Source organism: Amblyraja radiata, chromosome 3 (genome assembly GCF_010909765.2).
Source record: "Amblyraja radiata isolate CabotCenter1 chromosome 3, sAmbRad1.1.pri, whole genome shotgun sequence".
Classification (NCBI taxonomy): domain Eukaryota; kingdom Metazoa; phylum Chordata; class Chondrichthyes; order Rajiformes; family Rajidae; genus Amblyraja; species Amblyraja radiata.
The window spans coordinates 66,218,231-66,622,377 of record NC_045958.1 but is presented as its reverse complement, the minus strand read 5'-3'; the positions used below and the strand labels follow the sequence as shown (position 1 = coordinate 66,622,377).

General features: G+C 43.9%; 2 protein-coding genes across 3 annotated transcripts; one reads left to right on the top strand and one right to left on the bottom strand.

The window, feature by feature from the left end:
• Window positions 1-20,983: 20,983 nt before the first annotated feature.
• Window positions 20,984-168,496, top strand: gldc (glycine decarboxylase). Its single transcript, XM_033017964.1, has 25 exons — window positions 20,984-21,516; window positions 21,884-21,962; window positions 78,599-78,734; window positions 95,587-95,751; window positions 98,462-98,539; window positions 100,492-100,639; window positions 104,621-104,817; window positions 106,146-106,242; window positions 109,320-109,425; window positions 109,506-109,645; window positions 113,060-113,140; window positions 117,017-117,114; window positions 120,772-120,856; window positions 120,952-120,993; window positions 122,165-122,307; window positions 127,234-127,309; window positions 131,261-131,386; window positions 135,014-135,163; window positions 140,163-140,275; window positions 150,209-150,350; window positions 151,975-152,086; window positions 153,205-153,300; window positions 154,180-154,352; window positions 166,174-166,254; window positions 167,825-168,496. The coding sequence occupies exons 1-25, from the start codon at window positions 21,241-21,243 to the stop codon at window positions 167,966-167,968; spliced, it is 3,084 nt and encodes a 1,027-aa protein (XP_032873855.1). The 5' UTR covers window positions 20,984-21,240; the 3' UTR covers window positions 167,969-168,496.
• A 4,521-nt stretch (window positions 168,497-173,017) lies between these two features.
• Window positions 173,018-285,269, bottom strand: uhrf2 (ubiquitin like with PHD and ring finger domains 2). 2 transcript variants are annotated; one of them, XM_033017962.1, is made up of 16 exons: window positions 284,666-285,269; window positions 262,557-262,811; window positions 234,184-234,464; window positions 215,852-216,070; window positions 191,973-192,082; window positions 191,654-191,840; window positions 189,089-189,212; window positions 188,863-188,970; window positions 185,212-185,316; window positions 181,866-181,972; window positions 179,994-180,156; window positions 179,091-179,228; window positions 178,881-179,007; window positions 177,880-178,049; window positions 177,249-177,347; window positions 173,018-174,116 (listed from the first exon to the last, which is right to left on the bottom strand). In XM_033017962.1, the coding sequence occupies exons 1-16, from the start codon at window positions 284,816-284,818 to the stop codon at window positions 173,970-173,972; spliced, it is 2,493 nt and encodes an 830-aa protein (XP_032873853.1). In that variant the 5' UTR covers window positions 284,819-285,269; the 3' UTR covers window positions 173,018-173,969. The 2 variants fall into 2 exon arrangements, with proteins under 2 accessions (XP_032873853.1, XP_032873854.1); XM_033017963.1 differs by lacking the exon at window positions 262,557-262,811.
• Window positions 285,270-404,147: the final 118,878 nt, after the last annotated feature.

Sequence of the window (404,147 nt, the reverse complement as noted above, 5' to 3'; positions counted from 1 at the left end):
TCGTCCTTGGCTGCCGACATCTTCGACTGGCGCGGGAAACACTATCTCGTGTTGGTGGACTCGTACTCGAGTTGGTTCGAAATTGATTTTCTACCAACCATCTCCTCAGAAATAGTCATCCTGAAACTCCATCAGCACTTCTCCGTACACGGCATTCCAGCCCGCCTCCAGACTGACAAAGTGACACAATTCACCAGCCAAAAGTTCAAAGACTTTTCCAAGCGCTGGAACTTTAAACATGTCACCAGCAGCCCAGAGTACCCACAGTCCAACGGACTTGCCGAACGCGCTGTTCGCAGCGCTAAGCAACTTATGGAACGCTTCTTCCTGGCAAAGTCTGACGTCTACCTAGACCTGTTGAACCTGAGAAATATTGCCAGAGACAGTGCTTTAGGCTCTCCAGCCCAACGACTGATGTCCTGGTGAACGAGACCTCCACTGCCTGTGACACAGGATCACTTAAAGCCCAAAGTTTTCTGCCCTGTTGTAGTTCAAATGCGCGTACAATCCAACCGAGACGCGCAGAAACGTGCCTACGACAAAACCAGCAATCCACTTAAGCCAGCAATCCAAGGCCAAGTGGTTCGTTTGCAGATGGACAAAGGACACACCAAACTAGGGTTCATCCATGGCCCCGCAAAGGAACCATGCTCCTACCTTGTCGATGTCGGCGGCACCATCTACAGACGCAACCGTCAACACCTCCTTCCAGTGAAATGATCGCTGTTCCAGCCGTTCTAGTGTCCGCAGCTGCTACCCCCCACCACTCCCCGCGTCGGTCTGCACTCCCTTCCCCCTTTGTAAACGGTTCCCCGGAACCCCCGCGACGGACTTCTCCCACGGTATCTCCCCAGCGCCCTGTTGGCTCGCCCAAACATGCCCTTAACATTTCGGAAGAAAAGGTTGATGAGGCAGCTCCTTACCGTACGAGGACCAAGTGGGTTAGTAAGCCGCCTGTTAGGTACAGCGACTATGTGTAATCCCATTATTATTAGTTGTGGCATTTTGCATTTAACAATTTATTTACCCATTGTAGTAATAACGCTTTATCTACTTTTCATTTATAGAAGAAGAGATGTAGACTGGCTATAGCATGTTAGCCAATTAGAATGCTTAGTAATTATGACCCCACCTAATTATAACATTCATAGTGTAAGATCTTACCCACTGTCTACCAGTTAGAGTAGCAGTGTGAATGTGTGATGACCTGCAGTGTAGTTGATGACCTGAACAATAAAGATGCTTGTGTTTCAACCCATGTGTGTTTGAGCTCTTTACATCATCCATTGGAAAAAACTGGATTGTGGTACATTATAGCAATGGTGTCCTGGAATCTCAGCATGTAATCATCCATACGTACATCCTAACTTGAAAGACCTCATGCACAGGCGTCATTCACCTTTGTGAACAGGAGAGGAAGCAAAATTATCAATTCCATGAACATGCTATCCTGATGCCTCTGATTTTGTTTCATGTATTGGTTGCATGGTTTCATGTATTTTGTGTTTTTATGACCGTTGGCAGATGAATTTCCCTACTGGGGTAAATAATGTTCTATTGTATCGTATCTGATAAGCAGGAGATTCTGATTGAAAGTTCAGACCAATAAATATTTAAAAGGATTAATGCATTAAATCCTGTGAGTGAGATTGTCCAGAACTCTGACCTTGTGGTGACTTGGCATAATTAATATGAGAGGATTGTGATACAGCATGGAAGGAAGGCAACACACTGAACAAGCTCATTAAAAAGATAAACATAGCGAATGGCTGTTAGTATTTGCACCATCCAGAAAAAAAAAAATAGGACTCTATTAATAGTAAATGAGCTCTGATTGTCAGGTTTGCCCTTAAGGATGGCAGTGATCAAATAAAGCCTATGTTCAATAAAGAACTGCCGATGCTGGAAAAATCAAAGGTAGACAACAACGCTGGAGAAACTCAGCGGGTGAGGCACTATCTATGGAGAGAAGGAATAGGCGACGTTTCGGGTCGATACCCTTCTTCAGACTGATGTCGGGGGGGGGGGGAAGGAAAAATAAAGGAAGAGGCGGAGACAGTAGGCGTGTGGGAGAGCTGGGAAGGGGGAGGGGAAGGAGGCAGAGAAGGACTATCTGAAATTAGAGACGTCAATGTTCATACTGCTGGGGTGTAAACTACCCAAGCGAAATATGAGGTGCTGCTCCTCCAATTTGCGCTGGGCCTCACTCTGGCAATGGAGGAGGCCCAGATTTGGAATGGGAGGGGGAGTTGGTGCTGAGCCACCGGGAGATCAGGTTGGTTAGTGCAAACTGAGCAGAGGTGTTGGGCGAAGCGATCGCCAAGCCTGCGCTTGGTCTCACCGATGTAGAGCAGTTGACACCTGGCACAGCGGATGCAATAGATGAGGTTGGAGGAGGTGCTGGTGAAACTCTGCCTCAACTGGAAAGACTGCTTGGGTCCTTGGATGGAGTCGAGGTGGGAGGTAAAGCGACAAGTGTAGCATTTCCTGCGGTTGCAAGGGAAAGTACCCGGGGAGCGGGTGGTTTGGGTGGGAAGGGACGAATTGACCAGGGAGTTACGGAGGGAATGGTCTCTGCAGAAAGCAGAAAGGGGAGGAGATGGGAAGATGTGACCAGTGGTGGGATCCCGTTGGAGGTGGCAAAAATGTTGCAGGATTATATCTTGTATGCAACTGCTGATGGGGTGGAAGGTGAGGACAAGGGGGACTCTGTCCTTGTTACGAGTAGGGGGATGGGGAGTGAGAGCGGAGCTACGGGATATAGAGGAGACCCTGGTGAGAGCCTCATCTATAATAGAAGAGGGGAACCCCCGTTCCCTAAAGAATGAGGACATCTCCGATGCCCTTGTCTGTAACACCTCATCCTAGGTGTGGATGCGGCATAGACGGAAGAATTGGGAGTAGGGGATGGAGTCCTTACAGGAAGCAGGGTGGGAAGAAGTGTAGTCCAGATAGCTATGGGAGTCAGTGGCTTTGTAGTAGATGTCGGTCAGTAGTCTGGCTGCGATGGAGATGGTGAGATCTAGAAACGGGAGGGAGATGTCGGAAATGGTCCAGGTGAATTTGAGTGCCGGATGGAAGTTAGTGATGAAGTGGATGAAGACAGTGAGTTCTGCATGGGTGCAGGAAGTAGCAGCAATGCAGTCGTCAATGTAACCTATGTGTCAGTTGAAAACCATGTGCTACAATGGTAATGCATGACATAATTCACTTGTTCAAAATTTCCTACAAGATGTTTATGCCCACTTCGGGATTGTTGCATTTCAAATAATACCGATAACAGAGAGTTTTCAGTAATTCCAATTGAAAGTATCCTTAGTTGATCTTTCTTAAAGCCATTGTTGAGATGGGTATCATTGTCAATGCCATCTGTTTTCCAATCTTAATTGCACGAGATCATTGTGAGCTGCCTTCTTGAATGGCTGCAATTCCATATAGCCATATATAACCATATAACAATTACAGCACGGAAACAGGCCATCTCGGCCCTACAAGTCCGTGCCGAACAACTTTTGTCCCTTAGTCCCACCTGCCTGCACTCATACCATAACCCTCCATTCCCTTCTCATCCATATGCCTATCCAATTTATTTTTAAATGATACCAACGAACCTGCCTCCACCACTTCCACTGGAAGCTCATTCCACACCGCTACCATTCTCTGAGTAAAGAAGTTCCCCCTCATGTTACCCCTAAACTTCTGTCCCTTAATTCTGAAGTCATGTCCTCTTGTTTGAATCTTCCCTATTCTCAAAGGGAAAAGCTTGTCCACATCAACTCTGTCTATCCCTCTCATCATTTTAAAGACCTCTATCAAGTCCCCCCTTAACCTTCTGCGCTCCAGAGAATAAAGACCTAACTTATTCAACCTTTCTCTGTAACTTAGTTGTTGAAACCCAGGCAACATTCTAGTAAATCTCCTCTGTACTCTCTCTATTTTGTTGACATCCTTCCTATAATTGGGCGACCAAAATTCATACTCCAGATTTGGTCTCACCGATGCCTTGTACAATTTTAACATTACATCCCAGCTTCTATACTCAATGCTCTGATTTATAAAGGCTAGCATACCAAAAGCTTTCTTTACCACCCTATCTATATGAGATTCCACCTTTAAGGAACTATGCACGGTTATTCCCAGATCCCTCTGTTCAACTGTATTCTTCAATTCCCTACCATTTACCATGTACGTCCTATTTTGATTTGTCCTGCCAAGGTGTAGCACCTCACATTTATCAGCATTAAACTCCATCTGCCATCTTTCAGCCCATTCTTCCAAATGGCCTAAATCACTCTGTAGACTTTGGAAATCCTCTTCATTATCCACAACACCCCCTATCTTGGTATCATCTGCATACTTACTAATCCAATTTACCACACCTTCATCCAGATCATTGATGTACATGACAAACAACAAAGGACCCAACACAGATCCCTGAGGCACCGCACTAGTCACCTGCCTCCAACCTGACAAACAGCCATCCACCATTACCCTCTGGCTTCTCCCATTCAGCCACTGTTGAATCCATCTTGCTACTCATGCATTTATACCCAACAGTTGAACCTTCTTAACCAACCTTTTATAATGATATATAATATTATTTTAAAATGATATATAAAAAAATAATTTTCAAGGGGTACAGGGATGGAGGGGATGGTTGACAAGTGGGGGTTAATGTTTATCTATTGCTTTACTATTGTTTACTTATGTTTGGGTACTTCAGATATGAAGTTTGTATGTGCATAATAGTTGTATGTATATATATGTCTGTAGGTATTATGAGAAATTGCCTAGGGTAGTATTATTATTAGTAATTAATTGATTTTTAAATATGGTAGAAGTGTTGGGGAAAAGGGGTGAGATTTAATAAGTTATTCTTCTTCTCACTCCTTTTCGAGCTTGTACACACAGAGTTGGACTTTGGAACTTTGCTTTTGTTCTTCTCATTGCTTTGTAAATATTGATTGTAATGTCCAATTGTTTGATAATTTCGATTTTGTTACGATTAATGTCTTTAATGTCTTTACTTGTTCGGAATAAATAAATAAATAAATAAATAGATAAACCTTCCATGAGGAACCTTGTCAAAGGCCTTACTAAAGTCCATATAGACAACATCCACTGCTTTACCCTCGTCAATTTCCCTAGTAACCTCTTCAAAAAATTCAAGAAGATTAGTCAAACATGACCTTCCAGGCACAAATCCATGTTGACTGTTCCTAATCAGACCCTGTTTATCCAGATGCTTATATATATATTATCTCTAAGTATCTTTTCCATTAATTTGCCCACCACTGAAGTCAAACTAACAGGTCTATAATTGCTAGGTTTACTCTTAGAACCCTTTTTAAACAATGGAACAACATGCGCAGTACGCCAATCCTCATGGACTATTTCCGTTTCTAATGACATTTGAAATATTTCTGTCATAGCCTCGGCTATTTCTACACTAACTTCCCTCAATGTCCTAGGGAATATCCTGTCAGGACCTGGAGACTTATCCATTTTTATATTTTTCAAAAGTGTCAGTACTTCTTTTACTTTGAAACTCATAGTATCCATAGCTACTCTACTAGTTTCCCTTACCTCACATAATTCAATATCCTTCTCCTTGGTAATTACCGAAGAAAAGAAATTGTTCAATATCTCCCCCATCTCTTTTGGCTCTGCAGATAGCTGTCCACTCTGTCTCTCCAATCGACCAATTTTATCCCTCGTTATCCTTTTGCTATTAATATAGCTGTAGAAACCCTTTGGATTTACTTTCACCTTACTTGCCAAAGCAACCTCATATCTTCTTTTAGCTTTTCTAATTTATTTCTTAAGATTCTTTTTAAATTCCTTATACTCCTCAAGCACCTCATTTACTTCATGCTGCCTATAATTATTGTAGATCTCCCTCTTTTTCCGAACCAGGGCTCTTTCCAATTTTTACTGTTTCCTTTCAACCGAACAGGAACATAAAGATTCTGTACTCTTAAAATTTCCCCTTTAAATGTCCTCCATTTCTCTTCTACATCCTTCCCATAAAACAAAATGTCCCAGTTCACTCCTTTTAAATCATTTCGCATCTCATCAAAGTTAGCCTTTCTCCAATCAAAAATCTCAACCCTAGGTCCAGTTCTGACCCTCTCCATAATTATATTGAAACTAATGGTATTGTGATCACTGGACCCGAAGTGCTCCCCAACGCATACCTCCACCACCTGTCCCGTCTCATTTCCTAACAGGAGGTCCAGCACTGCCCCTCCTCTAGTAGGTACCTCTATGTATTGCTGCAAAAAACTATCCTGCACACATTTTACAAACTCCAAACCATCCAGCCCATTTACAGAATGTGTTTCCCAGTCTATGTGTGGAAAGTTGAAATCTCCCACAATCACTACCTTGTGCTTACTACTAATATCTGCTATCTCCTTACATGTTTGCTCTTCCAATTCTCGTTCCCCATTTGGCGGTCTATAATACACCCCTATAAGTGTTGCTACACCTTTCCCACTTCTCAGTTCCACCCAAATAGCCTCCCTAGATGAGCCCTCCAATCTATCCTGCCAAAGCACTGCTGTAATATCTTCCCTGACTAGCAATGCAACACCTCCACCTCTTGCCCCTCCAATTCTATCACACCTGAAGCAACGAAATCCTGGAATATTTAGTTTCCAATCACAGCCCTCCTGCAACCATGTTTCACTGATCGCCACAACATCATACTTCCAGGTGGCTATCCAGACTCTAAGCTCATCCACCTTTCTTACAATGCTCCTAGCATTAAAATATGCACATTTAAGAAACCCCCCGCCTCTTATTCTCTGTTTATTTCCTTTTTTTTCTTTCTCCTCTTGTGTCCGAGTGCTTCCCTTTTCTGCTTCCTGCCTCCCATTCTGTCTACTAGCTTTCTCTATTTGAGTCCCTCGCCCCAACCATTCTAGTTTAAAGTCTCCCCAGTAGCCTTTGCAAATTTCCCCGCCAGGATATTGGTCCCCCTCGGGTTCAAGTGCAACCCATCCTTTCTGTACAGGTCCCACCTTCCCCAAAAGAAGTCCCAATGATCCAGAAACTTGAATCACTGCCCTCTGCACCAGTCTTTCAGCCACGCATTTATCCTCCACCTCGCTCCATTCCTACTCTCACTGTCGCGTGGCACAGGTAGTAATCCTGAGATTGTTACCTTTTTGGTCCTTTTCCTTAACTCTCCTCCCAACTCCCTAAATCCTCCCTTCAGGACCTCTTCCCTTTTTTTACCTATGTCATTGGTACCTATATGTACCACGACCTCAGGCTCCTCTCCCTCTGATTTCAGGATATCTTGGACGCGTTGAGACACGTCCGAGACCTTGGCACCAGGGAGGCAGACCACCATCCTGGTCTCCTGACTGCGTCCACAGAATCGCCTATCCGACCCCCTAACAATAGAGTCCCCAATTACTATTGCCCTCTTCTTTTTGTCCCTACCTTTCGGAGCAACAGGGCCGGTCTCTGCGCTGGAGGCCCGTCCGCTGTCGCTACCCCCGGGCAGGCTGTCACCCCCATCCGTACTCAAACAGGGGTACTTATTTGCAAGGTGTACCGACATTGGAGTGCTCACTCGTCCCTGCCTCTGCCCCTTGCCCTTCCTTAGCGTGACCCACATGTCTCTCTCCCGTGGTTTTGGAGTGACCACCTCCCTATAACTCCCCTCTATGACCTCCTCACTCTCCCTGACCAGACAGAGGTCATCGAGCTGCTGCAGCCTCCAGGATCCTAATACGGTCCCTTAGGAGCCCCATCTCGATGCACCGGTGCAGATGTGGACGTCTGGAGGGCCATCCGACACCATGACCTCCCACATCTGACATCCAGAACAGTACACTGCTCTGGCTGTCATTCTCCCGCCTTACCCTGGATCTGATACAAGTACAATACAATAGAAACTGCTGGGAAAAATCAGCAGGTATCTGACTCACAACAGCTGCTCCCTCTTGACCTTTAGAAACATAGAAACATAGAAATTAGGTGCAGGAGCAGGCCATTCGGCCCTTCGAGCCTGCACCGCCATTCAATATGACCATGGCTGATCATCCAACTCAGTATCCCGTACCTGCCTTCTCTCCATACCCTCTGATCCCCTTAGCCACAAGGGCCACATCTAACTCCCTCTTAAATATAGCCAATGAACTGGCCTCGACTACCCTCTGTGGCAGAGAGTTCCAGAGATTCACCACTCTCTGTGTGAAAAAAGTTCTTCTCATCTCGGTTTTAAAGGATTTCCCCCTTATCCTTAAGCTGTGACCCCTTGTCCTGGACTTCCCCAACCTCGGGAGCAATCTTCCTGCATCTAGCCTGTCCAACCCATTTAAACTGTACCTTTATTATATAAACAAAAAGCACTGTACCTTTACTAAAGCACTGTACCCTTAGCCCACTGTACCCTTGGCTCACTGTACCTTTACTAAAGCACTGTACCTTTAACCAGAAAGCAGAAATGCTAACCTGAGGTTGCACCCAATCTGCTGCTTCCTCTAGTCTGCTTCCACCAATCAGCGGCTTCCACCAGAACCCTCCCTATGAAGTGTGGAACATTACAGATTTCGGTAAAAGCCCTGACCCTCCTCCACTCGCTCCAACGGTTCACAGAGGCCCGGTTCACAGAGGCTCGATTTAAATACTCACAGCCCTGACCCTCCTCCACTCGCTCCAACGGTTCCCGGGCCTCTGAGAATTCCTCTGATGAAGGGAAGATAGTTAATAATTTAAAACCAGTGATGATGAAGGACCAGCAATATGTTTCCAGGTCATAATGGTGTACGATTGCAGGGGGACCTGCAGGTGATGGTGTGTTCCCTTGCATCTGTTGACCTTGTTTTTCTAGGTGGTCGTGTTTACAGGTTCAGAAGGTGCCATAGAATCAACTGGGCAAATAATTGCAGAGCGATTTGTAGATAGTACACTGTTTAAGTACTGTGTAGCTGTGAGTAAATGCTACTTGATTCATTGTCAACAATAGCTCCAATCACATGGTTATCCCATTACTTTCTCTCAGCAAATGCTGTTGAAAATCTTGGAACAGTTTGAAGAGCACTCAGCACAAGCATGCTGAGCCAGACTAATGAGTGGACATCCTAATTCTCAGCTCTTCTTCTTGAAAGACTGGGAAAGGATGTTGAGACCACGATGAAGGTCATTTGGGGCCCAGGAAGACACACAGGATGGAGGTAAAGCATTTAAAGTAAGGAGGCAGCCAGCGCTATCAATGCCACAAGTGATGTCTCTAGGACCTGACAATACAAAAAAGGTTTAGGAAGGAATTGCATATGCCGGTTTACAATGAGGATAGACACAAAATGCTGGAGTAACTCAGTGGGTCAGGCATCATCTCTGGAGAAAAGGAATAAGTCAGGACCCTGCTTTAGACTGACTCAGGGGAGAGGGAAACTAAAGGTATGAGGAGGTACAAAGAATGAAAGGTATGAAAGGAACAAATCAAAGCCAGCAAGGATGATCAAGTTTAGGTGGCGCCCACAATGGTCCATTGTTGGCTGTGGAAGAGATGATAACGAGGTGGCACGAACAATGGAATTAAGCAGGATGACAGTGAAGCTGGTAGAATGACGGGTGGGGGAGGGTAGGAGAGAGAGTGAATGCAAGGGTTACTTAAAATTAAAGAAATCAATTCTCATACCGCTGGTTTGTAATAGCGTTTGGCCTCGCTCTGACAGTGGAGGAGGCCCAGGAGAGAAAGGTCAGTATGGGAATGAAAAGGGAAGTTAAAGTGCTTGGCAACTGGGAGATCATGTAGGCCAAGGCGGACTGAGCGGAGGTGTTCAGCGAAACGATCGTTCAGTCTCCGCTTGGTCTCACCGATCTATAGGAGTCCACACCTGGAACAGTGGATACAGTAGATGAGGTTGGAGGAGATGCAAGTGAACCTCTGTATGTGACTTCACATATACCGTCCACAAATTTATTCTACTAGAAACTGCGAAAGCTTTCTTGCACTGCTCCAAAGCACAGGTGACTAGAATCTCTATCAATCACTGCTCCTAATGTTCATCAATCCCAACACACATGATCCCCCTCTTTTTCTCTCTCAGCTAGTTAATCCTGGAGGCCTCTCATTGTACACTGGTATTCGGTGACCAACCATAAGGCTGCCCATCGAGGCTGGTGAACTCAGTGCATAGTGGGAAGAGGGTGGTGCTAATGATGGGGTCAAAAACCACACATCCCATGGTCACACCAGTACAAGATTAATGTTGATGACAGCGTGTTGTTAAGTTCACATCCCATTTTCTCCTCGTTCCTCATCTTTTCTACCTGATCAGACTTAAATGGTTTATATGTAACCCTTCCAAATATTCACTTCCCGCATAAAACCAATCCCTTGTAGCATCCTCGTTGCACACTGCCAAGACATCCTATCTACACAGGTCTCAGCTGACAAGTCTCCAGAGTTGGGGGAGGAAGTCTTTGGCTCTGCCTGGCACTCAGTATGCCTGCAACAGGAATGTACGAATGCAACAGAATGTTCTATCTATGCTGTAGAGCACAGATGGAACCTGCGGGTAGGAAATCAGTGGCCTCAAGCGGACTGCTTCCAGGCTTTGAAGAGGGGTAGGTTGTAGCTAACTCACAAAGTATAAGGTGGCACACTAGTTCTACTCAACATAACTCAAATGAGGGCTCTGATAGACCAGCCCATAATAAAAGGTGCATGTTAAATGGCTGCATCGTTGGGGTGGTCATGCAATAAGTGAGCATGATTGTGTCTTCAAGTGTGTTGTTACTTATTGGAATGGAACACTCAACTGAAGTACAAAGTGATTATGCACCGAGTGGAAGCATGGCCAGAGTGCACCTTGCGTTCTCGCAGTGGCCGAAGGCTGATTGTGGCACTCTTTTCCGAGCTGAAAGAATCCTTTGCACGGTGAACACATCGGTGAACTGCAAACTCCAAGATATTCATGCACCAAGATGGGTCAACCAGATCGGAATCAGCGTGACCCCTCATCTCCACAGTCAGAGCAGTCCAGATAAACATTAGTCAGTGGAGGCACAAGAGAATGTACAAGCTGGAGTCTAGAGCATCCAGACCTAGTCTTGATGCAGTTGTCAATCCAAAAGGTATCTATCCCTTTATATTTACAAGAATCCCCTGACCCATAAGACCATAAAATATACAGCAGGTGCAGAAATAAGCCATTCAGCCTATTGAGTCTGCGCCGCGATTCGATCATGGCTGATCTATTTCTCCCTCTCAACCTCATCCTCCTGCCTTCTCACCGTAACCTTTATTAATGAAGAACCAATCAATCTCCACTTCATAAATACCCAATGGCTTGGCCTCCACTGTGGTCTGTGGCAATGAATTCCAGATTCACCACCCTCTAGCTAAAGAAACTCCTCCTCACTTTCATCCTAAAGGTATCATCTGGTTCTGGACTCTCCCATTACTGGAAACATCTTCTCCACATTCACTCTATCTAGACCCAATGAGTTCTTCCAGCAGGTTGTTGGTCAATGGAGCCTGCCTACAGCCAAGGTCAGAGTTCACGTTGCCAAATGCTTCGAAAAACATAGACATTGGATATATCCACGGAATCCCGGCATTGCTCCTGGAAAGCTTGTGGGGATTGCAGGAAGTGGTGGTGGGGATGGACTTGGAGCATGGAGGAATCCTCCAGCCCACATGCTTCCTCACCCTAGTCCTTGACAACCCCTCTGGAAGGAAAACCATGCCCACACTTCTCTGGTTTCTGAGTGTCCCAGAAGCCTGGAGGGTCCACATACTTTAGAAAACGCCTAGCACCATTCACCTCGCTAAAGTGGAAAACAATATCTGTGATTTGTGCAGCTTGACTGACCACAGCCCTTTAGTGTTTCCAGCAAGGTCATTGCAAGCAAACCTGCTTGTAATTAAGGATACCTTTAAGTACTTCAGGTGCAGGGCTTCTGGCTATGGTTCAAATGATTTATTGTGTGTGATTCATATTGGGTTTACATACCTGGCTCAATATAACAAAGGATATATAAAGTTGTCGTTGTACATTGATCTCATCCCTGTACATTTGCTGTGTTTTTTGGGGTGTTTCCACATAGAGCTATGCAGTTCCATTTTACAAAATGAGGAAAGCCATTCTGCGTTCAGCCTTTCAGCAAGATATGATCACAATTGCCCACTAACAAAGTCTTGTGGTCCATTAAAATAGCCTGCGATTTATAAGAATAAATAGGAGTGAATGCTTAATCTAGACATTTTAAGACCCTACTTCAGACTGACGTCAGGGACGATGAGGAAGATAAGGAAGCGTGCAGGTGTGAAAACAAGGCAAAGGGGCTGGAGATCAAGGAAAATGTAAAATAGATCATTGTTAGCTGGGAGGAGGTAACAACAAAGCAAACAGAGATACGTTTGCTTTGTTGTTAGAGATGCTGGCTGTCCTGTGAAACGGATGCCGAGGAACCTGAAGTAGTCAACCATTTCTATAAAAGCTCCGTTGATGAGGACAGGATTATGTTAACCCCTCCCCTCCGCTTCCTTGGGTCAACCAACAACTCTTTCTTCCTGCCGATGTTAGTATTTAGGTTATGGCACAAGGTTCCTGATCTATTTCCTGTTATCTCATTGGTTAATGTGGATCTGCCCAATAACGGTAATATTATTAGCAACCCTTTTTTTTAGTTTAGTTTACTTCATTTCATTTATTGCCAGGTGTACCAAGGTACAGTGAAAAGTTTTTATTGTGTGTTAACCAGTCAGCGGAAAGACAATACATAATTACAATTGAGCCATCCACAGAGAAGCATCAGTGTTAAGGGTCAGGGTGGAGAAATGTTATGACCATTTCTAGTCTAGTTTATTATTGTCACATGTACTAAGTTACAGTGAAAAGCGTTTGTTTACATGCTATCTAGTCAAAGAAAAGACTGTACATTAACACAATCAACCTTTCCACATTGGACAGATAAAGGATAAAGGGAACATTTAGTGTTAATAATAACATTGAAATCCGATTCAAGGGAGTTCAAAGGTCTATTTTGAGGTAGATGGGAGGTCAGGACTGCACTCTAGCCGATGAGAGGACTGTTCAGTTGCCTGATAACAGCTGGAAAGAAACTGTCCTTGAATCTGGAGGTATGCGTTTTCAAACTTTTGTACCTCCTGCCCAATTGTGAGGGAAGAAGAGGAAGTGACCAGAGTGAGACTTGTCTTGATTATGTTGGTGGCCTTTCCGAGGCTGCATGAAGTGTAGATGGAATCAATGGACGGGAGGTTGGTTTGCGTATTAGTCTGGGCTACGTCCACAACTTTTTGTAATTTCTTGTGGTTTTGGATGGAGCTGTTCCCAAACCAGACTGTGATACATCCCGCTAAGATGCTTTCTACAGCGCATCTGTAGAGGTTGGTGAGGGATGTTGGTGACATGCCGAACCTCCTAAGTGTTGTAAGGAAGTAGAGGCGTTGGAGTGATTTCTTGACCATAGCTTTGATGTGTCTAGTCCAAGTCAAATTGCTGGTGATATTTATTCCATGGAATTGGAAGCTTTCGACCATCTCCACTTCAGCGCCTGAAGTGTGTGTACTGCTTCACTTCTTAACCAACAGAGGTCTGATGGTCAAAGCGTCCAAGAGCACGGTACAGCTTGAAGTTCCAAGAGCAAGGCCCAGAATGCATTTACAGTTTTGTCATTAGTGTGAAAGAAAAGTTATTGTGTTTAAATGGTTTATTTTCTGAAGTGTCTCATTAGTTTATTACATAAGGCCACGTAATACAGATGAGGAAGATTATAAACAGTTTTTCAGTGTTGATTAGTTAGGATCAGGTGAGACCAGCAAACATAAACTGGGGATAGACCAAAAATGCTGAAGTAATTCAGCGAGTCAGGCAGCATCTCAGTAGAAAAATAATGGGTGACATTTTGAGTCGAGACCCTTCTTCAGATTGGGCCCTTGTATTTAAAACATTAAATCGAACCTTGCTATTCTGTCTGCATAAATTATCTGCCATTTCTATCTCCTGAAGCCAGAGACATCAAGATGATGTATTTCAGAAATAAAGCTGACAACCACATCTAAATTATGAAGCAGTTTGCTCATTGTAACAGACTTGTATTCTTTGGTCTCAGCTCACAGATTATTAGCTTCACCATTATCACAGTTAATGATTTCTAACACCAAGCATATTATAGCTTCTCCAGCAGTTTGATGGAGATACAAGGAACTGCTGGAATCATGAGCAAAATGCAAAGTGCTGGAGTAACTAAGCAGGTCGGGCGGCATTTCTGGCGGGAATGTATCATAAGATCATAAGTGATGGGAGAAGAATTAGGCCATTTGGCCCATCAAGTCTACTCTGCCATTCAATCATGTCTGATCTATCTCTCCCTCCTAACCCCATTCTCCTGCCTTCTCCCCATAACCTCTGACGCCCGTACTAAGCAAGAATCTATCTATCTCTGCCTTAAATATATCCACTGACAGCCTCCATAGCCTTATGTGGCAAAGAATTCCACAGATTCACCACCCTCTGACTAAAGAAGCAACATTTTGGATCGGCACCTTCAGACTGCTGGTGCAACATCAACCATCTTGACTTCAACATCAACTGCTGGCACAACATCAACCATCAACCCACTCCAATCTCACCCCCTCTCAAACGTGGAGCTCTCCACTCACAGTAGCAAACCCCGTTCTAAAACTTCCACGTTTGTTCATCTGTACTGCTTGAAATCATAATTGATTACCGCTAGACAGAGAAACAGGCCCTTCTGCCTGCCAAGTCTATGCCGACCAGCGATCCACGCACAATAACACTATCCTACACACACTAGGGACAATTTACAATTTTACTAAGCCAATTTGCTTACAAACCTGTATGCCTTTGGAGTGTGGGAGGATACCGGAGCACACTAAGAAAACCCACGCAGGTCACGGGGGGAAAGTAAAGACTCCATACAGACAGCACCCGTAAACTAAACCTAGCACCCTCATTGTGAAAGTGTTGCCCCTCAGGTCCCCTTTACCGACATATTAAATTCACCTTCACCATAACTTCACCTTAAATCTATGCCTTCAAGTTTTAGGTTCTCCTAGCCGGGGAAGAAAAGACTATAACCATCCAGCTTGTCTATGCCTCTCATGATTTCATATACCTCTAAAGTCACCCCTCAATTTCCTAAGCTCCAGTGAAATATACCCACCCTATCCAGCTTCTCCTTATAACTCAAGCTCTTTAGCCCCAGAAACATTCTGGTGAATCATCTCTGCACCAACATCTTGTAGTTGTAACATGATGCCCCAACTCCTGTACTCAATGTCCTGACCGATGAGGGCGAGCATGTCAAACAAGTTATTTTCCACCCTGTATACCTGTATCGCCACTTTCAGGGAAATACGTACCTGCACTTCTTGTTCTCTTTGTGCTAACTCCCCAGGGCCCAACCGATTTATTATGCATATCCTGCCCTGGTTTAGCTTTCCAAAATGCAACACCTCGCACATGTCAGAGTTGAATACCATCTGCCATTTCTTCTACCTTTTCCACAGTTCATCTGGATACAGTTGTAATCTTAGATAACCTTATACACTGTCCTCTACACTTCTAATTTCTGTACAGATCAAACCTATTCACCATGTTAACAACATCATTTAAATCAGGGGTCGGCAACCTATGGCCCCCGGGCCGATTGCGGGCTGTAATCCGAAATCATCCGGCCCGCAGGCAGATTTTTTATCCGGTAATCATCCGGCTCGCCGAGCCCAGCCGAGTGCCGAACTCTGGCTGTACCGCATCCTGCGCAAAGTCGCTGGCGCGGCCGCGCACCTTCTGTGAACAAGTTTAAGAAAGAAATGCAGATGTTGGAAAAATTGAAGGTAGACAAAAATGCTGGTGAGACATTTTGCTGAGTTTCTCATGCATTTTCGTCTACCTTCTGTGAACATATGATTTGATGCCTGCCATCCAGGGCGGGATGGGGGCGGGATCCACGTGTACACGTGATAGATGTGGCCCGCCATCTGCTCACAGACATACGTCCTGGCCCCTATGTAGAACAAGGTTGCCGACCCCTGATTTAAACCATTAATATAGATGACAAACAAGAGTGGACTTCCCTCCAGAGATGCTGCCTCACCCGCGGAGTTACTCCAGAATTTTGTGGCACCTTCGATTTAAACCAGCATCTGCAGTTCTTTCTTGCACATTGCAGGACATTTGCTCAAACGTGTTCAATTTGAATAACAAAAATCCATTCCTACCTTCTGATTCTTTTTTGAGCCAATTTTGAATTCAATTTGCGTGCTAATTTGTTTGAAGAAAAGTCTCGACCCGAAACGTCACCTATTCCTTTTCTCCAGAGATGCTGTCCCACCAGCTGAATTTGCTTGCTCAACCTGGGTCCAATGTAGTTTAACCTTCCAGACCAGCTTACATACAAGACCTTCTCAAAGGCCTGCTAATGGTAATTATATGAATAATACATAGATAGCATCTACCACCCTGCCCTCATCAATCGTCTTGGTTACCCAGTCATATATGTAAGATTGATGAGGGCAGAACTGTGTCCCTGCAAAAGGAGAAAAAAAAGGTGCATTTATTCATCGAAATACTATCAAAAAGCAAAAGTATGTCAGTAAACTGTGATATTGATATTGATATCACAGTTTACTGACATACTTTTGCTTTATGATAGTATTTGATAGATAATTAAAGCTGGACACAAAATGCTGGAGTAACTCAGCGGGACAGGCAGCATCTCTGGAAGGAAGGAATGGGCAATGTTTCGGGTCAAGACCCTTATTCAGACTGATGCCAGGGGAGTGGGTGGGACAAAGATAGAATGTAGTCGGAGACACTATTAAGACTGGTGGGAGAACTGGGAAGAGGGAGGGGATGGAGAGAGAGGGAAAGCAAGGGCTATTTGAAGTTAGAGAAATCAATGTTCATACCGCTGGGGTGTAAACTGCCCAAGCGAAACATGATTTGCTGTTCCTCCAATTTGCGCTGGGCCTCACTCTGGCAATGGAGGAGGCCCAGGAAAGAAAGGTCAGATTGGGAATGGGAGGGGGAGTTAAAGTGCTGAGCAACCGGGAGATCAGGTAGGTTAAGGTGGACTGAGTGGAGGTGTTCAGCAAAACGATCGCCGAGCCTGCGCTTGGTCTAGCCGATGTACAGGAGTTGACGCCTGGAACAGCGGATACAGTAGATGAGGTTGGAGGAGGTGCAAGTGAACCTCTGCCTTACCCGGAAAGACTGTTGGGGTCCTTGGATGGAGTCGAGGGGGGAGGTAAAGGGACAGGTGTTGCATCTCCTGCGGTTGCAGGGGAAAGTACCTGGGGAGGGGGTGGTTTGGGTGGGAAAGGATGTGTTAACCAGCAGAGGGAACGGTGTGGAAGAGGGGAACCCCCGTTTCCGAAAGAATGAGGACATCTCCGATGGTCTGGTATGCAAAACCTCATCTTAGGTACAGATGTGGCATAGACAGAGGAATTGGGAGTAGGGGATAGAGTCTTTACAGGAAGCAGGGTGGGAAGAAATGTAGTCTAGATAGCTATGGGAGTCAGTAGGTTTGTAGTAGAGACGGTGAGATCCAGTATCAATTAAAGCTGAATGTACTGAGACATAAATATTAAATGTGATGTTCAAAACAGGATGAATATAAAGTCATAGTCATTGAGTGATACAGTGTGGAAACAGGCCCTTCGGCACAACTTGCCCACACCAGTCAACATGTCCCAGCTATAATCCCATCTGCCAGCATTTGGTCCATATCCCTCCAAAACTGTCCTATTAATGTACCTGTCTAATTGTTTCTTAAATGTTGAGATGGGTGTATGGAACCAGCTGCCTCAACTACCTCCTCTGGCAGCTGGTTCCATACACCCACCACCCTTTGTGTGAAAAAACCTCTTCAAAAATCTCAATAAAACTTGTGAGGCTGTGCTGGCTATCTCTAATTAGTTGGTAGACAAAAATGCTGGAGAAACTCAGCGGGTGAGGCAGTATCTATGGAGCGAAGGAAATAGGCGACATTTCGGGTCGAGACCCTTCTTCAGACTGATGTGGGGGTGGGTGGGAAGAAGAAAGGAAGAGGCGGAGACAGTGGGCTGTGGCAGAGCTGGGAAGTGGAGGGAAAAGAGGGAGAAAGCAGGGACTACCTGAAATTGGAGGTCAATGTTCATATCGCTGGGGTGTAAACTACTCAAGCGAAATATGAGGTGCTGCTCCTCCAATTTACAGTAGGCCTCACTCTGGTCATGGAGGAGGCCCAGGACAGAAAGGTTGGATTCGGAATGGGAGGGGGAGTTGAAGTGCTGAGCCATCGGGAGATCAGGTTGGTTATTGCTAACCGAGCGGAGGTGTTGGACGAAGCGATCGCCAAGCCTACACTTGGTCTCACCGATGTAGAGCAGCTGACACCTAGAGCAGCGGATGCAATAGATGAGGTTGGAGGAGGTGCTGGTGAACCTCTGCCGAACCTGGAAAGACTGCTTAGGTCCTTGGATGGAGTCAAGGGGGGAGGTAAAGCAACAAGTGTAGCATTTCCTGTGGTTGCAAGGTAAAGTAGGAGGAGGAGGAGGAGCCATCTTGGGGAACGGCTGCTAACCAGCAGTCGTCCGTTTAATTCACTTTTTTTTTGTAGTTTTAGTGAGTCCTGTGCTTTGTTTGTGGGAGAGATAGACTTTTTAATGTGGGGGGTAGGGGGTAACAATATTTCTAGGTCCCTACCTGGTCGGTGAGGCAGCTTTTTCTCCGGGCTGCCCCGTTGACCCGTCCTCGTGGCCTACCAGTGGGCGTGGAGCGCAGTTTCCTGGCGGGGACCGCCCAACACCTCGGCTTCGGTGGCGGCACAGCACTGGAGCGCTATCGCGGAGCGGAGCGGGCGATGCCTTGCCTGGGTCGCCGCGCTGGATCGACGCGCTGGAGCTCTGGTGAGCAGTGACCGCCGAGTTCATCACCTCCGGGCTGCGGGTCTGCGGAGCGGAGCGGGCGGCACCGACTTCAACATCGGGAGCCTGGGAGCTCCAAACCGGCGCGGCCTTGTCGGCTTCAGAAGCCGCGGTCTCCGGTAAGGAAGCAGCCATTCCAGGTGGCCCAGCTGCTGAGAGGACTCTCCCGACGCCGGGGCAACAGCACCCGGCCAGAACGGCCAGGAACATCGGGCCTCCGTAGAGGCAATAGCGGAGGCCTCAATAGGCCTGACTTTGGGAGAACTGGGGATGGGGACTGGACATTGTGCCTTCTGTGGTTACCACTGTGGGGGGATGATTTTTTTGTGTGTAAGTGAATATTGTAGTTTGTGTCCAAGATGGCTGTCGGAAGGGAGAGTGTACGCTGGCGCGGTTTAGCTGCCGCTGCTCTCTCTTCACATTGTGTTTTTGATTTTTTTGTTTTTGGATCGAATTCTGTCTTTAATTTGTGTATTGGTGATGTCTTTATTATTTATTTTACTCCGACTATATGTTTTTTTACTCTTGTTAATTTCTGTAAGATGTCCTTGAGACTTTGAAAGGCGCCCGCAAACAAAATTTATTATTATTATTATTAAGTACCAGGAGAGGGGGTGGTTTGGGTGGGAAGGGACGAATTGACCAGGGAGTTACAGAGGGAGCGGTCTCTGCAGAAAGCCGAAAGGGGAGGAGATGGGAAGATGTGGCCAGTCACCTATTCATGTTCTCCAGAGATGCTGCCTTCCCTGCCGAATTACTCCAGCACTTTATATTTTTCCATCTTGATATACCTTAAAACATGCAGCGCCTGCTCTTTTATATTGTACTGTAGATATGTTCCAATACATCACTATTAATTCCCCTTTTTGTTGGCCCCCATGGCCTTCTTCACACTAAATACATTTGATATTCATGTAAGACCTTGCCCATCCCCTGCAGCTCCACACATTGTGGGCCACTTTGATCCTTAAGGGAACCTATTCTCTCCCTAGTTTCCCCATCTCCTTTTTATATACAGTACTTGTAGAATCGTTTATGATTTCCCTTTACTTTATCTGCCCTCTTGACTTCCCTCTTAATTGGATTCCTTCTCCTTATACTCAAGTGATTCACTTGATCTTCTCGAGAGATTCACATGATTCTCTCAAGGGATACATTATTTAAGGAGGCAACATGAGTGGTGTTGACATATTTTAGACAATGTATTGAATTGATGGTACAACGGATGTGGAGAAAATTATATATCAATTGCATTAACTAAGTTTAGATTTAGATTTATTAATGTTGCGTGTACCGAGGTACTGTGAAATGCTTTGTTTTGCATGCGATACAGATCAGGTGACATCAGATAACATTATACATAATTACAATCAAGCCAAACTCAAGTGCAGTAGGTAGAGCAAAGGGGAAGACGCACTGAAGTTTGGTGCAGCCAACGCCAAGGTTCGGTGGGGGAGGACCAGTCCACAGTCTTTCCGCTGCTGGACATGTGGGGGGGGGGGGGGGGGGGGAGGGTGGGTGCTGGGGGGTGGGAGATTGCAACCTTCACATGGTCTGCCCTGTTTCGACGAATGCAATCAACCTGGCGTGCACAATCAAATAAGATCAAATAGATAAGTTGGCCTACAACTTTAGGCTGTGCATACACAAGAAGAAGAAGACATGGGGGACAGGGTGTGGTGGAGGTGCCCCTCCAAAATAAAGGAAGGGATCCACGCCAGTGGGCCACCCGAGTGGCAAGGGTGGGGGAGAAATTTGTGAAATTTGAGCAATGTGTGTAAACAGCCTCTGAATTAATTTTTTGTAGGGTTCATGTATTGTATATATTTGTTACTTGAATAAAGTCTATTTTGAAATTTAAAACATATATATTGTTCTCAGCATGGTGGTGTATCATAATACTATATATAATGAAGAATGGTTATTTTTGTTCAGTCACACTTTGTTGACACTGAAATTCATCTCCACATCGGCGCATTCGGATGCTCCCACCAGATGGCACCAGAAGGTGCAAACTCCTTGACATACTCGGCGTGATCGAATCGCATTTTTACCTTCCTTTCTGCACATCTTGCAAGGCCAGATACTGTTTCACACATCTCAATTTGCCCGCAAGAGAATGGGTTTGAAAGAAAACAAATGCTGGTGTTAAAAACATGATGCCTGGGGGCTTGTCCACACGTCATGCAGACACAGTGAGTTGATTGGATGCCGGTATATAAAACAGGGTGGCTACCAAACGCTTGCAGTTCCCTTCATAATCCCAAGTGAAGCTTTGCTCCGAAAAGTCAGCGCAGCGCAGCGAGCAGCCGAACATGCAGCGCTGTGTGAGATCCTGGAGCGGTCTGCGCTACACCTGCCCAAAACTTGGCGGAAACCGCCACCCAGCCGCCAGGCGACTGGCTCTCGGCGGATACTCTGGGGGGAAACAAGATGCGCTGAGCGGGAGCTTGCGAGCTCTAGCCACCGGCGCCGCCAGCCATGCGAGGATCATAGACAATATCTTGCCGAGGCACGATGACTTCTCGGAGAGACACATCGGACCCGGAGACAAAGAGAAGAGAGAAATGCTGGACACACTGGGAGTGGCGGTAATAGCAGATTTGTGTGTGTTTGTGTGCATATGTTTCTGGTTCTTTATTCTTCCCTCCGCGTTATTCTTCCCTCCGCTGCACGTTAACTTTGAAGTGCTCAGATGGGTCTTAAGTGAATACAGTTTTGCAACTTCCATCACGTCGTTTGAGCATATTTATAATCCCTATTTTATAAGAAAGGCTTGTTTTTATTTAAATTGGGCAGCATCTAGGGATACTGGCGATATATATGTTATAATAAATATAAATTTATATATAACATCTCAAGTTGTTGATTTTAGACTAGTGGGCACAAGGTGGAGAGGTTCACTTTGTTCCGAGTCTACTAGTTAATCTATTTCATGGTTTGTTTTCGCACCGCTAGAGCATCGACGAACTTATTGACAATACTATTCCTACGAGCATCCGCCTCGCCAGACCCTTGAGAATGGACGATCCCGTCTGTGAGTAAACACTACTATTATTTTGGGGGGCTGTTTTTATTAATAATGCCGATCGAAAGGTAAAGGCAGAGGGTCGGAGTGTCACCGACTGATGCTCCTGTTATTTGCTACATTGCAACATAAATTTCAGACGCGACCCGGACCCTTAGCCTTATTAGGTATAGGTGAGGTCTGGTGCTTTTTTTCCTACAAATCACAAGAGCAGGGGAGGAGATTGTGATGATAAAGCCGCTCAGCACCGTGTAAAGTTCATTTGCTTCGGCGCCCCAGACTGTGTGTAGTAAAGAACTGCAGATGCTGGTTTACACCGAAAATAGGAACAACATACTGGAGTAACAGCGCGACAGGCAGCATCGCTGGAGAGAATGAATGGATGACGTTTCTGTTGTTTATTCTTCCCTCTTCAATGTTGCACGTTAACTTTAAAGTGCTGAAGAAGGGTCTCGACCCGAAACGTCACTCATTCCTTCTCCCCAGAGATGCTGCCTGTCCCGCTGAGTTACTCCAGCATTTTTGTGTCTATCTTCTGCGGAGTCTGGCCCGCTCCAGATTTCAACTGTGAGTTACTGGCGGGTTTCGCCCGCCCTGTTCCCTCCGACTGTGCCAGGTGATTCTTTCACCCCTCTCGTATCCACATCCAAGAGCTTTTTTATTGTTCTTGTTCATGCTGAAGTGAGGAAGCTGCGAGCCTGTGTTGTGGAGTGTGTGATCCCCTGAAGGAGACTCACTGCCAGATGTGATTCATGTCTCAAATGTGCGTGACACATTTTAAAGTTGTGAAAATCTTTGAATCTAACAGTAGAAAAAAAGAAAGGACTGATTTCAATTGTGTGGGAGATGTCTCCCTTTGGGGTCTGCGGGAACTTGGATTAATGTTGTTAAAGGCCTTCAAATGAACCACTTATCATGATCCCATCCTTGGCACCAAATGTGTATTTAGAAATCTTCTGCACCACCCTCCCTTACACCCTGCCTTAACCATTGAAGCATAAAGCGCAGAAACAGGCTCTTCGGTCCACCACGCCCATACTGACCATCTAGCACCCATCACCACACTACGCCTTAGAAAAATGGCAACATAGAAAAATAAGTGCAGGAGTAGGTCATTCGGCCCTTTGAGCCAGCACCGCCATTCACTATGATCATGGCTGATCATCTAAAATCAGTACCCCGTTCCTGCTTTTTCCCAATATCCCTCGATTCCTTTCGCCCTAAGAGCTAAATTGAACTCTCTTGTGAAAACATCCAGTGAATTGGCCTCCATTGCCTTCTGTGGCAGAGAATTCCACAGATTCACAACTCTCTGAGTGAAAAAAGTTTTTCCTCATCTCAGTCCTAAATGGCCTACCCCTTATTCTTAAACTGTGACCCCTGGTTCTGGACTCCCCCAACATCAGGAACATTTTTCCTGCATCTAGCCTGTCCAATCCTTTAAGAATTTTCCATGTTTCTGTAAGATGCCCTCTCATCCTAAATTCCAGTGAAAACTAGCCCAGTCGACCCATTCTTATGCCTTGCCTTTCTTACTAGATTTGGCCCTTTTATCTTCTCCACTTATCACTTCCTGTCTTGCAGGATATCACTTCCATCCTATCTCCACCCACCTGTCCTTCAACTGACTCATTTGCCAATCAACCCTTCCACACTTATTACTTGCTGGCTCTTGCCCCATCTCTTCCCCTCACCTCTTTCTACCAGCTTTCTCCTCTCTACTCCATCAGTCCTGACCCAAAACATAATCTTTCCATTTCACTCCACAGATGGTGTCTGATCTGTTCAGTTCCACCAGCAGCTTGTTTGTTCATTTTTGCTCAAGATTCCAACAACCACAGTATCCTGCATTCCCATTTTATTTAATGGAGCATATAACAGTAGAGCTCATGAGCAGGTCCCTCACCCCACCATGTCTGCTGAACATGGTACCAAAGTAAACTAATCCACTTTGCCTGCATGTGGTCCATATCCCTGCATGGTCCATATCCCTGCATTCCTTGCATATTCATATGGCTTTCTAAAACTCTCTTAAATGCCTCTTATCATATCTATCTTCACCACCACATTAAACAACACATTCCAGTCATCCACGATTCTCAGTGGGGGAAAAGAATTGCCACACGCATCTCCTTTAAACTTCCCAATTTGATCGTAAAGCTATGCTCTAATCCTTGACATTTCCCACTTGGAACAAAGTTTCTGACTGTCCTGTCTATGCTTCTCAACAGTTCAATCAGGTCTTCCCTCAACCTCCCCAATGGAAAATTTCTCTTCATATATTGACTCCCCTCAGGATTCACGCCCACTACCTAAAATTAACCTTACAAATGTCATATCTTTGGGGTGTGGAAGGAAACCAGAGCAACTGGGGGAATCCCACATACCCACAGCGAGAACATGTAAACACCACTCAGGCAGGACTTAAGATCAAGACTGAGCCCGGTTTGTTGGAGCCATAAGGCAGCAGCTCCATTAACTGTTTCGACTCTTAACAATCTTTTCTCAACCTAGTAGGATTTCCTTTCAGTCATTTTAGACATTAACACATATCCCTAAAAATGACACTAGAGAGGTGGATTGGCCCTCAGGACCAGGCCGATATCTGAAAAAGAATCTGCAGTTAACAGAATAATCTTGCCAAATGAACTTCCAATGTTTCTATTAAGGATGTCACTGTGGCACAGCTGATACAGCCACTGCCTCCCAGCTCCAGAGACCTGAGTTTGACACCTGTCTGTGCAGAGTTTGTATGTTCTCCCTGTGACCTCCTGGGTATCCTCCTGGTTCTAAGGTTTCCTCCCACATCCTGAAGATTTGTGGGTTTGTAGGTTAATTGGTCTCTGTAAATTGCCTGTAGTGCATTGGGAGTGGACGAGAAAGTGAGATCACATAGAACTAGTGTGGACTCGGTTGGCCGTAGTTAATCACATGCTGTATCTCTAAACTAAACTAAACTTAATTAAACTGAAACAAACCGAACTGAATGCTGAAACTACATTATATGCTTTGATTACATAACCACATTTGTCAAGTCAAGTTTATTGTCCTATTGCCCAAGTATGATGAGGTATAGGTACAATGAGAAATGTTGCTTGCACCAGCATCACAGCCACATAGATTCAGACAGGCACACAAACAATAAATTATACATAAATCTATATAATATATTTATAAGCAGAAGACTGTGCAACAAAAGCTCATTAGAAAAATAAACAAGTCCATAGTAGTGCAAAGGTAGACTGTAGTGTTCTGTTGTAGAAGTAGTATTAGGGTTGTAGAATTTGATTCAGGAACCTGATAGATGCAGAAAAATACAGTAGCTGTTCATGAACTTGATGGCATGGGACTCACGGCTTCTGTACCTCCTGCCTGATGGTAGCAGGCCCGCTTCTCAGTGAGAAGAGGATCTGAGTGGATGGTGGGGATCCTTGATGATAAATGCTGCCTTTTTGAGGCTGTGTGCCATGTAGATGCTAGCTGGTGGTGGTGGTGGGTGGGTGGGGGGGGGGGGGGTGTATTGAGTTTACAAACATGTTAAGCTGCTGCAAGAAAGAATTTCATTGATCCATTGTCAGTACATTTGACAACTAAACATTCTTGACTTATGAAATTAGTTTTGTTGAATGTGGAAAACTAAGACTGTTGTAAAATAAGAATGAAAAGTATTGATAAGTGAAGTGGAACAGAACCTTGGAGTATCTGTCCAAAAGTAGCAGGATGCATAGATAAAGTGCGTTTAAAAGATTCTGCAGGATTGAGTTTGGCCACAGCTATAGTACTCTTATATACTATATATACTCCTTGGCATCAGCTCCACCTACATCAACCGACTCCAACTGGTCCAGAGCGCAGCCGCCCGACTCATCACCCACACCAAATCCTGGCATCACATCACTCCAGTCCTCAAACAACTTCACTGGCTTCCCATCTCCCACCGGATCACCTACTAAATCCTGATCCTCACCTACAAAGCCTTCCACCATCTGCCCCCCCCCCCCTATCTCACTGACCTCCTCTCCCCCTACCAACCCTCACGGTCCCTCAAATCCACATCAGCCGGTCTCCTCTCCATCCACAAGTCCAACCTCCGCAGTTTTGGGGACAGAGCCTTCTCCAGGGCACCTCCCAGGCTCTGGAACTCCCTCCCCCAACTGATCCGAAATTCCGTGTCCCTCACCATCTTCCAGTCCCGCCTCAAGACCCATCTCTTCACCTCTGCCTATCCTTAGCCCCACATCCCCCTCCCTTTTCATCTGTGCATTAATTGCCTCGTATTGTGTTTTGTATTGAATTCTGTCTTTACTTTGTGTACTAGTCATGTCTCTACTATTTATTTAATTCCCCTTACATGTTTTTCCTCTACCTGCTAAATTTTTGTAAGGTGTCCTTGAGACTCTTGAAAGGCGCCCATAAATAAAATTTATTATTATTATTATTATTACTGCAGAATTTTAAAATTCAATAAATTATTACCCATGATACGAGTGCAGAAAAATCCAAAGTCTAGTGCATCAAAGAGAATCCAAATAAGTTTATAGTAGCTGTTGTGTTGTATAGTTGCCAAGAGCCTAATATGTCAAGATAATCAGGAACTTTGATCTTGGCTGAAGATAGACACAAAAAGCTGGAGTAACTCAGTGGGACAGGCAGCATCTCTGGAGAGAAGGAATGGGTGACGTTTTGGGTCGAGACCCTTCTTCAGACTGGCCTTGGATTCACTTGGCCAACGTGAATACTCTCTTACATGTTGTTTTTAACCCCTTTGTTTCCTGTCACGGAGTTAATTGTAGATTAATTGTATGTTTTCCTTTCGGACTACTCTGCCATGCAGGACCTTGTTAATAAATGCCTTGGTAGATCATTGTCGACCAATGTTAGTTATGCACAAGTGATCCTGTAGCGAATGACTGAATAGGAGTTTCCCCACGGGACTTGCTCTGAGCTTCATGATAATGGGGCCTCTTGTGACCATTTAATGTAATGTTGCTAAATTTCCGCAGTAGATTCAAATCGCACTATTCATCACAAGTTCCCTTTTCTCGCTAATCTGGTGACATAACAGGAAGACCATTGATTTTCAGAGCAATTCCATTTTCCCTACTTATTCTGCTGGAACCTATTCTTGCCCTCATACCCTTCAACTCCACCATACGTTCCATACCACCCACTTACAGCAGCCTATTAAATACCAAGTAGTAAATGGTAAATGTTGTAAGTCAACCCTGGATCTGCACTTTTATTTACTAATCCATGGGCTCAACATGCACTTCTGGATGATAAAATAAAAAGGTATAGTGTTTAGTTGTTATTTTTCAGTACTTATTCCAATTTTTTCCCTAATTGTCTCTCATCTCTCCTGTTTACCTTTTGAATGAATTCATTCTTTATTGAATGAATACTTTATTATTGCATGTGACAAGTCACAGTGAAATTCTTTGCTTGCGTGCCCAAGGCATGCAAATAGTTGCCACATACGGCGCTTACAAAGTTACCAGTATCCGCAGTATCCGCGCCAGGTCCCCCTTTGTTCTCCCCCACCCCTCCCCTCCGATCCAGGGGGGCTCCGGTCCCGCTGACTCCATGGCTCGCCAGGACGTGTCTTTTGCAAACCTGATTTAGCATCAAATTCGCCCGCTTATAATTTGTATCTCCTTTTCATCCGGGCACAGTTTATTTTACAATCATTTGTTAGTCCGATTTAGTGAGGTAATCAGTTGCATTTCCCACTCTTTTGGGTGCTGAGTATGGAGAAGAAAGGTATGGAGAAGAAAGAAGAAAGCATGGAGAATAACTGATGGGACGGAGACAAAGCAAGACTGGATGTGTAGCGAGTGAGGATGAAGAAGACTTACTAATGGCAACTGATCTGTCTGAGGGAGAGGTGTAAGTAGGAGGGAGAACAGAAGAAAAGGAAAACTGCTGATCAACAAAGGCAAAGATTGCAGGAATAATAAATGCAAAGGCAATGTTGCTGGAATTCAGAAATAAGGAGAATGACGGGGAAATACAGCAAGTTAGGACGTTCAATAGGGAGAGTTTATTTTAGAGATACGGTGTGGAAACAGGCCTTTCAGCTCACCGAGTCCACGCTGGTCAGCGATCACCCACACACTGGTCCCATCCTACACACAAGGGACAAATGACAGAAGCGAATTAACCTACAAACCTGTACGTCTTTGAAATGTGGGAGGAAATCGGAGGACCCAGAGAAAACCCAGTCACAATGAGAAGGTACAAACAACACCTGTAGTCAGGATCAAACCAGGGTCCCTGGCACTGTAAGGCAGCAACTCTACCGCTGCACCACCATGCTGCCTTAAAGAGAGAGAAATACTGAGTGACATCAGGACTGTCGGGCCTTAAAAGTAAAATATATTCCGGATGCTGATAATCGGAAGCAAAAACAGAAAATGCTGGAAATACTCAGCACATCAGGCTGCATCTGTGGAGAGAGAATCTAGACTCTGGGCCGATGACAGCCCAGGATTGACCTGAAACTCCAACTGTGCCTCCTCCCCACGGGTATTGCCTGATGCACAGAACACCCCAACCCACAGTGTTCTCTGCTCCTGCAGCAGAACCAGCCTGTTTGGGGGGACATTTCAGGAAGGTCAGAAATTAGTAAGATTAAACGAGAACTTACCAGTTTGAAGTTTGATCTGTATTTTATGAGGAGTTACGATGAGGGATTACGTGAAGAACCCCGCCACGACGCATGCGTGTCATTCTTCAAAGCAGCGGTGTGAAATCACAGATAACTGTAATGACTAAACATAGTAAGATTAGAGAAGAGATACCAGTTAAGTATATGATCAAGGGTGGGAGCGGAGGGCACGAAATCCCTCATCGTAACTCCTCATAAAATACAGATCAAACTTCAAACTGGTAAGTTCTCGTTTAATCTTACTATTTTACTTCGGAGTCACGTGAGTGACTACGTGAAGATTTTAAAGCTCTGTGATTTCATGCCGTGGAAACGAGTCCATGCATCACGTCTGCCTTGATGACTGTAGGAGGAATTGTGTTAACATAATTTGGACATGAATTTGACATTGAAATCATAAAATTTATTAACACAAATTTATAACCCATTTTTATGGGTTTAAATTAATTTACAGAACTTAAAATAGTTTCTGCAAATGTTCCAGGTTTCATTACTGGTTTATTGTAAAATAATTGGAATGTTTTTCCCCCCCCAGACCATCCTGCTGCCTTGAGGATTTGGTCCATTGGGACATCCAACTGTATCATAGAAACATAGAAATTAGGTGCAGGAGTAGGCCATTCGGCCCTTCGAGCCTGCACCGCCATTCAATATGATCATGGCTGATCATCCAACTCAGTATCCCGTACCTGCCTTCTCTCCATACCCTCTGATCCCCTTAGCCACAAGGGCCACATCTAACTCCCTCTTAAATATAGCCAATGAACTGGCCTCGACTACCCTCTGTGGCAGAGAGTTCCAGAGATTCACCACTCTCTGTATGAAAAAAGTTCTTCTCATCTCGGTTTTAAAGGATTTCCCCCTTATCCTTAAGCTGTGACCCCTTGTCCTGGACTTCCCCAACATCGGGAGCAATCTTCCTGCATCTAGCCTGTCCAACCCCTTAAGAATTTTGTAAGTTTCTATAAGATCCCCTCTCAATCTCCTAAATTCTAGAGAGTATAAACCAAGTCTATCCAGTCTTTCTTCATAAGACAGTCCTGACATCCCAGGAATCAGTCTGGCGATCCTTCTCTGCACTCCCTCTATGGCAATAATGTCCTTCCTCAGATTTGGAGACCAAAACTGTACGCAATACTCCAGGTGTGGTCTCACCAAGACCCTGTACAACTGCAGTAGAACCTCCCTGCTCCTATACTCAAATCCTTTTGCTATGAAAGCTAACATACCATTCGCTTTCTTCACTGCCTGCTGCACCTGCATGCCTACTTTCAATGACTGGTGTACCATGACACCCAGGTCTCGCTGCATCTCCCCTTTTCCTAGTCGGCCACCATTTAGATAATAGTCTGCTTTCCTGTTTTTGCCACCAAAATGGATAACTTCACATTTATCCACATTATACTGCATCTGCCAAACATTTGCCCACTCACCCAGCCTATCCAAGTCACCTTGCAGTCTCCTAGCATCCTCCTCACAGATGCCCCCCAGCTTAGTGTCATCCGCAAACTTGGAGATATTGCCTTCAATTCCCTCATCCAGATCATTAATATATATTGTAAATAGCTGGGGTCCCAGCACTGAGCCTTGCAGTACCCCACTAGTCACTGCCTGCCATTGTGAAAAGGACCCGTTTACTCCTACTCTTTGCTTCCTGTTTGCCAGCCAGTTCTCTATCCACATCAATACTGAACCCCCAATGCCGTGTGCTTTAAGTTTGTATACTAATCTCTTATGTGGGACCTTGTCGAAAGCCTTCTGGAAGTCCAGATACACCACATCCACTGGTTCTCCCCTATCCACGCTACTAGTTACATCCTCGAAAAATTCTATAAGATTCGTCAGACATGATTTACCTTTTGTAAATCCATGCTGACTTTGTCCAATGATTTCACCACTTTCCAAATGTGCTGCTATCCCATCTTTAATAACTGACTCTAGCAGTTTCCCCACTACCGATGTTAGACTAACTGGTCTGTAATTCCCCGTTTTCTCTCTCCCTCCCTTCTTAAAAAGTGGGGTTACGTTTGCTACCCGCCAATCCTCAGGAACTACTCCAGAATCTAAAGAGTTTTGAAAGATTATTACTAATGCATCCACTATTTCTGGAGCTACTTCCTTAAGTACTCTGGGATGCAGCCTATCTGGCCCTGGGGATTTATCGGCCTTTAATCCATTCAATTTACCCAACACCACTTCCCGGCTAACCTGGATTTCACTCAATTCCTCCAACTCCTTTGACCCGCGGTCCCCTGCTATTTCCGGCAGATTATTTATGTCTTAGTGAAGACGGAACCAAAGTAGTTATTCAATTGGTCCGCCATATCCTTGTTCCCCATGATCAACTCACCTGTTTCTGACTGCAAGGGACCTACATTTGTTTTAACTAATCTCTTTCTTTTCACATATCTATAAAAACATTTGCAGTCAGTTTTTATGTTCCCTGCCAGTTTTCTTTCATAATCTATTTTTCTTTTCCTAATTAAGCCCTTTGTTCTCCTCTGCTGGACTCTGAATTTCTCCCAGTCCGGTATGCTGCCTTTTCTGGCTAATTTGTACGCATCATCCTTCGCTTTGATACTATCCCTGATTTCCCTTGTTATCCACGGATGTACTACCTTCCCTGATTTATTCTTTTGGCAAACTGGGATGAACAATTTTTGTAGTTCATCCATGCAGTCTTTAAATGTCTTCCATTGCATATCCACCGTCAACCCTTTTAGAATTAATTGCCAGTCAATCTTGGCCAATTCACGGCTCATGCCCTCAAAGTTACCTTTCTTTAAGTTCAGAACCATTGTTTCTGAATTAACAATGTCACTCTCCATCCTAATGAAGAACGCAACCATATTATGGTCACTCTTGCCCAAGGGGGCACGTACAACAAGACTGCTAACTAACCCTTCCTCATTACTCAACACCCAGTCTAAAATAGCCTGCTCTCTCGTTGGTTCCTCTACATGTTGATTTAGATAACTATCCCGCATACATTCCAAGAAATCCTCTTCCTCAGCACCCCTGCCAGTTTGATTCACCCAATCTATATGTAGATTGAATGTCACCCATTATAACGGTTTTGACTTTGTCGCACGCATTTCTAATTTCCTGTTTGATACCATCTCCAACCTCACTACTACTGTTAGGTGGCCTGTACACAACACCCACCAGCGTTTTCTGCCCCTTAGTGTTTCGCAGCTCTACCCATACCGATTCCACATCCTCCAAACTAATGTCCTTCCTTTCCATTGCGTTAATCTCCTCTCTAATCAGCTCCTCTCTACCCCACCTCCTTTTCCTTTCTCTCTATCCCTCCTGAATATTGAATATCCCTGGATGTTCAGCTCCCAGCCTTGTTCACCCTGGAGCCATGTCTCCGTGATCCCAACTATATCATAGTCATTAATAGCTATCTGCACATTCAACTCATCCACCTTATTGCGAATGCTCCTTGCATTGAGACACAAAGCCTTCAGGCTTGTTTTTACAACACTCTTACCCCTTATACAATTATGTTGAAAAGTGGCCCTTTTTGATTTTTGCCCTGGTTTTGTCTGCCTGACACTTTTACTTTTCACCTTGCTACCTATTGCTTCTACCCTCATTTTACACCCCTCTGTCTCTACGCTCACACATTTAAGAAACCCTTTCCCTTTAACTCCATCCTCCACTATCCCATTCGACACCCCACCCCCCTTATTCAGTTTAAAACCACCCGTGTAGCAGTGGCAAACCTGCCTGCCAGAATGCTGGTCCCACACCTGTTAAGATGCAATCCGTCCCTTTTGTACAGTTCCCCCTTACCCCAAAACAGATCCCAGTGATCTAAGAATCTAAATCCCTGCCCCGTGCACCAATTCCTCAGCCACACGTTCAGGTCCCGTATCTCCCTGTTCCTGCTCTCGCCAGCACGAGGAACTGGAAGCAAACCGGAGATAACAACCCTGGAGGTCCTGCTTTTCAGCATTTTTCCGAGCTCTCTAAAGTCACGCTGCAGAATATTCATCCCCTTCTTTCCGACATCGTTTGTGCCGACATGCACTAACACTTCCGGATGTTCACCTTCGCCCTTGAGGATTTTCTGCACTCTGTCCGTGACATCCTGGCACCAGGGAGGCAGCACACCATCCTCGCATCCCGTCTGTTGCCGCAGAAACCCCTGTCCGTACCTCTCACAATGGAGTCTCCCACTACAATGGCGTTGCCTGCCTTAGGCCTTTTTGGTTTTGGCTCAACAGCCCTATTCGCATCACAAGCCAGTCCGCCGCCCAGTGTAAACACCTCTTCTGTCCTGACAGCTTCTAAGTGGGTGAACCTGTTCACAAGAGGTACAACACCCGGGGACGTTGGCATTCCATGCTTCCCTCCCGTTCTCACTGTCTCCCACCTTCTCTCTTCCAGTACCTTAGGTGTAACAATCGTACTGTAGGACTTGTCGAGGAACGACTCCGTTTCTCGGACGAACCGGAGGTCATCCACTTGCTTCTCAAGTTCCCCAACACAGCCCTTCAGGAGCTCTACCTGGATGCACTTCTCGCATTTGTAGCAGCCAGAGGCACCAGCGGTGTCCTTGACCTCCCACATACTGCAAGCATCGCACTGAATCAGCTTGCCTGACATCTCCTTCTTTCGTCTCTCCCTCTCAAGCGTATTGCGTGGTCTCCTCTCCTCAGCCTCCTCGCCGAAGACTCTCGAGCCAAAGACTCACACTTTTCTCACAGGGCACTTCCCTCACAAGGCCGCTCGCTAAGAGCCGTCTTGCTTAAATTGACTGATAAATTGCCTGATTTACCAATTTACAAACCAAATTCCTCAGTTTTCAACTGTTTTCCCGGCACTGACTCACTTCTCTCCTCCCACTTGGGCTAGAGCCAATCAGTCGTATCTCTTGCTAAACTCCTGCTGCTGTTGCTCCCAAAGCTACAGCAGTTCTGAGTAAAGTCTGCCTGTCCTTGGCCACTACTTTAACTGTTTTCACTTCTCTCCTCCCACTTGGGCTAGAGCCAATCAGTCGTATCTCTTGCTAAACTCCTGCTGCTGTTGCTCCCAAAACTACAGCAGTTCTGAGTAAAGTCTGCCTGTCCTTGGCCTCTACTTTAACTGTTTTCACTTCTCTCCTCCCACTTGGGCTAGAGCCAATCAGTCGTATCTCCTAAACTCCTGCTGCTGTTGCTCCCAAAACTACGGCAGTTCTGAGTAAAGTCTGCCTGTCCTTGGCCACTACTTTAACTGTTTTCACTTCTCTCCTCCCACTTGGGCTAGAGCCAATCAGTCGTATCTCTTGCTAATCTCCTGCTGCTGTTGCTCCCAATAGCTGCAGCCCTGGTGGAATGAGATTTAAAATATTAGTATCCACCCCAGCCTGTGTTAGCACTTGTTTCAGCCATCTTGAGATGGTCTGGACCGTCACTCTTTTGTGTGGTTGCTAGTGGCTGACCAAAAAGTGCCTTCTCATTGCCTCTTAGGATTTTCGTTTTCTCCATGTATAACGACAGATGTCTTACTATACACAGACGGTCATCTGTTGGGTATGACCTAAATTGTATATTGAGGCCTGCTGATCCCTGTCTGTTCTGCTTACTGACTCATAGATATGAAACGTAATATTTTCTGTTGAGGAAGTCATGTTGTCCAGTCTTAGTTTATGCAGTGACTGTACCCTTTGTGCCGTGACCAATGCATTAGCATGACTGTTTTTAATGTCAGTCTGTGTAGCGACAGAGCTGTTGCTGGAGACCAATTCCTGAGCATCTTCAGGATAATAATTACATCCCATATTTGGGAGTACCTGGTTTTTGGGGGATTAGTATTAAAAATTCCCCTCATAAGTTTTGTTACCAGTGGGTGAGTCCCAACAGAGTAACGCTCTGTCCCCTGCCATAGGTAATTCGATAGGGCACTTCTGGCGCAGTTGATGGCACTGTAACTGAGCCCCTCATCATAGTGGAGGCCTGCCAGATATTCCAGAACAGACGGGATGTTCATGTCTCTGTAGGTGATGTTGTTTTTATGGCAGTGCATCGCCCACTTCCTGATATAGACCAGATACTGTTTTTTGGTTGACTGTCTTTGGGCCGCCGAGATCATGTTCACTGTTCGGTCCGTCAGTCCCAGTTGTAGTAGAGGTGTTTTTATAACTCTACAAATTAATAAGTTCAAATGTTTATGGCATGGGTGGCTATCCCTTGTTACGGGATGTAGCAATAAATCTGGTCTATGTGGGATGGTGATACATGGTTCTAATACCATGTTGAATACCACTGGGAACCATGGTTGAGTAGGCCAATCGGGTACTACCAATACCAGACGCAGAGTCTTGTTGTATTTTCCTTAATACCCGACTGATGAGGCAGAAAGGAGGGAATGCGTAAATAAACAATTTCCACCCCCCCAATGCAGCGAAAATGCATCTGTCGCTGCTGCCCCGGGGTCTAGTTCCCATGAAACATAATTTGATGGTTAAGTCTGGATGCAAATAGATCGATATCTGGTGTTCCATATTTTGCTGTAATATCAGCAAATACTTTTTTATTCAACATCCATTCGGTGTTTTCATTAAATTTGCGTGACCTGGTGTCTGCCACTAAATTTAGTCTTCCTGGTAGGTAAGTGGCTGATATCCAAATATCTCTCTGGATACACCATTGGCAAATTGTGTTAGCCAGATTGTCACATGATGTCGATTTGTTTCCACCCATGTGGTTAATGTATGCTACCACGGTGGTATTGTCTATCTGTAGTCTAACATGCTGGTGATATGACCCAGTACAATATGACTTTAGGCCATGTAATGCACCCAACATTTCCAGGTAGTTTATGCCCAGTGTGAGTAATAATGATGCCTCCTGAGCAGTCCTTCTACCTCCACAGCTGGTGATGGTATTGGTGGCTCCCCACCCAAGTACACTGGCATCAGTTTGTAGTACCATGGAAGGGTTACTGACAATGATTGGATTGGAACAAAGCCAGATGTTATCTATCCACCATTTTAGTTCCATTTTAGATTGATTGGTAGTTTCATAGGTCTGTCAAAGTGACCTGCATTAATTTAGAGTGCTTGTATTTTTGCTCTCTGTAAGTTTAGGTAATGTAGAGGTCCAAATTGTGTGGCTGGAAAGGCAGTCACCATTTTGCCAATTACTTTTGCTACCAATCTGATGGATGGTTTGCTGATGTCAATGAGGTTATTGCAAGCCTCTATTAAATCTCTAGTCTTTCCCTTAGGCAGAGTCACCGACATGTGAACTGAGTCAATGGTGAAACCCCAAATAGTCCATAGTAGTGGAAGGCGTTAGTTTAGATTTAACTGGATGGATAATAAATCCCAGTTTTTCAAATAACTGTTTTGTGGCTGTTACAGTTTGTTTGGCCAATTCCAAAGTTTTGCCCACAATGAGTATGTCATCTAAATATGCCATGACCATGTGTTTACATTTCCGTAGAAACGCTAGGGCTGGTCTCAAAATTTTTGTGAACAGCCTGGGGCTGATGATAAACCATTTGGCAGTGCTTTATACTGCCAAAGTTGTCCCATCCAGTTGAATTTTAAGTAACATCTGTGGTCACCTCGTATAGGCACTGAATAGTAAGCATCTTTTAAATCGATGCTGGCCATGAAGTAACCTTTGGAAATTAATTGTTTAGCAGTAACAAAGATATCCATTTTGTCAGATCTATGATGATGCGACAACCACCATCTTTTTTGTTTTTGATAAATATATTGGACACGAATTCTAATGGTTCGTGTTCAGTTTTCTCAATTACACCTTTTATGTAAAGCCGCTCCAGTTCAGCTTGCGCTTTTGATTTTTCTTTATCAGAAGGCACGAACATTCGGTTCAGTATATGTTGAACTGGAGGGCTGTACTTGTGTATAAACTCTATTGTATATCCCTGGATACTGCTTAAGATGTAAGTATCGGTTGTTAACATGCTCCATGCCTTCAGAAAAGAGTGTAATCTCCACCCAACCTCCATGCTCCCTGTATTTTGTAGGGAACCAGACCCACCTACCTCCATAGTTACCAGTGGCAGGTTTATTTCTTTTTGTAGATTCTTCGCTGCTGTTGTTGCGCTGGTGTCTGGATTTTCAGTTTGGTTGGCGTTGGAGGTCCCCGCATCTTCCAAGAAGGCCGGCCTGGGCCATGGCCTAAAAAAGACTCATGTTTTGAGTACCGGGCCTTCGAGCTTTCACCAGTTCTGCTGGTGGGTGCGTAGGGTGCTGTCTTTGGCTGTAGTGGGTTCCAGTAGGTTCTCTTGTTCCTGCACCCCTTGCACACTTGTCTTTCCTTCTGCGGACCCCTCTTCCAGGTCAGCCCAGAACTGACCCGCAGTGCTCCCCTCTGATGAGGTAGAAGCACTGTGCAGCCCTTCAAGAGGTACTGCTGTGGGTTAATCATAGGGCCCACAGTGACCCGACTCCATCTCCCGGAGTCTGTCACATTGGAGCAAATGCTCCACACACCGCTCCATCCGGCTCCAGCGCTCTCGGGTGCTGGCCGCCCGCGGTTGTTCAAAGTCGGACTCCTCCGAGTCCACGACCTTGTTTGTTTTTGTGTCTAGCCTTACCGCCCGGCCGCGTGGATCTGGCCGGTGCGGAGGCGACATCGGGCACAGCTGAACCCACAATCGGTGATCCAAGTGCCGCTGGCTGCTGCTGGCTGCCCGCTGCTCCGCGGTCCTCCCTCTCCAGCTTTGTCCTTACTGCCCTTCCGTGGAGTGGATCTGGCCGGTGCGGAGGCGACATCGGGCACAGCTGATCCCATCTAGCCCACCAGCTTTGTCGTAGCCCGTTGGTTTCTCCACCTGTAATCAGCATGGTAAAAACACAAAAAGACCGCAGCTCTTACTTGCAGGTCCAGGTTAAAATTGTCGCTACGGGGGAACGTCGTTCCGCCCCGTCTGCTGCCGTTTTTTGACTTGTCCAAAAAGTTGACGGCCCTATTTGAATAGTCTCCCGCCCGGCCGTGGTGTTCTGGCTGGTGTGGGACCAAAAGTCGGCACAGCTGATCCCTTACCGGGCTAGTGCCTTCAGCTGCTGCTGGCTCCCGCAACTTCGCGGTCCTCCCCAGCCAGCTTCCTAGCAGCACTTGTGGACACTATTTTGTCCAGCTTCCCCCCCCTGTGAAAAAACAGCGCGGGGAACAAAACTACCGCAGAGTAAATTTCTTACCTGCAGGTCGCGGTTTCAAACTTACCGCTGCGGGGGACGCTCCCCCCGCCTGTCGTTTCGCAAGCGTGAAAGCGATATGACACGCATGCGTCGTGGCGGGGTTCTTCACGTAGTCACTCACGTGACTCCGAAGTAAAATGTTGAATTCTGTGTTAAACCCAGCATTGTGCTGAGGAGTTCTGACTGCTCTCGGTATAGGAAACTATATCCATGAGCACAAATGCAACGTTAAATGGAAAGAAGTGCAAATGAATTGCTGCTTCACCTGGATGAGGTTTTGCGGTTCCTGAATGGTGGGATAGGAAGAGGTAGAACAACAGGGACAGCACAGTGGTGCGACTGGTAGAGTTGCTGCCTCACAGCACCAGAGACCTAGGTTTGATCCTGACCTCGGGTGCTAACTGTGTGGAGTTTCCCCCTGTGGCCACATCGGTTTCATCCTGGTGCTTTGATTTCCTCCCACATTCCAAAGATTAGTGGGTTTGTAGGTTAATTGGCCTCTGTAAAATTACCCCAAGTGTGCAGGGAGTGGATGAGAAAGTAGGATAACACAGAACTTGGGCGAATGATTGTCGGCATGGACTCGGTCGGTCAAAGGTCCTTTTCCCATGCTAAACCTTTCAGTCAATCAATCAACAGGGAGGGGGCAGGTTACATGGGAAGGTACTGAGAATGGCTGGAGGTGGATGAGTGAACTGTTGAGTTATGATATATAGTGAATGGTTCCTTCAGAATGCTGAAAGGAAGCGGGTGAGATAATGCATCTAGTGGAGGTGTTTCATTGAAGGTAGCAGAAATTATAGAGGATTAAGGTGGCGACTGATGGGGTGGAGGATGCAGGAAAAGTTAACCCTATGTTTGTTTTGGATGAAAGCAGAAGTGCAGTAAATAAATCAGATATAGTTGAGAGCCTGTCAACTTTGATGGAGAGTAAACCTTGGTTCAGGATGGCGGATGGTATCTCAAAAGTACTGGTGTGGTGAGTGTTGTGATCAGAACAAAGTAATGAAACGAGATAAACTGAGAATGAGTGGAATCCTAGGCTCTCTCCACTCGCCCCCCCCCCCTTCTCTGCAACTTAAATCATTCTAATTTTTCAATGTGTCCCATTCCGATGGGGGAAAAAAATCATGACCTGAAATATTGACTTCATCTTCTTCTACACGTTGTTTTTTAGCTTTTAGACTATTGTAGTGTTCAATGTGTCTAGTTATGATTGTGTAGAAATAAGGGTGTTTGTTACTCAAGCCCCAGGAGAAAACTCGGCAAAGGAAGAAATTATCTTTTTGGCACGTTACAGTTAGTGCTGTGAAGAAAACTGCAATGTCACTTAAACTTCAGTAATGGTGCACATTCACTGTAAGAAATGCTAACGAGAACTCTGCAAAAGTTCTTTCAATAATTAGACATCATGCTGCCACAGAGTAGTGGCGGTCAAATCCCTGTCATTGATTTTGAAGAATTATGAAGGTGACATGAGATTTTTTGCCTAAGTATTTTGTGCCCTTGGGTTCCATCTGTGTGATTCTTATAAACCTCAATTCCTATTCCCGTTATTGACAGCAACTGCTGTGCAGAAAGGAGGTTCAAAGACGGTACTTTCTGCCTTTCATTTACTTTGATGTAAAGCATGTATTCGGGGTATGATTAAGACAATGAGTGCTGCAGTTTTCCCCATATTGTTTTAGTTGTAGAGGCAGTTCGAATTGAAAATTTCTGCAGGTCATATGGAGTAGGTAACTTTGGAATTCTCTTTAAACTTTACTAAATAATACCTTATGTTTCAAGCCCAAACTTAATGTCTAAATGCACTTTTGTTTTAACTCGAGGCACTAATGGGATTCGGATTCAGATTAGTTTTGTATCATGGACAGCAGGATGCACTGAAATCCCTTGCTCGCTTGAGGCTCGTATAGTACATGATATACATGATAATGATAGATGCAGCAATAAATACCATGAGAAATGCAGAACAGCAGCATGGTGCAATCCTGTAGTTGTACTGCATAAAAAAATACTGTGATGCGATAATGAAATAACCAAATGAGGTTGGGTTGAGTACAACTATTCGAGTTGTACAATAAAGTTGTACAACAACTTGTTTTCCAGCAAGTCCTGATCCATGGTCTCAACACGAAACATCGACTTTCCCTTTGCCTTCACAGAGTTCCTCCAGCAATTTGTTTTATGTTCCAAATTACAGAATCTACAATCTCTACTGTCTCCAGTCAAATCAGGTTTAGTTTCAATGAAAAGAAGACTCAAAGAGCTGGAGTAACTCAGCAGATCAGGCAGCATTTCTGGAGAAAATGGATAGATGATGTGTCGGGTCTGGACCCTTCTTCAGACTCCATGGATTTCATGGATGTTGTACTCCTGTACTCTCCTGTTATCTCTTTCCCAGAAGAATTCCCATTCCAAGAAGATTCCTTACATATACCTCGTGCAAAAACGTCCAGGTCTTTTCCTTTGATGTCAAGATATAGAGTTGGCACAGTGGTAGAATTGCTGCCTTACAGCGCCAAGACCCGAGTTTGATCCTGCTTATGGGTGCTGTCTGTATGGGGTGTGTACGTTCTCCCTGTGACTACATGGGTTTTCCCCAGGTGCTCCGATTTCCTCCCACATTCCAAAGACGTACAGGTTTGTAGTTCAATTGGCTTCGGTGAAGAATGTAAATTGTCCATAGCTTGTAGGATAGCACGAGTGTACAGAGATCGCTGGTCGATGTAGACTTGGGCCGAAGGACCTGTTTCCACACTGTATCCCTAAACTAAACTAAAACTAAACATTAGACATGAGACTCAAAAAGTGCAACAAGGTTCGATTTCTTTCCAGGCATCGATGTGATGGTCATTTTGAAGATTACAGAATAATAGGAGACATTATGACCCATCTCAGACTGTATTCACTGACCACCCATTGCTTCAGTTAAACGCCAATATTCACACTTGTTCTTATCTGACCATAGTTCAATAAGTGAATAGCTCTAAGGGGAAGTTTGATACAAAGCTGAGAATGCTCTGAGAAAATGTAACAGCACAGACGCTAATCAGGAACCAGTGTTTACTTGCCCGTGGTGTCATCACATGAAAAATCTGCATTTTGTGCACATGTAAGTTTCACAATAGCATGTGTGGATAACTGACCTTTGGCATAGTAAATGTCCACAGTACTTTGTACATTGACCAGCATTAATCGCCTGAACCAATGTCACCAGCCAGTATCAACATACTGTAGCACGGACTGGCTTGATGTCTCTTTTAATTCTGTTCTATATCTGTTAACATTGATGACTGGATTTCTTTTAATGAGTACAGACAAGTTTTATTTTAAAAAAAAATTTTTTAATTTCAGTATTCTGATTTGTTTTGCAAGTCTGACAGAAGCCATTTACCCTGCATGATTTATGATCTTCTCCATGTATACCTAGAGTCAACCAAGTCTGTGAAATCTGTGAGACTGTAATATTCATTCAGGGTGCATACCTGGAAACTTGCTTTTTTGTAGAACTTGCGTTCTGAGACCCCGGGTGATCTTGTGTGCAATGGTTCGGGAGGGAAGGGAATAATAAAAAGTGAGTGAATAAGATCTTTGTGTATTTTAGATGGCATGCCATGTGGCCCAGGGTGGAGGATTCTAAATCTAGAGGGCATAGGCTCAAAGTGAGAGGAGAGATTTGAGAGGGACCTCGGGAGCAACTTTCTCACTTAAGGTGGTCCATATCTGGATTGAGTTGATTGATTGATTGATTGATTATACCTTAATTAATCCTTTACAGGAAATTACAGTGCCACGACAGCTTCAAGACAGACATAACACCACACATTTCCTCAAATAGCTTCCATACTTAACAAGTTAAAATACAAGTTAAAATACAAGTTAAAATACAATTAATGAAAAAAAGTGCAGTTATTTATGCGCATTATATAACCTTATAGCAGCTGGTAAACAGGACTTCCTATGTCTCTCAGTTTTGCACATTGGTGCAATCAGTCTCTGACTGAAGATGCTGCTCTTGATCACCTTCAGGGCATGGAGTGGGTGAGTGGGGTTGGTCATTATTGAATCCAGTTTGTTCAGAGTTCTGGCCTCTGCCACCTGCTGGACCGTTCGTTGCTCAGCCCCGACCACTGAGCCGGCCTTCCTGATCAGCTTGTCCAGTCTGTTTTTGTCAGCTATGCGGGCGCCATCTCCCCAACAGGCCACAGCAAAAAACAGAGCACTGGCCACCACTGAATGGTAGACACTGCACAGTAGGGGTTGGCAGATGTTAAATGACCTCAGCCTCCTTAAAAAATACAGTCGGCTTTGTCCCTTCCTGTACACCGCCTCCATATGACACTTCCAGTCCAGCTCACTGTCAAGCTGCACCCCAAGGTACCTGTGGTTAGCGACCACTTCCACCTCAGTGCCCTTAATGGTGATTGGTGTTGCTTGAGTCCTCCTCCTCCCCCTCCTGAAGTCCACAACTATCTCCTTGGTTGCCAGAGGAAGCTATAGAAACGGATAAAATTACAAATTGTAAAATACATTTGGACAGATATATGGATAGGAAGAATTTGGAGGGCTGTGGGATAAATGCAGGCAAATGGGACCAGCCCTGTACGCCAACTTGGTCGGCATGGACGAGGACCTTTTATCGTGCTGCACAGCTCTAAGCAATCATTCTGCATATAAAAACATACCATTTTACAAGCAGCTGCAAAAGTTTAATTTTGTGTTGCAAAAGAAATGACAATTTGATTAAAATTGATTAATTACAATAATTAATGTAATTATAAATGCTTATCTTGTAATTTTCTCTCTCCTTTTTTCTTTCCGTTCCTTTTTCTTCTCACTCTCTCTTTCATGATTGTTGACCTGAAGAGACCATCACGTGCCTCATGAATGCTTCCTATCACTATGCCTCCCCATCTGCAGTTGATTCCTTTTTAATGAATGTCTTTGTCTTTGGATTTGACCGATGGGACGGATCACAGTTTGGTATCAATTCCTTGATGTTCATGTGCTCTATGTTCCTATAAACTGCTGCTGTGCCCTACATTTCTACATTCCTTCAGCTTTTCCGATCTAGTATTTTTCTGTAAGATTGGCATGAAAGGGAACCCGCCCTGATGTTTTAAGTGGATTTCTGGTAAGGGGTACTTAAAAGTTTCAAATACACCAGTGACTCTTATAAAACTCTTGTTTTTCTTGCCCTTTGGATAATTCTGGGATGGTGAAGTACTTGGCTGTAACAGATAGGTTGGAGACGTTGATTGCTTGCTTTGATTTGCCTGAGCTAGATATATATAATAACCATATATAACAATTACAGCACGGAAACAGGCCATCTCGACCCTTCTAGTCCGTGCCGAACACATAATCTCCCCTAGTCCCATATACCTGCGCTCAGACCATAACCCTCCATTCCTTTCCCATCCATATAACTATCCAATTTATTTTTAAATGATAAAAACGAACCTGCCTCCACCACCTTCACTGGAAGCTCATTCCACACAGCTACCACTCTCTGAGTAAAGAAGTTCCCCCTCATGTTACCCCTAAACTTCTGTCCCTTAATTCTCAAGTCATGTCCCCTTGTTTGAATCTTCCCTACTCTCAGTGGGAAAAGCTTTTCCACGTCAACTCTGTCTATCCCTCTCATCATTTTAAAAACCTCTATCAAGTCCCCCCTTAACCTTCTGCGCTCCAAAGAATAAAGCCCTAACTTGTTCAACCTTTCTCTGTAACTTAGTTGCTGAAACCCAGGCAACATTCTAGTAAATCTCCTCTGTACTCTCTCTATTTTGTTGACATACTTCCTATAATTAGGCGACCAAAATTGTACACCATACTCCAGAATTGGCCTCACCAATGCCTTGTGCAATTTTAACATTACATCCCAACTTCTATACTCAATGCTCTGATTTATAAAGGCCAGCACACCAAAAGCTTTCTTTACCACCCTATCTACATGAGATTCCACTTTCAGGGAACTGTGCACAGTTATTCCCAGATCCCTCTGTTCACCTACATTCTTCAATTCCCTACCATTTACCATGTACGTCCTATTTTGATTTGTCCTGCCAAGATGTAGCACCTCACACTTATCAGCATTAAACTCCATCTGCCATCTTTCAGCCCACTCTTCCAACTGGCATAAATCTCTCTGTAGACTTTGAAACTCTACTTCATTACCTGCAACCCCACCTATCTTAGTATCATCTGCATACTTACTAATCCAATTTACCACACCATCGTCCAGATCATTGATGTACATGACAAACAACAGTGGACCCAACACAGATCCCTGTGGCACCCCACTCGTCACTGGCCTCCAACCTGACAAACAACCATCCACCATTACTCTCTGGCATCTCCCATTCAGCCACTGTTGAATCCATCTTGCTACTCCACCATTAATACCCAACCATTGAACCTTCTTAACCAACCTTCCATGAGGAACCTTGTCAAAGGCCTTACTGAAGTCCATATACACAACATCCACTGTATATTGTATACACCCTCATCAATTTCCTGAGTAACATCTTCAAAAAATTCAAGAAGATTAGTTAAACATGACCTTCCGGGCACAAATCCATGTTGACTGTTCCTAATCAGACCCTGTTTATCCAGATGCTTATATATATTATCTCTTAAGTATTCTTTCCATTAATTTGCCCACCACTGACGTCAAACTAACAGGTCTATAATTGCTAGGTTTACTCTTACACCCCTTTTTAAACAATGGAACAACATGCGCAGTACGCCAATCCTCCGGCACTATTCCCGTTTCTAATGACATTTGAAATATTTCTGCCATAGCCCCTGCTATTTCTACTCTAACTTCCCTCAATGTCCTAGGGAATATCCTGTCCGGACCTGGAGACTTATCCACTTTTATATTTCTCAAAAGTGTCAGTACTTCCTCTTATTTGATCCTCATAGTTTCCATAGCTACTCTACTTGTTTCCCTTACCTCACATAATTCAATACCCTTCTCCTTGGTGAATACCGAAGAAAAGAAACTGTTCAATATCTCCCCCATCTCTTTTGGCTCTGCAGATAGTTGGCCACTCTGACTCTCTAATGGACCAATTTTATCCCTCGTTATCCTTTTGCTATTAATATAGCGGTAGAAACCCTTCGGATTTACTTTTACCTTACTTGCCAAAGCAACCTCATATCTTCTTTTAGCTTTTCTAATTTCTTTCTTAAGATTCTTTTTACATTCTTTATACTCCTCAAGCACCTCATTTACTCCATGCTGCCTATAACTATTGTAGATCTCCCTCTTTTTCCGAACCAAGTGTCCAATTTCCCTTGAAAACCATGGCTCTTTACAATTTTTACGATTTCCTTTCAACCGAACAGGGACATAAAGATTCTGTACTCTTAAAATTTCACCTTTAAATGTACTCCATTTCTCTTCCACATCTTTCCCATAATACAAACTGTCCCAATTTACTCCTTTTAAATCCTTTCGCATCTCCTCAAAGTTAGCCTTTCTCCAATCAAAAATCTCAACCCTAGGTCCAGTTTTGTCCCTCTCCATAATTATATTGAAACTAATGGTATTGTGATCACTGGACCCGAACTGTTCCCCAACGCATACCTCTGCCACCTGACCCATCTCATTTCCTAACAGGAGGTCCAGTACCGCCCCTTCTCTAGTAGGTACTTCTATGTATTGTTGCAAAAAACTATCCTGCACACATTTTACAAACTCCAACCCATCCAGCCCATTTACAGAATGTGTTTCCCAGTCTATGTGTGGAAAATTGAAATCTCCCACAATCACTACCTTGTGCTTACTACTAATATCTGCAATCTCCTTACATATTTGCTCTTCCAATTCTCGCTCCCCATTTGGCGGTCTATAATACACCCCTATAAGTGTTGCTACCCCTTTCCCATTTCTCAGTTCCACCCAAATAGCCTCCCTAGACGAGCCCTCTAATCTATCCTGCCAAAGCACTGCTGTAATATCTTCCCTGATAAGCAATGCAACACCTCCACCTCTTGCCCCTCCAATTCTATCACACCTGAAGCAACGAAATCCTGGAATATTTAGTTTCCAATCACAGCCCTCCTGCAACCATGTTTTACTGATCGCCACAACATCATACTTCCAGGTGTCAATCCAGGCTCTAAGTTCATCCACTTTTCTTACAATGCTCCTAGCATTAAAATATACACATTTAAGAAACCCACCCTCTCTTATTCTCTGATTATTTTCTTTTTCTTCTCTCTCCCCTACATTTTGGGTCAGAGTGCTACCATTCTCTGCCCCCTGCTTCACACACTGACTGCTAGCTTTCCCAATTTGAGTCCCTCCCCCCAACCATACTAGTTTAAAGTCTCCCCAGTAGCCTTTGCAAATCTCCCCGCCAGGATATTGGTCCCCCTTGAGTTCAAGTGCAACCCGTCCTTTCTGTACAGGTCGCACCTTCCCCAAAAGAGGTCCCAATGATCCAGAAACTTGAATCCATACCCACTGCACCAGTCCCTCATCCACGCAATTATCCTCCACCTCGCTCCATTCCTACTCTCACTGTCGCGTGGCACAGGCAGTAATCCTGAGATTGTTACCTTTCCAGTCCTTCTCCTTAACTCTCTACCTAACTCCCTAAATTCTTATTTCAGGACCTCTTCTCTTTTTTTACCTATGTTTTTAGTTATAATCTGTGGTGTGTCAACCAGGTGAGGTCTTCGCAAACTGCTTGAAGATGGTATTAAGAAAGGAATGTTGATCAACAAAACGTTTGTGTTTTGTGGCATGTTCCTGAGGGTATGTGCACGAAGTATGTGTGGCCAGCCTGCCCAATGAACTCAATGACAGAAAGAGATTTCATCATCTTGGAAGGGCTAGGTTTCCAAATCATAATCATAATCCTGGGGTGGGGGGGGGCACACATCCCTCCCACCCCCCCCCCCCCCCCCCCCCCCATCCCATGTTTTGTAATCCGGATTTTGAAATTCGATGAAAAAAAAAACATTTCCCGCTTTCTGCGAGACAGTGGGGGTGTCACTGTTAAGCGCTTGTTAAATATCTCCATTAACATCGTATTAACATGATGTGTCACCAATTGTGTTTTGACCTTCAAGTATTACTGAAGGTATTCACGGAGAATTTCTTAAAGCTGTCAGGTACGGGTACCATTACCATTTGAACTAATTGGATGTATTGAATGGATTGGGAAAGATTTAAACGAGTATTGGATTTAAATGGGTCAGGTCATTAAAGGCTCCGGTGGAATGCGTTTCCCGGCTGGCTTGCAAGTAAGTCCCTCATTCACAGTCATTCACGTTATTTAGTATGTTTTTCCCATCACCCTCTCTCTCTCTCCCCCCCCCTCCAAGGTTGGTTCTTCTGTTTGCCTTTATTTGCTTCAGTTTTATTTGTTTATGTGTTATTTATCACATTGTAGTTTTTGAAAGATTCAAGCAGGTATCAGATGCTTTCTAAGAGCTGAATCTGCCCGTTCGCGGGGCCTTTCATTGTCCGGCGCGGCTTAAAATTAATCTGCTGCATCGAGGTGATCGAGACTCCCGATGTTGAAGCCCACGCCGGACGATTTATAGCTGCACCGGACAATTAAAGGCCCCGCAAATGAGCCGATTCAAGTCCCACGATTCGGGGCGGAAGAAACTGCTGTTGTTAGAGTTCGGAGGCGGTCACCAACCAGGTCAGCTCCCGATGTTACTCCAGGTCAGCTCCTGATGTTACTGCCCACAGGGCCCACGGCCGAAGCCTCGCATGTGTGTGTGTTAGTGCGGCCACCAAGAAATTGTGTCCCCCCATGCTTTAATATCAATTTCCGCCCCTGATAATCATAATAATACTTTATTAGCCAAGTTTGTTTTGCAACATACGAGGAATTTGATTTGCCATACAGTCATACCAATAAAAAGCAACAGAACACAAAATACATTTTAACTCCTCCACATTCCTCACTGTAATGGAAGGCGAAAAAAAGTTCAATCTCTTCCCTTTTTTGTTCTCCCGTGGTCGGGGGCCTCGGGCCTTCTGTTGACTGGACGATCTTGGCTCCCGTAGCCAGCGGAGCTTGGGCCCTCACATCGGGGCGATCAAGCTCCTGCATAACACTATTCCCCATCTGCAGTATTTTCTCCATTGCATAGCCTGGTGGGAATGCTCCCACAGTCCCACCTGTCTACCAATACATTACCAGGAGCTTCCTTTCTAGTTTTTAGTTTTGAGATACAGCGCAGGAACAGGCACTTCGGCCTGAGCCAACCAGCAATCCCTGCAAACTTACCACTATCCTACACCCTCGGGACAATTTACAATTTTTACCGAAGCTAATTAACCTACAGACCTGTACGTCTTTGGAGCGTGGGAGTAAACCAGAGCACCCGGAGTAAACCCATGCTGTCACGAGGAGAATGTACAAATTCCATACCGACAGCACCCATAGCCAGGATCGAACCCGGGTCTCTACCGCTGCACCATTATGTGCTGCGTGGTGCCACTGCCCCAATTCACATAGTTTGAGCTAAAAAAACATATAGGGTAGTAAGGTTTGTTTTAAGAAGAAAAGTTCTTGATTCCATATTGTAAGCTTTGCCTTAAGTGCAAATTGTCTTGAACAGTCTCTTTGCAAAGGCAATTTTCAACTGAAGTCTCCAATTTTCGAATTTAGTTCAAATGGTAATCGTGTTGCCAAGTTGCCTTCTTGCGCTAATCCCATTTGCCTGTGTTTGGTCCCTATCCCTCCAAAACCTTCCTATATCTGTGGCTATCTAAATCTCTTTTAAAAATTCTGGCAGCTCATTGCACATACCCACCACTCTGTATATGAAATGAGTAACCCCACAGATGAGTGAAATCCAGGATAAAGGCCATAAATCCCCAGGGCCAGATAGGCTGCATCCCAGAGTACTTAAGGAAGTAGCTCCAGAAATAGTGGATGCATTAGTGATAGTTTTTCAAAACTTTTTAGATTCTGGAGTAGTTCCAGAGGATTGGAGGGTAGCTAATGTAACTCCACTTTTTAAAAAGGGAGGGAGAGAGAAAACGGGGAATTACAGACCAGTTAGTCTAACATTGGTAGTGGGGAAACTGCTAGTTATTAAAGATGGGATAGCAGCACATTTGGAAAGTGGTGAAATCATTGGACAAAGTCAGGATGGATTTACGAAAGGTAAATCATGTCTGACGAATCTTATCGAATTTTTCGAGGATGTAACTAGTAGAGTGGATAGGGGAGAACCAGTGGATGTGTTGTATCTGGACTTTCAGAAGGCTTTCGACAAGGTCCCACATAAGAGATTAGTATACAAACTTAAAGCACACGGTATTGGGGGTTCAGTATTGATATGGATAGAGAACTGGCTGGCAAACAGGAAGCAAAGAGTAGGAGTAAATGGGTCCTTTTCAGAATGGCAGGCAGTGACTAGTGGGGTACCGCAAGGCTCAGTGCTGGGACCCCAGCTATTTACAATATATATTAATGATTTGGACGAGGGAATTGAATGCAACATCTCCAAGTTTGCGGATGACACGAAGCTTGGAGGCAGTGTTAGCTGTGAGGAGGATGCTAGGAGGCTGCAAGGTGACTTGGATAGGCTGGGTGAGTGGGCAAATGCATGGCAGATGCAGTATAATGTGGATAAATGTGAGGTTATCCACTTTGGTCGAAAAAATAGGAAAGCTGACTATTATCTAAATGGTGGCCGATTAGGAAAAGGGGAGATGCAACGAGACCTGGGTGTCATGGTACACCAGTCATTGAAAGTAGGCATGCAGGTGCAGCAGGCAGTAAAGAAAGCGAATGGTATGTTGGCATTCATAGCAAAAGGATTTGAGTATAGGAGCAGGGAGCTTCTGCTGCAGTTGTACAGGGTCTTGGTGAGACCACACCTGGAGTATTGCGTACAGTTTTGGTCTCCAAATCTGAGGAAGGACATTATTGCCATAGAGGGAGTGCAGAGAAGGTTCACCAGACTGATTCCTGGGATGTCAGGACTTTCTTATGAAGAAAGACTGGATAGACTCGGATTGTACTCTCTAGAATTTAGGAGATTGAGGGGGGATCTTATAGAAACTTACAAAATTCCTAAGGGATTGGACAGGCTAGATGCAGGAAGATTGTTCCCGATGTTGGGGAAGTCCAGGACAAGGGGTCACAGCTTAAGGATAGAGGGGAAATCCTTTTAAACCGAGATGAGAAAAACATTTTTCACGCAGAGAGTGGTGAAACTCTGGAACTCTCTGCCACAGAAGGTAGTCGAGGCCAGTTCATTGGCTATATTTAAGAGGGAGTTAGATGTGGCCCTTGTGGCTAAGGGTATCAGAGGGTATGGAGAGAAGGCAGGTACGGGATACTGAGTTGGATGATCAGCCATGATCATATTGAATGGCGGTGCAGGCTCGAAGGGCCGAATGGCCTACTCCTGCACCTAACTTCTATGTTTCTATGTTTCTATGTAGTTGAGGCCAGTTCATTGGCTATATTTAAGAGGGAGCTAGACGTGGCCCTTGCGGCTAGAGGGATCAGGGGCTATGGAGAGAAGGCTGGTACGGGATACTGAGTTGGATGATCAGCCATGATCATATTGAATGGCGGTGCAGGCTCGAAGGGCCGAATGGCCTACTCCTGCACCTATTTTCTATGTTTCTATCCCCTTTCATTCTTTACCCTCTTACCTTAAATCTATGACCTCTAGTTTACACTCCCCTACTCTAGGAAAAAGACTATGACCGTTAACCTTATTTTGTGCCCCTCATTATTTTATAAGCCACCATAAACTCACCTCTTGTTCTCCTAAACTCCAAGGGGGAAAAGCTGTAACCCATCCAGTCTCTCCTTGTGTCTTTTAGGCGCTGTTTAATGTTTTTTGTGTTCACTTGTTAGTTTCTGAGTAATTTATTAGTCTCCAGATTTGCACTAGCATTTTTATATTAGAGGTATCTGTATACTGCAAGCTATGGTCATGTTGGAAAGTGTTTATCAACTTATTGCATCACCATTCTATAATTTTTCAACTCTATTTTGTTTCATGATAGATTTATTTTTTTATAAAAATTGCTGGCTAATGTAGACGACTTGTAGATCAGAATACTTATCTGCCTGTGGCTGTTCAATCAATTAAAAACAAATAATTTTCTTTCACCAAACAAAACCCAAAAGATTTACAACCTGTAATTATTGTTGTATTCAAGGGAAAGAAATGTAATGTGTAGTAAGGTGTGTTTAGAGAGGGAAAGTTCTTGATTCCACATTTAAGTTTTGCCTTGAGTGTAAATTGTCTCTTGCAAAGGCAATTTTCAATAGAGTCAAGAGTGTTTTATTGTTATATGTCCCGGATGGAACAATGAAATTCTTACTTGCTGCAGCACAACAGAATATGTGATTATGTAAACATAGTACATAATGGGGGAAGAGAAAAAAATGAAAAAGTTCGATAAATAATAAATATAGTGCAATAATAATATAGTCTTTTGCAGTTCAGAGCCCAGAACTTATTCGTTGTTGTGTTTAATAGCCTAATGGCTGTAGGGAAGAAGCTGTTCCTGAACCTGGACTTTACAGTTTTCAGGCTCCTGTACCTTCTTCTTGATGGCAATGGTGAGCTGAATGTGTGGCCAGGATGGTGTGGGTCCTTGATGATTTTGGCCGCCTTTTTGAGGCAGCGACTATGATTCTTTCGATGGTGGGGAGGTCAAAGCCGGTGATGGACTGGTCACAACTTATTGTAGTCATTTTTGCTCCTGGACGTTCAAGTTGCCGAACCAGGCCACGATGCAACCAGTCAAAATGCTCTCTACTGTGCAAGTTTAGGAGAATCCTCTTCGACATGCCGAATCTCCGTAATCTCCCCAGGAAGTTAAATCGCTGATGTGCCTTCTTTATAATTGCAACAGTGTGCTGGGTCCAGGAAAGATCTTCGGAAATCTGCACGCCCAGGAATTTGAAGATATTGACCCTCTCCACCATCGTCCCATTGATATAAACAGGATTGTAGGTCATGTTCATATCATACAAGTCTCCAATTTTAGATCACTTTATTTTAAAAGAAATATTGAAAGCATGAGACCATATTAACAAACTACAATGTTCCTGTGATGATTTTTAGACGTATGGGTCATGTGAATGTGTTCAGTAATTAAGAATCCTGTTGGCAAGAGTTGTGAATCTGTGGAATTCTCTGCCACAGAAGGCAGTGGAGACCAATTCACTGGATGTTTTCAAGCGAGAGTAATGCCCCTGTCCGACTTAGAAAACCTGAACGGAAACCTCTGGTGACCTTGCGCCCCACCCAAGGTTTCCATGAGTCGACAGAGGTTTTGGTCACTCGCCTGGAAAGCCTCGACCGAAGCGTGAGTTGCATCTACTGACCAAAGATCCTACAGGATCTTTGCTGCCGACCGCGCACACACACACACACACACACACACACACACACACACACACACACACACACATCGCGAAGGTGGGGGCCAGGGCCAGGGACAGCGGAGGAGCGCTGTCTGCGCAATGAAGAGGAAGGTAAACGGCTGCCACAGAGCACGGTAAGTCCTTTAGAGAGCGCAGGAGGGGGGGGGGGGAGAAGGGGGGAGAAGGGGAGAGAAAGGGGGAGAGAAGGAGTGGAGACAGTTTTAAGAAGTTTAATAAAGTTAGCGGGCATTTTACCTTCCGGTGGATCTTCTAGGTCCTGAAAACCAAAGATCCTATAGGATCTTTGCTGAACACTCCAATGAGCCAATCAAAATGGCCGGTCAGCGAAGGAGATGGCCTTCGACTGCCTGTAAGTAAATAGCGACCCCACTCCACTGGCTTCGACCAAACGGCAACCTATTTTTAGTCGAGGCTGATTTTCTTGAAAAAATCGCAGGAACATAGAAGAAGCCTCGACTACGCGGAAACCACTTACGACCATTAGGGAGAGTGACCAAAACCTTCGGGAACCTCCGGGCACCTCACGGAAACCTTGGGTGGGGCGCAAGGTCACCAGAGGTTTCCGTTCAGGTTTCCTAAGTGGGACAGGGGCATTAGTTTTAGCTCTTAGGGCTAAAGGAAACAAGGGATAAGGGGAAAAACCAGGAATGGGGTACTGATTTTAGATGATCAGCCATGGTCATATTGAAGGGCCGAATGGCTACTCATGCACCTATTTTTCTATGTTTCTAAGTAGGGGAAAGGACATATCAATTGATAGCTTCCTGTGGCAGTCATTAATGAAGTATTTAGCATATCCTGGCTGTATTTTGCACACTTAGTTTCTTTGCAGACTCCGAGACATGCTCTGTGTGTTTGTACAGTAAACCCTCACAATTAACGGACCTCTATATAACGGATTTTGGTTATAGCTGACCAAAGTACCTGTATGTGGTGGTGGTTGGTGGGCGGGCGGTGAACAGCGTTGTTCCTAAGGGATTGGACAGGCTAGATGCAGGAAGATTGTTCCCGATGTTGGGGAAGTCCAGGACAAGGGGTCACAGCTTAAGGATAGAGGGGAAATCCTTTTAAACCGAGATGAGAAAAACATTTTTCACGCAGAGAGTGGTGAAACTCTGGAACTCTCTGCCACAGAAGGTAGTCGAGGCCAGTTCATTGGCTATATTTAAGAGGGAGTTAGATGTGGCCCTTGTGGCTAAGGGGATCAGAGGGTATGGAGAGAAGGCAGGTACGGGATACTGAGTTGGATGATCAGCCATGATCATATTGAATGGCGGTGCAGGCTCGAAGGGCCGAATGGCCTACTCCTGCACCTAATTTCTATGTTTCTATGTTTCTATGTAGTTGAGGCCAGTTCATTGGCTATATTTAAGAGGGAGCTAGACGTGGCCCTTGCGGCTAGAGGGATCAGGGGCTATGGAGAGAAGGCTGGTACGGGATACTGAGTTGGATGATCAGCCATGATCATATTGAATGGCGGTGCAGGCTCGAAGGGCCGAATGGCCTACTCCTGCACCTATTTTCTATGTTTCTATCCCCTTTCATTCTTTACCCTCTTACCTTAAATCTATGACCTCTAGTTTACACTCCCCTACTCTAGGAAAAAGACTATGACCGTTAACCTTATTTTGTGCCCCTCATTATTTTATAAGCCACCATAAACTCACCTCTCGTTCTCCTAAACTCCAAGGGGGAAAAGCTGTAACCCATCCAGTCTCTCCTTGTGTCTTTTAGGCGCTGTTTAATGTTTTTTGTGTTCACTTGTTAGTTTCTGAGTAATTTATTAGTCTCCAGATTTGCACTAGCATTTTTATATTAGAGGTATCTGTATACTGCAAGCTATGGTCATGTTGGAAAGTGTTTATCAACTTATTGCATCACCATTCTATAATTTTTCAACTCTATTTTGTTTCATGATAGATTTATTTTTTTATAAAAATTGCTGGCTAATGTAGACGACTTGTAGATCAGAATACTTATCTGCCTGTGGCTGTTCAATCAATTAAAAACAAATAATTTTCTTTCACCAAACAAAACCCAAAAGATTTACAACCTGTAATTATTGTTGTAGTCAAGGGAAAGAAATGTAATGTGTAGTAAGGTGTGTTTAGAGAGGGAAAGTTCTTGATTCCACATTTAAGTTTTGCCTTGAGTGTAAATTGTCTCTTGCAAAGGCAATTTTCAATAGAGTCAAGAGTGTTTTATTGTTATATGTCCCGGATGGAACAATGAAATTCTTACTTGCTGCAGCACAACAGAATATGTGATTATGTAAACATAGTACATAATGGGGGAAGAGAAAAAAATGAAAAAGTTCGATAAATAATAAATATAGTGCAATAATAATATAGTCTTTTGCAGTTCAGAGCCCAGAACTTATTCGTTGTTGTGTTTAATAGCCTAATGGCTGTAGGGAAGAAGCTGTTCCTGAACCTGGACTTTACAGTTTTCAGGCTCCTGTACCTTCTTCTTGATGGCAATGGTGAGCTGAATGTGTGGCCAGGATGGTGTGGGTCCTTGATGATTTTGGCCGCCTTTTTGAGGCCTATGATTCTTTCGATGGTGGGGAGGTCAAAGCCGGTGATGGACTGGTCACAACTTATTGTAGTCATTTTTGCTCCTGGACGTTCAAGTTGCCGAACCAGGCCACGATGCAACCAGTCAAAATGCTCTCTACTGTGCAAGTTTAGGAGAATCCTCTTCGACATGCCGAATCTCCGTAATCTCCCCAGGAAGTTAAATCGCTGATGTGCCTTCTTTATAATTGCAACAGTGTGCTGGGTCCAGGAAAGATCTTCGGAAATCTGCACGCCCAGGAATTTGAAGATATTGACCCTCTCCACCATCGTCCCATTGATATAAACAGGATTGTAGGTCATGTTCATATCATACAAGTCTCCAATTTTAGATCACTTTATTTTAAAAGAAATATTGAAAGCATGAGACCATATTAACAAACTACAATGTTCCTGTGATGATTTTTAGACGTATGGGTCATGTGAATGTGTTCAGTAATTAAGAATCCTGTTGGCAAGAGTTGTGAATCTGTGGAATTCTCTGCCACAGAAGGCAGTGGAGACCAATTCACTGGATGTTTTCAAGCGAGAGTAATGCCCCTGTCCGACTTAGAAAACCTGAACGGAAACCTCTGGTGACCTTGCGCCCCACCCAAGGTTTCCATGAGTCGACAGAGGTTTTGGTCACTCGCCTGGAAAGCCTCGACCGAAGCGTGAGCTGCATCTACTGACCAAAGATCCTACAGGATCTTTGCTGCCGACCGCGCACACACACACACACACACACACACACACACACACACACACACACACACACACACACACACACACACACACACACACACACACACACACACACACACACACACACACACATCGCGAAGGTGGGGGCCGGGGCCAGGGACAGCGGAGGAGCGCTGTCTGCGCAATGAAGAGGAAGGTAAACGGCTGCCACAGAGCACGGTAAGTCCTTTAGAGAGCGCAGGAGGGGGGGGGGAGGGGAGAAGGGGGGAGAAGGGGAGAGAAAGGGGGAGAGAAGGAGTGGAGACAGTTTTAAGAAGTTTAATAAAGTTAGCGGGCATTTTACCTTCCGGTGGATCTTCTAGGTCCTGAAAACCAAAGATCCTATAGGATCTTTGCTGAACACTCCAATGAGCCAATCAAAATGGCCGGTCAGCGAAGGAGATGGCCTTCGACTGCCTGTAAGTAAATAGCGACCCCACTCCACTGGCTTCGACCAAACGGCAACCTATTTTTAGTCGAGGCTGATTTTCTTGAAAAAATCGCAGGAACATAGAAGAAGCCTCGACTACGCGGAAACCACTTACGACCATTAGGGAGAGTGACCAAAACCTTCGGGAACCTCCGGGCACCTCACGGAAACCTTGGGTGGGGCGCAAGGTCACCAGAGGTTTCCGTTCAGGTTTCCTAAGTGGGACAGGGGCATTAGTTTTAGCTCTTAGGGCTAAAGGAAACAAGGGATAAGGGGAAAAACCAGGAATGGGGTACTGATTATAGATGATCAGCCATGGTCATATTGAAGGGCCGAATGGCTACTCATGCACCTATTTTTCTATGTTTCTAAGTAGGGGAAAGGACATATCAATTGATAGCTTCCTGTGGCAGTCATTAATGAAGTATTTAGCATATCCTGGCTGTATTTTGCACACTTAGTTTCTTTGCAGACTCCGAGACATGCTCTGTGTGTTTGTACAGTAAACCCTCACAATTAACGGACCTCTATATAACGGATTTTGGTTATAGCTGACCAAAGTACCTGTATGTGGTGGTGGTTGGTGGGCGGGCGGTGAGCAGCGTTGTTCCTAAGGGATTGGACAGGCTAGATGCAGGAAGATTGTTCCCGATGTTGGGGAAGTCCAGGACAAGGGGTCACAGCTTAAGGATAGAGGGGAAATCCTTTTAAACCGAGATGAGAAAAACATTTTTCACGCAGAGAGTGGTGAAACTCTGGAACTCTCTGCCACAGAAGGTAGTCGAGGCCAGTTCATTGGCTATATTTAAGAGGGAGTTAGATGTGGCCCTTGTGGCTAAGGGTATCAGAGGGTATGGAGAGAAGGCAGGTACGGGATACTGAGTTGGATGATCAGCCATGATCATATTGAATGGCGGTGCAGGCTCGAAGGGCCGAATGGCCTACTCCTGCACCTAATTTCTATGTTTCTATGTTTCTATGTAGTTGAGGCCAGTTCATTGGCTATATTTAAGAGGGAGCTAGACGTGGCCCTTGCGGCTAGAGGGATCAGGGCCTATGGAGAGAAGGCTGGTACGGGATACTGAGTTGGATGATCAGCCATGATCATATTGAATGGCGGTGCAGGCTCGAAGGGCCGAATGGCCTACTCCTGCACCTATTTTCTATGTTTCTATCCCCTTTCATTCTTTACCCTCTTACCTTAAATCTATGACCTCTAGTTTACACTCCCCTACTCTAGGAGAAAGACTATGACCGTTAACCTTATTTTGTGCCCCTCATTATTTTATAAGCCACCATAAACTCACCTCTCGTTCTCCTAAACTCCAAGGGGGAAAAGCTGTAACCCATCCAGTCTCTCCTTGTGTCTTTTAGGCGCTGTTTAATGTTTTTTGTGTTCACTTGTTAGTTTCTGAGTAATTTATTAGTCTCCAGATTTGCACTAGCATTTTTATATTAGAGGTATCTGTATACTGCAAGCTATGGTCATGTTGGAAAGTGTTTATCAACTTATTGCATCACCATTCTATAATTTTTCAACTCTATTTTGTTTCATGATAGATTTATTTTTTTATAAAAATTGCTGGCTAATGTAGACGACTTGTAGATCAGAATACTTATCTGCCTGTGGCTGTTCAATCAATTAAAAACAAATAATTTTCTTTCACCAAACAAAACCCAAAAGATTTACAACCTGTAATTATTGTTGTAGTCAAGGGAAAGAAATGTAATGTGTAGTAAGGTGTGTTTAGAGAGGGAAAGTTCTTGATTCCACATTTAAGTTTTGCCTTGAGTGTAAATTGTCTCTTGCAAAGGCAATTTTCAATAGAGTCAAGAGTGTTTTATTGTTATATGTCCCGGATGGAACAATGAAATTCTTACTTGCTGCAGCACAACAGAATATGTGATTATGTAAACATAGTACATAATGGGGGAAGAGAAAAAAATGAAAAAGTTCGATAAATAATAAATATAGTGCAATAATAATATAGTCTTTTGCAGTTCAGAGCCCAGAACTTATTCGTTGTTGTGTTTAATAGCCTAATGGCTGTAGGGAAGAAGCTGTTCCTGAACCTGGACTTTACAGTTTTCAGGCTCCTGTACCTTCTTCTTGATGGCAATGGTGAGCTGAATGTGTGGCCAGGATGGTGTGGGTCCTTGATGATTTTGGCCGCCTTTTTGAGGCAGCGACTACGATAGATTCTTTCGATGGTGGGGAGGTCAAAGCCGGTGATGGACTGGTCACAACTTATTGTAGTCATTTTTGCTCCTGGACGTTCAAGTTGCCGAACCAGGCCACGATGCAACCAGTCAAAATGCTCTCTACTGTGCAAGTTTAGGAGAATCCTCTTCGACATGCCGAATCTCCGTAATCTCCCCAGGAAGTTAAATCGCTGATGTGCCTTCTTTATAATTGCAACAGTGTGCTGGGTCCAGGAAAGATCTTCGGAAATCTGCACGCCCAGGAATTTGAAGATATTGACCCTCTCCACCATCGTCCCATTGATATAAACAGGATTGTAGGTCATGTTCATATCATACAAGTCTCCAATTTTAGATCACTTTATTTTAAAAGAAATATTGAAAGCATGAGACCGTATTAACAAACTACAATGTTCCTGTGATGATTTTTAGACGTATGGGTCATGTGAATGTGTTCAGTAATTAAGAATCCTGTTGGCAAGAGTTGTGAATCTGTGGAATTCTCTGCCACAGAAGGCAGTGGAGACCAATTCACTGGATGTTTTCAAGCGAGAGTAATGCCCCTGTCCGACTTAGAAAACCTGAACGGAAACCTCTGGTGACCTTGCGCCCCACCCAAGGTTTCCATGAGTCGACAGAGGTTTTGGTCACTCGCCTGGAAAGCCTCGACCGAAGCGTGAGCTGCATCTACTGACCAAAGATCCTACAGGATCTTTGCTGCCGACCGCGCACACACACACACACACACACACACACACACACACACACACACACACACACACACACACACACACACACACACACACACACACACACACACACACACACACACACACACACACACACACACACACACACACACACACATCGCGAAGGTGGGGGCCAGGGCCAGGGACAGCGGAGGAGCGCTGTCTGCGCAATGAAGAGGAAGGTAAACGGCTGCCACAGAGCACGGTAAGTCCTTTAGAGAGCGCAGGAGGGGGGGGGGGGGGGGGAGAAGGGGGGAGAAGGGGAGAGAAAGGGGGAGAGAAGGAGTGGAGACAGTTTTAAGAAGTTTAATAAAGTTAGCGGGCATTTTACCTTCCGGTGGATCTTCTAGGTCCTGAAAACCAAAGATCCTATAGGATCTTTGCTGAACACTCCAATGAGCCAATCAAAATGGCCGGTCAGCGAAGGAGATGGCCTTCGACTGCCTGTAAGTAAATAGCGACCCCACTCCACTGGCTTCGACCAAACGGCAACCTATTTTTAGTCGAGGCTGATTTTCTTGAAAAAATCGCAGGAACATAGAAGAAGCCTCGACTACGCGGAAACCACTTACGACCATTAGGGAGAGTGACCAAAACCTTCGGGAACCTCCGGGCACCTCACGGAAACCTTGGGTGGGGCGCAAGGTCACCAGAGGTTTCCGTTCAGGTTTCCTAAGTGGGACAGGGGCATTAGTTTTAGCTCTTAGGGCTAAAGGAAACAAGGGATAAGGGGAAAAACCAGGAATGGGGTACTGATTTTAGATGATCAGCCATGGTCATATTGAAGGGCCGAATGGCTACTCATGCACCTATTTTTCTATGTTTCTAAGTAGGGGAAAGGACATATCAATTGATAGCTTCCTGTGGCAGTCATTAATGAAGTATTTAGCATATCCTGGCTGTATTTTGCACACTTAGTTTCTTTGCAGACTCCGAGACATGCTCTGTGTGTTTGTACAGTAAACCCTCACAATTAACGGACCTCTATATAACGGATTTTGGTTATAGCTGACCAAAGTACCTGTATGTGGTGGTGGTTGGTGGGCGGGCGGTGAGCAGCGTTGTGGAAAGACAATGACGGGGAGAGAGCAAGTACAGGTGCACAACCTTTTATCCGAAAGCCTTGGGACCAGACACTTTTCGTAATTCAGAATTTGTCGGTCTTCGGAATGGATTTTTTTTAGCGTAGATTTTAATGGCTGGCTCAGTGGTAGAGTGCTCGGCTCATATCCGCAAGGTCGCGAGTTTGCGCCTTGATCCCGGCAGTTACTCGGTCGCGAGTTTGAGTCTTCAATGTCGTTTTTTCTTGCAGAATAAATGTCTGTATGAAATGCAGTGTGTTGAATGAATTCCTGAATTTGTAAATGTGCCCGCAGCATTGAATCACCTCTCGCACTCATGTCACCCTAGCGGGGCTACATGCCCTTAGGCGGCCTAGCTCGGGGATTCTTGAATCCCCAAGCTAGGTCGCGAGTTTGCGCCTTGATCCCGGCAGTTACTCGATCGCGAGTTTGAGTCTTCAATGTAGTTTTTTCTTGCAGAATAAATGTTTGTATGAAATGCAGTGTAGGAGAGGTGTACTGACTGTGGGCAGAACTTTGGAAGTGATTGCCCACCAGTCTAAAAAGCCGCTGTGTCTCCCTGTCCCTGGGATAGCAGGGGGCGATCAAACAGCACAATACCCCCCTCCCTCTCCAACTCCAGAGGAATCCGCTCCCCGATGGGCCGCTACGGCGACAAGTGGCAGTTTGCCCACAGCCCGAGCTGCGCCCCCTCATCCGCCACCCCAAGAACAAGACGTACCTTGCACACCATCAGCTTCTGCCCCTACGTGTTCCTCTGGAGTTGGAGCGGAGCTGGGCTGGAGTTGCTGCTGGCTGTGGGTCTCTGGGATCTCCGTGCTTGCAGTGGGCCTGGGGGTCGGTGTCCCGTTGGTCCTGACGTCTCCGGCCACCCCCCTGGACTGGAGCTGAGACTGGGAACTGTACCGCCCTTGCCCCCTCCCTCTGCAACTGCAAACAACCCCACTGTCCTGCAAGGGCGGTACAGTTCCCGGAGGATGGCAGGTGGCCGGAGACGTCAGGACCAACAGGAACCCGCTCCCCGATGGGCCCCTACGACGCCCCGAGCTGCGCCCCATCATCCGCAACCCAGGTTCCTCTGTAGTTGGAGCGGGGCTGGGCTGGGCTGCTGTTGGCTGTGGGTCTCTGGGATCTCCGTGCTTGCAGTGGGCCTGGGGGTCGGTGTCCCGATGAGGGGGCGCAGCTCGGGGAACGGCTTCTGGTGGTCCTGACGTCTCCGGCCAGTTTGCAGTTTTCATCTGTAGTTGGAGCGGGGCTGGGCTGGGCTGGGCTGCTGGCTGTGGGTCTCTGGGATCTCCGTGCTTGCGGTGGACCTGGTGGTCGATGTCCAATTGGTCCTGACGTCTCCGGTGACTGGCACGGTCCTGCTGGAATCGCAGACGCGAAGACGGTGCAAAGCCCCCGCGCCGGTGCAATGGGCGGGTAGCTGGAGAGGGGAGGGAAGGGGTCACACACATGGCCGGGAAGCAGAGGGGTGTAGGTGGGGTGAAACTGAAGGGAGCGACAACCTGCTGCTGCCTGCCCGCTGAGTTAAAAAGTTCCCACGCAAGACTCACGATACACTGTGTATTGTGAGTCTACCGTGGGAACTTTTTAACTCAGCGGGCAGGCAGCAGCATATTGTCAATTATTAACCTTCCCGCGCAATATACCCTCACCTTCTCTTTTATGAATGGGGATTTAGTTCCCCTTTCTTCGAGGACCGACCGGAGGTTCCGCTGTCACCTCTGCGGGCCGCCCTCGGTGAACGTTTTCAAGGACCTTTCTTCAAGGACCGAAAAAATGGCCGCTATTCGGAGGTTTTCGTTATTTGGATCTTCGGATAAAAGGTTGTGCACCTGTAGTAAGATGCTCCTGAAGAGCACTGCATTGGGCCGGGGTTTGCAGCGACTCCCACCAAGTCAAGGTCCCAGGGTGTTGGATGGAGACACAGTGCGCGACACTGCTCCTGCATCGCCCTGACACTGCGTGCCTCAGTTGCCACAGCTCCCCGGCCTGTGAATCCCCACTGGTTTAAACCTCCTCAATGGCACGTTTGTACCCGGCCTTGGGTTAAACATTAATATTTACCCCCCCCCCCACACACACACACGACTATAGCAGACAATCTGCAATAACGGATACCTCTCTCTAACCCCTCCCCCTTCCCACTAGTCCCACCATCTCCGCGTACGTTCTTCCTTTGTCCTACCCCCTCCCCAGACATCAGCCTGAAGAAGGGTCTTGACCCGAAACGTCGCCTATTCCTTTTCTCCATAGATGCTGCCTCACCGGCTGAGTTTCTCCAGCATTTTGAGATATAATATTAACTGGGATCTTCACTAATCTGTAGCTACCAGTGTATATTTAGCGATATCAGCTGACAGTATTTCCAACGTGAAGAAACTTTGGGTTACAGACAGTTCTCGGAACACCTGCAACTCGGGAAGTATCCGTTCTTAAATAGAACAGTTGTGCTCAGAGCAAGATGTTTAGGGGACACTTTCTGTGGACTGGCATTTTCTGGTTGGGTCCCAAGAGTGCAGGACTGGATACTTTCATCCTGTACCACATAAACACTAATACTTGCAAACTGCAGGTTGATAATATTGCATTTTTACTCATTTCCAGTCGTTGACTTGAGTCAAGTTTATTGTCCTATGCACAATCTTAGCAAACTCTTCACAATTGATATACCTTTCATTTTGAGCGGGTACATTTGGATATCTGGAAGTGTGAAGATACAAGCAAACTAATTTCCTTTCGCTCTTGCACTCTTCAAATTTTGCATTTTATTTTGTGCATGGTTTGATGAGTGCAGCTGTAAGTTAAAATGAATACTTTCAGGACGTTCTACGCAGCTGAATAAATTGCTTAGCAATAATTAGTACGTGTGCAACAAAAAACATTTTAGATTATTGATTGTGTATTTTCTTTGCATATTCAAAGAGTTGGATTTTAAGGAGCCCGGCTTTATATAAAGTGGTAATCTGCTGCTGTTTAATGTGCAAAGAGAGAAGTCTGCATATGTTGCAGGAATGCCATCGCTTGTTGCAAGTGCTTTTTGATAGGTTGAACATTGGCCTTTGTGCTAACAGCCACTAGCCCTGTCTAATTGCATTGTGTCAGACTGATCTAGGAACAAAAACCATACTGTTAGCCTTTGCTGAATAAGGAGCTGGTTAATAATAGCTGTCTGTTTCTGTTTCCTTTTGATGCATTCTGCAGTGCCTGTTGATTCTTTAAATATATACTCGGTGCCCATTTCCCTATTAACTATTCCCTGTTTAAAATTCCTTATCCTGTGTGCATTTTGCACATTAAAATGACTAGCCAGTCTAGTAAGAACAGTAAAATTATTTGCTAAAATAATTGTTGTGAAATTTAGTTTTTAATAACATGCTTTATTTTAAAAGCAGGGGGTGGGCTCCAAGAACAGTGATAATAGTATAGTAATTTAGTTTCGTTTAGAGATACTGCACGGAAACAGGCCCTTTGATCCACCGGGTCCGCACCAATCAGCGATCCCCGCATATTAACACTATCTACACACAATTTTTGTAACCAATTAACCTGCAGACCTGTACGTCTTTGGAGTGTGGAAGGAAGCAGAAGATCCCGGAGAAGGGAGAGGCAGGTGCTGAAGTGCCCGCACAAGCAGTTGCTCCCAGTTGGAGGTGGATGACATTTCCCATGGAATAGAGCAAGACAGGGAGAGTGAGCCAAGAGCAGACAGTGCAGAGTTACCCAAGGGAGGGAGATGCTGTAAAAGACCAAGAAACTCTTCTTGTGAAATAAGGAGTTAGACCAGGCTGATCAACAATGAAATCCTATCCTACGTCAGCTAATAAATTAAACCAGAGCCTGAGGGAAGAACAGAAAGCCGCAAAGGTTTCAACACCTGATGTCGCCTGACCTGTTGAATGTTTCACAATTTTTCGTTTATATTTTGCATTTCGAAAATGTTTTGGTTCTGTGCATATACCCTCAGGCCTAAAGTACAAAAGCTGTTTCTCAAGAACAGGCAGTACATTTGAACTTAACTAAAGAGCTGAGAGTAGACACAAAATGTTGGAGTAACTCAGCGGGACATGCAGCATCTCTGGAGAGAAGGAATGGGTGACGTTTCAGGTCGTAACCCTTCTTCCATCCTCGAATCCACAATCACCCATTCCATCTCTCCAGAGATGCTGCCTGTCCTGGTGAGTTACTCCAGCATTTTGTGTCTATCTTCGGTATAAACCAGCATCTGCTGTTCCATCCTACACAAAGTGTTGAGAGTGACTGTTCTTAAATGGTTCAGTTAGTATATCCTCATCACCGACTGGAACCACAGTTGGGAACTCTGAGCAGCTGCGAGACTGACATTGCTTTTGACAGTCAAGTTAATTAGAGTCACAGAGTGATACATTGTGGAATCAGACCCTTCGGCCCAAACAGATCAACATATCCCAGCTACACTAGTCCCACCTGCCCGCGTTAGGTCCATATATTTCCAAACCTGTCCTATCCATGTACCTGTCTAACTGTTTCTTAAATGCTGGGATAGTCCCTGCCTATAAAATCTGTTACCCTTCACCTTAAACCTATGTCCTCTCATCCTCAATTCACCTGCTCTGGGCAAGAAACTCTGTGCACTTACCCGATCTATTCCTCTCATGTTTTTATACACCTTTATAAGATCACCTCTCATCCACCTGCACACCAAGGAATAGAGTCCCAGCCTATTCCTCTCCCTATAGCTCAGACCCTCTAGTCCTGGCAACATCCTTGTAAATCTTCTCTGTATCTTTTTCAGCTTGACAACATCTTTCCTATAACATGGTGCTCAGAATTGAATACAATACTCTAAATGTGGCCTCGCCAAGGTCTTATACAACTACAGCATGACCTCCCAACTTCTATACTCAATATTCTGACTGATGAAGGCCAATGTGCCAAAAGCCTTTTTAACCCAGCCTATCTAACTGCGACTCCACCTTCAAGGAACCACGCACCTGCACTACTAAATCCCTCTGCTCTACAACATTCCTCAGAGCCCCACTATTCAATGTGTAGGTCCGGCTCATGTTAGACTTCCTAAAATGCAACACCTCATATTTCTTTGTATTAAATTCCATCTACCATTCCTCAGCCCATCCGGCCAATCGATCAAGATCCTGCTGCACTTTTTCACAATTTTTCACAACCATCTTCACTATCTGTAAAACCAACCGCTTTTGTATCATCTGCAAACTTACTAATCTTGCCATGTTTTTTCTCAACCAAATCCTTGATTTGAAATCACTGAATTCTGGACGGACCTCTTCCAAGTAACGATTTAGACTTTTAGACTTTAGAGGTAGAGCGTGTAAACAAGCCCTTTGGCCCACCGAGTCCGCGCCGACCAGCGCCGCCCGCGTTGGGAGCTCCGCACCCACAGCTCCGCAGCGGCCCAACACTCCGGAGCTCCAAGTGGCGATCCCATGTAAGGCCTCGCCCGCTCCGCGATGTCTCCAGCGCCTCGCCGCCGTTGCTGAAGCTCTGGTCCGGTCCAGCAGGAAAGGCCGCGCCCATCCAGTTAGTAGGCCGCGATGAGGGGGGCGAGGGCGCGACTCAGATAATAGTCGCATCCACGTTAGGAAGTAACTGAAGGACGGTTTTCCCCTTACCATACCCTCTTCACCCACATAAAATACTGAAAAAAACATACTTTAAACATAACAAAAACCAAAAAGACATGCAGACTGTGGGCGGAGGCAGCCAGTAACAGCGCCACCAGATGTCCACATAGGAGATTAGTGGGCAAAATGAGGGCACATGGTATTGGGGATAGAGTGCTGACATGGATAGAGAAGTGGTTGGCAGACAGGAAACAAAGAGGAGGAATTAATGGGTCCCTTTCAGAATGGCAGGCAGTGACTAGTGGTGTACCGCAAGGCTCGGTGCTGGGACCGTAGCTATTCACAATATACATCAATGATTTGGATGAAGGGATTCAAAGTAACATTAGCAAATTTGCAGATGACACAAAGCTGGGTGGCAGTGTGAACTGTGAGGAGGATGCTATGAGAATGCAGGGTGACTTGGACAGGTTGGGGGAGTGGGCAGATGCATAGCAGATGAAGTTTAATGCGGATAAATGTGAGGTTATTCACTTTGGCAGCAAAAACAGGAAGGCAGATTACTATCTAAATGGCGTCAACTTGGGAAAAGGGGAAGTACAACGGGATCTGGGGGTCCTTGTTCATCAGTATGAAAGTAAGCATGCAGGTACAGCAGGCAGTGAAGAAAGTGAATGGCATGTTGGGCTTTATAACAAGAGGAATCGACTATAGGAGCAAAGAGGTCCTTCTGCAGTTGTACAGAGCCCTAGTGAGACCACTTCTGGAGTATTGTGTGCAGTTTTGGTCCCCTAATTTGAGGAAGGACATTCTTGCTATTGAGGGAGTGCAGCATGCAGACAGTCTCTCTCTCCCCACTGTCTCCCTGTCTCCTTCCCCTCTCTCTCTCCACCTCCACTTGAGAGTCTGTCCCTTCGGCACAGAGATTCTCACGGCAGCGGCGCAACGCCTCCGATGCCCCCAACGGCCCGGGACTTGCACTGTCCGGAGTGCTTCATGGCCGGAGCTGCAGCGAGCAACACGCCAGCCCCGCAAACACTCGACTGCTCGGCAAATACATCGCCAGTCCCAGCTCCCCGCATCTGTTCCCGCCGCTGGTTCTGCTCCCATCCCTCCCTCAGCCCCGGCTCTCCAACACCCGTGGACCATGCAGTTTATCCGAGTTTTGACATTTTCGTTGATCACAGAATTTCTCACCACAGAGCATGAGAAATTTCTGATCAGCATGAGGGCGTGAGAGTTTGCTTGAGGGCGTGATTCTCACACTCAAAGCGTGAGAGTTGGCAGCCCTGATGTACACTCTGGAGTTTAGAAGGATGGGAGGGGATCTCATTGAGACATATAAGATTGTTAAGGATTTGCACATGCTAGAGGTAGGCACCATGTTCCCGATGTTGGGGGAGTCCAGAACCAGGGGCCACAGTTTAAGAATAAGGAGTAAGCCATTTAGAACGGAGACGAGGAAACACTTTTTCTCACAGAGAGTGGCGAGTCTGTGGAATTCTCTGCCTCAGAGGGCGGTGGAGGCAGGTTCTCTGGATGCTTTCAAGAGAGAGCTAGATAGGGCTCTTAAAAATAGCGGAGTCAGGGGATATGGGGAGAAGGCAGGAACGGGGTACTGATTGGGGATGATCAGCCATGATCACATTGAATGGTGGTGCTAGCTCGAAAGGCCGAATGGCCTACTCCTGCACCTATTGTCTATTGTTCCAATCAATCTCCCCAAATTCACAACCTCAAATTCCTAGCATAAATGCATACCAATCACAATTTTCCCAAATCGTCATTTTATTTTTCTCTGTGATATTGGCATTTCCAATCTCATCTAACACTTTAATCAGGATGCCAAAAGCATCCAGGTCTCTTTTTGAACTCAGCTCATAAGATTAGAATTAGGGGGAAAAAAAACTTAAAACATCGGTAAGATCAAAAAAACTGAATATTTGCATCTCTCCTCTGTTTATGTCAAAAGAAAACAACGAATAAACAGTTAATTTCCACATAAATAGATAAGCATATCCAAAGAGCAAAGGAAAAGGAAATAACTGTGTGGCTCCACCCCACACAACTGCAATTTCTTAAAGAGACACTACCTCTTAAAACATTTTTTATGTAACATTCACTCACAAGTTGCCACACCTCATTCAATATACTAAATCTCACAGATATTAACACACTTTAAAACAATTAAATTCTCACTCAAAGGTAACACAATTATACACACTTCAAGGAAATTATGCAAACTCTTAAAACTTTTTTTCCACCCAAATACGCTCATAAGCTTGCCCACCATTCCACATGTGATGTACTGAATTAACATGGAATTTTCACAAAGTAAAATGGTCATCACCACAATTAGGTTTTGAAATTGTGAGGTGATTCTCCATTGTTTTCCCTCCTTACCAACAAGCGTAAGGTAGTGTATATAATATAAAAGAACGGATAGAAAAACTTTTCCAAAAGGGGTTAGCCAGAGGCCCATCAAAGAGTCAATGGCGCCACCCTCTCGTTTCCAAAAATCATGCTGTCCCTCTGTATTAACTTTACATCACCCATGTCTTGGCAAGGCCGAAGAAGGGTTTCGGCCCGAAACTTTGCCTATTTCCTTCACTCCACAGATGCTGCCGCACCTGCTGAGTTTCTCCAGCACTTTTGTCTATCCTGGCAAGGCCGCTCTGTTTACTAGAATCTTTGGTTCTGTGGGGACCAATGTGCAGAATTCGGTGCTATGGCAGAGACAATGGGCGACAGTAGTATCCTGTCTCAATGATACTGTGGCTCTGCATTGTTTAACTCTCTCACGGTTGGATTCATTAGTGTTCTTCCTTCCTCTTCTGCATCAGCCCTTTCTCCTCTTTTTTCTCATCTTCCTTTTTAGTCTCCAAGTCGCTATTTGTTCCCCATTGTTCCCCATTTGATTGTAAGCATGTATAGTTCTCTTGCTGACTAGATAGCACGCAACAAAAAAACATTTCACTGCACCTTGGTGCACGTCACAATAAAGGAAACTAACAAACTTGGATGCTACATCAGGGTTCCTCTCCTAAGGTCTTCCTGGAGTTGGCTACCACTTTATTGCTGGGTACGATGGGGTGCCAACGTGTATGGCAGGTTGATGCTGGACTTCCTAATTCACTGGAGATCGCGTGAGGACCTTTTGCCAGTGGATCAAGCATTTTTATTCTGATGATTGTACTGATCAGTCTCTCTACCCTGCCCACCAAAGTCCCTGTGCAATTCTCCAAAGCTGGTTGTATGTGACTGCGCGCTACCCTTTGCTCCAGCTCTGCTTCCAGTCCAATCAATCTCAGTGTCCTGTCACACAGCAAATTCCACTTCCTAAGCAGCCCTCTAAATTTACAACTAGTGCCAATATCTGGTGGCTGGGACTGTTGATTTATCCCCATCTTCACCCTCCCTCTTTCGCCACTTCCTGGCCAGTTTGCGAACCGGGGGGGGGGGGGGGGGGGGTGCACTATCCACAGTTTGTTAATCCAGAAGAGACTGTGTGATGCGAGGAGAGTTAAACATGAGGAGAGGATAGTTGCTTGTTTTAGACTGGCTGCTGGGCAGATCTCCAATGATGACGGCATTCTGAATGTCAATTAAGGTCAAGTTTAAACCCTGGCAGCTGCTGCCTCTAGGTCTGTGACACCTTGGAATACAACAGAAAACAGTTGTCAGCGTCACTGTGTTTATTTAATGTTCCGTCCGTGTTTTTAAAAAGTTGGCGTTCGGTATGCGAGGATGAGGTGGAGAGTATGGATATTTCAGAGGCATGATTGAGAGAGATTGTTGGCAAGTGGAGTGGCACAGTGGCGTAATGGTCAAATTGCTGCCTTGCTGCACAAGACTCAGGTTTGATCCTGACTACGGATGCTGTCAGGTACTTTGGATCCGTCAATCTTCCTGATGGACAAGCCAGAGGGTCTGGGGTGACGGAGGAACTGAAGGAAATCCACATTAGGCAGGAAATGGTGTTGGGTAGACTAATGGGACCTAAGGCTGATAAATCCCCAGGGCCTGATGGTCTACATCCCAAGGTACTTAAGGAAGTGGCTCTAGAAATCGTGGATGCATTGGTGATCATTTTCCAATGTTCTATAGATTCAGGATCAGTTCCTGTGGATTGGAGGGTAGCTAATGTTATCCCACTTTTTAAGAAAGGCAGGAGAGAGAAATCAGGGAATTATAGACCAGTTAGCCTGACATCGGTGGTGGGGAAGATTCTGGAGTCAATCATAAAAGATGAAATAGCGGCACATTTGGATAGCAGTAACAGGATCGGTCCGAGTCAGCATGGATTTACGAAGGGGAAATTATGCTTGACTAATCTTCTGGAATTTTTTGAGGATGTAACAAGGAAAATGGAAAATGGACAAGGGAGAGCCAGTGGATGTAGTGTACCTGGACTTTCAGAAAGCATTTGATAAGGTCCCACATAGGAGATTAGTGGGCAAAATTAGGGCACATGGTATTGGGGGTAGAGTGCTGACATGGATAGAGAATTGGTTGGCAGACAGGAAACAAAGAGTAGGGGTTAACGGGTCCCTTTCAGAATGGCAGGCAGTGACTAGTGGGGTACCGCAAGGCTAGGTGCTGGGACCGCAGCTATTTACAATATACATCAATAATTTAGATGAAGAGTTTCAAAGTAACATCAGCAAATTTGCAGATGACACAAAGCTGGGTGGCTGTGAACTGTGAGGAGGATGCTATGAGAATGCAGCGTGAGTTGGACAGGTTGGGTGAGTGGGTAGATGCAGTTTAATGTGGATAAATGTGAGGTAATCCACTTTGGTAGCAAAAACAGGAAGGCAGATTATTATCTAAATGGTGTCAAGTTGGGAAAAGGGGAAGTACAACTGGATCTGGGGGGTCCTTGTTCATCAGTCAATGAAAGTAAGCATTCAGATACAGCAGGCAGTGAAGAAAGCCAATGGCATGTTGACCTTCATAACAAGAGGAGTTGAGTATAGGAGCAAAGAGGTCTGTCTGCAGTTGTAGAGGGCCCTAGTGAGACCACACCTGGAGTATTGTGTGCAGTTTTGGTCTCCAAATTTGAAGATGGACATTCTTGCTATTGAGGGAGTGCAGCGTAAGTTCACAAGGTTAATTCCCGGGAAGGCAGGACTGTCATATGCTGAGAAAATGGAGCGGCTGGGCTTGTATACTCTGGAATTTAGGATGAGGGATCTCATTGAAACATATAAGATTATTAAGGGTTTGGACATGCTAGAGGCAGGAAACATGTTCCCGATGTTGGGGGAGTCCAGAACCAGGGGCCACAGTTTAAGAATAAGGGGTAAGCCATTTAGAACGGAGATGAGAAAACACTTTTTCACACAGAGAGTTGTGAGTCTGTGGAATTTTCTGCCTCAGAGGGCGGTGGAGGCAGGTTCTCTGGATACTTTCAAGAGAGAGCTAGATAGGGCTCTTTAAGATAGTGGAATGAGGGGATATGGGGAGAAGGCAGGATCGGGGTACTTATTGTGGATGATCAGCCATGATCACATTGAATGGCGGTGTTGGCTTCAAGGGCCGAATGGCCTACTCCTGCACTTATTGTCTATTGTCTGTACAGAGTTTGTATGTTCTCCCTGTGACAACATGAGGTTTCTCCGGGTGCTCCGGTTTCCCTGTATATTCCAAAGACATGTGGGTTTGTTGGTTAATTTGCTTCTCTAAATTGTCTCTAGTATTTAAGATAGAACTGGTGTGAATGTGTGATTGTTGGCCGGCATAGACTCAGTGGGCCGAAGGGCCTGTTTCCATGCTGCATCACTAAACTAAACTAAGGTGAGTGGATTGTGATATAATGAGGTGCATCTGAAGCTATTTAATGGATATATTATTTGGATTTGCATTCACTGACTTGGACAACTCTTGCAAGTTTATTTAAATGCATTCAGATCTGCCTGGCGCGATGATCACCAAAGATACTATGTGTAGGAAGGAACTGCAGATGCTTGTTTACACAATGGACACAAATGCTGGAGTAACGCAGTGGGATAGGCCGCATCTCTGGAGAGAAGGAGTGAGTGACATTTCGGGTCAAGACCCTGTTTCAGACTGAGGGTCAAGCGAGAGGGAAACGAGATATGGAAGGGTACAAGAACATGCATGGTGTGAAACGAACAAATCAAAGCAGATGATGATCAAGGATATGTAGAATGATTCATTGTTGGATGAGGGGAAGGTGACAACGAGGCATACAAACAGTAAAATTAATCAGGACAGTGAAACCAGTCAGAGAACTAGGGTGGGGGAGGAACAGAGAGAGAGGGAAAGCTGGGATTCCTTGAAGCTGGAGAAATCAAAATTCATACTGCAGGGTTGTGAGCTGCCCATGCAAAATATGAGGTGGTGTTCCTCCAATTTGCTTTGGGCCTCACCCTGACAGTGGAGGAGGCCCAGGGTAGACAGGTCAGTATGGGAACGGGAGGGGAGTTATTGTGTTTAGCAACCAGCAACCAGTAGGCCGAGGCGGATTGAGCGAAGGTGATCAACAAAACAATCACCAAGCTGTGCTTGGTCTCACTGACATACAGGAGTCCACACCAGGATCAGCAAATACAATAGATGAGGTTGGAGGAGGTGCAAGTGAACCACTGGCTAACCTGAAAGGACTATCGGGGTCCTTGGACAGAGTTGAGGGAGGAAGTATAGGAACAGGTGTTGCATCTCCTGCGGTTACAGGGGAAAGTATCTGGGGCAGGGGTGGGTTGGGTGGGAAGGGATGAGTAAACTAGGGAGTTGCGGAAGGAACGGTCTCTGCGGAAGGCAGGAAGGGCTGGAGATGGGAAGATGTGGCTAATGGTGGGATCCCATTGGAGGTGGTGAAAATATCGGAAGATTATTGTCTATATGCAACAGCTGATGGGGTGAAAGGTGAGGACGAGGGAGACTGCGCGAAGGGGAACCAGGAGCGGAGCTGCGGTATATCGAGGAGACCCTCGTGCGGGCCTCTTCTATGATGGAAGAGGGGAACCCACGTTCTCTAAAGAATGAGGACATCTTGGATGTCCTGGTGTGGAACACCTCATTCTGGTCGCAGATGCGGCATAGACAGAGGAATTGGGCAGTGGGGATAGTTAGGGAGGCAGAGTGGGAAGAAGTGTAGTCTAGATAGTTGTGGGAGTCAATGGGTTTATAATAGACGTTTATAATAGACGTCAGTCTATCTCTTGTGATGGAGGCAGTGAGATCATAGGTCCCCTGGCGGTCTAGGTACTGTTGGATGAAGTGCATGCCCAGGTTGACTGAATCATCCACAGATCTATTGGCCCGATATGCAAACTGCAGAGGGTCCAGCAGGGAGTTTGTGATATTTTTCAGCTTGGCCAGCACAAGCCTTTCAAGTGTTTTCATGACTACAGAGGTCAGTGCGACAGGCCTGTAGTCATTAAGACAAGTAATCCTTGCCTTTTTGTGGACAGGGACAATAGTGGAGACTTTGAAGCAGGCTGGGACAGTACATGTTTGCAGGGACTGGTTAATCGAGGGGAGGGGAATCGAGTAGGGGAATCGAGGACCAAAGGACATAGGTTCAAGGTGAAGGGGAAAAGATTTAATAGGAATCTGAGATGTAACCTTTTCACACAAGGGGTGGTGGATGTCAAGTCAAGTCAAGAGAATCAAGATAGTTTATTGTCATGTGTCCCAGATAGGACAATTAAATTCTTGCTTGCTGCAGCACAACAGAATATTGTAAGCATAAATACAGAACAGTTCAGTGTGTCTATATAGCATAGACCATATATATACACATAAATAAACAGATAAAGTGCAATAGGCTGTTATAGTTCAGAGTTTGTTTGATGGCGAGTTTAATAGCCTGATGGAGGCTGTTCCTGAACCTGGATGTACCAGATTTCAGGCTCCTGCCAGAGGAGGTACTTGAGGTTGGGACTATCCCAATGTTTAGGAAACAGATACATGGATAGGACAATTTTGGAGGAATATGGACCAAACGCAGGCAGGTGGGACTAGTGTAGCTGGGACATGTTGGCTGGTGTGGGCAAGTTGGGCCGAAGGGCCTGTTCCTACACTGTATCACTCTATGACTCTAGACAAAAACATTTGTGTGGAGCAAGTACTGATCTGTGTGAGGATGAACAACTGTTGATTGCAGCCACACCACAGCATCTGTTGAGCTGACTCAAAATAATTTTAATCTACACTTTGCTTCAATCATTGAGTTGTCTAGTGTAAACACAAGTAAATGCACCAAACGTATGTGCTTGGATTCATATATGTCCGATATTTCTGGATCATAGCCAACCACGAGAAAATATTGCCAGGGAAACAACTGTGTCGCAGTTGGTGTGTAAAGGTTATCCCTTGTTGACAGAAAACACACACAGGCACCTTCCAGCCCTAAATGGCAGCAAGCCATCTCAATTCCAAGTGACTGCCTAAGAAGAATGACAAAAGAAGTTTAATTCTTGGCCTGTCTTTTCGCTCTCCTGTTTGAGAATTGGCTATCAAGCAACCATTTAGAGCTACTCGGTCTTGGATGTCCCGGATGAGACATTGTATTCTAAGTAGCATTTACCTGCTCTTCCAAATTTCTGTATTTTATTCGCCTTTCTCTTTTTAATCCCACGACACATTCTTTTGAATTGCTTGTCCTTTTCCCCTTTGAGTTTTAAACTGAAGGTGTATCAAAAGCTTCACTACGTGTACAAGATTTGTTGTGCTACTTATTCTGGAAGCTTATTGATTCATGTAGAAGTGGGCTACACCTGGACAAATTGTTACTTAAGGCATGAGGCGAAATGGAGACAAGGGAACCATTTTATCTATTTTTTGTTATCTCCAATAATTTGCTAATCATTCTTCCTCACCTGTAGGCTTGCTTTTGCCCCATCTCTATCAGCTAAATCCCCCCAACTCCATCACTCTCAAGACGGGTCCCCACCCTAAATATTGTCTGTCCATTCCTCCACAGATGCCGCCTGACCCACTGTTCTTTTCGCACCTTGTTTTGTTCAAGATTCCAGCATCTATAGTCTGCATTTAATATAGCTGATCTGATTGTAACCTCAACTCTCCCCTAGATTGGAAAATATAGTAACAACATCAAACAGTGCAGAAACAGGCTCGTTAGCCCACCATGACCTTACTGCCCATCAAGAAGCTATCTACATTATTTTCTCCCTATTGTAACCGTCTATAATTTAGCTTCTTCAGACTGAGGGGAGAGGGTAGCTCTCTCCCCTGACTCTCAGTCTGAAGAAGGGACTCGACCAGAAATGTCACCCACTCATTCTCTCCAGGGATGCTGCTTATCTGGCTGTTACTCCATCGTTTTGTGTCTATCTTCGGTGTAAACCAGCATCTGCAGTTCTTTCCTATATATTTTACCGTTCTCTGTCTTCCCTGCCCACATTTTCTGTATCTTGTACTTTCTTGCCACCATTCTGTTCTGCACCAGTCCCAAACCCACCCAGCCCCATAATAGGCCAAAGATAGACACAAGGTGCTGGAGTAATTCAGCGGGTCAGGCAGCATCTCTGGAGAAAAAGGATGGGTGCGTGTCTGGTCTTCAGACTAAAAGTAGGGGGTGGGGAATGAGCTGGAGGCGAGAAAAGACCAGGACAAATCGGGGCCAGTAACAAATGATCTAGGGCAGAGTGGTGCCCTGGTAGGCTAATTGTTGGCTAGGGAAGATATGAGCTCAAGAGGGATACTCAAGAGTAGAGCCATCCTGAACAAGCCTCTGAAAAGTGTTGTACACCTTTGAGCATTGCTCATTTGAAGGCATGCATTGATGGTGTTCAGAGGTTGGAGGACAACTGCCATCAAATGCCATCAAACATGAGGAGGATTGGCTGGATTTAATTGAAGTGAATCATGGACAAGAAAAAGTTTGGAAGGGAAGTCCACTTGCAATGCTCTGCCAGAAAACCTGTCAGAGTGGAGAAAGTTTATTGCAGAAATGCACATAAATACTTAGAACAGAATGTAGGCCATGGATCCTGCTTGCAGATGGCATTGTTGACATATATGGAATTTATCCTATTACTAGACTTAAGTGGAACCCATTGGGTCCCTGTCACACGGGAGTCCTAGCCCCCCCCAATACAACCCGTTCCCCAATGCAATATTCCACCACTCACCCGTTCCCCCAATGCAACCCGTCCCCCCAACGCAATATTGCACCACTCACGCATAGCCCCCAACTGCGCAGGCATGGCTCGTTTCCCCTCATACCCCAGCACTCCCTCCCCCTCTTCCACCCTCCCACTTCTTTCCCCTCTCCTCCTCCCCTCCCCCAATCCATCCATCACCTCTCCCTCCCTCTCCTTTCCCCTACCCTCAGTCACCCCCTCCTTCCTCTCCCTTCCCTATCCCGCTCCTATCCCTCTATCCCCCACTCCTCACCTCCCCTTAACCTCCCCCCCCACTATCCCTCCTGACCCCCCCCCCAACTGCCGTCCTCTCCCTCTATTCCCCACTCCCTACCTCCCCCACTCACAACCTCCTCTCCCTCTATTCCCCCTCCTCCCCCACTTCCCCCTCTCCCTTCCTACCCCTTCCTTTCCCTCAATCCCCCCACTCTCCCTCCTCACCATCCCAGGATCTTTCCCCTCTCCTCCTCCCCTCCCCTAATCCTTCCCTTGCGTCTTCCTCCCTCCTATGTGTATTACATATATAAAGTGTAATACTACAATCATGTATTGCGCTGGGAACTATGCTAATTTTGTGATGGCATCAAGCTACCAACGGATTTGGGTAGCGAAAAGGTTATTTTTCCATTTTAAATGCCTTGTTTAGTTTGTCAGAACGGGTAAGGGAACCCTTCTTGGTTAATTTATTCTTATTGCATTGCCGTTTAAATTTGTTGAAGTTGTTACATTCATGAAGGGCTTGACTATATATTTGGAGAGCTGCACGTCATATATGTGCATTTCGGGAGTTTATTACAGTTCGTGTTATAACTTAAATGCAGTAGCCAATTTACACACAATAGCAATCGGACATGAACTGAGCTGATCAGCTTATTGTTGTTCTTTCAGAAGGTTGACTGAGAGGGCAACGTCGACCCAGACAATATTAGTTAGTCCACAGCCTTGGAAATATCTCCATAGAATCACTGGATGTCTATTTGAGAGCAAGCACAATCTATGTGTAATCGTCGCTGAAGAGACAACATCCAGCACAGTTGCTTATAGCTGATGTTAAAGGAGAGGGAGGTTGCTCAGGAACTGTAATAGTGCAGGAATTGGTTCTGATCCAGGCTCTGAAGACCTGTGACTTCCCATCTGGATGGTGGTGGAATAGCTGGACAGCCAGCTAGAGTAGCAGTTTCCAGGAGCATTCTTATCACTGAGATGGGAGGCCTAGCAAGGGACAGGACTGGGGTATTTCCAGCCTTGTTAGTGCAAGGGACAGGACTGGGGTATTTCCAGCCTTGTTAGTGCAAGGGACAGGACTGGGGCATTTCTAGCCTTGTTCCGCTGGAAGTATCTTGCGATGTTCCATCGCTTTTCACGATTGGTCAGTATTTGCATGACTAGTTTAGATTAGAGATACAGCGCGGTAACAAGCCCTTCAGCCCATCGACCAGTGATCCCCATGCACTGGCACTATCCTACACACAAGGAACAATTTACAATGTTTACCATAGTCAATTAACCTACAAACCTGTACGTCTTTGGAGTGGGGGAGGAAACCAGAGCAACCGAGGAAAACCCACGCGATCACAGGGAGAACGTACAAACTCCGTACAGACATCACCCATAGTCAGGTTCAACCCTGGGTCTCTGACTCTGTAAGGGCCATCACACCAGGAAGTGATTGGGGAGGCTATATGATTGGTGTAGTACAGTAGAGTGTCTGAGAATTGAGGTAAGTAATGCAACTCGGTACAGTTTGCTTAGTTCAGCACTGGAGGACTAAGAGTTTATTGGCCAGATGTGTCCTGTTGCTACAGGATATTTTAATCCAAGTTCCCTTTCATTGCCCCATACAACATATTTATGTGTCACATGTGGGAATTACATAACAATTTTTTTTCAGGGGTGACACATAACAGTGACTAATTTGGAGTTGTTTTCTTTTTGCTCCAGACATTTTTAATGTAAAAAATATGCTTCATCAAAAAATTATATAGACAGACACTTCACTATACACACTTAATATATATATTTTTATACATCTAGTGTATTTTTGAAAATGTAAACAAAAATTCTGGAGCAACAAGAAACAACACCAAATTAGTAGAAACAAGGAACTGTAGATGCTGATTTACAAAAAAGGACATTAAGTTCTGGAGTAACTCAGTGGGTCAGGCAGCATCTCTGGAGAACACCAAATTAGTCATTGTTATGTGTTACTCCTGAAAAAAAAAATTTCTATAGTTGCAAAAAAAACTGGAATTAAGTTAACTCATAGGTAGTAGAGTACAAATAAAGCTCAAGGCATATACATTTGGCACTTAGATGTAAGCACTCTCTGCTGTATGTTTTAAAAGGCAAAATTATTGGCAGGACATATGAGAAGCCGGAAAGGAGATGAAAACGTAACAAGGGACTAAACAGCAGTAACTTTCTTCTTTTAAGTAATTTGAGGGAGAAATTTGCAATTTATTCGACACCTTGATAACTATTGTATTAATCAGCTTTGTTTAGAAAGCTAACGCTAATTGAAATAGTGTCTATATCCTCGCCTCACCATTAAAGGCAAAACTTCAGTCTGCTTTGTTGCTACTGTATTTTAAAAACTTAAAAACTAAATTAAACTATTTTGGTTAAACTTTGGAAATGTTGCGAGTTTTATTGTGTTGTCTCTTTTGTGATAAACATGGCTTGATTTGAAGTTGTCCATCAATCTACTTTAGTTTAGCAAAGTATAATAGGCTTTATGTGCTGTATATAAGTATAAACTAGGCTGAGATTTATTAACTGCAAAGTGTGAAACACTCAACCAATTTTCCGAACTTTTTTTTAGATTTATTCTCATTACCACATTGTGGTATTTTAATTATTTGTTTGTAATATTTCAAGTGAGATCAGTCTAATCGATCTTGTTTTTTTCCCCCCCATAGGTGAAAATGAAATCCTTGCCAGTCTACACAAGATTGCAAGCAAGAATAAAATCTGGAGGTCTTACATTGGAATGGGCTATTACAACTGCTCAGTACCACAAGCAATTATCCGCAACTTGCTAGAAAATGCAGGATGGTAATAAAGCTTTCTCATTTTAAATGTACTCCTTAACTGTCAGAATTCAAGAGTGGTTGTTTCCCTCATTGTTGAATGAATAAATCAAGTGCGCAGTGTACACATCTACAATGATTAGAAGGTGCCAGCTTTCATCTTGCAAGATAGGTGATCTAAGTTGAGGAATAATTGGAATTTGCAACCCTGCGCCAGGGATATGTTTCAATGGTCTGTGCCCCCCAATCTTGAATGCAGTATGGTTGTAAATCTTTGTAATTGCTGAACTCAAGAGGTTTAAAGAAGGTCGAAGGAAGGATTGTAACGCAGGTAGTGGATGGAATCATTTACTGCCCAATGGTGGAAGCAAGTACTCTCAACATTTAAGAAGTATCTCGACGAGCATTTGAATTGCCAAGTCTTAGAAGGCTATGGATCAATTGTTGGTGAATGGGTTTAGTGCAGATAGGTAATTGATAGTTGGTGCGGACATGATTAGCCAAAGAGCCTGTTTCTATGCTGTATATCTCCATTTCTCTTAGATATTGAGGAATGGTCAATAGACAAATTGAAGAACACAAACATCTGTTTCTAGTCACAAATTCAAAAGGAAATCAGGATTGGCTGAATCTATCAAGTAGACACCACATAATCTGCAGTGGATCAGTTGATGTTGCCTGAATTGCAAATAGCCTTGCTGTTAGCTCTGCTATGGCATGTTTCAAAAGCACATCTCTGAATGATGCAAAATCAGTTATCTAGGAAAATATGTTGACACCCTTCACGAAAGAGGTTTTGTGAAACTTGTCAAATATTGCACTTGGCTCATCAACATTAACCCTTACTCTGACTCAATAAAATGCATCCTTTTTTTGCACCGGCAGCCTGCTTAATACTTACCCATACTTGCCTTTAAAGATGTGGAAATCAGTGGCTAGACTGACATATATTTGCACTTGAGAAGATGGGTGCTGGCTATTAGTGAAGGCGTTGGCATTGCGCTACAGGACAGGGAGGTCCATGATTTGTATCCAAGTCTGGAATGCAAAGGAAACAAAAGGTGGAGACAAGGAAATAAAAATTGGCTAAGCTTTACTTAGACTTTGGTGCCAAGACTTATGATTTAAATTGTATAACATTGTTATGTTGTTTTTAGCATTGTGCATTTGAAAGTCAAATTTTCCAGTGGAACGGAATTAACATTTTCAGGATGTATAATATCACTTAGAAATTCAGACTGCTTTCTCTGGCTTCGGTGACCTTTGCGATTGCAAAGGCTACAGAATTGTGCACAGAATTATGTGATTTTTTTCCCCACCCAACAATATTTTCTGAATATTTTCTGACACACATCTGTGTTTGGGACAATTAAAAAACAATAGCAGATACGGGAAACCTGAAAAAAAAAAGAAATTGCTGGCAAAACTCAGCAGGACACATAGCAGTTGTGGAGAGAGAAGCAGTCAGTGTTTTGGTTTTACAGGTACATCCCTTCCTCAGAATGGCCAATACCTTTACTTTTGACTTGGATACAGCAACAGGCCCTTTGACCCAACGAGTCCACACCAACTAGCGATCACCCCACTATTCTACACAGTAGGAACAATTTACAAATTTTTACCAAAGCCAATTAACATGCAAACCTGCGCGTCTTTGAAATGTGCGAGGAAAACAAAGCACCTGGAGAAAACCCAGCGGTGGCAGGGAGAACATACAAACTCCATGCAGACAATACCCGTAGTTAGGATCCAACCCAGATCACTGGCACTGTAAGACAGCAACTCTACCACTGTGCCACCCTGTATACTTGAATTTCTAGGCAAGAGTTCTTGAAGTGCATTTCAGATAATGTCACCAGTGCATCACAAGGCTGACAAGCATGGGGATGATGTGAAAATCAACCTGGGTGTGTACAAAGGATGGCTCTGGGGGATCAGTTACAAACCAATGACAGTAATTGAGATACATGGTCTGGAAAAGGACCAAGGTACATTGGGAGTAAAGTATTTGATTGGGTTAAAGTGATATTTACTTGTTGCACATGTTGAGGATGGGCAGGGTAGAATAAGGGAATTCAGAGCAGATGCTAAACGGAGAGCCGAGGGACGTATTATAATAACAAAAGTGCAGGGGTGAGGTAGAAAATACATTTGGGAGGCATGAAAGGAAAATCCCGTTATTTTAAATCCATGCTGGATAAGAAGCGAGACCATGGAGAGATACAGCACAGAAACAATATCCTTCGGCCCACTGAGTCAGTACTGTTCATCACCAGGCATTTACACTCATCCTACTTTTTTCGGTCTGAAGAAGAGTCCCAACCCGAAACATAACCTACTGTGTTCACCAGAGGTACTGTACTGTCTGACCCGCTGAGTTACCCCATCATTTGTGTCTCTCTTTGTAAACCAATATCTACAATTCCTTGTTTCTACATCTGACTTTAGTACTTTTTTTATATTCTCCCCACTTTCTCATCAAGCTCCCTACATTCTACACACTAAGGTTAATTAACTAGGACAGTTAAACAGTTTTGTGTACATTTTTGTAACTCAACCATCACATCAACCAGCTGTCACCCTGGGGATAGACACAAAGTGCCGGAGTAACTCAGCGGGTCAGACAGCATCTCTGAAGAAAAAGGGTGAGCGACGTTTCCGGTCAGGACCCTCCTTCATACTATGACCATGACGTCCCCGAGGCACATGATACAGCACTATTACACCATCGCAGTTTCATATAACCCCAGAAGTGCTCAAAAAGATGAGTTCAGAGCTGTGGTGGGAGCTATAATTTGGAATATTTGTATTTTTCCTTCATCATGTAAATTTCCTTCATATGATGGAATGTCATTTGAAAAGTCATAACAGTGGAGGGTTAGCTTAATTTGTAAATTATAAAATTATAAGTGAGGCAATTAGAAATAATTTGTTTAAGAAAGCTATTGCTTCCCATTCTTTAGTTGAATCTGTTTGATTCAGCCATGTACTTCCAGTCACAAGACTATATCATGTGATGCTGAATATCAACAGAGTGGACAGTAAGCAAGTATTGTTTTAGCCTCAGAGTAATATTTGAAATGTTCCATCAAATATAATTCATTTTCACTCTTTCTTTCTCCCAATCCCACCATCACGCTCTTTGCAAATGAACTCAATTACATGACTCTTAAGACCCGTGGTTCTAGTTATTAAATGAATTTTGCATTATTTGAGGGGAAAATGATCCCAATTTAGGCACTAATTTAACTCTGTTCCCAAGCCACTCTGCAAAGCTATAATTGTAGCTTGGTAACAAATTGATGACACTGTGGAAATCAGGATCTTTTAACAACCCTCAGTTTCAGTAAGCAAAAACTCGTGGGAGTAGTTTGGCTGGCAGGCAGTCTGCTTAGGTTACCTAGATACACGGAACCGCAGATGCTGGATTACATAAAATAGATAAAGTACTGGAGTACAATGGTTCAGGCAGCATCTCTGGCAGACATGGATAGGTTCGCCAAGGCCTGCTGCAAATGCCTGTTGCTAACCATTTTAACTCCCATTCCCAAACTAGTTTCACTGTTCATATCCCTTCATTATCACCTCTTCCATAGCCAACAATGAACCATTGTGGGCTCTGCCTTTCCTTGGTCATCAGTGCTGGCTCTGGTTTGCTCTGTAGCTTTTCATACCTCTAGTTTCCCTCTCCCCTGACTCTCAGTCTGAAGAAAGGTCTCGACCCGAAACGGCACCTATTCCTTTTCTCCGGAGATGCTTCCAGACCCACTGAGTTACGCCAGCATTTTGTGTCTACCTTCGGTGGAACCCGTGTCTGCAGTTCCTTCCTACCCATACTAACCTTTCTGTCCTGGCTGCCTCCATTGCCAGGGTGAGACCACACGCAAACTGAAGGAACAGTACCTCCATATTCTGCTTGGTAGCTGACAACCCAACGTTATGGACATTTGGATTCTCCAATTTTAGTCATCAACCTCTCCCCACCCCCCACCCCCTCCAGATCCTCCACTCATTTTATCTCCCATTTCTTCCTTATGCCCCAAGTAGATGAACACCCATTTTTCTCACTATCCCACTAAACTGGAGCCAAAACCTGCAGATGCTGGAAATTGAAAACATTAATAGCTTTATTATGAATACCTCTGAGATACCAGCCGGTTATCACATAAATTCTCAGTCCCAGTCCCACTGACTTCTCTATAGGTGCTCTCTAAGTTATAGCGAGCTTCAATACAAACTGATTTAAACACTGAAATAATTTGACCAGTCAAGCAGCACTGGGAGAGAGAAACCAGTCAACATTTCAGGTGGAAGACCATTCCCGAGAGCTGTCCCATTTAACTATAGTTTATCTTTCATTGTGAAATACATTTTCATATCCATCTGATTTCACTTTTGTGCTAAACCAGGGGTCGGCAACCTAAAGCCCCCAGGCTGAATAGCGGCCTGTAACCCGAAATCATCCGGCTCGCAGGCGGATTTTTTCCCCCATAATCATCCGGCCCGCCGAGCGTGCAGTCGAGCTCTACCCCACCTTCTGTGAACACGTTGAAGAAAGAACTGCAGATGCTGGACAAATCGAAGGTAGACAAACTCAGCGGGTGAGACATGCAAGGATTGCATGAGGCTGCCTCACCCGCTGAGTTTCTCCAGCATTTTTGTCTACCTTCTATGAACGCGTGATTTGATGCCTGCCATCATGGACGGGATGGGGGTGGGACCCATATGTACACGTGTTGATGTGGCCCGCCAATCCGCTCACAGACATGCATCCCGGCCCCCATGCAGAACAAGGTTGCCGGCCCCTGTCCTAAAGACACCACACACGGCTGAAGCTGAATGTTTATCTTACAGTGATATTTAATGGTAGGATCTTCGTTTTTTACAATGACAAGGAACTGCAAATGCTCGTTTATACCAAAGATAGACCCAAAATGCTGGGGTAACTCAGCCGGTCAAGCAGCATGCCTGGAGAAGATGGATAGGTGATGTTTCGGGTGAGAACCCTTCTTCAGACCATTAAAAAATAATAATGTATATTAACTAACATTAATTAAATTTCCCCTAGGAATTAGGAAGCCAAAGCGGGATAACATAGAATCATGTGTACGGGTGATCGATGGTCGGAGGGACTCAGTGGGCCGAAGGGCCGGTTTCCATGCTGTATTTCTAAACTAAACTAAGCTAGAATGTTCAAACTGTAGGTCAATAGTAGGCCTGTTCAAAAACATATAATTAATTAAGAAATTACTTCCGCATAAAAAAAGGTGCTAGAGAAACTGTGGTTCAGACAGCATCTGAAGGGGAATGGGCAAATGATATTTCAGGTCGGAACCCTTCTTCAGACTGATGGGAATGAAGGCGAGGAGAAAGCTGAAAAAGCTGTTCAAGAAGGAACTGCAGATGCTGGAAAATCGAAGGTACACAAAAAAGCTGGAGAAACTCAGCGGGTGCAGCAGCGTCTATGGAGCGAAGGAAATAGGCAACGTTTCGGGCCGAAACCCTTCTTCAGACGTGTGAAGAAGGGTTTCGGCCAGAAACGTTGCCTATTTCCTTCGCTCCATAGATGCTGCTGCACCCGCTGAGTTTCTCCAGCTTTTTTGTGTACCAGCTGAAAAAGCTGATTGGGTATGGGACAAAGCTTGGCAAGTGTTAGATGAATACTGGTGAGGGAGGGGTGATTGTCTGATGGGTGGATATAGTTTTTTGGACTATGACTTTTGTTTTGCTTTATGATCAATATTCCAGCATTTGCAGTCTCTCCTGTCTCCAGGAAATTACTTTCTTAGCTAATGCTAATATCTGTAAAAAAAGCAGAAGCTAATCATTAACTTAAGAGGTCAGCAATTCAAAGTAATGATAGTTGTTGGCAAGTGTGTTCACAGACGGAGGTGAACTCTCAACCATTGTATTAGATTGACACTCTGCAGTTCTACGACAGAGTAACAAATGAAGGTGAACAATTAAATAGTAGACAGGAAGAGGCAACTTCAAGAACATCTCCAACCCCAACAATGGCAGGCCGAGCATTTGAGTTTTAACAATACAGTGTGGAAAGAGGCCTTTTGGCCCACCGGGTCCGTGCCGACCTGCATTCACCCATACACTAGTTCTAACCTACACACTCGGGGCAATTTGCAGAAGCCAATAAACCTATGAACCTACATATCTTTGGAATGCGGGAGGAAACCGGAGCACACAGAGAAAATCCACACTGCCACACGTAGAACATACACACTCCATAAAGACAGCACCTGTAGTCAAGATCAAACCAGAGTCTCTGGCGCTGTAAGGCAGCAACTCTGCCGCAGTGCCGCCCTTGAGTGTTTTTTTGTCATATACAGCTGAGTGAATGATCCACATAGACACAAGGAACTGCAGATGCTAGAATCTTGCATAGAACACAAAGTGCGGAGGTAACTCAGCGGGTCAACCACCATCACTGGAGGACATGGATAGGCAACATTACAGGTGGGATCCCTATTCATACTCATAGGTAGGCAACATTTCAGTTTGGGACCTGAAACCAGAGCACCCGGAGAAAACCCATGCAGTCACAGGAAGAATGTACAAACTGCGCACAGACAACACCTGTAGTCAGACATGGGTATGCAGTGAATGGAGGGATATGGATTATAAACAGGCAGATAAGAATTTGTCATGGCATTACCACAGACAATGTGGGCAGAAAGGCCTGTTCTTATGCTGTATTGTTCTATGCTCTATTGTGGCAACAAAACGTAACCATATTAGTGGATTTGTAAAATCTGCATTCAAGTTTATATGGTCTGTTTTCTCAGGAGCAGATAACCAAACAGCTGATTCAGGTTAGTGTTAATTTTAAAGTGTCTGCTAGTGTATGTCTTTGCAACAGTTTTTTAAAAGCAGGATGTTGCAAAAAGGTAGCTTGTACACGCCTTTCAGATTTGTTGTATTTCTATGCGTTCTGAGCGCATAAAATAGTATCGATGAAGTTGGAGAAGAAGAGGTTGTGACAAACCTGTAAAATGACTTAGCAACTGGCATTCGTGTCTTTAGTTTAGTTCGGAGATACAGTACAGAAACAGGCCCTTCAGCCCACCAAGTCCATGCCGACCCGCGATCCCGATACACTAGCACTATCCTCGGAGCAATTTATAAATTTTACCGAACCCAATTGACTTTCAAACCTGTACATCTTTGGAGTGTTGGAGGAAACCAGAGCACCCGGGAACAACTCACACGGTCACAGGGTGAAGGTACAAACTCCGTACTCACAGCACCTCTAGTCAGGGTCGAATCCGGGTCTCTGGCTCTGTAAGGCAGCAACTCTATCGCTACACCACCTTGTCACCCTTTCATGCATAAAGTGGGAACGTTTTGAAAAAGATTACATCGAACTTTAACTTTTGGAACATATTTGGGTAGGTAGTAGAAAATGGAGATGTATTTTCCACAGAGTTATCTCTGTTTAGTTTATTGCTTGCAGACCAATGTAAAACAAATTATCAGCAAATTCTTACCTTGCAGTACAGAGGTCATATATTATCCGACTGTCTCAGCAAAAATAGTTTCATTAGATTATCAATCTGCTTTATCTGCAATGTGCAGAGAAATAAAGAATATGTAACCGGGTTTAAAAAAAAATTAGCTAGAAAAAACAATATGCCCTTGCTGGCAAGCATTTTATCTACAGTGCCCTGTTAGTTTTGAAACTGTTTAGTGGTATTTGTCAGTCTCTTCTGAATAAGAATAATTTGAAAAGGATTGTGAAACAGAATGTTGGCTCCTGCGGTTTGATCATTTTGCTTCCCTAAGCAAAGTTGTCTGGAAGTGAAGCAATGTTGCTTGAAGTTAGACACATTTAAAAACTGCCATTTTTTAGAAATAAAGTGATGAAAATACTCAGCAGGACAGGCAACCTTCTGTGGGGGGAGAGAGGGAGAGGGAGGGGAGCGAGGGAGAGGGGGAGGGAGTGAGAGAGGAGAAGGAGAGAGAGAGAGAGAGAGAGAAAACAAAATGAATGTTTCAAATCAGTGATTCTTCATTAGAATTACAAATATTGATCAGCAATATCAGTACCAATGTTCATGTTTATTTGCATTTGTTCCTGTAGTGCACAGGAATCTGTCCATGCAGCTGCTTGTTGAAGTAGTTTATTGATAAGAATTATAGTGAGAAGATGGTTTAGATCACTTAATGGTTATAAATTGGCCATTTATAGTTATAGAGTCATACAGTGTAGAAACAGGCCCTTCGGCTCAACCTGCCCACACCAACCAACATGTCCCATCTACACTAGTCCCACCTGCTTGTGTTTGGCCCATATCCGTCCAAATCTATCCTATCCATGTAACTCTAATTTTCTTCTAAACGTTGCAATAGACCCTGACTTAACTACCTCCTCTGGCAGCTCGTTCCATACATCCATCACCCTTTGTGTGGAAAAAGTTACCCCTCAGATTCATATTAAATCTTTCAGCCTTCACCTTAAACCTATGTCCTCTGGTCCTCGATTCACCTACTCTGGGCAAGAGACCCAATCTGCATTTACCCGATCTATTCCTGTCATGATTTTGTGCAGCTCTATAAGATCACCCCTCTTCCTCCTGCACTCCAAGGAATAGAGTCCCAGCCAGCTCAACCTCTCCCTATAGCTCAGACCTTCGAGTCCTTGCATAATTTGAGGAAGATGCGTAATGTATATTAATATGAACAAATTTAACACATAAATATATATTGACTTATACCAAAGGGGAATTGTCAGTTCATTTGTGGGAGTGACTTTGATTGTTGAAGCAACAGTAGCTAGGCCACTCTATTCTTATGGTGCCAATAAGGACATTTCACTATTTCAGGTCCACTGCCAATTTTCCGGCAACTGATTGTCCGGCACCTCCTTTAATCCGGACAAAATGACATGAACATTACATGTGGCGCAAGCTCTTACTGGGCGGTGTGCCTCTGTCCTGAAAGAGTTAGTTGTTTACTTCATTGTTACTTGTTAATTCTTTCTTTAAGGTTCTACCAGTCCATGGTGCATTAGAGACACGGGAGGGGTATAATTAGTGGGTCAGAGGTGTATTGTTGAATTATGATTACGTGACCTCTGGTGGTCCGGCAAAATGGATAATCCTGCAAGACTCCAGAAACAAGGGTGCCGGAAAATCGATGGTGTACCTGTATAGATTGGCTTAATATCTCACCTGGAATGATGGCACATTACAATGAGTAGCTGTGGAATGCCTGTCAAGAATATGTGATGAAATCTTTGTTAAACTCTAACCTACAAGATCTTGTCTCAGCCGAGTATGCGAGCATATGTGCTGCAGTGCCAGCTAAAGGGCGGGAATATCCCTGTGTAAGTCAGTCGACCCATTCGCAGTCGGGCCGATCGAAGCTCCCACAGCCAGCAGTTGAAGCTCCCGCGTCGGGCCGATCGAAACTCCCGCGTCGGCAGGGGCGGAAAACCCGGGGGGGGGGGGGGCAGAGGGGACATGTCCTCCCCCCCATGTTTTGAGAGGTGGGGGACATCCCCCCCAAGTTTTTGTGATCCGGATTTTAAAACCCGGTGAAAGACAGTGGGGGTGGGACTGAAGATCGAGGACGCCGATTGGACGAGAGAGACGTCGGTCAGCAGGGAATGGGGGCGGGACATGATCATTCAGTGCGATGATTGGAGGAGGGAGGAGTGGGGGGGGGGGGGGTGGGACTGAGGATAGAGCGCGGTGATTGGAGGAGGGAGACGTTGCACAGACCTGCGCCTCATCCGCAGCCAGGATCGATCCCGGCTGGCTCTCTGGTGCTGTCCTGTCCCCCCCCGAGTACCCCCCCCCCCCCCCCCGAGAGGTCGGCAGCAAAGATCCTCCGCTCTAGGATCTTTGGTCGGTAGTCAGACGGGCGCGGTGCCCACAGACAGCGCAGAGAAGCAGCGCTAAACCATGTCAACTCTGCCTGTCCCGCCAGGTGAGCCTAGAGCCCTGGACTTGCGGGAAATATGGCCAGCGCGGAGAAGCAGCACTGGTATCCCATCAGTCCAGCCAGGGATATAGTTAACCCGGTGAGACAGGCAGAGTTGAGCTGCATTTAGCGCTGGATTGAGCCTCCGAAGCCTCGCGCGCATGCGTGTGCGCATGCGCGCGTGGCCGCCAAAAAATTGTGTCCCCCGTCCCCTCCATGTTTTGATAGCGAGTTCCGCTCTTGCGCGTCGGGGCGATCGAAAATCCCGCTTCTGGGCGATCGAAACTCCCGCATCGGGGTGGTCGAAACTCCTGCGGCTTGGAGCTACCGAAAGTCGGACTCTAACCAGAGACTGCGAGCTCCGCGATGTTAAATTCCGCAGGCTTCTGTGGTTGGAGAGCCAAGATCGATTCCTGGCAAAGGGATCGAGGGCTCCGTGACGGTAAGTCCCGCAGGCTCCCCGCGATGGAGCTCCTGGTCGATCACCAGCAAAGGCCGCCAATTCCTCGATGTTAGGCTGCAGTGTGAACGGAGATACGATATGAAAAAAAATCGCATCTCCGTCGAGGTAAGAGATTAAAAAAAGTTTCCCTCAACTCACCCTCCCCTCCACCACACAAAAACAACACTAAAAACATACATTTAACATACTATTTAAACACATAGAAGGAAGGGATAGACAGACTGTTGGCGAGGCAGCCATTGTTGATTCTCGTAATCTTAATACTTAATACAAGGCCACCACAGTAGACTTTCTGCCTTATAGCGCCAGATATCAGGATTTGATTCTGACTACGGGTGCTGCCTGTACGGAGTTTGTACGTTCTCCCTGTGACCGTGTGGGTTTTCTCCGGGTGCTCCAAATTCCTCCCAGATTACAAAGAAATGCAGGTTTATAGTTTAATTGGCTTCTGTAAATTGTCCCTATGTGTAGGATGGAAACTGGGATGCCATAAAACTAGTGTATGGGTGATCGTTGGTTGGTACGGACTCAGTGCGTCGAAGGGCATGTTTCCATGCTGTATCTCTAAACTCTAAAACTGTAAACTTGTTTCAGGTCACCCGCTCGCCTTCCTTCACTCCAGATAAACCAAGCCCTACCAATCCAATCCCTCCCCATAAAGTCCTTGAATCAAGAAAACATGCTCAAGCATCTCCTTTCCATTCTCTCCAACACAGCCATGACATTTCCATGGGGTGATGACCACAATATTCCAGATGCAGTTGAACCAGTGTTTTGTAAATTTGCAGGCACAATCTCCATTTCCTTTATTTCTTGTATTTGGTGCCTTGATCGAGGAAGGCAAACCTGCTATTTGCCATCATTACCATCGAATCATGCAGCTATCTTAGGGCTGTAGGGACCTGGATTCAATCCTGATCTCCAGTGCCACCTGTGTTGAGTTTGCAGAGCCCATAGAACAGTACAGCATAGAACAGGCCTTTTGGCCTGCAATGTCCATGCCAAACATGATGCCAAGTTATACTGTGTAGGAAAGATCTGCAGATGCTGGTTTAAATCGAAGGTAGACACAAAATGCTGGAATAACCAATGGGTAACGTTTCGGGTCGAGACTTCAAATAGCCCTTGCTTTCCCTCTCTCTCCATCCCCTCCTCCATCCCAGTTCTCCCACCAGTCTTACTGTCTCCGACTACATTCTATCTCTGTCCCGCCCACTCCCCTGACATCAGTCTGAAGAAGGGTCTCGAAACGTCACCCATTCCTTCTCTCCCTATGCAGATGGGGCATGTTGGTCGGCATGGGCAAGTTTGGCCGAAGGTCCTGCTTCCTCTCTGTATGACTCTATGAATCCAAATAGGCATCTGTAACCCTGAATATTTGCACAGGTGGATCTTAAAGAACCTGTGCTGTGTTTGAACAGTGTTTAGCCATAAGCCAAAACTGTTGCTTAGCTGTGAGCCAAGACTGTGATCGGGGCTATTTGTAAAACCTTTTTATTTTCAACTTGGCTGCTACGTCTGACTGTGTAGCAATGATGTGACTTCAAGAAGCTGCAAGTTTTTGTGTATTTTGTAATCATCTAAAGATGAACAATAGCTCCTTACAAAATACAAAGTACTGGAGTAACTCAACAGGCCAGGCGGTGAGGATGGGACAAAGCCTGCTGCATATAACCATATAACAATTACAGCACGGAAACAGGCCATCTCGACCCTTCTAGTCCGTGCCGAACACGTATTCTCCCCTAGTCCCATATACCTGCGCTCAGACCATAACCCTCCATTCCTTTCCCGTCCATATAACTATCCAATTTATTTTTAAATGATAAAAACGAACCTGCCTCCACCACCTCCCTGGAAGCTCATTCCACACAGCCACCACTCTTTGAGTAAAGAAGTTCCCCCTCATGTTACCCCTAAACTTCTGTCCCTTAATTCTCAAGTCATGTCCCCTTGTTTGAATCTTCCCTACTCTCAGTGGGACAAGCTTATCCACGTCAACTCTGTCTATCCCTCTCATCATTTTAAAGACCTCTATCAAGTCCCCCCTTAACCTTCTGCGCTCCAAAGAATAAAGCCCTAACTTGTTCAACCTTTCTCTGTAACTTAGTTGCTGAAACCCAGGCAACATTCTAGTAAATAAATGATAGTTGAATACAGATGAGGAAGGTTTGAATTGGCAGATGGGTGAAGTAAGTGACAAAGACTAGAGACCAGAGACAACGGGGTCAGATAATGAGAGGAGGAATGAAATATATAGCCAAAAGGAGGGAGATAGATGAAAGGGATGAGGCGGGGAGCGGAGAAGGAAAGGATAGTTGAAAAAATAGGTGCACACCACAGTGGAGGGGGGCACGGGAAAGACAGGGTGGGACGGGAGAGTGTTACTTAAAATTGGAGAATTCACTGTAGCTCATTACACTCTTGTGTTTTTGCAAATTAAAATAGAATAGATTGTACTCACACTAACACAAGCCACTGATGATTAATTAAAGAGATGTCCAACATGACCTCTCTTTCACTGTGGCCTTTTCATTTCTTTCTTTTTCTTTTCAAAATTTAATAGTTTGTTTTTAATTTATACTATTGCAATTTCCGTTTTCCACTAGGTTATTGATCCCAAATTGCAACTACTTGTACTGCAATCAAATCTAGTAGTACATCACCCAAATGGACCAAGATTTAACGCCATTGATGATTGAAATCTCTGTCAATAGATTCCTTTGGCATTTACTCTTGTCAAAAAAACTTTTTGATTCTTAGAACTTATGCATAATTTTCAAAGAACGACACTTAAACCTGCCAAGCCCTCTAGGCAATCAAATTGTTTTCCTTTTAAACTCGTGGAATTCTACTGCTGCTTGCCAGATGTTTTGGGTCTCGTGCTCAATTGCGGGAAATATAAAAAATGTATGACATTTACCGTGAAAAAAAAATGTTCTTACAAACAGGCACATTGCCAAATCTCCAATTACACGTGCCTGCAGGGATCACAGTCTTGGCTGTTTTGGAATTTGTTTGTAGACAGCATGTTGCCATGACAATCTTGTCTTAATTTATCAGAGTTATTCCCTTACCCATCCCACCCAAACACACCCTACAACTTGAAAAGTCAGTAAACAAGTTAGAATAGAATACTTTATTGTCACATGTGACAAGTCACAGTGAAATTCTTTGCTTCCATACCTTGCCAAGGTATGTAAATAGTCGTCTATAAAGGGCGCTTATAAAGTTACAGATCCCCCTCCCCCGTGACAGTTCCCCCTTTGTTTTTCCCCCCTCTACTCCCCTCACGGCGGTCTCCCCACGGCGAGTCCCCGTTGCTTTCCCCCCTCCTTCACGGTGGTCCCCCCCATACCGGGTCTTCCTTTGCTCCGTCCCTCGGCAGCGACGTCGTCACTTCCACGTGTCCTTCGGTCGGCGCCATCATCGACTGCCGCACCGACCTCTCCACTAATGCTGCTGGGTCCTCTCCGGAAGCTTCTGTGGCGCCGACTCAAACCCCAGCTGCGGACACCGTCGACCCAGGCACCGATGGCCGAGGGCTGCGTTGACCTGCGAGGTCAGGGTCTGGCCTGCGATGTTCCACCTCCGGCCCACGAGGTTCCTGCCTCGGCTTCGCTGCGTCAGCCGCAGAGCCTCCCGTAAGGCTTTGTTTTCAGTTCTGAAGACGAGTCTTTGACCTCTTCGCACTGACAAGTCTTTCAGCGTGTTCTGTTTACATTCAGGGTTGTATTTTCTTCCCCTCCACTCTTGACTTGACTCTCTTGACTCTTAATATTGATGTTACATTTCTTATTTTCAATTCAGTCGCACCAAACCGGTACCCAGGCAGTTTTGGCAAAATCCACCATTTCTGCAGATGTACGATTTTATAAATCCTATGATGCAGACACAGTGGCACAGAGAGTGGCAGCACAGTGGTGCCGCGGTAGAGTTGCTGCCTTACAGCGCCGGATATCCCGGTTTGATCTTGACTATGGATGCTGTCCGTACGGAGTTTGTACGTTCTCCCTGTGACCCCGTGGGTTTTCTCCGGGTGCTCCGGTTTCCTCCCACATACCTAAGACGTGCAGGTTTGTAGGTTAATTGGCTTCTGTAAATTGTGTCCAGTGTATAGGATAGAACTAATGTGCAGGTGATTGTTGGTCCGCACAGATTCGTTGGGCCGACGGGCTGCTTCCATGCTGCATCTCTAAACTAAACTAAACATACCATTGGCTTCAGAAGAATTGTCAAAACAGAGATCGATATATTTCTGGATCGTAAGGGTTTCAGGGAATGTCTGGATAATATATGGTAAATGGTGTTGAGAGAGAAGATCAGCCATGGTCTTGACATATGGTGGAGCATTAACTGTTCTTGTGTGCCAAGAAATTATCCTGACTCTTTATTGCATTCTCTGGTATGGCTATTCCAATCCATAGGAATGCAAAACACTCCAGAGAGTGCTGGACTCAGCCAGGTCCACCACGGTCACAGCCTTTCCCTCCATCACAAGCACAATGAGGTGTTACCTCAAGCATCTATCATCAAGGATCTCAACCAGCTGGACCATGCCCTCTTTTTGCTGCTGCCATTGGGCCTAAAGTTTCACACTACCAGGTTCCACAGCTAATTTCCTAAAACTATCAGGTTCTTGAACCGATCTACAAGCCCTAAGCCCACCTTGATAATGGAACACAACAGACCACCTCTGGTACTCCCATGGACATGTTTTCTAATTGTGTTTTTGCAACAACTTTTTCTTTTCATTCCCTTATTATGTATAATTTAATATAATAATTATGGATAATTTATCTTTTTATGTATTGCCTGTTCTATGCAGCTGCAGGCAAGACTTTAATTGTTCTTGTATCTCAATTTACTTGTGCATATTTCAATGAAATTGACTTGAAAGTACAACCCAAGTTCAGCCGAACCTGTTGGCCTTGTCACCCCACCTCCAAACGCAGGAGCAAGAAGCTCACAAAATACCAAGTATACAATTAATTGGAGATATCTTGGGTTGTTGCTTTCTTTATGCAATAACATTTGTCAAGTCAATTGTTTGTGCTGTATCATTGTCTTACATGAAAAGTATCATTTTCAGAACCTTTAGCAACCAATGTTCAGTTCACATGGAGCTATGTTCCCACTTAACACCCGACAGCTCAACTTGCCCACACCGACCAACATATTCCATTTATACTTGTCTTTCTTAAATGTTGCAATAGTCCTTGCCTCATCTGCGCCCTCTGGCAGCTTGTACCATACACCTACCACCCTTTGTGTGAAAAAATTACCGCTCAAATTCATATTAAATCTTCCCCCCCCCCCACCTTAAACCTATGACCTCTAGTTCTCGATTCCCCTCTCTGGCAAGAGACACTGCATCTATTCCTCTCATATTTTTGAACACCTCTTTAAGATCATCCCTCTTCCTCCTGCGATCCAAGGAATAGAGTCCCAGTATACTCAACCTCTCCCTATAGCTCAGAGTATCCTGGCATGACAACATCCTCGTAAATCTTCTCTGTACTCTTTCCAGCTTGACAACATCTATCCTGTAACATGATGCCTAGAACTGAACTCGATACTCTAAATGCGGCTTCACCCATGTCTTATATAACTGCAACATGAGCAGCTGTCACCACCTTCAGCGTCCCATCCGCCCGCCTCTCTCCATCTGCCCTTTTATTTTCTCCTTGTCTGCTTCCACCCATCATCCACCAGATTCAGTCTCCAAATCCCACTCCTCAATCTCCCAGGAGGCTCCTACTCACTGTCATCCTTTACTCTTCACTGTTCCACCTATCACTAGCTCTAGTCACAACCCTCTTCATATTGACTATTTTTCCCTCGTCACTCTCAGTCCTGATGCAGTGTCGCGATCAAAACTGTCTGCAATACATCCCCCTATTCCCCCCCCCCCCCCATCCCCCCCCCTTCACCCCCCCATCCCCAAACCAAACAGACGCTGCTTGAGCCTTTACGTTTCTCCAGAAGATTGTATAACTTAGAACAGTACAGCACCAGGACAGGACCTTCGGGCCACACAATGTCCATGCCAAACATGATGCCAAGACCATCTCTTAGCTACCTGCGCATATTCCATAACCCTGGATATACATATGCCTATCCAACAGCTGTTTAAACACCACCATCGTATCTACCTCAACCACCACCCCTGGCAACACGTTCCAGGCACTCACCACCTTCTGGTAAAAAAAAAGTTGCCCCACACATCTTTAAACTTTTAAACTTAAACAATGTTTATGTCTCATTTTACTTTAGTTTCCTTTATTGTCACATTTACCGAGGTACAGTGAAAAGGTTTTGTTCACGTACCAACCAATTTTGTTGCATTCTACTCAGTAGACTAGCAACGCGAAACTTTATCAATTAAAAACAGGGCATGTTTACATTAAAAACTTTGTAAAGGTGTGTTTTAAATCTCAAAATCAAATGAGTGTCTTTTGCATCTGTACTGCAGGGTGACCCAGTACACTCCCTACCAGCCTGAAGTTTCGCAAGGCAGATTGGAAAGCTTGCTCAACTATCAGACTATGGTGTGCGACCTCACGAGCATGGATGTGGCCAATGCCTCTCTGTTGGATGAAGGAACAGCTGCTGCCGAGGCAATGCAGTTATGCCACAGGTAGTAGTTCACTTTCTCTTGTACAGATGCTCCCCGATTTACGATTTACTTACGATATCTTGACTTTACGATGGTGCAAACGCTCGGCAACTGCAGCGGGCCGCAGCTCACTTCCGGTCACGTGATCACTTCGTATTAAGCGCGTTTTCGACTTACAATATTTTCGATTTACGATGAGTTTATCGTAACGTAACCCCATCGTAGGTGAAGGAACAGCTGTACACTAAAGCTCTGATAATCACTAGATTATTCAAAAAATCCCAATCGTTCAGAATAGGGCTCAATTCTTCATATTCCATTTGGCTATCCATCCTTCATCATCTCCAATGGAGTGCAAAGCTCACAGTTTTTTGGTGTCCAAGGCTTATTGGATATGCAGGATGCCATGGGATTTACATGCAATAGAATAATTTTATAAATTCATAAGTTGTAAGAGCAGAATTAGGCCATTCGGTCCACTTAGCCTACTCTGCCATTCGATCATGACTGGTCTATTTTTCCCTCTTAACCCCATTCTCCTGCCTTCTCCCCATAACCCTGGACACCCTTACTATCAATCTCCGTCTTAAAAATATCCATTGACTTGGCCTCCACAGCCTTCTGAGGCAATGAATTCCACAGATTCACCACCCTCTGAGTAAAGAAATTCCTCCTCATCTCCTTTCTAAAGGTGTATCCTTTTACTCTGAGACTATGGCCTCTGGTCCTAGACTCTCCCACGAGAAGAAACATCCACTCTTTCCAGGCCTTTCACTATTTGGTAAGTTTCAATGATCCTCATCCTTCTAATCTCTAGCGAGTACAGGCTGTGCCATCAAACGCTCATCATAGGTAAACCCAACCATACCTGGGTTCCGGGTGGCGCCAGCAATGGCTGCCTCGCCAGCAGCTGTTAGTCCTTTCAGCCTGTTTGTTATTTTTAGTGTGCCTAATTGAATGTTTTAAATGTTTCTTAGTATGTGTTATGTGGGGGGTGATGGGGGGGGGGGGGGGGGGAAAAGGGGGAAACTGTTTTTCAGTCACTTACCTGGACGGAGATGCGTCTTTTCTCGGTGTCGAATCTTTGCCCCCCCCCCCCCCCCCCCTCGCGGCCTACCAACTGGATTGGTGCGGCATTTCCTACCGGAGATCGGCCAGGGCTTCAGCAGCGGCGCAGCGCTGAATTACCATCAGAGAGCGGTGTTGGATCTCTGGAATGTTGGGCCTGCTGTCTTTAACACCGTTGAATGACGCTGACTTTAACATCGCGGAGGCCTGGGATCTTTTGCCGGGGATCGCCAGTGTTGCAGCTCCGCCCAGATCGGCCTGTCGACTTCGGAAGCTGCGGTCTTCAGTGAGAAGCGGCCGATTCGGAAACTCCAAGCCACGAGTGTGTTCCTCCGTTCCGACACCAGAGTTTCGATCATCCCGGCGAGAGGGCCTGAACATCGGGCCGTCCGTAGTGGCGACTGCGGAGCGTTCAAAGGCCCCGACCACGGGTGAACAAAGAGGAAGATGACTGAACTTTATTGCCTTCCCTCACAGTGGGAAACGTTGATTCCGCTGCGGTGGATGTTTATGTTAAACTCTATTGTGTATTGTGTTCTTTTTATTTGTATGTCTGTGTGGTAACTCTAATCTCACTGTACCAATTGGTGCATGTGACAATAAATGTGAACTTGAACGATCATTCTTGTAAACCTCCTTTGGACCCTCTCCAGAGCCAGCACATCCTTCTTCAGATATGGGGCCCAAAACTGCTCACAATACTCCAAATGCTTCTGACCAGTGTCTTATAAAACCTCAGCATTACATCCCTGTTTTTGTATTTTAGTCCTCTCGAAATAAATGCCAGCATTGCATTTCCCTTCCTTACTACCGATTTGACTTGCGAATTAACCTGCCCTTTCAGCTATTTTCGTATCATCTGCAAACTTGGCCACAAAGCCTTCAATTTCTTGGCATGTCGCTTTTGGAGTGGGGATTCCACCCCACCCCCTGTCTCAAACTCCAAACCCCATCTACTGCAAACCCCTGCTGTCCCATCCTCGCTAATTCCTGGCTCACTGTTCTTAATTGGAAAGATTGCCCAAGGCTTTCCCCAGAATATTAGCATGGAGATTTGACTACAGGGCAAAATAAGTATTTGTTGGAGCTGCTGCTGTTCGTGGCTGGCATTATATATGCTGGGAGTGGTGGCATGTAACAATGCTTGGTGTGTAAGGACAAATTAAAGCACATCCATATTAAGTATAAGTCCCCTAATTTATATGGAATGGAGTGCAGTGAATTGGACAATATCTGAGACCAGGGATGAAGAGATAAAACTTACCACTATGGCAATAAAAGGTTCAGGCTCTCTAACTCTCAACTAGTTTTAACTTTTGTTTTTACTTTAACTTTACCTGGTATTAATCATTCTCAATGGTGGTACCCTGCTGAAGCATCCAGCCAGTGGTAGGACATTCATTATAATTATCAAACAGATCAACATTGGTGCAATGTCTGCATTGCATTTGTCCAGAATGCACATCATTGCATTTGTACATTGCCGTGTGTTTACCTCTGGTCTTTGTAAGCTCAACACATAAATAGTAAATCATTCTCTGGAATACAAAGCTGTAAATTTATAGATCCCAATCATTGTCTCCACTTTCTTGCTGAACAAGTGAAATGTTATGGATTAAGAACTTTGTTTTGTATTCACTATTTTTTTAAATGTTTTCTTTAGATACAACAAGCGAAGCAAATTCTACGTGGACCCTCGATGTCATCCTCAAACAATAGCTGTAGTGCAGACAAGAGCGAAGTATGTAAACAAAAAATCATTCTTATGTATAAAATAAATAGTTTCAAGGCCTCAAGGTCAGTTTATTGTCACATGTACCAGTTAAGGTACAGTGAAATTTGAGTTACCATGCAGCCATACTAAGTGAAAAGCAACAAGACACACAGCCACATAAAAGTTAACATAAGCATCCACCACAGTGGATTCCACATTCCTCACTGTGATGGAAGGCAATAAAGCTCAATCTTCTTCCCCTTGTTCTCCCACGGTCGGGGCAGTCAAACCATCCGCAGTCGGGGCGATCAAAGCCCCCGCAGCCGACGATCGAAACACCATCGGGGTGATCGTCGGGGCGGTTGAAACTCCGCGGCATGGAGCTCCCGAGTCGGCCTCTTCTTACCAGAGACCGTTGGCATCACGATGTTAAAGTCCACAGACCCCGCGGTTGGAACTTCGATCCCTGGCAAAGGGATCGCAAGCTCCGGGATGTTAAAGTCCCACAGGCTCCTGCGGCTTGAAACGCCGTGTCGGTCTCCAGGATAGGCTGCCAACTGCACGATGTTAGGCCACAGTGGGGACGGAGATGCAATACAGAAAAAATCGCATCTCCGTCGAGGTAAGAGATTGAAAACAAGTTTCCCCCAACCCCCCCCACCCTCCCACATGAAACAAACCAAGGAACACTAAAACATACTTTTTAAACACGTACTTAAAATAACAAAAAGAAGAAAGGACAGACAGACTGTTGGCGAGGCAACCACTGCTGGTGGTGCCACCCGGTATAAACATGAGTGAGAGTATATTGGTGTCTGCCAGTAGACAGAGAAACCATGAGAGCATCATTGACAGCTCAGGAGCATTGCAGTAGGTAATGACTTTGCTTCACAGACAGCTCTTGAAGATAAGTGTAGAAAGGAATTGCAGGCTCTGGTTTACATCGAAGATAGATACAAAATGCTGGAGTAACTCAGCTGGACAGGCAGCCTCTGGAGAGAAGGAACGGGTGATGTTTTGGGTTGACACCCTGCTTTAGACTGAGAGTCAGGGGAAAGGGAAACTGGAGGTATGAGGAGGTACAAAGAATGGAAGGTATGAAAGGAAATGTCTGAAGAAGGGTCTCGACCCGAAAGGTCACCCGTTCTTTCGCCCGAAGATAAGTTGTGGCTGTCCTTCACGATCTGGCTGGACAATAAATTGTACTCCAGGGCTTGTTTGCAGCTAAGTCCTTTCTTGAAGCTAAAAGTTGGAAGACAGGTTGCTGGTTTGGGTTGAAGACCACCCATGGTCATAGTACTTGGATTTGTGAGATGTTAGTTTATATTAATGGAAACTTACTCTTGTTGCCAATAGTGATGATGAATTCCCTTGATTTAATAAATTCCAATGTTGTCCAAAGTGCCCAATAATGTGTCTTCAGATCCATCTTTGCATAATTGTCAATATTTGATTTATTTTACCATGTAAAATTGTACAGGTCCACCACTGATTTTCCGGCAAATGGTGGCCCAGCACCTCCTTTAATTCAGACAAAATTACGATAGCCCCGCCCCCCTGGAAGTCACTCTGAAAATATGGCGCCTAGGCCGGGTGAGGTGGCCGATATCGACCTCATCGGGAATTCGGCAGCGATAGAAGGGTCGGATTTACCCCCTGCAACCGGAGCTCAGGAACTCTGGCCCGGCTGACTTTGTGGGCCAGTATCTCGGCTCCTTGGCTGCCTAGGCAGAAAGTTCCAGTACAATTGGACTCTTCTCGGAGACCGTGACCTCTGTTGGTCCGGCATAACGGATAATTCAGAAAGGCTCTGGAACCAAGGATGCTTAAAAATCACTGGTGGACCTGTATTCTCTGAACCTTTAAACTCTCCAGCTCCTGGAGAGTTTGTTCCTCATTTTGGTAATCCTGAGCTCCCAGAAATGAAACTTGCCACAGCTCTTCTGATCCCTCCGTCTTAACAAGGAATCTGTTCCCAGTTACATAGGGGTGACGACGGAACTGAAATTGCCCCATGAAATGGATTTCAGCCGGAAGGATATCAGTGGAGTACTATTCCAGTACCCAGACACTGAGGGAAGAGTAGAGGACTTCTCCGCACTTGTTGACCTCGCTCATCAAAATGGAGTGAGTAATGAAAGTTGGGACTGTTGCGATGACGGTTGGATGCAATACTATGTAGTTGTATTGTACAGGTGCACAGTCGAGAGCATGCTGACCGCTTGCATCGTGGCTTGGTTCGGCAATTTGAGCACCCTGGAGAGGAAAAGACTACAAAAAGTAGTAAACACTGCCCAGTCCATCATCGGCTCTGACCTTCCTTCCATCGAGGGGATTTATCGCAGTCGCTGCCTCAAAAAAGCTGGCAGTATCATCAAAGACCCACACCATCCTGGCCACACACTCATCTCCCTGCTACCTTCAGGTAGAAGGTACAGGAGCCTGAAGACTGCAACAACCAGGTTCAGGAATAGCTACTTCCCCTCAGCCATCAGGCTATTAAACCTGGCTCGGACAAAACTCTGATTATTAGCAACCACTTTCTGTTATTTGCACTACCAGTTTATTTATTCATGTGTGTATATATTTATGTCATGGTATATGGACACATTTATCTGTTTTGTAGTAAATGCCTACTATTTTCTGTGTGCTTAAGCAAAGCAAGAATTTCATTGTCCTATACAGGGACACATGACAATAAATTCACTTGAACTTGAACTTGAACTTGTTGAGCTCAGAAGGTTCACGTGTCAGGAAGTTGGTTGACACATTCTTCCTCCTTCTCTCTCTCCCTCTCTCTCTCCCTTCCCCTTTCTCCCTCCCCCCTCTCCCTCATCCTCTCTCCCTCTCTCTCTCCCACCCCCTCTCTCTCTCTCTCCCTCTCTCTCTCTCCCTTCCCCTTTCTCCCTCCCCCTCTCCCTCATCCTTTCTCCCTCTCTCTTTCTCTCTCCCTCTCTCTCTCTCTCCCTCTCTCTCTCTCCCTCTCTCCCTCTCTCTTTCCCTCCCCCTCTCTCTCTCTCCCCCTCTCTCCCTCCCCATCTCTCCCTCATCCTCTCTCCCTCTCTCCCTTCCCCTCTCACTCTCTCCCTCTCTCTCCCTCTCCCTCTCTCTCCCTCCCACTCTCTCTCCCTCCCACTCTCTCTCCCTCCCACTCTCTCCCCCTCCCACTCTCTCTCCCTCCCCCTCCTCCTCCCCTCACTCCCGCCCCTCTCTCCATCCCTCTCCCTCACCCTCCCTCTCACCCTCTCTTCCTCACCCTCCCACTCTCTCCCCTTCCCCCTCCCCTCTTTCCCTCCTCCCCTCTCTCCCCTCCCTCTCCCTCTCTCTCTCTCTCCCCCTCCCTCTCCTTCTCTTTCCCCCTTCCTCTCCTCTTTCCCCCTCTCTCTCTCCCCACCCCCCTCTCTCCACCCCCCTCTCTCTCTCTCTCTCCCTCCCTCTCCCTCTCTCTTTTTTTTCTCTGATGATTCCTGCAAGATGTACAGGGCATAATCTCCTGGAGTATAATCAGAGCCCATTCCCAATAAATATTCCTAGATTGGCGAAGCCTTGATTAGTGTCGCAGAAAGTTTCCCAGTGCCGCAATCCTTCTCAAACTTAAGCAATTGAGGAGCGAAAATTAAATAAAATCTCCAGTAGCAATGTGTTTGCTTCTAGTTCTGTTAATTGCAGTGTTGCCCACTACAATGTCACACACTCTCTTTTTCAAGTACTAGCAGGTAATTTACTGGTCAATCACGCCCTGAATCATCCCTCAGGCAGCCGAGGGTGCAGCCTCTTCATTCACATGCTGTCGTGCACTAAGCCTGAACTGAACCAGAATTACAGATCAACATCCCACCTTGGCTTCCTCCGACACGAAAAGAAGCTTCTGGAAAGAAAATTAGCCAGTCAGGTTGAAGCTGACTAATATGCTGCTTAAGAATTCTTACTGCAGTTCCCTGTTCAATAATGGGTGAATTCTAAGCTGTTGTATAGGCTGCTTTAACTTTGTCACTTAACCCACACAATTCGGTATCAAGCTTGTTTTTGCACCCCAGTCATTCTGACTCACCTTAGACTTAAACAAAAAAATGTTAGTGTGGCCAGCAAAATAGTTCAACAATTCCCACAGTAGAATATAATTATTCAGAGTAACTACGGGTTGGGAACAATGCAAAATAAAACATTTCATCAATTCAGTTCATTTATGGGAATACTGTAACTGTGTTGCAAACCAATAAGAATTGAATTGGCTGTAGAAAGCGTCCAGGAGCAGAAAAGACTGCAAAAAGTTGTGAACACTGCCCAGTCCACCGCCGGCTCTGACCTCCCCACCATCAAATGTATTTATCGGAGTCGCTGCCTCAAAAAGGCAGCTAACATCATCAGAGACCCACACCAACCTGGCCACACACTCATTTCACCACTGCCATCAGGAAGAAGGCACATGAGCCTGAAAACTGTAACGTCCAAGTTCAGGAACAGCTTCTTCCCTACAGCCATCAGGCTATTAAACACGACAACAAATAAGCTCTGAACTACAACAGACTATTATTATTATTGCACTATAATTGTTTGTTTTTTGAGTATGTGTGTATGTGTATATATACACACTGATCTTTTTTTTTTCTCGTTTATGTACTATGTTTACATATTCTGTTGTGCTGCAGCAAGCAAGAATTTCATTGTTCTATCTGGGACACATGACAATAAAACACTCTTGAACTAAGATTCCTTTCAGTATTAGCAAAGAAAGAAGATTTCAAAAGATATGATTATTTCTTTATCAAAATGTTTCTGCAAGTACAAAACTGCTTCGAGAAACATAAATGTTTATGGTCTTTAGAACATGATCACGTTTCCACGTAAAGTTTAGATTGAAATAGATCTGAACAAAATGGAGCAGGAAAAGCTGTAAAAGCTGCACAATGTTGGGTCGACGACAACTATTCAACAGCCAGGGTAACACAGCTGATGGTTATCCACCACCCGTGTTATCTGCAGGTTTAGGTTTGTTATTGTCAAGTACTGAGGTACAGCGAAAAACTGTTTTTCATGCTACACAATCAAATCTAATAATACTATACATAAATACAATCAAAACATAAATACTATCAAGCTTTTCACTGTACCTTGGTACACATGACAATAAACTGAACTGGACTGAATGAAACTCAAGTACAATAAATAGAGCAAAGGGGGAGATCCAAAAAAGTGTTAATGCAGCCAACAAATCGGTTCATCAATTCCCACCGTATAAAATAACCAGTGGATTTCCGTAAAACGAGAGTGGAAAATATTTAGCCAATCAATTGAATATTGTGAATGAGTAATATACAAACTTAAAATGATGATCAGAATTTTTCTGCCTTTTCTAATAAATACGAGTGGAGTCTCATACTTCAGCATCCGCATCACAGCTGTCCAATGTTTGGTTGGATAAAGAATTACTTTGTGTGCGCAAAACAGTCTCACTTCCAATGGACAAATTCGGACTGAGGAATTATTAGGTTTGATGTAAAGGCAATTGTGGGCAAAGTGCTGTAAGTGCTTTTTCATTTGAAGATATAATCAGTCCTGCTATAGCAGGAGAGAAATTATACAGACCGTAGTCAAATATAAAGCCACACATTCAGACATTTTGTCACTAAGTTATATTTTTGTAATATATGTCTTGGTAATACAACTGCAAAGGTACAGACGTTTTAAGACACATACCTCCAGATTCAGGGACAATTTCTTCGCAGCATTATCAGGCAAACTGAACCATCCATTCACCAACTGGAGAGCGGTCCTGACCTCCCATCTACCTCATTGGAGACCTTCGAACTACCTTTAATCAGACTTTACTGGACCTTATCTTGCAGTAAATGTTGTACCCTTTATCCTGCAACGAAACACTGTGGACGGCTTGGTTTCAATCATGTATAATCCATGGGTTGACAGGATAGAATGCAACAAGCATTTCACTGTACCTCGGAACACATAACAATAATAAATTAAACCAAACTAAACAGAACCAATGTACCAATTACCTTTGGAATTTAAGATTGAATCAGGTTATTTTTCATAAAGGTTGTTTAAAAGTTAAGGTATGTACATCAATGACATGTTTTTGATTTGCTTCAGGCCTTGGCATGTTGTGCTACTGACCTTCTGGCACTGTGTGTGCTGAGACCACCAGGGGAGTTTGCAACAGACATTGTACTCGGTAATTCACAGAGGTATGGAGTGCCACTGTCCTATGGAGGGCCACACGCGGCATTCTTCGCTGTGAAAGAAAATCTTGTCAGGCTGATGCCCGGGAGAATGGTTGGAGTTACCAGGTATGCACATGCTTGCTATTGACCAGCCAGTGTCATACATGTGACACGGACCAACAATATTTTGTCATCTTCTTTAATATTAAAAGAGAATCTAGGAAAAGGCAACTTTCTATTGAATCCATGTGGAATGCATGTATTTCTTTTAGAGTAAAAAGGACACCGTTGACTTAACTCAGCTGGTCAGGCAGCATCTCTAGACAACGTGGATAGGTGATGTTTCAGGTCATGATCCTTCTTCAGACTGATTGTATGGGAGAAATAAAAAGCTCTAAAACAAAACCAGAGATGGGTACAAATGCTGTTTATGTGTGGCTCCATTGCAGACAACTGTTTGGGTTTATGAAGGAGAAAAAGCCACAGATGTGAGGTGTTAAAGACATGAGTCACTGGCTTCAAAAGAAGAGTGGCAGGAAGGGTGAAAGTAGGGAGTAATTTCTATATTCTAAGAAATTAGACTGTTGATACCAACATTCACTAAGGTCCCTTTGTTTTTCTCCAGCAATTAAAGATACAAAGCATCTTTCACCTATAGGACAAGATATAAAACAGTAGGATGAAAATTAAAAATAATTGCTATGTGGCCAACATTTTGACTCAAAATTTCAAGAGTATAAAAATATTATATTGTTAAAATAAAATATGACATTTTCACGGGAAAAAACATTAAATCGTTTTTTTTTTTGCAGTGCATCGATTATCAATGTTCTAGATCAAAATATTTCCTTTATTTCCCTTTTGGAGTTTGAGAACAGTAGAGATTTCAATGTAAAGAAACTATTTCTGTAGACATTTTATTTTTGGGGATTTTTTATTTTTATGGTTTGGGAACTGCTCCATCCAAGACCGCAAAAAATTCCAAAGAATTGTGGATGCAGCCCAGGCCATCGCACAAACCAACCTCCCCTCCATTGACTCCATCTACACTTCACACTGTCTGGGTAAGGCCACCAGCATAATCGGACCAGTCTCAATACCGCATCTCCCCTCTCCCATCAGGCAAGAAAAATGTATGCCTCCAGATTCAGGGACAGTTTCTTCTCAGCTGTCATCAGGCAACTGAACCATCCTATCAACAACTAGAGAGCGGTCCTGAGCTGCCATCTACCTCATTGGAGACCATCGGTCTATCTTTAATCAGATTTCACTGGACTTTATCTAGCACTGTACGTTATTCCATATATCTGTACACTATGGATGGCTGGATTGTAATCATGTATAGTTTTTCTGCTGACTGTGACTGGATAGCACGCAACAAAATACCTTTCCCTGTTCCTCGGTACACATGACAATAAATTCAACTAAACTTTGCAACTGGTTATATTGTGCAGGGATGCTGCAGGAAAGGAGGTGTATCGATTGGCACTACAGACGAGGGAACAGCACATCAGGAGAGATAAAGCCACCAGCAACATTTGCACAGCTCAGGTAAAGTAGTCCGTTCTTTCAACACCAACATTAACATGAAATGTGCACATGATTTGAAATCAAACAGAATAGGTACAGCACCTTTTTTTCCCTGAGTATTCTATCGGTTCAACATAATGGTGCTGAATGGAAATAATATTGGCTGGACTGTAATTTAAAGAAAGCTTTGGGTTTATCAATCTTCATATTCAATGATGAAAGGCTTGCCTACTGTCGTAAATAACCATGATGCCTACAATATTGTATTGCGCAAGTGCAGAGTTGTAACTATATTAATGTAGCTAAAATAACTAAAGCTGATCTGTGGCACTAAAGTCAATAAGTAATTGAATTGTGACCATGGGTTAAAAGGAAAACACTATTTACGAACAATTCTCCAAGGCCCAATTATGTTTTCAGATTATCTCACGGATATTTATCTTTTCTTTCCAGTTCAACAATACTCTCTGCAATGATACAACCTCTGATTCAGTATAGGCATTGATGCACCCCAGTGCCTGCTGTGTATCTTGAAGGTGGTAGAAAACAGGGGTTGATTTTGTAGTGATTGAACCTAACATTGAAAGGTTTGTCTTGTATCTCACAATAAAACCATTTTCTATACATTGACCAAACTGAGACCCTGAGAGTGATGACGGTGACCAACTAATTGTAGCATGTCTAGAGTTACAATCCTTCAGCACTGCCTCCAAAAGAAGAACAGTTGTTGGCAAGTGGGGGTGGAAGGAGGAGCAGGAAATATGACAAACGTTATCATGAGGTACAAGCTAATTTAATCACTGCAAAATCAGTTTTAATTCTACTTTCAAAATAGAGAGGGCACAGATTGCATCATCAATACATGGGTTGATTTATTTTGAGCCAGTTTATAATTTTGCAAAGGAGATTGTGGAAGTGGAAAGGAGGATGAATACTTCCAGTGAAGGAATCTGAAAATAAGCGTGCCTTAGCAACTGGCAACGAGAAGTCATTCCTCAAAATAGTATTTTTCTACAGTCTGTGTTATAGGGATCTTTATTACTCTTAATAAATTTACCTTGCATATATTCCACAGTTTGCTCTTTATAAAAATTGAAAAAATGTTTTTATCTCTGTAAAATTCTTCACACTGCCTGCAGATTTTCTTTTGGCTCACAGCAATGGAGCAGTGGATTAAGTTATAAACATCCAAAGCCTGGATTATGATGGCAAATGTACCTTTCATTATCAAGCAATGGGAGTTTCTTTGGGGACCATTTTAATGAAGAAATTACAACTCTGTAGGCGTTTGTAAATGTTTTTGACTATATTTGATTATTTAAACTTATTTTCACTACTAAACATAAAGGTATGCAAAAGAGTAACCTGGATACACAGAAACTAACATAGAACAATACACCATAGGAATAAACCCTTTATGGCCCGTCACCTGTGATTGTTTAGGCAACACAGGCGACTAGACTGTTGCCACATGTTCGCCAGTGTGTCGCCTGTATGGCCGTGAGTAGTCTCCTCAGTGGCCCAAAGAGTCGTAGCGTTTTTCTGGTCGCCGCTAGATTTTGAAATGTTCAAAATATTTTGGCGAAAATCGGTGACAGTGGGCTTGACGGCAATGAACGTAGCTTGACTTCTCCTGACGTAGGTGCTCGCCAGGATGGCGTAGGTTGTCGCCAGGATGACGCATGTTGTCGCCGGTGCTGACTTCGTTGAATTCGATTGTCAACCTACTTCAACCAGCGACTGAATTGTCTGAAGTTATCTTCGGTTGTCGCCGACAGGGTCATAGCTTGTCGTAGCTTGTCGCGGGTGGACGTAGGTTGTCGTAGGTGTGGTCGTAGGTGGACGTCCTAATGGGTTGCCGGTTGTCGGTAGCTTGCCGTCGACTAGGTGGTAGGTTGTTGTAGCTTGTCGTAGACATCGTCATAGGGGGGTCCAGTCGGCGGTTTTTCGGCAACCTGCTACGACTATGGCAGTCGCCGAAAAAATCGGGCAAATGGGACGGGCCCTTCAGGCCCATTGTGCCTGTGCTGAACATAATGTCAAATTAAACCAATCTCTTCTGCCTGCACGTGATCCAGATACCTCCATTCCCTGCATATTTATGTTCCTGACAAAAACCTTTCAAACTCCACTTTTGTATCTGCTTCCTCCACCAGTCCGGTCAGCACACCTACTATTCTCTGTGTAATTAAAAAAAACTGGCCCCACACATCCCCCTTAAATAATTTCCCTTCTCAACTTAGTACTATGTTTTCTAGTATTTTACAACTCCAACCAGGGAAAAGAAATTCTCACTGCCTACTCTATCTATGCCTCTCATACATGTATATAATTCTATCAGTTATCCCTGCAGCCTCCGAAGCTCCAGAGAAAATTATTTAAGTTTGTCCTACCTCTCCTTATACCCAATACCCTCTAATCCATGCAGTATTCTGATAGATTTATTCTGCAACCTCCACATGCTTCCTGTTTATGGGAGACCAGAACTGTACATAATACCCTAAATGCAAGGTAACCAAAATTAAATTCTCTTCCAAATGCGAGTAAATCCTTCCGCGAAGAATCCTCTCCAACGGCTTTCCTACCACTGATGCGAGGCTCACCAAGCTATAATATTCTGGATTATCCTTATTTCCCTTCTTAAACAAAGAAACAACATTGGCTCCAGAAACACCCTGTTGTTTAGAGAGGAAACAAAGATCTTCATCAAGACCCCAGCTAAACGTTATTTTTAAGATTACTTAATCCGTTCCTATCTGTATTGCTATAACTTGCTGATTTTTTTTGTTTGCATTCTACTTTCATATGTTTTCAGCAGTGTTTTACTGCAAATGTATTCAAATATATTGCAAAAATGGCATGTTGCCATTTAAATCACCCTTGTTCTAGTTTTATCAATCTGAATTTGGGGGAAATTGACGTAAACCTCTGAAATATATAAAGCTGAGGAATAACAGTTAGAGAAAATGAGCCTAGATCCAAAGATTTTGTGTAATGATCATTTGGAATGTAAGATTTGTGTTTCCCTAATCAATTTGTGTTTGGCATATCTTGTAGCTGGAGTTGTAATGTACTTTGCTCCTTCTGTTTACATTTAGGCACTTTTGGCCAATATGGCTGCAATGTTCGCTGTTTATCATGGCCCTAAGGGACTGAAACACATTGCAAAAAGGGTACATAATGCCACGTTAATCTTAGCTGAAGGTAAGATTTATTAATGACAGTAAAATTTGGTTTAAAACCTGTCGATCAATGCACGTCTGATCTAAACTCTTTGTAATCAGGTTTGAAACGTGCTGGGCATAAAATACAGCACGATGTATTTTTTGGCACACTGAAGATTCACTGTGGTGTGGCTGCTCAGGAGATAGTTAGCAGGGCCAGCCAACGGGAGATAAACCTCCGAGGATATGGTGACTCCGTGGTGAGTTAACTTTTAGTTATGATTTTACTTTCTGATGAAGAGTCTTAAAACCACTCTTCCTAGAACACCTGACATATTACTATGTTATTTTGAGCACCAGCAGAATTACATAGAAACATAGAAAATAGGTGCAGGAGGAGGCCATTCGGCCCTTCGAGCCAGCACCGCCATTCATTGGGATCATGGCTGATCGTCCCCTATCAATAACCCGTGCCTGCCTTCTCCCCATATCCCTTGACTCCACTAGCCCCTAGAGCTCTATCTAACTCTTAAATCCATCCAGTGATTTGGCCTCCACTGCTCTCTGTGGCAGGGAATTCCATAAATTCACAACTCTCCAGGTGAAAAAGTTTTTTCTCATCAGTCTTAAATGACCTCCCCTTTAATCTAAGACTGGCCCCTGGTTCTGGACTCGCCCATCATTGGGAACATTTTTCCTGCATCTAGCTTGTCCAGTCCTTTCATAATTTTATATGTTTCTACAAGATCCCCCTCATCCTTATAAACTCCAGTGAATACAAGCCTAGTCTTTTCAATCTTTCCTCATATGACAGTCCCGCCATCCCAGGGATCAATCTCGTGAACCTATGCTGCACTGCCTCAATAACAAGGATGTCCTTCCTCAAATTAGGAGATCAAAACTGTACACAATACTCCAGATGTGTTGTCACCAGAGCCCTATACAACTGTAGAAGAACCTCTTTACTCCTATACTGAAATCCTCTTGTTATGAAGGCCAACATTCCATTAACTTTCTTCACTGCCTGCTGTACCTGCACGCTAACTTTCAGTGACCGGCGTACAAGGACACCCAGGTCTAGCGGTACCTACCCCTTACCTAACCTAACCCCATTGAGATAATAATCTACCCCCTTGTTTTTGCCGCCAAAGTGGATAACCTCACATTTATCTATATTATACTGCATCTGCCATGCACCTGCCCACTCACTCAACCTGTCCAGGTCACCCTGCAACCTCCTAATATCCTCTTCACAGCTCACACTGCCACCCAGCTTTGTGTCATCCGCAAACTTGCTAGTGTTACTCCTAATTCCCTCTTCCAAATCATTAATATATATGGTAAACAGTTGCGGCCCCTTGCGGCACTCCACTCGCCACTGCCTGCCATTCTGAAAAGGGCCCGTTCACTCCTACTCTTTGCCAACCAATTTTCTATCCATGTCAACACCCTACGCCCAATACCATGTGCTTTAATTTTAGTCACCAGTCTCTAGTGCGGGACCTTATCAAAGGCTTTCTGAAAGCCTAGATACACTACATCCACTGGCACCCCTTCATCCATTTTACTTGTCACATCCTCAAAAAGTCCAGAAGATTAGTCAAGCAAGATTTCCTTTTCCTAAATCCATGTTGACTTGGACTAATCCTTTTACTGCTATCCAAATGCCCCATTATGACCTATTTAATAATTGACTCCAGCATCTTTCCCACCACCGAAGTCAGGCTAACTGGTCTGTAATTCCCCGTTTTCTCTCTCGCTCCTTTTTTGAAAAGTGGGATAACATTAGCTATCCTCCAATCCACAGGAACTGATCCTGAATCTATTGAACATTGGAAAATGATCACCAATGCGTCCACTATTTCTAGAGCCACCTCCCTGAGGACCCTGGGATGCAGACCATCAGGCCCACGGGATTTATCATCCTTCAGTCCCATTAGCCTACCCAATATTATTTCTCGCCTAATGAAAATTTCTTTCAGTTCCTCTACCCCCTTAGATCCTCTGTCCTCCAGTACATCTGGGAGATTGTTTGTGTCTTCCTTAGTGAAGACAGATCCAAAGTACCTATTCAACTCTTCTGCCATTTCCTTGTCGCCCATAATAATTTCACCCGTGTCTGCCTTCAAGGGATCCACATTTGACTTTGCTACTCTTTTTCCCTTAACATATCTAAAGAAGCTTTTACTGTCCTTTATATTCCTGGCCAGCTTCCCCTCGTACTTCATCTTTTCAGCCCGTATTGCCCGTTTTGTTTCCTTCTGTTGTCCTATGAAGGTTTCCCAATTCTCTGGCTTCCGGCTACTCTTTGCTGTGTTATACATCTTTTCTTTTAGTTTTATTCTATCCCTAACTTCTCTTGTCAGCCATGGTTGCCTCCTACTCCCCTTAGAATCTTTCTTCCTTTTTGGAATGAAATGATCCTGCGTCTCCTGGATTATGCCCAGAAATTCCTGCCATTGCTGTTCCACCTTCATTCCTGCTAGGATCCCTTTCCAGTCTACTTTGGCCAGCTCCCCTCTCATGCCTTCATAGTCCCCTTTGTTCAACTGCATCACTGACATTTCCGATTTAACATTCTCCTTCTCAAATTGCAGATTAAAACGAATCATATTATGATCACTACCTCCAAGCGGTTGCTTTACCTCGATTTCTCTGATCATATCTGGTTCATTGGACAACACTAAATCCAGAATTGCCTTTTCTCTGGTCGGCTCCATTACAAGCTGCTCTAAGAATACCTTGGAGGCATTCGACAAACGCTCTTTCTTGGAGTCCTGAACCAACCTGATTTTCCCAGTCTACCTGCATATTGAAATCCCCCATCACCACAGTGGCATTACCTTTGTTACATGCCAGTTTTAACTCCTGCTGCAACTTATACCCTACATCCGGGCTACTATTTGGGAGTCTGTAGATAACACCAATTAGTGGCTTCTCGCCTTTACAATTCCTCAACTTAATCCACAGTGACTACCTCATCAGTCCCTATGGTCTTCCCTCGCAAGGGACTGAATTCCATCCCTCACCAGCAGAGCTACCCCCCCTCCTCTGCCCACCTGCCCGTCCTTTCTATAGGATGTGTAACCCTGAATATTAAGTTCCCAGGCCCGATCCTCCTGCAGCCACGTCTCAGTAATCCCCACAATGTCATGTCTACCAACCTCAAACTGAGCCTCAAGCTCATCTACTTTACTTCTTATACTTTGCGCATTCATATACAATACATTAAATCCTTAGGCATCTCACCTTTAACATCGATCTCTTGGCCATACTCTCCTATCCCTTTGTGAGCTTCCTTTCCCGTTAATTCTGGGGTCATTAACCATCCCTTTACTCTCTTGCACTTAGTTCCGCACCTTTCGATCATTTGGCCTTAAGCTCGGAAATGATCTCACCAAATTTGCTTTCTTTTTTTCTCTCTCTTGCTTCCTTTCTTTTACTTTCTCTCTCCCACTTTCTTTTCTCCCAATCGCTGTCTCTATCTCTCTCTCTCTCTCCCTCTCTATCTCTCTATCTCTTTCTTGTGCTCCTCTTGCTTTCACACCATTTCCTTTCATCCATACCATCTTTCACCCAATTTTTTATTTTTTGAGAAGCATGAATTATTTGACTAAGCTTTGCGACATCTCTGCTGTGGTGAGCAGTTTTAATCATTTCTTTTCATTTGGCAGTTGGGCGTGTCCTTGGATGAAACGGTGACTGAGAGGGACTTGGATGACCTTCTTTGGGTCTTTGGTTGTGAATCATCAGCTGTGAGTAGTTTTAGATGCAATAATTAGACTGTTTCATTAGTTGTAATTGTAATGCAAATTTTGCACGTATTTACAGTACTTGAACTTGCTCTCCTCAGACACCAATTACAAGTTGCAACTTGTTCATCCCTCTTTTTTTATGCACATTTTCATGGGCTATTCCAAAGTGGTTTGTAGTTGGCACACTGTTTTTGAAATGTAGTCGCTTCTGTCGGTAATATTCGAAGCCCCTAGAAACCAGTGCAAAATAAATGATCAACTAATCAGATTTGGTGGTGGTGGCAAGGTTACTAAAAAAATTTGGATGCATGAAATATTTCAAGGTGAGAGTGGCAACAATTTAAAGACGACTAGACCAAGTGCAGACCTGTTGGGTCTGTACCTCCAACGCGCAGTGGGGGGGGGGGGGGGGGGGGGGGGTGGCATGCAGCGTCACACGCACTAACCACCCCCACACACACACTAACTACCCCCCTTGATATTATGTTAATATTACTAATTTGCTCCTTTTACCCCATTACCGCCCTATCCACTGACGCATAGGCCTCAACTCGCCGGCGCATCTAAGGAGGGGGGGGGGGGGTAGAGAGTGAGGGCAGAGAGAGAATGGGGAGAGACTGAAAGAGAGGGGCAGAGACAGATGGGCAAGAGACAGAGACAGAGGAAGAGGGGGGTGGAGGAGCAGGAGGGTGGGGGAGGAGGGGAGAGAGAGATGGGAGGAGAGAGAGAGCGGGGCTGAGGGGGGAAGGGGGGTGGGGTGGAAGGGAGAAGGGGGTTTAGGGGAGGGAGGGCAGGGTTGGTGGGGGAGAGAGAGAGAGGGGGGAGAGAGAATGAGGAGAGACAAAGAGGGGCAGAGACAGAAGGGCAAGCGACAGAGGGAGAGGGGGTGGAGGAGAGGGAAGGTGGGGGAGGAGGGGAGAGAGAGATGGGAGGAGAGAGAGAGGGGAGGAGAGAGAGGGGGGCTGAGAGGGGGGCTCCTCTCCCTTTACACACACGCACACACACATCTTACACACATCTTACACGCATCTTACTATAACGACCCTGTGGCCTGGGGGAGACTTGAGCGACAGTGAAAGAAGGCCAAAAGTGGCGTAAATTAAAATAGGTATATATTTGCGCTGAGGCCTAATATCGAGGAGTTGGCAGCCTCCAACTGGAATCGACCTTGAGGGCTCCGGTCGCAGAGCGTGTGGACTTACCATCATGGAGCTGGCTGACCTCGGAGTCTGTGGTGGCGTTGTGGCTGCGACTAGACTTCGGAGGCTTCGGCCACGGGCCCTGTGGATGGTAACATTGGGAGCTGTAACGTTGGTGACCGGCTTTCGGGAGCTCCAGCAACAACAGCAGCTTCTTCCGCCCCGAATCGTGGGGCTTGAATCGGCCCGTTTGCAGGGCCTTTCATCGCCCAGCATGGCTTAAAATGGGCCACGAGATCTACCATCGCCCGGCGGGGGCTTCAACATCGGGAGCCTCGATCGCCTCGACTCAAAACATGGGGAGGATTGTCCCCCACCTCTCAAATATGGGGGGGACATGTTACCCCTCCCCCTCCCCCCCCCCCGATAACAAGATCATGCAGGGGAATCAAGAAGACATCGGTTTAAGATGAGAAGAGAAAGATTTAATAAGAATCTGAGGGGCAACCTTTTCACACAATGGCTGGTAGCTATATGGAACAAGCTGCCAGAGGGGGTGGTTGAGGCAGGTACCATAACAACAATTAAAATACATTTGGACAGGTACATGAATAGGAAAGAATTTGAGAGATATAGCCCAAACATGGGCAGGTGTGACTAGTATAGGCAGGTGTTAGTAGCATGGGCAAGTTGGGCCAAAGGGTCTGATTCCGTGCTGTATAACTCTATGGCCCTACCGTGCTGCCAGAGGTGGTGGTGGAGGCAGATACAATATTGGTTTGCAAGAGATTTTTAGATAGAAACATGGATAAGCAAGGAATGGAGAGATATGGATCACGAGCAGGCAGAGGAGATTAATTTAACTGGGCATCATGTTCGGCATTGATATTATGGGCCGGAGGGCCTGTTCCTGTGCTGCACTGTTCTATGTTCTTAAGTTGGCCTTAGCTCCAAAAGATAACAGCATTGCCATAGAAGCGGTCACGTCATGTTGCACTGCAATCTGCACATGGATTCTGATTTCAGTTGTAGGAAAGAACTGCAGATGCTGGTTTAAATCGAAGGTAGACACAAAATGTTAGAGTAACTCAGCGGGACAGGCAGCATCTCTGGAGAGGAGATGACGTTTCGGGTCAAGACCCTTCTTTAGACTGATGTCAGGGGAGTGAGCGGGACAGAGATAGAATATAGTCGGAGTCAGTAAGACTGGTGGGAGAACTGGGAAAGGGGAGGGGATGGAGAGAGAGGGAAAGCAAGGGCTATTTGAAGTTAGAGAAGTCAATGTTCAAACTGCTGGGCTGTAAGATATCCAAGCGAAGGATGAGGTGCTGTTCCTCCAATTTGCGATGGGCCTCACTCTGACAATGTAGGAGGCCCAGGACGGAAAGGTCAGAATGGTAATGGGAAGGGGAGTTAAAGTGCTGAGCAACCGGAGATCAGGTGGGTTAAGGCAGACTGAGCGGAGATGTTCAGTGAAACGATCGCCAAGCCTGCGCTTGGTCTCGCCGATATATGTTTTGATAGTGCTGTGAATAAAATAGCAATTTTGAATGGTGGATAGAAACATAGAAACATACAAACATAGAAAATAGGTGCAGGAGGAGGCCATTCGGCCCTTCGAGCCAGCACCGCCATTCATTGTGATCATGGCTGATCGTCCCCAATCAATAACCCGTGCCTGCCTTCTCCCCATATTCCTTGATTCCACTAGCCCCTAGAGCCCTATCTAACTCTTTCTTAAATCCATCCAGTGATTTGGCCTCCACTGCCATCTGTGGCAGGGAATTCCACAAATTCACAACTCATGGTAAAAAAGTTTTTTCTCACCTCAGTCTTAAATGGCCTCCCCTTTATTCTAAGACTGTGCCCCCTGGTTCTGGATTCGCCCAACACTGTGAACATTTTTCCTGCATCTAGCTTGTCTAGACCTTTTATAATTTTATATGTTTCTATAAGATTCCCCCTCATCCTTCTAAACTCCAGTGAATACAAGCCTAGTCTTTTCAATCTTTCCTCATATGACAGTCCCGCCATCCCAGGGATCAATCTCGTGAACCTACGCTGCACTGCCTCAATCACAAGGATGTCCGTCTTCAAATTAGGAGACCAAAACTGTACGTAGTACTCCAGATGTGGTCTCACCAGAGCCCTATACAACTGCAGAAGAACCTCTCTAAACCTATACTGAAACCCTCTTGTTATGAAGGCCAACATTCCATTAGCTTTCTTTACTGCCTGCTGTACCTGCACGCCAACTTTCAGTGACCGGTGTACAAGGACACCCAGGTCTAGCTGTACCTCCCCCTTACCTAACCTAACCCCATTGAGATAATAATCTACCCCCTTGTTTTTGCCGCCAAAGTGGATAACCTCACATTTATCCATATTATACTGCATCTGCCACGCATCTGCCCACTCACTCAACCTGTCCAGGTCACCCTGCAACCTCCTAACATCCTCTTCACAGTTCACACTGCCACCCAGCTTTGTGTCATCCGCAAACTTGTTAGTGTTGCTCCTAATTCCCTTTTCCAAATCATTAATATATATGGTAAACAGTTGCGATCATTTGGTTCTTACTGTAAAATATTTGTTATTTATTGTCGACCTTGTTTCTGATCACAAATGTGAAGCAGAGTCAAAATATAACACCTGCAGTCCTATTTATGTGTTTATGATTGAATAGTTCGGCACATTTCCCAAGAGTATGATGTGTGACAATATTATTTTTTTAAAGGAATTGATCGCTGAGTCCATGGGAGATGAGATAAAAGGTATCTCGGCCACGCAGTTTAAAAGGACAAGCAAGTTCCTTTTACATCCAGTCTTCAACAGGTTGGTAAGAAGCTGAGATTGTGATCTCATGAATTGAAGTAAAACTACTGCGTAGGAGTTCAATTGAATGAGTCACATTGTAGCAGATGAAAACAAATTATTTCAATCATCATTTTTAGGTTCTTCTCTCATGCACTTTGCCTCCCTACATATCGTTGAGATGGCAAAACCCACATCTGCTCTGAGGTTGTTGCTAGCCAGATTTTCATCCTGGATGTGGTATGTACCACACCCCTGGGAAGGTAGCCAGCAGAGTGTGATGTATCGCACTCGCGCGCTGGGTTGTCCTTTATATGAGTCTGTGGAGATTCAAGCATCCAACTTCTGAGGAATTCTCTTTTCCATTCGGTCCATAAGTTATCTCAGATGGACATTTGAATTATGCAAGAAACACTTGGGATGAGAATCAATATCATCCCATGTTAGAGCCATGCAGCACAGGAACAGGTCCTTTGACCCACTATGCCCCTGCCAACTATTATGTACACATTTATATTAATTGCCTGTGGCATTGTTATGGTGCTCCTCTAGCACTGGGCCCATTCCCACTTTGTCGCAACAGAACTTGAGCCTCATATCTAGGAATGTTACAAAATGTTGAGATTTAAAAAATCAAGCCTGTAATTTATCCCATCAGATAAAGTATAAAAAGAACTTTAATTTGATACCTAATTCACTTTCTTATCTTCAGTATTAAAAAAGATATGATCATTTTCATACTCGGAAATTAGCATCTTGGTCTCTATTGCTTTTCCATTGACTTAACACAAAAGCTGTGATCAAGGACAGTCAAAAGCCCATAACTTTCTTAAAAATTAAGAGAACTGAATGAAATTTTCAGTTATTTTAGATTGAAGCATTCTGAAACAAATATGAAACATCTTACTTCGATGACCTGGATGACCTGAAATTAGTCAGTTACCTAATTGTAGCTAATTACAAAATTGACCGTTGTGACGGAAATAGTAATAAACACCCAGACTGCCTTGAAAATTAAAAAATGTGATATTCTCAAGGTCAGAACGTTAATATTATTGTATTATATGCTGTAAGTCCATAACAGACAGGTAAAGAAATTACAATTGCTAGCAAAACCAAGTTTTCTGGAGAAGGATCAGTTGCTAGCTGGTACATTGGCATATCATAATCAGTAGCATCATCATACTCCTCAGATTGTAACCAATAAGCAACTCTGTACACCTTGTTTTTCCTCAACTTTTCAATTGTGGCAGTGTAAACTAGAAGTTTTTGCCCTTCAAACCACTCATGACATGCCTTTCTGCCCACTACTTTCCCATTAAGAATGTCTTGTCGATCATCACATTTGGAGTAAATTCGGATAATCTCTGCGAATGCTGTCTAAATCAGTCTCTTTTGCTGGGCATTTGGATTGACAATGTTACATTTCTTCTTCGGAGACATCTAAAATGTAAAGAAAAAAAAAACACCGAACAGCATTAACAGAAACAAGTTATTATTTGCAGTTTTTGAAAAAAAAGGTAAAAAGTTAAACGCTAAAACAAATAGTAAATACCCAACAAAAAAAATCATATTCATCAGTTTCATCAAATCAATTAAATTCATCTAATCAATTAAATTCGTCTAAATTCAATTACTAGATTTTAACATCTATCCATTTCTTAAGAAAAGGCAAAAAAATTTAAATAGCCTAAGTATCCAAATAATAAACTGATCCCATTCACACAATAATTCACTATATAACATGATTTTTAAATCTCACTTTGTCATACATTTATATGCCAAATGGAATGTTTAATTCCCATAAATGAATCCAGAAACATCCACTCTCAAGATAATCAAAATCATTATTTTTTGCACAATACATCTGACTAAAACTGTACTCTGGATATTTAGTATGAAATTATTGATCATGGATAGACAATAACACAAAATATAGATGATTTAGATGTTCTTATGACATGATTGTGCAAAAAAATAATAAATTAGATTATCTTGATAGTGGATGTTTCTGGAATGTGATCGATTGGAATTTTGCCGTTGCCATAATTTTAAGTCCATATCGGCAGGCAAGACACGGCCGATTATTATGTGTGCCTAGAAAAGATTTTTCGCATCTTAAGATTCAAATTTAGCCACACCAAAGAGTAAAATAATATGTTAAATAAACGACATACCTTTTGTTTTGTCCTGATATTGCGATCCGTGATGTTGAAGGCGTGAAGGCCGTTTTTAGTCTCGTTTAAGTTTAATCCAGCGACGTAATCGTCCAGCAACATTTTTTTTGAAACCCGCGAACGGAAGCACGAACGATTTTTCTTCATCAGCTAGCAGCCCGAGGAAATCCCGCTCAGACAACCAATACAAACCTGCATTTTAATCCCTCCCCCCTCCCCCACCAAGCCTCCGGAATCGCACGTACTGGCAGTGGCAGATTTGTAGCGCCTCTAATGGTCGGTTTTGTAATAGCGCTATCATATCTGATAGGTTTTCTACCCATCGTGCACTTTGTGTATTTGGATGACTATCTACCTGATCTGTGTCTCTCATAGTTTTATAAATTCTTATCAGGTCACTCCTGAGCTTCCGACACGCCAAAGAGAATTATCCGTTTGTCCACTGTCCATTCTCTCATTATAATTAATACGTTATAGTCCCAGCAACATCTTCTGCACACTCGTCAAAGCTTCCACATTGTTGATGCAAAGCAGAGACCAGAATTGCACACAATGCCTTTAACGTGGCCCAACCAAAGTTTTATAAAGCTGTGACGTGACTTCCTGACTTATACACTCAATGCCCCTACTAATGATGGTAAGCACACCATACACCTTCTTTATAACCCTCCCTGAGGGATCTTGGGTATGTCAAAAGCTCCCTGAAACCAGCTATACAAGTATATAGGGCAGTACCTTCATTATTGCTTCTTAGGGTCTGGCCATTTACTCTATACTTTCCCCTTACATTTGACCTCCCAAAGCACAATACCTCACCCTTGCCCAGATTAAACTCCATCTGCCATTTCTCAGTCCATATCTCCAACTGATCTATACCCTGCTGCATCCTTTGACAACCATCTTCAATACACACAACCTCGCCAATTTTTGTGTTGTCTGCAAACTTTCTGATCAGCCCATCTGCATTTTCATTCAAATAATTTATATCTATATCACAAACAACAGAGATGCTTACACTGTCTTCTATGGAAGTCTAGTTTTTAATCCAATCTACCAAGTCGCCATGGATTCCATGAGGCTTGTGGGTCAGTCTACCACGAGGAACCTTGTGAAATGCCTTACCAAAGTCTATATGCCCACCATCAACTATCTCACCCTCATCGAACATCATCGTCACCTCCTCAAAAACTTAAATCATAAGGTCATGTGATAGGAGCAGAATTAAGCCATTCAATCTTGGCGGATCTATCTCTCCTTCCTAACCCCATTCTCCTGCCTTCTCCCCACAACCCTAAATTGAGTTCATAAGACACGACCTGGCATGCACAAAGCCACGCTGACTGTCCCAAATTAGTCCATGATTTTCCAAATGCTACGTTCTACTTAAACATAATTTATTATTCTGCCTGAAGCATATGGTTCTGAAGTCAGTTAGGTTAATTTTATCATTTGTATATAATTGGCTCGTTCAGGTATTTCATTGTTGACTTATACTTTTCAGTTACCACTCGGAAACAAATATTGTCCGGTACATGAAGAAATTGGAAAATAAAGATATTTCACTAGTTCACAGCATGATTCCTCTGGTGGGTGATCGTTACTTTTACATTTTTGTCCACTGCTATATGTTTCTTCAGATTTTATTTAGTCTTCATTACTCGTGTTTCCTCTCTTTGACCAGGGGTCTTGCACTATGAAGCTCAACAGTTCCTCAGAACTCACGGTAAGTTTGCTAATTCTTTAATCCAACACCAGTAATGGTTATCTGTATCTCCTGAAGTTGATTACGATTTTAATGGCTGTTCAGAATAACACAGTATAACTATCACACCTAAGAGGGCAGAGTTGCTTAATTCAAAAAACTAAAAGCTGGAGGAACTCAGCAGGTAAGGCAGCATCTGTGGAGGGAATGGACAGAAGTTTCGGGTTAGGATTCCTATTCAGACCGAAACATCGTCGCCTGTTCATTTCCTCCACTGATGCTGCCGACCCAGTGTGTTGCTCAAGATTTCAGCATCTGCAATCTCTTGTGTCTTCATTCTGCTGCCTAATTCGTGGATGCTTTCAAAGTGGTGAATATTCAGTCATCTTATGCTTATAGTCCGGGCTTTCTTACTGATAGTTGGGTCTGGAAATTTGGCTGCCCAGATGCTGAATAACCTCCAAAGCCTCCAGTACGATAGATAAAAAGATCTAATTTGGCCTCATTTGATAAAGAGCATCAAATCTATGTGCATTGAATTTACACGGAACAATTATTGGAATTTTTCAATTGAACTACCTCAAGCTTGTTTTAGATTTTAGGTTTATAGCTGCTGGCTGGCCACATTTAAATGCAGTCCTCAAAAGTGAGGATATTAAAAAATATATATTTTTAGGATTTTCAGCAGCTAATCGACTGTGAACTGCACTGTCATGTGGCATATGTGAAGTGGTCCTCTCATTCATCGCAATCATCCTCGTTTATGGATGCTCTATGTTAATGTGAAGCCGCTGCAGTAAAATGTTGAGTGAAAGTTGGAATGTTTGTATCACTAGATTCTTGTGGGCAAAGATAGTTGTCAATTTGATTTGACATTGAATTATCACGATGGCCTCTAGAGAGGTTCACTGTTGATCAATGGGAAGTGTAGTTTCACTGTAACATTACTAAATCATCAAGCTTGCAACAACTGAATCTGCAGCTTCACACTAGCCAGGACCTTCCATGAAGGTCCAGCTGATGTGCACTGAAAATATCAATCTTAACCTGGATTATCTGTTGACACAGCTAGTGGCTAAAACTGTCATGAACCCTGTGAGCCAATCATTAATTTGCAGTTTGAAATGTAAGATGCATGTTTTTTATAATGGACGTTGTGTTTCTTTCGTCTCATGGTTTGTATACTTTACAGCCTATCACATGGCCAGAATTTGGAAATGTCCATCCTTTTGTCCCCCTGGATCAAGCTCAAGGCTACCAGCAGCTATTCCGTGAATTGGAACGGGACTTGTGTGAAATAACAGGATATGACAAAATCTCTTTCCAGCCAAATAGGTAGGCCTACAACTCTCTGACATAACCTTTTTTGAATGTCTGGTGTAACTCCAGTGAAATAGTACTGTAATAAATACAATCCTTCCCATTTAATAATCTCTGTTCCAGGTCATTTGTTTCATGCAAATTTGCAATTTCATTTGGGTTTTAGAAAAGGCAGGGGATACCGCAATTTGTACATGCAAAGCAATGGGATTTGCATATTCTAACCTTATTAGTACTGACTCCGTGCAATTCAATGTACAAGCTTGCCTCAGTATTCTGTACCTTGGCAATCATGCCCAAATGTACTTATGGCCAGCAGTCTTCAACGGGTCATGTTGTGGCTGGAGACATACTCTGGTCTCTTTCCCTGTTTACCTAACAGATGTTCCTACACTGAGCATGTAATAAAATGATACTGATCTCTGTATAAAACCATACTTTGGACTTGTCATTTACAACTGATCTACTCTGCAAGGAACTGATTGACTTTGCTTAATTGGAATAGAACATGCTGATTTAGCACAATGCCCCCACAATGTATATTATTCAGATAAAGTGCACTTGATAAGGATGTTCATTTGTTCATTTTCTTATGGATGTGCCAAACAGAGTGAACTTTGGAAGTGATTATCCTTCTGACTAGAAATGCTGAAAGAACTGATTCTGCTGTTCATATTTTAGCAAACAAGTTTGTTTTTTCTTAGTTTTTGTTTATCGCAGGTATGTTCTTAATTATGTTTGAAAAAAATATTTCTGAAGTCTTTTTGATGTTCTGCGAAAATTGTTGCACAATGAGTTGAATATTGCTTCTCAATTTTATTTTACTGAAGGAGGCATTTTCTGTGGACCAGAGTAATCTGTCAGGTCATAGATTCAGGTGTCCTTGAGACTCTTGAAAGGCGCCCATAAATAAAATTTATTATTATTATTATTATTATAGATTACCTAGGCCTTTATCCATTCCAACAAATCCAGTGCATGAGCACCGGATAAAAATAAAAATAAAACTGAAGGCAGTAAAATATGAAAGATATTGAAAGACCATGAAAGAAACAAATACACAAAGAGCTGGAGCTACAGAATAGTGTGGTTATGAAAAGATGCAATAACCCTTCCAAGCGTTGTGGTGATGTACCAAATGTTTGCTCGCGCTGTAAGAGTGCTCTCTAACTCATTACTTTTTAGGAAGAAATTTAAATTGATTTCTTTCCCCTGGTCCGTGCCCAACAAATTCTGCTGGAGCTGCAGGTTTGTGACTGTGGAATATTCAGCTCACTCATTTCATTGTCCTGCAGACTCTTGCTGTTTGAGGGCTCACTGTGGGGAGCTAGAAGGCAGCCAGGGTGTGTGAAACCAACCCAGAAAATAGTCGCCTTCAAGAGCTGAAAGGAAAGCCAGCTTTTGTTTCCAGTGCAGTATATCATTCAAAAATGGGAACTTTCTTTCAATGGGAAAGCATTTAATGTTTTATGCTGATCCATGTACTACTGAGGTTCATGAACTCATACGGGCTCATCAGTTTCCCAAACCCTTGTCTTAGACAATAGACAATAGGTGCAGGAGTAGGCTATTCGGCCTTTCGAGCCAGCACCGCCATTCAATGTGATCATGTTCGTGAATAAAACAACAGTGCATTTTTGCCTGATAATGGCCATTTATATTTGAGGTGAGCACAAACAGCAATTTACTCACAGTTATTGCTGAAATGCTTTTCATGTAGAGTATTGAACCTTTGCATTACCTAATCTGACTGTCCATTTGAGTCCATATGTAAACAAATACAGTGTCTCCTCAGTCTAGTGTTTTTACTCTGTGCTGAATAGATATTTATATGGCTTATCTTTACTGAGCTAAAGCAGATATTTTGGGCAACTTCATGTACTGTTAACATGTGGCATTAATCTTGTGGCCTGAATTTAATTTCTAGCCTATGTCAAATATCTGTGTGGATTTCACATTCTACCTGTGACTGCGTGGGTCCCCGACCCACATGCAGGAGCCGGCCTCGACCATGCTATTCCTTCCTCCAGTTCTGTGGGGGGGGGGGGGGTCCTGTGGCGTCAGCCTATACACGGGCCACTTATGGTCGAACCCTCGTCAGGAGGTACGAGGGCGGGCACGTGACGTCATGGGCTAGACGGAGTGTCCTGATACTTAAGGTTATCTCACCTCGAGACCTTAGCAGTCAACCGGTAGCTGAGCCCAAGAGAACAAGCTCGCTCAGCTACAGCAACAATGTTAATATAGTTAGCGCACCAACCTAACGTGTCGAACCTGAATAAACGACTGTTTTAACCGGCCTGACGTCTCACCTTTATTCACCACGTTTGGTGCCGCTACAGGGTGTTCGATGGTCGGCGTGGACTCTGTAGGCTGAAGGGCTTGTTTCCATGTGTATCTTTGAGCTAAACTAAACCTATATTGGGAGACAGGTTATGATTGTCTGAGTTAGTGCACACCAGGTGAAATAGGCCAAGGTAAAACCCATCAGTATATTTAAGAAGTAAATAGTAGTGACCTTTTTTCTTACTGTGTACAATGGACCGATGCAATGATAATGTGATAGGTGGGAGCGCACCAATTGTAAGATTAATTCCCAAGTGTGTCGGGTCAATGAGACAAGATCGTAGTTTCCCAAACACCCAGAGGAAGAATGCATTATGCATTTGATGGTTTGTCCCCTGTATGTTTCTTTTAAGTACTAGAGGACCCGGTCTCTAAGTGTGCAGTTTATGTGTGATAACTATGTATATGTTGGAACCTACAGACAGGTTTTCAGCTTGGGTACAATTTTTCAAATCTGTTTTAACAATGGAGAAGGCGATACAGGGATGAAGGAGAAGGCCTGGATAGAGTGGATGTGGAGAGGGTGTTTCCAGCATTGGGAGAGTTTACGACCAGAGGGCACAGCCTCTGAATAAAAGGACGAACCTTTAGAAAGGAGATGAGAAGGAATTTCTTCAGCCAAAGAGTGGTGAATCTGTGGAATTCATTTCCACAGACGGCTGTGGAGGCCAAGTCATTGGGTATTTTTAAAAAGGAGATTGATAGGTTCTTGATTTGTAAAGGCACAAAGGTTATGGGGAGAAGGTGAGAGAATGGGGTTGACAGGGAAAAAGCCATGATCGAATGTCGGAGCAGACTCAATGAGTCGAATGGCCTAATCCTACTTCGATGCCTTACAACTGACATTCCTGTTTAGTTTGGTTTAGTTTCGAGATACATCGCGGAAACAGGCCCTTTGGCCCACCAGGTCCACGCTGTCCAGCGATCCTCGCCATTAACACTATCCTACACCCACTAGGGACAATTTTTACATTTACCAAGCTAATTAGTCAACAAGCCTGTAAGTCTTTGGATTGTGGGAGGAAACCGAAGTTCTCGGAGAAAACCCAAGCAGGGCACGGGGAGAACTCTACCGCTACGCCACCCTGCCGCCCACAAATCATGATGTTACATCACTGAACCATCAGTGCATCAGAGGGGGCGGAGACACATGGGAAATATGCATGAGACGAGAGCGGGTCCACCCCAGGCTATGAATGGCTGACCTGTGGACATCCGTACATACAAACAACTGTTTGGACGACTGCCTGTATGTTTGGGGGTATATTTGCTTGCTGCTGTGGTGCTGCAGGACTTCAGATTCAGTTTAGTTTGTTGTCATGTGCATCCGGGTGCAATGAAATTCCTTGCTGGTGAAGCTCACAGCCTCAACAGTATAACCACAGTAATGATAAATAAATTTAACTGCGGGTCCATTACAGCAGAATGGTGCAAGGTTGTAAACCAGATCTGAGTAGTTCAAACAAAATTCAAGTACAGTGATGGAATCAATGAATGAGGTAGAATTACATGTAAGAGGAGGCGGCAGCATCTCCGGGAATTGCGTGTGAAAGAGGTGATATAAAGGAACTGCAGATGTTGGTTTATACCAAAGATAGACACAAAATGTTGTTGGGTCAGGCAGCATCCATGGAGAAAGTGGACAAGTGACGCTTCGAGTCAAGACCCTTCTTTATTCTGAATGCTTAAAAGAAGGTATCTAGCTGGATGGAATGCTTGCTGTATGTAGGTCTGGTTACCTAGTATAACTGATAATTTATTGGATTGTATTGTATATTTATTTGTTGTGTTGTTGCGTTAATCTGCATGTAAAGCTGCAACAAATAAGTATTTAATTGTTCCATTGCTGGTGCATATGACAATTAAACACTCGTGCCTCTTGTAAATTGCACTAGCATGTGAGTTGGTGATGGCTTTGTAGTTAGGATAAAGGACTGAATATCCCAGTGTCAGAACTCATAGAGACCATGACAAACAGGTAAGAATAGTTCTGGCTGCAATAGATAGCCACACGAAAGATGTACAGTATATCGCACAAGTTTATTGATAATCTATTCCACATTTTCTTTCATCCTCCAATGACCAGATAATTTTGTCATTTAGCCATTCCCACTCAATCTTGAATTTCAGCAGCAACAGCACCTTCATTGATGATAAAACATTCATATTCTCAGAGGTCATGAAAGATGCTACAGAAGTTTAAGTCAATTTCTTTCTACTTTCACTTCTTCCTCTCAGTGGAGTTTGTATTCCATGAGGCAAAAAAACATATAATTAAATCTTGGAATGAAACAGACCCTTTTTTGACGGTTTCCACCCTGGGAACAGGAGATGGCCTTTTTATGGTTTTAATGCTTCTGCCTTGGAAAGAAGTGAGTCCTGGGCACTGGAGTCTGATTACTGACCTTTAAGTGGGACTTGGGTCTCTTGTAAGAGAATACTATAAAAATAACTAAAATCATCTGTTTCCTTGAAATTGAAATTGCACGCTTGTATAGTTTTGCAAGAGAAATGTTTTATTGTTTTTTTTTAAAAGCAACCATATATTGCCATGTATCTTTCTGAAATATCTCTACTTTGTTTCCTGTTGAACAGCGGTGCCCAGGGTGAATATGCAGGATTGGCAGCAATTAAGGCTTATCTCAACTCAAAAGGAGAGCATCAGAGAACTGTAAGTAACCAAGTGGATAACAACACGTTTTTGTCTGATGAATGATAAAGTGTGTGCACTTTCTGACAAGAGTCATTCAATATCAGTCAGAAGCAAAAACGTGATTATTTTTGCACTAGTACATGGTTTGTCTGTTTCGGTTGCCTTCCTCATCCAAGTAAAAAGCCATTGAGAACTTTGGGAATAAATCTGAGAATTTTTTGTTTTTATTTGCGAATACTACAAAACGTAGTATCACACTACAGCCAAGATAACACACCAGCAACTCTACTTCCTCAGAAAACGAATGAAATCAGGCGTGTCTTCAATGCTGAACCATTTCACAGATGCACAATAGGAAGCACCCTGTCAGGGTGAATCACAGCCTGGTATGGCAGCTGCTCTGCCCAAGACCACAAGAAATTGCAGAAAGGCAGGACTGCTGGACATGGTGACCTACTCCTGCTCCTACTTTAGGGTAGTGGTGCAAAGAAAGAGCAAGACAACCCCTACTGAAATTCCTCTCCACTCTCCCCTTTCCAATAGGAAAACGCCTTTAAATAAAAAGAAATTAGCTGAATTTGCCTATCTTCTGGTTGCTTTTCGGAATCATTATATCTATAAAGATTTTATCACAATATGTAAACTTCCAGAATAAGACATTGGTTCTTGTTGAAGGACTGCTTCCCTCTGGTGGTCAGCTGGGATCTGGATTCTGAACTGCATCCAGAGTACATGAGTAAACAAAATGGGAATGCTGCAGGCAGTGGAACTCCCTCTGGCACTTGAACATCTATGAATAGATAGCAGGCATTGGCAAATGATTAAAGTTATAGTCATACCCTGGAATAAATGCAGAAACTTTATTTGGGACAACTTGTTTATCACAGTAGATCTGAATTGTAATCCACAGCATAAATGGATGTTTTGCAACACTGACACATTTTGACCTGATTTTCCAGGTAGTGGATTTGAAATATGAACCTAATGTTCTAAGAACTGTTTAACTGTTCCCAGGGCAGCACAGTGACACAGCTGCTGCCTAACGCCACCAGAGACGTGTTCAATTGAGATCATTCTCCCTGTTTCTTCCGGGTGCTCTGGTTTCCTCCCACATTACAAAGACGTGCGGGTTAATTGCCACGACCGGCAGTCGCCGAAAAAATTGGCTACATGGGACAGGCCCTTTAGCTTTTCAATTCCAGGTGAAATGGGATGTCCATTGTTCTTTTTGCCCTCTTTTACTGCTTCCATTATCACTGCCACCTATCTCATCACAACTCTGAATTCATGAATAATTATGTAACTTAGTGGAACCTTCCTGATGACAGATGGCGCAATTGGGACGACAGATGGCGCAATTGGGATGACAGATGGCACAATGGGCTAAGTGTTCGGCTGGCAACCGGAAGGTAGCCGGTTCGAATCCCGCTTGGAGTGCATACTGTCGTTGTGTCCTTGGGCAAGACACTTCACCCACCTTTGCCTGTGTGTGAATGTGTGTGAGTGATTGGTGGTGGTCGGAGGGGCCGTAGGCGCAGATTGGCAGCCACGCTTCCGTCAGTCTGCCCCAGGGCAGCTGTGGCTACAGAAGTGGCTTACCACCACCGAGTGTGACTGAGGAGTGAATGAATAATGCGATGTAAAGCGCCTTGAGTATTAGAAAGGCGCTATATAAATCCCATCCATAAAATCCCATCCATTATTACTGCAAACTGTGTAATAGCCTAGCCTTGTAACAGTGGGATGGTAAAGAACTCGTGAAGTAATCCGGGTCACAAAATCGGCCCTTTAATGTCAGTGAACAATAAATAATATATTTAGTGTTATGTTTTCTTACTTCAGGGAATAAAATATCAGTCCAGAATTGTAATTATATGTAGCTTTGTCTGAGCTTGTTGAAATCAAGTAATGAGTAAATTGTCTGGGACATTTCCCATGATGAATCCGTTTCTTTCTTCCTCCCTCATGTTCAAAAACATGCATCATCTTGGATAAAAACTTATTTAGTTTGAAGAAGGGTCTCGACCCGAAACGTCGCCCATTCCTTCTCTCCAGAAATGCTGCCTCACCCGCTGAGTTGCTCCAGCTTTTTGTGTCTTCTTTCGAGAAACAAGTTGGATTAGGTTGCAGAGGAGTTGGGTTGGGCGAAGGGTGGAACAAAGCGAATGTCCGATGATAAAATAATGCAGCAGTTAAGATATTGATTTGTTTTGGCTGTATGATACTGCACAAGTTGGTTTGGTATTGTCACATTTACTAGCTATAGTGAGTGACTAGATATAAAGTACTAGATAGTTTTTGCATGCTACTCAGGCAAATCAGACAATATCTGAGCACAACAGGTAGAGCAGTTAAAGGAAACAGAATTCTGAATTAGTGATACAGCTAGAGAAAGTGTAGATTAAAAAAAGTGTAAGGGCTGTCATGAGGTGGATTGGGAGATCAGGAATACAGTTTATGAGAGGGTGGCAATCTGGTAACAGCGGGGAGTAATCTGGTAACAGCGGGGGAAAACTGTTCTTGAATCTCAGTACGTGCTTTAGCTTTTGTATCTTGTGCCTGACGGGAGAGGAGAGAGGAGAGAAGTGAGAATGACGAAGAGGAGGTGAATGGTTCTTGAGTATGTTGGCTGCTTTCCCAAACAAATATGTCACAAATGTTTGTATAGTCTGCATAAGGCTATATCGTGTGACTATACAGAGAAAAGGGGTTGGCATTCACCTAGGGCCAGTTTTCATACAGACTGATAGAAGGAACACATTATCTGAGCTGGAGAATATGACATTGAGTCCTGCAGGCTGTCGTGTGCTAGATGGAAGCTGAGATACTCGTCCTTGAGCTTGTTTTCCATCTAGTTGAAACAAACACTGCAGGAGGCCACAGACAGAGAGGTTAGAACAGGAGGGTGGATTAAACTGGTAGGCACCCAGGATCTCAGGGTCATTCCTGCAGGCTGAACACAGGTGCTTCATCAAATGCTCACTTAACATTAATATTTGCCATGCGAGTACTTTAAAACAACCCTGTACTTCAGCATTTTATTCTAAGAATAATGCATGATGCCTCAACAGGTAAATATACTCACAGATAGACACTGTGTTACCCAAATGCTGATAGCTCAGAGGTCTGTTTGTGTAACTTTGTTTTGTTCAGGCGACCATTTTGATTATATCTTCTGCAACCACCGTACAAATGTCATGCTGAATTTTAGTTTATCCAAATTAATCTGTCAAAATTATTTCACCCAGAGAGTTGTGAACCTGTGGAATTCTCTGCCACAGAAAGCAGTGGAGGCCATTCACGAAATGTATTCAAGAGAGAGTTGGATATAATTCTTAGGGTTAACGGAATCAAGCGATATGGGGAGAAAGCAGGAACGGGGTATTGATGATCACCCCGAATGACCAGTCATGATCATATTGAATGTCGGTGTTGCCTCGAAGGGCCGAAGGGCCTACTCCTGCACCTATTTTCTATGTTAATTTTTTTTGTTGCCAGTGGCTAACTGGTCTTGGAAGCTATTAAGCCGATTTCACATTGAACCAGTGACTGGGGTATTTCTGTCAAACACTGAATCAAGATTAATGTTTGAAACAGCAGTAATGCATTGTGGAGCAATGTTTCCGTTTCAATGGATTTATTTTAGTCATATATTGTTCACTTTAGTTTACTCTTGATGTTAGAATAAAGATGTCAAGGATTTTCCCTTATCCTTTCTATTTGGTGTGATCACAAAAAGTTACAGTTTAATGGAGGCTTGTGTACTTACCATAGCTTGTGATTTCTTAAGCTCTTTTACACAAATTATTACAGATTCCTGCTTAGCCTGCGCACAGCTAACCAGTCAACACTGGCATTGATTCAGTGTAGGGAGTATCAAGCGTTTTACCAAATTTGCTGAAAAGATTTTGAGCAGCTGATTGTCTTTGGGCCTTCACCATGTAAATGTTCCTTTCCTCCTTTATCCAGGTCTGCCTTATCCCCAAATCAGCTCATGGCACTAATCCAGCCAGTGCACAGATGGCAGGGATGAAAATCCAACCAGTTGAAGTGGACAAGAACGGAAACATAGATGTTGCACATTTAAAGGCAATGGTATGTGAAATAACACCGCGCCCACAGAATAACTGTGGTAGAATCAGTATTGAACTTGGCAGAGACCATTAATACCACCCTTCACTAAAAAGTAAAAACTGGGAATGCTGCAAAAAATGTAAATACCTGAAATACTCATCCTGATATGCTGATACTGTGAAAACTGATGATCGTTTGGGGGCGACACAGTAGCGCAGTGGTAGAGTTGCGGTCTTACAGTGCAAGAGACCCGGGTTCGATGCTGGCTACAGGTGCTGTCTGTGCGGAGTTTATACGTTCTCCCAGTGACCGTGTGAGTTTTCCCCGGGTGCTCTGGTTTCTTACCACAATCCAAAGATGTACAGGTGTGTAGAAACATAGAAAATAGGTGCAGGAGTAGGCCATTCGGCCCTTCGAGCCTGCACCGCCATTCAATATGATCATGACTGATCATCCAACTCAGTATCCTGTACCTGTCTTCTCACCATACCCCCTGATCCCTTTAGCCACAAGGGCCACATCTAACTCCCTCTTAAATATAGCCAATGAACTGGCCTCAACTACCTTCTGTGGCAGAGAATTCCAGAGATTCATCACTCTCTGTGTGAAAAATGTTTTCCTCATCTCCGTCCTAAAAGATTTCCCCCTTATCCTTAAACTGTGACCCCTTGTTCTGGACTTCCCCAACATCTGGAACAATCTTCCTGCATCTAGCCTGTCCAACCCCTTAAGAATTTTGTGAGTTTCTATAAGATCCCCCCTCAATCTTCTAAATTCTAGCGAGTACAAAGCAAGTCTATCCAATCTTTCTTCATATGAAAGTCCTGAAATGGTGAAATGGCTTTGGTAAAAATTGTAAATTGTCCCTAGTGTGTAGGATAGTGTTAGTATATGGAGATGATCGTTGGTCAGCACGGACTCGGTGAAACGAAGGGCCTGTTTCCGTGCTGTATCTCTGGTCTAAAGTCCAAACTGCGAAAACATTGTTTTTATTGTTTTTTATTCTTGATGTTCTCACTTTTTGTTGCTTTATCCTGATCCTTTGTTCTGCATTTTGGATCTTCTGTGGTCCACTTCTCCACCACCCATCTCACTCATTGTTATTGGAATCATTCACTGAATTTCGATGTCTGAAATGCCAGCCTCAGAGTGCAAGCAGCTTTGCATCAGAGAAAGTTGGATGGTGTGGAATTCTTTTAGGCAGCTGATAGTTCCTGTTGCCATCTGCTGTCGGGGAAATCAGTGCTGTCAGCAAGTGATCTGAGCCGCCTTTAACTTTATCGGTGGTAAAAACAATAATTTAATACACACAGACTACTGCATTGCAGCGCCGTCATAGAATGCAACACCAAGTTTAATTATTCAGTGAAGGGTGGGTTATAGACTCTACAAACTGGCTCATTTAGATTTACACCGATATTTCTGATATCTCTGTTTCAATGCTAAATGATTTGCAATGTAATTGTATTGCTGTTAATGCAAAATTATATGAATTAATAGTGTTATTCATGCAAAATCATTAGTATTGATTGATTCTGCTGTTTTAATGCAAAAGTATTTGCATTGATAGTCTCTTATTTAACACCTTATTCACATGCCACAAGTGTGACATGCCACAAATGTAAGTTAGCAGCATGTCTCCTTTCAAAATTAGGCGCTCTGCTCTCTGGTATGAGCATTAGTAAATATCAGAGGCAGACATGCCAAATTAAGTTGCTGCTGACAAATACAAATTCTTGTGCAGGTACAGATTCCAACGATCTGATAGAAAGCAGTATCAAGCAAAAAAAAAAATGTTAATAAGTGTAGGAGAAATAATGCCTAGCCATAGAAAACAAATTTGCAAAGCTGTTCTTTCATGTTCTATTCAGCCTGCAAAGGAAGCATTCACATCTCACTGAGGACGTCGTCAGATTTCTGTTGTGTTGCCATTTCCACGCCTTCAGAGACAAACTGAGTATAATCTAAATTGAACAATTTAAAGTTCACCCACAGGAATGATTGCATATTGGATCCTTCAATTCTTTATTTCAGGTTACACCTGCACATTAATTGCCCCCTTGTGTTCATCAAAAGCAACTTAAATATCTGTTTGCGTTCTCCAGAATCTTGTGTAAATATGACTCATACTGTGAAATGTGCTGGGAAAATTGCAAAGTATTGTCTTGATCAGCACTCGATTTCTTTATGTTCTGACATTCATGCATGTTTATAACTTGTCTGGTGAAAATGCTGCTAATGAGCTGCCTGTACAGACAAAATGGGCTGCAAATATCCTGTTTTATATTGGATTTTTTTTTAATGCAGTGGATTTTCTAATGGATAATGGTCTTAGCCTTTGCATGTTTTTCTTTACAACACATCTTTATACTCTTCAAAGTGTGCACACTAATGAAATGGCTGATAGTTATTGATCATCCCGAATTGTTCTTGAACTGTGTGCCTTACAAAGGTATTTCCATGGGCATTTCAGAGTCAACAGGCTCACAATGGCTCTGTAGCCACCTTTACCAATGGGCATCAAATTATGTAGTCTCAAAGGACATCAGCGGGCCAGAGAGATATTGCAGCCCTTCCTTATTACCTTTACTAATGCTACCTATTATCCCAGGTCATTAATTATTCCTGAAATCCCATTTATCCTGATGAAATTAGAATTTGTGTTTCAAGAACATTAGTCCAGGTTTTGTAACGTAACCAACATTCAACCAGACCACCATGTTCATTGTAAATGTAGTCACTCACAACATGATGCTTCTCATTTCAAATGGTGGCATTTTCAGAGGGTGGACTATACAACAAAATGAATGCAGTTTAGTATTTTTCGGCAGTTAGAACAGCCAGTTTATACGTTCATTCATTCATTAGCACTGGGGGAAAGGCCAAAGTTACAACTACCTCTTGCCAAGACTTTGGGTTCCTATCCTCATTTATAGCACTTTGTATGAACCCCTCACATTGCATAATATTAATCATCCCTCATAAAAATAAATACAGGTCTTCCTTCCCAACCTGGCAGAAGTTTTTGACACAGTCGATCACGTTTTATGTCTCTCCTCAGTTGTAAATGGGATGAACTGTCCTTCCGTCGTTCCACCCTCATATTTTCAGTTTCAGTACACAAACCTACTGTGACTCTCAGTACAGCAAGACCCTGATTTTAAGACTCTTATCCTTTGGCTTGAACCCTTTGAGTTTACCTTTGTAGATTCCTGCAGCCATTAAGCTGTATTTGCTCCTCCAAATCTGGTGCGTTGTGAAGCTCCGATTTCCTTCACTCCACTACTGTTGGCCATACTTTAAAATCCTTAAATCCTAATTTCCATCCCTCAACACTACTAGTCTTTGAAGTCACTAAAACAATCCCTCTTGACCAAGCTTTTAGTCACATTGATTTTAGACTTTAGAGGCAGCGCAAAAAAAGGCCCTTCGGGCCCCCCCCCCCCCCCCGGAGTCCACACCGACCAATGATCAATGTGTACACTAGCAATATCCCACACACTCGGGACCATTTACAATTTTACCAAAGCCAATTAACCAATTAACCTGTACGTCTTTGCATTGTGGAAGTAAACCTGAGCAGAGATATTGATTCTGTTCGAATCACTGTTTATTTATGCCTGCAACAAAATGTTCTTTCTGCTCAAGGTTGACAAGCACAAAGATAATCTGGCTGCCATAATGATCACCTATCCGTCCACATACGGAGTGTTTGAGGAGAATATCAGTGATGTGTGTGGCCTCATCCATGATCACGGGGGACAGGTTTACCTAGACGGGGCAAACATGAATGCGCAGGTGAGTAATATAACTTGACTGTTTTTACAGTGCCACGGAGTCCGATGCACTGTAACTATCAACATAAATACAACAGAGCGGGTGGTAGCTAACTAGTGTCAAGAGTTTCGGAGAACTTATTTTGTGTATAGAAGCAAAAATGAAGCTGCTACACCAGACGGCTTACTATTGCTGCTGATTGCATATCAGGAAATTTAGCACTTCCATCATCTGGATGTTTATAGATCGAAAATACAAGTTTAAGAATTTGAGATTTTTCAGCATAGGAAGGAAACCCACATTCTAAAAAAATGTTTTTTTCCATTTTAAACACTTTCCCAGACAATCCCAGACCCAGTAGCGTCCTCGACCACCTCCCCCCACCCCTCCCCCAGTTTTAGATTGTACATCTGCAGTACAGAATATTAGATTTCAAATTCAGGTCTTCACCACAGCCATCCATCTTCTGATGGATCGTGGGAGCATTTTGGCTTTCTATCCCTTGGCCAGTGATTATAAATTGTGCATCTTTCAGTTACAGTTGTAGAGATGTGCACCATTGAAACAGGCCATTCGGCCCACCTTAATGATGGGAAATTATTATCATAATTATACATGATATCTAGGAATTTAAAATATAAGTTGGTCTATATAGATTGAAATCTTGCACAATAAAAAACATTGTTTGCCATTGCTCACTGTGTTCCTTGTCCTAAACCAATATTAATAGTAAGGTTGTTGATATATTAGAAGTTTGGTATCGTCATGGAGACTTCTTGAAAGAGTGATGTACTTGTGCAGCTCTAACCTGTTCATACACATTGTCTTAAACTTCGGCCGCCCACTGCACCCCTTTTAAATTGAAAATTATATCAAAGAGCCAAGGAGGTTTGATCATGTTGGTTCGACCATGAATGATTTTAGGATAGGATTTAGAAGCAGCTTACAAGGTGCCAGGTTCACATTGAAGCACAGTATCATTTTATTTTCCATTTCTATTACAATAAATGTGATTAGAGTAACTGGGCTTTACCTTGTCAGCCATTTGCTGACTTGAGCCTTCTGACCTGCATGAGTGGCGATTGGTGATGGAACCGTGTATGCCCGTCATGATTATAATTCGCCCACATAATGCAATAGCATCCTGACAAGTGACACTGTTCTGTAGGATGCTGTCATAGATTGGAGCTTCAGTGGAACCTCACCTTACAAATAACAAATAAATAGTTGCAATCATAGAAGTGTAATATCCTTTATGTGGATCTCTGCAAAGGTTTTATCAGAACAAACATATGCCTATGTCCCATCCCTCTGAGAGCCATAGATCTATCTGCCCGATTTCAATTGATTACAGAACTCCAGAGACTCATAACTCTTTATTTCCATGATTTATGTCTGGGATCATCAGTGCATCTTCAGGATCTTGCCAGCACTTTGAAAGCAGGACAATAGGGTGACATTTTGAAGTCTGTAGCTCCAACTGTTAAAACGTGGATGAAGTGTGAAATTGTATATGATAATGTTCCTGTGATAGGCCTTGTGGGTTGATGGGAATATGGAGAGAATAAAAAGGGATTAGAACATAGAACATAAAAAGGGATCAGCACAGGAACGGGCCCTTCACCCTGCAATGTCTGCGCCGAACATGATGCCAATGGACAATAGACAATAGGTGCAGGAGTAGGCCATTTGGCCCTTCGAGCCAGCACTGCCATTCAATGTGATCATGGCTGATCATCCCCAATCAGTACCCCGTTCCTGCCTTCGCCCCATATCCCCAGACTCTGCTATTTTTAAGAGCCCTATCTAGCTCTCTCTTGAAAGCATCCAGAGAACCTGCCTCCACCGCCCTCTGAGGCAGAGAATTCCACTCACCACTCTCTGTGAGAAAAACTGTTTCCTCGTCTCCGTTCTAAATGGCTTACTCCTTATTCTTAAACTGTGGCCCCTGGTTCTGGACTCCCCCAACATCGGGAACATGTTTCCTGCCTCTAGCGTGTCCAAGCCCGTAACAATCATATGTTTCAATGAGATGCCCTCTCACCCTCCTAAACTCCAGAGTGTACAAGCCCAGCTGCTCCATTCTCTTAGCATATGACAGTCCCGCCATCCCAGGAATTAACCTTGTAAACCTACGCTGCACTCCCTCAAATTTGGTCCTTCCTCAAATTAGGGGACCAAAACTGCACACAATACTCCAGGCGTGGTCTCACTAGGGCTCTGTACAACTGCAGAAGGACCTCTTTGCTCCTATATTCGATTCCTCTTGTCATAAAGGCCAACATGCCATTCGCTTTCTTCATTGCCTGCTGTACCTACATGCTTAATTTCATAGACTGATGTACAAGGACCCCCAGATCCCGTTGTACTTCCCCTTTTCCCAACTTGACACCATTTAGATAGTAATCTGCCTTCCTGTTTTTGCTACCAAAGTGGATAACCTCACATTTATCCGCATTAAACTTCATCTGCCATGCATCTGCCCACTCCACCAACCTGTCCAAGTCACTCTGCATTCTCATAGCATCCTCCTCACAGTTCACACTGCCACCCAGCTTTGTGTCATCTGCAAATTTGCTAATGTTACTTTGAATCCCTTCATCCAAATCATTGATGTATATTGTAAATAGCTGCCGTCCCAGCACTGAGCCTTGCGGTACCCCACTAGTCACTGCCTGCCATTCTGAAAGGGACCTGTTAATCCCTACTCTTTATTTCCTGTCTGCCAACCACTTGTCTGTCCATGTCAGCACTCTACCCCCAATATCATGTGCCCTAATTTTTCCCACTAATCTCCTATGTGGGACCTTATCAAATGCTTTCTGAAAGTCCAGGTACACTACATCCACTGGCTCTCCCTTGTCCATTTTCCTAGTTACATCTTCAAAAAATTCCAGAAGATTAGTCAAGCATGATTTCCCCTTCGTAAATCCATGCTGACTCGGACCGATCCTGTTACTGCTATCCAAATGTGTCGCTATTTCATCTTTTATAATTGACTCCAGCATCTTCCCCACCACCGATGTCAGGCTAACTGGTCTATAATTCCCCGTTTTCTCTCGCCATTCTTAAAAAGTGGGATAACATTAGCTACCCTCCAATCCACAGGAACTGAACCTGAGTCTATAGAACATTGGAAAATTATCACCAATGCATCCACGATTTCTAGAGCCACTTCCTTAAATACCCTGGGATGCAGACCATCAGGCCCTGGGGATTTATCAGCCTTCAGTCCCATCAGTCTATCCAACACCATTTCCTGCCTAATGTGGATTTCCTTCAGTTCCTCCGTCACCCCAGATCCTCTGGCCACTACTGTATCAGGAAGATTGTTTGTGTCCTCCTTAGTGAAGACAGATCCAAAGTACCTGTTCGACTCATCTGCCATTTCCTTGTTCACCATAATAAATTCACTTTTTTTGGTCTTCAAGGGTCCAACTTTGGTCTTAACTAATTTTTTCCTCTTCACATACCTAAAGAAGCTTTTACTATCCAGCTTTATATTCTTGGCTAGCTTACCTTCGTACCTCATCTTTTCTTCACATATTGTCTTTTTGGTTATCTTCTGTTGTTCTTTAAACATTACCCAATCCTCTTGCTTCCCGCTCATCTTTGCTACGTTGGACTTCTTCGCTTTAATTTTTATACTGTCCCTGACGTCCCTTGTCAGCCATGGTCGTCTCTTTCTCCCATTGGAATCTTTCTTCCTCCTAGGAATAAACTGATCCTGCACCTTCTGTATTATTCGTATAATACCTGCCATTTTTGTTCCACTGTCATCCCTGTTAGTGTATCTTTCCAGTCAACTTTGGCCAGCTCCTCCCTCATGGCCCCATAGTTCCCTTTATTCAACTGCATCACTGACACCTCCGATCTACTCTACTCCCTCTCCAATTGTAGATTAAACATGACCATGTTATGATCACTACCTCCTAATGGCTCATTAACCTTGAGGTACTTTATCAAATCCGGTTGTTTACATAACACTAAATCCAGAATTGCCTTCTCCCTGGTAGGCTTCAATACAAGCTGTTCTAAGAACCCATCACAAAGGCACTCTACAAAGTCCCTTTCTTGGGGTCCAGTACCAACCTGATTTTCCCAGTCTACCTGCATGTTGAAATCTCCCATAACAACCACAGCATTACTTTTATTACATGCCAATTTTAACTCCTGATTCAACTTGCACCCTATGTCCAGGCTACTGTTTGGGGGCCTGTAGATTAATCCCATTAGGATCTTTTTACCCTTACAATTCCTTGGCTCTATCCATACTGACTTCACATCTCCTGTTTCAATGTCACCACTTGCAAGGGACTGAATTTCATTCCTCACCAACAGGGCAACCCCACCCCCTCTGCCCACCTGTCTGTCTTTTCGATAGGAGGTATACCCTTGTATATTCAGTTCCCAGCCCTGGCCCTCTTGCAGCCATGTCTCAGTAATTCCCACAACATCATACTTGCCAGTTTCTAACTGAGCTTCAAGCTCGTCCACTTTATTCCTTATACTTCACGCATTCATATACATTCATATATTCATGGTACTTTGACTTCCGTATTCACTTCCCCCCTCGCAATTGGCCCTGACCTTACTCTGTTGTCCATTCTCAAGCTTTCCTTCCCATTAATTCGAGAATCTTTTGTAATTTTTCCTGTAGCCACTTCCCCTTCAACTCCATCTTTATACTCCCAATTTGTCAATCAGTATAAGACCAGCGTAGATGGATACTTGAGGGTAGGCTTGGGCTGAGGGGTCTGTTGCTGTCCTGAATCAATCTTGAGGGATTTTACTACCATAAAGATGCAGAGGGGGCTAGCATTTGCCAAACCTGAATTTATCCACAACAGGTGAAACCTCTACCTAAACTTATCCTTGTAGCTTGAGCTGAAAAGTAAAGAGCGGATGTCCACTGGTGATTTTTTGCCCTTTGTCCTTTTCTTGGCTCCTGTGGTAAGGATATTGTTATAGAGGTGTCTGATATACTGGTACTCTCTCCCCTAACGGTGCAATCTTTCAGGTGGGCCTCTGTCGTCCTGGTGACTATGGATCCGACGTGTCTCACTTAAACCTGCATAAAACGTTCTGCATCCCTCATGGAGGAGGTGGACCAGGAATGGGACCAATTGGAGTGTAGGTCTAAACCATCTTCTTTACAGTTTTGAATTGCTGTGTTGATCTTTATTTTAACAACAATATGGGATTTAAATTGAAGACCACAGTGACTCATTTTAAAACACAATGAATATGCTAATATGTGCAACTCATGTTAACTATATTGTTACTACCATAATTCACTTGGTGATTATTAGTCTTTGATTATGTCGTGTCTGGATTTATAAGATTGAGGATAACAGATAATGTTGCATTTGATGTTTAGATGAAAAAATAAGCCGATGTTATTTTGAACTGTTAACTGGATGTACACTAGTTCCTGATAAAGCATTGGAATTTGGTCAGAAGATTGGTGTTATGTGTTACAATACTTGATTCAAGACACAAAATATTTGGAACTGAGGCCGTGCCGACCCAAGCCTCGGTTTATAATGGCCGTGTTAAAATACAAACAATCTGTTCTGTGGTTGAATTAAAATTGAGGAAGGGAGAAAACTGAAATGCGAACAAGTGGTGTGTGTCTTTAAATATATATTTTACTACTTTCAACGGCTTCATAATGGGAAGCGATAGATCAACTTTTGTATCAAACCTAAACTTATAATTGTCCTGGGGGAATAATCACAGCTTTCGGAAGACACAAGGATGAGAAGACCCCATTCCCAGCACCTGTTTGTGGGCAGTTAATTCATCTCAGATGAGGCACTAGAATTAGTTCCCAGTTCTTTTGAACACGAGAGGGGAAAACTGGGTGCTTTTGATTGCCCCTCATTGACTCCCCTTACACACATTTTACACACCAAGGTTGTTCCTGCATTACATCCAGCTTCCAAACTTTATGGTATAGATGGGAACCTTATAATTGCAAAGCTTCAGTGCAGAGTGCCCATCTTAGATCGGGGACCCACCTGAAGTGAGGGCGAGGGATAGAGTGATAGGCATCCTTGATGGTCGTATAGCAGTGGTCAAGGGTGTTTAATCCTCTGCTGCTGCAAGTGACATTCCAAATCTGAGGAAGGACATTATTGCCATAGAGGGAGTGCAGAGAAGGTTCACCAGACTGATTCCTGGGATGTCAGGACTGTCTTATGAAGAAAGACTGGATAGACTTGGTTTATACTCTCTAGAATTTAGGAGATTGAGAGGGGATCTTATAGAAACTTACAAAATTCTTAAGGGGTTGGACAGGCTAGATGCAGGAAGATTGTTCCCGATGTTGGGGAAGTCCAGGACAAGGGGTCACAGCTTAAGGATAAGGGGGAAATCCTTTAAAACCGAGATGAGAAAAACTTTTTTCACACAGAGAGTGGTGAATCTCTGGAACTCCCTGCCACAGAGGGTAGTTGAGGCCAGTTCATTGGCTATATTTAAGAGGGAGTTAGATGTGGCCCTTGTGGCTAAGGGGATCAGAGGGTATGGAGAGAAGGCAGGTACGGGATACTGAGTTGGATGATCAGCCATGATCATATTGAATGGCGGTGCAGGCTCGAAGGGCCGAATGGCCTACTCCTGCACCTAATTTCTATATTTCTATGTTTCTAAGTGACATGCTGGTGGTAGTTTGGGAGTGATTTTTACAGGTTGGCTTTGGTGAAGTCCCCGGCTATGGTGGTAAAGGCTTTGGGGTACGCTGTCTGGTGCTGTTGACCACAGCGTGCATCTCCTCCAATGCTAGACGGACGTCTGCCTGGGGTGGGATGTCGACCGCAGTCAGGGTGATGGAGGCGAATTCCCTCATGAGGTAGAAAGGGCGGCAATTCGCCGCCAGATGTTCCAGGTTCGGAGTTAGTCAGAGCTGCCACGTCATCGCACCACGAAGAGTTGACCATGAGGCAGACACCCCCGCCTCTCCCTTTCCCAGATGCCTGCGTGATAATGCGTTGAAATGCATTAGCAGCTTGTCAGTTGCATCGCTGGTTTCTGCTGTTTCTTTTATACTGGTCTGAGAACTATTATATTTGATGATTTTCTGCTGTGCTGCTGGCAACATGTCGCCACAGACAGGCGCCATCTTGTAAGTAGGGGTCATTTACAGCTAAATCCATTTCCGTATCAGCTTTGAGCTTATTGAGGACATAAGAAGAAATGGCCTCAATTCTTCTTGTAGTGTTTGGGAAGTATTTAAGTGACAAAGAGGCTCTTGACTAAAGCTGCAGGATTTGCAAAGAATTAGGTTTCAAAGTGGTGTGAACTAGAACCATGTTTGCTAGATTTAAGATGGGTATTTAAGATGTATGTTAATATGATGCCTTTACTTTGATCTTCCATTCATGTTATCCCCTCAATTTAAGGTGACCCAGGGAACCCAGCCCCTTGTTAAGATTATGTTTCCTGTGCATGTTCTTGGGTAGTGCAGGCTATGTTGTTTTAAGAAATATATTTGTTTGCTAATGCCTGAAGATCTATCAGTCAGAAGATTGTGATACCCCTTTAAGTGTACTCTCATTTGAATGTTACTGTTGATTGTGCTTCCACCACCCTTCTGGCAAGAGATTGCAGTACTTACTATCTTTGGTTATTTGCCTCTCCTCTGCTGTTTTAGCCAAATGTTGTCCTCTGGCCTTTTACTTACAACATTGTGACACAGTGGCGCAGCTAGTAGAGCCGCTGCCTCGTAGTATCAGGCACCCGTCCATCGTTCAATCCTAGTCTCGGGTGCTGTTTGTGTGGAGTTTGCACGTTCTCCCTTTGGCTGCCACAGGTTAATGGTCTGGTGTGTAGATGATTGATATAATCTGGGGGGAGTTGAGAACATGAAGTTATGGGACTAGCGCCATCGGTGGTGCAGTGTCGATGATGCAACACCCATGAGGCAGTTACCAAGATGGTTCCTGATTCAGGCTTCGTCGAGAGTTTTGATTGGGTGCACGCGACGGTGGACGACATTTATGAGTGAGTTCTACCGAGAGACGATTGTGTGGCCTACATTGTTTCCATCGATAGAGGGGTGGGTTTGTCAGTAAAATGGAGCAGCTAAAGCCCCCTAGGCAAATGATTTTTGAGGCAAGGGACCTGCCAATGGAGTGGAGACAATGGAGGGAGGATTTTGAGCTCTATGTTGATTTGAGCATGGCAGGGAAGGATGACAAGACAATGAGGAAACTGCTCATGTACCTAGTTGGACCGCAAGGGAGAGAGCTCTACCAAATCATAAAACCGCTGGAGACACGGAAGCCGGAGGGCAAAGTACAAGAAGTTACGCAAGAGCAGGCTCTCGATGCTTTTGAACAGCATTGTCAACCCGTGAGGAACGAGACCATCGACGGGTATAGATTCTTTACGAGGAGCCAAGATAGAGGGGAGACTTTTGATTTGTTTTTAATAGAATTGAAGCTCTTGGCAGCTCATTGCAGTTTCAGAGAGTTGAAGGATTCACTGATATGTGATAGAATAATATGCGGCATAAGAGATGACATGCTGCGGGAGAGACTTCTCCGAGAAACCTCACTTAGAAAAGTGTGTGAAGGCATGCCAGGCTTCGGTGCTTGCCAAGGCCAGAGTTGATGTCCTGTTAGGTGACCAATGACAAGATGTCTGTGCAGTGAGACAAGAGGGGAAAAGATACCAGCTACCATACAGTGCAAATACTGCGGATACAAACATGAGAGGAAGAGGGAGAAAAGGCCGGCATATGGCCGGGTGTGTTTCAAATGCCATAAGAAAGATAATTTCACATCACAATGCACGGAAAAGTAGATGCAACAGAAGAACCAGAAGAAAGAAAAGAAAGGGAAAAAACTTGTGCATGCAGTGGAGGAAGTGGAGAGTTCCAGTGATGAGTATGATGACAGTCAAGAGGATGATGAAATTCACACAATGGAACTGCAACCAGAAGCAGTAAAAGCAGAGAGTGTGCACAGTGTTGAGAAGACTCAATTCCCAAAGAAAATCTTTGCGACCATGATGCTGCAAGGGAAGGAAGTAAAATTCCAGGTGGACAGTGGAGCCACATGTAACAGAATTCCCAAGATCTATGCAAAGGATGTGGATGAAACCAAGCAAGTATTGTCGATGTACAACAATACGACAGTGGAGCATCTTGGCAAAAGCAAGGTGAGACTAGTGAACCCAAAGAATGGAAGAACATATAAAGTAGTTTGTAGTCCTGGAGAAAGACTACATTCCAAACCTGGGAAGCAGGGCAGCCCAGCAGATCGGGCTCATCTCATTGTGTAAAGAGAACATAATGACATTGAATGGCAGTGAAATCCTTCTGAGCAAGGAAAGACTGATGGCTGAGTATGCTGATGTATTTGAAGGGACAGGTAAATTCTTTAAAATTCCAGCGAGGCCATGGGCGAAGGTGGGTGCAGATTTGTTCCACTTGGATGGAAGGAACTATTTGATCACTGTGGACTACTTCTCAGGATATTGGGAAATAGACTATCTAAAGAAAACACTGGCATTTAATGTCATCCATAAAATCAAAGGCCAGTTCGCAAGATATGGAATACTAAATCAGCTCATCACAGATAAAGGGCCATAGTTCACAGCCGAGGAGTTCAAGAGATTTGCCAAGAAGTGGCAGTTTGAACATACGACCGCATCACCCCATTATCCACAGAGTAATGGAAAGGCGGAGAGCAGTGTGAAAGTTGCAAAGTCATTGCTGAGGAAGGCTAAGGCTGCAGAAGCTGACCCTTACCTGAGAATACTAGCTTTTCGCAACCAACACCTGGCATGAGTAGCAGTCCAGTACAGAGACTGATGAACAGACGTACCAGGACCATACTACCAACTACTCAGAGGCTACTCAAACCTGAAATTCAGAAAAAGGTTGGAGATGAGTTGAGAGCAGCTAGAGACAGACAAGCAGACTACTACAACAGAGGATCGATCCCAAGATCTGATTCCCCTGAAAGCTGGTGATCCAGTTCGAGTGAAGCCGACCGGTGACCGACATCAGCCCTGGAGGAAGGCTGTGGTTGTAGGCCATGTTGCGCAACCCAGATCGTATGAAGTCAGAACCGAGGACGGCGTCATCTAACGTCGGAATCTGCGCCATCTGAGGAAGACCAAAGAGCCATTTCATCGCGCTGATGTTGACCTGGATGACCTGGTGACGTTGCCTGAACCAGAGCAAGACAGTCGACCTATCAGCCGACCACCGGTCCCTAGGGAGCATTAAACCCTGACAACAAGATCTGGTAGATGCGTTCGAAAACCACGCTATCTGCAGGATTATGTGCCCAAATAAGAATAGGGCATGTACTTGTAGTTGATTATAAAAGGCTATTAGGTTATGTTTAAAATGTTAATGTAATATTGTTCTTTTATAGTTTGGTATGCATAGATTTATTGAGAAGTAGTGGTAATGGCCATTTTAAAACTATACAAATTAATAAATAAAAAGGGAAAGGAAAAACAAATAAATAAATAAATGAAAAGGGGAAAGAAAATGTGGGACCAGACATGTGTTGTTCAAAGTTTAGACAATTCCGAGCACTGAACTGGCGCAGATCCAAGGAATGAGAATTTGAAAGCTACCACGGAAATGGACTGCCAAATGCATGTTGGAAAATGGACTGTCGGACACATGTTGTGGGGAATATGGAGCACATTCAGGGGATGAATTGAACTACCCCAGAGGATGGTTCAATTTGTGGCCTGAACCACTCCATGAGACTTGGTGCATGAGGTTTCAGCTAGCCGGTTGACAAATTCAAAAGGATCTTACTCTGACATGGGCAGCTGCATAGTAAATAATCTTCCTTCCCACCTTCCACCACCCACCAACTCTCAACTTCAGACTTGGACATGAGGTGGGGCTGGGGCAAAAGTTGCAGCAGTAGTTCAGGGGAGATTAAACTCGCAGCAAGGCCTAAAACTTGGACAAGAAGACGGTGCTTAATTCAAGTATGGGTATGGCTGCCCAGCCTGCAGCTGTCCGTTTTTTCACTTTTTTTCATTTTTCGTGAGTGAAAGTGTTTTGTGTTGGAGGTTTTAGTCTTTTTTATGTGGGGGGGGGGGGGGGAGAGAGAAGGGGGAAACTGTATTTCTCAGTCCCTACCTAGTCGGAGAGGCGGCTTCCTCCGAGCAGCATCTCGACCCGTCCTCGCGGCCTTCCATCGGGATCTGGAGCGGCGTTTCCTGACGGGACCGGCCTGAACCACGGCTTCGGCGGTTGCGCAGCGCTGGAGCGCTATCGTGGAGTGGGCGATGCCTTGCCCGGGTCGCCGCGCTGGAACTCCGGTGAGCTGAGACCGCCGATTGGAACATTGCGGAGCTGCGGGTCTGTGGAGCGGCCAGCCGCGGGCGGCGGTGCTGACCTTAAACATCGCAGAGCCTGGGATCTCTCGCCGAGATCGCCAGTGGTGGAGCTCATTCCAGCGCGGCCTGTTGGCTTCGGAAGCCGCGGTCTCCGGTAAGGAAGCGGCCGTTCCAGGCATCCCAAGCCGCTGAGAGGATTCTCCCGACGCCGGAGCACCATCACCCGGCGAGAAGGGCCTGAAACATCGGGCCCCGTAGCGGTGATTGCGGAGGCCTCGATAGGCCCAACTATGGGTGGACATGGGGATGGGGACTGGACTTTGTGCCTTCCCTCATAATGGGAACCATTGTGGGGGGATGTTTTTATGTTTAAATTTCTTCATTATTGTTATGTTTGTATTCTCTTTAATGTGCTGCAATGGCAACTTTGCATTGTGTACTGGGATAATTTTATCATTCATCTTACAAATTGTGCCTACGGCACACAAATTGAGCAAGCAAGTATCAAAATTGGCTATAAGATCAATCCCATTTACCTTCAGTCCTCGACAGTAACGAGGACCGAAGGATCCGTGAGTCGAGCAGGTGCGTGGTGGAGTGTGAAAACACTAGCATCTCCTTGAGAACTAATTGGCTCAGAGTCGTGGGCAGTGTCGAGAGAGGATTGGGAACCAAACTCGCTATCAACTTGCACCAAGTTGTTTAGGACTTGTCTAGAAGCTGGGGGAAGTTTCCCACGGGAGCGGCAGACAGCCGCGAAATGATTCAATTTCTTGCAGAAATTGCAGGATTTTCCGTAAGCCGGGCACTGCGACTGCATCGAATGCACATAACCGCAATTAGGGCATTTTTTAACGCCTTGGCCGCCGGGGACGTAGATGGCCCGCGACATGGGTCTGGTGTTGACTATGTTAGGATGTTGAGACCTATTGAGACCAGTTAAATTAATCGATTTATTATCAGACCCCCACTGTCCGAACAGCGGGTCAACGACTTCAGCCAACCTGCATGCGTGCATGGCTTCGGTTAGAGTAAGATCTGGTTTCTTTAATAGCTCCGATTGTAATTTCTGATCGAGCATCCCTGTCACTAGAATGTCTCTAGTAAGCTGTTCAGTCATAGTATCAAATCGGCACCTCTGAGCGAGGTAACGCAGATCAGTAATAAAACATTCAACAGGCTCATCGTGCCGCTGCTTTCTCGTAAAAAACGTAGCTCTCTCTAAAATGCGGTTAGAGGGCTGGTCACAAAACTCAGCAAATTTTCGCAACAGACATACCGGGTCGTCGGCAGACTCTGCAGGTACTTGGACCTGATCATGTTCATCCCGGACCGCGGGACTGTAGGTGAAGGCTCGTGCTCTCCTCATGGCATCAGGACCAGCAAGATTTAGAAGAAGGGAAGCTTTAACGGCATCAGGATCGTTGCGATGAGCAATGTTCATGTAGTGGGTAAAATCCATCTCAAAAGTCGGCCAGCGCTCCGCTATGTCTGCATCAAAGACCAGGGGCGCGGGTTTGCGGCATGAGGATGCCATGGTGACACAAGGAGAGTAAAACTCCGACAAAGAAACAAACTCAAGAAATAAAACCCGATAAACAGGAGGCGCGAGATTTAACTTGCCGACACCATGTAAAGAAGTGAATCTCACACACTTGTAACTTTACTTAACTCTTTAATAAACACACAGATTAAACATGATCCAGCACTAACTGCACGCAGTCTGTCACTGTGCTGGAGAGAGGGCGAGAGATAGGGAGAGAGAGTGTTATTATACTTGATAACTAAGGCGTGGTTAGTGGTACTGAGGTAGCTACATTATTGGGTGCATGCATAAACCATCTACACCTTCCATCTCTCATTTAGCTTTTACAATTACAAGAGGGGTCCCACCCCAAAATATCACCTCTCCATGCTCTCCAGAGATGCTGCCTGACCCACTGAGTTACTCCAGCACTTTGTGTCTCTTTTTGCAAATCAGCATCTACAGTTCCTTTTGTCTGTCGTTTTTCTTCCTGTAGTCTAAAGAAATAAATCTTCATCTCCATTCTCTACTTTCTGTCCCAACCAATCTTGCCCACCAGGTCTTTCATATGACAGATTGTAATTCTACCAACAAATATTCCATGTCACACCTTTCAAAATAGAGCAAACATATCATGAATCTTCTCTGAAACTTAATCAAAGGACTCAACGCGACAAAAATAAAATGTGCCCTGGTTAAATTGGTTTATTGATTTACCAGATTACATCTCAGCGGATCCCTTGCCACAGGCATTTGGATTGAATGGTGGTGTTGTCCTGTTTATCCCTCTCCCCTTAAAAAGGTGCAATACTTGGTGTAAAGTTCCATCCTCTGCCAACACCCCTCTTGCCTTGAAAGATTGAGAAATTGTGGCAAGAAATTCACACTCCCATTATTTCCTCCCTTGTTTCCCTCAATGAACTTGGAGGTGTTCCATCTGGATGGGTGACTTTCAGCTGTTAACCAGATGATGGTACTTGTTATGAGGATATTTATGGGAAACTAATCCAAAGAATAGTTTCGTGTTTAAAATAAGAAATGGTGAGCGCAATTTATTGTTGTTTTGTAATATTTATGTCTTACTGTCCTTCTTTAAATGTTTTGAGAATTTGAGTAGGAAGGAGAAAATGTCCAATAATAGTGTTACCTTCAGGGGAAAAAATGCTTGTAATGTTATGAGAACTACTTGTTCACACGCCCATGTTATACAGGCACTGTGCCTACTCATTAATTCTCAATCCGTTTGGCCACTTGAAATGTTTTCCTCTTCACTTTCTTCCCACGTAGAAGTGGTGTCTTGAGTGGTTTATGTTTCTACGTCCATTACCTCTTTTGCTGATACTCAGAGCCTCCAGTTGTTCTGGCTGCTAAAAGAGCCAATCTCAAAGGTAGAGACACAAGGAACTGCAGATGCTGGAATCTTGCGTAGAACACCAAGTACAGGTGTCAGTGGTTATGGGGAGAAGGCAGGAGAATGGGGTTATGAGGGAGAGATAGAGTGGCCATGATTAGACTTGATGGGCCGAATGGCCTAATTCTATTACTATTCCTTATGACCTGGATTCTCAGCGGGTCAGGCAGCATCTTGCCTGACCCATTAAGTTACTCCAGCTCTTTGTTTTCTTCTCAATCTCAAAGATATTCATGCCTGGAAAATCACTTGCACATGAAAACATGCACTAAAATAGCTGTCTTCTGGGCACGGCAACAGTTTGCTGGAGTGCTGCTGGTGTCTTATTTCCATGTTAGCCCCTTCTGCAAGAAGTGGCGGTCACAATGTTTTTCATATTCGTGCAGGTAGTATCTGGCATTGATACTAGTTTCATTGGCAATGTTACATCGGAATAGTTTCTGGCACTGTTTCACCAGTGCAAACAAGGATGACCTTTTGCTGCCTTAGTTGACCAGCCAATGTTACATCAGGATCCAGGTTTAAGAATAAGAAAAATCAGATAGGTCATAAGGAATAGTAATAGAATTAGGCCATGCCAAGTACCAAAATTAAACACGTCACAGTTGTCCTCCCTTGCTAATCATTGCCTTAGCATTTAATTGTTGAGAGAGATCAAGAGAGGGAAAATGGTAATTGTGGTGAAAAATGTTTCAAATGCTACAATTCGGACCACTTGCCTTGAACAGCTGTGTTATTGAAGGAACAATCGGATCAACTACGTCTAACCTGTAACTTTTTTGTTTTGTTAACTGTACATTTTCAGAAAGAAGCATCTCGCTCCGTACTTGCCCAGTCATCCTGTGATCTCCCCAGTGTCTGACAAAGACGCCCGACCCCTGGGTACAATCAGTGCTGCCCCCTGGGGTTCCAGTGCCATTCTGCCAATTTCACTGGCATATATTAAGGTACAACACATCACTGCATTCAGATTTTCTTCGTAGCTTTGTGTTCTATTTATTTCTCTTAAACCATCTGCTGCCTCAAACTTACTTGTAATGGATTACCAACCTTTCCTTCGCTGCCTCCCCACAAAGTATTATTCTGTTACTTTTGCCCCCCTCGCCAAATGTACCCTGGAAGCCACATTAATTGATCTAAAAAAATAGTGTCAGTATGGGGAGACACAAATGTTAGCATATGGAGCTAATAAAAACTGCTCCAGAACTGTGAGGAAGGGTCCTGACCCAAAACATCACCTACTCATTTTCTCCAGAGATGCTGTCTGACCCTTTGAGTTACTCCAGTACCTTGTGTCTATCTTTGCTGGAAGAATTCAGTGGGTCAGGCAGCATCCATGGTGGAAACGGTGATGTTCCTGTTGCCTCCACGGATGCTGCCTGATCCACTGATGTTCCTGATGCAAGATTTCAACCCAAAAATTTTTTTTGTCTCTGCAGACACCACCTAACCTGCTGAATTCTTCCAGCAGTTTATTTTTTGCTCATGCATCAGTGGGCTCTAATGGATTACTGATTATTACAGTTTTTACTTGCAATTTCTTACAGGATTATGCAGTGCAGGCTAATGGGCAGTTTAGGAGGGAAATTGATCTGCCAACAGTCATAAAACACAAGATACATGAAACATGGAATTAAAGTGGAATGGATTGGGGGTGTGCAAAGATTGGGGAGAGGGGGGGGGGAGGGGAGTCAATCTACCCCACGACAGAAGGGGGAGTTGTAGTGTAGACTGACTCCCCTTCCCCCCGCCCTCTCCCCAATCTTTGCACATCGCCAATTCTTTCCACTCTGAGCAGTTGAGAGATACCAAAGATAGACACGAAATGCTGGAGTAACTCAGCTTGTCAGATTGTGGGTTTGATGAAATATCCTCCCTATCCACCAATGTGTTAATTTCTCCCACTGCATCGCCTTAACATTCACTGAAAATCTAGTTCATTTGCTGAAGATTAGTCATTGCTTTGAGGAATTTTCAGGCATTGTTTTTATCCCTATTGTTGGAGAGGAGGAAGAGGTGGTTTATGTATCTTTTAATTATGCATCAGCACACTAAATTATCTTGGGTTTTTTTTCCAGTATATTACTTGCCTCAAAGGGAGCAAAATCCAAGGGATAATCTGGTTAAATGATTTAAATAGCGGACTGGTCTTTACCATGTAACTGAAGTCAGAAGGTGGGACGTGTACAATTACAGCAGTGTGTTCCCAGTCTTATGACAATAGCTGACTGCCGTAATATATATAGGAGGAACTGCAGATGCTGGTTTAAACCAAAGATAGGCACAAAAAGCTGGAGTAACTCAGCAGAACAGGCAGCATCTCTGGAGAGAAGGAATGGGTGACGTTTTGGGTCTCTACCCGAAAGGTCACCCATTCCTTCTCTCCAGGGATGCTGCCTGTCGTAATATGTAAACACTTGCAGTTACATGAAGCAACCTCTAAATACATTTGAGTAGAGAAAGGAGGGTGTACAGGGAAGAAATTATAAATTGATGGTCTATGTGCTGCAATGTTCCTCACCTCCAAACTTTTTAATGCCGCTGTGATTTTTTTTGTCTCTCTTCACACAGTTGATGGGATCAAAAGGACTTCGCCACGCTACTGAGATCGCCATTCTAAATGCAAACTACATGGCTAAGAGGCTAGAAACTTTCTACAGAATTGTTTTCAGGGGAGCAAAGGGTGAGTTCATGATTCAAGACTGTTTAATTGATTTTTGATCATGCATTCTACAAATATATTTTTAACTATCGTGAGTTACATTTTGCTCAGACAATTGGCCTTAGTGTGATTGGGGCATCTAGGTCAGAATGGGCAAGTTGGGCTGAATGGCCTATTTCCATGCTCTGATTCAGGTCACACCCCAATCATTCCTTCTTCTCCCTGCCCATGTCTGGCAGAAGATACAGAAGCTTGAAAATGCAAACAATGCAGGTGAGTTTACTCACCTGCTGTTCAAAATGCATCCATTAGCCATATAACTTCCATCACCGATGTTGAAGGAGATGCTATTCCCTTTGCAGCCTAGCATCAGCTTGGAAAATATTTGAAAGATGTTCCTTCCGGCAGCGAAACATTCAGGACATGGGCAATTAATTGATATCAGATTTTTTAGGAAAGGCAGATTATGGCGGAACGGTGGTGCAGAAGTCGAGTTACTGCCTTACAGCGCCAGAGACCCGGGTTTGATCCTGACTACGGGTGCTTGTCTGTATGGAGTTTGTATGTTTTCCCTGTGACCGCGTGGGTTTTCTCCAGGAGCTCCAGTTTCATGCTGCGTCGGGAACAGCAGCCAACATAATCAAGGACCAGTCGTACCCCGGTCATTCTGTCTTCTAGCTTCAACGTCAGGCAGGTTAAGTAAAAGCTTGAGCGTATGTACCACTAGATTCAGGAACAACTTCTTACCCACTGTTATCAGACTCTTGAATGGACCTCTGATATACTACGCACGGGTGAACTCTCATTCACACAATCTGCTTTCTTGTGCCCCTTATTTTTTTTAAATTATCTTCACTTTCCCTGTAGCTGTAACACTACATTCTGCACTCTGCTTCCTTACACGTGCACTATCTGATGTAGTTATGTGTGACATGATTGGCCTGGATAGCATGCAAAACGTATCTCGATGGACGTGACAGAGAGAAAGTTCTGTGACACTGACTTCTTGATATTAATTATCTTTCTGGCCATGCAGGTTGTGCATCCTCAGTAGCGTACTACTCGAGTGACCTACTGCAAAAGAATTATGGTCCAATACCTTCTATGTTATGTCAGACTTCTAATATATGTTTTAACAGGTTATGTAGCTCACGAATTCATCTTGGACGTGCGACCATTTAAGAAAACATCAAACATCGAGGCAGTGGATATTGCCAAGAGGCTACAAGATTACGGTGAGGTGCTTTACTTTTCTTTCTCCATTTGGTTGAATTTTAAACTAATTATTATCCGTTTTGCTTTTCATGAAACCTAGAACATAAATATCATTGGCTAGATTTGTTTGAATCTTGTATTACAGCATCATATAAGTGTAGAGCAAGAAGAAAGGTTGTTTGCACCCTTTGATAAGATGGTGTTAAAAGATCAGATAATTAAATAGGGGCAAGGATGGGTATTGAAATGTTTTTAAACAGGTTATGGTTACAATATAGAATTTTTTTATTATTGGCATAGTCTTTCAGAAAGGGAATGTATTCTTTGGGGTGTTGGAGGATAATAAACATATACAATTTGCATGCAGCTAAAGCGAAACAACATCGGCAGAAATAATGAGCTCAGGATTTTTTTTATCCCCTTATGCCATTTCATTCTGGGATTGAGTTAATGTAACTGATGCAAAGGTGAAGTTGGAAATGGAGGTTTCTGTAAATTATAGAACTCAACAGAATTTAAGGGTGCAGAATGAATGAATCTGAAGAAGGGCCTCAACATGAAAAGTCACTTATCATCTGAAACAGGGTACCGACCTGAAACCTCACCTATCGCCTGAAGAAGGGTCCCGAACTATAACGTCACCTATCCATGTTTTCCAGAAATGCTGTCTGCCCACTGAATTACTCCTGCACTTTGTGTCCTTTTTTTTTAAATGCAGAATGAAATAACTGAAAGTGGGATTGACTTAATGTAGCTGATGAAAAGATGAAGTTGGTATAGGAGGTTTTTGATCATTACAGAACTTAACAGGATTCATGGTGCAGAATGGAATACTATGTTACAACTGAAGGTGCATCTGTTGCTCTGCCATAAAGTCATCCAGTTCTTACATCCTGCAGGGTTCCACGCTCCAACTATGTCCTGGCCGGTTCCTGGCACCCTAATGATCGAGCCGACCGAATCGGAAGACAAAACTGAACTGGATCGATTTTGTGACGCAATGATAAATATCCGGCATGAAATAGCGGACATTGAGGAGGGAAGAATGGATGTGCGGGTAAACCCACTCAAGGTACGGCATCGGATTTGCCCAGGAACCCCAATTGAATTGAATCTTTGAGCCCAACGACTCGGGTTCCTGCAAAGGTTCATTTAGCCTTCGCTGTGAATTGTGCCTTCAGTTTGCTTTGGCCCTGTTCACAAGGTTTGCAAATTTAGCAGCGGGTCAGGCACAAAGCCAACAGTTTTAAGCCCAAGTAAAAGTATGTGCTGAGGAGAGGTGAAAAGGGATGGGGTGGTGCTTCATGGTAAGTGTTGAATGGAAGGGATTGGGGAAATGGGGGGTGGGGATGATGTTGTGAGCTTGAATATACTGTGGAGAGGTGGGCCTACAGGAGACGTGTGCGTAAAATACATTTAGATAAGTACATGGATAGGGAGGCAAAAGCCAAACTAATGGTGGAACTCAGCAGGTCAGACTGCATCTGTGGGGGAAGTGGACAGATGCATTTCAGGTAGGGAACCTTCTTCAGACTTCTAGGTCTTCAGAAAGATCCTGATAGATAATGGTCCAACATTTAGTGTAAGATATAACATTGAAACCTGATAAAGTCTGATTAAAGATAGTTCAAAGAACTCCAATGAGGTGGGAGGTCAGGGCCGCACTCTAGCTGATGACAGGACCGTTCAGTTGTCCAATAATAGCTGGGAAGTGTCCCTGAATCTGGAGGTATGTGTTTTCAAACTTCTATACCTCTTGCATGACAGGGGAGGGGAGAAGATGGAGTGACTGGGATGATACTGGACCTGGATTATACTGGTGGCCTTGCCGAGGTAGCGTGAAGTGTAGATGGAGTCAATGGAAGGGAGATTGGTTTGCGTGATGATCTGGGCTACGTCCACAACTCCTGCAATTTCTTGCAGTCTTGGATGGAGCTCTTTCCAAACCAGACTGTGATGCATCCCGATAAAATGTTTTCAACAGCACATCTGTAGAAGTTGGTGATGGTTGTTGGGAACATGCCGAACTTCCTAAGCCTTTTAAGGAAGTGGAATTGTTAGTGTGTTTTCTTGCCCAGCAAGTTTGTTAAACACAGTTCACAATAGATAACATAATAAGCAAATGAAAAAATCTTCAATAAATAAAAACAAACAATATGGTGTAAGATAAAATAAAAGCCTGAAGTCCCTAGTGCAACCATCGTTCAAATACCTTTAAAATGGTGAAGAGACTCAGTGAGGGAGATGTCACAGAGGAGGAGTACGAAACTAGAGGTGATGAGCTAGAGGAATGCGGGCAGTAGTGGAGTAACATTTCCTTACATGGAGATGATAAGTGATAAAACTTGTGGTTGCAGCAAGTGGTTGAGGCAAATAGCATAAATACCATTTAGCTTAGTTTATAGATACAGTATTGACACAAGCCCTGCGGCCCAGAATCTATGCCAACCATCAATCACCAGTTCACACTAGTTCTATGTTATCTCACTTCCTACACATTAGAGGCAATTTACGGAGCCTAATTAACCTACAAACCTGCACGCCTATGGGATGTGGGAGGAAACCAGAGTACCCGGAGGAAACCCACCCGACACAAGGAGAACGTGACAGCCAGCAACCGAGGTTAGGATTGAACCCGGGTGTCTGGTGCTGTCAGGCAGCAGCTCTACCAGCTGCGCCACCGTGCTGTCCAAATGTAAGAAAGAAACTGTATAGAACCAACTGAGAGAATAGAACTTAAGGAGAAATTGATAGGAGCGTAAATACCAAGCATTTAATAGTTAACCTCAGTACTGTAAATCCAATATACAATGCCATAAGGTTTAGGAAGGATTCAGAGCACCAACTGGTCAAAGGTCTGAGGAAAGTTTAAGATTTATTTGTCTAGTTCTACGCATGATTCCAGGTTTATAAATAAAACAACTTTAATACCAGTGGTTAGGAAAACCATTGGAAGTACTGTCAGCAGGGAAATTAACAAATATTAATCGGACTTCGCTACCCAAACACATGTATATCTGCAGAACCAAATAAGTTTCAATGTCTCTTATGTGCGGCTTTATAGGTTAATTGGTCTCTGTACATTCCCCCAAAGTGTAGGTGGTGGATGAAAAAGTGGGGTAACATACTGTAGAACTAGTATGATCGACTGATCAAAGATCAGCGTGGGCTCGGTGGATCGAAGAGCCTGTTTCCATGCTGTTTCTCTAAACTAAACCAAAACTATGTTAGACTAATGGGAAATTAATGTGTATCAGTCCAGTTGGTTATGGGTAAAATAATTTATTTGATGATAGTTAACATATTTGATTATAGTTAACCTTTTTTTTGGTAATTATTCTTATCTATATTTTGTCATTATTTCTATTTTTTCACTAAACTTGCAGGAGAGTTTGAATTCTTTTGCATTCCAACAAAAGCACCAATTAGTGATGTAGGATTTTATTGACTGTATATTAAGTAACAGTACTAAGAATATCCTGCAGGTGGTGCTGCTGTGCTTGTAACTACAATTTTTAAATCACCCTTTGCAGTTGTAAAGTTTGCAATTGGAAGTCATTAAAATGCAGTTACAATGAGCAGCTGGGGGACATGACTTCCACAGAAAACAAGATATTCTGAAAAGCAGCCTCTGTGGAGAACACTGACTCCCACAGTTACCTGGCCTGCACCTTCTCCCACCTTGCCTCTTGCAATGACGCCATCCCTTTCTCTTACTCTTTCAATCTCTGCCGCATCTGTTCTACTGCACTCGATATTTTACTATGAAATTATTATTAAAATTTATAACGCTTGAAAAAAACAATAATCCTGGAGAATAATTCGAACAGCGAATGGAGCTTGCAAACAGATGCTAATATGATGATGAAGACACCAGAAAAGTATAGAAATAGCCTGATCATTAGACAAAGTGCTCGCGAAAGAGCAGCAAATATTTGAGCATTAAATTCATTTGGCAAACTTGTGTTTAAGAATATGCAGCTCATTCAAAAGTAAGATAAAGTATAAAGGAGGTACTATAGACATACAAGTTAATATGCAACTCCAAATCCACAAAATACTTTGGTTTGATTACAATCAGTGTTGTGTTTTAGTCATCAAGTTCAAGTTCAAGTGAGTTTATAGCCATGTGTCCCTGTATAGGACAATGACATTCTTGCTTTGCTTCAGCACACAGAACATAGTAGGCATTTACTACAAAACAGATAAGTGTGTCCATATACCATAATATAAATATATACACACATGAATAAATAAACTGATAAAGTGCAAATAACAGATAATGGGTTATTAATAATCAGAGTTTTGTCCGAGCCAGGTTTAATAGCCTGATGGCTGTGGGGCAGTAGCTATTCCTGAACCTGGTTGTTGCAGTCTTCAGGCTCCTGTACCTTCTACCTGAAGGTAGCAGGGAGATGAGTGTGTGGCCCGGATGCTGTGGGTCTTTGATGATACTGCCAGCCTTTTTGAGGCAGCAACTGCGATAAATCCCCTCGATTGAAGGAAGGTCAGAGCCGATGATGGACTGGGCAGTGTTTACTACTTTTTGTAGTCTTTTCCTCTCCAGGGCGCTCAAATTGCCGAACCAAGCCACGATGCAACCGGTCAGCATGCTCTCTACTGTGCACCTGTAGAAGTTAGAATGAGTCCTCCTTGACAAACCGACTCTCCGTAATCTTCTCAGGAAGTAGAGGCACTGATGAGCTTTCTTGATAATTGCATTAATGTTCTCGGACCAGGAAAGATCTTCAGAGATGTGCACGCCCAGGAATTTGAAGCTCTTGACCCTTTCAACCATCGACCCGTTGATATAAATGGGGCTGTGGATCCCCATCCTACTCCTTCCAAAGTCCACAATCAATTCCTTGGTTTTGATGGTGTTGAGGGCCAAGTGATTGCGCTGGCACCATATGGATAGTTGCTCGATCTCTCTTCTATACTCTGACTCATCCCCATCAGTGATACGTTCCACAACAGTGGTGTCGTCAGCGAACTTCACACTATAGAAACAGATGGAGATGAAGGAAACAGTAGGGCACATACTCGCCAGGATGCTGCTAGGTGGGAGGAGTTCAGATTGAAATGATAGCTGGGAATTTAACTCTGGCAAGCTTGAGGTGTTGAACTTTTGTACTTCGGTATGACAAACCAGGACTGGCACACAGTAAATGATGGAGCCCAGAGTGTTGCAAAACAGACATCTCAGAAAGTGTTCACAGAAAGTGGTGAGCGAGGTGGACACTGTGGTCAAGAAGGTGTTTGGCTTGCTTGCCTTCATTGGGACGGATATTCGGTTCAAAAGCTGGGACATCGCATTGTACAGTTGTACAAGTCGTTGGTGAGAACACACTTGGGAGTATTGTGCCTTTCTGGTCACCCAGCTCTTGGAAGGATGTTAATATGATGGAAAGGGTGCCAAGGAAATTCACTAATATGTTTCCCTGGGCTCACAGACTTCAGTATAGGGAGAGGTTGGATAGGCTGAGACCTTTTTCTTTGGAGCATGGGAAACTGAGGGGTGACCTTATTGAGGGCTACAAGATCATGAGGGGCATGGATAAAGTGTATGTTCACAGTCTTTTTCTCCGGGTAGAGGATTATAAAATCTGAGGGCATAGGCTTAGGACGAGAGAGGCAACCATTCACTCAGAGGGTAGTCCGTATCGGGATTAAACTGCCAGAGGAAGCTTTAGAAGTGGATTCAAATTAGTTTAGTTTAGTTTATTGTCACATGTACCGAGGTACAGTGAAAAGCTTTTTTGTTGCATGCTAACCAGTCAGCAAAAATTACAATCGAGCCATCCACCTTGTAGATATATGATAAAAGGAATAATGTTTAGTACAAGATAAAGTCCAGTAATGTCCGAATAAAGGATCTGCAATGAGACCCAATCAGGACTGCACTCTAGGTTTTGATCCGATGGTTCAGTTGGCTGATAGCAGCTGGGAAGAGACTGACTTTAAAATTATGAATTTTAAAATACATTAGAATGTATATATGAAGAGGAAGGGTCTAAAGAGCTATGGGCTGGTTGGAGGCAAACGGGACGAGCCTAGTATGCTAACGGTTGACATGGACAAGTGGCCCAAAGGACCTATTTCCATGCTGAATAGCTCTATGGCTCTTAGAACGGGAGATTACAGCATAATCGGGCCTTAATCACGTTGCCATTTCCTAGAGCGTGCCATATACAAATTGGCTTCAGTCTTCCCTTAATTATAGAAAAGTGGTTATGTGGTGCTTTGGGAATGCCAGTGGTGCTAGCTCGAAGGGCCGAATGGCCTCCTCCTGCATCTATTGTCTAATTACCCAGATCTGAATCCAGTTTTGGATTGGATGCAGTAATTATATAAATATACATATATGAGGCACACCAACCACTTGTTAGTACAAAAGAGAACCATGCTCTATTTCTAGAGTATCATTTGAATTGCTATGAAAAGTTTTGATTCTTTATACCTCGTGAAGCCACTGTAAGTAGCAGCAGTGCCAATGAGGTCTGTGGACCTCCAGTGAAAGCATTGGTTTCTTGCTTCCAAATTTAATGGTAGCCACATTCTGGACTCACTTTAAATGATACTCCCAACTTTTCACTGACCTGTGCTTCACCCTCCATCCCCATGACCTGCTTGCTGTTCACTGTAATGAATCTCACGAGTCATTAAGCATTTGCATGAAGCTGCAAGACTCTCTCTTCCACACGAGTATGGTAATTGCCACCTGGCGAATGGTTGAGCAAACAGCCAGAAATTCAAGTTCGATCCTGACCTTGGGTGCTCTCTTTGTGGAGTTTGCAAGTTCTCCCTGTGACCGTGTGTGTTTCCCCTGGGTGCTCTGGTTTCCTCCCACATCCCAAAGATGTGTGGGTTTGCAGGTTAATTGAAGAAAGCTTTCACTGTCATTGAACATGTGAATATCCCGTTTGTGTACTTCCTGAGTGTAATCTACAATTCTTACTCTTGTACAAAGTATAATTGTGCCTATGTATAGTAAGATTTTTATTGAACTGTTGCAAAAAGTATTTTCACCATACCTAGGTACATATGACAATAAAGTATCATTGAACCATTGGGAATCCTGTGGGAATCCCAGCGCTGGAGTTGTTGTGTCCTGGTATTAACTCTGGCAGAGCAAAGATCTGACCTGATATCTGTTTCTTCCTCCACAGAGGCTGGCTGGCCAGCTGCGTATTTCCCACCCTAATAAATGCTGTACATCTACCATTCCACCGATTTGGTATGCAGCACCTCCAGGAAACGCTAACCAGAGATTTTTGTGTTAGTAGATGAGAGAGGGCTGTGTGTTGACTTGCTGTTCAGTTCACTGGCGGCTAAAATGAAAATGGATAGGCTGTGAAGTTGAATTTGGGCGAAACATGATAGCACATCAAAAGCTGTTTGATTCCATAGAACATTAGAGCACAGGAACAGGCCCTTCAGCCCACAATGATGATGCTGAACAGGGTGCCAAGTTAAACTAATATCCTCTGCCGACAGGTGACCCAAATCCCTCCATTCCGAACATATCTCGTAAATACCACTTTTGTATCTGCCTCGACCCGAAACGTTACGTATTCCTTTTCTCCAGAGATGCTGTCTGACCCATTGAGTTACTCCAGCTTTTTGTGTCTATCTTCTGCCTCTACAACCCTGGCAGTACATACCAGGAACCCATCATTCTCTGTTTGAAAAACTTGCCCCTCTTACCTAAATCTATGCCCACTGGTCTTTGACATTTTCACCTTGGGGAAATAGGTTTTCACTATGCCTTTCCTCACTTTATCAATCTTTGATGTTCCAGAGAAAACAATACAAGTTTGTCCAAACTCTCCTTATAAAATAACAGCCATTCCAGTGCAATTGTCAACAGATTTGATGGTATCATTTTGGCCTATCGTTTCAGTACTTAAATTACTACAAGTATTTTCCCTGACCACAGAACCAGACTATAAATCTTGAGGCTTTGTTTCAAAACAAGTTCCATATAATTGGCAGTAAAATACGCTTGATAAAGCAGTTTTTGTGCCCACGCACCATTTGTTGGAAGGAAAACTAGGAATATTGCAAAAATAAATCCTTGTATAATGGAACACTGTTCACGGTGTAATTAGCTGATATTATAAGGGATTTGTTTCAGATGCTTTCTGCATGTAGAAAACAATTAAGACATCCAATAGAATGAGAGGTGGTTTCCGATTACTGTATTAACACAAGTACTTGCAGATTCCTCTGTGGCAGAAGTGCTCTGGAATTTAGCAGATTCTCAGTTTCAAATGTTTTGTCCTTTATCAGTGAAGCATAGCTGTTTAGTTTCTTCTCTGAACATGACCGGATTCAGCTGGTATACATCTGGTGTTTCCAATGCTTAATCCAGGTGGATGTTTCTTCAAGTGACAAATTACACATCAGCCTCCTACCAAAGGAGCATAATGCCCAATCCTGATCCTGTTCTTTCCTGATTTTCAGTCACTTTTGACAAAAGATCATTGGACAGTGGTAACTTTGCCTGGCTGATTGTTCTTTACCTCGAATGGCAGGGAGTATTGGTGCTAATTGTAAATATTCAGCTGCAGGTCCTATGATCTCCAAGTTCACAAAGCCCAAGGATCAGTACGTGACCCATATAGAGGAGAATATTGTGCCGACTTGTCTGTGTAACGTTATTAATAGCAGGGGTTGATCGTACCCGGCAGTCTGGACGAATAGAAACTAGAGTTGGGCCAAAATGGTGACAGGAAGCAATACCTTGGGGTGCTGATGGTGAGCCACATCCACAGATGCAACAAGGTGGCTGGGCTGGCATAGCTAACCGTACCATTGTGGTTCTTCACTTACGGACAGGCCTGACCCAATGAGGCTGCTAGATTGTCCTTTCTGCAAGACTTGCATTTAGACAATAGACAATAGGTGCAGGAGTAGGCCATTCGGCCCTTCGAGACAGCACCGCCATTCAGTGATCATGGCTGATCATCCACAATCAGTACCCCATTCCTGCCTTCTCCCCATATCCCCTGACTCCGCTATCTTCAAGAGCCCTATCTAGCTCTCTCTGGCACTGGTGCAGTTGAAGTACTTGTCAGTGGTGTCACTGTTCTGCTGCAGAAAAATGCAGAAGCGGTCCACTCCTGCAATGGAGACAAATATAGAAAACTACATAAAATATTGTGACTTATTTAGTGACTGATTTTTAAGAGCACTAGTGGCCGTATTGAACTTGTCCCTCGAGCATGTGTCCTGGTTTCCACATTACCTGAGTAACCACTGTATTACCATTCTGTGGCATTGTACACCATACAAAAAGCAGTGTCGTCCCAATATCTACTCCATCAGCTACAATAGGACCATGTGTACTAACCCCTACATAAATACTTGAACTTAAGATCAAGTTCACAGCCCTTTAATCTTCCTGGGTTTGGAGGTTGAGGAAGATCAATGTCAAAAGGGACGGATTGCATCTTAACAGGTGTGGGACCAGCATTCTGGCAGGCAGGTTTGCCACTGCTACACGGGTGGTTTTAAACTGAATAAGGGGGGTGGGGTGTCAAATGAGATAGTTGAGGATGGAATTAAAGGGAAAGGGTTTCTTAAATGTGTGAGCGGAGAGACAGAGGGGTGTAAAATGAGGGTAGAAGCAATAGGTAGCAAGGTGAAAAGTAAAAGTGGCAGGCAGACAAATCCAGGACAAAAATCAAAAAGGGCCACTTTTCAACATAATTGTATAAGGGGTAAGAGTGTTGTAAAAACAAGCCTGAAGGCTTTGTGTCTCAATGCAAGGAGCATTCGTAATAAGGTGGATGAGTTGAATGTGCAGATAGCTATTAATGACTATGATATAGTTGGGATCACGGAGACATGGCTCCAGGGTGACCAAGGCTGGGAGCTGAACATCCAGGGATATTCAATATTCAGGAGGGATAGACAGAAAGGGAAAGGAGGTGGAGTAGCGTTGCTGGTTAGAGAGCAGATTAACGCAATAGAAAGGAAGGACATTAGCTTGGAGGATGTGGAATCGATATGGGTAGAGCTGCGAAACACTAAGGGGCAGAAAACGCTAGTGGGAGTTGTGTACAGGCCACCTAACAGTAGTAGCGGAGTTGGGGATGGCATCAGACAGGAAAATAGAAATGCGTGCAACAAAGGTAAAACAGTTATAATGGGTGACTTCAATCTACATATAGATTGGGTGAATCAAATTGGCAAGGGTGCTGAGGAAGAAGATTTCTTAGAATGTATGCGGGATAGTTTTCTAAACCAACATGTAGAGGAACCAACGAGAGAGCAGGCTATTCTAGATTGGGTAATGAGTAATGAGGAAGGGTTAGTTAGCAGTTTTGTTGTGCGTGGCCCCTTGGGCAAGAGTGACCATAATATGGTTGAGTTCTTCATTAGGATGGAGAGTGACATTGTTAATTCAGAAACAAGGGTCCTGAACTTAAAGAAAGGTAACTTTGAGGGTATGAGACGTGAATTGGCCAAGATAGACTGGCAATTGATTCTTAATGGGTTGACGGTGGATATGCAATGGAAGGCATTTATAGACTGCATGGATGAACTACAACAATTGTTCATCCCAGTTTGGCAAAAAAATAAATCAGGGAAGGTAGTGCATCCATGGATAACAAGGGAAATCAGGGATAGTATCAAAACAAAAGATGAAGCGTACAAATTAGCCAGAAAAAGCAGCCTACCAGAGGACTGGGAGAAATTCAGAGTCCAGCAGAGGAGGACAAAGGGCTTAATTAGGAAAGGGAAAATAGATTATGAAAGAAAACTGGCAGGGAACATAAAAACTGACTGCAAAAGCTTTTATAGATATGTGAAGAGAAAAAGATTAGTTAAAGCAAATGTAGGTCTCTTGCAGTCAGAAACAGGTGAATTGATCATGGGGAACAAGGACATGGCAGACCAATTGAATAACTACTTTGGTTCTGTCTTCACTAAGGAAGACATAAATAATCTGCCGGAAATAGCAGGGGACCGGGGGTCAAATGAGATGGAGGAACTGAGTGAAATCCAGGTTAGCCGGGAAGTGGTGTTAGGTAAATTAAATGGATTAAAGGCCGATAAATCCCCAGGGCCAGATAGGCTGCATCCCAGAGTACTTAAGGAAGTAGCCCCAGAAATAATGGATGCATTAGTGATAATTTTTCAAAACTCTTTAGATTCTGGAGTAGTTCCTGAGGATTGGAGGGTAGCTAATGTAACCACACTTTTTAAAAAGGGAGGGAGAGAGAAAACTGGGAATTACAGACCAGTTAGTCTAATGCCGTAGTGGGGAAACTGCTAGAATCAGTTATTAAAGATGGGATAGCAGCACATTTGGAAAGTGGTGAAATCGTTGGACAAAGTCAGCATGGATTTATGAAAGGTAAATCATGTCTGACGAATCTCAATCTTATTGAGGGTTCAGTATTGATGTGGATAGAGAACTGGCTGGCAGACAGGAAGCAAAGAGTAGGAGTAAACGGGTCCTTTTCACAATGGCAGGCAGTGACTAGTGGGGTACCGCAAGGCTCAGTGCTGGGACCCCAGCTATTTACAATATATATTAATGATTTGGACGAGGGAATTGAATGGAACATCTCCAAATTTGCGGATGACACGAAGCTGGGGGGCAGTGTTAGCTGTGTATAGGATGCTAGGAGGCTGCAAGGTGACTTGGATAGGCTGGGTGAGTGGGCAAATGCATTGCAGATGCAGTATAATGTGGATAAATGTGAGGTTATCCACTTTGGTGGCAAAAACAGGAAAGTCGACTATTATCTGAATGGTGGCCGATTAGGAAAGGGGGAGATGCAACGAGACCTGGGTGTCATGGTACACCAGTCATTAAAAGTAGGCATGCAGGTGCAGCAGGCAGTGAAGAAGGCGAATGGTATGTTAGCATTCATAGCAAAAGGATTTGAGTATAGGAGCAGGGAGGTTCTACTGCAGTTGTACAGGGTCTTGGTGAGACCACACCTGGAGTATTGCGTACAGTTTTGGTCTCCTAATCTGAGGAAAGACATTCTTGCCATAGAGGGAGTACAGAGAAGGTTCACCAGACTGATTCCTGGGATGTCAGGACTTTCATATGAAGAAAGACTGGATAGACTCGGTTTGTACTCGCTAGAATTTAGAAGATTGAGGGGGGATCTTATAGAAACGTACAAAATTCTTAAGGGGTTGGACAGGCTAGATGCAGGAAGATTGTTCCTGATGTTGGGGAAGTCCGGAACAAGGGGTCACAGTTTAAGGATAAGGGGGAAATCTTTTAGGACCGAGATGAGGAAAACATTTTTCACACAGAGTGGTGAATCTCTGGAATTCCCTGCCACAGAAGGTAGTTGAGGCTAGTTCATTGGCTATATTTAAGAGGGAGTTAGATGTGGCCCTTGTGGCTAAAGGGATCAGGGGGTATGGAGAGAAGGCAGGTACAGGATACTGAGTTGGATGATCAGCCATGATCATATTGAATGGCGGTGCAGGCTCGAAGGGCCGAATGGCCTACTCCTGCACCTATTTTCTATGTTTCTATGGTAAAGTTAGATCAGTCTAATAGTTCCTATTCTTCCAGGATTGATAATATTCAATAGCTAAAAATGTAATTTATGTTTTTATGTTGGAATTGGATGTTGAGGACTCGTCAGCATCTGGATTAATTGGTTTTCATAGCCTCTGGTTCATCATTGAAGTCCACCACTTTCTTCAGCTTTGTGTCACCTTAATCTTTATGCATGCTGGTTCCTCCTTCAATCTATGCAGTATTATTTTAGTCTAGAAGATTGTCAGACGACTGTTCAAAGATATTCGACCTATATTAGAATTTCTTGCTAGCTCCAGTGCAGTTTTAATTTACTCATTTATTGATGCGGTTAGCTGAAAGTAACGGATTTTTTTATTGTCATTTAAAGATGTCTCCTCACACACTGGCTTGTATTGCTGCATCTAACTGGGACCGACCGTACTCTCGAGAACAAGCTGCATTCCCATTGGTAAGTCCAGCTCCAAATTCCATTAAAGGCTGGTGGTGATTGCTTTGGGTTCAATCTGGGTGCAGTACAAGATATTTTTCAGTGCAGTGGTAGCCTTTATTTTTCTCACAATATCAGTTTACCATGATGTGTGTCCTGTGAACCTTCCGTTTTCTCTGCCTCTCACCCACATCAGACAAGCAAATAACCGCAATGTTTCAGACTCGCACATGGAGTGCTTCATTCTCAAAACCCATCGCAGCCAGATGCCTATAAAGGTTCTGTATATGACTTTTAACCTGCAATTTTCCCAGATTTTTATCCTGCCTTCTTTAAATACGAAAAAATATGCTCGCCTGAATTTGTGCAAGTCCCTTTAACGCAAGGTAGTGGCCTACCTTGGAAGGTATTAGATATGTCTTATAATTTCCATAAACCGTCGAGGTTGCCTACGATATATATTTGTTCTGAGACCCAGCCACCAATTCTATGAAGGGGAGGAGGCCAGAAAGGAAGCAGCGAAACAGCTACCACAGGGATGTCCACTATTGTGTACATATATATTACATTAGGGTAGCACAATGGCACAGCTGATAAGAGTTGTGGCCTCACAGCACCGGAGACCCAGGTTCAATCCTTAACTTGGGTGCTGTCTCCGTGGAGCTTGCACATTCCCCGTGGCCGTGTGGGTTTGCTCCAGTTTCCTGCCACATCTCAAGGATGTGTGGGTCTGCGGGTTAATTGGTCTCGGTAAAACTGCCCTTAATGTGTCGGGAATGGATGAGTAAGTGGATTACATAGAATTAGTGTTCACCGGTGATCGATGGACTCAGTAGACCGAAGGGCCTGTTTCTATGCTGTGTTGCTAACCAAACTAAAATCTATGTTATTTATGGTGGCCTAACATGAACATCTATATATTTAGCATCTATCACAATGAAAACATTGTGGCGGCACTGGGTGATGGGCCACGCACTGTACATAACCTTCGGCTCTTGGGGGGGGGGGGGGTGTCACGTGTCCCGGTGACGAGAGATAGGGGTCATGGTTTGGTCACGGGTGCCCCTGGAGAGTGTTTAAGGGTTAATCGCGCGCGCACACAGTGTTGGTGAGTGAGGAGAGTTAGTGTAGAATAAAGAACCAGTATTTCGGACAAACTTCGTTTGTCTGCCTCGTTCTTTAACGGACAACTCCGCGTCCGCTACAACATCAAGCATTGTACTCATTGTGGTGGGTTTATTAAACATCACAGACCATGGCCAGCACCCAGCATCTCTGGAGAACATGAATAGGCGACGTTTCAGGTCAGGACCCTTCTTCAGACTGACCCGAAACATCATCTATCCATGTTCTTCCAAGATGCTGCCTGACCCACTGAGTTCCCCCAGCCACCTGGTGTCAGTCAGATTAAAGGAAACATGAGACCCTGGGCGGTGGGTGGGGGGAAACATAATGTGGTCGGTCAGACGCCAAATCAGGAATTATGATTAGAAAGGGAATGACCATTGTATGTTATTAAATTACAAGTCTTGAGACAATTGAGTATTTTTATTTGAATGAGTAACCCGAAAAAAATGTTTGTTTTTTACAGCAATTTGTGAAACCAGAAACCAAATTCTGGCCGACAATTGCTCGCATAGATGACCTTTACGGAGATCAGCATTTAGTCTGTTCCTGCCCACCAATGGAAACTTACGAGTCACCCTTCTTAGAAGAGAAAAGAGCTTCATCCTAAGACTTGATCGTGAGTTTATTTTTACAGTTGGTAATTACTGTGAACAAACTCATTTACACTTTTCGGAGGGGGTTTCAAAATCAAGATCCGATGAGTCAAATATCTCAAATTGTAATGAAGCCGCTGCTAAACGTTTTTTAAGAGAATAGAAAATGTCTTCTCAGCCACACTTCAGTTGATGGTAATCAGTGCCTCAAAATTAAGCACCATTCAATTGCATAAGTGGCCTTGCTCCTGTGCACTTTTTTTCTCGGTGAGTTATGAATGGCTGCAATTGCAGCTGTGATTGAATTTAGCGAGTTCATTTATAGGACTGTTGGCTTGCAGCAAATTGTCAGACTATAGAAGACTGTGACCGAGCGAGAACGTGGTCCCAGGCAGTAGTATTTTCTGTGTTTGCCTTTGATATACTTCTGTGTAATTGTCAATACCTCTGTAGATGTAACCAGCATCTTCTGGTTAATAGAAGTTTAAAAAAGTATGTAAATTTTAACTGTCTTATTATTCCAATAAAAATTCTTGAATTGACCTGCCTTTTCCCCACGCGTGTCTGTTACAATTTTTTTAAATATTCATATTTTACATAAAAATCATAAATATGCTAAAGTTGACATATTTCATGGGTGATATTCTGGTTGCTACATCTGGTAGAATAGGAAATTGGACAAATCATTCAGTTCCCAATCGGTTCAACTCATTACGGTCTTGCACAGAAAATATAACCATTCATTTTAATGCTAGATTCAATACTGCTGAGGGAAAAGACAATGGAAGGAATTCCATAATACAGGTTGCCCCCAGGTTATAAGATACATGAAACATAAGAGCAGAGTTAGGCCATTCAGCCCATCAAGTCTGCTCCGCCATTCAATCATAGCTGATCTATTTTTGCCACTCCACCCCATTCTCCTGCCTTCTCCCCATAACCTTTGAAATCGTTACTAATCAAGAGCCTATCGATCTCTACTTTAAAAATACGCAATGACTGCCTACACAGCCATCTATGGCAATAGATTCACCACCCTCTGGCTAAAGAAATTTCTCATCTCCAATCTAAAGGTACGTTCTTTGATTCTGAGTCTGTACCCTCTGGTCCACGACTCCCACTACTGTAAGCATCCTCTCCACATCTATGCTCACTTGGCCTTTCATAGAAACATAGAAAATAGGTGCAGGAGGAGGCCATTCGACCCTTCGAGCCAGCACCGCCATTCATTGTGATCATGGCTGATCATCCACAATCAGTAACCCGTGCCTGCCTTCTTCCCATACCCCTTGATTCCGCTAGCCCCAAGAGCTCTATCTAACTCTTTTTAAATTCATCCAGTGAATTGGCCTCCACTGCCTTCTGTGGCAGAGAATTCCACAAATTCACAACTCTCTGGGTGAAAAAGTTTTTTCTCATCTCAGTTTTAAATGGCCTCCCCTTTATTCTTAGACTGTAGTCCCTGGTTCTGGACTCCCCCAACATTGGGAACATTTTTCCTGCATCTAGCTTGTCCAAACCTTTTATAATTTTATATGTTTCTATAAGATCCTCTCATCCTTCTAAATTCCAGTGAATACAAGCCCAGTCTATCCAATCTTTCCTCATATGACAGTCCCGCCATCCCAGGGATTAACCTCGTGAACCTATGCTGCACCCATTCAACAGCAAGGATGTCCTTCCTCAAATTAGGAGACCAAAACTCCACACAATACTCCAGATGTGGTCTCACCAGGGCCCTGTACAACTGCAGAAGGACCCCTTTACTCCTATACTCAAATCCTCTTATGAAGGCCAACATGCCATTGCCTTTCTTCACTGCCTGCTGTACCTGCATGTTAACTTTCAGGACACCTAGGTCTTGTTGCACTTCCCTTTTTCATAATCTGCGATTGAGATAATAATCTGCCTCCTTGGTTTTGCCGCCAAAGTGGATAACCTCACATTTATCTACTTTATACTGCATCTGACATGCAACTGCCCACTCACCCAATCTGTCCAAGTCACCCTGCATCCTCCTCACAGTTCACACTGCCACCCAACTTTGTGTCATCTGCAAATTTGCTAATGTTACTTTGAATCCCTTCATCTAAATCATTTCTATTGTAAATAGTTGTGGCCCCAGCACCGAGCATTGCGGCACTCCACTCGCCACTGCCTGCCATTCTGACAGGGACCCGTTTATTCTTACTCCTGTTTCCTCAACCAATTCTCTATCCATGTCAATACCCTACCCCCAATACCATGTGATCTAATTTTGCCCACTAATCTCCTGTGTGGGACCTTATCACAGGCTTTCTGTAAGTCCAGATACACTACATCCACTGGCTCTCCTTCATCCATTTTACTTGCCACATCCTCAAAAAATTCCAGATTAGTCAAGCAGGGTTTCCCCTTCATAAATCCATGCTGACTTGGACCAATCCTTTTACTGCTATCCAAGTGCGCCGTTATTACTACTTTAATAATTGACTCCAGCAACTTCCCCACCAACGATGTCAGGCTAATTGGTCTATAATTCCCTGTTTTCTATCTCGCTCCTTTCTTGAAAAGTGGGATAACATTAGCTACCCTCCAATCCACAGGAACTGATCCTGAATCTATAGAACATTGGAAAATGATCACCAATGCATCCACAATTTCTGGAGCTATCTCCTTGAGTACCCTGGGATGCAGACCATCAGGTCCTGGGGATTTATCAGCCTTCAGTCCCATTAATCTACCCTATACTATTTATTTCCTAATGCATATTTCTCTCAGTTCCTCTGTCCTCTAGTATATCTGGGAGATTGTTTGTGTCTTCCTTAGTGAAGACAGAACCAAAGTACCTGTTCAACTCTTCTGCCATTTCCTTGTTCCCCATAATAATTTCACCTGTTTCTGCCTTCAAGGGTCCCATATTTGTCTTTACCAATCTTTTTCTCTTAACATACCTAAAGAAGCTTTTACTATCCTTCTTTATATTCTTACCTTCGTACTTCATCTTTTCACCCCATATTGACTTTTTGTTACCTTCAAATGTCCTTTGAAAGTTTCCCAATCCTCTGGCTTCCTGCTACTCTTTGCTATTTGGTGGGTTTCAATGAGATTCCCCCTCATCTCGGATGATGTTCTTTTCCTGATATATATCAGGATGAAATCCCCCTGCATCCAGTTATGACAAGAAACTGAAAAGTTTGCAAGTCGGAAATGCAGCTGCAAGCTGAGTTCCCCTCCCAGCAGATGCCCCTGGTAGCTGGCAAACCCATCCCACCCACTCCCAAAAGCTCATCCGTATGTACAGGCTGTACATACGTTGTACGTTCATAAGCTGAGAAGGATCAGTAATCCCATGTTCATCTTTGTCATCATTCAAAAGGACCAGCTATCCTCACCAAAAGGAGTTTACCTTACCTGGAGTGTTAACTTTAAACTTATAAAATTTGAACAAATTTCCCAAAAAATGAGAAGTGTTTTAAAATTAAAGATTGAAATGTTCACAGGCCAAAATCATGTCATTTATTGGATTTAGCATCACGTCTGAAAGAAGGTTCAGAAGCTTGAAAGTGCGCACCACCAGACTCCGGAACAGCTTCTTCCCCTCAGTTACATGGCTTCTGAACGACCCTTCCAGAAACTAAGTTACTATTCACCTCAACCCCAGTGAAGACATTAGACTTTGTCAATGGAACTGGTGCGTGACAATGCTGAGAACAACATTCTGCATTTTTATTTATGTATGGTATTTCTGATCTGTTTTGATAGCATGCACAACAAAGTTGTGACTATAATAAACCTAAACCTAAGTATTTCTGCAAAGCCCTTCACATAGTATAGGACCTGCAGCATCCCATCCATGTGCTACATATGTGATGTGTTGCTGGCTGGTGTCTGCAAATTACTGTCAATTACAACATCAAATCCAAGTGATATTTTCCTTCGCACGTGCTTTGGAGCCATCTTGGAATGTCTGAGTATGCAGTCTCCAGCCTTTCCTTACCTGTTGTCTCCATAATGTTCACTGTGTGTTGGGTGAAGAAATACACACTATGTTTTACATACTATACAGACAGCAAAGGAAGTGAGCAGAAAAGCACAAAGTTCTTTCTCGAAAGTGGTGCGATGCTGGGAGGTGAGTGAGAACGAGGGAGGTGGTGGGGAGCAACTCTTGGCTGACATCTTCCACAAGGTGCACCAGCGAGCCCTTTTCACCAGTTGATGCAACTAATATTGTGGCTCATGTTGTAGTCCTGGTCTGACAGCACTTTCTTCAGACCACTGGCAGGGCACATTCGGTCACTGTAGGACTTCCTCCCCCTCGGCAGTTGCTGCTTCTTCCTGTCAGCCATCGCTTTGTCTGCTGCCCCCTTCCACTGCCACCTCCTACTCCCGTTGCTTTGTCCACTCCCTCCTCCACCTTCTCCTCTGGAATCAGTGCATCTTCTACCTTGGTCTCCGGGGGAGGAGGAGGGTAGCAGCAGCGGGAGACAGCAGAGTGGGCAAAGCAACGGGAGGAGGAACAGACAGCAACATTGGAGTGGAGAGCACACAAAGCGACAGCCGACAGTAAAAAGCAGCAGCTGGTGAGGAGGGAGGGAGCCACACGGTGACCGAGCATTTCTTGTTGGTGCTAGCGGCCTGAAGAAAGCGCTGCCTGCCCGGGGCTACAATAAGAGACTCAACATCAGCCGGGTCAACTAGACAGTGTGGCAACTGGTGAAGAAGGGCTCGATGGTGCAGCCTTGCACCATTGGCGTCTAGTTTTAAGGTGATATTACACAAACTGCTGGAGTAATTCAGCGGGTCAGGCAGCATCTCTGGGGAACATGGATAGGTGACGTTTTGGGTTGGGACCCTTCTTCAGACTGATTCAGTCCTTTTATATATTAACCAACATTTGCAGTTCTTTGTTTCTACCTAGTTTTAAGGCGATTCTGATGCGTAAAATCTCACTTACGTACTGGGTTCACAGAACGTAATCCCTACGGAAGTCGGGATGTGTCTGTATTTTCCAGGATCTGTAACTAGTTTCCAACTTTACATGTAAGATTGTAGGCACCCAATAACGAGCCAAATCATTTAAAAACATTTGAAATGTTAACGTTTATTGGTAAGTACTGGTTCAAGGAATATATATCAAATCTCAAAATCACAATATGAAGTGTTTTTCTACCCCACCCCCTGGCTAGAATTGTTTTAGACACTGATACAGACATAATTGCCACATACAAATAATCTAGTTATAATGTCTGACTAAAATACCAAAAGTGGCATATTCAATAATAACAAATGTATTTTCTTTACATGATGTATTCTGTTTGGCTAGAAGTGCTTGTTTTCTGTGCATTTTGAAATGCTAATACAGATATCACTGAACACTAATGTAGGTAACAATGGTACATAATCATCCTCAAAAACCATTAGTAGTCAAACCATTCAAAATATAAGAATGCACACTTAACCTCACAAAAGCCCATTAACTTGCTCTTTTTCTAATTTTTGTTTTTTTTTTTCAAAATAGCGACATTATAAAATCAAGGTAAAGAGAGATATACTCACCACAGAATTACTTTAAAATCAGTTATAATTTTCAGTGCTATTACGTTTTCAAAAACCAAGCAATATGGACCAGGCACAGATAATATTGATTTGTAGAGGCAGTGTGTAGCTGGGCTTCTTTGTGACTGACAAAACTCCCCATCATTTCCCTTCCACTGTCTTGAGGTAGTTTAAAAACAAATGTAATTCTAGCTTCAGACCATCTTACACTTTTGATGCTGAGCTTTTTGGACTACATTATGGAGAAAACTACCTTAGATGTTACCAGACAGCCATTATGAAAACGCTATACTTTAATTATGTACTGTGTAATAACTGAGTGTTAAAGATGATCCACGGTGAAACATTAGTTGATCTAGAATGAGCTCAGGATGTTTACTGTCAGGCCTATTGGTCCTTTACTGTTTTATTTGTTTTTTTAAATTCCTCCCCCTGTAAAAACCTGTGCAGATGGGAGACAGTTTACACCAATGAATGTCATCGCCCTTTGCTATATCCTGGGAAGAACTGGTCCAGTATCGACTGAAGAATCTTATTGGGAACCATGTTGTAATCCTTTCCAAGTTCATGGCGGCAAGCAGGACAAGTGTAGACCTGGGCGCGGAATGATCGCTGCAGACAACTCTGAGGACGGAGAAAATTAATCAATAAATGCATCCAAGTGCGTGCAAAGATTCAAAATATCATGAATGACATTCGTGCCTTCAGGCCAGTCCTAAAGAGACCTCACACTACCCTACAATCAGGGCGGCACAGTGGCGCAGTGGTTCAGCTGCTGCCTTTCAACGCCAGAGACCTGAGTTCAATCCTGACTTATCTGTACTGAGTTTGTATGTTCTCCCTGTGACCTCGTGGGTTTTCGCTGGGTGTTCCAGTTTCCTCCCACACTGCAAAGACATGCAGGCTTGTAGGTTAAATGGCTTTTGTAAGTTGTCCCTAGTGTGCAGGATGGAACTAGTGTACGGGTCATTGTTGATCAGTGCGGGCTTGGTGGGCCGAAGGGCTTGTTTCCACTCTATCACTAAAACTGAAAACCTATCCAAGGACACTGACGGGGGCAAATTTTAGAAGTCGGGACATTTGGAAGTATTAGAGAGATCAGTCTCCCCATTCTTTTCCAGATATCTCTCTCCCCCTGCCCTATCCCCGCATCATCCTCCCCTCAGCTTCTCCCCTCCCCCAGCCCTGCAATTACACTCCCTCTCTCTCCTGCATTACACCTACCGCAACCTAGAGCTCTGGCTCCAGATAAATCCAAGCCCCCAAATTAAAGATTTACAAGGACAAAGAAATGGGAATTGGAGTTGGACGACACATTGAAGAGACGACACATGCACTTCTCCGAATGATCATAGTTTAATGATGCTATTTGCAATCAGTTGTTAGACAGCACGGAAACATTGTGGTATCAGCATCATTTCAGAGAATGACATTTTTAGGAGCATTAATCTGGTCCTCTCAGCCCTGACTAAATTCCAACTGGGCAAGTGATTATTTGGGAATCATTAGCGACAAACATCTACTTAAATTCACACAGCCTAAAAAAAATAATGAAATAATAAGTGTAAAAAGCTACAGTATGAAGTCCCCACCATTGTTGAAAATATAAACATGGGCTGCCTGTAGCTTGTTTCATTCACAAAAAATAGCTAATGTATTATGTGAGAGAATTTAAAAGCATTATCACACCAAACAAAAACTTCAAGGCCAACTTCCTTCTAAATATCTCCTCCAAGCCAGCAACTTGGACGCCATAACATTTAAAAATGCAGCTTAGCTTACAATGAGTCATCGCAATAGACTTGGAGTGAGATATTTCAATTAAAGTACAATAATATCCAATTCTATTTATTGAAATTGAAACGATTTTAATGATTGTAATGTGAATAACCGCAAGACATTCAGTACAAAACATTACAGGCAATGCTAATTCTAAACGCATGAAAAGCCTACTTCTAACAGGGAAATCGGAGTTATAAAACTCAGCTAATTCCAGATGTAATAAACTGAACCATGGGGCGTTCTTGAATTGGTTCAACTATTAAACTGAACTCATTGATGGGATAGAGTTTTAAAATACTCGATCACTGGAATTATTTACTCTAAAACTGCTAAGCAATAGATAACCATTCGGCTAACTCTACCTTCAATGGACCACTAACAACAAATTCCTAACATTAAGGCAGGTGATGTGATCTAGGCGTACCTTTTCATGAACAGAACCCAACAATTCATTTTGCAGTCAAAACTTGCAAAAATTATGTTGACTACAGACTCTCCTTAATTACTTTTGCAGCATAGCTAGATAACAATGTTTTTGGGGAACTTAAAACAAGTGAAAAATATCCATTCATTGTGACATAGTCATATAGTGTGAAAACAGGCCCTTCGGCCCAACTTGCCCACGCTGACCAACGTTCCATCTACACTAATCCCACTTGCCTGCGTTTGGCACATATCCCTCTAAACCTGTCCTATCCATATACCTGTCTAATATATTCTTAAACGTTGCGATAATCTCTGCCTCAACTACCTCCTCCAGCAGTTTGTTCCATACACCCACCATCCTTTGTGAAAACAGTTACCCCTCAGATTCCAAAAAGATCTTTGCCCCTTCACCTTAAACCTATACCCTCTGGTTCTCAATTCTCCTACTCTGGGCAAGAGACTGTGCATCTATCCAATCTATTCCCCTCATGATTTTGTACACCTCTATAAGATCACCCCTCATCCTCCTGCGCTGCAGAGAATACTCAGGCTACCCTATAGCTCTGACCCTCAAATCCTGACAACATCCTTGTAAATCTTCTCTGCACCCTTTTCAATTCGACAACATATTTACATTAACACATTTTAAATATCCTTATGCCTATAAAACTCTGATCTTGGATGTGTGAGCGTGTGTGTGTGTGTTTTATTTGTTTATGTGTTTTCACATCTTCTCGAAAAAACGACGTGCGAACGGGAACATTTTTACATATTCTGATAGAGATTTACCCCCTGGAGTCAAAAATCGGCTTACCTGTAAATTTTGTGCTTTATTTCTTGGGTTATTAATAAAAAACTTCATAAATCCGATCCAACTTTGAATTCAAAACACCTGTTTATTTTCGCTGATGACGTGACAATGGATCTGCCTGCCGTCTGCTCGCGCTGCAACTGACGTCACCTCCCACCCCTCCCTCCTCCCCCCCGTTGTTCAAAGGTCACCCTGTCGACTGATGAAGTTCGCCCGCTCGCGCCTCGGCTCGGCTCCCGAGAGCTCCCAAGATCTCTGGTCGTCGCACGCTCGCGGCAGCAGAAGTCACAGAAAGAACGAACCAGTCAGGCCCTGTATCCGAGAGATCTCAACCTCCCCTCTCTCTCTCCCCTCCCTCTCTTCCCCGCCCCTGCCCATCTCTCCCCTCCTCTCTCTCTGTCTCTGCCCCTCTCTCTGTCTCTGCCCGCTCTCCCTCTGCCCTCTCTCTCTACCCCCCTCCCTCTCTGGACGCGCCTGCGAGTTGGGGGCTATGCGTGAGTGGATAGGGGTAAAAGGAGCGAATGAATAATATTAATATAATATCAAGGGGGTGGTTAGTGTGTGTGTGGGGGGTGGTTAGTGTGTATGTGACGCCGCAGGCCACACCCCCCAAAACTATGCGTTGAGGGGACGGGACCCAACGGGTCTCACTTGGTCAAGTAATATATAAAGTTCTTTACTTCAGTTTTTTTTCCTTCCATTCATTTGGTGCAACAAATAGAATATTGAACACTCACCTTGCAAACATTGTGCTGGCATTCTGTTGTAATTGGCTGAAAGACCAATTCCTGGCAGCAAATGCACATGAAGATCTGTTCAGTTTTTCTTAAGAATTTCTATGAAAATAAGACAAAAAAATGTTGGACTTTTTGCAAAATGTTAGAACAGGCACAATACTTTGGGGAGGAAATAATCATTCCCAGGTTGGCGTATGCTGAGAGAATGGAGCGGCTGGGCTTGTATACTCTGGAATTTAGAAGGATGAGAGGGCATCTTATTGAAACATATAAGATTATTAAGGGTTTGGACACGCTAGAGGCAGGAAACATGTTCCCGATGTTGGGGGAGTCCAGAACCACCAGGGGCCACAGTTTAAGAATAAGGGGTAAGCCATTTAGAACAGAGATGAGGATACACTTTTTCACACAGAGGGTTGTGAGTCTGTGGAATTCTCTGCCTCAGGGCGGAGGAGGCCGGTTCTCTGGATACTTTCAAGAGAGCTGGTTAGGGCTCTTGAAGATAGCGGAGTCAGAGGATATGGGGAGAAGGCAGGAACGGGGTACTGATTGTGGATGATCAGCTATGATCACATTGAAGGGCCGAATGGCCTACTCCTGCACCTATTGTCTATCATATTGGCAAACATACCGGTCCTTCCATAATAGAGGCAAGTGCCTCATCCCAAAGTTTCTTGTTTAAGCAGTCCTCTCTGATCAGCCACTGTTGGTGTGGAGTCAGCTGGTATGTTTCTCCCTCAGCGTCGTCCTGGGTAAGTTTCAGAGTCTTTGCTTGTGGTGCAGTCACAGTAGCGGAAGCAGCTGTAAGGAATTAAAAATAAAAGGCAGATCCTTTCAAAACACCATTGCAACCTACACTCCAGCATCCTCCTCCACCCTCAGCCACACCACTACTTTCATGATTTGCCATTAGCAACATACAGGTTCTCCCCAACTTACGAACCCACAACTTACCTGCAGCCCAGATTTGCCGAGGGGCCACAGGATTCTATCGTGAGGAAACAGTCTTTGCCGCCGCATTCCGACTTGCAAACATTCCGTGTTAATGAACAGTTTAGTTTAGATTAGAGATACAGCACGGAAACAGGCCCTTCGGCCCACCGAGTCCATGCCAACCAGCGAACCCTGCACACTAACAGTATTAACACTGGTTTAAATCGGAGGTAGACACAAAAAGCTGCAGTAACTCAGCGGGACAGGCAGCATCTCTGGAGAGAAGGAATGGGTGATGTTAGTAGGGTCTCAACCCAAAACGTCACCCATTCCTTCTCTCCAGAGATGCTGCCTGTCCCACTGAGTCACTCCAGCATTTTGTGTCTACCTTCAACAATAATAAATTTTCAGCTGTTAAAAATATCCCTGTATTTGAAAACAACATGTTGTTTCACAGAGTGACCACTAGGCGGTTGGAGCAAATCCCTAACTTGGTTATGACGGACAATCGTCAATAATGCCCCCCCCCCCCCCCCCCCCACCGCCCCTTCTTCTTATGGTCCTTTATAAGGAGGGTTCACTGTAATTTGTTCTTTGCTCTTGGTGCAACAATATGGTTTTATCTGGTCATCACAATGAATCGCAAGAGGTACAAATACATTAGTAGCTTTTTTAACAGCCACCATCAAGTATTGTGAAACGCACCTGTCTTTTGTTGTCTCTTCAGAGATGTTCTACTACCACAGTTGGTCACCACTGTATTTGCTTCCTGTTTCTGGCCCTTTTTTTCCTTGTTTGCCATGGCTTCCAGGTATCCTTCAGGATACTATCATCAATGACAATACAGAATTAAAATAGTGGCTGTACCGTTTAATTAATGGTGGAAACAAAAAAAAAGTCAGCTCCAACCTGTATTTTCAAGGCCAGTTTCTTTGTCCTGTCCTTTCCTTCTGGGGTCCATGGCGCAGGTTCTACATCATCACGTCTCAGGAGGTAGCGCCAGACCAAGAAACCAGATTTTCCTATTTCAGGCCAGTATTTTACCACCTGCATTATTGCAAAGGGTAAAATTAGAATTTTCTGCTTCGACTGTGGCTCCCACCCCGTCTGTATTTCCCATGTTCTTCAAAACCTAGGTGCAAGGATTCATGGCACAGGATACTTAGTTGGCGGATCACCAACGGTGCAAGTGGGTGATCCGCTCAACTCCTTGATCGACTTCAGACACTGGTGGCACAGCTAATGGTGACGGCATTTAATGCCAGCCACTTCCCTTGTTGGAGGTGGCCATGTCTAGCACTTGAGTAGTGTTAATGTTGCAACCTGCTTGATTGCATAGACCTGAATATTCTCCAGGTTATGCTGCAGATGTGCACTCTTCTATATCTTAGGAGCTGTGAACTCAGCACCCTAACTTCCTGACTTGGGATGACGGGAAGGCCGCTGATTATGCAGCTGAAAATTATTGGGTCTGGGACACTGAACTACACCAGTAGTTTGTTTGATGACAACATTTTCTCGTGCATGCTCAGACAAATGTTCTCATTTTATTGCCGATCATTATTATTGAAAACCACCCAGCGTTTAACAGAGGCATGACTTTATTGCTTTTGTTTAAAAGCTTTGTTGTTAGAAATAAATAATTTCTATTTAATCAAGGGGTGGGATGATTCCAAAGCAAACTCAGATGCACCAGTAATGACCAACCACTAATAGTTCAGCCGAACATCCAGCAATAAAATGCAATCACAGTGCTCTGCCCCACTGCTATCCGGGCCTACTGGGACGTTTTGACTTCCAGTGAACGAGAACCTTGTAAATCCCGTCATATCTGTTGCCTTCCTCTGGTGCATATTTGCTGACTTTCCGTCCTTTTGAACTACGGACCACTCGGACCGACTTCCCAGCCTTCCAGTCTTTCGCTTCTGCTCCAATCTCATCATTCAGCACCGCGTCACAGTTAAGAGCCAATGCCCTAACATAAAGCACAGAAGATTGTTGCTGGAAACCAATAACTATTTTAGCATTCAAGTTCAGGACACAGCGACAACTGGTTAAGGGTCTGTCCCACTTGCCGATTTTTTCGGCGACTGCCAGCATCGTTGACTGACATGTCAGGTCACCGAAAAATTTGCGGCGTGATGCGGCGGTGACGCAGTGTGATGACGTATGACGCGCGGTGTTTTTTCAAGTGTCGCAACATTTTTTTTGTGGCCGGCAGTCGCCGAAAAAAATAGGCAAGTGGGATACGCCCTTTAAAATTCAAGAGTTATGAACTTAAACACATCCTGTACTTAACTGTCCCGGTGTGAATTTATATTCACAATTCTTCAAAATAAAATGCAACAGAATTGCAATAGAGGCATAGTCACAGAGCACAGAAACAGGCCCGTCAGCCCAGCTTGCCCATGCCATCCAAGATGCCCCATCTACACTAGTCCCACTTGCCTGTTTGGCCCCGTATCCCTTTAAACCTTTCCTATCTATGTACCTGTCCATATGTCTTCTCAATGGTGTTATAGTGCCTGCCTCAACTATCTCCTCTGGCAGCTCAATCCATTTACCCACCTGTGTGAAAAAGTTGCCCCTCAGGTTCCTATTAAATCTTTCAATGAAGTACAACAGATGGCACTACTAATTGGCTTCTGGATTCTTGTCACACAAAATAATGTGTTGGTATAATTGCAAGTCAGAAAATGATAGGCACTATAGAAGGGTTATAAATATTCAAAGATTTATCATTGGAAGAGACAGTAAAAGGTTTATATTCCAACATCCAAAATCTCAAAAGGATCGCAAGTATAAGATGGTAGCTCGACAATTGCAGAAAGCTAATTTATTTTAATGCAACTGATACAATCATTGAAAGTCAGAATTCAAGAGCAGCACAAATATATATATAGCAACCCAGTGACTCCTGAACCAGCATTCCAGATGTGACATACTAATCTCAGCAGGACAAATTGTGAAATTGAATTCAATCAATCTGGTAATTATGTACAAGGCATAATAAATATGTAATATTCTGAAAATCCATAAAATCCATATGAAGATGCTCGCTTAAATTTGTATTCAAGAGAAGACTTCTCGTGCCCTGGGTACTAAACTAATCCCTAGGATGCAAAGCTTTTCTTATGAGTAAGTAGAATGCCTCTATAATATCTTGTGTTATAAAAAAAGTGAACTGGTTGATATGTATACAAACAATAGTGGGTTTGACGGAATCAATGCCATAAACATGATTTCACATGGCTGAAGAGAGTAGGAACAAGAGTGGAGTTTCTCAAGAAAAAGAACCATTCAGAATTGAGTTATCGAGAAACTATTTCACTCAGAAGGTTACATATTAAAACTAAATTCTCTATCTCAAACATATGTCGAAACACAGTCCACAATTGAGATTGATAAATTCTTGACAGGGAGAAATATAGGGGATGAGTCAGACAATAAGCACAAATTTAATTAATGGTATGGCAAGTTTAATGGACCTTGTGGCCTAAACCTGGTAGGGCTCAACTGTGACACAGCAGTTAGTGCTGCTGCCTCAGCACCAGTGACTCGGGTCCGACCCTGATCTCCAGTGCCATTTCACTGAGGTGACTATGGGAATAGAAATTCACACAAATACTTGTTGCATTAACATACATCTGGAAAAGAATGACACCCATAAATGGAAAACATTACCTATTCATGTTGGTGAGAGTCTGATCATATGACAGCTCCCCAATTCTCTTGTTTCCAGAAAGGTCTCGGCCACCACTCCCAGTATAAGTAAATTCATTGCCTCGATCCTATTACAAATAAAGTAAACCTATCAGCAACAGAGCTCTTCTCTGTGTTAGTTTAAATCAGCATGTTAAAGATAATATTATGAACTGACATTATTTTAATTCAAGGTTATGGTCGGGTTCTGAAGTGAAGCTCGGCTACCTGATGGAGTCCGACAGATCTCAACTACCTGCGGCAGCTTCAAGTTGCATCAGGCACACATTCTGATCAAACATTTGTGTCTGATTCAGGCAGAGCTCTGCTAACCCAGACTGCTGAGAACAAAGAGCGACCTGGCATGAGACAGGGCACTGAGAGAACAAAGAGTGACTCAGCAGTGGGGGGAAGGGGGAGGGGGGGAAAGAAGAAAGAGCAACCATGGGGTCTATATTGAATACTTTTGTAACTTTCAGCGACTCTTAGCATACGTTTTTAGTTTGCAAAACAAAGAATTTCACTGTACCAAATACATGTGACAATAGAATATCAATCGATCAATCAGCCAACTATTTTATCAGGATGATATGCTTTGAATCACACGGTTTTGAGATTGTTATTATCTCCAGAGACGGTCAGGTCAGATATGCAGCATGCTACAAGTTCTCAAGCTCAAGTCAAATTTGGATTGGCTGTGGACAGAGGGGTCTAAACGGTATAAGGGAGAAGGTTACTCATCAGAAATCTTTACAAACCAGCATTTCAATAACAATTATTTAACTTAAACATTATTGGAAAAGGAAGAACCAACAGAGAGAATAAAGAGGAGATCATAAATATAGTTTTGGTATATATTTTTAATGGGCCCCAATATGTCAAGCCTTCCCCAATTACAGCGCGCATCATTGCTTTCTTTTCTTGGCCACGTTTCTTGTGCTGTAGAAATAATTATGCGAGAACCATTTTATCATATACTCTAATGCATAACATGCCTTTTTTTATATTTGTTTCAATTCTACCCCTTTCATACAATGACTAATTATGACCTGAAGAGCTGTAATTTTCAAATGTGTACTGTTGATTAATATAATTAATTCTGCTACTGTATAATTTTTAAATGTTACATCCCTACTGATGTCTAGCACTTACCTTGATGAAACACTGCTGCACTGCCTCAAGAACGCAAGGTGCAGGTTCAAAAGGGCAGTGAAAATATTTTCAGAGTTAGAAAAATAGAATTCTGCTATTAGTACAGTGTAGGTTTTAATCCCTGTTCTGCGTGAACTTGCTCGGACAAAGATACACGATGATTTCCTCACAACATCTAACCAAGGAGGGCAGGAGGTGGAATACATTCAGTTAAAGATCACTCTTCATCATGGTTCAACAACCTCTACCAGAGAGGAAAACGCCGTCAGCTGGATATGCAAAGTTCACAAATTGGAGCAACGAATTGCGGATGCCGGAAATCCAAAAATATTGGAAAAAACTCCATGAGCCAGGCTGCTTCCATGGTGAGAGAAACTGAATCAATGTTTTGGTTCAGCGACCCTTCTGCCTGACCTGCCGAGTTACCTCCTGCTTTCGTTTATAATGGACTGACATGCAGTGGAAGGCAGCCTTCTGGTTGAATCTTTCTTTTAAGTCGTGGAGATAAAGCACACATTTGGGTAACGTACAAAAGAATAGCTGAAGACAGACACAAAACGCTGGAGAAACTTAGCGAAACAGGCAGCATCTCTGGAGAGAAGGAATGGGTGACGTTTCAGGTCGAGACCCTTCTTCAGACTGAATAGCTAGTGTATCTTCAGTAAGGATCAAATCAAATGAGAAAGGAAAAGCAACTTTGGCCAAAATTTGGGAAAAAAACTGTGTGGGGGGGGGGAGGAGGTAAGAATGCTGGGAGAGAGGAAAAGCAGGAAGGTAACAGGTGAACATAGGCGAGGGGGGATTTTGATAGGCAGATGGTTGAAATAAAGGCCAGAGATTTCAGCAGAAGGTATGAGACACGATTATAGAGTTGCAAATTGTGATGCCAGAGAAAGGAATGAAGGAGGAGGGGAGTAATTGTTGCATTCAAGAGGGACACAGGAGAGAATGGGAGAAGGGGGTGCATTAACTCTGCAGACCAACAAACTCTGCAATTTGTCGACCAAAAAGAGTAAAGCTGAAGTTCAACGGCCAGAAAGAATAACTCTACAGCTCATCAATCAGAAACATAACTATTTCTCTTTGCATAGATGCTGCCTAACCTACAGAGTATTTCCAGCACATGTAGGAATGAACTGCAGATGTTTTAACTGGAGATATGAACAAAAGATATATCCGAGGACATAGCGGGATCTAGAGAGGAAATTGCGGGAGCCCTGGTTGAAATTTACGTTGTCCTTAAATACAGGAGAGATGCCGGAAGACTGGAGGGTGGCAAATGTTGTGCCTCTTTTCAAGAAGTGCTGCAGGGAAAATGCTGGGAACTATAGGCCGGTGAGCTTAACATATGCAGCTGGAAAGTTACTATAGAGTATTCTGAGGGATAGGTTCTATAGACATTTGGATGGCAAGGGCAGATTAGGGATAGTCAGCATGGTTTTGTACATGGGAGGTTGCGTCTCACAAATCTGATTGATTTTTTTGAAGACATGACCATAAAAGTCGATGAGGGCAGAGCTGTAGATGTTGCGTACGTGGATTTCTGTAAGGCATTCGACAAGGTGCCGCATGGTAGGCTGCTCTGGAAGGTTAGATCGCATGGGATCCAAGGAGAGAAAGCTGAATGGATAGCAAATTGGCTCCATGGAAGGAAGCAGAAGGTGATGGTGGAAGGTTGCTTCTCAGACTGGAGGCCTATGACTAGTGGTGTGCCTCAGGGTTCGGTACTGGGTCCGTTACTGTTTGTCATCTACATCAATGTTTGTCATCTACATCAATGGGCAAGATTAGCAAGTTTGCTGATGATACAAACGTGAGTGGTTTTGCTGATAGTGAAGATGGTTGTGAAAGATTGCAGCAGGATCTGGGCAGAGGAATGGTTGATGGAATTTAATACAGAGTAGTGTGAGATGTTGCATTTCGGGATGTCGAACAAATGCTGGAGTAACTCAGCGGGACAAGCAGCATCTTTGGAGAGAACGAATGGGTAACGTTTCGGGTCGAGACCTTTCTTCAGACTCTTCTTCAGAGTCTGAAGAAGGGTCTCGACCCTAAACGTCACCCCATTCCTTCTCTCAAGAAATGTTGCCTTGGAGTATTTTGTGTCTATCTTCAAGTATTGCCAGCGTTTTCTATTTTCATTTCCATATAGGGGTAGCCATTGTAAGTAACATACCACTTCGTCCTCGAAGCCTCCAGCGAGCACCAGGGAGTAAGCTCCATCATTGCTCCTTCCATGAATCCCTCCAACATGTGGCCTGTGAACACCTGCTTCACTCACCTTGCAGTGACAAAGCATTCAAATTTAAACAGCTCAGAAAGATGGCAATCAAATTAGCCAAAGACACATGATTAGTAATTATTCTGAAATGGTCATTTTTGTATTAACCTAAACCAGAAACAGAAACAGAGGGTTTCCAGATCAGTTGAGACTATTCAAAATAAGGTTGTCTGAGATTACGAATGTTAATTCAGTTACAAAGATAATCTGATTAGTTCACTGTTCTTCAAAATTCCCAAATCTGTCCGTATACTCATCCAAATGCTAGAATCAATAATCAGCTTATAGTCACATACTTAAAATCAATGGGAAAAATCTGAAACATTTTGTAGTGTTTGAATCACTCGAAACAAACAAAAAGGGATAAGCATGTGGGCCATTTGGAGGACAGTTAGAAAACAGATTACCTCTCTGGCAGTGCTATGAAAAGACAGAAACTAGTAGGTTGGGTGGTTGTAATTACCGGGGTAGTACAGAGGTTGGTGCTTGGGCCCCACCTGTTCACACAATATTTCAACTATTTAGATGTGGATAATTCAGGTAATATAGCATTACTGAGCATCACATTACTGATGATGCAAAGTTGGGCAGTGGGTTGAGGAAGATGCTGAGCTTCAATACAGGCAAAGTCAACAGGTGAGGAGAATGGAGAAATATGGAGTCACCACTTTGGTGCAAAAATGATGATAGGTAGCATACTAGCACTGCTAGCATTTGTTTCGAGCAGACTAGAATATAAAGGCACTGGTCAGACTGCATTTGGAGTATTGTGAGCAGTTTTGGGTCCCATATCTGAGGAAGGATGTGCTGGCATTGGAGAGGGTCCAGAGGAGGTTCATGAGAATGATCCCAAAAATGATTGGGTTAACATATGATGAATGTTTGATAGTACTGGGCCTGTACTCGCTGGAGTTTAGAAGAATGAGGGGGGACCTCAGTGAAACTTACCGAATAGTGAAAGGCCTGGATAGAGTGGATGTGGAGAGGATGTTTCCACAAGTGGGAAAGTCTAGGACCAGAAGCCTTGGCTTCAGATTAAAAGGAAGTGGATAAGGAGGAATTGATTTAGTCAGAGGGTGGTAAATCTGTGGGTTTAATTGCTGCAGACAACTGTGGAGGCCGTCATTGGATATTTTAAAGGCGCAAATTGACTAATTCGTGGTTAATAAGGATATCAGGGGTTATGGGGAGAAGGCAGGAGAATGGGGTTGAGTGGGAAAGATAGAGCAGCCATTATTGAATGGCAGAGTAGACTTGATGGGCAGAAGGGCCTAATTCTGCTCCTATAACTTATGAGCTTATGCTAGTAGAGCCACTGCCTCACAGCTCCAGCAACCAGAGAACAATCCTCACCTCTGGTGCTGTCTGTGTGGAGTTTGCCCGTTCTCCCTGTCACAGCATGGATTCCTCCACGTGCTGCAGTTCCCTTCCACACCCTAAAGACATGTTGCTTGACAGGTGGCCGTGGTAAATTTTGCTCGTAATGTGTAATCAATTGATGGAATTGGTGTGGATTTAGGGAGATTTTGTTGGGAATGTATGAACAATAAAATCGTATCAATGGGGATTAGTGAAAATGGCGATTTGATGGTTGGTTCAGATTATGGGTCTGAAGGATCTGTTTTTAGAAACATAGAAAATAGGTGCAGAAGGAGGCCATTCGGCCCTTCGAGCCAGCACCACCATCCATTGTAATCATGGCTGATCGTCCCCAATCAATAACCCGTTCCTGCCTTCTCCCCATAATCCCATGACTCCACTAGCCCCTAGAGCTCTATCTAACTCTCTTAAATCCATCCAGTGGTTTGGCCTCCACTGCCCTCAGTGGCAGGGAATTCCACAAATTCACAACTCTCTGAATGAAAAAGTTTTTTTCTCACCTCAGTCTTAAATGGCCTCCCCTTTATTCTAAGACTGTGGCCCCTGGTTCTGGACTCACCCAACATTGGGAACATTTTTCCTGCATCTAGCTTGTCCAGTTCTTTTATAATTTTACATGTTTCTATAAGACCCCCCTCATCCTTCTAAACTCTTTTTTGTGTTGTAGAATTTTAATGGGTAGAACCAAGTACCCCAAGTCACCTGGCAACACTCGTGCACCTAATGAGAATTATCCCAGATACATTATATTCAAACTAATGTCATTTAAAACAGTTTCGTATAAGCGGTATATACAAAACTGGTTTAAATTACATTAATCATAACCAACTGCATTGCACACAGGATCTGCGTACTACGAGACATTGCGACGAGGACAAGGATTGGCGCAAAAGGCGACATCAGATCCCAGAATGAGCATGTTTCCATTCAAAGCAGACAATAAACCAGATGAAAACTGTTCACCTGGCAATGCTCCCGTGGTGAGGTGCTGTTCATGACTCACTCCTATAAAACCAAATTTCCTGCACAAATGGTCGCAGACCATTACTCCTTTAACATAATAACAAAAGGTGGGAAGCAATTGGGGATGTTCTGAGATATTAAGTCAATGGATGGAAACCACAACTGTGAACAGAGGTGTTTGAAGCACTTTTAAAGTGGTTTATAGGGAAACACCTTGAAAGGGTGTTTGAAACATCTCTGAAGTGCTTCATGTAAGTTTTAATTTTCCAAATTCACACAATGAAATGCAGTAGTTTATTTAATACTTGCAACAAAAAATGACATTGCTACTCAACAGCCGCATCTGTGTACTCCCTCATACTTTGACATTTTCAGTATTATACTATCCCCATGATTATTAGGAAATCACCATCCTGCGATTGGACAGAATTCCCTCCAGGAACTGAAACTCTCCTTTTACCAATCACAGTAAGTTGACATCCATTCACTTGCGAGAGATGACGGTGTTAGTAAAAAAGAATAGCAGATTATGTTTGAAATGTTGATGTAGCACAGGTAGCTACCAGTAGACTCACGACCTCACATCTCCAGCAACTAAGGGGCAATCCTCAACTCTGGTGCAGTGGTGTGCAGTTTGCACCTTCTCCCTGTCATACATGGCATGGGTATCCTCTGAGTGCTCCAAGAATTGGTGAGGATTTAGAGGGGATTTGTTGGGAATGTAGGGACAATAAAACGATGTCAGTGTGAGATTAGTGAAAATTGGCATTTGATCACAGTGAGGAAATGTTCATTCAAATTACTCCTACACTGCAAGGAACAAAAATGAATGGGCACTGGTGGTAAAGGGATGCTGAGAACTACTTAATATAAAAATCATTAAGGAATCTTTCATACTCAACAGTTATTGGGGAAACTGCTGCATAACTGTCCCATGAAATGTAATTCATTAAAAAGAATGCAACATATTTGTCCCAATATTTGCTATCATTTTTAGTGATTCAACTTTTATATATATATATAGTAACTTCATGTATATTCAAAGCCAAATAAATTTTATGTTGACTCTTAAAAATACCCATATAGCACTTTATTTTAAAATGTGTTTCTTGATTCATGGAATTTAACAGCAAAATAAATATAGAGAATAAAATCACCAAAATACATTACTTTGAAAAATGGAAGAAATTAAAGAATACACACCTGAACTCTGAACTTCCACATTGTGCCAACAGGAGTCCCAGGTATGGGACCATAATGGTTAGAAGGAACTATTGTGCATTCCTTAGTGCGACCAACACAGGCCATTCCCTACAGATGTGCAAGAGGTTACAGAAAGTAAACTAATAATAATCCAACTGATACCTTTAAACTAACACTCAAATAAGCATACAAGCATGCAATGAAATGGATGGACAGCTGCACGCACCTTGCCCCAGTCTCTTTGACTTGCAGTGCTGGCAGAAGGCATCTTGGCCTTCTTTTTACTCTCTTTAAGCTTCTCTCCTGCTCGCACAACTTCGCTCGTATCATTTTTACAGGAAGGGCAATACCTGCAGATAAACAACATTCAAATAACAAAAAAGACATGACTATATGTGCAGTTGTGTTCAGTTTCGGTCACCCTGCGATAGGAAGGGTGTTGTTAAGCTAGAAAGAGTGCAGAGAAGATTTACGTGGTTGTTGCCAGGACTCGAGATCCTGAGCTACATGGAGAGGTTGGGCAGGCTAGAACTTTATTCCTCGAGGTGTATAAGATCACGAGGGGAGTAGATAGGGTGCATGCACTGTCTTTTAACCAGAGATGGGGAATCAAGAACCAGAGGACATAATTAAGGTTCAGCTTAGTTTAGTTTAGTTTTTAGTTTAGTTTAGAGATACAGTGAGGAAACAGGCCCTTCATCCCACTGAGTTAGTGCCAACCAACAATCCCCACACACTAGCACTATCCTACACACTGGGAACAATTTACAAACTTTACCGCAGCCGATTAACCTGCAAAACTTTACCTTCTTTGGAGTGTGGGAGGAAACCGGAGCACCTGGGGAAAATCCACGCTGGTCACAGGGAGAATGTACAAACTCCGTACAGACAGCACCCGTGGTCAGGATCGGACCTGGTCTCTGGCGCTGCAAGGCAGCAACTCTACCGCCGTGTTACTGTGCCGCCCCGAATAGGAACGCCCCGAATTTAATAGGAACCAGAGGTGCAACTTTTTCCACACAGAGGGTGGGGGTTATATAGAACGAGCTACCAGAGGAAGTACATGAGGCAGATACTATAACAACAATTAAAAGACATTTGGACACGTATATGGATATGAAAGATTTAGAAGGATATGGACCAAACACGGCAGGTGGGACTAGTGTAAATGGGGCATTTTGGTCGGCATGGGCAAGTTGGGCCGAAGGGCCAGTTTCCATGCTTTATATGGAACCTAATGAAAGACCAATGTTTTCCAAAACCTCAATCATGAAGCATGACATAACATAGCAACATTACTGATAAACAAACACAACAATGCTGCTAACTCAGTAACAAAGATGGCCCACAACAAATCCTAAAAACAATGAATTTTAATATATATAAATATTCATTGATAATTAATAATCCACAAAACATATTGGAATAGTGCATCAGTTTAATCAAGTAATTGTTTCATCCAATTAATTTCAATGTTGTGAGCCTACCCAACTCAATGATGAAGCTAATTACTGTAATATATTTGCTAATGGTTTATTTGGAACCTGTTGCCAATATCATTATCGATATGATTCTTAATAATCACTTAAAAATTGAAGAGGCAAAGAGACATTGTAATTTTGTTTGGCTCTGCCCAATTGCTTTGCAGATGGGCTAAAAATGCTGTGTCTTCCACAGAAGTTGTAGCAGATGTATGAAATGCAAAACAGAAAATTCTACAAGCACAGGCAAGAAAATAAAATCATCCAGGTGGTCATTTATGGCAAATATCTGAGGGCCCAGAAACCATGGACAGAGTGGAATAAAGAGAATATCCACTCATAATAAAATGGAGACCATTGTGAAACAAAAATCTGAAATTGTCCAACTGGCAAATAGCATCGCGGATATTTCAGATGTATATATGATTTAGGGTTAAAAAATATGACCATATCATTGTCCACTGGTTCACCATTCACCAATGCAATAAATTCAAAATTCTCCTTCCTTAACTTATAATCTTACTCCCATCAACATCCTCAACAGATACAATCCATGATGTACACCCTTCCCTTTGCTCCATCAGTAGTTGGGTTTTATCTCTCATATTTCTGTATTCCAAAAAAATCTTTCTACTTCCATTCCCATCTAGTTGCTCCTTTCTCCACCTTAACTAATGCTGAATATCATCCAAAGTACAATTTAAGGTATAATTCACTGGTGGTCTTTCAATACAGAGGAAGATTAAAGTGACTTTTTGGAAGCGCAGGTTTACCACCGATTTTCTGATGGTTCCAGACCATTTCTGGATTATGTGTTTAGTCGGACCAACAGAGATCATGGTCTCTGAGACTGGATTGGTACTGCCTAGGCCGCCGAGGGACCGAGATACAATGTCGGCCTTGGAAGTCAGCTATGGGAACGGATCTGCCAGCTTCAGCTGGGCCAGAGTTCCGGAGTCCTGGCCACAAGGGGCAAATTCGACCTGCTAATCGGCACGGAAGTCCAGATGAGGTTGAGATTGGCCTTCTCACCCGTCTAGGCGCCACATTTTTGGAGGCACTTCCAGGGGCGACTTCAAGTGCACTCTCATAATTGTGTCCGGATTAAAGGAGGTGCAGGACTACCGGTTGCCTGAAACATCGGTGGTGGACTTGTATTTATATCTATAACTTATTGCCAACCTTTAATGGAAGGTGACTTTGGCTAAATTAAGAGCGCAAGACCCAAAGTATAGAGGAATAGAGATTTCCCACTTCTTTCTCCTGCCCCAGCATTTAACCAAAATAATATTCATCAAGACAATATTTACCAGTCTTCATCTTCTGGTATCTGGCTGAGAGGTGGATTCAAGCAGTATGTGTGATATGCCATATTACACTCATCACACAACAGCTGCCGATCTGGATCCTGCTTCCCACCACATAATCGACAGGCACAGTATCGGCATTCTTTGTCAGGGTCTGCCTTACAGTATTTACACTCAGGACCACTCTTCCCTGGAGAAATAATGAAAGGTGGGGGGGGGGGCACAAAAATAAAAAACAGATCAAAACAATTGCTTGACTTAAATTTGTCTGCAGAGTAAACGAACAGTTTAGAAAAGTCATTGCATGTAAACAGCTTCATACTTTTAAACTGGCCATCAGCTAGTGTAATTGGCTCAGCTCCAGATTCTTCAATCTTGTATATTTCATCCAAACATGCTAACTTGCAATCGCCTATCATATCTAATGGGCCACTGTAAAATATAAAAAGGGTAAAGGTTTGCTTGCACAGTTAGGCAATTTCACAAACATTTAAAACAGAAACATCTACAAAAGAAATCCTTCAACATCACCAAAAAGGCAACATCTTACCAATGCACGCACTGAACTTCCATTGCAATTTTCACAGCCACAACCATTCTCCCCCCACAAAGCAAAGATCATTTAGAGATAAATATTCATTTTCAGGACAAGGTTCATGCATGCAGATACAAGCCATTTCCATGTGAAATAATTCCTTAAAAAAAAAAAATTTCTAATGCACAGTTCAACAGTTTCGGAATGAGTTGGATATTGCTTCAAATTACATTCACCAATGCAGCGTTTAACCAGAACCCAGAAGGTACGTACCAGCCCACTGCACACAAATAAGGTCACTCATAATCAAACATTATTTGAAACACAGATATTCTCCCTACAATGGAACAAAAAGGATTGTGCACCATCTAGTCCAAGTAATCAAGTGGTAGATTTCCAAGTGTGCAAATGGTTAATGAAAGTTCAATCTCTTAATTTGTAAAATAACTTAAAAATGGCAGAATGAAATAGAGCATCATTTTAAAGTTACAAGTTACATCAAATTCTCCAATTTCAAGTAATTGACGCCAACAACCTCCCCCGATGGGCACACATTTCTCCCACTATCTCCTACCATCCATCTCCCTGCTTTTTTTTCCCTCCTCCATTCACTCAGCTCCCATCCCTGAGCCCCATTTTTCCTTTATACCCCCTGACTTTCCCCTCACCCAGATCATTCCCTCCGGCATTACATTTAACTCCTCTCTTTCCTTATCTTCTGTCTCCTTTTAGTCTTTAGCCATTGTCCCTTACTTCACCCATCTGCCATTCAAACACCATCTCCCATCACCTGCACCCACCTGTCACTTATCAGGCTTTGTTGAAACCCCATCTCTCTTTCCCAGGGTCTCCCACACCATCAGTCTGATGAAGGGTTTCGGCCCGAAACGTGGCCTATTTCCTTCGCTCCATAGATGCTGCCTCACCCGCTGAGTTTCTCCAGCATTTTTGTCTACCATCAGTTTGAAGACATGTGCATTCTCTCTACAGATGCTGCCTAACCCGTTGAGTTCCTCCAGCACTTGGCTTTTTACTCAAGATTCCAGCAGCTGCAGTTTCTTGCATCTCTCTTGCCTTTCACTCCACCAGGAACATGCCGTTCCAGAACATTCTCAATTTCACCTCGAGAAGCCTTTAATTAAATTAGGCTGTGGGCCGAGGGGCTTTTTCGTTCAAGTTCATGACCCAACTCATGGAACTACCTGAATTTTTAACATATTGAGTAATATTATATAAATCATACCTGAAACTCGTCAAGACCAAAACCTGCACATATTTCTAAAATATGAGAAAAACCTCAAATTTTCCGAGTTGTAATTGTCCAATCAATGCACGTTTGACACTGAGGTCGGACGAAAATTGACCAATCGTCGTTTTATGGCCGCTAGGCAGCGAGGACCCTGGGATAATGGCTGCCTCCTAATTAGATCAAAACAATGGCAAGGTTTCGAAGAAAAAAAGGTAATGCTAACCTTGCTGATAATTTTGTTTTACAATTGATTTATCTTTATAAAGTTATGATGTGAAATGTTAAATAAAAATGATAAATAACAAATGTAGAGCTTGGGTTAGGATTAGGGTCAGTCAGTCAGTCAGTCGGTCGGTCGGTCTGTCAGTCGGGCTATCGGTAGGCCGATGGATGCTGTGGAGGATCGGTCGGGCTGTCGGGCCGCTGGTGGGTGCTGTGAGTGGTCGGACGGCCGGTGGGTGCTGCGAGGGGTCGGTCGGGCTGTCGGTGGGCCGGTGTTGCAGCGAGCAAGCGGGCGGTCTGACGGTGCCGGCACTATGGGGGTGCTGAAGGCGGGCCGGGCGGCGTGCAGGGCAATGCTGCTCCTCTCCATCATCACCACGATGATCCAGAAAGGCATGCTGGCTGAGGTGGACGCGCTGAGGGGCCACACTTACGGAGCCCGCAGCTGGTCTCAAAGCGGCTCCAGCTCCAGCTGTGGGCAGCTCTGGAAGGGGGGCGGGTTAGGGTTAGGCATTTTCCTGGCCTTCCCCCAGCCTGGCACTGCCCCAGTCCCACTATGGCCGTGACCCTCACTCTGCACACTGGCAGTCAGTGGGGTTCAGTAAACGGGGGAACCCACAGGAACTGCCCTCACCCATTAATTAGGCTGGTTCAGGAGCCAGACCTCTGCGGCAGTCTCATTCAAAATACACACTCACAATTATATTATACATAATTATACATGTTTACAGTCACATTCACAAGTCATATATATGGTATGATAATATATGGTTTAAATAGACTGCAGCACGGAATTAGGCTCCCATGGTGTAATGTGGGCATTGGACACTAGATGGCGCTTACTTTCTAATTTTCTAATTATTTATATGAATTAATGTGCAACTTTTGGCACTGACGAGTTATGACTTCCTTCTCAATTATATTTTATATAAATCTGTGCAAAATTTCATGTAGATCCGAGACATGGGTCACGAAAGTTAAATTCTAGACACATTTTCGATGCTCAGCCCACAGCCTAAATTAAATAGAAAGTATTCTATAGGGATACAAATCAGTTGGTTTGGCAACTGCTATGCTCAAGTTATGGATGCAGCCCAGTTCATTATGCAAACCAGCCTCCCCTACCATCCACTCAATCTACACTTCACGATGCCTCAGGAAAGCAACCAAAAATAATCATGGACCACTCACTAATTCCCTCTGCTCCCTTCTGAAGCGACAAGGGTTTGAAGGCATCTACCACCAGATTCAAGAACATATTTCCCGAACAAGACCTCATAAACTAAGGATATATTCCTGATCTCTCAATCTACCTACTGTATGGATTGATTGCTGGTTGGCGCAGACTTGGTGGACCAACGGGCCTGTTTCCGCGCTGTACGTCTAAAGTCTAAATGCAATAATTTAAAAAAGTGAAAATGAATTAACCAATTGCCCATACTACCATGAAATGATGGGCTGATCATTCTATACCAAGTTTAACCTGAAACATCCACAAGCAGATTCTGCAGCAAACTGATGGGGAATGACATTTGGTTTACACTCTACCACTGAACTCCATGAGGAGTTCAAAGTCAGTGCTGTTTAACATTTACGTCAACAGTAAGATGTTATCTGTTGGCAATCCACATCAAATTCCAGCTTAAGATAAAAGGACTGCTCCAAACTGCATTTTGTTTGTGTGCTTAAGAGCATCAATGCATATTGACAATGACAAATAGTTATAAATGAATGGACATCTGACTTGTAATGAAGAGCAAAACATCCAGAAGCCTGCCACAAACAAACAGTGCAGTTATAAATAAACTGAGCATAATTGTCTTTTCCACTCTGTTGATTTATCAATCTGGAAAAAACACCACTCACTAAAAAGTCTCCTGATATCTGACTAGGTGTTTTGATTAATCTTAAACTGAAATCATATTTGTGTTTTGGCATTTGATTAAGTCTCTGAAGAATAGCCCTACTCTCCACAGCAATTAATATATGTTCTGTTTTCTAACCTATCAAGTGGAAATACTCTGGTAGCACAGCAACAAAACCATGCACAATAATTATGGTAACTGATCAAAGAACAAAGTGTTTAGACTATTTATAAGCAGAGTAATACATTACATGTAAATAATATCCAATTTATTATAATGTTCTTGTAACTGATTGCAGGTTATTTACCCATAATCTTTTACGGATTACATGGCATGTCATCCTATATTAATTAAACAGTTTATTATCCTGATCTACCCATTTCATTGTGAAATATGTCCGTACATATAAAATGTTCAGGTCTCTCGCTCTTTCCACATATCCCACTATTTAAAATGTGCAGTCAAACTTACCTACAGGGAATATAGACACAAGGAACTGTAGATGCTGGATTACAAAGAAAGACACAAAGTGCTGGAGTAACTCAGTCTGTCAAGCTGCTGACCCGCTGAGTAATTCCTGCACTGAGTGTCTTATTTCACTCATGGGAAAAATGCCTTGGACTGTGGTTGTTAACTACAGTCTTAGTGGCAAGCTGGCTCCCAACCTTTCCCATTCCTTTATACTCCAAGGAAGCATTTAACAAGGTGTGCATTCAGAAGGAGAAAACGGCAGAGGTTCTTTGCAACAAATTTGGATATAGAAACACTATAGGTTGCCAATCTGATTGAATGGTGCCAGGACAACAATTTGCCTCTAAATTGTTGACTTAAGATGGGGGAAGCTGAGGCTCCACGAACCCGTCTTCATCGATTGGTTCATGATGGAGAGTCAACAACTTTAAGTTTCAGGGCATGCATATCTCTGAAGATCTGTTCAGGGCACAGTACATGAATGCAATCATAAGGAAAGGCCATCAATGCCTCTACTTCCTTACGTATGTGGAGATTCAACACATCATTGAATATTCTATTCAACTTCTACAGGCATATAGTAAAGAGTATATTGACCAGTTTAATCACGTCCTGTTTCTACAAACCGAATGCCCAGGAACGAATGAGATTGGAAAAAGTGGTGGACACTTGTCCATCATGGGTATCGATCTCCCCCACCATCGAAGGGATCTATAGAAGGCGCTGCCTTAAAATGACAGCCAATATCATCAGAGATCCACACCACCCTGGCCATGATCTCATTTTGCACCTACCATTGGGAAGAATGTATAGCAGTCTGAAAACTGTGAGCACCAGTTTCAAGAATAGCTGCAAAATAATTAATTTGTTCTATTTTCGGTATATCTGACAATTAAACGCTCTTGACTTGACTCTCGACTCTGCTGTTCAAAAAAGATTAATAGATACCCAAACTACAAACTTAAAGAATGGCCACACACATCTAGCCTTAAATGCGGAATTAAATTGTGAATTAAATTATTATTGTGATAGAAGTACAATCTATTCAGGTCAGCTATCGCGGATCTGCAAGAGTAAATCTATGATCATTAATTATAATTGATGTCTTTAACACATTACTTCAGTGCATTCATTGCCTCCTTCACTAAGATCAGTGGTTCTTAACCTGGGGGTCGGGACCCCCATGCGGGGTCGTTTGGGGCTTTACCGGGGGTCATAAATAACATATCCATTTGTTGAGCCCATGTTTAGGAAAGCTAACAAAGCTACATACCACATCCAGTATTTTGTTCACGTATTGCCAAAAGGTTAAGAACCATTGACTTAGAAGTAGAAACGTGTAAAATTCTACGCAGCTTTGAAACATCATCCATGTCATAGATAAAGTTAACTAGAATCTGTTGCTATGTAGATTTATGCAACAGTGTTCAATGATGTACTGCATAAACTTTCAATGGGTTTTCGGAAAGATGCCATAACAGCCATGTTGTACAGCACAAAGTGGATTGCGAACCCATGCAAAACCCAACTAAAACTAGAGACCGAGACAACAAGGAGGCAGCACACCATCCTGGAATACAGTTTGCAACCACAGATTCTCCTGTCTGTCCCACACCCCCCAACTAACGATTCTCCTACCACAATCGCTCTGCCTGGCTTCAGCCTCCCCTGCTGTGCCTCAGAACCAGTCTCAGTGCCACAGACCTGACTGCTGCTGCTTTCTCCTTGTTTTCCCCTGCAGAACATGTGTTTGAGGGGAATGATCAATAGGGAATGACCCTGCACTCTCTGCCTATTCCCTTTATCGGCAGTCAAACATCTACATTCCACCTGCAACTTGGGTGTGGTCACGACAGTAATACTCTGATCGATGAGACCTTCAACCTGGATAATCTTCAGTGTTCCTTCATGTGATCTGTCAGGAGCTAAAATAATTAATCCCAAAGTCTATTCATGAAGAATTAGGTGAGTGGTACTTTAGAACTCCGGGAAATCCAACACATGATCCATGAGTCAAAAGGCCTCTGGGTGAGCTGTACATTGCACAAAATTAGACTTTACTTTAGACTTTAGAGATAAAGCGTGGAATCAGGGCCTTCGGCCGACTCCAACCACCGATCATCCCCGTACACTAACACTATCCTACACGCTAGGGACAATTTACAGATGCAAATCAACCGACAAATCTGTACATCGTTTGGAGTGTGAGAGGAAGCCGGAGCACCCGGAGAAAACCCATGCGGTCACAGGGAGAACGTACAAACTCAGAGAGTGGGAGGTGCCTGAATACCTACATGGATAGGCACATGAATACACAATGGAGGAATATGGATAATGTGCAGAGAGAAGGGATTGTTCTAAGTACACATCATGTTCAGCAGAGACATCAAGGGCCTGTTCCTGCGCTGCCCTGTTCCATGTAACATTTGTCAACTGCATTTGAATCTTGGACAGCTACAGTTCACCACAAATAAGCCACAGAATATGCATGTCACACAAACGTCCACAGCATAACAATATAGAAATACAACAGTTGGTGCCTTTAGTTGAAAAACGTCACACTTCCCAGCTGAAAATAATCCGCACAAAACTTAAAAACAAATAAAGATGATTTGGTATTTTCCAGTTATAAGGCTCAACGGTTTCTTGAATATTTCAGGCAAAAAAATGGAAGGATGTGCTCTGATTCTGATGTAGTATCAGTGATCTGGAGTAGAATCTCATCACAGAATGCCACCTCAAGTGCAGAGCATTGATAGCACTGTTTGCTTTTACACTGGAAGTATTTGGCTCAGAATGAACTCAAAACAGGTCCAGATACAGGTCTAATCTGATTTGAAAGGACAGTTCAACAATTTCCAATCCTTTCATTCCCATTTTGGAGCCATCCTCCTGCAAACAGAGAGACGTACAGAGAGATCTTGGGGTCCAAGTCCATAACTCCCTAAAAGTGCCTACACAGGTAGATAGAGTGGTAAAGAAGTCATATTGTGTGCTTGCTTTCATATGTCGGGACATTGAATATATGAGTCCGAAAGTCATGATGCACCTTCATCAGACTTTGGTTAGGCCATATTTGGAGTATTGCGTGCAGTTCTGGTCGTTCCATTACATTAAGGATATGCAGGCTTTGTGAAGGGTGCAGAGGAGGTTTACCAGATAATATCTGAATTAGGGCTATTAGGTACATGGAGAGGTTGGACAGACTTGTACCAGTACGAGAGACAGAAGCCTGAAGTCCCAACCCTCTAGGTTGAGGAACAGCTACTTTCCTACGACGACATGGCTCTTCAACCCACCTGCATACCTGTAATCTTAACTCGGCAACTGAACACCTTGGCACAGCCATGGATTTCATGACTATTGGCATGATAAATACTTTATCATTGCAATATATCAGCCAATCTCAAAGATTTTATTTGAGTTAGGATTAGGGTTCTATGTGGTGTGATCAAATGACAATTGAAATTCCCGATACACTGACTATCCTAGTAATCATAACCTATATTTAATTTGTCAAACAAAACTCTCCTATCTTAAAATCATGTTGATTCTGGCCAAACATGTTAAAATTTTCTAAGTATCATATTGCTACATCTCTAATAATGGCTTCAAGCATTTTCCTGTCAACCACTCTCAAGCTAATGTTCAAAAAATGTGGTACTCTGTAGCACCATCTCATGGCAGCAAATTTGCAAGCACTGAAGTAATTTGCCCAGATGTAAGCCAATCACCCGATTCCAAAATCACTTTATATCGACACTCATCTAAGAGCCCATAGAAAGTGACAGTGAATATTTTAGAAGAACAAAGTCACGCAGTTGCTTTAACACAACGTGTTCAGAAAATGATCTGAGGGTGTTAAATCAATTTCAAGTGTGATTTTGCTTGGAACACAGTCTTACTATTGAGAAGTTCTGCATGGAAAGAAGGTGAATAGCATGGCTTGAAAGAGCTAGATCTTGGATTTCACCCACTTGAATGGGCTGTCAGTGACTCTGGATATTTTTCTATTTTCTCTCCTCAGCTTAGTTTCTGAGTAAATACCAGATGTGTTATATTATGCAAACACATGTTCGCTTAACATCTATTTCACTTTAAAAACCCGTTGGCTTTCATTCCATCAATTAAATTCAGAGCACGTCTTAGATACAAACTGTACCACCTTGTTCGCTTGCCATTTGTTTACCATGCCACTTCCAAGCATCAAGATTCACCTTTGCCCCTGTTTGGTCACTGAGATGCAAGATGAAAAGAGGAACACAATTTCTAACACAAAATTCTCCAAACATTAAACTAACGCCTGTGAGGAACGATTAACATTGATGTTTTCACAGATTTTTGCTCCTTACTTTTGAACTGCAAGCTGATTTTTCACCAACGAATTGTCATGGAATTGGAATTATGGAGCAAGAATTCCATTTAATTTTGTAAAAGCACGATTTATTGCTTTCATCCAATTTCATTTAGACAACTGAACCAGGGTTGACAAAATATAATTATGCCTATGTTTAATAGCATCCTTATATTTATTTCATGATATAAGAGTCTTATACATATGTAATGCATACCACAAAGGGAAAATGATTGTGTTTTAATATAGTAAACTGCACTGAATATTGCTTTAGAGATCAACACCTAAAACAATAGAAACACTTGTTGAGTAAGTCAAATCAAACTGAAGCACAACAAGTGTTAAGATGATAAAAGATTATTGGAGATAAGCAGAATTGAATGTTGTCAAGTGTTTGGTAGATGGGTTAAGTGCCAACATTACAAAGTCACTTGAACAATTTCAAAATCTGAGAAACATTTTTAGAACATTGTAAAATAAAGCAAAACAGCTTATAAAGTAGATAGACACAAAGTGCTGGAGTAACTCAGTGGGTCAGGCAGCATCTCTGGAGAAAATGGATGGGTGACGTTTCGGGTCGGAATCCTTCTTCAGACTGGAGTCACAGCACTTTGTGTCTCTCTTCGGCATAAACCAGCATTTGCAGTACCCGCCTACGCAGATTATAAAGTCAATGTGTTCCTATGTAAGTGACAATTCAAAGCAACGCCATCCTAAAATTGTTGGCATTTTGGGATAAAATAAATTATTGTGTCACTTACCTCTGCCTTTACTGAGGAAATAAAATAAACAATATTATCTTTTCTCACAAATACTGTGGTGCTGGTGGTGTGGTGCTCACAGTGGATATTGGTTACAATTTTACAATGCGGAGTTGAGCAGAGGTGGTGAAGCTCTCCAGTGTGACACCTGCCTTTTTAACTGGATGCAGAATAGCTAGGGTTTGTATGTCAGAACTGCAGCTCGTCATTGCACTCTATGGTCCCAGAGGCAGGCTGCTTGTACATTCAGAATTTAAAAGTCAGAGTTTACATACAGGCCCAGCTCATCCATGCAACCAAAATGCCTATCAACGCTAGTCTAATTTGCTTGTGTTTGTCCCAAATCACTCCAAATCTTTCCTATCCATGTCCCTGTAACGTGTGGGTCATTAAACTTGGAAGGCAAACTGAATAAATACCCCATAGTTCACATTTGAAAGTCATCAACTGGTTAAAACTCTCCTGAGCCCAGAAGGAGCAGGCACGGAATATAGACTAGTAGTTTGCTTGGATCTGACACTGCTCCAAGATATCTTCTGCACCAATTAAAGTCTGAAGCCAGGTTTGCCATCTGTGACAGACATGGAAATCCAATGTGTAAACTAGAAAAATCTGCAGAACTCCATATCACGTCATGAAGCCACATAGCGTGAAAACAGGCCCTTCAGCCCAACTTGTCCATGCAGACCAAGATGCCCCATCTCCATTGATCCCATCTGCCTGTGTTCGGCCCATATCCCTCCAAACTCTTTCTATCTATGTACTTGTCCAAATGTCTCCTAAATGTTATCGTACCCAAATGTGGATATGGTACGACAGACTGTTGTATGATATGTCGTCAGGGCTCATTAATACAACCAAGGATAGAAACATAGAAAATAGCAGGCCATTCAGCCCTTTGAGCTAGCACCGCCAGTCAATATGATCATGGCTGATCATCCAAAATCAGTACCCTGTTCCTTCTTTTTCCCCCATATCACTTGATTCCTTTAGCCCTAAGAGCTAAATCTAACTCTCTCGGTTTTTGCATTTTGCTTGAGAATCAGCATCAGGCCCACACCCTACATCTGTAAGTGCACATACAACTGGAATCGGGAGACCACAAAGATAAGCTATATTTCTAATACACAAATCCAGGCACTTCTGCGTCCAGTGAGAAGACAGGATTTGCAAGAGCCACGTTTCAACCTGGAGTGCTTCATCTCCTCGGCTCATGCACGAGTTGCCAAGTTGTAAGTAGCATCTGCGGTGAGCACCACAATGTATACCACTTACTCAGTGTCGTTTAGGAAAGGTTGCCAGGACAACAGTTCACTTCCCAAACACCAAAAATCCATCTACATTGGGAAAATATGAGCTTACAAGTGTACTACAATCAAGCTGTCTACAGTGTACAAGTATCTAGCTTACAGTGACTTCAAAGGAACCACACATGCTTGAATCTTGCTGCTGGGCATGTCATTCATCTGTAGTTAATTATTTGCTCCACAAAACAAGTGTTTTTTTCTGAAAAAGGAACAAGTGCATATTCTGATAAGTAAAGGCATTCTGTAGATGTAACTGCAACTATATGATAACAAGAAGGAAAATTACTATTTCCTATTTATAAATTGCTTGTGAGGTGCAAAAGATTTCAATGAAGAGGTAATGCAAAATTTCTCCAGCAAGCAGGAAAATACAAATATTTTTGTTTATTATTATTGTCAGGTGTACCGAGGTAGAGTGAAAAGCTTTTATGTTGCGTGCCCTCCAGTCGACAAAAACACTGTACATGATTATAAACACGCCCTCCACAGTGTACAGATACTGGATAAAGGGTATATCATTTACTGCAAGACAAAGTCTAATATAGTCTAATTAAAGATAGTTCAAAGGTCTCCAATGAGATAGATGGGAGGCCATGACCACACTCTAGATGGTGAGAGGAGAGTTAAGTTCCCTGTTAACAGCTGGGAAGAAACTGTCCTTGAATCTAGCCTTTAAAATTCTTCAATGAATTATACTCATCTTAAAGTTGAAGCTACAATGTTATATTTTTATGTCAATGTATTTTAGCCGTGAGATTAAAAAAAAAATATGCAGGGGATTGCTATCTCTGCCACCTTTCTCCCCTTTTTTGATCTCCCCGTCTCCATCACAGGGGAGACTATCGACTGACGTCTGTTACAAATCTACCGACTCCCAGTTATCTGGACTACACTTACTCCCACGCACCCTCTTACAATGCCACAGTCCACTATTCTCAATTTCAGTCCTTGCCGCATTTCCTCCAAAAATTAGAATTTCCATTCTAGGACATCCAAGATGCCCTCGTTCCTTAGGGAACATGTATTCCCCCCGCTGTCATAAATGGATCTTGCATCCATGTCTCCTCTGTGTACCACCCCCCCCTCTCCACCCCAAGATGAAAAAAGGATATTCCCCAGGTCCTCACCTTTCATCCCATGAGCCTCCGCATCCAACACCACTAGTCACATCTTCCCATCACCTCCACTTTCTGCCTTCCGCAGAGATCGCTCCCTTTGCAACTCCTTGATTCACTCATCCCTTCCCACCTAAACCATTCATTCCTCAGGTACTTTCCCCTGCAACCACAGGAGATGTAACACCCATCCCCATACCTCCTCCCTCGCTTCCATTCAGGATCCCCAATAGTCCTCCTCATCTACGTGTTCCCGATGTGGCTTCCTGTACATTGTCGAGACCAAGCATAGACTTGGTTTTGCCAAACATTTGCTATTATTTAGGCTGCATTTGCAGTGTATTTTTCATAGATGTTCAAATCGCCAACAAATTGCACTGTAATAAGCCCACAACTACATCTGGTTTGTTGTAATTGTTAGCGATGATATACAGATTAATACTTGGCGCTTCATATTGCTGTTTTTCATCGAACACTTCAGATTCAGATTCAGATTCAACTTTAATTGTCATTGTTAGTGTACAGTACAGAGACAACGAAATGCACTAACACTTACGCTTGATCCGCCGAGGCCTTCTGGATTTCCTAGTTGCTACCCATTTTAACTCCTCTTCCCATTTACAAACTGACCTTTCTGTCCTGGGCCTTCTCCATTGCCAGAATGATTCCACTCACAAACTGGAGGAACAGCTTCTCAGATTCCGCTTGGGTAGCTGATCGGCATGATCAATGAATTCTCCAATTTTAGGTAACCAAAACCCTCCTTCTCCCTCTTCTTCCCCACCCACCACTCGTGTCCTTCCTACACTCGCACCCATTTCTTTCCCCTACCTCCACCTACATTTGTCCTCCAGATTCACACCTCTTTAATCCTTCTGTCTCACACCTTTTGTCTTTTCACCTCTGGCCATTGTCCAACCTCCCGCCTATCAAACCCCTCTGCCCCTCAACTGTATCTCCTATTACCTACCAAGCTTTGTCCTGCCCTTCTGTTTTCCAGGTTTCTTCTCTCCCCCTCCCCCCCACTTCTTTCCTACAATCAGGCTGAAGACCCAAAACATTACCCATCCATGTTCTCGAGAGATGCTGCATCTAAGAGGAAGATCAGTTCTCTACACAAGCCGTATGAAGCACCAGGCGCTAGTCTGTATATCATCACTAACAATTACACACACCAAACAATATGTTGTATAAACCAGCTGTAGTTGCGAACATATTATGGTTCGATTTGTTGGCCATTTTAACACCTGTGACAAAAACACTGCAAGTGCAGCCAAAAGAACAGCAAGCTAATCACTCTCTCTGAAACGCTTTTGGATAGGACATGAAAGCAGTAGGAATGATTTATATTATAATAATCCAGGTACAAGATAAACATTCCACACAGTTGATGCACACAACACTTTTTTTAAATTTTGCAGTTCTCAATCATATGCTGGAGTCCGATTTTATACCTTACTGGACCAAGTGCAGACCCATTCGGTCTGCTCCGCCAACGCAGCCGTCCTCTACCTGGAGCCCCCACGGGAGGTGTGGGGGGCAGAGAGGGGGACAGAGAGGGAGCAGGGGGGGGGGGGGGGCAGAGAGGGAGGAGGGGGGGGGGCGCGTCGTCATAGGGGTGGGCTGGTTCCCGAATGCAATACTCCCTCGCTCCGGCTGATGGCTGCCCCCAACGCACCCGTCCCCTACCCGTAGCCTCCACGGGAGGCCGGCTACAGGCTCCAGGCAGGGCCCGAGTTCGGGGGGGGCAAGAAGACAGCGGGTTTTTGTCAAAGTCTTTTCAGATTCTTGAACATTTTCATTAATAACTGGAGAAATAAAGCATTAATTTTTCAGGTAAGGCGATTTCGGACTCCAGGGGGGAAAATCTCTAGCGGAATATGTAAACGTTACCGTTAGCGCATCGATTTTTCGAGCTGATGTGATTATACACGAACAAACACACACGCACAAACACACACACATCCAAGATCAGAGTTTTAATAGGTATATGATGTCATCACCGGGGAGAAGGAAGATTCCGCACTGGCATTTCATGGACAGCAATGAAGACCAGCAATGGGCCAATCAAGGTCCATAATATCACAGCGTAAATAGCAAAGTGACACCCAAAGCAGAATTTGGGCTATCATACACTATGTGGAGCAGCACGGGAATCACAAAATAAAGACAAATAGCTCACTAACAACCAACCAATCCTGTTTGATCATTAAACCAATTTAGGAAGAGCCCCTCACCTAAAATATGAACTGGTTCTCTTTCTGCAAATGTTACCTAGCTTCCAGAGTACTTCCAGCGTTTTCCATTTTTGTTTTATATCTTATCCAACATGCAGAGGTCTAGACTGTTGGGCAAGTCCCATCATCTTTACATTAGCAGCTCATTGCACAGGCGCAGTAGCTTAATACAATGACAATTCCATGCATTGGGTCATTTTGACAACCTATGGTCGGCACTCGCTTTGTTCTAACCCCCCCCCCCCCCTACTGAAAACGTACTCGCATCGCCATCTTTCCCTGCTCGGACAAAGGGTCCAAAACTTTAACAAAGCTTTTCACTGTACCTCGTGACAATACTACACTTGACAATAAACTAAACTACACGGCTTCTCTTTCCACAGGTGCTGCCCGATTTGCTGAGCATTTCCAGCATTTCCAGGTTATCAGCATCTGCAGTCTTTTCCTTTTGATTTGTTGACAAGTGAATCATCCACTCCATGGCTTGTAATCACAATTACAATTAATATTTCATTGGGCGGTAAAGGAATTACAAAATCAAAGTAAATCTAAAGAACAGGTCCAGCAGCAATAGTGAACACCATTAGGTGGAACCCTCATCAACTAGAATATTGTGGCTGGAACATCTATTCTCCACCACTGGTAACTTTAGAGAGGCCCTTAGCTTAGATCACTTTAAAAACAGGCAGTGAATGATCTTCGTGTTCAAAAGGGAACTGCAGATGCTGGAATATCGAAGGTACACAAAATTGCTGGAGGAACTCAGCGGGTGCAGCAGCATCTATGGAGCGAAGGAAATAGGCGACGTTTCGGGCCGAAACCCTTCTTCAGACTGATGGGGGGTGGGGAAAGAAAGAAGGAAAAAGGGGAAGAGGAGGAGCCCGAGGGCGGGCGGATGGGAGGGTGGGAGGAGACAGCTAGAGGGTGAAGGAAGGGGAGGGGACAGCACAGGCTAGCCAAATTGGGGGAATTCAATGTTGATGCCATAGGGGCGCAAGGACCCCAGACGGAATATGAGGTGCTGTTCCTCCAATTTCCGCTGTTGCTCACTCTGGCAATGGAGGAGACCCAGGACAGAGAGGTCGGATTGGGAATGGGAGGGGGAGTTGAAGTGCTGAGCCACCGGGAGGTCATGTAGGTTAAGGCGGACCGAGCTCCTCCTCTTCCCCTTTTTCCTTCTTTCTTTCCCCACCCCCCATCAGTCTGAAGAAGGGTTTCGGCCCGAAACGTCGCCTATTTCCTTCGCTCCATAGATGCTGCTGCACCCGCTGAGTTCCTCCAGCAATTTTGTGTACCAGTGAATGATCTTCTTTGTGGACTTTCACCTTCTCTGTTCTTACGCACTTCCTTGCATTACTCAAGCACTCTCACCTTCTATCTGATCCTTTTCCTTAATAAAACAGCCAAAGAAACTCAGTAGGTCAGGTAGCATTTGTGGAAAGAAATGTACAGTCGACATTTCGGGTCAAGACCCTTCCGAAACACAGATGCTGCTTGGCCTGCTGAGTTCTTCAGCAGTTTGTTTTATCACTCCAGATTCTGACATTTGCGTTCTCTTGTGATGGTCTATGTATTCCCTCCACACCGCTGCTCTTCACTGCATCTTGAAACCAGTTTGTCCACATCTACTCCCATCCAGCCTGAAAGATCAACAGAGTTTCTTGCTGCACAGATTCACAACGCATTTTCAGCACTGTCCATTTGCAGCCAATGAGGCGACTGTTTACAAGATCACCAGTTCCAGCAGAAGTGCATCAATTGTAGCTTCTGCTCCGCTCCTGTAACATCATGAACTTCGGATTCGGACACAAACTCTTGAACCCAAACACAATCAATTTTAATCGGCCATCTGAAACATATTCCAATACCAGGCACAGCAGCGTTCTGAATAACCATAACAGAAGAGCTAACTTAGTGTTCAAGAGTTATTCATGTGAATACCCACCAAGTTCTCATTTCTGTAATATGAGTGCTATGATGACTCTATCTGTTGTGCTGCTGCTGCAAGTAAGAATTTCATAGCTCTGTTTCATATGAACTGTTCACCTGTACATCTATCTATACATGATTAAAATTCTGATCTTGTTATCTTCCGGTTTGCACGGTCATTCTATTTGCGCAAAAACAGTACGCGACAGCGCTACGATTTTTCGCCAGCTTACTCACCGTTCTCCTCTGCTGCGATTGCACCACGTTTCGTTGCGATCGGTGGTCTAATGTAAAATTCAGCGCGGTTTAAAAATTGCGCCTGCGCAGATCGATCTACTCTCCTACCAGTGGGAGCCGCGAAGATTGGTCTTTTCTCATGTCACTCCACAGGACGGTCCGCCCCTTCCTGCGCCATCGCGTCTTTACTGGAGCTGACGGAGGCTCTGGATGGCCGGCGGAGGTCTCCAACCAGGCACAATTTTCGGAGGGAGATGTTGCCAAACGGAAAACGGAGACTCTGATCCTAGCGGAGAACGTCCAGCGACCGCTGAGTCCACATCGTCCACTGTGAGTTCTCCAGACCCTTCCCCTCTGGTCCCCCTCGCTGGCTCCTGCCCCCCTCCCCTGTGATACTCCCCCATAACCCCGTCTTTTCTCCGTGCTCTCTCCCCACCCCCTTCCCCCGCCACCACACCCCCCTCTCTCACTCCACAACGCTTGCTTCCCCCCTCCCTCACAACCCCCCCGCCGTCCCACCCCCTCCCCGCCTCCAGACCCCCCTCCTCCTCCCCACAAACCCCTCCCCCCACATCACCCTCTCCCCCCCCCTACACTCCCCCGCCACCACACCCCCCTCTCTCACTCCACAACGCTTTCTTCCCCCCTCCCTCACAACCCCCCCGCCGCCCCACCCCCTCCCCCGCCGCCCCACCCCCTCCCCCGCCTCCAGACCCCCCTCCTCCTCCCCACAAACCCCCCTCCCCCCACATCACCCTCTCCCCCCCCCCCCCTACACTCCCCCGCCAACACACCCCCTCTCCCCTCCTCCCACACATGAAGAGGGGGAGGGAGTTCTGTCGGATATGGGGAAATGAGCCGCGCCTGCGCAGTTAGGGGCTATGGGTGTGGTGGAATATTGCGTTGGGGGAACGGGAACGGGTTGCGTCGGGGCACCAGGCCTCCCATGTGACTGGAAACCAACGTCTAGTATGATGATAAAATACTCCAGTCTCAAGACAAAAACCCTTCAATTTTGACCTGAACCGTTAACTGTTTCTCTTTCCACAGAAGGTGCTTCACCCGAATGTGTGTTTCCAGCCTTTTCTCTTTATTTCCCTGATTTCCAGCAACTGCAGCTTATTTCTTTGATTTCCATTCTCTTAAAATAATCTCTTTCACTGTATTATACCTTCAAGCTTATTTAAAATATATATTTCACATTTATAAAATCAAATAATGTGAAAGATTAGGAAATAATAAAGGGACCTTCCACACTTACCAATGGGAATGGTTTTGTTGGGCTGATTGTGATAAAACAAGCAAAATCATTGCGAGTGACCTCACATGCAAACTGAAGGAATAGCACCTCATATTCCGCTTGGTTTGTTTACAACAAAAAGTAACAATGATTGAATTCTCTAATTTGCAGTAAGACCCCCCCCCCCCCCCCCCGGTGCAGATATATTTCTCCCACTATCGCCACACCCCTCCCCCCAATCCATCCTGCTCAGTTCGAGTTTCACTGTACCTTAACTGGTACACGTGACAATAAACTGGCCTTTGAACCTTTGAATCTCCTTCATAAGCACATCTCCCATTTCCAAAGTCCCCCATTTCCCTTTTACTCCCTTACATTCCCCTCCCCACTGTCCCCTCCACCATATCCCTCCCTCTGGCTTTACATTTCATTCCTTCTCTTCTTTCCTAATTTGAAACTCTTTTGTCTCCTTTTCACCTCTAGTCTTTGACAATTTTTCCACCCATCTGCCAATCAAACCACCCTCACCTGTATCCACCTATCACTTTCCAGGCATTACCCCACACCCTCATTCCTTTGCAGACCCCCCCCCCCCCACCCCCCCACCCAAAATACTCTAATCAATATGAAAATGGGCCCTGATGCTAAACATAGTCTTCTGCTTTCCTCCACAAATGCTACCTGACCCGCTGAGTTCGTCCAGCATTTGTTTGTTTTTTAATTCACCAATCATTATGTTCGGCACTGACCCAGAAAAGATAAACCCTTTTTAAATTAAAGATCAGTAAAATGCCCTCTTTTTAAGTTGCAAATAGCTTAATGGTGTGAAAATGCTTGTTCTGACAATCCAGAGTAATGAATGGACTATACAAAGCACTTGACTTAATATAACTGATTGAGTAGCCTCGCAAAATTAATCTAAAAGCCTTATGTTTTTGGAGCGGACAGGCATGGTGAATTACAAATTATGTTTCAGAAAGAAACATTCTCATCCTACAGCCAGAGATTCTAGCAATTGCTGCCTTCCCATCTAAAGGGGGAGCACAAAACCAAACAGAACAATATCTCTCAAAGTGAAGTACATCACTGTAAATCATTAAGGCAAAACTCACTTGGCCCCGAGTACTGAAGGGTGCAGGTTAAAACATATAACACTATTTTTGGAATAGAAGATATACCAGTTGTCCATGTTTTATGTCATTAGTAGGCTTTTAACCTAAAACTGTTGGGAGAAAAGTAAACTACACTAATAATGTATTATATTCAGAGGAGTTACATTGCCACAATTCCTTTGAAAGAAAGCCTGCGTCCTAAATAAATAGTGTCAATGTGCGGTCTAAACTAATTTAAAATGGCCATGTTAATTTAAACCTCTTTGATTACTTTGTCTTTTTCCCAAAACCTTCTTTAACTTCATCAGAACAATGTACGAAAGGCCGAGATCATAAAAAGGAATAAGAACATAGTATCTAAATACTTGCACCATTTTTGGATAGATTTTGAAAAGCAATTCTAATTTGTTTTCATGAATTCAACACCGTATACTGCTTGCGTTTCAAGGCCAATTGCCTCTCCCCTCCTATACAGTAATACTGCTTTCCATTCAGCTTGGCAAAACACTCAGATCTTTCTACTTGACAAGGCCGATCAAATTGGCAGTTGCCACGGCTACAGTAGGAAAAAAACCACCAAATAGCCTTGAGGTAAAAATAAAATTTAAAAAACGTCTCTCCGTGGACTTTACATTTTAGCCCACGCTTCCTGACTGAAAAGGCAACGTTACAGGTATGTGGCAAATGAAAATTTACAATGCAGCTAAAATCCAAATTACCCAATACCTTTTGGCATGGTTTGAATAAAGATTCAGTTATTTGGCCTACTCTCCCTAAGCACACAAGGCCATGTACGTGCCATACTGAATTATGACATTTCTTCCAATTGACCTGGCATGGAACATTTACACAGAATGGAATCTATTCACAAAGGCATCTTAATGCCATTGTGGGGTAAAGTAAGCTTGGCATCCAGTGTGCATTCCTTTATTCAATATTAAGTAATTTGGTTACCTCAAATTAAATATTATGATTTTGAAGGGAAGATATCAATTTTAGTTTATAAATGCTAAAATGAATTGAAATCAGTGGCACCGTGAAAAAATACATGCTGGTTACAAAAATAAAGACCAAGGCCAATTTATGTTGAGGATGAAATTTTTGATTTGAATAACCATCATCAAGCTTCCTCACTATAAATGGTGCATACCCGTTAGCATTAAAATTCCCACCCGCGGCTTTGAAAACCTGCTGCAAAACATACTTCTGATCAGTCTAGCATGACGCTTCCATTTGCATTAGGCTATAGAAAATAAAACTAAAACCACAGTACATTGATACGTCAGATACAACCCCGGGTCCTAAAAATAGACCAACAGGGATTACCTGTAATTGAAAATACAGCTGCTGAAAATCTGAAATAAAAACATTAAATGTTGAAAACTTCATCAGACACTTCAATCCAAAACATTAAAAATATTTCTCCTCTCGCAGATGTGGCCTGATCTGGTGAGTACTTCCAGCATTTTCAGGACTTATTCAGAGTTTGCTTGAAATCAGATGATCTCATCACTAGCCAAAAAATATGTCCTTGCAACATTACCAAGTGTTACTTCTGATTTACATATCACTTCCATGCTGTTTATTGGATTGGTTGCCATGTTTTTTAATATCCTGCATATCAAGACCATACTTTGTTCCCATGTTACACAAAGCAAATAGAAGCAGTGGAGAAATTATTAAAAAAGAGTTACAAACTTGATACCAGAACTGCATGTTCATGACAAATAAGAAAGTTGTGATTTGCTTTTCTATAATATGTAGTGAATGAATAAAGACATTTACATTTTGGAGGTGTTTGATTATGCAAGATGGTGAAAATCTGTTTCCAGTTATGCACAAGACTAAAATTAGCAACCAAATCTACAAAGACTCATCAATAAATTAGAATTCTAGAAACATGTATTTACTTGACGATAGGTGAAAATATGGAACATGCTATCACAGGTACAGAAGTACCTGCATTTGCAATTACTAGCTCATATACTGGTATTTCATGTAAAAATATATATTTTTAAGGCAGTAACTGTATGCATGAGGAGAAATCGGGCCCAAGTACAGTGAATTGAATACTTTTCCATATTTGTTGATGGTTTCAATTATTTACAAGGAGTGATTCATCTTGATGCTGAAACGTTTCTTGGCAACTTATTGGCGTGTACAGAACTCATTCCTTCCACACGTGTGAGATCTATTTTGATCTCTTCCTGGCATCAAACAGGACTGGGCAATTGTCCAGTGACAGACCAATTCAAGGTAAACATCCAAACAAGGGTTCTAAAAGAAAGAGGTGGAAAATGATGAACAGGAAGATGAAAGGCAAGTGGAGGAGGAGTAGATGGGACATTTTGATGGTCCCAGCATAGATGGGACATCTTGGTCGGCATGGGCAAAATAAGGAAAAAGAGGAGGTGACAGCTGCAGAAGATATGATCAGCAATCTCACATTAATTGCCAAGTTACATAATTTGCCTAGTGCTGCAATTCTACTCGTCACCAGGTCAACTATCAACCAGTATAAACTGTACTCTGCGGTTCCCATTGCTATAGTTCCTGCACCACTACCATCTCCCAGTATTCCATTACTCTGGTTTCTCCATCATCACTCCTTTGATAATAATGTCTTCCTTTGAGGTGCTCCCCAGAATTCTGTTTGAAAGACTGCAGAACCATGCAAACATGTTTCCAATATTCTGCTCTCACCTGTGTATTCTTCCCAGAATCACTGCAGGGCTTTCTTGGTTGTCACCTGGACACTCATCAGCCTTTATGTTCAAAGACATACAGTGGGCATATGGAATGTGCTGCCAGAGGAGGTAGTTGGGACAGGTACTACAACACCATTTAAAATAATTTTTTACAGGGATATGCATCAAACGCAGGCAGGTGGGACCAGCGTAGCTAGGACATCTTGGTCGGCATGGTCAAGTTGGGCTGAAGGACCTGTTTCCATGCTGGATAGTTCTATGACTATTCGCGGCATCCAGTCGCCTGCTGATGGATCGGCTCCTTGCCATCCAATGCATCTTTCTGTGCACCCCCAGGAATTAAAACAAATGCCCTTTCACCATCTCTCTTCGCTAAGTTTATGGCCCCAAACACACTTTTGTGAGAAACAGCAATTCTAGTTGCCTTTCTTTAAAATGAGCATGCTGCATTTACTGCCAACGATGTGGTCTGGTCCACACCAAGGAGGCCAAATCCAAAATGAGTAACTTCTTTAAGAAGCATCTCTGCTCAATCCATAACATGAACCCAAGCTCTCCATGGTCCTTTGAGCTTTTTGTTTTGTTGTCACTCTATTTCCTTAGCCCCCTGTAGTGTACCAAGTGATGGGAAACAATACATCATATTTCAATTATGCATTTTACAGGGTTCTAGGCTCAATATTAAATGCAACTACAAGAGTTCCCCAAGTTACGAATGACCTGACTTAAGGAATCCGACTTTATGCAAATTCTCCCATACATTTTCAAAGCTGTTTTCAAGCTAGTGATATCTATATTACTAAGTCTGATCTTGACCGCTTTTGGCTCGCTGTGCTGTGATTTCCGAGAGAACGCCGTCACCCACGGCCATCATTTTTGGCCACCTCGCTCAGAGCCCCCCTCCACCTGCCTGGACTGCAGGATTTTTTCCCATTGATGAAAAATCAGAGAGAAATTAATGTTTTAAAAAATGTTGCCATTCTCTCTGCTGGTGGGAGGGGGAGGGACTATAAAACCTGGAAGTGGTGTGCCTCACTCAGTCTCTGCAAGATGGAGGAAGCGAGAGGTTCACATCTCTCTGAGCTCTGAATAACACTGAACAAATGTCTACTCAACTGTGAGTGCCCTTAATGTGGTTTGAAAATGAAAATATGGTTGGTTTGAAGTAAAAAGGCAGTGCAAATGGTTGTTTGGGGGGTTTGGGGTTGAAGTACAAAGGCAGTGCAAATGGTTGTTTGGGGGGTTTGGGGTTGATGTAAAAAGGCAGTGCAGATGGTTGTTTGGCTAAACTTGACAACTTCCTGTTTGCACTACATTGATTTTAGATTATCCTGAATTTTGTGGCCTTGCACCCTGCTTGAAGTGGTATTAAACTGCACTTGAATTTTGTGGCCTTGCACCCTGCTTGGAATGGTAGGAAAATGGATTTGAATTTGGTGGCCTTGCACTCTGCTTGAAATGGAATTTCAAGGAATAGACGCGAGTCAACTGCCAGCCCACCAGCCGTGAGTGAGCTGCCAGCACATCAGGCTTGAGGGACTGAGCTGCCACCCCAAGAATCCATTTGGCCCACAATGTCCATACTAGCCCTCTGGAGACCAGTAGTCCCTGCAGCCAACAACACCCATACCAGCACTCCAGAAAGCCCCCCCCCCCCCCACTGGCCACCAATATTGGAATTGGTGGAGAGGTGGAATATTGCGTTGGGGGACTAGCCCTCCCGTGTGAACATGGGACCCAACGGGTCCCACTTAGTCTAGTAATAATTCAATGTTGCAAGGCATTAGTTAATGAATGGGTACAGTATGTATATTCCCCTTGTATAATTATGGGCAGTGTTAAGGTTATTATACAATGAAAAGAAAAAAAATAGCAGATGTACACCAATACGATGTGGGTATCTACAGAAACTGACATTTCTGAAGTGCAGAAATCGTCTTACAGATAGTGAACGAAACACTTACGCAACCCAGGGACTGACTGTTATTTAGATCATGAGTAATACTACCAATTCCCCTCCCACCCCTAAAAAGAAATTGCTTGCAAGACATTTTCAGCTCCATTGCACTCAATTCTTTCATCCGAGTTGCCACCTGACCTGCCTATTATTTTTGTATTTAAAATATCTAGCACCCATAGAATTTTTTCCCCCGTCATTGTGATTAAAAAGCAGTACTAGTTTTTGTAAGCAGTCAAATGTCACATAACAACAGTTTTCACAGTGAATAGTAATCATCACTTTTTAAAACAGAATCTTTAATTATCCTTGTACTTGACATGTACAGCCTGGTTCTATTGGGTTAGTACTAATCTCACCAAGTTAAAGTTGATTATTTTTAGTTTTCACCAGTTTACCCAATTCTTCTCAGAAAATTTCTCTACATCTTTCAAAAAATAAAAAAGTTTTTTTATTTTTTTTAATTTTCATGTTTCAATGTAATTGGATTCCACCTCATACATGTTCCGTACATGCGGAAGCAGATAGTTGAATTTGCAATAAACAATGGTTTGTTGCCCACATCTACCGAAATCAAATGCACTTTCTAACAGTTAGATTTTTTTAAATAATCTTTACACTTGGGCATGTTATAGCTGTTCCTGCTTGGTCAACAATGTCACAGAATTAGGGTGATTTTTGATTTTTAATACGATGCAATTTTTCTTTCTCAAAGTAAACAAAAGTGTGATCACAAAAACAGAGAAGCAATCTCTATTGTCTCACTCTTGTGACGTAAATGCTTTATTGTACTCACATAGACGATATCCTCGATGTCATTTTGCAGATTATAACACCAGCGTATTGCATCCACACTGACTGCACATGTAAACATTCTGCAATACATGCCGTTGAATGCTTACCCCATAAGAATTTTAACAAAGATTTCTTTATTTGTCCTTGATATCTCCTTCAGATCAGTAACTTCTGCATCAAACCAGAAACCACGTTCCTCTGGTAACTCTAAGTTGTAATTTACCATCACAGTTTGTCCTATTCGCAGCTCACCCCACTTCAAAATAGTCCTTGCTCTTGGCCGAACATTTTCTGGATACATATCCACTATTCCATTTTCTGGATAACTGGAAAGAAGAAAGAAAAAGTAAAATTAACCAGAATACCAAATTAGCAAAATAAAACGACTAAGCAATGATTGTTTTCTTCCTCAGAATACAAATGTCGTTGACAAAATGTATGCTTCGGTTAAATTTACCCGTGGTTTATTGAACCTGGAGCAGTGCCACATTATATCTCGATATTAGAATAGTGTTAACCAATACATCTGAAGACAGAAGACATGAAATAACAAACAAATGAATCAGAAAACACTAGTTTATTTACAATTCACCTGCAATCTTGAAAGTGAATATATTTCAAAGGCACATATTGACTGGTGAATGTTAATCTGTGCATACCTTTAATCTTCCAAATCTGTTATCACACCAACATATCCAGAAGTACAATGCCCTCCATAATGTTTGGGACAGAGACCCGTCAATCCCCAAACACCTGTCCGACAGATCAGAAACTCTCTTCAGGAGTCAGGTGTTTAAGTTCAAGTTCACATTTATTGCCACATGCACCAATTAAGGTACAGTGGAATTTGATTTACCATGCAGCCATACAAACAAAAGAGCACAAAACACAATAGAATATAACATGAACATCCGCCACAGTGGAATTGACATTCTTCACTGTGGTGGAAGCCAATAACTTTGTCAGTCCTCCTCCTTTGTTCAACCGTAGCAGTAGCTGCTACGGATGACCCGATGTACAGGCCCTCTCATCAGGATGCTCGAAACTCCGATGTCGGGACGGACGGACACTCCGTGGCTTGGAGGGCCCAAATCGGCCGCATCCTACCGGAGACCGGGGGTTCATGATGTTATAGGCCGCAGGCTGGCGGTTGGAGCTCTTAAAGTCCACACGGCTAGAAGTTCCGCAGACCGCGGCTTCAGTATGTTATAGGCCGCAGGCCGGCAGTCGGAGCACTTCTTCTAGCGACCCCCGGCAAAGGATCGCCCGGCTCCGCGATGGAGAGTCTGCGCTGCGCCCGCTGCTGAAGCTCTAGACCAGACTCCGGGAAAGGTGGATTTGTCAATGACCACTGTCCGTAGAAGACTTCATGAACAGAAATACAGAGGCTACACTGCAAGATGCAAACCACTGGTTAGCCGTAAAAATAGGATGGCCAGGTTACAGTTTGCCAAGAAGTACTTAAAAGAGCAACCACAGTTCTGGAAAAAAAGGTTTTGTGGACAGATGAGACGAAGATTAACATATAAGAATGATGGCAAGAGCAAAATATGGAGGAGAGAAGGAACTGCCCAAGATCCAAAGCATATCACCTCATCGGTGAAACACGTTGGTGGGGGTGTTATGGCTGGGCATATATGGCTGCTGAAGGTACTGGCTCACTTATCTTCATTGATGATACAACTGCTGATGGTAGTAGCATAATGAATTCTGAATCCTATCTGCTCAAGTTCAAACAAATGCCTCAAAACTCATTGGCCGGTGGTTCATTCTACAGCAAGACAATGATCCCATACAGACTGCTAAAGCAACAAAGGAGTTTTTCAAAGCTAAAAAATTGTCAATTCTTGAGTGACCAAGTCAATCACCCGATCTGAACCCAATCGAGCATGCCTTTTATATGCTGAAGGGAAAACTGAAGGGGACTAGCCCCCAAAACAAGCATAAGCTAAAGATGGCTGCAATACAGGCCTGGCAGAGCATCACCAGAGAAGACACCCAGCAACTGGTGATGTCCATGAATCGCAGACTTCAAGCAGCCATTGCATGCAAAGGATGTGCAACAAAATACTGAACATGACTACATTCATTTACATGACATTGCTGTGTCCCAAACATTATTGTGTCCTGAAATGGGGGGACTATGTATAAACACTGCTGTAATTTCTACATAGTGAAACCAAAATATATAAAAATGGCCTATATTAAAATCTGACAATGTGCACTTTAACCACGTGTGATTTTTTTTCTATTACAAATCTTAAATTGTGGAGTACAGAGGCAAATAAATAAATCATGGGTCTTTGTCCCAAACATTATGGAGGGCACTGTATATCTTCAGGCTAACAGGCAAAAGATACCTGTGTGATACAGAATGCCAAGCCACATCAATCTCTTATAGCTATGCCATTTCAGTGTCACATGGAACAAACTCTTAACTACACATGATGGCTTAGATACCCACAGCTCCAAGGGCAAAGGAACCATGCGTGACTGCAGATGTAGGAATTCATAGCGAATAGAAAAGAGTTCTGCTCGAAGAGCTCAGCGAGTCAGCCAGGATCTGCAGAGGGAAAAGGACAGTCGACGTTTCAGCCTGGGACCATTCACCTGGATGGGTTCCTCCGGCTGCTATCCAAGGATAAATGATCTTTGTGTTAAGAGTTCTCACCTCAATGAAAACAACTTTCCAAATGTGGAAATGTAAGACAACTTTAACAACAAGAACTTTCATCTGATCAAATATGATGAATTATTAGCATTTTAAGACTATATGTACACCAGAGAACATGAAACAGAGCTCACACCATTTCTTGCAACAAATTAGCCTTGGGGAAGCTATTTTCTCCAAATCTGATTTGATGGCAAACTCCTTGGGACTAAGACAAAAGCAAGAATACTAACACACATCAACAATGAATCCAGAAATAGCTCACTTGGCTTTTTCTTTGCATTCATTTAAAAACATGGTTGAGTAAAACTACCTTCCCCTCAGATTATCTTAGACCCTCAACTTCTTCTGTCTGATGAAATTTAATGTTTAACGAGAATGTTAATACAAACTTAATGGATGCATCTTTTAAAACATAAAATAATAATGGACAAAATAGCATTGCTTAGTTTTCAAATAGATAAATATTCAAACACTGGGCTGGGGGCGGTACAGTTGCATAGTGGTAGAGCTACTGCCTTACAGCGCCAGAGACCCAGGTTCAATCCTGACAATTCCGTGACTACAGGTGCTTTCTATACGGAGTTGTACGTTTTCCCTGTGACCTGCATGGGTTTTCTCTGAGACCTTTGTTTTCCTCTCACACTCCAAAGAGGTACAGATTTGTAGGTATAAATGTAAAAATTGTCCCTACTCTGTGTAGGGTAATGTTAATGTGCGGGGATCGCTGGTCGGTACGGACTCAGTGTGCCGAAGGGCCTGTTTCCGTGCTGTATCTCTAAACTAAACCAAAACTAAACATGTTAAGTGACTTTAGACTTTAGAGATGCAGTACGGAAACAGGCCCTTCGGCCCACAGAGTCTGAGATGACCAGTGATCACCCCGCACACTAACGCTATCCTACAGTCTGGGGGCAATTTTTTTTACAACTTACCAAAGCCAATTAACCTACGAACCTGTACCTCCATGAAGTGTGGGAGGAAACCAGAGCACCCGGAAAAAACCCACGTGGTCAAGGAAGAACATACCAATTCCGTGAGGACAGCATCCGATGTCAGGATCGAATCTGGGTCTCTGGCGCTGTAAGGCAGTAGCTCTACCACTATGCAACTGTACCGCCCCCAGCCCAGTGTTTGAATATTTATCTATTTGAACACAGATGAGGTTGTGCGCTCTCAGGCTGGGAAATAAATATTTTGACTGCAAACCTAAAAAAATTGTTAAAAGTTACCAGCTTATCAAATGCATCCAGACACCTTGGTGAAGACTGCCCTGTTCTTTTCATTCACCCAGCCAATGAAAGTGCATTACACCACCGATACCTGACCCCAATGACAGGGCAGTGTGTAATGACTCTTTTAGAGCGGATCACATTAGCACTCTCATTCCTGGGGGCACATCTTGATTTCTAGCTGTGTTACCAGTGCACAGATTAGCCAATTAAAAGGGAGAAATAAATTGCAAATCATTGATCACATTTTTCCAAAGCTCCCCAAATTCAGGAATTATGCCTTCAAATTAGGAAATTGTTAATGCTACTGTTATTCAACAAAGGTGGGAGAGTGAGGGCACGTCTGCCCATTTAACATTAATTACAGATCTATCATATGTGAATGCTTGAACAACAATCTCTGATTGCTCAATGCTTGAGCAACAATTAATTTGTCAAAAAGTTATAAGAAATTTAAATAGAAAAATTCTACATGCACAAAGATGGGGCTTCTTAATTAATCCAATTACTACCGCACTTGATATGCTAAAATCACTGTAATTGCTTTTTATCTAATTTAAAGTCAGCAGGAGATCATTGTTAAGTTTAGTTCATAACACTGTAAAGTCAGTTTAGATGTGTAGTAACAATATAGAGCCTGCAGCAGGGATCCTTCTTGCCAGTACTCGCTATCATTACAGCTCACTCAATGTCAGACTCTAACAATACTGTGCCCTGGAGAAGGGAATGGACATGACTTGGGTCAGGAAATGCAAGGATGATGAGACATCGAGATCCAACACCACACCCAGCTCTCCATCCAGGTGTACCGTACTGGCGGGCACAGGCCTGCCGTTTTGTAATATAATGGACGCAGGTGTGTTGTGATGCAAGACCGAGATGCATTGCTGGTGGGCACAGGTCTGGAAAATGGGCCAGGAGTATCAGAGGTGTGGCGCATGTGGAGCATCGAGAGGAGGGGAGGCAGCACAATCAAATAGAAAATCATCTGCTTCATGACTTAATATACCCTGTTTACATACAATTAGCCACAAAAAGCTGTGCACCGCTTGCTCAGGTGTCCTATCATCCCCTTGTAGCAGAATTCACTCCCATGTGCAGGAGTCTCCGCTATAATGCGCACTTCCATAACATGAATTGGAGTTAATGCGAGTGATGAATCAGGAAACAATATTTGCATTATGCAGAACAAATTGGTTCTGCATAAACACACATAAACAAAACACACATAAACAAAACACAATTTCGATTGCGAATTAGAGAACCACTTAAAAGTTTAATTTTGTTACTACGTGTATAAACTAAAAATAGTAATGGTTGTATGTTACATTGTTTAATGCAGTATCATTGTACGTGTCAATAGAACAATTGCTTGTCAATTTCCATGATACCATTTAGCAGGAAAAACACCGTCTTGAATTAAAACAGAGCCGGGGACAAAAAAAACTATTTTTATTCCCGCAGTAAACAGACAGCATGAAGAACACAACTGCTACCTCAACATGGGTGGCCAATGAAATTAACAAGCAATTGCATTAATTGACTATTCTTAAGAAGGGTCTCAACCCAAAATGTCACCCATTCCTTCTCTCCAGACATGCTGCCTGTCCCGCTCAGTTAATGCAGCAATTTGTGTCTACCTGCTTCAATTCAAATGGTATCAGCTAACATAAAAGTCAAGGATGGTCACAAAATGCTGGAGTGACTCAGCGGGCCAGGCAGCATCACTGGAGAAAAGTAATAGGTGACGTTCGGGTCGAAACCCTTCTTTGGTCTGAAGTCTGAAGACGGGTACCGACCCAAAACGTCAACTATTCCTTTTCGCCAGAGCTACTGTCTGACCCGTTGGGTTATTCCAGGATTTTGTGTCTAACTTCAGTATAAACCAGCATCTGCAGTTCCTTCCTATGCATAAAGATCAAGGACGTTGCTGGGTGACTGTCTGATGAGAATAGAATTCTGAAATGACGAAATGAGCTTGAAACGAGAAGGGTGGGAGATCTGAGAGAAAAATGCAAGTACAGAGAGAACCTGGGAATTTTTGCCTGGAGGGCTGGCAGGAGGGAATCACCACAGGCAACTCAATCAATGAGGGCCTTGAGCTCCTTGCACACGTTGAAAGTAAGGGCAGAAAGACATTGACAAAAATTACATTTAGTATGAGGGAATAAAACAGATTATCTTTTTATTTTAACAGACTCCCCTGCAATTTGTAATTGTGCAATAACCGGATCATGTTAATACTTTCTTAAAACAGAGAAGATCGAACAGTATGTACTGATAAAAATTAGAGGTAACACTTCAGGTTCATCCACCCATCAGCTGACTTTTCCCATCTTTTCTGTTTCTATTTAGATCTCCGACACTCGCAGTATTTTGCCTTCAGACATAGAAACATAGAACATAGAAAATAGGTGCAGGAGTAGGCCATTCGGCCCTTCGAGCCTGCACTGCCATTCAATATGATCATGGCTGATCATCCAACTCAGTATCCTGTACCTGCTTCTCTCCATACCCCCTGATCCCTTTAGCCACAAGGGCCACATCTAACTCCCTCTTAAATATAGCCAATGAACTGGCCTCAACTACCTTCTGTGGCAGAGAATTCCAGAGATTCACCACTCTCTGTGTGAATTTTTTTTTCTCATCTCGGTCCTAAAAGATTTTCCCCTTATCCTTAAACAGTGACCCCTTGTTCTGGACTTCCCCAACATCGGGAACAATCGTCCTGCATCTAGCCTGTCCAACCCCTTTTGTAAGTTTCTATAAGATCCCCCCTCAATCTTCTAAATTCTAGCGAGTACAAGCCGAGTCTATCCAGTCTTTCTTCATATGAAAGTCCTGACATCCCAGGGATCAGTCTGGTGAACCTTCTCTGTACTCCCTCTACGGCAAGAATGTCTTTCCTCAGATTAGGAGACCAAAACTGTACGCAATACTCCAGGTGTGGTCTCACCAAGACCCTGTACAACTGCAGTAGAACCTCCCTGCTTCTATACTCAAATCCTTTTGCTATGAATGCTAACATACCATTCGCTTTCTTCACTGCCTGCTGCACCTGCTTGCCTACTTTCAATGACTGGTGTACCATGACACCCAGTCTTGTTGCATCTCCCATTTTCCTAATCGGCCACCATTCAGATATAAAGTCTACTTTCCTGTTTTTGCCACCAAAGTGGATAACCTCACATTTATTCACATTATGCTGCATCTGCCATGCATTTGCCCACTCACCCAACCTATCCAAGTCACCTTGCAGCCTCCTAGCATCTTCCTCACAGCTAACACTGCCCCCCAGCTTCGTGTCATCCGCAAACTTGGAGATGTTGCATTCAATTCCCTCGTCCAAATCATTAATATATATTGTAAATAGCTGGGGTCCCAGCAGAGCCTTGCGGTACCCCACTAGTCACTGCCTGCCATTGTGAAAAGGACCCGTTTACTCCTACTCTTTGCTTCCTGTCTGCCAGCCAGTTCTCTATCCACATCAATACTGAACCCCCAATACCGTGTGCTTTAAGTTTGTATCTCCGACATCTCCCTACCGTTTCTAGATCTCACTGTCTCCATCACAGGAAACAGACTTCTGACCGACATCTACTACAAACCCACTGACTCCCATAGTTATCTTGACTATACTTCTTCCCACCCTGCTTCCTGTAACGACTTTATCCTGTACTCTCGATTCCTCCGTCTACGCCACATCTGCGCCCAGGATGAAGATTTCCATACCAGGGTATCGGAGATGTCCTCATTCTTTAGGAAACAGGGGTTCCCCTCTTCCATTATAGACGAGGCTCTCACTAGGGTCTCCTCGATATCCCGCAGCTTCGCTCTCACCTTCTACCCCATCAGCTGTCGCATACAGCATATAATCCTCCAACATTTTTGCGACCTCCATCGGGATCCCACTACTGGCCACATCTTCCCATCTCCACCCCTTTCAGCTTTCCGCAGAGACCGTTCCCTCCAAAACTCCCTGGTCAACTCGTCCTTTCCCACCCAAACCACCCCCTCCCCAGTTACTTTCCCCTGCAACCGCAGGAGATGCAACACCTGTCCCTTTACCTCCCCCCTCGACTCCATCCAAGGACCCAAATAGTCTTTTCAAGTGAGGCAGAGGTTCACTTGCACCTTCTCCAACCTCATTTACTGTATCCGCTGTTCCTGGTGTCAACTTCTCTACATCGGCGGGACCAAGCGCAGGCTTGGCAATCGTTTCACTGATCACCTCCGCTCAGTCCGTCTTAACCTACCTGATCTCATCACTACAACTCCCCCTCCCATTCCCTAACCTTTCTGTCCTGGGCCTCCTCCATTGTCAGAGTGAGGCCCAGTGCAAATTGGAGGAACAAATTTGCTTGGGTAGTTTACACCCCAGCAGTACAAACATTGACTTCTCTAACTTCAGATAGCCCTTGCTTTCTCTCTCCATCCCCTTCCCCTTCCCAGTTCTCCCACTAGTCTTAATGTCTCCGCCTACATTCTATCTATGTCACGCCCCCTCCCCGGACATCAGTCTGAAGAAGGGTCTCGACCCAAAACGTCACCCATTCCTTCTCTCCAGAGATGCTGCCTCACCCGCTGAGTTACTCCAGCATTTGTGTCTACCCCGGAACTTTCTAAGTTGGGTACATTTTAGATCGGCTATTGAGTGTGGTGAAGTTGGGTGCATGAGTTTTGTTAACAAGAGTGAACGTTTGAGATTGCCCGCCGACTTTGCCGTGGTGCAATGTATATTGTGTAGTTGTGTAGTTTATTGTGTTGTGTAGTTGTGCAATTGTGTATATTGTGTAGTTTTGTTTATTGTCACGTGTACCGAGGTACACTCATGATTATCCCGTATCCCATCCTTCTGCAAATCCTCCTATTACAATGCTTGTGTGTGAATTCCGCAAAGATTTGCAACCATTGGATGGTTTTCATGGCCACGTCAGTCTCAACTTCCTGATCAGGATTTATTCAGCAGAATTTTCAAGGTACAAGGCAGTGGAGAGCTTTCAAAATTCCAGTCATATCTGTGGATGCTATGGGACATATACAGGAATTTAAATAATTTAGTCCTGAACTTGTTGACAAGTCAAGAGAGAGAAACAGTCAACAAGAATTAAAATCTTTCAAATGAAGGTTGCAATGTTTGGCTTTTTAAACCCAGAGGTAAACAAATACACAACAGTGGCAAAGGGTATGGGTTGGAAAATTGAAAAGGAAAAGCTTGGTGTATTGTTGGTCAGAAGATACGCGGAACTACCAGATCCTCTTTGCCAAAGTATAATTTCTGAAATGCCGTCAAAGACCTGGCCTCCTAAATATCAAAGCAATATACTCTAAAATAGACACAAAAAGCTGGAGTAACTCAGCGGGCCCGGCAGCATCTCTGGAGAGAAGAAATGGGTGACGTTTCGGGTCGAGACCCTTCTTCTGACTGGTTAGGGATAAGGGAAACAAAAGATATAGATTGCGATGTGGAGAGATAAAGAACAATGAATGAAAGATATGCAAAAAAGTAACGATAATACAGGAAACGCCATTGTAAGCTATTTTTAGGGTGAAAATGAGAAGCTAATGCGACTTGGGTGGGGGAGGGATAGAGAGAGTGGGAATGCCGGGGCTACCTGAAGTGAGATCAATCGATATTCATACCACTGAGATGTAAGCTGCCCAAACGAAATATGAGATGCTGTTCCTCCAATTGCATCTGGCAATGGAGGAGACCGAGGACAGAAAGGTCTGTGTAGGAATGGGAAGGAGAATTAAAGTGTCCAACAACCGGGACATCAGGTTGGTTCAGGAGCGCTGAGCGAAGGTGTACTGCGAAATGATCGCCCAGTCTGCATTTGGTCTATATCTCTCGTTTCACTTATCCCTAGCCAGTCTGAAGAAGGGTCTCGACCCAAAATGTCACCCATTCCTTCTCTCCAGAGATGCTGCTGACTTACCCCAGCTTTTTGTGTCTTTCTTCGGTTTAAACCAGCATCTGCAGTTCCTTCTAATGCAATATACTCTAACTTTCTCCTGGTATTCAAGCCATTATAGCAGAAAGATAACATTGACAAAGAATAAAACTATTAAAGTGGATGGTGATATCCTTGTCCTGCTGCTTAGGGTCAAACATACTGAGAGACTCACTTTCGCGCCTCTTACTGACCTGTCAACAAGTTAGAGAAGTTGGAAAGAGGGATTTCAAATGGTAATGGATTACTGGAGTGCTGTAGTTGGATTACTTTGCAGCAACCCATGAAAGATGAAGAAGCACCATCTGTGTGAGTGATTCATAGACAGAGATGCGTAAGTCACAAAGTCAACTCTTCATCAATTGAATATTTGTCAACTTGTCCAGAAGGAACTGCTGGGACAAGTAGTGATGTCTGATAAGCCCAGCAATCACGGGTCAGCTCTGGGTTTGGACAGGAGCACAGACCAGATGAATTGATCAACCCAACTGCCAGACTCGATCACACAATGATTAGAAGGGCTCTTGCCATGTATGTGTTTTATATTGCTCAACCAGTAGCAGGATGAGAATCTGCCAAATTCTTAATCACAACAGAGACCATGGCAACAGTGTCTGAAAGCAAACTCACCAAGCAACCAACATTTCAGAGGTAAGAAATTAGGAACATGTCGACAAAGATTTTGAATGAGGCATTTAATACCAATAGGTTTCAAAATACAATAAATATTTTGATGATAACATGAAGTTTCGGATATTTTAGGTTACTCAATATGCACAGCAAATGGACTAGTAGGCCCCCCTCGGTCATGACTGACCATGGGTGATGCATCCTAGTTGTTGGCTGCTTGCTCCAAACCTCGGCTGGAGCAGCGTCGCTTGTGGTTGAAGATACCAATACGGGAGAGACAGTCTCTGTCGCATAGGTCACATTTGTGTGTGGTCTCTGGTTTGTTGAAGTTGCTGCGCTCCTTTCTGCGTTCCCGCTTGTCTGCCGCTGCGTTCAACAGTTTCTCTTCCCCCGTTTTGAGATGTTGGTTCAGGGTATCTCTCCACCTCGTGTGGTCAGCTGCAACGCTCTCCCAGGACTCCACATCGATGACTAGCGCCTTCATGTCTCTCTTGCAGACATCCTTGTAACGTAGCTGGGGGCGGCCGATGGTTCTCCTCCCAGATGTCAGCTCTCCATAGAGGATGTCTTTTGGAATACGGCCATCCTCCATGCGGTGAACATGGCCCAGCCATCACAGTCTGTGCTGCCTGAGTAGAGTGTAAATACTGGGAAGGCCAGCGCAAAACAAGATCTCGGCGTTGGACACTCTGTCTTGCCAGGATATGCCCAGGATACGGCAGATGCTTCTCAGGTGGAAGGTGTTGAGTCTTCTCTCCTGCCTGGCATATGTAGTCCTTATCTCACTGCCGTACACCAGCGTGCTGTTGACACAGACGTTGTAGACTGCTATCTTTGTCTTCACTGTCAGCTTTGGGTTGGTCCACACTCGAGTTGTGAGGCGAGTGAGAGTTGTAGCTGCCTTCCTGATCCTCTTATCAATCTCTGTGTCCAAGGAGAGGTTGTCGGTGATGGTGGAGCCGAGGTACGTGAACTGATGGACGGCATCAAGTTCGTAGTCGTCGATGGTGATGTCAGGCGGCGCCTCTGTACCCTGCCCCAAGACGTTCATCTTCTTCAGGCTGATGGTCAGCATGAAGTCCTTGCATGCCCGATAGAAGCAGTCCATCAGTGACTGTAGTTCCTCTGTTTGCTCTGAGGCGGGTGAGGTTGAGGAGCCTGCCATCTGATCTACTACGCAGGTAGATCCCCTCTGTTGCAGTGCCAAAGGCATGTTTCAGGAGCAGAGCAAAGAAAATCCCAAAGAGTGTGGGAGCGGGGACGCAGCCTTGTTTGACGCCACTGCAGGTCGAAGGGCTCAGAGAAGCTGCCATTGAACTGCACTGTCCCCTTTGTGTTGATGTCGAAGGATTCTATCATGCTCTGCAGTTATGATGGGTTTCAAAATACACTATATTTTGATGATAACCTGTGAGGTTTCTGATATTTTAGGTCACTCAATATGCACAGCAAATGGACTAGAAGCTATGAAATAATAGAAATAACAGTCACATTATCACTAAAAATACTAAGAAGATGGTATTCAGTCCCTGCATCTTTTTCCCCCAAGGCTGGAAATGAACAGACATGGGAGTATAGCTTTAAGGTGGGTGGGAGGGCAAGGTTTAAAAGAGATGTGCACAGCTAGTCGTCGTCCCCCCACCACACACACACACACGCACAGAGTGCTGAGTGCAGGGAACACAATGCCAGGACTGGTGGTGGAGGAAGATACGATAGTGGCACTTAAGAGGTTTTTACATAGGCACATGGATATGCAGGGAATGGATCACATGCAGGCAGAGATTAGTTTAAATTGGTGTCAGGATCGGCAGTCATTAATGGGTTTTAGAGCTAGTTCCAATGCTGTAGTACTATGTTCTTTCAAAGGAAACCCATTAACAATATTATATAACTGCTATAACGCTCTGTATGGCTGCCATGAATAAAAAGGTTGTAAACCTTGGCAGTGCAGTGTTTAGATTTTTGTCAGCAATAAGCCAGCATTTTCAAAATCTATGTACACGAAGCTTTCAACTTCTCTTTGCTACAATCAAAAGGTGGGGCTTAGACAGTTCCTCACTCTTTTCCATTATTCTCTACTGATGAAATGGAGATGAAATTGTAATGAATTGAGCAGCAGAGACTATTCAAGGTACTTCTGAAAGGTCATTCCTTTCCACAGATGATATCATAATATTCACATCTCTTCTCTGTTTTCCGCAAGCTGCTGCTCCCGATTCCCATGCTCTCCAGAATTTATTCATATCTCACCACAAGCATATATTTTGCTGAGAGGCATAAAACATCATTTCCCACTTTGTTTCAACATACTTCAAAAGGAAAAAAGCAATAAATGGGGTTGATGCCAAAAGTAAACATTTGAGTCATTATTATTGTTTAAAGTATGACCATATTCCAAATTCCCTGATCCATGGCAATTATAAATGTTATTTTACTTCGGAGTCACGTGAGTGACTACGTGAAGAATCCCGCCAGGACGCATGCGTGTCATATCGCTACACGCATTGCAACGAGTCACAGCAGGGGGAACGACGTTCCCCTTAGCGGCAGAATTTGTAAGCCGGGAACAGCAGGTAAGGAGACTCTGCGTTCCTTCCACTTACCTTACAGGTGGAGACATGGACCAGATCCACAAAGGCTGCGAAAAAGCTGGCGGGGGAGAACCGCGGAGTTGCGGGCAGCCAGCAGCAGCAGCCAACGGCACGCCAATCTCCCGTAATGGGAACAGCTGTGCCCGACTTCGCTCCCGCACTGGCCACGGCCGGGCGGTAGAGCGAAGCAAAAAACTAACAGAGTCGTTGACTCCGATGAGTCCGACTCTGAATAGCCGCGAGCGGCCAGTGCCTGTGAGCATTGGGGCCGGTTGGAGCAGCTTCAGGAGCAGCCGCGAGCGGCCAGTGCCCGTGCACATTGGACTGGTTGGAGCGGGGAACAAGAGCAGCCGCGACGGCTGCAAGAACTGGAGCAGGAGCGGCTTCAGGAGCAGCCGCGACGGCCAGTGCCCGTGAGCATTGGAGCCCGTTGGAGCGGCTGCAGGAACTGGAGCAGCCGCGAGTGGCCAGTGCCCGAGAGCATTGGAGCCAGTTGGAGCGGCTGTTGGAGCAAATACTCCAAAGTGACAGGCTCCGGGAGATGGAGACTAGTCACAGTGGGCAGCTAGTAAGTCCTACAGCAGTACTCTTGTAGGGCTCCACAGTGTTTCTCCCTCATCAGAGGGGAGTACAGGGGGTCAATTCTGGGCTGACCCTGAAGAGGGGTGCAGAACATACCCCTAATGCACATGGGGTGCAAGAAAACCTATTGGATATGGTGTCCCAGTTTATTCAACCCAACCAAACTGGCCAAAACCTGGAACCTAAAATAGCTGCAAGTATCGACTACTTGTCATTCAACCAGCTATAAGGACAGGCATTATTGGACACCACAGCAAGACACTTACCACCAGGGAACTGCAAAACACTGAATGTTCCCAGTGTCAACCAGTGTATTTGAAAACATGTCGGAGCCTCAATCAGAGCCAGGGACTTGAAACTACAGAAAGTTCTGAAAGTCCTAACAGCGGGAATTACAGTTTTCGCCCGCACAATAAACAAAAAAGACATGACACAAGATCACCAGGATGCACTGGCTTTATTTTGCAACTACCAATACGAGTAAACAGCATTAGGAAGAAGTGCCATCCAACCGGCCTTAGAACCTAATTTGCAGGCCTATGCAAACCTGGAATCTCCAAACCACAAATATTACTATTTGGAGGCAACTTATCAAAACAGGTAAAAGAACTTGACGAAGAGGGTAAAACCCTGGGGCTCATTAAAGCAACGTCTAAAAACTACTTCGGCCAGAAAAAGCACCCCTACACACCACCAGTCGGCCAAGACAAACTGGTGAAAGCTCAAAGGCCAGGAACACTCAACATCGGTCTTTTTAGGCCATGGCCCAGATCGGCCTTCCTGGGGAATGCGCTAACCCTCAACACCGACCCAACTACAGATCCAGACACCGGCGCCTCAACGTCCACGGAGGATGCTGAAAAAGTAACAAACCTACCAATAGTAACCATGGAGGTAGGTGGGTCTGGTTCCTTACGAGGTTGGTGGGAGGTTACAATTCTATCTGGATGCATGGAATAAATTAACTACCGACACTTATATTTTCAGAAGTATAGGGTTATACCATAGAATTTATACAAAAACATAATCCTCCAGTTCAGCATGTACCGAACCGAATGTTCGTGCTTACAGGCAAAGAAAAATCAAAAGCGCATGCTGAACTACAGTGGCCATATAAAAAAGGAGTAATGGAGGAAACCCAACACGAATCACAGGAATTCGTGTCCAAAATCTTTATCATAAACAAGATGGTGGTTGCCGCATCATCATAGATTTGACTAATTTGAATACTTTCGTACTATATATTCATTACTAGATGGAAACCTTTGTTACTGCTAAGCAATTGATTTCCTAGGTTACTACATGGCAAGCATCGTTTTAAAAGATGCTTACTATACAGTACCCATTAGAGGTGACCACAGATGTTATTTAACACAATGGATCATCTGGGGTTCACCCTTAACTCAGTTCACATGTCAGTGACTTTGCCGAAAGAAAAGGTTACAGCCTTAATGGAGGCTTGCAGCAAAATCATTGACATCACAAAACCATCCATCAGACTGGTAGCAAGAATAATTGGCATAATAGTGGCTGCGTTTCCAGCCACACAAATCGGACCTTTACATTATCAAAAATTACAGAGGGCTAAAATACGAGCACTCAAAAATTATGGTGGTCATTTTGACAGACCAATGAAGCTACCAACAGAGGCCATAATGGAACTAAAATGGTGGAAAGATAACATTAGGCATTGTTCCTATCCAAACATTATCAGCTACCCGTCTATGGAACTACAAACTGATGCCAGTGCACTTGGATGGGGTGCTACCAATTCCATCTCCAGCTGTGGGGGAGATGGAATGCACAGGAGGCATCATTATTACAAACACTGGGCATAAACTACCTGGGAATGTTAAGTGCATTCCATGGCCTTAAGTCATATTGTTCTGGGTTATATCACCAGCATGTTAGACTACAAATTGACAACACCACCGTGGTAGCATATATTAACCATATGGGTGGAAACAAATCGACATTATGTGACAATCTGGCCAACACAATTTGGCAATAGTGTATCCAGAGAGAGATATTTGGATATCAGCTACCTACTTACCAGGTAAACTAAATTTAATGGCAGACAACAGGTCACGCAAATTCAATGAAAACACTGAATGGATGTTGGATAAAAATGTATTTGCTGAAATTACAGCACGGTATGGAACACCAGATATCGACCTATTCGCATCCAGGCTCACACCAGCTATCGAATTATGTTCATGGGAACCAGAACCTGGGGCAGTGGCAACAGATGCATTTTCGCTGCATTGGGGGATTGTTTATTTATGCATTCCCTCCTTTCTGCCTCATCAGTCGGGTATTTAGGAATATACAGCAAGACTCCGCGTCTGGTATTTTTATAGTACCCGATTGGCCTACTCAACCATGGGTCCCGGTGATACTCGACATGGTATTAGAACCATGCATCACCATCCATCATAGACCTAATTTACTAGTTCATCCCGCAACAAGGGGAAGTTACCCATGTCATAATTATATAAACCTATTAATTTGTAGAGTTTGAAAGCACCTCTACTACACCTGGGACTGACGGACCGAACAGTGGATATTATTTCAGCGGCCCACAGACAGTCCACCAAAAAAAAAAACAGTACTTGGTGTCATCAAGAAATGGGAAGTACTGTCACAACAATAAACATCACCCACAGATCTATGAACATCCCGTCTGTTCTGGAATTCCTGGCAAGCCTCCATTACGATGAGAGGCTCAGTCATAGTGCCATCAACTGCGCCAGAAGTGCTCTGTCAACATACCTGTGGCAAGGAACAGAGCGGCATTCTGTTGGGACACACCCTGGTAACCAAACTCATGAGGGGCATTTTTAATGTTAATCCCCCAAGAACCAGGTACTCCCAAATATGGGATGTGAGCATTGTACTGACCATGTTAAGAAACTGGTCTCCAGCTACAGCTCTGCCCCTACAGAAACTGACTATGAAAACAGTCATGCTGATGGCCTTGGTCACGGCACAAAGTGTCCAGTCACTACAGAAACTAAGGCTGGACAACATGACTATTTCATCTGGAAATTTAACTTTTCACATCAATGAATTAGTCAAACAGAACAGACAGGGGTCAGCAGGCCTAAAAACAGAATTCAGGGCCTACCCGACATGATCGTCTCTGTATTGTAACACACTTACTATTATATATGGAGTATACTAAGATCATCAGTGGGAAAGAAATGTCACTTTTAATCAGCTACAAACAGCCACTCAAAACAGTGACAGTCCAGACCATCTCTAGATGGCTAAAACAGGTCCTAATAAAGGCTGGAGTAGACACTAGCATTTTTAAATCTCACTCCACCAGGGCTGCAGCTACATCGGCAGCTATGAAGTTGGATGTTCCTATGGACCAAATCCTCAAGACAGCAGGATGGTCAACGGAGAAAACTTTCCAACGATTTTATAACAAACCAGTCATTGAACCTGGAACATTTGCAGAAACAATTTTAAGTTCTATAATATAATTTACCCCATAAATAGGGGCTATAATTTGGTGTTAATATATTTATCGTTGGGTTTTCAATATCGTATTGATGTCTAATGATGTTAACACTATTCTCCCCATAATCAAGGCAGATGTGATGCATGGACTCGTTTCCACGGCATGAAATCACAGAGCTTTAAAATCTTCACGTAGTCACTCATGTGACTCCGAAGTAAAATAGTAAGATTAAACGAGAACTTACCAGTTTGAAGTTTGATCGTTATTTTATGAGGAGTAACGTTGAGGGATTACGTGCCCTCCGCTCCCACCCTTGATCATATACTCAACTGGTATCTCTTCTCTAATCTTACTATGTTTAGTCATTACAGTTATCTGTGATTTCACACCGCTGCTTTGAAGAATGACACGCATGCGTCCTGGCGGGGTTCTTCACGTAATCCCTCAACGTTACTCCTCATAAAATAATGATCAAGCTTCAAACTGGTAAGTTCTCGTTTAATCTCACTATTTTTAATTGCAAGATTTCTTTTGCCAGACTCTTTTGCCCTGTCCTGCCTGGCCCACAAGAGCAAGGTTGAGTCATGATCATAGTTGACAACTTCCCCTATATTTTCCTTGGAGCTCCAACTGAGATGCACAGCATCACCATCTCCTTGCATGACCCCCCTCTCCAAGATGTGGACAGATGCACGGGTACAAAGGGTTTAGAAGGATATGAGCAAAATTCAGGAAAAGATTACAAACCCAGTTCGCCAGCTTAGTCGGCATGCACAAGATGAGCCAATGGGCCTGTTTCATGCTGTACAGCTCTATGACTCTATGCACACAACCCTGACTTTCAAATATTGTCTTTCCCTCATTACCGCCAGTCCAAATCTTGGAACTGCCTCTGCAACAAAACTGTGTGGAATACGTTCAGCAAACGTTCAACGAAGGGTGTCGCTGTCACCATCTGGGGTAATCAGAAATGACCCAAAATGCTGACCTTGCCGACAATGTTCAGATCCTGAAAAAAATTATAAATTGAAATGGGGAAAAAAACAATCTTCAAGGTTTTTTTCAATGCAAATAAAAGATATATTGGCATTCCTGATCAGTAAACTAAAATCTACCTGACTGAATTAGAGGTCATATTTACTGTTAAATAAAGTGCAATGTTTTGTTTGATAAAACTAGTTGCTAATTTTGATGATATATTTCTTAAGCTTTGTATTTTTCATTTCTGTATTCAAGTTTCTGTACACGGCATTGCTGTTTTCAAGAATAAAACCCAGTTGTCTTCAAGCAGTGGGGACTAGACTTACTCATCATATTTGATATGGTACAAAATATCACTGTCTGCAGAATCCACATTAGACGTAGATGGTGCACTGTCCAGATTATTTGACGTGATCCCACTACAGTGCTGTGATTGCTCTTGGTCCGAGGGATCTTTAGCATACTGAGCACATGCTCCTGTCCTTTCATTTCCATTGGCATCTCCCGAGTCATTCTTTTGTCCCTTTGTGCTCCGTGAAATATTTACAATGTGAGCTTCAAACCAGGCTCCAATGACCACATCATGGGCATCCACCAATTCGTTTATCTGTAAAATACAAATTAAAAAGAAAATCAAGACTCTTTCTTCAATTACCCAATGGTAAGCCAACAACATTATAAACATTCTTTTCTGTCGCATTGTGTTGAAATTCATAAAAAGAGAAGCATGTCAAACCAATTTAGTTTTGCACTTGCACACCTTTGCTTGAAACAAAGATCAAAGGTGAATGAAACAGGATGAGAACGTGTGATAGATAATGTAGAACTAGTGTGGCTCGGTGGGCTGAAGGGCCTTTCTGCAGGTGCTCAGCCAAGCACCTGCAGAATTCTCTTTAATCAAGCATTTGCCACACAGAGGTTCACCTGCACCTCCTCCAACCTCATCTATTGCATCCGCTGCTCTAGGTGTCAACTGCTCTACATCGGTGAGACCAAGCGCAGGCTTGGCGATCGATTCGCCCAACAACTCCACACAGTTCACATTAACCAACCTGGTCTCCCGATGGCTCAGCACTTCAACTCCCCATCCCAGTCCGAATCCGACCTTGCTGTCCTGGGCCTCCTCCATGGCCAGAGTGAGTCCCACCGCAAATTGGAGGAGCAGCACCTCATATTTCGCTTCGGTAATTTACACCCCAGCGGTATGAAAATTGACCTCCAATTTCAGGTAGTCCTTGCTTTCTTCCTCCTTTCCATCCCCTTCCAAGCTCTCCTGCAGCCCACTGTCTCCGCCACTTCCTTTCTTCTTCCCGCCCCCCCCCCCCCCACCCCCACATCAGTCTGAAGAAGGGTCTCGACCCGAAACGTCACCTATTCCTTCTCTCCATAGATGCTGCCTCACCCGCTGAGTTTCTCCAGCATTTTTATCTACCTTCGGTATTTCCAGCATCTGCAGTTCTTTCTTAAACCATTCAGATAATAATCTGCCTTCCTGTTTTTGCCACCAAATTGCATAACCTCACATTTATCCATATTATACTGCATCTGCCATGCACCCTGCAGCCTCATAGCATCCTCATTGCAGCCCACATTGCCACCCAGCTTTGTGTCATCCGCAAACTTGGAGATGTTTCATTTAATTCCCTCATCTAAACCGTTAATATATATTGCAAATAACTGGAGTCCCAGCACCGAGCCTTGCGGCACCCCACCTGTCACTGCCTGCCATTCTGAAAAGGACCTGTTAATTCTTACTCTTTCCTTCCTGTCTGCCAACCAGTTCTCTATCCATGTCAATACCCTACCCTCAATACCATGTGCTCCAATTTTATACACTAATCTCTGATGTGGGACCTTGTCAAAGGGGGTTTGAAAGTCCAGATACACCGTATCTACTGGCTCTCCTTATCCATTCTACTTGTTACATCCTCAAAAAATTCCAGAAGATTAGTCATGCATGATTTCATCTTCATAAATCCATGCTGACTTTGACCGGTCCTGTCACTGCTATCCAAATGCACTGCTATTAACAATCCACTCAAGCATCTTCCCCACTATCGATGCAAGGCTAACTGGTCTATAATTCCCTGATTTCTCTCTCCCTCCTTTCTTAAAAAGTGGAGTTACATTGACTACCCTGCGGTCCATAGGAACTGATCCAGAGTCGAGAGAACATTGGAAAATGGTCACCAATGCATCCACGATTTCTTGAGTATTCTGGGATGCAGACCTCTGGGGATTTATCTGCCCTCAGTCCCAACAGTTTACCTAACACCATTTCCTGACTAATGTGGATTCCTTTCAGTTCCTCCCTCCCACTAAATCCTCGGTCCCCTAGTATTTCTGGGAGATTGTTTGTGTCTTCATTAGTGAAGACAGAACCAAAGTACTCATTTAACTGTTCTGACATTTCTTTGATTCTTATTATAAATTCACCTGCCTCTGAAAATAAGGGACCTTCATTTGTCTTCACTAATCTTTTCCTTTTTGTATATCTAAAGAAGCTTTTAGAGTCAGTTTTTATATTCCCTGCAAGCTTTCTTCCATGCTCTTTATTCCCCCCCTCTTAATTAACCCCTTTGTCCTCCTCTATTGAGTTCTAAATTTCTCCTAGTCCCCCGGTTTGCTGCTTCCTCTGTCCAATTTTATGCCTTTTCCATGGATTAAACACTATCCTCGATTTCCCTCATTAGACACGGTTGAGCCACCTTCCCCCTTTTATTTTTTCACCAAACAGGGATGAACAATTTTTTGGAGTTTATCCACGCGGTCTTTGCATCTCCACCGCAACTCTTTAAGTATAATTTGCCAATTCCCGTCACATACCTTCAACGTCTCCTTTCTTTAAGTTCAGAACCTGAGTCTCTGAATTAACCGTGTCACTTTCCATCCTAATGCAGAATTCCACCATATTATGGTCACTGTTGCCCAAGGAGCTTTGCACAACAAGATCGCTAACTAATCCTTCCTCATTACACAATACCCAGTCTAGGATGGCCTGTCCTCTAGTCGTTTCTTCTACAAATTGGTTTAAAGAACCATCCCGTATACATTCCATTCTTCCTCCTCAGCACTGCTACCAATTTGTTTAAGAAGGAACTGCAGATGCTGGAAAATCGAAGGTAGACAAAAGTACTGGAGAAACTCAGTGGGTGCAGCAGCATCTATGGAGCGAAGGAAATAGGCAACGTTTCGGGCCGAAACCCTTCTTCAGACTGAAGACGGGTTTCGGCCCGAAACGTTGCCTATTTCCTTCGCTCCATAGATGCTGCTGCACCCGCTGAGTTTCTCCAGCACTTTTGTCTACCTGCTACCAATTTGGTTTGCCCAATCTATATGTAGATTATAATCACCCATGATAACTGCTGTACTACACGCATCCCTAATTACCTGCTTGATGCTATCCTCAACCTCCTTACTGCTGTTTGGTGGTCTGTATACAACTCCAACAAGCGTTTTCTGCAGTTGGCTATTTCACAGTTCTACCCACACTGATTCTACAGCATCCAAGCTAATGTCTTTCCTTGCTATTACATTAAACTCCTCTTTAACCAGCAATGCCACCCCACCTCCTCTTCCTTTCTGTCTATCCTTCCTGAATATCGAATACCCCTGCATGTTTGGCTCCCAGCTTTAGTCACTCTGGAGCCATGTCTCCGTAATTCCAACTATATCATATTCCTTAACTACTAACTGCACATTCAATTCATCCACCTTATTACGAATGCTCCTCGCATTAAGGCACAAAGCTTTCAGGTTTGTTTTTCTTATCTCCATTCTACATTTTGCTTCTGTCATCCTTTTATGTCCCACTGTCTCCTTGCATTGGTTCCCATCCCCCTGCCTTGTTAGTTTAAACGTGACCTTTCCTACACTCTCTTTCCCATTAACGGCACGCATACACTTCCACGTTGTTTACTCCACCCCCCCCCCCCCCCCCCACACACTGTTTAGTTTAAAACATTTTCATTTCCATTAATAACATGGGATGTGAAAATACCACTTTATTTAGTAGTTTAGAATTAATATGGTCTTGAAAGCAACCTGCACTTCACTTTACACAGTATTTTAAATTGTTATATTGTTATTTATTTTACTATAATGGCTAAAGTCAAGCATAAAGTAATAAATGTATAGGAAAGAACTGCAGATGCTGGTTTACATCAAGGATAGACACAAAATACTGGCAGCATCTCTGGAGAAAAGGAATAGGTGACATTTTGGGTCGAGACCCTTCTTCATACCAAGTCAGGGGAGAGGGTTTTGTCCTGAACCTTTTCATACCTGTGGTTTCCCTCTCCCCTGACTCTCAGTCTGAACAGTCTTGACTCAAAACGTCACCTATTGCTTTTCTCCAGAGATGCTGCCTGACCCACTGAGTTACTCCAGCATGTTGTGTATATCATCGAGTAATAAATTACCAGTTAGTGAGCTTGAAAGGTAATGGAAACGTATAGTCAAGAACATACAAGTCAAGAATGGGATAGAATACACTTCGGCTGTTGCAAAATTAACACCATCTGATACAAAGCAATCTCTTGGTCATCACCCACCCCACATCCTAAACATTTGCTCCCTCTGCTACCAGTCTGCACCAGCCACAAAATGCACTCAGTTGCATACTTTTATGACTTGACAGCAAATCTCTGCCCTCTACCATCAAAAAGAACAATAACTATCCACTATAAAAATGTAGTAATTGAATCAACTATGAATATTACTAAGTGTTACTTTAGAGATCAGAGCAAAAAAAAAACCGGGCCCTTCGGCATACCGAGCTTGAGCTGACCAGCGATTACCCCGTACACTAACACAATCCCACACATTAGGGACAATCGTACAACTTACCAAAGCCAATTAACTTATAACACCTGTGTGTCTTTGGAGTGTGGGAGGAAGCCAGAGCATCCAGAGAAAACCTGTTCTCTGTTGAGACTTGAGCAAAAAAAAGGCTTAAGTATCACTGCAGCACAGTAGCGGGCAGACTGCATGTCAGCGTTTTCTTTCTGATCAGACTTCACACATCTATGATCTTTGAACTACTTCTTAAACATCCTGCTTTAATTTTTGAGTTGAGCAAAGAAGTTAGCTTCAATTCCCTACCCAATATTTATCCCTCTATCGTCGTAATTAAAATTCTGGCTATTTCACCATTATACAATACAATAATACCTTATTAGCCACATTGCTATTTGTAAAAAAATGGCCACTGAATTCCCTGCATTCAAGGGTAGCAACACTCAAATGTACTTACTTGGCTGGGACATCTATATAAGTATCTTAACACATATACAATTATTTTACAGCATTGTTCTTATAATTACATACACAAAATATACTTAATTCCTATCTTTATAAGTGCTACTGTTAGCAATGTCAACAGCTATTCAGGAAGTTTCACTGGCGTTTGCCAATGTAAATATATATCATATTCAAGTATAATATGATATCAAGCCATAACAGATGAGTACAAAAGTATATGGATAGCAATGTGCAAATCTACATTCTGCAGTTCACTACAGCTGACATCTGTCATATGCCGGTCAGCCCCACTATGGAACTGCAATTACTGGGGAAAGGCAAATAGTCTGGAGAGATTTCCAAAATGCCATTTGCTAGATAGTGCCAGGTTGTAAAATGCCAGAAAACTAAGCTCTCATGGTCCAATCTTAAATTTCTTCTTTGGATCCCTTTGTGGACTTGTCTCCCCCTATTCATGGCAACTCTTGTAGCCCAGAAGTACCTTCACCGCATCATTATATTTCCAACTCCTACTGCTTGAAGCTGGCTGTCTTCCAGTGTCACATCTGCAAACAACAGGGCCCCACGGGTTCAATCCTGGCTACTGGTGCTGTCTTTATGGAGGTTGTACATTCTTCCCGTGACCGTGTGGGTTTTCGCCGGGTACTCCGGTTTCCTCCCACACTTCAAAGACGTTCAGGTTTGTAGGTTAATTGGCTTCGGTAAAATCTGTAAATTGTGCCTACTGTGTCGGATAGTGTTAGTGTACGGGGATTGCTGGTCAGTACAGACTCAGTGGGCCGAAGGGCCTATTTCCATGCTGTATCTCTAAACTAAATTTGCTCTATAAATCCTAATCTTTTCCTGTGATCCGTTCCTAAAATTCCAACTACTTGCATATGTCTCTTAAACTTAGTGATCCACTGATGCCCAATTCTATATTTTCAGCTTTCTCGGATTCATCTTTTACAGCTGGTTATTTCAAAACTCCTTAATCATTAGCACTGACTTTGCAGAGAAAAACAATCATGGCGATAGCTAGCTTTTTCACAGGGGGAAATATTCCGCTCCTAACCTAACTCCAGAAGAAAAACCTGGCACTGGGTTTTTGCCTGCATCTGTTGAAAAGCAAAAACGTTTCAATGCTTGCAGGTTGGTTTCATAATTTGCACTAAAGTTCAATTTCTGTCACACATTCGTAACACTTTTGTGCAAAATAATTCAGAGAGGGAAAATCTATACCGGAATATTAATCTGGCTTATTGCTGGTTTCAAAGACCTGGGAGACAAAGTACTATAACCAAGCAATTTATAACACAGAGAGACACAAAAAGCAGGCCGGCGGTCGGAGCTCTTAAAGTCCACACGGCTAGAAGCTCCGCAGACCGCGGCTTCAGTATGTTATAGGCCGCAGGCCGGCGGTCGGAGCACTTCTTCTAGCGACCCCCAGCAAGGGCTCACCCGCTCCGCGATGGAAAGTCCACGGCGCGCCCGCGACTAGAGGCTCCGCAGACCGCGGCTTCAGGATGCCATACTCTGCGGGCCAGTGATCGGAGCTCTTCTTCTAGCGACCCCCGGCAAGGGATCGCCCGGCTCCGCGATGGAAAGTCCGCACTGCGCCCGCTGCTGAAGCTCTGGTCCCCGACTCCGGGAAAAAGCAATAGTCAAGGCAGAATAAAGTATAAAAACGGCTGAATGGGAAGTGGGCCAGCTTCAACACATTGAACGGGGATCTTGCCCAGGTGGACTGGAATTTAAAAACTGGGAAAAAGAACCAGCTTTTTTTCTGATTCTTGTACGTGAGATTAATAATTAACCAACACAATATCAGGTACTGAATGTTTTGCAGAGGCACAGCATCGTTTTTCAATTATTCTCCTGTAAGCATCTCTAGGGATACAGGTCCATAGTTCTATAGCTCCATGGAAGACTAAAGATTGACGTTAAAATCTGTCAGTAGAGGAAGTTTTTTTTTAATTTTAAGGTAGAGAATTTGAATGTTGAAACTGAAATAGGTATTTGAAGTAAACAGTAATGAGAGGTAGAGAGCAACAGAATAAATGACAAACAAATCCAAAGCCCTTTATAAACACAATACATTAACAACTCAATTAAAGGAAATTTGGGGCCAAATTTGTGTCCATAAAGTGACACTAGATAGAGTGGGGGGCAGATGACAAACTTGCAGTACTTATAGGCTGTGGGCCGAGCATCAAAAATGTGTCTAGAAATCGATTTTCGTGACCCACGGCACGGAACTACATGAAATTTTCCACAGATTTAGATGAAATATAATTGAGAAGGATGTCATAACTAGTCAGTGCCAAAAGTTGCACATTAATTAATTAAACTGATTAGAAAATGAGATCGGTAAAATAAGCACCATCTAGTGGCCAATGCTCATATTACACCATGGGCAGCCTATTTCCGTGTTGCAGTCCATTTAAATTATATATATTTATATATGACTTGTAAATATGACTGTAATCATATATAATTAAGTATAATTATATTATATAAAAACAATATGATTAATATAATTGTGAATTATTTTTTTAATTACACTGTCGCAGAGGTCCTGCTCCTGAACCAGCCTAATTAATGGATGAGGGCAGTTCTTGCTCCCTTTACTGAACCCCACTGACTGCCAGTGTGCAGAGTGGGGGTCACGGCCATAGTGGGACTGGGGCAGTTCCAGGCTGGGGGACAGTCCCGCAAGGCATCTTTCAGTCGCTTTAATAGGAAATGTAATGAGACTGCAGCAGAGGTCCCAGGTTTTAAGGGCTCATGAACCTGCCTAATTAAAGGGTCAGGACAGATCCTCTGGGTTCCCCCGTTTACTGAACCGCACTGACTGTCATAGTGGGGAGAATGGGGGTAACGGCCATAGTGGGACTGGGGCAGTGCCAGGCTGGGTGACAAACCTGTAAGAGACCTGTATTTCTGATGTAAATGTCACATCCTGACCAAGAATCGAATGCTCTGATGTTTACTCGATGAGTATTCATTTTAAGCTACAATGAGCCTGTATTTATGTTAGAGACACCCCGATGGGGCCTCTAAAATGAGGGCTATTACCTTTATAGGCTGTGGGCCGAGGAGCTTTTTTTGTGCAATTTTGTGACCCAACACGGAACTACATGAAAATTTCACATATTGTGTAAAATTATTATATAAATCATCCCTGAAACTCGTCAAGAACAAAACTTGCACATTTTTTATTAAATTAGAGAATCAAAGCGCGTTTGACATTGAGTTGGACGGCAGGTGGCCAATCACGCTCTTTGTTGAAAGCAAGGAAGAGGCGGCGCTGTTGAACAGCTGCGGCTCGCCTGCAGTCCGTCTGTTTTTACTTTTTTGTTGTTTTTTTGTCTTGTTTAGTTAAATTTTGGTTATTAGGTTGTGTTATGTGTGGGGGGGGGGCTGAAACAGGGCTTTCTGTCTCTCCCTTCGGGGGAATGCGACTTTTTCTTGTCGTATCCCCCCTTCTCTGCCTCCGTCTGCGCTGAGGCCTAATGGCGGAGCTGGCGGCCTCCAACCTGCTACCGACCTCGAGGCTCCGGAGGTAGAGCCAGCCAGGACTCACCAACGCGAGGCTGGCCGTCTTCGAGCTGTGGCGGCATTCGGGCGCTCCAGTAGCAGCGGCACGACTCGGCGCTCCGGTGAGGGCGGCCCGGCGCGGGGCTGGGACGGTGCTGGCTGAGACGCTCCGGTGGCAGAGGCACGACTTGGCGCTTCGTGTGAGGGCGGCCCGGCGCGGGGCTGGGACGGTGCTGGCTGAGACGCTCCGGTGGCAGCGGCACGACTCGGCGATCCGGTGAGGGCGGCCCGGCGCGGGGCTGAGACGCTCCGGTGGCAGCGGCATGACTCGAGGCTGGGACGGCGCTCCCCTGAGGGCGGCCCGGCTCGGGGCTGGGACGACGCTCCGGTGGCTGAGGCGGCCCGGCGCGGGGCTGAGACGGTGCTCTGGTGGCTGAGGCGGCCCGGCGCGGGGCTGAGGCGGCCCGGCTGAGACGGTGCTCCGGTAGCTGAGGCGGCGTTCTGGCGGCGGCAACCTGAATCCGGGGCTCGGCCGCGGGCCAGTGGACAACATCGTCGGGAGCTCGCAGGTCACAGGCTTGTGCCTGTTTTCCGGAGCTCCCGTGGCAACAGCTGCGTCCGCTGGACTGGAGGGCGGCAGCTTCGACCACCCCGGGCCGCGGAGCTTGAACGGCCCGTTCGCGGAGCTCGGTGAGCCGCGGGACTGACTTACCATCGCCCGGTGGGGTAACAACATATCGCCTCAGCGCAGAGGGAGAAGTGGAGGGAAGAGACAGTAACCCTAAGATTTTTGCCTCCATCACAGTGAGGAGGTGCCTGGTGAACTCACTGTGGTGGATGTTAATTTGTGTTTATTGTGTGTTTTGTTGTTTATTGCTGAGGTGCTGCAGTCAAATTTTGTGAATCAACTGGAACTGAAAGGTAAGACCTAAAGTCTGAATGTATGAAAATTAATCTGTATTGACTTTAATTAATTTAATTGCACCCTTTTATAATGTGAAAAAATTCGATTTGGAGGCTGTACATTCATTCATTCATTCATTCATTCATTCATTCATTCATTCATTCATTCATCCATTCATTCATTCATTCATTCATTCACTCATTCATTCACTCACTCACTCATTCATGAAGTTGAGGGCCTAAACTATGTGTATCCATAACAAAGTAAATAAAACATTTTCACTAATGCCAGCTTGTTGAACTCTAATAAGTTTTCTTTAACATCTATTCTCGGAGCTGCCTGCAATAACTTACAGGGAAAAAGTGCTCCGATCGCGGGGCCCATGTACTTAACATAGTGAAGCCGCGGTCTCAATTAAAAAGCGGCCGATTCGCGAACGCGGAGCCATGGAGTATGTTTGGATCATCTCCGCGTGGGGGGGGGGGGAGGCTGTACATAGTGCCGTTTCCAGGCCCCGACCACGGGAGAATAACGGAGGAATATTCATTGCACTTTATAGGCTTCCATTGGAGTGAGAAATGGTCAGAAATGGCTGGTGTTTATGTAGAAATATACCAGCACGCCATTATCATAAGTAATTCACTCATTGTTTAAATAATTTGACTAAATAAACAGTGAAACGATCGACATTAAAATAAAACTTTATATGATCATTTATTTCCCCAATTTATTTGTTTACATTACATCTGATCTTCATCTGAATAGTCTTCACTTGAGAACAAAGCAAGAGGCAGCAGGGAGTCTTTCCAGGTATGGCAGAGGTTCACCTGCACCTCCTCCAACCTCATCTATTGCATCCGCTGCTCTAGATGTCAGCTGCTCTACATCGGTGAGACCAAGCGTAGGCTTGGCGATCACTTCGCCGAACACCTCCGCTCGGTCCGCAATAACCAACCTGATTTCCCGGTGGCTCAGCACTTCAACTCCCCCTCCCATTCCGAATCCGACCTTTCTGTCCTGGGCTTCCTCCATGGCCAGAATGAGGACCATCGTAAATTGGAGGAGCAGCACCTCATATTTCGCTTGGGCAGTTTGCACCCCAGCGGCATGAACATTGACTTCTCTAATTTCAGGTAGTCCTTACTTTCTCCTCCCCTTCTCAGCTCTCCCTCAACCCACTGGCTCCACCTCTTCTTTTCTTCATCCCGCCCCCCTCACCCTCACATCAGTCTGAAGAAGGTTTCGACCCAATACGTTGCCTATTTTCTTCGCTCCATAGATGCTGCCTCTCCCACTGAGTTTCTCCAGCATTTTTGTCTACCCAGGAGATTGCATTAGGCTGGTTAGAAATAAAAATAAAGCACTCAAAAATCTGGCAGATTGAGCAGGAATAGGATTGATCCTGGGTTACCACAGGAATTAACAGTGGAAACAACAGGCGGTCTAGCCACAATCTAACAATCCTCTTTGGTTATGGAGGGGTTGCCAAACACTGGTGAATGGAAAATGCTCCACCCTTCTCTTAAAAGGGGATAAGGATAAATCCAGCACTGGAGATTTTGAGCACGGATACAAAACTGGCTTAAGCAGAGACAGCAGGGAATAATTGTGAACAGTTGCTGTTCAAACTGGTGACAAATGTGCAATGTTGCCCCTGCAGGGTCGTAGTTTGGGCCAGAGCCCTTTCAGATATACATTAATGATAGTGTACAGAGTACAGTTTCAGAGACAAAATAAAAAACAAGTTTGTGTGACATGTTATGAAATTGGATGTTTGTGACAGATTAGATTAGATTAGATTATTTAATGACCACACAGTCAAACTGGTGGAATTCAGGTTCAGTACAGGATGTTACAAGGTAGGCTGATTCCCGTCAAACATAACATAAAACACAACATCATACAATATACAGTACATGCATGGGGAGGATATGTGCTGTTATCATAGTGTGTTCAGAATTCGGATTGCGTGTGGGTAAAAACTGTTTTTAAATCGAGATGTCTTGGCGGACAGTGAGCTGTAGCGCCTTCCTGATGGCAGCAGGTGGAAGATCTGGTGAGCTGGGTGGGAGGGATCAGAGATGATTTTCTTCACCCTTGACACAGACCGTTTGTGATGGAGTGATTCTATTGATGGAAGGGGAGTGCTGATGATTTTGGATGCTTTGTTAACTATGCGTTGTAATTTATTACGGGAGTGAGTGTCTAAACTGCTGAACCAGACTGTAATTGATGAAGTGAGCATGCTTTGGATGATGGCTGTGTAGAATTTGATTAGGAGGTGTTTCCTTACTCTAAACTTCTTGAGCTGGCGGAGGAATAAACTAAAATATAGGCCAATGAAAATGGTAGACACACAACAGATGTCACATAACACAGAGATGCCATATTATGCATGTTGGTGAGATGAATGAAGAGGAATTATGCAATTTAAAGAAGGCGGAGGAAGATGGTACATTTAGGGCAGCACGGTGGCACAACGGTAGAGTTGCTGCCTTACAGCACCTGAGACCCAGGTTCGATCCTGACTACGGGTGCTGTCTGTACGTAGTTTGTGCATTCTCCCCGTGACCGCATGGGCTTTCTCTGGGAGCTCCTGCACACTCATGTGTAAGACAGTGCTAGTGCGCGGGGATCGCTGGTCGGTGCGGACTCGGTGGGCCGAAGGGCCTATTTCCGCGTTGTATTACTAAACTAAATTAAACAAATCTCTGAATCCGACAAGCCAAATTGAGAACATTCGTAAAACCAAGAGCTTACAAAATCCATGGTGATATTAAGAATAATGTATAAATTAGTTATTATACAATCTCAAAAAATACAGTTGGTGGTATGTTCAATGCTGGTCACCAAACCTTAACTGGGATGACTAGCTCTAAGGACTGTGCAGAGGACACTTACTAGTCACTAGACATGATACAGGTGAAGGATATGATGTGGAAAACAAAGGAATGCTTATAAATTCCCCGTAGAGCAAAGAAATATTCTAAATTATCAAGGCTTCTGACAGAATATATAAGGAGAAGCCACTTCTGGTGGCAGAAATATCAGGCTCCCGAGATGACAGGCTTAAAATGATTGATCAAACGACCAATGGTTGAGTGCTTCTGAAATAATGTTGGATGCAAAATTAAACGTAAATCCATAAATGTTCTTGTCTTAGTCAGAATTATTTCAGACCTTCTCATTTGGATCACCTCTCATTTTTCTCATCTAAAGAAAGATGCTTTTCACAAATACCCTACAGAGGATATCCCCCTTATCTGTTGGTGAATCTATACCACACGGGCTCTAAAAGATCTCTCCTTTTTTGGGCAAAGATACCAAAATTTTGCACAGTGTCACCTCAGAGGTCAGTAACATCCCGCACAACCCAACCAAGACCTCCTTACATTTGAACTTCAATGTCGTCTCCTACACCACGGTTCACACCTCCCCCACCCCCCCCAACCACTTGCAACCAAGATCAACGAGCAATCCAATTGCAACCTGAGCTGTTGAGTATTTTAAGCACTTTTGTTTTTCATACTATTCATTCAGAAGCAGTTAGGAAGGTATTTCATATCGACAAATGAAAAACAAATGTCACCACTATCTGAATAGTTACTTCACTTCTTTGACCTAACCTTTGTCTTAACTAACAACATTACCAGATTAGGACAAGGAAACAAATTCTAAAATTTAAAGACTGGTCGTTGTTCCTTCCAACAGATGTAGTTCGTGAATCAGTCCAAACACATTCTGCTCTTTTTGGACAAATGGAGAGAATTTACACATTATTTTTAGGTTTTAGGTTTAAATGTTTAATCTAGGTTTTGAAATTCTGAACCACACGGTCATTAAAATGACAAACGAGATAACAAACCATATTCTTTACTTGTCTAATAAGTTGCAAGACATTGATCTTGTAGAATGGTGGAACAGTTTCAAGATAATGAATGGCCTACTCTATTACCTCGCTCTTCTGTTCTGCTATTGTACACTTATGATTTATCGTGAAATAGTTGCGCATGTCTGAAGACCGGTAAACAGGTTGCTGGATTACTTCACGTTACCAGTGTTACAAAATATAAGAATGTGAATACATCTTCTCGCCCTCCATCACATGCATTAATGCACTTATTTTTAAACTTGCTTCATTTATTTACAAGTTGGGTTGAGTCCTTGAAGACATCATTGAAAATCTAACCATTGATATTTTACATTCAAGTTTAAAATAAAAAGCAAAAATAAAATGCAGGGTGCAACAGGTGAAATAGCACACAAATTTAAATATTCAGAATTATCTTTAGTAAGAATTGTCCGGTCTACAGAAATTATTACATTTGCGATTGTAAAAGTGGTCATAAAATTGGAAGCATACAAAAGGTGCATTGGAAAGAAAAGGACTGCACAATGTCAAGCGTTTAATTCAAATACATAAGCCCAGCACAACAATGCAACAAACCATGCTGTCATATTTCTTTCAGTCTGCCAAACCTACAAAGCCAAATTCCATACACAACTGAAATCTGGAAAATATTTGGGAGAACAGTCACTGGCATGACTGATGTACAATATTTCCCTGCCAAATCCCTCAGACAGACTAACCATTTAGTTGGCAGCTTTTCTCCAGTACGAAAATGCTTCATTGCAGAACACTAATTCAAGTTCAACAGGCTTTTGGAAAAATCTAACTGCATCTAAGCATAAACCAGGGAAAAAACAGTGTTGGTAACACCCAGCAAATCAAGCAGTATTCATGGAGAGAGAAACACATTCAATTTAGGGTCAATTAATTTGATTTGAACCAGGAAAAAAATTAGAAGAGTATTTTAAGTTGACAGAGATAGGTTGAGGTTTGGGAATGGGGTCACAGTGGAAAGAACACAGTATGTGTCTATCAATCCCATTCCAAAGTGTCTGCACCTAAATAGAGGCGATGAGAACGGTCACCTTTTCTTCAAGAGTCTGAAGAAGGGTCTGGACCCGAAATGTCACCTGTATTCCTCCAGCACTTTGTGTTTCGCTCAAGACTCCAGCATCTGAAGTTTCTTGTTTCTCCACCTTTTTTTAATCCTAGATTTAGAAACTTGATCACAGTTAGTGGAGGGCAATGTGGAGATGGCCAAGTGCAGTCTTAAAGAAGAATGTGTTTGTGTGTTCAGACAAAAAAAATATTGCCGTATCGCTGGGCTTCATCTTGAGTTATCTTGAGAAGATTCTTCCACACTTGTGCTATGGGGCCAGAAATCCCATTTCTGGGAAAGATTACAGTAGCCACCTTAAAAATAAAATCTAAGAAAAGTGCAAATGCTAGGAATCTGAAGTGTAAACAGAATATGCTGACAAAACTCAGCAAGTCAGACAGCATCTGTGGAAAGAAGAGTCAGTTAACTCTTCCTTCCTCATCAAAACTTACTTATCTCCTGCCCTGCTCTTGGATAATCCACCTGTGAATATCATTGCTTACTCTCCATTTCTCCTGCAACCTCTCATAGAATCATAGTCATACAGCGTGGAAACAGGCCCTTCAGCCCAACTTGCCCACATCGACCAACATGCCACATCTACACGTCCCACCTGCCTGAGCTTGGCCCATATCCCTCTAAACCTATCCATGTTACCTGTCTAAATGTTTCTTAAACAATGCGATACTACCTGCCTCAACTACCTCCTCGTTCCATACACCCACCACCTTTGTATAAAAAAGTTATCCCTCAAGTTCCTATTAAATCTTACTCCCTCACCTTAAACCAGGCATGATATTCACCTCCAGAAAAAAAATAGGAAGTATTGGCCGGGGATCCAGGAGGCCGGTTAGGCCCACCCAGTGCGGGTTCAGGGGGCTCCTGCATTTTCAATAAATTGAAAGTGATTCCCAAGCTTTCTGCTGGTAGTTTACATAACAGAAGCTTAGAAATTTTCTAACACACAACCAGTAAAATAACCACCTAAAGATAAATATTTCATGAAATAAATGACTTCATACAGCTAAAAAAATCTTTACAAAAAATGTCACCTGAAATGTCTCTTTGACTAGCACTGTGTGCAAACAGCAGAGAAAAAGCGTTGGCTGCAGCCATCTTCTTCTTCTTGCACAGCCTAAAGTTGTAGGACAACTTGTTTTATTTGATCTTATTTGATTGTGCACACCAGATTGATTGCATTCGTCGAAACAGGGCGGACCACGTGAAGGTTGCAATCTCCTACCCCTGCAGCCATCTTCTGCTTCAGTAAGGGAAGCTGGTCGGTGATTGGCCACAACGCCTCTCAGAGACTGCGTCTGATTGGCCGCCGAGTGACCGGCGCATTATGTGATTGGACACAATGCATTTGGAGACAGCGGCTGATTGGACGGGAGGAGACCGATTTTTTTGATTGGACGGGAATTGGAAGCAACCCCTTTAGAGACAGCGGTTGATTAGCCACCAAATAATCGGGCAACAAAGAATTGACAAATAGGAAAACAAAACAAAAAAATCGGAATTCCAATTTAAATCGGAAGAATATCATGCCTGCCTGAAACCTATGTCTTCTGGTTCTCAATTCTCCAACCCTGGGCATAATCTGGGCAAAAAGATGTGCCTCTCTTGATTTTGTACTCCTCCATAAAATCACCCCTCATCCTCCTGCGCTCCAAGGAATAATGTCCTAGCCTGCTCAACCTCTCCCTGTAGTTCAGGCCCTCGAGTCCTGGTAACATCCTCGTAAATGTTCTCTGCATCTTTTCCAGGTTGACGATGTCTTTCCTACAACATGGTGACCAAAACTGAACACAATACTCTAAATATGGCCTCACTAATGTCTTATACAACTGTAACATGACCTCCTAAATACTCAATACTCTGACTGATGAAGGCCAATGTGCCAAAAGCCTTTTTGATCACCCTATATACCTGTGACGTCACATTCAAGGAACTACGTATCTGCACTCGTAGAGCCCTCTGTTCTACAACACTCCCCAGAGTCCTGCCACTCACTATGGTCTTGTCCTTATTAGACTCCCCAAAATGCAACACTTTTTCTCTGTATTAAATGCCATCAACCATTCCTCAGTCCACCTGCCCAACCGATCAAGATTCTGCTGCTATTTTTGACAACCATCTTCACTATCTACAATAAATCCCAGTTTAGTGTCATCTGCAAACTTGCTAACCATGCCTTGCACCTTCTCATACCAATCATTGTTATAGATGACAAACAGCAATGGATGAGCACGGATCACTTAGGCACACCACTAGTCATGAACCTCCAGTCTGAAAAACAATCCTCCACCATCAATCAAAACAAATGCAAGCAAGAAACCTGCAAGATATGCCATGATCAGCCATGATCGTATCGAATGGCGGTGCAGGCCCGAAGGGCCGAATGGCCTACTCCTGCACCTATTTTCTATGTTTCTATGTTTCTATATTGAGCTTTTTGTCGTTATTTGTCACAGAACAGCGCTGGATTAAGGATCACAAACATCTTAGAACCAACAGTGAACAACTCGGATGAATCAAATCAGCATTGTTCAGGGCCTGTCCCAATTTGGCATCATTTGCGCGTCACGCAGGTGGCGGGCGAAGATTTTCAAAATCCTGGGGTGCCGACCGCAACCGCGCCTCACTGCCTATGCCACCACACGCCATGCGCGCAATGCGTCGTGACGCGTAAATGATGTCGCGTAAATGACGCGCAAATGAAGCCCAAGGAGGACTGGCCCTTAAGGGTGAAGAATGGTGGAAGTAGCTCACTTTTCCTACCCAAGTGGAATTTTTAAATGTATACAAACACATCGAAAGCAATGTACAATAATCATTGAAGCAAGAGAAACTTCATGTTTTTAATCCCATTTCACTCACTTCCTAACTTTGTCTCCTTTAACAGGCCCATGTAGCTACAATATATATATAACAGGCCAGAGTTTAAGCTCTACTTGAGTACCACATTCCCAATGTCAATACCTGCTGATAAAACAATTGGAGATCTTAAAGCTACGACTACATTTAATGCAACACGCGTCCATGAATTTATGCACCCGTTTTATTACATGATAGAAACATATTCCACTTCAGGAGCACAATTATCAGCTTGAGCATTTTCACCAATTTAAAAACATTTTCAGTCCTAAAGATTGGTTACAGGTAGTGGATTGCCACCAATTTAAATTACTTAACTTTACATATAAATTTTCAGCTTTGGTAATGACAGTTTAAAGCAGAACTTAACCATACAAGAACTTTACAGGGGTCGTAAGAGACAGAGGATGATGGAATCTTAGGCAAAAAAACTGCTGTATGAACTCTGAAACGTTTTGCGTCAGGACCCTTCTTCAGACGTTGCAAAATTGTTCTGGTTCACAGCAAATTGTATTTGATGATACACAAGTGAATTTCAAGAGAGGTTGTGGAGAGGGTGGGTAATGTTATTGTTTTGCATTGCCAACATAGTGCTCATAAACTTACTGTTTCATGTTATATTTAAACAGTCTTTGCTAAAGTACTGAGCTAATTTTACAGCATGAAAGAGAACACGTAGTAGTCTTAACACGTTCAAAACAAAAGAAAAAGTTGTAATCTAACTGATCTTTCAAAAGCAAGTGAAAAACGTTTCCATTATATTTTCTGCTGTCAACTTAAACTCCAATTATAACTAAACTTCATATCACCGAAATAGCTCCACAAGCAAAATTTATTTTGAAAGTTCTAGGATACTCATTATAACATCAGTAAACCCTCGTTATAATGGACCATAGGTGGAGGGATGGTAGTTGAAACAAAGAACTGCAGGAGATGATTAATACACAGGACACAAAATGCTGGAGTAACTCAGCGGGTTAGGTAGCATTCCTGGAGAAAATATATGGGTGACATCCGGACCGTTCTTCAGACTGATTCTTCACAATGCTTCTTCCTATCGGCCGTCACTATGTCCACTCCCCGTTCCACCGCCACCTCCTCCTCTTTCCCCATCACTCCGTCCACTCGGCCTCCCCCCCACCGCTCCACTGTCCCCTCCTCCTCCTCGTCCCCGCAGTCGCCATCATCCTACCAGGTGGAATATGCCAGCGACTCTGGGAGAAAGGAGGAGGAGGGGCAGTGGAGGGGCGGGGAGGGGGGTTGGGAAACAAAACAACAGCTGACCGGAAGAAGAGGCAGCAGGTGAGAGGGAAGGGAGCCATGGTGACCAAGCGCGTCCTGTCAGCCTGAAGAAAAGCGCTGTCCCCAGGGGCTACGACATGAGCCGCAACAACAGCCGTGTCAACCAAACCGTGTAGTAGGTGAAGATAGGATTTCTGATGCACCTGGCAAGCTGGGGATGGAGTAGAAAGCCGGGGCAGTTATCGGTCGGGGAGATGGTGCGAGCCTGGGTTGGTGTGGGCTGGTCCGTCCGCTCTAACTAAAATCTGTTATAAAGTGGTCTGTTAAAACAATGGTTTACTGTATTGTAAAGACAAATAAATCATTCAGGTGACAACCAAGAGGAATAGATGCGAAATGCCATGTAAATTGCAATCCTCTATCCAATCAGGATACAGTCCTTCTTTATTCATTTTTAACCAAATTTTTGTTACATTTGTTAGTAATGTTTCATGTCCTTCAAATACAATAATGTCCATACAAAGAAACATCAAAAGTTGTGCCCATTAGTACAAGGAAATAATCTACGTCCAGGAATAGTTTGATATAAATGAAAACATTTAAAGCTGGGGGATGATGGGAAATGAGCTGCACCTGTGCTCCCTCGCTCTCTCTCTCCCTGCCCCTTGCCCTCCCTCTCTTCTTCCTTTTTTCTCCATCCCTCTCCTATTCCCTCCCTCTCACCTTCTCCCTCCCCGAACAGGAAAGTCCATAGCGCTATGTGTAAAGGCAATAGCGCTCCACCTGGTAGCGCTATAATTAGAACCCATAGAGCTAAACTGACAGCGCTGTTTAAGCTTGTAGCGGGACAGGCAGATCAAAGTTCACGAAAATAATCATCCAGATCTTGAAATTTAAAATACTAATAGATTTAATCTGCTATAATTTTTAGTTACAGTATGACTTTTTATATCCTTGCATTTTTTTAAGCAGCAAGGTTAAACAGGAAGTCGGACCGATTTTTAAAAAATCAGTAGTTTACAAAGCAAATCCATCCATCCATCCGTATTCTTATCGCATTTCCATACAAAATACGGAAAATCCGTACTACTTGGCAGCTCTGTAAAGAGGTTAGTCAATTCATTCCCAAGGACCAGCGCTTTCAAGCACAAAATGAACAAGAATGAGCAATACATAAATTAAAAGTTTACATTTAATGTTCGATGTTTAACATACTAACAGATATGCATTGAAATTATATAAAACATTTTGGAGATTTGTTATCATTACTACAATGTACAATTTGATTTTTGTAGATTGCAATATTTTTCTGAATAATAAAAAAAACTACTTTTAATGCCTCAAGATGTAGCAGAGGCTAACTGAGAATTTTTGTGCCTGAAATTTATATTAGGGAAAGAGTTCAAAAGAGCTCTGGACACACTGCCTGCAAAATCTCCATTATAAAAAAAACCACATGTTACAAGTTTTTGCAATTCACTCAAGTTTCAAAACTGCCAGCAAGAAATATTATTCCAATGGTAAAATGCTGTAAGTAATGCACCTAAAATGAAATGTCATGAAGCAGAATGGCACAGACTCCCTTCTCCTTCTATACAAGATACCTATTTCAGAGAACAACACTGGAAAAAGATCTAAGCCATTCAATGAGTGACCTTGGGAATCCTGTCCATAAAGTGCTGGGAGTTTAGCAAGATAGCAATAATCTACTTGACCACTATCTGTCACAAGGTTTTTTTTATGTACATTGGTGACCCCGCTTGTAAACTCCAGCATGCCTCAAGTGAAAACAAACAACTATACAACCTCATGAAGGCCAGATTCAAAGCAAAAGTATTGATCTGTTGTAAAGATCAAAGGAGGGGGGAAAAAAAAAACATGAAACGGTTCTCTTCTTCTTCAGCAGACCTCTGGATTGAAGACAATTTGCTTCCACGCCGCATCAACGAGTTCTATGCTGGCTAATGAGGTCAACATGAAAATGGTAGACTTCTCCAGAATCGTATGCTTCTGCGTGCTCATAATGCATGATCTTGGTGTCCTCAATACCATCTCAAATGCTCCTTCACCACTTTGAGTGGTCGTGGACCACAGATTCCCAGGTATCAGCAGAGAAATTGGGCAAATACTTGAATCTTTGTCCCTTTCCCTCCTTAATCTCCTTGCATAACAGAGCTCAGCTCTGTTCCAGTGTCGGACAAGCAGGCCATGTGGCCAGCCCAAAATAGCCAACTGGAGATGTTGGCCTGGGAGATAATGTTGTTTTGCTTATGCTATCCATCTTTATATTCCCCATCTGGGCAATTGGGTACATGTCAAGGTAATGATGACACCATCAAGGGAGGAGACAAATTAGAAAGACACTGCCGGGGTCTTCTGCAACCATTGCTTCCCAGTAGTTTAAGAACTGCACACCAAATTGTTATGTGTCTTCTCTGTCCGATCGGAGGTACAATGGAAGTCAACCATTATGCATGGCTTTTACAAACCTCACCATTGCATTTTATCAGTCATGGGACTTTGGAACTTCCTTCTCAAATTCGGCTCCCCACAAGAATTTGTCTCGAAACTGTTACAATACAGGAGACAATGTGACCCATCAGGTTCATGTCAGTTCAGAATCACACTTTATTCGCCAAATATGTTTTTGCAACATACGAGGAATTTCAATGGCCCGGTCAGTCATACAATTAAAAGTAACAGATCACTCAAAAACACATTTTAACATGAACATCCACCACAGTGACCCCTACACATTCCTCACTGTGATGGAAGGCAAAATAAAGTTCAAGTCCTTCCCTTAGTTCTTCCTCGGTCGTGGGCCTCGAGTCCCCATTGAAGGGACGATCTTGACTCCCATAGCCGGCGGCGTTCGGGCCCTCCGCGTCGAGGCAATCTGCTCCTGCATCGGGGGGATGTCAGCTCCCCCGCGCCGGGCGATCGAACCTCGCATCGGGGCTGGTGGAACCTTCCACGACGTTGGAGCTTCCCGACTAGCCTCTCCCGAAGACTGCGAGCCCTTGATGGTAAGTCCGCGGTGGTCGCGGTGGGAGCGATCCCAGGCAAGGGATCAGCTCTGATGTTGAGTCCACGCCCCGCGGTGGGGTTCACGACAGTCCGAGGAGGCTTCCAGCTCCATCGATGGAAGGCCACAGAGCCTGGAGAATGTGATCTGAAAATTGATCACATCTCCGGGAAGGTAAGAACCTGAAAAAAGGTTTCCCCCGATCCCCTCCCCCTCATAAAACAAACCGAAGAACATTAAAACAAAATTTTTTAACAAACTAAAAAATAACAAAAAGTGTGAAAAGACGAACAGACTTCCAGCAGGGCAGGCATCGCCCCGGCGCCCCTGGTGGTATGGTATTCCCAAGAGGATAATCCCAACCTATGTTTTAGTTGCATACGGGAGGGCTGAGATCATTGCTGCCCACTCCTGCTGCATGTTTCTATGACATAGTCTATCTACAGCAGGCACTGGATGTCACCATCACCACCTCCACAAAATCCTCCACATCCATTGGCAGGATAAGGGAACCAGCATCCTCTCCTAGACCACCATCTCCCGCACTGAAGCATCAATTGCCCTCAGTTGCCCATTATACATTACTTGCATACATGACACCAGAATGCCCATAGAGTCTCTCTATTCCAATCTCACAACAAGGACAAAGGACAATGTTCGCAAAGTATCCTTTCAAAAGTGGCATATCCCATCAGATGAGGGAAATCCCTGGCCCACAACTACTCATAATGGAAATGCAGTATTTGGGATGGCACTGTGAATCTCAGGACCTTTGTCCAGCCTAAGCATCAGAAGTGCACCACCTCCCAAACTAACCCCAGGCCCATCCTATCGGAAGAGTAAGTACGTAAGTCCCACATTGGCCTCATCAGCCATCACGGTACACACAAAACCAGAGTAAAAACAACTCACCCTAAACCCCAAGGGAACATCGATGAAGAAAGTGCACTGCAATAAAATACCACAACGTTTTTCAATCTTGCTCCATTCAAAAGACATACTCTAGTCGCTGAACGCAACCTACAGCAGCAGAGAGGTGGAGGATGCCTACAACTTTGCCTGGCCTGGCTGACCCTGCGACGCCACCAAGACACCAGGCCTTTATGGCCAACTGCAATTAAAGCAACTTGGACTTTGAAAAAGTCGCCGAAACCCTGCGACTCTTATTGTCTCAGTGAACTATTTCTATACACTTTGTACTTAATCTAGGATTGTACTTATGTACAGTCATACTTTGCTGAACTGTATACAAAGAAAATAGTTTCACTGTACCTCAGTACATGTGACAATAAAGAGCATTTGAAGAAGAGTCCCGATCCAAAACATCGTCTGCCCATTGCCTCCACAGATGCTGCCTGACCTGCTGAGTTCCTCCAGTATCTCCAGGGTCTGAAGAAGGGTCTCAACACAAAACTTCACCTATTCATGTTCTCCAGAGCTGCTGCCTGACCTGAGTTAATCCTGCACTTTGTGTCCTTCTGCCCATTAGTCAGCATCTGCAGTTATTTGTTCCTCCAGTACTTTATTTTTGGCAATAGTTTCCATCATCGGTAGCAACGATTAATAATCTATTTGCAAACATTTTTGATAGTAGATCAAACAATGAAAAAAACTGCAGAATCAAAATTCATCCCTGGCTAACAGTGCTAAATACTATTTATAGTCAATCAGCACTGTGTATACTCCTCCAAAATGTAAGTCCATAGACTTCACAGATCACATTTGGTTGGAAGAATATAATGACTTTACTTTAGAGATACAACGTGGAAACAGACAATTCAGCCCACCGAGTCCACGCCGACAAGCGACTACCCCGTACACAATACTATCCTATACCTACACCTATTGACAATTTACAAAAGCCAATTAACCTACAAATCTGCACATCTTTAGAATGTGGGAGGAAACCTCACGGTCACAGTGAGAATGTACAAACTCCGTACAGACAGCATATATACTCAGGATCAAACCCAGGTCTCTGGTGCTGTAAGGCAACACCTGTACCACTGCACCACTGTGCTGCCCTGGCTGGCACTGCTAAATACAACTGACCAGGTAATGAATTAAGGGAAGTATCTCATCAGATATAAAACCACAAAGAAGATTCTGTTGGAACTACCATTAGCCTCAAAGGATAACCCAACCAGCATGTGAAAATAAGTATCATTTAATTTAAACATCTTTAACACAGTTAATCTGCTAGTTGAAATCAAAACTAACAACGTGGTTCCCCCCCTCCGTCTAGATTTTGAAATCAAGTAATCCCAAAGGTTTGAATGACAGATATATTTACTGCTGGGTAATTAAATTCATATCCCTCAGGGAAACAGTAATGGTCCATCTGGTCAATAATTTCCAAATGGCTGGAATAAAACAGGACAGCAAGAATCTTCCCCAGATCAACTATACAGCTCATATGCTGGCAAAACAGCTACAATGCTAGATGTAAAGGAACTTAAAAACAGTCCTGACATCGTTTAGATATTGCTCCACCAGATGATTTAATCAAAGTAGAACTGGACAGGAGCTGCATTACTATTATGGAAGCTAATCCACTGCACAAGTGCCAACATGAGGAACTTTAAGTGATAACTGCAAACAACTGTATACATATCATGTTCAAGAAGGAACTGCAGATGCTGGAAAATCGAAGGTAGACAAGAATGCTGGTGAAACTCAGCGGGTACGGCAGCATCTATGGAGCGAAGGAAATAGGCAACATTTCAGGCTGAAACTCTTTTTCACCCAAATGTATGCAATTATTTGAAGTCAAGCAGAGTGAAGAATGTTGACACAAGTCTGGTGAAGTATACTGAGGGAGGAAGAAATTGATCATTTGTGTAGAGATAGAGAAAGAAGGGTCAAGACCCCAAAAGTAGTGTATCCATGTCCTCCAGAGATGTTGCCTGACCTGCCAAGTTATTCCAACACTATATGTGTTCTACACTATTTGGAGAAAGAGAGATCAGATTTTAGTTTTAGAGGTACAGCATTGAGTTGAGTCAATAGACAATAGGTGCAGTAGGCCATTTGGCCCTTCGAGCCAGCATCGCCATTCACTGTGATCATGGCTGATCATCCTAAATCAGTACCCCGTTCCTGCCTTCTCCCCTTATCCCTTCACTCCTCTACCTTTAACAGATCTATCTAACTCTCTCTTGAAAGCCTCTAGAGAATTGGCCTCCCCGGCCTTCTGAGGCAGAGAATTCCACAGATTCACAACTCTCTGTGTGAAAAAGTTTTTCCTCATCTCCATTCTAAATGGCTTACCCCTTATTCTTAAACTGTGGCCCCTGGATCTGGACTCTCCCAACATCGGGAACACATTTCCTGCCTCTAGTGTGTCCAAATCCGTAACAATCTTATATGTTTCAATAAGATCCCCTCTCATCCTTCTAAATTCCAAAGTATACAAGCCCAGCCACTCCATTCTATCAACATATGACAGTCCTGCCCTCCAGGGAATTAACCTCGTGAACCTACGCTGCACTCCCGAGTACTGTTTACCTGTTCACACTAATTAATTTTTGTCTATCCTTTCACACTAATTTCATGTTATCCAACTTTATCATCCACTCCCAACACATTAGAGGCAAATTTACAGAAGCCAATTAACCTACAAACTCGCATGTCTTTGAGGTATGGGAGGAAACTAGAGCACTCAGAGGAAACCCACGCGATCACAGGGAGAACGTGCCAACATTACACAAAATAAAGGAAACATTTTGAAAGTGGAAAGACGAGATTGGGTAAGGGAATAAGTCAGGAACAAAATCGAAGACAGAGGAATCTGAAGATTGAGGAAAAAGATCTGCAGATTTTCTTGTCCAGGCTTAAGCCATAAACAAAATCAAAGGGAAGAAGAATTGTACCAAACGTCCCCTCCCTTTTGGGAGGGTCAGCTGAAAAGTCAGACTTTTGCAGTCTGAAAGCCCCCAAACCCTCATCACAATAGCCAGCACTAGTGGAAGAGAAACAGTCATTCATGGGGCAAAATTATTTAAAAATCTTTCCCATCACATGGTCCTTCCAGCCAACTGCACTTTCTCCTCATTATTCCAACCAAAATTAGATGGTACAGAGGGAGAAAATATGGCCCAAGTGAATTATCAATTAAAATAAAGTGCAGCTTCGATCTATTCTGTCCAAAGAAAAAAAATCCAGCGTAAGCAATTCTGTTAAAAAACTTCCTAAACTCAAGCATGGAAGAAGGCAGCCACAGCCCACCTTAGCTTAAGCACCCATTCCTTATAAATCTCTGATTAAAGTACCCAACAGTTCTTAAAATAATTACAGGCATTTAACTCTCCTACTCGATCCCAAAGTCCCCTCTAGTTATCAATCAGCATACTGTAACAAACCCTCCCAAATTTCATCTCCCAGTAACAATTCAGCTGTGCCCTTTTGTCTTAACATGCATATTAGATTCAAACATTAAGACTTATTATTCATAAATGGTTTATGATTATAGATAATTTCAAGATTATCTGGTATCATTGCAGATTGATGGCTAATTTGTTCCAGTCTTTCCTCACAGTTGTACCTGAAAGCAAACCTCACCAGAGTTATTGTAATCAGCACAATATTGTTTTGCAAGCACCACAATTATTGTAAGCACCAAAATATTAGGTTGGCAGACGTTATTAAATTCTGCAACCACACTACACTGAAAGCAAAACAATTAATGTATTGATCCGAGTTGCCCACAACTTCAAGGTCTACCTGGGGTTTGTTAGAAATGCTTTTTGTGATCTTGAAATGGCATTATAGATCTGTGTGGTGGAGTACATTTTGGTACGAACGTTATTCCTCGGAAAATAAATATCTATCAGGTTAAAAGAGATGCATACAGAAACACTTTCCAAAAAAACCCAGCAGAGATTAGTAAAGCTGAAAAAATTGCAGAGGGTTAGATTCAAAAACCAAGAACGTATTAATCTTTTAAGGAACATTGTTCATACCACAAAGTACTATCAATGCTCCATATTATTCCGAAAATGTCAAAGCTCCAAAAGATGATTTACTTGAATGAGGCAGTGGCACAGCAGTAGAGCTCCCTCACAGCGCCAGAGATATGGGTTAGATCGTGACTTCAGATGCAGTATGCGTGGAGTTTGCCTGTTCCCTCTGTGACCACGTGGGTTTCCACCGGATGCTCCGATTTCAGGTGCTCAGATCGCAAAGATGTGCTGGTTTGTCGGTTAATTAGCCTCTGTAAATTGCCCCTAGTGTGTAGTGAGGTAACTAGTGTGAATGGGTGATTAATGGTCTGCATGGACTTAGTTGGCCAAAGCTGTATCTCTAAACTAAATATTGTTCACACCACAAAGTACTGTCAACAGCTCCATATTATTCCCAAAATGCCAAAGGCTCAAATAATTTACTTGAATGATACCAAAATGGAGAGATTCAACGTCTGCAAACACTAAAAAAAGACTGACTCAAGAGAAGAATTTTACAAAATTATCAAAATAATCAAATATTAATTAGATAAAAGGATGGAACCCAAACTAGAGACCATTAATGCAAGATCAATAATACCTCAAATTGGAACTCAGGAGAAATATCTTTACCCACAGAATGGCTTGAATGTGGAATTCCAACAAAGGTAGCTGAAGTGACAACATACGTGTATCTCAAATGAAAGCATAAGGGTCAACGGTACACAAAGATACTTTAGTAAGGTTAATTGAAGATGCAATATCACCTCATACAGAGCATTAAATTAGTAATGGCTGTTGACCAAATGTTCAGCTACTGTACTACAAATACACTGAATCACATGCTAGAAGTTAAACATTATAAACTATCACTAAAATATGAGATTATTCATGTGTCACCTTAAAAGATCATAAATATTCATAGTACATAGTATAGAAACATGTCAGAGCATCATGCTCTATACAACACCATTCTTCTGAGTTGCAAATGAAACTTCATCTGATAAATTTGCACATAAAAGCACGGGGGATAAACGAGCATTGGGAAAAACCTCCAATGTTAATATTTTATACTCAAAAATAATGTTAGGGAGTGATTGTGCAATTCTGAAATTGTAATTGCTGAAACAAATTTAAAAACTCAAAATTCAATCCATTTATTAACACAGCTCAAAACGACGAAACCCTTTAACGTACCAATTCTTGAAAAACCCTTATTAAATTATTCTACCAAATTATTGAGAATCTTAGTGAGGGATCTCCTCTTGCTCACTCCCCTTCTTGGATCCCTAACTGCTCAGCGAACCTCAACTCAAAATAGACACAAAAAGCTGGAGTAACTCAGCGGGTCAGACAGCTTCTCTGGAGAAAAGGAATAGGTGCCGTTTCGGGTCGAGACCCATCTTCAGACTCGGCCAGAAATGTCACCTATTCCTTTTCTCCAGAGATGCTGTCTGTCCCGCTGAGTTACTCTAGCATTTTGTGTCTATCTTCGGTGTAAACCAGCGTTTGCAGTTCCTTCCTACCCAATTATTTACTTCTTGTTTGTCTCATCTCCTTGCTTGTTCCCTTTCAATTTTATAGATCTGGGGTTGAGGAAAAGGCTGCCCTGTTGCTTCATTATCGATTAAATACTGCGTCAAAACATCGTGGTCTGTCAGTGCCAGCAATCTGAGACATCACTTTATAAAAGGCACCAAATTAAACTTTACACAGAGCTCCACAGTATGCACAGTCCGTGAACAAAAATAGCACACTGCTCTCAGTGATTTTCCCCATGTTCCACCCTATCCCATGACTAAAGTATAATGACCAGATATGGGTAATCCTCAACGTATCCTGAACACATTGGACTGATTGCTGGAAATGTCAAAACCATTGCAACAACAATAACCATTAATCCACTTTCACCTATTTCGACACAGCACCCAGTCCCTCAATCACTTAACGGCAACTACAAACAACACAGACTCTCACTTACCTTATATGTGCCAAAGCCTGGATCTATGAGAAACGATCGAGTTGATGTGCCTGGACGACTTTTCTTGCTGTTTTCTGCAGTGGAAGAGGTTTTGTCACATTCACTCTGTGACGAGCTACATCCTGAGTCACTGTCTGAGAGCTCAACCTCTTTTTCCTTTTTCTTCACTGTGGAGGAAGCAGGCTGACGAATCAGGAGTTGAATGATATCATTCAGTCCCACGTTGTAATCGAAAAGACTATGGCCATCTTCCAACTGAAAAGTGAACAATAAAAGTCAATACATTGCTCTAATTGCACCATAATATTGCAAAAATCAGAACAGAAATTCAACCTTGCAGAAAATACATACATTACACTGCAACATGTTTTGTATTCTCTCAGCTAAAGAATTGTTCAAATAAATTATAACATTTATAACATTTTATAAAATTATAAAGTTATGGGAAGGAATAAATGTCAAAACAAATGGATTTCTAATATTCTAATTCACCAAGTGAAGGATATTTATTTTATTTTAACAACTATATGCTCTCATTTATCACACAACACAAGCACGCTCACTTTGATCAATGCATTCTGGCAATACTTTTTTTGTTTCATTAGGCAATGATAGATGGCTTTGAGTGAGATACAAAAAACTGTACCAAGACAAGACTGTAAATACTGTAACTGAAGCTGAACATAGTCTTTTCGAAAATGGCTTTTTAACTAACAAAATTAATTTAGCCTAATATACCACCAGATTACAGACAGTGCTATTATTTACTCTCATCCATTGGACTCTTTGTGCTCTTTCTCCCCAAAAACCTCACCCGTAGTTCATTTTCTGCAGGTTATTAACCTGACAAAACTGAAGAGGTTGAACACACTGCAAGCCCATGAAGAACCACCAGTCAAAGTATTAATATTTCAGCATTTTGAGGCATTAATCATTCATCTTTACTCAGCTCTACAAGTTCATTCCACAAAGACACACCCATGGTATCACCATGTATCTCTTTGATTTTTATAGTCACCAACTCCAGAGCATTTCACCATTCAACTACAAAATAAATAATAAACTCCAAAGTCAGCATAGCATTTGTCAGGGCTAAAAATAGCCACAATTGTAAAAGAAAAGTATTGTTTTGCTCAGCAGTGAAGAAAGAGAACAGTCTGCCCCCGAGTTTACACAAACAGTGATTCAATTCTGAGTCATATCAGAATTCACGTCTTTGCTTAATCACTGAATCTGACTGAAACTTTCAGAGCCAACAGCCCAACAGTCTTGGTCATATGCTACAATTCTCCGGCCTTCCCTTTCAAAATGTTAATGCATAATTGTGATAAAAGTGTACCTTTAAGAAGTAGAAACAAAGAACTGTAGATGCTGGTTTACATCAAAGATAGACACGAAGTGCTGGAGTAAATCAACAGGTCAGGCAGCATCTCTGGAGAAAAGGAATAGGTGACGTTTCAGGTCAGAACCCATCTTCAGACTAGGACTGGAGAAGGGTTCCAACCCAAAACTATTCCTTTTCTCCAGAGATGCTGCCTGACCTGCAGAGTTAGTCCAGCATTTTATTTCTATCTAATTTGAATGTTCATCTAATCTTTGTATCTCCCATAAATGATATAAATCCCTTGCTACGATTACGCCCTGTGGGCTGCCTCTAATATTTGGCCAAATTCAAAGGCAATCCGAGGCAGTGACTATTCAATTGGTCTGGATACCAAAAAGCCTGATTTCATCCTCATGCAGTATTGATATATTCACTTCCAACAGTAATTGTTTTGTAGCTGAAGATCCAAGTTTATTGCCTTTATCTGCAGCCATGGTTGTTGCACTCCCTCTGCCAACTGCAGGCATGGACGTTAACTAATTCAACATTATCTGGAAATTAAACTTCTGCCTTTGTGGTCACTCAATAAACGCATACAACCATCAGGGCAACCAACATTTTATCCATTATGTTATCCAACTAAACGTGCAAGTATGTCAGTGCTGCATGAGATCACTTGGTACTGATTATTCAATTGCCTTTGGCTCACAGAGTAATATGGTAACTTAGGGCAAGGACTGCAGACTGTTGACTGCTCATCATCACTATAACTTATCAATGGAAATAATTATAACCATACGGACGGACCCAAGCTCCACGCGACTCGACGTGAAGCCCCAAAGGGGTGTGAAAAACATATTTTTTTTACCCAGATTTTGAATATGTGTCCACATCCACTGCCTTTCAAATAGTTTCAGACCCCAGAGGGCTTGTTACTCTACTATGTATCACTCCCTTATAGTGGCAGCATCAACAAAGAATGTGGTGTGGATTAATTTAACCCTTCAATTGCCGGGACTCCCTCCAGATTTCCATTTGCTGTATTCGTCGTTTAAAGCAATCTCGATCTTGGAGTGTCCATTTTTAGACATAGGAGTCCAGCATGTGCACTGGGTTGAGACAAGGGGCTGGTCACAAGGGAATATTCTTAACACAGAGGTGGCTGAGAAGATCGGCTTGGAAACACCCAGCGCATTCAATGCAGAGAACAAGCCACTCAAATCAGTAGTTCAACAACAGCTTGCTTTCATTGAAGATGCCACTGCGGTGCCATTTCAATAATATTAAACTGCATTACACAAATGCAGTTTGATGTCTTCCAAACTCATTTGAGGAAATTGGGTGAGGTGTCCCATTCTCCCTCATCCAATAACGGCCACGGTAAACTAATTTCTACAGTCCCCAACCACATCCAGGTTGTTTCTTGACGCCTCATCAGCTAATCTGGGTAGTGTGTTATTTCTAGATACAGATCCCTAGACAACATGATTTGTGTAAGATAATGCACTATCAGGGCAAAGGGATACTAAAGATTAAGATAACTTTCACTCCAAGACTTGATCAAGCCAAAATAACCCTCAGAACATGTTTTAGTGCAAGGAACAGCTCTGGACATAGTTTATGTATTCAACACTTACTGAAGTACAAATGTATTCCACACATGCCTAATACAACAACAAATTTCCAGAATTATGTATTTTCATCCTTACAAAAGGTCCCAGGACAAAAGACTCACTCAGCAAAAATGCAAGCTGCTCTTATTTCTAAAATCTATTTCTAAATTTGCTGTATTATTCACATGCAGTTGCTGCTGATATTACCAATTATTTTAGCAATTAGTTGGCACATACTGAATTTACAGCCTGTGCTGCCAGACGACCGACTGTGGAACAGCATCCCCCTTCCCATCAGAACTGCCCCCTCCATCGACTCCTTTAGGTCAAGACTAAAATCTTATCTATACTCCCAAGCCTTTCCTGACGTCCACTGAGCGAGGGTTATATGTATATATGTATGTAGTTTGTTTGTTTATACTATTCTTATAACAAATGTAAAGCACTTTGGTCAACGAGAGTTTTTTAAATGTGCTATATAAATAAATGTGACTTGACTTGACTTCTATTGCAGTTTGGCCAAGGCAGATTTATGACATGATTAAAATTCATGTATCCATGCAAAGCCAGCTATTGAAATACATTGAAATAATAAGCACCATCACCCAATCCCACAACAAATTCTTGTCACGTGTTAAAGTTTGTGCCAGTTTTTTCTTGACCTCAACTTTGTAGCACTAGGGTATCTCGGTGCAAAGCTCACCGGTTCTCAACCACTAGATGGAGTTCGGCCAGCAAGCTATGGCTTTTCCAATTTCTCACAGCCTACCTAGCAATGCAAATGGACACAAAGTACTTCCTGCCTGCTTTAATTTTTCACAGCCACGTTCCGGAAGCAGTTAGTTCTATCTGTCAAGACTGCATGCGCTTAGCAACCAGGATATATCCCAGCTTGCATAATACATTTTACACAGACTTCCAGCACTGGCCATTGAGTAGCAATCAATAGGGGACACAATGCCAATTTTACTCTCTAAACTCGTACATCAAAGTTAGCTGTGATATTTAAAGGACACGTGTTGGAGTAACTCAGCAAGTCAGGCAGCATCTCTGGAAAACATGGATAAGTGATGTTTCGGGTCGGGACACTGCTTCAGACTCATTACAATTACCTTTAAAAAATTGCTGTTTCCATTCCTCTAAGTTAAAAACAGAGGGTTGGTTTAGTTTGTTTTTAAGATACAACATGGAAACATATCCTTCGGCCCACCGTGTCCACACTAACACAAACAAGAACCCATACACTAGTTCAATCTCTGGAGAGAGGGAATAGGTGACGTTTTGGGTCATAACCCTTCTTTAGACTGGGACTGGAGAAGGGTTCCGACCCGAAACTATTCCTTTTCACCAGAGATGCTGCCTGACCTGCTGAATTACTCCAGCATTTTATTTCTATCAAATTTGAATGTTCATCTAATCTTTGCATCTCCCATAAATGATATAGATCCCTTGTATGATTACGCCCCAGTAGGCTGTGGGCAGCCTCCAGTATTTGGCCAATTTCAAAGGCAATCCGAGGCAGTGTCTAATCAATTGGCCTTGATGCAAAAAAACCTACACATTAGGGACAATTTACATATGACAATTAACTTGCAAACCGGCACATCTTTGGAATGTGAGAGGAGACCGGAGCACCTGGAGGAAATTCACCCGGTCAGAGAGCACGTACAAACTCCGTATAGACAGCACCAGTAGTCAGGATCAAACTCAGGTCTCTGGCTGTGTAAGGCAGCAACTTTACCGCTGTACCGCCCCAGGTTGAAAGCATAAACTGTGTTTTCCACAGCCACTGAATTATATTTGAAGCAATTACTTCTTACAATCAGCAAATGAAGAAATAATCATTGATGGTGTCACTTCAGCACATAATACATTAGAAGGATTCTGTCCTGCTTCCATGCTGCTTTAGAACCCATTATATTCACCTCAATAGGTAAAAGCCGATTTAACATCAGAAATGAAATATGGCACTTTTGATCAGGCAGGTCTCCTTCAGTAATGCAGTGTGACAATATGGATGTACGAGAAGATTTTACTGGTCCCATAGTACATGCAATGTTGTGTGCAGAGAGTCCAAGCAGATCGCTTTGTTGTCTTTGACAACTTCCAGAAGAGAAACAGATGCACAAATGCAATTACTACATTCATCTCTCGGGTTTAACCTGGAATTTGCTAATGGAGGTGAATGAGTGAAGAATTAGAGCACGTCACCACTTTATAATGATCTATCACACGGACATGAGCTCTCCCACACCACACTTCAATCAATTTATCAAAGGTAAATTAAATTGAGGTTCTGGCTAGTCTTATTAGACAAGTAATTTTTAGAAGAATTGGTCTTTGCACAAAATATTTGCAACTATAATGGGTCAAACTTAGGAAAATAACAAAATTCTATTGTTCTTTTACTGTCTGTGCAAGTTGATTCCTATTACGGAATTGTATTTTAACATCTATAGCACACAAACATTTTTTCTTCATGAAAAAGTAACCCCCGTCAACAAAAATGAAAGGGTTGAATTTCAACGTGCATTGCCTGGTGGAAAGTTCCTGTCATTATTTCAAATGTGTTTTCTTTTGGGGAAGGATGCACTGTCGTCATCTGCCTCGTGGGCCAAGGGGCCTGTTTCCACACTGTATCTCTAAACTAAAGTAGATAGACACAAAAAGCTGGAGTAACTTAACGGGACAGGCCGCATCTCTGGAGAAGGGTCTCGACCCGAAACGTCACCCATTCCTTCTCTCCAGAGATGCTGCCTGTCCTGCTGAGTTACTCCAGCTTTTTGTGTCTATCTTCAGTTTAAACCAGCATCTACAGTTCCTTCCTACACATCTAAACTAAACTAATTCCTCTCAGAATATTATTTGTCTCAATGAAACTAGACTCCAGAGAAGGGAGGACCAGTCTCCACCATCTTTTCTCAGAGGACCATCTGAGGACCATTGTGGTTGAACTATACTGCTCCATCTCTATGACGGGTACTTATATGCTTCACAAGATGGTAAACTTTCAAAACAGCAAATTTGCTACATCAAGAGCACCCAGGGATGGATAATCAAATGTGTAAGAAGGAACTGCAGATGCTGGTTTAAATCAAAGATAGACACAAAAAGCTGGAGTAACTCAGCGGGACAGGCAGGATCCAATGAGAGAAGGAATGGGTGACGTTTCGGGCCGAGACCCTTCCTCAGTCTATGGATAATTAATTGTTGGTTTAACCTGTAAACCCCACTTCCCTTGAATGAATATACAGAAATAAATTCCCCAACCTAGTAAACTCGCACTTACGTAAACAATTCTGTACTCAGTCCCAAACGTAATCAAGTTTGTAATTTCCACACCACTGTACGATCACTCAAGTTTACATTGGAAACAAGCCGGCAATGGTGGAGGTGCCTGCCCAGAAGGTCACGCGTCGCAGAAAGTGCCCCGGGCGCAGCTGAGACAGTTATTAACTCTCAGTGAGTTATCTTAGGCAGGGGGTGGAGATGGTGATTCCAACTTACTTAAAATCAGACTTGCGTGAGGGTTAATGGAACACAACCCTTACCCAAACCTGGGAATACCTGTACACACTTGTACACACAGATTCTACAATTCTAAATTTTAACAAAATGCAGCTTAACATAAAGAGAGATAATACTGGAAATACTCAACAGGTCAGGTCACGTGCGTCGGAAGAGAAACAAGAGTTAACATTTCAATTAAAGACTCTCCTTCTGAACTGTGAAGATTAAAAAAAACTAGTTTGTTTAGCTGTAAGGAGAGTGGGGGAGGTGGAATGTGTCTGATGGGCTAAAACAGCAGTGGGGATAAGCTGTAGAGCAGGGGTCGGCAACCTTTTCTGCCAAGGGGCCAGGACATATGCCTGTGAGCGGATGGTGGGCCACATCTATCACGTGTACACATGGATCCCGCCCCGGATGGCAGGCATCAAATCACGTGTTCACATAGATCCCGCCCCTACGAGGTCGCACTGAGCTCAAATATCATACTCAATCGTCCCCGGCCTACTGACAACCCCGATCCCGACAGTGAAGCTCAGACACAGAAGGTGCGCGGCCGTGCCGGTGGTTTTGCGCAGGATGCGGTACAGCCCAATCACCTTCCAGGTACCAGAAGTAGAAAAAAATGCTGGACAAACTCACTCCAGCATTTTTACCTACCTTCTATTTTTCCAACATCTGCAGTTCTTTCTTAAACATTCCAGGTACCGGAGATGATGGAAGTCTGCGGGCCGGATGATTGAGGGGAAAAAAATACGCCTGCGGGCCGGATGATTTCGGGTTAAGGACCGGATTTGGCCCGGGGGCTGTAGGTTGCCGACCCCTGCCGTAGAGAGATGTATCTGGTCAGTGAGTGTAGGGGAGCAGTACAAGCGTGAGAATATAGACAAAAGAAAATGTCAAGAGTTGAAAGTCAATATTGTTTGTTTATTATATGCATTGGATAGGAACTGGAACAATGATATTCTTACTTGCTACAGCTTTACAGCTGCTGCTTGCAATTTTTATTTTTAAAACTGCAGCTGCTGCAAATCTAAAAAGCAGAAAAGGCTGGACATAAGAACATAAACAAAAGAATGTAGGAGTTGCAAAATGCAGAGAAGGAAGATACGATAGGTCAGGATGAGCATGTCCTGCCTTTCCAGAGGGGAAAAAAACACCCCCGTTTTACCCTATTCCCCCTCCTCTTCATTCCCTGCAGCATGAAAGAAACGTCTTTTGTCTTCTTACCAACTCCGGAGGGCCTGCAACTTGAAATGTGTTAACTCTTGTTTCTCTTCCAGAAAATGCAGCTGTGGGTTTTTCCAGCATTTTCTGCTATTTCAGATTTCCAACGTCTGCAGTTTTTTTAAATCTTCACCGTGTGTCTTCAAAATAAAAACTAACTGCCAGCGACAAGACATTTTCATTTGTGCAAATCCCATTCCACTGTTGTTAAATTCAACTGGACTATTTCAAAAACATATCCCAAACAACACTGTTCTACATTTTTTCCGGACAACATTCTGAAAAATAATCACATCTAACTTACATTGTATCCCATCACTTCTGTGTTACTGCTGGAAGCTCCCATCAAAAATATAGAAGCATATTTATTTTACGAACAAATTGAACAATAAAAATGTATAGTTAAATTTCCATTTCCTAATTGCACTTTATTATTGTGATCACAAGTCTGGAATTATTTATGCCACAAAGTAATCACCAAAGATTCAACAGGCAATAGTCATGAGGCCATATAACAAGATCCAGGACGTTGTTATAATTCCTTTCATTGACAACGAGTTTCTCGACAGCAGCTTCTAAAAGGTTCAAAAGGTTCAAAAGGTTATTTAATGGTCACATACACCTAGGTGTAGTGAAATGCTTCTTGCCAATGCAGCACATTGTCTATCCATTATTGCCAGAATGTAAAAACTGTTGCAATCAGTCAATGAAGTTGGAGGATTAGGGAGCAAATGAACCAAATGAACATGGACATGATTAAACTGACCTCGATCACTGAACCACTAATTTATTTGGATGAATGTTATTTGCAGATATTAAACTAGCACTCCAAGATAAAGTTCTTTGATGATCTAGAATGCAAAATTATAGCAGTGACTCTACAGCAATCTACAGATGGATTTGCTCAGTTAATTATGTTCTTATTCACAAAATCAACAGGATCCTTCAATGGAATAATGTATAATGTTGAAAACACTTAAAAAATACCTATTTGTCTACCATGCTGTTAATCCTCACATTAATTCCTGCCAGTGTAGTGAAATATCTCTCGGCAAGAGAGACAATGTCTGAAGAGAAGTCTGAATGTCACCTATCCATGTTCTCCAGCGATGTTGCCTGACATGCTGAGTTACTCTAGCACATTGTGTCTTTTTTTGTAAACCATCTTCTGTAGTGCCTTGTTTCTATTTCTCTTAGCAATGTCAATAAAAATGTCGTGTTTGGTTATAACAAAAAGTATTTTCTAAATATACATATATACTTTCTTCATAACATTTACATAAATACAATGAGGAACTGTCTTTCTCTACATTTATTTTAAAGCCACTTCCTGTGACAGCTTATTCTATATATAGAGGCCATCCCCAGGTTATGAATGGGTTCCACCTTTAGACACCCCAAAATCAATTTTGGCCACAAGTCAGAAAATATGGAAAATCACTCAATATGGTAACCATAGCTCCCCAGTACTGTAATGAACAGTGTTGATGAGAGCCAATTCACTTGAACATTCAATTACTGTTGAGCTACAAGGGTACAGAATCAGAAGATCTCCTGCCAATGGCTGGTTATGGATTATGGCAGATCAGCAACATAATCCACAAGTAAAGTACTATTTCTACATGCCTATGGATGGCCTCCAGCTGTCCATCACTATCTATTCTCGTCCCTTCCACTATTGCCAAATCGGCAAACTGAATGTCCAACTGCCAAAGTTGAAAAAGTAGAGATTCCCACCAAAGTACTGGAAACACGAGAGCTTGATTTCAGTCTCTGAGGTTTATTGAGATTCAATCTCTTCTAATTAAAGTTAATTACAGTGGCGCAGCAGTAGGGTTCCAGCCTTAAGTGCCAGAGACCCGGGTTCAGTCCTGACTACTGGTGCTGTCAGAATGGACTTTGTATGTTCTCCCATGGGACCCGCATGGGTTTTCTCCAGGTGCTCCGGTTTCCTCCCACACTCCAAAGACGTACAGGTTTGTAGCTAAATTGGCTTCGATAAAATTGTAAATTGTCCCTTGTGTGTAGGATAGTGATCGTTAGTTGGCGTGGACTCAGTGGGCTGATGGCCCTGTCTCCGCACTGTATCTCTAAAGACTAAAATCTAAGGCTTGATATGAGCAAGATCTGTGCAAGCTGTTGGTTTGCTGGTGAAACTTTGGTGCAGGTTTCCTGTCAATACTTTGCTTTTAAAAATGTTAGAACCAAAAAACAATTCCATCCTCCTGGCCGTTACCCAAAGCTGAACGAGATTCTAACAACTTCTCGTGCATGTTCAGTTCAGAGCCAAACTTCCGACCACATAACTCATAACCACGTGATCATGTAAACCACCAACCTCCACCTGTATAACATTGCTTAACTGTTTCTGCTTCAGCGCAGAAAATCATAGTGAAGGCACACCTGGAACTGGTCTGGTCTCCCCAAGGAAGGATATAGTGAGTGCAAACAAAAATAAATGCTCCAATTTTACTCTCATGACTGAGCAAACCACAAAAGGGCAGTTTAAATAAATTAGGCTTTTAATCACAAATTCAGAAGAACAAGAGGTGACGTCACAGAAACATTCAAATTTCTTAGGGGCTTAAAAGAGTAGACCTGGGAATGTTTCCCCTCGCTTGGTGTTAAGAACCAGGCATCGCAGTCTCAAAATAAGGGGTTAACTATTCAAGATTGAGACGAGAAGATAGGGGTTCAATTTTCAACAACTCTGAACTTGAACGGTACAAGATGGCTTGGAAATTCTTGTGCACTAACTCAATGTAATTTACTATTCTTGCACTATATGATTGTGCCAATGTATAGTAACATTTTTATTAAACGGTACGCAAGGAATTTCACTGTATCTAGGTACATGTGACAACGAAGTACAATGGAATATATTTTTGGTTATTAAGGAAATTATATAGAATGGAGTAAGTAAAATGGCACTGACCTCAAAGATCTACCAGAAACTGGTTGAACGGAACAAGGGGCTACAGGCCCATGTGATTATTTTTTATCATTGTTACCCCTAGACCTGTTACTCCAGTTTTTTGCCCTCTGAATCGAAACCATCTACAGCTCTGAAGAAGGGTCGCGACCCACAACGTCACCCATTCCTTCTCTCCAGAGATGCTGCCTCATGTTACAGCAGCATTTCGTCTATCGAAAGCTCTCCTAATTTGCACTATGTTCCATTCACAAGTTTTTGATGATTTCCTATTGCACAATAAATAACGTTTGAAATTCTCTCTCATTTTCTAATCCATCTGCAGACTTATTCCTCTGCATCAACAGAATTTCCTCCAGCACCTACAGCACTCAATTAATGTTTTCAAGAAGGAACTGCAGATGCTGGGAAATCGAAGGTACACAAAGCCTCGGGCTCCTCCTCCTCCCCTTTTTCATTCCTTCTCCCCCCCCACCCCCTATCAGTCTGAAGAAGGGTTTCAGCCCGAAACGTCACCTATTTCCTTCGCTCCATAGATGCTGCTGCACCCGCTGAGTTTCTCCAGCATTTTTGTGTGCCTGCACTCAATTAATGTACTTTTATCCCCCACCTTACCGGCACAATGGCACAGCGGTAGAGTTGCTGCCTTACAACATCATAAACCGGGTTTGATCCTGACTAGAGGTGCTATCTGTACAGAGTTTGTACATTCTCCCTGTGGCCGTGTGTGTTTTCTCTGTGTGCTCCGGTTTCCTCCCACACTCCAAAGACGTGCGAGTTTGTAGGTTAATTGGACTCTGTAAAGTGCCCCTAGTATGTAGGATAGTGCTAGTGCACGTGGTGATTGCTGGTCGGCTCAGACTGAGTGGGCCGAGGGACCTGTTTCCACGTTGTATCTCTAAAGTTTAATGTCTGTAGACTAAAGTCTAAAGTCTACTAAATCAATTGTTCCCCCGCTGATGGCTGCGTCTTCAGCTTCCAAAGTCTTAAACAACCTCTGGAAATTCTCTCTCAAACCTCTTCCTTCGTTCATCATGATCTTAAAAGTTTATTAGGATTCTGAGTTACCTGCATTTATATGTCCCTTCGTGACTCGAAACTAATGCTATAGATGTATGGTGTTTGGGGATATTATTATGTTATCTCAAAAGCAAGATGCAAATAAATTTAGCCATATTTTTTTATCAATGTAGCCCTATAACTTCTGGTAACTAAATTCAACATTATTCCCAGCTTCAAAGAGCAGGATGATAGAGGGAAATGGAAGAGAGGCAAAAATCTTGCAAAAAATAGTTCTACTAAATTAAAAATTTCTAAATCGATAATAACCAGTTAGGAGAATGAGAAGGTGATCAGATCAAGTATTACATCTTTGTAATACAAAGAATAGAAGAATGAGACACTTTTGAACGGTTTTGTCTCCGTGCATATTGAAAATTTGAGTTTTCTTTAGGCAGTAGGAATGTACTATTGCAGTGTTCATTCAGCAAATTATGTTTAAGAACCATGTCTACAGTTCCAAGCACAGCCATGAATCTTAGAACATGAAACGATACCACACAGATACAGGCCTATCCGCCCACGATGTCTGTGATGAGCCTTCTTGAAGTAATATCTTCTGTCTGCACATGCCCATATCCCTCCATTCCTTCCATTTTCTTGTGTCCATCTAAAAGCTACTCCATGCCACTATTGTATCTGCTTCCACCACCACCCCTGGCAGCACATTCCAGCCACCTACCATTCCGTGTCAAAAGCTTGCCTCCACACGTCCCTTTAAACTTTCTTCTTCTGACATTACACCTCTATTATTCAACATTTCCATCCTGGGGAAAGAAAGTTTTATATCTATGCCTCATAATTTTATGACATTTTTTCAAATCTCCCCGCAGCCTCCCAATGTTCCAGAGAAAACAATCCAAGTTTGTCCAATCTCTCTTTATAGCTAGAACACTCTAATCCAGACAGCATCCTGGTAAACCTGCACCCTCTCACAAATCGTCCTCGTTCTCTCCCTATAACGAATCCACAGCAGACTAATCCTGCAGCCGCAGGCCACAACCTCACCGTCACTGATATAAAACTGAACTGAGATGCGTCACTTTTCCACAACATAGACACCCTATTAAAAATGACAATTTCACAACTGTCTTAAGGGCCTGTCCCACTTACGTGTCCTTGGCACGCAAATTACACGACCTCGTGGTCGCGTTGAGCCGCGACGGGCATCGTATGGCCGCGCGGGGCCGGACCCACTTAGAATCGCGGAGGGGTATGTAGTTGTGCGCGACATCGCGCGGGGCTTCAAAATTTTTGTAGTGAACGAAATCTTCGCACGCCAACAGCCTGTCGCGTAATTGAAGGCCAAAGTGGGACAGGCCCAAAACCTTGGCGCGACGCGACGTCTCACCTTCAACAGCAGCAGAAGCTGGCAGCCAGCAAACCAACAGCTTGCACAGATCTTGCTCATATCAAGCCTTAGATTTTAGTCTTTAGAGATACAGTGCGGAGACAGGGCCATCAGCCCACTGAGTCCACGCCAACTAACGATCACTATCCTACACACAAGGGACAATTTACAATTTTATCGAAGCCAATTTAGCTACAAACCTGTACGTCTTTGGAGTGTGGGAGGAAACCGGAGCACCTGGAGAAAACCCATGCGGGTCCCATGGGAGAACATACAAAGTCCATTCTGACAGCACCTGTAGTCAGGACTGAACCCGGGTCTCTGGCACTTAAGGCTGGAACCCTACTGCTGCGCCACTGTAATTAACTTTAATTAGAAGAGATTGAATCTCAATAAACCTTTTCAGACTGAAGAAGGGTCTCGACACGAAACGTCACCCATTGCTTCTCTCCAGAGATGCTGCCGGTCCCGCTGAGTTCCTCCAGCTTTGTGTCCATCTTCAAATGACGTCACGCGCTCCAGACGGCTGTGCGTATGCATGTAATCGCGCCCGACCTTCGTGGGACCGTCGCGGCTCAACGCGACCACGAGGTCGCGTAATTTGCGTGCCAAGGACACGCAAGTGGGACAGGCCCTTTACTTTCTAGATAAGGCCAATTCTGATGACACTTTGGGATGAGGGGCGAGTGGCTATAAAACTTTTGCAATGCAACTAATTGCAGCACAACTGTATCTTGGGGAGGGTTTGTGGGTGTGGATGTGGTTGCTATGGAGAGTGTCGCCAAATTACAACTAGCCACAAACCTTTCCACCACTACAGTACTGGTATTTCACCACAGAAAACATTAAAGGGATAAAGGGAATTAGACAGCTGAAAAGAAACAAATTGGTGACAACGATATGAATGTGGAAAATAACTTTGGTCTATGTGCAATGCAAGAGGGGAGTAATCTTGAAAGTGATGTTTTGGTGTTGTAGCACAAGTAGGTAAAAGTTTACAAAATCATTTCCTACAGGAAGGTTGCCCTAATATTGTTGTCCATAGATTAAAATTAAAAATTTACTGTTATCATGTTGTCACATCACAAGGACACACCCACGCACTGTACAGACATGATATCTTTTTCAGTATACTCACATTATGGTGCCAATGTGTAGAAACATAGAAAATAGGTGCAGGAGTAGGCCATTCGGCCCTTCGAGCCAGCACCACCATTCAACATGATAATGGCTGATCATCCACTATCAGTAGCCCATTCCTGTTTTCTCCCTATATCCCTTGATTCCTTTAGCCCCAAGAGCTATATCTAACTCTCTCTTGAAAACATCCGGTGAATTGGCCTCCATTGCCTTGTGGCTGAGAATTCCACATTCTACAACTCTCTGGGTGAAATAGTCTTTCTCTTCTCAGTCCCAAATAGCCTACCCCTTATTCTTAAATGTAACAGCTATATAAAGTAAGATCCCATTGGTTAATTAATCAATAAACCCATCTTGATGCCTTTTGTTGGGAGGGAATGTTGACCAGTAATCTTTCACATCCGTGGCAGTAATTCAAATTAATCCTTAATTTGAAAGATGCCACTTGAATTGCCAGATGTATCAGCTTTGATTATGTTCAACTCCTGTAGTGTGAGTTGGACCTTGATCTTCTGACTCGTGATTAGTTTCGTTTATTATTGTCACGTGTACTGAGAACAGCTTTTCGTTCTGTGCTGTTCAGTCAGCAAAAATACTGTACTTGGTTACTATCAAGTCGTCCACGGTGTACAGATACACAGTAACGGGAGTAATGTTTAGTACAAGATAAAGTCCTGTAAAGTCTAATAAAAGACAGTTCAAAGGTGTCCAATTAGGTAGATGGCAGGTCAGGACCGCTCTCTAGTTGGTGGTAGGATGGTTCAGTTGCCTGATAACAGCTTGGGAAGAATATGTGAAGCCACAGAAATGAGATGACACCACTAAGAATAATATGTTTAAATTGTTGATTTTATAAGTTTCTAATTAACGATTCTAAAATCCATATTAATATTCTTATTGAAACAGCTGTAGTGCAGACTCCTAGTCTTTTCCCAGCAGTAGTGCAGGGATCTGTTATATTTCTTTAAGTCATTACATTTAGTTTTAAATTAAAAAGTGAAAGATACAAACGAAGAATAGAAAGAACATGCATCCAACACAAGTCCAAATCATGCAAAATTCATTCATTGTCAACAAAATACTTCGGGCACCTGGAAAGTTCACAATTCCTTGAATGTTTATATCATTTTGGAATATATCCTCTCATAATGCTCCGCTGCTCATTTACAAACTTTATTGCAATGTTTTTTTGGAATCCTATGCACCTCCCCTACCACAAGCAGCCAACAAAGCCTTTTCTGCATTCACAGGACTAATACGTTGGCAGGGATATACTCAGCCAAAAACAAAAAGCAACACTGCCTATCCCCTGACATTTGTAAATTCATGAGCTCATAAATCATAAGCCTACAGCAATATGTTTAACTATAGTATTGTCCCACTGATTTAATCCCTCTTTCTATCCTATCCAGATTCAGCAAGAGCAAGTGGGTGGACTGACTTCCCAGCTGTAGACCGTAGTGAGCCCCAGTGACAGAAGAATGCAGCCCCTTTGCCTCTTCTACCAACTGTGCAACGCTAAAGCTTTTTTACACAGCAGTTTCGTGGAACCCTCGTTGCATGGAGAACAGCACAAATTTCAAAATAACTTCTTCATAAGTGTGATCCAAGAAATCTGAAATTTGGAAAATAAAGTGCTCCTTCAGCCTGTTGAAATGTTAAGCACTCTTAGAGGAGAAAAAACATTGCAAAACAGTTTAAAACTCCCCAGTGTATCTGCATCTGTAATTTCATGGTTCAGAATAAAAACCAACAAACTATAAAATTAAGGATCACACAGATAACAATTAAGACTTGTACAAGTTGTTTAATATCGCAATTTTGTTTTTGTTTTGCTTATAATTTAATCGCTACAATCATGAGAACGATAATATGTCTCAAGGTACATCGTGCCTTCAAAATAGAATTAAAATGCAGCTGCTTTACATACTTCCGTCTCGTGTGTCAAAATATCTCATTCATGTTTCATCACTATGCAATGAATTTATGTAAGAAAGCATATCAATACAAGTAACACGCATAATGTCATAAATGGTGACAAAATGAATAATTATTGAATCATTTTATTGATTCTCACTTAAGGGTTGAATCTTGATCAAACCATAATTCACGGCTCAACATTTCACAGGCAGTGATGGTGATTAAACTACGCAGAACAATTCTGACTTGTGCGTGATCAAGAAGAACTACTCAACACAGCATGAAGATCTAAAACTCTCAGGAATCTTACATTCAATTCCACCATGGGCGGAAAACCTGGGGGGGGGGGCATGTTTTGAGAGGTGGGGGACATCCCCCCAAGTTTTTGTGATCCGTATTTTACAATCTCTGCTCTCCGCGAGACGGTGGGGGTGGGACTGCTGATCGAGGGCGCCGATTGGACGAGAGAGACGTCGGTCAGCAGGCAATGGGGGCGGGACATGACGATTCAGCGCGGAGATTGGAGGAGGGAGACGTGGCACAGACCTGCACTTCATCCACAGCCAGGATCCATCCCGGCCGGGTCTCCGGCACTGTCCCGAGTGCCCCCCCCCCCCCCCCGCACGGGTGGCCAGAGAGGTCGGCAGTCAGACGGGCGCGGCGCCCCCAGGCCCACAGCCAGCGCTAAAACCAGCTCACTCTGCCTGTCCCGCCAGGTGAACCTGCCTGGACTTGCGGGAAATATGGCCAGCGTGGAGAAGCAGTGCTGGTGTCCCGTCAGTCCAGACAGGGCTGTAGTTAACCCGGTGAGACAGGCAGAGTTCAGCTTCTTTTATCACTGGATTGAGCCTCCGAAGCCTCGCGCGCGCATGTGTGTGTCTGCGCATGCGCGCGCGGCCGCCAAAAAATGGTGTCCCCCGTCCCCTCCATGTTTTGATAGCGAGTTCCGCTCTTGAATTCCACGTCTCGTGGAAAAAACCCAACACAATTCTACCTCACAGAGTTATCCTGATGAAGGCCTATTAATGTGGATCCTTTTCTCATGATCCAGGATAGATCATTGTCTATCCTAAATCACGAGCGGCACAGCAGTAGAGCTGCTGCCTCACAGTGCCAGGGACTCGAGTTTGATCCTGAAATTGTGTGCTGTCAGTGCAGAGTTTGTATGTTCACACTGTGACCGCATGGGTTTTCTCTGGGTGCTCCGGTTTCTCCCCACATACTAAAGACATGCAAGTTTGTAGGTTAATTTGCTTCTGTAAATTGTCGCATAGAAACATAGAAATTAGCTGCAGGAGTAGGCCATTCGGCCCTTCGAGCCTGCACCGCCATTCAATATGATCATGGCTGATCATCCAACTCAGTATCCCGTACCTGCCTTCTCTCCATACCCTCTGATCCCCTTAGCCACAAGGGCCACATCTAACTCCCTCTTAAATATAGCCAATGAACTGGCCTCGACTACCCTCTGTGGCAGAGTTCCAGAGATTCACCACTCTCTGTGTGAAAAAAGTTCTTCTCATCTCGGTTTTAAAGGATTTCCCCCTTATCCTTAAACTGTGACCCCTTGTCCTGGACTTCGCCAACATCGGGAGCAATCTTCCTGCATCTAGCCTGTCCAACCCCTTAAGAATTTTGTAAGTTTCTATAAGATCCCCTCTCAATCTCCTAAATTCTAGAGAGTATAAACCAAGTCTATCCAGTCTTTCTTCATAAGACAGTCCTGACATCCCAGGAATCAGTCTGGTGAACCTTCTCTGCACTCCCTCTATGGCAATAATGTCCTTCCTCAGATTTGGAGACCAAAACTGTACGCAATACTCCAGGTGTGGTCTCACCAAGACCCTGTACAACTGACAATGTCTCTAGTGTGTAGGACATTGAATTGGGTGATCGATCGTTGATTGGCATGGACTCAGTGGTTTCCACGCTGCATCTCTTTAAAAAAATAGATAGACAGCACAAACACTGAACAAAACGACATATCTATTTCAGTACTTCAATAAATTCTTTAGCTGCAATCTTGCAGAGCCATGTATTACTTCGATCACAAGATCAAAATATACCACCACCTCAAATATTGGGTACAATTCATCACTGCTCACCTCAGTTTTGACCACTTGGTACAGAGAATCTCAAAGACCTGGACAAAATAGGAGCTCAGAGATCCAAAATGTATAAGGGTGGAAGGGGAAAAGTGGCTGCTTCTCTCTCTAACACAGCACACCCCATGTCCAAGACCCATGGACAGCAAATAAGTGGATAGATTCTCTACAACTGCTTGGGAACATTCTACTTTAGTTAGCAAGGCTCCTTTCTGTTCTGCTCATTTGCTGAGTATCTTCAGTTAAATGTTTACTGAAGGAGGCACTGCAGTGTTGATTACCATCAAGAGACTGAATCAAATGCTCCCAAGTGACCTACTGAAATAGACCCAAAGGTAAGTTCCCAGTAATACTTGTGATTGAAGCACTTTAGTAAATTTATTCTCATAATATTCGTAACATCCCCTGTTGCGAGAGACCGGAGGGAAACAGAATGTGGAAGGAGTTTGAAATTATGAAATAGTTAAAACAAAATAAAAATAAATACATTTCCCTCTTGTGTTTAAGAATGGAATGAAAGGATATGCTGTAAGGAATGAAATGAGAAGGCACATGTGGAGTAACATTTATACAGACTAGAGTGTAAATTTGCATAAATTTATGCTGCAAATTCTATGATGCCCCGTTTCCTTGGATTATACAAAAAAAATACCTGTATTTAAAAATATAAACACTTAAGTGAATTGTCGTCAACTTCCGGTTTTTTTTAAAACACACATCATCCGCTTAAAACGTTAACCAGACAATTCTGTCTTACTTAGCAGCCTTCCTAGTACAATGTACACTTGTTATGCGGTGCTTGGTCAAACTGGAAAAATCCATTGTATAGGGAAAAAAAGCTCCAAGGCTGCACAGCAACAAAATGGAAACTTGCAATTGGATTTGGTTGGATATGTGATTTAATGAGAAGCATGAACTAGCATGAAATAGGCCCTCTCCCAGTAACCCAAACAGTAATGAAAAGTCCAGTCATTTGATGGTAGCCAGCACTACAGTGCCCCCTTTAAGAACACCACTAAAACGGTAAACAGTTCAACTAAAACCAAATGAACAGAACTGAAAGAAACCTTACATCACAAAATCTCAAGTCTGTGTTATTGTAAATGTGCCGACGCTTCAGTCTAGTTCCATAAATCCGCAACAATATAATCACTTGGCACCTGCTTTTTGTGTACATGCAACATGGTTAATAACTTACACTGCACGCCCAAAACCCTGAGACATTTCTTTTTATCAGAATATAAAAAATACAAAACGTGATTTTCAAATAATCAAGCATCTTCCACCAGCATTCTCATCCCTGCCACAACACATTTAAATTATATCACATTTTATTAAAACTAACTCCTCCAATAGAAGGGAAGTTATTCGCATTTACAAACAGAAAATGCTGGAGACATTCAGCAAGTCAGGCAGCATCAGTGGAAAGAAAACAATTAAAGGCCTGTCCCACTTAGGCGACTCTTTAGGCGACTCGTTTTAATGGAATTCACCTAAGACACCTGGCGACAACCTACGCAAATTGTCGCCCCAGTCGCCGAAAAATTTTCAACATGTGATTTTCCAACATTTTATTTTTGTTGCAGATTTCCAACATCTGCAGGGTTTTTTTCATATTTACTAAGTGCTTCACATTTTAAATCTATTTTTGTAACCTTAAGCAAACTACCATCTGGAACTGAGGGGAATCAAACCTCACGTTTAGCTTGAGTAAAACAAAGTAAGACACAAAGTGCTGGAGTAACTCAGTAGGTCCGTCCGTCAGCATCTCTGGAGAACATAAATAAGTGATGTTTAGGGTTGGTCTTCAATCTGAAGGGTCTCAATCTAAAACATCCACTATTCATGTTCTCCAGAGATGCTGCCAGACCTGCTGTGTTACTCCAGCAATTTGTGGGGGTTTTGTAAACCAGCACCTACCTGCAGCTCCTTGTTTCTCCTAAAACAGAAAGTATTGGAGTAATTCAGCAGGTCAGGCAGCATCGGTGGAAGAAATTTATTTTTTGGGTTGGGACCCTTCCTCAGACTGCTGCCTGTCCTACTGAATTCCTCCAGCACTTTGTGTTTTGCTCAAGATTCCAGCATCTGCAGTTCCTTGTAACCCCAACCTGTTGTACAGGGCCCTAGAGAGATTGGTGTATTGTGTGCAGTTTTAGTCTCCAAATTTGAGGAAGGACATTCTTGCTATTTAGGGAGTGCAGCGTAGGTTTACAAGGTTAATTCCCGGGATGGCGGGACTATCATATGCTGAGAATGGAGCGGCTGGGCTTGTATACTCTGGAATTTAGAAGGATGAGAGGGCATCTTATTGAAACATATAGGATTATTAAGGGTTTAGACACGCTAGAGGCAGGAAACGTTCCCAATGTTGGGGGAGTCCAGAACCAGGGGCCACAGTTTAAGAATAAGGGGTAAGTCGTTTAGAACAAAGATGAGGAAACACTTTTTCACACAGAGGGTTGTGAATCTGTGGAATTCTCAGCCTCAGAGGGCGGTGGTGGCCGGTTCTCTTAAAGATAGCGGAGTCAGGGAGAAGGCAGGAACGGGGTACTGATGGTGGAAGATCAGTCATGATCATATTGAATGGCGGAGCTGGCTCGAAGGGCCGAATGGCCTACTCCTGTACCTATTGTCTATATAACTTATTTATGTGAATCGAAAAACTGCGGTAAAAATAGAAAACGCTGATAACATTCTGTAGGTCAGGCAGTTCTGACGAAATATCATCAACTTGAAGCCTTAACTGTTTTTTCTTTCCACAGATGCTTCCTCACCTGCTGAATGTTCCCATCATTGTCTGCATTCACTAACTATGAATGAACACAAAATACAAGCCACGCACGCTGGTAATTTCTGATGTAAACTCGGGGCTTAAATGTAAAGGTATCACGTGCTGCAGGAAACCGACAGTAAAAACGATTTATATGACTCCCCTGGTCTTAAAAATCACGGTTGCACAAAAAATAAGTGTATAAAAAAAGAAGCTATCAAAGGGGGAGGTGCATTTGTCTCATTCTGCGATGGAATCCGGGCCAGTGCGTTGAATACATTTTGCAAACTGATTTAGTTTCCAGTCCAGGCTCGCTCTGACCAGGGAAGGGGAAGCGAGCTATGAGTCGGCAGCTGGGGATTGGGGGGCACACAAAGCTTTCGCTGCTAGAGGGCGATGTGAGCCCCCAACCCCATATGAAACATATACTCAGTGCTATGTATGACTCGGGTGCAGCATGTTTCAGGCCCTTCAGCACATTAGCTCACCGGCCGTGTCGCGCGTGTGTTTGTCTTTAAGTAACCCGCCAAACTGGTTTCATTAACATTGAATCAATAATTCAGGCATCCGATTCCCCTACAATGAAACGGCGGCTGCTGTTTCATTTCACTTTGACATGCGATCACCAAAAAATATCAGCGACCACCACCCCCCACACACCATTTTCGAACAGCTCTCCTTCTCCACCCAGGCCTGTGCTGTGACATGTTGAGCCAAGTCCCTCTTGCCCTGACAGACTCGCCGTGCTTTAAACAGAGCCCGAGGGATCAGCGGTGGTGTCAAGGGAACTAGTTCGGGCCACCCTTCATTCACAAACACCACCAGCCCGCACCACCTCGACTGCAAACAAGAATCCCACAACGCCAGTCACTCGGAACTGTACGCAGATTAATAAATAAACCGGGTGTATGGGGGGGGGGGGGGGGGTAAATAAAAAATAACCGAGACGAAAACCCTGGATTTGCATTTTGCACGAGGTTGCCCTGATGGAGACGGCAACATTGTAGCAACCAGCCGCCTATACATATCCTGCTGCAAATCTTTCTTCAATCGGGGAAAACATCCGTGTTTCGAGGGGTTACATTGTCGCTAAACAGGAAGCAAAAGTGGTTACAGTGGATCACGCCGGCTCGTTCAGTTTTTTTTTTAAATTGCAATTACCTGTTTGCCTCTGTAAAACAAACGCTGACACTCCGGGTTCACGCTGAAGCTTTCTTGGATCTTTAACCTCAACGATTCAATTTTGGTCAGCCTGGACAAATCGTCAATGCAGCGGGTTTGCTTGCCGTCGATAGTCCGCACTTGAATCCACATTTTGCCTCCTCTCTTTTTAACCAAAAGCAAAACAATAAAATGAAAGGAATACCATCAGCCCTGGAACCGGTTCCGGGCGAGAAGGTGGCGGGGGAATTAAATTAGAAAGAGGATTTAAAAAAAAATCAAAAACAAATAAAATGATCACCCCCTCTTCCTCCCGCAGCTAGTAGTCTGTGTTGTTTACTGAACTAGGAATAGGCAAGGCACACATGGGTTCACGGCGCCAAGCAAATCTCGCGAACATATGATAATTAATTCTAGTCGAGGGGGGGTGGAATCGTTAAAAAAATATTTTAAAAATCATAATCAGCCGGCTCAACTTTCAAATATCCTCTTTTTCTAGGTACAAATGAATGCAAATAATTGCTGGATCTCCCTGCGAGGTTAAGACCGCGGGACTCCCTCGTTCTAGAGCTAAACTCCTCGTCCCTCTGGTTTTCCGCTCTCTGCTGTGTTCTCGTTTCGGGTTACCGGGCTTTTGCTTTTGGCGGGCTGCGGGAACAAAAAAAAACTCAATCTCGCCTATAATTGCCAATCATTTTTTTTAAAGTATTTGTTGGTTATGTGTAAATCTTGCCCAAAAAATAGACTTGGTTGATTCTATTCCTCTTGCCCACCACCCTGGCCAGTGTTGTGTTGCATTATTCACCCTGAAATAATGTTTGAGACATACTATTGGCAGAAGAGAAATGTTACTGTAAGCATGAGGTTTTATTTCCAAATGCCCTGTAGAATTCAGCGTCAGATCAATTAGCCATTAAGGAATGTATGGATTCTCTTCCTAATTTACCAGGTGAATTCTCACATACTTAGATTGCATGGCAGTGTTGAAATTAAAATGTCCAGTAAACAACTTATGATATCTTTTCATACGCAGTCCACGATGCTTTACAAGGACCAGGCGGAAAACAGGCAGGGGTTTGGGAAGAATGCAGGGGCATTTGTGATATGTCAAAGTAGTACCATCCCCCACGTACACACTAGCTCATTATCGAGTTGAGAAGAGGCAGCTAGCAGCTTGGGCTCAATGCATCTTGTTTCTAAGCAACCCTCTCTCTTGGATATTTCATTGCTGGATTCTATCTGTATTTTTCAAATTTCCTACATTATCGCTTGACTTAAATTTCCACAGCCACATTTCGCATACATCTTCTTTCCACATTGGTCTTAAAAGTCAAAGATATGCTTGATGCTAGGCCAATCTTGAAGGCAACCATTCATGGATGTCGATGGTGGTTCATCAGTTTCCATTATTTCCCTTGCAGTGTGACATAGTGCAGGTGGTATAATTTTGCTCCTATTGTAGTGGCACCTAGTGGTGGGGTGGAGAGGGCAGAACTCTCTTCAATGGTCAGTGCGGTCATGTGACCGCAGGGTGTTGGTTTTCGCGGGCTTTTAGGGTGTGTCGTTAGTCAGCGCTCCTCCCAGCAACAGGAGCTATTATTGTTTGTGCAGTCAGACACGCGGACTTCACAAGTTTTTGTTCGTTTTTTTATTAAAAATAAAAACCATTTCGCTCAACCTGTCTGGTCTCACTACATTTGGTGACCCCGACGATCCGAACGATTTACGGATTTCTTCTCGCCATGTACGCTGACGAGAACTTCGACGATTTGCCCGCCCAACAGAATGTGGTCGCACTTAAACTGCCCGTGTTCTGGGCGACGCAGCCTCATGTGTGGTTCGCACACATCGAGGCCCGGTTTGAGCTCCGCCAGATCGTTGCGGATGCGACCCGCTACTTCTACGTCGTGGGCGCTCTCACCCAGGAGACGGCATCGTGGTTGCTGCCGTTCCTGCAGAATCCGCCGGCCGTTGGCAAGGACGAGGCCCTGAAGGAGTTGCTGCTGCGCATCTTCGGGCTCAGCCGCCGCGATCGCGTGGCTCGGCTGCTACATATGGATGGTCTGGGTGATCGGCAGCCTTCGGTTCTCATGAGTGAGATGTTAGCGCTCATGGGTGAACATCAGCCTTGCCTGTTGTTCGAACAGGCGTTTCTGGAGCAGATGCCCGATGACATCCGCCTGCTTTTCGCTGGGTCTGATTTCACCGACCCCCTGCAGCTCGCTGAATGGACAGAGGAGCTGTGGCTTTCCAAACAGCAGGATGGTGGTTCCATCAGCCGGGTGTCCGCGCCGTCGTCACAGCGGCCTTGCCGGGCTGTTCCTCCTCGGATGACTTCGCTGGCTCGCCGTCCACCACCGTGGTTCGCAGTAAGCGCCAGTGGTGTTATTACCACCAGCGCTGGGGTGCGGAGGCCCGCCAATGCCGTGCCCCCTACTCGTTTTCAGGAAATGCCCTGGCCGATCGCCTGTAGAGGGTATCGCGGTCGGCCAGAAACATCGCCTCTAAGTCAGGGATCGCCATTCCGGGCTTCGTTTCCTCGTGGACTCTGGGGCTGAGATCAGCATCATACCTTCGACCGGCCTCGATACCCGTGCTGGTAAGCGTGGCCCCGCCCTGTCCGCCATTAATGGCAACCCCATTTGCTCCTACGGGACTCGGACTGTTTCCTTTGTCCTCGATTCTCACCGTTATTCGTGGCCCTTCATTATCGCGGATGTCTCCCAGCCGTTGCTCGGGGCTGATTTTTGTGGACTTTTTCGCTCATGGCGGACGTCCGTGGCCAGCGCCTCGTTCCTCCGCCCCCCCACACAGCCTGTGGCCTCGCAGCCCGTGGTTTCTCCCGATCCGCAGCTCGGGTCTGTGTCGGATGTGGGCGGGGCCTATGCCCCGATCCTGGCGGAGTTCCCGGAGATGCTGACCCCATGATTCCATTCGGCTGCTCCTAAGCATGGGGTGGTGCATCACATCCTCACCACTGGCCCTCCACTGCATGCGCGGGCGCGCCGCCTCCCGCCCGACAAGTTACGTTTAGCACGAGAGGAATTCCAACGGATGGAGGACATGGGGATCGTGCGGCGCTCCGACAGCCCTTGGGCTTCCCCACTTCACATGGTTCCTAAGTCGTCTGGGGATGGTGGCCGTGTGGGGATTATCGCCGACCTGAATACCGCCACGACCGCCGATCGCTACCCGGTCCCGCATGTCCAGGATACCATATTTTCGAAGGTCGATCTGGTGCGTGGCTACCATCAGATTCCCGTCCACCCCGATGATGTGCCCAAGACTGCTATCATCACTCCGTTTGGCCTGTTTGAGTGGCTGCAGATGCCTTTTGGACTTAAAAACGACGCGCAGGCTTTTCAACGCCTGATGGACATGGTTGCTCGCGGTTTGAACTTTGTTTTCATTTATCTCAATGACATTCTGGTCGCCAGCCGTTCTCATCGCGAACACTGTGAGCTCCTTCGCATGCTGTTCCAGCGGCTTTGGGATCACGGGTTGGTCATTAACGCCGCAAAGTGCCAGTTCGGTCTCAGCTCCATCTCCTTCCTTGGGCATCACGTTACCCCACAGGGCGCTACGCCCCTTCCCGGCAAGGTGGAGTCGATTCGGCGGTTTCCTCGGCCGCTTACCATCAAGGGTCTGCAGGAGTTTGTGGGAATGGTGAACTTTTACCATCGTTTTGTGCCGGCGGCGGCTTGGATCATGCGGCATTTGTTCCTGTGCCTGGCCGGTAAGCCACGGTATCTCGTGTGGACCGCCGAGTCTGACGCCACTTTCGAGGGTGTCAAGGTGGCGCTAGCTACGGTCACGTTGCTGGTGCACCCGCGCGCCCGTGGCCCCAACCGCCCTTACCATGGATGCTTCTGATGCTGCTGTGTGAGGGGTCCTCGAACAGTTCATCGATGGTCGTTGGCAACCGCTTGCTTTCTTCAGCCTACACCTACGCCCTCCAGAGCGGAATTACAGTGCGTTCGACCGCGAGCTTTTGGCTCTTCATTTGGTGGTCCGATATTTCCGGTATTTCCTGGAGGGCAGGACATTTATCGCGTTTACGGACCACAAACCTCTCACATTTGCCTTTCTGATCCCTGGTCTGCACGTCAGCAGCAGCGCCTGGCTTTCGTTTCCGAATTTACAACCGATGTTCGGCACGTGGCCGGCAAGCTAAATCAAGTGACCAATGCTTTGTCTCACCCTGCACTCCATGCCGTGCTGTCCATTGCCCCGGGGTTGAACTATGCCGCCCTCGCTGCTGCCCAGCGCGATGGTGACGAGATGCAAGGATATCATACTGCTGCATCCGGTTTGGTGTTGGCCGATGTGCCATTCAGCCCTGCAGGGGTGACAGACCTGTGCGATACTTCCACCGGCCAGCCACGACCTGTCGTTCCGGTTGGATGGCAGCGGAGAGTTTTCGACTCTAATCATGGACTGGCTCATCCTTCCATCCGGGCGACTTCTGCATTGGTGGTGGCCAAGTTCGTGTGGCATGGGCTTCGTAAGCAGGTTGCAGCATGGGCCAGGGCCTGCATTCCTTGCCAGACGTCTAAGGTCCAGCGGCATGTCCGTGCGCCACTTCAGGACTTTGTGATTCCTTCTCTCCGGATTGCACACATTCATGTGGATCTGGTGGGTAATTTGTCGTCATCTCGTGGTGTCACTCACCTGCTCACGGTTGTGGATCGTTTCACACTGTGGCCTGAAGCTGTTCCTCCATCCGACACCTCTGCTGCGAATTGTGCCCGGGCTCTCGAGGCTAACTGGGTGGCGCGTTTCAGCCTGCCTGCTGACATTTCTTTCCCCGGTTGCACCTGTTGTGCCTGTTTCCCCTTTTCCGCCTGTTTGCCCTGTTCTGACTGTGGCACCAGTTGTGCCAGTCCCTCCTGTATCCACTCGGTCGGGTCGGGTCATTTGGATGCCCGCTCGTTTCCTTTCCTCGGGTTCTGGGGGGGAGGGAGGGGCCCTGTAGCGGCACCTAGTGGTGGGGTGGAGAGGGCAGAACCCTCTTCATTGGTCGGTGCGGTCATGTGACCGCGGGGTGTTAGTTTTCGCTGGCTCGACTGGCCGAATGGCCTACTCCTGCACCTATTGTCTACTGTCTATTGTCTAAAGTCATCGAGAGACACAGCATGGAGACATGCTCTTCAGGCCAGTGAGTACACACTGATCATCATTTACACAAATTTTACTTTAACCCCATTTCACTTACTCACCCCCACATGACACCACTCACCTACACATGACACCACTCACCTACATACAAGGGGCAATTTACAATGGTCATTTAACCTATCAACTCGCACAACTTTGGGACGAGGGAGGAAACCAAAGCACCAGGAAGAAACCCACACTATCTCATGGAGAACCTGCTAACTCCACGCAGACAGCACCTGAGATCAGTTTCTGGTCACTGCTGCTCTTTTAGCTGCTGCCTCACGTTGTACCACTATTCTCCCAACTGAGCAAACTTTACATTCAGCACTGTTTAAGGGCATTGGTGTAATAGTTAGAATTGCAGTTAGAATCAGAGGTCCAAACCTACATCTAATAATCTTAAACGTTAAGGGATTTATCATGCCAGCCTCTTCCAGGCAATCATTTCTATCCAATGAGTTAGACTGAAGGGCCTGTCTCACTTGGGCGTCATTTGCGCATCATTTACGCGACATCATTTACGCGTCACGATGCACGACACGTGCGTTGTGACGCGCTCGTGAGGCGCGCATGGCGTGTGGTGAGGTGTGGTGGTGTAGGCAGTGACCCGTGGTCGTGCTCGGCGCCCGAGGGTTTTGGGATTCACAAAATCTTTGCGCGCCGCCTGCATGCCGCGCATATGACGCCCAAGTGGGACAGGCCCTTGAGGCACTACCACAGACACGGCTAAAACTGAAGTTGATATTTCAGTGCAATAGTCAGGAAACATAAACAACATGGTTAGGAAGGAACTGCAGATGCTGGCCGGCCCTGATTTGTTCTGGCCTTTTCCTGCCTCCAGTCCCCCCCTCCCTATTTTCAATCTGAAGAAGGGTTCTGACCCAAAACTTCACCTGCTCCTTTTCTCCAGAGATGCTGCCTGATCCATTGAGTTGCTTCCATTTACAAAATGGTCTTAAATCATTTTTTTAATCTAAATGCAATCTTACAACTGTAAAAAGCAGTCTGATTCTTTCATTTCCAATCTAAATGCATTTGTCAGATTATTTTTTCTCATTGTTATTTAAAAATACTATTCAAATTATGCCCAGTGTATTAAACTACCAACAGTGATCAGTTTATATCCCTATCACTGCATTGTGAGCAAAGTGAAGCTTTTTATTGCAAGTGCAACAAATCTATCCGCTTTCAAAGTGAAATGTTATTCAATATAATTGTCACTATATAGAAACATAGAAACACAGAAAGAAACAGGGAAAATGCTGGGAACTATAGGCTAGTGAGCTTAACATCTGTAATGGGAAAGTTACTAGAGAGTATTCTGAGAGATAAGTTATACAGGCAAGGGTTGATTTGGGATAGTCAGCATAGTTTTGTACGTGGGAGGTCGTATCCCATGAATCTGATTGATTTTTTTTAAGACGTGACCAAAAAGGTCGATGAGGGCAGAGCTGTAGATGTTGTATACATGGATTTCAGTAAGGCATTCGACAAGGTTCCGCATGGTAGGCTGCTCTGGAAGGTTAGATCACATGGGATCCAAGGAGAGATAGCTGAATGCATAGTAAATTGGCTACATGGAAGGAAGCAGAGGATGATGGTGGAAGGTTACTTCTCGGACTGGAGGCCTGTGACTAGTGGTGTGCTCAGGGTTTTGGTGCTGGGCCCATTACTGTTTGTCATCTACATCAATGATTTGGATGAGAACATACATGGCAAGATTAGCAGGTTTGCTGATGATACAAAAGCTAGTGGTTTTGCAGATAGTGAAGATGGTTGTGAAAGATCTGGATCGAATGGCCAGGTGGGCTGAGGAATGGTTGATGGAATTTAATACAGAGAAATGTGAGGTGTTGCAATTTGGGACGTCTAACAAGGGCAGGGCCTACGCAGTGAATGGTAGGCCTCTGGGGAGTGTTGAAGAGCAGAGGGATCTAGGAGTACAGGTGCATGGTTCCTTGAAGTTCGAGTCGCAGATAGATAAGGTGGTCAACAAGGCTTTTGGCACATTGGCCTTCATCAGTCAGAGTATTGAATATAAAAGTTGGGAGGTCGTGTTGCAGTTGTATAAGATGTTGGTGAGACCACATTTAGAATATTGTGTTCACTTCTGGGCACCATGTTATAGGAAAGATATTGTCAATCGTGAAAGGGTTCAGAGAAGATTTACAAGGATGTTGCCAGGACTAGAGGGTGTGAGCTATAGGGAGAGGTTAAGTAGGCTGGGTCTTTATTCCTTGGAGTGCAGGAGGATAAGGGATGATCTTATAGAGGTGTACAAAATCATGAGAGGAATAGATTGGGTAGATGCACAGAGTCTCTTGCCCAAAGTTGGGGAATCTAGGACCAAAGGACATAGGTTAAAGGTGAAGGGGAAAAGATTTAATGAGAATTTGAGGGGTAACTTTTTCACACAAAGTGTGGTGAGTGTTTGGAACAAGCTGCTAGATGAGGTAGTTGAGGCTGGGACTATCCCAACTTTTAAGAAACAGGTACATGGATAGGACAGGTTTGGAGGGTTTTGGACCATGTGCAGGCAGGTGGCACTAGTGTAGCTGGGACATGTTGGCCGGTGTGGGCAAGTTGCAATGCCAGAGATGTTATCTCTTCTTTCAGGTAAACATGAAACTTGGCACTATTTAAGAAATGCGCAGTGGAGTTATACTCACGTGTCCTCAACTAGTGCCACCAAATAGGCAATTTAGTTACTATCACATTCTGTATGTGGGAGTACACTGTGTACCAGTTAAAGTCTAGGTTGCTCACATTAGAACTGTATCTGTAGGTTAAAGCACTACATCAGTTGTTGTTGGTTGGGGTGACCTGAAGAGTGAAAAGTGATTAATAATGGCAGATCTTTTTGTTTCAATTATTGCTTCAAGAAGGTAGCTAACATCACCAGAGACCCACACCACCCTGGCCACGCTCTCACCTCAATTCCACCACCGGGAATAAGGTACAGGAACCTGAGAACTGTTACCTTCAGGTTTAGCATTAGCATCTTCCCATCAGGCCCTTGCACAATCCATGACACCAGAGCGTGGTCTCAAAAGAGGATCTGCTATCATTCATTACTATCCTTCCACTGTTATTAAATCTTTATTTCAACAGATATCTTGCACTAAATGTTTTCCTTTTATCTATGCACCGCGGACGGCTTGATTGTCTTCCTGTATAGCATTTTCCTTGACTGGATAGCACACAAACAAAAACCTTTCACTGTACTTTCACACCTTTCACACGTTACCATAATAAACTGAACTAAACTAAGTAAGCAAAGTAAGTAAGTTGTCAAGAAGGAACTGCAGATGCTGGAAGATCGAAGGTACACAAAAATGCTGGAGAAACTCAGCGGGTGCAGCAGCATCTATGGAGCGAAAGGAAATAGGCAACGTTTCGGGCCGAAACCCTTCTTCAGACTGATGGGGGTGGGGGGGAGAAGGAAGGAATAATCAGGAAGGAAAAAGGGAGGAGGAGGAGCCCGAGGGCGGGGGGATGGGAGGAGACAGCTCGAGGGTTAAGGAAGGGGAGGAGACAGCAAGGGCTAGCAAAACTGGGAGAATTCAACGTTCATGCCATCCGGACGCAAGCAACCCAAGCGCAATATGAGGTGCTATTCCTCCAATTTCCGGTGTTGCTCATTCTGGCAATGGAGGAGACCCAGGACAGAGAGGTCGGATTGGGACTGGGAGGGGGAGTTGAAGTGCTGAGCCACCGGGAGTTCAGGTAGGTTATTGCGGACTGAGCGGAGGTGTTCGGCGAAACGATCGCCCAACCTCCGCTTAGTCTCCCCGATGTAAATCAGCTGACATCTAGAGCAGCAGATGCAGTAGATGAGGTTGGAGGAGATACAGGTGAACCTTTGTCGCACCTGGAACGATTGCTTGGATCCTTGAATGGAGTCGAGAGGGGAGGTGAAGGGACAGGTGTTGCATTTCTTGCGGTTGCAACGGAAAGTGCCCGGGGAGGGGGTGGTACGGGAGGGAAGGGAAGAATTGACAAGGGAGTTGCGGAGGGAGCGGTCTTTGCGGAAGGCAGACATGGGGGGAGATGGGAAGATGTGGCGAGTGGTGGGGTCACGTTGGAGGTGGCGGAAATGGCAGAGGATTATTTGTTGTATTTGCCGGCTGGTGGGGTGAAAGGTGAGGACTAGGGGGACTCTGCCCTTGTTGCGAGTGCGGGGATGGGGAGAGAGAGCAGTGTTGCGGGGTATGGATGAGACCCTGGTGCGAGCCTCATCTATGGTGGCGGAGGGGAATCCCCGTTCCCTGAAGAACGAGGACATTTCCGATGCCCTGGTATGGAACGTCTCATCCTGGGAGCAGATGCGGCGTATGGGGAGGAATTGGGAGTAGGGGATGGAGTCTTTACAGGGGGCAGGGTGGGAAAACGTGTAGTCCAGATAGCCATGTGAGTCAGTTAGTTTGTAGTGTATGTCGGTCAGAAGTCTGTCCCCTGCCATGTAGATGGTGAGGTCAAGGAATGGTAGGGAAGTGTCGGAAATGGTCCAGGTGTATTGGAGTGCCGGATGGAAGTTGGTGGTGAAGTGGATGAAGTCAGTCAGTTGTGTGTGGGTGCAGGAGGTGGCCCCAAAGCAGTCGTCAATGTAACGGAGGTAGAGGTCAGGGATGGGGCCCTGGTACGTATTGAACAAGGATTGTTCAACGTACCCGACAAAGAGGCAGGCGTAGCTGGGGCCCATGCGTGTGCCCATAGCTACGCCTTGTGTTTGGAGGAAATGGGAGGAGTCAAACATAAAGTTGTTGAGGGTGAGGACCAACTCCGCTAGGCGGAGGAGGGTGTCAGTGGCTGGGTATAGGTTGCTCCTCTGGTCGAGGAAGAACCGGAGGGCTTTGAGGCCATCCTGGTGGGGGATGGAGGTGTAGAGTGACTGGACATGCATGGTGAAGATGAGGGGGTGAGGGCCTAGAGAGTGGAATGCGCGGAGGTGGCGGAGAGTGTCTGAGGTGTCTAGAACATAGGTGGGAAGGGATTTGACCAAGGGGGATAGTATGGAGTCAAGGTATGTGGAGATGAGTTCGGTGGGGCATGAACAAGCAGAGACAATGGGTCTGCCGGGAGAGCCGGGTTTGTGGATTTTGGGGAGAAGGTAAAAACGGGCCGTGCGGGGCTGGGGAACGATGAGGTTGGAAGCTTGGTCGGGCAGGGCGTGGGAATTGATGAAGTCGGTGATGGTGCTAGATATGGTGGCCTGGTGCTCGTCAGTGGGGTCATGGTCCAAGGGTAAGTAGGAGGAGGTGTCCGAGAGTTGGCGCGTGGCCTAAGTAAGTAAGTTTATTGGCCAAGTATTCACATACAAGGAATTAGCCTTGGTGCTCCGCCCACAAGTAACAACATGACATACAGTGACAGTTACGAATGACTCAGAAAACATTAAACATTAATAATAATAAAACATTAATGATAAAATACCATTGATCAAGCATGTGAACCAACAAAATACCAGATCAAAGAGAGGCTACAGATTTTTGGCTGTTGAGTAGAGCAACTACTCGTGGATAAAAAGCTGTTTTTATGTCTGGCTGTGGCAGCTTTGACAGTCCGGAGTCACCTTCCAGAGGGAAGTGATTCAAAGAGTTTGTGGCAAGGGTGAGAGGAGTCAGAGATGATCTTGCCCGCTTGCTTCCTGGCCCTTGCAGTGTACAGTTCATCAATGGAGGGAAGGTTGCAGCCAGTAACCTTCTCTGCTGATCGGACGATTCGCTGCAGCCTCCAGGTGTCATGCTTGGTGGCTGAGCCAAACCAGACCATGATGGAGAAGGTGAGAACAGACTCTACGATGGCTGTGTAGAATTGGACCATCATTGCCTGTGGCAGATTGTGCTTCCTCAGCTGCCGTAGGAAGTACATCCTCTGTTGTGCTTTTTTGACTAAAAAGGCTAACCAGAACCCTATCTCAGCAGCAAACTGTAATGGGCTTTTTATAGATTGCACTGTATACTTTGGCTTGTGTTGCTATGGTCTGGTGACCTAATATAACTAATAATTTATTGTTTACTGTACATTTAGTTGTGTTAATGTATTAATGCATTCAAAGTCTGAAGAAGAATTTTGACCCGAAACGTCACCTATTCCTTTTCTTCAGGGATGCTGCCTGACCCGCTGAGTTACTCCAGCATTTTATGTCTATCTTCGGTATAAACCAGCACCTGCAGTTCCTTCTTACACATATTTCCCAATAGAACAGATCAATAAAGTTTAGGGTTTCCCACTTGATCTACACTGGTGGGTAAACTCAGCCAAGATGACGTTTGATTACAACAGTCATTCTCAGTGAAGATAGACACAAAAAGCTTGTGTAACTCAGCGGGACAGGCAGCATCTCTGGAGAGGAGGAATGGGTGACGTTGATGTTTTGGGTCGAGACCCTTCTTCTTAGTGTATGGAAAATATTCAAAGGTGAATAAAAATACAATTTATTCATCACAATGTGAATTTGCAGCCCTCATAGTGTCATGGCAATACAGCGTGATAACAGGCCCTTCAGCCCAACTTGCCCATACATTAGTCCCACTTGCTTGCATTTGGCCCTTATCCCTCCGAAACCTTTCCTATCCATGTACTCATCAAAATGTTTCTGAAACGTTGTGATAGTACCAGCCTCCACTACCTCATCTGGTAGCCCATTCCATATACCTATCTTTGTGTAAAAAAGTTGCCCCTCAGATTCCTATTAAATCTTAAGCCCCTGTCACCTTAAACCTATGTCCTCTGTTTCTTGATTCCCCAGCTCAGGGTAAAAGATTCTGTGCATTAACTCTATCTAATCCTCTCATGAACATATACACCCCCGTATGATCACCTCTCATCCTCCTGTGTTTCAAGGAATTAAGTCCTAGTGTAATCATCCAAGATGAGAAGTCTGCCATGTTGTGTCAAAAATCCCTGGGACAGCCATTGCCTGTAGATAGGAATGTTATGTGGATAAACCAACCCTCCTCTTGTTTCTTATTGTCATGCAAAATTAAAGGGATGCTTTTTATGTATTGCTTTCTTCCTTCTGAAACCTCTGCAAATGTCCTTTCGTCCACTGGGTTTCTTTTAAAGTGTGGTCTCTGTTGGAATGTAGGAAATCAAGCAACCAAATTGTGCATAGCAAGCTCCTACAAGCAACAATGGAATAATGACCGAATAATATTTTTTTGGTGATGTTGATTGAGTGATAAATACTGGCCAGGATTGTCGATAACCTCCCTACAATTTAAAAATATATATAAAAGAGAGAGCAGATCTGCTATCCTGAGCATGAGATCCAAAATCTAGGAATGACTTGCTTGACCTCATCCTCGCCCATCTATCTGTTGCAGATTCAAGTATATTTAAAATAATTGGCAAGAATGACAAGCTCACAGTACTTACAGTGAACAAGTCCTTTCTTCAGTAAGGACCTCTTCCAACAAAAATTCTATCTAGCACAAAGTTTAGAATAGCGATGGGATAGCTATAGTCCGCTCTATCATAAATAAACGGGGCAGGGTCAATCTCATTGGGATGAGGACAGATTTGGTCTTGATAAATTGGAAGCAAAGCTTGGGGGGCAAAAATATAATTGAACAATGGGATGCCTTTAAAGTAGAGATCTCAGCTGAGGGGGAAAAATAGAGAACATTTTCAGAGTTCCAGAAATGAGCAAAAAAGATAAATCTAAAAGCGAACAGGAGAGAAGAGCATGTGTCAGATGGTAAGTTGTTAATACAAGTGAGAACCAGGCTAGTTACACAAGGTTCAGAAGGAAATAAGGGAGACAAAAAAAAGACATGAAAAAAATATGTTGTAAACATAAAAGTGAATTCACAAACATAAGTGGAGAACAAGTGCAAATGGAGCCAACCATTGCCCAAACATCAGAGACTGGAAATGAAATTCAGTCGTGAAGGTAGATGACGTGGGAAGATGCTAAATGAGAACTTTGCAGCAGTCTTCACAAAGAGGAATATCAGCAATGGAAGAGATAATTAAGATTCTGGATGAACTAAACAAAAAAGGCAGTAGGAGCCGAGCGGCATGTGGAGTGGATAAATCATTGTGCTCAGACGGAATACATCCTAAATTACAATGGGAATTACGGAGGAAATTGCAAATACCAATAGATTCCTGGGTGGAGGACGAGAACATTATAAATGTTACACCCCGGTTCAAAAGATATTCAACCTCAATGGTGGAGAAGTTTGGTTTAGTTTAATTTTGAGATACAGCACAGAAACAGGCCCTTCGGCCCACCGAATCCATGCCGACTAGGGATCCCCGCACACTAACAATATCCTTCACACACTAGGGACAATTTACAATTAACAAACCAATCAGCCCTACAAACCTCTACATCTTTGGAGTGTGGGAGGAAACCAGAGCATCTGGAGGAAACCCACGCAGGTTAAGGGGATCACATACAAACTCCGTACAGACTCGAACCCGGGTCTCTGGCACTGTAAGGCACCAACTCTACCCTTGCGCCACCATGCCGCCCATTGTAGAAACAATAAATAGCGATAGAATTAGCAGTTAATTTGGGCGAGTGTAGAATGATTAGAGAAAGCCAGCTTCGATTTGTTGAAGACAAGTCGTGTCTAACATACTGGAAATCAATTAATGTGGTACACAGGGGTTTCCAGAATGCATTTGATAAAGTGCCACATAATAGTCTTATGATTAAGATTGAAGGCCATAAGAATAAAAGGAGCAGGCGCAACATGGATGGAAATTTGGCTAAATAGCAGGAAACAGAGAAATATTGTTTTATACATTGTAATATACATTATTAATATGTAATGAGATGATGTAGCATAGAGGGCACAATTCTGAAAAAAGGATGCATGGCCAGAGAGACCAGGTTTTATTTGTTTTGTGTATAATTTTGTATAATTTATTGAAAGAGGCACGGCAAGTTGGAAAAGTGGTTAACAAAATCATGGATTCTGACCTTTATAAATAGAGGCATAGAGTACAAGAACAAGGAAGTCATAGTGAACCTTTATGATCAACTGGTTTAGCCACAAGTGGATTATTGTGTTCATTTCTTGGTCCCATACTTTAAGAAAGATCTGTGGGCTTTGAATGGTTCAATGGTACTTTATTGCCTCATGTACCGAGGTACAGTGAAATTCTTTTTTGCACAAAGTTTAGTAAAGGTATTACTATACATATTTGATTAAGTACAAGCATGTAGGAAAAGTACACTAAGATAATATACAAGAGTCGCCAGGTTTTGGCACCATTTACAAGTTTAAGTTGTTACAAGTGCAGAGTTCTTAACCTGGCCAAAAAGACCCATTGTCCTGCGACATTGCAGGGTTGGTCTGGCCAAGCGAAGTTGTTGTTGTCTCCCACTGCTGCTCCACCGCTCCTTACCACTGTAGACCACGTCCACTCCGCACGCACACGCTTGGTAACAGCGCTAGATCCAGCCTGCTTCGGGGCCTTCAGCGGCACACTCAGCCATTGCCTCGATCTGCATCCGCACACCAGCCAGAGAACCGTCGCCCCTTACCTCACCTGGCCATAGTTCAGTCTTTGTGCCCTGGAGGCTCCTCCCACAGTCGACCTTATAACATCCTGAACTCCTTGAGGGCACTCTTAGATAGGAGTGTTCAAAAGGGAACTGCAGATGCTGGAATATCGAAGGTACACAAAATTGCTGGAGGAACTCAGCGGGTGCAGCAGCATCTATGGAGCGAAGGAAATAGGCCACAAAATTGCTGGAGGAACTATTTCCTTCGCTCCATAGATGCTGCTGCACCCGCTGAGTTCCTCCAGCAATTTTGTGTACCCACTCTTAGATAGGACCCTAGTTCCACTTACAGCCCTATGTTTCCTTGTGTCCGCTGCCGCCGCCATTCCTGAATCTCTTCACCCTCCTCTTTTGCCCTCGGGGTCAAGCAGAGCAGGGCTCGGCAGCCTGCCTCCTGGGGACGGGTGTCAGGCCTGCTGCCAGGGAAAAGGAGTGGCACCAGTCGGCCGCTCGGCACCAAGGAAGATATTCAGGGGAAGGAGATTCCAGGGGAATGAGGAATTTCAGTTATGCGGACAGAGGAGAGAAGCAGCGCTTGTGTCTGTGAGACAGACAAAAGCTGGGAGGACACCTGATAGGGCAATTTAAGATTATGAAGGATAGAGTGATAGGTCTGGACACCCCTGCCAGGAATAATGATGGAGGCAGATTCAATTATGCGGTCAAAGTGAACCAGATGAGCTGGACTGATCTTACATGGAGTCAGCATGGACTCAGCTGGTTAAATAGTGTCCTTCCATTATGCAAACATTCTGTAATCATGCAGTAATCAGAGGCTGGGTTTCATTAGAGTATGGCTCAGCTCCTGGCTGCCAATGGTTCTCTACCATCTGCAAGACACAAGGAAGTGTAATGCACATACCATGGATGTATATTCTAGTCCATTGCCTCCCTCCCAACAGCAACCAAGGGTGGACTATAAATGCTGGCCTGATTATTGAAGGGCGTAACTCGGGAATGAGCAAATGAAGTTTCTTCAATTAGCACTGCAAATACAATGAGCCTTGGCATTTTTTGCCGATAGAATGGTTAACTTGAATCAGTGATTATAAAGGATGGTAATGCATTTTGTCTCCTTTCAATACACTTGGTCCTTAAGTTAATAATGTAAATACTTTTGTAATATAGACCCAGGATTATATTTTTGCGGCATGGTGGCACAGCTGGTAGAGATGCTGCTTTACAGTGCTAGAGACCCAAGTTCAATCATGAACTCGCGTGCTATCGGTGTGGAGTTTGCACATTCTTCCTGTGACCACTTGGATTTCCTCCGGCTGCTCCTTTTTTCATCCCACATCCCAAAGTCGTGCAGGTTTGTAGGTTAATTGGCTTCTGTAAATTGCCCCTAGTGTGTAGGGAGTGGATGTGAAACGCTATGTTACCATTGAATAGTGTGATCGGCATTCAATTGTCGGCATGGACTGGGTGGGCCGAAGGACCTACATCCATGCTGTATCTCTAAACTTTTATTCCCTTTCAGAAAGCCAGATGTAAATTCAAGATAAATAACAAGCAAAATGAAGCAATTTTCTACATGTAGAATTAGTGCAGGTAAGATAAAACAGTCTTTCATACAAATAATTCACTAATAATTTTATATTTAGAGGAAAATCCTCTTTATTTAATTTAGTACAATTCTGTTTATTACTCAGTGCCAGTAGATAGTTCATGTGGTTTGAATTGAGTACAACATCGATATCCATGCTTTGCAGATTGGTATGTGCCAAATATTTGTCCTGCACCTTTGCCAAAACTCCTACCACTTTCTAGTTAAATGGTACCAGTTCTCCAGCTCATTTTATTGAATTGGAAAACACATTAAGATTCTGAGTTACAATTCAGAGAATGTGAAAAATTACGAATTCATTTATAAACAAAACCAAAACAAAATCTGCGATGGAAACCAGTGAACTGTTAATGTGAGCAGAAACTCTAATTGGAACATTGGCAAAAGTCATGAGCCAGCAGACCCAAAGTTGGACACTTTGGAAAACAAATTCTGAAATAGAACCTTCGATCCAAAATGCTTATAAATCTGTATTGTTCGACTGAACACAGAGTAATTTTTAATTCCTTTCTTTAGTAAACAGCAACTTACCATGTATTTCACAGCCACTGAATTATATTTGAAGCAATTACTCCACAGTCACCAAATTATATTTTAAATTCTTAACGTTTTTTGTAAATCCAGCTAGTTTGCTGCCTTAAGGAGCTTTGCTTTGCAGATATCCAAGACAGATTTAGCTGGGACTATTGAAATGTTACCATTTTTTTTATGGATCAATAACTTCATTACGCTTTCCTGGTGATAATCTTTGCATGTGTTTTTATTTTTTTCTCTTGCCTGAAATAATGTGCAGTAAAGCTGGCTTTTACTATTTTATTTCTTGCCTCAACACATCAGCCATTGCTAACCAGTGCGGTCTTGCCTGGTTATGCTAGCTTTTGAGTTTAGCAAACGCAAACCCAGAAGGCCAATGCTTTATTCCTTTCCTTTTCTGTCCTGTCTCATCCCCCCACCCTCAATTTCCTTTTGAACAGACACTCGTTTTCTCTCTCCATCTCCCCAGAGGCGATTCGCTGTCTGTGGAAGAAACAGGAAGCAGGGGTACGGCCAGGAGAGCAGTGAAGGAAAGCTGGCGGAGTTGGGAGCGGGGGGGGGGAACAGAATTCGGAGATTCTCTTGGCAGTGGACAGGATGATGCAAGGATTTGCAAAATCTTATGCAGACTGTGGCCTCATGTGACTAGGAAATAGAAAACAAGCGAGTACAATGGTGAGGCCATGTATACATTACTATGGACAGGACTCTCCCAGCGGCTGGCAAATTGCCAGAGGGTCTGCTGAAGCATTAAAAGTGAAATATCCTGCATGGCCAGTACAATACATGTAAACCCAATAACACACATATGTAGGCGATGGACAAAGGAAACCGAATCATGACATCAAATATTCACATGTTACCTGATGTGAAATTCACATTTGACGAGTGAAATTTAAAGTGACCGGACACTGATCTCAGCGGCAAAACAGAAAATAAAGGCATTATTTCTACCCAGTACACCAAAAGCAGATTTACATGTAACGCGCGTCTGCACGAAATAAATAAAATTGTGGCTTATCTGTGAACACCAAGCTGAGGTTCTGGATGTGGTACATATGATAATGTATTGCAAAAAGATAAATTAAGATGTGTCTATGCAAGAAAACAAGTGTCTCTACAGCAGGTGAGTAAAGATCAATTAAAAAAAATAGAATGGTCTCCCTTTCCAAAGACAGAACTTAGTGTTTCTTTTTAAACTGCGCTCATTTATAAAACTGCTATACTTCTAAATATGCAAATTTACGATATTAATGTTCCTATCTTATACTGAATGACTGCAACAAAATTGTAAAATCAAAATGGGTGAGAAAAGAAAAACCTACTAAAGCACTGAACTGAAAATTAAAATTACAGTGAAAATATGTATTAAAATTAAATAACTAAATATAAAACAACAGCTGCTTAAAATTTCACTTAGATGTTATGGAGATCCATTTAGGAAGAATGATACAATTATTTTAAAAAGTATAAAATTTCCCAGCTGTTTGGGGAGGCTGATGTCTGTGATGGAACCTAACATTTTGGCCCTTTTTTCAGTCAATGTTGTATTCTTTTAGGTTAGGTACAAAGGGTGATCAAAGTTCCCTGTACTCATAAGCAATACGACACCCATAATAATATGTTTTGAAATAAGAGCATGAATCAAATGCTGTATTTTTTCTAGACACTGTTTTAAATACTGTTTTTTAATACTTTTTTAAAATACTACTTTACATTTCATCATTGTTTCCTTATTTCAGATTCCGATTCAGATTCAATTTTAATTGTCATTGTCAGTGTACAGTACAGAGACAACGAAATGCATTTAGCATCTCCCTGGAAGAGCGACATAGCAAATGATTTGAATAAATAATAAGTGTCCGGGGGGGGGGGGGGGGTGATTGGCAGTCACCGAGGTACGTTGTTGAGTAGAGTGACAGCCGCCGGGAAGAAGCTGTTCCTGGACCTGCTGGTTCGGCAACGGAGAGACCTGTAGCACCTCCCGGATGGTAGGAGGGTAAACAGTCCATGGTTGGGGTGAGAGCAATCCTTGGCGATGCTGAGCGCCCTCCGCAGACAACGGTTGCTTTGGACAGACTCAATGGAGGGGAGCGAGGAACCGGTGATGCGTTGGGCAATTTTCACCACCCTCTGCAATGCCTTCCGGTCGGAGACAGAGCAGTTGCCATACCATACTGTGATGCAGTTGGTAAGGATGCTCTCGATGGTGCAGCAGTAGAAATTCACCAGGATCTGAGGAGACAGATGGACCTTCTTCAGTCTCCTCAGGAAGAAGAGACGCTGGTGAGCCTTCTTCTTCCTGTCAAATGGTCTGTCGTAAAGTCACTTGCGAATACTATAGAGCTAGCAATATTTAGCTGTGCAAATGTGACATCAAATCTCTTGATCACACACAAAATACAAACTGCAGATCATCATAGAAAGGTCCTGGAGAAAGGAGAGAGGTAATCTTCTGAAGCAGAAACCTTGATATCCTCTTACAGGAAATGCAGAAGAGAGGCCCTTTGTAACATAGTGGCCAGACGGCAGTCAATGGCAATAGTTGGAGTCGCTGGCAGAAGGTGATGGTATAACTGACCTCCAAAAGCAGGAAACCTTAAAAAATGCAGTGGGTAAAAATGGTCATCATGGTCTCACACGGTACAGTGAAGGTGAATGTCCTACCCTCTCCACTTTAGCTGCACCACTGTGACCAATTGTGCACCAAATATTCTTAAATTCTTCAATACATAGGCAGGACTCCAGCTTGATCCACACACTCAGAGCTGGACAAAAAGGGTCAACTCTCCTCCCCTCACCCACAGCCAAATACTGTAGATATACACATAATCAACAAGTTAGTCACCCATGTCATGAGTCAGCCTCATCAATACGCTTTTGTCTGGCATTCCAAGATGAAGGATGGTCAAGTCCTTTCACTCCACAGAGGAGCGAGTCCTCTCTTCATAGACTGACTGGCCTGAAAAGGAGGATCCTAAATCTGTTGTGATGCCCCATGTCCAGGATAAGAAGATGAGTTATACAATCTCTAAGATAGGCTAGTATCTCACACTTCTTCCATCGAGTTGATCCCTTATTGAATGACCTCTCCATTTAAATAATTCCTTATGTACACTGGTCACTGTCCTAAAAAGGGACAATGCGTGCCTTATTTGTGGTCTTATCCTTGCAAGCTCACCAGGAAGAAGCTGCTATTGCAGAAAGAGGTCCAGAGGAGAAGGAGTCCACTGGTGAAGATGATGTCAGTCGCTGATACGATAGAAAAGAGAACCCACTATGCTTTTGAATCCAATCCCACAGGCACAACCGTGAATACTGGCACCAAGATGCTCAGCTTAACACAGCCCCCGATTGTTGCAGTTCAGGGAGAGAAGGCACAGAGAAATGCTCCGTTCCTACCTGGTAGAAGATGCCTGTGACCCGCAGCAGCCGATAAATACATCTCCATTCACGCAAACCAGTCGGCCAAATGCTCAATCGTATGTACAAAACATCCATAGGTTGATAAACTGGGGAGGACACGTCCTGCTCAAAGTCTTTGTGCACCTACTGGGGACAATTGTGTTGATCCCATCACAACTCTGCAGACCTCGCCCAGTAGCAGGTCAATCTCCGGTGTGAGCTGTGCTGTGGTATCAAGTTTCGTTTAGTTTAGATAGACACAGAAAGATGGAGTAACTCAGCGGGTCAGACAGCATCTCTGGAGAAAAGGAATAGGTGGCGTTTCGGGTCGAGACTGAGAGTCAGGGGAAATGGAAACAAGAGATATAGATGGTGATATATAGAGATATAGAACAAATGAATGAAAGATATGCAAATAGTAACAATGATAAAGGGAAAAGGCCATTGTTAGCTGTTGGCTAGGTGAAAATGAGTTACAGACAATGAGACACAACAAGACAACTTTATCATCGTTACTTTATTTCCTTAGGAGAATGAGGAGAATTCGGCATGTCTCCAATGACTCTTACAAACTTCTAAGGATGCTCCAAGAAACACATACTGTCAGGGTGCATCACAGCTTGGTTTGGGAACTGCTTTGCCCAAGACAGCAAGAACTTGCAGAGCGTTGGAGTTGTGGTCTGTTCCAGAATCCTCACCATTGACTCCAAGTACATTTCACACTGCCGCGGAAAAACAGTCAACGTCATCAAAGTCTTGTTCCACCCCATTCTTCTACTCCCTGCACCCATCGGGCAGAAGATATAGAAGGGCAGCACGGGCACTTCCAGAGACCCGGGTTCGATCCAGACTACGGATGCTGTCTGTACAGAGTTTGTACATTCTCCCCATGACCACGTGGGTTTTCCACGGGTTCTCTGATTCCCTCCCACACTCTAAAGACTCACAAGTTTGGTAGGTAATTGGCTTTGGTAAAAATTGTAAATTGTCCCTAGTGTGTGCTAGTGTAATGGGGATCACTGGTCGGCGCGGCCTGGAGGGGCTGTTTCCGCATTATATATTTAAACTAGAAGCATGAAAGTGCACCACCAGACTCAGGAACAGCTTCTTCCCCTCTGTTTCAGGTGTTTGAATGCTCCTTTCACAAGAATATGTCCAATTCACCTCTATCCCATTGCAAACATTGGACTTTATCTATGGAACTGATGCGCTCCAATGCGGAGAACTATATTCTACATTCTCTATCTTCTCCTTTGCTCTACCTATTGTACTTAAGTTTGACCAGATTGTACTTCTGTTAATTATTATATGATCTGATTAGACAGCATGCAATGCAAAGCTTTGCAATGTACCTCAGGTGCAAGTGACAATAATAAACCTAAACCACTTGAACAGTAGATTATCAATTATCCAATCATTTTCATTTTGTTAATCTGGTCCAATAATAGAGTGTTTTTACTTTGTGACTTCTGAAGTTTTATTACACTTTTTATGTTAAACAAAAGACTCTGAAGGTTGTAGTCCTTTGTGGCCACTTAAAGAATCGACTTCCTATTCAAATTTAAAACTTGCCTGTTTGCACCTGAGAGTTAATTAAGGCGAGAGAAAGGAAGCAGTGCACTGTGCCAGTCGAGGCTGAGTTTCAAGGTGATCCATCAATAAGTCTGTCAGTGTGGATACACAACAACTGTTGGCATCTCTGCATAAACAGCCTTGAAGGTGCAGTAGTGGAAGATAAGCCATGCTGATTGAATTAACGTTAGAGTCATAGAGTATCACAGGCTCCTCAGCCCAACTTGCCTGCCCTGATCAACATGTCCCATCTACACTAGTCCCACCTGTCTGCGTTTGACCCATATCCCTCTAAACCTGTCCTATCCATGTACCTTTCTAATTGTTTCTTAAATGTTGCAATAGTACTTGCCTAAACTACCTCCTCCAGCAGCTCGTTCCATACACCCTCCATCCACCCTTTGTGTGAAAAAGTTACCTCTTACTTTCTTATTCAATCTTTGTCACCTTCACCTTCACCTTAAACCTATGCCCTCAGGTTTTCAATTCCCCTACTTCGGGCAGGAGACTCTGTGCATCTACTCGATCTGTTCCTCTCTTCATGCTGTACAACTGTTCCTCATTGCAGTCCAAAGCATCGGATTCAGCCTCTGCAAACTGGAGAGAGAGCACAACATATTGAGGTGTTATCCCTTTTGCCTACATCATAACAAAGGATAAAGCAGTTTCTCAGGTTTGAAAGAAACTCCGTGGTAGAAATCTCCACCGTTTCCACTGACGGAGTGAACCAATATGGTCTTCCGTTGCCTGGGAACTCATGTGACTCCTACCTACAGCCTTCTGCACTAGTTACCATATGCACAAGAAATATTGTTTTATAAGCACTGAATCTGTTTGATCTGTCTCCAGTGAATAATGAGCCTTCCATCATGAATGGTCATGCTTTGGCAGTTGAATGTTATCATTTCAAAGCAGCCTTAGCCCACATTACTACAGACGCAAGCTAAATTCCCACAAGCACCACATCACCCGTTTGTTAACGTCTGAGAGAAGGCCAAGCCCGCAGCCCAAACAATTCACACCATTCTTTCTTTCCCCTACAGCAAACCACATGAGCACGAACTACTGAAGTATACTTAAAACACGCTCAACGGTCTTATGGCCAGAAGCAGCTTTAATGGTATAGTGGCAAGCAATGGCAAGTGTGATAACCTTGCTGTTTATGCTCTGCTAAAATTAACGCCGCACTGAAGCACATTGGACGAATTGTTTACAACACTACTGTGTCTGTGCGAAATTAGCCCAGATGCCTGTGAGTGGACAGGAAGTCAATGTATTGTGTATCTGGGGATCTGCAGGAATAAGAATCTTTTAGACAGTTCCTGACTGTGAACAAAGAAGAACCTTCCTCCTGCGCAACTTGCCGTTCCAGTTCAGTTTATTTTAGTTTTTTGACACGTGCACTGAGGAACAGTGAAAAGCTTTTGCTGCATGCTAACCAGTCAGCGGAAAGTCTATACATGATTATAATCGACCCATACACAGTGTACAGATACATGAGAAATGGAATAACGTTTAGTGCTATATAAAGTCCAGTAAAGTCCGATTAAAGATAGTCCAAGGGTCTCCAGTGAGGTAGACAGTAGCTCAGGACCATTCTCTAGTTGATGACAGGATAGCCTGGGATGAAACTGTCCCTTAATCTGGAGGTATGTGTTTTCACACTTCTGTACCTCTTCCCTGATGGGAGTGGAGAGAAGAGGAAGTGACCAGGGTGAGACTGGTCCTTGATTGTGCTGCTGGCCTTGCCGAGGCAGCATAGTGTAAATGAGTCAATAATCTCCCAGTGTCGATGCTGTGGGTCTCCCTCTTCTCTCTCCTTTTCCTCTTATTCCTGTGGCTCCTGCTTTCATTCTCTTGTTGCGAGTAAGGCTTAGTAATGCAATTAGGGGTAGATAACCACAAAAGCAGAAGGAACTGCAGATGCTGGTTTACCAAGGAAAGGCATAAAATGCTGTAGTAACTCAATGGGTCAAGCAGCATCCCTGGAGAATATGGATAGGAAAAGTTTTGGGTCAGACTGGCAGAAGATCTGTCTGGTATCATCAGGAGGACAACACAGAAATGGCAGGCATTGAACTCTCAGCCTGGGTGGGCAACAATTGCACTTACTAAGCTACTTGTGTTGCTGTACTTTCTTTTGTATTTCTTTGGCCTGAAATATCAACTGCTTCTTTTACCACTGATGCTGCCTGACCAGCAGAGTGTTTTCAGCATTTTATGATGATATAATTATTGCCTTTTATTATTAAAAAAGTCAATGAATGAGCTGCCAGTTTATTGACAATACATCTGGGGAATGTATTTTTGTATGCATGTATTTGTAAGAGATAGGTACATCTGTAGACACAAAATGCTGGAGTAACTCAGCGGGTCAGGCAGTGTCTCTGGAGAACATGGATGGGTGATGTTTTGGATCAGGACCACTACTTCAGACTTATTGTGGGGGTGGGAGAGGAAAGATAGCTGGAGGACAGGTGGGGCAGGACAAAGCCTGGCAAATAATAGGTGGAGGAATGAACTGCAGATTCTGGTTTAAATCAAAGACTGACACAAAATGCTGGAGTAACTCAGGACAGGCAGCATCTCTGGAGAGAAGGAATGGGTGACGTATCGGGTCGAGGCCCTTCTTCAGACTGATATGTGGACACAGGTGAGGGGGTTTGATAGGGAGATGGTTGGGCAAAGGCTAGAGATGAAAAGACAAGGTGTGAGACAAAAGCTTTGAGTTGTGAACTGTGAAGCTTGCGAAAGGAAGGTAGGTGTAAGAGGAGGGGGAACAATAGATGCAAGTAGTGGGGTGGGGAGGGGGGGTGGGGGCTTGGGGGAAGACAAGGGAGGGGCTGAGGGTTGTGTAGTTACCTAAAGTTGGATAATTCAATGTTCATATTGTTGGGTTTAGGCCACCCAAACGGAATATGAAGTTCAGATTCTTCAGTCTTAAGAATGGTCTCGACCCGAAATGTCACCCATTGATCAGTCTGAAGAAGGGTCTCAACCCGAAACGTCACCCATTCCTTCTCTCCAGAGATGCTGCCTGTCCCGCTGAGTTACTCCAGCATTTTGTGTCTATTTTTGGTTTAAACCAGCATCTGCAGTTCCTTCCTACACATGAAGTGTTGTTCCCACAGTTTATGTGAGGCATCATTCTGGCAATGGAGGAGACCCAGCACAGTATTTCATTGTCATTCCCAAGCTTTTTATTTACACAATGCCACACTTTCTCCCCTTTGGTCTCAGAAGAAAGTAGATACAACACATTGGTGGCTTATTATTCTATAAAATACAAATGCCTGAGAAGTGTCCTGATTTTGGCGAATCTGTTATGAAGTTTGTTCATTTCAAATACACAAGCAAAGTTCATTGACTGTGGAATACTTGTCTTAATTGTGCCAGCAGAATTCTGTCATATAGTTCAGTGATACTGGAGGTCATTCAGTGTTTGTAGTTATGTGCGTTTATAAAGAACATGGTCTTTGTGTGGCTACAAACGCAGTATTGCAGGAATGTTTGGGAAAATTTAAGGAGTCAAGAGTGATGGTCCAGGGAGAAAGAGGAATATATAACCTGGGAGAATCTGACTGATAACAATTGAATAAAAGGATCCAGACTAATGACAAGTTCCAATCAAGTCAAATACAGGTCTGTCAAAATAAACTTAGAAATGTGGTTCCAAGAAGTTTATACAACCATGAAATACATGGTTCGCTAGAAAGTGGATTGTGTGGTACCCTTCCTCTGAGGGGATTTCTTGTAGAGATACAGTATATGAAGTGATGTGCATAGTGTGTAATATATCTCTTTAGCAGAACTATCCAAAACTGGATGGAATGAGCTTAAGGTGGGGAAGGGTGGGGTGGGGAGGAATCCAAGTTCTTTACCCTGACGTTGGTTGCAATCTGGAATGCACTGCCTGAGAAAGTGATGCAAGCAGGTTCTTTCACAAAGTATCTGCATGAGAACTTGAATTGTCAAGGTAAAGAGGACTGTATAGCAAGGGCAGGTTAATGGAATTTTGACACAGGGGCACTTGATGGTCGGCATTGGCATGATGGACTGAAGGGCCTGTTTCTGTGGAGTGTGGCTCCCCTGATATATTATTTTATTCTTCATAATGCCAGCATTTTCAATCCATGTTTTAGGGAAACTGGTCTCTTTAATTCGGTCCATTTCACTGAACATTGGTACTAAGCAGGGATGCCTACAAAATTAGGAGGTTTAAGCTATCATATAGTAAAGCATTAAAAAATGAAAATTTCAGTGATTTCTTTGTTGTGGGCATATTTTTTATACTAGCAGATGTGGATTCAGTAACATCGGGGATGTATGCTGGCGAATTCCTTCAAACACGAAAGAAAAATACAATATTTGGCCCACAGCTACAGCACATAGTATTTGCATCACTGTTTCCTTGGGGATAACATGAACACAGATGGGGGATGGGGGAAATGAATGCTTCCTGTTCCATGAGAGTGAGGATTACAGTGTCTCCAGTGTGAACATGGTTGTACAAAAAATACATAGGGTTTATCTGCACCATCACTTTTGAGAGAAAAGGCACTGAAATTTTCTGCTGGAGTAACTGATCTATTATAAAAACAGCCCAGAAATCTATTCACCCTTCCACTAAATATTTCGAATCAAGCAAGGTAAGATTACTCAGGGACAAAATGGTGAAAATTCAGACTCATTTGGCCATTTTAAGAGCACATGCTCTTTATTTCTTCCCACTTAGCAGTTAAATATGAGCCCAGACTGGTGGCACGAGAACAAAGTGCGTGACTCACTCCATTTGGTCCTTCTCATTGTCTTGCTGCTGGTTTAAATTAATTTTGTTGTTTTGGATGTCTGCCATGTTGTTGTTGTAATTTTCAATAATAATCTCCCTACTAGTTTTTTGACAGTTATAAAATCAGGAATATTAAATCACCATTAACATGAATGCGGGATGTATTTCTCCTGTGCTGCCCTTTGTTGGGGAGCAGCCGCTATTTTAACTTTGACTAACAAAACTAGCCACATACTGATTTCATTAGTCATCATATCCATTCTGTTAAACAAATCCTACTTAAAACTTCTGCAAGTTGCTTGGGAATGGGACGATTTTCTTACACTTGGAACGGTGTACGAGAGAACAGTTTCATCTGCTATGCTTTTGCCAGTTTGAAGATAATCTATATTGAATAAGTGACGTTAAACAAGCAATTAGAATGAAGAATGGTGTGGCTGCACCATTCACAATTGGTATAAAGAGATGCTTCCTGCAGCTGAAGCTTTTGGAGATATATCACTAACACTGGCACTTAATTAGGCAGTTGTTCTTTGTTTCCAATCTCTTGGTATATTAAATCTGGAGCAAATTCCTCACACATGTACAAAATCAGTGAATTCGGCCTGGGTGTGGATGTTTGACTTTCAACGCAAGTTTTTGGATAAAGGAACTGTGGTGAAATTTACCACTTCAAATCAAAATCATCTGTAACATTTTTATTGTTGGGTCCAAATGTATGATGCCTCAGTGCAATACTTTATCACTCACATGAGCACAGCCAAATTATTATTCAAGCGTCTCTTTTCTAAAACTTTATGATTCAGTTTGAATTAGGTTTTATGGATTAAATAATTAGCCTGTTGTGCAGATTATCATCTGTTAATAAATAGGAGCCCTGGGAATGTGTTAAAATAAACATAATGTGCCAGGACATTAAGTAATTTTCCAACACAATTCTTTGATAATGTTCTAACAGCCGTTACTGATCAAAAAGCAGAAAACTACTGCTTTTTAATCAGTAATGGCAGATCAAAGTTACTTAATTTAGGATATATAAAACAGACAAATAAATCATAATAGTGCAAAGTAAAAAAATAACACCTCCAAGCCTATGTAGTTCAGAGCCTATATGGAGGTTGTAGTGTTTAATAGCCTGATGGTGTTGGGAAGAAACTGCTGTACTTATAATTACACTGAGATTGATGGCTATGGTTGGGGCTTGGAATTCTGAGCTTGGAATAATGAATATTGCTGCAGATGGAAACAGATGATGTGCATATACCTCAGGTGAACTCGCACTTTGTGCAATAAGCTTTCAGAGGAAGTGTACCACACAATCCACTTTCTAGTGAACCTTGTAGTTCATGTAGTTCATGGTTGTATAAACTTCTTGGAACCACATTTCTAAGTTTATTTTGACATACTTGTATTTGACTTGATTGGAACTTCTCATTAGTCTGGATCCTTTTATTCAATTGTTATCAGTCGGATTCTCCCAGGTTATATATTCCTCTTTCTCCCTGGACCTTCACTCTTGCCTCCTTAAATTTTCCCAAACACTCCTACAATACTGCGTTTGTAGCCACACAAAGACCATGTTCTTTATAAACGCACATAACTACTAACACTGAACGACCTCCAGTATCACTGAACTATATGACAGAATTCTGCTGGCACAATTAAGACAAGTATTCCCCAGTCAATGAACTGCTTGTGTATTTGAAATGCACAAACATCACAACAGATTCGCCAAAATCAGGACACTTCTCAGGCATTTGTATTTTATGGAATAATAAGCCACCAATGTGTTGTATCTACTTTCTTCTTCAGACCAAAGGAGAGAAAGTGTGGCATTGTGAAAAAAAAAGCTTGGGAATGACAATGAAATACTGTGCTGGGGTCTCCTCCATTGCCAGAATTAGGCCACACACAATATATGATGCACATATTATTAATGCAGTTTCTTTAGGAACATGCTTGACCATTATCCTACAACTTGCATGGGTTTGCTGTGCAATTTATCATGAGTGCGCATATATCCTTTTCATCCAAACATTGAAAACCTATCTCAGTAGAATTGGATTAAGCTTATTTTGAGATCCAGCAGAGCATGGGTACTGGAAAGGACCTACCTCATACGTTTAGTTGCCTTTTCAAAGAATCCCTGGAAATGTGAAAAATAATCTATTGGTTCTCAATCCATATTCTGACTTCTCTGCCCTCTTTCAATAAACATAGACTGCAAAGTATTATAGCAGTCTATGTTTACTAAATCATCTGAAGAAGGGTCCCAACCTGAAATGTCACCGACCTATGTTCTCCAGAGATGCTGCCTGACCCACTGAGTTACTCCAGCACTTTGTGTCTTTTTTGTTGTTGAAAACCAGCATCTGCAGTTCCTTTTTTAAGCGTCCTAAATGTTTATTTAATTGTCCCAGATTTAGTTTTGTTTTGTTTAGTATAGAATTGTCTTGTGTTCTGAGATACACTGAAAAGCTTTTGTTTGCGTACTCTCCGGTCAAAAAAAAGATTAATAATGTTAATGTTACATTTCCTCTTTCATTACTGGACTACCCTTACACACCCAACCTTTGATTACAGTTATTAAAATGAAGCTCCTTGACATATTACCATGCTTATTTCAGTCCATTTCGCTGCATATCTTTTGATGCACACTTTCGAAAAAATTAAGTTTTCCCATTTTACATGATTGATATAGGATTTTAGAGTGTGACATTCTATCTTGCAATAACAAAGGCATTTGGGAATTAAATTCCCAATCTATTGCTCTGCAGATGAAATGTAAATGTATATAATTTAATAAGAAACGATACATTTTAATCATAAAGAGCAATCGATACAAATGCAAATGGCCTGAATTCAAGAAAATGTAATAGCTGACTGATTGGGAACTTTATAATTTGATATGTGTGTGATCATTTGACATTTTAAATTGTTCTGAATTGGTGATCAAGCTTCTTTTGAGATACCCAAAGTTCATGTTCACTGGAAAGGACCTAGTGTACTCGCTGTTTAGTCGCCTTTTCAAAGAATAGATGACTAATTAGGTGTAATGGTAATTTGTGAAAAATAATCTATTGGTTCTCGATCCATACTCTTACTTCTCTGCCCTCTTTCGATAAAGTGAAATCGTATAAAGTCATATAATAATACATTTTATTTATGGGCGCCTTTCAAGAGTCTCAAGGACACCTGATGAAGTCATCTACACCAATATTGGCAGCAGAATTCCAAAGGTGATATTCATGACATTTGGAATAAATGCGAAGGCAGAACTGAATCTATTTATTTTGCACGCAAAGTTCAACTGTTACATAGAGTTTCAAACTATTGGCGTTCAATAGTTCGTCCAACAAACTCAGTATCATCACATAGAAGAAAGTTGGGTCATGGTGAATATATTTATTATTATTATTATTCAGTCAAAGGACGTGGGCTTCCTTATTGATGCACAATATAATTGCTCTGAAATCACAAAATAAATCCTTAGCTCAATTACAAGTTATCCTGGCTATGTCTCGTCTTGGGTTGTTTTAAGAGAATTGTTGAAGAAATGTAAGCTTGATGCTGACACACATTTAGGCTCATGTGACAAATGGTCCATCTGTTTGTTTATCAAAGTCTTTAAACTGTGGTACAGAAATTTGATTATGACATTTCAAATGTGCATGAAAGGAGAGGAAAAGTCTGAAGGAATTATCTGTGCTAAATGCAACACCTTTATAATAGCCAGGCATTGCAGGGGAATGTTGGCTTATCTGCTAATACTGCACACTTAAATGCCAGGAACTTTGTGCTATCAGCATAATGTTCCAAACTGCTAGAGTCACAGAATGATAGATTCATACGGCATGGCATCAGGGTGTTCCGCCCAACTCCTCCATGCTGACCAAGATGCCCCAGTGCTAGTCCTATTTGCCTGCATTTGGCTCTTATCCCTCTTAACCTTTCCTATCCATGTCAAATATCTTTTAAATTGTCATTACTGGACCTGCGTCAACTAACTTCTGTGGCAGCTCGTTCCATATTATTGGAAAATTATGAATGCTTTTTTTGTTCAAAGGTCAACAAAGTAGGATTTGGAATCACAAGATCCTCTTCCTAAAGCGACAAACTAATTGGTTTGCATGCATAGCTCAGGATTCGGAACTGTGTTCAGTAATCTTGCAGGGAAATGCATCTTTTAGCATGGCAGGTTTTGTTTTACCAGGATGAGGCCTTTGTCCATTATGTGAGCTACTCTTCGCCAGTTAAAAGAAGAACAGATTGCGATGGACTACTTTTGTAATGAGGAATGGATTACAAACTTGTTCTAGAAACAAGGAACTGGTTTACCAAGGAAAGACACAAAATGCTGGAGCAACTCAGTGGCTCAGACAGCATCCCTGGAGAATATGGATAAGTGACGCTTCGTGTCAGGGCCCTTCTTCAGACTAAAGAAGGGTCCCGACCTGAAACATCACCTTCAAACATGTTTTACCTGACACGATTTTTCCTGCAAAACAACACAATACTCTGCATTCACTTTTTGCCACATTCTATCAGCATTGCCTGCATCAAGTTCAGCCAATGTTTTTGGGGGGATTTTGCTACTCTATGACAACATCATCTTCATGGAATGTAAAAAAGCTGCTGGATGTGTTTAGCTTATTATTATCTTTAAAACATTTCCTTGTATTTAATATGTGAATAATTGTGGCTGATGATAATGCCAATTCTGTCTTAAAGATATACATTTCCCATTTTTGATCTTTCAAAAAGGAGTGAATAATGCATAACTTTCCCAATAAGTAACAGAAGTGTCTCCATGTCATATGTTCTTGACTTATTTTAAACCATATGTTGGCATAGCTTGCAGGAATATAAACATTTCCAACTGTTAGTTCCAACTTTGCTTCACTGTTGGGCCGTGAATCCCTGTTCCAGTTATATTGTTGTACAAGACGCACTTGGAGTATTGTATTCAGTTTTGATCACCCTGCTATAGGAAAGATGCCAAGATTGTTGCCAGGATTCAAGGGCCTGAGCTTTAGGCAGTCTAGGCCTTTATTCCTATCAGCAGAAAAATAACCAAAAAATGACTCAAAGCATTCACAAATCTCCTAGGGCATTGTTCATAATGTGTCAGTAGACTGTTAGACTGTTACAAGTATCCAAACGTAATTGATTATTAGAGGTGTATCTGGGGTGGAAGATTGCAACCTTCACGTGGTCCACCCTGTTTCAACAAATGCAATCAACCTGGCGTGCACAATCAAATAGAACAAGTTGTCCTACAACTTTAGGCTGCGCACGCCATACGCAAGAAGAAGAAGAGGTGTATCTCTTCTTCAAAACAATGTTTTCAAAGGATCTACATCATACTGCTGTCTGAAGAAGTGTCTCGACCCAAAATGCCAACCAATCCTTTTCTCCAGAGATGCTGTCTGTCCCGCTGAGTTACTCCAGCATTTTGTGTCTACATCATACTGCTTCTATGCATACTCTCTGTCCTGTTGCAGGGTCTCGACTTGAAACATCGACCATTGCTTTGCCTCTGCAGATGCTGCCTGACTCACTGAATTCCTGCAGCAGCTTGTTATTTGCTCCAGATTCCAGCATCTGCAATCTCATGTGTCTCCACCATACTGTTTCTTTATTGGTATACTAGACCAAGTGGGACCCATTGGGTCCCTGTCACACGGGAGGCCTGGTCCCCCAACGCAACCCGTTCCCCAATGCATATTCCACCACTCACCTGTTCCCCCAATGCAACCCGTTCCCCCAATGCAACCCATTCCCCCAACACAATATTGCACCACTCACGCATAGCCCCCAACTGCGCAGGCACGCCTCATTTCCCCTCATCCTCCCAGCACTCCTTCCCCCTCCTCTTCACCCTCGCTCTTCTTTCCCCTCTCCTCCTCCCCTCCCCCAAACCCTCCCTCACCTCTCCCTCCCTCTCCTTTCCCCTACCCTCAGTCACTCCTTCCCTCCCTCTATCTTGCCCTACCTTCTACAAAGATTACATGTCAATCTGAACAAAGTATAAGACTTGTTTCTGATGTGGAAGAGCCAACCCTGACCTCCTGTCTCTTAAGAACATGGAACTGTAGAGCACAGGAACAAGACAAAAGGTTTTAACAATAAATATGAGTAAATATTGAGAAAAGATTTACGTAATTTAAAGTATTTCATTTGCAACAATGCTAAAAACATTGCTGGAATAAACTAGTTTAAAAAGGAGTGTACAATAGCATAATGTTTAATTTACTGGACCAGTGGTCTGGAACATGAGTGTGAATCCCACCATCGAATTTAAATTCAAACAGTTAAATAAATTAAAAATAAATTTAAAAGAACATTAGTCTCGGTAACAATACCTTGGAACTACTGGTTTGTTGTAAATATCCTTTTTGTTAATGAAAGCCGTACAAAAATGCAATGTGCCTCCCTTGTTCTAGTTTAATGGAGCGGCAACTCTGCTGCAGCCGGTAGAGCTGCTGCCTCACAACGCCAGAGACCCGCGTTAGATCCTGACCCTAGGCGCTGTCTGTGTGGCGTCTGCATGTTCTCCCTGTGACTGCATGAGTTTCCTCCGGGTGCGACAGTTTTCTTCCACATCACAAAGACGTTCGGGTATGTAGCTTAATTGGCCTCTGTAAATTGTCCTTAGTGTGTAGGGAGTGAATGAGAACGTGGGGTAACATAAAACTAGTGTGAATGGGTGATCAATGGTCGGCACGGACTCAGTGGCCAAAGTGCCAGTTCCCGTGCTGTATCTTTCAATCAATCGATCAATATACGTGACTCTGGACTTAATCATTTTGATGAAGTGTTTCCTCAGTTGAATGCAAGTATGGAAAATACATAATGCCATTGCAAGTGACATGAATAACCTGTGATTGAACAAAGAAATATTAGTTGCCTAGAAATTCAGCCCATTCATTAGCACTAAATGTAATACCTGTGTAGTGTGTACTGTACAGTAAACCCTCGCAATAACGGACCTCTGTATAGCGGATTTCGGTTATAGCAGACTGAGGCTCCTGTTAAACCCCCCCCCCCCCCCTACCGACCCCCCCACCCCCCTCCACTTCCACCAGTTACCCAAAGGGTTGGTGCTACATAGTGAGCCGGTTGCAGGAGTGGCGAGAGGGAGCAGTATGAAGGCAGCGCAAGTATCCCTGGCACACCGCGTGTGGGGCCGGTGGCCCTGCCGCTCCCCAGCCTGTGAATTCCTACATTTTGAACGCACCCAATGCTGTGGTTCTTCCCTTGGGTTAAACTTTACCCCCTCAATCGGATATAGCGGACAATCTGCAATAATGGACACAACCTCCCCCCCCAGGGTCTGTTATAGCGAGGGTTTACTGAACTCTGATGCAGGAGCCTTTGGGAAACAAAGTAAAGGGCCTGTCCCACTTAGGCGACTTTTTAGGCGAGTGCAGGAGACTCTGCGCTCGCCACATGATCACCACATGGTCGCCACATGTTCGCTGGTGGTCACTGGTGAGTCTCCTTCATGGTCGCGAGGAGTTCCCGCATTTTGGGAAATAGTTGATAACTCAATCAACAACAATCAACAATCAGTTTTATTCGTCACATTGCACATAAAGTGCAAGTGAAATGAATTTGCCAGCAGCGGTACAATGAAAAAGAACACACAAAAACACACTAAAAATTGAACACAAACATCCACCACAGCATTCATCACTGTAGTGGAAGGCACAAAAATTGGCCAGTCCTCCTCCATTTTCCCCCGTGGTCGGGACATCAACCCTCCGCAGCCGTCGCTGTGGGCGTCCAGATGTGCAGACAAGGTAAAAAGTCCAGGTAAATCCTGAAACGGTGCCTCTCCCACCGGAGACCGGGGCTTCAAGTTGGTGTAGGCCGCAGGAGATCGGAGATTTAAAGTTCGCGCTGCAGCCAGAAGCACCACAGACCGCAGGGCCGGCAGTCGAAGCTCCCCTCCAGGGATCCCCGGCGAGGGACCCCGCTCCTGATGGTAAGTCCATGCCGCACCCGCGGTAGAAGTTGGCCATGGGCTGGCAGTCGGAGCTTCTTCTTCTCCCCGGGTCCCCCAGGAGGGATCCCAGGCTGCGGACGCCGCGCCAGCTGAAGCTCTGCAGACCGCGGCTTCAGGTTGCCGCGGGCTAGTGAACGGAGCGCTCCCCTTTGGCGAGCCCCAGCGAGGGCTCGCCCGCTCCACACCGAGAGTCCGCGCTGCGCCTGCGGCTGAAGCCCCAGGCGCGTCTCCGGGAAAGGCCGCATCGATCCGTGATGTTAGGCCACGGGGGATGCGACATGGGAAAGGTCGTCTCTTCATGGAGGAGGTGACCAAAACGGTTTCCCCCTTACCCATACATTAAAACATACTAAAAAAACAAAAAAAGTAGGAAAAAAATGGACACGTTGCTGACAGGGCTGCCGGCTTGCAGCGCCCCCACCGACCTCCAATATGGTCGCCACAAATGTTTCCACAAGTTTAAAAATTTTCTGCAACCAAAAATTGGTCACCATGGAGAAAATCGATACTTTTGCAGTCGTAGGTGCAGTTGTAGTGGGGTCACCATGTAATTATAGGTAGTCGAGCTAGTCGTAGGTAGTTTTAGTTAATCACCTTTGCTGACCGGGCATTTTCATTGGCTCATTGGGGGGAAAAAAACGTAAGCACGAGTTTTCAGAACCAAGGAGAACCAACCGGTTATGTTAAATGCCCGCCAAACTTCACAGCTGCGTATCTCTGGCTTATTAAAAGTTGTGTGGCTTCTTAAAAGTGTCTCCACTCCTTCTCCCCCCTTCCCCCCCCTCTTCTTCCCATTTTCCCCCCTTCTCTCCCCTCCCACCCTTCCCCTCCTCTTTTAAAGGACTTACCGTACACTGTGTTAGCCGTCTTAACCTTCCTGTTCATCGCGGTATGTGTCTGTATCACCTTGGTTTTGCACCGTGTGAATTTCAGACAGCGCTCCCCCATTTCCCAGGCCCCCGCCATTGCGATGTGTTTGTGTGTGTGTGTGTGTGTGTGTTCAACTCTGACACTTGCTGTTCCACTTCCCGGTTTTTCAGCGAGTGTCGCGAACTTGACAGTCGCCGGCAATCCACTGAAAAATCGCCCTTTAAGGTGTTGCTGCCACTAGAACTGCTGGAGCCGAATATGCAGGCATATGACTTTTATTTTGAATGATGAAAGAAAGAACAGCTTGCTTTTTATTTCATGACTGCTTTTCAATGAAAATCTGCTGAAGTATAGTCAATGTTCTAACGGCTGAAGCGCACAGTGTGATAATGATAACCTGATTTTTATGATGTTGTTTGAGGGTTAATGTTGGCGAAGACACCAAAGATAATTCTACTGCTCCTGTTGACAATGGTTTACAGACACAAAAAGCTGGAGTAACTCAGCGGGTCAGGCAGCATTTCTGGTGAAAATGGATAGATGATGTTTTGGGTCGTGAATCTACTTCAGACTGATTACACGGGGCAACGGAGAAAAATCTGTGTGAGAAGAGGGGGCCAGACAAATCACAGCCAGCAACAGATGTCCTCAGGTTATCTAAGGCTACTGCAAGAAATGGATCAGATGAAAAATTGTGGATGGAATTCAATGCCAAGTGCAAGGTGACGTATTTTGGGAAATTATATAGGTTGGGGCATACACAGTAAATGATAGGGCACTAAAGGCTGGTGGGCTTAAGGAACAGAGGAGGAGGTACAGTAGTTGAGGCTGGGACTATCCCATCGTTTAAGAAACAGTTAGACAGGTACATGGATAGGACAGGTTTGGAGAGATATGGACCAAGCACAGGCAAGTGGGGCTAGTATAGCTGAGACTTAGTTGGCTGGTGTGGGCGAATTGGGCCGAAGGTCCTGTTTCCAAACTGTATCACTCTATGACTCCAAAGAATGTTAATGAAAAACGACTTTGGGATCTATGTCTATGGTTCCCTGAAAGTAGAAACACAGATACATATGGTGTTAGGAAGGCACAGGGCATGCCTGCTACCATAGATCAGGGCATTGAATATAAAAGTTGGGCTCCTCCAATTTTCACATTCACAAGTCGTAGGAGTAGAATTAGGCCATGTGGCCCATCAAGCCCTCTCCACCATTCAATCATGGCTGATCTCTGCCTCCTAATCTCATTTTCCTGCCTTCTCCCCATAACCCGTTCTAATCAAGAATTTGTCTATCGCTGCCTTAAAAATATCCACTGACTTGGCCTCCACAGCCCTCTGTGGCAATGAGTTCCACAGATTAACTACGCTCTGACCAAAGAAGTTGCTCCTCACCTCCTTTCTAAAAGAGGGCCCTTTATTTTTCTGGTCCTAGACTTTCCCACCAGTGGAAACATCCTTTCCACATCCACTCTATCTATGCCTTTCATTATTCTGTATCAAGTTTCAATGAGGTTCCCCCTCAACCTTCTAAACTCCAATGAGTAGAGGCCCAATGCTGTCAAACGCTCAGCATATGCTAACCCACTGATTCCTACAATCATTCTTGTAAACATTGATTACAAAACATTGGTTTAGCTACACTTGGAGTATTGTATGCAGTTGTGATTGCCACACTAGAGGAAGGTTGTGGTTGCACTAGAGTGTGTGCAGGAGAGATTTGCCAGGATGTTGCTAGGATTGAAGGATTTTAGTTATGGGAAGAGATTGGTTAGGTGGGCTTGTTTTCCCTGGAGCGAAGCAGGATCCCCATTATCTTGGGATCAGGGATAGAAGTATATAACATAGATAGTCAGAATCCTTTCTCCCATGGTAGGGCTATCAAAAACAAGAAGGCACAGTTTTGACTGTGAGGAATGAGATTTAAAGGGTTTACACAAAATATGGTTGATATTTGGATGGTGTTGTTTAAAGAGGTGATGCAATTAAGTGCAATTTTAAGTTTAAGAGGTCATTAGGTAGACACTTGAATAGTCAAGACAACAAAGGATACTAGTGTTAGTGCGTGAAAATTGAGTTAGTGTAGATGGTTAAAAAAAACATTGACATGAGCATAGTGGGCTGGAGAGCCCATTTCTGTGTTGTACAACTCTATGAGATTTGCAACCCATGAACTGGACTGGTTGAGCAATAGCAAATTATGCAATTTCATGTTTTGGCCTCCCTAAATCAATGCTGCCCAAACTCACAAGGCGAGCTAGGTCAGTCTAACCAAGAAGGCAGTGAATCACTGCGTTTGATAGGTGGGCCTCCTGAATCCAGCAAGTTGCCAATTATAGTCATCGTACGATTCCGCTGAATGAGCCACTGCTGCTGACCTCACCGGGTGATGCAGTCACCGAGTGAAGCACTAGAGAAGGTAAAGGTGGATTTCGCGCAGGCTCAACAAAAACATTTCCACTTATATTGCCTTTTTCACAGCATCTGAACTTCTGAAGTGGTTTATAGCGCATGACAAATATTGAAATGGACACAAGAATATGGGCAGCACAGTGCTGTGGCGGTAGAGCTGTTGCCTTACACTGCCAGAAATCTGGGTTTGATCCTGACAACAGGTGCTGGCTGTGTGGAGTTTGCATGTACTCCCTGTGACCGCGCGGGTTTTCTCTAGTTGCTCCGGTTTCCTCCCACATCCTAAAGACGTGTACGTTTGTAGGGTAATTGGTTTCTGTAAATTGCCCCTAGTGTGCAGAAGTGGGATGCAGAAGTGGGATGACAAAGAACTAGTGAATGGGTGATTTGATGTTCGGCGTGGTCTCGATGGGCTGAAGGGCTTATTTCCATGCTATAGTCATAAACTCCAAACAAAAAATAGGAACAGGAGTAAGCCACTCAAGCCTGTCCCACCATTCAATACGATCGTTGCTGATCTACCCCAGATCACAACTCGTCTGTGCCATGGAGCTTAATTCCCTGCTCTTTTACAAATATATCTGCCTCTACAGGAAATAACTTCAGAGCTTCCCTATGATCTGTGCAAATAAATGTCTGCATGCCTCGGTCCTAAACGATCAGCTTCATAGGTTGGAGTTGCGTCTCTTTGTTCGAAACGTTCCCTCTCGTGAAGCCATTATTATAATAGTGAAAAAATGCATTGACAAATTAATGCACAGCAAGCCCCCACAAGCAGCTATGTGTTAGTGACGATTAGCCTCTGATTTCAGTGATATTACTTCATATATAAATATTAGTTCAGTACACCAGTGGTGCTCCTGGTAGAGCTGCTGTCCCACAGCCACAGAGACCCAGGTTCGATCCTGACCTCGGGTGCTGCCTGTGTGGAGTCTCCAACTGTCCGCGTGAGTGACACATGGGCTTCCTCCAGGTACTCCAGTTTCTTCCCATATCCCAAAGACGTGCAGCTTTGTAGGTTAGTTGGTCTCCGTAAAATGCCCCTCCTGTGTAGGGAGTGGATGAGAAAGTGGGATAACACAGAACCAGTGCGAGCAGGTGATCGAAGCTAGGCGTGGACTCTGTGGGCCAAGAGGTCTGTTTCCGCTGCATCTCCATACTGGGAACAACACTGGCATTATTTTACAAACCAGTGCCATTTTTGGCAATAACCAATGAAGATTTGGTTTCACATATGAAAGGTGAGCACAATTAAACAACAAATAACGTGAGGCTTTCTGAGAGGCTTCAAAGCTACAGTGTGATTTGAAAACATTGTATGTGAATGGCTTGAGCAATAACGTCATTATTTGGATGGTTGCTCTTGATTATTGGGTGGAAGGACTTGAACTATTTTGATTGTACCTTTATCTCTAAACCTATAAATTTACTTCTGACAATGGGGGAAATTTTCAATTAGATTTTGTGGTTAGCTTTTGTAAGCTCAGATAAGTTTGCCAGCTGTTCTCCGATTATGGTAGTGAACTAGCAATCCAAATCTCATGAGTTTAAATCTCTACAGCAAGTTATGAAAATAAATTCAGTAAAAGTGCTGCAATCAGAAAATTAATCATAACATTTTTATCATAACAATTTTCACAAAGTGCAAAAGGTACACAGCTGCTCCTATCCACCAACCTGACCCAGGTGTGACCAACAGATATAAGGAACTGCTGATGCTGGTTTACAATAAAAGGCACCAAGCACTGGAGTAACTCAGTTGGTCAGGCAGGATCTCTGGAGAATGTGGCAGGTGACATTTCAGGTCGGGACCCAAGAAGATACCTGATGGGAAACGTCACCTAACCATGTGCTTCATAGATGCTGCCTGACCTGCTGAGTTACTCCAGCACTTTGTATCTTTTTCTAGGTGTGACTTGTTACCCAATAAATGATTGTACAATTACTATACATCTTAATAATATCTTAATATGAGAGCCAGGTGAAAAAATTTGTAAGAAAAGGGAGGTCAGACAGAACAATAGACAAAGAACAGATGTCATATAAGGATATGACCATCTCAATTTGTGTTAAGTTGTGAAAAAAACCATAATGTGCCTGCAAAAGGATTGAGACATATTAAGTGAATTGGCAAAGAGATGGCAGATAGAATACAATGAAACAGTTATCCACTTTGGTGGAAAGACTTGACAAGCAATGCTATTTAAATTGTTTGAGAGACCTAAGTGACATTACACAGGAAACACAAGCATTTAGTGTGCAGGTAGAGCATATAATTAAGAAGGCAGATGGAATGTTGAGCTTTATTGTATAGGGGGTGGAAAAGAGGATAAAGAAATATTGTTGAAACTGGACAGGGCTTTGGTGCACCACAGCGTGACAGGACGGATGAGTTGGCATTGTCTCTATATTTAAAATTTTAACAGCAACTACAAACTAAGTTTAAAAGAAAATTGAGTGGGAATCGGCTAAATATATTACCGTCTGTCTCCAGAATATCATAGCAATGTATGTCCTAACCAAACAGCGAACCAAGGTCAGCAATTTGCACCAAATTGGATCTGGCTAACATGTGTCACAGACTCATGCAGCACAGAAACCGGATCCTTGGGCCATTATGTCTCTTGTGACCATCAAGTGTCCATCTATACCACACGTGTACCTGAACATGGCTTTTCTGCTGCAAATGCTGAAAGAGGGCGGAATCAGAAGTGACAATAACATTCTGTCAACTAAATAGTATTTTGACATTCTGTACCTTAGCTTACATATAGGTAACAGCTCAATCAATGTCCAAAGCCTGCCAATGCTTAAAGGAAACCCATCAAAACTGAAGAGATCATGATCTGTAGAAGCTGACGGAGAAAGCTGTGAAAGGAATAAAATATATGCAAATCTCACCCTTAATATAGACTTGTTTTTGAACCCTTTTCATTTATAAGACAATGGGTTTGGACATATGATGTTAATCACAGTCAGTTGGTCATTCTGGTTCATTATTTCACAATGTTGGCTCATAGTAATGGAGATAAGTGAACAAAGAAGAATATGTGGGTAGACAAAAATGCTGGAGAAACTCAGCGGGTGAAGCAGCATCTTTGGAGCGAAGGAAATAGGCGACGTTTCGGGTCGAGACCCTTCTTCAGACTGATGTGGGGGCGGGAAGAAGAAAGGAAGAGGTGGAGACAGTGGGCTGTGGGAGAGCTGGTAAAGGGAGGGGAAAGAAGGAGAAAGCAGGGACCACCTGAAATTGGAGAAGTCAATGTTCATACCGCAGGGGTTTAAACTACCCAAGCAAAATATGAGGTGCTGCTCCTCCAATTTACGGTGGGCCTCACTCTGGCCATGGAGGAGGCCCAGGACAGAAAGGTCGGATTCGGAATGGGAGGGGGAGTTGAAGTGCTGAGCCACCGGGAGATCAGGTTGGTTATTGCGAACATTCCCTCTCCATAACCGGAAAAAATTTGGTCATCATGTGTGAGGTGCTCTCGGGACTGCTGTACTTGGCGCAAGTGTGGCCTGTCCCTCCCTCCTATGCCACAGGGATCACCCGGACCATCTTCCAGTTCATCTGGGGGTCGAGGATTGACCAGGTGCAACGGGCCACAATGTACAAGTCAGCATACAACGGGGGTAAAAGCGTGCCCAACGTCGCCCACACCCTGATGGCCACCTTTGTGTACGGCTGCATCAGGCGGAGCGTAGAGCCAAGGCACGTGGGCACCAAGTGTCACTACCTGCTGAGGTTCTACCTGTCCCCGGTGTTGCGAAGGATAGGCCTGGCGCAGATGCCACACAATGTGCCAGTCAGCTGGACATTGCCGCCCCATCTGTCGTCTGTGGAAAGGTTCTTCTGGACCAACACCATTGACCACATGTCCATCAGGCAGTGGTCAGCACGGAATATCCAGCAGGCACTGCAGGGAAAGGACTCCATGGATCCGGTGGTGTGGTTCCCAGAGCAGACTGCCCAGCTTGTCTGGCAAAATGCCTCATCGCCAGAACTCACCAACAAGCACCAAGACCTGGCTTGGCTGGCGGTGAGGGGAGGCCTCCCAGTCAGATCCTTCCTGCACCGTCGGAACATCCCTATCAGCGCACGCTGCCCTCGGGTCGGCTGCTATGGAGAGGAGACGGTTGCCCACCTCTTTGCAGAGTGTGGATTTGCAAAAAGAGTCTGGAGAAGTATGCAAGGGTCCCTGGAATGCTTTATCCCGAACAGCTTCGTCACAGAGGACTCTGTGATTTACGGACTGTTCCCAGGGACACATTCAGAAACTGACATCGAGTGCTGCTGGAAGGTCATCAACTCGGTGAAAGACGCTCTTTGGTCTGCCCGAGCGTTGTTCACCACCCAGCAGAGCGAGATGTCCGTCAGGGAAAGTTACCGACTGGCCCGCTGCAGACTGTAGGAGTACGTGCTGAGGGACGCACTGAAGCTGTGTGCAGCCAACGCCAAGGCTCGGTGGAGAAGGACCACCGTCTAGGGTCCTTCCGCTGCTGGACATGGGGGGCACAGTATGGTGGAGATGCCCCTCAAAATAAGGGAATGTATCCCACGCCAGGGGGCCACATGAGTGGCACGGGTGGGGGATAATTTTGTGGAATTTGAAAAATGTATAAACTGTATTGAACAATTTGTATAACCTCCGAAAATGTCGGATGAATTTTTCGCACGGTTCACGCATGGTATATATTTATTACTTGAATAAAGTCTATTTTGAAATATTAAAAAATATATATATATATTGCGAACCGAGTAGAGGTGTTCAGCAAAGCGATCGCCAAGCCTACGCTTGGTCTCACCAATGTAGAGCAGCTGACACCTAGAGCAGCGGATGCAATAGATGAGGTTGGATGAGGTGCAGGTGAACCTCTGCTGGATGTTGCCAGGACTAGAGGGTCTGAGTGATAGGCAGAGGTTGAATAGGCGTGGACTACTCCTGTGTGCAGGAGGATGAGGAGTGATCTTATAGATGGGTATAAAATCATAAAAGGAATAGATCGGGTAGATGCACAGAATCTCTTGCCCAGAATAAGTGAATCGAGGACCAAAGAACATAGGTTGAAGGTGAAGGGTAAAAGATTTAATAGGAATCTGAGGGGTAACATTTTCACACAAAGGGTGGTGGATGTATGAAACAAGCTGCCAGAAGAGGTAGTTGAGGTCGGAACTATTCCAATATTTAAGAAACATGGTACATGGATAGGACAGGTTTGGAGGGATATGGACCACATACTGGCAGGTGAGACCAGTGTAGATGAAACATGTTGGCCGGTGTGGACAAGTTGGGCCGAAAGGCCTGTTTCCACACTGTGTCATTCTAGGACTAAGGAAAAATGTTCATGGTAGTACAAGAAGTAGTCCATGCTTTTTACTTTGCTGAGGAAGGATTAGGGATGTACAGAACTTTTCAAGAACCTAATGTTTGTAGGAAAATAAATATTCCTGAACTTGGTGGTATGCAACTACAGGGTTCATGGTAGCAATGAGATATAATCTTTGATGATAGGTTCCTTGGATGGAGTCAAGGGGGGAGGTAAAGCGACAAGTGTAGCATTTCCTGCGGTTACAAGGGAAAGTGCCAGGAGAGGGGGTGGTTTGGGTGACCAGGGAGTTACAGAGGGAGCGGTCTCTGCGGAAAGCCGAAAGGGGAGGAGATGGGAAGATGTGGCCAGTGGTGGGATCCCGTTGGACATGGCGAAAATGTCAGATCATTTGTTGTATGTGACGGCTGGTAGGATGGAAGGTGAGGACAAGGGGGACTCTGCCCTTGTTACCAGTGGTGGGATGGGGAGTGGGAGCAGAGTTATGGGGTATAGAAGAGCCCCTGGTGAGAGAGGATTATGTGATTTTTTTAGACATGACTTTTATTACGTCCAGTAATAAAATGCAGGTACTTTGACTGTGGCAGGTTTGCTGAGAAGGTAAAATAGAACGACAGGAAACAAAAATAAAGAAGTTATACTTAATATTTATTAAACACTGGTCAGGCCTCAGCTGCAGTATTGTGGTCATTTAGGAAAGATTCCTAACCTTAAAGACAGCACAGAGGAGATTTAACCAGGGATTAATTATATGAAATAGCCAGAGAAACTAGGGTTGATCACCTGAGACCAGCAATCATTTGGGAGATTTAATGGAACTGTTTTAAATTATAATGGCCTTTGAAAGGGTAATTAAGGTGAAGCTTTTTCCAATGATCAAAGGGTCAATAGCCAGTGAACATTTGCTGAAGCACTCTCCCACTAGTGGAAATATTCTGGCTGAATCCCTTTTCGCCGTGCCCCATCAGGGCCGGATTTACGTATAAACTTCACAAGCTTAAGCTAAGGGCCTCGACAGGGCCTATAGGCTTCATAGGCAGAAGCCGAGGGCCTCAAAATCTAGGGGGGCCTCCGGCCAAGGTTTTTTTTCCCCAGAGTAAAAAAAATCCAGAGAAAAAAAAAAATTGGAGCCAATCAGCGTTTCCACTTTGATGGAAATTACCCAAAATTCTGGTTCCAGCCCGCTGGAAGTTTTGGGGGAAAAAATTGCGACCATCCGCGCCTGCGCAGTTGGGGAAGCCGGTGATGCAGTGGTGACGCAAAATGATGCTGTCTCTCTGCACGTGTGCGCAGTGGGCCCGGGCGGGTTCAGATCTCTATTTGCACTCCACACAATCACCCCAATGTCTTGTGTCTACCAAAGATACTAGGTGTCTACTGCAGGTAAGTAGTGGACTATTGCGTTACGGGAGTGCCTGTTTCTCCAGGCCGGGGTGGGGGGGGGGGGGTCGGGGGTCTGCGAAGCGGAGTTAGAGCCTCGCAACATTGGAGAGGGAGAGGGGAAGGGGGGGAGGGGGGAGAGAGAGATGGGGAGGGAGAGAGAGGTGGAGGGAGAGGGAAGGGGAAGGAGGATGGGGAGAGGGAAAGGGAGATTATCTTTAGTGAGATTGTAAAATTAAGGTAGGTTTTAGAGCAATTATATTTTCTCCTCCATATGGATAATATCAAACAATTGGAACTGCTTTCTTTTCCTTGATAATAATATTGAAAAACATGTATTCCATAGTTTGCGACTTTCATTTGCATCATATTTTTAATGTGCACACACTAACAGTCGAACAGTAACAAGCAATCAAATCAACACACAAAACATTTTCTAAAAAAAGGTTTTATTTACTGCAAAAACTTACAGTATTTTATTTGCATTGTTTGCGTGCTCCTTTATAACATTTTACATAACATTTTACAGTACAACTTGATTATTAAAACAAGGACAGCTTCAATTCTTGATTTAAAAAAATGTATACAACAATGAACCCAATCATCCCATTCCAACCACTCATTACTCTTGACTCAACCAAAATTATTTCTGAAATATTAAGCGGCACTGGACCCCGGCCGCAAGGGTCTTTGAGCTTCGCACTTGTGATATGCGCTGTGCACTTATTTCACATTAAAAATTTGTAATCCTGCCATGCCACCTCCATTTTTGAAAAGCTTCGTACGGGCCTGGTGTATAATGTTTTTGACACTGTCATAGGCCTTTCTTACATATGCTGTCACAACACTTCAGTAATTTTCCTTGCCCTCCATTTCAAGATAATAGTGTTTTAAGCCGAACTCAACACTAGCACTGGCAATAAATAAAAAGCGCAACTTTCCAGCCCTTAACTCATTGGCCACGCTCGGCTGCACATCGGTGTCAATCTGGTGGACTCTTCCATCTTCCTCTCGTTGTGGGGGTGGGGGATTGGGAGGGGCCTCACAAGTGGAATAGCCTAGGGCCTCTCTTCATCTAAATCCGGCCCTGGTGCCCATTAAAGTTTTACCCCAGGATGAGTTTGGTTTATTGTCAAATATACCAAGATACAGTGAAAAATATTTGTATTATATGCTATCCAGATTAAAGAAACATAGATAATTAAGAGCTACTTTGCTGATATTGAGGGAGAGGTTCTTGTCTCAACACCATGTTGCTAAAATCTCCATCTCCTTCCTATACTCTGTCACATCATGTCTGAGATCCAGCCCATCACTGTGTTGTCATCTGTAAACTTAGAGTGGTGGGTGTATGGAAAGAGCTGCCAGAGGAGGTAGTTGAGGCAGGTACTATTGCAACATTTAGTCACACACATGGTAGGATAAGTTTAGAGGAATATGGGCCAAACACAGGCAGGTGGGACTGGTATAGATGGGAACGTTGGCTGGTATTGGTATGTTGGGCTGAAGGCCTGCTTCCATGCTGTACGACTCTATGACTCTAAATGGATTGTAGCAGATTTCGGCAACTTGGTTATGAGTGTATAAAAAGTATTAAAAGACGAAGAACACGTCTTTGCAGGGGAGCTGGTGATGAGATTTATCTTGGAGGACATTTGTACCCTATCCTACTGATTGGGACAGTCTAGTGGTCAGGAAGTCAAGATTACTTCCTGCATGCAGTTCATTGCCAATAGATTAAATTGGATAGAAAAATGAATGCGCTGTTCAAAAACATTTTTCCCTTACTATTCTTTGTAATAAGCTTTTTGGATAGAATAACGCCCACTTGCTATATATATGTTGGTAATATTTAACCAAAGATTCTAGGAAATCTGAAAAGATTATTTGTAGAGACAGAAACAATGGTGCAAATAATGCAAAAAATGCGTGGATGAATTCCTAGACAAATGTGATTTTATTATAATAATGAAGTACTTTTACAACAAACCTTGGCCTTTGGTAACGAGAGCAGTAAAACCATCTGGTACAAAAACAATCCTGACTTTGCTTAAAAAAAATGTTCATGAAGAAAAAAAACAAAATTTCTTTTTGATTACATCACTAAAACGTGAGTTTGCTCCACACTCATTTTGCTCCGTGCTACTGAGTTGCAGACAATTTCCCACACTTTCATTTTTCATGCACAGCAAAGCATTAGTTAATCCAGCTCACTCCTTGTTCCTTTGTGTAAATTACAGCTAACATTCAACAAGGCAACCAATCAGAACAAAACATTGCTAATTATACAGATTTACTCAACATGCATCTTACACAAATGCGAATTTCATGCAATTCCCAGAATATCAATCCAGTTGTGGAGCGTCAAGCCGAGTGCATTGTCAACAATATGCGTATGATGAGGTAGAGGTGCAATGAAAATATTGCTTGCAGCAGCATCAAAGGCACAGATGCTCAGACAACATAGAAAACATATAAATTATATATAAGATTACACATAAATTCTGCAAGAGAGTAAAAAAAGAAAAAACATTGTAAAAAATAAGACAGTCGTGCAAAACACAAGTTGAAGACAAAAGTATTGTAGGTGGACACAAAATGCTGGAGTAACTCAGCGGGACAGGCAGCATCTCTGGAGAAAAGGAACAGGTGACGTTTCGGGTCGAGACCCTTCTTCAGTTCTGGCACCGTGTAATAGGAAAGGTGTTGTCAAGCTGGAAAAGGTACAGAGAAGATTTACGAGGATGTTGCCAGGACTAGAGGGTCTGAGTGATAGGCAGAGGTTGAATAGGCTTGGACTACTCCTGTGTGCAGGAGGATGAGGAGTGATCTTATAGACGGGTATAAAATCATAAAAGGAATAGATCGGGTAGATGCACAGAATCTCTTGCCCAGAATAAGTGAATCGAGGACCAAAGAACATAGGTTGAAGGTGAAGGGGAAAAGATTTAATAGGAATCTGAGGGGTAACATTTTCACACAAAGGGTGATGGATGTATGAAACAAGCTGCCAGAAGAGGTAGTTGAGGTCGGAACTATTCCAATATTTAAGAAACATGGTACATGGATAGGACAGGTTTGGAGGGATATGGACCACATACTGGCAGGTGAGACCAGTGTAGATGAAACATGTTGGCCGGTGTGGACAAGTTGGGCCGAAAGGCCTGTTTCCACACTGTGTCATTCTAGGACTAAGGAAAAATGTTCATGGTAGTACAAGAAGTAGTCCATGCTTTTTACTTTGCTGAGGAAGGATTAGGGATGTACAGAACTTTTCAAGAACCTAATGTTTGTAGGAAAATAACTATTCCTGAACTTGGTGGTATGCAACTACAGGGTTCATGGTAGCAATGAGATATAATCTTTGATGATAGGTTCCGCCTTCTTGAGGCGATGCCTCATGTGAGGAGGGCTTTGCCCGTGATAGATTGGGCTGAGTCCAGCACTCCCGGCAGCCTCCTGCAATCCTGTGCAATAGAACTGCCATACCAGATCATGATGCAATCAGTCAGGATGCTTTCTAGAGTACATCTGGAGAGGTTTCTTACTGTATATATTTAATTTAGTTTAGTTAGTTTAGTTTATTGTCATGAGTTTAGTTTATTGTCATGGGTACGTTGTCACAGGTATAGTGAAAATGGTGTTTTGTTCCGTGCCATCCAGTCAGTTTCAGCAATCTCCCTCTTATTCCCTCAATGAGAACACTTGGTCTTCGCCCAATTTGTGGTAAGCAATATTCGTGCTGCACAGAATGAGTGATGGGTCCATCACACGTGCTGGCCTCCTCACCATTGAATGGGTCCTCAGGAAGTGCTGCCTCAAAGAGTGCTGCCTCAAACCACCCCGGCTACGCACTCATCTCACTGCTGCGGAAAGAAGGAAGAAGGAGCCTGTGAACTGTGACCTCCAAGTTCAAGAGCACCTTCTTGCCATCAGGTTCTTGAACACGTTGCACAATGCTAAGCACAATCCTACCACAGCCATGGACTTTGTTTATGTTGCACTCTGTACTTCATTTTCACTATTCTGGTCCGGTCACCTAGTATTATTGATAATGACTGCATTATTGATTACTATGTATTTATTTGATAGCATGTTGCATTGATGAGCTGTGAAGCTGCAGCAAGTAAGAATGTCATTGTTCTGTTCCAATGCATGTGACAATCAAACACCCTCTCCTGACCCTCTCCATCCTGAGTCAGTGATCACTCAAAACAGAAAAATAAATTATGAGTTGAATCATCTCCTTTTGACTTTCAGTGGCACAGTCGTGCGTCAGCTGCACATTGGTTGCTTTGAATCACTGTAGGTTCTGGTAAAGGCAGACTTCACCTGCATCAGCCATGTGTGAGGAGTTCATTGTGTCCAGCTCTGTGGCCTACACTGGTTGCCAGTGTGTGGCACGGTGAAAGGCATGTAACTGGTCTCCTCTGAGTTACAGTGTGTGGCTGTGGGTCGTTCATTGAACATTGGGACCTTACTTGTAAATATCCTCAGATTCAGCCTGGAGAGTCCTTTAGCAAATCCTCCTCTGCTGGATCCATCTACCACTTGCCAGTTCTTGCACCACTCCTTCACCCCACCCTCTTTAGTTTTAGAGATACAGCGTGGAAATAGGCCCTTCGGCTCACGGAGTCTGCGCCGACCAGCGATCACCCATACATTTGTTCTATCCTACACAACGGGGACAATGTACAGAAACCAATTAACCTACAAACTCATGTCTTTGGAATGTGGGAGGAAACTGGAGCACCCGGGGAGAACGTACAAACTCCAAACAGACAGCACCCGTAGTCAGGATCGAACCCAGGACCCCGGCGCTGTAAGGCAGCAACTCTACCACTGTGCCACTGTGTTCTTAGGTACTTCCTGATGCACCTAATATGCGGTTCCAACGACACTCGGGAAACTCAACAGCAACCAGCACAAAGTAGTTCGATTGATCAGTGCCCTATCCACAACCATAAATATTCAATGCCTTCACCCTTGACACAGTGTCTGCAGTCTGTACCATCTTCTTAATGCACCGCAGTTAATCATCAGAAAGACAGCAGCGGTTAAAGTAGGTGGCTCATCTCCACCTTATCAAGGGTAATTATGAGTGGCCATTCAATGCTGAACCTGCCAATGATGCCCCGCACCCCAAAAGATGAATAAATAAATAAAATCTAGCAGCGAAGGAACCAGTGTTGTAGAACACAATTTTGCAACATTTGTCCTTTTTTCATTCAAATTTCTTTTTTTCTTCAACAGGAACTTCCGCACCCTCTGGGATTTCAACACAATGACACTGTTTTCCTGAATGATTACTGAATAGAAATGAAGAGGAGAGGACGCATGTTAAAGGTCTGTGCAGCATGTCATTTCCTGCAAGGACGGCATTGAGCCAAGTGAATAAATAGCTTAAGAAGTGAGGGGGGTTGGGGGGAAGGAGAAGCAGAAAAAGGTGACCAAAATTTATGTCCAGAAACGTTGATTAGAAGATTGAATACAGACTTCCTGGTTTAACATAAATTCAACGATTTCAGATTAAGTGGATTTCCAACAATTCTTTCTGAAATTTTGAGCATTAATTCCAAATCTCCATAGGAATTTCAGCAAATCTTTCAGCATTGTCCCTCATTCTAGTTCAAAGGGTGATACAGTACAGAAGCAGGCCCTTGCAGTGACCAAAGCTTTTGTTGAAGAGCAAAGCTTTCTCTTCTGCTTTTTACTAACTTTCAATTCTCGCACTGTCGACTTTCACCCCATCACTGGCCTTCTCTTTTAAGCATAAAACATGGATCATAGAACAGTACAGCACAGGAATGGACCCTTTGGCCCACAATGTTTGTGCCGAACATGATACGGGTTAAACTGATCTCATCTGCCTGCACAGGATCCATGTCCCTCTATTCCTTGCATTTTCATGTGCCTATCAAAAAACCTCTTAAAGGCCACTATCGTATCTGCCTCCACCATCACCACTAGAAATGTGTTCCAGACCCCCACCACTCTGTAATAACTTGCCCCGCACATGTCGATGAAACTTTCCCCCTCTCACATTACAGCTATGCCCTCCAGTGTTGGACATTTCCACCCTGGGAAAAAGGTTAAGACTGTCTACACTATCTATGAACACCCGCTTCCACCTCATCACTGGGCTTCTTTTTTCAACGCCCCCACCTTCCATAAATCACTGACCTCCCTCTTTATTCTCTCCATCCTTCCTCATATCTCCGCATCATAAATCCTGTGAAAATCTGATCATACCTCGATCTTGAAGATCATCAACATTGATTACAGATTCATTTTACCATTCCTGATAGATTTTCAGCATCTGCAGTATCTTCGATATACAGTTTTGATATAAAGCGTAGATACAGGCCTTTGGCCGACTGAGTCCACGCCGACCAGCGATCACCCATACACCAGTCCTATCTTATCACTGTTTAGAATCCTACACAATAGTGACAATTTACAAAGGCCAATTAACCTACCAACCTGCACGTCTATGGAATATGGGTGGAAACCGGTGCTCCTGGAGAAAACCCACGCAGTCACAGGGAGAATATAGTACTCAAGATGGAACCTGGGTCTCTGGCGTTGTAAGGCAACTCTACTATTGCATCACTGTGCTGCCGTACATTAGTGACAATTTGTCCCACTTATCCCACCTGTTCACATTTTGCTCATCACTCTAAACCTGTCCAGTCACTGAATGATTTTGACAGATATTGCTAAAAAAACTAAAACTAAAAACAGGAGTAGATGGCGCATCTTGGCCGGCATGGACAAGTTGGGCTGAAGGGCCTGTTTCTAGGCTGTGACTCCATGATGTGAATTCTTCGCTTCGCCCAACAATGGATTCAGGATGAAAAGAAAACATAAAGTGCTGGAGTAAATCAGGGGGCCAGGCAGTGTCTCTGGAGCACATGGATAGGCAATGTTTTGGGTCAAGACCCTTCTTCAGACTAATTGTGCCAGGGGGGAGAAAGCTGGAATAGAGGTGGGGGCCAGGACAAAGCCTGGCAAGTGATAGGTGGATACAGGTGAGGAGGTAGGGGTTCAGGATTCAGGATGAACAGAAAGTTGAGGGATATGAAAAAGCCACATTTAGTCAAGGTTAGTTCACATGTTCCGGCCTGCGTGTGCGAAGGGAGGGCGGCACAGTGGCGCAGCAGTAGAGTTGCTGCCTTATAGCACCAGAGACCCGGGTTCGATCCTGACTACGACTGCCGTCTGTATGTAGATTTACGTTCTCCCTGTCCAGTTTCCTCCTACACGCCAAAGACGTACAGGTTTGTAGTTTAATTGGCTTCAGTAAGATCGTAAATTGTCCCAATTGTGTAGGATAATGGGGATCACTGGTCGGTGCATAGTCAGTGGGCCGAATGGCCTGTTTCCTGTATCTCTAAAGTCTAGAGAGTGTCGGGTGGGGGGGGTGCAAAGGAGAAGGGTAGATTGAGAGGCTGATGTTTAATCAGCGTATTTATGTAATTCAACAACAACTGGATGTGAATGTGCCTGGTCCTATGCAACGCCGAACCATGATTATAATATGCAAATTAGGCTCTGTAGCTGATTATCTTGGCTCACTTTCAAATTCAATACTGGCTGGTTAGCTTTCCCAGGCCCTACAAACCTGGCAGCTCACCAGGTTAGCTAGATTCAGTGGATAATTGTGTTATTAGAACATAAAAATATGAGAAACATTAGCGGACACCGATTGTTAGCCTGGAGGAGGTGTGCCACCTCTCAGTGGAAGCTGTTCCGTCAACCCCTGCCTCCCCCCACTGCTGCTCCAAACACATAATGTTTGTTGATCCACTGTTTTTATGATGATTTGTGTTCATAATATCCCAGCTGCCCCCCACCCACCCCCCTACCACCACCTCTCCCACTTCCCATCCCCCCCCCCCCCCCCCCCCCCCACCCTTGCTGCTCTCCCTCCCCACCCTTCACCAGCCTGCAACATTTTCTGACTGCCATCTTCTACGACAACCTTTCTCACCAGCAGCTTGTCATTCTGGCCAGGGGCCAGGTGGCGACAGAGGAGAAATACGATCAGGGCCTGAGTTTGATGAGATTTCTCAGACGTTCAACGCCTGTGAGCTTGGCACGACACTGCAAGTGGGCGATCACGGAAAAAACCCACATCTTCAGAGAGCTGTTTTCCAAAGATTTTACGACTTTATTCCAACATCGAACTCCGTCCAGTTGCCGAGGGACAACCTCCTGTTCAGGCGTGCCGCGGAACCTGCCCATCCAACTGCTCAGTGATCTGGAAGCCTTTCGAGACCAGCCGTGGAACTCTCGACCATCACAATCTGACAACTGGAAAGGGTACAGAGAGGATTTATGAAGATGAAGATGTTGCCAGGGCTAGAGGGTCTTATAGAGGTGTACAAAATCATGAGAGAAATAGATCAGGTAGATGCACAGAGTCTCTTGCCCAGAGTAGGTGAATCGAGGACCAGAGGGCATAGGTTTAAGGTGAAACCTTAACAAGCCTATCAAGCAGCCTTGATTCAATGCATTTCGCCTCTGCCATAACAGGTGCATGGCTGATGCCATGTCCCTAGCACTACACTCATCCATGGAACAGGTGGAAAAGAAGGACACCTACTTCAGACCCCCTATTCATGGATTATAGCTCTGCTTTCAATACCATTATCCCAACCAAGCTCATCTCCAAACTGCTGGGATTTGGAGTCAACACTCTTCTCTGCAATTGAATCCTCAACTTCCTGACCAACAAGTAATCAGTGAGGATAGGTGACAAATTATCCTCTATGATAATTCTCTATACTGGTGCACCACTAGGATATATTCTCAGCTCCCTGTTTTACTCTTTGTACACTCACCACAGTGCAGCCAAACACCAATCCAACTCAATTTACAAGTTCGCAGAGGACACCACCGTAATGGGCTTGATATTGAATAATGATGAAAGGAGATTGAGAACTTTGTAAATTGGTGCCAAGACACCAACCTCTTCCTCAAAGGTAGACACATAATGATGGAGTAACTCAGCGGGACAGGCAGCATCTCTGGAGAGAAGGAATGGGTGATGTTTCGGGTCGAGACCCTTCTTTGGACTTCAAGATTCAAGAGAGTTTATTGTCATGTGTCCCTGATAGGACAAGGAAATTCTTGCTTTGCTTCAGCACAACAGAACATAGTAGGCATTGACTACAAAACACATCAGTGTGTCCATATACCATTATATAAATATATACACACATGAATAAATAAACTGATCAAGTGCAAATAACAGATAAAGGGCTATTAATGTTCAGAGTTTTGTCCAAGCCAAGTTTAATAGCCTGATGGCTGTGGGGAGGTAGCTACTCCTGAACCTGGTCGTTGCAGTCTTCAGGCTCCTGTACCTTCTACCTGAAGGTAGCAGGGAGATGAGTGTGTGGCCAGGATGGTGTGGGTCCTTGATGATACTGCCAACCCTTTTGAGGCAGCGACTGCGATAGATCCCCTCGATGGTAGGGAGGTCAGAGCTGATGATTGACTGGGCAGTGTTTACTACTTTTTGTAGTCTTTTCCTCTCCAGGGCGCTCAAGTTGCCGAACCAGACCACGATGCAACCAGTCAGCATTCACTCTACTGTGCACCTGTAGAAGTTAGAGAGAGTCCTCCTTGACAAACCGACTCTCCGTAATTTTCTCAGGAAGTAGAGGCGCTGATGTGCTTTCTTAATAATTGCATCAGTGTTCTCGGACCAGGAAAGATCTTCAGAGATGTGCACGCCCAGGAATTTGAAGCTCTTGACCCTTTCAACCATCGACCCAGTGATATAAACGGGACTGTGGGTCCCCATCCTACTCCTTCCAAAGTCCACAATCAGTTCCTTGGTTTTGCTGGTGTTGAGGGCCAGGTTATTGTGCTGGCACCATATGGACAGTCGCTCGATCTCTCTTCTATACTATGACTCATCCCCATCAGTGATACGTCCCACAACAGTGGTGTCATCAGCGAACTTGATGATGGAGTTCGCACTATGACCGGCTACGCAGTCATGAGTATAGAGTGAGTACAGCACCCGTAATCACCCGTAATTTGACCTGGACCAGCCACATTGAAACTGTGTCTAAGCAAGCACCAATGCCTCCATTTCCTTGGAAGGCTTAGGAAGTTCAGCATATCCTGAACAATCCCTCATCAACTTCCAAACAGCTGTGCCTTAGAAAGCATTTTATTGGAATCCATCACAGTTTGATTTGGGAACAGCTCTATCCAAGACCGCAAGAAATTGCAGAGAGTTGTGGACATGGCCCAGACCATCACACAAACCAACCTCCCTTCCATCTACACTTCACACTGCCTCGGCAAGGCCAACAGCAAAATCAAGAACTGGACTTACCCTGTTTGGTCCCTCTTTTCCCCTCTCCCATCAGGCAAGAGGTACAGATGTTTGAAAAAGCATACCTCCAGATTCAGGAACACTTTCTTCCCAGATGTTATCGGATAACTAAATGGTTCTCTCATCAGCTAGAGTGAGATCCTGACCTTTCATCAACCTCACTGGAGACCTTTGAACTATCTTTAATCAGACTTTATTGGACTCCAATATTATATAATGCACCCATTATCCTTTATTTGTGCACTGTGGATGGCTTGATTGCATTCATGTACAGACATTTTTTTGACTGATAACACGCAAACAAAAACTTTTAACTGTACTTCCGTACACGTGATAATAGAAACAAAACTAAACTAAACTAAACTGAACATAGTGGCCTGTCCTAACCCATTATTGCAGCTATGGCAAAATGTAGCCGTTTTCCTATTTTGTTGAGTATAGTTTTCCGACCCAACTTGAATGCAATGTAGGCTTTCGCTTGGCTCCAGGAACTATAAATTATAATATTACCTGACTGGAGGTAACTTTGTAGGATTGCTTCTATAATTCATCAAGAAAAGTGTCAAAAGTGTTTTATTGTCATATGTCCCAAAACGGAACAATGAAATTCTTACTTGCGGCACAACTGATATGTAAACATAGAGACATAGAGACAAAGAGTCATAAAGTGTTACAGTGTGGAAACAGGCCCTTCGGCCCAACTTGCCCACACTGGCCACCATGTTCCATCTACACTAGTCCCACCTACTTGCGTTTGGCCCATATCCTTTTAAACCTGTCCTATCCATGTACCTGTCTAAAAGTTTCTTAAACGTTGCCATAGTTCCTGTCTCAACTATCTCTCCTGGCAGCTTGTTCCATACACCTACCACCCTTTGTGTGAAAAAATTACCCCTCAGGTTAAATCTTTCCCGCCTCAACGTAAACCTATGTCCTCTGGTTTTTGCTTCCCCCACTCTGGGCAAGAGACTCTGTACATCTAGCCGATCTATTCCTCTCATGATTTTGTGCACCGCTATAAGATCACCTCTCATCCTCCTGCGCTAGAGTCCTAGCCTGCTTAACCTCTCCCTATAGCTCAGGCCCTTGGGACCTGGCAACATCCTCGTAAATCTTCTCTACAAACACCACAGAACTCTGTAAACAACATAAAAAACAAGAGAAAAACAACAAGACTTATGGTTGGCCACTGTTTAAGGGGGTTGAGGCCTGGATTCTATTGTAATTCATCATGTAACATTCAAGTGCATAAAAGAAGACAGATTTTGTCAGTGATCACTAATTAATCCAATGTTTAGTTTACTTAACCAGTGCAAAACCTGAAACACATTTGATTTACTCCGAATATACTGCAGATGGGAGACAATATTTCATTTCCATTTTGCACCCTCTCTTTCCTATGCACCCTCCCACTCTTGTGCACCTAAATTCTCCCTCTATGCCCTTCCTCCAATAGCCCTCCCTCTAGCGTTAAGCCCCTGTCCCACTGTACGAGGCAATTCATGAGTTCTCCCAAGTTTTCCCCTGATCCGAACTCGGAGAATGTCCGTAGTAGGTCCGTAGGAGTTTGTGGATGTCTCGTAGCGGCTCGTACGAGTAAAAAGTAACAATTTTATTCATCATAAGTATTTTTTTACTCGTGGACATTTTTTACAGGGATGAAAAAACGTCACGAGTTTACCGGATGTCCCAAGTGCCTACCGTTAGCATTACGAGCCGCTACGAGACATCCACGAACTCCTACTGACCCGCTACGGACATTCTCCGAGTTCGAATCAGGGGAAAACTCGGGACAATCGTGAATCACCTCGTACAGTGGGACAGGGGCTTTACAATTCAACCCTCTTCTCTCTTTATCTGACACCCTTTTGTTTCCTTTTCACCTCTAGCTTTTGTCACTTCTTCTTCTTGAGTATGGCGTGCACAGCCTAAAGTTGTTCTATTTGATCTTATTTGATTGTGCACGCTGGGTTGATTGCATTTATCGAAACTGGGTGGAACACGTGAAGGTTGCAATCTCCCACCCCGCTTTTGTCACTGACTCCAGCCATCTGGCAGTCAAACCCCCTGCATCTGTATCCACCTATCACTTGCCAAGCTTTGTCCTGCCCCCACAGCTGCTTAACAACTTTCACCCCCAACACAATCAGTCTGAAGAAGGGTCAATATTTCATTCACAGCTTAGATCACGAGGTTACCGAGATTAAAAATGCACAAGTAATCAAAAAGTTTAAAAAAACAACTGTAGATGCAAGAAATCTGAAACAAAGGCAGAAAATGGGGAAAACACTCACCGGTCAGGCCGCACCTGTGACAAGAGAAACTTCATTAACATTACAGGTCATTGATCTTCCAAACACAGATCAAGGGTTGTCAACCTGAAATGATAACCTTGCTTCTCTTTCCACATGGATGCTGCCTTACCTGTTAAATACCTCCAGCATTTTCTGTATTTAAATCTCAAACTACAAAGACTATCAATTTGAAGAAAGGTCCAAGCCAAAAACGTCACATGTCCATCTCACTCCGCAGATGCTGCCTGGCCTACTGAGTTTCTCCAGCAGTTTGTATTTTGCGCAAGTCATAGAGTCATACAGTGTGGAAACAGGCCCTTCAGCCCATCTTGCCCTTGCCGACCAACATGCCTCATCTAAACTAGTCTCACCTGCCTGCTTTTGGCCCATATCCCACTATACCTATCCTACCCATGTACCTGTTTAAATATTTCTTAAGTCACAGGGCATGTTGGCACTTTAGACATTTCTTTTTCCTTTCTCACTTTACACGACTGCTGTAATACTGCGCTGACTGCGAGTGATACGTATGAATCAAAGGTAGGATCTTCTGACAATTAAGCTAGTCTGTATCAGCTTGAAAATTCTTGAGGCATTACATGTGGATGCTTTGGTCATCTTCATTGGCATTAGAAATGCACTGACACAAATTCCTTAGATGTCATGCAGTAATTTATCAATAGATTATAGTCCCCACAGACTCAAATGTAATGAAACATAAGCAACTGCGATAATTCTTTAGACCTATAGCTTGATTGATTGAATGATCCAGCATGGAAACAGGCCCTTCGGCCCATTGAGTCCACGGTGATCATCGATCACCCATTCATACTAGTTCTATGTTATCCCACTTTCGCATCTACTCTCCACAAACTGGAGGCAATTCACACAGGCCAATTGGCCTACACTTGCATCTCTTTGGGTTGTGGGATGAAACCGGAGCACCAGGAGAAAACCTATGCATTCACAGTGAGAATATGCAATCTCCACACAACATCACCCATAGTCAGGATCAAACCCGGGTCTCTGGCGCTGTGAGGCAGCAACTCTACCAGCTGCACCATTTCTAACTTGCTTGCATAAAGTACAAGATGGCAGTCATTTTGAAAATGTTATCAATGTAAATAATCATTAGCTGTTTTATCACTGCACAATTGCTCCACTGCAGAATAGAAGTATGTCCTTGTTTTTATGTTGATTTTGTCCGTAAATTGAAAACTACACAAAAATCACTTGACATGCTCATCATGCCTTCTCTGCATTGTAATGAATGGCTTTCAAAGCATGTAAGAAAGATAAGAAAGTCCAGCTCCCCCATTGTGGAGGGAGGGGGGGGAGAGAGAGAGGGAGAGAGAGAGAGAGAGAGAGAGAGAGAGAGAGGGCGAGGGAGGGAGCAAGAGAGGGAGGGAGAGAGGGAAAGGTAGAAAACGAGGGAGAGGGGGAGAGGGGGAGAGGGGGAGAGGGAGAGAGGGAGAGAGAGAGAGAGAGAGAGAGAGAGAGGGATAAATCTATTTCCATCATTTGTAGGAACCAACGCATGTACATATGTTGAACTTTTCAAGTTAATACTGTTACGGGAGTTCTCTCCTTTGTAGGAATGTCCATGGGTCGGGTGTTCATAACCTTTGATGGCTTGTATAGAACTGAAACCAATAATTTTACATTAATTTTTGAGTTGGAGAAACATCTACTATCATGGATCCAAATATGGACGAAAAATAAATTGAAAAATTAAAATAACGCACGTATTTCAAAATAACATAAAAGGCCTTAGATTTCAACGCACAATATAAATGTAATTGATTAACTGGCTTGGTGCAATTCATAGTTCGGAACTAATGAAGCAATTGTTTTTACCAATAGTCTGAGATTCAGAAGATTCAATGCTCTTGAAAATCGTAATGTATGAAAGCTATTTATTTTCTTATCTGCAACGAGGATTGAAAAAAAAAGTGTGAAATTGGAAAAACAAAATTCCGATTGTAAGGGAACCAAAAAAAATTGCCCTCTGAAACCAAGCAGGATGTGTATGTGTGGGGGAGGTGGGGAATGGAATCGCATCATGTTTCACACACATTGAATGGAAGGGGAGGAAGTGGTCACATACAGCAAGGACAAGTTATCAAGTAATGAGTTTCAAGGAATTCAACAGAAGTTATCCCAGCTAAGCTGCAAACATCTGCAAGCCTCTGAGAATTCTAGTGAGAAAAGAATCTCCAGAAGCAGCATTACAGCAGAAAAAATTACATCATGTTAGTTTTTACTTATATTTTTAACTGTATAAATGACATGCAGCAGTAAGAACTAGTTCGTTCAGCACATCTGGATTTATTTTGAACAGGAATTTAAGTAGTCTCTTCAAATTTCTGGTCACAGGCAAACTTTAACACTTCTTTTATGTTAAAGAGTAGCTTCCAAAAGCAAGAGAAACATTAGAGCAGTCCGAGGGAGGGCCCCGACCCCAAAACTCACCTATCTATGTTCACTGGGGATGCCGCCTGATCCGCTGAACTGCTCCGGCACTCTGCACCTTTGCAGAGCACAAATAAACTGCTCGACAAGCTTCATGGGTCAAGCAGCATCTGTGGAGGCAGGTGGATGGTCAACGTTTTGGGTTGAGACTCAGTTTCAGGACTACGAGCACAAATGGTCAAACAATGATACAGATTAGCTCAATTGTCAGAACAAGCCCTTCCCTCGATTCAGACATAACAGTTGAAGTCATCGTGATATTATTTCAGTAAAATAAAAATGGAATATGAAATGTCTGAAGTGCCAACATGCCCTATGACCTGATGGTTATTGTAGTTTGAGAATTAAATCTGAACATACTGGAGATACTCAGCAGGTCAGGCAGTGTGAGTATAGAGAAAGAAATAAAGTTGACTTTTCATGTCGATAACTTTTCATCTGTGTTTGAAAAGTCATCAACCTGAAATGTTAACATAGTTGCTCTCGTTACAGGTGCAAATCCTAATGCTGGATCTCAGCCTAAAATATTGACAATCCCACCGCCTCCACAAATGCTGACTGACCGCTGCGTTCTTCTGAAGATAGACACAAAATGCTGGAGTAACTGATCAGGTCAGGGAGCATCTCTGGATAAAAGGAATAGGTGACGTTTTGGGTCAGAACCCTTCTTCAGACTCTTCTTCCTGTGTCAGTTCCTCTTCTTGGTCCAGATTACAACATCTGCAGTTTCTTATATCAAGCATTCGAGATGACCTGCATAATATTAACAACCTGAAATTGCCATCCTTAGTGGGAGTCTCATTGTCTGATTTCAGAGTATGTTTCCATCAGTAGTTATTGCTTCTTCTTACAACCCTCAATGTTGGATTTCCATTTTATTTGCTGATCTGGCCAGCTGGACATCTTAGACTTCAGTTTTGAATTTGTTGGTCTACATAAATGTTCCATGATATTTCTTCATGCACACTTGCAGTGAAGCTGCAATTATGAACTAGGAGCAATAATGTGCACACAGTATAAATAGACTGGATCAAGAACAAAGTAAATAATTTACTTTGTTTTCCGTCAGAAGCAGCGAGAGCTAGTATCAACTGGAAGTAGATGAATCCGAGGGAAAGAAGATTTACAAAGAATGCCAAAGGCCCAGGTTCGAGTAATTTACTAATTAGCCCTAAAGTAGTTGATTAGGTAACAGATAAAGAAGTGCAGCTGCAGAGGAGCGGCCTTGTTGAGTAAAGTGTTAGTCCTTGGCTTGAGAGTCTGAGGCGAGGAGGCTGAGGCAAGGAGGCTACACGATCGAAATTTGTGATTTATGTCTACTGAAGAAATGGCAGGCATGTTAGTGCAGTGTGTTTCCTGCAGGATGTGGGATGGCAGGGAGCTCCTGGAAACTACACCTACTGAAATTGTGTCCAGGTGCAGCTCCTGAATGAACGCGTTGGGGAACTGGAGAAGCAATTGGGAGACTTCAGGGACATCCGGAAAACGAGAGTTTCCTGGACAGGACCTACAGTGAGGTTGTCACGCCAAGGTTACAGGAAGAGCGAAGGTGGGTGACTGTGAGAAAGGGGAGTAGATGTGGAGTGCAGAAGACCCAGGTGGCTGTGCCTAATGAAAACAGGTATACCCTCTTGGGAGCTGTCGCAGCAGACAATGCTTCCAATCCAAGCAGCAGACAGGTCAGTGGCTCCAATCTGAGGGATGAGATTCGACCGGTGAGACTGACGTCGGGCAGAGCCATAGTAGTGGGTAACTCAATTGTCCGAGGTGCGGACAGGAGATTCTGTGGCGGCAGGTGAGACTCGAGGATGGTCTGTTGCCTCCCTGGTGCCAGGGTTCAAGATGTCACGGACCAACTTCAGAACATCCTCGAGAGAGGTGAACAGCCGGCAGTAGTTGTGCACGTGGGCACAAACGACGTCGGGATGAAGAGGAAGGAGCTTCTGCAACGTGAGTTTAGAGAGTTAGGAAGAAGACTGAAATGCTGGACTTCTAGGGTGCCTCATGCTGGTGGGGGCAGGAACAGGGAGATAGGGGATCTGAATGTGTGGCTGGAGGACTGGTGCAGGGAGCAGAGATTTAGATTTATAGACCACTGGGATCTCTTCTGGGGTAGGGGTGACCTGTACAAAAGGGACGGATTACACCTTAACTGGAGGGGGACCAACGTTCTGGCAGGCAGGTTTGCCAGTGGGTTTAAACTAAATAGTGGGGTGGGGGGAGGGGTTAACAAACTGGGAGTATAAAGATAAAGTGAGTACAGGAAAAGTTACAAAACACTACCGAATTAGTGGGAAGGAAAGTCTGAGAAGGCACAAGAGAGTAAGGTCAGGGCCAATAGTGTGAGAGGGGAGGTAAATACCAAGGTCAAAGTGTTGTATATGAATGCATGAAGTATAAGAAATAAAGTGGGTGAGCTTGAGGCTCAGTTAGAAATTGGCAAGTATGATGTTGTGGGAATTACTGAGACATGGCTGTAAGAGGGCCAGGGCTGGGAACTGAATATCAGGGGTATACATCCTATCGAAAAGACAGACAGGTGGGCAGAGGGGGTGGGGTAGCTCTGTTGGTGAGGAATGAAATTCAGTCCCTTGCGAGGGGTGACATGGAATCAGGAGATGTAGAGTCAGTATGGATAGAACTGAGGAATAAGGGTAAAAAGACCATAATGGGAGTTATCGACAGGCCCCCAAACAGTAGTCTGGATTTTGGGTGCAAGTTGAATCAAGAGTTAAAATTGGCATGTCGCAAAGGTAATGCTACAGTGGTTATGGGAGATTCCAACATGCAGGTAGACTGGAAAAATCAGGTTGGTACTGGACCCCAGGAAGGGGAGTTTGTGGAGTGCCTCTGAGATTCTTAGAGCACTGGAGCCTACCAGGGAGAAGGCAATTCTAGATTTAGTGTTGTGTAATGAACCGGATTTGATTAGAGAACTCAAGGTAGAGGAGCCATTAGGAGGTCGTGACCATAATATGATGTTTTAATCTACAATTTGAGAGGGAGAAAGGACAATCGGAAGTGTCAGTATTACAGTTGAGCAAATGGGACTATGGAGGCATGAGGGAGGAGCTGGCCAAAGTTGACTGGAAAGATACCCTAGCAGGGATGACAGCGGAACAACAATGGCAGGTATTTCTGGAAATAATACAGAAGATGCAGGATTAGTTCATTCTAAAGAGGAAGAAATATTCTGAGTAAGAGACGACCGTGGCTGACAAAGGAAGTTAAGGACAGTATGAAAAGAAGTATAACATAGCAAAGATGAGAGGGAAGCCAGAGGATTGGGAAACTTTTAAAGAACAACATAGACTGGCTAGACTGATGGGACTGAAAGCTGATAAATCCCCAGGGCCTGATGGTCTGCATCCCAGGGTACTTAAGGAAGTGGCTCTAGAAATTGTGGTCGCATTGGTGATCATTTTCCAATGATCAGGATCGGTTCCTATGGATTAGAGGGTAGCTAATGATGTCCCACTTTTTAAGAAAGGAGGGAGAGAGAAAACAAGGAATTATAGACTAGTTACCCTGACATCGGTGGTAGGGAAGTTGCTGGAGTCAATTACAAAAGATGAAATAGCGGCACATTTGGATAGCAGTAACATAATTGGTCCGAGTCAGCATGGATTTACGAAGGGGAAATCATGCTTGACTAATTTTCTGGAATTTTTTGAGGATATAACGAGGAAAATGAACAAGGGAGAGCCAGTGGAAGTAGTGTACCTGGACTTTCAGAAAGGATTTGATAAGGTCCCACATAGGAGATTATTGGGCAAAATTAGATCACATGGTATTGGGGGTAGGGAACTGACATGGATAAAAAATTGGTTGGCAGATAGGAAACCAAGAGTATGGATTAACGGGTCCCTTTCAGAATGGCAGGCAGTGACTAGTGGGGTACCGCAAGGCTCAGTGCTGGGACCGCCGCTGTTTACAATATACATTAATGATTTAGATGAAGGGATTAAGAGTAACATTAGCAAATTTGCAGATGACATAAAGCTGGGTGGACTATGTGAACTATGAGGAGGATACTATGAGGATGCAGGGTGACTTGGACAGGTTGGGTGAGTGGGCAGATGCATGGCAGATGCAGTTTAATGTGGATTCATGTGAGGTTATCCACTTTGGTGGCAAGAACAGGAAGGCAAATTGAACATCTGAAAGGTGTCAATTTAGGAAAAGGGGAAGTACAACGAGATCTGGGTGTCCTTGTTCATCAGTCACTGAAAGTAAGCATGCAGGTACCGCAGGCAGTGAAGAAAGCTAATGGCATGTTGGCCTTCATAACAAGAGGAGTTGAGTATAGGAGCAAAGAGGTCCTTCTACAGTTGTACAGGGCCCTAGTGAGACCACTCCTAGAGTATTGTGTGCAGTTTTGTCTCCAAATTTGAGGAAGGCCATTCTTGCTATTGAGGGAGTGTAGCGTAGGCTCACAAGGTTAATTCCCAAGATGGCGGGACTGTCAAGTTGAAAGAATGGAGCGTCTGGGGTTGTATATACTGGAATTTAGGATGAGAGGGGATCTTATTGAGGGAGTAGAGCAGCAGGGAGCAGAGGCCACCCCGACTGAACTCCCGTCACCCTTTTGCTCCACATGGAAAACAACTCCTAGCATCCATCCATCCAACTGAGGCAAAAACACACTGGATAGTCACCAAGTGGTCACAGGAGTGGAAGGCAACATCATCTCCATTTCTTCACCAGATAAAAGCTGTCCAGGGTCTGTCCTCCCCAGAGGAGCATAGGTGAAGCTCAACAGACTTCGTACTGGAGTTGGGCATTTCAATGCCAGCATGTGGAGCTGGGGGCTCCGCCAGAGCCCAGCCTGTGAATGCGGAGCAGAACAACAGACAGTCAACCATGTCATCTCCGGGTGCCCGCTCGACCACCCACCAAATGGAGCTCAGGTTCTGGCAGACATTGATGCAGAGACAACAACCTGGCTGCTCAACACCCGGCTTGAGATCTAACTATTCCTTTGTTTTATGTTTCATTCGCAAGAAGAAGATTGAAACATGTAAGATTATTCAGGGATTGGACACTCTAGAGGCAGGAAACGTGTTCCCGATGTTGGGGGAGTCCAGAACCAGGGGCCACAGTTTAAGATTAAGGGGTAGGCCATTTAGAACGGAGATGAGGAAGAACCTTTTCAGCCAGAGAGTTGTGAATCTGTGGAATTCTCTGCCTCAGAAGGTTGTGGAGGTCAATTCTCAATTTCAAGAGAGAGCTAGATAGGGCTCTTAAAGATAGTGATATGGGGAGAAAGCAGGAACGGGGTACTGATTGTGGATGATCAGCCATGATCACAGTGAATGGCGGTGCTGGCTCGAAGGGCCAAATGGTCTACTCCTGCTCCTATTGTCTATTGTCTATTACATCTTTTGTAAGTTGTGCCTGTGAAAAAAGGTCAATAATTACAAGCAGAACAACATTTGGGATACAAGTTTTTTAAATCACTGTGCACTTTTTCAACAAACTGCAATTTAATCACTGGTTTTGGACGCTGGGAAATCAGATTTGAAGATAAAAATCAGTGTTGAGTTTTCAATTAACTCATTTGTCTCTTCAGATAGATGTGGAAGATCGCTTTCCATGGTTTGTAGGAGAATCTGGTGGAAGAACTAAGGCAGGGTGACGGTGGTGGAGATATAGATACGACAGATGGCACAATGGGCTAAGTGTTCGGCTGGCGACCGGAAGGTAGCCGGTTCGAATCCCGCTTGGAGTGCATACTGTTGTTGTGTCCTTGGGCAAGGCACTTCACCCACCTTTGCCTGTGTGTGAATGTGTGTGAATGTGTGTGAATGTGTGTGAGTGATTGGTGGTGGTCAGAGGGGCCGTAGGCGCAGATTGGCAGCCACGCTTCCGTCAGTCTGCCCCGGGCAGCTGTGGCTACAGAAGTAGCTCACCACCACCGAGTGTGACTGAGGAGTGAATGAATAATGCGATGTAAAGCGCCTTGAGTATTAGAAAGGCGCTATATAAATCCCATCCATTATTATTATTATTATAAAAAGCTGGAATAACTCAGCGGGTTAGGCAGCATCTCTTGAGAAAAGGAATAGGTGACGTTTTGTGTTGAGATTCTTCTTCAGACTGAGAGACAAAGGAGAGGGAAATTAAAGCTATAGGTACATAGAACAAAGGAATGAAAGATGCAAAAAACAACAATGATCAAGGGAAGGCGGAGCCCACAATGGTCCATTGTTGGCTCTGGGGAAGGTGATAACTAGTGATACAAACAATAAAAATCAGCAGGATAACAGTCAAACTAGTACAAGGGGAGGGGAGGGACGGAGAGAGAGGGGATTTAAGGGTTACTTGAAGTTAGAGCAATCAATATTCATGCTGCTGGGTTGTAGGCTACCCAAGCAAAATATGATGTGTCGGTGGTGGAGATTGCCCCAGGAATGTGTAATTTGATATCGCAATGCACACATCCAGATGTTTTCAAGAGAGAGTTATTTAAGCTCTTGGGGCTAACGGAATCAAGGGATATGGGGAAAAAGCAGGAAAGGTGTACAGATTTTGGATGATCAGCCTTGATCATATTGAATGGCTCGAAGGGCCGAATGGCCTACTCCTGCACCAATTTTCTATGTTTCAATCCAGAAGTCTCTGTGTATTAGTCCTCAGAAGCTGTAGCTTTGAATTTGAACAAAGTTTATCATGCAATCAGCATAGTCAGAGATGCCGTACAAATGCAATTTGTCATTGTTGCATGTGATTGCAGAGTGGTTAATGAAGAATCCACAGCGAGCCCGATAACAACTGTGACACAATTTTAACAAAACAGAGTGTAAAATTTGATGATGCATTAATGTACACTGAAATATAACATCTCCAGTTTGACAATCTGTAAATCTTTTAAGAAGCTAATTGACCAAGATGGTAAACAATCTTTTTTTTCCATCACGTCTACATATCTTTTGTATTTCATTGATTTCTGGCTGTCCTAACTCTAAAGTCCACTGTTCCTTTGCTATATCTGACCCGATTTTTCCCTCTTTCGATTTCAGTGGAAAATATTGGCTAAATTCTTAACGGGCTTGTGTATGATTTTGAACGCTGCATATTCTGGAGAATCTCTGTAGGGAGATCAGGACGTGCCAGTATTTCACAATGCGCCTCTTGAAATCAATGCGAAACGGAGCCTTACAAATCTCCGGTGCAGCAAGCATAATGACATCAACAGTGCACTGCAGCTAAAAATGAAGCGACGTTTTGGAGGTCGAGAAAACATGGCTCAAGCTAACAGCTCCATTTTATTGTGTTGTAAACAGGATGGTTTGAATGTGAGGATAACCTCATTTATGATGTAAATATTAGATGGTATTTTACCTACAGCAGTGTGCAAGTCAATTTATTTTTGAGTATGATCAAAGATTCTTGTTCTGCAGTATCAGATGTGCATTTGCCAATTGTTCGTCATTACGCCAATTGTAATGAAGGTTCGCGTTTGACCTTTGATTCCATGTACCTGGGTCATACATAATTCAAAGTTATTGTGGCTGGAATGAAACCTTCCTAACAAGTTTTCTTTTATTCAGGTCATGCAAAGCAATGAATATAATGAAAAGTCCGAGCACAGTGAATATACCACAGATCAACTGAAATAATCTACTTTGGAGATTATTCATGACGTGCACACTTGACACTGGTGAATGCTGTGACTCATTTTTTAACAGCAAGGATACAGAGAGATGTAGAAATAGACTTTGCTGATCATTAAGCTCTTTTTCTCCTTTGCACACTGGCAATAAAATTCTGCTCAGAGTCTACTCGTGATATCCTGCTGTTTCAGGCTCAAAGCAGGGATTAATGTCTGCACTAGAAATTGCAGCATAAGGAGATAAGAATCCAGCATGAGTGTGTACAGCTCCATCTTAAGACAGCAAGGTAACGTTTCCATTTGATTAGAAATCTGAAAGATGAGCTTTTAACCCACTGGCTGTGCACTCTCGAGTGTGTTATTAAGCATTGGTTGGAGCTCATTCAGCTACTCTTGATGGGGTAGCTTCACTCTGCTTTTTAGTTAGCTACAGCAAATTTTGGGGATTCACCTACACTTTCAGTCCCCATTCAATGAAGCATGTTGGAAAGTGCAGACTGGCCCATGGATCAGATCAGTCTAGGATGTGATGGAACACTCTGGCGACACACAGTCTAGGTTTAGTCAAAACAAAAAGAAAACTTACACAAGGTACTCACAGTTATTGATCTTTCTAGACCTGTACCCTAGGAAAATAATATATAGAGAAAGAGATGCAAGAGAAAAATACATCTTTACCATGCGGATGGAAAATGCAGGTGATGGTATAATTGTGGGTAAGGGATTGGCACTTATTGGATATGGTTATTGAAATAAAAGAAAATACTTATATGTCAAGTTTCTAATGTAATCTATTGTTTCCACATTAATTAAATATTGCATTGACGATGCTCATGTTACACTTTTGTTTTGTAACATGGGCACTTGTTGCATTTTAAAAATTTGATGGTCACTTCCTTTGTTTGGGAGACCATAAATAATATAAGACTGCTTTGACATTCCGATAACATGTCCAGTTCTGGGCACATGAGAACGTTACAATTTGAAAGCGTGAGGCTTTATCAACTAAACTAACATGTGGGAATATTTACTGGGTGGTTACTAAAAATGACACTGAGAGAAAGGCTACCGTTTCCACAAAGAGTGGTATTCCCACCCTTATGCCAGAAGAAATAGTTCACTGCAGCATTGTTTCATGGCGTTTTGGCTCGTGCTTTAGTACAATGTGAGTGAACCGGTTAAATGAGCGGATGGTAGAGGATCATCAAAAGGAATTCTTCGGGAAGGTACCACCAAAGCTTTAGCCTAACTTTCTCTTTCAGGTACTGATTTGCCTTTTGCATGTTTCCATGTTTACTTTCAGATGTTTACTTTCAAAGTAAACAGTTTCGATATCAAACGTGATGAAATAGATTTTAATTTAAATCCGCATTAGTTTTGTTCCTACCCATTCAACCACAATGGCAAGCCAGTAATTATTAATTTACTAGGTCCTCAAATCCCACTCCACGCACATCCTGTCAAGGTAATATACAGCGTGTACATGAGAATACTTAAAAGCAAAGTTTTAACTATTACGACTTCAATGTTTACTATTCAAGGTAAGATCCAGACAGGTTCAGATTGGATGGATGAAGTCGTATTTTATCATTCCAGTACCTTGAATGAATGATATAAATTTCAATCCCAATGATTTCAATAAGATGGATTAGTCGGGATTGTGTTCATTCTGTGTTGTATCATAGCAACACAGAATTTATTTTTCTTCTAAATCCACTCGTGAGTCACAGATGCATCAATTATTTCTGTTGAAGCCAAGCATGTATATCTGCGGATCATGACGTCACTCACAGCCAATCAGCGACAATGCTTAGTGGTACAAGGAGACCTCGAACTCCCGAGATATGTCTGGAACAATCGTACATTCTCACGCACTCATTGTGTTCAGCTGGTTCTCCACCATTCTCCACCTGGGTAACCACCGTTAATATCAAGGTGGGGTGGGGAAACAGCAAAACGCAAATCCCCATTTAGAATGCTGCTTAAAAATGTTATAATAGATCATAGAACATACCAAAATACAGCATAGGACCAGGCCGTTCGGCCCACAATGCCGGTGCCGAACATTATGCCAAAATAAGCTAACCTCATCTGCCTACACATGATCTATACACCTCCAATCCCAGCATATCCATGCAGCCATATGTAAACATCCATATCTGAATCCACCACCATCCTTCTCCGCACATCCCCCGGCAACCACCTGTGTAGAAAACTTACTCTGCACATCTCCTTTAAACTTTGATCCTCTCACCTTAAATCTATGCCCTCTAGCCTTTGACATTTCCAACCTTTGGGAAAGGTTCTGACTATCTACCCTTTCTATGCCTCTCAAAATTGTATATACTTCTATCCAACCTCCCACCAACCTCTGGCGCTCAAGAAAAAACAATCCAAGTATATCTAACTTATCCTTGTGGCTTATACCTAATCCTGGCATCATTCTGGTAATTTATCGGATTAATTTTGGCGAGTCGAGAGAGTTGAGTGAAAATAAATTCTTTATTTAGAACATAGAAACATAGAAAATAGGTGCAGGAGTAAGCCATTCGGCCCTTCGAGCCTGCACCGCCATTCAATATGATCATGGCTGATCATCCAACTCAGTATCCTGTACCTGCCTTCTCTCCATACCCCTTGATCCCTTTAGCCACAAGGGCCACATCTAACTCCCTCTTAAATATAGCCAATGAACTGGCCTCAACTACCTTCTGTGGCAGAGAATTCCAGCGATTCACCACTCTCTGTGTGAAAAATGTTTTTCTCATCTCGGTCCTAAAAGATTTCTCCCTCATCCTTAAACTGTGACCCCTTGTTCTGGACTTCCCCAACATCGGGAACAATCTTCCTGCATCTAGCCTGTCCAACCCCTTAAGAATTTTGTAAGTTTCTATAAGATCCCCCCTCAATCTTCTAAAATCCAGCGAGTACAAGCCGAGTCTATCCTATCTTTCTCCACATGAAAGTCCTGACATCCCAGGAATCAGTCTAGTGAACCTTCTCTGTACTCCCTCTACGGCAAGAATGTCTTTCCTCAGATTAGGAGACCAAAACTGTACGCAATACTCCAGGTGTGGTCTCACCAAGACCCTGTACAACTACAGTAGAACCTCCCTGCTCCTATACTCAAATCCTTTTGCGATGAATGCTAACATATCATTCGCTTTCTTCACTGCCTGCTGCACCTGCATGCTTACTTTCAATGAACGATAAACAAAGCGTTTCTTCTCAACCGCATTCTGAGTCAGCCAAATACAACTAAGTTCCTTCTATATGGGTGGAATTCCATTGATTAACAATCCAAAAACCCGTGAAAACGCGCCCGCGATCACGTGGCCCCGCCAGCCAATAGCGATGTTTCGTGTTGCCCCAAGCCACCACTAGGTGCCGCTACAGGACCCCCCCCAGAACCCGAGGTAATGAACCGAGCGGGAGGCCGAATGAGGCGACCGGACCTAGTGGAAACGAGGGGCTTGACGGGCGGTACAAGTGGGACTGGCAGAACAGTAATGGTACAGGGTAGACCAGCACAACCGGTGCTGGGGAAACAGGCACAACAGGTGCACTCGGAACGACCAGCGGACGGCCTCTACGCCGGGGCTGGGCCACGATCACCGGGCTGTCAACTTCCAGGTGGGCAGGTTTGAGGCGAGCAACCAAAACGATCTCCTCTCTGCCCCCGACATCTAACAGAAAAGTCGCAACACCGGGGAGCAACACCCGGAAAGGACTTACGTAAACTCGCTGCAGCGATGTCCAGTGTGAGTCCCTGCGAATGAATACAAATAGACAGTTCTTAAGCTCCGGCGGCACATACACCGGAGCCGTCCCATGCCGAGAGGTTGGAATAGGAGCCAGGCCACCCACTTTCTCCCTGAGGTTCACCAAAACAGACAAAATGGGCTCCGGCTGCCCATGAGCTGCAGGAAGGAAATCCCCAGGGTACCCGCAGCGGGGAGCCATACACAAGCTTGGCGGACGACGTATCCAGATCCGCCTTTGGAGCCGTGCGGATACCCAACAACACCCAAGGCAACTGGTCGACCCAGTCCAGGCCCGTGAGCCGGGCCTTCAGCACCGACTTCAAACGCTCCATCAACCCGTTGGCCTGAGGGTGATAGGCAGTGTTATGGTGCAACTATGCCCCATATAGCTGCGCCAAAGCAGACCATAAAGCCAAAGTAAATTGAGCCCCCCGGTCGGTGGAGATCTCTCCTGGAACGCCAAAACGGGCAATCCAATGAGCCGCAAGGGCCCAAGCACAAGACGCCGCGAAGGTGTCAGTAAATGGAATTGCTTCTGGCCACCTCGTGAAGCAATCTATGATGGTCAGCAGGTGCGTGGCGCCACGAGACAGCGGTAGTGGGCCCACCAAATCGACGTGGACGTGTAGGAAACGGCCAAAGGGAACCACAAAATCCTGCACCGGCACCCGCACATGTTGCTGGACCTTCAATGTCTGGCAGGGAATACAGGCTCTGGCCCAGGCCGTGACCTGCTTATGCCATCAGCGCAGAAGTCGCCCGGATGGAAAGGTGTGCCAGACCATGGATAGCGTCAAAAATCCGTCGCCGCCAACCCACGGGAACAATAGGGCGTGGTCTCCCAGTTGACACGTCAACCGCCCGACACCCCTGCCGGACCGAAAGGGACATCGGCCAACCACAACCCGGAGGCAGCCGTCCGGTAACTGTCCATCTCACCGCTCTCGCGCTGCGCTGCGGCGAGTTCCGTATAAATCTCACCGAGGTCCGCAGGATGAGACAACGCATCCACGACCAGGTTCAGTTTGACAGCCACATGTTGGATGTAAATAGTGAATTCAGACACAGAAGTGCTGTTGCTGACAGGCAGACCAGGGGTCGGATACCTTGGTGAAGGCGAACGTTTGGGGTTTGTGGTCAGTGAACGCTGTGAAGGGCCTGCCCTCTAAAAAGTATCGGAAGTGACGGACAGCCAAATTAAGGGCTAGGAGCTCCCGGTCAAAGGCACAGTAACTTTGCTCCGGGGGACGCAGATGACGGCTAAAAAATGCCAGCGGCTGCCATATCCGTCAATAAGCTGCTTGAGTACCCTTCTGACAGCCGTATCAGAGGCGTTCACAGTAAGGGCGGTCGGGGCATCAGCCCGTGGGTGCACAAGCATGGTGGCCTTGGCCAACGCCTCCTTCGCACCATCGAATGCAGCTACGGCCTCGTCAGTCCACACAAGGTCCAGTGGCTTTCCGGCGAGGCACTGAAACAAAGGCCGTATGACCCTGGCAGCTGCCGGCATGAATCAAAAATAAAAGTTCACCATGCCCACGAACTCTTGCAGCCCCTTGACAGTGAGCGGCCGTGGGAATTGGCGAATGGCCTCCACTTTAGAGGGCAGCGGGGTCGTGCCGTGCAAGGTGACATGATGCCCCAGGAAGGAAATGGAGCGCGGGCCGAACTGGCACTTTGCAGGGTTGATGACCAGCCCCTGATCCTGGAGCCGCTGGAACAATGCCCGCAGCTGCGTGTAGTGTTCCTGGTGGGAGCGACTAACAACCAGAATATCGTCCAGATATTTAAAGACGAAGTCCAGCTCCCGGCCCACCATGTCCATGAGCCGTTGGAAAGCCTGCACGGCTATAGGCATGCTGGCAGCATCATCACAGGTACATAGACACAGACAACACACAAAAACATACATTAGACAGAAATTATGCAAAATTATACAAGAAAGTGGGAAAAAAAAGTCAAATAACAAAATATCAGTACAAAACTCAATTAGAAAAAAAAACAAGTCCAGCTCCCATTGTGGTAAGATTTTTACACAGATTGTGGTGGGTGCCTGGAATGCACTGCCAGGGGTGGTGACGCAGGCAGATATGACTGAGGCATTTAAAGAACTTTAGGATAGACATATGAAAAGGCAGGGAATGGAGGGTAGGGATTATGGGCAGCCAGATCATGGACATAGAATAGTACAGCACAGGAACATGCCTTTCGGCCCACAATGTCTATGCCGAACATGATGCCAAGATCATCCAAGGGCCTATTCCTGTGCTGTCCTGTTTTATAACTCCATGATAGTGCAAGAGGTAGCTCGCAGCGTTATATTATTGAGGAAAAGTTAGGGTTGTACAGAATGGTTCTATGTGAAGGAAATTATCTGTTCCTGAACCTGGTGATGTGGGACTTCTGGCTTCTGTATCTCCTTCCTGATGGTAGCAGTGAGAAGAGGGCATGCCCGAATTGATGCGATCATGAGTTTGGGAGGTGGTGTTGAAAGAAGCCTGGGCACTCCTCTGTGTCCATCTACTCACTAAAGCTTTTTTGCTAGGACCTCCAGATGTGAAACCCTCGACTTCTTCTGATGCAGAATCTCGCTCTGAAACCCTCTGCTTCCCTAGATTCTGCTTGACCTTCACACTCCTCCAGCACGCCTCCTCCAGATATTGTTACAGATTCCAGCATCTGCAGTCTCTTTTGCCAATTTTTCCACTCTCCGTGTATTGCATTTTTGCAACATCTGCCTTCAAGTGTCAAAAATCAGTAAACAACTTGTTAATTAATGCTAATTATCATGTGAGCGAAAGCAGGATTGGATTTGGTTGCACACGTGTCCCCTACTGATCTTCCCATTCTTACAATGCGGGACTGGTAAAAACAGGAGAGACAAGGAAATAACGATTGGTGGTTTTTAAAATCAGAGATACTAAGCAATGCAGGAAACCCAATATATCTAGACATTGGGAGTTACAGGAATAAGTTAAAAGACTCAGCGACAAGAAAAATAAAACTTGTACCAAAATCTTAAGACCTAATGTTGGGTAAGTTAGTTGAGGTTGACTTGACGGCTGTTTTCATGCAACCATTCAGGTTCTTTGGTGCACCTTATTTACACAAGTTATTTGATTATGGATGGTTATGTTGTAAAGGTGCACTGGCAATGTTGTGTGATGATTTACTACAGTGTAACACTACTGTTTGCAATGTGAAGAGGGTTGAAGATTAAATATACTCTGATGTGGTCAGATGGCAGTTGTGTGCTCAATCAGGATGTGGGCCATCAGAAGCGCTTGTGCAGAGTGGAAGAAAACAGCTGTCATTCCACTGACTCTAAGTATAAACCTGAAACTCCAATCCTCAAGAAGTAAACATTGTGGCAGGTTTACCTTGTTGTAACTGGTGCAAAGTGACATTTTAATGGGTGATAGATTAGAAGATAATACTCAGCGAATCATCTGACTTTTTCCATGTTCATATGCCTCTTAAGTGCAGTACGGTTACTTTTTTAATCAATCTAGAACATTAACTCAATTCTTAACTGATGTACCCTGGCCCCCTAAGTGTTTCCAGCATTTGTTATTTTAATTTTAGCTTGTCGTCTTCTGCACCAGTGTGCAGTTTGTTTGTCATCTTGGTGAACTTTGTTTTCCATAATTTTTGAGCTATCATGTGGTTTTGCAAATATTTTACTTTTTCTTTAATCCCTGTCTCCCACTCTACAGTTCACTTGATGCCCTCTTGCCCCTGACAATACCATCAGTAATTCAGGGGTAGTTCCTAACCTCCCATTCAAGTCCCTCTCCTGAGGCTGGGGTGAAAAGTCTGTGTTGATTCTTCTTCGTGTTAACGACAGAGTGTTGAACTGTCAGAAGTGGTGTTTTTCAGATGGGATGTTAAACCAAATTACAACCTCTCGACTGGGCATAAAAGATCCAACGGGAAAATTCAGATAATCCGGCATATTTGGGACTGAAAAAGATGGAACTGGACTTGAAGATTTTCGAGACGTGGACTTTCCAGACTTGTGGAAGTCATTCTTATTAATACTTCAACTTATTTTTGGAGCACCTTGGAGTCCTTGTATTAGGAATCACGGTATGATCCAGGAAGAGCAAACAGACAATTGGCATGTTCGCCTTGTAATTCACATTTTTACAAGTATGCAGTTGAAAAAAATCATTTTTCAGTGAATGTGACAAGTTTAAAGGGCGCGGGGGGAAATGAGGCCCTGGTAAATTTCAAACGAGCACAGGAAATTCAAACCAGTTGAGTTTCCAGTGAGTGTGTGATCCGGGACTCCGATGTGTTAGAGGAAGTACGGAACGCTGGGCCCCGGTGTGTTACAGGGACTTTGGGAAGTGGGTCCCAGATGTCAAAGAGAGCAGGCAAATCCGGGTCATCAAATATCGAACCATCAAGGTTTCCGAAAGTCAGATAGCAGATTATTAGAGTTTTACTGTACAGTGCTGCACAAATTGCAAATGGGGTTTTTCATGAACTGTCCTGCATGAATTCAACAATCAAATCCTAACAGTTCATTGGATTGTCCATCTCTTGGCTGATCCTGGGAGTTTACCGTGTGCAAAATGTGACTTACTTGGTGGGTAACGCGTGGGAGAATTGTTGCAATTGTTGCTGTACAGTCACAGTGTTTGGGAGAAGCTTCCAGTCACTGAATTGTTTTATTCTGTATAGTACATACATTAAAAGAAAGGGTGCATGTCTCTCAGAATGATGTTTTATTTCACAAAACACCGCTTTTTAAATAGACCACACCTTTGTCTTTGTAACCTTCTCACTGCTCCTGCTGTCATCTGTAGCTTGGGGCAGTGGGAAGGTTGTGAGTGGAAGGACAAAAACAAACAAGGCAATAAATCGGCTGAAAAAATAAGAAGGAAAACCTAATTAAACGCAACAGCAGGTGATACAAAGAATGATCCCAGGAATGATTGGGTGAACATATGATGAGTGTTTGATGACACTGGGCCAGCAATTGCTGGAGTTTAGAAGGATGAGGGGGTACCTCATTGAAACTTGCCGAATAATGAAAGCCCTGGATAGAGTGGATGTTGATTGAATTGATAGAATTTATTGCCACACAACCAGGGTCGGTGGAATTTTGGGTTGTCAGCAGCGGTACAATAATAAAGAACACACAACCACAATAAAAATGTAACACAAACATCCACCACAGCATTCATCACTGTGGTGGAAGGCACAGAACTTGGCCAGTCCTCCTCCATTTTCCCCCGTGGTCGGGACCTCCACCCTCCGCAGCCGTTGCTGCGGGCGTCCAGATGGTAAGGGACAAAGTCAAAGGCAAGGTAAGTCCAGGATCGGCTCTTCCCCACCGGAGACCGCGGCTTCAGGCAGGTGTAGGCCGCAGGCCGGCGGTCGAAGATTTAAGGTTCCCGCCGCGCCGCGCCGCAGCCAGAAGCACCGCAGATCGCAGGGCCGGCGGTCCAAGCTCCCCTCCAGGGGTGATGGTAAGTCCATGCCGGACCCGCGGTAGAAGTTGGCCGCGGGCCGGCAGTGATGGCTTCTTCTTCCCCCGGGTCCCCCACGAGGGATCCCGGGCTGTAGACGCCGCTCAGGCTGCCGGCTGCCCCGGGCCAGCGAAACGGAGCGCTCCCCTCCAGCGAGCCCCAGCGAGGGCTCACCCGCTCCACGCCGAGAGTCCACGCTGCGCCCGCCGCTGAAGCCCCGGGCGCGTCTCCGGGAAAGGCCGCGCCGATCCTTGCTGTTAGGCCACGGGGGAGGCGACCTGGAAAAAGTCGCCTCTCCGTGGAGGAGGCGACCGAAGCGGTTTCCCCCTTACCCCCCCACACCACCCCCCACACAAGACACACAAAGAAACATTAAAAACATACTTTAAAACATACTAAAAAAAAAAAAAAATTGAAAAAACTAACGCGCTGCTGACAGGCTGCTGCCACTGCAGCGCCCCCTACCTACCTTGTGGAGAGGATGTTTCCACTAGTGAGAGAGGATTCAAAGTAAGTAAAACAAGTTTAATTTAGTTTAGAGGTACAGCATGGAAACAGGTACTTCAGCCCACTGATTACACGCCGGCCATCAATCACCCGTTCACATTGGTTCAATGTTATCCCACTTTCCTTACACACTTAGGGCTGCTTTGATCCAATTGTGGCAAAGGAAATAGTGCAAATGGGTAACTTACATGCGAACGATGTAACTTACATGCGAACTATGTGAACGATTTCTCTTCTTGGAATGAAATATTCCTTTATTTATTTTCTACTTAAAGTACACAGAGTATGGGAAAGAGATAGAAGTGAATGGAAAGAGTAGATGGGATCCAGAGGGGCGAGGGGATAGTGGGTAGGAGAAATGGAAAAATATGCAGGATAACAAAATAAATATTTTCTCCTTATTAAGCTTGTGCAGTAAAATGGAAGAAATCTGACATGATGATATTGAAAGAACAGTTTTTCAGCCATCATGTCATAGTAGCGTTACGGTGAGAGGGTCAAAGTTAGAAGGAGATGTGCAGGGCAAGTTTTTTTACACAGAGGAAGGTGAGTGCCTGGAACACGCTTGCAGAGGTGGTGGTTGATGTAGATACATTGCTGCCATTTAAAGGACTCTTGGATATACAAGGAATGGAGGGATATGGGTTATGTGCAGGTAGATAAGTGATGGTCTTGGCATCATGTTCAGCACAGATATCCTTGGGCATGTACTGTGCTATGTTCTATGATATATACTATAAATACTTCTTTTGTAATCCCTCCCTAATGCTTTAGTAGATATTAACACAGGGTCCGTCCTTGGTCAAATACCAGCTCCTTTTCTACATTGGACTGACTTTTACAAGAACCTCATTTCACTTTGAGTGCCGTAAAAATTGTCAACAGACTTTAAATGACAAGCCCTGAATTTCATGATCCTTTTTCTTTTAAATATGTGCATTTGGCAAACTGTGGACATGCGTCTGGAGTAGGATTGGCCTGTTTTGTTGTAATTAAAGAAACCATGCAGGCTTAGTAGACAGGGAATTTCATGCAGCAATCCCATGGGATCAGCCCAGTCATGTGAAGCTACGATAGGTAAGGGGAATATTGAGCTGTCTGGGAAACAATTGGGACGGGAGAGGAATGGGTAATACCTGTGTGGACAGTTTCGACAAATTAATGTTTGTAAGTCTGGTAAAATAAGTGGGTTTTTTTAGATTTCTTCCTGGAAGCTGAGCAGTATGATCATGGTGTGGAGGTGTCTGAAGACATGCAGTGAAAATGCTACATTCCAGAGCTATCATATACATAATGCCGCATTGTGCAAAAGGCACCTCATTCAGAGCTGAGCCCTGGAGCAGATTCATGAAGCAGCAAGCATCAAAGGCAAGTGCGTAGGCGTTTCTTTCCCCTCATTGCAATTTCACCATCCACACAGCGGCTTTCTCTGCTTCACTTCTTTTCTTCATATTGATTAAAATGGATAGTTGGTTGAAAAAAAAATGTGTGCAGGTCTATGCATGTTTCATGCTGGTGGCTTGCAGTGGCAAACTGAGTTTTGATTTTTACAGCAAAAGGAAAATCAGCTGTCTGGATAAAAGTGTTTTATGCCAGTCAATATGTTCATCTGAACCTCCTCTCACCCTATCTCATCTAGTCATAGCAGGAAACACTTCCTCTGATTCATGCTTCCTCGAAGATGATATTTGTTTTGTTTTAGTGTATTTTAGAGATACAGCGCAGAAACAGGCTCTTCTGCTCACCGAGTCCGCGCCGACCACGATTCCCGTACATTAGCCTACAAACCTGTAGGTCTTTGGAGGGTGGGATGAAACTGGACTTCCCAGAGAAAACCCACGCAGGTCACGGGAAAAACATAAAAACTCTTCCGTTCTTCGCCCTTAAGCACCCTTAGTCAGGATCTCAGGATCTCTGGTGCTGTGAGGCAGCAACTCTAGCACTGCACCACCATGCCGCATTAACTATTCCATAAGGTCATATATTCTGCACTCCAATTATTTTTCTCTTTGATCTACCTGAGCATGGCTTGATTGTACTCATATGTGATATGAATTGCCTGGATAGCACATAAACAAAGATTTTTTTAACTGTATCTTGGTACACGTGACAATAATAAACCTATACCAGTACTCCATATCTAATTACTCTCTGCTTGAAGAAGTTTGTCATAATTTGCAATTGGATTTATTAAAGATTGACTGGTTTTGGATGTCACTGCAAGTGATGCCTGTGTGGAGTTTCCAATTTCCCCATTTGCTCATGGATGTCCACAGGGTGCTCTGGTTTCCTCCCACATTCCAAACAATCGTGGGTTGGTAGGTAATCTAGCTGCTGGCAATTATCCCTCACAAGTAGGTACGTGGTAGAATGTGTGGGGAAATTGAGGGGGAACGTGGGGAAAATATAATGAGTAAGGCTAGGACGTGCAAAAATAGATTGTTGATGGTTGGTTCTGACTCGGTGGGCTCAAGGGTCTATTTCCAGGCTGCTTCTATAAACACAATGGCTCTATCTTTGATAAAATACTTCATAATTTTCAAGATCCCATTTGGCCAACCCAGGCTTAGATTTGATTGGGATGCATTTGGAGTATTGCATGCAGTTCTGGTCACCCCATTGCAGGAAGCACGTGGTGGCTTTGGAAAGGGTGTAGAGGAGGTTTAACAGAATCATGCTTGGAATATAGGTTATTAGCTACAAGGAGAGATTGGTCAGACTCGGATTGTTTTCTCTCAAACGGCGGAGGTTGAGGAGAGGGGGAGAGGGGTGGGGGGGAAAGGTGGGGGAGGGCAGGGTGGGTGGGGGGAGGGCAGGGGGGGTGGGGGGAGGGCAGGGGGGGTGGGGGAGGGCAGGGGGGGGAGGGCAGGGGGGGGGGTGGGGGGGAGTTGGAGGGAAAGGGGATGGGGAAGAGGGGGGGTGGGGGGGAGGAGGGGAGAGGGAGGGTCGTTGGAGGGCTGGAGCGTCCCTCCCTCCCGGAGTGGCCCGTCCTGCCTTGCGAGTGCATTGTGACGTCACTCGGATTTTCTTTTCTAAAAATGGGTGAGTTTGAAGAAATCGGGCTGTTTTTTAAATTTCAATGATTAATAACTTCAGAAATATAGGTGGAAATGCGACGGGAAGATGTTAATCGCCAAATGTGAGTAGGATGTGTGAAAATGGGAAGGCTGTGGCCTAGCGTTTGGAAGAAGATAGGAATTATCCAGATTGACACACACAGAGACACATCGTGGGCACAAACAAGACAAAGACTTTTAGTTATATAGAGATGTGCGGGGCAGGTTATTTTACACAGAAGGTGGTGAATGCCTGGAACATGCTGCCAGGGATGGTGCTGGAGACAGATACAATAGGGATATTTGAGAGGCTTTTTGATAGACGCATGGATATGCAGGGAATGGAGAGATATGGATTATTTGCAGGCAGGTAAGAGTAGATTATCTAGGCATCATGTTCAGCAGAGACGTTGTGGGCCGAAGGGCCTGTTCCTGTGCAGTATTCTTCCATATTCTGTTTCTGGAGAAAGGAACCTTACCTGTTCAATTTTTATTAATAATTATAAACTTTGAGCTCTGTGATCATTCTGTTGGATCTTTTTTTCTGCACCATAATTGCACTCGGATTCATTTTTCCATAAAATTATATTTTATACATTAGTGATAGCTTCCCAAATTAGTCTGACTGTTTCACTGAGCTGAAAATTCAGAAAAACTTCAAAAATAATATCACAGTTACTCTATTATCTAGGTATCATTAAGAATGTACCAAAATAATTGTCATTCTTATCAGCCTTCATGCTGAAAAGATATGAATGTAAATATAAAGCAGAAACCTTGTGATAAAATGAGATGTGCCTTATCAAGATTTTAACCATAGTAAAATTTGTACAATTTCAATGTTGTAATTAAACTATTTTGAAGGTGCAATTGAATTTCCATGTTTATTCTTTGAACTTTTCGCAGGAATTTCTATGAATGTTGGGATTTGTTTTGCTTAAAACAGTGGAACGCAGAATTGAGCTAGTTCCAGTCATTATTTTTGTACTCTGGATTATGTTCGGTCAGAACAAACACATGCACTCAATAGAATTTATTATCTGTGCAGTTTTGATGCTTAGCTCATGGTTCAGGAATCCTGTGGGAGTGGGTAGACTCACAGGCAGAGGGGCGCATGGAATATGCTTCCAGTGAACGTCCCATTTTCAAAAGGAGAAAAAGCTTACTAGGAATCAAAATCGATGATTTTAATTGCCCAACTGTTGGAAATTAAAAACTCTTTTTTTTTTGTAATAATCTTTTTATTAGAGGCAGGTACATATCATATTAAAAATATTTCATGTATATCATTCCTACATTACTAATATTATCGATTGATATTAACTCTGCTTCTAGCTGCGACAGATGCGCGACAGATGGCACAATGGGCTAAGTGTTCGGCTGGCAACCGGAAGGTAGCTGGTTCGAATCCCGCTTGGAGTGCATACTGTCGTTGTGTCCTTGGGCAATACACTTCACCCACCTTTGCCTGTGTGTGTCCTTGGGCAAGACACTTCACCCACCTTTGCCTGTCTGTATGGAAGTAATTGTGTGAAGCACTTTGGGGTCAATGCAAGTTGACTAAAAATGTGCTATATAAATAAAGACATTATTATTATTATTATTATTATTATCTCACTATAGATGAGACTGTGTGATAGGGGCATTTTGCTTCATTCAGTAGCTTTGATTATGAGATGTTGTGAAAATTGGTTAGGCGTGGCTGAGGACCTTAGTTTAGACTTTAGAAGCACAACGCGGAAACAGGCCTTTCTACCCACCGAGTCCGCGCCGACCAGCAATCACCTTGTACACTAACACTATTCTACGCACTAAGGCCAATTTTACAACTTTACCGAAGCCACTGATCCTACAAACCTGGACATCTTTAAAGTATGTGTGGAAACCAGAGCACCTGGAGAAAACCCACGCGATCACAGGGAGAACGGACAAACTCTGTATAGACAGCACCGGTAGTCAGGATCGAACCTGAGTCTCTGGTGCTGTAAAGCAGCAACTCTACCGCTGCGCCACTGTGCCGCTGGAACAATGGGGGCTGGTAATAAAATAGAAGCTTCAGGAAAATATGCGATGATTTATCCTAATTTGGGTTACTTCTTGCATTGTGGAGCATATAAATTCCCCATAACATATGAATCATGTTAAGTTTTGAAATAAAAGGATGGGGCTCACACATTTTGCTCCTCTTGGTTATTGGTGGATCTAGTTGGTGGAATCTTTAAGCCACCAACGATGTGTATCTCATTCATGGCTGAGAGGATTCCAATTCAATGAAATTGTGGAGTTGCAAAGTCTGGCCACTGCCTGTGTACTGGGCAGAGGTCCCAGAGATGGAGTGGATGGGGGAGAAAAGGCTGAGGTGGAGAGAGGTTGTTTGTGGACATGGCTGGTGCAGGTTGTCCCGATGTTGTTGGTGAAACAGCAATATATATATGTTTTAAGTCTCTCAAGGCTTCTTAATCAACTTTAACAATTCATTATTTTGTGATGATCTAAAAGCCCTCGATCCAATTAAATTTTCTTGGGCACCTCTCGTTGCTATGGCAACATCAAATGCCAGACACTAATAAGCATCCTTGGAATCCAGCGTGACAATGAAATGCACTGCATCAGAGGATTTCACCCTTGTTCGCATTTACTTAAAGGGTGTTCCAAAGATCAGTAGGGTCTAGGCAGGAAATTCTGCCTGTGTTCTCTTCAAGGCTAGCAGCCTATCAGCGTGCTGTGAAGTAATCAGGGCATTTGAAGCACTGTGGCAACATTCATGGTGCTAACAGGCTTTTGCCTGAGTTCTCCATTCATTGAGAATTAAGTTACAAATTTCCGGTGTGTTAAGTCGATCAGCTGCCATGCAAAAATGAATAATAATGAAGGAAATAATTATTTTCATCTAAGCTTGAACTTTGCACTGCCTACTCTGGCTGAGGTCACAGAATTTTTCATTTATGGTGACTTTTCAGGAATATGTTTGCATGGTTGAATAAGCGTGCCATGTTATGCTGGATGATGCTCAGAGGTGCTTGTACAGACTTGCTCATCGTTTCTCTTCCCAAAGTGCAATGACCAATGTGACTGAGAGCCATCTGTAGGTACTTTGTCACACAGTGCGAACTCCATCATCAAGTTCGCTGACGACACCACTATTGTGGGGCGTATCACTGATGGGGATGAGTCAGAGTACAGAAGAGAGATCGAGCAACTGTCCATATGGTGCCAGCACAATAACCTGGCCCTCAACACCAGCAAAACCAAGGAACTGATTGTGGACTTTGGAAGGAGTAGGAGGGGGACCCACAGCCCCATTTATATCAACGGATCGATGGTTGAAAGGGTCAAGAACTTCAAATTCCTGGGCGTGCACATCTCTGAAGATCTTTCCTGGTCCGAGAACACTAACGCAATTATCAAAAAAGCTCATCAGCGCCTCTACTTCCTGAGAAGATTACGGAGAGTCGGATTGTCAAGGAAGACTCTCTCTAACTTCTACAGGTGCACAGTCGAGAGCATGCTGACCGGTTGCATCGTGGCTTGGTTCGGCAATTTGAGCGCCCTGGCGAGGAAAAGGCTACAAAAAGTAGTAAACACTGCCCAGTCCATCATCGGCTCTGACCTTCCTTCCATCGGGGGGATTTATCGCAGTCGCTGCCTCAAAAAGGCTGGCAGTATCATCAAAGACCCACACCATCCTGGCCACACACTCATCTCCCTGCTACCTTCAGGTAGAAGGTACAGGAGCCTGAAGACTGCAACAACCAGGTTCAGGAATAGCTACTTCCCCTCAGCCATCAGGCTATTAAACCTGGCTCGGACAAAACTCTGATTATTAGCAACCACTTTCTGTTATTTGCACTACCAGTTTATTTATTCATGTGTGTATATATTTATATCATGGTATATGGACACATTTATCTGTTTTGTAGTAAATGCCTACTATTTTCTGTGTGCTTAAGCAAAGCAAGAATTTCATTGTCCTATACAGGGACACATGACAATAAACTCACTTGAACTTGAACATGAACTTGAACTTGAACTACAGTTAAAATTCTTTATTTTTGCATACAATGTACACAAAAGAGTTCCCACAAAGGCACCGACAAAGTTACAATAATTTTAGATGTAGTGTTTTGCATTACTACATTATCTCCCAAACCAAGAGATTGGCATTGAAGAGTAAGCTTTACAAGTTCACAAGTTATAGGTGTAGAATTAGGACTAATCTCTGCCTCCTAATCCCTTTTTCCTGCCTTCTCCCCATAACCCTTGACTCCTTTAATTGAGATATGGGAAGGACATCGCTTCCAAAATAGTATCTGTTGTACTCATGTATGTTTTGATTGTACTCACGTATGGTATGATTTTCCGAGATAGCAGGCAAACCAGTATCAGTACTATATCACAGTATCTCAGTATGATGACCAATACCAATTATGCTATGATATGTTTAATGTACAGTGATACATCCAGAGAAACATTTTATTACTCAAAAAACTGCAACTCCATCGATGTTAGCATTATAATAAAACATAATTGATTTGTCTGGAAATTGTATTCTTGAAATCACAAAATAAGTGATTGACCCCGGGTTAAAATTATTGTTCATCACATCCAACTTTATCTGACATCAAGGATAGACACATGGTCCAAATGCTGACAAATGGGACCAGCCCAGTATGGCAACAAGGTTGGCATGGACAAGGTGAGGTGAAGGGACTATCCGGTCAACTTTGGCCAGCTCCTCCCTCATGGCTCTATAGTCCCCTTTATTCAACTGTAACACTGACACCTCCGATTTACCCTTCTCCCTCTCCAATTGTAGATTAAACTTGACCATATTAAGTTCACTACCTCCTAATGGCTCCTTAACCTCAAGTTCCTTACATAACACTAAATCCAGAATTGCCTTCTCCCTGGTAGGCTCCAACACAAGCTGCTCATCATGGAGGCACTCCACAATCTCCCTTTCTTGGGGTCCAGTACCAACCTGATTTTCCCAGTCTGCCTGCATGTTGAAATGTCCCATAACAACCACAGCATTACCTATGCTACATGCCAATTTTAACTCCTGATTCAACTTGCACCCTATACCCAGACTACTGTTTGGGGGCCTGTAGATAAGTCCCATTAGGGTCTTTTTAGCCTTACAATTCCTTGGCTCTATCCATACTGACTCCACATCTCCTGTTTCAATGCCACCCCTTGCAAGGGACTGAATTTCATTCCTCACCAACAGAGCTACCCCACCCCCTCTGCCCACCTGTCTGTCTTTTCGAAAGGAGGAATACCCTTGGATATTCAGTTCCCAGCCCTGACCCTCTTGCAGCCATGTCTCTGTAATTCCCACAACATCATACTTGCCAATTTCTAACTGAGCCTCAAGCTTGTCCACTTTATTTCTTATACTTCACACATTCATATACAACACTTTGACCTTGGTATTCACCTCCCCTCTCGCACAGCTCGCAATTGGCCCTGACCTTACTCTCTTATCCCTTCTCGAACTTTCCTTCTAATTAATTCGAGAGTCTTTTGTAATTTTTCCTGTACTCACTTCCCCTTCAACTCCATCTTTATACTCCCAATTTGTCAATCCCTCCCCCCCACTATTTAGTTTAAACCCACACGTGTAGTTTAAAGTTTAGCGACACAAATAATGCATGGGGCAGCAGGTACCGTACAGATTGGATAGAAGATTGACACAAAAAGCTGGAGTAACTCAGCGGGTCAGACTACATCTCCGGAGAAAAGCAAAAGGTAATGTTTCTGGTTATCTTCTTTAGACTGAGAGTCTTCTTTGAGACCCTTCTTCAGACTGAGAATCAGCGGAGAGCAAAACGAGAGATATGAAAAGTAACATAGAACAAATGAATGAAAGGTATGCAAAAGGACAAATCAAAGCCAGCAACGGTGATCAAGGAAAGGTGGAGCCCACAATGGTCGATTGTTGGCTGTGGAGAAGGTAATACGAGTGATACAAACGGTGAAACTCAGCAGGACGATAATGAAACTAGTACAACGACCAGGGTGGGCGAGGGTCAGAGAGAGAGAGGGGATACAATTTGCATTTGGTCTCACTCTGACAGTGGAGGAGGCCCAGGACAGGGAGTTAAAGTATTTGGCAATCGGTGATCACCTAGGCTCAGGCGGACTGAGCGAAGGTGTTCAGCAAAACACCTTCTAGCTAACAGGAAATTGTGAGTGAGCATAAATGAGCCTTTTTCTGGTTGCCAAGATATAACATGGGTGACATGCCACAGGTTTCGATGCTAGGGCTTCAAATTTTTACATTTTATATAAATGCCTTAGATGAAGTCATCACTGTATTGTTGCCAAAATTGCTGATGACACAAGGATGATGCAGAAAATTAACACCTGGAGTATTGCGTACAGTTTTGGTCTGCAAATCTGAGGAAGGACATTATTGCCATAGAGGGAGTGCAGAGAAGGTTCACCAGACTGATTCCTGGGATGTCAGGACTGTCTTATGAAGAAAGACTGGATAGACTTGGTTTATACTCTCTAGAATTTAGGAGATTGAGAGGGGATCTTATAGAAACTTACAAAATTCTTAAGGGGTTGGACAGGCTAGATGCAGGAAGATTGTTCCCGATGTTGGGGAAGTCCAGGACAAGGGGTCACAGCTTAAGGATCAGGGGGAAATCCTTTAAAATCGAGATGAGAAAAACTTTTTTCACACAGAGAGTGGTGAATCTCTGGAACTCTCTGCCACAGAGGGTAGTTGAGGCCAGTTCATTGGCTATATTTAAGAGGGCGTTAGATGTGGCCCTTGTGGCTAAGGGGATCAGAAGGTATGGAGAGAAGGCAGGTACGGGATACTGAGTTGGATGATCAGCCATGATCATATTGAATGGCGGTGCAGGCTTGAAGGGCCGAATGGCCTACTCCTGCACCTATCTATATTACTAAAACTCTGATCTTGACCGCTTTTGGCCCACTGTGCTGCGATTTTCGACAGAATGCCGCCACCTACGGCCGTCATTTTTGGCCACCTCGCTCAGAGCCCCCCTCTGCCTTACGGGTGTGGTGGAATTTTCCCATCAATGATAAATCAGAGAGATATTAATGTTTTTAAAAATATCACCATTCTCTCTGCTGCCCCTGCTGGAGGGACGGGGAGGGACTATAAAACCAGGAAGTGGTGTGCCTCACTCAGTCTCTGCAAGATGGATGAAGCCAAGGGTCACGTCTCTCTGAGCTCTGAATAACACTGAACAAATGTCTACACAACTGTGAGTCCCCTTAATGTGAACATACTGAATGTCTACTGAACTGTGAGTTTGGTGTATTGTGTGGTTTTATGGTGGTTTCACCCTGCTTGAAGTGGAATGAAACTGCACTTGAATTTGGCGGCCTTGCATCCTGCTTGAAGTGGTATGAAACTGCACTGAATTTGGTGGCCTTGCACCCTGCTGAAAGTGGTATGAAACTGCACTAGAATTTGGTGGCCTTGGATCCAGCTTGAAGTGGTATGAAACTGCACTTGAATTCGGTGGCCTTGCACCCTGCTCATAGTGGTAAGAAACTGCACTTGAATTTGGTGGCCTTGCACCCTGCTTGAAATGGTAGGAACATGGATTTGAATTTGGTGTCCTTGCACCCTGCTTGAAATGGAATTTCAAGGAATAGTCATGAGTCAACTGCCAGCCCACCAGCCATGAGTGAGCTGCCAGCAGATCAGGCTTGAGGGACTGAGCTGCCACCCCAAGAACCCATACCAGCACTCCAGTAAGCCCCCCCACTGGCCACCAATATTGGAATTAGTGGAGTGGTGGAATATTGCGTCGGGGGACCAGCCCTCCCGTGTGAACATGGGACCCAACGGGTCCCACTTAGTCTAGTTTTCTATGTTTCTAATTGCTGATTGGATACAAGAAAGCTGCAAAATAATAGAATTAGGTTAAGTGCATGTGAAGCGGCAGATTTTCATATCTTTCAGGTAATTAGCACCCTAGCCGCTAAATGGATGAGAACGTTTGAAGAGGGTGTCTTCGAAACGCGTTCGAGCTCACTCACCGAGACCTTCAGAGCTTCTTCACAGATATGGCTTCAAAACACAGTCTTTAGATGAATAAATGCTTTATTGTTGATAGAAAACAGTAAGATACATCCAAATTTCTTCCGACTCGTTGCTGCGATCTTCATCGAACTCCAGCTTATTACTTTAAACATTAGAAAACTCCTCGATGTCTCCGTAAAACCCCTGTCTCACGGTGCGAGTCGACCCACGAGGTACCCCGAGTTTAAAACAAATTAAACTCGTGGTAATCACGTACAATTAACGTTGCGGGGACGTCAGAACTCGTGGACGCAATTTAGCAACTCGTGGCGCTAACGGCAGGCACCCATGAAACTTGTTAACTCTTGAAAATTTTCAAACATGTTTAAAGTTTTCCACGAGTCAAATTTACTCTTGAAATTAAAAATTGAAACATTTAAACTCGCTGTAAGAACGTAGTAGCCCGTGAGTTTACCGTAGTGATTCGTGAGTCTACCGTGGGCGCTCTTTAACTCAGCGGGACAGGCAGCATCTCTGGAGAGAAGGAATGGGTGACAGGATGACGTTTCCAAAATTCTGCTGCATCTTTGTGTTACTCCAGCACCGTGTGTTCACTTTTTGTTAACTAGCATCTGCCTTTTCTTGTGTTTGACATTATTTGTATCCGTGGCAGTTGATTGTCGCTCCCTTCAGTTTCCCCAGGGGGTCGGATCGGGACTGGAGTTGGGAGGGAAAGGTTGGGGGGGGGGGGGGGGTGAGGTTGGAGTGTCTTAGTACGGGAGACAAGTGTCCGAGAGGTGTACAGACTGTGTGGGCAGACACTTTGGTAGTGATTGCCCATGGGGTTCACTGTCGAGGACTTCATATAGCAGAGAGCATTATAAACAGAGCGATTAACCCTGGAAAGGGGGGGGAAGACTTCTCTCTGAGTTGGACCCAGAAAACTGAAGCAGGCTCCCGTAGACTTAATATTTCCTTGAGGTTATTAACGACAGATAAATGGATGGGAAGGGTTTAGAGGGTTATCGGCCACATGCAGGCATATAGGACTACCCCAAGACGCCAACTTGGGCGGCACGGCCAAACAGGGCTGAAGGACCTGGTTCCGTGTTGTACAGCACCATGACTAAGGCCTATCCAGTGGGATTGACATGTTTTGTATTTTTCCTTTCTAAAGATGCAGTGCATTTTGGTGACTATTGCACACTGCAGACCAGAAGTGCCTTCAATACCTAGAGAGAAGGGATGGGCGGGTTATGTGAGCAGGAGAGTGGGGTTGTTTGCAGTTGCAGAGGGAGGGGGCAAGGGCGGTACAGTTCCCAGTCTCAGCCCGTTCTACCGAGCGTGTGGACGTGGACGGGTGGCTTGGTTGGCGGCGGTCCATGGTGTGGCAGAGCCGGCGTGCCCGCGGACTCCCATCCCCCCCGGTCCGGGGCCACTCTGGGAGAGAGCCCCCGAGCATCTGCCCCGGGGCGACTGGCACTGACCTGCTGGCGTCGCCGACGTGAAGACGGTGCAAAGCCCCCGCGCCCGGTGCAATGGGCGGGGAGCTGGAGAGGGGAGGGAAGGGGTCACACACATGGCTGGGAAGCAGAGGGGTGGGGGTGGGGGTGGCGACGGACAGGGCCAACAATGAGATGGAGAAAGACAAATACACCGACGTGCAAAGGAGACCTACAACAGTGCATGATCTCTCTCGTGTTACGGCGGATTGTCGCCTGCCCGCTGTTTCTGACGCTAAAGCCTTGGGATCGTTGCACTTCATGTTGGCGTGGAGGGGGAGGGGGTATTGTGCTGTTTGATCGCCCCCTGCTATCCCGGGGACAGGGAGACACAGCGGCTTTTTAGACTGGTGGGCAATCACTACCAATGTGTCTGCCCACAGTCAGTACACCTCTCCTACACTTGTCTCCCATACTAAGTCATCCCAACCCCCCTACACCCCCCTCCCCTCCCTCCCCCACCTTTCCCTCCCAACTCCAGTCCCGTCCCGACCCCCTGGGAAACTGAAGGGAGCGACAATCAACTGCCACGGATACAAATAATGTCCTACACAAGAAAGGGCAGATGCTGGTTGACAAAAAGTGAACACACAGTGCTGAAGTAACACAAAACGCAGCAGAATTTTGGAAACGTCATCCCGTCACACATTCCTTCTCTCCAGAGATGCTGCCTGTCCCGCTGAGTGACCATACTGAGGGAATTCCCACGTATATGAAACAGAAAGAAACGTGAGTTCTACACGGCTCTGCCAGACTTTTGAGAATGGATTCAGTGGTTTGTACCCACTCCCCCTCCCATTTCAAGCGACATTTCCAAGAGAATGGGGCAGAGAGCTGGGGCAGGGCTGGGATGGGAGCAGGGCAGATGAGGCGCACCAAAGGAACAACCAAGTTGATGGCTGCAAGGGGCAGGCGGCAGAGGTCTTGTGCCCCAGCTCTTCCCCCTGCTAATGCACACACAGAAAGAGAGAGATGAGAGCAGAGGATGATCCCAGCCTAATCCAAGAGCCTTGTCACCCCAGACAGATTAATGACGCTTGCGCATCCCCCCCCACCCACCTCCCTCCGCCTCAACTCACGCCTGGGCACCAAAGCAGCTCAGGAGGCGAACCCTGAGCTCCGTCTCCCAACAATCTGATGTGCAACTGATGTGAAAGAACAGCGGATACAGCCGGCCGGCACCCGGCATGGATTTCTCACACCCTCACACAAAAATGTGTGTGCGAATAAACAAAAACAAGGAATAAAACCAAAGCCCCGCTTGAAAGGCAACTAAAAATATATTCCGCTTAGAACGAGCAGGCGCGGAGACATCCGTCCACATTCAAAGATTTAATCTCCCGTCTCCCCGCAGTGTGTAGACCTGGCAGTAAATTCAGGATGGAGCTGTCTTCTTTAACACTGTTGCTTTGCCGCAACCGCCTCCATGGCAACTTGTGCGGAGCCGAGATCCTGCCTAGTTTTTTTAAGTTCCGAAATTGAATAATTTTCAATACTGAATCAGGATATACTTACTGTATGAGATGCTGTCCAGCTCCACTATTTGATACTTAAAACAGGCCTTAATTCACGGTTGGCTCAAGAGTAACTCGGGAGACGAACTTGGGAACTCGGGAGAGGAACTTGGTACATCGCAGAAATGAGAAGGAAACGGCAAACTTAGACATACACGTGGGAACTCGTTTAAACTCGTGAACATAAACTTGGGATCTCGTAGACAACCACGAGTGTGATTTTTTCTTTCACTCGGGATCACTCGTGGGTGGACTCGCACCGTAAGACTGGCCCATAACACTGGCATGATCGCCTTAGACCTCGCATGGACCCCGCATGGTCGAAGGGTTAACCCTCCCCATCGTCTCTCCAAACTAATCTAAAATCTAAACTTCTGCGCAAGCATCTTAGCTCCAAACACGCTCAAAAACACGTCATAAATCCCACCCACAATATAACGGGCAGTCTAAAATTTAAAGGCAAATGCCATCATCAGTGACATGCAAAACAGGCCAAATGGCCACCACAGCATGGAAAAGATAAATGGAGGATAATATGGAAAAATGTGGAACTGACCACCTGGGCAGAATAAATGAAAAAGCACATGATCTAAATGATGAGAGATTACAGAGCGATCTGGAAGTCCTGGTGCATGACTACTTGTGTAACTACTTGTTGCATTATTTGAATTGACAATAAAGTTTACTTTGACTTTGACATGCAAAAGGCTAGTAAGTGAGTACAGCGCGTAATTCAGAAAGAGGAAACATGGAACTGCTGATGCTGATATACAAAAAAACCCTACAAAGTGCTAGATAGCGGCCGTTCCAGGTGGCCCAGCCGCTGAGAGGACTCTCCCGACGCCAGGGCAAGACCACCCGGTGAGAACGACCAGGAACATCGGGCCTCCGTAGAGGCAATTGCGGTGGCCTCAATAGGCCTGACTTTGGGGTGAACTTGGGATAGGGACTGGACATCGTGCCTTCCCCCACAGTGGTAACCATTGTGGGGGGATGATTTTTTGTCTGTAAGGTAATCCTGTTAGTCTTTGTCCAAGATGGCTGCCGTGAAGGGAGAGTGGACGCTGGCGCGCTTTAGCTGCCGCTGCTCTCTCTTCACATTGTGTTTTTGATTTTTGTTTTTGGACTGAATTCTGTTTTTAATTTGTGTTTCTGTGATGTCTTTATTATTTATTTTATTCTGATTATATGTTTATATTTCCTGTTAACCTATGTAAGGTGTCCTTGAGATGTCTGAAAGGCGCCCAATAAATAAAATGTATTATTATTATTATTATTAGAGTAACTCTGCGGGTCAGACAACATCTCTGGATTCAAAAAGTAGTCCCTATCTGGAAAGAACTGCCAGAGGGAGCTGTAGAAGCAGATACAATTACGACATTTGGATAGATATATATATACAAGAAGGGTTTAGAGAGCTATGGGCCAATGCAGGTAAATGGGTTTAGCCCCATATGCCAACTTGGTTGGCATGGACAAGGTGGGCCCAAGGGCCTGTTTCCGTGCTGCATAACTCCATGACTAAATAACCCTATAACAGGCAGTCTTCAGGGATATACATTACCAGAATCTAATATGCAGTCTGGGAGTTTGTGAATTCAACATTAGAATTTGAAATGCATATTTTAGTTTGCATTACATATTTATTGAAACATACTTTAAAAAATTCTCTGTTCTGGGCTATATCTCAAAACCATAACATCAATTAAAAAGAATTGTGTCACATACTTTGGTAAAGTAATGTGAGCACTTTGCCCACAAGGCATACATTCTAAACACTGCATAGAAGCAACTGCACCATAATATTTAACAAGAACACAGCAAAAGTGTCCAAAATGCATTCATATAATACAGAACAATTTTGTTTATATAACTTGAATTTATAGGTTTTAATTATTTAGCAGACATCATATCATATTTCATATGCATTTGTAATATCACTTACAAAAAAAAAGTTTTTGATCACTACATATCACCCCCCCTCCCCCCCCCCCCCCCCCCCCCCCCTCCACCCCAAATCAGTCTGTAGAAGGGTCTCGGCCCCAAATACTATATCAGCTAGCTGTGTTCTTCAGGGATGGTGCATGATCCGCTGAGTTACTCTAACCCCACTTTTTTTTTATTGTTATCCAGCATCTGCTCTTCCTTGTATTTACATCTTCCTAAGTTATGACCATATACCTTTCAGTTGCTGAATAATTATAAATGAATCTTTTATTATATATGTGATCTTGCTTATTTTACCAGGGTTCATTCAAAACAGATATCTGGCCTCACATGCTGTCAGTGAAATGTGCCAGAGTTATCTTAGGCATGTATTAAGAGTGGCAACTGTGATTTGGTCAATGGAATTGGAATTACAAAGACAAATCGTTGAATAGAATGCATTACCTAACTATTTACAGAAGCAATTTTTTTAAATTGAACCATCCGCATTTGTCAAGTCTCCATCAATCTCCATCAATCTCACTGTCTCCACTCACCTCAGATTGGACAGACAGCATGAGGTGAAATTTAGTTTTTCACTGTATCTCGATTCACGTGACAATATAAAACCTGAACCTAAATCTAAATGACTAGATGTGGATAGTAATAACCCAACAGGGACCCAAGTAGCCCCACAACATATCAAACCCCCAACAGATCTTTCTCATCAGACACCAGAGATTTCAGAACAGTCAGAAATTGGCTGGAAACAAACGATCAAAACAATATGTATATACAACTCCTAGATTTTCCATTAATTGTGGACAAAGCTTAAGCTGTTTTGTTGTAGCTTATATAGTTACAGTACTGAAGTACATAAGAATATAAGAACACAAGAAAATAGGAGCAGGAATAGCTCATTTGGCGCCACAAGCCTGCCCCAACATTCAATATGCTATTCCCTTTATCATGTACCTGTTGATGACTTGATTGTAATCAGATAGTCTTTTCGCTGACCGGTGGCACGCAACAAAAGCTTTTCACTGTACATTGATGCAAATGACAATAACCTAAACTAAAGGGGCTGTCCCACATGGGCAACCTAATCTGCGAGTTCTGGCGAGTTTGCCCTCGACTCATACTCGCAGCATGGTCGACACGAGGTCGTAGGAGGTCTTCATAACTCTCCATCATGCTCGAGAGTGGTCTCCGCGTACTCGAAGCCTCAACTAGGTCGCGGCGTTTTTTCAATACTTTAAAAAATACCCCAGAGTAAAAATAGGTCGCCATGAAAAAAATCGATACTTTTTTTACTCGTAGGTTTAGACGTAGTAGTTCGGCATGTTAGTCGTAGGTAATCGAGGGTAGTCGAAGGTAGTCGAAGGTAGTCTTCATCATAGTCGAAGGGAGGTCAAAGGAGATCGTCTTCACACTCCACTATTCGGTGTCCAATTTTCCCGAAGTTAGTGGTAGCTAATCGAAGCTGGTCTTCAACATAGTCGAAGGAGGTCTTCTACATAGTCGAAGGAGGTCTTCAACATGTCATTTTTTCAAACTCTTCTAAACTCGCCAATTAGGTCACCCAAGTGGGACAGCCCCTTAACTAATATGATCATGGCGGATCTGCCACAGACCTCACCTTCTCTTCTGGGCCAGTTCGCCATTGACTTCAAATGCTTAAATTTTCAAAAGATTTATCTATGTCCTCTTTAAATACCCGCAACGATGCAACCTCCACAACACTCCAGGGTAGAGAACTCCAAAGAGTCATCACCCTTTGTGTGGAACGAGCCTTTTCTCCAGCCCACATTTCATCAGTATTAACCGCAGAAAAGATAGCTCTGCAAGTTAAAATGGAGCTGGAAAATTACATTCGATAAAGATAAAGCAACCCATATTAACATGGCAAATCATAAGACAGCAAGAATAGTGAACCAAGAGTTGGAAATAAGTTCTTTATAGGTCTGACATTTTAAAGTGGAAGAGAATTTAATACAAAAGCAACTTCAGTGACTGGTATGGTAAGCAATGTGCAGAAAAGCTTCATATAAGATTTTTCCTCCTGTCTTATGAATAAAGTATTCATTTATGAAATGAGAAAACCACAATGAAATGAGACAACCTTAATAAAAGTCAACAGTAGATCTTCAGAATTAAACTTTTATTTCCCATGAAACGAAAATGGTTAAAGATTCATACTTGTTGCAATCAGCAAGGGGTTTCTGCAGCGAACGGGTATATTTGAAGGTAATAATTTTGAGATAGCGTATTAATAAGGTTGGCATGCAGAGAAAAAAAAGCAATCCAAAATATCTAGTAGATGGTTTATAGTGGTCTCTTTTTGCAATACTTGGAATAATTGGTTGCAAGTATACAATACAATGGTATGCATGTTTTGCTGTTCTTGCTTTTTATTAGGAGAGCAGTTGGGAATTTCAAAAGTCAAGAGTGTTTTATCGTCACATGTCCAAAACGGAACAGTGAAATTCTTACTTGCAGCAGGACAACAGGTATGTAAACATAGTACTCAGTAGATAACATCATAATAAACAACACATAATGAAGTCCAAAATCCTTAGTACAATCAGGGCAGTTTGGAGTTTGGATTTTAATTGTTGTTCATAGTGTTCAACATGGTTGTTGGGACCAAAATGTTTCTGAACCTGGATGTTACAGTTTTCGGGCTCCTATACCTTCTTCCCGATGGTAGGAGTGAAATGAGAATCTGGCCCAATGGAACAATACACAGTGAATCAAATTGTAAATATCAAATTTTTTGCAGGTGGGGTACTGGAACAAGGAAATGTTGCGATATGCAGTTGTCGCCAGAGACTGTGGACTACACGACGAAGCTATCTTACATTTTCCCTTCTCAGTTTACATTCACCAATCTGATTTGGAAACTGGGCACAAGGTTTTTCAAAAGTTGATGCTCTATCGCAATGTGGAGGACAGATCCTTTCATGTAGGGAACTGACATTATATCAAAAATAATTGCTAGTGTGCATGTTGCTCTCTAGATTAGAGTTCAGGATTGATCACCTTGCAACTAAAACCCACAGAATGATCACAGTGATTCATAATAACAAACACTGCCAAAGTAAAAGAATGGGAGGATATCCTGGAGTTTTCTGCACACTTAAATTTGATATTTTTTCATGATTCTTCTGTGTGTTTCTCTGAATCTGGAAATGAACAAAGGAATAGCTATTGCTCTGGTTTCCATTTTTTTTAGAACTTTCAGTTTTGGTTTAAATACATTGCTTTATTAACAGGAATAATCTAGCCATATGTTGATCCGTGAAGATGCATCATTCCCAGCTTATTCTAAACATTTCTGTGGATAATATTAATTTCTATGACATTCTGTGGCTAAACCTGCTACCAGGAGTCTACATATCCACTGTGAGAAAAATTGATGATTCAAGAGACACCGAGCAGCTCAGGCAGCGTCTGTGGAAAGAGAAACATAGTTAATGTTTCAGGATGAAGACGCTTTGCAAGATTAGTTCTTTGTTTTTCACATTTTTTTCATGATCATACAAGCTAGGATGGTTATGTACAGATTTGTCATATGGAATTCTCCCATGGTCCCGACAAAAAATTATTCCTATCTGGCCAATCATTCATTATCTGTGCCATCACGCCATGGCTCCTGATTTTGTCAACGTAACAACAGGGACACATTTTCGAAAGTGATATGCTAATTAGTTATAGAGTCCTACAGCATGGTAACAGCCCCTTCAGTCCAACTTGTCCATGCTGACCAACATGTCCCATCTACACCAATCCCACCTGCCTGCCTTTTGTTCATATCCCCCTAAACCTATCCTATCCATGTACCTGTCCAAATGCTTCTTAAACATTTGAGGCAGTGATAGAAATTGCCTCAACTACCTACTCTGGAAGTTCGTTTACACCTTTGTATAAAAATGTTGCCCTTCAGGTCCCAATTGAATATTTCTTCCCTCACCATAAATCTATGCCCCCTGGTTCTTGATGACCCTCCTCTGGGTAAATTGTTAATTGTTTCTTTATTTTGAAATTATTTTGAAAAATTATTGAAATTATTTTAGTGTTTTTGTCCTTTAGTAGAATAGCTTCTTCCCAGCAACCATCTCCCTTTTTTACACCATACAACAATAACCTTGTGTAGTTCTATGGTCCGTTTCTTTGGTTGCTTTACAGATTTATTTTTGCACTATTACGGCTCGTGATTTATTGAATTTATTTGATCATTACATATTATCTCTGTGTATTGTATTAATGGACCTGTTTAGCTGCTGCAAGTAAGAATTTCATTGTTCTGTTGCCAGTACACTGATTATGATTAAAGAGTCTCACTGTTGTTGCTCGTGGCTTCCCATTCACACAGAAGTTTACATAGTGAATGTTGGCGTGCCTCTTCACATCTGAGTCAGATCCTTTTCACCTCCGCTTTCACATGACTTTTTATATCTCATGATTACTGAAGATAAACCCAGGAGTTCAATCATTCACCCACATATGGCACCAGAACCAGTTGATGCAACTTCACCCAACAGACCAAAAGGGGAATGTTATCATTGTTAGCGGGCTTGTGCCATCAGGAGCTATCTATCTAGAAAGCTGGATGGTGTATATGCCCTATTCAGCATCAATGGTTCGGAAGTGGAACTGGTTGATAGCTTCAAGTTCCTTGGTCTTAATATTACCAAATTTCTTAGTGTTAATACTTGTCAATGTTAATTTCTTAGTGTTAGTGTTAATATTACCAATGATCTGTTGTGGACCAACCACATTGGTTGGATGACCTTCTTATTTGGCATGTCTCCTATGACTTATAAAATTCTACAGATGCTCGGTAGAAAGCATCCTACCGGGATGCATCACAGCTCTGCCCAAGACAGCAAGAAACTGCATATAGTTGTGGATGTAGTCCAGTCCATTACAGAGACTAGCTTCCCCACCATCGACACTTCACGCTGCCTCTAGAAAGCAGCCAACATAATCAAGGAGTTTTTCCACCACGGTCATTCCCCCTACGGTTGGGCAGAAGATCCAAAAACTTGTATTCAGGAACACCTTGTTCCCTGTTGTTATCAGACTACTGAACGGTCGTCCCGTGAGCTAGGATGTAGTCCTGATCTTCCAAAATAACTCACAGTGGACCTTGGACTTTTTCTCTCTAATTATAATGCTAACATGCGAACACTCTATTCTGCACTCTCTGCTGTACTCTCTGCATTACCTGATGAACTTGTTTACAGTTTGATTGCACTCATGTATAGTATAATTTGATTGGATAGCACACAAACAGAGCATTTCACTCTATATCGGTACACATGACAATAATAAATCGATACCAATACCATTTTCGGTTGTTATTTTAGACAGCCCACAAGTCCAATGGCCTTTATGGTTGGTGAACATAAAAATATAGGAAAGAAAAACAATGTTATGTGGAAACAAAGAACTGCAGATGCTGGTTTATACCAAAGATAGACACAAATTGCTGGATTACTTCAGCGGGTCTGAAGAAGGGTCCTGACCTGAAATGTCATTCATTCCTTTTCTCCAGAGATGCTGCCTGGCGTGCTGAGTTACTCCAGCACTTTGTTGTGTGTCTGTTTGTATACATCGTGGTAGAAGTGAGATTGTAACGTGTCACAGAGGATTGATTTTCCTTTCTTGGCCTTACAAGTGGAAGAGATGTAGCTTTGAAAATTCCAATCTATTTGTATCTCCTGATGCATCTCTGAAACAATGTAACTCAGGTGGGTGCCAGGGTAACAATGGCCTGCTTCTTTATATAAGTGGAGGGGAACAGGCCGAGAACTGAAATTTTTTTTAAATTCTTCCAGGTTTGTAATAGTCAGAGTAATTCTACCATGGTGTTTCTAATGGGTATTGTGCATCGAGGCAGCAGGTGACTGCAACAGTAAGAGAAGATTTCTTCCGACAAGTTCCCCTGAGGAGTAAGTGGAATATTCCACTCATCTCTTCAGCAATTAATAGCGGAACATGTTTGCAATCTATTTAATAGCATTGACTTCTGCCCTACCCCTAGCCACTGTCTCGAACATTCAATCAGTAACACTTCTGGGCACCACATTTATATTGATTTTGAATGATAAATGCTTCTGTTGCAGTTACTGATCCTCTCTGGTTCATTTATAAATTCATTGTAATGAAGAAACCAGGTCAATGTCGGCGTTTTGCTCGATGACTTTACTAGTGAACTGATTAATGACATTTTTAGCAATTGAAGTGTGTCATTGAATTGTGGCGTTTTATATGCATTGGCTAATACGGGAAGGATTTTCTTGTTAGAATTTTGACTCTGAGGAAGTTCTTTATGAATGCCAGGATGTAAATGAGAATCTTGAGCTTAAGAGAGTGAGTATCTATTGTTCCAATCACAAATGCAAAAGGATTTGCCCTAGGGAGGTAGGAACTGTGGTCAGGAAACCAGGAAGTTTAGAATTGATCACCGGCTGCACTTTTGTTTTAGTTCCACAGGAAGGATCTTTTTCCCAGCAGGATTCCATCCCGGAAGCCAGGGAAGCAGGATTCCCCATGATTCTGAAGGTGAAGAACCCAAGTAGTATTTAGAAGTCTAGATGTAGAAACAAGGAACTGCAGATGCTGGGTAACACACAAAAGGACACAAAGTGCTGGAGTAACTCAGCGGGTCAGACAGCATCCATGAAGAACACGGATGGGTGACCTTTCAGGTTGAGATCATTCTTCTGTTTCTAGTGCTTGGAAGTCTTTTGTCTTCTTTTGTAATCCTCACCTCCTGCATAGCTGTCTTGTTTAAACCTGATTGACAGATAAGATCTGAGGCACACAGTTGGTGGAACGAGCCAATGGCGCATTGAAAAACAAGATTACCAAACTAATGGGACAGACATGGATTAAAGTAGCATTATTTGAAATGAGGGTGACATCCCATAATGTTACGAAGCTATCCCCAGCAGAAATTATCTACGGTAAACCTCTACGAACCCCCTGGGGAGCAAGCATCACTCATGAAGGAACCTTAGATTTACACGCGTTAAACGATGAAATGATAACCTATGTTCAGCGGTTTACCCATATTCTGTCAGCATTACATTTACAGGTAAAGGAGTCCCAGAAATAGTGCAACCAGGGGCCTACATACTTATCAGAAATTGGGACCGTAAGAAACTCGATCCCCGTTGGAACGGACCATACCAGGTGCTGCTGACTACACCAACAGCAGTGAAGGTTGAAAACCACTCGCGTTGGATACATCTCTCCGACTTTAAAAAAGATTGGATGCAAGAATGGCACGAGTGATGCTCGTTCTGCTGACGGTCCTAACCATGGCCAGGGTAGCATGGACTAATACCTATCTGTCTATGAACCATGAGTTTGCCGTACGGGCACATGGGACCGAATGTTGGGTATGCACGGGTGTTCCGACTAGCAGTAAGGAAGGAATTCCCTTGGTCCCCATTCCACTAAACCGTACCAAGATATCCGACTACAGATAGTAAGACACACCAGTTAATGGCACATATTTTGCATGTGGATCCTGGGGCTACCCTTCAGATTCAGATTCAACTTTAATTGTCATTGTCCGTGTACAGTACAGAGACAACGAAATGCAGTTAGCATCTCCCTGGAAGAGCGACATAGCATATGATTTGAATAAATATTTACATTAGCATATATACAGACATAGTGTTTTTCCTGTGGGAGGAGTGTCCGGGGGGGGGGGGGGGGGTGGGGGTGATTGGCAGTCACCGAGGTACGTTGTTGAGTAGAGTGACAGCCGCCGGGAAGAAGCGGACTTCACACTTCAGCAGTGTTTTGGAAACACTGACTGGAAGGCGTTTGCAGCCCAGGCCACCCTTGACTCCCACACGGACATTGATTCCTACACATCCTCTGTTCTGGACTTTATAAACTCCACCATCAATAGTGTCACCTCCCTCAAACAGGTGACCATATTCCCGAATCAGAAGCCATGGATGAACAGCGAGGTCAGGCTACTGCTGAAAGCACGGGACACCGCTTTCAGGTCAGGCGATGCTCGAGCCTACAGTTCAGCCAGGGCTAACCTGAAGAGGGGCATCAAGAAGGCCAAGCACTGCCATAAGCTCAGGATTGAGGAGCACTTCAACAACAACTCCGACCCCCGACGCATGTGGCAAGGCATCCAGGCCATCACGGACTACAGACCCTCCAACACCACCCCCACATCCAGCGACGCCTCCTTCCTTGAGGAGCTTAACCACTTCTATGGCCGCTTCGACAGGGACAATCTAGAGACAGCCATCAAGGCTGTGCTACCTGCCGATCACCAACCCCTCACACTCACCCCCTACGACGTATTCGTGGCACTGAGTAGGACTAATGCACGTAAAGCTGCTGGCCCTGACGGCATCCCCGGGCGCGTGCTCAGGGCCTGTGCTGCGCAGCTTACAGACGTCTGGACTGACATCTTCAACCTGTCACTTGCCCAAGCAGTTGTCCCCACGTGCCTTAAATCCACCTCCATCGTGCCAGTGCCAAAACACTCCACTGCGGCAAGCCTCAACGACTTCCGCCCAGTTGCACTTACCCCCATCATCACCAAGTGCTTCGAGAGGCTGGTCCTGGCACACCTCAAAAGCTGCCTACCCCCCACACTGGATCCCTATCAGTTTGCCTACCGCAAGAACAGGAGTACGGAGGATGCCATCTCAACGGCACTTCACTCCGCCCTCTCCCACCTCGACAACAGAGACACTTACGTAAGAATGCTGTTCATCGATTACAGCTCAGCATTCAACACCATTATACCATCAAAACTGATCACCAAACTCGGTAACCTGGGCATCGACCCCTCCCTCTGCAACTGGATACTGGACTTTCTAACCAACAGACCCCAGTCTGTTAGGTTAGACAAGCACACCTCTTCAACCCTCACCCTGAACACCGGCGTTCCACAGGGCTGTGTGCTGAGCCCCCTCCTCTACTCCCTCTTCACCTATGACTGCACACCTGTACATGGTACTAACACCATCATCAAGTATGCAGATGATACAACGGTGATTGGCCTCATCAGCAACAACGATGAGTCGGCCTACAGGGAGGAGGTCCAGCACTTAGCAGCATGGTGCGCTGACAACAACCTGGCCCTTAACTCCAAGAAGACCAAGGAGCTCATTGTAGACTTCAGGAAGTCCAGGGGCGGCACGCACACCCCCATCCACATTAACGGGACGGAGGTGGAACGTGTTTCTAGCTTCAGGTTCCTGGGAGTCAACATCTCCGATGACCTCTCTTGGACCCACAATACCTCAACTCTGATCAAGAAGGCTCACCAGCGTCTCTTCTTCCTGAGGAGACTGAAGAAGGTCCATCTGTCTCCTCAGATCCTGGTGAACTTCTACCGCTGCACCATCGAGAGCATCCTTACCAACTGCATCACAGTATGGTATGGCAACTGCTCTGTCTCCGACCGGAAGGCATTGCAGAGGGTGGTGAAAATTGCCCAACGCATCACCGGTTCCTCGCTCCCCTCCATTGAGTCTGTCCAAAGCAAGCGTTATCTGCGGAGGGCGCTCAGCATCGCCAAGGACTGCTCTCACCCCAACCATGGACTGTTTACCCTCCTACCATCCGGGAGGCGCTACAGGTCTCTCCGTTGCCGAACCAGCAGGTCCAGGAACAGCTTCTTCCCGGCGGCTGTCACTCTACTCAACAACGTACCTCGGTGACTGCCAATCACCCCCCCCCCCCCCGGACACTTATTATCACTTATTATTATTTATTTAAATCATTTGCTATGTCGCTCTTCCAGGGAGATGCTAAATGCATTTCGTTGTCTCTGTACTGTACACTGACAATGACAATTAAAATTGAATCTGAATCTGAATCTGAATCTGAAGCTGTTCCTGGACCTGCTGGTCCGGCAACGGAGAGACCTGTAGCGCCTCCCGGATGGTAGGAGGGTAAACAGTCCATGGTTGGGGTGAGAGCAGTCCTTGGCGATGCTGAGCGCCCTTCGCAGACAACGCTTGCTTTGGACAGACTCAATGGAGGGGAGCGAGGAACCGGTGATGCGTTGGGCAATTTTCACCACCCTCTGCAATGCCTTCCGGTCGGAGACAGAGCAGTTGCCATACCATACTGTGATACTCTCGATGGTGCAGCGGTAGAAGTTCACCAGGATCTGAGGAGACAGATGGACCTTCTACAGTCTCCTCAGGAAGAAGAGACGCTGGTGAGCCTTCTTGATCAGAGTTGAGGTATTGTGGGTCCAAGAGAGGTCATCGGAGATGTTAACACCCAGGAACCTGAAGCTAGAAACACGTTCCACCTCCGTCCCGTTAATGTGGATGGGGGTGTGCGTGCCGCCCCTAGACTTCCTGAAGTCTACAATGAGCTCCTTGGTCTTCTTGGAGTTAAGGGCCAGGTTGTTGTCAGCGCACCATGCTGCCAAGTGCTGGACCTCCTCCCTGTAGGCCGACTCATCGTTGTTGCTGATGAGGCCAATCACCGTTGTATCATCTGCATACTTGATGATGGTGTTAGTACCATGTACAGGTGTGCAGTCATAGGTGAAAGGGGAGTAGAGGAGGGGGCTCAGCACACAGCCCTGTGGAACGCCGGTGTTCAGGGTGAGGGTTGAAGAGGTGTGCTTGTCTAACCTAACAGACTGTGGTCTGTTGGTTAGAAAGTCCTGTATCCAGTTGCAGAGGGAGGGATCGATGCCCAGGTTACCGAGTTTGGTGATCAGTTTAGATGGTATAATGGTGTTGAATGCTGAGCTGTAATCGATGAACAGCATTCTTACGTAAGTGTCTCTGTTGTCGAGGTGGGAGAGGGCGGAGTGAAGTGCCGTTGAGAGGGCATCCTCCGTACTCCTGTTCTTGCGGTAGGCAAACTGATATGGATCCAGTGTGGGGAGTAGGCAGCTTTTGAGGTGTGCCAGGACCAGCCTCTCGAAGCACTTGGTGATGATGGGGGTAAGTGCAACTGGGCGGAAGTCGTTGAGGCTTGCCGCAGTGGAGTGTTTTGGCACTGGCACGATGGAGGTGGTTTTAAGGCACGTGGGGACAACTGCTTGGGCAAGTGACAGGTTGAAGATGTCAGTCCAGACGTCTGTCAGCTGCGCAGCACAGGCCCTGTTAAACCCCTGGATTACCGGGAATGCCGCCGGCAGACGGGGCAACTTGGGAACGACTAAAAGGACCGCATCAATGGACAGGGTGTTGTTATGTTGCATATGTGGTCCCACACATGAGAAGCATGAGCCAGTTGCATTGGTGTATTGAGACAATGACCGATGCCTTTAAAATGTCTTGTCTTGAAAGTACCAACTGATAGGATGCCTTTGATATGCGACTGGTGATTGACAAGGGACAAACTCAGACACATCCAGCATCTGCAGTTCCCTTTTAAACACATCCTGTGGTAATGTGTATTGACCCTGACTAACATGGAATGTGCTTAGGTGACAAAAAAAACAGTATAAAATACCATGTAATTCTTTGTTCATGGAAGTGGACACGGGGAGAGTCAAGTGTCTATGTTGCTTTCTTGGCTGGTGTATCCGCGCTACAGTTCAGTTCAGTTTTATTTGTCATGTGTAGGTTAACACAGGGTCAACGGTACAAATAAATACTTTTGGCAAGACAACGGGTCACCTCAGCAATGATATTACAAGGATAAAATTAAGGTTAAAAAAATAAGATAAAAGTGGCAATGGTAGGTAAAAGACAATAATAAATAAAAATAATCAACATATATGATGAGTTTATGAGTTCATAAGCCTGATGGCATGATGATAAAAGCTGTTTTTAAGTCTGGTGGTACGTGCAGCCATGCTCCTGTATCTTCTGCCTGACGGCAACAAGGAGAACAGTCTGCGTGCTGAGTGGCTGTGGTCCTTGATGATGCTGTGTGCCTTCCGCAGGCACCGCCGGTGGAAAATGTCCTGATTGGCCGGGAGACAGTTGCCAATGATGTGCTGTGCCGCCTTCACCACTCTCTGTAGTGATTTGCGGCTGTGGGCAGAACAGTTCCCGTACCAGACTGTGATGCAGCCCGCCAGCAGACTCTCGATGGTGCAACTGTAGAAGTTTGTGAGGATGCTGGCGTTCATGCCAAACTTCTCAGGAAAAAGAACCGCTGGCGGGCTTTCTTAGTTATTGTGTCCATGTGCAGTGTCCAAGAGAGGTCCTCAGTGATGTACACACCAAGGAACCTGAAGCGGCTGACCCTTTCAACCTTCGCATCACCGATGTGGATGGGGAGATGACCACTCCCTTGCTGTCTCCTGTAGTCCACGATCTTCTCTTTAGTTTTGATGACATTGAGAGAGAGGTTCTTTTCCTGGCACCAGCTGTTTAGCGCCTTTACCTCCTCTCTATAGGCCGTCTCATTTTTGTCTGTGATGAGGCCCAGGATGGTCGTGTCATCAGCAAACTTTAAGATGATGTTGGAGCTGTGCTTAGCAGTACAGTCGTGCGTGAGCAGGGAGTACAGGAGGGGACTGAGCACACAGCCCTGTGGTGTACCTGTGTTGAGGATCAGTGAGGAAGAGGTGTGGCGGCCGATTCTTACCACCTGGGGCCTGCCCGTCAGGAAGTCGAATGTCCAGTCGCAGATGGAGGTCTCCAGTCCAAGATCTAGGAGCTTGGGGACGAGTTTTGATGGAATGATAGTGTTGAATGCCGAGCTGTAGTCAATGAAGAGCATTCTCACATATGTATTCCCTTTGTCCAGGTGGGTGAGCGCAGTGTGTGTTGCCATGGCGATGGCATCGTCTGTGGCCGTTTGGTCTATCAAATCTTCCATCGACCGATAATTAGTAAAGCTTTGAATGTCTTAACTATTGTCTTTGTCTGTTTTTAAGTTAATCTTTTTCAGACCCTTCTTCAGACTTTAAGGCAGCTTTCAGACAGGGGAGGGTAACAGAATGTAGGGCACATTAATCGAACATCTGCATCACCAAATCTAAACCAGTGGTGTTGGTGGAATTATGCTGTGAATAGGAATCGAGAGGACATAGGTTTAAGCTGAGAGGGTGAAAGATTTAACAGGAACCTGAAGGGTAACTATTTCACACAAAGGGTTGTGGGTGTATGGAACGAGCTACCGGCGGAGGTAGTTGAGACTGGAACTATTACAACTTTTAATAAACATTTTGACAGGTACATGGATGGGATAGGTTTAAAGGGATATGGGCCAAATACAGGCAGATGGGGCTAGTGTAGATGGGCCATGTTGGTCAGCGCTGGCAAGTTGGGCTGAAAGGCCTGTTTCCATGCAGTATGACTCAATTACTCTACGAGTTGAGAGAATAGAGACGTCATGGAGGGGTAGGGAGAATCAGCCCCCTGGGAAAGGATTTTAAGGAAAAAAAGTATTGTACTGAGGGGGCAGAAAGCCAATTCAGGGATTAAGATGGTGTGGATTTTGGGTAAGATATACGTAGCACAAGGAAAAGAATCACTTTTCAACTGAAGTTTAAACTCTTCATTTGGTGAATATTGGAAAAAAGAGCTGAGAAATGAGTGAACAAGATTCTAACTAGGAGCAGTTTAATGATGGACGGCATCTTACGTTTAAAGCTCATTTTAGGGAAAGCAGAGCACTGAATTTTTGCACAAAATGCTGGAGTAACTCAGCGGGTCAGGCAGCATCTCTGGAGAAAAGTAATAGGTGATGTTTCAGGTCGAGACCATTCTTCAGTCCGAGAGGGTCTCGACCTGAAGGGGTCTCGACCCAAAACATAACCTATTCCTTTTCTCGAAAGATGCTGCCTGACCCGTTGAGTCGATCAGGTGGCTGCCGCAGTGGGTGCCTCGCCAGCAGCTGTTAGTCCTTTCACCCATTTTGTTATTTTTAGTGTGCCTAAATGTATGTTTTAATGTTTCTTAGTATGTCTTATGTGGGGGTGGTGAGGGGGGGGGGAAATAGGGGAAACCATCTGGACGGAGATGTGTCTTTTTTCCGTGTCGCAACTTCGCCCCCCCCCTCGCGGCATACCAACTGGATTGGCGCGACCTTTCCTACCGGAGACCGGCCAGAGCTTCAGCAGTGGGCGCAGCGTTGAATTAACATCGCGGAGCGGGGTGATGCATTGCCGAGGATCGCCAGTGCTGGAGCTCCGGAGTGTTAAGCCCGCTGACTTTAACAATGCGGAGGTCTGGGATCTTTTGCCGAGGATCGCCAATCGCCAGTGTTGGAGCTCCGTCCAGCTCGGCCTGTGGTCTCGGAAGCTGCGGTCTCCGGTTGGAAGCAGCTGATTTGGAAACTCCAAGCCGCTGAATGTGTTCGGATCCGTTCCGACGCCGGAGTTTCGATCATCCCAGCAAGAGGGCCTGTACATCGGGCCGTCCATAGTGGCAACTGCGGAGGGTTCTAGGCCCCGACCACGGGTGAACAAAGAGGAAGATGACTGAACTTTATTGCCTTCCATCACAGTGTCAAATGTTGATTCCACTGTGGTGGATGTTTATGTTAAACTCTATTGTGTATTGTGTTCTTTTTATTCGTATGGCTGTATGGTAACTCAAATTTCACTGTAGTAATTGGTGCATGTGACAATAAATGTGAACTTCAACTTGAACTTGAGTTACACTAGCATTTTGTGTCTATCTTCAGTGTAAACCAGCATTTGCCGTTCCTTCATACACATTGAATTTTTGCATTTTTGTTTTGGACTTGGCAACTATCTGTGTCAATGGCTCAAGCAAGACTGAACACTGTGGTTTTCGTGTAGCCATTGCTGAAATCCAAGAAATGAACAATGTTAACAGGAGAAGTGAAAGTTGGCAAGTCCACCATCTCAATATTAGCTAAATGCTGATGGAATGCAGTCCAAGGATAATCAGATTTAAGGACACCTGCAGAGTGAACCAGATTTAGATAAGTTTATTGTCATATTTACCAGGAGACAATGAGATTCCTTCATCGCATGAAGCTCAAAACCAAAGATCTTATAGCGGAGCTATAGGATCTTTGCTCAAAACAGTGTACGTACAGTAATGATAAATACAGCAGTAAATACAACAGCAAATGAAAAATAGCAGAATGGTGCAAACACTGCAGTACAGTCTGAAGTCGCCAGTAAAAATAATCTCCAGAACCATAATGAAATAGCTGAGTGAGGTAGAATTAAGTTCCTCCAGGAAGGGGGCTGATTGTGGTAGTTGGTCCAGGAACCTGATAGCTGTGGGGAGGAAGCTGTCCTTAAGACTGAATGTCTAGGCCTTCAAGCTCCTGTATCTCCTCCCAGAAGGAGGTTTAGGGAAAAGCGAACAGACAGGGTGGCAGATATCCTTGTCACTATCAACATCCTTCAAAGACATAACATTGCCTCAAACCTTCCCTCTGCAACGTCGCAACCATCTCCTCTCTGTACTCGTGATCCTGCCACCATCAATATCCTTCTGCACCCTTCCGCAAAATATCATCTGCAAGGGCATTTCTGAATTGTTTCCTGACGTGAAGCCGGTTTCATTCTGTAAAGTGCTCCATCTAGTGGACAGATACTATTGGTATTGGTTTATTATTATCAAGTGTGCAGAGATACAGAGGAACTTTGTTTTCTTTGGCAGCTTACAACCCTTGCTTTCCCGCTCTCTCAGTCCCTCCCCCACCCTAGTTCTCCGACTCGTTTCGCTGTCCTGATTACATTTTACTGATTGTATGCCTCGTTGTCGCCTTCCTCTCAGCTAACAATGAACCATACTACATTTCGTTGAGCAGCATCTGCTTTGCTGTCATTTGTGCACCTCAAACTTCCATATCTTTAGTCTCCCTCTCCCCTGACTCAGTCAGAAGTATCTCGACCCAAAACGTCAGCCATTCCTTCTCTTCAAAGGCTGCCTGTCCTGCCGAGTTAATCCAGCTTTTTTTTGTCCATTTTCAAATCATTCTATATACAAGTACAATCAACCCGTGCACAAGTACAACAGGTAGTGCACAGAGAAAAATAACCAGAGTGTAGAATATAGTGTTGCAGCATTATAACGTTACAGCTACAGATAAATGGCAGATTTTTTTAAATGTATGGATCACAATGAGGTTAGTTGGGAGATCGGGACTATACCCAAAGCTTATTTCTTCCATGCTGTGTCAATAGTTGTGAAGAAAGATAATGGCTAAAATTTCACTTGGAGAATAATCTGTGCATCTTGATCGGGCAGAGAGATTTGCACCAAAAACATTTCACTGTTCCCTTTCTCAGTACAAAATGCTGGAAGGTTTATTGCATAATGGCAGCATAGTGGATCAGCTGGTGGAGCCGTTCCCTCATAGCTCCAGCAACCCAGCTTCAATCCTGACCTCTGGTGTCATCTCTGGAATTTACGCTCTCCCTGTTACTGCTTGGGTTTCCTTTGGGTGCTCTGGTTTCCTCCAACATCCTAAAGACTTATGGACTTGTAGGCTAATTGGCCACTGCAAATGACCCCAGTGTGTAGATGAGTGGTAGAATCTGGGAGGAGGTAGGTTAAGGGGATGCAGACAGAATAAAATAAGATTAGTGTAAATGGATGCATGGTGATCAGCGTACACTCGATGGGCCTGTTGTTGTTGAAATAGAGTCACAGCGTCTTACAGTGTGGAAACAGGCCCTTCAACCCAACTTGCCCACACCAACCAACAAATCCCATCTGCATCAATCCCACCTGCCTGCGTTGGACACATATCCCTCTAAACCTGTCCTAGCAATGTATCTGTCTAAATGTTTCTTAAATGTTGCAATAGCACCTGCCTCAACTACCTCCTCTGGCAGCACTTGCCATATTGTTGTGAATGTTGCAGAATAAACTGTACGAGTTCAATGTCTTCATCACTACTGCATTGAATTAATTCTTGCAATATCATAATTCGAAGGACTGCTTCTCGAAGAATGATATCGAGGAGTGGCCAAAGCTAAAAATCCAGCATATTCCCCTGTGACTGCAGCACTCTTTTGCTATGAACAAACATGGGCCTGGATCTTGTGACTGGAATAACAGGGAAACCACCAACAATCTCTAATCCTGCACTGTAAAACTGATGGGGCCTTTGGAATAACAGCAAAACCACAAGCATTCACTAACCATGCACTGTGAAACTGGGGTGGGGAGGGCCCCTTGCAATAACAGGAAAACCACCAGATTTCACTGTGAAGCTGGGGCACCCTTGGAATAACATCAAACTCACAACGTTCAATAATACTGTGGAACTGGTGAGACTCTTGGAATACCAGCAAAACCACCAGCGTTTGCTAACCCTGCACTGTGAAACTTTGGAAAACCCCGCAGTGCGCAGTTTATGACAGAAGTGACCAAGATGCAATCAAAGTCTTAGTCCCACGCCACTGGCTTAGCTGCTTTATAGCTTCTTTTGTAAACAAGAGCAATCAGTAGAATTTATGTATTAAGTTTTGTATTAAAATGTTTACACATTTTAATACAATGTTTATACATTTAATGTTTATACTGGGTTCATTTCATGAGATAAGGTTAAGCAATGGTTCTGTTTCTGGTAGGACTACCTATTCCTCCAACTCCCTCTGACTATTGGGATGCTTATTGTTTAACCCCAGCCCCTTATTCCTAAAAATATGACCTTGGTGGATGATCCCTCCAGGATATCTCTCGCTCCATACAGCTGTGATGTTCAGAAGTTCGACTTACCCTCCTCTTTTGCATCCCCCCCCCCCCCCTCTATCAATTAGAACCATTATACACTGTGGCACATCAAGAGATTATCAAGATTATACGTCCCATGTGGGTATTTGCAGCCAACAAGTGTGTATCCAGCCTTCGCCGCCCTGCGGCTGGCCAAACGTCTCACCTGGCCGACGGGGGGGGGGGGGGGGGGGGGTGGTGGTGTCTGGCGCCAGCACAGTGTGTGGAGCTGAGGGCAGGTGTCTGGCGTCGAGAGTGTGGCAGACATCGTGGGCCTCAGTCTGGGATAGAGGGGAGTCGCGGTCGGGAGCGCTCGGGGGAGGTCGTGGATCGCTCCCGATCTGTAGGGCAGGTATCTGGGTGTTAGGGCATGTTGGCGACCGGGGCTCCGGCTCTGGGACACGGGTGGGCAGGATGCTCTGTATCTGAAGGACAGCGGTCTGGGACAATGTCCGGGGTAGCGATAACGGCAAAGTTGCGAGTGACTGTGAACGGGACTCCTAATCCTCAACGTGAAGCAATCTTGTACAATAAACATTTAAACAACAAACAGTGGCCTCGCCAACCCGCGGGCAATCGGTTGATCACTAATGACCCCCGTCCTCCCCCAGGATTTCCCCCCATACGCGTTGTGCGAGCGGTGGCGGCTGCAGTCCGGAATGTCAATGGATGACCACTGTAAACTAGAAGCTGTTGTTCGTGCAGCGATTCGACGGCTGCAGAGGTCAGCATCCAGCGGAACTTTTGTCTGATCAAACCCTCCCTATAATATCACCCAGATACATATCCCTCCGGTAGACACGAAATGCTGGAGTAACTCAGCCGGACAGGCAGCAACTCTGGAGAGAAGCCAGCTGGTGATGTTTCAGGTCGAGTCCCTTCCTGTAGGGCGGGTTATTCCAGCATTTTGTGTCTACATTCGATTTAAACCAGCATTTGCAGTTCTTTCCTGCACATATCAGTCCAGCCCACTTTGGCCCACCGAGTCTGCGCCGACCAGTGACCACCCCGTATAGTAGCCAAAGAAGTGGGGGGGGGGGGCTGCAGCCCCCCGGTTCCGCGGCCTATGGTTTGTTGGTTAACTGGCTTCTGTAAATTGTATCGGATAGAATTAGTGTATGAGTGTATTGGTCGACACGGATTCCATGGGCCGAAGGGCTGTTTCCACGCTGTATCTCTAGACTAGATTAAATTAACTTGTTGAAGCCTTGCCTGCTTTAGAATTTCTGATGAACGGTCCTGGACCTGAAACATTAACTGTTTCTCTTTCCACAGATGCTGCCTGATCTGCTGACCTGTCCACTATTTTCATTTCAGATTTCCTGCATCTTTTTGACTTTCATTCTCTGACAAATGTTGTGAGTTTGCCCCTGCCTCACACAGTGAGGGGCTGGTGGGTATCCAAACATAGGGTGCTGGGTATGTGGAATAAATTGCCAGAGGAGGTAGTTGAGGCAGGTACTATGACAATATTTAAAAGACATTTGGACAGGTACATGGATAAGAAAGCTTTAGATGTATATGGGCCATATGCAGACAGATGGGACTGGTGTTGTTGGGGGCATGGGCTTGTTTCCATGATTCTATACCCTAAAAATGAAAGACCAATGTTTTACTGGAATTAAATTTTACATTCTTTTTGTAAGCTCACACATTTGTGGTCTAACTACCATCTCGATTTCTCCATGTTTAGCCATAACTCTCCATGTTCCTATAAACATCTATAGCCCTCCAGGCATTAAATCTGCTTGCAATCACATACCTCTATGCCCTTAATGATCTATGGCTTTTCCGCACTCATTTAATATGATTCAGTCTCCATCATGTGGTGAATATGTGGTTCCCTCTTTGTGGTTTCACAATCATGCCTGTGGATTGTTTCTCTATGACTAAATCTACAAATGGGTTTGTTGCTTCTTCCTATGTGTACTTGTCATTTCTCTGTCCCTGCATCTTATATGTATAAAGTCTCTCTCTGTCTCCATTTGCACTAGTAGTTTTGTTTCCCCTCTAATGTTTCTGCAGCCTCTTCATTATGGCTATGGTTTACCCTCTTTGTCCACATATGTCTCAGTATCATTTTAAAAAGATCTTTAAGCTATGAATTGGTAGTATGGAAGCCAAATGTAATGTTTGCAGTCATTGCAGCCTTGCTTTTATATTTCAGTTCTCCTGTAATGCTGAGCCTTAAGACACTGGTTAGACCACATTTGGAATTTTGTGAGCCGTTTTGGATACATATTTGAGGAAGTATGTGGTGGCATTGGCGAGGTTTCAGAGGAGGTTTATGAGAAAGATCCTAAGGATGATTGGGTTAATACACAAGGAGTATTTCTTGGCCCTGGGCCTGTACATAGGAATTTAGATGGATGAGGGGGGGGGGGGGGATCTCATCGAATAATGAAAGGGCTAGATAGAGTGGATGCAGAGGATGTTTCCAATTGTGGGAGAGTCTTGGACCAGAAAACACAGCCTCAGACAAAAAGGATGTACCTTTAGAATGGAGATGAGAATACATTTCTCATTGCCACAGACTGCTGTGGAGGCCAAGTCATTGTGCATTTTTAAAGCGGAGATCAATAGGTTCTTGATTAGTAAGGGCATCAAAGATTACAAGGAGAAGGCAGGAGAATGGAGTGAGAAGGGAAATTAGATTAGCCATGATTGAATGGCGGAGCAGACATAATGGACTTAATACCTCATTCTGCTCCTTTGCTCCATGATCTTATCTCAGTCTATGTGCTCATCATACACATCCCTCCCAACAACAGTGGACAGATGAGTTTTTAGCAACTGATATTGTGTTAGCTGGGAGTAATCATAACCATAACAAATGGATTTTCAAAACTCTTCACTGTATCGCAGTAGACTTGATAATAATAAACCAATACCAATAATAATTTTATAAACTATCAGGTTTCCCTGCAGCCTATGATATCCTAGAGAAAACAATCCAAGTTTGTCCAAACTCTCCTAGTTAATACGAACTAATGCAGGCAGCATCTAGTTAACCTCTGCTGCATCCTCTCCAAAGCCTCAACATGCTTCCTGTAATGCAGAACTGCATATAGTACTCCAAATGCAGCCCAACGGAAGCTTTATAAAGCTGTAACATGACTTCCTGACTCTTATGGTCAGACCGATGAAGGAAGGTTTGCCATACACCTTCTTTACCACTTTATCTACTCGTGTCGCCACTTACAGTGAGCTTTGGAATTGGACCCCAAGATCCCTCTGTATAGCCATCTTCCTGAGGATCCTGCCATTTACTGTATACTTTTTACCTTCATTTGTCCTCCTGATTGGAACACCTCACAATTGCTCGGATAAACTCCATTTGCCATTTCTCCACCCACATCTGCAACTGATCTACATCTTGAGGTGTCCTTTGCCAACCTTCCTCACTGTGCGCAACGTTACCAATTTTTGCTAATCAACCCATTTATTTTGATTTTATCCAAGTCACAAACAACAGAGAACCCCTCACTGATCCCTGCAGAACACAACTGGTTACAGACCCAGTCAGATTAACTCCCTTCATGCACTACCTTGTATTGCCAAACCAATTTTGAATCCAAAATATGTAGTTGAAGCCGCTCTCCTTGGGCAAAGAGATACTAATGTCTCACCTCCCCATCTTCTGATTCTGCCACCATTAGAGGGCTCTCCATCTGCCAGAAAAAAACTACTGCAATCTGCATCTCACTTCAGCCCAACTTGGCCACACTGACCAAGATGTTTCATCTATACTAGTCCCACCTGTCTGCATTTGGCCCATATCCCTCTAAACCTACCCTATCCATGTACTCGTCTAAATGTTTCTTACAAGTTGATATAGTACCTGCTTCAACTACCTCCCACAGTGGCCTCGGATACGCCTGATCAGGCCCCTCCATCTCTCACCCATCACCCTAAATCCTCCTCTCTCCCTCCTTCCTTTAATTCACATTTATTAAAATGTCCTTCTTGCCCAGTGTCTACTCTTTGTCCACTATCATGCATGCTTGGGGCCCATGAAGATCATTTTGGGAAAACAAGCAGTTGCTGCAAAGTAGCATGATGAGATACTGGAGGCTGGTAAGCAACCATGGAAGCATATCCCAACATTGACTAAATATCTGTAGAAAAGGAGGAATGTTGCCTGGAAAAAAAATTGGTGGGAAAGAAGAAAAAATATTCTTTAATCGAAAATAAATCTGTACTGTGAGATTGCTGTTTCACTGCATCTGTTCACTAGGGGGAGACAAATAAAGCCATCAGGTACCTTAATCAGTACAGTCCTACCAAATGCATTTGACATGTTGCTGAAAGTTGAGCCAAAATGCTTTCTGTACTTTTTTATTTTATTTTTTTTAATTTTAAACAGTATACGGTGGTAGTGTACATGTCAGGTCAGGTCGGGGGAGTTCCCCCCGCCGCGGGTACCATGTAATCCCATGCTACATGCTCCATGGTCAGATGGTCAATGACTAAACCGTCTCCCTCACCTAGTTTGCAGGTGAGGAGGGGGCTGTGGACCCTCAGCAGGACCAAAAACAAGACCTGTCAAAGGGCGGATGAGCTTCTAGCGAGCCAACGGCAATCCACACTTTAGTAGAAGTTGCGATCACTGTCGTACATAGCATTGTAAGAAATGATAAAGCACACACAACCAAAATCCTAAACTTCCAGCGGCGGAAGCCCGCAGGAACTGGAGGATAGATGGTGCGTCCGTCACTGTTCCCGTCGGAAACCAGCACCACTGCATCGCTAACGTTTTCAACGATGATGATGGTACATGTTAAACTATCTGACCAGTAATACAGAAGCAAAAATAGAAACACTGGAAAAAGTGTCAGTCTAGCAGCATCTGTGAGAAGAGAAAACAGAACTGATGGAGGATCTTTGACCTGACACAATGACTAGTTACTCTCCGTACAGATAGCAATTTCTTCCAACATTTCTATTTTTGTTACATATTCCTGAGTCTGCAGTTCTATTTGCTTTCCAGTAATACAGAAGGCCTGGTCTAACCATCTAGAGACCCAGATTCAAATCTTGTAACAGTTACTGTAAAATCATGAGTTTACCATGTGGATAAAGGTACATAAAAGGAGTTGAGGCCAGCTGAGATGCGCCATAATACTGAATGGCAAGACAGGGTTGAGGGGACGTGGCCATCTCCCTCTATTTTTTTGTGTTCTTATATTTTTGTGGATGAGGAAATTAATAAATGGCATTGCCAAACTAACAAAGTTTAGAATTAGACAAGAATGAAAGAAAATCTGCAATCAACAATTAAATGTGATCTAGAATCTTTAGAACTCTTTAATCCACTATTTCATCAAGACTCCAGGCACGTGCAAGCTAAATTGGACTAATTTTTCATCTTAGTACTAGAGACAATATTGATGGTAAAGAGACCTGTCGCTTGGAAGGAAAGGTGAGAATTGTCAACCGGGAAGGAATAATATAAAATTGCTAGTTTAGAATTTTTGATTCACTGATTTTTGACCTTCCAACATGTTGTTAGTTGTTTCACCCTAGCAGGATTCTTTCCAAGTCCATTGTGTGGAACTAGAGTATGAATTCTCTCATATGCTGATGAGAGAATTCATCCCACCTTTTCAGAATGGCAGGCAGTGACTAGTGGGGTACCACAAGGCTCAGTGCTGGGACCCCAGCTATTTACAATATATATTAATGATTTGGACGAGGGAATTGAATGCAACATCTCCAAGTTTGCGGATGACACAAAGCTGGGGGGCAGTGTTAGCTGTGAGGAGGATGCTAGGGGGCTGCAAGATGACTTGGATAGGCTGGGTGAGTGGGCAAATGCATGGCAGATGCAGTATAATGTGGATAAATGTGAGGTTATCCACTTTGGTGGCAAAAACAGGAAAGTAGACTATTATCTGAATGCTGGCCGATTAGGAAAAGGGGAGATGCAACGAGACCTGGGTTTCATGGTACACCATTCATTGAAGTAGGCATGCAGGTGCAGCAGGCAGTGAAGAAAGCGAATGGTATGTTAGCATTCAGAGCAAAAGGATTTGAGTATAGGAGCAGGGAGGTTATACTGCAGTTGTACAGGGTCTTGGTGAGACCACACCTGGAGTATTGCGTACAGTTTTGGTCTCCTAATCTGAGGAAAGACATTCTTGCCATAGAGGGAGTACAGAGAAGGTTCACCAGACTGATTCCTGGGATGTCAGGACTTTCATATGAAGAAAGACTGGATAGACTTGGCTTGTACTCGCTAGAATTTAGAAGATTGAGGGGGGATCTTATAGAAACTTACAAAATTCTTAAGGAGTTGGACAGGCTAGATGCAAGACGATTGTTCCCGATGTTGGGGAAGTCCAGAACAAGGGGTCACAGTTTAAGGATAAATGGGAAATCTTTTAGGACTGAGATGAGAAACACATTTTTACGCAGAGAGTGGTGAATCTCTGGAATTTTCTGCCACAGAATGTAGTTGAGGCCAGTTAATTATATTTAAATTGGCTATATTTAAGAGGCAGTTAGATGTGGCCCTTGTGGCTAAAGGGATCAGGGGGTATGGAGAGAAGCAGGTACAGGATACTGAGTTGGATGATCAGCCATGGTCATATTGAATGGTGGTGCAGGCTCGAAGGACCAAATGGCCTACTCCTGCACCTATTTTCTATGTTTCTATGTTAATGGAGCGGCTGGGCTTATATACTCTGGATTTAAGAAGGATGAGAGGATATCTTATTGAACATAAGATTAAGGGTTTGGACATGTTAGAGGCAGGAAACATGTACCAGATGTTGGGAGAGTCCAGAACCAGGGGCCACAGTTTAAGAATAAGGAGTAAACCATTTAGAACAGAAATGAGGAAACACTTTTTCACACAGAGAGTTGTGAGTCTGTGGAATTCTCTGCCGCTGAGGGCGGTGGAGGCCAGTTCTCTGGATACTTTCAAGAGAGAGCTAGATAGGGATCTTGAAGATAGCAGAGTCAGGGGATATGGGGAGAAGGCAGGAACGGGTACTGATTGAGGATGATCAGCCATGATCACATTGAATGGCAGTGCTGGATTGAAGGGCCGAATGGCCTACTCCGCACCTATGGATTTGGGCCTTAAGTATTGTGAACAATTATCTTTGCCATGTAGGGGAACTCAATTGTACTTTATTGTTACATGTACCCAAGGTACAGTGAGATTCTTTTTGCATACCGTTCATTAAATTCTCCCAATGCAGAGGCACAACCATACTTAAGTACAAGAATAGTAGAAATAGTCGACTACCACTATGGCAGCACACAAGAGTCGCCATTTGTATGATTCATCATCCAAAGTTGTTAAAAAATTTAGAGCCTTAACTTGGCCCGATAAAAGCCCTCATCCTGGAGGCAGCACTGGGTCGGAGTTGCAGGGGTCAGCTTGGCCAGACCGATGTTGGTGTCCTCCACCACACCTCTGCCACTCCAAATGGTGTCAGATCCATGCACTCAGCCACTTGGAGCAGGGCACCTGATTTAATTGAGCCCCAGGCTACCGCGAGAGCCTCCAGCGGCCTACACAGACACTTTGATCTGGACATATCGACTGGGAGCACGACTCACACTGACACTTTTCAGCCTCCATGCCCAGGGCACCTCCAGTAGCTGACCTCAGAACACCCAAAGGGCACGAAAAGCAGGACTCCAGCCTGCTCATCAGCACTTGTTTCACCTGCATCCGGCAAACATCACTGTAATAATGACCCCAACACAAGCTTGAGGAGCAACATCTTATCTTCTGTCTGAGCACAATGCCACCTTCTGGACTAGAGCGTCAAAACTGCCGATAACTTGCTTTCTCTATCTACATCAGAACTAGTCATTTCTGCTGCGAGTCTGTGATAATAGCTCAGTTTTTCCCCTCTTATTAGCCCACTCTTGTCTGCCTGTTGCAATACTACACACTTCTTTGACACCCTCCGTGCCCCATTAACAACACTGAAACATTAACCTTATAGATGCTGACTGATTTGTGGAGTGTTACTAGTCTTTATTTTTATTTCAGATTTTCAGTATCTGCTGTTTTCTTGATAACCATCGCCCTCTACTGGCAAACCAAGGAAACATTGGAATTAATACAAATAGCATTCAAGAGAAAGCAAAAACAAAAAAAACAAAAAAACAAGATCTAGTAGACCCTCATTACAGTCTAATCAAAACCTGCAACAAAGGAAGGGGCAAGTTTGGGATTTTAAAAATCTTCAAAGTTTGTAAATGGTGATATACATGTGAAAACAAAGAAAGTGGTGATGATCTCAGTGAACACCAATTCTGACAGACTATTGGAAAAAGTCACATTTTTTGTATTCTTCAGAGAAATCACTACCTCCGTCGCCAAACTACCATTTGTGGAGCAGCTGTCCCCCTATTGCAGTTGGTAAAGGCAAAGTAATAATTATGTTGAAGGGGAAGTGATGAATAAGTGTTCAATAAACACCAATCTACAAAGAGGCATAGATATAGAACATGGAATAGTACAGCACAGGAACGGACATTTCGGCCCACCATATCTATGCCAACCATGATACCAAACGACCGTCTTAACTACTTGTGTGGCCACTATGGTCTTGCACCCAAAGATCTTTCTGCACATTAATGCTCTCTGGTGTCTTGCCATTTACTGTATACCTTGCTATTGCACATCTTCCAAATGCAACACTTATCCAGATTAAACTCATCTAATAGTTGCTATTGTATCTGCTTCCACCATCTCCCCTGGTAGCATGTCCCAGGATCCACCACTGAGAGAAAACCCCATCTGACACAACTTTAAATTCTCATCTTATA

What these genes read in the sequence shown, in the direction of transcription:
- gldc (XM_033017964.1), top strand. Translation starts at nt 21,241, where the DNA reads ATGCAGCGCTGTGTGAGATCCTGGAGCGGTCTGCGCTACACCTGCCCA. An exon ending in GAGAATGGACGATCCCGTCT is followed by an intron (nt 21,963 to 78,598) that starts GTGAGTAAACAC and finishes TCCCCCCCATAG; the next exon opens with GTGAAAATGAAATCCTTGCC. An exon ending in GGAATGGGACCAATTGGAGT is followed by an intron (nt 140,276 to 150,208) that starts GTAGGTCTAAAC and finishes GTACATTTTCAG; the next exon opens with AAAGAAGCATCTCGCTCCGT.
- uhrf2 (XM_033017962.1), bottom strand. Translation starts at nt 284,818, where the DNA reads ATGTGGATTCAAGTGCGGACTATCGACGGCAAGCAAACCCGCTGCATT. An exon ending in TGTTTTACAGAGGCAAACAG is followed by an intron (nt 262,812 to 284,665) that starts GTAATTGCAATT and finishes TTCACTTTTCAG; the next exon opens with TTGGAAGATGGCCATAGTCT. An exon ending in AACTGGCCTTGAAAATACAG is followed by an intron (nt 179,008 to 179,090) that starts GTTGGAGCTGAC and finishes CATTGATGATAG; the next exon opens with TATCCTGAAGGATACCTGGA.